We start from the raw sequence: 560,021 nt of genomic DNA, 5'->3' as shown, positions 1-560,021 counted from the left end.
AAGAGTAAACACTGAAAATATATTACTACTGAAAACACCTATTTGCTTTTACCATCAGCTGACTCATCTTTTCTACATCAGTTGCATTCACCTCACCTATCAATTGTAGTAAATGAACAAGTAGCATGAACAGTTGCTAACACATCCAAAATGGACATGCTCACTTCCTTGTAAACCACATTTTCTTCAAAACAAAGCCCCCAGAATTTGAGAACAAACTTGCAATACAAAGTTTGCCACAGCTTCTTTTTATCCACAGTCTATTTATCATTCTTTATCAATTAGATCAATCACTGTAATAATGGATCAAGTGCAAATTGGTACAGCCAAATATTCTGTGTGATCCTGTTCCCCATGTGGTGTCTTCCCCCTTATGCTGCTCACCAGCTTTCAAAGACACCAAGATGGGTGAAAAAGAATTCACATCACGTCTCAGTGGGGAAGTGAACCCACTGCAGGCACCCTTGGCAACACTGGCTGACCTGGGTTCTGGGTCACACAGACCAAACCCATCCCAAGAGCTCTGGCAGTCCTCAGAGAATAAAGTGGCTCCCATCACATCCCCCCAACCCCTTTTTTGTTACCCAAGAAACAAAAGGAAAGAGAAGCAGTACTCTTTCCAGAACCATGGCACCTTGTGCCCTCTCAGACAAACAGAGACAACAGTGCATTTCAACTTTATTAGAAAAGAAACCCAAAGGTTTATACAAAGCTCTGCATTTTACAGAAAACCAACCCCCCAAACACAAAGAAATCCAACATTGCAAGCTGTATGCATTTTCTGTTTTCATATACAGACATATATATATGTACATACACATATATATGTGTGTGTGGGCGCACGCGGGTGTATATATAGTGTGTGACTTTTTTTTTGCATGGTTTGCATTCATTATTTTACAAAGTTAACATTCAGTAGAAAAAAAAAAGGATTTTTGTTACCATTATTTTCTCATATAAATAACTGTGAGCAGTCCCTCTGCAGATAGATAAAAAACACCTTTTCGTGTCATTCTGTAAAAAACAGACATTACTGAAATGGTACTGAAATCTTTCAAGTTTTTTTTTCAATACCACCATAAAAATATCATCTAGCCCCCAATTCAAAATGCTTGTCCAAGGCATTAGGAGATAAAGGACTGTAAGACAATTCTGGAAAGATCAGTTCTTTAAGCCAACATTCAGGTAGATAATTTTTGCTGGACCTCATACATTGGTGTGAAATGAGCACAAACAGGAGACCAACGTCTCTGTCTGCCTGGAAAAGCTGGTTCTTTTGTCTGTTTGAAAGAGTCAAATTCCAACAAAGCACCCAGCAGTGTGAAGGAGCTGACAGACTCTCAACTCACCCTCCTTGCCCTATGACAAAGCCACAGACTTTCTCGATACAATTAAAATCTCTACCAGCTCAGCAAATTTTCCCTACTCCATTCACCTTAAAAGGAGCTGTTGGATTAATCATGGCGTGGTTAGACAGACATCAGGTTGCTGAATTCCTGGGAGAAAAACTTAGCTAGAGGGGAAAATGCAAGACAACTAAAAGGAAGAAAACACTACAGAAAAGAGCTACCGGAGCAACTCCCAAGGCTCTGGTTTGAAGAAGCAGGAACAGTAGAGAGATATAAATTGCAGCTCAAAACATCCTTGTGTTTACTGAAGTTCCCGGTGACAGCGTGATCCAAATTAACGAACTGCCTGGTAAACAATCAATCATTCTTTCCATCAAGCACCATGATGGGGAGAATGGCGAAGATTCTGAAGGCAATACAAGTGGTTGTCGTGATAACAAAGGTAATGAAAGTGAAGAACACAATGATGCCAATTAAATGGAGAGTAATGCCAATGAAGATGTTTCAACTTCCAGAGATGCTGGCAACAAGAAGAATGGTTATGTGGTTGGTGTTGATGATGGCCAGAATTCATTCATATGTCCATGTAGTCATCATCTTCATCAGTATCACTTTCCAGTGAGGACTCCTGGCTTGAGGTCTCTAAGATTTCCAAAGCTGGCTGACAAAGGCTCTCCTTCTTTACATTCGCTGCAGACTGAGCAGACAAAATAGCAGACTGACCCCAAAAAGAGAGAGAGAGAATATATTGCTAAATAGTCAGGATAAACCCATGGTCACAGGGACAAAACCCCACTGGTTGCTATTCCTTCACATTCAGTAACTGTCCTGTGTCTATGGAAGATATCATCCTAATGTAAAACAACGGAACATTTACCAGTAGGCTTCCCCACAGTTAATGTTCTGGTAACTTCCAGTAATCTAAGAACTGCAATGGCTGCACCAGGTCACTCAGCCATTTCTGTAATTTTTTCCAAATCCCTCAGAAAAGGGATAAGGACTAGAATAGCTCTCATTTCACCCACAGCCAGTATTTCACCAGTCCTTTAAAAACTGGCTCCTGCTGGTAACAACTAGCACCTCCTTCCACTACTTATCGGCCTCTTGTTATGAACTGGGGACATGAACTGTTGCTTCTTTCATACAAGTACTTTACTGAGGAGAGAATTAAGATTAAAAAAATCTAAAAAATTACTGTTTCCCTTTTATTACCTTTAATTTTTGCTTGGTCTCTTCTGAAATGCTGCCCTTTGGAGAAAGGAGGGTGGGAGTGGGTGGAGTGACAGTGATCTCAGGTGGAAATTTGGTGACAGATGAAGGTATGAAAAGCTTTGGCATGTTGGGCAGAACGCGAGTTTTTACTCGGGTGCCATCTGTCTTGTTCTGCTGACTTCCCAAAGTCTGTGAACTGGAGCCGAGTTCAGGCTTGGAACTGGAGGCTAAACAGAAAACAGTAAGAAAAAATATGTTAGAAAGTTATCTAGGATTTCAGATGCCAAAGAAGAGGGAAGAGTTCATTGTTAGACGTAAGGCTGGCTCAAAAGGCCTTTCTTCAAGCCTTGCAATAACCAAAGCTTAGAACCAGAAAAAAGATTGTATAATGACAACTGCAAACCAGTAGAAATTAAAAAATATCTTACTGGATGGCAGAAACTCAACCTGACCAAGCACAACAAGTGGTAGTGTAAGCACTGGCCATCTACATCTACTACAAACACCATCTTCCCACTTGTGTCAGATGCAATCATCTGATCTTTGCATTCTCTGTCTCTCCATTCTGTAACGCAACAAATAAAGCCCTTTAGCTTTACTTATGAGTCTTAATTTCCTCCACCACAGCGTTGTCTCTTTAATTATTGAGAGAGCAGCTCCCCAACAATTAGAGAAAAATACATGGTAACACTTGTCAAAATTTCCCCATTACTCTGGTTCAAATCCTGCCATAAACCCCTCCTTGGTGTGCTCATGCCACTGGCTCCCACACTAGTTAGCATAATTTCCACATTCTTCCCAAGTGTCTCAGCTTGTGGTCTTCACAATGCAAACTGGTTCAGAGTGTTTACTGAGTACATCTCGTAAGAAGGATCCAGCCCTTCCCCAGGCACTATCACATTACAAGCTGATATATACACAACAATAACCAGTATATGAAAATGCTCTCACATTAAAAACTGAAGATGTGTTAAAAGAGATTTCTTACTAATAATGCTACTTCATATAATAATGCTACTTCATATGGAGTCAAAATTATTTTTTAGAAACTATATAAATGGAAACACCAGAGTCTTTCTCAGTCTGGTAATAATGACAGGTGTTCATACACATTTTTCCAGATTCAGTATTGTCACACCCATCTCTGGCAGATACTGAGACCAACGTGGCCACTTATACACAGCAAAATAAAATGCCAGTTTCCTAATGCCACCCTGAGAAACAAGAAGCAGAAGAACAAACTACTAAGGGATGTAAAATTGAATTGCATGTTCTCAACAGTACACGGGAATGTAAGAAGCTACCACAACAGATGAGACATGGCTTTCCATCAACGTCAGTGCCCCATCTCCATGGGCAGCCAATCCTTTCAGACAGTAATCAGACACAGGATAATCTGCCTCTCACAAATAAGGAAAAACAAGATACCCCAAACATAAATATCTATATTATGCTTGCCTGAAATAACAGGTTTTACATTTTTTTCAATTAAAACACCAACTTCTCTTGGGAAGAGGGCAGAGGAGGGATAGAACACGTTAACTGCTGTAATGTTGGTTTTTATGTTCACTCAAACTGAGTCAGTTTTGTGAAAAACGATTTCCTTCTGTTAAATGTTCCAACAGTGTAATCCAAAGTGTTACCATATTGCCCCATGTAGGACTTCAATTAAAAGAAAAGTTCTGCTTTAAAGGATGCACAAATGATATTGCATGAAAGCTGGTACAGAGGTTTTTTATTTGGCTTTGCTGCCATGGTATTTAGCATGCGAGACATGCATCAAACAGAATTACCACTAAGGGTTGACCGGGCACTTGCCCAGGAAGTTTGGACACTGCCAGGAATGCATCTAAACTCTGGAATACCTGACTGGAAGGCAGGCAGAGAAATTGAGGAATATCATTCCCAACTGTCCAACCAATCAGTGCCTGCAGACTGATGCACAGCTCACCACCCCATTTCAGAATTCTCTGAAGCACAGGAAGCTCCTACCTGGGGTACAAACATGTCCCGAATTTGTGCTGGTCACGGGCTCCACTTGCCAGCAAACAGGCTCTGGCGATGGTGCGACAGTAGCCATTTTCATCTGCTGACAAAGCCGTGACTCCTGCTGCTGAAATCCAAGCCCCTCCAAAGGCACTTCAAGCTCTTCTTCCTCTTTAGTAATGAAATATAATTCACAGATTAAGAGACATCCTGATCTCTCTCCTAAGCCTCAATCCTTTTGCTGTCTAACCAACTGGTAGGAAAATTCTTTTAACCCTTGCTCTACTTCTAAACTGTAACATGACTGAGTGAAATTAAATATTGGCAAGCCAAGATGGCAATAGCAACTTTTTCATACTTAGTGCCATCAATTCAAACTCGTAAAAAGAAGTAAATGTCATTTAAAAAGTGAAGGAAAAAATTATGAGTCTGACATTTTGTCATCTCTGCACATCTGCAAAAACACAGACAGCCAAGCATTTCCTTTGGAGCTGTGAGGGCTGGGAGGCAGAGGTGCCATGTGCAGAGCAAAATCCATCACCCTTAATGAAGGACCAGCTGTGATCAATGGGTCCCTCTCTGATCTCCAGCCACAGGTACCCGCTACACTGAGGTACAGCTCACTGCTAAGGAAGATTAATTACTGTGAACATCAAATAACAGGGCCAAATCCATTTTTCATGAAACCAATATCAAGTGACACTGAATGCCCAATTTTCACTGATATGTCCACTGTACCTCTATAAATATATTAGCCTAAAATTCCCACCTTCTGCTATTCTAGAACCTGGGATGTTTGTAACTCAGAATCCACGTGTGTGTGTACAATCTTGTTATTATGTACCAGCTGTACCTGCTTTGAAATTAATGCAGTGTTAAACCAGCTTTCTTACACACTGAGCTGCATGTTGTACATAACAGGAGTAATTTTCACTCAACTACGGAGAGCTGTCAGTGCCCTTTCTGGGCAGGGCAGCAACCCTTTCAAGGCTATGGACACACAAACAAGCTCTTATTCTCTCTTAAAAATGGAGATGTTCTTCAAAAACAAAGGGCTGCCTAGTCTAATTTGAATCACCTTATATTTACACAGGCTAAGGTGTGCACAGGCAGCTATCATGGACCAGCACATGCAGTGGATATTCACAGTCTCACTTGCTCTAAATTCTTTGTATGTCAATGCTCTAAACTAATTTAGGATTTTGACCATGCAATGTCTTAAAAAGGAATACATATTTTAACTTTTCCTCATTGGAAAACTGCTCCCACCCCCTCAAGTGTTGAAAACACTTCTCCATCTCCACCAATATAGAGAAGAACTCGGAATTTACCATGGTAATATTCCCCTGTACAAGAGTTCCCCTTGCAGAAACTGCTTCAGACAACATTACAGCTTAACAGTCTGATCTACGCAGTTTGAAAGATGCAACTTTTTTATAGAGTTATCATTTCTATGGTTCTTGAATAACTTGTATGAAAAAAAGCTCAGGAAAGCAGGCTGTAAGTTCTTCGATCCGCTAATTTTCATAGGTAAAGAAAAAGCCCTGTCATCTAGACTTGTAGCTGAAAGCTTGTATAAGCCTTAGGATAAATGAGATTGCTTGTAGAAAATAGTCCAATAGCTCCCAAAAAGGAAAGGTCACCCACTACAGCACAGATCACAGGCAGCTTCTGTTCTGTGATGTTCCACTCACTATCAAGCACAAAATGGAATCGTCTAATGCAGAAGAATGTAGTTCTCATTCTCAGCACTCTCTTGCACATTTCTCTCTGGATACTTCAAACTTCAAAATACAGCACTGGAAGCAGGAAAATAATACTTGCATCTGTACATGTATTAATAGACCACATCAGCTGAGAAGCAACACAGAAGGAAGCGCTTAACTGCAGGAATCTTGAGTAGGAAAATCCTAATTCACTGTTTCCCTGCTGAAGAAGCAGAGCACAGCTGAAGGATCCCTAGGTATTGCCTGCCCTTTCCACCACCACACACAGAATTCAACCACGCACTGACAAAGGAGCAGAGCCCGCAGGAAGCAGGATCAGCCCCAGCGTGGCCCAAAGCCAACACACACATATCCCATTACACTGCTGGTGCCTGATGACAGGCTGCAGCCTAAACCCAGAACACTCCCATACTGAAATGGCTACAAGACACTTGATCAAAGATAGGAGGAAACATTACAACAATATCTGAAGAAAAGCAAGATGAAAATTATGATGATTTCAGATTACTTTACAAGACAGTCAAGAAGTCAACTCGTTCTTAACTTACTCCAACACTCCAGAATCACCATCTTAAGTAGCAAGGGTAAGTAGTAACAGAATCTTTCTTATCCACTTATTAACTCAGAATACAAACCAGTAATTAACTTAGCAGGTACAAAACTATTTACAAATAAACTGCAAATCCTACAGCCTCAACTATACTGCTAACTGAGAGCAGTTTGGTATGTACTCTACTACTTAACTACATTAGGGACTTATTAGTTCACAATACAGAATAAGAGCTCTGATTTGCATTACTATTTAATGACAAAACTCTACTTCTTATGCTGATAACAATATTTGTTTAACTGTAAGATATATCATTGCTCAAACTGATTTGCTCTACTTTATTTTAACTAAATTATGGCCCACTGACAAAAGCTCTTTTGAGCAGCCTAATTCTAGGAAGATGCTACAAGACCGGTATCAGTCTATGTTCTCTCAAGAGCACTCAGCATCCTCATATACATCTCCATTTTCCAGATCATATTTTTGTTAAGTTTTGAAGATGCAGTTTTACAGTGCAGTAAAATTAGATTTAAATTTGAATAAGATTATCTGACAGCAGTTTTTAATGTAGAAGTGAATGGAAATGAAAGGGCAGGAGTCTGGCACACTGTGTATATTTCTATCACTGCACTTGTGGAAACAATATTTGTTAATATTCTATTAGAATGTGCCTTTCAGTACAATAGAAATCAAGAACCACTGTCTGCTAATCAATCCCTTGCTGTCAGAGATGTTCAATACAGTCACAGAATTCTATCCCCTGACTGGGTCATACACTTTATTCTTTCAAGACTGTGCAATTTTAAATTTTTTTCTTTACATAGAAAAAATGCCACTCAAGTGACCAAGTTAAAAATAAAGTTAATGAACAAAATATTTTTTAGACTTCTTGAAAATAACAAGAAGTGGTTGTTTCAGTGTATATATCATAATTCATACTTTAATATATTGCATAGATATTTGTTCTTTTTTCATTACAGACAAAAAGGTCAAAACACAGGACAATCAAGAAGAAATATACAGTTGGATCTCCTCATTATTTGTCTAAAACAGGTTTCTGAAAACAATATTTTAATATTTGTTTTGAGGAAGATGCTGTTAAAGCCCTGAACATAATGTCCTAGTTCTTCTAATAAAAACTTTCCCCAGGGAGGTAAAGACTCCACTAACTTGTGAGCCACAATATTCTGCACAAGTGCAAGAACACAAGAATATGTAAGTGCAGCACATTCTGAAGGTGTTCAGAAGCTCAGATTTAATATCTGTTACTAAATCTTTTGGTATTACCCAGTACTTGTACTGTCTTGGCAGGTTTTCAAACATTAGCTCTACAAACCCAGTTTAAAATAAAATCAGTTTCTGAAGATACAGTATGAAGAGACACTTGTCCCCGGGCTGAGGATGGGACAGGTACTGTACTCTGGAGACCCATTTAGCACTCTGACAACACAACACACAAAAATTAAGCATACCGAGAAAAGCACAGATTTGCAATGCACATCACTATTGATATTGAAAAGTTCCTCTCCAATCGAGCTGAATTACAAGTATTTTTTTTTAGCCTTCCCTTTCCCAACAACTGCCTAAATACACATATAAAATAGTACACGACATAGAAAGAGGGACATCATACCTTTCAACATCTCCCTGCTTTAGTGAGGAAGAAACAAGCTGACAACAATTCAATGCAACAACCTACTCCAGCTTTCCTCTCCAACCTCTTCCCACTTGTTGCCAGGGTAACCAGTGTTTGCAGATGCCTATAGCGGGCGCCTGGGTTCATGACTTCATCACAGTTAATATCCTCTCCCCATCTCTTTATACAGAGAATGCACTACATACATTTATCCACACACTATAAGCACACAGATTATACAACCCTGCAACCGTTTTTATACTGAGACCATTCACTTTGCTATTCTGATGTATATAAAATCAAAAATAACACTGGCAAAAATAATCACTTGGCAATTTGAAGATGTGGAGAAAGTTTAAAAGCAGTAGTACTGCAACCAGTAAGCAGCCGCTCTGGTCCCTCTGCACTGAACACTTATTAATTTGATTTCATCATGCTGTCAGGTATGAGACATTAACATTACACTAGTGTTATAAAACATTTCGTATGGAGTTTCAAAAAATTCTTTAGTCGTGCACTAAATCTCTTACATTACCACTGAAAGGCAAGCCCAGAAAATGTGACTAGCACTTGGAAAAAAACATTTTCCAGTTTCAGACAGAAGCAGTTTGAAGTATTATAGCACAGATATGTTAAAGAATATAAGCAACACACAGTGCATGCAAAAAGCACCATTTCATTATAGGAAAGAAGAAGGAGCTGAGCTTTGAACTCCAGGACAAAATATTAACATAGTTTCAAAAGAAAATACAAGGAGAAATGAACAGACAACAACCTTGAGTGCTTAAATAAAGCACTTGCACCACTTGCCTTCATCCCTCTGCGAAACACCTTCCCCAGCAGTTCTGTGTGTTGAGACAAAAAGCCTCAAAATACATCAGTAGGATTTAGCTGATTTGTACTACCTTGCCTTCCAATCACTTCAAAAGAGTAAGGATGGAATCCTATGTGCCTACAGACTCTAGGAAACACTTATCTTCCTCATCCCAGTAACAAATGGTTTACTCTGTACTAGTGGCCACCCACAGCACATACAATTGTTCATACAACTCATTTACCGTACAAGGCAGAGACTGTATTTTTTTCCACAGTGATGAAAACGGGTCTGATCCTTTGCTCCCTGACATAGTGGAGTAAGTATCTTACCACATTTCCAAGAAATAATACTAATGTGAAAACAATTCATTTTCTGTATTCCATCCGCCTTGCCCTCCAGTGTGCTGGGAATTAATACAGCTTTTTTCCCCACACAGCAGTTGCAAAGGCCATGGAAAGCCTGAATTTGAAGGAGCTCAGAGTTTCCTTATGAACTGTGCTTCTAAGTCAGTGGAAAGACTGCACTGGAACACAGGTTGGCTCAGCTGAACAGAGTTAAGGATGCTGAAACACAGAAACAACAGAGCCATTAGCCATGAGGTACGACAGCACAGCAGACTGTGAGACTACCTAGCTCACCACAGGATGTGGCAGGTATACTTGGTAGCCTGGCTTTCTCTGAATTAATTCCAAATATCTTGCCATGAAATTTATTTCTGGAAAAGCACTGCCAAGTTATAGCTGTAGAAACAAGTATTTGACTTGAAATGCCAAATGCAGGAAATTACATTCAAAGCTGACACACAAAGTCGTATGCTAAAAATTAAGCATCAGAGTAATTTTGGAGGCGAAAAGCTGCAGAACACAAGTTCTATTGCCCCCTGAAATAAAAGAAATTCAAGCAGTCTGGTGAACAGAAGTTTGCAGTGCAACAGCACAGCACAGTGCTATATTTACCCCTAGGTCCTGAGCAGGGAGAGTGTACTGTACAAGTATATGAGATATACCCCAAAACTCCTCCTAATGCTGAGGTCAGCTGTCACAGAACATTAGTGAGACTAAAATTTAAAACAGGTGGCTGCTTTGAAAGTGCTTCCTGGAAATAGTCCCTGGCCCATACTAACTCCCAGATCCCTCTAATAGCCATGCTGGTGCCAGTCTAACAGCAGAGACAATGGAATTCCTGTGCCCAAAAACATTTCCTGCCACCACCAGCAGTCCTAGAGGTGCAGAAACCTGGCATGCACATGAGTAAAGAAAAACCCTGAAGTTCAATCCTAACTTTCTCTTTTTTTTTTTTAAACAAAACTTCAATTTAAAAGAGCAAACAATGGGCCTAGATCAAAAAGACAACAGCCTGATATTCAAATACATGAACTTTCAAATGGCATTATCAAAACACAGCTAATTGATATTGTTTAATATCTGACTCAGCAAGGACACATCATCTGGAGAGGACCACACAGCAACACCTGTGGACAGGAAGAGTCATTTGCAGTCTTCTGCTTCTGAATTTTCTCTATGAGTTATCTAACAGAAGCTGTAAGACCTTTCCTTCACCATCAATATTTCACCCTCCTAAGCCAGCTAAGCACAAGGAAATTAGCAAAAGCAGCTGGGAGAAAAATCTCTTAAGTGAATGTAATGACACCCCACAATTTTCTAAGTACTTTGTAAGCAACACAATACCTGTGCAGAGGACTTATAACTACATCTCTCTTCAGTCTGCCTTTGTGCAGGAATATATGTAAATTTTATGCTGCTGACAGCAATCTAAAACTAGTGAAACTGAACCATATTGTAACCATACAGCACTGCTACCACGTTCCTGTACAAAAGACCTCCACAAAATGTGTTTCAATAGCGCAAGACAACCATAGGCCAGTGACTCTCCAGGATTTTCAAGGAGATCTAGGAGTGCACAGGGCTAGAGAGCCTCCTGGAGCACAGACCTGCCCTGACTGCATTAAACCCCTGGCTCCATACCAGCACCTCACCTGCCTCTGCTGGGCAGCTGCTGCCCCTGCCCTATTTGCTCGTACTGATCCAACACAGGTACATAAAAATTATGACAGTTTAATGTCAAAGGATTTTCTGCACAACACTGGATTGAATAAATAAAACTTAAGGAATCTGAAGTGTAGATATCAGAAATAGACATTAAGTGTACTGAAAAATTCTTCTGGAGTGAGTTTGTTTCAACAGGAGGCAAATCAGCATACTTTTACAAGGGGAAGAGAAAGAGCCATGACTGACTGGTACTGTCTGAGCACTGCAAAAAGGAATTAAGAAGTCATTCGCAAACAGGAAACCCCTGCTGACATTCAGCAGTCAAGTTGTTTTCAGAGTGCACCCATTGTGAAAAATAAAAAGCTTCATGAAAAGCACAGATCAGACAAGGGGAAGTGAGAATACCAATGCCAAGGAGGCTGAAACAGCAAGAGATCAGAGAGATCCCATGCAGAGCTCACTGGAGGAAGCCTGGCTGATTTCCATTGATGACTCTTCAGTCACTAACAGGTGGGCAGGAGCTTCTACCCCAGGACAGTACCAATAGTGTGGGACTCCACGCATTTAAAGAAGAGGTTTTAAAGCCTTGGAGAAATACAGCCTTGGGAACTGGGGAAGACAGCTATCAAACACCAGAACACATCAACACTGGCAATTAAGGAGAAAGTAGTGAAAGCAAGATGCACACAAGTGACACAAGAAAATAGAGCAGAAGAACACATCCATTTAAGAGAGAACCTTCATACCAGGTAACTGCAATATGAAGGCAGCTCATATGAGGCCACTGGTCCTCGGCCTCCCTAACTTTTTCTGTTTCATCTTTTTTTGAGTCATCTGTTGAAAACAACTCTGTGCTCTACAGCACAATTTTGAATTCAACAGAAAAAACAAGGTAAGACACTGACTGCAATTAAGAGGGTTGAATGTTACTACTTAGACTCATTTAAAAAGTACCTGAAAATGTGAATTGAAATGTGTCGTTAAAATAAGGCACAGCCAACAGGGACAAATACTTTTGTGTAAGAAGAAAGTTGTCAAAACACTGAATCACAGGCTCTTAAAATCTGTGTTTGTCTCTGGAAATTCATGACAAGGAACTCAGGAGCCACTGAGATCAATATGAGGTTAAGCTCAGCTAATGATGGCAAAGTACAATCTCCACTATTTTACTCAGAAACAGGAATTGTGGATGTCCACTGATGTCTGGGTATCTAGAAACTGTAAGGAACCAAGGTGGACCCTTGTGCCATGCACTTTTAACACAAAGACAGATGCTGTCAATGCAAAATGATGGTTTACATCCTCTGTAATAATGCCTTAGGAGAATGTTCAGTCTTCTCAGTCTTCTGAGAACCCACTATCAATTTAAAGTCATGTATCAGTTGCTAAAATAAACTAAGTCACAGACTTCTGGAAAAATATACTCCTTACACCTAAAAGTTCTTCTATTGTGGCGATGCGATACCTTTACTGTATTTTTATATAAGTTTTCTGTACCCCAATGGTTCATCCCTACCTTCCCCACTCCTATTCCCAGCTGGTTTGCCCCAGACCCAAGCCGCTCCCCCAGTGCTCCCTACATGGTTCTAGCTCTTTCCCTATCAATCACCCAAACCCCTCCTGTTGTTCCCGAAGGTCCCGTGTCCATCATGTGAAACCTCCCAATTTACCCTTATATGGTCCCCATCAATCCCCCGAGACCCTACCCCTCTAGATACCTCCCCCTTTGGAAATCCCCTAAACCTCGATGCCCCATTGGGGCAGGTGATCCCTTTCCCTCCTCCCCTTGGGGCTATTGGCCCAAGGAAATGTCTATCCTCGTCCATATCCCTCCCTTAGAGATTTCTATTGGTCCCCAGTTAAGCCATCCCCATTGTACCACCTCCCTTTCTAAGAGGTTCCCTGGAGCTGCTCGAGGCTTGTCTCCTGGGTGTTGCCGCCAATAAACTTGGATTATCCCGTGTGGCAAGCCTCCTTGCTACTTTTTATCCTCTCCCTCGTCCGGACTGCTGACATCCACCGTGCCTGGAGCTTCAGCTCCCCTGGGCAGAGCTGAACTCCTGAGGAGCAGCTTTAAAGCCGAGAACCTCCAGCTGCTCCCCACTCCTGTTGCACACCGCAGGAGCTAGCCTGGGCAGTGGTCAGTGGCGGTCCCTGCGACATCCTATGACTCCAGCACTCAGTTATCCTACAGGGTGAAATGTCACATTCCAACACTACTGAACATTACTGAATTCTTAGGACTTCCCACTTCAAAACCCTCTTTAATTGGAACATTTGCCTTTCAAGGAGTCTGCAGCTGCCTACACACACTTAAAACAATTTAACTTCATTGCTCTCTATGCAATAGTCTGCTCACCTTTCCATGCAACTGTCCACACCTGTATTTATTTCTTGTGCTTCTGAAACTCTCAAAGTTCTACAGGTTAAACTATATTTATACCTCTACTTGCCCTGTTGTGCCCATTTCACAAACATCTGAAATTACAGCAGGATATTCACATGGTTTATGGAGTGCCACTTCCCTGCACAACACAAAGAATTGTCTTCCCTAGCTTTGAACTTCTAAGTTTGGGCAGCTTTATCATGACCTTACTTGCATATTGAAGTGCTTAGGCCTTAAATGGACAAAAAATTAATAGTGGGGAGTCTTCTACTCAGATTTTATATTCCAACTTGGTAAATACCTGGCTTTAAGCAAAACACAGAACTTAAATAATTCCAGGTACAAAAACCTTCTCTTAGTATCAGAACTCAAATGTGAATGTTTTCCTGTTCATTCCTCATAAAAATCATTATTGCAATAAGACAGCAAAGAAGAAAATGTCAAGACTTTTCAGCAATTTAGAACAGTGTAATACTGGAACAGTGTGACAGGCTGGAGGGAGTTTACCTTAATTGTCCTATTTTAGCTTCCCCAGAGAAATGTTAGGCTGAGCTACGAGGGCTAAAAGTCCCAAGTACATTTATACCCAAATGTAGGAAGGTGTCATGCTGAAACTGCCACCATCACCACTCTGCTGCTGGACTCCATCACGCCATATTTTGTACCAGTTAGTCATGCACTAGACAAAATCTCAGGAAAATATTTACATAAGAAATGAGTGGCATAGCATCAACATTGCTTGGAAAAACAAATCCTTTCCCTGGGTGAAATCAGAGAAAATGAGAGCAGCTAATAATCTCTGATGTGTAATACTTCCACGTGAACAAACATGGTACACGTAGAGGTGATGAGACAAAAAAGTTGAAAACAGTTTACTCTAAAAATGGGAGGAGTTTTTACCCAAACAGAACTAATGGAAGGCAGATGAAAAAGGATTGTAACAGAATTGTAAATAATTCTTTTTAGAGGAGGTGGATGCAAAGGTAGGAGAATTAAAAAGAAAAGAAGAAGAAAGGACACAGCAGTAATTGGTGTCTCCCTCAGCTAGAAAAATGACCTGCAAGGTAAGAAAGCCAGAAAGCCAGATACAAACACGTGCATTCAGCGCTGGGCTGAGAGCTTTGGAGAGAGAGCCTCTTGATCTTCAGACAGTTTCACAGGTGTAATTCTAGCAGCTAACCCTTCCATCTCCCTCAATCAAAATGATGTATAGAAAACATGAAAGAAGAACGAACAATATCTAACTCTACAACCTTAACAAAGCTGAGAAAGTCAAAAGATTAAAATAAATGTTCCAATCACTGCAACGTGGCCTGGGGAATTGCAGAGAGGAAAGCACATCAGAAATGCTCCTGAGTTCTGTTTGAAAACCAGAAGAATGCATGTGTTCTTATCAGCATTGTCATTCCTACACCAGTTTCCTTAGTAAGTACGTAACAACTTCACAGAGGATTCATTTTTTCCTCTCCTGTTGTCTACCCACAAACCTGAATTAGTCCCCGTTGAACAAGCCTGCCAAGACATCTTATGACACCAGGCAACTCCATTCTTTTGCTTCCCAAGGACAGTAACAAATGTAATTTACACACAGCCTAAGCCATTCCTTCCTTATCACTCCCCTCTTCTCTTTTCCCTTCCCAAGACAATCTCTCCCTGGAACTGTGAAAAAGGAAAATTAGACAGCCATAATACAACTGCTGATACTGGATGTTAAATTTCAGTTTTGTCCTGTACTCAGAGATTAGCAAATTGGGAAAACCTATTTCTCCCTAATTTGCTCTTCACTGCTGATGAATTCAGACTATGTGCATTCCAGTACCAAGGCTGATTACGTAAGGAAAGAAATGACACACAGAAGTATAAAGACAAAAACTTCACAAAGTCACAATTCCAAACTAAGAAAACATTCTGTCTCACAAATCTGGACACTATATCCACTGTATCTTCATGCATCATTTTCCACAATACCTGTTCTGTATATGGTTCATTCATAACTTTATCTGGGCTCCCATGACTTTGTCTAAGGCATTTTTTGAGTAGTGCCGGGCCCAGGTTTGTGAACAGATGGAGTGAGCACAGGCAGCAGCAGATGCTTTTTCAGACAGTGTTTCTGCTAAAGTTGCAAGAAAGTGCAGGCTATGGCAGGTGCTCTGCCACCTTAACATGCACAGTGTCCCACAAATATTCCCAAGCACCTCTTCGGGCACCCAAGGCAAGTCTGAAATTGGGTCTAATCTTACTTCATTCCCCAAAGTGGATCAGTATTGCCTGGCATAGAGATTTTTTGGCTGCTAACAAGCCAGCCTGCCATGGTAGCAGTAAAGCAAATGACAGCATTCTCATTTATTCTTTCCTCATCTAGAAAACCATATAGAACCAATTACATAATACAGTCATAAACAAATCACACAATCATGCTATAGAATAAATAACATTTGTTCGGTTTCTTCAATCCTTTCTTGTGCTCTAACCTGGCACATAACCATACCAGGGCTATAAATAATACATTCCAACATTCCGGTCCTTTCAGAGGCTTCTTTTCTGAAATGTGAACAGTAATAGTGATGATAAGCTAACTTCATAGACCATGCAGAATCTTGCTCATCAGTGTTATGTATCTCCACACACACATATGCTGGGCAGTGAGAGCAGTGCAGCTAATTATGGTAATCAAGCACTTCTAAGACAGATGTAGGCTGCCCACCAGTTTATTTTAATTGTAATCAGTTTAAAATACCTTAAATCTTGTAAAAAGTTAAAAGAACTGGATCCTCAACTCATTGAAGAAAACAAAACAATTTTAACACTGCTAGAGACTTCAGTTCTCTAAAGGAGATGACTATTTTCAGACTGCTATTTCATGATTTCACACACAAGTTACATAGAGTGGTCACTTCTAATCTATCCTACAAATTAATGTATGTATCGACTATGCAGATGCACCCATTTCAGGACCAAGACAAAAATCTGTGTAGTCTTTTGAATGTGGTGGAGTGATCAGGAAACGGGACAGAATCAGAACTCAGGCACTAACGCACCATGTGGCAACCGATTAGAGGGGGCCAAAACGTTCTCCCTGGCTGAGACTTACCGCGAACAACATCACTGATGCTGGGGGCAGCCTCTGCGCTCTGACTCCGGAGCTGCTCGGTGTCCCTGTGTGACTCCTGCGAGGGCGGTACTGAAGATGCTGAGGAGGAGGAGGATGAAGAAGAAGAGGCTGGTTTGGATTTGGAATGCAGATCATTCAGTCTCAGGAGATTTTCAGGAGTCACAGTGTCTGGATTCACTGGGGTAGGATGCAGTGTGGCTGGTGCTACTGGGAAGAAGCCCTCTCTGTTGTCCTTTGTATGCTTTGGGGTTGTGGGTGCTTCTCCTGTTGACTACACAAAAAAAGGGGGCAGCAGTGAGAAAATGTCTTCATGTCACTAACTCTGTGCCACCTGCTTCAGTGACTACTGCAAGCAGCACTTTTTATAGATAGAAAACACTCTCTTTAAAGTGAATATAATAGTGACTCAATCACTGTTGTGAAGAAATCTTTTCTCCTTTATGGATTATTTTTCCGTTCTTTATGGTCTATTTATCAAACTAGCACTTGAATGCTTATTCACATTTACAAAGTCTAATTTAACACATCCCTCACAACATAACATACTTTTCTGAACTCTGTAATTAAGTATGAGTTACAATCTCCTGTAAACAGAAACATATTTCTTTCATTTAAAAATATGTTGACAAGTGCTTGACCTGAACAAACAGATCTGCAGTGCTTTGCAAATTATCACAAGAAATAATTCTTAGTGAATGATGTGAGAAAAAATGGAGAAAATAGAAAACTGTATTCGCTTGTGAAACAAGAGATCAGCATAACTCCAAATCATAAATTCCTGATAACTGCAGACCTGAGTAACACTGACATCCAGCTGAAACAGGCTTGGGAAGATCTGCCTGTGCAGAAGTAAGAGAGGCACCAAGAGCAACGCTCTTCTCCAAAGCCAGTGGTAAAAATTTAACGCAGTCTCATTTATTATATAGACAGAAGGTGGAAGTGGGACATAAATTCACCAAAGAAGGGAATAAAAGTACCCATAAAACGAGTATCTTCTCTATAACTTTTATCAGTAATCAAATAAAGTATTCTTGCTTGTGAGACCACAGAAAGCATTTATTTTACACTCTTTACAGTCTTCATTTAATGGAGATTTATTGGACTGTAAAAGATATAGTTAGAGAGAATTCTCAGATGTTTAATTGTTTGTCTCCTATCTCTACCAAGAGAAGAACCCCCTTTTTTCAATCATGGTGATAAGAGGTGAATGTCCAAAATAGAAACAGAGTTCTGCTGTCCAATGTAAAATCAAATTGGACCCTAATGTCCTAGATGACCAAGGATTTATTACAGAGCCAGAAGAGTCAGTAGAATTTCACTGAGAAAACAGAGGAACTTTCAGGTGAAGAACATGCATACTTAAAATTCAAAGGTAGAGAGCACACAAGTACATTTTTTTAAAAAATAATTGGCAGAATGTATTTTTGAAGTTCCTGAACTTGATTAATCAATCTCTAAAAAGCATACAATTAAAACCTGCCAGATTCTATGTGTGCACACACACCAAAAAAAAAAAAACCAACCAGCAATGATATTCACAATTACCATCCTGGGTCAAAAAAAGGTCTATTCTGCCTCTGAAAGCAGCAAGTTACTGATGCTTAAAGCATCAGTTCCAAAACTAAAGGTCTCAACACACAAATGGGATCACACAAACCTGAGGGAAATTAAACTGCAGAAGAAAGCCTTAAGCCAGAAGTGAGATCACTAGAGGAATCGTTTTCAGCTGTGATTTAAAGGGAAAGCCCTTCACACCCATGCACTTCATTAACTTGCATAATAGATGATGTAGAACCTGACATTTCTGTGCTTGTATTGTATCCAATTTTTTTTCAGAGAAACACATGAAGGTACTAGTACTTAGGTACATATATGTTAAAAATATATCTGCACCTCAAAAACTGGATTTCTACAAAAATGCACAGCTATTTCCAGAGCCAGAAAGAGGACATTTGGAAAGTAACTCAGCAATATTTGGATGGTATTCAGACGAAAAATGATTAGAGGAAGAGAGCAACCCCATGGAATAATTCCTGCTGGAAGGGACCTCTGGAGGTCTCTAGTCCAACTTCCTGCTCAAAGCAGAGCTGATTTCCCAGTTCGACCAGTTTACTGAGGGCCCAGGGCCAGTCCAGTCCAAATACTGCCAAGGAAGGAGATTCAACAGCCTCTCCAGGCCCCTGTTCTAGTGTTTTACCACCTTCTCAGTGAACATTTGTTTCCAATCACTTCATCCAAATTTCTCCTGCTGCAACTTTAAATGGTGCCTCTTGTCTGGTTCCTTCCTTTCTGCTGAAGACCACAATTCATAACCTTATCCTCCATTATTCTTCTCCCTACCAGGATGAAGTATCCCAGCTCTTTTTCCACAGAATTGAATCATTTTATTTGCAAGAAAGAATAAAGCTGAAACTAACATGATGTTTCTGACTTGGGAAAACCATGACCAAAAAGTCTAATATGTAGTCAAAAAGTGCAGCCTTATACAGAAGAAAGCAACAAGAAGATTACTGTGTTTATGACTTTAAAGAGGACTTTCCAGATGTGACCTGGTAAAAAGTTGTCTCAGGCTGCTGTAAACAGACAGGTTCTTCTCAACCCAATGAAACAGAGACTTAGGAAGGAAAAATAAAAAAAATCTCACACTGACTTTGTTTTCTCAAAAGGGGGGATGGGGGTGGAAGAAAAAGGAGAAAGCTTTCTTTAACGTAAGAGCCAAGCATTAAAAAACCCATTGTTGTCTACTGCGCACTCTGCAACTCACAGAGCCTAAGAAAAGTGATTTAAACCTGCTTCATGTATTTTTACTGCACTCAGAAACTGAAGACCATCCAAAAGCTGTAAGAACAAAGCTAAAATGAGCATCACAGTGAGGCACGTGTTCTTTAAAAGATTTTGGGTTTAGTGTAGGGGCAAGAATTCCAGCACCTCTGATCAGTAAGTGATGCTACTCACAAAACCCAGCTCAGGGCAGTGTCACTAACTACACTGCTCAGGACTTACGGGGCCACATTTCATCATCCTGCAGATCTCCAAGAAAACACAGGACCTCCTAACACCCAGCTGGGAAATAAACCCAGAAAAACTCACTACAGCAAGTCGTGGATTTACCAGAAGCCTTCAATGTTCATCTATCTCTACTGCTAAACCACCAGTAAGGCATAATAAAGACTGTTTTCCACAGACAGATAGTAGGAAACAGAGGCAATGACAATCCTTTACCAGTGTTTTATGTGGTTTCTCATCAGAAGATTGTTTTTTAGTTTTTACTTTGCTGTGGCATTAACTCAAAATTTAGTCTGTTCTGACTGAGTCAGAACTTCTCCTTTTCCCCTCTCCAATCCATCTCACCACGCTCAGTGCCTCTGTTACTACCACTATTACAAAGTGGCTTCAGTCACCAAGAAGAAACAAATCTTTTCTCACATTTAGTGTTACTTACAGAACAAGTGCATATAACTGAATTAAGATAAAAAATCTTTTATCTGACTTCTTCCTGTCTTTCATTGTAATTACAGGTTCCTCTAGTCAAGACTGGACTTCCTTCTAGGTTTTTAAAAAACACATGAGGCACTGAAGGGTATGCAGTACTAATTTTGTATGGGCTACTATATCAAAGTGGATGGAAGAAATATTTAAGGCTTATTAATATCCAAATTATGTGTAATGGATGATCCACTGGTTCCATAAAGACCCCACTATCTTATTTCTCTTCTATAAAAAACTTAGCAAAAATTGTTTCTTATTTTGAAGAATGTATAAAGATGAAATTTAAATGAATAATTAGGATGCATGTCTGTGTGAATTGTGACTATTTCTTACTTAGGTTACAAAAACAGTCTCCTTATTTGTTAGAACCTTGACTATTTCAGCATACTCCTCAAAGAGTTCATTCAGCTTCACGGAGGTGATGGACAAACCCTTCCCATGTTGAAAGCTTATGTAAAAAGAAGTTAGGAAAATGCTGGAAATCCAGCTCTGGGACAGCCTTCCACCAATAAAATTATCAGCAAAAGTGCAGAATTTTTTCACAGATGTTACTGGAAAAAAATAGCTCCCAGTTTCCCAGTGAGGCACTTCAGTAGTGAGACAACAGCAGCAGCAAAAAGAAATAGAGCATTAAGATAAAACATAAGAAAAATTTTACTTTGTAACCTGTGAAGTCACAAACCAGAGAACCTGACCAAGGGTTTATTTTTACCACACTTAATGTTTTTTCAAAACATTTGTCAAAAAACAAAGAAATCCTACAGCAACCTTCCCACTACTGCTCTTGGGAGGGCTCACTGCTCTGCGGCTGTGGAAAAAATTAGCAACCAAATGTTCCGAAGAAAGGGAAAGTGACAGTTTTCCCAACAAAAGTTTCCTAATGAAAAATGCTGGAACTGCAACTGTTACATAACAATTTTTTGTTTGTTTGTTTTTTGTTGTTTCGGGTTTTTTTTGGTTTTGGGTTTTTTTAATTACTTTTACAATTTTTTTTTTTTTTTAATTACTCCCATGCCTGAGTTTAGCACTCTAGTGGGACTGAAGTCAGAATCCACCTCACACAAAGGTGTGCCTTTTTAGAAGGATACCAGCACATCCCCACGAAGCCTGGAAGCTGTCTCACAAACTGACTGAACAATATGCTGGCCACATTCCACAGCAGTACCACTCCAACTCCTGCTCAATATTGTGTTTTAATTAAATTATGCCTATTCATTCTTCCCCCCACCAATCTCTCTACAGCAGCATTTAAAAGAAATCTCATTCAGAAGTTTTCCTCTAGGTGCATCAGAAATACCAGCAGTATCCATGATCAAGATTCTGAAGAACCTCGTATTTCTTAAGATCCTTTATATACAGAAAATAACAAAGGTTTAGATACATATGATTGAACTCTAGCCTTACTAAATCCCCTATTTACACAAATGCATGCAGGGGCTTCATGTCCTGCTCTACACAGGCAGCCATATTGCAGCAACACTTTCATACACAAAAACATCATTATTGGACCAAAAGAGATCAGGTAGCAGGATGAACAACATTAATATACAAAGTAAAAGATAAAAAGTGTCTTTTCTTTCCTTCATGTTCACTTAATGATTGCTTTCTGCAGGAGACAGAAGGAGGAGAGCTGTTAATTATATCAAGAATACACCTCCAGGATAGAGTGAGAGGGGGATGCCATGGCAACTGGCAAATGCAATAGTGAACAAAATGGTCACCCTTTGGTAGGAGACCATGAAAGAGCTCGTCCTTTTGTCCCCCCCCCATCCCCACCTCCTCCTTCCCCCTCCTTTCTTGTCATCTTTGCTGCATTAATAAAGCATACAGACAACTCAGGAAAAACAACTTTTTCTGTAAGCAGTCTCTGACGTCTTGATGTGCAGGAAGAAAAGATGAAAATTAGCAGCATGTGGGTGGAACAAAAAGGGGGAGAAAACACATGAGGTAGAAGATGATTATTTTCTAATTATTTAATATTCTCCTAATCTCCTCCCATTCCCGGCAAAGTGCCTTTACAGAAGGTTTTTAGCTGTTTCCTGAAGAGAACAGCTTGGTGGTTTGTTGCTTTGTGGGGGTTTTTTAATGTGAGAATTCGAGAAGAAAACGCTCTAGACACCCAAAGCAGTTCAAACAAGTCACTCTCAAGTTTTCTCCTTGAAGAAAAATGCCTGAGAGCCCATGTCACTGCAGTGCTGACGGCATTCCACAGCAGAAGGGGAAAAATCCACGGGAGTGCCTCTAGCTTCACCCACAGAAGAAAAGTTTTTTCCTATTCCAAGTGAAATATCACATTCACTGTAAGGTCCAACATAGGGACTGTACCATCACTAGACCCATGCTCCAGAGTCAATCTGAACTTGTTGTGTGTGGTTTCAGCTGCAGCCCCCATAGACCAAACCCACAAATGATCCCATAAAATTCTTCAGTACAATGTTGTGGATTCAGACTACTCCTCACCAGCCCTGGGAAGAGGTAAACACTGGTGGAAGGAGAAAACACGACCCCTGTTTTGGAACCAGAGAAGGGCAGTAAGAGCACTAAAACAGCACCTTCCCTCAGGAACTACCACTTTTATATTACAGTAGCAACAAAACTTTATAAAATCAGGGATCACCCTGGCAGCCTGCCAGGAGCCTGAAAGGCACAGCTCGTTCACATAACCTGATTGTGTTTATAATAAAAATCATTGTTTTGATTCTGGTGGTAGCTTCATGAAGCATCAGTTTTAATTAGACCTGACACTGAAATCTGCTGATGAGTTTTGACTGTAGGTTGAGACAGGGAAATGGGAAAAGCACTTGGAGTTTGGCATCAGCCAGTGGGAGATGGTCATGGGTGTGTTACTTTGGAAGAGGTGAGTGAAGCAAAAGCTGAAAGGGAAGATTTGATCAGTCAGAACCAAGCAGGAAGAGCTCAAGGCTTGGCAGTTGGAGCAGGAAAGAGCAGTTGAAAATTTCCTTTCTCTCCCTGACACTTCAGGGATGGAGTTGGTCCCAGAGCAAGGATTTTTTGGCTAAGGCAACAGTGAGTCTTAAATAACTCAGCAATGCTGAAATAGTCCCTTCTCATGACATTTAGATGATATACTACACCTTGAAGAGCCAATAGAAATTTCAGCTCCTACAACACTACCCATTACTAGGGCTTTCTACATAGAGTCCCATATTCTCAGGGGTCACAACACATGACTTGGGACTTAGTGGCATTTTGGAACTTTGCCTCTGAAAATTCTTGTATTTTTAGAGATGTTAAATCCAGCCCTCTGTGCAATGTTGATTTTTGCAATGTTTTAAGATATTTGTTTTATATAAATTCAGTTCTCAGGATTAGTGGTACATTATATCCCAACACACAACCACAGAGTTTTAACTGTCATGACTTTCAACACTGGTGAAAGGTTTAATTTTAGTATTAAGGAATTCAATACTAAGTCCACAGTAATAAAAATACCTTTTCAGATTGCAGGAAAAAAGAAGACAGATGGGTCTTTAAACTGAAGTATCTCCACGTGCACTTATAGAATAATCTGTGCAATACAAAGCTTCATCCTGGCTTGTACTGCAGTAACTTTCCCATATCAGTATGTCTTTAACAGCATAAAATGAAGAATTTAGTAAGAGCAATTTTAGGCAGTCAGTGGAAAGGCTTATTAGGAATTCTCTAATTATCTAGAATACTTAAAACTGCTCTCTGCCAATATGTCCCCTCCTTGATCCTAAGAACCACATATTTAAGTAAAATGCTACTTCAAAATCGAACTAGTCTGCCTCAATCTTTCATTCTCCCTCAACAAGGCCTCCTTCATATTCCATTTCCAGGGACCATTAATTTCATATGAAAATCACAGTTGGCAAGACTAAAAATATAACTCAGAGCAATAGATGACTGCTTTCAGGATCTCTGCAAATCTTTTAGATAACATTCTCAGATAGAAAAATCAAAGAAAAGAACAAGAAACCTTCAAAATGCTGCTTGATCAGAAAGTCAGTTAATCTCCAGTGTAACTTTAGTTACTTGACTACTAATGACACAGCAACCACCACTGGATTTCAGCCCATTTGATACACGTATATCAAAAGTCTTGTTCACACTTAAGAACTTAAACTGCAAAGAACAAAAAGTGGAGGAATTGCTTTTGGCCACACCTGTTCTCTACAACAGCATTAATATCAGCACTTAAGAATGTTGCATCACCACTCTGTAAACTGTGAACCAAAATGTGCTGAAGTTGATGAATCTATCACTTAAAAAAAGTATTAATATGGAATACTGAAAGAAATGTCCCAGCAACTTACGTAGAATACAGTTTTATATCAGTTACTGGAATCTCCCTATGGAAAACACTCCAATTTCTCCAGTCCCCCAGGAGCACTGGAACTTATCATAGCAAGGTTTTGTACCACTTTTTCTGCCTTTTTCAAAGCTGGAAGCCAACCTTTCTAAGCCACTTTCCATGTTTTTAGCTGACTTTATAGAAGGTGATGTGCCTCTCATTGGCTTGAAACATGTTAACAGTGCATCACTCGTGACGACTACAGAGGATTTCTGAAACCAAGTCAAAGGGTCACAGCATTGCCAAGCTATTAAAAAGATTAGATCTCATCACAAAAGTGTAAGGACCCACTTTGTCCAGTTCTGCTTACTGATTGCTGTAGTGTTTCCTGCTTGTGCCTGAAGAGGCAGAGAAGTAGATTTTAACACAGTTGTTAAATACTTAGGTTAAAAACTGACTGGTCTGGAAGAAAGTAGAAAAGCCAGAATTTAAGTAATGCCTAATTTTAGTAGCAAGTGAAAACTTTCATAAAGAAACCATATAATGCCTGGAACTGTAAAATACAACAGCCAGCTGAGAAAGACATATATCAAGGTGGATTCTGTGCTCACTTTTTTTTTTTTTTTACTGTCAATTTCTTGGATAAGTGACTGAAGGCCACTTATTTGCAGGCCCTGCAAACCCACTCAAACTATCCAGGAACAAAGCATTTCCCTGGGCTGCAGCAGCTCTATACATGACATCATTTGCTTACAGAAGGCAAATACTTGCCAATTTTAAATAAAACAGGATTCAGGCTGTTGAAAACAGACAGATGTCTACAAGAGTGGCTATTCCTGTGTCTCCACACTAATTCATAGTGCTATACGAGCAGCTTCACACAGCTTGCAAGATCCTGCTAGAAGCAGATGAAAATGATACTGCAGGATGTAATAAGCTCGTTAGCTGGGACTGCTTCCTAAAAGGGAAAGCTTCCAAGCTTCCAAGTGCAGCATGTTAAGGGGTATGTTTTATTTCAAGTGATTTAACAGGAAATCTTACTGCTTCCAGTGCTGTTAAATTCAAGCTCACCTATTGTGTCTACACTAGAGATTAGTTTGTGTGTAGGTTTTTCACCATTCTCACGTTTTGTCACATGCCTGAGTAACCACTGACTCTGCTGGAAGAGCTTGAATAGCAATCACATTCCCAGAACCTTCAAGAAAGCCCAGCAAGGAACTGGGCTGACACACGAGAATTTGGGGAGTGTTTTTTAAAAAGGTGAACACATCCAAAAAAGCAACGGTAGCATTACTTTTTAAAGAAGCTTATTAGCAAATTCTTTTTATTTTGAAGTCATAAATCACAGTGTGATGACGTCTATTTTTTCCCCAAAATAAACTGAAAAAGGCTTACCATGCTGAGCTAACATTTATTTATTAAAAAAAATTTAAACCTGAAATACCAGACTACAAGCAAGCAAACATGTCTACTAGAATAAATACTTCTCTTGACATTTCTGTTCATTTCTATAGTTCAATGGAACAATGTTACTGACTTCCTGAGGGGCACAAATTGGAGAAAGTTACTTCCGTGAAAACCTAACAAAGAAAAAAACCTATCATTTCTCTTACATCCTCTCCTATTACTCTGCTAAGAGGTGCACTATACAAAAGCACATTTTAACTGAAGAAAAATTATGGAAAATACAAATCTAGTAAATACTTTGGGGCTGCAAAATGAATACCACTGAATATGTCATTCATCCAGTTTTCTTCTTGGCTTTGATTTCACATTAAGGACAGATAAATAATGATCCCTTTAAAGCCCTTATAATTGTTTGCTGGATAAACCCAGAAACTACAAACTAAAAACAAACTGAGTAACAGTTTGTTTTTAACAGAGTTAAAATCAGATTCTCAAACATGCACGTTGAAAGAAAAGCTATCTGGTATCTCTGGAGCAGAGTGCAATGTTAGCAAGGGAAGAGCTGATGAGGTTGTAGCCCTTAAGGAGCAGAGAGAAGTAATTACCACCCATGAAACGCTGGGATATGACGTGGACATCAGGAAAATTGTAGTGTGCCATAAATATTTCAATTTGAAGATGGTTTGGGGTTTCCCCAACAGCTTTTGAGCACGAAAACTATTCTTCAAGCCTGACATAAACAGTAGCAATGACCCTAATAAAGGGGATGATCCTCCTACTAATGTAGCCCAACTTATCTTAGATGACACCAATACAAGGAAAGTAGGTATTTCTAGGTGCTGCAGACACTGAGCAACAGATTTGCCTGTACAGACTCATAAAAGCTTGTTAGCAGCAGTCAAAGGCTTCAGAGCTTACCTGTTTCTGTGCTGATGCTCCCATATGCACCTGGCAAAACTTGACTGCCTGTTCAAGTGCTGCTTCTTCATCCACCTGAACACAGAATCACAACTAATGAAGTAATAATTACTTAGCTAATGTATAAATCTAATTAAATTGAGATGAAATGGGGATGTAGAGCATGGGAGCAAGGGGAAGAAGCAGTACTTCTACAGCAGAACGCTGACCTTAATTTACTGAGGAGCATATATCCCAAGATAAATACTCAGCTCTCTCAATTCAAACTAACATTTAGCAGGAACAAATACCACGTAACTGGTACTACAGCTCTTAACTCATTTCAGAAATTTAGTTTCAAAACATGGAGGGTCCTACTCCCCATCCGCAGCAACGGTCTTGTCAAGAGAATGGTTCTTTGGGAGATGTTTATCTCCCCAAGTTTTAAACAGATACAGGGCCTATTTTATACTGCTTGGTTTAGCAATTCCTGTTATATCCTAAAACCATGTCTGAGGCCACATAGAGAAATGACAATTAGTCATACAATACCTGCTTAATCAGCATGTACGTTTCAGACATGATCTTCTCAATTCTGCCCAGATCATAGGCCATAACCTTCTGACCTTGCTGCCAGACTCGATAAGCATCAAGCAGAAGTGTTTTTCCAGACTCCACATCCTCAAGTAATTTCCTCTTCCTGCTTGACCTCTGGACAGGTTCTTCTGTAGGTACTGCTTGCACTATTCCTTTAGCTGCCTGCTGCTGGTGTTTTGAGCTGATACTTAGCTCTTCCAAGGAAAGTTCTGGAGTCCGGCTCTCTGGTGCTCTGTCCTTTGAGATCCTGCTGGACTGGGGACGGTCTGGCTCACTGCGTTTACATGAAGAATCAATTTTTTCAGGGTCATTGGAATAGCCATCAAAATCCATAGGCTCAACTGAGCCAGGACCAGGAAGCTCTTTAATCTCCTTGTCATTCCTGTCCTCTTGCTCCAATACGTCCATAGCATTGGGAATTTGTCCCTGGGTCACTTCCTTTACTCCATTTTCAGTACTATGTACTACTCCATCTGATAAAACTGGCTTTTTGGGAAGGACATCTTTTCCCTCTTCAGCACTAGTTTTATTGGAGACGTCTGTTGTCATCCTTCCTGAAGCAAGGCTAGAAGACTTGGAACCCTGATCTTCTGAAACCTTAATAAAAGAAGTCATTCTTCTCTGTTATCATTGAAATCAGAAAGCATTTGAGCGCAGCTGTGACTATCATAAATATTGACACATACCTTTCATTATTGCTTCTGCTGAAGAAAATGCATTTATTCTATGTTCATTCTTTTTTGTTCCTTAATATTAATTAATCCAGGCCTCAAATCTTACAATTAGAAGTATTTTAATACGTGAAAACACCACAGAGAAGTGTCAGCAGCTCAGGCTGAACTGAAGCCACAATGTTTATTTTCCCTCACTACTTCAGTCCATGCTAAGGGATCCAACTAAATGAAATGCAAGGTTTTAATTGCACAAATTTTTCTTCTAACATATTGAAATCAAAACCAAACCTGTTTCTTTTGGCAGCTGCAGATCAACCTCAAATTTAAGAATCTTTCCTATCGTTCATACATAACCTTCTGGTAAATAGATCAAGAAGTAGGCAAAACCCTGCTATAGTATTTTAATTTTTGTACCTTTACTTCAGTGATGTTCCAAAGGTAGAAAACCTCAGTACATCATCTCTTCTTTCAAAAATTGATAATGATACAATTCTTCCATCCAGATTTATGAACAAACTATTTCATACACAGAGTTCCAGGGTTCTTGAGGATGTTTTCATTTAATTTGTTAAACCTGCAGTCTATTAACTTGGAAAACCCTTAGGAACAAGTTCTTCCTTGAATGTATTTACCAAGTAAAGCTCCAATATCCAGATCCCTTAACCTGGAAACTGATTAGCTTCTATATGACCTTTAAAAACTAAATCTAGATTACAATTATATGTAATAATGAGTGTGGTGCTGTCAAGGACTAGCAGTGAAAAGTGGCTAGGCATGTAAGACCGAGTTATCTGTTTTGCAAGAGGAATCTTAGTTCATTTTTAAAGGAAATTTTCTATAGATCCCACCCGAAAATGGAGCTCTTGTACACTACATGTATCTACCATTATTTGAAGATTAAGCAACAGTCAGACCAAACTTACTGCAATCCATTTTTAAAAACTGTATTTGTTACTGAATTTCAAAACCAAAAAACAACAATGCTGGAAGAAAATTTTCTGTGTAGTGGCATATAAAGAAAAGGCATTAGAAGTTAGTGCTTATAAATGTAGCCCTTCAGTCTCAGGAGATCTAAGGAATGAGTAAACTGAACACTGCAAAACCTAATTACTAAATTACAACCATAAAGTGCAATGCTGCCTCACCTGTGTGAGATCGTTGAGAGTGTCCTCCAGCACTTTCACTGTGAGCACAAAGGCTTGTTGGGCCAGAACCTGGCGATCTGCATCACGCAAGTACTTCCTGTGCCACAGCAAGAGAGCAGAAATGAAGTTAACTGCCAAAAGCTTACAGGACTCTAAAAGCAAGAACCAGTACATTGAAAGAAAAACAAGAAAAAGCCAACACAACAACTTTAAAACAAGAAGAAAGCAAACAAAACATATACAGGTGCATATTGAAATATAACAATACAGGGATATAACATTTTAGCTCTGTTTCCCTCCACTTCCCCCCTTACCACAAGCATCAAAGATGACACAAACAAAGCAGAAGACAGCATGGGCTACAAACAGAGGGAAGGGGAGAAATGGGAAAACACCAAACAACCAAACCCAGAGCAAACCAAGCAACCAGATTTACAGTTTTCTTGTATAAAGCCTTCTGTGCCCCTCAAATACCAGCTTTTAATTCAATCCTTTTTTTTGAAAAGGAGTATTATAGTTACACAAAGCTATGTTGAACTCTCAGGTGATTTTCATGTTCTGGATAAAGCGTGCATGTGAGATTAAGGACATCAGCAAATCCTCTCTCTTTGATCATATCAGCTGCCTTTGAACCTAGGATTTTTAGAGCTAACACATGGGTGTGCTACTACCTTTTTTCCTAGTTAGTATTACAAAAAAATTATATTGTATGTGTAAAACATTCACTCCATAGCTTCATTTAATTTACTAAAGCACTATAATTTCAATGTATTCTGACACAGTTTTAGTCTGCTTTCAAGGAAAACCCTTCCAGCTGTCAATTCCACCTAATCAAGTTTAATGGAAAACTTAATTTCTATTTCAGAATTAGCTGGTTTTATTGAGAGGGCTACAAATCAAGTAAGTAACTTTGAAGGGTACTATTTCAGTCAGAAGGCCAACATTTTTAATGCACATATTTCCTCTCTATGATTTTAGGTTAATTTGGTAATTTTGTACCTTTTGTCTGAAAAGCAAACCATAAACATCTGACTCCTCATTAGTTCAGTAATAACTAAAACCTCCCTATTTTTAAAAATAGGGCTGTTCCAAGCATATACCAGACACACCCAGAATATCTGCACTGCTAAGTTCCTCTAATGATTGCAGCTCACCATGGCTGGCACCGGCTGATCCAACATGTCAAATTATTTGTTTTTTGAATTCAGTCTAGACTTATAAATAACATAGTATTTTTAGTACAGCTATGGGCTTGCTTAGGACAGAATTTAAACCTTCTATGGTCCAGCTCTTCTGATATGCTAAAAGTCAAAGTATTTTTGCCCTCAAGTTTGCTGAACAAGTAGTGACATATTCCCAGACACACTACAATCCATGCAAATTCACATGCACTCACACTCAAAAACACATGAAGAAACCTTCAATGCCTCCAACTTATTGCCATCAATCATTCAAGTTTCATTTCTTAAGCATTTGCCAGAGACTCATTTCAACATTTCCCACAGGGCAACCTACTAGAATTTTACCTCAGTTGCTTCTATGTTTTCCTTGGATGTTTATTATGGTCTTCCCATTGATAGGAATCCACATATAGCTCACATTAATAGCTTCTTTTTTCTTAAATAAGGTTAATGCAATTAAAATTAGATCACCCCCTGAACAGGATAAGCTTTTTAAATAGCATCAGCTGCCAAGAGGCACATAACCATTGTTCAGTCCATCAAGGATTACAGGAAGGCAGGATGCTGGGCCGTGACCTCCTGCGCTGGACTCAGCTCTTATGCAAGAGCGAGCAGAGGGTGCACAAATCACAGCATTCTGTTTCCCCAGCGAATCCCTCCACGTGACACAACACCTCTGTAAGCCTGTTAAGGCACCTCTAAGGCTGCTCTGAGTTGCAACAGAAATGCAGAGAAACTCTAGGCTGTATTAAAGAATCGTAATCCTGAGAAAAATTAACCATCATTCCACTATATTCCCAAGGGAATCTGTCTAAAGACTTTTTTTCCTAAACAAAGAACAGCTTTAAATAAAATAGTCATACAGTGAACAAAATATATTCAAAGCTTTAAAAAGTAATGGCTTAAAATAAATCTATCGTACTTTCCCTGATCAGGGGTCCTCTGCAGCATAGATGAGACTTTGAGCAAGGTGTTGTAATCCTTTAGCTGTGACAGCACATTCAGCAACAGGACAATTGAGCGGTTCATATGAGACGCAAAACTGCCCGGGCGGTCGATCTCATCCACGGGGATGCGCCAGATTCCCTGCAGAGAAAGGAAAAGAAACATTTAAAGAGGGATCCAACTGAAAAGGACAGAACCATGAAAATATGCGTCAGATTCTACAACATGTTGAATTGCACTGAGGGCCAGCGGAATAATGGACAGACAAAAGTTGTGGTCCCACAGATTTAGATCTAGATTTGAAGTCAACTGACTCCTGCCAGTAGCAAAAGAGGAAGGCTCACAGAAGCCACAGCACACCTTCTACATATGCTTGTGAACTATTCCAAGAAAAAGCAAGCAAAGCCCAAATAATATTGTGCCTTTTTTCTTCAGTGTCAATGAACATGCCCTACTAAGCCAAAGCTCAACTACCAAAAATATAAGGAGTAACTTGAAGTAAGTTTTCCTAGCCTGAAAGCTGTTAATATGCGGTCACAGCAAGTTTCTATCTTCAAGTAATCTGTTACTAAAAATCTTAGGAACTTGATTAGTGCCTTGACATCATCAGTGTTCACTATGGACTAAGCAGTCCAATAGGAATCATCAGATTCCTCAGCAGAATCCATTTTCCAGTGGCAGATGCAAATACTTGGCCATACATCCTGATCCTTCTAATTAAATTTCTGGGACAAGGGAATCTTTGGAGAGCAAGGCTGGAGACTGATAGGAAATATAATTTAATTAGGGTTAGCCAGCTCAGATTTTGCCATGTGTAATAAATCTAACGAGATTGTTTTCAGGTGTTTATTGGTGGATGCTGACAGCATCCTAGTCAGCCACACCTGAAAAAATGAACTGCACATACTACCATGCTTGCACGTTAGGATGGGACTTAAATTATGATCATTCACAAAAACTGCTCTTGCATTAGTGAAAACCCTTCCCTCATGCTTTATTCGGTTCTGAAGCTTTTCCTGTAGTAGCTTTCTAAGATGAAAATCCTCTGATCATGTAAACAATTTTGTGACAAGGCAGGAAAGAATAGTCTCATTCATAGGAGTACCTGACTGAGAATGAGCTTGGCTTTCCAAACCTGTTCAGAGAGCAGGATATACAAATATTTACTCCTTTATCCTTGTTTAAAGGTCTTGTTTCGATTTGTTTAGCTTTACTTTCAGTGTGATCAAAACTCTTCAGAACTTAATACAAAGTGGAAGCAAAGAAAATTATTACTGCAATCACAAATGACATTTGACCAGAAAAGCAGACCCATAACCCCCTAAAATGGACCCTACCCCTGCATGTCTGCAGAAAATCTGTAGTTCCACTCCATAAGATGTATAAGAACCCAGGAAAAAACAACACAGAAGTATCAGTCGTTTAGTATCAGTGTTTTTACATGAAAAAACATGTAACAGTGTTACATGCAAAGCAAAAACCAATGGCTTCAACTAGATATAATGCACAGACTAATCTGCCAAATTTTCTTGGTTTTGCTTTTCCTCATGCTCACTCCCGGGCAATCACAATAAAGCTGTTCTTCCTCTTTGCTCCCTGAAGCTTTCTTTCAAACTCTTTTTGTAGCTTTCCTTTTCCAGAATGTACCTAAAACCGTACCATGATCAAGCCCCAGGCACAACCGTCACTTCCTCCTATTCCCAACAACCAATGTCCACAAACACCTCCTGTGGCCTGGTGGCCAAGAGCTCATCTGCTCAGGGAGCTCAGCAGCTCCCAAGCACATAGAGATCGTGCAGCTAACAGCTCTGTAAACCAGTACATACTTCTGTTTAAATAGACATGCTTTTTCTTCCCCCAAACCGTACAATGGCTTTCCTTTCAGGCTACAGATGAAACACACATTCTGGAGCTGCTATTTTTTGCTTTTCTGCACGTATGTAAACTGGGTTTCTGCCAAATCCCAAATAAGTGAATGCCTCATAATGGCACCACATTGCAACAACCTACTTAGCCAATTTAACTACACTAAACAATTTATGGTCAACTACAGCATGCTGTAGGAGTGGAATACTGCCAGTGCGTAGGTAGGTTCCTGGTCTTTTTCAGCATTATCTCATCCTTCATTTGAATCAGGAGGATCACTTGGATCAGATACCGTATCTGGAATTAGTTGGAAATAATTTTGCAGCCCCTTCTCACATATCCCATGTATACATTTTAATGCTACCCTGGAAATTACAATAATGTATTAGAACCATTTTCAATGACAGAATATACAAACTGCATCCAGAAAGCCAGGAAAAAGTCCCTCAGATAGAAACAAAGTTGTGTGTTTTGAAGAACGCTTCTACAACAGGGCACATTAGAAGAGTTTAAATTAAAACTCACGTTAGGGGTATTCAAGTTTACCACTGCAATTACAAAAGTAGGACTGATTTTGAAAGGAAAGTCACTAACTTTTCATGTGTTGACTTGCAGCTTTATAAATGCAAAACAGCAATAGATAGGTGCCCAATGTTACATACCTGCCTGTTCCACAGGCAGCTTCGAGCCAAAAGCAGAAAGAAACCTGCCATCAGAGCAATCTTCATTCCATCACTGTGATTTTATTAAGCAATATGCAAAACACTGATGTTAAAGTGAGTTTATCAGAATTTATTTCATGAGTCATATTGAACTTTTAAGACTGCGATTTCAGTCAGAATCTAAAGAATGTCTGCTTTAAATCTCTCCCAAAGAGAAGATTAACAAAGCCCATCAGGTATTAATTTTTCCTTCCTAAATATCAATAAACTTCAGGAAGAATACTTCTGAATTCAGATAACACACTGCAACTTTTTTTAAGAAGCTCAATGTTAGGTTTTTATTATTTTTAACAAAGCTTAAGAAATATACAAATGCAAAGCTTGTAAAGATATAACTGGGGAGAAGACCAGGAAATATTATTCAGTTTGACTAAAATAAAAGGTTTTATATCACCACTTGAAAACTGAGATTTGTTAGCAAAGTACCTCTCTTGAAAGTACATTCACAGAGGAGTGCAGATCCTTTTGACAACAATTTCCAGTTCTTTGAAAGGTTTTCTTACTGATTATCGCCACTCACAGTACCTGACAAAATGTCTCCAGCTCTGGCCACCAAAAGGATTTTACATCCAATGCCCACTCCTGTTTGCTGGCCACCATTCCTCCTGCTGAAAGGTTCTCCTCCCCGGGGCGACAGCCAGCAGAGCTGTTTACACCAAACCAGAGGAAGGAGTGAGACACTTCCAACAACTCCAAAATGCCTCTCAAGATCCAAAACATCAGGCTGCTCTCCATGCCTTCCTGGGAAAACAAACATGCTGCAAGAGTGGGGGCGGGGGAAGCCTGACACACACTGCTAGGAAAAAATAAATCTGGGAGTAGTGAAAATCCTGCAGAGAACTTAATACTGAATGTTACATTAAATACAAAATTGAATAATGAAGCCAGTCTACCATAATCCTGGTGACATTTTTACAATTCTTTTTCAGCTTGGAATTGCTGCTCTGCCTCCCCTTGCAGAACTGCAGGCCCGGGAGGTAGGTGAGCAGAAGAGGACGGTGCTGTGAGCAGAGCTGCAGCACTGTGGTACTTTCTAGTTCAGTCACTGAAAATAGAAAGGAAGGAAGTGCTTATTATTCCTCCACGCTGCTTACTCCAGAACTTTAGGGGAGGGGATTCCCTGGGGTTTAGGAATGCCTCTCTGAGGAGGAGAGGCTGACAGATCCCAGCAAACCCCAAATTTCCCTGGGGATGGCTGCTGCTGTAAGCCATTTTCTAAGCAGAGATCAAACTTTACTCTCTCAGTGCTCGATGGCTTTGTTTCTTAACGAAATGGAGAAACGCAAGTCATGCCTCAGATGATCCAATTCACATATAACAAGCGAACACATAAAACCCACACTGCCACAAATAAGGACTTCCCATTACTTAACTCCCTCTTTTTAATCCTTTTTTTTTTTTTTCCCCAAGGGGTCCAGGAAGTTCAAGTTGCACTACATACAACAAACTGGATTCCAAGAGACCAAACCAAAACCAAACACTTCTTTATTTGTCAGTCTCAGTAATGTCCTGCTAAGAGCCCTTAGTAAAAACAAATATGATTTAAATATTATTTTAAGATTGCTAGAAAGTGTGACAAAACTAGCAAACTAACTAATTAAGTGGTGCAGGGAAGGCACCAATTAATAATGCAACATCCTACATGGTATTTCAAAGTCATGAAGTTGAAATAAGCACAGCTGTATAATCCCTGGAAAGCTCACACTTTCCTAAACTTTCTAAAGTCTATGCTTTTATACAGGGTTAAGCACAACATACTGAAATACTAGTTTTACTCATGTCCTGTCTTCTTAGTTACTTATATCATTTTAATGTCTTGCTCTGGGTGCCTGCAGAGGAAAGGAGTATGGTTCAAGCTGAACAAATTCAACACACAGGATTTGAGACCTCTCTATTTTAAGAAGGTACACCACAGACCCCTGAATACCCCCACTTTTCTCTGTAAGCGTTGCTTTATTTAGTGCTCAAGTTGGGGAGCGTGTCTTTGCCTGACTCACGACTTCCTGCTACTTCTGAGTGTAACCATTAAAACCACTTCCCCCTCCCCCATTTAGCAAATTACTAAACCATCTTTCCTCATCCAATCTTAACATGCTCCCATATCTCTTATTATTTTACTCTGTCACCTGATTTGGACTTTTCTTCTTTTCTACAGATAATTCTATTATTTTTCTTCCTCAATTCCTCATTTCATCCACACTGCTATTCAGCATGTAATGGAACAATTCTGCCTCTGTGAACCGGAATGCGAGTGGGCACAAAAGTATTAAGAAAGGAAAGCAGCTACATTCAGAGTATTAAAACTATTATCTGCAGAGACCTGTGTCATCAAGTAACCCTTGCTTCCTGTAACTTAGCCAATTTCAGGAAAATCTTACCAACTTTTTCAGACTATAGTTATTACATAGTACAGTAACAGAATATAAAAAAAAAAGTATGATAATAAATAAATTATATTTTATCGGCCCAGAAAAGAAACAGAAATAAAGGCAAAACTGCAGCAACCTCCTTTCAGTAAGCCAAGAACAAGCAGGATTACAATTCCTAGTCTATAAGGCAAATATTGTCAATTCCCTATTTTCTTATCTTTTAAACACACACCCACTTGGAAATAAAAAAACCAGCATGTATGCATTTTGGAAGAACTGTGGAATTCTGTAAGGTTATTTCAGCAAAACAGAAGTAAGAAAAAATATTGACAAATGGAAGTGCTCCACATGTTCCAATCATCATATGCAGATAAAGAAACATAGTGGACAATTTTCACCTCTTATTTTTCTCTTCAAAATACAATGTATTTGCAGAGCCTTAAATTTCAGACTTTTCAATTTCCAGAACATTTTACAGTTGACTTGACATTAAGTTAGTTTTAACCCTATGAAAAGAACACCCAAGCCACAGCCACTTGGGAGACTGAGCATGAGTCAGGGACATACACACAGGAGGCAGGGAAAAGGAATGATTACCTTGCTGCATAAGCAATTACATAAAACCAGAAATGCCTTGTTAAGAAGATGAGTTAGAGGTTCAGGTGGAACTAATGAAACAGAAACTAAGGCCTACAGATGGCCTTTGCAGAGCTTTGGGTTTGGCTATTTGCCAGGCAGAATCTAGAGGTTTATGTTCACCCGGTCAGGAGGCTTGAGGAGTTTTTACTCAGATGGTTCCCATGTACCATGTGATTTCACAACCATGTCAACAGAAAGTCACATCACTTTTTTTTTTTTAAAGGGAAACAGCTAACTAGACTGTAAGAAAAGGAAATAAAGAAACCGTTCTACTGCATGGCTATGACAGAAAGAAAGACAAAGAAAAGTAAGGAGAAGCAACAGACCAGTCTCTTAAAACCTGTTTTGAAGGTGCAGTCCTGCTCAAACAATAACACAGCTGCACTCCCTCCGGAGCTCTGCACCAGTGTGCCTCAGGCAGACATCACCCACATGAAAATCCAGCAAACACAGAAGGTGTGTGCATAATGCATCATCCTCTGGATGAAGGGGGTTGCTCCCTGCACTGCTTTTCCACGTTAACACCAACAGTGCCGGGGCAGTATTTTTCTCCACTAAACAAGAATTCCCTCTTGTTTAGTCCCTCATTCCTCTAACCTGCAAATCTGGGATGCTAAAGCAAAAGTGGATTTGAAGATAAAGCTGTAGAACACTGACTTTTTTCCCCTTTTTTCTATTGCCAACATTAACAAAGGTTACCTTTTGGACAGCTGGACAACTTCTCAAGCTGGAAGGTCAGTTACTGATAAAAAGACTTTGGAACAAGTTACTTAACTACATTTATCATCTTTCCTCTGTAAGTTCCTCCCTTTTACCAACTGTATTTTAGGAGAAAGAAAAAAAGGGATTGGTTAGGAAGTAAATTACCAGCAGTTAAGTTTCATTCACTGTGTCTTGCAGACAATTCAAGGTTGCCAAAGGGATGAAGAAGAGCAGAAGTCATCCAGAGATTTAGTCAGGCACTTCCACTTGCTCAACAGAAAACACTGAGGAGAGTCTCCTCATCCATGTTGGAATTTCAGATTCTGCCTTTGTTACTTCAGTATCCTTTTTTGGGGTACATTTTGGTTTTATGTCATGTCCCCGTCTCAAAGAGTTTGGCATTTTTTCTTAGGGAGGATATAAAGCACAGAAATCCAGAGAACACAGACTGCTTCTAAATCTTCTAACACGCAAATAACTTGATGCAGAAACCTAATAAAAGAATATGAAATCTTTTATAGGAAAACCCTTTACCAGAATTTTGAACTTCTTTAGTCATTTTCTGGGGCCAGATGTGGGAAGACTTCTATACCACCAAAATAAATGGCTAGCAGGGCACATCTAGACAGTGACAGGGGTTCTGGTTTTGCCTAATAAACAGCCTTTCCTTGTTTTAAGAGGCTTTTTCTGCTAAGAACTTTTCTGTGTATCTGCTACAACCAGACTGCCTGGCATCAGATGCAAATGGTATTCAAAGCTAATGAAACAAGCTTGGTACAGTCCATCCATCAGCCTGGAAGTGGGTGGGCTTCTGCCTTAGCCCCCTGAAGAGATAAGCAAACTTTTTTTTTTACAACATGCGGCATTAATTTAATCTAACTCCACACGTCTCTGATATAGACACATACATTTAATGGCACCACCCAGAAACCTTTTACAGAGGGAAAAAGGCATTTAGGGGATGTGGCTCACCTGAGCTATTACTGGCTCCACTTCAGGATGAGATGAATTACAAGCTACAAACATCTACTTCCTTTCAACACAAAGAGGGATGACTAAGTCATAAAAGATGACAAATGTTAGGGGGCATAAATGACAACTAGAAACCAGGTGGTTCTGGTCTCTATCAGTGGCAAACCAAGGCTGAGCCCCACCATTCAGTCTTACTCCTAAAGGAGGTGCTGCAGAACCAGAGAACTGGCTTTAACACAGAGCTGGGAGAAACTGTTGGTTCCCAGAGAATGGCAAGTTTAAGGATTATGAGATTTTTTTTCACCCAAACACTTCTGTCACTACGGTGATTGTCCCCATCTCCCCAGAGGTACAAAGTAAACAGCCAGTAGTGTACATGAACTGTAACTGGTATTATTTGGCAGAAGGAACGTTACCTGGGGATTCCACCTGGAGTACTGTGTCCAGCTCTGGGGTCCTCAGCACAGCAAAGACATCGAGCCACTGAAGTGGGTCCAGAGGAGGCCACAAAAGATGATCAGAGGGCTGGAGCACCTCTGCTGTGAGGAAAGGCTGAGAGAGCTGGGGTTGTTCAGCCTGGAGAACACCGACTCCAGGAAGGCCTCATAGTGGCCTTTCAATACTTAAAAGGGGCCTTTAAGAAAAATGGGGACAAACTTTTTAGCAGGGCCTGTCACGACAGGACAAGGGGCAATGGTTTTAAATTAAAGAAGGACTGATCTAGGTGAGATGTAATGAAAAACTTATTTCACAATGAGGGTGGCAAAACACTGGCACAGACTGCCCAGAGCAGTGGGCAGATGGATGCCCCATCTCTGGAAACATTCATGGCCAGATTGTACAGGGCTTGGAACAACCTCATCTGGTTGAAGATGTCCCTGTTCTTTGCAGGAGATTTGGACTGGATGACCTTTAAAGGTCTCTTACAACCCAAACTATTCTCTGATTCTACAATTCTGTGATTCTACCTCAGCCTAATTTTAAGAAATTTGAAAATTGCTTCAGAACACAGAACTATCAGCTATCATTTCTGACTACATCTTGTAGCACCCAAAAATAGTGAACCTGGCACAGAGCATTATTAAGGTTATTCTGACAGCATTCCTGCCTTAAAAGATGGCATGGGCAGTACAGCATAACAAAGCCTCCATCTTCTAGTGCAGTATATACAATACGAGAAAGGAAAGTAGGACAAGAACTTCGTAACATTAAGTGCTATGCTAATTGTTGAGATTCAGCACACTGTTAATGTGGAATTAAGAGTTGTTCAGAGATTCTTAATGCTGCAACACTGCAGTAAGGGTCTCCATCTCCTCCTTGTACAGGATGTCGCGTTCTACTATTTCAGCCTGAAATCCTTCAGACTTGAAGGATTTGAAGAAACACATTTTCACCTACTTAAATACCAAGTTTTAGATGTAAATTACTGATTATCCAATACATAAAGACTCATTGATTTTGAGTATCTTAAACTAGGCTGTCAGAGTGCTAAAAAGTTATCTTACCAAAATAGTCCAGTTTTTATGCCAACACAACCCGGTCTTCAATCCTACATTGCTTGCTTTTCAACAAACAAAATGCTTAACTGCCCACTCCCACCCAACAGCTGACATCCAGCATCCCTGCACTGACAGCAGAAAGTGTCTTTCAGCTTTTACTCTCCTCAACATAATGACACACAGAGTAAAATATCAAGATGAGAGTCTATAAATCCCACTGTTTGCAAAATATTTCAGCATGTTCATAAAATGCTTAGAAAAAGTGACATCATTACAGCTATATCACTGTGTTAAGACTCAAAGTCTCAGAAAACATCAAAAGCTAGAGGGCTAGATCAGCAGCACAGAGGAAAATGCCCATTTCAGAAAACAATACTGATCAAGCACTCAGTGCTGACAGTTTCTTGTCAGTACCAAATCACTAGAATCCATGGCATTAGGAGATCCTGCTGAAAGAGATCTTTGAGCCTGAAGGAACATAAATCAAAAGGTCCAGAAAATGCTTGCTACTAATTTCCATCACAATTTTTGAAAACAGAAGACCCTCTATAGCAGCATCACGTGTCAGCTCATAAAATACAATCAAGTGATGACCTTTAAAACTGGAAGATATATCACTATAATTTTACCTTGATACAAAATTACATCTTCATAAAAACTACCTAGAAACATTCTCCTTAAAATACCTGCTGGCTAAGATGCATCTTTCAGACAAACACTTTTACCTCAGAGTACTGTCAGTGACCATACAGCCACATCACCTTGGCGGCCACTTAGGCACTTTTCAAAAGAGTACATTTTTCTTCAGTGACCTGTTGGGTAGCTTTTCTCAACTGACCCCAGTAAGTAAGAAAAGGTTCAAGGTGACACAACACAGAATCATATTTGTGTACTGTACATACTGAAACTTGGTCAGAAAAGGGCCACGTCATTACTCAGAAGTGACAAATCCATATGTAACAACTACTCTGGTTAGGTCCTGGCAATTTTCTTTAAAGCTATTATGACCTTAGATTCACGTTCAGTAGTTTATAAGCCACAGACTTCGAAACACACATAGGTAGAGGGTTTTGCAGCTTATTTAGGAACAAATCAAGATTATGAAAAAAGCTAGTAAACTTCACTGAATAGATTGTGAAGTCATTTTCAAAAGTTAAACGAGCTGCATATTGGAACTTAATGAAGAACTGTCAGTACTTTTAACAGCACGAATATAAACAAGCACTACCAACCAGGATGAAATATAAAATGCAATACATACCAGGAATAGTACTAAAAAAAAATACACTCAACTGTTCACTATTGGAAAACACTTTTGGAAAGTGACAAGAATGGCATGTTCCATGACAGGCCAGTATTTTGGTATGTGCACACAATCTGGAAGCACAGAGAAATACTTGAATCTTTTGTCAATGTTGAGAAGAAAAAAAGCAATGAAAAGCTGAAGGGAACAAAAATTTAAACTCCTCTAGAGTTGTAACAGAGGTAAAGTGACAGCAGGAGCTAGCAGAAAAGCCTTTCAAACCAGAATCCTATAAGATCTAACTAGGGTTCCCTGCTCCTTTTTCTAATGCCAGTTCTAGAAAGACTTGTGTTTGTAAACACATGACTTAATTCGTATTGGAAGGTCACAGCTCTGTCTGAGGTTTCATACTGGCTTAGGAATGACAGAAGTACACATCCTGGATTTCAAACAGTTTGTCAGCTGAAGTTGAGGGCAGGAAGCAGCTTATTTGAAATAGGTAGTAAGAAACAAATACCCCATAATAGAGGTTATGAACCAGAAAAAGACATAGGCAGTGGTAAAGCCTTGGAGAAGACATACTCCTCTCCAACAACTAAAGCTCTACATGAGTTTGCACATTTCATCCCCAACAATTAAGAGCCTCAAATTAAGCCATTAGGAGCTGACAAGTAATTAATTTCATTATCTCTTTTTCCCTCACTACAGCAGAATCCACAGAACACTTCCCTTCTCTGTCTAGCAAGTGGAGGCCCTGAAGGAATCCTGACGGCTATAAAAGGTAAAAAAATCTCTTTCTGTTATGTACCCCACAGCTAATCTCAAGTATCTTTTCTCCTCTGATACAGGAATTCATGCAGCAAAAAAGAATTTCATTAACTCTATTTTTCAAGTATTTTACCTTTTTTCTCAGGGGAGGACATATATGTGTGTTAACACCTTATGCTGTCTTGCTTTCAGACACTCCCAGGGCTTCCTCAGAAAGCCAAAAGCAGTTCTTTATCCAGTTGTTAAGAGTTAGTGGAAATGCTTAATTCAAGTAAACATTTAAGCAGCAGCCTGCCTAGAACCCCAACTAAAGTTGACTGATCTTTGATAACACCAGAGGAACAAGACATTGCAGGGAAGCAATAATTCAATTACCCTATTTACAGTAACATAAATCACAGTATACACAGGGGAGCTTCAATATTCAACCAGCAGCAGTACTACAACAGCTTCATCTAACACAGGGCACGGCAGTGTCTCAGATCAGCAGAAGACAGGGCACAGTCTGCTGGTGGTTGATTTCAGCGATACTGTGAGATAGAAATTATTTGAGAACAACCGGAGTAATTATTGAGGGGGAGGAGGAGTTAGGAAGGCCTCAACATTTAGAGTATTTCAGACTCCAATAAAGATGCTAAAAACACACAACAGTCCTATTACTGAAAACAGTATCTGGGTATTCAAGATGTCAACCTGAATATGCTCCAATAGAAAAGACACAACTTGCAGCTCCCTGGGTAATAAAATCCTCTACAGCATATGCTTTAATTCCTAGATCTGCTTCATGCAAAATGCCCTCAGCACACTCAAAAAACTGCCATTGCACAAATAAACAGAGGCTGCAGTAAATTAAAAAAACAGAAACATGGAGCTGCCACAGCCAATGCCGCAAACAGCATGTGTGGCACTTGCTTTATGCACAATACCAGAATTTACTGCAATTAAGACATACGTTCTAAAATTATAAACACGTGACCAGACAAAGCTGACTGGTTTTTAACAAACTGCTAATTAAATTGGAATCCTCTTATCCTCTCTCTCTCTCTCTAGCTGAATGAAGCAGCAACTGTTACAGCATAGTAGCTCATGCAAAATAGACACTGAACAACAGGCTTTCCTGTTAGGTCACCGTTAAGCAGGGGAATCTCCCGTGTGCGCCTGGCTCTCGTAGCAGAGCAGGGAGCGCACAGCAGAGAGCACAGCTGGGCTGCTCTGTGCCAGACTGGATTCTTAGAGACCTACCGGCTCTTCGCTCTTCGAGACATGAAAGCCGCCCCTCACAAGCTTTAGGGCTGGATTGAAAACGAGGGTGCTAAGTAATTCATCCCACCCAGGGGGTGGAGGAAGGAGAAATACCAAACAATGCAGACCGAATCAAACAAAAATCCCTCACCCTTTCGTCCCCCCTTCCAAACTTCTCTCGACTCCTCCGTTTCCCATCGCCCTTAGGATTTTCCTGTGCAGCAAAGCAGCTCTGTTCAGCCTCTAACCGCAGGCGAACCGAACTAATGAAATAAGTATTTCTCAACCACGACGGCAAATGTCATCAGATCCCATATCCCTCCCCCTAGCTCGGAGCTGGGATGAGCCAGCGGCGCCCGCAGCCCGCCCAGTATCGGGGAAGGGATTCCCCTCAGGTCACGGCCAGCTGCTCCGGAGGGTTTGAGTACCCGGGGGCAAGCGGAATGGGAGAGGGCAAAGGCACGGCACACCGAGGAACGCCCTACAGCGCAGGGGGGCCGGCAGCTGTATGTGCTGCTGCGGGCAGAGACACCGAACTTCCTCCAGCACCGCATCTGTCCCCGCCGGAGCTCCCGGCCTCCCCGCGGGGCATCACCCGCAGCCCGGCGCGCTGGCGGCCCGCCCGCCAGCCCCGGGCTCCCCGCGCGGCGGTGGGAGCGTGTGCGTGGGGGACGTTCCCCCCGAGCCGCCCCCCGCACTCACCATCACCGAGGCGCGGGCTGGCTCCGCCGGAGTTCCCCGGCGGCCGCGGAGCCGGAGCGCGCCCGCCCCCGCTCGGGCCCCCGCGCCGCCCCCGCGCCTCCACCTGACCGCCCCCGCCCGGCTCACACTTCCTCTCGCACCGGAGTTGCCCGAGCCCTGGAAGCCGCATACCTCGGATTTCCTGCCACCGCGGATAGTTATTTATTTTATTTCTCCCTCTGTCTTCGCCGCCGGGAGGCTGCGGGCCGGGGCCGGCCGTGCCTGACAAGAGGATGTCGGTGCCGGTTACCGCCGAGCCTGGCTCGCAGCCATCCCGCTTAGGGCAACGGAGCGAACAGCTGCCGCTGTCGGTTCGCGAGCATTAATAAAAACCAGTTATCTGCTCCCACCTGTCCGCCAAACCTTCCCGAAATATTCCCTGACCCAGTTTAACCCCGCGGGTGCCGCTTCACCGCCCTTCACCTCGCCGCCACCGAAGGCCCGTCCGTGACCTATTTTTCCCCGGCGCGGCCGGCTGGCTGCGCTGCCCGCAGCGCCGAGGCGGCGGGGCCCGCCGGGATGCTCGGAGCGGCGGAGCGCGGCCGCCCGCCACCGGCCGCCTCCCCGCCGCAGCTGCCGCCATGGCCGGGCGCGGGGCCGCCCCCGCAGGCGGCAGAGCCCGCACCGCTGTGCGCTCGCCCCCGCGGGGCCACACCGCAGCTCCCCCGCACGGCACCGACACGCGGCGCGGCGGCCTCGGACCATTCTCCCGTGCTGCCGCTGTCGCATCGTCCCCTCTCCAGCTCCTGCGGTACCGAGGGTGCTGCTGGCACCGTTCTCGCACCAGTCCTTTGCCACTTCTTTCATTACATCCTTCTGCCTTTCTCAAACTATTTGAAGGGAAAAACAAAGATCTCCCCTTGTCCTTTCCCCCGGACTTCCCTCTCCCTACTTTTGATTATTTCGTCAATCCCCACCCAAAACGTGTGCCAGTGCACTGCCGACCTCAGTCCATGTAATCCTGCCTCACAAACTCACTGATACATCTTTCTCAATCTCAGTTTAGCACAGCTAAACCCATCTTCTTTTCCCAGACACTGATCCAGGCTCTGCTCCAGATTACGTTCATCTCAAAAGTTTAAACATTTTATCTTTGCTTGCTCCTTTCTCTCACTTTTGCAAGCAGGGCAATTGCTTTGACCTCTTCATTGCCTTTCTAAGCATTGCAGGGACTTGGTTCAGTTTGGTTTTTTTCCCTCTCCCACTTAATAGGATTATTCTGAAATGATCAAAATCCATCCTCTTGACTAACACCTCAGGTTTAATACCTTGCTTCTCAACTACGACAGTCCCCACATGCTAGGTAGAAGGCAGGTGCTAACATTATCTTCCCATCATTTTAGCCACTTTTAACCCATCTTTTCATTTCTTCATGTTTCTATTTTCTTAGCACAGCAATTCAAGGGTTCTCACGTTGAAAGCCACTTTGCCACTTCCTACTTGTTTGCATACATCATATACATACTTTCATGCTTAACAGCATCTTGAAAAAGTAGCTAAAGAATAATTCAGCTATCATCTTTACCTTCTATAAAATTATATTAATCAACAATACCCTGTATCTATGTCTCCACTTAAACTGTATGAGAGAGTTTTTCTTATTTTAAAGCTAAGATTTCACTATGGGCATTACCACTCTCTAAAATAAACCATGTCTTCATTGCCTCTCACACCTTTCCACCAAAGGCAATAACAAACTCTATACTGATTAACAACACAGTTCTGACACTACCATTTCAAAAATCCATTAACCTTTACTCTTTTGACTGCATAACACAGATTTACATTTTAAATACAGAACTGGAATGAATACTTACTTTCTATGTATTCATGCAAATAGGCTTCTTTCTGACCTGCCCTTTTTCATCTGCTCCTTTAGTCACAGTAGAGCTCCTATCTCCCCTATTACACTGGGGCTTTTTCCTATGTATTGTCATTTTTAATGCAAATTAAGTAGTTTGTGTACCTGGAATTAAATACACTGTTGGTGTTCATTAATTTGAAATTATCTCTTTATCTTTAAAGTTTAAAAGGGTATTTTTTTACCACATATTATCTTTCATTCTGTCCAATTCCAAAGGTTTCTTATCAGTTTTTTGTCTCTCTGACCAGCATTTTCATAATCACCATGGTATTTCCCATGTTTGCATTGCAGACTCCTACAGCATACATTAGTCAGTTGTCTGAACCATCACAAGCAGAATGAATTTTGAATATTTGCATGTGCAGGTGTACATAACTTACAATGCTACTGAGCAAAATAATTCCGAATTAGTTACCTAAGGTAAAAAATACATCTGCTCGATGAAGGGTAAGTGGCATCCCCTGTACCTGTGGGAACCAACAACATGCCACAGGATTTTCATATTCTGGCTATGGGACATGTTACAGAGATGCTCCAAATTCAGGAGGGTTGTGAAAAGTAAGTGGATAAAACCACCTGGTGCTCATAGAAAGGGACTAAACCTTTGGTGCTCATGTCAGAAATGTCCTTGAGTTATTCACAGGCACCCACACACATCCCCATAAGCTGCAGCCCTGGTTCAGGCAGTCCTGCTCCCAGCACTGCCTGCTCCAGTTCCTGCAGAGCATGGCTGGCACCATCCCACCAGCATTCTTGGTTCAGACTTAACACCACGTAAAATCAAAGGCCTTTTCACTCATTACTTTTATACTGAGCAGTATTTAGGACACTATTTAAGTCTTCTGGCTGATTAAGGGTAAAAGATTATATACTATTTTCTTATTTTATTAGTTGGAGACACTGTGCAAATAAGGGCTGTAAAAACAGCTGACATTTACTGCTTTTTAAGCTTAATTTAGGTGATATAGGAACAAAACAATGTAGCTTTATGCATCTCGGCAAGGAAGGATGGATGGGAAAAAGACTGACAGAGCAATTACAGGGAACTTGAAACATGCTCAGAGTCAACAAGATGACCTAACATTTGTCCTTTTAAAAACAAATACTCAAAATGAATAGTTTCAGCTCAGGAAACCATCTCTGAGAAAGAAAAACAATCATCCTAGGTGCAACTGGTAATCCTCAAAGACCATGTCCTATACTTGTCCTTCAGTTATGGGAAAGCAGGAGTGCAAAGCACTATTCCAGACCATCAAAACTGAGAAGTTTGTATTGCACTCCGTGTTTCCTGCTTTGAGTCTCATTTAAATTTTGTTTAAAAATCATATCTTCAAATCAATAACCATCAGAAAAAGTCTGATGAACACCTCAGCCAGAATCACCTACAGGATGTGAGCTCTAGTACATGCTCTCCAGTGCCACAATACTAGGAGCCAGATGGAAATGATTTTACACTTCTGTACACTGGGATTTCTCCATGAAATGTTCTAGGGTGAATAATGAATGTTCAGAAAGATTGCAGGCTTCTCTGCACTGTTGAGATAAGGGTGCCAGTTTTCCTTGCAAACACAGCATATGAGTTTGTTAAGGTAATTTGAAATTCTGTTCCATTTTCAAATATTTTTTTTCTCAGTTTGAAGGATATGCACTGTAAAGCCTAGCACAAACTCTATTTCCACTTAGCAGAAGTAGATTTCACCTCTTGTTTTTAAGGAAAAAGGACATTGTTTTCACTTACAGATGACTTTTTTTTTCCTTGTTGAGATGAGAGTAATCTCAAGTTTCCAGTTCAGCGCAAGTCCTACAGGAACTACAAAGTATCATTCCTCCAGCAGCAGTATTTGCCTCCTTTAACTCAGGTATTTTCAATCTTGCAAACAGTCAGATAACAACAGCTACCAGACTGAAATATTTGCCTAGAAATCCCTGTCTAATTCAGTGGTAAATTTTGTGGTCTTCCACAAGTATTTTCCAGGAAAATTTCTCTTTTCCATCAGTGCTGGAACTGAATTTGATGGAATTTTATACCTGAAAAACTTGCTCAAGAACAGCAATTTCTACAGATAAAGCTATTATTTTGGGAATTTCAGATGGACTATATGCTGTCTGTCTAGAGACAAACAAATCATATCAAATTATTTATCTACACACTACATTTAAACTGTTCTCAAAAGGGCAAATGGAAGAAGCATAAGTGCAAATGGAAAAATGGGAGAGGAGTATGTCAAAAGGTGTCAATAGGAATAAATGAAGCCTAAAGGAGACTTGGAACAGAAATCTGCAGTTCATCGTCTTGTTGTCTTCACCTTGCTGCCCACATACTTAAAAGACTTCAGATTCAGATTCATCTCCTGGTGGGCCTTTCATTTTGTCAGCTCCAGTCTTCTGCTGGAGACAGCTCTCAGACAGAAGTTTTCAGGAAGAAAGACACTTTTCTTTGCTTTACCTTATTGATTTGAGAACATACAGAGGCAGGAAATTTTATTCTGGCTCAATTATTCACAAAAAGCAAGCACAGACTTGTCAGATTTTGAAGGGAGGAAAGTGACATATTGAGAAGACAGTGACAAAATAACCCAGAAAATAGGCCTACATGGGAATGGTTTACCTGCCTGCCCTGTCACAGTGATGCTCAGCCCAGAAAACAGTATCTGTGGCTTCTAGCAAAGATTTCAGAAAGAGAGCAATACTCACTGACTACTAATTTACATAGAAGAAACCCACCCTTCTTCCTAAAATTGTTTCTCCCATACTTTGTCAGCAGGGTCACATTTACTGATTCTTTAGGATTACTAAATCCTAGGCTGAGAACTCCCCAGGCAGGAAATGTGCAGGGCAGTTAAGTCCTGTCTATATGTCTCCTCTTTTCTTTCCTAATTCAAATCCTTTTGCTTTCTAAGTGCCTGGGTGACAAGGGGCACAACTTGAAATAATAACTTTTATGGCACAGGAGTTGGTATTTCTGAATGTCAGCAAGGGCAACTGACTTTTCTGAAATTTCACATCAAGACACTGACGATCTCCAAAGCAATCAACACTGGGTTTTTTGGTAAAATTCTTCATTTGAAATTCTGTAACACAACCTAGCAATGCTGAGAATCCAAGCCCGTTTCCTCATCAAGACTTCCTCCAGCTGGAACACACTCACTGCTGTTAATTTTAAATTTCAGTCAGTTTCTAATGCTTTTATAGCTTAGTGTTCTGTTTATAAACTATATAGAACACTGCTTATTTGCTCAAGGAATTTAAATATTGAAAAGAAGTTTTTTTAAAAAAGCATTTAGTAAAAGCTTAAGCTTCCAAAATCTTTGTTTGAAATAAGCTTAACTTTCAGAAAATGTGTACATGGTTGCACGTTTTCTTTGAAACACTAAAAAATGCTAAGTATTATTTTTGTTGGTCCTGAAAGTAATGTTCTCTTTAGTATAAATAATTCAGAAAAATACTTTTGCTTTCGTATTAATTGGAAAAAAAAAGACAATGAAAATACCCTGACCTGAAACCTGCTGGGAAGTAAGTAATTTTCAGTAAGACCTTTAGTACAGAGCTGTCAGTCTAAGGGCAAACAAAGCCATATGTTTTTCTTTCAAGCCTGTTGGAAAAACTACTGTGTTACAGGCATGAAAACAGCACCTTTATGTGTCATTAAATACAATTTTTAAGGATTAAGTTTATCCCATTGTCAGTATTTCAGCCTACAAAGTATTTGGAATGTGCATTTCATTTCCACACTTACATTCCCTTTATGAGTATTTTCTCTTATGCTACCAAGAAAACACCTTTGAAATCATTGCACTGCATTCACATCAGAAATCCCATCTTCATTATACAACTACACGGGCCTGCAAGCCCTACTTCTCTTTAAAATCTGATTTATGATTCTATTTAAGTTTTTTTAACACTGAATCTGCCACGAGCTGTGACACACATGGATTACAAACATAAAATATGTACTCTATATTAAGAAGATCAGCCATGATAGAAGGCAGTGTTAAAGTGTCAGAGTTTGGGATGGCTACACACGCTTCTCCATGGATGAGCTATATGGACATAAAAGCCTGGCCTATCTTTAGGTTTGTCCAGAATTTTTCCCACTGGAAATACTTCAGTCACTTCAGGATCACTGAAATAACTGGAGCTCAGAGATTCTGAAATGCTGTAATAGCTAGTTATACTATTCATTAAGAAAAAAACAAGCAACAAACCCCAACACACACTTTTTATTAAACCCTTAGTGTAGTCTGTCAGGAAGAATAAATCAGGTATGTGTAAACAGAATTCATTTTAGCTGTTATACTGAGCTAATTAAATTATCTCAAACATCTGAATACTTAAGAAAATGCCATTATATTAATGACTCCCACTAGTTTCAGTCTACTAAGCAGATCATAGTCTAAGTGTTAATACACTTTGAATATACACACAGGGAGCAGCTGAAGAGACAAAGATTTAAATAGAAAATGACCTGGTAGGAGTTTTCAGTTCTGATTTTTACTGTGTCAGCAAACCAAATAGCCAGCAAAATTCATAATTCATTCTGAGTAACTGTTAGGAAGAGCTTCAAGTGAAAAGTTTGTGGTGGCTTTTTTTTTTTGATTTTGCTTCCTCTAACCTATAGAAAAATCAAACAACTTCATAAAAGCTGAATTTGTGAAACTTTATTGACAGAAGGTGAGTAAGCAAACTGGAGGAGATGAAGTGGAGGCAACTGAAATGAACAAAGGCCATAAGCTCCTGGAAAAAAGCCATTTGTCACTTAAGCTCTTATAGAAATTCCCTTGTCAGATCAGTCGTACATCTGAGTGTTCAGAGGAGCAAGCTGAAATACTGACCACTATTGGGCTTCATTACTTTCACTCACCCACTCAATCCCATTTTGTTTTAATTCCTTTCAGGAGGCTGAGAAATTCACCTTTTCTAAGTGGTCAGCCCCTGCTGTTTCCCATAGTAGCTACCAAGCAAACTCCAAAAGTGTTCATATTATGCCAGGAAATCCTACCTCCTCCACAGGAGCCAAAGAGTCTGGAACAATATTCAACATTTTTACTCCTCTAACTTTAGGAATTTTGCCAAAAGATGGAGTACTATTACTCAGACAACTCCTGCTTCAACTGCTTATCACTCTGCACAGTGATAACTGCAGTCAGCTAGCAAACTGGTCAGCCTACACAGCAGCAAATATGCTCTTACCTATCATCATCTGCCACCTTATTGTCTCTGTCTTAACCTTTTTAATTTGGCCAGTTATATCTTGCTGTAGCCATTAAGTTAAAAACATTTATCTATAAATGTTGCCTGTTTGCACAGGTACACACAGACTGGCACCATGGTGCTCTCATCCCACATTTTTCTGGTTTCATTTTTACACTAAGGCAGTGTATATCCATGAAAAATACTTATTATCCTTTTCCAGAGAACTGAAATTCCTGGAATATTTCTCATGAAATATACTTCTTCTATAAAATAAAGTTAATTTCACCATTAATTCTCTTCTTTCCACAAGGATGAAAGTTAAAATAAATTACCATAAGTCCAGGTAAATTAAAACCATCACTGGTGCAGAATGAAATGCTCACAGGATTCCAGAAAAGCAGGATGAGCTGTTTGACTGATGGAAGTGGTTTTGTGTTCCCTTACTGCCATTTGGGGTCTTTTGCCTTCAGAGTGAGACTGGTATTTTTACACAGACAAGATACAGGAATGAAAACAATCTGCCATACCTGGAATATGGAACAGACAAGTGCCATACTGAGCAAGATCAGATATAGGCTGGTATCTACCTCAAAAGCAGTCCTGGAAATATCCACAAAATTGAATATATAGAAGAGGAAACTGCCTTGGTTAACATCACAGAATCCTCTCAACATACAGCTGGTAGAAGCAGCTCATCAAAAAGCACAGCTCATCTTGGCATGATCACACAGTTTCACCTAAGAAAGAAGCATTGAAGAAAACTTCCCTGAGTATGTCTTGATTCTGGCTCTACATCCATTTCACAAATATTCCTCAGAGTGATGCCACCAGTTTTAGAACAAAAGAAGAGGGTATTTAAGGAAAACAAGGTACAACTTCACCACTCCAGACACATGCACATTATTTGCCTGTTCAACATTCTTGTGTGAATTCCACACATGGATATTAATAGGAATTCTGTGTCAAAGCTTTCAGAGAGAGACTGTAGGAATTTGTAGGAGAAAGGAAAGCTAAAGACAGCCAACTAAAGATTCAATTTTATGTCTTAGATTTTCTTCAAAGATTCCAGATTTAGTCTTTTCTGGTTTTGTTTGCTTTGTTTTGATTATGCACAGTCTACACTGATGTAACTGTTCTTGCCATTTATTTCCATGATAAAACTAGGAGAAATAATTCATAGTAAGAACCTGCAAAAAGTAGTCTGGTAACTGGATAATAGACGTATAACAGACATATAATATAAAAACACGTATTTTAAAGACCTTTCATGGATCACTACCTTTAAAACTCTGTTCTCCTACTGTATTTAAAAATCTCAAGTTAGTTAAAAAATCCTATTCAAATTATTTTAAGAGGAAAGAACCCAATCCAAGTGTAAAAGTAACCCCATTAAGTGTCTAAAGGTAGCTCTCCCACCTGTATCTGATACACAGCTAGCAGATGGAAAAATCAAATTATGGATTTATTCATTACACATTTGTAAAAGGACACTCATCACACAGTATTCCAGCAAGTCTCCATCTTTCAAATACTGTTCAGAGTGGGTGGAATGGTTGCTGCTAGACTTTTAAGATCCAGGTTTAAAACAAACTGCTTTATGTCCTCTAACACACTGCAATCTCCATGACAATCTCTCTTCCGTAAAGCAATACCTTCATTTATTTCAAGGTTATTTGTTCCCTTGCTTACCTTTGCCTAGAAATTCATCTACTCAACAAAAGAAGAAACTTTTCCTAGGGAAACAGAATGGAAAAAAATAGCTGTTTAATATCCACTGGCACAAACGACAGTCCAAAACCCCATGCTTGTATCTCCAGGGATTTAGATTTATTGGCATCTTTACTAGCTGGGTCTTGGAAGCCTGCAAAGTTGGCCAGAAAGAACAGCGTGTATATATTGAGACAGAAAACTCTGTGAACGACAGACATTTTTCACTGATGAGTTCTGTTTTTCCAAGAGGATGGAGTGAAGAACTGTAAATAACATGTTGGGCAGAGGTTGAAAAAGTTATCTAGCTTTTTATAGGCAACTTTAAGACTTCATTGCTTACTGGGTTTCTGGTCTCAAGCCAATCACTATGAAAACTGCACTTGCACAGTTAACTCCTTGCTTACCTTTGGTCCCAGAGTTGGTATTAAGGTTGCATAAGAAACTGAGCACACATGAGAGCAAGTGAGAGAGAATGAGAGAACAAACTCCTCTGTACCTACTAAAAACATTCTTTAAACTGTTAGAAAATCAGTGGACAAGGGATGTATGAGTAGAAGTACATTAACTTTACAAATGGAAAAACAAAGGGCAAAGATGGAAAATGGCTTGTTACTGACAAAAGAACAATTATCAAGGGTAAAGTCAGAAAAGAAATCATTTAACTCTGACTGTATGGACAACTTGGATCACACTTTCCTGCTTCCCCTTTCCCCAGTGGAGGCCATTTACCAAGTTAGACAAGAAAAACAACAGACATTAATATGATTACTTGACTAAAATATGGTTTTTGAAAAGCTACCTTTTTCCACATAGAAACAGTCTGCCTATTTCAAACACAAAAACCTCAGTAAATTCAGTAAGTCAGAGTCACTAATCTCTCATACATTCAGTTTCATAAAATTGACTTTCAGTCATGGTTTGAGAAAAGGGCCAGGCTATCACCTTATTATGCATTTTAATGAATCAACTTGTCCAACATTTAAGTGTTCATTAAAAAAACAAAAAAAAACCCCACCCCAGTTTCTAGATTTGATGCAAAAATAACCTTGTAAATAAGAACTATATTTAACCAATGAAAATATGCTTTCCTGAATCTGCAGGCAGGTAAGACAATTATTTTTTTCAGTAGGAGTTCCTCTATTCTGTGGCTCAAGGAACATTCAATGATGGGTGCTGGAAGCATCATACCTGTAACATTATTTTGCTCTGCAGAAGATACAGTGAAGGAAAATGGAGAAAATTAGCAAAGACCAGAAAGGAAGAAAAACAAGAAAGAGGATGGGAAAACACTAATTTGTTTTCATTTTTCAGTCTTCCAAACTTTAGCTTGTACTGTAACCATAAAATATCTGCCATTTATACAGCTGACTGTATTTACAAATTAAGGCATATGATCATACAATCATTTGGCCCAGAAGGGACTCCTGGAGGGTTTTTCATTTATTCCTCAGCAGTTTTCCACACAAATATGCGTGGAAACACCAGAAATGTTTCCTCACACAGATGAAGAACAATAGCTTTATAATGCCATTATTTGGGAACGTAGGAAAAGCTATGAAATCCTTGTTAAAATTCCTGGGGCAGCAGCCAGGCAGGCAGTGTGTCAGCTCCAGCCCAACTCCGAGGCAGAGCAGCAAGGTCTCTTATCTCTGCCTAAGGAGAGCCTCGGCTCCCCCAAGCCCCTCTGCAGCAGAGGCTCCCCACAGCAGGTGCCTCCCGAGCACAGCCCAGCACTGCTGACACCACCAGTTCTGAACTGTCACATCATTTCCCGGAGTAGCTTGCTCTTCCCTAGCACAAGGAGAAAATATGTAGCAGAAAGATGTCTTCTACTGGAGAGCTGGCAGGAGGATCTGCATTACTGAACAGCCCTTTCACAAAGCAGAGCACTCGCTCGTGCTGGGCCTATTCCTGCCCAGGGAAAACACTGACATTTCATGGCTGTAATATGGCCATCTCCTGAAGAGATTAAAGACATTCTATCCTCTAAAGTAGGTAGGGATTTAACCATCTCCTAACCAGATGTCCCTATCTACCTAAAATAAGCACAGAAAAGAAAAACAAGTAGTAGGAAAAAAAAAATTAGACTATTATTATATGTTGTCATTATGGTATCATTACTATTTTGTTTAGTGCAACTACACAGTGTTAATGGTGGAGGTCACCTTTTCTAGACACTTTTTTTTGCATATTATATGGTACTAAGTCTAATAACTCTCTTCAAGCATTATCTAGTCACTGAAATCAAAGTGTTGGGGTTTTTTTTAATGATTCCTTTATGGTTTCTGTTCCCTTGAGGTTGCCTAAAAATGGCATCCAAAACACTCAGAAGCAAGAATGACAAAACTGAGTAACTAAACCCTTCTGCTTCTGGGATATGACTTGTGATTTCTTTTTTTTGTTTTTTAATTTGAGTTGGCAACCCCTCATACTCATTTTCACAAAAGGTGTTAGAAGCACTAAAAAGACCAACATTTTTTTCAGAACCAATCCTGATCAAACTAAAACATAACCATTAATTTTCTTAGAGCCCCCCCATTAAACTCCAACTCTCACCATGCTGAGGGCACAATCTCAACTCAATGGATGCACAGTAAGTTTCATCAAGTTTTTTCCATTTTCCCCCAGTCTGATTTAAATGGCAGTAGTTTGGTCAGAAGGCTCATGTTCCACATAGCAGATGTCTAGGAGCTGGAAGCACATTTGCCAACCAAAAAGAGACACATCAACTATGAGCAGGAGGAGAGTAACTCAGATCTCTCACCAGCCAAGGACAGGAAGGAAAGCAGAGTGGTAAGATTTCTACAAAAGTGGCTTTAGTCTGCTGTTGCCTCCAGTTCCAAGTTTTTCAAGTACATGGCAGGAAACACTGAACCTTAGCTTTCAGTCAGGTTGTCTCAAGCAACCTTGAAGAGCTGCCCCTTGGCATTGCATGCTGTTTGGGGGTTCTTCAAGCCAATATTCGTAGCAAACTCAGACTGGGCAGAACACACGTCTAAAATAGGTTCAGAGCACGGCTAAAGGATTTCCCTCTTCCCTTGGATGATACATAGCCAGTTACCTCTAACAGAGACATTAAATTCTGTAACTAATCTTTCATTTTAATCAAAGTCATGAGAATCCTTAATGCTGAGGTTACACTTCAGGAAATGGGAGAGAAACAAATGACGGCTGTATTGGATCAAAAGAAAATCCCATATATTCACTCAATGCCATATTTTTGACAGTGACCAGTAATGTATGTACAAAAACAACTGAGGCATAAAATGAAATTTCCTTGATAGAACAGCCCAGCTTCCAGGAGAGCTGAGGCATGGTGCCTTTTTGTCCTCTACATTGGGGACTTCATAAGAGCCTTCTTTTCTACATCTCGAATTCACCTGTACAGCTCTGGTCACACAGAATCCCAAAACTGCACCCTGCTCTCCTTTTCAGAATTAGCTTTCCTCTTAAGACAGACAGATGTAACTCTCAGCCTGGAACACAGCTAAGGAAAGAACCTGCTACACAGAGAGTACCAGAGAAAGCTCCCACTGGTTAACACCATGATGTATAATAAGAACTACCTTTAGAAACTTGCAGCACCAAATTTAGACTTCAACTACTTAAGCGTCCAGAACTTGCCCTTCTGCTCAGCAGAGTCTCCTGCCAGTGCTCAGTCACACTTGGCACAAACAAAGGCAAAATAAAGGAAATCACTGCTGTCTTCAGCTTCAGGCTCTCAGTGGATGCCCCCACCTTAATTTGACCCTGCTTGCTCAGACCGCAGAATGAAGGGCTTTACACATACAGAAGAGAATTCACACACTGCATTGCTTTTGGAATTAAAAATAAAACAATTATCCATAACAGTTTGCAGCAAGACTTCAAGCACATCAACATCTACATTGTAGTATATAGAGTGCATGCACAGCTTTTGTCTGTGGGGAACAGTTACCAAAGATGGACATCAAGATCTTTATTACAACGGATTATTATTACCACAGATGATGTGCCAGGAAAATACAAATAGAGTATATTAAACCATATGGAGAATTTGCTGGTATGTGGAGCTCAACCACCAAAATGCTTCTTCCACAATCCCTACCCACCCACAGCCTGATGAATGCCCATCATCTGTGCACAAAGTTTAACTTTGTTTTATTAATAGAAGCATGAAATCTGGATATATAAGAAAGTGCCCTACTATATAAAGCAATATATTGAGATTTTTTCTCCTGCTGAAATAATTTCTAATTTAGTTACTATAGAAACGATCTTGCAGCCATCCTCAAAAAAAAAAATCTCTGTATATATCTACACTCACACTGAGAAAAAGAAGAGGAGAAAAGCTAGAGTGTACCTGGACATGAAAGAGAGAAATGGCCAAACAAAACAGATTTGACAGTAGTTTATAGGAACACAGCTAAAACTCCTGAAAATCCAACAGCAATATTCATTCATACGATCATCATCACTAACAAAGCCATGGACATGCAAAAACCTCTGCTTGTAAAAAATCAGGGCCTTTCTTTTCTGCTTGGGAAACAATGCAGTAACACTATTTTTTCTCAGAACTGAAAAAGGGAAGTTCTGAGCATCCTGACATTATTCTAATACATCCAATGAGAAGAAATCAGGGCTAACTGAAAATGCCCTTTTTGCTCATTTAAGTCGCATATGAGTGACAGCTAACAAATTATACAACAACCTGTGACACACAGATCCAGACCAGCAGTTCTGCAGTAAAATTTAACAAGAGACAGCTTTACCCAGGTTTATTTCTTTTCATACAGTGCTGTCATAAACATTTCATAAATAATTCTACTAGGAGTATGCATGATTTATAAAATGTCTGGGAGGAGCTGCTAGCTTTCCCTCTTGTACTCTGTTGTTTGTACTTGTAAAATTGAGTCAGCTGTAATTTCAACAACCCTAAATCTTCTATACAAGAGATTAAAAACACCAGTGCTACTTGCTCCAGAAGAAAAAGGTATTCCAGTAGTAAAGTATCTACAGAACACCACTGAGACATTCTTTTAACTCTTTTGTATCATGACGGCTGAAGACTTCTCAAAATAAAACCAAATGCATTTCATGGAAGCAAATAAACACTTTAAGTGAAAGGTTTCTGTTGGAAATAGCCCTGGGGAACATAAAAATGATTAGAAAATCGTAAGGTTGGCCATTTAATTTCTAAGATTAGATGAGACTACTTTTGTAGAGTGCTAGAATTTGTGTTTTATCACCCGACTCTGTATGTGAAGACAGGAGCTGGGACAGTGGGCTGCACCACCATCTGTACAGGGGATGACACACCAGAATGTGCTCTGAGCACTGACCCAGATGGTGCAGCTCAGTCGATTCCCCACTGCCTGGCCGGGAGCTTTGCATGAGAACAGAATAGTTGTGGTTTAACCCAGGCAAGGTCAAGGCAGAGCTCAGAGGTTGTTTTCCAAGTTGTTCACAGATTTAGGTTTGTCCAATTCTGGAATGTCAGCTGACACCACTGGCTTTTTGTCATGGGCACTTGTAGCCCTTTCCCTCTCAGATCTGGATTTTCTCACTGTGCTATGTCTGTGTCATCTGTTCTGGATTAATGCCACATGCTTCACACAATGTTACTTGAAGAGGATTTTGAAAATATAGCTGGGTAGAAAATGAGACCACCAAAACATTTTATCATGCTAAACTCGTGCCTGTTACCAGGAAGACTAACCTACACGCATGCAGGAATAAGTCAAGATGTCCCCACAACTGAGACACTGGAGTTCATCCCCAAACCAAAACTTCTAAAGCCTGGAGACAGTGGTCTGCATGGAGGACTCCAGACTAACACTACCTTTGTATGTTGACAGACCCAAGTTCAAAATGAAAATATCATTTACAAATACCTTCTGCCTTTTCTAACAGCATTCCCAATATATTGCACTGGGCCAGCATATGAAGGTTGTCTTTTCTCTCAAAGCGTATCTAATTTCTGATTAAAGAAATCAATTATGGGAATTGTGTTTTTGTTGATTTACAAAATAGTACTATTATACTGCTGTCTAGTATCTATATTAGGACTTTTCATCCTTCAGAGTTTAAAAATATCAGTATGCAGAATAAGAAATAATTACGTTCTGAAATAATGCTAGAAAATTCCACCTAGGAATATAGTGGAATTTCTTTAAATTAAATTAGCTAGCATTAGCACTCAAAACCTAGACACAATTTGGGTCAACCATTGATCTCTCTTAATGTGGTAATTCACATTTTCAAGTAGAAACACTCCCTTATACACACCTCTCAGTTCCCTACTGCTCATCTTCCTCACACATTAAAACAATACTTTTGACACTTAACCCTGCAGTGATGAACAAGTCAGCCTTGGTCATGCAAAGTTCACACTTGGCTTGAAGCATGTTGAATAATTCCATTAATTTCTACAAGAATACTTGTGCTATGTGAATCTGAGTCAAAGCATCCACCAGTTTGAAGAGCTAATCACAGCAGGATTTTTGTAGGGAAAACTGGCAGACAGTGCAGGGAAATAACCAGCACAAAGCCACCAATTGTAGCCATCAATCAGGTCACAACTGTTTAGTCTACCCTATCAGGCTGTGCCCTGGTTTCAGCTGGGATAGAGTTAATTCCGTTCCTAGTAGCTGGTACAGTTCTGTGTTTTGGATTCAGTGTGAGAATAATGTTGATAACACACTGATGTTGTAGTTGTTGCTAAGCAGTGCTTACTCTAAATCAGCTTCCCAGGCTCTGCCAGTGAGGAAGTGCACAAGAAGCTGGGAGTGAGCATGGCCAGGAAAGCTGACTCGAACTGGCCAGAGGGTAGAATAGAGGTATGTATATAAACCAGTATAGAAACTGGGGGGGAGCTGGCTGGAAGGAGCTGGTTGCTGCTGAGGAACTGGTACATCAGTCAGCAGGTATTGAGCAGCTGTATTGTGCATCACTTGTTTTTCTGGGGTTTACTCCTCTCTATTTGTTATCTCCCTTTTCATTACTATTATGAGAATATTTTACTTTATTTCAGTTTTTTAACTTATCTTAGCCCATGGGCTTTACCTTTTTTCTGATTCTCCTCCCCATCCCATGGGGGGTGCGTGGTATTTAGTTGCTGGCTGACAGTACTTGTTAATCAAAACTTCTCTCCAGAAAGATGTATTGATATAGAAACCCTTTTTGCAGACTGATCCATGACTCCATTTTGAACCATTGTCAGTATTCCTTAGTTGTTTAACCCATGTGAGGGATTATAATCAGAGAAAAGCATTTACCTTGTACTCAACAGAGGTTTGCAGAGGTGCTAATTAACACAACATACAGCAAAAATGAAGATAGATGTTAAAAGATATAAAACTGAAATAAATTTCACTATTACAATATTAAACCAGAAGCACTGGATGGGAAAGCAGAGACACAAAATCTTGTCACTGCCATCACAGGCAACCACATAACAGATACGGACTGTACTCAGCCCAGAATGACAAGCAGAGCGTCTCCAGGCTCTCACCACGCACCGCAAACCAGAATTGCTAAAGAACCCTATCACAAAAGAACAAAAGGCACAAAACCCTGGAACATACCACAGAAAAGCCAAAGATACCAAAGACAACAGCAGTGGGTAAGTAGCAATCACAGCAGGGAGTTTGATAGATGAACGCCTATGTAAGTCTCAGAAGTACCGTGTGTCCCATGTCAGTGAGAGGCACAGACACCCCTGTGGCAGGTATCACAGACACAGGGACAGTCTCTGTGACAGTGCTGCTGCCTCACTGTGGGACTTGGAGATACTCTTTCTGCTGAGCCATGCTACAGAGAGGAGAGCACAAGAAAACTCATTCCAACTAATTTCTTAGAGCAAATAGCACTATTTTTCCATCATGAGACGTGCAGGTTGAGTTGAGAAACAATAAACAAGAGGATAATTAAATGAACAAAATTAGAATTTTTAAAGAGGGCTCAGCCATCAAGTATATGGTAAAGGATGCATAACTGAAAAATGTTGGTGCTTCTCTCCCCCATGGTTCCAAGCTCATCAGAAATAATCCTTCTAGTGTGGTTCCCTTCAAGAGAGAGATATTCACCCAGTAAATATCCCTGTAATTCTCCTTTCCTTTAGCTGCTCATGGCTTGTTTAACATGCCTGTGTGGAATTTCACATCCCCAACCCCTTGCAAACCTTTCGAATGAGAAACAGGTGTTCCAGGGATGGCTGAGAAAGCGCACTGTGTTTATCAGCTGTGTAAACTTACGTTGAAGAAATTTGTCTTGTTCCTCTCACAGAAGAGGCCCTGTGCAGGCATGTGCTTCAGCTGCTGCCAGGGCACCCCGCTGCCCAGAAGCACGTCCCGGGCCCACTGCAGGTTCTGTGGACAAGAAAGGGCAGGTGAGTTGCAGGCAGGGGATGGAAATGCCACAAGTGTAAAACAAAGTACACATTTATTTATTAACCTGCAGTGGCTTTTCTCATTTTCCATGTAGTTGCTGTTCCAACAGTATTTGTTCTCCCCACACACTCTCCGGAAGCACCCCCAGCTCTTCCCTCAGGCCAGTTACCTGCAGGGAATACCTGCCAGAGCTGAGGCCTCAACCCTCAGGCTTAAACTGCAGCCTTCTTCTAGTGAGGTGGTGAATTCAGACCTTTTACCCATACCCAGCCATTGCCCTCCACGTAAGTTCACTTAACCTCCCTGGAAATTCCATGACTGTCATCAAACTCGGTTAATAGTGCTCAGTGAATTAACAAGAAAGTATCCGTAGGGGACTAAATGATAGATGACAACCAAAAATTGATAAAAGCACTATCACTCTAAGAATTCCATGCATGAACTTCTCTTGTGTAGCTGAGAACTAGGGACAGCTGTTGGCTCCAGGCAGAATGTTAGCAACAGATGGGACAATTATTAATTGTAAGATTTCACCGATGGAAGCTTTGCTTTACTTCATTTTTTACTTCAGGGTTTGAAAGTGGCATTTGAGTCGCATTTGACCAGCTTTTGTATGGACAACTTCACAAGACAGGACATGAAAGAAAGAGGAAGATGTTTGGTTCACAGAGACAAATGAGAATGTTGGACTCTAGCTTGTGTTCTGTGGACTGGAAATACACTTCTGTGAGTCATAAATGTGATTAAATCACATCCATGAAAGAAGCGTATTCCAGCTGTGATATCCTTTTTTTGTGTGTGTGTGTTGGGATTATTAGAAAAGTTCTTATCCCGTGTTCCAGATTATTTTTGTTTATGAGACTCTGGTGAAACAGTAAAAGCTCTGCTCAATCATCAGTGGCTTTGTCCTAATGACAGTAATCATGCAGAACTCTCCAATGTCTTACCAGAATCCCCTCTGGCAATTATGGATTCATGTGCAAGGGAGCTGAACACTGGCAATGCTAACCAGACATTTACGGGTGTCAAAAGCCCTTCATTCAAAGAGCTCCTATAGGTACTTACACTGGACCTTCATGATTATAGTGTAGCATTAAGCAAATGGATTTGGATAGCTTTCTTTTGGTATGGAACAAATACATGCTCACTCATAAACATCACAAGGTACTTTCTGGCTGGTCACAGGAATCAATAAACTTAATTATTACCATTGAGTGTCAAATTTAATTAAGACTGAAGAAAGCAAAGTACGTAAACTCAGCTGCATACTAACTTTTTTCTACATAACTTCTTTTGTAGTATGTATTTCTCTAATCCTGTTAACCCTGAAAAATACTTGGAAATACATACAGAAGAAAATACAACACAAGAGAACTTAGAAAAATCTGGTCTTCCATGAAAGTCATCTTGTTTTGAATAAAATCAAAACTCAACAAAAATAAGCCTATTCTAACATCCAAGATCCAGGCACATAAAATGCTTTATTTTATGGTAATCATAGTCATCAGAAATGTAAATTAATTCCAAGTGTGAAAATGAAGTAAAACTCGCCTAATGTGTGGTAATCTGAATCTTACAGTTAAAACTATCACATAAAAATTCAAGGAAAACAAAACCCTTAAGAAAGTTACCATCCTACCACAAAGCTTACATCTAAAATCCCAGTCTAATGAAATGTTAGCTATGGATGTATTCCCGAATCCAAGTTTTACAAGGGAAAGGTTAAGAGATCACTAATTGTAGCGTCATGCTCTGGTGCTGGGATGTGCTGTGCACATTACACTGACCATCCACAGGCATGTGTTTGGTACACATAATTCACAGGCTTTTATTGACCAAGATGATGGCAGTAACCCAGCTAGGAGGAGAAAAGATCATTCAGACAAATGGGGCAATTACACGGTAACTTCACACAATCAAAAATAATAGGAATAAAAGACATAGTTACAGATTTTCCACTACCCTTCTCCTTAAATCAGCATGATCGCTTATTCCCAGTAAATACGCCTGAGCAGGTCTCAACTCATTAGATTTCACAGAGTCTGCTCTGCTTGATTTTCAGCTGATGAAGTTATTAGGAGTAGGTGAAGGGATCCAGGACATAGCAAAAAGGATTTATTCTTCTTGGCGCACTGTTTGCCAGTCTGAAATGCTGGATTTGGCTGTCTGACTCAGGGCAATTATGAAATACTCTTTCCAGTTCAGCTGTTGCCTCCCACATCTTTATCACCCCAAGATTCAAAGACAAGATGACTGACAGGGTACAGTAACTTGCAAAAAAGCTGAAGTAGAAAATGAAAATCTCCTAGGGTCAACCAAGTAGAACTCTGAGTCACCTGGGATGGATACCCCTTAACTCAGAAGCACCTTTACCTAAATTGGAAACTCCACAAAGTGTTTCTGAGAGGTGAACAAAACACTCCAGTATATTTTAATCCTTCCCTCTGTTTTCATTTACAGTCCATTAGAAGGCTTTGTCTCAAAAACCTCCTCCTACTCCTGCATCAAATAAAAGCAAAATAAAAAGACTACTGATTTGAAGGGTGGCCTTTTAAATGAACTGTTATTACCAAACTGTTTCTACTTGGTTACATCTATTATGCTTACAGATTGATTGTATCTAAGTATATATTAAGCCTACATACATATAATCTTGTAATTTTTACATGCATGTATTATGCCTAGTTTGACTAACTTGTCATGTCACTGACCTTACGTCACACCTAACATTAATATCCCCATTAAGGGCTCTGCTAATAACAGACATAATAGAACATACAAACTTAAAAACTCACATGAACAGTATTCGTGAGCAGATTCTTCCAGGATTTACAGAGCACTTTTTATTTTGAGATTAAAAAAGGCATGTAAGTAAGCATTTTTATTTCCTGACAACCTGCGGGTTACAGATTATCAGACCAGTTCCACATTCTGATACATAAGGACCAGAAGGAAATACTTTTCACAAAGTTACACTGACAAACAGTATCTTGCCAAGTCCTAACTTCTCCCTCCAAACTGTGCCAACATTCATTTTGGAGATGAAAATCACAAAGGATGAAGACTTTACTTCAAGAAAATGTTAATGGGAAACTAAAACTACTGCCCAAAGTGGCAGTGAAGTAACTTCTTAAAATTCATCCTTACTTCCCTGCACGTTTACTCTAACTAAAACCAGCTATGTATAAATTTGCTCTGATAACAGACTAAAACAAAGAAAAATAGACTCCAAATATTAAGCTGGATTTTGCAGGGGAAAAAAAAACCCAACAGAACACGTAGCCAAACAAAATGTTCAGAATTTGGAAAGATGTTTAAAAAACTCATCAATTTGAGTTGATAGTTGCTCAACAACTATCTTCGCTTATCTCACAACAGCAAAACCAGGAAAACTGTAAAATGGGAGAAAACAGATTGCACATGGAAAACTTGTTTTTCTGTGCACTATGGAGACCTGCCAATCCTCTCCTTCTCCCAGCCAACCATGAATTTTGGCCATCAGTCTAAATTCTTCATGCAAATTCCTGGCGTTGGTATATAAATGCTGAATTTTCCAAGATGGTTATATGCATTTAAACATTGATTTCAGTTTTCTAAAATTTACCACTCTGCCCCCCAACAACACAACCTGATGTAATTTATCTCATTTTTTAAATCAGGCTTATCATGAGTATATGTAAGCATAATCCTTACTCCAGTTACTGCTGAAAATGCATAGATCCATTTTGTGTTTTAAGTTCATGCAGGAGTGTAACTTCCACTAAAGACAAGCAATACGCCATTAAAACACAGACATTTGACACTGCTCTACAAAAGAACCTGAATGAGTCAATAAAGAAAGAAAACGTAAACCCCATGTGAAAATATGTAGTATATATACATCAATAAGAAGATTTTTTCAAGTGGCTGTTCATTACGCACAGAAATAATAAAAAAGGACAGTAAAACCCAAAAATGCTCGTTGAAGCCAGTCTGGTAACTGCTAGGCTCAACCAGGCAGGATTCAGTTTTTCTGAGTTCCAAGAGGAAACAGATTTAGACAACAATGTGTATTTCACATAGAAATCCATCACTGAGTTGATATTTATATAAGGAGAGAGATATGAAAAGTAAAAGAGAAAGCTTCATCAGGGAAAAATAATAGAAGAAAATATTTTGCAAGTAGTTCCTCAGGCAAGGGCATGCTATTTGAACCAATAAATTGAAAACAGGCAGCTTTTTTTGTTGAATGTTGATACAAAATCTTGTCAGCAACAGTAATGACAGATTGCAGAAATCTATGGCTCCTATTCATTATTAGCTCCATGGAAAAATTAACAACTGTTACATACAAACAGTGTAAGAATGTTTTCAAAACAAGCTCTCTATAGAAAAGGGTAATATTTTTCTGGATAATCACCGTACAGACAAATGGAATATTCATCACCTTCCAGTAGGTTGGTAAGACATGCTTGTGTTCACTTTGCAGTGACACTGGTGATGTGTTTTCTACCACGAGGCCAGGGGTACAATTTGTGTTCCTACCCTATTGTTCAAATAAGCTTCAGTACTGGTGGGGAAGAAAATTCAGGAAGCCATGCAGAGCAGCATATGACCAAATACAAGGCTTCAAAATATAAAATCTGGGAATTCGAACCTTAATTATGACAATTAGTAAAATAACACTGATAATTTCAATAATTTCAATGTACTACTCCTACACATTTTACTAACAAAGACCCAGGATACCCAGAAAGTTTGTCTGTGTCACATGCTGTGTTTACACAATACTGATTAATTTCTGCTTCCAAGTCACTTTTCAGTCCACTTACCCAGTAAAATAAATAATTGCTGTCATTTTTATGAGAACATCTTAATTTATGTGACATATCTAAAATGTAATTCTCTGCTGAATGACAGAAAATTACTTTGTTCAGTAATAAAAGAAGAAATTTTCTCCTTAACTGACCTCACACACAAGTCAGGCAATCTAGGAGCTGAAGACTTCCCAAAGTGTAGTTTCATTCCAAACTGCATTGAACAAGCTTATCTGCTGTATTTTAACACTGAGACTTCTGAACTAGTCCCAGCTTGTTTGCTTGGGCAGTGAACGCGGCTGCTGTGGCAGCTCAGTGCTCACCTTGTGAGTTTTGCTGTAGGTGTACAGGTAGGCCAGTCTGTAAAGGCTCTTGTAGTGCTGGGGGAAGCGGCTGAGGCACAGGCAGAAGGAGGAAATGCACTGCTCTGTCAGGAACTTGCGCTGCTCCTCCAGGTCTGCGGGGAGACCGTGAGGAAATTCAGATGCATCGTCTCCACAAGGGTCAGCTTTCTTTTTGCAGTCCCACTGTGAGGGTGGGGGGATGGCAGCTTTGAGGGGATTGCCAGAAGCAGACTGAGGATCCACCACCAGTTTTTGGCCAGTAGGCTCAGCAGGATTGTAAGATTCTGAGCTCTCCAGCAGCTCTTCTGACTTTCCTGCAGCTGGAACAGTTGAGAAAAGTGACAATGAAAAGTGACAGTGAAATTGCCATTTCCGAATGGTAAATGACATACAGAAAATGACAAAAATTAAATATGACAAAAGGTAATCCTTTTCTTCATTAAAGCATAGGCAGAAATAGTGAAAAAAAAATTATGACTATTTGTGATGTTCATTGAATAAATAATCTGCAACTCATTGACAGAGCCACACAGTGATACCTCCATTGTCTTCATCTGGGTTTTATCCTGAGCAATAGTATGAATTCAGCACACCTTACACAATGCAGGATTTTACCTGTTCTTGGAAGACTGAGGAGGAGGAGAAAAAAAAGCCAAAAAATAGAAGAGTAAATTAAGTAAAATTTTTTTGCAAAGAAAAGAAGAAAGAACAGAAAATTAAAGCTACCTTCTCAAGGGAAATGTATTATTCTTAATAGTCTGCCTAGAAGAACAGAATTCCAGAACACAATACGGGCTCGGACAGAATAATCAGCAGTGGCTCACCTGGTCTTCTGCATAACGTAGGACCTACAGTTCCATGTAAATATTTTTGTGATTAACTTGCTAATTTATAATTCAATTGACCCATCTTTTGTTGAAGGATACCAAATCTTACTTCAGAAAACATGTGTTACAGTGGGAGCTTCCATATTTCCTGCCAGCTAATCATTATTGCTGGAAACACACATGCTACATGCAGATTAATTTCTTTAACTTTGATTTTTAGTCATGGAAGTTTACAATGTCTTTGTCTTTGCTAGGATCAAGAGCCTCTTACATTAGATCTTATCTCCCAGCAGAGAGTGTAGAGATACACTAAAGTGTACTTCATTCTCAAGTATAAAGCTACTCCATAACTTTTTCTATAATAAGGCTGAACTTTTGAACAAACATGCTTTACAAAACTCACATTTTTCAAAATTTGCTTGCCTCATGTCTGTATCCATTATAATTTCACTGTACAGGTAGCTTTATGGAAAACAACATCTGTTCTAATAAACACCAGTAAATTAAGAATGCATTTGATGTTTTTTCTGACAGATAAATTATGACAATAACACAACTCACTGCAAGCCTGAAAAAGAGCCATGTTTTTAGTCTATTAGCCAAAAGACTACTGGATTTAGTGATTATGGAAGTACTATTTTACAAAACTAGGAACTGGCATCTACTGCAGCATGTTAATGCAAACACCACCACAGGCTTCTCTAGATTAGGCAAGACTGAAGTAAAATATTTTTAAAAACAAGAAACCAAGGTAATAAGAGTCTGCAAACAAAAAGATGACTGCTTGGCACTTGTTCCTAGTGAGATCAGGGAAGTGATTCAGGACTATCCATATAGCATGGTTTCTATATCTCTGAAATAGGGAAAGTGTGAACTAAAGATTTAGAAAGAAAAGAAGATTTAGTATCCCACAAAAAGCCACAGTCTGGAAAGGTGGACAAAATTTAGACACTGGTTTTGTTTGTCTTTCCCTGTTGAAGTCCAGTCTTTTTATCTACTGCCACATCCAACTGTACAAACATCAGACAAAGGGAAATTCCAGCTAATGGATTTTGAAACAATTTTTCCAGTGGAATACAGAACGCTTAGTACTATTATATACGGAAAAATCTGGTAGAAAGCAATTCTAGTTCTCCACTGGAATGAAGTATACAATGGAATAAAGCATCTAATTCTACTGCTTCTGCTCTTCTCTGTAATGAATATTAAGCTGCTACTGGGACAGCACAAAAAGGACATCTATTCCTGGGAAAAGTAAAAAAGTCTTGTTTGAGACTATATTCAAATAACTACTCCTTAAATTATTTAGAGATTTGAAACACTGAAGAAAAAGCAAATAATTGCCTAAAAGAAGGCAAGTCAGTCCAAGGGACACCACAGACAGCAGTTTATCTTTATTCTTTTCTTTATAAGATTTAACAGATAGAACAAATTGGGTTGGTGGCCACATAAGTGAGGCACAGTTCCAAATTTAAGCTACACACATACAGGCAGCAATGATACCTAGTTAAAATTCTTAGTCACATTGCAGCATATTTCAGTGCATCTGCAAGCCAGGAGAAACATTTTAATGAGACTATTCCAGCTGACATTATCTATTAAATCAGGCATACCCTTTTCCTCTGTAGATCCCAGGGTGTCTTTGCTGAGCATCAGTGGATCAGCACAGGTAGTAGAAATTCTCTTCTCTGTGTAAGTCTTCTTCAGGCTGTCTTGAGAACTGGCAGGCTCATTAAACATATCCTGTGTGGAACTGGAGTCAGACAGCACTGCTCCAGTGCTATCCTGACTCCGCTCTGCAAAAGAAATAAAGAAGGAATGCACCACTTCATACTCTTCAAGCTGTTACTCTTGGTAACAGCCACACAAAACTGCAGCCACTCTGCAAACTCTTACAACCGCAATATAAGATCCCTAACCACCACCAAGAAAAGGTATTTAATTCTCACCACATTTCTTCCTAGAATATAATCCTGGAACTTGATTCAAAAGCAATAAAGCTCAACTTTCAAAAGCAGTCAGACTGAGGACACAATATTTCAGCTTGTATGGCCCTGTAAAATTTCCCAGGTTTACTGTACCATTTGCCTTGAAAAGCACCCAGTATAATTATGAACCTGACACAAGCAAAGTTCAATTGACAAGAAAAAACCATGAAGAACAACACTGGTAAAAATTACTCACAAAGGAAAGAAAAATCAGTACAATTAGAGGGCAAAGACTTAACAGGAATGATCTCTGATGCCAACTCTCCTGCAGGTGTAAGATGCTATTCAACAAACATTCTGAAAGGTGATTTGATATGGCAAATAAACAACACACCAAAGAACTAGGCCTAACACAGACAGGAAAACTGGACTTCAAGGCAGTAGACAGAAGAATAGGAGAAGTGACTTTACCTTGACAGAGTGGAGCAGTGGCTGCTGACTACAGTACAGTCACAACTAAGTTGTTAATCTGCTCAGGAACGGGCATCATGATTTTATCATGGGGGATAAAACACACCTCAGAACAGGCAAGTGAAAACCTCCCACTCATGTCTGAAACCTGCCTGATATAACCCAAGTTCTTTTACATCAAGGGTTATCAGAGGCAACCCTGCATGACTAAAGAACACAGCTTAGTCTCTCTGACAGAAAGAGGCCTGCACATTCCCACTGAGATGGGAAACTGGCATTTTTCCATAATATTGTGCCAACACAATTCAGTGTTCAATATAAAATTCCAATACAGGCAATTCCCTTTAAATCTGGAGTCCACAAGAATTATTTCAAATTTCTTCTTAAGATACTGATACTTGATTCTGTGATCTAGTTAAAGATGTCCCTGCTCATTGCAGGGGTGTGGGACTAGATGATCTTTAAAGGTCTGTTCCAAACCAAACCACTTTATGATTCCATACAGAAATGGCATAACCAGAAGGGGGTTACATCCATTGTCTAGGTAGTTCCACTGCACCCCAATTCATTAATTTTACTGATAAGATCAAGAAAGAAAATTAACAAAGCAAAAGTCCTTGCTTTGAGATGAGTGGATAATTTAATTAAATTTCTTTTGTTCCATCTGAATTGCACTTGTTCAGGAGAGAGCTACGGGCCTCCTATGAATTTATTTTATCAAGATAAATCCCTCTGCAAACCTTCAGCTTGCAGATCACGTTCTGCTTATTAGGATTCCAATGAATTTAAACCAAATTTGATGCACTCCGTAGGCTTTTCACTACCACACAAAGAAAACCTTCCCCTTCAGTGAACAGATCTTAATAAAACTGTATCTTGAAAAAGAATGGGGGGAACAGTATTTGCTTCCTAATTGGAAGCTATACAGTTGGTTAATGATGACAAGTTTTATACAGAAAGAATATAATTATAAAGAATTGGAAGAGAAGGATTCTGAAGAGAGGTCAGTCAAGCTTTAAATGACTCATTTATAAAGCTTTAATAACTTTCTGTGGTACAAATCGATACTATTGAACTCCCAGTTGACATCAGGAAAACCATTTACAGTAGCTCCCTTGATATTTTTTTAAAAGAAGTTTCTGTATCTGTGGCAAAGAGGCTGAGTTACTCATCTAGGGAAAAAAAATTTGCAAATTTCCAGATGTTGCCACAAGCCTGCAGGTCAGTTCTGATGTGTGGGTTATGACAGATGAAGCATTAGAATGTAAATCAAGAAGTGCCAGACCAATATGCGAGGGTGAGATCAGATCACTAGGAAATTACAATAACTTTTCATCATGCGAAGATAGACAATGATTCAACACATTAAATTTCAAATGTATACACGAGCTTTTCCTTATGGGAACAAAAGTAAATACCTCCTCACAATTAGCTAACTATTTCAATTTGAAATTTCTGCTTAAATGAGTGTGGGTCTAGGAAGGGATGTTCATTCCCCTTTTCTTTCAATACATTAACTATATTCAAAAAATAATGATATTAACATTGGGCTCCTTAATCACTAAAAACCAGAGGAAGATGACTATTGAGACAACTTTCTATTATATTAGATATTCCTTGAATGCAGCAGATGCATTCAAACTAAGTGAGCCAGATGGAAAACCCTGGAGTATTCCAGAAATTAGCAGCAGCCACCAGTTATTAGTATTAATTTCTCAGAAATCACAGAGGATGGGTATAGTCCCAGGGAATGTAAAACAAAGCATAGTACTCATCTTTACAAAGGATGAAAAGTCAAAGCTGTGAGCCAGCCAGCCTTCATTTTCCACAGAATTATTTGAGCATAAATAAATAAATCCTTCTACAAGCACCTCAAAGATAACACGATCAGGAGCAGAAAATGTGTCAGTGGATCCCAGCACACACATTCACATGTGCTGGTAAAGAATTTGTGTTCTCAAACCAGAACTGGCCAAAGTGTCAGGCTAGTCTAAACACACTTCAGCAAAGCAGCACTCTTCAGTGTGTAATCAGTAACTTCACAGAAAAATTATGTATGTCTTCCTGTTCTACTGAGCACTAATGAAAATTAAACTTAATTATGGTGTCTGTATTTGGGACCCACATTTTAAAAAAGACACTGAAGTAAGGAAAATTAATTCAGAGGAGAGGATAAAAAATGAGAGATTAATGAGATGACATATGAAAATTACCAGGAGAATTGGACTTATTTATCTTAAAAAAGATGAGGGAGAATTTCCAAATACATATGATTAACCAAAATAAAAATACAATAATTGCTGTTCATATTCATTCAGTACAGTGCAAAAGGCAATAGGTTTTAATTGCAGCAAGAAAATCTACTCTTTTTTTCCCTCATCTCTATCTTAACTGCTACATACAGTTAGAAAATAGTATAGTGAACCTATAGAATCACTGTAGGCTTTTGAAGAAAGGCAGACAAATAGTCATCATTTGTTAGGTTACCCAAGATGTTCCTTAATATAATAAAAAGCTCTGTCAAAACCTAAATACTGCAGTATGTAAAGCAAAACTTGTGGCAACTGAACCAATTCACATCCTAACCCTGGTTTTCTAAAAAGAAAAGAAAATGGCATGTTTTATACATGAAAGTACTATTCTCTTCTAGCCTAACTCCCAAATACAGCTCTTTTTTATAAATACATATATGTTAGATGGACACATAGCATATATTTTTACATTTGTTGTGCTATGAAGCTTTTCCTTCATCTGTTAAGAGCTGACTGTAGTTGAGAGTCATTTGTGTTACTCAACCTACATGCCAGACTGCAGTGTGTGAGGCATGAGAATGAATTCCAAATTCCCAACGGCGATCAACACCTGCCCTTTTGAATGACACAAATCCATGGAGAACATCAGTCCTTTTTAATAATTTCTGCTATAATTAAAGAAAATTTAATGCAACCCAGTGTAATTTAAGAGTTAAAAAATTACTGGGTTTTATATTTTGTTTACCTAAGTTTCCCCACCCAGCAATAGCAATAAGGCAAGCTTTTCCAAAAAAGGTAGGGTGGTCCCTTGTTGTAAGAGACTGGTAAATCAAGGACTAAATATTCTTTTGAGGTCCCTCCCTGTAAAGTTTCCTATTACTTCAAAAGCTAAGATAAAAATACAGCTGGGTATTAATGTCCCAAAATTATTATCTGTAGCAGAAATGAAGAGACTAGGGAGAAGTCCTACTAAATTGTGCATGAGTAACTGTAACAATATTCCTATGAAAAACATGGTCTGATAGTAGATGTCTCTCCTTGGTATTATTATATTTTGTTTCATTACTTCATTGCATCATTCCCAAGTTTTAGGAAGATTTCAAACAACCTGAAATCTCTATTTGCTGTAAATTTAAGTATTTCCTGTTTATCTCTAAAAATTTCAGAAAATGGCACTTGAAAGCAAGTTTTTTTTACCTGATTTCTCATAATGGACTCAACTTGTGATATTTCATTTCAAATCTATGTCAGATTACATCACCTACTCTGTCAACGGGTGAAAAAGAGCAGCTTTGGACAGGAGATGTAAGAAGGTCAAAAGAAGAATCTTGTTAACTTTCCAAGACATTAGTAAAAAAATACTAATTATTATCAGAAAGATGTCATTGGGAAGAAAGAACTTGTATATTCACCTGTACTGCCAAGACCTTAATTGTATCATGCTGAGGTCCTGTCAGTCACATGGATGATTAAATCACTATCATTACTGAAACGCATCTGTCACAAATTTTAGAAAAAATATCTGAAGTCCATTTGCCTTAACTGGATGCTTAAGAGCATTTTAATGTTAATCTTATCCTAAATGAAGTTAAGTTTACTGTGTTGACTTCAAAAATCCCTATTCCCCACTATTCCTCCATAGCAGGAACAGCCATGGGCATGTCACTGTCACTGCTCCCTCAGCATTCGGGCATACCACCTGCATGCCACCCCATCACCAGGACAAAGCTGTGTTAAACTTTGTAGAGCCTAAACGACTCTTTCATTTTAAAATGCAACAAGAAAAACAGGGCTCAGTACTGCAGCAGGAATTACCCTGTGCCAGCATCTTCCCATGGGAGCCCTGTGGACCATCCATAAGCCTTGTTACCTAAACTGAGCCCACTCATCACTGGAAGAGGGACAAGGAGAGTGATGTGTCACAGTGTAAGTGACCTGAACTAGTAGACAGACAATCCTAATGACAGAGCTCTCACTGCTAAGTATGATGACCAGGTACCAACTGTGGCACAAACTCACATAATTTATTCTCAGGGGAGCTGAAGCACAGCTTCATGGTGCCAATGTGAATGAGGTGTTCTGCCTTTGACAATTAATTACTATGCAGCTCAGTAATCCTCTTTTGAAACTTTCTGGAAGTTAAAAGGAAGAGGGAGAAGACCTCTGAAACACCTGCATGCAGGAGTAAGTAACAGGCTGAGAAAGCCAAGAGGGTACAACTCACTTCTGAATAATATCTTTGTCTGTCTTAAACATCTGAAGGAAAATGTGTGTCCAGTTATTATAAGAAGATATCTGAATCATGATAAACAATTAGCTACAAGTCAAAAAATCAGAAATGAGCGGCACAGAAAGCTTTTCTAAAGAGCTCTATACATATGCTAACTCAATTTGCAGGAAAGAAAAATCCTGCTGCACAGTTCAGAGCTTATGAATAAGCAACTATATATAACTGGAAAAAAAAAATCTTGTCTCATGCAATAAAGGTGGGTTGTTCCAGGCTGTGAAGGTACAGACTCTCTTTGTCCTGCCTGGCACCATCTCTCCCCTCTTCACTTGAACATATGAGCATTCTTCTTTACTGGTCTGCAGTCAGAAACATGATGTATCACAGAATTCTCATTCTGCAAACAGATTCCACCCATAACAGAAGACAACATTTAGCTCTGCATCAAAAGGCACTTGCACATTATTAAAAACAAAAGAATTGCAGAGATTTACATGGGAGTAGGTTAATTTGAGGACAGCAATTTAAAGGGAGTTCTCTTTTAACATGAGTCAAAGATGAGAGTCTATGTTTTGTCTGGCTGCACTGAGCACTGAATGTGTTTCCATAACTTACAGTCCCATATTGCTGTTCTGCCTTCAAGAGCAGAGCAACAGAGTATCTCACTAATGTCCCATTTATTTGGACAAATGCTTTTCACATAATCTCACACTATATCTCAGTGTGACACTTGTACTAATCAGAGAGAGGTTAAATTGGGGAAAGGTAAAAATGGAGCATACTGCAATAAACTGGGTGTGATTCATTATTCATGTAGTCCAGTATGCTGTCCCCATGAACATCCAGCACCACGTGCCAGAACAGGACATGTACTGCAGACCCAAAGATTTCATTTTTAACTGCTGAAGAGAGAGAATTTGAAGGGCAAGATTTCAATGTTCCAAAATGCAATCTGGATGTTCTTTTTACGCACAGAAACATCCACTCCGTCCCAGAAGCTGATTTAGTTTAGCATGAGTGACAACCTGGTGCAAGAAGCTCCTCAGAGATCACCTTTGTCTCATCAGGATGTTGAGAACCCCGTTTACAAAAACTGCGCATTTTCATAACATTTGCAGAATTACAAACCGACAAACTATGAAGTGAGACTTATCCCACAGCACGAAGCAAGGAGCCTTTCCCAGTGAGTTTATCATGCAGGTTCTGCCAATTATTAAAAGCAAGCCGTGACAGGTAAAAGCAGGAAGAGAATGCCTGGGGAACAGAGATTTGTGTAAAGGTTAGAGGCAGCACGGGCAATATTGGTTGCAAAAGCAATCAGGCAAAGACAAACACAAAAAAGGACAAGTAAGTCTAACTACACACGACATACTACACGGATGAAGACTTAAACAATACAACATTTTAACACTGTAATAGCAATGGATACATCATCTGCATACCACCACAGTAATATGGAATTGAGTATCAACACAACAAAGGCATAACACAGCAAAAAAGACCTCCTAAACAATCTCCCAGTCTACTCTTTAGGAAACAGATACCCTATTCTGATTTTTTTTTTCATTTTAACACTTTTCCTGCTTTCTGAACTAACTTTATTGCTTTTATTGCAATTGGTCTTTACTGACTACATACATCCAGCCTGTATAGAGGAGGACAGAGAGCATATCTGTTTTGCTATATAGCACTGGCCATTTAGCTGTGTAAATACAGTAACACTACAGGTAATGATAGTCTGGGTGCCTGGCAAGTTCCTACGTTCCTGTTTCCTATTTTGCTCTTAGAAAATAAGAGTCTGAACCTACGCTTCAGACTTCAAATGCAAGTTTTCACTTTGGAGGGTTATAAAATAGCAATAGGCAGCGGTGATGACAGGAAAGACAGGATTAACAGAAGGAAAGAAAAGATGTTGCTGAATGGAAGGACAAGAAAAGAGAAAGGAAGCTACCCATTTTACACACATGACAGCAGCAAGTCAGGCAGCAAATAACAGCTGCCATTCAGCAATACTTTTGTCTCCTTGAAGGAGATATGTGCTAGCAGCTGCTATGAGGGAAAAGAAGTTTAGCTACTTTACAAGCTGTATTTACTGGTTCCTTTCTCCCATTTTCATTAAATACAGGACTTAAAACTAGTATCACCAGCATTCACTGGATCTGAAGCCTTTCAATGCTCTCAGCTTTAACAGTGATTTCTGCATATCCTCATCATCATCTTCCACCAGCAAAATTTGCTAGAGAGCTACAGAATTATAATGATACATTTAAATATAATGTATTCAAAATAAGTCTGCCCTCACAGCTTCACCTATTTACAGATAAATGTTTGAAGATCAGAATCCCAGTACTTTCAAGAAAAGATGTTTGGCTGTACAGAAATTCTCTCCAGCTTGTCATGAGATAATTTGCTGCTCTAGAAGGCAAGTTGTTGGGTATCTTGTTAAAAAATTAAACTAACAACCCACCAAAACCTAAACCCACAAAACCCACAAAATTAATAGAAAAAGTAGAGTTCTGAAAGAACTGCAAGTGTTCATCTAGTCCATTCCTTTTTCCATCAGGATAAATTACATCTCCATCATGCCTGGCAGACAGCTGTATCACCACTGTTTAATGACTTCCAGTGCTAAAATATTGCAGGGTTATACAAAAACGGTATTTCCTAAGACTGCTCTAACACTGTTTTCTAATGTTCAGAATGAAAATGCATTTAAGTGTAGTATTATCTGCTCTGTCTTCCAGGAACGTGGACATCCTGAGGTTTTGCCTCTTTGTACAGCTTTCAACATTATTTAGGTCACTCTGCTGTCATGTCTCCCCTGAGTCTTCTCCTCCATAGACAAACCATCCCAATTACTTCTCTCTTTCCTTATGGGTCATGTTTTCTTGAAGCACAGAACACAAAAATGGTCAAAAAAGGTCTCAAAGATCAGTAATGATCCCACATAGGCTCTTGCTTGCGGTAATATATGAAAAGAAGTGTGTAAAACTGTACAATACCCTTACTTTACTTATGCCATGTATGATCAACAATATCAACACAAAATAAGAGTATTGTCAGGCCTCAGAAGGAATAAATACTTAGGCTTAATTTAGGTAAATTTATTTGTTCCTGAACAAAAATATAGACAGTTTCATTTCTGTCAGAATGGTTAAAAAATATTCTAAAGAGTAGTCAAATGATGAGTATTTTCTTGCTATTTTTAGGAATGGTACAACAGAAATGCTGGCACCAGCTTTCTTCAGTGATGTGACTATGTGTAAGATGTCAAGAGCATTTTACTTCAAAAGTATGTATTTTAATACAAGTAAAATGCAAATGTATGCAGAAGAGCACAGTATATGTAATAATATAAAAGTGGAAGATTTCTGAGCCTGTTAGCTCAGCCTGTTAGCTCTTCCATCTGTAACAGCCCCAAGGCAAATATTTCAGTTTCCTGGGGTTCTTCAATATGCTGTATCCAGGGTTTAGTTGTGCCAGCAACTTACAAAACATTATGAATGATGCAGTACTCTGCAATTCTCCTTGTCATGGTTACACACAGCCTTCCTGAAGATCACCCAAACTCGGCTTCTTGCAGCAGCTGACATTTGGAATTGCTTTGACAGCACAAAGCTCAGTCCCAGCTAGGCTCAGCTTGCAGATCCAGGAACTGCTCCTTCAGCCCTGGCAGAGGCAGATGTTCCTGCACTTGCACCTCCAGGCTTTGCTCAGCAGCCGCCTCTTCTCCCACTGGGCCATCGGCTGCCACAGCCCATAATGTCTTACTTGGAGAGAGGTACTAACGACACGCATTGGAATATTTATCTAACTTATGTCTCTCCTGGGAGCATTTAGACAGTCTTCAGGACCTAAGCAGATGTAGTCTTAGCCAGAAATGCTTCTCACAGGGAATATGACTTAAGAAATATTTAAATATTTTCTCCCTTCTATGCTGTTTCATCGAAAGCCATCAAAAAGCTAATAAAAGAGCCTGATCGCTGCATAATCCATTGACACCTCTACACTACAAATGATCTCAAAACAGTCTAATGAATTACTCCCAAGTGAAATGCAAGCAATAACAAAACAAACATTTCCCTGTTCAATATAATGAAAGAAATAAAGGAGCTTCTCTCAGTTGCACCAAGAATTACTTGTTGAGGAAAAGGAATAAATTCACCCTGCAAAAATTTCAGGCATACGAACATTTGTTTCAAAAATGTGTCAACAAAGTTATTTACAAATTTCCATTCTTCAGAAAATGACAATAGGAAGCAGCCCACCCTCCAGAAATAAATTCATATCAAGCAGAGCATTTCTGTGGGGCCAGGCACATTCTACCAATGCTAAGCTAAACACTAGATATTTTACTCCTTGAGTGCTGATACTCAAAGATCCAGATGGATAAACAAATGGCCAGAAGAGTAGAATCAGAATCAAATTCCTAGCCAAATAATAAACTCAGGTTACTTAAATTGTAACTTAATTTCTATTATATATGCAATTTCAAAGATCTTCATTAACACTATGATACCACCCCTCTTCTCCATTTATAAGCCAATTATTTATTCTATAATTTTAAATTCTACAAAGATGAGCTGCTAACCAGTCATTGTAAATGATAAAGAAAAATTAAAAGATGAAATCTACAGGACTGTCATGCAAATCACTTCGTGCTGAATCACAATATATTCCAAATAGTTGCCACCTGCCTCCTTCGAAAAACGGTAATACTGGTTTGTGCTGTCTTTTTATCAATCTGTCTTGTTTCAACCAGTTTGAATTTTCACCTGGTCATTTCATACAGGCCGAAACAGTGTCCAGTCTTCTGAAGATTGAACCCACATCTTTCCTAATGAGCTCCGAAGAAAAAAAATCACTGAAAATTCGGTGAGCTCATACTCCTCCTACCAACATTACTGTTTTGACTAAGTTACAGGTACCAGTGGTGGCAGGTGACAACTTTGAGTTTTGTATTTAAAGCTCTGACTGTACATTGATTCTATTTAAGGCACTGAATTTATAAAGATAATGAGCTTCAATATTGCCCGTGTTACCACAGACCCCTCACCCTCCTTGAGCAGTTTGATCATTCCTGGTCAAACCCCCCATGATCAGAGCACCTCCCTGCTGGCAGTATTGAGAACAGGGACTGTACCGTCCGGCGTTGCCTGCTGGTGGGGTTTTTTACATTTGACGTAATCGTGGTCAACTGGAGTGGCTGTGTAAGGTGGGGATGTCAGACCTGGACCGGAAGAGGAGGGGAGGGAAGTCCCAGGGCCTGGCACTGTTCCAGCTGAGGAGTGAGAGTCTTCATCTATCATGCAAGGTTTTTCTCTGGGAGGATGAGAAGAAAGGTGAAGTGTTTATATAGTTGCAACATATACAAAGAACAAAAGGACACTACATGTTCTTATAGCATTTCCAAGAGAGCAATTAAATCTCACTAACAAATACTAAATGAAGGAAAGTTATATTCCTCCCTTGTCACTGGTCAACAGTAAACTATTCTTTATCTTGTAGTTGTTAATGAGACAAATTATAACGACTAAAATCTCTCGTCCAATTTGCATTTTTTAACCGTTGATTTTAAAAATCAGATTTATTAATAAATAAAAACAGTGGCTTCAAAATGGATCACAAGATCAAAATTGTTGTTTTCTTCCCTTCCCATTTCCTCTGTGCCAATTATTGAGATCTCAGAGCAGCATGTAATCTTATTCATGATACCTGAAAATTGCAAACATTAGAATAAATTCTATTCACTTTGTTTTGTTTGTATTATATTCAGCTTAATTTTAATGGTTTATTGTATAGTAGTTTATAAGCATACATTCAGAGGATAAACTAGCACTCACTTTTCTGCAACTTTTGGGGTGTTCTTCTCCTCACCCCTGGCAAAGGGTCCCTCAGAAGCTTCTTTCATGAAACTAACCAGTACCTCTGCATCTACTCCAGAATCTGGTTTCCCCACAAGTTTCAAAATAGAAGCATGAAGTCGAAAATATACCTAAAAAACACCAAAGTCCATTTGGTCAGTAAAGAATTTCTAGCTCTGCAATCTATTACAAACAGTCTTTTCTCTATAGAATCTGCAGGAGTTAGTTAAGACAGCTACTTGTCACTTAAGCTTACCTGAATTGAACTTTCCCTGCCTTTGAAAGCTGCTTTTAAATTACAAAATCTGAACACTCTACAAATTTTATAACCACAACCTATGGAATAGAACAAAGAAAGCAGAGCTGGTCTCCTTGCAAGCAAGTCACCACTGGGTATGTTCTAGACCCACTGCTTTAACCACACGCAGTGAAAGCAAAGGTCCTACCTCTTGCATGAACTTGTGCTTCCATAGGTACAAGATGCTTGTGAATCCTATCAATGTTTGATTTTTATAAAAACTAATGAACTGTGTGCAGCAAAATTCAGAAGTGGAATTGCTACCCACCTGTTCAAACTGCCTTTGAAATTAAATCAGCCTGAGTAACAGGCTCTATTTTACTCTCCAAGTCTGCCTTGCAAACATTCCCTGATGCAGAGCACCATGTATGTGTGCCTAACAATCTGTAGAGAACAAGGCTTCAAGCCTACAAATTTAACTTTCTTTTACCTCCAACGCTTCCATGGCAAGTTCTGGTGGATTATGGTAGTGAATCTTCTTTGGATACCGAGCAGCCTCCTCATGCAAGTAATGCCCTGCCTGTTTGTAGTGCAGCAGGTATACGACAGGAGGCTGCTTCTGCTTCTCGGCAATCTTGCCCAGCATGTAGTGGATCAGCCACTCCTCCTCGTCCCCGTCGCCCTCACAGCGTGATGCCGACGTGAAGCACACCTTGGCTGTCTCCAGCATGCTGTCCCTGCGCTCCTCCATCTGCCACCCAGCCAAGGGGGAGAGCACAGAACACACCAAATTCACTGCAGCTCACACAGAAAACTCTCAAAATGCGCTGCTGCCCATAAAAAAGCGCATAAACAAGGTACAACTTTTAAACATTTTCAACCTAAAGACATAGAAGTGATCAAATACATCCCAAGCGATCAAATACACTCACACAACCCACAAAATGTGCTTATGGATAGGTTTTTGCTCACTCCAGTAACTGCTGACACAAACAACCAGAACAAAACAGTAAGTAACAGAAGTGTAAGAATATGCAGATAAGTATAAATCTGAAAAATAACAACCCAATATTCACATCTACAGAAATTCTACCACTTTTTTGCAGCTGTAATTATCTTAACTCTTCAAAGAAAAAACTTATTTGCTTTGTTCTGCAACTGAAGCCTGCTAGAGCCACTATGGACCACTCTCACTTGTGAAGAAATGTATTTCGTCTTGCTTGCAATGTATCTAATTTGGAGATTAATACTCTCCCCACCCCACCCTGTCAAAAAAAAATTAAAATCAGCAGCATAAATTAAAGTTAAATGCCAATAAATTCATGTAAAAAAACTAGGTCAAAAGATGCATTAATGTAATTTTCTCTCTTTGAAAATGAAGTTTATAAATTTAAGCTGTGTACCTATAACCAAGAACTAAAACATAACCTTTCTTTTCCTAAAGATTTTGTAAGAAGAAGAGAATAATAAGGTTTTTATGTATGAGGAACACATTCCTGAAGAGATGTATCTGTGGAAGTGAGATGAAATTGTTTCAATTTATCTTTTATAGTAATAGAACTTTTCTTGCTAAATGATGCATTTTTAATATATTCACTTGAAAAAAACGAAGACTTAAGTAGTCCTAAATAAACATTCCCATTTAATCCTCAACTTCAGATGGCTGCTCTGTATTGCTCCTTGTATCTGATAATAGGAAGTAACTCCAGCATTACCCCTGGAATTCCTCAACAAATCCCTCATAGCCAAGAGGCCACACGACCAGAAGACCAAACTTCTGGTAACTCAAAGGCATAAAATGTAGTATCTTCATTTTCCAAGGAGTTCATTTGGAGCTGTTGGATGCAATAACCCTCCAAAAGAAAACTCTATTGTTAATTGTCATTTCAAACATACTATTTAATAAACAAATTGTTCCCTTTTAATATGCAGGCTGACATCATCTTTCTTCTTCGACAAGAAAGTGCCTGTGGGAAGTGTAGTGTTAATGCAGTGCTGGAGGCAGCTCAGACTCACCACCTCACTGTAAATACTACTCCTGGAAGCAAAGGGTGTTCCCAGCACTGATCTCTGTAGTTCAAACATTGAAAGTTTTACTAATTACAGCAAAGAAGCAGCACTTCCTTTTTTTCATTCTGCTTCCAGCTGCAGACTACGTAATATTTGGAAGTCAGAATAGCTAAATCAGAAACGGAGTTCACTGGTCCAAAAGACAGATAAAACATTTTTCCCAAGCAACTCTTATCACTATCAGAGTGTATTTACAATTGCACATTTTGGTTTAGCAATAAAATTCTTAATAATCTTTTTTACCTCCCTTTTGCAGAAAGAGATAATGAATTCATAACAATGTTTTCAATGGAAATTCCACCAATCTTCTCACTTTGATCTTTTGTTTAGGTAAATGCCTTGCTCAAGGCACTGCTCTTACCCAGGGAAGGCTGAGCAGAAATCGAAGGGCTTGAGCATTTTCCCTTAATTAGATTATTATGGCCCAAAACCATAGAAAAAGTGGAATATTCTTTAGATATAAGAGATAACATGTGGACACAGATATCAGAGTAATTTCTGATCTCTTTACTATTTAAATCTGTATACATTTCACCTCTTCCTGGAAACACTGCATGACATTTACTGAAAGGAAAGGTAAATATAACTCCCCTTTCCAGAAGGTTACAATAATTTTGTGTCACCTTCAAGAGACAATTCAAAGATTAGGCTCAAACTGATTTTACACAGGAAAAAGAAAGAAAAAAACCCACCTTCAAATGCTGTTTGACATCACCAGATTACATGAATATTGGAACTTCCAATATTACTAAGTAACCATACAGTCTCATACGTGGAATATAGCATGTAAATACTTAATTTAAAATTTTACTATGTTAGAAAACTTAATTTTAAATGTTTAAAATTTTATACGCTCTCTGTTAGATCCCACCTGCTGCACAACTTCAGGCGGAAGTTCCATTTTCCACTGCTTAAGCTGTCGGGATGCAAAGGAATGCAGGGCATAGGAAATGGTGCCGTACTCGATCCACAAGGACAGGTTGGAGCTGTCGATCTCCAGGGCTCGTTTGAAGCAGTTCAGGACAGGGGTAGAGTGCTTCCAGATGGGGCCATCGCTCTTCAGTTCATTGGAGTTCAACTTGTCCTGAATGCGACTCGCTCGAGCCAGAGCCATCCCAGCCCAGGAGTCAAACCTACGCAAGCAAGAACATAACACATGAACAAACTCCCCCCTGAACGCTACACTGAAGGCACAGACAAGATTTATCTTGTATCTACAACTTTTTCCTCCTTTTATCACAGGCTACCTCAAAACAGATTTCTGCACTTCCTCCTCTCCTCAGAGTAGAACACAAGCTGTATAGCCTAAATAATACTGATTTTATTAAAGGGGTTTCCTAATAACGCACTGTCCCCAGTAACTGTCACACATGGAAAACAGACGAAAAATCCAGGTTTATTTGCCATGCAAAGCCAGTGTATCTGTATTTCTAATGGCAGCACTCTACTGTTTTTTTTCTCAGTAACCATGCAGTCCTGTCAAAATGTTGCCACCCTTTATTTCTGTGGGCCAGCAGACATTATGACACCTTGTATTGCTGGACTCAACTGTGAATAATCACAATCATTTCCCAACATAAAAATCATAAAGCCAAAAATGCATTCAAGTAGGAAAATTCTGATGAACTAAAACTGTAATTTCTGACTGAGGGACTGTTGAGGATCCAGCCCTGTGTTTATTGACAATACAGTCTGAAGGGTGGTTTCCATAGGCCACAATCTCACATTAACGCCAGGGTTCAGCTGCTCTGGGGTTTTTCAATTTTACCATGATTTTAACAGCAAAGTAATAACCATAATGTTCTCATATTTTTGCTTGCAGTTTCTTCTGATTCCAACTGAAAACCCATTTTTAGGTCAAGTGACCTCAATAGTCAGATTCCTGGGGGGAATGGAACAGGAACTGTAGTACAGACAAGTACCATCTAATTTGACTGGGGCAAAAATACTGTGCTACCATACAAGGCATCTTCTGAACAAAAAAAAAAGTCACATATTAAAATAAAAATGCATTCCATTTATTTATGAATTTAAGTTTTAGAATATCAAAACTACAGAAAAATGGGTAGGAGGTGGTACTGGTAATTTCTTCATCTGCCTTCAAACAAGACTTTTAGCCATTTGCTAGTCACAAGTCCCAGACCAGAAGATGCAATGAGATTAAACTACAGCTATTTCCTCTGAAGATTTCACATCTAAAATTGCTCTGTGCCTTCACCTTCCCTTTTGTCTCTGTTACGTGACTGGATTTAGAAACAATTTTCTTGTCTCAAATCTATCAAATTAGGGTTTTTGTCACTGACCCTGATCTATCAACTTCAAGGAGAATTAAAATGATAACTAACACCTAATATGCAAACTCTACATTTAATCAGCAAATTTAAAGGTTAATTTAATTTAGAAGACTGATATTGAGAACATGCTTTATTTTTAAGATGAGAAAGCTTAATCTTGATGGTATTTCAGTGAGTTGTAAATTATCAAGAAATAAGGTGGGTTTGTTTAAATATCACTTAAATACTTTACTTGTATTCTCTGTGTAGATCTCTAGCAGCAAAATCAACATGTTTGGAAAGAGGTCAGCCTAAACAGTTAATCCACTAAAGGATGCTATTTGTGCTATAGCTACACTATGAAATGGTGACATTTTTCACTCCTTATCACGCATGAACATGCCGAAGCAAAGAATAAAAGGTACAAACAATTCATTCTTCACAGTTACTCTTTATTTCAATTTAGCTTCCCCCCCCACCCTTTCATTTTTTGGTTTTAATTTCAAAGCAATCAAATATTTAACCCTACATTTTCGGTTTTGTTTTCTTTGTTGGGTTGTTTTAGAGATGCCCTTAAATATACAATGGACCTATGATAATGGGGGTTTTGGTTATTTGGGGTTTTTTTTCTCATTCCTGAGACCAGTTGTCTGCTTTTTAGTACTGAAAGAAGTGAGAAGAATGAAGGATGTGCAGCAGGATTCAAATATACTGACCTGTTTGGACAAATACAAATGTCGTGCATGTAAAATTTAATGGCCTTAGACTGTTCTTTGTTCTTGAAATGATAGTCTGCCAGAAGATAATACAGCTCAGTCACCACTGGTGGAGAATAGTCTGCACCCTCTGGGAGAGATGGTGCCTGAAAATAAAAAAGGCAAAGGTTCACATTAAATGAGCTGCATATTTGCTTCTTCCTTGTAGGGAAAGTAGCCTTTTCATCAGACAATATGAAGGTTTTGAATATGAAGACATCGAAAGCATTTCACAGATATACAGAGCACTTACAAACACTAATGAACATCTCATGCTGACTGTATTTTACCATTCAAAGACTAAAAGCTTTGCTGGGATCTTTCTTATTTTAAAAGCAATTACCCACAGAAATCCAACATCATGGAAAAAATCATTCCACTAATAGTCTCAAAAGTCTACATAAAAATAGCAAGAACAATTTTCACTCCCTTCAATTTAATTTTTTAAAAAAACAACTCACTATACCTTGCTGCATGTTCCTTCAATATAGGCAGATACAGTCTCCAGGCTTAGCATAGGCTTGTCTGTTCGAGGAACAATTGTGGCAGTTTTCTTCAGAAGGTTGGCCAAATCAGCAGACACAGTACTGGTTTTGTAACTATCAAATTCTGGAAGAGTTTTAGGCTTAAAATACTCAAACATGAACAAAGCATCTTCCCATGTCAGATCAACCTGAAAAGGGAGGTAGATGAGAGGGGGGGAAAAATATTTTAAATTCCAAAATTCAATTCTACTAATGGTGGTTTTCTACAGCCTTTGTAGTTCATAAGAGTATAGATATCACTCTAGCAGGAACCAAATTAAACCTCCCAAGAACAGAGCTAAAGGTGCTATTAGTTTATGCTGCTCACAAATACAATACACTTCTCACTGATATAACAGACTAAGGTATTGCTGTAACTTAGTGTATGTTAGTGTATGCTTAGTGTATGCTTAGAAGAGTTGCTCAGAAAAGTTGTCTATAAGCAAGAATCAATTGTAAACATTCTGAGTGACACTGAGATCATGGGTAAGATATGGAGAAGAACTCTGCAGCTTCCATTTCAGAGTCAAGTAAGAAGTGTTAATGTAATGGGAATCAGACAAAATTCTGAGACTCAAAAATCTTCACTCTCTACAGAAAGTTACTTTCAGAATTTACTCCTCATTTTCTCTTCACTTTTCTTTCTTGTAAGCAGTAAAAATACCCAAAAATAATTCACAGTTCTCTTCTGCTAGACTAAGTTTTTCTCCTTTTATTGTTTACCTTACCCTTACAGTAAATTTTGCTCTGCATTGAAAAATAGGGAAGCTGCAGAGGGTAATCTCCTTATACTTCTCTTTTTCTTCCTTATACCCTTTCTCTCATTATCTTCACTCTCTAAGATACATGTATAACATACAAAATTCCCAAATATTCAATGAATAGTAATGTAAGAGTATTTGTGTATTTAAAATGGTTTGTTCAACAGAGCTAGACAATCATTCTGCTTGTATGAAAATGATTTTGATTGATAATTCTATGATCATTTGAATTTGGTTAAGCGCAAAATAGTCTGAGGTTTTTGAACAAAATCCATTCATTTGTTTATGAATTTAAGTTTTAGAATATCAAAACTACTGAAAAATGGGTATGAGGTGGTATTGGTAATTTCTTTATCTGCCTTCAAACAAGAGTTTTAACCATTTGCTAGTCACAAGTCTCAGACAGGGCTTTGTATTGCTGACTTGTATTTTTCTCTCCCTCCCTTAATATTACAACCCTCTTCCAGAGGCACTCTGTAGTTGCCCTTCTCCCAAATCCAACTGAATTTCACTTTTCTTATAAACAGCTACCAGGTATTTACCATCAGATGTCAAAATAAGTGATAATATAATGTACTTGCAAATTTTTAACAGTGACATTTTTCACTTTGATAAAACTGCAAGGCTGGCTGCTAAAGTTTTCTTCTCTCAAGCTGACTTTTCCTCTCTAAATTTTTCCCAACCTTGGACTTCTTCTCAGCTGAAAACAGGAAAGTGATAGCTTAATAAAATCAATTTCTCAATATTTTCAAGATGGCAGACTACTATGGATAAGACTACATTAACATTTAATTTAAAATATCTGACTTGTTATATTTATAGTTTTAAAAAATATGAAAATGTTTAGTTTATTCTCTACAATGTGTAAAATACATAAAATTTACAAGGAAATAAAAGTAATCTTTCTCCAAAATATATCAAAATGCATTAGAACAAAACAAGTGTGCATCTTTCATCACTCCAGGATATTCTAATGACATTGGATAATGTAACTAACCTGCTGTACTGAATGTTCCTCTAGGTACCTTGCTTTGCTTTTTTTGCTAGGGAAACCATATAAACAATAAAAACACTGTTCCAAGGCTGTTTCCAGCTCTTCTTTGTATGGATGAGTATCTTCAGAAGTGGATGCTGCAAGTTCTTTTTGTAGTACCTGAACCTACAAGCCAAGCATCAAGGGAAAGGTCACCTGAAGATCACAGTAAGCTACCCAGCTGTCTGAAGGCAGATGATGAAAACAACTTGAAGGGACTACATGTATTTTTCCCCAATAACAACCAATAACAATATTACACCTGTATTTCTGTAAACTAGTCTCACCCAAGTCATTTCAACGGTACTGCAGCGGCATTGAAGTGCTTTTATTTTTCTTCCTATGTTAATTCACAAACTCTTATCTTTAATCAATGAGGTTAGATATCAGCTTCATGTTTCAGACTTAAAATCATTCGAAGTTCTCCCCTACACATCAGGTTGGTTCTGTGAATATCAACACTACAATTCATCAACACTGTGAATAAGGAAAAGATACAGAAGAATTTCTGCCCTAATTTACAAACCACAATTTCCTCTGCATAGAAAAAGCAGGATGGAGAGGAAAGAAAAGAAGAGAGAGTTAATGAAAATCTGGCTAAAAGGACTAAAGAGTTGCACAGTATGAAGAGTATTACACAGATGGCTACACACCAAGGAAAATGGCTGGATTGATCCCAAATGACTAAACACTGTAGCAAGTTGCTATCTTTACCTTCAACACTACAAGAGAAAGTACACATCAGTAGTGTATTTTGGAAGACGCTGATACTTTTAAGACATTCATTATAAAAACTGCAGCTGAACGCCAAAAGAAGAAAGGTAACTCTTTGAAAATTCTCACTAAGCTTCCATAAAAACCAAACCAAAAAGGAACACATTCCAAGAAGACATTTCAAGGTCAATAAAAACATCTTCACCAAGAATAATCTGTGGAGGGGGATTCTGGATATTTATTTCAAAACCAAAACAAAACCCACACAACCACTGAGGTTTAAAATTCAATTTCAATGTGTTCCACTACAAAATTCCAATTAAAAAAAACCAGAAATGTTTATTGTGACCATTTACAATTTTTCAACATCTAGGACTGCAAACACAAATATTTATGCATGATCCTGAAAGAAACTTCTCATCATGATGGACTTTCTTGACAATACAAACACTGCATTACGCGGCAAAAATCTGCCATTCTACATGTAAGAAGCTAATTTGTAAGAGCTGTGATTAAACATAATATGCTGATTCTCTTCTGATTAAAGTATCTGTGCTAAGATCAAGGTACCATTTATTAAGAGGCAAGCCCCTGAAAAATAAAAGCAAAGGCAATTCTTAGAAAGCATTTCAATGACATTTTGAGTCACAGCAGACTCATTCATACTGTCCCAGCAGACATCTTATTGCCACCACTTTCCCTGTATGAATTTGTGAACATTTGAAATTTACAGAAAATGTAGCTAAATAAGCTGAAGAAAAACAGTGAGCATCAGAGGATATTGTAACAAAAGCATGATATTCCTACTGCTACAAACAAAAGCACATCTAACAGCAGTAAGAGAATTCTCACTTGAACAGTGTTCAAAACAATATCCTGTGTTCTTATTCAACTTTTAAGTTCTTGGAAGAAATCCAGAATTGTTCCTAATAATTCAGACTACTGCTAAAGGACTTAATTAATATTAACATCTTCTCTTGCACAGCACATTCACCCACAAGCAATATACGGTCCTTGAGCAGACAGTTCACCTACAGAAGGTGAATACCCTCTTGTCTCTGAAAACTAAATTCTTGTGTTTAATAATACTATATTACATTTTAGTTTAAGAAGCAGGCAATTCTGTAAGTGAAAATGGAACATTTTGTTCAAAGAACGTGATGACATTTGCAAAGATCTCACTGCAGATACATTCCCAGCTCTCAGTTGTCTGTACTTTATGCAGGTTCACAGACCATACTCTGTGACTCCCCAGGCTGTGGATACAGGCACATTGTACAGACACAATTTAGACTTATCACTTAGGACCACGACATCCGTGGGCAAGCTCGAGCCTGGAAACAGCCTATCTATTTTCATGAAGCACAGGGCCTGAGCTAATAAGCCCTCTGAATTCCCTGCAGGGGCAACTCAGGTGTATCAGCACTATGCTCCTAATACCAGGGCGGCTGAGGAGAGCAGGACACAGAGATCATCTGATAGTTCTACCCTGAATCAGCCTCAGTTCAAACACTGCTCATTCACTCCAGCCCTACAAGGGTGAGCAGACTCCTGCAGAACCCCTCAGGCTCTCTGTGCCATCCTTCCCAGCTGTCTAAATTACTGTCCTGGACATGCTGCTGCTCAAATGCAGAGGTAGATGGGGTCTGGCACTGAGCTGTGGCTAATAAGCTCCAGGGAGTGCTGAGAAGGGAAATTAAGAGATTCCTGAGTAGCTCTATGCAGAACTAATAATGATTTTCTCTTGGCTGAAGGTAATAAACCTCAATGAAGTCAAGCTGAATCTGTAAAGTGCCACTGAAATGTCCCTGTAGAGCACAGCCCAGTGGATGCCACGGCACCGCATTATCTGGGATTTGCCACAGCCAGGCTGTCCCAGGCTGTCAGTGCTCTGCTCATGGAAACACTGACTGCACTTGGGTTTCTAAGCCAAGATAAAATGAGCAAACACATAGAAATATTCTACTTCAACCACTTCAATTACTTCTCTGGTGTAACAATGAGACCTCAAGGAATAATCTTTAAAAGGTCAACAATGAATGGGTAAGTCTTTCATCTAATAATGCTACAGCATTACTGCCCAGACACCCATTTCTGGAGCATATTTGATGCAACACACCCATCTGAACAACAGAGCAAAGAACAGCCTTAAGGCACAGGGAAATGGAGGGCTGAAGTAATTCTTCATTCTCATCATTGTTCAACAGATGAAATCTACATTTTAAATAATAGTTAATAACATGAAAACAATAGAATTGCTATTTTTTTCACACTGTGGTATAAAATCAAGGTAGGTATAATCAAACAAGAGAAATTTATCAACTGCAGAACAATTAAATACATCACAGCTTCAGATCAAATCCATGTAATACCACAGGATGTGGGAGCAATCAGTAGCATTCCAGTTGTGTAACTGAGGACAGATGATGGCCTGCAAATCTTTACTCCTGTGATTTGGAAGAAACGAACAACCAAGCTATTCAAAACTGAATTTTCTTGGCTGAAAGTTTAAATATGTTCTTTTTACATGATAAATAGTATTTACGTACACTGAAAATGTGCAAACCCTACCTAACACTTGAAAAATTCAGTTCTGTGAAGTGAGCAACTTATTTAGAATCACTGAGACAAGATGAATATGGAATCCCACTGTGTTATTTTAGCAGCAATTTTAAAGATGTATCACTACAGGTTTTTTTTAGCTTCTGAATGATGTACAGTACTACCAGACTGGTTATTCCTACTTCCCTTTCAAATCCCATGAACAAAATAAAATACTAGTGCAAGAAGCAAAACAAAGGAGGAAAACCAGAAGAAAACAGTAATTCTTCTCAGTGAGGTAAGTCCAGAAAACAATGGGAAGTGTGACAGAAGCAGACCAATGGGAAAGGGTCCGGAATAACAAGCCTTTGCTATTCAGATTAAACTGACTGTAACTTTCATATCTTTATCTGGGAGAAGATGGAAAGTGGATTTAAAAGTGTATATTTAACATGAAGACAAGGCAGTAAACAATCTAATTTTGCACTTTGTTTCCTGCTTTGAAATGTGGCTTGGCCAAATGACTTTCACAGATCAATCTGAGTCAATCTCGCTTATTCCACGATGCTAATACTTACATAGAACTTGAGCAGAGCACCATCTGAATTGCAACACCAGGATCTTCTTCCCAAATATTCATGAGCTGTGTTCAGCAGCATAAGTGAAGAAGGCAACATAGGGGTGTCAGTACTCACTGGAGGAAAGAAATTGGTAAATATTGGTAAATAAAGTAGCACAGAATTGAGTTAAATCCAAGTCAATGCTTCAACTGTCAATAAGCTTCCTCTCTGGTAGAGAGTAATGCTTGCATAGCCCTCTACTCCCTTCAGCCAGCAAGGTAAGACAACAAACAAGTATTTTATTATTTATATTCCTGAGCTAGAAGGTAAAGGGCTCAGGTCCAATATGTAAAAGTGAAGAAATAATCCACCTTCTTCTCCCTGGTTCTGCTGCTGCTGGCAGCAAAGGGATCGAAAAGCATCTTCCTCATGCTGGATGATCCGGTGCAGGATAATCCATGGAAGCACCGAGGAGACATATGGTTCTTTTGGTTCTTCCTGGACAGCCATGCTGCAGTCTATGATCTAATAAAGAAACAGACATTATACAGACAAAGTGATGCAAAACAAAGGTGTCTTGGGGTGACTTTATGATATGTATCCCCTATCGCTGCTCTATGCCCAGAAATTAATTTTGTGTCTTTCTGTGCCTTTAAACCAAGCCTGAGAGGGGGGAGAGGAAAAAAACCAAGTGAACTTTTCAAAGCAGTTGTTCAAGGACACAGGCACACACTCCTCTGCATCCTGCTGCAGCAGCAAGAGCAGAGGAAGTACCCTTCTTGCTTTCCAGCCACCTTTCGGCCCCATTCTCCGGAGGGAGACAGAGAGTTGAACTTTGTTTTCCTGGGACTTCGGTTTTTCCCTTCTTCTCTTGTGGAATGCTTCAACATCAGAACACAGTGGGAGAATTTTCCACCAAGGCCCTGGAGGTGGGCCCACACTGACCCAGCTTCAAGGAGGAGGAGAGAGAGCACACCTACAGAAGGACTCCGAAACCTTCCCAGGTTTCTCTCCACAGCGAGAGGTTTTATTATTTAGCATTATTATCCTTTTCCTGTGTGTTTGTTAAATAAATAGTTTTTATCTTTTTCACTTTCCTCCAAGGAAAATTTTTTTTTCCCCTGAACCAGGTGGGGGAGGGCTGGCTGTAACCTGCCTTCTATCAGAGGATATTTTCCTCCAAATTTGTCCAAACCAGCACAAAAGGTCAGGTGTGAATCCTTTCCAAACAACCCAAAGTTGGCAACACATTTTACCCCAAGGAAATAATCGAAAGTTGAGTCTCAGCCTCTCACGAGTGGCTATAAAAATGCTAGAAGTAGATCAATCAGTAGGATAAATATAGTAGATTATTTCCCCTACTCTGACATTCCTCTTGCACCCTCATTTTCCATCTAGATGTTTCTCTGTAAATATGATATACAAACAATTCATAGTAAGCAAATACACAGCATCAATTCTTAGCCTCATTATTGTACAAGAAATTTCTCTACAACCCAGATGAAGAGTAAGTTAAAAAAATTCATGAATTCTAGATCAGGTCTTATCACAACTATTAAAGACCAACTAGAATCATTAACAGATGCTATATGAATGATGTGCCTGAATACTCTGTTCTCCAGAATTCCATTACATTCCATAACACATACAACTTTACACAATGAGAGTATGATTTTGTAAGTAGTGAAGGTCCTTGGCTTTTACTGAAGTAAATGGAGATTTGAGAATTGCAAGCACATTGAATTTCAACATTAACTAGAACCTCTTCTTAATAGAACTGCCATTTGTAAATCTGCCATTTGTTACCTGGACTGAAAATGCTGATTCAGTTTTAAGGTTTCAAAGTACCTTCTGTAAAAGCCTTAAATTAGCTGTATCCATAATTCCAGAAGCAGTTCGCATTTCATTTTTCTCCTGCCCTGTTCAGATCACCCTCTCTGTTTTTACTAGAAGAACTCTTACTTTGGTAAGTAAGTAATTGCACTTGCAAGCAATTCTACCATGTCTGTAAGGCTTACAAGATCTTGCCCTCCAGCCCAAAGCACATACAGAAAGATCAGAGTCATAACTTACAAGCTACACCCAGGCAGCTCAAACAATCTTCACATTATCACCATTTCAAATAGCCTAAAACCCCCGTGTTGGGTTATCTTACCACCACCTTTGATGGTTTTAGGCAGCTTGGTGTCTAAAGATACCTGCTGGTACTGATTCTAGCATAGATGTGTGCTCAGTGCAGGTCTGTCATACTGAAGGCTATGACAATGTTCACACATTATGATAACGCTCATCTTCCCAAAAATGTAACAGAAATGTAACCAAGACCATCACTGAGAGTGGATGGGAATTCAGACAGCAACTGTATCATGCCTGAAGGTCTGCAGCACACAACACATCTTTCCTGGGGCCAGCACAGGGATTACCTGGATCAGGTTGTTTGTTAATCGAACGAGGCTTGGTGTTACAGAAGAGTCTTTCAAGATGCTGTTAACTGATGATAATGAAGTATCTATTCCTGTGAGCAGCTGTGTTACCGTAGCAACCCACTCTTCTTTAGCAGAGGCTGCTGTCATATTAATCATCTGCTGAATTGCTTCATTCAAGGCAACATCTGAGCATTCAAAGCATTGCTTGTAGTCTTTCAGTTTGAGCAGGGAGTCCTACGGAATGTAAATATGAAAAAGATCTATTGTAACAATGAAGAGTTTATTTTAAACATGAATGCACAGCAGGGCAAAGCAAAACACTATATTCAGTTAATGTGATTACTTCAATGAAACATAACAGAACACCTTTAAGTACAATATTAAAAGGACAATAGGAGATGCATGGATCCTGGATGACAAATATACAAGTAGGATCTAAATACAAAAAAATCATCACATCTCTCTGCTTTAATAAGAGATGCAAGGAAAGAAAATAGGACTGGGATGGCTGTAGGTCTGTAATTCTAATGATCTACAGCTGAATAGAGCCCTTACAAGAAACAGCGTTTGGATCTTTATGATCTTGTGCTACCATTTTATTACTTCATAAATAACAAAATAGCAACTCTAAGGCCAGCATTGGAGCAACATTCTCCTGCTTCTTTCTACTCTGAAGAGGCTGGGTCACAAGATGGCATGGAAGCTGTAGGACTTGGTTCAGTCCAAGTAAAAGACCATCAGTCTTTTTTTGTGCAAACTTTTTTCCCCCAAATAACCTAATATACCCATATTGTTCCCACAGCCGAGTTCATTTATACACTTATTTTTACAGTGTCAAATGGACTAACTCTACAGCAATTATACTGCATATATCAACAGTTTCTCATTCATGCAGGAGAGTGACATTACAGTATAAAAATCATTCATATGCTAGATAACCAAGCTTCAGAATGGTTCTAAGTCACCGCATAGTCAACAGCAGTATGAATCCATCCATAAAATAACTCAGGAAATGATTCAAGTTTCTGTTCATTTCATGGAGGCCTCAACATCTTGTATCTTTAGCCACACTCTCAGTCAGCAAAAGCTGGCACATTGCTAATGATGTTGATAAAGCTGTGCTCTTCAGGGCATTTACAGATTTGGTTCCATGTTTTGCTTTGTAAATAAGACACATTAACTATTAACACCCACTCTAGAAATCCTTCCAATCCTGTTTTCAGGAATAAGTCTTAATTCCCTAGTAAAAGAGACTTTTTAAGAAACAAACCAAACCTGCAGGAGAAGCAGCTGTGCTGGTCTCTCTGGTATGGATGTTACAAACTCCAGATGTTTTGATCTGCCGTAACCATTAAAGCACAAAGTTGGACGAAGCAGATGCACCACTGCATTATAATCCCCTGCCTCATACAGTCGCTGGATCTCTTCCAAAGACTGGCATCTCTCCAGAGATTTTAGGTTCTTTTCAATCTGCAAACATCACAGATTATATCATCTAACTTTTGTTTTCACATATATTTGACTACTGACACTTCTCCCAGCAGTTTAGTTCTTAATGTTTAAGAAAAGAAAAGAAAAACACTGATTCAATAATCTACTGCTGTACATGCAGCTCCTTTAATATTTTTATTTTGCATAAAAGCAATCTAAAGATGTACAGGACCAACAGATACCAAAACCGTAATTTTTGAAAAAGAGAACGTAGTCTTGACATAATCTTCAAATTACAAAACTTTCACTCTGAGATACAGTAAACTTCCACCACAAAAGAACTAATTCATAGATGACATTTGAAACTGGGAGAGATGGAATGTGAGGGATGGAACAGGGAACATACACCTGCAAATTAAATCTTACCTCCTCTAAAGAGACCACAGAATCAACATGTAGGTTAGGCAACCGTATTACGATGCTACACTCATTGCCAGCTTTAGCTTGTGTGGTAGTGGAGTTCTGTAGCATTTCAGTGCAGATATCATAGTTTTCAAGTGCCTGTTCCATGTCTCCCTATAGAAACAGTACAGAGGAAAACAATCAACCAAAAATTCCTATGGTTCTCACTGCAAAAAGGGTCTCCAAAGCTTGTAGAAAATGTTTCAATTTAATACAGGCACTGCCAGTGTGATTACTGCATGTCCTCACAAATTTAATAAAAAATTCAAGTGAAAAGCTCAAATTAAAGCAAAAATATTTTAAAATATCTTACCAATTACTTCAGTAACAGATAAACCAAATCAGAAAAACAGAATTCAGCCTGCATAAATTTGTAAGATTGGTCTGGAGAGCTAAAATCCCTTTCATTTAAAAAGGCAGAAGAGTAAACCAGCAGAAATAACTCTTCCATTTGTGCAAATGAAAACATTGACTCAAGAAACATTCTTATATTCTGCAAAGTGAATGAATTCTACTTGCTCTGTGCAAAGTAGTTACTGAAGTTGAGAGGTCAGGAAGGAATGCAAGCTGCACAGGCAAAATAGAACTCTGCATATCACAAGGGAAAAAATGCCACTAGTTGTACGGGAACTCTCATTTCTCCTAAATAACTTTATTAGAAAGGAATCCTTAGATGCAGAAAAAGAAGAAAAAAGAAAGGGAAGGAACAAGCTAGTTCACACTTATGAAACTGACTCACATAACTAGTTGACAACTGATTTAAACATAATTAACGCATAAAGAAATCCTCTTTGATGTCCTGTGGATGCAACACTTAGAGGGGGAAAAAAAAGACTGGGATCAAATAACATTTCTTTCAAATTATTCCCTTAGTGATAGGTTTAAAACCCTTTGCTTCAAAATCTGCATATTAAATTAAAAGTCTTCAAAAGCAGAATCATGCTACCTTGAAAAAGCAGAGGGAAGAGTAATAAAACAGTCTGCTTCAGTTAAAATCTGCATTTTGGACTGCCTGAGACTTTGATAGTATCCATGAGTCCAGGCCCCCAAAAATCTATGTTCTGTAGCTACACAATACTATTCCAAGTAACTTTAGTACAAATAATTTTTTTAAGCTGAGCACAAGTTAATTTAAACAAGGACTCATATATTAAACGTATCTGAGTATTTGCTCAGCATGTGAGACCTCCTACTTCATCTCCACCTCGACCCTTAGGGAAAGTTAATTATATTTAAAAGTAAAATGAAATCACTATGTTTTAAGCTGATTTTATCCACATGCTTAAAAGACCCAAGATTACCAGATCAGCTGCATCTGAACAATATTGACTTTAATTTGGGAAAAGTTGTGTTTGTTAAACCAAAAGTAAAACAAACCTGCAGTGCTAGAAAGCGAGCTTTCAGCCAGTATACTCGAGTGACAAACTCCATCCAGCCCTCCTCAAACAAATCTCGTTGTGAAGATGCAAACGACAGCTGCAACAGGTCTCCCAAAAAATGAGTTCCTGGGAAGTCGGGACCAAACTTTCCATTCACAGAGGCAGCAGGACAATTTCGTGGAGAAACTGCAATTCAATTAATTACATTTTATCATGAAGTTACTAGCATCCTATGGAAAGAGTCCCACATACTAGAATTTCAAAGGTACTGATCTACTTAAAGGCAAACAATTGATAGACCAATAAAACAGAGATCTGGAAGAGACTAAGAAAATATAGCTCCAAAATCAAATTAATCAGTGGAAAACATTTCTTCATGTATCCTCAGTGTTTTTAGAGTCTGAAGAAAGTGACATCAAGTTCTCACCTGCAGAACTCTTCCCTTTTGTCAGTAGCCACTGATCTAATTGCAGTTCCATACAAGAAAGGCTCATCAACATCATATCCTTCAGAAAAAGTAAGGAGGTATCAAAACAGTATTCACAGAAAGAAATACATTAAAAGAAGAATAAAGTTTAAAAAAAAAAATCACTGAATTTGCAATTTACTTCAAAGAAAGCCTTCATCTGGTCCTCTTGGGATTCCCATTCCCAAGCTATAACTACTACTTCTGCCTACAAGGTGTATAATACCATTTACAAATCAACAGGTACAAAACCAAACAACACTTAGCAGTATTAAAAAAGAAAAATCTCAGCTCATGAAAGGTCAGAACAGCATTGCCCGACATTAGAAAAAAATTGTCATCCTTATTTTTGTATCTGGCTGAAATGAAACTATATTAAATTGCCAAATCATGCTAAAAGCACAATTCCAGAATATAGCAGTAGCACTGATATTTGAAAAATAAGAAAAAATGTACAAACAAGTAAGCAGTTATGCAGCAATAATGAGAACCAAGGGAATACATTTATAAACATATTTACATTTGCTTAAAAAAGGGCATGTATATATGAAAAATGTACATAAATAAGTCACAGGATGTGTAAAAATTTAACATCTACTACACAGAGACACTTTTGTTTTTGTAAATGACATCAATGGAACACAGCAATTTTCATAATTAATATTTCACTTGCAAAGAAGTAAAAACACTTGGTCTGAAAAAATATTTCAAACTGAAGTCATACCAAAAGCAAATAACTTTCCGAATGAATTCAGACTGCTAACATTGAAAAGATAACATAGGCTGGCTCAGTGGACAATAAGTCTCAGAAGTGTTTTTATAATTCAAAAAATATCATCTTCTATCATTAAGCTAGTTTAACATTAACATAAAGAACTTAGTATTTTTTCTATTTGCTTTCAAATAATTATGGATTTATGAAGGTAATAAAATGGTGATGCTGAGGAGATGGTTTTGGTTTGTTTTGCTGTTTGGGTTTTTTTACTGTAAATTTCAGGTTATCTTAAAACTACACTGTATTTATTTAAAGCAGCAATGCTGACCCTCAATCAGCCAGTTGAGAACAGAGCAGCCTCTGTACTGACCTGATGACAAAACAAAAGTGTGTCACATCAGAAGAAAAGGGAGGGAGGAAAAAAAAGACACAGCAACAACAGAATGAAGGGGTAAAATACATCTATGTCTATTTATTACATCTCTATGCACATGTGTGGGCATACACACACACTATATATAGGTTATAGCTGCATGTAGCATCACCCAGGTCTGTTCAGCTCAGGAACAGCTCTAGGAGCTGCAGTGCACCAAAGTTTAGGACAGTTACTACAGCTGGGACAAGCAGTTCCAGACATAGCTAAGCCAAACCTGTGTCTGCTGGATTTCACTTGGGTACGTCTGGCACACTGACACCAAGACAACAGCAAATACAGGAATAAGGAAAAGTGCTGCATTACCTTGATATGTTGATTACTTGAGTCCCTCAGGAGTGGATTGGGAAGGCTACTGCTGTGCTTTCTCCAGCTATTATAGATACTGAGGACCACCTCACACAAGCCAGGAGGCCACTTCACCAGGAACTTTTGGCTGATGACTTTTAGATATCTCATCATCAGCTCTAAGATCCCACCATTGTTCAGGTTATCCAGCAGGAATTCATGAACATCCTGTTTTTCTAGAAAGCAGATAAACATAAAGCCCTACATGTGTAAGGCTGAGGCAGATCATAACTTGGAACAGTTACATTTCAACAGTGTTTTATGCACTTATCTCACAGCAGTTCTTCTGTACTGCACATATGCAGAATTCAGTTACTGTATTCCAATCTGTTTAAATGGAAAATTCCACAATAGGGTTCTTGCACACATTAAGCAATCCCCCAAGACTTAAAAAATTACACTCAGTACCAAATGAGATACTTCTATACCATAAAATTATACTTTTTAAAATAGCATACACTTCTGTATCTCCTAGGCATGACAGGAAAATACAGAAAATAAAGCATACAATATGGCAAAAACAACAGAGAAGGAAGAGGGGTTATAATGAAATCCTTACCAGATTCCATAAATGTTGTAGAATCAAATGACATTCTATGTGGTCCAACATGCTGGAAATTCTCCTCTTTGATCTCCGATTGCACCTCATAGTTATTGAAAGGGTCCTCCTCCTCCTCAGGATCCAGTTTCCTTAATCTGTGTGAAAGGGGGGCAAAAACCACAATATCAAAAAAGTCCTCATGCTTTCTTTCATTACCAGGTGAAACCTAAATATGAAACATTGTGTAAATTTTAACAGTGAAAATATATTACTGAAACAAATTCAGAAATTTGCATCCAGTTCCTTTTGTCCAAATCAAGATTATTTTGTTTATCTTATCCATTTTGACACTGCATTGTCCACTAATTCACTTTAACAGTAGTAAAAGCTTTTTTATTTTTCAATTTTTATTCAGCAATTTTTACTAAAAGCAATTTTATTAAATTTATCAGAAGATAATGCACCACATCTGCTTCAAAAAATAACGTGGGACTGGTAGTTTTAAGGTTGGGGGATATCAATCAAACAAAATCCCAAACAGCTTCCTCTCCAGGATTATCTCATAATGAAAGTTGTTGCTGTACAGTACCTGGAAGGAAGGAACTTCACCAACAGCTCTTGAAAGTCAACCTTCTCCTCTTTCTTACACTTGGTGTTCCGAACTCTAGCAGATCTCCTTTTGGCTGTTTCACCACTATCTTCTGTAATTCTCCTTCGCTTCACTCCTTTCTTAGATTTATCACCTGCAGATATATCACCTAAAAGCATAATAAAAAATGCCCAAAACCTGACAGGTTAAATTAACAAATAAAAAGTGACTAATCTTTTTTATTTTAAAAAAATTAATTATACAGAAACACTTGAGATTCATTGGTTTCCTTCTAAAGACAGTGCCAAAAAAAAGCTTGTACAGGTTTCAAATAAATATAGCTGACAGCTTGGTCTTCTCAGGTTCTTAAAGTGACACATGAGCAGAAAAATAACCCAGTCATCTTTTTGTAAAACAGCTCATTCATTCTAAGGAGCTCAAGGCCCTTCTCAACATTAAGTTTGATATGCATCACTGCTGGAATGGAGTCACAATTCGTTTCATCCTAAAGACTGAAAAACTGAAATGTGAGGCAACAGCACAAAACCAGAAAAGGTCAGATACTCCTTCACTTTTCCTATCAGATGTTATACATATGCTGAAAAGGTTCTGACTCCACCAATATGCAGTTGAAAGACAGCATGTCCCAAAGAATTCTGAAGTGTTTTTTACATAAGATAAGTAGGAAAGATATCTTGAATCTTAGATTGAAGTACCTTGCTCACCTACAGTAGCTCCTGGCTCCAATGAACTCTGACTGTGACTTGGAAAGCTGGGTGTCGTTGGAGTATAAGGCAATACAGGATCTGGCATTGTCACCACTGGATTAGTGCTGACAGGAGTTGGCTGAATAACACTGACAGGAGTGGAGGTGGGAGAAAGCATCAAATGTTGAACTGGGTCTCTGTATTCTGAGAGATCAATTCTCTTTCCCAGACTGGGTCGAGGAGGATCACATGTTGTGAGCTGCTGATACATGGCAAGTAAAGCTTCTCCTAAACACTTCCACCTGCAAGTAGAAAAACAACAGCATCACAATTCTTATCACATTATTTTATATATTATGTTTACAAACCTAACAGCATTACACATTGTTTTTCTCCAACAGCTTACATAGCAAGAGCAGCTTCTCAGTGGGACAGTGATACACATTTGAGTGTCAAAAACCTGTCCCATCACTCAAAAAATGTCGCTAAAAAATCCGAGGTCCATGCAGTAATTGCTGACGAAATTATACCAAAAGCTAAAAAAAGTAGTGTCAAAGAAACAATTTTCAGGTTCTGCATTCAATCAACAACAGTAAAAGAACTCACCCCTATTCACAAGTAGAAACAACTTCTCTGCAATAGGAAATACATGCAGAGTCCATTAATATTCCAGAAAAATATGTGCAATACAAAAACCAGATCCCAATCCTTTATGCCTTAATAAAGACATATGTAACAACTTATTAGTATCCTTATATATTCCAGCAAATAAAAAGCTGCAAGTTTTTTTCTAAGTTTTCATTATCCCAATAGTAAAGACAATTTTTTAAAAGCTAAACTTGCTTTGAAATTCACGTACAAACTAGTCATATGTGAAAAACCGAATAATACAGTTGGAATAGTTGCCAAATCATTCTCAGATACCATATTTGTTTTTTACATCACTGGTTTAAAATCAAAAGTTGAAAACTAAAATAGCTATGGGGTTTATGGGGGTGGGGGGGATGGTTTGTTTTCACAAGGAAACAAAAAAGTGTTTTGAAGATTTGAAGAAATCTGAAGCACAACATAGTTGCCAGAATATGTGCTTCAGAGGATCTTTTTGAAAAGAGAAAATATAAAGACATACGTGAAAAAGGGAATTGGCTGCACCAGTCTGAGGTCTGGTTCTCTGTCACGCACCAGCAAAGCTTGTCTTTTCTTACGTAGCTCCAGTGCTTCATTTATGATTCTTCCTGTTTCAGCTGCACTCACATTCACATTATGGATAGACATGTCACTAAGAAGTAATAAAAGATGGAGACAAGTTTTTGTTTGCTGGTTGTTTTCTTATTAAAGCCTGGAGGGGATTAATTTAATATCTTCATATAACATAACAAAACAGTGTTAAAAGAAGCATTCACATAACATTATTACCAACTTTATGGCATACATATAGAAGTGTCAACCATCAGAAACTTCTGTTCTGAATGATCAGTTAACCTAGACCCTGTAAATTTTATGGGCCTCTATTTTCTTTTCCCACTTTCCTCCTATGCACTCATACTATGAAGTCAATACAGAAAGAAAAGCAGTAACATGTGGGGAGTTTTTGGTGAAGTTTTTTTGGGGGGGTGAGAGTTGGTTTGGTTTTGCTTGTTATTGGTTCGTTTTAATTAGGAATACTAAAGTGAATGCTGCAGGGATCAGGAGCTAATAAGTAAAACAAAGGCAGATGTTTATGAGACATCTAGGCATGAAAATAAATGAGCAGCAACAAATGGATTATTTTCCTCTTTCTACTTCCCTCCAAAAGTAATTACTGAAGGACATTCTGTCAGCAGCACCAACACATAACATTATTATTCAGAAAGCAGGTCAGCAAGGTATCCCTATAACTTAAAGCACAAGATCTCAGCAGGCTTTTTTGAACAACCCCAACCCCAAAATTTACACTCCAAAGGCAGTATATAGGCTAAGACAACATTCACCATTTGAGGAACATCCTTAAGGAATCTTTCCGGAGGCACGGCTGCTCCTCAAAGATCTTCTCCTTCAGAACCAATCCTTTGCTATACAAACAGTCTTTTTCCAGAGCTTTGCAGATAAAGTACAAACATGCTGACAGAGAAATAGAAATTGAATGGTCAATGGCTGCTTTGGTTCATTCAAAGTTCCCATTTCTGGGCCTCACATACATCACTGAATTCCACCCAAACGTGACATTTACATGAATTGCTTTGAAAGGTGTCAAATAATTGCATGCATACAGTTAAGAAAGCCTATTGTGTCTTCCTAAGTATTGTACCAAGAAAAAGAATGTAATTAATTTTGTTTAAACAATGTTTGCAGTTCATCTTTCACTTACTTTCAAGATTGTTCTGGCACAGAAGAAATAAGAACCATAAAACAGAACCACAATTATTTACCATTTTTATGTTATCAACCGTCTTAACTGTGGATGCCATCAGTGAAGCAAGCAGTGTATCCACTGCTGCAACTACAATGAATCCTACTAGGCTATGAATGAGACTGGAGTTTTATACCCAAACCCCAGAACTATGCAGCTGGAAATTATTAGAAAGACAAAACCAACATATACGGAAAGGCAAAAGAACAGTGTACAGGGAAACTTCCTGCAGAGGCTCTGATCTGTGAGACCACAGACATTTATTTTTAGGGTAACCAAAACTTATATAAGCCATCGTACTTTATCATTCAATAAAATCTCTATCATGAAGTCTCTATCAAACCCTGCTGCATTACTTATGCAAGATACACTTTAACCTATACGATTTCATTGTTACAATTTTTATTGGTATGTAAAATTACACATGTATTGAGATGTTTTTCATCTTTTGATGTACTCACTTGTGTAGTCACTGAGTGTATACAAAATTGTGATAAGGTTATCTAAACAAGGCCAGTGATCAGGATTACACCTGAGCCCTTCTTCAAAAGCATGACGAGCCAAGGGTAGGCGGATCAGTTTTATTGCCACACGACCAATTTTATACCAGAGGTTGACATCAGTGGAGTCCAGCATTACAGCCTAGAAAGCATAACAAAACAATATTATCCCCATTTCAGACATGCATACCCACTTTGTTGCAGGGACTGGCACTGCTTTAGTTCTCAGCAGCATACAACTGCTTTGAAGACTGAATGGTGGACTAATTTTATCCCATACAGCATCAGAAGGAACACAGTATTCAACTACACATTGACACGATGTATGCTGAACGTGTTATGTCTGTATTTTAGAAAGTTTTTATAAACATTAATGCTCCAGTGTCTTATTTCAGCTGCACTGTACCTCCAGATAGAACTCCATGGCTGTCTCTAAGTCATCCCGCCGTGCTGCCAGTTGTGCTAGGTTCTTATAGGTGGAATATTTTAACATCAAACCTGGGTGCTTCAGCCCTTCTTTCTCATCACCAGAAAGAATTGCCTAGAAATTATAAAATAAATGCAACATGGGCATTAGGAATCAGACAAGTAACAAGAACAGCAAACAACTTGCTACTTGATAATACTGACATTTCTAGTTAGCCAGTTAGAAATGAAGTAAGACAAAACATAGCAAAAAGTTTCTAGACTGTCATTCAAGGTCACTGACCTCTCGCAGAAGACGAATCTCAAGTAGTTCATGATAAGCTTTAGCAGATTCCTCAAATCGGTCATGTTTCTGAAGGTCCAAAGCTTTGTGGTACAAAGCAAAAGCTTCTGCTTCCTGTGATTGAAAGAATTAGAATGTATTTATTAAGACAATTTTATTAAATATACTTATATTTATACATATATCAGTGGTTTCACACTTTCAATACTTTCACTATATAGCAGAACATTTGTGCTACTGACCCAAAGTAACTCATTTGAGTGAAGTTTTAGTTTGCTAAAGGAGGGTTCAAGAGATATAGCAACTAAACTTTCATAAAAACAAAATATGGCTGAATAAATCCCTGCAACTAGAGGACAAAACTTCATTAAGAAAATTGTGGGATTACTTACCTGAGCTTCCTTTGTCTGTGTCTTATGGCTTTTGAAGGTACCTTCACAGTCATCCTCAACTGTGGAGCTCGCATTCAGTGCTGCGATTCGAATCTGGAATGATAGTTGAGAAGTGAGGAGAAATGTGACATCTACCTATGTCCCAGTTTCCTTTGCAAACTGGATTTTTCTCTTTGTTTTAATTAACCGGTACATGAACAATACTGGGAGATCTCTACATAAAGGTACAAGAGCTGTAATTAATTTAATCATCACTAATTGCAAATAATCAAATATCAAAGCCACTTCCCATCTGAAATCAGCTGAAAAAAGAAAATTTCAAGTGTCTTGCAAGCAACAGCTTTCCTAGAATAGACATGTGCATTATAGTGATTTTTTCCAAATTCTTAAATTTACCAATAACTACAATCACTCCAAAAACAAAGTTCTCACTATGGCAATTTATTCTTAGTCTCAGGGAAGGAGAAAATTCTCCATTTTATTTCTACCAAAACATCTCAAAAGCCATCTCAAAAAACCCTTACCATGTTCACAGCTATTCACAACGTCTTTCTCCAGGAATATAAGGAAGGGTCTATCACAAACAGGTCTGGAAAGCAAACCAGGATTAGAATATTTATTCTGTTCACAAAGAAAACATTCAGAAGTAAAGACAAGCTGGGAATACTTTATAAGCATACTTTAATAACCAATTTTAACTAGAGACAGAAAATAAAATACAAAGTTAAACACATTCACTACTTTGGGATGGCTTTCAAGACTCTAGTCCTGGTGGTGAGTGGAAGTACTGGCAACATAATTACAGCTATAAGATTAATCAGGCACTATATAACAATCGGTGAACATACATTATATTAATAATATTACAACATTAATCCCTTTAAACACCAAAGCTAAAACCAAAAATGCTTCTTGAATACTCGTTTTATGAGCACAAATCTCTAGATCTTATAGATAATTACAGAACACGAAAGGAAAAAAATCGAAGGTTAACTGTGTCAGACTGACTTTGCAGAAGGCCATAGTGATTGGTGAATCCACTGCCCAAAGCACTGTCTGCACATGGAAATTCCTCTGATTAGAACTTTTCATTACTGCCATCCCTGCTAGAACAGAACGAGTGTTTGTAACACAGTTGTTCTTTCTGAGTATACTGACTATGGGAACCCAGAATACAGAGAAGTATTCTCTGACCAACCTCTACAGACTACCCCAATGCAAAAGAAAAGAAACTGAATTTTTACTAACTAGCATTTCTTCATTCTGAAAAAGGATACTAATATTTCCAGTCCTTTTTACCACTGATAAGAAGTTTGAAGTGGCAAATACACCTTTATAATCTGTAAGCAATTTTTCCTCATAACTAAGACCATAATTTATAGTCAATTAACTGCTTGAAACATCATGTTAGTAAAAGCAAAAATATATGAAAGAGGTCTGTGCTGCTTTTATAGAAAACCTTCACTGCTACATGATAAAACCTTCCCATCAACTCAAATAAGAAGATGACATATGCAAGACAGGCTAAAATCAGTCTTTAATATGGGAGACTACATTAATAGAAGAGCAAGTCAAGAATTAACCACAGAAGCAGTGGGAGTTTTGAACTATAAGCTGAATTAACTCACACATCATCATGATTACTTCTGCATGTAGAGAAAATAATGCTTTGACAGGAATTTCACTCATTCAGCAATGAGCATTTGCTTGCCCATGCACCACTTGCTCTCCTTGCTTGCAGTCAAATCAAACTGCACAGCAATAAAGCATTTTCCTCCTTAAGTCACCAAACAAACATTAATAAAACCTCAAATCTCTTCCAGGACAGATTCCTTGTCTACTTTTCACATGAAGAAAATACATGCACAGAGATTAATGGTTACCTCTTTCAGATATATTGAATGCTACACATTTTGAGAGAGTGTAGCTGCTTATGACGTCTAAGTAAGTCAGTCTGTGTGATCCCAAATCAACTACATACTTAAATTGAGGGGGTTTAAGTCAACTTACAAAAATGTCTCTATTCAGTAATATGCCCAAGTTTTTTGCTGAATCCAAATAATCTTGCTCAAGGTGGCAGAGGAAGTCAACAGCAGAGACTATGGTCAAGACTTTACTTCCAAGGTTAGACTCTTGGGGAAACTGCAACTACAGAAAACATGGGAAAACAATTTCAATTCTACGTATTATTTATACTGGGATCTTGTAACATACAGGAACTTAATAAAAAACATTTAGCATTTCTCCTGCCTAGTGTTCACAAGTTGAAAGCACAGAACCGAACAGGACTGTGTAATGCTGCTAGAAAACAAGGGCAGGGTGTTGCCTCCACACAGCTTTTGCACTGGTGTGTCAGGCACGTGAGGGGTTATTTCATTTTCGTTTAAACCAGGCACCACACATGGCTGCGGAAGTGCACTGACCATGGACCGAGTTACACCAGTGTCACAGCAATTAGGAACTGAGTATGTTCCTACAAGCACTTCCAGAGGAACACAGCTACATCAAGTAAGTAGGCAAAAAAATAATTACTCTTTTGTACTAAGTATTACAAACCACTTTGAATTTTTTCAGATACAAGTGTCTCAGCTATACATCTGTGGCTATAACAGGTGTGCAGATCCTGAAAGGCAAGAAGCCTTTTGCCTTCAAAATCTTCTCTCCTTTTACCTTAGTAGTTTAAAATTTAAGTAAATATTTTCAATGTCAGCTCTTGCTCCCAGAGCTCGTGTTCTCAACTTCTAAGTAAGAAACAAACGAAGTGACTTGGGCTTTCCCAGCGTTTGTTGCTCCTGCTACACTTGGGATCCATACACTGCAGACACACGTTTAAAAAAACACTAGATTTTTGGTTTGGTTTTTTTTTTTTTTTTTTTTTTCAACATTGCAAAGATCCGCCGCACTTTAGCACAAGACGTTTTTACCAAAACACTATCCCTCTCTGCACGGAGGGGCAGGGACGCCCCTCACGCCGCTCGCCCGGAGGGCGGCACACAGGGCCAGGAGGAGGCGGGAGCCCACGTTCGCCTCCGACCGTGGCTCCGCGGAGGGAGGGGCGCGGGCGAGGCCGCCCAGGCCGGGCTCTCGCTGCCCTCACGGGACAGGGCCCAGACGCCGGCTGCGCCTCCGCGGAGCCGGGCGGACGGGACACTCACCTCGGGGGGCCGCCCCCGGCATGCCGGCGCTGCTCCCGGGGGGCTCCCGGCGCGGGTCCCTCGGGCTCCCGCCGCTCCCCCGGGAGCCGCCGCACCAGCGGTTTCCACCGCAACCGCCACCGGAGCCACGGCGCCAATAAGGCAGCGCCTCACTGGCCGAGCCGCCCTTCCCCAGCCGGCCAATGGGAGCGCTGAGCACTGGGAGGCCGGAGGGCGGGAGCTGGGGCTGAGGGCGCTCGCGGGTCACGGAATCCCGGGATCGGTTGGGTTGGAAAAGCGCTCTGGGGTCCGAGTGCGAGCTGGGTCCGAACAGCACCGTATCGGCCAGACCAGGGCACCCAGTGCCACGTCCAGTCTTTCTTTAAACACCTCCAGGGACGGTGACTCCACCACCTCCCTAGGCAGCACGATCTAGTGTCTTAATCAGCTTTTCTGTGGAGAAATTCCTCCCAATATCCAATCTAAACCTCCCTTGGCGCAGCTTAAGACTCTGATTACTCCAACACCAAAAGCAGCAGGACAGAAAAGTCGTGCTGGCCGTTACCTCCCCTGAGCTGCCTGTTACCTGCACCTGAAAAACTGGGTCTAGATGTTTTCTTTCACATGGAAAAGCATCACCATTCCCTTTAAGTGACCCACCACCAAAATCTGGATACCACCTCCAAAAATAAATATGTGTAAGGACTGATCCCACTCAAAAGCTGTCAGGACAGAAAGGTGTTTCCTGTACCTCTGGACAGTCTTGTCTGAACCATCAACAGTGGGATCACGAGCATTCCTTCCCAAGGAAAGGTACTGTCATTATCTTTCAGCAGCCCAGCTCCAAAATGTGGGGTTGATCTTCCAAATTGAAAAGGTCTGGGGATTTCTCACAGAAAAATGGTGCAAGGGCAGAACGCAGTTCCTTGCCTTTTCATCCCTCAAACACCCTAACACCTGCACAATCAACACTGGGCAGAGCTGCTTTCCTTCACAAATTAAGGCACTGTCATCCTCTTTTTGCAGCCCATCTGCAAAATATGGATTCCAACTTCAGAAATTAATAGGTCTAAAGACTGTTCCTCCTCAACAGGTGACAGGAAGGTCAGATGTTCTTCTGCCCCAGGAGCTTCAGTCATGGCTTGTTTAGGGTGTGTGGGCAAAACCGTGAATGTGTGTGGATCCCCTGCCCAGGGGGCTGGAAATCAGCCCAAGGCCACTGGGTTTCCCTAAAGCTTGCCATGGAGCTAGCTGGAGATGGGAACACACTTCTGTGCCCCTGCAAGATGGAAGAAGTGAAGCCAAGCACCACTGTGACAGCTCCTTGTGTAAATAACTTTATTCAAGTGTAAGACAGTCATACAACAGGGAGTCTTAAAGAGCAGGTGTGCTACCTGCAGCCCCACAGAGACCTCAGGACAGCCCAAGCACATGCCAGACAGACTGGCAAGGCCCCAACTGTGGGATAGGACCTCACATTTAAATCCTCCTGTTGCTACATCACATCACATCACACTAATAAAGGTAAGCTTGTGCTCAAGCACTGCACTGAATCACCACTTAGCACTATAGAGTCCTCTTCAACTCAAATGTACCATCTCCAGGGTCTCATTTGTGTTAATGCCCTTCCTTCCATCATGACACACCAAGTACAGGGTTGCTGTGAGCAGCAGCATCACAGTTACATTTGGAGAGTAACTTAAAAGCTATCACAACGCTGTAGTACTTTTCTGTCAGTAGTGCCCTGCAGCATCCTCAGGGCCTCACTGCTCCTCTCCACTGTAAATACACAGAAAGATTGTCCAAAGTTCAAAGGTTTGAGGCTAGGAAATGGTTACTCAGTGTTCAAAATCAGGGCATTACCTTTCAATTTGAACATATGCCTATACAGCGTTCTCAAACAACAGAGGCCACTTTGGGGAGCAGAAATACTTGTTAATCTTAGGAGGTTAAGCTTGGGAAGTTACAACAGTTAAAAAAAACATAGCTGGGAGATACTAACTCCAGATGTCAGGCAGGCTCCAGCCCATGGAAGAAGGACAATCTGCACATAGCATTCAAGAGAAAGGGATTTTATAATGTCATTGCTGAGCCATAGTTAAGGGTGGTGTATCTGATTTTCTCCTACCTGATGTGTGAAAAATGTTTCCTGCTTCTGTTGGTTGCTGTGTTCATGCACTAGGGTGGGTTCCAGGGGCTTGCATAACCCCTTTGCAGGTTATCCTTCTTGAGTCCCAAAATACTGTCAAACCTACTCTAACATTAGCTCAGTGAAGAAAAAATAGGCCATTTCTTCAGATCAACATGAACTTTCTTAAATCTTATTGCTCAACTCTGCAATAGTGGAGAAGTTGTTCCCAGGCACAAGCCCACAATGGGAGCAGCCAAGGATGAGAGGAAAGCACAGAGCCTGCAGAAGTCCCCAGGGTGGCCAACTTGGCCCAAAACCAGGAGAACTGGGGCCCAGGGCTGAGCAAACTTGCTCTGACAGAAACAAAGGCTTTGGCAAGGGTTTATGTTTGTTACTTCAAGAGGCAGAAGGACTTCCAGGAAATGAACCATCTGCAGATCAGAATTAAAGTGAGATCATTTTCTGCATTTCAGATTATTCACCTCAAGCTGGTGCAAAGCCAGGGCTGTCCACCCCCTTCCCTGCAACACAGTACTCCTGAGTTAGTGTTCTCAGACTCAGTTCACCCACCTGTTCACTGCCTGAGTTTCAAAAAAGTTTGATTGAAGAGACCTCCTGAGAAAGTGGGGAGACCTGGGCAGCCACGATGTCTGTCTCTAAGCACTAAGACCTACAAATCCCCAGTGCTGTGAGCCAATAAACTGACACTTATCAAAAGAAGTTCTGCTACAGTTTATTAACCAGATAAGGTGTAGCCCCCCAGCCTGATACACAAATTTGTGTTTGGTATTATAGTCCTTACAGATCTGGCAAACATGTAAGTTATTATTGGTGTATAGGAAACAAACAACTCTAAATGGTAATTAGAAGAAATATTTTCAATAACCTTGAGACCTCAAGCCATAAGCAAATTAGACTCCATTTAGAATGATGAAGGAGCACAGAAGCCCCCTTCAGCCTTGTGTTCCCATGGACCCCCATGTCCCAGGGATGTGCTCTCAGCTCTGCTGAGCTCCCTGACCTCATCACAAAGTGAAAGGGAACTGATAAATGTTTTTATTATTAGCAGAAAGCAGAGACAACATTCTACATAAAAAGTACCCTGCTTTTGTTTTAATAAAATGCCGTGTGTATTCCAGTTATAAAGTGAGGGATCCTAAAAACCCAAAGCACTTCTCTGCAGGGACACTGAGCTGGAAACATCAGCCACAGATCACAGTGAGATGCTGTATCATCCCAAAACTCCCCATAACAGCGAGGAAAAGGACTCTGAACAGTGAATAACAGGAATTAAAGCTGGCAGTAGCAGAAACTTCAATATATTTTTTGGTGGCACAGTGCAGGTCTTCAGAAGTGACTCTCTCCTCCAGACACTGCCATCAGCACACAGATGTTCAGCCCTGAAAATCTTGTGAACAAGTAACACCTTGTAGGACCAATCACAGGAGGTGGCAATGGCAGAGCACAGAGCACAAGACCTGACATGAGCCTTCAATGCCTAAACTTCTCTCCCAATAATCCCTCTCTTTCCAGAAAGGGCTTTCAGAAGAGCCTGAAAAAGAAAAGAATTTGACTTCCAGGTCATCTTTGCTGGCCTGGGACCCTTCTGCTGCCACAAAGAAACAGAAAAAAGGATTTTTTTCTGCCTTACAAACGATGAGAAAAACTGGATAAACCTCAGAACCTCTCTGGTCCTCAGTAAAGCCAAGTGTTCTAGAATTAAACTTTTTACTGGTACAAGCAGCTTTATCTAGGCCTGGGCTTGAGACAAAGACTTTGAACTATATTCAGTAAAATCAGTACAGCTGATTGCCTCACTCTTCAGCCTTGTGTGTACAGGATGCAAAGACAAAAGTAAATCATTCAGTGAAGGTGTAGAGCTACACAGATTTGATCACAAGAGGAAGCAAGTAGATAGATAGAGCTGGTCATCTCTGCGTTGTCTTCATCATTGCTTTGTTCCAGTCAGCCGCTCAAAGGATCACAGGAATGTCATGACTGTCCTGTTCTTGCCAATCTGCCAGGGCTCCAGTGGGTAAAAGCGGATGACAATCCTTTTGGGCATAAGAGCAAGAACGTGCACAGGAAACATTATTTTACAATTAAACATTATTCCTGCCCAATTTGCAACACAGTAGAAAATCTGCACTAGGGTCTCACTGTCTTACACTTCAAGGTGTTAATTTAACAGAAGCAAACATAAACTGTGTATGGGCAGGGTAAAAACAGGTGCCAGACTTCACTCACACAAACAGTCTGAATTTCAACACTTTAAATGAGGTACTTGTCCATTTTAGAAAGACTCATGTAGTGCATAATCTTGTCAGGGAGTTATCCTGACAGCATCCAAGAGGCAGGGAAAATATTATTATCACTCTCCTTTGGGGAGATGGGTAAGATGAGCAGAGATGGACATGGCTGACCTTCAGGAACAGCCTTGTTCCAACATTTGGCCTGTGAAGGTCATAGACCCTGTGAAGGTCTACCAATTCCAGTGGGGTTTTGCACTAGTTTCACCAGCTGGAACTACTATCTTTAGAGAACAGTAATGCCTAGACTGTTCAACAACTGCATACCAGTCTATGGTTTTATCTGGCTCCAAACCACATGTCTGGGATTCAGCATCCAAGAGCACTTAAGTGTTTTCAATCTAGTCTTGGATCTGCATTACAGCTTAACCTCCTGGAGGACATGGGAACTGCCACTATCCTCACTATTCTGAACATCCCCTTGGTATTTGTTTGTCGTGTTCCATATCCATGGACCACACAAACCTGTAGGACCGATGGGAGGACGCTCTCCCTGCCCTTGGGGTGAGCACGGTGCCCCCCGGGCTGAGCCCCCGCCGAGCCGCACTCACCGCTCGGGGCCGAGGCCCAGCTGCGCCGTCAGGACGTCGAAGAAGCGGGCGCTGTGCCGCTGGTTCTGCTCCGCCGTGCCCACCACGCCGATGGATGAGACGACCAGCTGGGCGCAGGGCTCGGCCGAGCCCGACAGCACCATGGGCAGCCCGCTCCGCACCGTCACGTTCACTCGCTGCCGGGACAGCCACCGTCAGCCCCGACCGCCTCCAGCCCCGCTGCCTCGGCCTAGCCTCCTCCAACCCGCCGCCCCGGCCCCGCGGCCTCCAGCACCGCTGCTCCGGCCTCACCGCCCCCGGCCCCGCTCACCTCCGCCGGTTTGCCCAGGATGTCCGCGGCGGCGGTGCACAGGGTTTGGGCCAGCCCCGGCGGTAGCCGCTCGGCCGGCAGGCTGGTGTCCAGCTCCACGAACGGCATTCCGGCTCCCCGGCCCAGCGCCGCCTCTGCCTGCGCCCCGAGGTCCGACCCGGCCCGGCCCCCGCCCCGCCCCCGGAGCCGCCCAGGCAGCGGAGCCCCGGCCGGGTCGGGCTCAGCCCCCTGGACCGCCCGCAGCAGCGCGGTGCGCGTCCTGCCCTGGTAGTGAGTGCCCTTCGCCCCGTGCCGAGCCCAGGCGCGGGTCGCGGCTTACTCTGCTTCGCCACAGCTGCACCAGCTGGCTGCCGGGTCTTTGGGATTCACCATGGGCATTGCTGGGATATGCATTAGAGGCTGTGAGACCAAAACTCTTTCACTAACGGATGGGTGAAATGAGTTTTGTGATGGCCCTTAGGGCCAATGGAAAAACATTCCAGGTCACTACAATAGACACCTCTGTGCAGGGAGGGTTGAGAATGGAAGTGCAGTACTTTCTCAGAACAACCAACACTACAAGGTATTAAAAAGCAACCAGAGAGGTTTACCGCTTTATCCAATGTGTATTAATTACAAGGACTTTGAGCAATCAGGACTTTGAGCTCCCAAGTTGATGAAAGTGATCCTGGCAGGCTGGCTCATAGGGAAGGTGTAATCTACAGATCAGAGGTGTCTAAACCAGAGATCAGAGGCTTCTCAGAAGCTGAGTTACTGTCTAGTGAGGTTCCACGATCTCATTTACAGCAAAGGGTTATGAACCAGCTAGATTAAAAGGTCATCATTTAAGCCACAAAACTGTTAGGAAAATTTGCCTTGTGTAATGTGACACCTTGGTTTTCTACAGTTTAGACAATGCTAATGAAAACTGATGAAATTGCTCATTTCTTTGCTTAGGGAATTGCTTGGCCTTCACTGCTGCTAACGAAGACAATAGTGGCACAAAGAGCCATGTGCAAAAACCAGCCAGGAATAAGGCTGGGGAAAGATTTCTAGGATAGAGTAGTATCTAGAACTGAAACCTTGGTGAAAAACACCGTAAGAAAACAACAGGTTTTTTTAGAACTTGCCAGCAAAAATTGTCACTACCCAAGACCTGGTAGTAACGGGGGGGGAAGGCAGTTATTTGATTAGTGAGAGAAGCAATTCCTGAATTCCATTACTCATTTTGTTTTAGTCTTTACATGAAGAGTTTTTTGGCAAGGATTTTAGGGTAAGGGCAACAACTACTCATGAATGGAAATATACAGATATATTCTGCCAGTTTCTGCATCTTGTACAATTTGTTATTTTCAACTGAAAAAACTGGAAATGGTTGGATTTGCTCAGTTTTACCTCATAAATTGTGCTGCAATACAAAAGGATTTTCTATTTGAGCTATAACTGTGCAGAAACAAACAGCCAAGAGAAGAGCCCAAAAGCTCCAAAACAACTCTTTGCCCTTTTATTGTGATGCATGTGTTGCTCAATGCCACAAAATCTCTCCTATTACTTCAGCTGTGCAGGGTGACTTACTTGGTGAACTTCCATCCAAAACAGTCTCAGAAGAGTATATCTGCATTTATTCCCTCCCTGCATTTTCTAGGAGAAATGTGGATTGCTATTACAGTATTACCATAGAAAAAAACCCAATTTGTGTGCTGTTATATTCTCTTTCAAGAAAACACTGTGAATGTATTCTTTCAGGGTACTTCCTATATAATATCAGCACAGTATTTAGGTAGGCAATTATTCCAAGGCTGTGGCCACCAGCAGCACAAATCTCCAAGAACAGCTGCTGCCACACATGTACTGGTAGTCAGAGCACCAACAGAACCCAGGGTTTCAGAAATCAAAAGCAGTGGTTAAACTGAAGAATTATAAAGATTCACAGTTGTAGATGAATACAAAGAAATTTCTCAAAGGAACTTCAAGGCAAATGGAAGTGTGGAATGTACATGGACAGCCAAGCAGGATGTCTCAACAATAAGAAACTTTTAAAATTTCTTTTTTTCACTTTTGTGAAGTAGTTTTGTGCTCATCTGTGCAGACACATGCTGGGAAGATGAGAATCAGACACACTTTGCAGTACAAATGTTAAAATCTCATGAAAACTATGACCCTCATCCTATTCAGTTCTTTAATGTTCCCAGTTTATAGGCTGGCTTGAATTCTGTCAGGCAATACTGTTCTTGTCTCTACCATCTCTGAGAAGACTGACACTGAAATAAAATCCAGATGCATGTTAAGTGACCTGTAGGGCCTCAGCCTTCTGTATAAATTTAATGTTTTAGGTCTTAAACTTTCCCCAGCTTCCACCCCCAAGGATACAAGAAAGACCTGGCCAGGGGGGAAACATTCTGCAATTTCTGTGTTAGAATTACAGTGCTCTTTCCAGTTACATGTAGAAATGGATGTCAGAGAAGTTAAAAAGGAAAAAAAAGGCAGGAAAAATGCTAAAATAGGTTAATTCATTTCAACATCTTCATCAACACAGGTGCCAGTTGCTCTTTCAGCTGTGGATCGATTTGAATATTGCTCAGTTCTTTGATATTGAGGATCATCTCATGGGCTTGGAAAAAAAGCTCTTTCCCCACCGCATCCTCCACCCGCCTGCGCCACTCCCTCAGCCTGGGTCTGTCTTCAAAGATGTCACAACCAACTCCAACAGGCTGCAGAAAGGGAAGAGAGCAACAGTGAGGCTTGGGGCAGTCACTTCTTAACTGAGACAACAGGCACTAAAAGTGTACTTGCAGGTACAGGTAAAGAGGAAGCGCTCATACAGGAGCAGTAGGAAGGAGGGAAATCTCCTCTGGTCGGGTGTACCTATCTGGGGGACACAAAAGCTAACCTGTATTTTAAAGAGCATTTACAAGTCAATTCCTGGAATAGCTATGAAGTGCAGCATAGATGACCACGTTCAGTGAGTGATTTTCAGCCACAACACTGAAGATGTGGTGGGCTGGCAGTTCCAGGGACCACTGCCCAGTGTGCAGTACAGAGTGCTGCATTACACAGCAACACCCAGCACAAAATGTTAAGTGTTTAACTGAACCAGTGTCCTAACTGACATAATCTACCCCCTTCTACTTTCTGCCTGTGCCACTCTCTGGAACACAATGTAGAGAAGCAGAACTGCTGTTTTTCAGTCCCTTGGACACTGAACCGGGAGAAAGAAATCACTGCTGGGCTGCAGGATCCAGGCCCTGGTGGGCTGGCAGAGAACAATCAGTTTGTCACAGACTTAATTTGATTACCTGTGTCTGAGATAAATTCTTTCATCTTCCAGACACGGCATGGGCAAGTACCATATTCTTGAATGATAGAAATATTCCTATACGGTTTTCTCATTTCATCAGACCTGTCTGCTATTGCTTCTCACTTACATATACTACCTCCTTCTCTGGAGGTTAAAAATAAGTCATTATAAAAAATGAAGAAGAGGTATTGCTAGAGATGAGAAACAAAAGAGATCTGTTGCAGCTAGCTTTTTTTTTGATTTTCACTGCTGTTCTGAACCCACTCCCACTCTCCCCATTGTCTTAGGCCAGTTCTGCTGAGATATGCTCTCACTTCTCCTTCTAGTGAAGTGTTACCACATGCTGCACCCTCCCTGCCCAGCAGCATCTGTTTTCCCTTGTGCTGACATTCCTTAGCATGCTCCAGCACTCACTTGCATCAGTTCCACAATGGCCACAAGATCTGCCAGGGAGATCTCATTCCCAATGATAAAAGCTTTGTCCTGCAGAAACCTCTCCTCAAATTGCTTCAGGGAAGTGGACAGCCCCTCCATAACCTCCTGGAGCTTCTCAGAAGGCAGTGGCTGCCCTGTGAAGAGGGGAATCAACACCTGAGGAGAGAAGGGACATAACAGAACAGATGACCATCTTCTCTGGTAGTCGTAACTTAAGTTATACCCCATGATTGTCAGTGACCTGCAATAAAGCTGCACAAGGGGATGGCACAGCTTCATGGACTGCAGCAGCTCCAAGGAGCTCCTGGACAGAGAGCACACAAGCAGTCCTAAGCAGCTGACCTGCCACGGTAGTGGCCTCCAGCTAATCAGCAGCAATATGTGGAACAAAATCAAGGATCCTCATCTTATTTTGTGCCTGGCAGCTGTGCCCTCCCACTCCACCCTGTTGGGATACAAAAGAAAAATGGGCAACAGCTCCAGGGAAGACAAATCTCTGCCACAGTCACCCCTGCTACATCCTCTGTTTCACCAGCAGCTGCCCACCAGCCACCCCTGCCAGCCACCCTGCTGTGGAACTGCATGCTGAAGGCAGCTGCCTGTCCCACAGAGTGATGGAGAGGAAGGAATGGTGGTGGCTGTGGCAGGAGCATCGGAAGGACTAGAACGCATCAACACTGGCTGGAGAGACAGAAATGGCTTCCTCTGTGTGACAGCAGCCAGCAAGGCTGGCAGTGGCCAACACCATTTTTACATGACCCTTTCTGTGGCCTGCCAGGCATCATTCTTTAAACCACTAGAAATTTTTCCAGAGCAATCACATAACTGCAGTCCTTGTGTCTACACAAACTTGCTGGCACTGGGGGTAGTTGCCTTTCCACAACATTTTTCACCAGTGACAGAGGTGTATGCACCACTGGAGCCTGCAGTGTTTCACAGCCATGCTGCCTTCACCTTCCACAGCTAAAGAAGTATAGTTTATTTAGAAAATCAGAATTAAAGATACAAATTTCAGTCAGTGCAAGTGGACTGAATTTCTACTTACTGCTAGTATATTCAACAATTCAAGTTGGGATTGCTTAATCCAAGCCAGGATTTTGGCCAAACACATGTGGAATCTATTTCATCAGAAAATTCATGGCCAGTTGTATTCCTAAGTGATTCCAATTATGCATGATGGGATTTTTGGGTAAAATCACTTGAAACAGCATCTTCTTCCTTTTCCTTATCTCAGGGCAGTCTGTCTTTTCCCATTTCTAGCTAGTATGCTTCTCTTACGTGGTGGCTTTATATGTTTCCATATTTACAGTTATTCTGAGGACCTTTTCTGCATCTGGGTTATCTAATCATCATCAGCAGCAATTATCTGGATTTCCTTCCCTTGGAGCACTGCAGTGACAGCCTGCAGAGGCTGGAAGAACCTGCTTCTTGTATGAATCTGACTCATATTTGAATTGCTTCTCTGCACTCTATAGCCAAAAAATCAAATACCAATAAATTCAAGAAGATGAATGAGTCCTGATACGCTTTGTTAGGCACAAAGAAGGGCAAATTTTACAATGAAGGAATGAAGTTCTTACCTGTTTACTAGCAACCCTGATTTCATCTGAAATTCCATACCACAGTTGTCCTTGCAGGACTATATTTGCACCTAGGTCTCTCTAAGGATAGTTGCATTAACTGTCTGGTGAGTTGGCTGGAAATAGGTGTCCAGCAAAATATCATCTAACACTAAATGATTTTCTGGCTCAGGGTTAATCAGTTAATTTTGCCTAAATGTTAATTGACCTGACTACACTGAGTAAAGAAAATCTGCCTCTCAGTGTCTCTCCTCTCTGTCCCTGAGCCTATTTCAGAGAAGCACATAAGTGTGCTGGAATCAGAAGGCTCCTTCTGGATTTCCACACTAATGTGGCTGCAGGGACTTGTATGAAGAATGCAAGTCTTTCTGCTTCCAGCAATAAAACACATGATCACCAAAGCCAGACTTTGCCTATGTGCACACTCTGAACAGCTGTGCAGTGGAGGAGAGGCCCTTGGAAGCAATACTGTTACATATTGGCTCACAAATCCAGGCAGTGGAAGTCTGTTGGGTTTGAGATCTTCTGTACCAGACCTTCTCTAAGGGAAAAAACTGAAATGGCCAATGCTGCTTTTGCCAAATCCTGACGTTGATCAGTTTGGAACAGCTCCCTCGCCCACAGCTCCTTTCAGCTAGGAATGGCCCACGTTTGTTGTTTCAGCATGACAAACGGTCTCTGAATTGGGGCTTTTAAAATGCTCAGTATTCTCACAGGAAAACATTACTTTACTCACATTTTTACATTGTCTCCTTACCTTGATCCACATGGTCTTAGGAGCATTAGCCCGGATGTTAGCATGGTGCCAGGAGAGGTACTCATCTACCCGGGCCCGTTTTTGTATGTCTGAGGGGTACCAGTGGTCGGGAGTGTTGTACTTTCGACTCAGATACAGCAGAATGGCAGTGCTGCTCATGCATCAACAGGAGACAAGAAAGGGGGCAGGCAATTATGATGCAGAATACTTTTGCCTAAGCTCCCTTTCCTGCCTCTTCTCAGCTTGCTGCTGCCACTAAAAAGCATTCAGATCAGGATTTCCAGTGGAGGCATCTCTTATAAAGGCATCTAATTCATGTTGATATCAGTGGCCCTTAGTCACCTTAGCTTCCATGAAAACTGTAATCTGCTGGAAAATCACAGCACTGTTCCCATCCACCATCATGCTGCTGGACAGTACTGGGGTAAACAAACAATAAACCTCCATGATCATCTATCAGTGATGGTAACTCCACTTGCTCCTTGACTGTTCTGACCCATCTCTCTGAGACCTGTGCTGTTTCCGTGCTTGTGTACTAAATGAAACTCTCTGATAGGTTATGCTGCCTTTTCATCAGGTCTGTCTCCACCATGCAGCTTCCACTGAAGTCAGTGGAAATCTCAGCAAGGAAACCCGACAGAATCTTTTTTGTGTTTGTCCAGATATTTATACTTTCACTAACTGGCAGAAGTCAGAGGGAAAAATATCTTAGTCATCTGCAACAATACTTAGGCTATTACTACAAAAAAAAGATGCCACAGAAAATGTGCTGACAAAATGGAAGAAAATGCAGATACCCTTACCTGATACTACTATAGTTCAATTGTTTCAGTATTATGACATCATTAACCAGTCTCCATATTAATCTTTTAATGTAAAGCCTAAATTTTATCTGTGTAGATGTTCACTCAGCCTTTATGACTAATTGTACAGTCACCCCAAGACACTAATTCAGATAAACAGAATTCTTTCCTAGAGTAAAAGGGATTTCCTTTCCTAGGGTTGAAAGGATTTTTATAAGCTTTCAACATCTCCCAGAAATGTTTATAATCCCATTTTGAGGTAAGTGCATTCAGGATGAGATGAAGCAGCTAAGTCAGTTGAGTTGTTTACATTCTGAAAGATAATTCAAACAGAAAGTGGAAAGAGATCAAATGAGGTTATACTATTAAAAATAACCAGCATGTTCATATATTCTGTGATCCTTAAATATTCCACAGGAATGACATCTTCTGAATGCAGCACAGATTGATGTTACACAAGGAAGTCTAAGGACTGAGTTCTTACCATTCTGCAAGGGTGAAGTCTCCGTCCTTCAGTGCTGGTACTTTCTTCAAGAGGCTCACTTTGCCAGCACCTTCACTATTTGATGGCCCTAAGAACACGAACAGACAAGTCTGAGGTTAGAAGTGTATCTGCCAGTGCCTGATAAATGAAATACCTGCAGCCAACTGGATGATCAGTGAACTGTGTGAGGTTTTCCCAATATGGTCATAGCTCACAATCGAAAGGTAATGAAATGGCAGAGGGCAGTCAGCTCAGGCTGGGCACATGGCATGGAGCAGTTTATATTTCTATACAGGAGTTCTCTTGCTGGCTCAGGTACCAGGATACTTGCAAAACTTACTGACAGAGAGGACATTGGCTAGGGACAGGGAAGCTCAGACACTGCACTACTCCTGACTCTGTGTTATTCCTGGCTCTGCATGTCAACCTACTTCTAACAGGAAAACACAGGAGGAAGACACCATTCTGTAAGAATTTAAACTCCACAGTCCCTTGGAGGAATTAGCAGCTGACTATCTAATCAGGCTTTCAGGCTTTCAGTTTCCCACTGCTGGCACAGGACATGCCACTCAGCAGTTAAATGCCAGGGAATTGCACAACAGCCCAGGAACACCTGAGTAAGAAAAGCTGTGAGGAATTTGTTTGCTTTGCTTGTTTTAAGTGCTACTGAGAAGGAGACATGACAAAAAAGGTGCAAATCCTGATCAAATCAGCATGACCAGCAGGAGGTCTTGTACAAAGATCACTTTGTTCAAAAAAAGACAAGAAAAAAGATCATTAACTTACAGTGATCTCCATCTCTAAGAACTATTTTTACCCATTGAGGAAGCAGCAGCAGTGTCTACATTACTGGACAAATGTGCAGTAGGAAATAGTCTCCAGGAAATAAAACCAGTCTCTGGACAAAAAAGTTTATTTGCAGCTGGTTTGAGACGGGGTCAGAGAAGGCAGGTTGCTGCATTACAATTACAGACTGCTTTCCGTTATATCGATTTCATATAATGAGTTAATTCAAGCAGAGCATACATTACCACTTGTTCTCCTTTCTAGCTGACTAGCCTCTACCTTATTTCTTCTTTGAGAAGTGGGTTTTCTAAAAATTCCAGTGTAAGTAGCTTCATCAGAGACTAGGGTTTACATTTATCTGCTATTTGAAGGGATTCAAACCCACATCTTCCATTTCATTAGGAAAAGTCTCTGGCTACCTGCTGTGATGATGGCTTCCACCTTAGCTGGGTAAGAGGTTCCATCTGCACAGCAGAACCAGGCAACACTGTCAAGAGAGGCAGGAAGCCCTAGGTAGGGCTTCTTAAAAATAATAGCCTGACAAAAAGCGCAAGTTAAGCGTAATAATTGAGAAAATTGAGTCTAAAAATAAAAATGTCCAAAAATCAAGCCAGTGGGCAAAGTACTGTATGCCTCACCCCCATGAATTGTATCACAGAAACAGCAAGGCAAATATTTGTAAATCTACTGTCATGCAAGGAGTTGCTCAGGGAAGGTGCTTTGTTTTATGCTTTTAGAAGGTCTCCAAAGGCCAGTGGTCATCACACACCCAGCTCTGGTGAGATCTGTAGTGTTCAGTTGGTCTTTGGAAAAATGCAGTAGAAAGTTGCCAGTCAGTAATGCTTACAGCTAACAAGCAGTCCCTTGTCAGACCCAGCTATTTGGTTGTCCTGCTGTCTGTGTTTATTATCCAGGACAGCAGGAAACTAAGAAAAAAGGATATGAGAAGCAAGCAGTGGGTGAGGGCAGCCTGAATCAGATTTCAGACAGCTTTCATCATACAGAAATCCTAGCAGGAATACTGAGCATATTTGTTCCCTGATGAGGCAAACATGTCATTATAGCAGGTTGGACAGTAGGTCAGTGTCAGTTAGACAGCGTGCACCACAGCCCGGGGATGGCATCATTTACTTTGGTTTGTACAGGGTCTTTGCACATAGACACAAAAGACCTGTGCTGAGACTCTGTGACTGAGCTGTGAACTGGTAAATGCCTTGGTGTGAACACTAACTCCAGGCTGCTTCATTAGGATCCACTGTTTATTGTATGAAAATAGAGACTAACATTTGTATTTGCAGTTTAGCAGAGTTTAAGCTTGTGCCTCTCTTCCAGCCAGCAGAGCCAGCCTTTTTGTTTAGTGGTATTAGGCGACCCATCTTTATCATTCCTGTGATGCTGGCTTGAGTTATGGTTCTGTTTAACATCAGTTGTATCTGGGGTAATTAGTTCTTGATGACCCCCCAAGGATGGATGGAGATATATAGCTATATACACACACAGTGTGTATTGCTAGGCTTTGAGGTGTAACTTTAACAAGCAGAGTATACACAGTCAAAAGGCAGGGCAGGCTGCACACATGAGGAAATCTTAAGCGTAAGTCATAGTGCAGGGAAGGAGGTTTATTGGTGGGTGAAAAGAGCAGTGGAAAAGATTTTATGCAAATAGAAGGGGAAAAATCCCACTCTATTTGCCAATCATGTACCTGCCTAATCATCTCCCCAGCCAAGGGTTTCCAAGTAATATGCTTCGCCTTAGGCACAAAAGTAACAATTTACTAGGAAAATGCAACATTTAACTGGGCAATAGTCATACAGTTGGACGAGCCTGAACAGCTGAGTGTTTCTGCAACGTACAGCATTCCCAGAGCACTCCTCGGCTGTCACTGTGACTAATTTGCTTGAAATGGCTAGAGGAACATTCCTTGGAGAACCTCAAAAATAGATGCAACAGAGCTACGGGACTGCTCCGGGAACGGGAGCCGCACGGTCAAACCACGGCGTTCAATGCCCCTCGGCAGCGCAGGGATTCAGCATCAGTCGGGTGACCCTGAGAGCTCGTCCTTCCCTCCCACCGGACTGAAGGACGCGGTGCTGCTCCTGTGCCGGGAGGCGAAGGGGTTCCCCCGGGGGCCGTGAGAGCAGACCCCCGCCAGGTCCAGGGCCGCAGCGGCGGGCTCAGCCGGCCCCCGCCCGGGGATCGCGTTACAGCGCCGAGCGCTCGGAGGGCCCGTCCGGTCCCTCCCCGGCCGCGGGGCCACCTCCCGCGGACAGGCTCGGCCGAGCAGGGCCGGTGCCCGGCGCGGGGACCCTCCCGTCCCCTGCTCTGCCCTCACCTGCGCGGGGCTGCTCCGCGCCGCTCCCCGCCGCCGGCTTCTTCCCCAGCACCGAGTCTGCCAAGAGCCAAGAGAGGGGCTGAGCCCGCGCCCCCGCCGGGCTGCGCCCGCCCCGGCCCCGCCGCCTCAGGGCAGCGCGGCGGCGGCCGCGCCCCGTCCCACCTTTGAACAGCTCCACGTGCTTAAACTCGAAGGGAATGTTGTTGCTCCGGGCGAAGATGTAGATGGAGCGGCAGGGCTGCGAGAGCAGGTCCAGGTACAGCTCCAACCCCATCCCGACCCGGCCTGCCCTGCGAGGAGCTCCCGCGGCTCTGCCGCCGAGCGCCCGGAGCCGCCCTGCATGGGCCGGGCGGGGGCCGAGCCGCGCCGGGCGGGAGCGCCCTCCGTCCCTCCCTCCTCCCCTCCCTCCCCCGGGCCGCGCCGGGCGGGGGCGGCAGCGGCGGCCTTGCGGGGCGGGGGCCGGAGGGAGCGGGGTCTGCGTCGTAGGGAAACCGCGGAACGCCACTCTCCTGCGGGGCGCGGACTGCAGAGTGCCGGAGGACCCCAGGAGAGCCCCCGTCGGCCGAGGCAGAGGCGGGGAGGCGCGGCCGGAGTTGGGACAGGGGTTACAGAGTTCCCCTTCCCACGGCGTCAGGCGGCTCTGGCCCGCTCTGGCTGCCATCGTGTCTATTCATTTTCCTTCAGGAAGGGAAGGTAACATGTGAGTAGTGACAAACTGCGAGTAACAGTCAATGACCGGCCTCAAAAGAGAGGCTGGAACGAAGCAGTAAGGGAGAGGAGGCTGTCACTCCCCTCCAGAGCCTTGGCTGGAACCGCAGGGACTCGGGAGCCACTCTCACCCACAGCATCCCACTATGACTCTCACAAGGTAAATGCTGAGTTTTGTAACACAGTTCTGCAGGGTTGTGCTACGCTGCAGACTGAGCCTTTGCACAATGTCCTCTAAGCCAGTGTTTATGCACCGCCAGACCTCAGTATGGTTTTCAGTCCAGAACATAATTCTTTGGTCACATAATCTCTGCCAAGTGCTGCAAGGTGACATCTAAATGGCAGTGAAGTGCGGAGGACTTCTGTGTGGGCATTACGTCTGCATACTCACTCGAAGTGACTTTCCTCTCTCCCTGGTATTTGTCACTTCAGATTTTCATGCAAGTGGAGGAGAACTAAAGAAGTTTAGACTCAATTCAAGCCCTTGCACTGAGCCCACAGTCTTTCACAGCTGTGTGATTCAGGAAGGTGATGTGCTGGCTGAGTACAGGGACTTCTGGGACTCTGGGAGACAGAGCAGCTGAACCACTCAGGGCAAAGTCACCCCCAATCAAACCCACCTCAGCTGCGCTGACACCTTGCTATCAGTGTTGTGCCAGAGAGCTTGTATGTCACACAGAAATCTTTGGAAAGACCCGTGGGAATCTCAGGGAGAGGAAACTGGAGGATCAGTTGCTCTTTTTCTTGTGCAAAGGGTTGTGAAAAGGCTTGGGTACTGAGCTGGGAGCTTGTGGACTAGATAAATTACAAACTGGAACACTTCCAGGGGTTTAGAACTTTCAGATTTAGAAGAGCACTGTAAGAATTTTTCAGTTTCTCAGCCAGAACAGGAAGAGAGGCTGTGCACACCCTTTACTTCCCCTGCAGCACAGTTCACCCTCTAGAGCACCTGCATCCAGCACCAATATGCTGGAGATCACAGCTCATAGAGTATTGTGGCAGGTGCTTGAGTTCAAACTCCTTCAGTGCAAAGGAATCTTAAATGTTAAGGGAGTGGGGAAGAGGAGCATGAAAGTGGCTCTGCACAGGTAATAGTCTGAGAAGTCTTTGTGCTTCAAAGTGCTTCCGTGTCCCTACTCTGATATATCGAGAAGAGTGTTGATCTCAGCAGTGTGCAGCAATGTTAGCAGTGTGGGTTCACTTTGCTCCTTTATTCATGGTTCAGTTGATCCATTAGTCCTATCTGAACTTCAAAGATATTTTCATGTGCCTCCTGGAAATGTTCCTTCCTTAAGTTTTTCTCCAATGTGCTGACTGCACTGCACAGCCCACATAACCAAAGAGGTATTTTTATCTGGTTGTATTATAGGCCATTTGATTGATTATTCCTGGCTCCAGGCTAGTGTTTCTAGCACTGTATTTTCATTTGACTCCATCACCTCAAAGACTATTTTTCCTGCCTTTATATCCTCTGTCAGCATTTTGGAAACAGGAACAAGACAGAAAAAATGCATTAAGTTTTGTAGTTTATTTCTTAATCATTTAGAGAAAGTCTCAGGATGTTTTTCTGGTTTTTTAAACATTCCTTCTATTTTGTTTGTTACAGCTTCATTTTATTCCAGAAATCACAGGTTCTCACTTATTTCCAAATAGCCCTGGCAAGAATTGAGGAAATTGAATTGAACATGTTTGGTTAAGCTGACAGTGCAGGTGTAACCCCTCTCCATTTTCAGGGTGAAAGGGGAGTGGACAGTCAACAGACCTTGTACCAAAGCAAGCAAAACTCTTGCACAATCTGTTGGGTTTTGGTAGGCAGCTCCTAGGGCTTTCAATTTGGGAACTGGAACCAGACAAGATCCAGTGACACAAAGGAGCAAAATGCAGAGCTGGAGGGACAGAAAAAGGCAAAGTACAAGGATGAGCAGCCTTATCTCCACAATTCAGAGCAAAAAACAAGGCAGATTTATCTGTTTTATAACTCTGTGGCCATCCAAGGAGTTACTCTAGGGAGGTGCTTTGTCCGGTGGGAATAGAAGGGCCCAAAATGCCACTGGGTCACTGCATACACGCCAGGCAGAAACTATGGGAAAAACAATTTAAAATCTCTTCTTGCCACCATGACCAGGCTGGAGTGAGGCAAGTGTATTTATGCTTTGTGAAACAGCAGTGGAGGAGCACGAAAAAGCCAGCTCTGAACATAGTTGCAGCTTGGTTTTGAAGGCAGCTGTCCTTGCAGGAGTGCACAATGGGTGACATTTAAGGAACTTGTGCCTCATTCCAACAAGCAGAAAATTGGCTCAAGACTCTTATGCAGAGCTCTTGTGCTACAAGTATCATAAATAAAAAAGTTTTAAAAGGACACTTTATTTGCCTCGGCTTGTGCAATGGTTTGCATGCAGAACAGCCCTATCTGGAGATTCTGCTGGGAAATGTGTATCACAAAAGGCTTTGCTCCTAAGTCCATTTTGAGATCTGTCAAGATTAGCACCCTGCAAAATAGACTCTTGGTTTTGATTATTCCTCTGCTCTGCTTATACTTGAACAGAAGGGGTGGGAAATATTTATGATTCTGGTAGAAGTTTGCTCTCTACAAGAAAGGGAAAGTTGAAAGTCAGGGAAAGTACAAAGGTGCCAACAGCAGAGCGCAGCAAGGCTGGACAGCCGTAGTGAGGCAGCGAAGGTACCTCTTTAATTGCAGGTGTGTAGAGCAGCCCAGCTGGTAACTGTGGTAAAGCTGCAGTTAGAGGGAAGGAAGTGGTTGGTGGTACAATGTAAACAGCTCTTGAGGCTCAGCACTGCTGGCAACAGAAGCAGGATGGCGTTGTCAGGGATTGCTGCTCAGGCACCAGTCATGCAAGCACTCTTAGGGCCAGAAGAGAGCTGCTGTCATTGACTTTACTCACTGGCATGCAACAGGCCCTTCCAACAAATTTACCAATAAAAAATCAGGTAAAAAGACAAATATCTTTGTATGCGTCAGCACTGAAAGCGACAGTTTGAGGGCAAATGTTCCTTTTCACCACTGACATTGAGGATTTCTTGTAGGTTGGAAGGATGGAAAGTAAAGAGACCAGCCTGCAGGCATGTGCATTGCAAACCGTGGTTCATGTGGCCTTTTGAACTAAAGGGCAGGTTTACTCAGGAAACAAACAGAAAAGCCAGCTGGCTCATTCCCCAAAAACAGTAGATCCAACTGAAAGAATGTGTGAGACTTTGAGCAGCTACATTCACCATTTCTGAGGACTGTAATAACTTGACTTGCATTCAGATGACTGACATCTTACACCCAGCATACTGCACAGCTTTCGTCGTGGATGGTGCAACCAGCAGCAGAGACAGACTTCCAGATACAACCACAGCTTAACAAGGAGGGGAGAAAAACAATTCTGCACACTGGAACCCTCCTCATGGAGGCCTGTACTTGGAAATGGGAGGTCACAGGGACAGGAGAACAGAAAAGCAGGAGGGGCACAAAGGGACACAGGCAAGAGGTTATGAAGGGTGCTGCACAGGTGTGGAGGATGACTCGATGTCCACTTGCTTCCAAATCCAAACAGAGCTACAACACCTGGCAAATACAGCCACTGGCTTTATGGAGGATCTGATGAGACTGAAGAGCAGTGGAGCATTAACTATGTTTGGGACATTACTCAGCTCATGTACCGAGCTCTCTGCTACCTGTGCTAGCCCAGCCACCACACCGCTCAGTCTGACAGCCCAGTCAGAATGGTTTCTGTTGAGCTGACAAACCCCTCTGGGAAAGGGACAGAGCACTGATGTAGTTTGGAGAGGGGACTGTGTGGTTGGCAGCAGCTTGACCAAGAAAAGCAGGTTTTTTTCCACTGTGCAGGATGTCCTTTGTAGAGTGTAGCATGAGTCTCTGGGTGAGCTTTATTGATTCTGTCCTTCCCAAAAGCTGGAGGCATTCCTTGGGTACTAGCACAGCTCCCTGCATCTGGGCACTGTGTCCCTTTGCTCTCCCAGGTGACGCAGCAGCATCTAGTGGCCAGGTGTTTCCAGAGCCCTGGCAGGGTTCCCACCGGGGGCTGCGTCCTGGCTTGTCTCTGTCCGAAAGAGCAAAAATCTTCCAGCAGACTGTTTTCACTTTGCAAAGGGAAAACCGTCTACTATAATGATTTTTCCTTGTTTCAGACACACCAGTTCTGCCATACCCTCAGGAAACCTTTGGTCTGGCCTGGAAAACTCAGAACAGAGATGGGAGAGCAGCTCTGCTGCCCCTGTTTCCACACAGACTGAATCACCTCAGCCCTGAAACAGATCCAGTGGTGCTGGAGCATGAAAAAAAAGCCTACAGGGCTACAGTTCCCATGCTGCAGTGGACAAGAGGGAAAAGCAGCTCATGGCAGTCTAAGATGTATTTTTCTTCCCTTCTAAGTTGCAGAAAGGCTGTGAATGAAGAGAAGTGCACTTTGTGGAATGGTGTTTCTGTATGATTTTTAGAAGAAATGCTGAAAGACGACAATAAAGCCTTCAGAAAATAATCCATTTTATTAGAGCATTACCCTCTAATTCTGGCTGACCTGCTTTAGGAGCTGCTGCTTGAAATTCTCCATCATCTCAGGTGCAAACTGATCAGCAGTCATGTTCTTAATGTTCATGATCTCTTTGTGGGCTTCCTGGAAAAGCTGCTTCCCCACAGCTTCTTCCACCCGCTTGCGCCACTCCATTAACTTTGGCCTCTCCTCAAACAGGTCGTAACCAGCACACACAGGCTGCAGAGACAGACACAGCACCCAGGAGTGAGGCAAACATGGCATTTACCACGGATGGGACCAAATGAAAGATGGATATGCTTCTGGCTCAAGGCAGCAGACAGTCATGAGGTTAGGTGGAGCTCATCTCTGGCTCTTAGGTCATAGGAGGTAAGTGGTGACATCCTCAGCAGCTGCTGTCCCTTGGGACGTGCAGCAAAGAGCTCTGCCATGGCTAACCCAAGAACGGTCTAACACAGAACACGGAAGTCCATGCACACCAACACAGCTCTTCCAAAGATCTGTACTTTCCTGCCTAGTTTGTAATTTACCTTTCTTTCTTGATGAATTCGGTCCATATTTCTATAGAAAGAACTGTTTCATCAAAGTAGGTGTTCTTCCCTGGCAAACTTAATTGTGGTCAAAGTCACAAAGGAACAAGACTTAACCCCACGGAAGATCTGCCATTACAGCGGTGGGGGTGCAGCAGCCACTCCTTGGCCTGGCCTGCCCACAGCCTGACTCACATATCCAGCAGTGCTGGGGTTGATGCTCACCTGCATGAGCTCCACCAGTGCTACAAGGTCTGCCAGGGAGATCTCGCTGCCTGCGATGAAGAGCTTGTCTTGCAAGAACTTTTCCTCAAACTGCTTCAGGGCAACGTTCAGCTCCTCAGTAGCAAACTCCAGTTTCTCTGGAGGAAGTGGCTGGCCTGTGAGGAGAGGCAACAGCACCTGGCAGGGAGAAGAAACAAGCTGTGTATGTGTTTCCTTCCAAATCTAGTCATCACACTCTCACTGCCACCTTCTGAGGATCCCTCACCAGCCATGCACTAGAACAACCAGAACTGCTCATCAGCCTTGCCAGGTTAACATTAAATGTCAGTCATTACTTCCTGCCTCTCCTTGTCTGCTGCCTAGAAATCTGAAAATTCAACCACAAGAGTCTCCTCTCAAGGGAAGACTGTATCATCTGCCAGCAACTGTGTTTTGTTTTCCAGAGGGAGGTTGGTATTTTCCATGAAGCCGAGCAGCCAACACTGAGCTGTGTCTGGTGGGAGCTGCTCACCCAGGATGTGTTTGCTCTGGACCTTTGGCTGCAGCATGAAGGATCCAGGGCACTTCAGTTAGGCTCCCTTCAGCAGCCAAGTCAGTTTTGTTCCTATCTGTCATCTGGCTTGTACATTTGCTTAGAGAGGCCCTGCACACAGGCAGGCAGGCCATTTAACTTACAGTTCTTAGCTCGTAAGTTTTGACATGTCGTGGTTTTACCTTGGTTAAGAACAACTTGCTTCCCTTCGCACGGATGTTGGCATGCTGCCAGGACAGGTATTCATCAACCCTAGCCCTTTTTTGCAGGTCAGATGGGTACCAGTGATCAGGAGTCTTGAATTTCTGGACGAGATACAGGAGGATTGCAATGCTGCCCAGAGAGCAAGACAGACTGGTAAGCTGATCATCTGCGATTAAAGGACCTCATCTTTTCTTCCCCCCCCAATTTTGCACTGCTGGACAAGCAGACACACAAACCTGATTGGAGTCAGGCAGAAGTTCAGCGGGGCACAGCACAGGAGAGAGTTTGTGCTGGCTTAACCAGCTGCTTGTGGACAGCAATTACCTGATATGAGATAATTGCCCAGTGAGACAGGTGTGGTCTGCTGGCACAGTTATCCCATCAACATTTTTGAGCAAATAGAAGCTGCAGAATGAGTTTATACCAAATCTGAGCTTCACGTTGCCTGGCCATCCAGGAGAAGGTGCTTTATGTCAGATGTCCTGCACTGACCTACAGCCTCCAGCTGCAGGCAGAGAGCAGGAGGACACGTGGACAGGTATTTAAGCTCAGAAACACTGCTTACAAAGTAGCAGAGGAGCTCCAAGCAGCAGCTTTTTCTACTATTAATGCTGTTCAAGCTGCTTACATGTGATAGCTTTTCTTGAAACACAGGTTTGTACAAGTGGAACATAGGATAGGAATGAGACAAAAAACTGCCTGGACTGGAGTCCCAGCAGTACACTGGCAATCCAAGCATTGGGATAAACAATACTGCAGTAGGGGATTGAGTTTATTTGAACCTCACCTCTCTGCTAAGGTGAAAGAACCATCCCTTAGTGCAGGCACCTTCATCAGGACATTCACCTTCTGGAACTCCTCTGTCTTGTGCTGCCCTGAGGAGGGAAATGAGAAGTTTTACTTGGCAGGGATACTCAGGACCTGTTTGTAAACACCTCAGCAGTTTGTGGGGGCCATCTAGCTTCAAGTTGGTTTTGATTGTACAAATAGAGTTTTGTATCAAGTTTACAACCAATGAATAAGTGCTGCAGGGCGAGTAGGGGGATAGTCCTACGGTATCAGCTTACTTGCTTATTGCCTGCATACCAGACCCACCTCTTCACCAAGGGCAGGATGGTTAGGAGTCCTTTCATACCAACAGCATTTCACAGCTTGGGGCTCTATCCACTCCAAGTTTGTGCCTGGAGGTACCTGTCCTGTACAAACCCAGAGGGAGCAGCAAGCACCTTGGAGGAAAAGGATCTCACTATCAGAAATACGAACAACAAGGACAGTGAGAAAGCAGGTAATTTTTTTTTTCTGGAAGATAATGTAATTTATATTCAAGTTGCTTTTTAAAATCCACAGATGAAAATAAATTCCTGTGATTCCATATATAGTCATGGGTACTTCATTACAGATCTTTCAATTAGCTCCTGTGCATTTTGTGTATCTTTTGTCAGAGCAAATATGGATTTGAGGTTGCTTTTAAGCTACCTTGTAGGTCCTCCCTGAAAAGCACACAGAGTGAATCTGACAGGAGAAGGTGCTTTGTTCATCTGAGGTCTCAGTGTACTCCTTTATGTCTGAAACCAGTCCCAGCAGCCTTGTTTTATGTGACTTGTTAGTGACAGCCTGTTCCAGCCACTCGCTTCAGTCACATGTGGCTGCCTGGGTATTCAAGCCTCTCTAATGTGTAACTAACCTTGTGCCATGCCCTGCTATGTGAGCCATCTGAGAATCTGTGTGCCAGAGATGCTCTGGAAGCAAACTTAGCTTTTCTAGTACCTGGCAAACCTGATTTGTGACTATTCCCCTGTCACTTGGCTTGCAGCCCATCTCCCCTACCCCTTTCTAAAAGATGAAGTGTGCAGATTCCAGGTCTTCAGGTGTCCTTTGAATGTCATGTGATTCCTATCCATTCTCACTCTTTCTACCCCTTTCATTGACCCCTGCCCTACTGGGGGCCCAAGAGCTTTTCTGGGGCATCACATTTAACCCACCACCTCAATTCTGAGTATCAGTTCTGTCACCTTGTCCTTATAAACTGTGCAGTGATGGGTACCAGTGCAGTGAGGCCTCCTGCACTGTGGTACCAGTGCAGGTACTTGGAGAGCTTCCCCATGGCATGGGAGGTACGTGCTCTGCAGGAATGGGATGAGATGCACCCAAATCACCCATCCTAAATTCACAGGCCAAAAGCAGGCACTGTTGCCAAGGGGCACAGAGCATTGGAATCTGTGATTTAATTCACTTTCCTTTCTCTCACTTCCCCTATACCTACACTTCAGTTGTTCCATTCTCTTTGGTGCTCTCATTCCTTGCCTGCCAGTCTCCTCTCTTTTGCTCCAGTGTCTCACCACAACAGTTAATTTATTGGGAAAGAAGGGGAAGGACACAAGATGAGCCAGCCCCCAGCTACAAACAATTGCAAAAATTTTTGCTATGAGACAAGTGGGAGGAAAGCCACAGTAAGGTACAACCAGCGCACAGCTAAGGTGTGCAGGGGAACACCCAAAAACTCAACCACAGCATGTCTGAGGTTTGTCTCAAGTTGGAGCCTTTTTCGTTCCTTTAACAATTCCAGCCCCAGGAGCCTTCTCATCTTTCATTGTTTTTAAGCATTACTTACTGAGGCCTTTTTATGCCCCATACATTAATTTCAAATCCAGCAGATTTCTGGAAAGGTTGAAGGATAGCTTTTGCCAGCTTCAATTACAAAGAAAGAAGATACAGATCTTTGGGCCTCCTTTGGTGAAAACACACGATACCCTTTGGACAGGCTCCTACCAGTTATCGGTTGGTTTTAACCCAACTAAACCACCTCCCTTCTTCATTTCTCAGTGTTCAGATTACTGGCAGCTGCATTGTCTCGCTCCACAGCCTTCACAAGCTGGTCCTCAACCCTCTCAAAATAACCTGACCACAAACTGCTTGAGCCAATGGAGCCCCCAGAGGGGCAGCCTTACCCCTGCCCTGCCCTACCTACACATGGGGACAGCTCAGCAAGCTGGTGCAGGAGGAGCCTCCCAAGGGGGTGTTAACCCCTGCCAAGAGAAGAGTTGCTCTACAGCAACTGCTGCTGCTTACCAGAACAAAAATTTTTTCTAAGTTGAAGTAATGAACAAGAACCACACATCTAAGCTGTCCTCGCCCATATGTGAACGTCCCATCTCTGCAGCTTTTTGTTTCCCATCTAAATCGGGAATGCCTCAGACCTGGGACATACTGAGCACTTCTTAGAAAAGCATCTCTTTTTTCAGAGACACATTTTCTGCTGGGGTGGGGCCGATTTCAAAGATAATCACACGCCTTTGCAGTGTCCTGTTTGCTGCGGAGGAGCACAGGCACTGTAATCAGTATTTAAAAACAGGGTTGCACTGAAGAATTAGGTATTGTTTCTGTGTAGGCACCAGAAACCCTCTGCAGCAGGAGGGCCACCCCACCCTCTCTCAGCATCTCGCACTGATGGGGATGGCGAGTAACCCACTTGCTTCCACCCGCGGGCTGGCATCAAGCATCTCCCCCGGGAGTGGCCAAGGGACCCGGGTGCCGGCGCGGGGAGCAGCGGGGCACCCGCTAACCGAGGGGCTGGGACCGCCTGGGGCACAGGGGCCCCCCCGCCGCCCCCTGGCCCCGCTTACCCTTAGCCAGCTGCACCCGCTTGAACTCGAAGGGGATGTTGTTGCTCCGGGCGAAGATGTAGAGCGCCCGGCAGGGCTGCGAGAGCAGGTCCAGGTACAGCTCCAGCCCCATCCTGTCGCTGCTGCTGCTGCTGTGGCTGCCGGCGCCTGGTCTTGTCCCGGCCCGTCCCGCCAACCTTGCTCCCGCCCTGGCCGGGGCGGGGCGACAGCGCCCTGCCCTCTGCAACTTCATCAGGGCGGTGCCTAACTCATAGGACATGGGGGTGGCACTTTCAGGGTGAAGTATCAACTAGGCTCTGCCACCTTACATCTGATCTCTGGCTTGTCCCAGTAACTGCCCTTAATCCCTTAATGATAAAGAAACAACAGCCCGGCTGAGAGGGCGTGGGTGCTTAAGAGGCAGATCCTGGTTTTGCCTCTGGGAGCTTACAGCTCTTGCACAAGAGGACTTCCCATTCCTGTGACTCCAGTACCAGCCCAGACACCCGTGCTATAGAAAAACAAATGAAGAGCAAGCAGTCACAGTAGGAAAACAGACACTGCTTCATTGCTATAAAACAACCTTGCTCCTATCTTCACAAGATTCAACCACCTTCCCCAAAACCCATTCCTCCAAGATTCCCAGCTTTCAGTAATGTATTACTAATGCCTGCATACATTTATTTTGCTTTGCAGAACAATAGGCCAGAGCTGGAACCATTCCTGCTGAAGGAAAAGCAACCCTTGGAGAGTTGTTGCAGGCCACAGCTACATGGCAGCTTTAAGCCTTCTGCCAGGGCAGCTAAAAATACCATGGCATGTGTCAAATACAGACTTATGGCTTGCAGTGACACTAGCTGGCTCCAGGACATCTATATTAGACATCAGACATTTCGGTCTGCATTAACACCAATCGAACACTGAATAATACCTGCTGTTACCTCTGGTACAGAATGTTGGAGGGAAACAACATAGGCAAGAAAAGGATAGGGCACAAGACTGTAACAGGGAAAACTCCTTTTATGTCCTAATCATAAAATATCCTGAGTTGACCCACAAGGATCAAGTCCAATTCCTGAGCCCAGCAGTCTTTATTAGACAGTTTTAAAAATATATGTAATATTTATTTAAAAGTTGGAGTCACTGCAGCCTAGAGCAGCTCTTCAAACACACTTCTGCTACAGGCACTGCACAGGTGTTTATGCATTTGCAGAATCATTATCCCAGCGCAGAAGTGAGGGCCCAGCCCTCACCACTGGAGAACAGCAGTTCCATCAGACCATGCTCAGGAGCCAGTGCTAATTCTAGATACGCCAGGAGGATACGATGCAAAGTCCTCTTAAAGACAACCTGTATCTCAAAATTTATCTTTTTATTATTAAACCAGTAACTGAACTCTGTTCACAGTGTCCTTGAAAGAGGAATAAGGCCTGTAACAGCTGACTTCAGATATGATAAGGTTGAGGAACCAATCATTCAGGGACCACGACTCAGCATTGCTGTGCTGGGGAACAGTCCATGTCCTGTCCAACTCAGCAGCTTCAGTGCCACATCAGCCATCTCAGCTTCCATTCGTTCAGGCTCGTTTCTGCGCTCGCTCGTTCTGTTCAAAATTAAAGTTGAGAAGGTGACTGAAGATGCCCCTGTCTCAGAGTCACACAGAAGGGACTTCAGGGAGGAACACGACAATTTGATAATCTTTTCTGCCCCGGTTCTCAAACATTCCTAGTCTACACTCAAAATCATTTTTCAAGGGCAGGTATTTATGAGGCGTTCTCAAATTAGAGAGCAGAACACTTGCCCAAATCATGCAGCACAGTCTATTAAGGATCCCTAGTCCACCCATCTGCAAGGTAAATGATATCCTGCTTTTGTCTCAAAGCTCTCAACTTCACACTGGTGTATAAAACAAGGCCTGCAGATAATTCTTTCCTGGCTTGAGATACCCAACTTTTAGTCAGCATAGCTGTACATTACAGTCAAACTCTGGAATGACAAAAGGTTTAATCTCTGCATTTTGCTTGCAGTCCTCTGGGTAGCTGTCAAAATCCCAGCTACAGAGGTAAAGAGAAGGACAGAATAGAAAAAACCCACCAAAAATCAGAGTTGAAAAAGACCCTTAAGACCATTGACTCCAACCCTTTACCTGGCACTGCCAAACCTACCACTAAACCACATCCCCAAGTGCCACATCTACACATCTTTTAAACTCCTCCAGGAATGCTGCCTAACTTTGACAGAAAACCTTTCTCCCCTCCCCACCCTTTCTGAGTATTCCATAAGGATGCAGCCACAAATGTTGCCTTCACACTGAGATGGTACTGTCTCAGACAAAGGAAAGGATCCCGGACACTAATACTTGTGCTAAGCATGTATTGCACTGAACTGTGCAAGTTGCAGTTTGATTTTTTTATTTTCTTCCTCATTTCCATTACCTTGACTGTCTTCTCAAGCTTACACAGAGCTCCCTCATATTGCTGCACCAATGGCTTCAATGAGTTGCCCTTCACTGGGTGTTTCTTTATATCTTGGATGCCAGCATCCCTCAACATCCGCAGAAACCGCCGCTCCTGCACAACAAAACAGACACTGCAGATGAGACACCCCACCGCCTGTCAGCTAGAAAATGAGCACATTTTGGAACATGCTGCTTAGTCAGGAAATAATTGACATTTCCAGGTGCTAAGGTCAGCTGACTGGAAAAGGTGGGAAGTAGTATGAACTTTACATTCCTTATGCCCCTGCATGCATCCTTATCGAATGAATCCCCTGCCAGACATACCTGAATTCTAAGGACCAAGCTGAAAGCAACACCTGCTTCTCCTGCACGAGCTGTTCTTCCAACCCTGAAAACAGTAGCTTCGAGTCAGTTTAGCCCCATAGTCACTGCCATTTATCAGCTCCCAGATTCTGATGCTGAAATTCTCCAGTTCTAAGAGAGTCTGATTCCAAGCAATGCTATGGGCTTAATTTTTGTTAGAAAGCTATTTGCCTATTAAAGTAAAAAGAAAAGCTAAAAGCACTTTTAAGTGCATGTCACCTCTGCTAAATATTTCAAAGCAAACCAAGCTCAGACACCTTCCTTTTGTTCCTGTTGTCTTACCGGTGAATGTACGTCCTGATGAACTGTGGTGCATCATAGTTTATCACATAATTCACTCCTTTAACATCAATCCCTCGGGCTGTGGCATCTGTGCTGATTAACCTGGTTGTAAGTGTATATATAGTCATTTTCAGGTAACATCTCAGGCACTACACACACAAGTAAAACCCAAGTAAACACAGCACAACTCTTGCTAATCTTGAACTGGACAGTGAGCCTCTGCCTCTAAGCCTGGCAGGAGCACTGCCAAGTCACTCCATATTGCCACTGGCCTTATCAGCTGCCCACAGACCTCCAAGCATCACTGCAGCCCTGTCACCCTCTGCTGAGCATGAAAAGTTACTGTGTGTTTCCAGGTTCTCCAAGCATGTCAGACAGCTGCCAGCACACTGGAGGTTACAAACTTCTAAGGTATCTGAATATTCCATAAAAGCACGGAACACAGATGGTGAGGTGAGAAATACCAATAGTCAAGGAGAAATTTATACACCAGGTCTGGATAAAAAGAACATCCAGAAAAAAAGTATTTACCTTCTCCTCAGAGACATTCCACAGACACAATCTCATACAGCTACCAAAACCACAATGCAAATCAAACATGTATAGAAGTAGACATCTATGCCAGTCTGAGCAGGGATTGCTTTGGTAGGAAGCTCTAACACTATATACAGTTTTAGCACCAACATCCATTTCCTCCCTTCAAATACCAGACGCCCAGCACAAACAAACTCCGTATTTGCAAACCTGTGTGTTCTGAGTAACTCTATGAACAAGCATTTGTATTTACTGCTTGTTATAAAACAACACACAGAAATTCAGATTGCAGCTAGATTAGAACAGGCTGAGTTACATGCAAGATAAACAATTCAAAGTCACAAGTCCAAGTCTCACACCCATTCTGCAGCAGACTCCTGCATGCTCTGTTTTAGAAGACCCCATGTAACTGTGTCCCTTGTTCTGTTTAGCTGTTTACACTGTGTCGTGGTTTGAAGCTGGCTGCAGAGCCAGCAACTTATATCAGCAACTTGTCCATCAAATAAGTTTCAACCTACTACACACTAGAAAGAGCCTGTGCTGGAAAACATATAGAAAAGTAGTTTAAGATGCTCACAGTTGTATTTTTCCTTGTTCAAACTCCTTCATGGTTCTCTGTCTCTCATTTGGAGGTAACCGAGAAGAAAACTCTGCCACTGTGACTCCACCAAAGGCTTGAACCAGCAGGAACAACCTGCAGGTAAATGGAGAGAAACTGTCACTTCCTTACCTCTGTAACATCCCTTGACAGATATCTAGGACAGTGATCTCATTAATGTTTACCTGTGAGAGGCTTCCCTGGAGTTGGTAAAGCACAACACGCGGGTGAATTTCATTTTCAGCATGAAATACAAGAGGAGCAAAGGCTTGGAATTCAGGTCACAAGGCACGTAACATTGCTGCAGTCAACAGGGAAGGAGTTCAGAGAGAAAAGTTACTTCTTGCTAAGACTATCTTCCCTGAAATCCACTACCTGTCCATGACTTACACAGGCTTGGATGTTTTACAACTAACAGCAGCAAAACCAGAGCCCATAATGCCACCCCTTTAAGAATAAACAGGCTGGCAGGATACAAGTGGAGACAGGAGACCTGAGTTGTTCTAATGCCCTTACTTCTCCATGGCAAGTAACAACATGCATTGCCTTCCTGTCTACAGGTTGGCACGTATACACGTCTTGAAATGAATGTTAGACATATGGACAATTGATAGGTGCTACTACGTTATAATGACTTCAGATTTCCAATCCCTGTTGCTGGTTAACTCAACTCCACATGAAGAGAGATTAATTAAAAAAATAATCCAGTCTTAACCAAATGAACATTAAGTAATGAGAAAATATATGTGCAAAGGTAGAGCTCTCTGGGTCACATATACTCCCAAAGCCACTTCTGGCAAGGAAACACAGGGAAGACATACTTGTTTTAGGGTAAAACCACAACTAGACAGTCTGGAATTAAACAAATCTTCAAGTATAACTTACTCAAAAGAATTAACATCATACCGATAGCCCCTCAGGGAGTGTGTATTTATCATTAGTATCTTGTTCAGTTTCTGTTCCATCTCTATTCTTCTCGGAATACACAGATGTGAAGAGGCGAGGCTGGAATAAATCCAGCTGCTGCAATTTCTCTGGGTCCTGGGTCAGTGTGGCTGAAAACAGCAGTTTCTGTAAGGGTATCTGAGGAGAGCAGGAACTGAAAGAAACAGCACACAGAAACTGGGCTTTGAGGATGGGGCAAAGGAATTTCACCCTAAGTGCCTTCAGATAATATAAGGGAAGCAATGAATGCTCTTTGATGCTATTTTCCTGCCCTGGGCTTTTCCTATAGGTTCTTTTCCACTCTTGTTTTATCTGGAGTTCACAGACAGAACTGATGAGCATTCTCAGTCAAGTGCACAACCCCAATCCATTATTCCTGCACAACAAGTCCCTGTACCCTGATTACCCCGTCCTCATTCTAGTCATGTCCTTCCTTGGCCATTCATCTCAGTTTCTGACACAGCTCTACCATTGCTGTACAAAATCAGCAGCTGCAGATTGTTAATTGCATGAGTTTTCCTCCAAATCCATTACTCAGCTTTGCCAAAGGGCATTACTATAGTTACTGTGCAAATGGGTCACAAATTTGCAATATCTGTGCATTGTTTTGATGCTCCTTTAGTCTAAATAAGGAAAGCCTGCAGAATACAATACTGAGTCTGAAGGACATCCCCTGGCATCAGCTGTTCACTGCCTTATTTTGGTAGACATTCCTCATAGGAATCAAGCTTTGAGAGTCCATCTGGGAGCGTACAGTGGAGAAGGGCAGCGACATCCAGGTGCTGGTGTCCATACCATCAGTTCAAAGAAATGCATTCTGCAACTTACCTGGCTGCTGTTATAGGCCCTGGTTTGGTCCTCTGAAAAAGCATGTTGGAGCCAGAGTCATTTTCTACTTGGAATGCAGCTCTGACAATTTGGTTCAGACAGTTCTGGTGCATGTCATCAATCATACGGTCAGCTTCATCTACGATCTGAATTCACAAGGATAAAAACCACCACTTGTTAAATACTGGGAGCTTTTATTTTCCTTTGTATCTGCAACCAGTGAGCCACAAGGTAAAATAATGGAAGGTTCTAGTCAAGAGAATTGCTTTCTTTGCCCATCCTTACTCCGAGTTTGCAAGAGCCTAAGAGAGAAGAGGAAGTGGGTGGATGCTTGGGTGTCACGAGTTGGAATAAAACATCTCATCTTGTGACTGCTGCCTCCACAATCTGGAGCGTAGACAGGCCCACACAACAGTTCCAACAGAGATGTATTTATGTTCCACACAGGAAGAAAGCAGGAATTACTGCTGTAGCAGACATTGCACTCAGATGGGAGACCTGTGGATGTGACTCACCAGGAAGCGAAGCTGTGTCAGGCTGAAGCCCGGGGTCTGGTTAATGTGATCTGTGAGCCTCCCTGGTGTGGCCACAACAATGTCAGCCAGGCTGCAGTAGCCTGTCACTCTGAAAGGACAAGCAGCCCACCAGTAAGTATCGTCTTCACCATAAAGCCTGTAGCAGAGACCTTAAGGAGCAGACCTTAAGGTTTTCCTACCACTCAGTTAACTGAGAAATAGCAAAATTCACATATGGACTTGACACTGGACAGCATGCAGGGGCAGTGGTGGACACCAAACACCAGTCTCCACTGTGCTGCCTCATTTTAGACAGGAAGTGTCATTCTTCACTGTTCTTAAAAAAAGTATAATTGCAGCAAAATCCCACAGTCATATGTACCTGTGGATACAAGGTAAACATTCACATTCTGAATAACTGCTGATTAAGAACCCCAAAAATCTAGTAAAACATTACAATCACAAAACACGGGTAGTAACAGGCACTATGACAAAGACAGAACCCCCAGAATCCAGCATATAAATCCATTATCCAAAATTACAATAGCATGATGGTGTGCTGCAACAGACTACATTTTAAGCCCTGCTTAATGACATTAATTAGCTTGCAATCTCTATAAACCTTATCAAAATACCTTTTAACCTACTTTTTCTGGACAAGCATCTCCTGCTCCTTTGCAAAAGATTTCTGGCCAGTAATCAACACGACCTTCAGACCTGTCCCATCAGTGTAAACGTTGAACACTTTACTCACCTGCAAAGAGATGAGCTTTGTCAGCTGCCACAGAATCAGTTGCAGTAAATACTTTCTATTACATGAACAGCATCAAACCCACTGGCAGGTCTTCAGCCTGCTCCACAGAACAGCCAAAGCACTGGCTGCACCAGCCTGTCCCTCAGCCCAGCTCTGCTCAGAGATGGTGAAGAGCCACATACCTGTTGTGCCAGTTCTTTGGTGGGCAGAACAACCAGAGCTCGTACATGGCAAACCACTCGATCTAACAGAACCTGCCAAAATAAAGGCCAAATGAGTCCCTGAAAACCAGAAAATGGGGTTCTTGTACCTAACTTAGCAAGAAGAGAGGGGCTTGACACATTCTCACAGTTCTATGTTTCCATTTTTCTCTCTCCACCCTCCCAAGTCCTCATGCTGTGCCTACTGTCTGAGAAAAGGAGTGGGATGGTGACAAGAAGCTCCCTCAGACAGCTCTGAGCTGAAAATCTGCCACCTTATGTCCACAAATTCCTTGACTTTTTAAGCTACTTTTAAGTTCAGGTTTTGCTTGAACAAAAGCAACCCCAGCATTTCCCCTGCAGATACTTCCCTGAGGATAAACTCACCTGTACAATGGGTATGACAAAAGACAGGGTCTTCCCACTGCCTGTGGGTGCTGAGACACAGATGTCCTTGGGGCGGTATCCCCCCCGCCCCATCAGATAGCCATTGGAGGCACTCTGGAGAATGGCAGGAATCACCTCTGCCTGGACTGAGCAAAACCAGAAATAAACACAAACCAGATGGTTAATGAACTCACTAGTAACTGAAAATGTTATATAAAAGCATTTTTTAAATGAGAAAATGTGTACTGGCTTCCCAACATAACCCTGATAGGCCTCTGACACAGCCTAAGCCTCCAGGCTCAGCTGAAAGTCACCCTCTGTCCTTATCCTTGCATCCAGCTGTCCCTTCTACTTATTTAAAAGCCGACATTTATTGCACTTGTTTACAAAACTGGCAAAATAATGGAAAACAAACAGATTTTTTTTTTGTTTGTATGTTTTTCTGGTGCTTTAATGAGCTGAATGAGTTCCCAGATCTGATCAGCAGCAGAGATGGTGGAAAGTAAGGAGCTAAAACACAAACTTGGCATAAGGAGGAAAAATGTGAGGACACAAGTAAGACTTCCCTCTTTGGGCAGCTCTGAGCCATTACTCCAAGCTATTATTTCTGAGTAGATAACAGACTTTTACTCAGCCTAGACAAAGCTTTGAGAAAGAAGGGTTAAATCTGGTACCATCACTTTTGAGCATTAAATTTTGTCCTGTATTTTACTTCACTGACAACATAAAATATACAGCACCAGAACACAGAAACTCTTTAAGTCCTTTTAGAAAGAAACAAAAGCACTATCAAGGTACCTGGAAAAAAGGACTCTATTCCATTCATTTGCAGCTTTTTCAGCAGCCGGGGATGGATTCCTGGGACATCTCTGATTGGACATAGATTATCTTTGATGCGTTTCTGCACTCGTTTCGGTTGAGCAAGCCACTGTGGTAAGAAGGGCTGAACCTGAGGTGAGGGAAAGGAGAATATGGCAATACCATATGTAAAATAAACTTTTTAAGAAGCATGTTTTCTCAACCATCATCAAAACTCAGTCAAGCTAGTTACCTTTTGCACTGGCTTTGCATCATAGTCTCCGAGAATCATCATATTGGAGGGTGGGCAATTTGCCTCTTCCCCTGAGGCTGCTAAGGGCAGCTCCTCCTTTGTACTTTGATTTTCTTCAACTTTTTCACTGTTCTCTTTCTTTCCTGTTTCATCTCCTTGTGTTTCCTCATCAATCTTCTTCCTTTTATTAGACTTGTTTTTAAAGTTGTTTCTGTTTTCCAGTTCTTTGTCTTCTTCAGAATCTGGAACTTGGGTAATAGCAATACAAAGATAAGGTCAGAACATGCCACAGAAAAGGGACATAGGCAATATTACAACACAGGACTTAAGCAACATCTTGCAAGCTCTTTTTTCCTAAATCCAAGTGCAAAAGTCAAACATTTCTTTTTTGGTATAGATGCAACAACACTGAGGTGATACGACATGCTTCCCCCCTCCCCTTACACCAAACTGATCCTCAGAGTTTGCAGTACAGGGCCTTCCCTTAAAAAAAAAGAAATTGGAAACATATGAAGGAAATGAAAACAAAATCAGGTAAACTAAGCAAGGTACTCAATGAGCAGCTTGTGTCCACTTTCTGTGGAAACTGTCAACCACAATGAACTGAAATCCTACAATCTCACTTTATCCTTACCTGCTTCAGTCTTCTCTCGCTGCACTTTCGATTTTCTTCTATTTGCTTTCTTCTTCTTCGTGGGGCTGCTGCCATCTGCTGTCTCCTCAGTACCAGCCCTTTCTTCGGAAGAGCTACGGGGCCGTTTTTTTGTCTCTAGCTTCTTCTGTCCTTGAGCACTGGGCTGCTCTTCACTCTCCCTCTTCCTCTTTGCTTTTCCTTCGCCGGGCTCACTCCTGGGGCTCAGCCCCGCGCCCCCTGGGCCTTCCCTTCCCTGGGGCTGCGCCTCTCGCTGCTTCTTCAGCTGCCGGGCCCTCGCCTGCTGCTGCAGCCGCTCCAGCAGGACCCGCGCCCGGTCCTCCGCCTCAGCCTCCTCCTCCTGCTCGTCCTCCCCGCCATACCTGGAACAGCCCAGACAAACCTCCTCAGGCACGAGCCGCCCGCCCGCACACACCTCCGGACAGACACCCCCGGCCTGAGCCCGGGGCTAAGGCAGCGCCCGGGTCAGGGCCAGGGCCATGGCCAGGGCCCGGGAGCAGGAGCGGAGCAGGAGCAGGGCCGCGGCCGCGGTACCTGTTGATGCAGAACAGCGCCATGACCACGCCGCGCCAGCGGGGCGCACCGAGATGACGTCATCACGCCCCGCGAGGCCACGACGGAAGGCTCCAGAAGCCGGGGGTGGGCGCCCCCTGCCGGCCCAGCGGGGAGCCTGAAGGGAGGGCGGGAAAGCGCTGAGGGGACGGACGGGAGCCCAGGGGAGCCTCAGTGCGGGACAGGGCGGGAAAGAGCACTGCACCCGTGTGGGACAGGCTGGCACGGCACTGCACCAGTGCGGGATAGAGCACAGCATCAGTGCGGGACACGCTGGGAGAGGGCACAGCATCAGTGTGGGATGGGCTGGCAGAGAACACCGAAGCTTCCCACAGCACTGCAGGCCCCTGCAGAGCTTCCACAGCACTGAGGGCCATCCCCATTGCCTGGAGCAGGCAGTGTAAGCAATGTGGATAACAGCATTTCCCCTCAGTGAGCAAAAGCACTCCTTCCTTGCTTGTTTGGCCACACACAGGTGGCACCTCCTCAGGGGAAAGATGCCCTGAAGCAGCAGGCTCAAGGCTAGTCCAAGGACTGCTTCCACTGTGGCAATGGCAGACACAAACCAAAACCAAACCTCAGAGCGACAAGCAGCCCCGGAACACACCTACAGCCTCTGGGACACAGCAAGGTAAAAATCAGTGGAGTGCTGTCAGGAACCAGCCCCAGGCACCACCACCACAGCATGAAACGCTGTGTCTAAGAAACACGGGCAAACCCAAAATATTCCTTTTGTTTGCTTTAGGATCAGAGTGAAACAGACATGTTAGCAATTGCCCAACTCCACCCCCAACCTGCCAAAGCCTACACCACACAGCTTCCTTCTAAATCTTTATTTGTTTTCTACACAGAGAAAACAGAGGAATGTTGAAGCAGCAATATTTAAACACACTAGCAAGGAGCCATCAATCTGTGAGAGTGCACAAAGTGCAACACGGGGCCGTTTGTGCTGTGGTCTCTGCTACAGGGCAGGGTGAGGGGAGGTCCAGGAACAGCCTCTTCAGACAGATGGGAGAGCTCTACGCAAAGGTGGAGCCATTCCAGCCCACATTGGCAGCATTCATGTCAAAGTAATTGATGTAGACCCTGCAGAAGAGGTAAAGGAGGAGATAACAATGACCTTATTAACTGATTTATATAAGTCATGACAACACAACAGGGGACAGTGCTTCCCATTCTTCTACTTGAAAAAACATCAAGCTTCATCTTTACCAAAAATCTGGTAGAGCCTCCAAACAGTCAATATTTCTTAGTCCTCAAAATTGTACTTTTTCTCTTTTTTTAAAATTCAAATTCTTCTGCAGTCAGGGACTGTCCAGACACTAGACAGCTTTTGTTTAGCAGCCTGTCAAGAACTTCTGGAGATTAATCCCTTTTGTTTCTGAGCGCTGCAGTCCCTCACACGTGTCACACAGACTGGCAGCCTTGAAGAGTTAAGCAGGCCCTCAGGCCTGGCTCTGCAAGTCTCCCTTCCAACCCTCATGGCACCAGGTTCTTCCCATCCTTCATGGCTGGCACACAAACCCTCTCCTGAGGCTTCGCAGCCTGCAAGGGAGCTGTTCACAGCCTGCTGGCTTCTACTTTTGTCTCTCAGCTCCAGCCTGTTACTTGCTCTTTCCTCGTGTTTTCAGCCTTGCTTCACCAGAGGAAAAGACATCACACCTCAGAGGCAAAAGACACACTGGGCAACTTGTCAGTGCTCCGGTGTTTTTCTATACTCTCAGAGCAGAATGCTATTGAACAGAGGACTCTCCAGGGAAAGAGGCAGGCACCAAACTCTTATGTGGACATAAAAATGCTACAAGCAATCACTTGGTAGTTTCCAAAACACATGGAGTTATTCCTGGCTTTTTGTATTTTTAAATGAACTTCTCAAAGCAGTTTCAGAAAGCCAGATAAATATGGTTACACTGTGTCCCAGCCTTACCTGTCTGCAGATACATGCAAGTGCTTCGAGATCAGATCACACAGCATCTTGGTGTAAGTCTTGTTCTGCTGCCCTCCTATTTTGCCGATGCTGTAGAGGCTGCAGAGTGCGCAGGGATCGGTGGAGCCCCCAAAGGACATCATCTGGTCAGGTATGATGTGCACAGCTATGTACTGCGGGAGGGAAACACTCAGTTACAGGCTATCTGAACTGCACTCTCCTGATGAAAATTTGCTCTGGGTACCAGCTCTAAACAGGGCAGTTTTGTATTGGGGTCAGGCAGCTCTTCAGTGCTGCCCTCTGCGCACTTCCTAGGCCCAGGGGAGGCTCAGGCCCTCCAGCCCCCACGGGGGGCACGGCCCTGGGGGCTGCGGGGCCCTCGGCCCGGCTCTCAGCTTTAGGAACGCGACTGTGTGTGCACAAAGCCGCCGGCGACACGGCCACTCCTGCCCGCCACAGCCTCGCCACTGCACGGGGCGGAGCGAGATAAAGGCCCAAAATCCGTGTCTGCGTGCCAGAGCTCACATCCCCAAATCACGGGCCGAGACGGCGGGCCTGACGGAGAGCCCGGCAGCGATTCGGTCTTATCGGGCTCCGGCTCCTGAGGCTGCTGCGGTGCGGCCCAAGAGGGGCCGTGTCGGATGGCTGAACCGCCAGGAGCCGCCCGCAGCGCTCGGTCTATCCGAGCCTCTGCCCGGGTGAGTCCGTGCCACTGCGCGGTTCCGCTGCTCGAATCCCGACCGCCAGCACAGGCGCAGCATATCCCCGGCTACGTGAGCGCCGCGCTCCTGCAGGCCCGGCTGCTGCTCCAGGCAGGGGCCGGGCATCGGGAGACTCCGCGCCGCGAGGTGGAACGGGCGCAAGCTCCTTCCCCCGAAGCAGCGGGGCCCCTGCCGCGTTGTGCCTCAGCTGCTCCCCTCGGTGGCCGCCGCCCGCTCGCCTCAGGGGGCGAGGGAGCGGAGATGCCCCAGGCCCGCCCCGCCAGCGCCTCCCCTCCCGCCGGGCCCGCCGAGCCTCCGCCGCGCACGTGTTCGCCCCGCTCCCGGCGCGGGGCGGCCCCGCCACCCGCCCTCACCTGCGCGGGCTTGCCAGTGGCCTTGGCCAGCTGCTGGGTGAGGTCGCCCAACAGGCTGTCGGCCACGGCGTCCTTGCAGACATTGGTGTAGATAGTGAACATGGGCATGGTGGCGGCGGTGGGGACGGCAGGGCCAGCGATGAGACCGTAGGCGAGCGGCGGGACCAGCACAGTGGACCAAGGCAGGCGTCGGCGGCGCTTTTAGCGCGCGGGGCCGCACAGGACGTAAAGCGGCCCCGCCCGGCGGGGAGGGGAGGGAGCGGGGCGGGGACACACGCACGCACCAGTTCCCTGGTTTGCCGTCCTCGCTGCGGCGTGCAGCTCCCTCCCGCAGCAGGCTCTCGGCCAGTGGTCTCCCCGCTCCGCCGTTATTCCTTGGCTTTGCTGCTGCCACTTAATATTTTTTTAGGGTTTGTTGCAGGCTCCTTCCTGGAGCGGAGTACGGGCGCGCTGGGCAGCTCATACATAACCTGATATCAGCGTAGCGAATGTGATACGACCGCTGTAGCACTCCCACTGGCTTCTGCAGGATCAGGGCCAGAGAGGGATATAAGCCTTAGCTTGGCAGTTGCAAAAAGGGATCCTGGCCCTGGCTCCGGGGTTTTCTTCTTTTGCAAAATAAAGTAACATTTGTACCGATTTTGCTTTGTGTGCACAGCTTTGCCTCAGTGTAAGCAGAAACGTCTGCCTTGCTGGCATATTCATTACTCTCTAAGGTATTTCAGTCAAATTAAAAATTACCTATTGTTCCTCAGCATCCCCATTTTCGCATAATATTTTTGTACTGGAAAAAGGCAGAAGTGATTTTTGTTTTGCTTAGGAATGAACTGGTGCGTGCCTATTCGGAGGTTAGAGGCAGCAGAGCCGAGCCGTATGCTGGGCTGTGTGATGTGATGCACGTAGGCCGCCAGGGCGCAGCTCCCCACCCCTGACTCTTGCCTGCCCCGATGGCGGCAGCGCTGCTCTGCTGCACGAAATGACTCACAGGAAGGCTAAAGAGGATCAGGCCCGGAGCCCTCTCCACCCAGACGTTTCAAACACAGGAATCATGCGCTGCTGCTGCTAGAGAGCTTGACCATATGTACACGTTACACATGTGAACACATATAGCCCTGAATGAGGAGTAAGGGATGGTGTTACACGGGAATGCTTTGGAGTGACACAGGTTATAATGCTGGGAACTGGAGCGCTTCCTTTTTTAGCGATTAACGGGGCTTAAGAACAGCAGGTAAGAACTGATTAAGTTTCCTCCCTTTGATATCCTCAGCTCCCTGCCATTGCATAGTCCCACTTATTCCTCTCACCTACTTGCCTCCCAGATTTGTTGCATGGAGGTAGGGTGGGAATTTTACCTCTGCAGGGAGAAAATCTTGAGAGCAATGTCACCATCGGTGTGCTTGCTGTGTGGCCTGCTAGGCCCAGAGTGGCAGCCCCTGGCTATGCTGCCACACAATGGAGAGACATCTGCAATTTCATTCTCTTTTGCTTACTTAACTAAAAAAAAGCTTTCACCAAAGCAGCTTCCATTTGTTACCCCAACAAAGCATTTTTGTAGGTTGAGGTGCAGGTCTGTATTTAAAGTCTTTGGCTGCAAAGCAAAGCTGTGGTAGGGACAAAATGCAATGTTTACAATAGAGTTCAGAACAGGGGTGCGATAAGGTTTGCTCTTCCAGAAAAACGTCACAATACACTTAACTGTAGAATTTCAGGAAACATCTCTACTCAATCTTTTATTTCACTTTGGAAGCAAATGATCTTATCTGACCAAGGGCTTAAATAATAAATATTTATATGCAAATCTTCCTTTCATAATTAATTCACCATTTCAGTCCCTAGGAATGGCTTACTCTGGCTTGCTGTGCCTCTGCCTCATTCTGAGCTGTGCTCTAATCTTCACTGTCACTACAAATTGCTCAATGGATGAAAAGGGGAGGGCACAACAGCGAACAGTGGTTTTTTCCACTCACTCCCTCTGCTTATGCTGAGCCCTGGGACACAGCACAAGTTTTTCTGCTAATCAGTTAGATATCCCTGTAGTGTTAGGCCTAAAGAGGACCTGGACTGCAATCCATCCCTTTTAAATAAGAGGTAATCATATCTTTCCTCCTTAGAGATGGAGGTCCACGTGCAACATTTATAGCCACATCTATTGAATTAAATAGATCTTGAAACCAGGTCAAGATAGTTCTCTTGAAATTTGACTCTTGAGCATGGACAGGGCAAAGGCAAATGGAATGTTCATCTTCGCATGTGACTAAACTTTTTTTGAAAGAAAAGCTTCTGTTAGCAGTATTTTGAAAAGGCACCCTCCATCTCAACTGCAGGTCTTCCCAGAGTAACAGGAAGGTCTCAGTCATAAGGTTTCTGCTGTATTTTTACTTTTATTTCAGCAGCAGGCAAGATGTTAAACAGCAGTGGGTAGCAGCAACTAAGGTAACAATGCCTTTTGCATTTGGCAGATACCAGAAGGTGACTAGAACTGCCGTTCTGAAACCACGGCGAGCGTTCAGGAGTAAGCTGTTACCACCCCAGGGCACTTCAAGGAAAGGTGGTGTTATTCCAGCCTACATTGCCAGGACTGATGTCAAAGAAGCTGATGTAGATCCTGGAAGGGAAGACAGGCACTGTCAGCTGCTGAGAGCAGAGTGCTGCAGGCTGATCAGGGTGTTCCTGCAACAGGACACAGCCATGCTGCAGACTCTCCCCTAGGGCTTTTTACTTCCCAGGTCTTACACTCCATTCCTCCTGCACCTTTTAGTGCCTCACCTACTTGCATTCTGGAGTTCCTAGTGTTTTTCTACTTCTTGGTTTAAGAAGCTGTCAAGATACTGTATTTTATTTACAGTCATTTCTGGAGCAGAATGACATACCTTCAGGGAAAGGACTAGAAGGGCTTTTATGTAAGTGGAAGCTCTTGGAATACACTTCCACTTGTACCCTACGGCCAGTAGGGAACTGTTGGTACATGTGACTCGAGTTATCAATATAATAACATTGAGTTATTGTGTCTTTACCTGGTCTTTTGCACATGATATCTCTGGCACATACAGTGCCTGAACCTACATCATTTTAACCAAGGAATTCTGCAGCTTTTGGACATCAGCATTGCAGGTCATGCAGTTGCTCCTCTCTTCTCTTTAGCTGGGGAGTTGCTCAGTTGACTTGGCATTTAGCCTCTTCAATCAGCACATTAATAGAGAGCACCAAAGGACCAGCCTGGGATGAATAGTTTTAACAATCTGTGGAAAGTCAAGTCAGAAAAATTTCTGTATGAGCTCACCTGTCAGATGGTATTTTCAGCTGGTTGTTTAGCAGGTCACAAAGCAATTTGGAGTAGACCTTGTTCTCCTGCTCCCCTATCTTTCCAATGCTGTAGAGAAAGCACATAGCACAAGGATCTGTGGAGCCACCAAAGGAGATCACCTGATCAGGAGAGATCTGTATTGCTACATACTGTTGGAAGAAGAAAATGAATGTTATTTTCTTTGCCACTTTAAGAAAAGTTTTGAAAATCCAGGAAGGTATTTATGTACCTAAACTGCAGTGAAAATAAATGCATGATTTTCATATGCAAGTCTTTAATTTGTTGACATCTTACTGTCTAGATTTGCATTCTACTCCAAGATATTCACTGCTGTGTCAAAGGCCAGTAAAAAGACTCCAGAGTGCTTTGGCTTCCCGGTCCAGGTGCTCCAGGAGCTCAGTGACCTATAATATCTGCAACACCTCCTCTATGCCACCAGGCTCTCCCTGCCTGTATGGAATGTCAGGGGCGAGGGGGGTGTGCAATTGCATTGCTGCCACATTGCATTCCGGAGAGATTTTGCACCTCACTGGCTCCTGCTGCAGTCTTCCCTGCTGAGGTAAATGTGAACTGACACAACAGAGGTTTAAATCAACATCCCCGTCATTAAACAAAATGCAGCCTAATCCTACTTTTGTTCTTGATATCAGGAAAAATAGAAGAAAGTATCTATGTTAATATTAATGACTAGCCTGCGATTTTCCCTGCTGCTAATACACAGTGTCAGATCCACACACTGGGGAATCTAGGGATCAGTTCCTTTGGCATTCATCTGGCTTCTGTGCTGCTCTTACCCACGTTTATTAGCAGCGCATCATTGGAACTCGGCAGCAATCAACCCTCTGGATAAAACAAGCTAGCCTGAGTACCAGGAGTTGTCTGGGTAATTAGTCTTTGGCCATCATTTACAGTTTGTTTGCGTGTAAGGTGCATCAGACCACAGCAGTACAGGATAAGCCAAGGAGATCCTGCTGAGGTCCCACTTGCTTGGCCCTGTTCTCCCCTGTCTGGACACCATGTGCTCTCGACTTTATGCCAAATGTAGGTACATCCATGCCTTTAACATCTACCCAGGAAGCAAGTTATCATGATTAAAAGAAAAATCAAGTTGAAGAATTAATCAACATTATTTTCTTCTTAGAGCAGTTTGAAAATATTTGAAACAGTTCTTCCAGTAGGAAAAAACCCTATTTGATTGAAAATCAGTATTTTTCCCAAATGGTACAGTTTCCTGTGAGAGGAAAGCTCTGCATTCCAGCCCACCCTAATCCTTTCCTTCTTTCTGTGTTATAACTAAGATACTCTCCCTTTCCTATTGCCTCCTTTGTCACGAAGAACTTGTATGTCCTCTTCAGAAAAACCTCTTTGTTATTCCCTGTATATTTCTAAGTCCCATTACATATCCCTTCCACACAGCTGCACAAACCTGTTCCAGCTGCATCCCAGCCCTGGCCTCTAGCTTTATATTCAGAAGCTGTTATGCAAGAACCACCAGCTGACACACCCCCCGCCCCCCCAACAGCAAGCACTTGTTTGCTAGACTGATAAAATTGTTGGCTTTTTTTAAAGAGGGATAGAACACATTAGTTTTACATAAGAATTTCATGTGTTCAGGTGTCCCAGTACATAGAGAAACGTTTGCTGGGAAGCCCTCAGAGTCCTTTTTGTAGGCACCAAAACTTCATTCTTTCTACAGTTTCAAAGCGTCACTCCCAAAGCAAGATAAACATTTTCTGAAAATGGGGTAGTGAATGTGCAGAAAGGGGGCTTAACCAAGCTGCTACAGATCTGTAGCCAAATCACTGAAGTTACTGCTGCTACAGCAACTGAGGTATAGCTCATGTTATGAAGTTTACAGCTCTGTAGAGAAGTTTTCTTTTGGTTTTTCATATTCAACAATCTTCAACTGATACAGTGACTAGTGACCAGTCAGTATTAAGAAAATAATAGCCCTATAAATCCTTATAAGACTCTTAATACCAGTATTTCAGTACGTTTCCTCAGTAGCGTACTGCTCTATGTTTTGGCAGGTAAAACCCCTCCAGTTTGGTAGTGAAACCAGCAGACAGCTTTTACTCTGGTATTTTGACTACAAATAGCATGATGCCACATAGATATTTTTGCCAGATGTCCAAGCAAGCTGAAAAAATAATTTTTTTACTTCAACTGTAACCACTAGGCTACAGGCAATTTGGTGGCAGATAACAAGCACTTATTCAACAGGACTCAGCAAGGCAGTTGAGGGTGAGGTTTGCTTTTCAGATTCTTGAGAGGTATTCACAGAGATACCTGTGGACACATACCACATGCATCCAGTGTCTTCACTTACACAGATAACTACATGGAATATCATCCTACACAAAGATAGTTTGAATAATTCAGTGTTTTGTGACCTCAGTAAAACTAAGTTACAGCAAACAAGTATTTAATATTCTCCCAGAGAGAAGACTGCAAATACTGGTGAGTCATTAGGTATATTAGTTTATCAAGGCTATCACTCAGAAACAGCTCATTGCATAGGTACAGCTGACTAAAGAAGGAAAAATTTCAGCAAATGGACTTACCTGTGCTGGTTTGCCCAATGCTTTTGATAATTGTTGGGTGAGCTCCCCTGCAAAAGATTCTGGAACTTTATCCTTGCTTATATTTGTGTTAACAATGAATTTAGGCATCTTTGGATCACAAGCAGGTTTTTTTTCAGCTCACCCTGTGCACAGCCTTCTTTCTAACTCTCCATAAGCTGGCTCAGCCCAGTGTGCTAGTAAACACCTCAGGAGCCTTTAAATAGTCAGTGATACCTTTGGCAGGTGCATTGAGAGGGGTGGGAGTGTCTCAGGAGAGGTGAGGCTGAATGTGCCGTCTGCAGACTGCTAACACAGACAGCCAAGGCACTGTCCTGGGAGGGAACCTGTGCTCTGGAAACCAAAGCATCCAAAATGACACTTCATCTTTGGATACAGCCTGACCATGAAAACAGTGAAAAAGCAAGTGTTTCAGAGACTGAGTGTAGGTTGTAATGCACCTCTTTATGCAAGTCTAATAATTACTTCTAAAAATTGGATGGATGATTCAGTTGTGAGGTCTGAAACTCTTTCTGTGGAATAGACCATAACACAAAAACCCCAGTGACACGTTGTGCAGACCTTTCCTGAACCATGACTAAGTCATGACAAAGATGCCTAAAAATCAGGGTCTTGATTTTCCACTGTGGTGAGCACTGGATGCTGCATGCTCAGAGAAGGCTTGTTTTCAACTTGCTCCTTTGTTGTGCAAATAGTTCCATAACAGTCATAACTCCTGAGAGACAGGAAATCCACTGGTTTTCTGACACGAGCAGCTTTTATCCAGAGTGGAGGGAGTGTGTGGCAGAGATGGGATCATTTCTCACTGATGCCTAGAAGAGCCTTACATGAGAGAAGTGATTTAGAGGGGTCATATGGCATTTGGTAGGGGGTGTTCACAGCAAGATATGTGGGGAAAGCAGGCTGAAAATGCTAATGGGGGTAAAATAAATGGTTTGATGATCTCTCCATGTTAAAAGTGATGGGTGTCTTTATGCCCAGTAGTTTCTGAGTTAAGAGCTTTTGTACTGAGTCCATTTTCCCCAGGCAGCAGAAAAGAGGGAGAACTTTCTATAGCTTGCACTAAATGCTTGTATTGAATGGTGTAATTGAAGCAAATGCTTTTAAATGGTGAAAACTTCTGTATGAACATGCTGAAGCTGATTGTGTTCAAGGTCAGGTTGACTGGGCCCTGAGCAACCTGATCTAATGGGTGGCATCCCTGCCCATGGCAGGGGGTTGGAACCAGATGATCTTTAAGGTCACTTCCAACCCAATCCATTCTTTCATTGTGTGGTGTATGTTGATTTTAAGCCAGTTCCTTCACTGTAGTACCCTTGCTGTAGAAGGTCAGCAAATAAAAAGTCAGGAGATGAAATTACTGTGTCAGTGTTCATTTACAGCCCACGTTTGTGGACTGTGTTTCCTGTATGCATTCTGAAAATAATGAAAACCCTAAAAAAGACCAGAAATAAAATCTAGTTTACAAAAAGCCTTTTCAGGGTATGTTTCCTAAGCCAAAGCATTAAAAACAAACCCAAGTGACACCTCCATCTTTAAGGAGAGAAACTGTAGTTTGTAATATTGATTCATTTTTTCTTCGGTGGTTGGAGAAAAGCAGGTGGTATGATCCAAAGTGTTTAATTACAAATCATACTATCCTTGTTATTGGTCACTTGGAAAAACTTAGACTATTTCCAATGAAATTCACAACCTATTTTTACTGCTGGGTACAATAATCAGTTGTTTTTCCCAACTTGCTTACATAACAAGAAAAACATTTCCAAAACAAACTCTTTCTTCTGTGAAAACATCTGATGTAATTCCCAGAAGCCAATGCACCAGGTTGGAAATCAGTTCCTTAGACACCAAAGATGCTGTCGAGAGTCTGCTTTATTTTATAGCAGCCATTTTACCTCTTTTGCATGCAAGAATATCTCTGTTTGGCAGGTCCTTCTCCCTGCCTGGAGTTACTAGGATGTTCTCCACTGAGATTTCCATTACATCTCCAGGATTGTTGCACATCAAATTTCACTTTCAATATTTTTTCTCTGTCATCATGCTGAAACCTGTTTTCTGAATTTGAGGTGCTATGTTTTTAGTCTGCATCTGCTTGGGTCACCCTAAACCATGTATTTAGCTTTTCCTCTGCGTCCCTGTCAGCCAAATATTTTAGACCTCTGTGTTTCTCCAGCCTCATGACTGATGGTCACTGAGCCTTCTTGATTCTACTTTACCTTGGTTTGTCATCTTAAATTATTTTACTTCATCTTTTGTATTTCTGATACTCTTCTCTGAGCTGTTTGCCAGCAGCTTCCTGCTTATGATGTACTTAGTGTTACTCTAGCATAGTGAGTTTCATATCTATCTTAAAAAAGAAAAAATAGATGAGACAGAAGAGCTTGCAGTCTGTTTTTAATGTTTCCTTTTTACTTCTGTTGCAACATTGTTTTCTGTACAAATTTCTTCTCTGAACTTTCAGAGCTTGGTGCAAGACACCTGTTCCTTAGGAAAGTTATTTTCAGTGACAGATGTTTCTTTTTTCCCAAAGTTCAGCTTGTTGAATTCTGCTTTTATTTCCATGATTGACTTTCCCTTGGTCTCAGGAAGATACAGGTAGATGAAAATTGCTGATAAAGCAAGGATTCCCAAAAAGATAAGGAAGCAGAAGGGTCCAAGGTTATCCTGCAAGCAGAAATGCGAGACAGTGTAAGGAAAACAAGAAAATCATTTCTATTTCTCTGCCCTTTAGTGCAAGCCTGTGTCTTAGAAGTTCAAATTCAAAGGTGTGGTCAATACACAATCCAGGACAGGTATCAAACCAGGAATTTCCACTGGTCATGTTTGACCTGAGTCCAACTGCTGCTCCTCTGACAGGCCTGGGGAATTTCTGAGTGGGTTTGGTGTTTGGACAGAGCTCTAAGCTTTGCATGGCATTACAGTTTATTGCTATTATTTTGCCCCCTGTCAGCATTCAGAAATAGATTAGCCTGGAAAGAGGGATCCTGTTAGAGTCACTTACAACAATTACTGGAAAAATCATCCCAAGTACGAACAGTCCCATCCAGTTGATGCAGCCAACAATCAGAAAGGCTGATGGTCTGTATGACTGGCTGAAGATTTCAACCATCACAGATACAGTGGCTCCAGCTGAAAAAGCAAAGTCAAACACACACCAGGTTTATTCATTTCCTTGCTTCTGCTGAAGTTCCTCCCAATGGCAGTGGAAGAGATGACAGACAGGCAGAAGAGGTGGCCTGTTGGTAGGTGGCCTCTGGTATGAGGGTGAAAGACCTTGATTCCAGAAATGGAATACAGCAGTTAATTTAGGTTCCTCTTGTACGTACTGGACTCCTTTTTCTGGTATCAGTGGATCTGTGCCATTGCATATTGCACTGGTAGTTGTTATTGGTGCAGTAATTTATAAAACCATCTTCCCTTTTGGATCCTGTGGCCATTTTCACCTGGAGTATGTTGGTAGGCATAAGCTTAACTTGTTAAATTATCGAAGATGATTACTATAACATACCTGGCAATGCCTAGAATCCTGTTTTTAGCTGAGTGATTTAGAAATTGTTTTGAAATTTCTATCTCACATCCTTTGGAGAAGACGATACTGTGTTTTAAATTATTTAGATCATGTGATCAGCAATAAAATTTGAGGCGTCTGTATCCTTTTACTGTGTCCCACTTGTATGTGTCTGCCCTTCCCTCTTTAATTTTCAGAACTCTTTTAGCAAGGCACTAGTCTGTTCTTCCTCTGCCAGTTGTGTTGCCAACCAATACAATACAAAAGTTCCTCCCAGCAAAACCCCTGATGTACTCACATGGTCCAATTCCATAGAAGACAACGAACAGAAAGATCAAGATAACGCTGAAGTAATGCATCCAGAAAAATCGATGCTAGAAGTGAGAAACCAGCGATATCAAACCATTACACACACAGCAGAATAGCAGAGCTCTGTATTTTCTGCCACTGGCTGAAGTTTTTATACATACTCTGCAAGTTAAGACCAGAAAGGTGGGCTGGTGCTCAGGAAGTGGCCAGAGAGCTGCTGGCTCTTACCTGCAGTGACAGGGTCATGGTAAGCAGTGCTAGCACAGAACACATCAGCGTGTATCCGCCCCATAGCAGCACCTTCCGCCCAAACCGGTCTATAAGGGTGCTCTGAAAAGCAGAAAACATGGATCATAAATCCCAGTTCTCAAAGGAAATAATTCCTCCTCTCTCCATGTCTTCTTTGAGGAAGATTTGTCTACGTAATAGCCGTAGATCAATGTCATTTGAGAGTCTCTTAATTCCTAACAAATTTGATTCATTTCTTCAAAAAGGAATTCATTATTAATTAAGCTGTGTTTATTAGTCAATCCTAGGCTGTCATTAGACAGTTCCCTCTCTTGCATGCTGGCATATGTCAAATTGTGCACACATACATACACACATCTAACCCAGAACATCAGAAAATTATTATTTTGCAGGAAAAAAAGTGAGTCCAAAGATATACACTCGTGCAAATAATTTGGGAAAAAAGCTTCTTTTTATCCTGCATGTGGTTTTGCAGAAGCAGGAACGTGTGGCTTAGGTTATGCAAAATTTCCCTGAGCCTGGTTATAAGAAAGAAAAAGCAGAGTTGTTGACCACATTAAATTTTTCCTTCAAATGCAACTCTGAAAAGACTTACACACAGTATAGAGGATAAGCACTCACACAACCCAACTCCCAGGGACACGTATGGGATAAGGTATTCTTCAAATTTGGCTGTGTGGAACACTTCAAAAGAATAGAAGTATATCTGAAAAATGCAAAGAGGAAATGCACCTGTGAAAAAAGTGTATCAGTTGAGATACAGTTCTAAGCTGGTTAATAACATTGACTTTGAGGGGTTTGTAATGCTGCCTAGCGTTGTCTCTTGTTCTGGGGATAAGAGAGCACTCAACTGCATTGATTCCACAGAGCTGCAGTGTGGTCATGACAGTCATCAAAATGTAAAGTTGCCAGCGCAGAGATCGTTCTTTTATTACTTCAAGGACACGCAAGGTTTTTGTGCTCGCCATTGCACCCTTCTCCTTCATAATGTCATCAATTTCTGCTTGGTGGTCTCCTTCCCCCCAGAGCTTCCTGATGGCTGTAGGGGAGAAAGAAGGAAGTGAATTATTCTACCAGGATAGCTCCTTCAGGAGTGGTTGCATTAAACCCTTTAGTCTGCCTGTCCATTGGTGTAGGTGCTGGTGCTGGTGCTGCTTGTGCCATCTGGTTGCTGCAGGGGCAGTGGGCAATTGGAAGGATTCTGTCTCTCTGGTTGTCAGCATAGCACAGATTTCTAATGTGGAGTTTACTTAACTGTAAACAAAGTAAATATTTAAGTACATTTTATTTAATAATACAAAAAAAGAGCACTGCCACATCATTTCCTTTAAAGAAATAAAGCAGTGCCCACCAAGGTGGGAAATGTTAGACATGCTGATACACATCTATGTTTCTTGTCTTCATGGACTAAACGAGGCTAAGTGAGGCCCAGGTTAATACAGACGTATTGTCATAGGTACCTCAAGTGTTGTATGTGAAACTGCCTCTGCTCAATGGCACTGCAGTGTGCAGTACAGTTCTGCCCTGCCTCTTGTCTTCTGCAGAGGCTGTAACAGAGCAGATGAAGTGAAATAAGTGAGGAAAGCAGACACTCTACCTTTCCTGCAGGCTTCCTCATTACCCTTCTGTATCAGGAGGTAGGATGGTGAATCAGGGAAAAATGGGAGGGTAACCAGTTGAACCAATGCTGAAAGTCCACTAGATGCTAACAACCATGGCCACAAAGCTTCGCTTCCTAAAATCTCCCTGGAAAGTGTATGTGAAACAAAATTATGCTGAAATAATGGAACGAATGTTCAGGAAGCTTTTCTGAGTGATAACAATTGCTCAGATTCCATTCAAGGGTGCACTGGAGCTAACCCCTGAATTTTCATTTGGCAAATTTCACAAATTTGCCTATTTTTATTTCTGAAAATTTATTTTAAAATAATTATTTGCTATTTTGAAAATCTTTCTGAATATCACTGGAACCCAGGAGAATGTCTAGAGAGATGATGAGATTTATTTGACCACTGCTTGGCCACGAGACCAAAGCATCTAAGACTTTTCATGTAAGTGCAATCGATTTTGAAGGGGACGTCTCCTAGTAGAAAGAGTGTGGAAATAAGAAGAAATCAGATTATGAGAAAATAATTTTCTGCCTTCTATATTTAAAACAATGTTTCCCTTAAATATGATCAATATTTTTCTTCTGCTATAAGCTAAGTCACATTTTGGGGAGGATGAGAGTGTTTCTCAGTCACTGACTAGATGACAGAGTAAAGTTATAGAAACATTTCTACTTTTAGTGCAACCTGATAGAAAGATTGGAGAATTTACCGTAGTCCAACAACCTGTCCTGTGAGTTTTCCCAGGGTCAGAAAAACAGCAACAGTGGAGTTGGTAAACCCACGCAACTTCTTGGGTGAAATCTCTCCTACATACTGAGGATGTATATTGAGAGAAAAACCTTGAACATAGAAGAGGATAAATGACAGTTAAAATATTTAGAAAAGCTTAACTTTTTGACCATCGTCTCATATTGTTTCCATTCACTCTGGTATTTAGATTACAATTTCTTGCAAAAGAGATGATATCTTTCACTTTCATTGAGTGCCTGGTATATTTGCTTTAAAAATCATTCTTCGAGGATGGCTGTAGAGACAACCCTGGGATGGGAAGTCAGGGGGCTGCAGGCCTTGCAGGCCACAGGGGCATGAGGACATACCTGAACCAATGCCATAGAGAAAGCGCCCGACTAGAATCATCTCAAAAGATTTGGCGGTTTTACTGAGGGCCATGAAAAGTGCAGCTACCAACATGATCAGGTTGGTGAACATCTGGCACTTTTTCCTGAAAAAAAAAAAAAAAAGACCTTGAAAATTTAGTGTGAAATGAGAAACTCTTGTACTCTTTTGACTACTCTTGCTGTGACAGGAAGCATGGTACAGCCATTCCTACTGTTTTGAGGAATGGCTGAAATAATTTCAACTTTGGATAAAATGGTTCTTTAGAATTTTAGGATCATTTAGATTTGAATTAATTAATTTTTTATGTTAGAATTTAAAGAGTTGGAACCCTTTCTCAGCATTTTTACAGTACAAGTGGGGAAAAAGACTGAAGAACTGGCCCAGTTTGTCACCAAGATTTTTAAATGGCTGTAAGTCCTCATAAAATGTCAGGTTGTTCCCCAGAAATAGTCTGAGTCCACAGGTCCCATTCTTGAATGGCTCGTACTAAAGCCACTCTTGGCTAAATGGGTGATCTGAGATGGCAGACAGAGTTTTTTAGAGGCATATTTCATTTCAAAAGTCATTCTGTGGGAATCATGGGCTGGTGTGCTCACCACCCTGGTGTCTCAAAGTCTTTTGCACTCAGATGTTTTGCTGTGACAATTGTTAGACAAGAGCCCTCTTGCACACATTAAGGATTCATAGAGACTCTGCGTTTAGGCTGTGATTCAGTGGTTAGGCTTCCATGTGTTAAATAACCCATGGGCGAAGTGCATGATCTTGTTTCCAGTCTTGGGAGACTCTCTGTGTGTGGGATCAGGCAGTGTCCCACAAGAAATTTCTTGGGGGCACTTACCTGTTAGGAAAGAACACAATTGCAGGCAGGCTAAGATGGTTTGTTGAGACCCAAATGAGGGGCCTCTGGATCAGTGTGTTGTGGAGCAGATCTTTAAGTGGATCACACCAAGAAGATATGTTTGCCAATTTCTCTGCAAATGAAATTAGTGGTGTTACACACAAGGCACCGAGAACAGACCAGACTGGTGAGTAATCCTTCCTTCATCCAGTGGGAAAGATAGTTTGGAACTGACTTTCAGTAAGATGTGATGCCTAGGTTTTAACTTTTATATTTTCCTGATTCTGTACTGCTTAGAGTGTAACTCTGAGGTTTCTTGTAGCTTGCTAAGTTCTGCTCACTTGTGCTAGGTAGACGTAACAAAGCCTCTCCAGCCCTGCTCCCCCAGGTCACCCAGACTGTCCTAGGCCCAAAAAGTATAATCCAAAGAGCTTCTAAGGGGGGGCAGCAGAGGAGAAATTACCTCACTGAACTGAAGCTTTAATTGGAGAATTAACCCGGATATGCAAGTGAACCAAACCTATAAAGGTGTGAAGAACTCGTGACCTGTCATCCACCTTGGCGTCCATTTTTGGCAATAGCCTGTGGCTCCCAGGGTGTACCTTTGAAGGCCTTTCAAATAACTACCTATTTTATTCTTTTACTCCTGTCCAGTCACTGTGTCTGGGAGGCCTCTTAAGGCATCAGATGGATTGCCAAGGACAGAGAAGTCTCTTGGACATTAGTTTTGGTGCTGATTATATCTTTACAGTGAAGTTACAGGTAATTTATTTTTTTCTCCTCTCTCCATATTTTCATTGGAGTAGATCTGAATATTTAATGTAATATCACCATCCCCAAATGAGTGTATTTAAATGGAAATCTGACTCTTCTTTGTCACATAAGGATATTTTCCAGGTGTTTGAGTAACTGCATATAATGTGTTACAACACAAGACACACAGCTCCTTTATTGGAGTTTGTAAAGCTTGGGAGGTCTTTATGAGAGTGATAGGGGACCTTGAAGAGAATATGATTCTATGCCACTGCTCCCAGAGGCATTAATCTGGTGATGTGATGATGACTGCAGCCTTTACAGAACACAGTTCCATGGGGAGGACAGATAAGTAGGACATAAGACTGCTTGGAAAAGTAGATGTGCCAGGAAACCCAATCAATTGTCTTCAACAGGGCTGCTTCAACCAAAAAGAAGAGATTTATTTGTCCACCTTGGTATTTCCCTGTATTTTCTGATAGTTGAGCTGTTACAAAAAGCACTTACTTCCTGTATTTTGTAGTCAGGTAGCCACAGCAGAGGCTTCCCAGGAGTCCTCCTATCCCATAAACAGACACAATGAACGACCACAACAGCATGATTGTCTCAGGATGGAGGGGAGAGCCATGTCGATCTATCCAGGTTTCATTAATAAACTTCCTGATGTGCTGAAAATAAAACGAGATTTGGCTGGATAATGGGTGTAAGATCTGTTCATGTTTGGCTGTTGTACTTCAGGTCAAGCCTGTGGTTCTAATATTAGACTTATTTTGAGACTTTTTTAGTAAAACAATTTTATTAAGATCACACTGAAAAATCTTCAAGTCTGTATCAGTCAGGAAGCTTCCTGGCAAGCATGCTAAGAGCTCATTTTGTGCCCTCCTTTGGGTGCTTGTATACTACATGGCAAGAACTTATTCAAAACAGGAAATGCTATCCAGTTCTTTAAAGGAGAAAAAGTTCTCTACACATGTGATGTTACTGTTAGCCAAAGAAAAGGCTAAGATATATCAGCTGAATGCTCAGTAAGTTTGGGATTTATGGGAGAATGGAGGGCGCAGGCTCTCACTTTTGTGTTTTCAGCCTCAGGGAGATGGCTACTTACCACAGAAGGATAGTTGATGACAGAAATATGGAATCCATATGGGAAACTACCACCAATTCCCAGCACTAAGATCATTTGAAGTAGTCCCCGGAACTGAACCTGCAAAGCAAAAATCAAAAGCTCCATCAACTTCTCACTACTCTAGTTCTGTGCAAGGCCAGAGACTTTGTAGACTGGTCCTTCCTCTTTGTCCACTCCAGATCCTTTTAAGTTTAAACATTTTTCAGAATCTCTCTAATCTGCTGCCAAAGCACGACCATCAGCCACAGTGCCATAGCAAACAACATGCTGGTGTAAGGGTGATAATCCATCACTCTGCTTGCAAGAAGGAAAAGGAGCTTGAAAAGATGTTCTCAATAGTGCAACTCTCGCTGTAGGCCTGCAACATCTGACAGGTTGGCTGGATAAAGGTGTCAGTCCTGGATGCGGGGAAGAAGTAATCAGTTTCCTTGTCTGCAATCTACGGTAACCAATGTACACCAAACCATAATGTATGATGATACATATCATTTCTTCCCTTTTTAAGGTTATGGAATCTCTTGATGGATTATATTAACTATCTTTTGATGAAGTGAAGAAAGGAATTAATTTAAAGGTTTATGTCATGATTTCTCAGCCTTTTGCTGTACCATTAATATATTAATTATTTTAGAAAGTAATCAGAGTGCTTAATATTGTTTTCAGTAATTTAGAAGACAAAGTAAAGTAGCATAGTCAGTGGTGGAACAGCCAGAGCTGTTGTTAGATCTTAAATTAATTTAATTTAGTTTCATTTCATTTCATTTCATTTCATTTCATTTCACTTTATCTTGTTGTGTAGAAAAGGTGATGCAACGTGATCTTCATGCCCCAAGCCCCTCTGCTCTTTGTGATGTTTAAACACAGAAAGGAAAGACAATCTCTGTAACAAAGGAATTAAAAAGCTTTAAAGAACCTCAATCTCTAGTATTATGTTATCTTTGTCCTTGTAAGTCAGAGGCCTGAGAAGATGTGAGCAGATACTCACCAGATTGGAGAAGAAGGCAGCCATCTCCTACGAAAGAGCAGGGGCCTGTTGCTCACTGGCTGGTACCTGCCAAAGGAACCGAATGCTCACATTATACAAGAGCAGTATCAGTGGACTCGTCTCGTGTTACTGAAGTTAAATTTTACTTCAGAGGTTTTTGAGTTAATTACACATATTTAAGCTGTCGTACAAAGTTTAGGATTGCTGGATTAAATATTTCAACCAACGGTTATATCTAGCCCACATAAACAGGATGGTGTCTCTTGCAGGAAACCTGTATACTTCATGAACTCTGTCTTCTGCTAGGGAGACAGGGGACCAAGAAAACAATTTAAAACAGGATTTCCATCATCATAACCTACTCAGTTTTCAATATAAGTGAGAAACATAGAGACAAAGTTCTCTCTTGGGAATCTTAAATGGAGCTTGGACAGTGAACTCCAGGACTTTGACATGTAATAGGAAAGAGCTGTCCTCTCTTCAGGTGATGGCAACTGGAGCACATCGTAACTTAATCATTACTGGAAGGAACTGAACTACTCTATGATTTTGAAGTGGGGTGCAAACTTAACAATTCTACAGTGGCACACCAGGCTTGACCACCCAAGTATTTAGCAGATGATTTTGCTTTGCTAGTAGAGACAAAGATTCATCATACACAATTTTGTCTGGCATTTCCACTAGTCAGTATAATTATTTCTGTGTCTGCAATGAAAAATAAGGTTGTTTTGAAACTGTTTTGTAACCTCCACAGCTGGATTGATGTCTGTTTCTTCTGAGAGAAAATTCTGAGGCTTTAACTTCAGTAATTCCACAATTATGAGGGTCTTGAATGTATTCAGTTGGTAAATGGCTTCGTTATTACTTGCCATTTACACGTCAGTTAAAGGAGAGGATGAAGAAATCATAAAGGGCTTACTTGATGCAAGCAGGCATATTTACTAGAAAATATTTCATATGCAAAGCATATTGCCAGATTCTATAGCTAATGTTTGAAATATAGTGTATGGCACCACCCAGCCATTTCTTCTGCCACTTTCAGGCCTCATCATGATCTTGACTTTGCTGTTGATTTGTGCTGAGAGTTCATGGAGGGACTTTTTTTCAGTTTAGGTTCTCCAGCAGATAAGCTGTTTTTCGAGCATAAATGAGACTGTCCCTTTGATGCTAAGAATTAATTTCCTTTTCTGTAAAGTTACACAAAGTTGAAGCAACATGATGTGCACCTGACAAAGGGATGAAAATTCCATGTTAGCTGCTGGTATCTGCCTTGCTCAGATGATAATTGTGGGGACACACAAAATAAGGCAAAAACATGTAGATTTCAGCATGGGGCACTCTTTTTCAAATGCAGCCTGTTGCACATATTTTCTTATGTTTTACTTTACCCACTTCTACTTAGGGTATTTATACATATTGTAACTTACACTTTTGGCTCATGGACTTTAATTTAGGATTCCTACTTTGGGTAGGTTGAATCTTCCTCCCATAACTCCCTTACTGTGTAATGTCTTTTACATTTGTGGTGATTAGTGACTGTACTGCTTGTGCGCTGTTATTGCTTAGACTGTTCTGAGGCCCCCTTTATTAGATGTGCAGTAATTAGTGCTAACAAGTAGTTAGCAGATATCTTACAGATATCCTTTAGTTAGATTTGTGCTCAGGACAGTAAATCTCACAGTATCCAGTCATTTAATCATTTATCTTGCAATTTTACAGTCATGTGACACACATACCCAAAGCTGTGCTAAGCCTTCCTTAATATATATCCATATTTTTTGTGTCCAGCTGACAGAAGTTCACTGATAAATTTTTAAAGTTTTTATATCTGGCTCAATTAGTAATTGAGATATATCTTATCTATCAGCTGATGTCTCTGGAAGAAAATGTGCATGTAGTGTTCCTGAATTGCTGTTCTCTTTGTCCATGTCACCTCCCATGCATATTTGAAACATCCCTTGACCACACTGTCCCCACAGCACAGCTCTTGCTCCACTGAGCACAGGCAGAGGGTGACCTGTGCTCCACATGGCTGTTCCACTTCACTGTCACAGTAATGTTCCATAGGGCATCGCTTGCTTCCTGGGAAGGGTCTTTTGAGAAAGGCTTTCCTAAATAACATCTAATAAATAACTGAGATCAGAGAAGTGACTCACTAGAGAGTCTCTCAGCAATGCTACACAATGCCACTCTGCTCCTGTTTCCAAAGATTTCAGGGACTGTTGTAATGGAATGGTGTTTTCAGAATGACTGGTAGGGAAAGAGAGAATTCTGTTTTGCAAAAATTTGGTATTTCTTTTCTGTATTGGTAGCTGTCTCCAGATGACTGGTAGTTTTTAATCATATTGCATGTATATGGAACACTACAAATTACTGAGTTTTCTGGCTTTAGGACACTTCATGTTTTGTAGATATATAGTTCTATTTATGTAGTTGCATTTAGTGACATATCTGAAGTGTCACTCAGTACTAGAGGCAGGAATAATGGAAGACCCCAATCATGGAAGGATATGCACACCAGCTACCCCTGAGGAGATCATGATGTGGGGAAAGAAATGCTTGTGGAAGCCAGAAGTTTTATTACAAAGCAATCTGCCATTTTTATTAGGGTTACCATTTGCAATTAAAATTAAGTAGCAGTTAAGATGAACGATTGAATTCTTATTTTGAATAACCTTATTTGAGTTGAAGTAAATATGCCAGTCAAAACAACAGCAGAGGTAAAACCACTTATTTTACTGTGCAAAGTTTGGACTCTAAATTGTATAGTGTTCTTCACAGTAAGCCTTAGTTTTGTTCATGTTCTTCCTAATAGTATTGCTTTCCTTCTACGACGGTGTGAGCCTCTCACTAATAGAGGGGAACATGCAGAATATTAGACACATTCTAAAGAAAAGCCCCATGGGCTTGTATATTTCAAAAAAAGTTTCTGATTAAATCAGTTCCAGTCTGAGGTGGTTCTTCTGGGGTAAACTTGTTCCAGGTAGCTGAATGTCACACAAGGAAAGCAGCAGTTCAATTGCTGTGGGATTCACAGCCCTTCAGATATCTGTGGGAATTCTGTTCCTGGAGGAGGAGCTACAGACTTGAGATGACAGCAGTGATGGGCAGGATAGCACAGGGTACCTAAAATGGCTGTATGTGCTCAGGGTTTATGGTGCCTGGATTCTACCCATCAGTCCTTCAGCTCTATTGCTGCTGAAAGGCAATCTGAAATGGTTGAAGTCTGTCAAACTAGATACTACCCAAGGACAACATGGCACTGTGCATGGGAACCTGGCAAGGTTTGGCAATTCAGCTGAATCTAGAGAAACAAAGAATTTATCTCCTATTCCACTAAATTTTTTCTTTAATCTGTTATGGATTGAACACTAGCCAGAGATAGCAAGCCAAGAACTTCACTGTTCTCATTTCAATGCTGTAAAAACATACTCAGAAATCATAGAGAGAGAGGATCACAGATCTTTCCTTTCTCTGTGGTCAGCAGAGTGTTTATAAATTCTACATGTAGTTTCAGCCTGTATTAGTTGCTCTGTTAAAAAGAGATTTATACATCAGCACATTAAGCCAAAATGCTCATGATTCACATGAGTCTATCCAGTTAATATCAGCCCTTATCCCTTTTCAGAGTGGAGTGCTTGAGAAAGAAGCTGGTTTGGCAAAATGGGAACCTTGTAAGTGACAGATAGGAAAGCTGACAGTCCATCTGGAGCAACTTGTTAGTCAGAAAATGGCAAATGTCTTTTTTTTCTACTTTTTTTACAAAAACCTGATTTCCCCTAATGGCCAGTCAAAGCCTGGTGCAGAAGGTATAATCCTCTGTGACATGATTTGGAGTTGCTGGAATACACTTGTTTTTAAAGTTTAGCTTATTGAATTCTTCTGTGATTTCCATGATAGATTTCCCTTTTGTTTCTGGAAGGAACAGGTGGATAATTATCCCTGAAGTGAAAAGTACCACCATAAAGATGAGGAAGCAGAAGTGCTTGAGTCTTTCCTGTGGGGAAGAGCAAAGTGAGAAAGAGAGCAAGATGAGCATATCTTTGCTTTAGTCACTTTCTTGGCACATTTTTTGTATTTGGGTACCAAAATATTGTGAATTTGATAAGGAATTCTTTCCATTTTGGCCTCTGACAAATATTTCAGTCTGAGTATTGGGTAAATGAGGGCCCTTCAGCTGCAAAAGTGGAGTTGGGAGAGCAGGTGCCAAGAGCGCCCTAGACTGACACAGCACTGTCACTTCTGCTGCTCATCCTCCCGCTCCCATGGCTGGCTGGAACTGAGTGCCGTGCGAGTGTCCCAGGCAGAGGCACTCACCACAATGAATGGGAAGGTTGTGGCAATCACAAAGACTCCCAGCCAGTTGAGAACTGAGCTGACCACAAAGGCAGGAGGTCTGCAGGAGAGCTTGAAAATTTCAACCCTGGTGGAAACTGTGGCACCACCTGAAAGGAAAGAAGAATAAGAATTGCTACTTGTTAATGTGTTTGGCTTCAACATTTGGATTGTTACTGTTACACAGTCAGCAAATAGATGCTACTATCATGGACTGGCATGAGTATGAGAATTGTGTAGCGACACTGAGCATGTTGCTCTTTTTTATAAAAGAAAATGTTTGTGGCATCTAATAAACTGCTAGACATCAGTTTATTAAAGTGGTAAAATACTCAAATAAACTTCTGGGGAAGTCCAAGAATTAAGTATTTGACACTTGAGAAAGCCTGACATCCTCTCATGAAAGAAGATGTGTCAGGACAGAATGACAATTATTATTGCTAAAAAGAATTCCCAGTGTGATTCTTCTAGATTACCAATGAGTGATCTTCCCAGATTTACTTCCTGGGCATTTCAGTTATGTTTTGAAGTCACAGGACTTCAACTGTTTTGAGTTAGGAAAATAATTCAACCCTGCCATATGAGAAGGCAAATATTTTGAAAAATATTAGCCGTTATAAAATAAAATTTAACGAGTAGCAGGCAATAAATGCTAGGAAAAACTTACTCTGAAGTAGGTCTTCTGCACTGCTGTCTATGTGGGATGAGATGTAACATTACACAACACTGAATTTAAAAGAACTCTTGCTTTTCTTTTTCTCTTTTTTTCCCTAGCATTTAAAAAAAATGTTTTACCCATCTGCTTTTGCTCTATTTTTGCTGTATTTTTCCAGTGTGTTGCTTTCCTCTTGTTAGCAAAACCCAAACCTGGTGGTACTGAATTTTATGTCCAATGAATAATTGGACTCACAATGTTTAAATGACTACAAGATTATGTTAAATGAATTTACTTATACTAGATATTGTGGAATATAATGCGGTATTTTTCTAACCCTATTAATAAGCTCACATGACTCAATTCCTTTATTTCCTTTGATTGAGAACTTACCTGGCCCAACAGCAAAGACAACTGTAAACAGGATAATGAGAGCAAGGCTGCAGTATGGCATCCAGAAGTACCAGTCCTGGGGGAAAAAATTCCATAACAAACTTCTGGTTTAAAACTGTTAATAGCCCTGGGTGAGGAATGCTCCTTCTTTACCAGCACTGTCACCTGAAGGAAGAAATATTCAGTGTGTGGGAACCGAGAGATGTGAGTGCTTTACTCTATGGACGGAGCAGTTGAAGTCTTTGTTAGGTGAGCAGAGATGCAGGTCTGCCAGTGCAGAGCAGCCGCAAATCTCGGAAGGCTCCAATTAAACGAAGTCTGAGGAGTACTTTGGCACCCTGTGCTTCTTTCTTTTTGACCTCATAGTGCTTCCTCCGATCCTTAGAGATATGAGAAGGACAAATCACATCTTTCTTCACTTTTGTTAAGTTATAGATTTAATAACTAGTACTGAAAAAGAGTTTTTCTAGATTTTTGTCAAGGAGAAATGAGACTCGATGCTTTAGGAAAAAAAGATTTCTCTCTCTTGTGTTTGAGAGCCTTCATGAATGGAACAAAACCAGAAGTCTGCTGCCACCTTGCTTCCAGGCTAATTTTACAGTGTATCTGTAGAGCTCCGGGTGAGTACTGATAACCCAGGTGATTTGCTTCTGAAGAATCTACAGCAATGACTCAGAAGTATCATTGCTCGAGAGGCAAACCGGACTCCAGTCTGTGAACAGATAGTGGTTTCCCACAATTATCTGCAGCAAAGTTCAATTTCAAATTAACTGATGCAAAAGGTCTGGGGTTTTGTTGTTACTTGTTAAAAACAGCATGAATAGAAAAGGCCATTTTCCTAGGACTGTCTTGTGATCTGTGCTGGCTGGTGTTCGGTGCTTGCAGTCTGATGAAGCCAGGAACCAGTCTTCCAGTGTTTTATATGCTCCTTGCTAAGGTCATGGGATCATATCGAAAGGGAGGCAGGAGTACAAGAGACTACTGGCTAAGAGAGAGTTTAATCCTACATATAGACAAGCTTGATTTAAGCCTCACTTTCCTTTCTCAGTAGTGTGGTCCTGCCAGTGAGCTTTAGGTCAGAAATAGAATAGACAGAGAAATCTGCTGTGAGCAGTATTTCCTCACCTGTAGGGAGAGAGTCACGGTGATAGCAGCTAGCAGTGAACCCATGATCCAGTAGCCTCCTTTTAGGAGCACTTTCCTGCCCAGTCGCTCAATGATGGAGCTCTGAAGGACAGAAATCACATCAGTGTCAGTGCTGGAGAGCAAAGTGTGTCCCATTCCCCTGGTAATGTGACTTACACAGACTACAGCAGCTACGAGTTCGGAGAGTCCAATAGAGAGGGTCATATAGGAGGCCATTTGTTCATCAAAGCCAGCTGCCTGGAGGACTTCAAAAGTATATAAATATATCTGGAAAAAAACCCCATAAAACAGTAAGAGAAGAAAATTATTGATTTCTTACCCAAACCTGTGTGACACTGCCCTAGATATGAGCTGCTAGTCAGGGAGCATGCATCTCAGCTTTGGAGTGATCTAGAATTCTGCACTCTTTTTGATAGTATTCACTTTATCAGAAGACAAAAATATTATAAAATGTAATTCATTTATTACTTAATTTCATAAAAGATAAAATACTGGGATAATTGGACATCCTGCTGCTACAATGCAATTAGGTTTGCAGAATCCCGATTTAGATGCTTTCAGAAGCACCCAGGTTTCTGGAAAGGTATCATGTTTTCAGAGCCCGTCCAAAAACATCATTGTAGGATTTTCTCAAGAAAGAAGAGTGCAGGTTATGGAGTCACGAGGGGGTAAAACAAACACCTTTTCAATTATCTCTGCTAGTGCTTGGAGATATGCTGAGGTGATAAAGATGCCAGTTTAAGCTGTGTTAGATTCAGCTGTATATTTCCTTTACAGATGCTGCTGCATTGTGATGTTAGAGGTAGGAGGGTCATGCAGGCAATTACAAAGCTGTGTCTTCAAAACGATCCCAGAAAAGTGCTGCTGAGAGGAAGAGCAGAGCTGCAGAAGCTGCAGAACAGGGAGCATGTTTGTTGTTAGCTTTAAGGGCAGAGTGAGCAGACTGCCATCCCAACATCTCAGGGTGCTAGGAGCCAGGGGACAAATAGCAGCAGTTGCAGCGAGCAGTCACATAAAACTGCAGATTTTGCCAGTAGAGGGTGGGCTCATTTGTAAGAGTGAGTTCCTGAGCCCTGCAATGGCTCCCAAAGGTGGCTGTTCAATGAGCCTAACTAGAGAGGAAGGTAATTCCAGCAAGGACCAAGAGCTGGGCAGAGAGATGTTACACAGAGAGCCCAGACAAGCTTTGTGGCTGCTGCTGCCCTGTAGAAGGGCTGGCAGATAGCAAGGTTTGGTCTGAGAAGCCTGAGAAAAATGGAGGAAGCTCCTGTGAGCCATGAGATCTTGGGACTTTAAGGGGGAAATACACTCAACTGCATTGATGCCACATAGCTGAATTGTGCTGGTCAGAATAGCTGTCATGTACAGCTGCCAACGGAAAGCTGGTTCTTTCACTAGTTCCAGGACACTCAAGATCTTGGTGTTTTTCATTGTTGCCTTCTCTTTCATGATGTCATCAATCTCTGCTTGGTGTTGGCCTTCACCCCAAAGCTGCCTTATGGCTGTGGAAAAGGAGAGTGAGACCTGCCGTGTTAATTTGTCTCTGTTCCCTACGGAGTTTTCTGAGTAGGTGGTAGAAGTGCCTGGCAGCCCAGTGTGCATGGGCTGGGGCTGTGCTGAGAGGCAGAGATGTCTTATAGGGTGTTCCATACTCCTGATCCCCTCCTGCATAGTGGGACCTGCTGTGACAGAGGGGCCTAGCGGGGTGCACACTGGTTCCTTCCCTGCCCATGGGGCCACTTTTCTGCCTTCCTCCTTCTCTCAGGGTGTGAGCAGGGTACACAGCCAACAGCCAGAGTTAAGGGTTGCCCAGTGGAGCCCTGCAGTGCAAACAGCTATTTTTCACTTATCATTTGGCATGAATCATCAGACTGACAGTGCAGGTGGTGTCAGCTGAATGCAAAAGGTTTTGTAATACACAGCTGTAGAGGGAAGTAGTTTAATGTTCTATGTGGGGACTACAACAATAATGGACTTAGTAGGTATTCACAAAGCCATGTTGGAAATGAGCAGGGAGAAGCTTTGTCCTATTTATTTCTTTCCATATGGGGAAAGAAAGCATCAAAAAATTATTCTAAGTCAAGTGAGGAACAGCAACCTGAAGCTCTCAGTTACCTTTTTTGCAGCCTTCCTGGTCTCCTGCATGCATGAGGAGATATGGTGGGGACTCTGGGAAGAAGGGAAGTGCGACCAGCTGGACCAGTGCTGGGAATCCACAGGAGGCCATCAGCATGGGCCACAGGGACTGGCTGCCCAGCAGCTCCCTGGTGGGGATAAAACGTGTGTGTAGAGTAAAAGTTCATTGCATTGGCTTTGAGGAGAGAAAGGAATGGATGGAAAAGGAGAGGAAGAAGCAAAAGGTTGAAGGGATCCAGAAATGAATTGTGTTGGTAATCAATTGCATTATACCTTTGTCCTGAAATTTGCCCTATGACTTTTCCCAACGACCAAAAGAAGGAGGAAGTAGAGTTTGCAAATCCACGTAGCTTCTTAGGGGAAATTTCTCCAACATATTGGTGATGTAGAGGAACGCAAAGACCTTGAGGTGAAGAGAGAATTATGGGAGAGAAGAAAGAAGACGTAACAATTGGAAATAAAACTGGACGTAAATAATTAAGCATTACAGAATACAGCTGTATACCTCGACCCACATACCAGACTTTTCAGGACTAGATTTTTTAACTGTTTCTACAAAAGTATTGGTTGTCTTTGCAGAGTGCAGTTTCCTGATCTTAAGAAATGTACAGTTTTCCCTTTAAAGTGTAGATGTAGCCTCATCATAAGATCTCCTGTGAGCCTTAGCGTATTTTAGAGGACACAGAGTATGCAAGTGCTGAATAACTAATCACTTTTTAGCAGTAGTTAACCCACATAATCTCAGCCTTTTCTGGCATAATGCTATTGAAGAGCTGTATGGTAGATTCATGGCAAATTATCACATGCAGTGCTATAGTCAATATTGATTTGTATGTGATTTAGATGGAGATATGAGTATTTCTTTTCTGCTATCCAGCAGTAATTTTTTTTATTTCAGACACAGTTGAGGTTTCCAGTTATTAACTCAGACATGCTGAATACTAGTCTGGGAACAGAAGCTTGTTCCTCATGTGGTGGTCACAGCCCCTTTCATCTGTTCCAAATGCAACATGTTCTTCTCTTGGCTGTATGTAATGTCAAAGCAATCTCTTTTGATTGCAATGTTTTTAACAAAAATCAGGTTTTTGAATGAGGCCTGATACAGATTCTAGACCAGAACAGGGCCCCTGTGGTTAAGCTGTTCTCAAATTACAACCATAGCTCTTCAAGACAACCGTATGTCAGAGAAGCAATGTACCAAATCTGGTTATTTGAAAAATAGGCATTAACTTCTAAGTTGACTCTTTAATAAGTTAAAATAGGCATCCCAGTGAATATGCAAACAATGGAAAAGCAAGTTTTGTGTAGGGGAAAAGTACAAAAAAATACCAGTACCGGATGTTTTTACTGCCTGTAGTCTACTTGCCAGGAGTGATTTTGGTTTATTAAGCCCAGATCTTTGTATTAGTCCCAAGGACTTACTATTGGGGATACCCCCCTTTATGAAAATACTAGCTTTGAACCATATAATTTTCAGTACTGCCCATCAAATTTAAGAAAATACTATCAATTCATTTTCCTTCAGAAAAACACCTTGTTTTGTGTGGTAGCAAAACATTTCTGACAACTCTGAGTATTTATACACTTTGCAAAGCTGAATTTCATTTGGTGTCAGTGAAATTAGTAATAATTTTGCTCTTTATAGCTGGGTGTTATAGAAAATCTTCTTACAAAACACCACTGACTTTAATATTTTCTTTTCTTAGTGGAGGTTTATTATTTACTTTGAATAAAGATGTAAAATTTTGTGAGATCCTGCTGACCTGTGGGAGAAATCACTCACCTGCACTTACTCCACACAGGAAGCGTCCAATTAGAATCATCTCAAAGGACTGGGCTATTTTACTGCAGCCCATGATAGATGCTGCCACTATCATGAGCACATTGTTGCACAAGAGACATTTCTTTCTGTAAGTGCAAGAAAATGAAAAGATTTTTCGTAACTCAGAAGGGAAATGGCACTTAATGCCATGTAGGAAGTCTTGGCTGAAGTTGTCTTGATAGTTTTGTGAAATTACGCATACATGCTCCAGGCCAAAATAAGCACTGGGTACTCTGGACCCATGGTGTGCCTTGGCATGTGGCTGGACCTGGGAGTTTGGGTACACTTCTGGGTTGTGTAGGCAGAGAAAAGTCTGAAAGCTTTTCTGCACTTGAACATCCATTGTGAAACACATTATTGTAGCACCAGCAAGGATCTCAATGCTTCTGTATTTTGAGTAGCACTTCCAAGAACCCATTCTGACTTCAGCCAGGTGCTGCCTTTCCTCATTGCTGAGATTAACCCAATCTGAGTAACTGTGCCTGGTAGGACAGGCTGGCAGCACAGCTGATTAGTCCATGCCACAGGACATTGGCAGGAAGCAGGAAAATCAGCTGACACCACAGCTAAGCTGGCTGTGCTACAGCCATGGCAGTCTAAAAGTCTGTCTCATTTAAAACCTCAACTATCATTTTCTTAAGCTGAGATTCAATTGACACATTGTCTTTAAACATACATACTTGCCAAATTTGACAGTGAGGTATCTGCTTCCTGAAGAACCAAAGAGACCTCCTATACCAAAGATGGACACGGTGATAGACCACAGGAACAAGAGGTTATCCTGTTGGATGGGATAGCCATATCGCTCCAGCCAAGTTTCATTGATGAAAGCCTTAACATGCTGAGACAGAAAAAGAATTTTCGTTAACAATACCTGTGACAGCAGTGCAGGTATTTTATTATACTTACAAAATAATTTTGTTGCTTCAGCTGAAGTTACTATTTCATATAGGCTTTAAAATTATGTGTTAGCTAACAGACATAGTATAACAGAGTGTGCTATGCTCATTCTGCCATTAAAAGTTCAGTCTTTGGGTTTTTTATCCTTGAAATCTGAGGAACTGAGGCATGGACTGGTACTAAAGAATAGTGTAAACAGTACTACAAAGTTCTGCAAAGGAGTTATGGATTTTCTCTCACATACCTGCCAAGAATGCCGCATTACACAGTGCCTGTTCAGTGCAATTCCTAAATACCTTTTCACTCAGAACTTAGTGCTGTGAAGCCAGAAAATAATGTTTTTCCCATAAGGTGATGTCTACAAAATAATGATGTCTTCCCTCTAGACTTTAGTGCCTTTAATGGAAGTTTTACCTGTGATCAGTGGAGAGATGCAGACATTTTTCTGGAGCGTGGCTTACTTGTTCTACTTTTCTGTGGGGATGGATAACCGTAAAAATACCAACTGAAACCACCGGAGTAGGCACACGTGCTGTAAGATTTTAGGGGAGACAGATGCCACCCTACTCAGTGTGTCTTCTGAAGAACAGTTCTATTAACAACAACTTGCAGATCTCTCTTTTCTTCTCTTTGAAACACTTTGACGTGTTTTGCTTTTCATGATAGCATAGCATAGCAAATGGGAAATGAGAGGAGAAAACTGTGATTAAACCCTTTCTGAATGCCAGAGGAGCATCCTCAGTCAGCAGCGTAGACCCCGTGTTCTCATTAACCAGTGTGTCATGTTCATCGTTGCCTACCTGAGACATGTAGGTGATAGCAGAAATTTGAAAGCCAATTTGGAATGTACCACCAATCCCCAGGACAGTGATCATTTGAAAGAGCCCCTGGTACTGTACCTGCAGAAGTAGAACAAAATCTTCTTAAGGTTGTAGCCACATCAGGCTATTCTCACCATGTGTCTTTCATTCTCCAGAAACATGTCATTTGTTCAGGGGATTTTCAGGTAGGAATGTTCCCTCTGCTTGCCCTGGCGTGAGATGTCCATCCTCCTGTGATTTCCCTACATCCTACTCAAGGAAGTACAGCTTCCACAAACATCTTTGTCAAGGCACCACAGCTGCTAGCAACCAGTCCTGTTCCCTGCTACTCAAAACCTCTGCCTGCCATGTCTTGCACTAAATAATCAATTGTGTTTAACAATGCACTTTTTTTTGTCAGGTAAGCAAAGCAAATTATGTTTGTAGTTAAGCAAATATTTTCCAGTCAATTAAAACATTTGACACATTAGCATATTGATAAAAATATGACAAAGATGGATGGCAGAACACATGAAGTGCTGTAATACCTCAAAATAGTGGGCAGAACCACTTCCAAGATGCCTGTAGTGAATGGAAGCCTTGTTGTTCTTAGCAAGATACTGATTTTGTTTTCCTTTTCCTTTTGTAGCACACAAAAATGTCACAGATGTAAATACCCCACCAAGTACTTACCAGGTTTGATAGGAAGCCGGTCATCTCTGGCTGAGGGCTGATTGTCCGGTGTGTGATGTGTCTTTGTCATTACAGCCTTGTGTTCCTCTGTCTCCTGCCTGCTGGTACTGCAGTGGGAATTTGGCTTCAGGAATCAGAGTTAAATTTTTACTATTTACTCTTCACTCACTTATATTTACTTCGACTGGCTAAAGTTAACACTGCCAGATTAAATATTTCAGGAAATAATTACATCTAGTCCAGTTTGCAGGGGGAAAGTTTCAAAGCAGAGGAAATTTGCATCTGGGGACTAGCGAGGGCTTTGGGAAGGGAAAAAAGAAAAGTTCAGGCAAAACAATGCAAACAGTTTTCCAGGAACAGTAAAATGCTATGATACAGGCTGGTGCATGTATCTGCCATAATCGATAGAAAGCAAAAAGCAGCTGGTACAAGGTTTAGGTACTGTTATTTATTAATAAGTAAAGTATGTGGTGTTCTTTTTCAGATTCTTTGATACAGTAAATATTGTAATTAGAAGAAAAATAGACAAATTTCAAAGCCTAATTTTGCTGTTCTGGCCTTATGAATCAGTTAGACTGTGCTGAGGAAGGGTATTTGTTGTCTGGTGTTTATAGTGATGTTTGTCGACCAGGTGTGATGAAAAAGCAGTAAGAGACTGAGATTCATGGAAGCTGGCAAATAAGATAAATATGCCCTAATGAATTGGAATAGGACCACTGGGATCTTACTACCTCAGGTTTTACCTTTGACACAGAACAGCTCCAAAATCAGTGTTGCAGGCATTGAAAAATTACCTTTGACTCCCAGAGGCTCCTTTCTTGTGAGGTAAAGCTCAGACTGTAGCTCCACGTAGATTCTGCTGGAGCCAGCACTTGAAAAAAAGAGGTTGGTTTGCCTGGGGCTTTCACATGTGGTTGAAGCCCTGTGCTGTTCCTGCCTTCAGTCTTCTGCTCACTCTCCTCATGCCAGGGGACTGTCCCCTGCCCCCAAGGCCTGGGGTGGGGGCAGATGGGGCAATGGGGTTATACTGAAGCCCTCAGTAAATGCTCACCCTCGGGACTTGTACTTTCAGTTTATAAAACACAGAATGCAATTATTTACAGATTTATTTATCACTGCAAATATGGTGAGTATAAATAAATGAGAAAAATGCATGTTAATATTAAAACCTTGGTTACTCGTGTAATTCCAACTATTGTCTCTATAACTGCATAGCAAATGCTGTTTATCCTGGCTTGCAATAGTGTTTAGAATGAGTTAGCATTTTTTGTGTTTTCTCTTGAACACTGACAATATAACTACTTGCACATCTCTTGGCTATTGTTTGAAAATGTTAATGTTTCCTTTTCACTATGTGTTTTTTCTCAAACTGTAGTGAGGTGTAGGGAGGCTTTGTTAAAAGGATTCACCTCTTGAAAATAATTACTGAGGACCTCAAACAGCAGCAAATTCCACCAGCTCACAGTGAAATTTCTCTTACATTTTAAAGGTGTTTCAGGTAATTCTGAGCCATGGTACTATTTCACCTTATTAGCAATTTTAGGAAAATTTCATTCTAGGAGCTTACTTCTTGGATTTTGTCAAGTCAATGAAATGGACCATTTCTGTTGAAAATGTCACCTGTATTCTTGAAAAAGCTGCTACACTGGAAGTTGTGCACAGTTTCATGGTTAAAGAATTATTACTGAGTTAAGGAGATCTTGTAATTTTTTTTTTTTTAATAGAGCTGTAAGAAATGCTTGTTGTGAAATGGACAAACACATGAAACCCACCCTCATGAGATGTGTCAAACAGTTTTGTCTAAAGAGCTGAAAGTCAGGCTAGCTTCTAAGCCAGCTTGAGCCACACTAGATTGCTCATTGTTGATGACTGAAGCCATCTTCAGTTTAATTTCGCAGTGAGGGAAACTCAGTGGTTTCTTTTAGATTTGATTTGGGTTTGTTATAATCCAAAACTCAAAATGAAATTTTGAATAACAAAATTGTGGAGATTGGAACTAAAGGAGACATTTAGGTACAAAACATGTTCTAAGTGAAATCTAAGAGTTTAACATAGCACATATTTTATGTTACAATCACTTATTGATTGTAGACTTCTCTCAGATTTTCAAGGTGATATGAGAGTGACTCTCATTCATGAAGATTCCACTTGTGTCTGTGAAAAAATATTTATATATTTTCCGATAATAGAAAACAATAATTTGCCTTTGTTTTGCAGTCTGCAAGCATCAAGGTCTTTTATGACTTTAATACATGGTGTTTCTGCTGACCAGCTGGTGTAGGTGATACTTCCTCAAAAGAAGTACTTCCTGTAAAGGAATGAGCTCTCTTCCTAAAATCTAAAGTGCCAAATTCTTTGATTATTTTCATAACAAAGTTCCCCTTTGTCTCTGGAAGGAAGAGGAAGATGAAGATGTTGAGCTGATGGGGACCTCAGTAAAGATAAGGAAGCAGAAAGACATGAGGTTTTCCTGGAAATGAATCAGAGGAAGATAATTTTATTTTATTTTTTTGCTTCTCCTTTTACAGCATTTTGAACATGATGACAAAATGATGATGATGGCAAAGTTTAACTTCATGAAATCCAGTTTGTTTGGTTACTGTGACATGGTACACTCCAGTCTTTAGGTGTGAAACAGCAATAGAAATAAAATATTTAAAATTTTCTTCTTTCCTGAAGGCAAGATAGGCAGGGTGAGTAGTCAAAATAATTTGCGATGTTGCTTGCAGAAGTATGAAAGAGAGACCCTGGGATGGGATTAAAACAACTCATAAAGATTAATACTGGCAGGTTAATCATATACTCACTGGTTTATCAGTAACTGCAAGAGATGCAGCAATAGTGAGCATTTGGGAGAACAGACCTCCTGAGGTCTGGCACTTTGGATTAGTGCAGTTTGGGAGGATGAATGTTTGAGATGGAAAGGTTCATCAAGCCGTGAAGCAGAGGAGGTGCCCAGCAAAGCAACCTGACTTCTTGTAGGAGACACTGGAGCTATATCAGAGTCAGCATGGCTGGACTTCATAAGAGAGGGAGAGAGGGATCCAAGGCTGATGGTTTTAAACCAGCCATGGTGCTGTCTGACAGGGATGAACAGTCCTTCTGCAGTGTTCCAGCTGTGCTTCTGCTGAGGCCAGTTCCTGCAAAAGGACCAGCAAAGAAAGTAAAATCAGAGAGAAGGAACTGAGACATGAAAGTGGAAGTTACCACAGCAGAACACACCATTGATCTGGTACAGTGCCAAGAGTTAACACTGATCCCATCATGTATTTTTCCATCTCTCTATTGAGTTAGTGACTCTATGACTTTAATGTCTATTCAGCACCGTTCAGAGGTACTGCCACTTGCAATTGCATTTCACTGTGAAACTGGTGCAGACCAGGAAAGAACAGCATGGAAAACATAAATGTTTCATTTTTGTTCCATTTTGCCTCATGCTGTTCTTATTTTCACACAGGAAACTCAGGCATTAGAAATTCCCCTTTATAGCATTGCAAGGGAAGCTGCAAACTGCGCTGTCAGAGAGGGCATAGGGAAGAGGGCATGGTAGCTACATCTGTTAAGTGGAGGGACTGATGTGTTTGTTACCTGGGCATGCCCAGTCAGAGGCAGCTATAGGCCAGCTCTTGTTCTTTTCTTCTGCAAAGAAGGGTGTGTGGAAAGAGCTGGGAACAGAAAGTCAATGGAAACAATTTGCAATTTGATTTGGGAAGCATCCTTTACATTTTGACCCCACCATCAGTGTCTCCTGAAGGTGCTGTATCTGCTTTTCTTGTCATGGATGAGGATTTGTTCTTGTCATGGATGAGGATTTGTTCATAGAGGTTTGAAAGGGATCATCCTTTGTGAGGGATCCACCAGTTCCCAACACAAAGAGCATTACAACCAACCACTGGTACTGAACATGCAAAGAACAGTACAATCTCATCACAGAAGAAGCTGTGATATCATAGTCCCTGCATTTCTAGGATATTGGCTTGTTTGATGATGCTTAAGCAATCTCAGCAGAACATGCCTGCCATCAATGCAAAAAAAGGTCAGAGAGATAAAGGTTGTGGATTTTCAGTTTTGCTACTCTTCTTCACATTAACTAACTAAACCATCCACAAAACCTTTCTTTTCAAATGTACCATTTCATAGCATTATCAGGCTAGCAGCTAGGAAAATAGCCTGATAGTATCACACTTGGACATGGAAGCAAGCGGGAGCAGATAAAAATGGTACAGAAATACCTCACCATTTAAGAACGAGATGAATTTAATTTTTTTTAATTAGTTTTTCTAACCAGCTGGAACTTCCTTCAAAGTTTCCATGATGATTTAGTCCAGAATATTGTCAGTGTCTTTTGATTTTTTAAAATTTTAGATGTTAGCTCTAATTTTTACAGTAACAAAATTAAAAGTATTATCCCCTGCCTATCCTATTATTTTGAAAGAAGTTTGATAAATATGTAATGCATTTTCTGTAGGTATGGTGGTTGCAACAACCAACCTCTCAGTTCTTCTGAAAACTAAATGCTAACAGCTGGTGCTGCCAGCTGCAGTACTCACCACTTCTGGAAGGAGCTTGTCCATCTTATATCAAAAGGATGGCTGAACCCAGGCAGACAGAACTCTGTCAGACTGAGGAAATGTTTTCTCTCATGCCTTTTCTGCACCTTCAGCTTAAGTAACCATCCTACTCTGAGGCTGAGGTTAATGTTTACTTTGTAAGATTTCTGTTGATTTATGGTTTTTGTAGCAATTGGACAATGCTTAAAATGGGTGGATTAAATATTTCAGTCCCTCAACAGGAGAGGGCCCTCTGAATGAGAACAGTCAGTAGCATGAGTGCTCCCTATTTTGATACAGGGAGTGATGAAGGGAGTGAATATAAAATCTAACCCAGGTTTCAACTGCTGAAACACACACTCCTGCTTTAATATCAGAGTTTCTTCTGTGGTTATTCCTTTAGAAGCAGTAAATATATTATTTGAAAATTTTAAATAGAAAACTCCCTAAAACTCAACACTAATTCAGAGCTCAGCACAATGATAATAAATAAGAATGGTAAAACTGCAGAAAGAAAGGACTTTTTGGTCCTGCTAAAGAGGAGGCATGGAATACCATTTGTAATCATGACAGAAAAAGGAAAAATAATTGATCATCCTATACAAAGGTAGAAGAGTTTGGGGTGGGAAGTGATTAGATGCTGCAGTGGTCAGCAGGACCGGCAGTCGTTGAGTAGCACAGTCCAGAGGTGGAGTTCAGCAGTGGTAAAGTGTAGGACTGTGTGCTGATGGGCAGCAGCAGAGTGCTGCGTGTCCTAGGCCAGTACAAAGCTAGCAGATACAACTTCTTTTTTTTTGAGCAGTTACTTATTTATAAAATGGGCTGAATTTTCAAACTGTCTGCTGTCTCAGTACTCTCTCAAAGTCTTACTCTCTGTATCTCTCCAGGGCTCTTGTCTTCCAGCTCTCAGCACTGCATGTGTATTTATTAACCTGTGTGCCATCCATGAGGCACCAGAATGTATTACAAGAACTTCCTCCTGATTTTGCTACAACTGATATGCATGGAGAGTGCAGTCAGTTTGCTCCAGAGGATGCAAGTGAGAGTTTGTCTGTACCAAATGCCCAGGGATCAGGGCTGATCCCTGACAGTCATAGAGACAATCAGGACACACAGTTACTCGATGTCAGCTCACAGAAATAGAAGTTGTTATTCTACATGTTTATGCATGTACAGTGTTTGTAATCAATACTAAGTCCTTTAGAGTGTGATAGCAAAAAGAGATGACATGAAAATTGTTCGCAAGAACTATGCCTATGTTTAATCCTCTCTTCATCCTGCTCTTAATCCTGAGCAGAACCTTCTTATAAAGTAAGAAACATAGACACAAATCTTGCTGCTTTAAAATGATAGCAATGGAGGAAGACTTGAAATACAACGGATGTTGTTATGCCTGAACAGTGGAAATTACTTATGGTGGCTTATCAGAGCTTGGTGCAAAATGTCTTTTCCTCAGCGGCATTCATCTCCACAGCCTGATGACGTTTCCTCTTAAAGTGGCAGGTTTTAAATTCTTCTGTGATTTCGGAGGTTGACTTCCCTTTTGTTTCTGGGAGGAACAGGTAGATAAGAACCGCTGAAATGACCAGGACAGCAATAAAGATGAGGAAGCAAAAAGGACCAAGAAGCATCTGGAGATAAAAAATAGAACAAGATGAGTGATTTCCTTGGCAACACTTGCCCCTATAGATTCTTGAAATTTGTTGATCTGTTCCTGTGAAATAAGGAATAGGGTCATTTTACAGAAACAATATTTATTTGTCTTTTAAATCTCTTCTTGGGGCAGAAGATGGTTTCTGAAGTATTGGGAAGTGTTTTATATAAATTGTCTTCCTATGCTGTACCAATAAGGAATTCACAGTTTTGATAATCTACAAGTCATTTCATCCTACTCCCTGTCTAGATCAGCCTAGAAATCCAGATTAAATTGACAGAGTCAAAGAGAAGATTTGAATCAAATTACATACTACAGCAAAGGGGAAAATCATTCCAGTGAATGTGAGGCCTAGCCAAATGACGATTCCACCAATTACAAAAGCGGATGCCCTTGTTGAGAGGGTGAAGACTTCATTCATGACAGACACAACAGCTCCAGCTGAAGAAAAAAACAACAAAAAAAGTGATAGAAACATTGTTGTAATTGACCATTTCCCATAGAAGTTACCTCAGTTCTGCTACTGTGGAAATTCTGCTGTGTTTTCAAGACGTTCGTGGTTGTCATATACAACCCTTACAATACTAAAGGCTGCCATTTGAACTTGGAGACTTTAGTAACTACTGGTAGTGTTTAGTCAGAGAACTTCCAGAGTAAATACTGGTCTTAGGTGAGTGAGGTTTTAACAGAGAGCTGTAAGTTTGGGTCTGGTGTTACTGATGTAGGCAATTAAGAGTGACATTAAGAGAGGACAAGCAAGAACACAGAAGTGCTATGAAACCGATTATGCATGCTGTCAGGTGTCATTCTTTCACAGAGTATGATTTTAGAGGTAAGTTGAGAAAACTCTGATATTTTAGAAAAGCTTATCTCTGCCCTTTGGCAGAGATCAGACGTTTGAACCTTTGTGCACTGAACAGTATTTACACCGTGCAAAACAAGTCTTCGTGAATTGATTAACAAGAATTTATTTGGTTTGAACCAGTAATCCAGTGAGAGAAAACAGGGTCCTGATTCATCTGGGTGTGAATGATTTAATATAATTTGTTAAAGACATTGTTTCTTGAGTGATTAATTCATCAAAAATTGAGATTCCCTCAATCTCCGTCTCAACTAAGCTGTTGATTTTCAAAGACATACTCACGCATTCTAGTTCTAATACATTCATGGCCTGTGCTTATCCCTGTGGTCCAAGCTTTCCTGTGGCTTTTATTGTTGTACTCACCTGGTCCTAGTCCATAAGCAATGATGAATAAAAAGATGAGAATAACACTGCAATAACGCAACCAGAGGAACTGATCCTAGACAAAGGTGAAGGGAGGGAAGAGAATAAAAATTACTTTTATAGCTGTAGCACAGCTGATCCAAGCACAGGAGCAGCAATATTTGTGAAAAAGCCCATGATCCTGAGCTGTGTAATAGATGCTCTCTAGACCTACTTATCCTTCTTTACTGAACACAGCGGAAGGCCAGAAGCCGCTTGTTGTGTCACATCTACAGAAGTGAGCTTGTATTTAGAAGATATTCTGACCTGCTGGTTTGGACACGAAAGCTAAGGCTGACTATCTGCTGTCCTGCACAGAGAATTCTGATGCAGGTGCACTCCAGAGAGACATTTGCTTACGCTCAGCAGAAGGCTCGTTTCAAGCAACACCAGTATCAGTGCCATCAGCAAATAACCACCACACAGGAGCATTCGACGTCCAAACCGATCGATTATGGAGCTCTGAGGAATAGGAAAAAATTGCCTATCACTGGAAGCATGGCAAAATCCATCTGTGAGCCATCCAACAAATCAAGCATTCTCCTTGAGCTCTTTTTACGTCAGAGAACACAAGTCTTATTGGTACCAAGTTTGTTATTTTATTGAACTCCTTCTAGACTCTCTAATTCTATGAATTACCATCACTGCCCAGCATTGCAGCTACTTCTACTGCCCAGCTACTTCTTAAACACTGTAATCAATGGAAGCATGTTACAACTCCATTTGAATGTATAGATACACACAAATACATGGAAATGAGTACACATATTTATGTTTGAATGACATTTCATAAGGGATTCTTATAAGGACCATGCTGCTCTTAGTGACCAGGGCTAGAACACAAGAAGTTGGATACTCACCAGGTCTGAGCGGAAACCAGCCATTTCCCCTTGAAAGATGGGAAGAAACACATGAAAGTTGGGACAAAATTTGCAGTGGGTGGTAACAACCACTGTACAGATTTATGCAGCACCACAGAAAAATTCTTTGGTTCATAAGGAGAAGATTCATTTGCTTTAAGGAAGAATACTTTAATTCTTAAAACCCCAGGAAGCTCTGACTTACACAGAATATGATAGAGATGAGTTCAGAGATTGAAACTCCTAGAGATACATATGGAATTATGTTTTCCTGCAGATTGGCTGTCCGAAAAATTTCTGAGGTGTAGAAGGTGATCTGGGAAATAAGAAAAATAAAGCATAATAATAGATGTGATATGTGCTTATCCAGCATCACTGAGAACGAGATTTGTCATCACTGCAAAAACAGCAATACATTATTGGGCTTAGGAGAGGTGACATAACTGCTCCAAATGTGAGAAATCAACAGGTTAATGGCAATCAAGAAAAGGGATTTGTAAGTCCAGAAAAAAAAAAAGGAAAACAAAAAAGTAGTTGAAAGGAGCATATTGCCTGTAAGATTTGGGGAAAAGGTGTCGTTCTGACAAAAAGGAAAAGGAAAAGGACAAGACGAGAAAGAAAAGCAAATCTCAGTCTTAGCAGACCATACATTGTCATCCAAACAGTTGATTCTGATGACCTTTTCCAGCTGCTAAACAGAAGCTGCTCATCTGCAGAGTCCCTGAGGGAATGGGCACCATTTCCCTGCCAGCAGAGTGCAGAGGGAATTCCATTGCTGGAAGCTGGAATGAACCACCTCCAGCAGAGCTCACAGGTTGAACCAGGGCTTATGGAGAGAGACCCCTAGACAAGTGATAAAATGAAGGGGAATGACTGCCAGCTTCGGCTGCATTGGGCTCAGCCAATGTGGAAACAGCTGAAAGGATATTACTTAATGGATAGATGTCCTTTATCAAATGAAATGAAACCGGATGGAAATAGCTGGCCATCTTCTACTGCAGAAGTCAAAGAAGGTGGTGCTGGGTTGCTGCAAGCCTTAGGATACTTGCAACCCTTTCCTCTACCGACTCTTTGGTCATACCACCAGGGGAGTGAAGGTAACAGTGCCCTTGCAGGAGCTTCGGCTGAGTTGGATCTCTTGTATTCCCACCTAAGAAGCTCCCTTAAAGGTATGAAGAATACTGGGGATGATGCCACAGGTCTCAGGCAGTGTGCTCTGTGTGAGGAGGAATAATGTAGCCCCAGAGGAAAGGGACAAGTTGGCACTGTGGCACTTTGGAGGCTTAACAGCAGATCTGAGCACGGAAATAGGGCATACTCAACTGCACTCAGGCCACAGAGCTGTAGACTCAGTAAAAGGAGGACCATGGTACACAGCTGTGGGTACACGGATCGTTCTCTCAGCACCTCTAGGACATTCATGATTTTCGTGCCTTTTGTTATAGCCTTTTCCTTCATCAAGTCATCAAATTCTGTGTGATAGTTCCCTTCTCCCCAGAGTTGCTTCATGGCTATAGAAGAGACAGAATGAAGTATACTCCTCCATCATCTGCTCCACTCATACTTCTGTGTTTTTCAACTTTTAATGACACTAAATATTTGCAGTTGAGTCCATGCTTTGATTCATAAGTTACTGAGCAAAGGACTGGAAGGAACATCACTTACTGGAACATGGTGAAACTTCCCTGGAAAATGTTGTGGCAGTTAGGGGTAGATCTTAAATATTTCTGATGACTCTACTTGGTCTGGAGGACTTTAATCATGTAATTATCAAGAAATCTGTAGCTGGCTAATAGAAAAGCCAATTCCTGCTGTTAGCTTCACTTTCCCAAGAATTATGATTTAACAAAATAAGGATCTAAATTTTCCTTTTACCTTTCAAGCAACCAGCTTTGTTGTCTTTTTGCAGCAAAAGATAGGCCGGGGACTCAGGAAAGAATGGTAAAAAGAGCAGTTGAATCAATGCCACCAGTCCAGAGAAGGACAATAGCACATTCCACATGTCTTCAGTTCCTAAAAGATCTCTATGAAAGCATGTTAGAATCTATTTATAGTCCAGTAAAATTACAGTTTATAAATAATTTGGTATTTTCTAAATTCTAGGCTAGCTAAAGAGACACAAAATACATACAATCCTTGAAAAGTTAAATTGAAATAGATGATGTTTAGGTTAGGGACAGGAAAATAGATTAATACTTTATTTCTTCCGCAAGACTGCAGACTCTTAGAGTTTGAATAATTTCTGAAGGTCAGAATATTCTCACAACAGCCCTTTGAACCAATACTGCAAGTCTGCATGAGGTTATCAAGAAATTAGCAAAATTTTCAGATCTCACAGATTTACTAAGAGTATTTACATAGTCTTTTCTTATTAACTTCAGCAGAGAGACTGCACCTCCAGAGATGGAGTCTTCCTTCTCAAGGGACAGGCCTTTCTCTCCCCAGGGAATGACATGGAAACCTCAGTGACTTGTATGGGGTAGATGCCTCCTTTTTGACTGCTGTATTTAAGCAAAATAAAACCCCACCCTTGGTGTATGTCTGTTTCTAGGACTGGGAGAACACCACTTTCCTGCTATATAGAAGAAAAATAAATATAAAACAGGCTGAGAAGTAGCAGCACAGGCACCTTAATCCAAGAATTCTTGCTACAGTTTTTCCTAGTGCAAGAAACACTGTCGAGGTCACATTTATAAATCCACGCAACTTCTTAGGTGAGATCTCTCCAGCATACTGAACATGGGCATTCATATGTATTCCTAAAGGGAGAAGACAGGAGAGTGCTAAAGCTGTAGAAAGAAAGAGAGACGGCCCCTTTTCAGCTCCCCTTCAGCTCTCTCCTCTCTCTTCTGAACTCTTTCCCATATATCCTCTGCAGTAATAGGCTGAAAACGCACCTTTTACTTTAAGCAAGCTGTTTAGCTAATCCATCAGATCTCTCTACAAGACCTCTTGAAGGCAAAGGACAGCTTCTCTTACCTTGCCCCAATTTGTTCCTTGTTCCACTGGGTTACAGCACACTCCTGGGTACTCCCAGCAGGAAGATTTCTGTATCCACCCCAAAGAAGTCACATTAACATGGAATAGTGAGGAGTCCTACCAGCACCGATGCCCTCGAGGAAGCGCCCTGCCAGGATCATCTCAAAAGACTTGGCTCTCCTACTGAAGCCAGTGTGCAGCGTGGCTGTTATTAGGACCACGTCATTGAACAGGAGACATTTCTTCCTGCAACAGCAAACAACACGTGGGTATGATCCATGTTTTACTTTTTCTTCTTTGACTAATGTCTGACTGTTCCTCTGGATTTACAGACTGAAGCCATGGCCGTGTTTAAGTCCATTGCTTATAAGACAATCAAATCTGGTTATGAAAAGGCATGAGGTCTTTGCAGAGGAGTGGAAAGGGAAAAGCTAGATTCCTCTTACTCGCTGTGTGAGCAAACCATGAGGCTGAAGGAAACTGCTGGGGGTAAAATGTCAGCAAAAATACGGGAATTGTATGCCAACAAAAGCTGTGGCAAGGGAATCAGAAATATCTACATGTTCTTGTTTCTCCAATGCATGCAGGTATAACTTACATGCTGGGTAAATTCTGTGGCAGCAGAGGGCAGTGAGATTCTGGTATCCTTTCTGTTAGTTGAATAATATTTAATAGCTTCCCCTGTTGCAGCCCTGGGTAGCAAGATGCTGGGAAATATACTTACTTTCCGAATTTTGCAGTCAGGTACCCACTGCACAGACACCCTATCATCCCACCTATGCAGTACACAGACACAATGAGGGACCACAGTAACATCAGGGTCTCCTGAGGCAGCACAGAACCGTATCGCTCCAGCCAAGTTTCGTTGATAAATTTCTGAATGTACTGGGACAGAGAAAGAGATTTTTGTTCCACCAAGGCACTAATCATAATGTTCTTCATAACGTTTACAATTAAAAAAAATTGGATTAATAGTCATGACTAAAAGTGTGACTATAGGACACTTGTTTGCAATTAGGAGTGGTATTTCCTCTCATACAGCCTAATAGTGTAAGAGAATCTTTCAAAAATAAATTATACTCTAGTGCATTGAATCCAAGCTCTCCTACACCAAAAAATTAGAAACTTTTATTCATTATAGTAAGGTGCAAATGTTCTTGTGGCTAGAATGGATGTAAAGAGAAAAGGGCTGAGCTGAAGGCTGACTCTATCAGCTAGATTTATTTCTTTTTCTCCATGTCATAAACTTTAAGGAGATATCTCAATATGTTGTTTCCACAAACTTCTGTGGGAAGTTGTCTTTGGAGCACAGCTCCTAGGAATCATGCGAACTTTGACAGGACAGTATGGCATTGGAAACTGCTGGGAATAAACTGACATAGCAATACCTAAGAGCTTTTGTAAAGCATCTGCGAAGTGTAAGGCCTAGGACCACGAGGAACAGTTAGAGATGTGATTTTTTTTCTCCGGCTTTGCTTACCGGAGAAGTATAATTTATCACAGACATTTGAAAACCAGAGAGGTGGGTTCCACCAATTCCCAGCACCATAATCATTAGCAATAGCCTCCGGTATTGAACCTGCCAAAGAGAATGAAACACATCCTAAGTTCCTGATACCAGCACACCTTTCAGGCCGTGAGATAATTTACAGGATCTTATATCTTCACATTTCTATGATTAAGAAACCTTTAAAATGCAAAAACCCATCTTGAATTTTTCACTAATCAACTTAAATTCATGGGAAATTGTTAAATTACAAATCTGTACATTCTGCTATATTCGTCTCCTGGTTATTAACAATCTGAAAAGATACATTCTCTAATTCTGTTAGTTCTGCTAACCACAGAAAACAAAAATCATAAACGCCTTGTTGAGATCATTTGTGTTTACCTTTGTACTAGAAAGAAGCTACAGCTTTCTTCAATCCCTTTTTGCTTTCACCTTTGCCTCCTCAGGGACAGTGTTCACCATTTTCCAGAGATTACTCAAGTCTGTCCTCTTAAATCTTATTTTTTTTTTACGTTTCACTTTTATGAACCCCATATGAAATGACATTTTTAGAGGCACTATCTGAATTACTCCTATTGGAAATGCTGTGTTTCTATGATGTACACTGAATTTCAGAGCATTCCTCACAAGCACATATGTTTTCAGGCTTTTAGTCAGGTCACACTTTAAACTGATGAGTATCCTCAATTGTCCTTGACAGTGCAGAGCAGTGAAGTGGGAGGGGTTTTGTGTTTTGTGTTTTTCACTAAGTTCTCTATCTTTCCCCAAACTCCCATCTTCCCTGGTTTCCTAGGTCCTCTTTTAAACCTCTCACTGTTTTGCATTTCTAATGTATTTTCTGCAGGTGTCATTTAGTCAATCTTATTGCTGAGCCAGTGTTGTCCCAAGAACATGCTCTGTTGCTCATTTTAATTACAAGAAAGAATGATTCCCTTTGCTGTAATCTTTAAGGACCATGCTGCTCTTAGTGACCAGGGCTAGAACACAAGAAGCTGGATACTCACCAGGTCTGAGAGGAAACCAGCCATTTCCCCTTGAAACCCTGCCCGCTCTGAGAGCCCTTGTCAAGTCTGTCAGATGAGAGAGATGGGTTCCACACTGAGATTGTAAGAGCTTGGGATCACAGCGCAGAAGTTAAATTCTAACTATGTGGCTTTTAGCAGATTGTGTCCTCCCCTGACACTGGCCAGGGCCTCTTCTTGCTGGTTTAATTATTCTAAGACCCAGATACAACAAGCTGATTACAACATTGGTAAATGTTTATCCCTCTTGAATTGGGAGCACTCCCCCTTACTCGCACTGCTAAAACACCTGCGTGTTCCTGTTGTGTGAGGAGTCAGACAGTGCTACCATCTTCCTTTCAGGGGAGCAGAGTCCCTCTTCACCTCTCCGACAAGCAGCTTAGGCAGGGGATGTTTTCCTCCCCTCCAGTCTACAAAAGGCCTTTAGAATTGTAGCTGAGCCATAATGCCTCTTTCTGCCTGCTGGAAGATTTACAATTGCTTGAACAATTTCCCAGATGCAGGAAACAAAGTATTGGAATATTGGCATTTTGTGTCCTTGCTAACACCCAGTTCTTTATAAGGGTCAGAGTTTTTCCAGAACTGGTCAAAAGCCTCGCTCTTTCCTATCTGTAAGAGTGGAATTGACTCTCTGTGTGCCAGAGCAAGATGCCACATCTCAGTGGGCAAAGAGCTGATGAGCCTGGAGGAACTAGAGGGGAAAGGAAGATTTTTCTTTGAGGTGAGGAGGGAAGGAAGGATACATATGGCAGCTCTGGACCTTTCTGGAGAGGTTTCTAAACACTGTCTGTGGCCAGTTTTTAACATCTGGTTGATCAAACAGTCCCTGCAGAGCCCTGTTCCTCTTGCTCCTCTTGTCTGTGTCCCTCCTAGAATACTCCTACTGCTGTCTCATTTTCATCTGGCCTCACACTATTGTTCAGTGCTGTACAATGGAAAAAACATGCCTTAAATACCTAGTATAGTTTTTATTTATTTTCCTAAAGAAGAGGACAAGATTCATCCTTCCACCTGGGATTTGAACACTGCAAGAAATGTGCTTTTTCCAGACCCAGTATGGAGCTCAACCAATACTCTGGGCTTTAAGTGATTTTGTCTTCAAAGATGCCCTTCGTTGCACTTGTGTGATCCTGGATCCTACACTGCAGATTCACAAGTACTTCTTCAACCTTTATTCCCAATCCATAATAGTTTATGTCAGTGTTAATGATTTACTGCTTTCCCTCTTGTGGACTGCCTTTAGTAAGAGGGAAGAAGTAACACAGGTTGAACACAATCATGCTGTAGGAAGACATGTATAAAGAAATGAGTTTTTAACGTCTTGTAAGACAGTAAAAACTTCCTCATTGGGAAACAGTAAGCCTGAGAAAGACAAAACCAAATAAAGACCTTTAAAATAATCAAGGCCTAACCTAATATTTTCTTTTCAAAACACTTCAAATGCTTCTTTTTTTCTCTCCATGCATTTTTGACAAGAACAAGAAGAAACGTATGTTGGTTCTTAATATGGTACTGTACAATCCATGATCTAAAGCCTTGAAACAATAAACTTTATCTAGTTTTTTTGGTAGTGTGATGATTGTCATGGGAGGGATGGCTGTGTTGGGGAAGTACCCTGCTCCTGGCATTAGCTTTTGGCACTGCCACAAATACTGCTGGAGGATAGTGTGAAGATAAAATAGCAGGACCCTTAGGGCTGTGAAAGAAACTGCCACTCAATATTCAGATCCTTTTGCAAAATTTATTGTGCAGCATCTGCATCAGCTGGTAGTGAAGATCTCATCTCCAGAACAAGACAGAGACAGTATTCCTTGACCCCAACAACACCACCCCGAAGATGGGTTCTCCTCTATCCTTGACTCTTCATTCAATGAAAACCAATCCAGGCACAATCAGAAGGATGTGTTTTCCTAGCCACTGCTTTTTATTTCCTTATCAGAAAACTGTAAAGCATGAAGAAGACCAAAAAAAGTGTCATGTCATGTAGCAATGAATACAAATGTGAAGCCCTTTTTACCAGGTTTTATAATGAAAATGTGAAGTATTCAGAGGCCCGGAGAGAGAAGAAAACACTCATACATACAGATTAAATTCTCCAGGAGAGGTGTCCCTCCTTTCTATCTCATCGGTACCGGTTACTCTCAGGAGCTCAATCCCATTGAAACCCAGTGTTCTCCAGGCTGAAGACACACTACATAGTCATTGCTAATGAAGAAGGAGATCCTGCCACTGTGGATTTGCTCACTCATGATTTCCTGCTGCTCTGCTTTCTCTGCTCATTGCTTTCTTTCAGCGCTGACACAGTCCTGTTTTTCCCAATAGAATAATCTCTAAAACTGTAAACGTGGGGGGAACACTGCATATCAATCCTGCCCACTGGTAGGCAAGGCACTCTTCTTCCACTGGATTAAAGAGCTAAACACGTCTTCTCCTGTGGACTGAAGCTTCCTCTCTGCGAAAGCTCATCAGAACTGACTTCTTAATAGGAGCAGATAATTTCAGTGTCAAAGCTCTGTCTTCTTTGCAGGTCTGCTGTACCTCTGGACCTTCCAGAATCACTTCTTCCAACTGTGGAGTCCTGGTTTTGCCAAGAAAATAGCAGGTCCTGTGTTTTCTGTTTACAACTGCAAGCTAGGAGGGACTGACAAAAATCTTATTTTCTCTATAAACCGTGTTTAATTTTTTTTCTGCAGAGGAATTAATTCAGCTCATACTTCAGGAGCTGGAGAGAACCACCAAGTTCATCCTGTGCTCTGCACAGCAGGTGGTTTTTTGGTGGATCTATGGATTCTCTCTTGCTTAGTGAGGCTTCTGGGCACTACAGTAATAAAAGAGCAAAATATGAAGTGGAGAGTTTGCTCTTAAAGCTTAGTAACAGTCATCACTGAGCAGTTACTCTGCTGTAGGACTGCCTGTCCCTTCTTTCCACGGTAGTTGAGGCGGTTGAAGTCCTCCATGACCTGCAACATGGTCTTTCCTTTGGTCTCTGGCAGCACCAGGAATACAAAAATAGCCATGGACAGACAGTATGTCAGAAAAATGATGAAACAGAAATTACCAAGGCCTTCCTACAGGAAAACAAAGAGACAAAATGTGTTCATAAAAATTTATCTCGATTTCTTTCTCTTATGATATAGAGTTTCTGGGTTTGTATTTACTAAAAGAACTTGGTCAGGGACTTAGTTGACATATTCCTGCTTCAAATGACATCTGACAGTGTCAGTGCCTCTGTCACTGTATCTGCTTTCCCAATGTCACTCTAACTTGTGTAGAGTTAGAAGCATTTGGTGGGTTTGCTACACTTCAGTAAATACCTGGTTAAAAAGGAAGAGGCCATCAGAACTGCAATTAATTTGGGCTCTGTCCATTGCATGAAGTGTTGATAAGAGAAGCATTCTCTGCGTTCAGTAGGGGTCTAACTTCCTCTGAACTGAAACAAACACCCTACTTTGCTTACCACGATGAAAGGGAACGAAAGTCCAAGGATGAAGAGTTGGATCCAGTTTGTAACACCATTAAAAACATAAGCAGCTGGTCTGTATGACTGAATAAATATTTCCGTGAGCAAGGGACATAGTACTCCAGCTGAAAAAAATTTGAAGAAAAAAGGAAGCTTAGAAATTTGCAAGATGCTTCTGTACCTCATACTTCATTTTGCTGCATAAGTTCATGGCTTTAAGTGGCCTGGAAGTGTCTGAGGTGGTGCTTGGCTCTTCAGAAAAAAGGCATGTAGGAATGCAATAGGAAATGAATTTTACCTCCTACCATAGTATGGAGGGAAATATCTACGCCTGCACTGAATCAGAAGTAGGAATTCATGCTTACTATGAAACTGCTATGCCTGGGATCTCTCCTAAAGGCTGCAATGAGGAAGGAATGAGTGGGTAAATGAAATCATTCCAGTAGAAAATACCAACCTGGCCCAATGCCAAAGCTCATGATGAAAATAAAGACAAGTGCAACAGAGCAGTATGGTATCCAGAAAAAGGAGTCCTGTGGTAGGAAATGAAAAGCAAATAAAATCAGAAATTAAAATTTTGTTTATCTAGCTCCATTAGAAATGCTCACCACTACTAACTATGTCAATGCTTAACATAGATCTATTTCCTCTACTTTCAGAAATTTCATGAGATAGCCTTGGCAGGGATCTTGGTGGTCTGTCTTTAATCCCTGTGTACATGGCTGGGAACAGACCTCTATTAATATGATGGTTAGCCCCAAAAATACTTCTTCTCACTAAAAAGTGATTTGTGGGGAGGGAAATAGTTGTGATATCTGCCATACAATAAAACATTAACACAGTTCTAATGCATCAGTGGGGTCTTACCTGTAGTGAGAGAGTGACTGTGAGGAGCCCTAGAGCCAAGGCCATCACAGTGTAGTTTTTCCACAGCAGTGTCTTCCTCCCTGCACGCTCAATGAGGAAACCCTGCAAGCAGGAGGACACGCTGCCAGCTCCGAAGGACAGACCGAAGGCAGTCACTGCTGAGCTGCTCCAGTGTCTGCCTTCACTGGCCAGGCAGGGAATCACTGGAGGACTGGAGACTGGGATGTGGCGCCTTCTCTGGGAGGGTGAGTAAAGGCAGCTGGGGAGCCTGAGCAGGACCAGGCGCTGCAGGGAGGAGCAGGAGGTGGGGAGGTGCCGGGCTGCAGGGGGCATTGACTGGGCAGAGGAGGTCAGAGGTGGCATTCTGCAGGCAAAGGAGAGACAGATGGGAGAGCAGAGTGGGAATGCTTACACTGTTAATTGCTGTGATTCCTGCAGCCCTGAGTCTGACTGAAAAATGATATTTGCTCTTCTTCCAGGGGGTACTGGGGCTCCCAAGACTGGCCCAGAATGGGTTGTGATTTTGACAGAAAGACTCTCCACTCTTCCCAGAAACAGAATAGAAATGCCCACGTTTGCAGGGTGAGGGGAGAGGACTTTATGTGATTGGTTCCATGGTTGATTTGTCACAAAAATTTGATTCTTGAAGCTCCGTTTACAGTATTTCTGAAGATCAAAATGAACGATGTATTACAGCCAAACAAAATTCAGCTGAAAAGTCACTTACACACAGGACTGTGGAGAGGATCTCAGTGGTCCCAACCCCCAGTGACACATAGTGGGTTTGATCAGGGGGGATTCCAGCCTTTGTAAAGATATTGTATACATAAGAGTAAACCTGGAAAGAATAGAAATTTGTGAAAGCTGTACACATGTGGCCACGTTTACACTAGCTTCTGTCTTTTTGGACAGAAAATAACTAACTAGGCCTTAACAAAATACAAAATCATCTTATCATAACAGGGCAATCCATAGAAATGCCTTCAGAAGATGCTTGCTAAAACACAGTTCTTGACTTATCCCAGGTCCCAAACTTCCATGGGAAAAGACTGTATTAATAAAGAGTAACAACAGATCCCTCCTTACAGGCACTGTTGCAGTCATTCACAACTCCTTGCAGAGGTTACTTTTGCTGAGAAGCTTGTCAGCAATGTAGAGAGAAAAGCAAAGCACTGCACGCACCACATTGGCCCCGATGAGCTGCATGCACGAGACGACGAGGAAGAGAGTGATGAGCTGCCAGCGCACGGCTCTGTCACGGAGCAGATCCCAAACGCTCTTTGCCTTCTCCCCACGGATGGCTTTTTGCTCTGACATCATGTCATCTATTTCAGCCATATGGTCCCCATCTCCCCAGAGCTGCTTCACAGCTGGAAGGAGAGGAGGAGAGGTGACCAAGCTCACCAGCACAGACATGAAGCCAGAAGATTATTTCCTGCTTTGCAGAGTATCTTGTTAGAACTTCATGCTCTTTTCTTGTGTGAACTTCCTAGAGATCTGGGCTTAGATATGACACAGATCCAGATCACTGCTATCTGTTTTTACCCATAAATCTTAATCATGGCCTCACCTTTGGCCAATAGCTGCTGACAGTCTTTCAATGTAAGTCACACCTAAATTCTTACCAATCCTTTCCTGAATACCCTCCTGATAAAGGTGCAGTTCTAGTGCACGCTCCAAAACACAGAAAAGGTAAAATGACTCCTTGTTATAGGTTAGCAAGCATAGTCCCGGAAGGGATGTCCTTGCTAAGGGGTGCTTACAGTTTCCTCTGGGAACTGATAGAACCTATCACTGGCCAGTTTGAATATGGACAATTCATTAAGCCACTTAAAGTTGTGACTGCCTCTATGATACACATTTAAGAATAGACAAACTCCCCCTCCAAGCTCTCTCTCGTTCCCAGCGCTGGGACAGGTGGCTGCAGGCCCCGTGTGGGGGCCAGCGGGCCCGGCCAGGCCCTGCTTGGGCCAGGCCGGGCCGGGCCACGGCCATCCTGAGGCCATGGACCTGTTCCAGCCATGGAACCCCCCCCACTGCCTTGCCATGGGCAGCCAGAGCGGCTCGGCTCTCCCCCCTCTGCACTGCGATAAGAAAAATTCAACATTCCAGCTGCAAAGCTGCAAGGCCGAGGTGAGATTAACCCTTTTTATTGCTGTGAAGAGCTGAAAACCTGAGGGAAGAGAGAGAGGAGATGCTTAAAGCTGAAATTCTGTTGAGAAGCTATGATATATCAGAGTATCCCGTTGTAATTCCATGAAGATGTGGGGGGTGGAGTGTTCAGCTCGTAAGCAAAAGCACCTGCGCTGAGATAGGCAGATGCTGACGCAGCTGTAATTGCATGAGAAGTTTGGACAGGGAGAGATGAACCAGATGAGGACTTTTGCTCCAAACGGGAAAGGAGAAACCTCAGTCCCTAGAGATGCTCCCAGAGGTAGTCCTAAAGATGAAGATGATGAAGACCCTTTGCTCCCAGGGAAGGAGAAGGGCCTCTGTTTTTGTTTCTGAACGGCTCAACCTTAAAATTGTACCCCAAAAAACTTCAAGAGTGGACCCTCGAAAGCAGTTGCGGGAAAAGCTGCAAGTCGGGGGAAGGGACTCACACGCAGGCAGAGAGACTCCTCTTCCTAAATGGACTGAATGATATTTGGAAGTGGGCGGCTGTCTCGTTGTGATACTGTTTTCATAGCATGAGCAAGAAGAGACTTCTCTTTCTAAATGGACTGAACAAGGTTATTATGGAAGTGGTAAACAGACTGAACATCTTAAGGGTTGTCTTTTCACATTGTCAGTGGGAGAAGGGAGGAAGGTGGGGGGAGGAGGAGAGTTCTGAAGGTGGTATAATTTTTTTCTTTCCTCTTTTAGGTCTGTTAATAAACTTCTTTATATTCTTTCAAGTTTGGTGCCTGCTTTGCGTTTCTCCTGGTTCTTGTCTCACAGAGGATGAACAGTGGTGGGTATTTTGGACCAAATCACTACACTCCCATATATAAAAAATAAGTTTACATCCAAGGAGTTCTATCTTTTGATAGTTAAATACCCACAGTGGCTGTTACTCAGTTTCTGTCAGAAGCTGCTGTTAGGATTACTGAAGAACATACAATACAGCATGACAGTACAGGGCCTCTCTCACACAGAGAAGGTACTGTATCTCTACTTTGTACAGGGCAGAATCTGCATTGATGGAAATACAAGCTGTGTGTGATCACATCCCTCAGAGGACCCTGGCAGAGGCTAAGGGAAATACTAGTGCCAAGAGACCACAAATATCCAAACAGAAGTGGCTGACTTTCATTAAAGTTGAATGTACTTTCAGAGCCAAAAGACCACAAGTCTTTTTCCCACCTGTACCTCTCTTCCAGGCTCATCTGGGGCTTAACTGTATTTTTCCCTTTTTCCTGAAATGAATGATTTATGGCCCATTTCCTCACCTTTGATGCATCCCTCCTTGTCCTTCTTGTCAATGAGCAGATAGCGGGGAGAGTCTGGGAAGAAGGGGAGGGTGAGAAGCTGAACAAGGGCAGGAAGCGCATTGGCTGCCAGGAGAATTGGCCAGAGAGCCTCCACTCCAAGAACTTCTCTGGAACAAAACCAGCAGAGTGAGAGGGGCTGAGGAGCCATATGTGCTGGCCATGTGAGCACACACAGACACAGGGTGATTCCTCAGCCCTCCTGCGTGTGTCCCAGCAGCTCCCACCCAGGAGTCTTCAGCAGGGAGTGCAGAGGATCACTACCTGCAGCACAGGAGTTGCAGGTGTTGGCTCCTGCTTCTCAGTGCTGGGCACAGCAAGGCCACCTGTATCCTCCTGCAGCAGCTGAGGGCTCACAGGGACCAGCAGTCCCAGCACAAGCGCTGAAGGAAGAACCTGCACGAGCTGATCCCTCTGCTTCTGACATTACAATTATTACAAGATCTGTGAGTTATCATCCTGGTACCAACTGCCCCAATAGCAGCCACTGGGCATAGGCGTGCATTGATATATGCATGTATTTTAATAGCAGAATAGATTATGTTTCAGACTCTCTTACCTGAGACCCAGAGCAAATCCCACGAATTTTCCAGCAGCAATGGAGGTAGAAGCTGTTATGGCAATCAGCCCGCGGAGCTTCCGCGGAGCACATTCCCCAGCATACATGATATGGATATTCAGAGCTAAACCTGCGGTGACAAAGGACTGTTAGGGCAATGCAAACCCACACAGGTCTGGTGTTTTGGAGGGGACCACTATGGACAGAACCTGTAGGGATTGGCTCTCAGATACCTTTTTATCCATGCTGAGGATGTGGCTGGCTGACATGAAGCATGTGCCCCATACCTGGGCCTTGTGCCTTTGCTAAATATTTCACTAAGTAAGTACGGGCCCCTGGGAAATCTGTCCTTCAGCAGGCTGGCCTTCTCTTACTTTGTTTCCTACAGCCACATATACAACAGGACTGTGGTTATTTCCTTTAGTCTCAGATGACACATTTCAGTGGCTATTCAGATGCTATGTGCCTTATTTTCTGCTTGAAACCTCCAAGCTGGCAAACACTGTACATTCTATTTTCTCAGTGGATTAATTAATATTTATACTCTCAATTTTTTTTTCTGGTTAGTATTATCTTTATCCAACTGCACAGAGATCAAAAGCACTGGCAGAATGTAACCATCTGAGGCATCTGGAAAGTAGAATTGAAAATTCTAATTGAATTGGCTTGAGAACCATTCCATTGTCTGTAATATGGAGGGCAGCATCAGCCACAGAGAAAAGCAAGAGGAAAAACAGAGGCCAGTTCTCTATCGAGTGAGCATGCTTCCCTGAAATATTGCATGCTTTGGCTTTTTCAGAAATTGGCAGTATCTTTTATATGGACTGGATGTAAAGATAGAAGAAAGAGAAATGGAGATATCAGACATTACTAATTTAATTATGTTTGTGGCTTCTTATTTAGTTAAAAATGCATTCAGCAATCATGTTCTCTGCAGAGTGTAGTAAAAATCTGGGATCTGTTTACTCAGGTAAATCCTTTTCACCCTCAGTCACTGCTCTTCCCACTATTTAATACCACAGGTAGGAATGTCAATTTACCTCCACACACTCCAGAAAATAACCTTCCAGCAATGATCATCTCAAAAGATCCACACAGCTGGCTGAGTCCCATCAGAGCTGCACCCAGCAGAGCAGGAATATTGGCAAACAACATGGCCTTCTTCCTGGAAATAATTCAGATTAATGTGAGCATAAATACTGCCCTTGAGTCATTCACAGTGTGACAGGAGTGGCTTGAATTGTACCGTGGTTACGGACTCAGTACTGGCTTCTGTATAGACGCAGTTAAGTCAATGGGAAATGGCAATAGGAAAACTTTGTCACAGACTGGTAAGTTAGTTGAAGCTTTTGATGCTTTTAGTGGAGTCAATATCTAACAGTAAAGAACAAGCTTTGTGAGTAGCTGTCTCTGAAATTCTCTTCAAAATGTACATGTACTTCTTGTATGACTTCCCTGGACAGCATTTGCTTTGGGCTTTATAAGGGAGAGGTATGATTTTCCTTGTGATTATTGGCAGATTTTGCTGTTCTGTTTCTTCGCTATACTGGTCTTTCACTGGAAGCCCTGGGCTACTCACAATGCCACATTACAAGCAGTGTTTCTCCCAAGACACAGGTTCTTATTCTGCAGTTGTGGGTGTAGATAGAAAGACTGGTGTAATCACTCTTCCTACCTTCCAAATCTAACAGACAAATATCCAGCAGACGAGGAACCCAGAAGCCCGCCAATGCTGTAAATGGACACAATAAAGGACCACATCAAAGTGATCATCTCTGTGCTGAGAGGAGAGCCGTATCTCTTCAGCCAGGTCTCACAGATGAAGGTTTTGATGTACTTTAAAAGAAAGAAAAACAAACAATGGACTCAGTCAACATGTTTTTGCATAATTGCACCACTTTTTAAATTCTCTTAGCTACTTACTGCTCTTTTGGATACATTTCTATCGATAACTTGGTTGAAATCTTAGCCCCAGTGAAATCAATGGGAATTTTGCCATTAACATCCCTGGAGCTGATGTTTTAGCAATGACATCCAATTAATAAATACATCACTATTAAATATCAACTGTGAGTGCCAGTAAGAGAATGGTAGGTGGGTTTTCTGTTTCTGTGCTAAACCCTGACTGTTTTGCTACCTGATATTTTCCCGCCATTCCCTCTTGTCTGTGGTAATAGTATGAGCTGAGTGTCCTAGGTACCTTTCAGGATGACAAACACCTTCCCCAATTTTCCCTTTCCAGCTGCAGGTATTGGTGCTGACCTCAGCTCTAGAGCTACAGTCCTTCCCTGTTCTATTTCACCTTACAGCCACTTGGAAATAGCGTGTGTGGTAAAGCACATGATACAAGGGCTCCCTGAGCAACGGACAGAGGAGAATGCCCCGGGAGCATTTCAACTCAGTAAGGGGAAAATGGCTGATTTTATGGATCCTTCCCTTTCCCAGTTCTGTCACATCAGACAGAAGTTCAAACCCCATGAAACACAAGAGCAGTAGCAGCTAGTCTTAGAACTAAGAAACCATGATAAGTCTAATTTTGAAAGCAGAAGTAAAAAAGTTAGCCATTGCGTGTAGAGGCATGAATGCCTGGGAGCAGTGAAATCCTGGTAGCTCACTCTTTGAGCTCTCCATGCTTACCTCAGCAGGAGAATTGATAATGGAGACCTGCAATCCATACTGGAAAGCTCCAGTAATGCCCAGGACAAAAGCCAGGAGAAAAAGGTTGTAGCTCATTTTCTCGCAGGAAATAAAAACAGCAAACAAACTGGTACAGCTATTCAGACATGCCTCCGAATGTCCTGTATTTTCCTTGGGAGCTCTAACAGTTTGAACAATGCCACACACCTGCCTCCTCCGAGACCAAGGAGCCAGCAATAGGAAACCACAGCTACTAAAGCACAGGACAGTGAGAACTCTGAGTAGAGACAAAGCTCACAGATGTCTCCCAGAACCCAGTTACACACTTCAGTGCTTCTCTTTTCATCTTTGTCCATCTTAATCTGCACAGTCATAGATAACTAGCTGTGGGAGCATGGTGCAATGTGTAATCACTTAGTGAACAATTCCATCTATTTGTCCTTTCTCGTCCTCCTTTCCCACTTGTTATCCCACCTAAATGAATATTTTGCTCAGTGATTTGGCTGAGACTAGATAAACATTTGGGGATTGAAGGGCATTCCTGGTTTCATAGTTTATTCACCCTTTCTTAGAATTATCTGATAGGAGGCTTAAGAATATAGGACTGCAATACATGTGTCTCAATCCCTCCCACTCCTACTGCTCCCTGTTAGCAACTGTCCTGGGCATATTCTGGCCAGCAACGATAGCATGATGCTGCACCTCTATGCCTGGAATATTTCATATTCACAGTATGACTGCCAAGCATTTACAAGCTGATTTCTAATCAGGGGAATGCCATTGCTTGGATGGGCATCAAACCTCTCCATACCAACTTGCATGCAAAGGTAGTCATCCCCACTTGCAGTCTAGGTCTTTCCTGATGCTTTCTTTGGTTACTTTGGAAAAAGTTCCTTTTTATATAGAGAAAGAGGAGCCTGAGATGGTATTTCAAAACATCATTTTGTTCTTCCTCAGTGTTTATACTCCCTTTGGTTTGTCATGAAGTTCTTGCTGTTTGGTTTGTCATTATTGTGTTGGTTACTGATGAAGCTGAGGATAGCTGGTGAGCTGTGTGCTCCTGCCAGGTCTCTGGGCATGCTCTGGCAGCAGCTGTGGACAGCAAGAGCTGTGGAAGATGAGTAAAGGACAAAGAGAAAAGCACTGATAGAAGCTGAAGTCCAAGGACTGGCGCAAACTAGAGTGGACTGGCTTGGACTTCCCAAGTCATAGGCTGGATAATCAGTTATCACATGTAAAGGAAAAGTCCCTGAGTGCTATCTTGAGCCTCAATTCAGCAAAGACTTTTTAAGCCCAACTTGTCCAAGCCTGACATTGCCTGTGTATCCAACTCTTGAATTATCAGTTGACTGATCAATTGACTCTTTAAGGGTAGTGGTCATTGGCCAAAAGTTCAAGTATGTATCCCTATAATATATGGCAGATGCTAGGAAAGCTTAATGTCAGTTTTAAATCCGGACTGTAAGATCTTTAGTTTTATCCATCATTTTCAAAGGGCATCTTTACCTAGCAGTGTCCAAAGTGGTTCTGTTAAAAGGCTTTTACAAGTTATTCAAACAGCTTAGGGGGAATTCCTTCTCCTAGTGAGCAGCTGCCCTTGGCAGTTCCCCAGGCTAGGATGATGCATGTCTTTGAAAGAATCCCAGCCCCTGCTGGCTTGTGCAGAGGAGCAGTGTTTGAGGACAGCAGCAATACTAGTTTTCTCTAGTGTTGATGGTTATTAATCAATCTAACAGTGCACAATTATTTGATTTGCAAACAGTAAAACCAGCTGTGAGTCTCTGAGGATCACTTTTCAAGATGTGGTTTTGCCTAACACTTCACATGATAAGAAAATGTGAACAAGTGTCATAGATTTTTCAGTTGAAGGTGTTTTAATTCAGTATCAATTAACCAACTTGTTAAATGCTTCAATTAAAATTTAACAATTTAGACCATCTGAAATGTAACCACTATTCGTGTTTGCTTAATCAGTTTATAGACTTCTGATTTCAGGCCAGTCAGAAAATATGCTGGAAGTTGGAATTTGTGTCTTCTGCCACATGTACTCACAGGACTGGCTCTAAAAATCAGGAACTCAAGTAAATGTCTATAATTTCTAAACAAACCTGTTTCATACTGGCATGTGCAGATGGCCTCTGTCCTTCCAGGGCTCTGGGAAAAGGCACAGTCCTGACTCATGGGAGTAGCCTCAGAACTGGCCAAGGTGAGGACCTCTGGACATTGGTGGACTTCTCTCTCCTCTGACCTGTATGTTCTAGCAGGGTGTGCCAGGCCTCTCCCTCTGCTCAGGCAGTCTCTCCAGTCCATCCCTGCTTCCTACCCTGCATGGTTCTTACTGATTTGCTTCCCTTCTTCACTCTTCTCTGCTTCACTTCTGTCTCTTGTCCTTTCTCTGGTCCTCACCAAAGGAAAGACAGAATATTTTGCTACCATCGTGATGGTAGTGGCACTTTTTGCTTTCCCTTTGTGTTTCACTCTTTTCATCTGCCCCTCACTACTCTCTCCAAACTAGTAATGAAAAGCATCTCTTCACTTCCCAATTCTATGGAGTTGATGCCATGAAGATTTTTTGCCTTTTCTTTTATACCCCTGTTATACCTGTTTAGCAACTTCTGTATTCTTAGTGCTTTTTGCCTACATTATTGGACTTGTTTGTCAAGCCGAGAGACTAAACATTTTAGAAGCTTCGTAGCCAGGGATCAGTGTGCCCCAGACCCCAAGGTCCTCTCCAGAACACATTCTGTAAACTAAGATAGAACCATCCAGGGGAAGGTTCCTTGGGGAGGGGGTCTCACTTGAGCCTCTCATTGGGGAATCTTTGAGAGATATGCTAATTTGTAAGACCTACAATGATATACCCGATCTTTTGGGGGGGGGGCATTTTGCGGGGTGCATTTTGATGCATATGGACGTGTGCACCTAAGGATCCTTAAAATAAATACCAAGGTAAAATCCCTTTTCCCCTTCTAACCGTGTTTGACTCTTGATTTTAAGACCAGGAAAAAGCATCAGAGTCCTGCTCTTGATTGTCTTGTCTCAAAATCCTCCATACTTCAAAATCTCAGTGTTTTCCAAGAACAGAGGTAGCTGCTCTTGCCCATGTCTATACATTAATGACTTCTAAAATAGCAGCAACCACAAAGGAACAAAAGTTTACTTTTATTTTTCATATGTTATAAACTTTGGGTAGTGAAAGAGAGTTCTTGCACAGACTCCTCTTCTGAGAAATAGATCTGCTGTTCCACTCATGCCCAGCATGACAGTAATGCATTCCAGAAATGTTTACAATCTTTTTATTCAAAAATGCTGTATTTTTCTTAAAAATGTAGTTAAAAAATACACTGAAAGAAACTTTACCTTCTTATTTTGAAAACATACATGTTCTTCTTTGCTGCAAACATGAGCAGTGCTGTGACTTTCATACAAACAAAGTCAAAAAAAAAGAGGTGGCTTGATTATGTCTTTGAGAAGACATAAGAAGAGAAGACATTTGAGAAGAAACTTAACCAGTCAAGCCAATGCCTGTGAAAGGCCATATTAAATGAGGAATGTTGCCCTGTGTTATATCAGATTAACTAAAAAGAATCAACATCACATCTGGGTCTTTGCCAATGTGTTCTATGGAGACAACAAGGACATGCTGCAGAGAACATTGTGGTGTGATCTAAAGATCCACATCCAAAACAAGCTTCTGCCATATGAGCTCCTCACCACACTTAATGTTAGCAGAGCATAGGTGCAAAACCCTACGAGATGGACCAGCAGTGTCCATGGGAGCAGTACAAACTGGACTGGGGAATTACTTGTGCTTTACAACATAGGACTGGAAGACAACAAACAAGCCATGAAGAAAACCGGTCCAGAATAAATAGTCTGCAAAACAATGCCCAAAAGTCTGTTGTATAATAAGCCACTTAGCAAGTACTAGAAGCTTTCTTTCTAATCCATCTGTCACATGATTTTATAGCTGAAAATAATTAACCGCTCACTATTGCTCAACAAGTAGGAGTCTATTTGAAATCACTTAATAACAGAAACGACGGGAGCACCAAGACAAGGTACTGAAAATTTCATTTGGTGTCTGAAAACAGAATTTAATCGCATTAACTTCTGGGTTAGAAAGCCCAGATTCAGGGGCAAGAAAGAAGGACTTCTGAGATGGAAGTTACTGTTTGGAGAAATTCTGAAATTTTCTAAAGCATTACGTGGTGCTGTATGATGATAAGAGAACAAGGCATCATTCTGTTATTCTCTGATATGGATTCTAAAATATGCATGTGTTACTCAGTACTAAAAAGTGAGAACAGATTATTAAACTTTTGTTTGGATTTATCAGTTCAAGTGTATGTTTTCAAGGTGAATTTAAGAACCTAAAAGTAATATATTGTCCCTAACCATACTTCTCTCTGTGTCCCTGCAAGGGCACATAGCCACTGCTGAATTCACTGCAGAATTCCCCCAGATGCCATCTTCCTTTCTTCTGCTACAATGTGGTGGTTTTGATCTCCTCAGGGCCTTTATAAAAACCCGCATGGGCCTTAGCTTTGAAGTTCCGTTTCCTGAACTCCTCTGAGATTTCCAGGAAGGACTTCCCCTTTGTCTCAGGAAGGAAAAACCAAACGTAGAGAGCAGTGCAGACACAGACCACAAGGAATGGGATGTAGCAGAAATGTGCTAGACTTTTCTGAAGAGGAGGAAAAAACAAGACAGTGTTGGTGACATTCTGTATGACGACAAATAGGCATAGACAAATCCCTCTTCCTGCATGGTCTGAGGTCACCCAGGGAATATTTCTGTGCACCCTGGTAAGGGCCTCACATGCCTGGATGCAACAGCACCCCAACAGAGATTGGGAAATTCGACATAGCAAGAACAGTCTTTTGAAATGTCTTTTTCTGTCTTTCTCCCTATACATAATTGTATAGAATGTGAGCCCTCAGTAGGAAATAAAACAGGAATGTATATTGTGGAGTTCTGCTCCCTTTTGCTTCAGGAATCATCTTAGGGAATGGTGCCAGGGTCTGGCAAAGGGAAATTAAATCACATCTTTAGCTCCAGCTGTTCTCAACTGAGGACAGAGGAGGAATATTGATCATCCATGCCCCAAATGATTCAAATCCCAACCTCAAATCAGAAATCACTGTAGGGAACATGGAGAAAATTTGGTTTAGAGGAGTTCTGGCCACTTTCCTCATAAAGATACTTTGCATAGAAGTGCTATCTTGCTGCTTGCAATACTCTCTTTTCCTGGTCACTATCAGAACCTCTTTCTTGTGCAGAACACTAAAGAGCTGCTTTGCTTTGGGAACGCACCACAATGAACGGAAAGGCTGTTCCAACCAGAAATAGATTGAACCAGAGCAGGGAGCCACAGATCATGTAAGCAGCTGGTCGGGACATTTGATCAAAAACTTCTGTGGGCAGAACTCCTGTTACACCAGCTGGAAAAAGAAATGGCAAGAAAGTTAATAATATTGTTGACATTACATTAAAAACAAGAGAACATATCTTAACAAGAATGCCCAATATGAAGTATGAGGTGAATTTTTTGGTTAAATATTAAGGACTAGGTAATTATTCAAACTTTCTCACATTAGAATGAACTGCCAGGAAAAGTTTTGTAATCCACATTATTCTTACCAGGACCCAACGGTGAGAAAGGCTTATAATTAATTCAACCCCATGGCACTGTAGGGACTGGGACAAGAACTTATTGCCAACTTGTGTGGCATGTGACACTGGCAGCTTGGTTCTATTCTTACCTGCCTTCCTTCAAACTCATGTGAGCAGAGTCTCACATCTACACACTCAGCATGCAAACATCCACAACAGTCTGTGTATTGCCCACCCCCAGAAATGAACAGATTCTGCCAAGAAAAGGCACATTAATAGGCTAACAAATAGATGTGGAAATCGTGCTTCCAGGTGTTTGCAAGAAAATAATCAGATGGCATAGCCAACAATTTCTAGGATTAAAGTGAAGCATTAGAAATGCTGGTTTACAGCCCTAATGGACTGGGCAGCAAATCAGAACCTTGTCATCTGCTTAAGCCAAGAATCACTTCCAAGTGCCTTGGCCTAATAGCCAAGAAGACTGATGGGGAATAACACAGAGAGAAATGGGCACAGCCTGGCCCTGCACAACACTGACTTACCAGGGGCATGCAAACCCCTGTGAAACAGCCAAACACCACTGGCAGAAATTACCTCGTTCCTTTGAGTGTGCTATAACTAAAGGGGGTCTGAGAGTTTCCATAAGATGCCTGTACACATCTCTAAGCCTCTGCAGTACCCAAAAGTTTCACTGAAAACACTGAGGGAACTGACCTGGTCCGATTCCAAAGCTCAGGATATAGGCGAAAATGCAGGCCATGCTGAGATAAGGCATCCAGCTAATCTGAGTCTACAGCCACAGAGACCAATGGAAAACCAGTGAGGGCACTTACACTTATTTGCCACCACTGAACACCCCAGTCATATAAAAGGCAAAGCCCAACTCCATTCCACTTAAATAATTAAGTAAAGTTTGTTACCTGCTGGCTCAGAGCGACCATGAAGACAATGGCCCATCCTGCCATGAAGGTATATCCCCCAAGCAGCAGTGGCCTCCGACCAGCGTAGTCTATAATAATGTTCTGCACAAAGTAACACAGTGAAAAATAAAGCAAGATATTTAAGCTGTATTTATAATTCCTGCCTCTTTCCTCTTCAGATTTCAATACTCTGTACCTAGTTTGCTCTACAATAACTTTCAGGATCTTGTCTGCTTCATAGAAAAAAACCTCAAAAGAAAGTTTTGGTGGCAAGACGGGTGTTCAGGGGAGATGAGAATGTCCCAGCTGCACCTAAACTCTGCCACTATCCATATGGTCTCAAAGCAAGAAAGTTACACTTCTTAGAGATTTCAGACAGTGATGGCAATGCAATGTCTGACCAAATACTTCTGCATTGAGCTATCTGGCTGTGGGTGCTGACAGACAGCCTGGCTGCTGTGCTTAAAGGGCTTCCTTGGCATGAAAAGCAATGTAACCCCCAAATTTGTACTTAACAGCCTCCTCCCTGCCAACAGATGCTGCATGTCACCAGAGTGCATTGAGAGTCTCACACAAGTGATGGATGTGATCAGTTCACAGCTTCCTGTGCCAATTACAACATAGGGGATTATGTCCTGAGGAATTCCAGCCTCTTGGAACACATAAGCTGCATAAAAATACATCTGTGGAGAGAAGAAAGTAGAAAGCAGTAAGGAAAGACATCTGAAAATACATCCCATTGTTTTTCCTGAAGGACCATGCAGAGTGACTAATGCCCTGTCATACAGGCTATTTTGACAGCATCCTTCTGAACCTTCCCATAACGCACAGGTGTATTTTGGGAACCAAATATCTGACATTTGAAGATCTCCACAGGCAGAGAGACACTATTTGCTCCTCTCCCGCTGACAGAGTGTTGAATCCAAGTGCTCCCACCCATGTCCCATGACACAGTGCTGCTGCTGGCTCCGGTGCCAGGCTGCTTACCGAGTCATTCCCGCAGAGCTGCATGGCACTGCTCAGCACAACGATGCTCACCAGCTGCCACCTCAAAGCTCGATTTTGGAAGAGCTCCCATGGGTGCTTCGCTCTCTGGCCTTTAACAGCAGCCTGTTCTGCCAGCATCTCTTCCAGCTCTGCACTCAGGTCACTGGTACCTCTAAGCTTCTGCAGTGCTGCAAGGACAAGGGAACCTCTTACTCCTGGGCTTTCTCTTCAGTTTGGTGCTCTGCAGGGTAAAGGATCGAGCAGCAGGTGATGGCTGCAGAAAGCTGCAGGACAGAGCCTGTGATCATGCTGTGACCTTCACAGAGTTGATCAGCTGTGGTGAAGCCACTTGAAAGATTTGGGGGAAAGGGAGTGCAAATCCCTCACCACTGTTTGACAACTGAGTATCTCCCATCAGTGCCATTTCAGCAGCCATGCTTCTGACTCAGATCTCAAGTGACTTCCCTGGGAAATGCAGGCAATTAAGATGTTCTTGGTACACAGCACATATTTCCCAGAAAATAATTCCAGCCACTATGCATATGAGGATTTGTATGCCACAAATCTAAGTAAATCCTTTAATATGAATTGGCTTCAGATTTGATCCTGAGCTCTTCAACCAGCATTTATTTCACTTCGTAGTTACAAAACATATTTGCCATTGTGAACACAAGTCTTACCTTTTGACCCTATTATTGTAGCAAATAAGTCTATTGAAGGAAGATGCCTTTCAATTACCTTAATAGATCAAATATATTTAATATTATAAAATGTTCTTTAGTTCGGAAAGAGGAAGTGATCATATTTACAACTTGATATGAAACTTCCTACATGTAAAATTTGTGGCACCATTCCAAAAATTTTGGGGCCCAAGTCTCACATGTTCCATGAGGACCTAACAGTCACCCTACACTCACCAGAGATGCAAGATTCTTTGTCTCCACGGTCAATCAAGAGGTATCTGGGACTTTCAGGGAACCAAGGCAAAGCTGTGAGCTGGATCAGGGCGGGAACCACGTTGCTTGCTAAAAGGAATGGCCAACTCTCTTCCCCTCCTAGGAGCTCCCTAGAAAAACATAAACACAATTTACACAGTATTTTCACAACCTCATAAAAGAGGAAGGAAGGAAGGAAAGGAAGGAAAGGAAGGAAAGGAAGGAAAGGAAGGAAGGATTTAATAAGTGGGCTTCTTGCTTTACATTACCTGAGTCCAACAACTTGCCCCAGCACCAACCCCAGGGCTGTAAATGATGCAGAGGTCAAGGCCACAGCTCCTCTGAGCTTCTTCGGGGCACTCTCAGCCAGATACATGGGCTGAATGTTCATGCTTACACCTGGCAAGGCAGACAAATGCTGACCTCAGCTTGTGGGCAGAGGAGACAAGAATAAACGCAGTCAGCCACCTCTCGAGGTTGCCAGCTGCACTCCTCTGTTGCAGACCATGTGATAACTAATCTACCAGTGCTTGCCATTTACCAAACCTTCAATTTCACCCCTATCCCTTGTATAAGCCACTAAACACACATTCAAATATTCATCAGTAGCAGTGGATAATGAAACTGAAACCTGTCAGGGCCTCAGTTCTATGGTCTTTTCAGCACCAAATCCAAGGTTATGTACAATGTTTCCCTCTACTTCCCTCTTTTGAGGGTAATATCATATTTTAAGTCCCTTATATTGATCATTGTTTCCTGGGATGAACTTCTACAAAAGTTTTTGTGATGGTGCTCATGCTGGTGAGTGACTGACATTCTTACAAGCAGATAGGGATCCATTTTCAGCTCAAACTTTCCCCATGCACAGAGATGCTCATGTGTAGTGAGCAAAAAACAACCACCCCCCCCCCCCCGCCTGTGTATGCTTTAAAAGAAAGCCCTTAGAAGCGAAGTATAAAATCTGTATATAAAATTTCTTAATTCACTTACGTGTGTCTGGTCATCCTAAAGGATTAATTGCTTTAATATCTTGGATCATTCCTATTTATATTTCTTCTAATTGTTACCACCTTTGTCCTTCTATACTTCTCATGTTGCCGTACCTGCATTCACGCCAGTAAAAAATCTGCTGAGCATAATCATTTCAAAGGATTTGGCCATTCGGCTGAATCCTGACAAGGTTGCAGCTATGATCACAAAGACGTTGTTCAGCAGCAGAGACATCTTCCTTCCAAGAGAAAAGACAGTGGTGAGCACATGTGTGTCAGGTTCAGTTATCAGGTGCCACCTGCCAAGCCTGGAAGCTCCAGCTGGGCTGCTCAGCCCCACCACAGACCATCCTGGTTAATCCAAGCCCTGTTTGAGGTGTCTGTGTGGCATGGGGTGTACCTGCAGTGTTGGCTTCAGGCTCTCTGAAGGTACCACCAGGTTCTCCCCCAGATTCAGGGCTCTTGTGCTCACACACAGTTTCCATTTGAATGGAGAGGAATATTCCTTCAGCAATCCATATGTATTTTGGTCTGAAAATGTTAATTTGTTGAAACAGGCAATTTTCATATAATAGTGTAAGTGTTGTGCAACTTTGTCAGAAGGTTTTCATGAGTCCCATGAGAAATTTCTGCCGAAAACCAGGGAAAAAAAAGAGAGCTCTATTGACCCATACTATTATTATTGCCAGTAATTCTCTCTAGTCCCTGCTCACTGCCTTGCCAGTCAGTCTTTGTTTCTCTTCTTTATGATGGAATATGATTTTATTCCAAGGCAGTACAGGATGAAATCTCTAAAATTTTAGTGGGGTAAGGAAGCCATATCCTTTCAGGTCTTCATAACCTTGAAACTAGTAAGTCATGGGACCTCAAACCATAATAGGGCCTGCTTCATCATATAAGAGGAGCAAACTAAAGTGATAGCACATAGAGGAAAATCTTGGGGTCGAGAGAGAGTGAAGCAAAATCTAATTTCCTATTAGTTTATGTTGGTAACATTGGTTTGGGTTTCTTTTTCTGAAGAGAACTGGGGATGGAGCTGTGTATGAAAGATAGGTGAGATAAGACAGATACTTGTACTTACACACAGAGGAAAAAAACCCAAACCACTATGGAAATTTATTGAATACTTCCAGAAATATTTCAGACCAAAAGGTGGATGCACAGCCTGTGAGACATGAGGAGCTGGGATGCTAGCACTGCTCTTTGTAAGCACTCTCTGTTTTTCTAGTGTCATTCCCACCAGTTACCACAGTTTATTTTGAAGAAAAATCCTTAGTCTGATCCATCATGATTTCCCATTTAAAAGCATGGCAGAAAACTGGACACAAAAATTATAGAGATTATGTCGGTGGTTACTGTGATAAGGAGTTCAACTGATATCCTTGTAGCACCTCAGCTGGGCTGGAATGTGATGAGAAGGTAATGTGGGGAAAAAAACCTGTTCCCTGTTGAGTTTTGAGATATGAAATACTGTTTTGTCAGGTAGTTTCTCCCTGCCAACCCAGAATGTTTATAGCAGACTAATCTGTGATAGAAAACTTGTTTTCATTCTTTGTAACTATGGTGGGCATTTTGCTGTAGGGCTCCTAATTCCTCTTAGATTAAGGGAAGCTGCAAGGCTTAATTTAAACTCCAGCACTTCTTACCTTCCCAACATGATGGCCATGGGACCAGCAACCACAGCCCCAGTGAGGCCTCCCAGAGGGTAGGCAGAAACAGTGAAGGACCACAGCAGCAGGATCACGTTGCTCTCCAGGGGAACACCCGTGCGCTCCAGCCAGGTTGTGTTCATGAACGTCTGGATGTACTGAGAGAGAAGGACAGTGCTGCAGAACCACCAGAGAGGTGAAGGACACTGAGAAAGGCTCCTTTTTAATATATCTATTTATGCTGGGTTTGTGCCTCCAATCTCCTCCAGTTCTTAGATGTGTTTTTAGCAGAGTTTAGGGTATAAAACTGTTGCTGTTGCAGTTGGTTTATATCCATATGTAGTTTTTTTTGATAATCTAAAAATTAATTTCACGGGTCTCACTTTGAATCTAAGGGCAAAAATCAACTTTAAAGGATGCAGGTTGGTAAAATTTTAGATTTTGGTAAAGCAGTTGAAACAAAGCTTTTGAATAAATTCTTGTGACACTAAATGGATGGTTTTTAGGATGGCTTTTGACAACAAAGTCCTGTACTCCAGATGTGAATTTTACAGAGGGAACAACACGTCCTTGCTTCCTGTCCCTCAACAGCAGCAGCCTGCAGATTTTCAGTTGCACACCACTGTCCACAGCCCAACAGAGCCACCAAGGAAGGGTCTGTCTTGGGGGGCAGGCACTTGGACTAGCAGTACTTACTGAGGCTGGAGCATTGATGATGGAGATGTTGTAACCGTATTGGAAAGTGCCTCCAATCCCAGCAGCACATATTGTCAGGATCAGGATCTTGTTCTGAAGCTGAAGAAAAGGGGAAGACAATGGAGGGCTTCCTTGCACAGAATAAAACTACTCAAAAGACATTCAGACTTTGAGCTGGGGGATTTTCCCATGGCCATGTGTATCCAGTGCATTCAGGAGTTATTGGTGTGCTAGTATTTCTATCCTTTCATGATAGTAACACATATTTTAGTTTAGAGTGCCTTTCCTGTGATGCTGCACATGTTATATGGAGCAGACAATGTTTAGCAGTCTATAATTGTGTATTCAGTATTATGATACAGGTGAAATATGTGGCAGACAGTGAGTTCCTATGCCATGTTCAGGTCTCCTTGAGGACATTTCTTCATGAGTATTGCCACTTGCTTATATTGCCAACTGACACCGCTGCTGTGCCTTGGGAAGCACATGCAGGGGAATGGGCTGCCTCACGCAGCATCGTGGGATCGACTGTTGGTATAAAAGTAAGGTCTCTTGACTTTTTGAAGGGTGTAGAACAAGTTGTCCTGGCTGGCCCAACATGGCAGCTGACAGCTAACTGGCAGGCTGACAAGCAAAAACATACATCTTTTTTCCTCTGTTTTGGGCCTGTGCCTTTGGTTTCCCCATATGTAGGTGAAATCCTGTAAGATGCACCCTGAGGGAGTCCTGGGACTGGGAGCTCTGTTCCATGTCTCAAGACCACTCTGAGCATGCTGGGGGCCCCAGCATATCTTTAGCCTGACACCTCCTGCACAATGTTCTGGGTGTCCCAGGGCCAGGATGGCCTTTGCCAGCCCCCTGCTTAAAAACCCCTCCCACTGGGAAAGCTCTAGTGTAACATGAAGAACCCATGCTCAGGCTTGGCTGTTTGCCAGTCAGTGCAGGGCACCTCAGGCCAGATTGTGTTTTGCTACATGAATATGACTCCAGTGACCTTGAGAACTTAAATAACCCAAAGCTAGGGACCTCTTTCTGCTTTACCTGTTCATTTTCTTCTTACAGAGCTGTCCACTAAAGAAAAGGAAATTTTGGTCTAGTCTCACAATAGCTCTAAAACCACAAATTCAAATAATCTTGGATTTTTTCCTTTCCTCAAAGTGTTTTCTTCTAAATAACTTCCATACCAGCCTGAGACAAAATGTTCTCCCAGGACAAAAATTAAAGCCAAACTATTCCAACCCTGCAGCAAGAGGAGGCTGAGCTCTCTCCTGTCCCAGCTAGCAGCGGGTACATTTCACTTGCACTTTCCATGGCTACACCACTTCCCTGTCTTGTTACTGAGAACTGAGCTAAGGATTGGGCACCTGATATCTCTGCTCTTCCTAATTATTCTAGTTCTTCAGGTGAGAGAGTTTCCTCTCCCTACAATAGCACATTCCTTTTTTAATTACAATGTCTAAGAATGCACCACTCCTGCTCATTTCCCCGCTTTCGTTATAGAGTACCTCCCCCATCAAGTCCTGTATCACAGAGCTCTTTTGTGGCCATGAGCTAAAGTAAAATGGTTTGTTTCTCCCTTCAGGAGCCAGTAAACACTACTGTGCTCAGAGCTGAGCTGTATTTACAGAGTGACCTTCCCAAGCCCTCCTTAACACCCGGCTTCCGCGCTGTTTTCCCAGCCATCATGGTGGTGTGCAGCTGCCAGGAGAGCCATTAGTCTGTCAACTTTATCCCAAGGACTGTGATGAATTGGAAAAATAATTCTACGCAAACCTGACAGTATTTACCCAGCCTTATAAAAATTCAAATTAAAAAAAGTCTCTAAATAATAATAGTAAAATAGATGTTTTACCAGTCTCTGCAGCTTGTTCATCCTCTTTCGTAGGTTTTCCTCTGTCTGCCAAAGGCTCTGGTACTCTCACAGTGCTCTAAAGGATTATTTAAATCTCCAGCATAGGAATGTGTATTTAGTCACCCATTACGTTAGGATAAGACACTTGATTTGGCAGGTGTTTTGCCAGCTGATTTACATTCTCAGAATGGAGCTGAACGTTCATTAGCAAGACAGTTCAATTCATTTTGTTGAAAACCGATGACAGTCCAGGGAAATGATTCTCCAAGATCCAGATCTGTCTAAACCCTCTTGAAGGCCAGTGTGGTTTACAACATAAATTCCTTCTCAGAGCATCTGGCACAGTTAGCAGTATCACTTCTCTGATTAAGTGTGATAAAAGCAAAATTAACTACAATTTTTTTCCCCTGACTGTATTTGTCCTGGAACACAATCTACGATCTGAAAGACAAACCAGACTATTTCCCTTGGTCCTGTCAACGACTGGAATGAATGAAGCCCAAGCCTTTCAAATCCCTGGTTACTCAAGGCCTTTCCCTGTACGCCTGTCTGTGTTCTGGTGACAGACAAGGAATCCAGCTGTTGCTGGAAAGGCTGTGTACAGAGGTACAGAAGGCTGTGGTCCTGTTCCCTCTCCTTAGCCTGGCACAGAGCAAACAGCCACACTTAGAGCACTAGATCTTGTGAAGTACAGAAGACAGCAGCGATGGCTTTGCTTCTTTCTATAAAACAGAAAGGCACTCCCTGGCAGTGGGAAATGGTGAATCCTTATGAATCCTAAAGGTGGAGATGGAGGTATATTGCACTGCCAGCAGTAACATTAAGGGGCTGCTTCACAAAATATCTGGCCTTCAGGAATAATCATGGTGTTTTAACATCCTTTCATCCTGCAGAGTGAAATTTGTGAGGTCCCTGACAGATTTCAGAGTATTTGAAATAAGCTAAATGTTTTTCAATGCCTCTTTGTCCCTACTCAGGTTTTACTGCACCTGAACAGAAATATGAACCTATTCCACATCACAGAGGTATTTTCTAGTGAATGTGTAGCTAGGGATGTGGTGCTGCATCAGCTGCAGCCACTAAGTGGCAGGATAAGTACAAAATTTGCTGTATTAGGCTCTGAATCCAACATGCCAGCACTTTGCTGCCTGTGACGTGTGGCAGGGGTTAGATGAATACTTCCAACAGCTTCCCAAACAATAACTTGTTAACTGGGGAACCGACATAACTGTGCAAGCCAACAGACACTGATAGATAGTTTAGGCAGCATATATCGAGAACAGTAATTAATTCAAAAAGGAAAGATCTAGTTCCTTCATGCTGTCTGCTCTGAGCTTGTGACAGTAACCAGAGCTGAGTGAAGTCCTATGAGTAGGCATTGAGATGCTGGGGATTGTGGCACAAGCTGTTCACAAGCCTCCCTGTTCCAGAGGGGGCATAAATTGGATTTTTTTGCTGTAGCTAGATCTATGTGCAGCCGGCTAGCTGGGAGTTTCAGGAAGTTGTCCTCTATCTTTTCTAGTAACAGCTGCCTTGATGAGGAGTGAAGGGATAGATTTTTTTTCTTCTACACAGCACCTATATTACCCATGCTTTGGCACTGAGAGATGCTCACACTGGTTGTGTTTCTAACTGGCTTTTTGCTGCACCTTAAAAACCCCAGCATTCCCACTGTTTCATCCTTGTTGTCAGAGTTTCAGAGCTGCAGTTGGTGTAGATGAGAAATCTCTGGGGTTAGGGTCTGTCACCAGGGTATAACCACTGCTCTGCAGTTACTCAGACTCCTGGTTCTGGAAGCCTTCACATAAACCCGGCAGGTTTCCACAGTACTGTGGGCACCCACCACCCGCTTCCTTCAAATACTCTTTCACTGAAACCCGTCATAATCAGGGTGAAATATGATGCCATGCACATGGAAGAGGAGTTATTTGGAGAACGTGATGGCAGTCTCTGCCTGCAATTATCTGACTGCAGGAGTAAGTGGTAATCCCGCCATTAGGAAAGACCATCAACACATGCTCTTTGATCTGTCACGAACTGAGAGGTTCCAATGTTTTAGTCTGTTTTTACACCAGAATTATCTGGACCAGCTTCAAGGGGAGAAAAAGGGCCCCATTTCCATCTGTGAGGCTTGGATCTACAGGATGAATTCTCCCTACAAACGCTACACTGTAAATTGCAGAAGAAATTTGGAGCGGCTCCCTGGCTGGTTGCTGACTTTCCCAAGCTCTAGCCTGGCTATTTTTGCAAACCTTTCTCACTTTCCTCTAAGGATCATCACTGTGAGATACAAAATACCTCTGTTTGCTTGTCCTTACTCTTGCAGAACTCACATAGAATACAGAACACAAATAATAAGATCTGCAAACAAGCAGCTTTCTCAAGAAACATGCAGGTTTGCTGATTTCATGGTGAAAGCAATGTTTATGGAACTTAGCTGTTGAAATGGATTTTCTTTGTAGGAAATTAGTGCCCTGCTGTGACACTATTATTCTCAGTTCCAGGAGTTCACTAATGTTCTTTATAAAAACCCCACAATTTATGTAAGTTCAAAACACTGTATAAGAACTTCAGGAAATGAGCTTCATCATAGAGGTTTCTCAGGGCAGGGACCCAGTGCTGACAGAGCTTCTGCTACCACACAGAGTCACTGGGACACTTTCCAGACCAGTGGAGATACATGGGAGCTGAGTCCTTTGAGGACACAAGGGCTGATACAACCAAGGGAACTAGCTGCTTTCCCTTGCTAGCTAGGATTTTTGGATACCAGAAGAATAGCTGTATGTTCTGTATGTTGGATCAGCAGTCCGCCTTTTCCTCCTCCTGATAAGCAACAGAGCTTCTCTGGGAAAACTGAGGAAACCCAAAATCCTAAAAATAATTCAAATACCTTTTTTTCAGTCCATTGTGAGCTGTAGGTCATGCTGTGGCTGAACTATTTCCTTTCCTTCCGTCTTTGTATCAGACACTGATGCAGGCAGTTTGTTGAAATTGGGTGACCTGAAGGCCAGAGAGAACAAAGTGCTTGGTTGAACAAAACCTCTATTTCTGTGTGTATGAGAAGAGCATTTACACTCTACCAAATGGCATCAAATGTTGCTGAATGTTCCCATCAGAGGAAAAGAAAACGTGTACAGCATTGTCAGAGTGTCAGAGTTATCCTGCTTTCTTATTTAACAGTCCCTTCAGACAGAGCTTTTGATTAGAGCTGTGCCCTGGCTTATTGAGAGGCAGCTGGACTGGGACATGTAGTCCTGCCTCTGGTGAAAACCAGAGTACAAATACCTTTTCTGACTCCTTGTAGGGGTCTTCAGCAGCTGACAGCATGCTCAGTTGATGTGCTACTATTGTGAGCTGAGCATAGACCTCTTTTCATAAGACACAAGCATTGTTTTTCAGTTCCCTTGTTGATTTGGCCACAGTGCTTATGAAATGGATGTTACAAAATAAAGGCCCCTGAAGGATATTCCCTACTGACAGCTGTGGGAGGTGACCTATGGAGTAGGGGACAGATCACAAGGCAGAAGAATTTAACAAGAATTATTAAACACTGGAGAAAAATAACTGTGCAAAGAGACAGACATTTTCTTGTTTGATGTCTTCAACTGATGATCAGAAGCTGTTTTGGAAGAAGTGGTTTATTTGGATATGTGATGAGGCTCTGCTCAAGGAGATTTAAATGTGATCTTCTTTCTCATGATATGCCAGATGCAAAGCTGTATTTTTGAACTAAAAACCATAGGAAATAAAAATAACATTAACTGTGATTTACAGCAAACCCTTTGCAAACCACAAATCCTTGGAGGGCTGAACTCTAAGTGCTATCTTTAGTTTCTTTCTAACAAACACACAAATTTAAGAATCCATCCAGTTCTGTATGATTCACTTTCTCCTGACTTTAGCCATCACACTCCAGAGTTAGCTGACTTGGAACAAGAAATCCTTCAACGAAGGAGAAAGAATTTATATATGGCTATTATATAGGGAAAAGTAAACATTTCAAGTGCCTCAAGCAGTTATGATTACACAGCTTATCTATGCACAACAGCTTCATCAAGCTCTCGGCACCTCTTGTCCATGCCACCGAGGACTGAGTTTGGGAGCTGAAATAACCTTCCAGAAAGGTCCCCTGGCTGGTGTGGCTCACTTGTTCCTAGTGCCAGGGCATCAGTCATGTAGAGACCTGTTCTACACCAAGGCTATCAGGGGTCTCAGGCATGGCATGTCCTGGGGAGCACCATAGGTGAGACCTTGAACAGAACTGTCATGGTCTCATATCCTGGTAGGGGGGGTCTCTCAGAGTGGGTGTGTGGGGGTATCTTTGTTTTCAGATGAAGGGAAGATTTGGGACTGTAAGCAGGGGGGTGGAGCATTACTCCAAGCAAGGGGCTTGGGGTTATGTGGCCTGGGAGTGAACGCTCTCCCTTGAATACCCTACAGCCCAGCTGAAGGAGATGCCTGTGTGTCATCGCGCCAGGTATGACTTGTCACTGTAGGACACATTGCAAAATGTCATCAGATGAAGTTACAAACAAAATGCCAATGGTGTTAAAGAGCAGAGGGCACATGTCACTGGCTGCACACTCACCAAGTGCGTGCCTGGGGGCTGTTTTCCTGCCCCATCAGCTGCAGGCAGGGGTGAGCGCCCTGCCAAGGGCGCCAATGCTCGTTAGGGCCTGTGCTGACATGGCGCACAGCTCCTTTCATCCTGCAACCCCGGGGACTGCTGTGCTGGGCAAAATGGGAACTGCTGCCTTTAAACAAAGCATCTGTTTATTCTTGAAACAATTAGTGACAGCAGTTAGATCTTGAACTCATTACTGAACCCAAAACAATTATGATAAAAACAAGTTCCAGATGGGCTCAAAAGGAGTTGTTTTTGTCTTCACTGAATTAGAATGGATTCCATGTCTTCAAGTTCCTCTGGTATTTATGGACAGGAAACATGAATTACACACAATAATTTACTACAAACAAAAGAGATGAATGCTGCAACAGCCCATTTATCTTTGCTCATGTGCCTTCTTGAGGTTTATGTGCTGTTTAACTCATGGGGAGAGTTAATAGCATTTTTTTCTATTTTCTAACTCTGCAGTTTTGGTTTGCAGAAACTGAGACAGGAAGCTGTTGAATTTCTGCTGCAGGTTACTATTACTGAGCCTGCAGATACAGAATGGGTAAATACTCTCTGGCAAAGAGCTGCCTCTAAAACCATCATGTTTCAGTTCTTCCTTTGAAGGACTTGTGCAAAGGTTACAGTTGGGACTTCTTCTAATTAGTTCCTCTGGCAGCTCCAAGAGCCTGCAGACAGAGACCTTTTTCAAAGCCTGTCCAAAATGGACTGAAGTCTGGGCATCAGACATATTTGTATGGAAACTCTGAGTTTCTGACATCTTGGGTTTGGAAGCTGATGCTGCACATTGACAGCAATTGAACTGCTCCAAAAAGGAAGGGGAACCCAGCAGATGGCAGGAAGCAATGGTACATCACTATGCTACACCTGCTTCAAGTCCTCAGGCAGGGGCAGGAGGACAGGATAAGGCAGGAGGAAATCAGTAAAAAGAACTCCTGGGCAGCATTTTTCTGACAGTCCTTCTTACCTTCTTGCAGCTGAGACAAAAAGTTTGGCTTTGTTTTTTTTCAGGCTTTTAGTTAGATTTCATGATTTTATAAAAGGCTGCATGACAGCATCACTACGAAGGTGTGTATGTGAACCCAAATATGTGGCTGGGCTGATGGGAACTTGTGGAAGGACATAATTCCAAAAACCCATAAAATGTGACACGGATTGTAATAAAGACTAAAGCTGCCCTGGGTGTACTGTAGTGCATGAAGTCAGCTTGGCTGAGTTCCGAAGGGAGTGAGATCACGGGCAGAAAGCAGCCTGGGAACTCAGGGTGACACTGAGATTTGTTTGGCCTCTCCCAGTGGGAGCTGGTGAGCTTCCCGATGCACTTCATCACTTCTCCCCCTTCCCCCATAAACCTTAGAAAAGAAGCCTTAAGTAGAAGCCTGAACAAATAGAGTTCTCCAGTTTTGGCTAGAAAAGAAGGGAAGAGAAGAGAATTGAGAAACTGATTATTACTTTTTTTTAGATTTTATGCAATGTCTAATTTGCACAGTCTTTCACAGAGAGTAAGTGGGATTGATTATTTGGATTCTCATCTCTGTGGAGCTAGCAAGAGCCTCCTTTCAGCAGAGAGGCTCCCAATATTCATCTCCCAGCCTTGGTTCAAACAAGGACAGGGCAGGAATCATGGTGCATGAACTCAGCTTCTCTCTGGTGCCCATAGGCAGCAAGAGCAGATAGGAAACCTCTAATTCACCACACAAAGGAACAGGATATTTATTCATTTATTTCATTCATTATTCATGTATTGACTCTCAGTTCTTCGAGTCAGTTGCCCATTCTGCTGGGTTGGGAGCTCTGTGGCATGCTGGAGGGCTGAGCTGCAGCAGCACAGCATTTGGGCTGAAACAGCCACATGAATAAGGGCAGCCCTTTGCAGAGCTCCTGGCCTGATGAATTTCCCTGCAAGATCAACTCTTCTCAACTGTCAGAGCTCTCACATCCATCCCAGCTCCCACCAAAAGCCTGTAACCAACCCTATTGACACTGCTGCATTTTGGGGTCCAAGTTCCTCGCTCAAGTCCGTTCCCAGGATCCCTAATGCAGCTCTGACCTGAAGCAGTTTCTCCTTCTCCCCCAGCAACATCAGAGGTGGTCTCAGCACCACAGTGCCCAGGGCACTCAGGAGCCCATTCTCTGGTCTAACAGATGCCCACTGGTCTCTTGCCTTCTCCCCTCTCTCCCTCAGTATGTTGCTTTATCCTCATGTCCTGTCATCTTCCATCTGGGTTTTGTATTTCATCAAAGGGCAGTCGGGGTGGAGATGGTGGAAGACACAAAGACTCCCTCCCCCGTCGGTAATTTCATTTCCCATTAACTGAGGGTTTAAAGGGAAATCTCAGGGCTCATTAAGGCTCTGATGACAGCTTAACCCTCTCCAGCACATACCCAACACCAGGCCCATTCCTCATCTGAATCCAGGGTGGCTGTAACATTAGACCAGACTCCTGAGCAGGGCAGACAGGTCTGGAAAGCACAGTCGGCAGGAGAGTGAAGGATATCGGGATTTTGGAGATCTTTATCAGCTCCCGTTTTCAGGAGCACTGTCTGTGTTGGACACGCGAGCAGCAGAGAGACTCTGCTCTCTCCTGAGGGCTGAATTCAAGTGCTGCCGCCGTTCCCCAAGTCGCCCTCGGCACCTGGTGGGACCACACATCTCTCGGTTTCTTCCAGCGACCTTGTGCGACCTCGACAGCCCGGTGCGATCTCGCACAGCTTGGGGAAACGCCTCACTGCTCCATCCAGGAGGCAGGAGAGGTTCTAGCAGGAATGACTGAAAACCCGAAGTCCTTTGTGCCTTAGTGAATACAAGGCCCTTCTGATCAGCGAAGCAACCAGCACACCGGCTGAGGCACCGGCACTGCCGCCCTCTTCCCAGCCCAGCTCCCCGCAGCGGGTTCCTCTCCCTCCGAGCCAGCGGGTGCGCGGGGAACAACGCGCTGACAGCCGCCGGCTCTCGACACTGCGGGACCGCATCTTAGCGCACCGCGGCTAACTCGGCCGGTGCAGGAACCGGGTGCAGGCTTCCCCCGCCGGGCAGGTCACTGTCCCAGAACCCGGGCCTCAGCCCGGGCACTGCCCCGGCCCGCACAGTCCCGCGTGCGGCGTGCCACCCCAGCCCAGGTGCTTCGCCATCCTCTGCCGGTGACTGCCGACCCCGGAACTCTCGTAACCCGCGCTTCCCGTCCCCGCCCTCCCCCGTCCGCCCGTCCCCGGCGCTGCCGCTGCCATTGGCCCGGGGGCGGGCCCGGGGCCGGTCCCATCCCGGCCGCGGCGGGTCCGCTCCGGGTTGGCGGCGGCCGCGGGCCGGGGCCATGAGGCGCGTTCCTATTGGCCAGCGCGCGCCGCCTGTCGCGCGGGGATTGGCCGGGCGCGCCCCGCGGGGGCGGAGCGTGCCGGAGGAGCGGGGCGGCGTTAAAGGCGCCGCGTCGGGAGGGCGGTGCGGCGCGGCCATGGCGTACCAGGGCTTCGCGCAGGAGTACCTGGGCATGCCGGCCGTGACCCGCGCCTACACCACCGCCTGCGTGCTCACCACCGCCGCCGTGGTGAGCGGGGACCGGGCCGGGGGCACGGGGTCCCGGGGGGCTGCGGGGCGGGAGTCGGGGCTGGCCGAGGGCAGCGGGTGATAGCAGCTGCTCTGTCTGTCTCCCACAGCAGCTGGAGTTCATCACCCCCTTCCAGCTGTACTTCAACCCCGACCTTATCTTCAGGAAATTCCAGGTGAGGCCTTGCATGGGGTTTGGGGCCCCTTGTGCCTCTTCCCAGCGAGGGGTGAGTGTGACAGGATGGGCCTTGGGTGTCCTGCTCCCTAGGGTGGCCAGGGAGTGCTGTGTCATTCCAAGGGGCTCCTTTCCCACTACTCCAACCTTCCCTGATTGGTGCAAGCTGGGTCATCAACACAGCGTCCCCTCTTGTCACAGGCACCTGCATGGAGATAACTCCTTCCAGCCTTTCCCTGCCACACACCATCTTGGCATTTCCTTTTTTCCTTGACTCAGAACCCATCTCTTCCTTCTCTATTACACTGTGTGTGGCAGCTGCTGTTGGGCTGGTTGGAGAAGGCTTTATTGTAGAGAAGCGTGAAAAGTAATTAATTTGGCTCTGGGTGCTGAATTGTGGCTGCTTGTCCTCTCCAGAAAAGTAGAGAAATCTTCTTTCCCACACCTGAAAAGGTGAGATACCCTGATGTATCAGAGTATTATGTAAGGATGTCCTACTAGAGTCTGGTGTCCTGGGGTAGTTCTGAAGGGACAGGTGCATGACTGAGCATTCCCTGTGGACGATGTGATGGGCTGCTCTATATGTGATGAGGAGAGACCTCTGTCCACCTCCTTTTCCCTCTCCTCTCTCTCTTCTCTTTCAGATATGGAGGCTGATCACCAACTTCCTCTTTTTTGGGCCCCTGGGATTCAGTTTCTTTTTCAACATGATATTTCTGTATCCTTTGGTCTCAGTGAAGTTCTCTGCTCCCATTTTGGCTTAGATGCAATTCCCTCCATCTGTCTTCTTCCCCAGCATGACTTGCCTTGGCAGCAGTCTAGGGCTGTGGGTTCTTCCCTTGGCTCTTTTGAATGGAAGCCATGACCCTCCTGCCCCTCCATCTCCGCTTGCTGCGGGGCAGACCCTGCCAAAAGGCTGAGGAAGCTGGCAGTGCTGCTGCTGTGGCTCATGCTGGAGAGCAGAGCCCATTCCTGTGGTGAGCTCTGGCTGAAGCACAGCAGGTGCCTCTTTCTTTCCTTGGGGTCAGTGGTGTGAGGTGAAGTTTGCACTGTTCTGCTCTGGGGCTTGGACACCTGGCTGACAGCTTTCTGGGATGAAATAACTTGCAGCAGCTTATTTCCCATAAAGTCTTGCTGTGGGGCACAGGGTAGCCAGCTGTTAATTTCCTATACTGCAACCCCTCCCTTCTCTCCTGCTCTCAGGTACAGGTACTGCCGCATGCTAGAAGAAGGCTCCTTCCGTGGGAGGACGGCTGACTTTGTCTTCATGTTCCTCTTTGGAGGGTTTCTCATGACAGTATCCTTTTGAGTTGGTTTAGGCTCTTTGGTGTCTCTTGAGGTGCTGTGGATAATGTAGGGCTCTGCATGCTGGTTTTGTTGTGATGTGGAGCAGGTACCTGCCTGCTGAGCAGCACAGCTGGTTTAGGAACCTTCTTGGTGCCTCAGGGCAGAGGGTCTTGTGCCCCAGGCCTGCCAGGCTCATGTCCTGTGACCTGGGAGAGCTCTGCTGAGCAAGTGGTGCAGGGGCAGTTTCTGGCTCTATGGCACAGTTTGTGCTCCTTGTCTTTCTCATCCTTGTCTTGGCCTGTGCCTCATCCAGTGTTCTTAGAGGACAGAAAAGCTGCCTGTGATTGTGCTGGTGTCTGCAGAAGTGCTGATGCCCCTGGCAAGGAGCTGGGCTACCTCATCCCTGAAGAGGACATGTGGCAGTGTGCTCGGGAAGCTCAGCCTGAAAGGAAGCCACGTGTTCTACTCCAAGAACCTGTCCAGCTGTGACAGGGCCACTGCCTGAGCTCTGGTGAGTGCAGCATGATTGCATGAGGCTGGCTCAGGGCAAAGACAAGAACATGGAGCCATGAGGATAAGGAGTGGGCTGCCCACATACTCCATTGTCAGCACGTCGGGCAGTGTGAGCTGAGAACTTGCAACCTGTCAGTAGCTGGAGGTGCCATCACACAGCTTAAGTCCTTTTCATGACACAGTAATCTGATGGTGAAATATCTTTCCCTCCCAAGCATAAGCCTTTTCTGAATGTCTTCTGCTGTCTTATGCAGATGGCTCAGAGCACTGCTGTCTTCACAGAGCTCTGCATGAAGCTGTGTGAGCCATTAGAATCCAGGCGGCTGCAGCAGCCATGTGCTTAACCATGGGTGGATTTGGAGTCCAACTACAACAAGGATAGAGGAAATCTTTGCCTCTGTTTGTCTCCTTGTGCTCTAAAGAAGAGGACTGTGAATTCCAAGAGCCATCTCACTGCTAAACTTCTTCTGTAGAAGACAGATACTGGATGTGAGGTAGTCGTTAAGATATGCCACTGTCCCAAGTGCTGTAAGACTGTGAGAGCCCTTCTTCAAAGGTCATGTTGATGTTCATTTTGTAAAGGTGACTATATGAGCTCTCTGGTCTCCGGTGGTTGTAGACATCAGCTTAAGGAGTGAACAACCTGCATGTGCCACTCCAGTGTCTTGTTCTGGGGTGGCATGGAGGGAGATGTGTGTGGGGACAGTGATGGTCAGTATATCTCAGCCAGGAGAGGCTTGGTGACGTAGGCAATGGCTCAGAATGCTCTGATCAGCTGCCTCTAGTTTGGGTTTCCTAGTCACAAAGCACCCTGTGCTGCCTGGAGGTGGTGCACAGGGTGGGTAGGTTTTTCCTTGACTCGGTAGTTCCCAGCTGTTTGGGCTCTTTGCCAGCCTGTTTTTCCTGGGCCAGGCTTTCACCATCATGCTGGTGTATGTATGGAGTCGCAGGAACCCTTATATCCGCATGAACTTCTTTGGGCTTCTTAACTTCCAAGCCCCCTTCCTGCCCTGGGTACTGATGGGATTCTCTCTGCTCCTTGGCAACTCCATCATCATTGATTTGCTGGGTAAGTCAAAGCTGGTGGGTGATGGGAACAAGGACACCTTGCAGCCACAGAGCTCAGTTCTCATAGGTGCTACTGGGGCACTGGCACCCTCTCTTGGTTCCACCATACCTAAGATGTTGGGTTTCCTAAAGTGAGTTGGCTGGGTTTCTGGGTGGCTGGGCCTGGGCTTTTGCTTGTGACCTGCTTTTTGGCGTGTCTTTCCTGGGGGCAGAAGCTGGATATGGTGAGCTCTGCCTGACACTCAGGCTGTGTCTGGTCTCCTGGATGTGCGGTGCTGCCCCCAGGCTGATGGGCTCCCTGCCTGCTTGTGCTGATCACAGCAAACTACAGCATCCATGGCTCTGGAGGGAGCTGGATGTGGGCACACAGCTGAGGGATTCTTAAGAGTTTTGGCCAGCAGCTCTGGTTCAGCTGGCAAAGGAGTCACAGCTGTGCCTGACCTTGGTGGCATCTCTCCCCAGGGATTGCAGTGGGTCATATCTATTATTTCTTGGAAGATGTTTTTCCCAACCAGCCTGGAGGAAAGAAGTTGCTCTTAACCCCTAGCTTTCTGTAAGTAAAGTTGATTCTTTCTGGGCTTTGCTGTGGGCTTTTTCAACCTAATCACTTCCATAGAAAAGTGTGACCATAAGAGGCAACTGCCTGCTGACGGCACCTCAGCTCCACAGTTCATGCCCTTGCTGCATTATTTGCACATTATATACATGTGTACAGGGCCCATACAGCAGATGCTGCTACCTTCAGCTTTGCTAGTAGAACTAGAGTCTTCTTACTGCTTGTGGAAATGCTAGATGGAAGTAGGATTTTTTCTGATGTATTTTTGTGGTTTAAGAAAGCAGAGTATGTTCTGCTTTGTGCACTGACATTCAAATCTGACCTAGTGATCAAGGAAGGAGGTACTGTCATCACTGTGTATTGAGCTGAGCAGAATGGTGGGTGATGGTGCAATAGGCCAGTGGCTGTGGTATGACAACCTGGTCATGGAGGGCCATGGTGTTCCTAGGAGGGCTGGGGGTTTGTCATCCTCAGCTCAGTTTCCTAACCTGCCTGCTTGGTGGGATGGGCATGTCCCTTGCCAGGAAGATGGTTTTTGACACACCTGAAGAGGATCCCAATTACAACCCTCTCCCTGAGGATCGTCCAGAACACCAGCCTAGAGACCAAGACCAGAACGAGCAGCAGCATCCACAGTAACATGGGGGACTTCTTCATGTGGCCTGATTCCTCTCTTCTGGCTGGACTTATGTTGTGGCCCAGAGATCCTACTGGAATAACACCAGTTGCCATTCTGTTGTGTAGTGTGTCGCTGTTTGTGTGGGTAACCCATCTTCCCCTTGTACAAAGTGGATCCACAGAGCTTTGCACGTAAGAACTCCTGAATGCTTACAGAGGTGTTCTAGGGACAGGGACTGAAGTTGTGATGTCTCCTCAGTTAACTGGTGTGGAATAAGTATCAAATGGGGTGTTAAACCAGTTACTCCTTCTGCTCTTAATGACTTGCTGTGTGCCAGGTCACTCTTGCCCTCTGTACAAAGACTGATGCACCTGGCCCTCACTGTTGTGAGACCTCTTTGTGGGCTTTCAGTGAAGTAGTTCTGTACCATGGTAGAATGCAGCTCAGCCTCTTTCTTTCCTTTATGTCCCCCACTCCTTTTCTGGTGGTTGTTTCCAAAGAGTCTTTACATTAAAGTCTTTATTTTTCAGTTGTGTGTCCATTTCTGCCAGGGGCAGAGGCAGCAATTCATCAGGAATTTGCTCAAAACTGCCAGGTTTGGGATTTTCTTTTCTGGTGGGCAAGGCAAAGTTCAGGCTAGCTGAAGATGTCCTTCCCCTCTTCTTTCAGCAGGGCTACAGAGCATGAGAAGGAGTGTGGGGGATGTCTAATTGGATAAAGGGGTGCCTGGGAAAGGACAAAGGGACTGAGCTGGACACTTGATCCAGGCAGTGACTGGAAGCAGCACTTGACACTGGTAATAAAGACTGCACCTGCAGTGTAATTCCACTCTTGTTGAATTTTTTAGTTCTGAAACTTAAACATCTGAGTTTCAGGGGAAAACTAAACAAGCTAGTCCCTACCTTGACACTTGTATGAAATGGATCGGGTTGTTCTTGCTAATGTAGTACACACTGTGATTGTACCCGACCTCAAAAGCCTTCAAATCTGCACACACTGTATGTTACGACAGCTCACTTAGTAACAGCGCTGTCCGCTCAAACTTGTGCACCACCACCAACTATGAAGAGAAATGCAAGTAACCAGCATCTGATTAAGCACACACACCCACCCACCCACACACACCAACTCCCGCTCCCCTGTGGTCTTCCAATGAAAATACTTTTATCAAAAATCAGACCTCACTTGAACAAGCTCTTTTGCTGCACTTATGCTTCCCTCTAGGAAGAGGATGTGAGGCCTGTAGAGGTGGTAATTTGTTCTAGAAGACACAGTGGTACTAAGGGCAAAGCAGTGTCAGACTCAACAAGTACTTGCCCGGTGCTTTGCTCGCGACCTAACGATAACAGAACTGCTGTTTCAGTCCTTAGAAAGAGTTTGTCTTTGAAGTCTGCAAGTGTTCTGCTTTAAATTGCTTGAGATGGGGCCTTGAAACGTAAAAGTTGGACTATGCTTTTAGGTAGGGTACCAGATTAACCCGAGGAGCTGTGATTGTAGAGCAAGAAAGCGGCTTCTGGCTGTTTCCCAATAGTTCTAATGCTACATAAAGCAAGCTGGCTGAAGTTCCCATCTTTCTGGACTTGATCCCTTGACTGTCCTGCCTTGTCCCTGGCTGCTTCAAGGGACAATTCCTACAGCCTCTCTGGGCTTGAGAAGCAGAGAGGTGCTGCAGTCCTTGTGTGCCTATACCTCATTTTGAATTTGAGGATTAGTAATCACAGACTTCACAGCAATTAAAAAAACTGCACCACAGATGCTAATTTAAGGCCACAGCAGTTTCACACTTATTTTAGTCGAATGCCCTGAAGAGGGTGCTGGCCGAAGTCCCTGGTCAAATAACAAAGGGAGGCTGAAGTGTTCTCAGGAAGGCTTGGAGTTTTTATGTCCATGAGCCAAAACATGTTTTACATGGGAGGCTAAGATGCAGCAGCAATTCCAGGTTTTGTCTTACTTGCTCAAATAACCTTTCAACCTCTCTAATATGAAGTAATGGATGGAGTATGACTCTGGCACAGGAGCCTAGGATAACACTGAATAATATTATTACTAAATTGCAGGTTTTCAGTTTCTGCTGACTAACATCTGGAAAAAGTTCCCTCCCAGCCAGGAATCAGAACTGTCTCTGTTATTACTCAAATCTAAACATGATAAATTAAGGCCAGAAAGCGTTTCTTGACTGTGCTAGCAGGGTGGGTGGATCAGCAAGGATCATATAACCTATGGCTTTATCATAAAGGCCTATGCATAACTGTCAGGCTGCCAGTAAAATCTGCCTTGCTTGCAACACTCATCAGTTCTGGCAGTGAATGGTAGGAACTCTTATCAAAGACATGGGGTACCTCAACAGCAAGACAGATTTTAATTAGTTTGTAAGCAAGCTTGGATTTTTCTTTAAATCTCACTTCAATGGATTTTGTTTTTAAACTCCCTAGAGAAAGACAGGTTGTTTCTAGGGTTGCAAAATCCTGACACTGCAGTGCTAAGGGCAGTCATTACACCCACTTTGCTTTGAGTGCTCTGTGCACTGTAACTGGCAGTGTTGTGTGCTGACAGTGACCACAGCAAAGGCACTGGCTGCAGAGAAGCTGCAGTCTCAGTGACTGGAGGCTTTACCTGCTGTACCAGTTCAGATACCATGCTGTTTTCCAGATGCAGTCTTCAGAGAAAACAGGGTTCACCACACACCAGGCTGACATCTGACAGAAATGACTCTTAAGTCTGTGATTTCAGTTAAATTGTTCTACCTTGTTGAGTAAACCAGTTGAACACCTCCCTGAGTTCATTACAGACTGTGCCAAGTATGGTAACAGACCAATCCTTAGAGATTTGTTTGCTGCTTCTCGTTTTAAGTCTCTTTCTCACCTTCCCCTGCACCAAAAGGTTTTGGGCTGTTTTACCTGTTGAAGTAAAGCACCCAGGAAAACTGAATGCATGTTGGGTGTTCAGCACTATACCCAAAAGCATTAATATTAGGCCCTGGGACTCCTCAGTTACCAGAACAGCACAAAACATGGTGAGATTCACTGTTCATTCAACTTACTGAACTCAGCCCAAGGTGTATGCATTCCTTTTATTTAAAAAGTTGTCCTAATAGTGCACGTTGCACCTATACAAAAGAATCTTTACACTTGTCCACACACAGGTATATAAGGGCTCCAACACCTGCCACAGGTCTGAGCTAGATCACGCTGCTCATGCAGCGTTCTTGGTACGTGGCATTTGGGTGGAGGGGGTGGGGGCAGAAGTCAGCAGTACTGGGAACTTGTGGCAAGTGGAATGTGCCCCCTTCAGAGACAGAAAGACCCCTGCCAATCCTAGATCCATTTGGGGAGAGGAATAGGGATAAAGTCTGTAGGAAGAGCACCAGTGTCACAACAGGAAGGTTACCAAGCTGGAGCAGTATTGGCCAAACGTCTCATGCGCCTAACGGAGAGAGAGAGAGAGAGGTACAGTAAGTGCATGTTACAGTCATGTGAGGTCTTACCAAAACCAATGCTTTTGGGGAAGCTGCCACAGTTTTTAGACAGGTTTATTCATAGACAGAACTCCTCAGTCACCTGAGAATGCCCCTGGTGATAAGGCTAAGACACTATTTTCACTAACAGCTTTTAGGGCACTTTTACTCATTAACTTGGATTGAACCAGCTGCTGTTGTAAACTCTTCAGTCAGCCATAGCTGATATATAAAATGACTGTGCTACTGTTAATGGGCAGTAAAAAAAAAATCCTGGGGAAGAGCTGAGCCAGTATATTTACTGTTTCCACAATGTATCTTTTGGAGAGATACTAGCTGTTCATTTGTATCTTCCAGGAAGAATTTCATGGAGTAGGTGCAAGCTCTCAACTGCTTGCCAAACATCACTTAGCGGGTCTCTGGTGGGCAGAGCTTCTCCTGGAACCACAGAGTGCTCCCATGCTGGCAAACAGGTTGGCATCAGTCAGGCTAGAACTGGGAGCTTGCCCATTGCTACATCAAATTGAACTTCACACTACATAAAAGGAAGCTTTGTGGCAGGATTCTAGGTAGCATGACAGTGTGTGAAACTCCAGTATGTTCGATTGATTCCTTCCTATACAAACAACCCCCCTGGACAAGCAAAGAGCCCAGGGAAAAAAAAAACAGTTTAAAAAAACAAAAAGGAAACTTCGCTTCAAGCAGGAGATGGTTAAAGTAGACATTTTGATGTTTGTGGAGGAAGGTGGTAACAGTTTAATACCCTGCAGCTAAACTTTCTGCTGTGGTGTGCAAGTCTGACATCCTGCCAGCTGGCTCTCAGGAGGGAAAGACAAACATCAAAGCTTGTAACTTCTGTCAAGGGACAGGCCAAGAGAACTGTCTAAAGTAGTGGCAGTACCTTGTGTTTCTGTCCTGGTCTCTGATCTTCTTCTCCATCTCGGCATCTGTGAGGGTTTCCAGGAGAGGGCACCACTGGTCAGCGTCCCCCGTGTTGCGAATTGCAATCTCCACAGTCGGCAAAGGGTTCTCACTGCAGGGCACAGGGCAACAAAGCAACATCCATCAGTGGCCCCAGAGCACTCCCGTGGGTTACCAGCCCAGACACAAGCACAAGGACAACAGAGCATCACTTGCAGTGTTTCAGGCTTCAGCATTCCTTCTTCACTCTGCTTAGTACAGTCTGGTTCCCTGAAGTTCACCACAGGCTCCTGGTTACAATCTTGTGGAACCTGAAGTTTCTGGGAAAGCAGCTACATCCATCTCCAGCCACCACTGCAGAGGGATTTGTGCTGGACCTGCAATTCTCTCCCACACAGGCCGTTACATACCTGGCTGGCAGGGTTCAACCCCAAAAGGCACAGCTCATCCCATTTCATTAGTCCTGGGTGTACTCCCAGTGCAGCACTGGAGCTGGGAATATTAACAGGGCTCCTTGTCTAGCCTTGCTGTTCTGCAGCTCTGACTTACTAACTATAGTCAGCACACCTCTTGACAGCTCCTCCCTGGCAGAAGTCTGGCTTTCTTGGGAGCCTGATACTGGAAAGAGCAGTCTTTTCAGACCTGCTGTTGCAACCAGAGGCTGTGGCTAATGAGCAATGAAACACCAGGCTGTGTCCCAGATCACAAGATCTGTTCCTCAGAGATTTCTCTGCCCTGACCAGCTGTATTATCACATGCACAAAAATATTTACTGCTTCACTAGCTGCTTTTCAGTAAAAGTCAACAGGAATTGACCAAGAGTAGCTTCCCAAATATTGACAGTGGAGCCGGAAGCCCAGCATAAATATAGAGGAGCCTCGGAATGTAAATGTTTGCTTTGAATTTTCAAAAGTGGCTCAGCCTTAGCTGCAGAAGTGTGTGTGTGTGTGAGAGAGAGGAGCCCTGGGACAGGTGTGCACACACATCCGGCCCCCTCCCCAGGCACATGCACCCCTACACAGGATTTCAGCACTCACAGGCAGCCCTCTCATTCCCCCAGGAAGGAACGCAAATGCTAATCATCATGGGAACACACAACATCTGCATCAAAGCTAATAATGTAAAATAACAAGTCTTCAAAGCAATGCTACCATGAAAAATTAATCCAGAGCCTTTGGTATCTGATCTGGGGAGGAAGCTTTAATCAAATCTACTTCCAGTACTGCTGACATCCACTAAACAACACTCAGACCCAGGAATTTCATCTTAGTCCTAGAATGCCACACATTCCAGGCCAAATACTAGATATTAACTGGGTTTTTGTTACTGATAGCATGATCTCTACCTCACTTACTATGCTTAACACTGAGCATTCACTGAATTAAATGGGGGATGGAAAGCTGGATTCATGCATAACCTAATTGCAAGGCAATTCAGATACTACATTTCTTTAGCAAAGAATCAGAGAGAAACTGAAAAATCCTCCTTAATCTCCCAAGCTCTACAGTAAGACAGCTCCTCCTCCCCTGTTTTTTTCCTGATGAGGAGGAAAGTGCTGCTGCCAGAATGGCTGAAAGGCACTGTCAGCTGCAGGCATCCCAGGAGAGCAAGGCACTGCCTCTGCTCAGGGTCCTGGCCTCTGGCAGTAGTGTCAGGGGCATGCCAACAAAGCAGGGAAACACACCATCTTTTGGAAAGGTGACTCCTCAGGCATGTGGGTTTGGTGTGTGAGAGAACCTGGGCCATCACTCAGGTCCCAAAGGCAAAACTGGCTATGAAGCACTGTGTGCTGCCACCAGAAACACTCAGTACCAGGAGGGAACATCGTAGCACATGCTCCCCCTGAAAATCCCACAGGCAGCAGTTACCTGTCTGCCTCCAGTCCTGCCCTTCCACTGGACTTCAGGCTTTCCTTGTTTTGCACAGAGCAGGCCAGCTGAAAAAAGTGCCCTGGCTTTCATCAACTAAAAGACAGTTTCACCTCTCCCTCAGATGATTAAGAGGCACATGACTTCTCAAAACCCCAGTCCCTTGAGATATTAAGGTCCTTTTGATACATCGAAAGCAGACCCTTTCCTTACATCAATGGAATGATGCTGGAGCAACCACCACCCCTGTGGTTTGAAAATTCAGGAACTAACCAACCCCAGAACCCAAATATCATTAATCACTGTAAGGTTTCAAAAGTACTCCTTTGCTGGAAGAAAAAAGGGAAGAGGAGGACATGTTTGTACTATGACAGAAAAAATGAGGTTTCAATTAGATGTTTTCTTCTCTCTGAACAGCTCATGTCTACGTACTTTGTTCTGTTGGGGTTCCTTTTTTAGTTTTTTATTCTCCTTCTTAAAATACTGCCACAGTCTAAAGGAGGCCTGAAATCTGCCTGTTTGAACTACCCCTAAAAGGAAGCACCCTTCAGTACCATGGTCCAATATATGTTTTTAGAGAGAATAGTGTGAAGTTGGCATTAACATAAACCTGGGCAGTACTGACTGAAACTTTACTTGCTGCAAGTTCCAGCGACTGAGCGGAAGCAAATGGAAAAATGAACCCCACTCCCAAGAGTCAACACATACACAGATTACTTTCTTGGGTATCTGAAATACATGGAGAAGCACAGGAAGAATGGACAGACACTTCACTCTCTGCTACTGCAGGCCACAATGCAGACAGTGCTGCAGTACAACAGGTATCAGGTTCTCATCTACCACCCTGCAAGTTCCCATCGCTTCTCAGGAATGCCCACCCACTGCTTTGTTGTTGTTGTTGTTGGATGTGGTCCCAAGCCAGAACCAAAAATACCAGTCAGGTGTTGTGGAGGGAAAGGTAGGAGCCACCTCCCACCTTCCAAGGAACATCAGCAGGATGGACACACAATCTAACAATTTAATTCAGAGTTTAATTCACATGTGCTAAAGGGACCCTTTCCATTTTCTAATATGAATCACTCTGGGGATCACTTTAGAACCAGGTAGTTGCTGTGGGAGACTGGCAGGATAAAAACTACATCCAGAGGAAGCAGAGTGAGACTAGTGCAAGAGCAACTGGGTCAGAGCAGATCAGTGTCTATTTCTCACAGAAAGCTGGCCAGACAGGAAACCTTCAGATGGAGCAGGAAGAAGGACCAGAGCTCATGGCAGCAGCCAGCTTCCCCACAGTCTCCAGCTCTTTACTTGCTCCCACTCCAACTACTCCCTGCCCTCTGCCTGAGGTAGGACAGGGCCAGGCATGTTTCCCTTTGCTGCTCAGGCAGGTCATCCTGCTTCCTTGAATTGACCCCTAAAAAACTGGTGTCAACAGTACCATTCCCTCCTCTGCAAATACAGCATTTGCTGAACTTTTAAACTTCCTTGACTGTCACCATGACCCAAGGTCACAAAACCTCAGAGTGTACATTAAAGGATTGTTACAGCTGCAGACTCAGCACTGTGCTGTGGATAACATCAGTGCAGGAACTCACCACAGAACACTGCACAGCACAACTGGAAGCCATTTAGGAGACAAATTACGAAGCTGACAATGCTGCATTCCAGCTGTGAGAAGGGCCTGTGATCAAGCCACCTCTAACATCAGCCTGGGTAGAGAGGTACAGTTTCCATCAGTCCAAGTTCAAAAAACCAAAGCTTGAAATGGTGGATGGCCCAAGTTAGGCAAAGCCAACAGAACAAAAAATGCTTCTGGGGCTCATCATGACCTTACATTGGAAGAGGGACTGTCCCTGTTAATTAGTTCTGCCAGCAGACACTGACAGTCATCAGTATTTGGTCCTGACATGTTATTAGACCCAACAGGAAAAAAGATACTTAGGCACAAGCACAGAATACTGTTAAGATGGACAGAATGGGTGCAAGCCATAAGGACTAATTTCAAACAAAACCTTCTGCATCAGGTCAGCTGTTCTAAGCTCCATTGATGCAGATACCCATGCAGTACAAACACACCCCAGAGCCATACAAGGAGGTGGCAGCTCAGTACCTGAAGGCGTATGTCTTCTGATGCCAGCTCAGCTGTCCCCGGATACTGTACGCAATAGTAGTGACAAACTCCCCGCCCAGGCCAAGCTCTGAGCACAGCTTCAAGGCAAACTTCTCTGGTGAATTCTCCTTCTCTGACATGTCCCACTCAAACTGGTCTACAAGGGAGATGTTTCCTACATGGATGTTCAGCTGGAGATAAGCGAAGAAACGGGTTATTTGTTTCCACTTTCACAAAGGTTTGTCCAAGGTAATTGAACTGAGGAGGCAGAGGCTGAAGAGAACAGAGCAGTAACTCCTGTTTCATCTGCGGAGTTCCTTAACTAAATTCTTAATTCCAGTAGCATGAAGACAACTCAGCATTGCTCACTATGGTTCAGCTCTTCCAAAGGCAGATGCCAATGCTTTAACTGAACTATTTCATCATCTCGGAGGCTGGGCAGGTGGATGTTTAATAATCTATCACCTTGGTTCTGTTGTCAATACAAAGGACAAAACAGAATCTGGTTGCAGGACTGGAATTAAGAGCTCCTTTGCTCTGAGGGAAGCCTTTGTACTCCTAGTCCCCCATAACATAAGCAGAGAAATCCAAATGAGAGTTCTGCTCTCATTCTACTGCCTTCCTGTATTACCTTAATAATAACTCGTTGGTCTGACTGATCTTCTAGGATGCTGTCAGTTGGGTACGACTCGATCTGCTGTCGGATGGCAGATGCAATAGCAGGGACAAAGGTCAGAGGATTCAAATCCAGGTCATCACAAAGAATCTCAGAGAACATTTCTGGGGTCATTAGCTTTTCTGTACAGAACAAGAATGAACATTGTAAACTTTCTTAGAAATTAATGTCTGCCACTTACAGAATATACAAAATTACTCCCACAGGGTGAGGTGACAAAGGGAATTCCAAATGCATTACCTTTTGTTTTTAAAAGGGTGTTTTGTACCAGGTCTATAAGGACATACACACTGATACAGGGACTTACAGCCTTTTTTACCCACTCCATGGTATCCAGACAGTGTGGCCACAGAAGCCACAGCCATTAACCTCAGCTAACAGAGTACTCTCAGACCACTGAGCTGATGAACTGGCTCAGGAAAATATGCCAGTTAAACTCTTCAGACCACATGTCCAGGAATGACTACAACACATGGAAGTGGCAGAGCACTTGCTAAGAGATGCAAGCACTGAATACAGTCCAAAGTGGGAGAGCTTTAAATCTTTGTCTCTATGGGGCAAGAACATTTGGTGAAGGACACAACTTTATCTCTCCAGCCTCAGGAAACTCTCCTTGCTACATACCATTCATGTTCCACGTAAATGCATCTCTGAGTTTCTGCCCATCAATTTCCATATCAAGCCTGATTGGAACCAGAACCTCTGGCTGGGATGCATTCTCATGGATCACTGCTGGGTCATGGTCATCAAAGCTGAAGTGAAGACCAACAACACAGTATATGCAACGAGCACATGACACATCTGGCATCCATAGAGGGAAGGCAACATTTGCTGGAAGCAATCCCCGCACTCCAGCTCCCCGATCAGTCTACAGACAGACTCTTCGATGCAAGCTTACAGGGCTATGGCAACTAATACCAGTTTATCAGCTTTTATTACATCTATCATAACACATTCCTGCAACTAAAACAAGGAAGCTTTCTAGGATTACATTTATCTTGGTTGCTTCAACTTTTATAATGGAAAAAATGTTAGTCGTGAGCTTCAGCAGATCAAAGTTACTGGTATATGTCAGTGAGAACCAGAGGGTCTGCAGGCTCCTCAAATGACAACTGCTCAGCAAATCAGCAGGAAATAGAAGGAACTCATCGGGAAAAAAATGAACCATCTTCCTGACAAAAGGAAAGCCTCAGCTCTGAGCCATGGATGGCTACTGTAACAAAGAGCTTCAAGACATACAATTTAACTAAGAACCTCCATATTAATGACCTGTAGGTCTTTTGTCAGTTAGGGATGAATCACAACATTACATGAACTCATCAGTACTACCCTGGCAGCATGTCATTCTGGTAACTGTTTCCACTTTCCAGAAGCAGGAAGCTGTCTTACCACAGAGGGAATGTTCTCTTCTTATCCCTGCCCATGCGATTCCTGTTGATCGTTGTTGAGCATGGCACCGCATCCAGGTGATGAGAGCTGTTGGGCAGGGTTGGCACCCACTGGTTGTTCCTCTTTGCCTTCTGCTCTCTGAAGGAGACGGGATGTTAACCTGCAGGCCCTCAGCACCACTGCTGCTACTTAAGGAATGGTGTAATTTTAAGCTTTAAGTCCTATTACAAGTTCCTGCTATTTTATTCTGGAACCATCAACATTACTGTTTCACAAGGAACTCATGTTCCACACCAGCCTCTCGGAAGGCCATTCTCCAGCTCACAAATATCCATCAGATATGAATCCAGGTGCACCTTTATAAATACTAGATTCATATTTGGATTTTCTGTCTATACTTTACAAAAGGACTGCTGAGAAATGCGAGGTCTCCAGAAGGCAGTATGTGCAGAGAATGTTCTGTAAAACATCTGTTACAGATGGAATGCAGTAATTGCAAAAGAAGTTGTATCATCAAACACTTAGATTTTTCTTCCTGTTTTATGTGGGCAGTAACCCAATCCTTACACTCTGGAGATCCCCATTTGCCCAACAGTGCAAATGACTTAATGCAGACTGGCAAACAACCCCTGCACAACGGCCTGGGCTTAAGCAACTCCTTGTGCTTCCTGCCCAAGCTGACATCTTCCAAGCAGCTCCGTTCTGAGCTTGGCCCTTACCGACACTGGTTACCTGAGGTAGGTAGGAGGTTCTGTGCTGATAGACACTGCCTTGTACTTCTCATCGTTTCCATCCAAGATCTCCTCCACTTCAGAGGCCTTTAACAGCGTCACGCTAGTGGCTAATGTTGTATAGCCATGATCTATTACCAGGAAAGATGCCAATAGTTAACATGGAAAAGGGCTACATAGCACTGTAGCATTAACAGGCTACATAGTGACAAGCCCTCTCAGTCACTGCAGGAGGGACTAAAACAGAGATACAAGTGTCCTTTGGGCTTCATCTTCTCATAGATATTTACAAGGCCCAGAAAATAATCAACCCTCAGTGGACTTAAAGGTCGGAAATAGAGATGCAATGACCAATAGAAAAGCTGTTAAGACTCAGGAAAGGGGGAGAAACCTCAGGACAGCTCCTGCTGAATGACAGAGACCATCTGCATTGGGGAGACCTGCTAAGGTTCTGAGAAAGAAGAGTTAGGCATGGGATTGGGAGGCACAATTAGGGCGACCACAGGGAGAGATCAGAGGAAGAGGATTAGGCATTAATATTATTGTAATAGCACCAAAGGTCACAGTGGACATTCTTCCTCTAGCACAGCTAAGAAAAACACGCAGATGAGACTTACATCTTCGGGGACTGTGAGACCGCTGATTTTCTGTTGGGGGAAAAAAGAAAGCAAGAGGTCAGCAGGGTGCTTGGAGGAAAGAGACATAAGCCCAGAGTAAACAATTATTTTTATTATGCTTTAGTCTACAGAACATACAAGAAGTCACATTGCTAAGAAATTTAACTGCTTGCTATTAGTCCCTCAACAAAAACAATACCAATGTTCTCCCTGTGGAAGTCATATCAGTAGCAACACACCACAAATTCTGGCTGGCACAAACATCCAGTCCCTGCAAGAAGCAAAGTTAAGCAAAGATGCACATCTTCAATGGGGCATCCTTGCAACACTCCTCCCTATTTGATGAAAGAGACAAGGATGCCCCTCTTAAGTCTACAAAAATCTCTTCTGAAATATTGTATTGATTTGGAGATGTGGCTTTTGCTTTGTGATGAATGTAGCCAACCCCAGGAATTCCATGATGGATGTTTCCATTTCAGAACGTTTTGGATCAGGTGATACTTGTTGCCAGGCTGAGCCAGGAGCCACCAGTGCCACCGTTGCAGGGTGCTCCATCACTGGGCCAATCTGAAGTGATTCACACAGCCCTCAAGGTGCACAAGCTTCTGAATCGCCAGGAACAGTTTTTCAAGGCAAAATTTTCGATAAACATTACTGGGAATGTTTACTCATCTTCTCACCATGTGAAGAGGCCACTATCTTCTTCCGTTCTTCCACTGTGGCCAGTCGCCTCCAGAGCGAGGGGTATCTCTTGTACAGGGAACCCCGAAACATGCGCAAGTAGTTTCCCACCTACAAGAAGAGAAGTGGAGATGTGGCCTGGTATTCCATTTAAGAGATTTTTAACAGAAGCTGGAAGAAATTCAGCTCTCTTTAATGATGAGAAAGACCTCTTAAGAGGGTGTTTTTGTTGGTTTTTGTGCTGTGTTTGGCATCAAACAGCACGGAGATTTTTCTGGCAACACAGAAGACAAAATTTTTATCAGCACTTATTTCACTAGTGCTATCTTATTCACTAGATACAAAAAACCTCCCAGCCCTTGATAATAGAAAATTTAATAGGAAAACACTCCATTCATTTGCATGTATTCTTGAACAACCTACCCCTTCTTTACTTCAGTTTCTGCATCAGTGTGCAATGCTCAGTTGGAATTAAACTAAACCAGATACCCAGCTCTCTGACACATTATTTTTACTTTGAACCTCTGAGTCATCTAGACATTATTTGACAACAGCAAATGCCCAGAGACTTGTATTTTGTTTTAAACCCTTTGAACATCAAAACTGTGATTGCTGCCAATAGTCATCTTTCAGATTTACTTACCATCTGTAAAGCAGTTCTGTTCTTCCTGGCATAAGATCCTCACCTGTGCTAAAGGCTACAGCAGGCCTTGCTGAACAACACAACTATTTCTAGACTCTGAAATCAAATTTTTAGACTGACAGGACACTGGCACACTGTCACACAACAAGGTTTTTATTCCTTGTTTGAGAGAACTCTTTTTTGATCTCAGTTTTTAGCTGTATCTTTCACTCTACAGTGCTCATCAACAGACAGAAATTAATGGTAGATAAAAAAGAACCCTCTTCCTTCTCCATATACCTGGTATGGCAATCTTACAGTTCAACTGACTGCAGTTAGTTTTCTTTCAAACTCGATATTTCACATGAGAGAGGAAGGGGTGTTTAGTCCCTGCTCAACCTATACAGCTGGCAGTTAAACTTATCCAGTATTCCCTTTTTTGCATCAAGATGGGGACTAACACTTCTTCCTGGTTTCAGCTGTTTCTCTGGTGCTAGTGTTTCTTGCTTGGATAAGGCTCTTCTTCAGGGAGGCTCAACATTCTCTCAGCACGGGACAACACAGTGTCAGCACAGACAATGGGGTGCTAAAACTCTGCCCGCCAGTGTTTGTTGACCAGACTCGTCTGCACAAGGCAGAAAGAGCTGCACTGGTTGATTTTGGTGCTGTTTCTGAGCCCAAAGGCTCAGGTGTGGGATTCGCTGCTTCGCAGCACATGAAATAGTCCAAACTCCTCAACAACTGTGTACAGAAATTCTCGGTGATCAGAAGCGGGGCCTCAGGCTGCGATCAGGCGAGGATCTGGTCACCACGTACCCGTGCGCGTCCCAGGGGCCGCCCTCACTGGGAGCACTGGTCCCCCCAGTTCCCCCAGCACGGCCGAGGCCCTCGGGCAGCGCCCACCGGGGGACACAGGGGACCCGCGGGGCCAGAAGGCCGCTCCCCCACGCCAGGGCTCTCCTCCGCCCCTTCCCCGCCCTGAGCGCAGCCTCCCGCCTCCCCCGCCGCCCGGCCCGGCTCCTCGCATCCCCCGGCCCGGCCCCCTGTATCTCCCAGCCCGGCCCGGGCCCGGCTCCCGCCCGGGCCGCACCTCGGAGCCGATCATGTAGAACTCGCCGTCCTCCTCCAGCTGGAACTTGACGGGCTTCTGCCCGAAGGTCTTGCTCAGCGCCATCATCATCATCGCGGCGGCGGGCGGGGGGCGGCGGCAGCGGCCGGAGAGCGGAGCGCGGCCCTGCGGCGGCGGGAGCGACAACGGGCGGCACCGCGGCCTAGTGCGGGCCCCGCTCCGCGCATGCGGCGGGAGGGGCGGCCCGGGGCGGGGCGGGAAGGAGGGGTAGCTGGGACGGCAGCGTGTAGAAAAGAGGCGGACTTTATTGTCGCGGGGCGGTACATAAATACACACAGAGCTCCGCGCGGTGTGTGCTGAGCCGGCGGCTGCGGCTCCGCTCGCGGCGGGCGGCACCATCCCCGCTCGCCGCCGCCGTTTCTTCAGCCGCGCACCCGGGTTGGGCTGGAAGGTGAAAAGGGAAGAGACTGTTCCCAGCCCGGTGGTGTTTGGCGTAAGGCTGAGCAGACACAAGGGGCGTGCGGTGCCAGCCCGGGCCGGGAACGGCGATACGAGAGCGATCAGTGCATCTGAGCATCCCGGGATGGGAACCTCGCCGGGATGAGCGCGGGGCAGTGTCCAGCACTGGCACCCAGCACCGTGGAGGGAGGAATGGAGGGGGCCCCTTGTCTATATACAAATCGGTACAAAATCCTAACGCACACTAGTGATACAACATTAAGCCGGGAGTAGGGCTGCGGCAGGGCCCTGGCAGTCACCACGGCTGCCCCAGCGAAGTGACTCTGGCAGCAGCCGCCCGTCCAGTCCTCCTCCTCCTCTGCAGGTAGGGTCGGTGTCCTTCAAAACCCCGGGCTGGGGGGATCCTTCCTCCTTGGCCAGCGCCTGGAGCAGCAAAGGGCTGCCGTAGTGAGTTATGTAAACATAGGAAATGCCATTGGATCAGTTCTACAGGATGGGGTTCAGATTAATTATGAGAGCATGATCCCATTCCAGGCTGGCCTGATGGCTTCTGAGATGCTATTGCTAGAAGAGTGTGGCCGCCCTTGCCTGCAAAGAACATGGCAGCTGCTTTTACATTGATAGCAACTGAAGCTGGGGCTGCTGGAACTGGAGAGGAGCAAACTTTGTCTGACACCTGTTGTGTCAGATGCTGAGCCTGGAAGGAAGCCAGGAATGGCAGAGAGAACCCTCTGTGTGGCTGCTGGAGGTAAGGGTGATGAAAGGGGAGCGTGGAGGACACAGGCATCCCCCTCATCTGAAGGAGTTGGAGGAGGGTGTACAGCTGAAGAAGTCCTGGCTGATATGGCGTGGATAGCCCTCCAGCACTTTCACCTGGATCGGATCAAACTTCCAGTAATCTCGGCCTCTCAGGAAATAGGCAAAACCTGTGGGTGAGAGAGGAAGGGTTAGAAGAGACAGTGTTCGTGTGGCTCAGAGCTCTTTCCCAGCATTTTGTTCAGCTGTCACTCTGCAACATATGCAGTACTGGAAGAGAGCTGGAAGAGGCAGGAGATTTTACTTGAACCCAGGCTTGTGGCATTCACTTTTCTTTCACACCATTTTAGTTTTGATAAGAAGTCTAGTTTTACTTTTTGGACAGTAAACAGGATGTGTTTTATTTTATTTTCCTGGTGGGTTTAAATATGCTGTATGCTTGTAGTAACCCAGCCCTGTGAGGGCAGAGGATGTCTAGGACAGGAACAGGGAACTTGTGAAGGCCTGCTGCAGAGCATCTGTTACTGTGGGCAAGCTGCCCTGGAATTTAGGTTCTGGAAGCAGTGGGGAGTTGATTCACTTCATCCTTAGAGAGGAAAGAGGCACTCACCACACCTGTCATCCCAAGCACCCTGGCTGTCCCCAGTGTTTCTGTGGCACTGTCGTACTGTCTTCAGCGTGGGGCACACTGGGGAGGACTGGTCAATACCAAAGCAGCCTGTTCATTGTTCAGCTGCCTAGGCTGAAGTGTGGGCAGTGTTTCTGTTGCCGTCTCATCGCTTCCTTTGGCAGGAGCAGTAAGAGGTGAGTAGGACTCTGTGACCATTCCTTGGTCAGATATTTTACTTCTGTCTATCATACACTTACATATCAGTTGCTGCAGTTAATGAGAATGAAGCTTCTTACTTTCATGGGCAAAGCCTCAATTCCCTACCCACTGGAGGGAACTGCCCCTCTACACTGTATGGGATGTGTTACAGCTGGGAAGTGTCCACTACTACCACATGTCTAAGTCTTCCCAGCTCTTCCAGCTGGGCAGTGGTGTCAGCCAGAGCACCCACTCCAGAGCAGGTCATGATCCTGCTGCACTGACCATACTCATCCTGAAAAGCGGCGTCAATCTCCTGTGGGACACCGCGCCAGTCAGCCATAGCCCGGGGGTAGATGTTGTCCACCTGGCGCCTGTGAGGGTTGAAGCGCCAGTAGTTGCCTCCACTGAAGATGTAGATCTTGTTCTTCTCAGCCCCCCACACCAGAGCTGCCTGCACAGGGGATGCAGGGAGGCCCAGCTCCACAATCGGGGTGGGACCAGATACCCGTCTCTCGCCATCATAAATCCAGTATTGAGAATCTATTGAGGAAATAGAAAAAAAGGAAGACAAGGGGTCAGAAACTCCTTGGTGTCTGATAATTTGGCAGTGAGCTGTGCAACTGGAGCTGGTGCCTTGGCAGAGCTCCCATAGGAAGCTGTGCCTGAGAGGCAAAAACACCACCAGTGTAATGGACACTGCCGCTTATGTGTCCAAAATTCTGCGTTGGCATCCCTCCTCAGTCCAGCCTGGTGAGTGTTGGTGGGGGACAGAAAGGTCCATTTCAGCATCATTTTTCTCTATTTGTGGAAGTTATAAAAGACTTGCCTGGAGGGACCAGCCTCTACCCTGCAACCTCAGCACTTGGAAAACATGTGGGCATGCACAGGCACAAAGGGGGCATGTGGCTGGAAAGGATTGAGCTGCAGAAACCAGGAAGAATTTGCCAAGTTGATATAGAGACTGGAAGCATAGTTCCAGATTAGATTAAAAGGGAAATCTCTGTAATTAGCCTATGGCATGTAATACTTTCCCCTTATCTCATTTTAACTCACCATAGGAGCCTGCCAATTTTAGCACTGTAAGTCCTTGTGTGCAGGTCAGGTGCTAAGTAATGTGTCTATGCAGGAACTCTGCCTGCAGAGCCATGTGGTGGGATTTTGGTACTTGGTCTCATGGAGTGCAGATGGGGTGTGCACAGCCACAATGAGTTCCCGTGTCATTCTGCATCCCTCCTTTTAGAGTTACACTTGGAAAGAGCATTAAAGAAAACAGTGGAGCTGAAATGTGGTTTGTTGCTGGCCTTGAACTCCAGAGATGGTCAGGAGGCAGTTTCATTTTTAATCTCTGTGGTTGCTGGAGGTTGCCTGGCTCTGCACCCAGGCTCCGTGTAGGCTCATAAAGTCACGGGGTACTAGGGAAGTTCCACATCCAGGTCTCTGAGGAGCAGAGAAAATGCTGTACATTCCCTGAACAGGGGACACAGGCACAGGTGTTTCACAACCAGGGAAGCTGCTGGGGCTCACTTCTAGCACAGTGCTTCCCATGACAGCTGGGGAGATGGAGCAAATGGTTCTTTCTTTCACCTCTGCCAGCAGCATTGCCAGGGCAGAGGCTCATTACAAATGTTTGTGTTCCAGGGAAGGAGAATGGTCTGTGTTTAAAACACAAGTGACCCCTTGTTCTCTCTTTCCTCCTCAAAACCTGGTAAAAAGTTTAAATAGGTAAGGAAACAAATAACAAGGATTACTGGATTGTTGAGGATTTCCAGGAGATTTATTCTTCCAGGGACCTGCTGGGTCCCAACTACTGCTAAGTAATCGAGATGCACTTTTGAGTCATCTGATTGTGGTCTAGCTCTTACCTTGGAAAAACCAGATATTGCCCAGAGGGTCCTCAAAGGTGGCATCGACAGAGCTGGGGATCCCCTGCCAGTGGCGAGAGGCCAGAGCTGGGTAGCCATCCTGCAGCTTTCCGGCTCGGAGCCGCCACACATAGCGGGACTTGAAGAAGAACAGCTCCCCTCGGATGGTGGATGCCGCATCGAAAGTTGTGTCGCAGGCATCAGGCTGCACAGCCTGCCAAAGCACAGCGGGTCAGGGGCTTGGATCCCAGGAGCACGCCTCACCCAGGCTGGGTTCGGCCAAGGGGAAGGCCCTGTGTCCAGGCAACTGCCCAGTTTGGGTTGGGCGTGTGCTGCCCAGAGATCCCCTCCCTGCACATCCCAGTGCCAGCCACGGGGTCCAGGCCTGGGCTCAGCAGTGTTAGTGGAAGAGGCAGACACCAACCCAGCCTGCTGGCAGCCTCCTGGTGAGGGCAGCCCCAACCAGGGTGTCACGGGAGGGCACAGACAAGCCATTCACTCACCTCCACATTGGTGATCTCATTTGTTTCGAGGTCTGGCTGGGGCAGCTCTGCTGGCTGCGTTGGGGTTGGGTCAGGATCTGGTGCGGGTTTCCCATAGAGGTACTGGATACCTTGCTTGTCATCCTCACTCAGGCTTAGGGGGTAGCGGAAGATGTAGAAAGGAGACATCAGTGACTTGGAGACAGCCGTGTGCTGCAGGCCCAGGACGTGGCCAAACTCATGAGCAGCCACTTGCAGAAGGTCAGTGCCTACAATGGGTGAAGATGGAAGATACTTTTTGTCTGCTCACATGCTTTTGCCTCCTGGGCCTGTTCCTACCAGTTACCAGACACTGACATATATTGTAGGGGTCCAAAAAGAGGAAAGAAATCTATCTCCACTAGGTTGTTCCCAGTTTTTTCCCGTGCAGCTCCAAAATATGTTTGTGGGGATATTTAAGGAGTCAAAGGGCATAATAAAGGGATTCACTGGTTCAGAAGCACCATGAGTCAATTCATATACCTAGGTATTAACCTGGGCATGTTGATAATTTGCAATTCTGTTGTCAGAGGCTCCTGCCACCCCATCGGCTACCAGGAAGAAAAGGGTTTTCCATGCACTTTTGGAAAGGAGAAATTTGCACAGAGAAGGAAGTCTAGACCAAAGGTGTAGGTGGTGGGGTGGTAAGGTTGGTGTTTGTCCATCCAGCCTTGCAGCAGTTGTTGGCTAGAGCTGAAGTTTAGCATGTCCCAGTTAGATCACATCCACTGTGGAAGATACTGGTGTGGGTGAGGGAACTCTGGGATTAACACTTGCCAAAGGCCGTTGTCACACAGACAGCAGAGGGAGCTCATTTATTGCTTGTCTGGGGACTGTGTCAAGAAGGTGTCATTTAGAAATAAATCCATAAAAAATGATCCAATGTCAAGGCCTGAGACTTCTTCACCAGACTTAAACAGATTTATGGGAGATCATGTTTTAGGAATACATGACCTTGGAACATCTACAAAAGGAGAAGGGGAAAAGGGGATTTCAGTACACAAACTTGTATTATTTGGCAGATTTTGTTTAGCTTCCAATGGGCCCTTTTTTTAAAGGTGATGAATTTCACTATGAGTTGAGGCTGTTTGTTGACAAGTCCCAGCATATTCATTCACTTGCCTTCAGCCAGAAATCCTCCAAGCTGCAGCCCAAGTGATGAGAACAGCAGGGATGTGAGTCAGCCAGCCTTGATGCTTCAAGCAGGATTTCCGTGCTGGCTCCAGGGGAGCAGGTTACTTCTCAGCACCAGGACTGGATGGGACAGGGGGAATACAGTGGGGAAGAACGCCTGGAAAGGGTGGAGGGGAAGGTGAGCCGTGGCCTTCCTCCACTGGCCAGCTTTACATGGAAGTGATGAATTTGCACAGCACTGACCTGATTAAATCAACACATCTAGGTCAGCTGGGAGAGTGGGATTTCTATGCCAGTGATTTATTACAAACTTTCAGACACTTCTGTTTGGCTTGGCAGGCTCCTCACTTGATGCTTTCCAGTGTTGGCAGATCAGCTGTGCTGTCAGATTCTCCAGAGGAGGTGCACAACAGCACGGCTGAAGGAGCTGTGCTGGGCAGCATCCCTGTGTCCCTCATGGATGGTCCTCCACGTGGGGTCTTGCTTCCTGCACGGCTCTGGATTGACCCCAGGACACGCCTTAGCCCTCCTCACACTTGTGCTCTCCCATCTGTAAAATGAGGCTAAGGATTTCCCTGTCTCACTGAGAGCTGAGTCAAGGATTTATCCATGTTTATATCGTAAAGCTCTTTTCAGCATATTAAATGGCAATTAGCTCCAAAGAGCTTTTACAACAGTTATTTATAGATGATATGTGGGGGGGAGAATACCATGGAACAGAGCTGGATTCTGATGGGAACTGGTGTCCATTTTCAGTTCCTGGTTTGCCCCCAACACTGTTTTATGGGAGAATGTAGGAAATTCTTCAACAACACAGGCAACCCCAACAGAGGCTGAAAACCGACAGAGCCCACCCCTCCCCCAGGAGCAGAAACGCTTGTGTAAAAGTGTCCTGTGCTCTGTGATTCTTGTTTTGGGTCAGCATGAGCAGGGTTGGAGACACAGCAGTGCTGTGCCCCACACAGTCAAACTGGCCTACAGCTGACACTGACACGGGCTTTGGGGGAGCCCACTGACATGGCCAACATTTTTGGGAAACCCCAGAGAGGCCCAAGGTTAACTTGGGCTTTGTGATTATTTCTTTGTCCCTGTAGATAAACTGGGAAGAAGGAGGAGGAGCTGACCTGGGTTAATTTTGGTGAGTCTTCCAGAAACTGATGGTCTGGGCACTGATCCAGATGGTCCCAGGCGGTACTGCAATATCTCATGAGATACTGTGACACCAGACCCTGAGTGCCCAAGCAAAGAGCTACCAGCTTAGATCTATTATTAGCAAAAATTTAAAAAAGAATCTTGACTGGATGTGGCATTGTTTATGGTCAGAGCATTCCCAGGCCACGGGAACAGAGCTGGAGCTTGGGTGGTTTCCCTTTATGGACTTGTTTGAGGGCAGATGGTGAACAATGCGTGCAGGGACTGGGACTGAGACTATTCTTTGGAAGACAACTGTGTCACATGGAACTTGAGCCTTGGTTTTCCTTCATCCTTTCCTTGCTTCATTTCTAATGACTCCTGCCAATGTGGGGTGCAACTCCCAAGTGGCAGGGCACATGGCTGGGCAGAGGAGCCGTCTCTCTTGCTCCCCCCACACAGGAGGAGTCCATGGGGAAGCCGGGGTCCTGCTGCTGGGTACAGGCTCCGCTGTGGCTGAAAGATGAAAAGACCTGAATACTAACAGTAGGTTTCTAAGTGGTAGGAGATAACAATGCTCACCACAAAAACAGTTGTTGCCTCTCAGTTTTACAGGGTCCCTGTTCACACCATAGGGGAATCATTTCCAATCTCATTCACAAGCACCCTGGAGCATCCGCAGCTCCCCTTGAAACAGTACCGTACCCAGGTTGTTGCCAATTGTCCAGGTCTCGTCGTAGTCAAAATGAACATCTCCTTCCCGGTGTGTTTTGGGGAAGAATGCATGTGCCAGGATCCCTCCGGGCCCATCAAAAGGCAAGTTGTCTCCATGCCAGTACCTGGAGAGAAGACACGTTGCACCTCAGACAAAGGGCCATGGAACTCCAGCATCATATGGCCAATGGTAGGAGCCACTGAGAGGGGACAGCAGCTCTCATTCCCATCCTAAGTTCATCCTACCAGTCAAGATCAACTGCTCAGAGCTATTCCAATTGCCACAAAGTAAGCTCTGCATCAGAGCCCTGAGAAAGCAGCTTGATCACACCAAGCACTGAGGAAGCAGAGCTCAGTCACACCAAGACCTAGAGAGTTTGTATGTTTTCTCAGGGATGTTTCTCCCCTCCTCCTCTTCAGCTTCCAGCCCAGAGCTGACTATGGAGCCTAAAGAATTAAGGAGGTTACTGCTTAAGCCAAGATTAGGTTGATATTACTGAGTGGTGATGGGCTGCAGAGAGGCAGTTGGCAGCAAATCCAGCCAAACTCTCAGGTCCTTGCTCAAGCCAAGCTGCTGATGAGTAATGAAGGAAACCCATGAGAGATGTGGCCACTTGAGAGCCCAGGGAGACGCACGCACATACACAGCATGCAAATCGCATCACTGCTTGGACAGTCTCCACTGCCTTCATTAGCTCTGTGCAAACGTGCAGCTCAAGGAAGTCTTTGCCCCAGTGCGTATTTTGCCAAAAGGGAATTTCAGGCCAGGAGCCAAGATTCACTTAACCAAGAAACTATATTTGTCTTTGGGCAGACAGTTACATCGTTCAGTCAAGGGACAGGATGGAGGACCTGAAGATGGAAAGTCAAAACAAACGCTTAAGAAAACAGCCTGTGGACAGAGAAACGTAAATGTACCAGGAAAATTAATGAATGATCAGTAACGGTGCTGTGCACAGCGAGTGTGGAACAGCTGCACTTACACCAAGCAGCCCACAACTGATGAAACTGAAAAGATCCCAGTGTCTGAAAGCAGAAATATGAGCCTCCATTTAAGTGCATAATTGTGTGCTGGCAGGTCTCTGCTCTGGTTACAGCACTGCTCCTCTGGCTGGGAGGAGGGTGCTGCTGCCCACCAGGCTCACCTTGTGAAATCAATGACGATGTCAGCCCGTCCCTCCTGCACCTCGGTGAAGGTCAGCGGGGTCACATCACTCCAGACTTTCAAAGCTTCCTCAATGGTCCTTCTCACTTTAGCTTTTACAAGTTGCCATGGGAACCTGATAATTCTGGAAGGCAACAGACACTGGATGAGGAGAGCATCAGCTGCTGTCCCATGGACTGCTGTCACAGAGACACCAGTTCTACAATCAACATCACTAGGGCCACCACTCTCACCACCAGAACATCTCCAATCCATACATGCACTGCTCCAGCATCCTCTACCAAGCAACATGTACAGCAGATAAATCCCATCAGTGTTGAAACCCTCTGGCTGGTGTGCCAGTGGTGAGTTCCCTGGAGAGTTTGCAGATTCTGTGTTGTTCTGAAGTGCCACTGCACTCCCCAGGTCTGTCCCCTGTAAGGTCACCACCAGAAAGATTCCTGGGAGTGGTGTGATGTGATTTCTCCTCCTCAATCTCTGCCTTTTTTGCCCCTGGAAACTTGGATTCACTTAGTAGTTGCTCCCACTTCCTCCAATAACAAGAGCAGACTTGTCATAGAGGGAAGTTTCTTTTCCTTCCATTAACAGTATTGCTGTGTGTAAATCTCTGCTGTGTTTCTTTCTTTAACACTATTGACCAAAAAGAAAAAAAAGAAGAAGCCTTTCTGTTATCTACAGCCTCCTAATGGTGTGAGGAACTGTCTCCTGTATTGGATTAAGCAAAAGATATGCTGTCAAGGTCCATATGACTGTGCTCACTTCTCCACTCATACCACTGAGGGCAGCTGGGGAGGCAGCACAACCCTCCTGCCAGCCCATCAAGTAGATTCACAATTGAGAATGTGTGGGGTGATTTGGGCAAACCTTTACACCAAAGTCGTGTTTATGGGACCATCAATAACAGCTGAATAAAAAGATCTTTTTAAAATAAACTGTGAAGTGAGCCTCCTACGGGGTGGCTGTGGGGGCAAAGGCACAGCAGGAGAGCGCTGGTGGTGGAGGCTCAGCTCAGCACACGTGAGGGAAGTGACCGCGTGTGCCCAGGGGTGTTGGTGCAGGACTGACTGAGGGCTGATGCAGTTGCTGTGCGCAATGTGCTTGGGCAGGGGTGGGTGGGCAGCTGTGTTTATGGAGCGTGTGTTTGAAGGGATGTGCGTGAGGGGATGTGGAGGTGTTGGGGACAAGCCTGCTGTGGTTCAGCATGTGGCTCCCCTGGCCCCTGCCTGCCCTCCAGCTCTCATGGTCACATCACAGCGTGCCGCACTCCAGGGAACATCAGACTGAGCAGCTGGGGAGGGAGAAGCCGACCAGCCTGACTGCCATTTCAGGCCTCCCTTACTTGTAGGTGAGATCGGTCTTGTCCCAGCGCCCGCCGGAGAGGACGAACCGCTTCTGCCGGTTCCGCCCGTTCTGGCCGTCCGTCAACACCGGCAGGTCCGGCACGCCGCAGCGGGGGGGTTCCAGCGAGCTGCCTGCCCAGCTGCACCCACGGGGAAGCCCTTGGCAGGCACACCCGTGCCCACAGCGCTCACCAAGGCAGACAGCCAAGGAGCCTGCTCCTTCCAGGTGTGATGCTTTTGAGACATGTCCTAAAAGGCAAAAGCGAAACCATGACTTCAGTGTCCGTGCAGACTCTTCCTGTTGCAGAGTGGTGGACAACTGCCCACAGCAGTCCTGCAGTGGTGAGTTCCACCTCTGCCCAGGGCTGTTTCCCCACTGCTAAGGCACAAACTGCTCCCCACAAACATGCCGTGTTCCCTGGGCTCTGCTGCTCTGAGGCTGGGTTGCACCTGGGAGGCACTGTGTCATGCCATGGCACCCACTAAGCACTGGGCTATTTTGGTCCACATTTCCTTGGCAGCTGGCCGGCAGGAAATACTTTTGAAAGCTGTGGATGAGAACCAGACCCTTCAAGTATAAACCAAATCACTTGGGAATAAATTCTCCCCCTTTGCCCTACATCCTTTATTCCCTCCTGGCCCCGGATAGAGGTGATATTAATGGGAGGAAGTCTTTAGTCCCCAGCACACAGCTGTGCTCCCTGTTGCCACTTCTGTGGTGTCCTCTTGCTGTTCTGGCATTGTGGGCAGGCTCTCAGCATGGCCAGTGGACCCGGCAGAGCAGGACACAGGGATCTGGGAGTGACAGCCCAGCCCATGGGGCAGAGAGCAGCAATGACTGTCCCTGCAGCCCCTGTCACTGCCTGAGGACTGGACCATATGCCCTTGCCTCACTGTACCTGTGATTCTGCTTGGGATAAGATCTCCTGGGCTCTTCCACACTTAGTTGGAAAAGCAAGGTTTCTCTTGACAACATTAATTAATGCTAATTAGCTGACTTCCACTGGTTTCCCATGTCACAGCAGGACTATATTGCCACCATGAAACAATGACCCAGGTGTCATCTCCAACCTGCTGTGAGGCATGTGGGGTGAGAGGTGCTTGATCCATGTCACTGGGCTGCAGAGGGCCAAACACAGAATTATTTTGCCTGATTTTGTGCAGTAAATTTAAAGTTGTTTGAGCAGCGGGAAGAGCTCAGATGCAGCAGAGGTGCATCTCTACTTGGGCAGGCAGGCTGTCCCACAGGGCTCCAGAAGGAAGACTTGGGCTTTAGGCATGCTCTTTCTTCCCCCACAAAGAGCTGCCTTCTTCCAGGCCAGATTTCCTGGCTGCCCTGCCAGGGACACAAAGGTCAGGATGGCATGATGCCAGAGCTGCCATGATGCCGTGTAATCTGCGTGCTGCCACCACTCTGTTCCCTACAATGAGCCCATTCATGCGGGCTGGAATGAAGTGTGAAGACTTTGGCATTAATTCCGCTACTGAGCTCCCGGCTCTGCAGTGGTCCTGTGCCTCTGAGCGATGCACAGATGGACAGGGGAGCCAGGGAGGTCACACAAGGTGCAATTTAGGTGTCCACACATCACTTTAAGCTTTTCATGTGTCTGTCACCACTAGCCTGCTGGCTTGTCCTCCCCAGACAGACAGACACCCTTGGTGGCTTGGCACCTGCCAGCCTTCGCCTTAGAACCATCAATACAATCCTGGTGTCCCAGTGCACTTTCACACACCACAGGAACTGCAGCAGCAACACATGCAAAGAGAGAAAGCCTTTTCACATCCTGAACAGCAAAGCCTATCCAAGCCACCAGCCATGGCACTGAGCATCCATTCAGTGCTTTGGTGGGAGGAGGGAGTACGGGCTGGCCTGCCCAGATGAGTCTGCACTGGGCTGCTCCTGCTGAACACTGGAGCCCTGCCAGGTTGGAGGTACCTGTCTCTCTGAGAGAAACTCTCTGAGAGCCACCTGGCACCCTGCCTGGACTGGCAGCTACTGCCTGCAAAGGACAGCTGGCAGGAGAAGCTGACAAAATTCATGTTCTGGCCAACGTCTTGCTCTCAGCCCCAATGACACCGAAGCGCATAATGGCAGCTGGGTCACCAAAGCACAGCCTGGAGGGCCACTCGGCCCCTTGCTCCTGGGTGCACTCAGGAGCACCCATTGCCACCAGAGGCAGGTCCTGACAGCTGAGGACTTGGGGTGATGAATGCGTCTGGGTTTCCAAGGCCAGGAAGTGCAGGAACTAGGAGCACTGGGAAACCCTTGAGAATGGCTCAGGTAGGTGAGTGGGCTGAGGCAGACTCAGATGCCTTACTCCTGTTTTCTTGTCTCGACGATGCCATGCACACCCCTCTCTTGGGAAGGTCAGTTGCCTTACAGGCTGGGACCACTGGCTTAAACTGGAGATTATCACTCTCCTCTGACCAGGAGCAGAAAGAAGAGAAGCTGCCTGTTTCCTTCTTGCCCTGAGGAATCCCATGTTCAGAGGCAGACCAGAGGCAGCTTTTCTCTCCCCTCTTTGGTTAGCTCAAGGCCACTGTTATGAATCCCAGATTTCCGAACTCCACTTTGCCTTACCAGGACCCTCCCTGCTCCTCCTGCCCTTTGCAGAAACTCGGTCCCGGAAAGGGGCACAGCATGGTCCTGTGAATGGCTCTGGGTGGAGGCAGGAGGCAAGACCTGCCCTGTTGTCCTGTGTGTGCCCCTGGACAAACAGTAACTCTCTCCCTGTCGTCACTGCACCGACATTAGGACCATGGCAGGAAAGGGCTGGAAAATGCCACTGCAGGCGCAGCCAGCAAGGGGAAATGTGACAGGCAGAAACCACTTGCCAAACAATGCTCAGGAGACACTCAGGCTGGAGATCTTGGTCTCCTTAGCTGGACACGCCTTGTTGCAGGGACTTCCCAAGGATTAGATATCGTGTCTGCTCACTTAAGGTTGCATCCTTCCAACCCGGTGCTGAGCCCACCCTCTCCTGGGGAGATCCTGCTTTGTTTTCTGAGCAGTGGTACCATGCCCCGACTGTATTGCTTAGGGGTTCATTTAGGACTGTGCTGCTGCTGAAGCTACTACAGACTTGGGAGGAGAGCGGAGGAGGGCACCAGCTGCTGGGTCCCTCTCGGGGCATCCCTACTTGTCCCATCCCACCAACAGAGGGGAAGGGATTACTGAACACAAAAGCAAAGGAAAACCCCTGCAGCCCAGGACAGGATTTGTCCCAGCAGAGTGCAAAACAGAGCTGAGCCTCTGGCTGAGCATGTGCAGCCACTTGCACTGCCCTTCCCTGTATAACCCACAGCTGGGGTGGCTGCTGGGCATGGGAACAGCTGGTGTGTAGTCAAGGAAGAGGCCAGGGCTTTGCAATAGAGACTGATTGGTAAAATGTGAACATAGCACAAGAACAGAGAGGATTCCAGGCCTGAAACCAAGGGTTAAGGGCAGTGAGGACAGCAGAAGAGCAAAGCTGTATGCAAAGAGGGCTGTGCTGCAGGCTGTGCTGCAGGCTAGTCACAGCTTCTCACAAAGAAAGTGCCTCTTCCTGCAGCCTTGTGACTGAAAGGCTGAGGGGGAACAGGAGGGAATGGACAGATCCCATGGGACAGCAGAAACCACAGCGGAGGTACAGGCTGCCCACTCAATTCCTCACAGCTTTATCAGACTTCAAGTGCTGTGATACAACAGCCATCACCTCTGGGTCTGCTGGGGCCAGATGAACACGAGCCAAGCTTCCCAGGAAGTGTTCCAGCCATCCCAAGGAGCCAGGAGCATCTTTAACCTCATTGTGTTGGGCAGCACTCACCCTCCAGAGCTCCCAGGCGGAGCAGCAGCCGGAGCAGCACAGCTACAGTGGAGTATCAGCCACACCGTGCCTAAATAAGCACAAGAGTGAGGCTGGTGCCTGGTACTGACAAACCCACGGCTCTCCTCTGCCTGGGTCAATCCTCCTCTGCCTGCCCTGAACTTAAACTTGTGTCCTCGCTTGTGTACCTAATTACCTGGGCTCCTGGCTGCATCTGTGGCATGGACATGAAAGGAGACCCCTCTCCCTGTCAGACAGGAGTGACTGGACAAGTTACAACGTGAATCCCATCAGTCTTGTATGCTTCCCCTGTCACTGGGGCTGTTTCCTCTTATGCTGGGGAATGAGCTCATGGACTTTGTCTCCACTTCCCTGTCCCTTCTGCTGCTGCTTTTCCATTGCTTCTGTTTCTGCTTTCTCCTTTTACTCAGAGTGTTTGTCAAGGCCCTGGTGTTTGCTGCCTCTCTGGCTAGTAGCATTATCCTCCTCCTACCTACGAGCCTGCACCTCAGAGCACTCTTGCCCTTATTTCAGTGGGGAAGGACAGCAGAAATGCTTTTTCTTGCAGTTCTCATGTAAGACAGTTCTCTCACTACATTTTTGTCCACTGTGGGGTGGCTATGTCCCCCATGGGCTGTGCACCCCCTTAACAGCAATATTCCTGCCTGAGATCAGCATTGTTCTCCTGATGCACAGATGGCTTTTTGTCCAGATGTACAGCAGTGTGGATTTGCAGGGGTTGGATTTGAAAATGCAGCTACAGCTGACAGCTAATGGTAAAACTGGAACCAACTTCATTCTAGTCAGGTTGTGTTCCAGGAGCAGACTGGGCTCAGAAGGTGCTAATGCTGCAGCTGAAATTTCATGGCAGAAACATGACTGTGGTCTGGTCTAACCCTGAGCTTAATGCGCTCCTAGGCAAGGCACTGTCAGTGGAAACAATGCCTAGGCAAAGCCACTAGATTTATTGATCTTGCCTTCCACAGAACAAGGCAGAGTCTCCCAACCCTTCTATGAATTCTTTGCTTACACACAGTACTTCTGCTACAGGACTGACTTGTTCATGCTGGGCTACAGCCTGGTGCCACTGCAGACAGAGCCAGGGAGAACACAAGGGCTGAGGCCAAACGGGAGCTGCTGCAGTGCCTGGCCATGCATACACTATAGGATGTTCCCCTCCACTCACTTCCCATACTCCATGGCACCATCCAGCACTACCTCCTGGGGCCTGACAGTTTGTTTCCGGATTACTTGGTGGTAGTTGTTGTTGGCAATGAAAAAAGGAAAATGTTTATTTTTCCTAAGCAACATGGAACATGAAACATTATGGACTGCAAATGTTTATGGCCGCAGACAGAATGAGAAGAACCAGGCTTCGGTGTAACAAGAGAAAGCAAATGAACAAACACCGCAGGACTATTTTTATTACCAGACATTTTAATTACGTGACAGCTTGTGAGACTATTCCATCAACAACACCACAACCAAACTGCTGGTGTCACCCAAGCAACAGTTTGCCAGAAACAGGACTACTTACAGAGCAAACAAACCCCAGGATGCTGACATAGCAAAAGGTTTCAAGAGCCCTTAATCTGATAACCTAGAAATCCCCTCGAAATGAAGAAACTGCTCTAGGATGTGGCAAACTCCTGGCAGGGGAGGAAGGGGGTTGAGACATTTTGTTCATTGTGCAGTTACATCCAAGCTAAGGGGAGCCATAAGCTATCAGTACCTCTCTCCTGCCCAAATCCACTAAGAGGAGGAAGTCTGGTCACTTGCCTGCCCTTGCTGGGGCTCATCTATCTACACCAGGATCTCTGTGAACCTCTAAAAACATGTCTGTGGCCCTTAGTGAACCCCTGAAGCTCTGCTTTTCGTTTTGCTGGGCAGCTATGTGCAGACTCAGCAGTGCTTCCATTCACTTTACAGGCTGAGCCATCCCTGGTGCAAGAGTACCCACAAACCCTTCATTTACCTGTCTGTATATTTGGGATTAGTAGGGAAAAGCTACTTAGTAGTAAAAAGACCAGCATCTCTGCAGGACAACTTTCCACAGAAGATTCTTTTCGAACAACTCCTACACAGTGCATCTGTTCCTCTGCAGAGCCCCACAGGTTATGGTGCCAGGGCTGGATAAGCGTGGGGGAAGCAAGTGCAACATAAACTGGAGAGGGGGATCCTCCCCAAAGTGCTTCTCTCCTCCCTGCTCTCCTCTCCCTCCGCAATCTGCTTTGCCAGCAGCACCCCCAGGTCTTGTCACACTGCAGGGTGTGCGTGTGTGCTGCATGTGGAAGCACAAACACAACAAACCCACTGGAGAATTACTTACATGTGTCTTGAGTCTCTCCCAGAGCAGAAGATAAACATGCCTAAAATTACCCCAACACTAACTGCAGGATTTAAATAGCCAAACCAGAGTGTAAATCAAACCCTTCCTGCGCGAGCTGCCACAGCCCAGAGTGAGGCAGGCAGGGGCTGCGGGGAAGGCAGTGCCCTGCTTCCAGAGGAGAACCTGCTGTGTTTAGGGTGAGAGCTGCAGGACCCCTGATGGATTACGTTGGTAGCTAGGAGGGTGCCCACCACTTGTCCACGGAGAGAGACCTTCCGAGCAAATGGACTGACTTTGATTTCCCAGGGGAGCCGAAAGCAGTGCAGGAATTCAGTGTCTGCGCGTGCACAGCCCTGAGGACTGCAGATCTTTTGTTCTCAAGTTTTACAGTGGACACCAGACACAGCCTTTATTCTGCTCTCAGTTTTCTCTTTCTTTCTTTAGGCATTAATATAAAAGTGAAGGAGATCCACAGGGTGTGCCTCAAAGAACACAAGTCCTTCTGCAACTTGCCCTATAGCCTGGCTTTAAAATGAATCTTAGCCCTTGATTCCCTCGTGTGCCTCTCAGTTGCTGCTGTTGTGACTCGCTATTGGAGCATAAATAGCCACGGTGCAGCATACTCCTCTACCTGGGGCTGTCCTTGCCCACCCCACGTACTAGCACAGCTTGAGGATGTCCTGTGGTCTGTCTCATAGGAGTGTGAATCTCTTTTCCCGGCTCAGCCCCTTGGCTCCTTTCTCATTCATCACCTGACAGCAAAAGGTGCCCAGACAGGAAATTAGCTGCTGTCAGACATTAGGGAAACATCCCTTTGTGCAGCAGACTCGGAGTAGTCAGAGAAGGGAACACGTGATGGCGTGGCACAGCTCTCTGTAAGAGAGGGCAGAGGATGGCTGAGGCCATGCGCCTCTGTGAGCCCAGCAGTCCCACCTCAGCTGTCCTGCACTCACGTATTCGCCAGCCGGGAGAGGAATGGGGTGCACTGCTGGCAACTTACATCGTACGTGAGAGCAACCCCCAAGTAAAACTGGCTTCACTTTAGAGGCAGCAGAATGACCTTCAGAAGCCGTGACACCAGAAAGGAACCCAACAGCTATTTGGGATGATAGAACTGCTGTTTGAAAGGATGGGAAATTGTCTGTCCATTTCCAACCCAAACCAATGCAGCCACCATCTCTGCAAAGACTGAGTCAAACACATTGATCTGAAACCCTGAGCCCCGCATGGCTGGTCAAACACACAAGCACGAGGTATTCCTGAACCAAACCTACCTGTAGGAGTATCACCTGGAGTTACTCCAGCCAAGAGGAAAGTATTAGCACTCACAGTGCAGAGCATTAGCCTAGGATGAGGAAGAAATCATCTCCCAGCTGGCAGACTGCTGACTGGAGTGATCTCCTTCTGGAGTGTGGTAGTGGATTACATGGACCAGGAGTCTGAGCAGACCTGGCCCCTTGCATTAACTCTGTGCTCTTCAGCAATTTGGTGTACTCCTCACTTCAAAGGGTACTGGCCAAGTCAGCTGAGGCCCAGCAACCTCTGCAGTCAGCAGCTGTGAGTGCTGGCAAAAGGAGATGAACAGTGACATGGCAGCTGGACTGGGCTCAAACTCAGATGGTGTGAAACCCAAGCTGTCTCTCCCTTCCCCCAGGATCCCACACAGGTCCTTGCTGGCAGCAAGACCAGGACCAGAGGCTGTGCAGGTTCCTCCGGGAGCAGCAGCTTCACAGCTTGCACACGGCAGAGCATGAGGCACCTGCCAGCCCAGCCCATGTCCCACAGGAACCAGCGGTCCCCAGCCTGATGCGGGTGGAGCTCTGCCCTGCCAGCCCACCACTTGCTGCACTCAGATGGGCCTGAAGTCCGCAGAGCAGTGTCATTACTGGAGTGCAGAGTGCCACCACCGAGTGCTTGGCCTCACCTTCCCCAGAGGCAGAGTGGAGCCAAGCACAGTGACATTTCATTCGGAATAACGCAAGCACTTTGGGGGCCAAGGCTGCTCTGTGCCAAGTCCCAGCCCACAGCATATTTAGCAGCCAAGTTAGAAAGTTCTCAGATGACAGAGCTGATAATAAAACCATCGACAGAACCTGAACTAATCCCCTTGGGCTGCTACTGGGCATTTGCTCTGTTATTATTTTATGGCACACCAGCGAAGCGCATGTCTATAATAACCCAATTACGCACGCACACATTCCCAGCACAAGGAGCTCTCTGTCTTCTCCCGTCCCCCAAATCCCTCGCACGCCGCTGCTCTTCTCTGGCAGCCGCAGTCCCTGCTGCTCGCAGCTCCGTCCCAGGTGCTGGGATCGGGCAGGCATGTGCAGGAAGAAAGAGCCCTGCTGCTTCTCTCCTGCCTGCGCCTTTGATTCATCCCTCTAGTCTCGTCTCCCCGTAACACTTCTCGGAACTGCCAGCACAGCGTGCAGGGGGTGTTTGAGGTGTTTGAGCAGCAGCGAGTGCTCGGCTGCCTGTAAAGCACGGGGGATGCCGTGTCCTCTCCTAAACTCTCCTTGTCCCGCTCCCCGTTTTTCCCTCGGGAACACGGCTGTGGAAACTCCCCAACAAGCCAAGAGGAGCCCGCGGAGCGGGAGGCACCGCCGGGCAGGGGCAGCCGTCCCGCGGCCGGAGACTCCCGGCAGCGCTGCCCGTGCCGGCATCCCGAGTGCGGCTCCGGGATGGATGGAGCGGTGGGGGGAAGACGGCTCATCCCGTTCAGCGGAGGATCTGCCGGGGAGATACTGCCCTCGGGACAGCACCGGAGAGCGGCGGGGGACACGGAGGGAGGCACCGGGTGGTCCCGACTCACCGGCTTGTGTCGGTGGGCGGGCGCGGCGGGGGCGCAGTGCAGCAGAGCGGCGGCCAGCAAGGCGGCAGCGGCGGGTAGCGGCGGGCGGGCCATGCCGGGCGGCGGAGCGGGCTCGGACATGGGGCAGAGGAGGAGGGGGGGGGGTCCTCGCTGAGCCTTTTATCCCCCCACCGTGGCCGCCTGCCCTCCTCCTCGCGCCTCCTCCCGCTCCTGCCTTTTGTTCTCCCCGAGCCGCGGCTGTACGGGCCGGGGGGACACGGCCCGGCGGCATCGCGGGAGGGGGGTCCCGCCCGTCCCATCCGCTCCGCCCCGCCACCCCCCGGGGGCGGAGCGGGGCGGGACCCCCCTCCCACGCCTGCCCGGCACCGGCCTCCGGCCTCTGCGCAACCGGGTCCTGTCTGGCTTGGGATAGCTTTAAACGGGTCCCTTTAAAGGTATCTTTCACCTCTCCTGCCTAAGGGTACCAAGAACTAAAACCAGCCCTCTCAGTGCCCGTGGAGACCACTTCAGTCCCCATGGGGAGTAGCTCAGATCCGTGTTTAAATGTGTCTGCACTCCTGCTTTGCCTGTGCAGGGCTCCGCTTCACACTCACTTTTTCACTCAAACCCTTCACTCACCCTTTGCAAGAAGGCTTTCCCTGAGAGGGATGCTGAGGCAGGGGAAAGAAGCGAGCAACTCCCTGTTTTGGAGATGCCAAAGCTTTCTCCATCTGTTCAGCCACTTGGAGATGGAGGCAGCAATGCACAGATCTGGCTTCTTGGTTCCTGTTTCTATGGGAGAAGCCCTGGATTGTGTCAGCATCCCCTCTGCAGACTGAGTTTAGCTGAAAATTGTTTCAAGAAATGTATTGCAAATAAGAAAACTTTGATCTCCAGCTGCCTGGGCTGGTGTGCAGGGAGTGGGTAAGGCTTCCTGACATCCCGGACACTATTACTGCTTTATTTGACTGTGATCAGTTGTTCCTGTTTAGTTTTATGGGAACCATACTGACGATGTAAATACTGGGTACGGTAAGCAGATGTGAGAAGAAAGAGCCTGGTCTTGGCTGGCTTTGGAAGGTGCTGCAGTGTTTAACTTGCAGGCTGTTAGCAAGATGTCCCTGCACTGGAGCACCATGTTCAGCATATCTCCGAGGCCTTATTTGTAAGAGGGGGTAGGGGAGTAGGGAAAAACACTTTGCAGTGGGGAATTTACCCTTCTGCTCTTATTCTGGCTGGAATGCAGAGCAGACCCTACTTTCTTGCCTTTCTCTGAGCCAGACAGCTGGGTCCCAGTGAAAAAAAGCTTTCCTGCCTTTGTCTCTCTTTTCTTTAGTGTCTTTTCTTTTAATGCTGGTGTCTCTGGGAGCTCAGTGCTTTCCAGCCCATGGCAGTGGAGCCCTGGGGAAAGGCATGGGAGCAGCCTGTAAGGCAGCAACAGGCAGTTTGGCTCTTCTTAATAAAGGAAGACTTTTAAAGGGGTGCTCTGGGAAACTCAGTCCTTGCAGAGATGGAACTGTGTGTGAGAACTGCTGGCTTCTGCCAAGGCACTTAACACAAAAGAAAGTGCATGGTGTGTTTGGGATTACAGATATTTCCCAGCCAAGCAAATAGATGTTTAGCAGCAGGAAAACGGCCCGTTGGGTGTTTGAGGGGCTCATGTACTCACCTTCTGCAGAGGGCCCTGTGTGCAGCCTGCAGAATTCCTTTTTGCTTGTGTTCCTGCGCTGGGAGCTCTCTCAGCCCCTGCCTGTCCTGTCCTTGCAGCCCCCATCCCTGCCTGTTTGCAGCCTGCTGGATGCAGAGAGGCTGCTGGCAGATGAGCACAGGGCTCCCACCCCAGCCTCAGAGCGCCGACAGTCTGACATCTCTCAGTGCGGGCACTGTCTGCTTGCTTTCCTGCAGCTCCTGCCAGGCTGGAACCAAACTTGGGCTTCTTGTGATGGCTGCAGAGCTCAGTGGAAGCTTTCATGGCCGAGAGGTCCTGCTGGTCACTGATGTTGCTGATAGAGCATTCCCACATGTAGCCCTTCTCACTCAGCATACGTTCAGAGCCTTCCAGTCCTATCAAGTGGCAGAGCTGTCATGAGTTTTCCAATTCCTTCTGACCAGAAGCTCTAGCTCTTCTCCCACTCCCCTAAGACTTCCCAACAAGGAGGGCCTTGTGAACACCTGGGCAGGCAAAGCAGCATCATAATGTGAGTGGAACCACCAGCTGGAGATAACCTCTCTCTACAGCCCAGCAGATATTAGGTGGAAAGAGGCTGTGGGAGAGGAAGAGAACAGCAGGTTTGATTCTTTGTGAGCGGCAGAGAGATGGAATAACTCTCTCAGCCCATGGGTCACTTGGGTGTGATACTGCTGGAAGGCACTTCGGACTGAGAGGAGGTGGGGGAAGAGCTGTCTGATGAGAGTGAAGGGGAAAGGGGAGGGAAGTGAGAGAGAAACTGAATTTAAATGGATTAAGCCTGTCTGTCCAAAGTCCTTTGTTTCCTGCCACCTCCCTGGTGTGACTTTCACAGCTGTATTCTGTGTGGCTGGGGACCTGGCTTTAGGTTCCCTGCAAAGTCAGCATGGAGCTTTACACCTCCTGGGCATTTCCCTGAGCAGCTGGAAGATGGTCCAGGAGCCAAATCCCTAGGACAGAGAAACCCCTTTGATTTCTCTTCTCTTCTCTAAAGTCTTTCCTCCTCTCTCTGTAGGAGACAATCTCATGAATTGATGTCTCCAGCATCACTGCTCAGTGGGTGACAAATGGGGACACATCCCCACCAGGCAAATCTCTGTTCTCACCTCTTGTTTTTGGTATTCCCCTTTTCTTTGGCCCTGGCACCTTGTTTTTCTCCTGGGCAGCCAAAGTGGGTGTTTGTACAGGTGGTGGTAGGTGCAAACAAGGCTGAGGGTCATGTGCAGTGAACTGCCCATGTAAACACGACTGATCAGGAGCACTTTTTGAATTACCCAGTTCTCCTCCTCTGCTGGCAGCCCAAGACATGGGCATGAGGAGTGGGCAAGAAGAGGTTGTGGAGTGGAAACTTGGCCTTTGGGCCTGGACTCACAAGTGAAAAGGTAAAATAGTATGTAAAATAAAGCAATACATAAAAATACATGTTGGTCAGCAAAGTGGTCTGCTTCAAATCTCTTTTGGGGTTTTAAAAATCTTTTAAATGGAAATGCTGGAATTGTGCAGGCTGTCCCAGATCCAAACAGTGAACCTTGAAAACACCAAAGTTTTCCAGACTTCAGCTTAACTAGGTCAGTCTCACTATGAATTTCCAGAAAGTCTTGCTTGATTTGCTACTACTTACTTGACATCTAATTTTTTTGCCCTTAAAACTCCCCTTTCTTTGACCTTAATTCTGGGTTGAACCCAGCAGTGCAGAGTCAGACGAGTTTGGGATCTGCTCAGTGTAGTGCCCTTGTGAAACCAAGGGGCACATGTGGAGCAGAGCCCCTGGGCAGGGGGCACGACTGTCTGCAGGGCTGCTGGGCAGGCACTGCTGCCTCCTCTAACCTAGGAACGAGGGAGATGGTGGCAAGACCGTCCTGCCCCTCACCTTGCAGAGGTGCACTGCACTCCCTGGGGGAGCACTGAGACAGCCACACCCCGTGCAGCTCACACTGCAGCTCCTGCAGTGCCCGAGCAGCTGTGGGGTCCTGCGGCTCTTCCTCCCCCTTCTCCCGCTGCAGCCCCAGTGCAGCTGCAGCCAGCGCTGGGACTCGGCGCTGGGGTTTGGCCCCCGAGGAGCGGCTCCCTGCCGGGCCGTGGTCTCGGCAGGGCAGGGGCAGGCTGCAGCTCGGGAGAGCTCCGCCACAGTGTTTGTTGTCTAATCATCTCCTGCCCCCGTGCCAGGAGCCGAGCGCACACAAACAGTGCCGGGCTCCGGTGAGAAGCGCTGCCTGCGAGATAAGCCAGGCGAGGAAAACACATCCATCTTCGTGTCTCTTGGCCTGAGATGCAGTTTCATCTGCTGGCATTTTCCTGGCGTAGGCTCAGGGCACACCACAATTCACCTGGGGAGCCAGACGCCGGGGAGCCGGCTCCCTTTCCGGGCGAGAGGTGATGGTCCTGACTGGTGCAGGGTGCGATGGTCGAGGAGCCGGCAGCTGAGGCCCTGTCGGTGCTCGGGGAAGGGTACTGACCCCGGGCTGAGCCCTTGTGGAGCCGACCCGGGCACGTCACCAACAGTGTGCTCACCCGAGCAACAGGCACAGACTCCCTGCCCAGGCTCCCTGCGCCCGGCCGTGCACCCAGCACCCAGCAGAGCTCAGGGGAAGAGCTTCCAGCCAGCAGCCTGGACAAAGCAGAAGTGGCTGGGACACAGAGTGCCGAGCAGAGGCTCGACTCCAGCCTGCGGCTGCTCAGTGTCTGATAAGGAGGCTGCTAGTGCCGTCTTGCAGGGCTCCCAACCTGCCAGCTCTCCGCAAATGAAACGTCCTGGTGAAACGCCCCCCATCCCTGGCTCCCTCTGATCCCCTCCGAAGCTGATCTGAGACTGGAATGTCTCCTGGGATATGATTCCCTCTAGCCTGAGGGGAACTGCGTTAATAAAACCCAGCGTGAGCGGTGGAGGCGATGGGGGAGGAGGCAGGCAGGGGTGGTGAGATGAGGCTTTTATGAACAAGTCGCAGGTCTGCTGGAAATGTCCTGTCCTGTCCTCTCTCCCTCCCCCTGTCCCTGGAGTCGAGCTGTGGAATTCAGGGTGTGGGTCGAGGCTTTTCTTCACACACGCTTCTGCTCAGAGCAGCCAAGCCCCTCAGCTCCCTCTCTCCCCCCTCCTCAGCAAATGCTGCTGAACTCACTTGCCTGGAACAGGTACCACTCCCCCAGCTCCTCTCGGCACAGCCTCGCTGCTGCTGGGACCCTCCTGCCCCTCCACATTGCTCTGGCTTCGTGCCACGGGGTGCGTTTGCCTTTGGCAAGTGAGAGGTGTCTGTCCCCAGGTTGTGCAGGCCAGTTTGGCAAGCCAGGGCCAGCAGCAGGAAAGAGAGAGTGCTCCCCACATCTCGGTAGGATGGGGTGCCTGCACTCATGGGCTGGTTGGTGCTGGGTGAGCAGAACCAGTCGGACACAGGGCTCTGACTGAATAAAGTCATGTGAACACAGTAAAGATGTAAGCCAGGGGAAAAAAGACAGGAGAGCATGCTAATTCAGCCCAGAGGAAATGTCCAGGAAGAGAGATCACAGAAGTGTGGGTTTTATTGGTGTGAGAGCACTCTTGGTTCCCTCCAGGATGCAAAGTGCCTCTCCCAGCAGTTGCTTTGTGCAGCAGTGGTGCCATGTCCTGCCATTCAGAGGACATGCTACCCTAGATGCTGTGTGTGATACACTGCATTGCCACTAACAAATGTCACTGGAATAAATTGGTTGGACAGTGACAGAGATCAGTTCCCAAAGTGTTTTCCCACTTTCTCTCCGTCTGCAATTGCTTAACTCTGAAACTGCATTATCACAAACTCACCGTGGAAGCCTCAGATGCAGGGAAGCACCCAGAGACCACACCGAAGACTCTGAAGAGCCATCTCAAAAGAGCACCACAAGAGTTTGCACAAGGCTGGGAATGAATCCAGCATGGTACACACAGTGTCCAGCCTTTCCAGAGAGCTGAGGAGTTTGCTCAGACCATGAATTTTTCAAAAGGTCAGGCTGTTCCTACAGAAGAGGATGTTTGCAGTCTTCCTATGGAGGAGCCCCTGGATGGACTCTGCACTGAACTCAGCACTCTGGTGGAGATGCCAACTGAAAGAAAAGCATTTCAGCAGAAATCATGACAAACCAGAGTGCACAACCAGGCTGCCCTGTGCATTTGCAAGGGTTACTGACTTTCCATGTGAAAATGAGATACCACTGGCTTCTTCTACAGGAAGGAAAAGATGGGATACAATATTTAGTTTCTGTCTAAGAAATTTCTGTTGGAAGCTGACAGCTGGGGAGCATCAATAGAATAGGGAGAGCAATGTGGTGACTAAAACTCATGAAACATTTTGGAGAGCTGGGACAAAAGACTGCAAATCACAGGTGTCTGTGAACTGTTGTGTAGAGGCTGCAGCACCCCACAAGACCTCTCTGGCTGCCATACAAGCTGTGTCTCCACTTGGGAAGGGGGAGATGTGGGGAGGCAGTTACTGTAAAGTTCTAGTTCAAAGCAGTAGCTGTTCATGGGTTGGTGCTAAGAGCCTCCTAAAGCTCATGGGCACCTCTGCCTTACACACAAACCTCATCCTTGATTCTGTCGTTGGTCTTGTGTTGTTTCACTACAGACACCTGAGAGCTGTCAGTGCCTCCCGGAGCTGTGTGTGGGGAAGCACCGGGACAGCTCTCTGGAGATGTTTGCTGTCTGTCTGCAGAGAGAGGGGGAACCAGACCATCCAGGGAGCAGCTGTGCAGGAGCAGAAGGGAATGGCCTCTGGGCAGACATTTGGGTGAGGAGGAAATGCTAAGTCCCGAGCCCATCGGTCTGGACACTGAAGGTAAAGCATTCACAGGTGAAGCAGGGAGCCTGTAAAGGTGTGAGATCCCTCAGCACTGTTATCTCCTGCAAGGGGTGTGAGCTCACTGCTTCAGAGTCCCTGAAACCGCTTGACAGATCCCAGCCAGAGGTGAGGCAGCAAAGGTCACAGTCTCACTGCTCAGATTCCCCAGACACACACCAAAAAAACCCCATGCTGGCTTTTTATCTGGCTTTTTATCTCTGGACTCAAGTTTGCTGTCTTGTCCTGTGTACAGCAGGTGAATTCACAGCGATTTGAGGATACACTGGATGTGTTTTGAAAGAGGTAATTCCTTGACTTCTCTGGCTGAAGCATTTGGGAACACAAAAGCCCTTCTTTCAGTTACAATTAATGGCATCAGCCTTAATCTGGGATGAGAACATGACTCCAAGAGCACAAGCCCCACTTCTGGATGTGTGAGTACAAAGGAAATGGAACTTCCAAGATGCAGTTGCCGCAAGGAGATTTGGAAAAGTTGTCTTTCCACTGCCTCTCCTTTCCCCACCAGGAGCTGAGGGCATCCATATTTGGTACCTTCCTCCACCAGCGTGGGTTCAAGTGGCACAGGTAAATGCACGGATGTACCTGCACCTCCCAGGACACATGGGCATGGCTGAGAGAAGCCTCTTCCGATGGGGAAAACCTCTCTGCAAACCTGAAGTACAGCAGTGTAGCTCAGGTGTGCCTGGGGCTCAAACAGGAAACACTCATGACATGAATGGATTCGGGTCTGGAAGAGCCTTCAGACCAAAAGTGGGCTAGCATGAAGGAGTTAAAATCCTTTCCTTTGCTTGGTGAAATTTATTGAAAATTACGTTGTTCGTCTGTTGAAACTTCACAGCTGTTGAGGTTGCCCTCGGGGCAAACCACATCCAAGAAATGGCATGTAGATCCTGGGAGCACGAGACTTGAAAGCTGAAACGGCACTCCGAGCGCTGCCTCCCCTTCCCTTGCAGTCACGTCCCGCCATCTGCAGCGCCTCCAGTGAGACACTGGTTATTTCTTCCTCCCATTGCTCATCTCCGACTCCTGAAGCGCAGTCACTTTGTTTCAGGCATTGTGTTTTGGCTAAAAAGTAACTAAGGAAGGATGCAGACAGAAAGACGTCTGTGTGGGGAGTGCACTCGAAGCCTGTGGCATCCAGAGTGAGACAGGGCTGTGTGCCGTGCTGCTGTGGTGCCATGGAATATCACCTGCCTGTAACACTGCTATTTTGTTATCCCTTGGGGAATGGTGATGAGGCAGGACTGTGGAAGTGTTCCATTTGCTCATGAAAAATCTGTGAATGCTGTTTAGTTGTAGCAGCTTGCCTGGTTTTGTGTGGGTTTTTTAAAAATTACTATTTGTTGACTGCAACTCTGCTTGCTAAAAACTGTGTATCATAGAAAGGTAGTTCTTGCATATTTCCTTCTGACCTGAGTGCTGTGAATGAACTTGGGGACTGAGATCAGCCACTTGGCACAAGCAAAATTAGGACTAGCTGGAGCTCATAGACGAAAATAAAAGGAGGACATGAGAAACCCACTGACTGCATACAGTCAGTCACAAATGATTCATGGAGTAATTTTGAGTAGCAAACACATTGGTAAGAACTGGAGGTTTTGTTTCTGTCTTTTTGGGGGATTGTCCACAAACAAAAATATTGGCTAATTCATCAGACGCTCTCTTCTGCTTTGAATAGCTTGCCCAGATCCCCGAGCAATCATCCTGTGCAATTTGCTGTTAACCTAAATAACTTAAATTCAGGTACACCCAGAGCACTGCCCAGATCTGCCCCTGCATGCACTAATTAGGGTTCTCCAAGCGCAAACCTGCAGCTCGGGAGGCAGGAGGCTCCAGCAGCACCCCCGGATGGCTCCCCGCTGGTGGTGGCCCGTGGCAGGGACCGGGCAGGATGTGCCCGCAGCGAGGCGGGGCTGAGTGGAGAGGGCTTCTGCAGGAACGGGACACTTGTGGCTGTCACTGTTCCCTAAGCAACGCCCTGAGAAAATGCAGCCTGGTAAAGCCAGCCCCGCGCCGTGCCCGCTGGAGGGGCAGAGACAGGTAGGAGACACAGGGAGGCCGGTGTTGCATTCCTTACCTGTGAAACAACCCCTTGAGAGCCAAACGCTTGGGGAATTCCTAGATCTCTTTGTAGCCACATTTCAGCTGTGACAGCGTGAGGATTTAAGTGAGGCAAACTCTGGAGGGGGAGGTTATAAGCTCCTTTTAGAGCAATGGGGAGAAAGCAGTTGAAAAAACACAGACCTGCCTTTTACAAACTTTGTCTTACCTGCTCCTGCCGCTAACAGGAGGATGAACTGGCCAGCCAGGGCACCAAGTTATTCAGAAATTACTGGTTTCGAGTAAATCCTTCCAGAATGATTCAAGAATTAGTTACTGTCTTTCAGATTTATATGTCCCTAAATCCAGAGTCAACCTTCAAGTGTAGGCAAGCCCTAACACTTGAACTATGTAATGAGAGATCTACTGGAGCAAGGGGAAAGAGAGAGGCTGAAAAATAGCGGAATTAGGAGGTTTGGCCAGGCAAACTGAAAATCGTTTCAAGGATACTTAGATGTAAATGAGGCCCTCCTGCAGAAGCCCCCAGTGGGAGGATGGCTCCTCGGCAGGGCTATCACAGTGAGACCTGACACCGTACTTCCACCTCCGGTGCCGAAGACTCTCCAGCTGCGAGCAGAGGGCTTGGGGTGGGTGGTGTGTGCGCGGGTGGAGTTGTGTACACTCAGCCTCCCAGACAGCCACAATAAATTATCTCATTAGTAAACCCAGTGTAGCTGTGCTCCTCAGCACATACCCGGCCTCCCACTGCACAGAAAAACTTTGCTTCTAATTAACCAAATCAAAGGGTCTCCCAGACGCAGCTTAGAGGGACGCGCTCAGCTTGAAACCCAGGCTCCTTCAGCAAGTTGTTCTGTGCGTGGTGGAACTAATGAATCTTGATTTCTTACGGCTGGAGCTCTGGCATTCCCTGTGCCCCCTGCAAGTCTGTCCTCTCCTCCCTCTGGCACATGCCGAGCTTCTACCTATGGCCAGGAACAACCAAGAAGGGAAAGGAGCCCGTGGTGTGCTAGCCCAAGCCCCACACCCTGATGGCTCGACCGTGCTCAAATGCTGACAGCAGAGAGCTGAGCTGAGTTGGAAGAGAGCTGAGTTTCCTCACAGCGAGAGGCTCCCTGAGGTTACCCTTGTCTCCACTCCTGCCCTTTTTCTCTCCTAAGACCTTTGTTTCCCCTCAGGCACTCATGGCTCATCGGGACGGGGCTGCACAAGGAAGGGAACCCCACTTCTCCAGGATGCATACCTGGGAAAAGGAAAAAGTGCAGGTGCAGGTGCTACTGAGGCAGGGGCTTTCCAGTGGCATTCCTCTGCTTTTACAGTGGCTTGGCCCCCTCTCTGTTAGTGGGAAAAGACAGGCAGGCAAACACTGGCTGTAAAATGCTGCTGTTCAGCTGAAAGCAGCGCACAGCTCCCAGGGCAGGAGAGCTCCCTGGCGCTGTGGGAGGAAGGGTTTGGGGGTGTTACCCCTCCGAAGAGGAGACCAAAGCGGTGCTTGTTTGAGGAACAATCCTTTTCTTTCCTCAGGAGTGTAGGAGCTGCAGCTCCCCTCTGCCCGCCCAGCTCCTGCGCCGAGGGGGCGGCTTGCTTTACAATTGCTTTTCTCTTCCCCTCGTGCTGGAAATTTGATTCTACAAAAACACTTAACACAGCAGCTAATTGCCAGCCCTGCAGTGACTTAGCTCTCTAATTCCTGCCAGTCAATGAACCAGCCCAAAGAGCTGGTTTTCATAACTTGCTGAATGTATGAACACAGCCTTGGAGACATAACATAGCTGGGATGGTTTTTTTCCTGGAAAACGTCTGAATCCTTCTCAGTTTTGGAAATGTCTTTCTCTCCACTGGGCATAAGGAACATCCAAAGACGGAGCTGGCAACAAGGCCCAATCCAGGGAGACATTGAGGAGACATGGACCCACAGGGGCCCTGGAGACTAGCGGGAGTACCAGGGAAGAGATGATTGTCAGGAAATTGGTTTGAAGGTAAAACTGGCGTCGTCCAGCCTGTCTCTTCATGATTTGAGGGCTCATCATCATCATCTTTTCATGGATTCCTACTGCCCAACAATGTCCACGCCTTGCAAAGTGTTCCTTGATCTCCTGGTTTGTATCCAGAGGGCTGCTGCAAAAATTGTTGTGCTGGCCAATGGCTTAGACCACATCATTCCTCCTTTCCCTCCTCCCTGGCACCCTCCTTTCTCTGCCCCAATTGCGGAGCGCTCATCTTCCGTCTCCCAGCCCCTCATTATCCACCTCTCCTCCACCCCGTCGTCTCCGGTGCAAGAGAAGCCGTGCTCATTGCCCATTCCAACAAGCCCCTTCATGCTCCCCTGGTCTGTTCTGCACCTGGGAGAAGCACCCTCCGAGCATTTGCAAAGTCACTGCATCCCTGGAGCTCTCGTTTGTCCCGGCACCCGCAGCACCTGTCCCCGGGGAGCTGCCGTGCTCCACAGCTGCCTGAACGGAGGATGAAGCCAGGCGGGATCGCTCTGTTCTCGCAGGTACCAAGGGACAGGACAAGAGCAAATGGCCTCAAGTTGTGCCAGGGAATGTTTAGATTGGATATTAGGGGAAAATTCTTCACTGAAAGTGTCGTCCAGCCCTGGCACGGGCTACGCAGGGCAGCGCTGGAGTCACCATCTAGGGGTGTTCACAAATCGTGTGGATACGGAGCTGGGGACACAGTTTACTGGTGGCCTTGGCAGTGCTGGGCTAACGCCTGGACTCGCTGCCGGTGTTTCGGTGTTCCGGTGTTGTTCCGGTGTTCCGGTGTTGTTCCGGCGTTGTTCCGGTGTTCCGGTGTTTTTTCGGTGTTGTTCCGGTGTTGTTCCGATGTTGTTCCGGTGTTCCGGTGGTGTTCCGGTGTTGTTCCGGTGGTGTTTCAGTGTTCCGGTGTTGTTCCAGTGTTGTTTCGGTGTTGTTTCGGTGTTGTTCCGGTGTTCCGGTGTTGTTCCGGTGTTGTTTCGGTGTTCCGGTGTTGTTCCGGTGTTGTTCCGGTGTTGTTCCGGTGGTGTTTCAGTGTTCCGGTGTTGTTCCGGTGTTGTTCCGGTGTTGTTTCGGTGTTGTTCCGGTGGTGTTCCGGTGTTGTTTCGGTGTTTGTTTCATCCCGCCATCGATTCCCCGGTCCCGCCCCGCGCCCCCGCCCCGCGCCCCCGCCCCGTTCCCGGACGGGCCTCGCGCGCCCTCTGCCGGGAGCGGCGGGCAGTGCGCAGACCCGGCCCCGCGCCTTCTGCGCATGCGCCCCGCGGGAGCCCAGCCTTCCCTCAGTGGGGCGGGGCCCTGGCTTCGGCCGGCTGTTTGCGCGCGCGCGCGCGTCACGTGGCGGTGCCGGCACTCTTAAGGGCGGGGGCGGGGCGGGGCGCTCAGAGCAGCGATGGCGCGGGGCGGCAGGAGCGCGTCCCGGCCCGCCGCGGCACCGGTGCCCGCCAGGTACGGGGGGCTCGGCACAGCGGGGCGCGCTGCCCTGTGCCGCCCCCACAACTGCCTTCTCTCCGCAGCCCGGCCCCAGCGGCCCCGGCACCCGCGGCGCAGCCGGCGCAGCCCGGGCTGATGGCGCAGATGGCGAGCACGGCGGCCGGCGTGGCCGTGGGCTCCGCCGTGGGACACGTCGTGGGCAGCGCCATCACCGGCGTCTTCAGCGGCGGCTCCTCCGAGCCGGCCAAGGCGGCGGCGCCCGCCCAGGTGCGAGCGGAGCCGGGCCGTGCCCTTGGGCTGCCCTTGGGCGGCGGGGCTGTGGCCGTGGGGCGGCGGGAGCGGGGAGCGGGGCCGTGCAGGGAGGGAAGGACGGACGGACGGACAGACAGATAGCCGCCTAGGGTGACGGGAGCACGCTGGAAGAGGCGCCGCTGTCCCCGGGCCGCCTCTGACCGGGCCCGTGCCCGCAGGAGCCCCGGCCCGTGATGCAGCAGTCGCCCTACGGACCCTGCCACTATGAGATGAAGCAGTTCCTGGAGTGTGCTACCAACCAGAGAGACCTGACCTTGTGCGAGGGCTTCAGCGAGGCTCTGAAGCAGTGCAAGTACAGCAATGGTGAGTGCGCCCTGTCCCTGCAGGAGGGAACTCCTGCCAGCAGAGCATCTCAGGGGGTTTGAAGGCTGTAGAAGCGATCTTTTGGGGATATAGTGCCCTTTAGAGGTTTAAGTAGGAAACAGTTGTGTCTTTCCCATGTCCTGAAGAGCAGAAGGCGACGGGAAAGGGAAGGAGAAATGATTGTGACCATGTCTGTGTGAAGGTGGGGAGGCTGTAGGTACCTTCTTAGACAGTCTACTCTTGCTGCCATGGGAAGCCTGCTGTTCTCTTGGCTGATTCTCTGTTTCCTGCTGCATTTGTTACAAGCTGTTATCAGTAGTTGGGTCTTGATCTGGTCATCTCAAGTGAGAGAGCTTTTAACTCCAGCTGCTGGAACATGTACCTAATGCTGAACTTGTGCTTCTTCCCTGTAGGTGTTTCTTCTCTCCTGTGAAGAATTTGCCCCCTCGTAGGGAAGAGGATCATGGTGTAGAGTCCTGCTATCCACGGGGAGCAGAAGGACGGACAGGGAACGAGCTGGAGGGAGCAGACTGACCAGGCAGGAGTATTCTAGTGGTAATTCACTTCTGAACTAGTAGGAAAGGAATTATTGGACCCAAGGGTCTTCAGAATTCAGATAGTGCTGTATTTATTACAGAGAAATAAAAGGATTTATTTGGACCTATCACTTGTGCATGTTCTTTATTTAATTCTCAAGCTAAAATTAAGCTACCAAAATGTTAACATTACCAGCTACTTAAAGGACAAGGCACAACTTGGAAACAGGCTGTGCAGCCTAGCAAGGATTGTGCCTGCATGACTTGACAGAAAGAGATTCAGACGTTGGCTGCCCTCTAGGCAGAGGAGAGGCTGGAGAGAGGTAAGCCAACATGTGTTCTACAGTATTTTCAGTAACAAATTACTTCTCTATAGATATCCTCTTCCTGAATACCTGTCCTGACCTCAGAGCTAAGAGAGTGTGACCTGTCTGGCTGTGGGACTTGGATACAGTTGGCTGATCTGACTTTAAAGCTTTAGCAGGTTATGCAGTGTTCTCAAGGTCACTGGCATCAGTTGAAGTGTGGAGCTGCTTTCCTCTTACAGTCACCTTGGCAGGACAGCCTTGTGATTGCTGCCCAAAGACTGGCCTCCAGCAGGACACCCTCTTTTTAACTTTGGTGTAAAAGGGAATTTTGAGGCTTCAGCTGGAGTTTTAGTGGCACAGCAGTGAAACCAGGACACTTTCAGAGGCTTAATTGATGCATTTTCTTGGCAGAATGAGTATTTTAACCTTTTAATCTCTGACTCTTGAACAATGGACAAGTTCTCAGCCCCTTGCTGGGATCTGTGAGGAAATCCAGGTCTTGATGGTAAATGCTGGCAGCAGTTGCTTTTAGCAGATACTGGAGGCTGGTGTTTGAAAGTCCTGCCCCTTCTAAATGCTACAGTCTCAAGTTCTTCGTAGGTGATGTCCTGAGCTGTGCCTGGCTGTATCAGGGGAGTCTTGTGTTCTCCTGAGAGACAGCCAAGGGAAAAGATGCCAGAGATGAAACGCCCAAGTGCTCCATGTGCTGAGCTGTCCTGTGTGTGCAGGGAGGAACCACTCCAAAGTTGTTTAACTCCCTTTAAGAAGTAAGTATTAGACTGATGTTGATGTGGGGGTGGTGTGCTGGTCTGGCTGGAGAAGCTGTTAAGGAGAGCCAGCAGAGCAGCCGCATCAGGTGTGTTCTGCCTTTGACCCATCTTGGCAAAAGCACTGCTTCTGCATTTGTGGGGACTGGCTGTCTCTGTAGCAGCTTTTCCTGGTGATTGTAGTGACGGCCCCTGCAGGGCCATTTCAGACTGGTGATGGAGTGGGAAGCAGACCCATCCAATGATACAGGTGGGTGCATGTTCCTCTGCCTGCTGCTGTGCAGGTGGGTTGAAAGGAGATGCAGGTTCTCGTCACTGGGGAGTGCAGGCCATGCCATGGGAACATGAGACCACCTTGAAGCAGGAGGATGCTGCTTGTGCCTGGCTGTGGTGCTGGGTTTGCCTGGTTTGTCAGGGTGCAGCTTGGGATGTGGTAGTGTGAACCTCTGGGAGGAGCAGGGGATCCCAGGAAGAGGGGCTCAGTAGCAGGGGACTCTTGCTGTGCTGGGAATAAGTGCCTGGGCAGGTGGTTGGACCCTGGTGGTGGCTGTGCTTGCCTGTGTGACCAGTAATGGGTCTGTTCCTCATTTAGGGGTGTTCTTGAGTTCTAAGCTCCTCCTGCTCTGTAAGGTGATTCTGTTCCTGGCTCAGGAGCTGGTGTGGGGCTGAGCCCTCCTCTGTAAGGAGCCCTTCCTCCTCTGGGTCTTTCCTAAGGGCTGTTGCAGATGATCTGTGGAGTAACCAAGCCCTTCCAGAGTTGTGTTTTCCTGCTGTGTTGGTCAGTTGCCCATTACATGTTGAGCAAGCCACTGCCAACCTGTGGTACTACAGCCTGGGAGAGACACTTGAGAGTTTCCCAATCTCTCCTGATGTCCTTCCCTCCCTGTTTGTTCCACGGAAATGGCCCTCTTTGCCAGGGGACAAGCTGGGTAGGCCTCTGCCTGGTGTGGGGTGGGAGGGCAGCAGGTCCCTGCTGTCACTCTTAACTAGGAGGGATCCTGCTGCCTGAATGCACTCGCTGCCCACAGCCATAAGCAGCCCTGAAGGAGCACAGTGGGATCAGAGGACAGTCCCACAGGTGCTGTACGAGGGCTGAAGTGGGAACAGGAGTCATGCTGCACGCCTGACTCCTTTATGGAGGTGAGGTGGGTGTCTTGCTCTTACCTGGTAGGTCAGGGTAGTGTTTCCCCAGGTCCTCTAGTGAGGATTCGTAGCAGGTGGCTTCAGAGTTTTCTTCTGCCAGCAGAATGGGAGAGATGGATTGGTCTCTCTCCTGGCTGCAAACTGAAGGCTTGTAACTGGGGCAGGTGGTTCTGCCCAGGAAAGGTTCCTTCTTCCCTGGAGCAGCCCTTGGATAAACAAAGGCTCAGCTCTAGTGCTTCATCTGAGCTAGCTTCTGCCTCCTTGGAGCTTCTTGCTGTGTCCAAGTGACTGCTGAACAGAGCCCCTCTCCAAGCCTCCCCCCAGAGCAGACCCTTCTTGGCCCAGAGGCTGAGCTGTGCTGTCTCGACAAGGAACTTTTGGACAGCTCTTATGAGGATGTAGTGCTGCCTTTCCTGTAGGTATTTACTGGTGAATTCAGATGCAGGATCTTCCACTTTGGTCAGATTCATCAGGGTGCCCTTTTTGTCCACAAGATCGATGCAGTCTGGAGGGAGAGACACATGGTGAAGGAAGCTCAGTGTGCCCCTGTGTGGCCAAAAAGCCTGTTTAGAGGTATTTTCCTTGGCAGGTTACACTTTGAACAGAATCTGTGGAGATCTGGGGAGCAGGAGGTTTGCTGTCCCTTTCCCTGTGTTTTGGGATGTTCTGTGACTCCCATGTGACCTGTTTGTTACCATCTCCTGTTTCTGTACAGATGAGTGGCAGTCCCTCGGTGACCACTGCCCAGAGCACTCGTACCTTCAGGCCTGCACTGACACTTCTACTTCAGGTGATCTGTGAGGGTCTGGACGCAGCAGCACAGGTTTGCCATCTCTGCACTTGGCTGCAGACAGAGAATGAGACCTGAGACAGGAGTGTGGTCGCCCCAAACCCAGGGGCCACATGGGCATGACAAGAGGCACAGCAGGTGGCTGAGAGGTGCCCACTGTGGCCAGCAAAGGTAGGATCCCCATGTGGCATCAGCAGGGCTTTGAGCAGCTGCATTACAGCCATGGCTGCTGGTAGCTGGTGCTGAGTGCCGCAGGTGAGGGGAGAAGATGAGCGCTTTGATTTGGGGAAAATGGTTCTGACTGATGAAGTGTCTCTGTCCTTCAACTTCGTTTCATCAAGCATGAGTAGGAAAAAGCAGTGAGTCCTGAGCCTTGCCAGTCCCTTTCTACAAGGTGGTCCCAGTTGCAAGGGGAAAGAGCTGGAGATTGTGACTGAGTCACCAGAGGATATTTTGGCCATGAACTCTGACCAAGTTTGTCTCAATTGAGAAATCCCCAGGGCTGACACACGTCAGTAGTCAGAGCTGGGGATCCAAGTCAAATAGCAGAGGGAGCAAAGGCTTAGGACTGTGTGTGTCTGATGGATTCAGCCACGAGTGTCTGGGGTCAGGCCAAAGCATCCAGCCAACTGGGTGAGGTCAGGGTAGGGGCTGCTCATTTCTTCCCACAGATACCTGCTGTCTGAAACTGAGAGCCAGGATTTGAGTCAGGGAGCCCTTTCCACACAGCCTGGAACAGAGGAGCTCTGCTGGCAGCTGGCCCTTCTGCCCCATGGCTCTTCTGGTTGTGTCTAGATAAGCAGGGCCCCCTCCAGTGATTTCCCAGAGCTGCCAGGCTGGGAACTCATCTTCACATCCAGCCTCCCTCCCTGTGATTAACTCAGCTCTGCTGGAGTGGTTTTCCTCCATGATTCAATGTAGGGGTAATAGAGCTCCCTTTTTTTTTTAAGGCAGGGGCAGTGCAGGATGCTGCTGTGCCCTAGCAGAGCTCTCCTGCCTGTTCCCTAAGCACTGGCAATTGCTGTGCACCTGCCTTGCCCCTTGTGGGGGGTGATGAGGGTGGTCCAGGGGCTGGGCTGGCCCCAGGGCTGAGGCAGAGCTGGGGCTTTGCCCACATACCTCCAAATCTCACGGTGGGAAACATGGTGCTCCTGTGCCTCTGGCAGGGCTGTGGTCCTGGGTCCCTTCCTGCAAGTGGTGGGAGCTGCTGGAGAGCCCAGGGCACAGGCTGTGTTTCCCACTGACACTGTTGTGGTTTCAGCAGCCAGATCTCCCAGCAACAGTGAATGGCCCCTGCAGATTCTTGAGCCCCCTGCAGCTGCAGGGTATGAGACGGGTAGAGCAGGGGCTGAGCTAAACAACAGCCTGTTGGTAAGGCTGACTGCTCCATGTGGTCCCAGCTGCTCTGAATTTCAGACTTTTTTGTAGTCTTGTGGTGTTTCCTGCCCCCCGTTTGTCCTGCAGTTCATTTGGGCTGTGGTGGTGCCACATCTGCCCACCCTGCTCCTAAGCCCAGCACTGCTGCAAGGGCAGCCTGGCCTCCTCTGCGAAATGACTGGATCCCACTGGAATAATCATCCTGAGAATTCTGCCTGTGCTGGTCCTACTCTGGAGAAGGAGGCAGTGGGGTTTTGCAGCCCCATGATGTACATTGTCATGTGCCAGCTGCATCTTCTGTTTGGTGCCCAAATGTTGCTGTGCAAGTGTTCCTGCAGCAATGTGTCAGGGCCCTGTAGCATCATCTCCTTTTCCTGTGGAAAACATATGGGTGAAACCATGTCCCTTGGGCTGCTCAGCAGATGGGAAAGGCCTGAATGGTGGGAACCAGTAACAACACTGATGTGCTGTGTTATCCAGTGCTCACTGCTCTGTGGACAAATTCCCTTTCTCTGAAATGCACCTCCTTGCATGAGGAGATGATTTCCCTCTGTCTTGCTGGGTTTCATTTTACAGTCAGTCTAATCCATGGACTTGTCCTGCTCAGGGCTTGGGACAAGGTGTGTGTGTGTGTGACATTGCTCACCTAGGACACGGAGGGAGACTCATGTTCATCTTGTCACCACCTTGCAGAATTTGGGGAGTGCTGCTGGGTAACAGGTGGAGCTGTATCTGCAGTGTGCTCGTACCTGCAAGAGCTCAGGGGCACGAAACACAAGCTGCTGATACCTGCAGGGGCAGGATTCCACAAGGCCAGAAGAGACTACAGCAAAGCTCCAGCCTTGGATGGGCTTTGGAGCTGGTCTCATGCAGCTGTGGTTGCATGACCTTGCTGCAGGCTGGCTCTAATAAATCTGATAGAGCAGGTTTGCCCAGATGGGCTCAGGTGGGACACAGCCAGGCTCTGCTGCATGTGCCAGGACTGTGTGACACCACATCCCCCTGGCAGGGGCACAACAGCCCTTGCTGCCCTGCAGTCCAGCTGTGCCAGGAACTGTGGGGCCCTATCAGGTCTAACCAGCCCCTTGCTGCTGCAGATGGGGCCCTGCTCAGTTATAGCTGCTCTGAATGACCCAGAACGCAGAAGAGAGATGAGCCATTGGGTGCACCAGAGCTCTGCAGGGTGGCACAGCAGAGCAAGAGTCCAGCTTCCTGCATCACGTCCTTGGGTGACGGTAGTGCTTCCTCCTCAGGACCTGCCCATGCCAGAGGCGCAGTGCTGGGGTGTTCCAAAAAGGCACGACTCTGCCTCAGAGCTCCATTTTCCCTCAAAACCAGAGCACACACAGGGCAGTCATGTTGGGACCCACCTGCAACGTCTTTGGCTTAGGGTGCTGCAGCAGGGAGAAAGTGGGCTGTCCCTGGATGGTGATGAGGCGGCATTGGTGGCAGCTGAGCCTGCCTGTGGAGGGCAAGAGGCACCCACCAGCTCTGGCACATGAGAAGTGCCTGCTGACCACACTGCTGAGAAGGATAGCCTGGGCTGGCGGCCGTGTGATACGGTGTCTCTGGGCCCTGTGACAGGTGCCACAGACAGGAGGGGATTCACGCCCACTGAGCTGGTGGCCTTTGGCTGTAACGGTCTGCTGTCCTTCCGCACGAGGCAGCAGCTGTGCTGCAGCCATCTCTGCACTGGTCCCTTGGGAAATGTCTTCTGCCGGTGACCTTGGCAGCCACCCACCATGGCTGCCCATGGCTGCTGCTCCTGAGGCGGCCCTGGCGAAGAGGCAGCACCCTCGGCAGCTCCCAGCCCCCGCTGCAGGTTATGCTGTGACCCAGACAAGCAGTTCCTGTCCGTGATGGAGCTGCATGGAGGGAGCAGCAACTTTCCTTATGCTGCTTCTGTGATGAGACAGCTGCTGGGGGATTCTGGCACCTCCCATCTTCCATTCTCCCTGATGACTCCCAGCCTCTTGCCTCCCCAGAGCATCCTTGGCATGGTGTTGCTCAGGCTCCTGGCCTCTGGTGCACCTGGCAGCAGAGGGCCTGAGTGGGAGACACCAGAGAAACCTCTCTGCTCTTCCCATCAGTGAAGAGAGATGGTCAGTGATGCTGTCCCAGTTCCCAGGGCAGAGGGTGCTGGGGTGGGCTGTGGGTGCGTTGGTGCAGCTGAAGGAAAGGGGCTGGGGTGAAGGTGGGTGCTGAGCAATGCTCAGCTCTCACCCCCTCCCTGAAGCCCAGCTGCAGCAGAGCGAGCAGCCCTGGGGAGCTGAGTCCCTGAGCCCCCTGTGTCATTTACATACGTCCCACCAGTGCCTGCGGTACAGCAGCCTGGGTTTGTGTAGCACCCCAGACCCTCTCTGAAACAGCCTCCCTTCCTCTGCCTCCTGCCATGGCCCTGGGCTTCATGGTCCTGCTCCTGGTGGGGACGATGGGCACAGGTAAGGGTGGTGTGGCTGAGTTAGCTCTGCCTGGCGGGCACTGCAGGGTGGTGGGCAGGACTGGGCTGTCCAAGGGGAGGTGAGTCTGAGTAGGGCATTTTGCTCTGGGGCTGTGTGGTGTGATGAGCAGGATGGGAGTTGGGTAATGGCATTGCCTCAAGAGAGCTGAGGGACATTTTGGGGCTGAGTGTGATGGGGGACACAGCTCAGCCCATCAGTAACTGCATCCTTGGTGCATGCAGCTTCCAGGGCTCAGCCCGTGCTGACCCAGCCAAACTCTGTGTTCGTGCTGCCTGGGCAGACGGCTCGGCTGTTCTGCACCCTGAGCCCCCAGTACAACATCAGCCAGTTCGGCATCTCCTGGTACCAGCAGCGCCCAGGGCACTCCCTGAGGTATCTGCTCTATTACAACTCCGAGCGAGACAAGCACAGGCCTGCCAAAATTCCTGACCGCTTCTCTGCCACCAAAGACCTCGCCAGCAACGCCTGCATCCTCACCATCGCATCCGCCTGCCAGGATGACAACGGCACCTATTACTGTTCCCTGTCACCTGCCTTCAAATGGTTCTAGAAATGGAGAACAAAAGCTTTCTGCGCTTTTCTTGGCAACTCTGACGTGCTCTCAGCAGGGAGAGCAGCAGCCCTGGGAGAGACGGGAAAAGTCCCTCTTGCATGCTTGAGCAGGCCCAGCAGCGCTGCCTCGTGCTGGGAAGTGCGGCAACCTCCTCTTTGTCCCCAGGCGTCCCCCATAAGGCATTAGACAGCCCGACACGGCAGGAGACCGGCCAGGCCTCCTGCTGCAGCGGGAGGATGGAGGGCTCGGCTGTGGCCTGGCTTTCCCGGGCTCTTCCAGCACCTGGCACAAGGCAGCCTTGATCCGGCTGGGGCTTCTGCAGAGTTTGGCTCACCTGGTAATAAAGGTTAATCCTCACCCACGCGGCTCGTGTCATGTGTACCTGGGTCAGGAGGGCGAGCAGGAGGGGCTGTGGCCCTTGGCGGGGTCTCTCGGGCAGCGTGGAGCCCTCACCCACCCCCGGAGCAGAGCCCGCCGCCCACACCGCCCTGTCCCCCTGCCCGCTCCGCCCGCCACACTTCCTGAGGGGACAGGGACACGCGTAACCCCGCGCGCACCTCTGGGGACTTTTTAAGGACGTTTTCACACACAGAAAGCGGAAGGATTTTCCCACAAAATTCCCCCAGGCCTCAGAACACCGGGATGGCCGCACTACGCATGCTCAGCGCGGCGCGCGTACCGAGGCGGCCGTTAGGACCCAGCGGCGGGCGCTGATGTCACGTGAGGGCGGCCGGCGCTACCATTGGCTCAGGGGAAGACAAAATCCGGCGCGTCACTTCCTGGTTACCTCAGTGCCCGTCAGGGCCCGGCGGCCACCGGTTCTCGCCGGGCCGGTGAGCGGCGAATGGGCCGCCTGAGCCCCTGCCCTGCTCCTGTGTTCAGCGTGTGCGGAAAAGCCAGTGTCCGCAAAGGAGATAGAGGAATCCTGCAGCTTTATTCCAATAAAGGGAGAGAGTCAATTGTGCCGTACCTCCGTGGGGTCTCCCGAGGTCTCGGAGGGCGCAGCCTCCTTTCATCCGAAATTCACGGCCGCATGTTGCCCTCTTCCCTTCCCCATTGGCTTCCCGAAGCGCCTACCACATATTCCCTCCTTGAACACGTAATTTCGCCCCAAAGTACAGAAGTTCCGGCTGTCTGGGTTCCGCTATAGACTTTGCGCAGACCCATTTGTCCTATTGCCCTAAAGTTCAGGAGTTCAAACTGTCTGGGTTTTGTAACAAACTCGAGGCTTGATGTTTGTAGAGACATTAAGGCCCATTTCAAAGATACTAACAGCCATTTCTCCTAAAGAACCCCACCCTTCGAGTTGTTTGTAAAGACATTAGCACCCATCTTTCCTATCAGTTCGCAATGGTTCGCCAGACTGTGAGTGCCCTGGAGCCCTGCAGAGGTGTGGTGTTGAGTGTTAAAAACGAGGCTTGGAGTTTTTGGGTGGAATAAAAGTCTGCTCGTTTATTAAAAAGAAAACCAGGAGCGGAGACTCGGGGTAAGCCCAAGACCCACTCAACAACCCAGAAAAACAAACACTGCACCGCCAGACCCAGGTTCCTCAGGACACGAGGGGCTGAGCCCCGGAGCAGTTCTTACAGTCTCTTTTGATGCTGTGATTGGTGCAGCTCAGATCCTCCCTCTGATGGCTCGTTGCTAGGATCCTCATTAGTGTTCAATTCTGTCAGTCTCTGGGGCATCGAGTGATTGGTTAGCCCCTTGACCAATAATGCTTCAAAGTGTTTACATCATGATTATTGGGCTGTCTTGAGAACATTCTAGAGCATTCCCCTCCTTCCTGTAGAGCCACTACTTTCCCCCATTGGTGTCCCCATCTAGTGGGTACACGGCGGCATTACACCCGCACAATCGCAATAACAACTCATTAACTGCATACCCCCACTCCTCTAACAAGCAACTTTTAACAACTTCTCAACCAAAAAAAAGGAACTTTTTAAAAACCATTTATTACATTGAGGTTTTGTGCTGTTCTATTAAGTAACTTGGGCTAAAGGTCTCCCTTTCCTCCCGGTGTGTGCGGAGTTGGTGTTAGGGACCTTCACATCCTGCACTGGTGCAGTGCTCTGCCAGCGAAGTTCAAGGAGCTGCTGGTTCCAAGAAAGATTCAGCACATCTTGTGCACGGGAAACCTCCTCACCAAGGAGAGCTATGACTGCCTCAGGACGCTGGCTGGGGACATCCACATTGTTAGGGGGGACTCTGAGGTAACGCCAGTTCCTCAGCCTGCCTTCCCCCATGCTGTGCTCATCTTGATGAATCCTGGGGAGTCTCTCAGTATTAGCAATTCCTAAACTGTAATTCACCAGGAGGCAAGTAGGAATTGATAAAAGTGGACAAACAGAATTATTTTCTAGACCCTTCTCATTGCACCTGGGTGTGAGGGATTAATAACTGCTCCTGATTCATAGGAACTCTGGCACAAGCCTGTGATTGCTATGAGGCCACAGGAGTGCCCCAGCTGGCTGTGTAGCTGCAAGAATTCTGTGTATGTTTTTACTGTTAGGTAGCCAAAAGGTGCAAATTCCTTACCCTTTGCTCTGAAGCTGCTCTTGCTGGGGTGTGGTACAAGCATCCACTGGCTCTGCACATTGAGAGGGGCCTCCTGCCCCGCGAAGGGCAGGTTTGTGGCTTTGAAGCTGCATTGTGTAGGCGTGGGGTCCTTCACTGACTTACAGTCTATGACTTTCCCCTTCTCAGAGCCTGAATTATCCTGAAGAGAATGTTGTAACTGTCAGGCAGTTCAGAATTAGGCTGATTCATGGCTATCAGGTAATTCCCTGGGGTGATGTGGCCAGCCTGGAATTGCTGCAGAGGCAGCTGGATGTGGACATCAACCTCTTGGGACACACACACAGATTTGAAGCATTTGAATATGGAAAAAAATTTTTCATCAACCTGGGGTCAGCTACAGGAGCCTGCAGTGCTTTGGAAAGGTGAGTGAGGGGAGCCCTGAGGTGCCCAGTGCAACAGAGCCCTGGGTGTCACCTGAAACACGTGCGAGTGTCCGGCCACTGTGCCACAGAGCGCTGGCAGGGTGCCATGAGGGGCACAAGGCCGGCTCACTCCCTTGCTGGGGAGTGCAGGGAGGACCCCTGTTACCAGAGTTTTCTTAGCCCACATGTTGGGCATGACAGCCCAGCACTGGTGTGTCTGGGGCTGCTTCCTGTGCCCGGAGAGGGGTGAGTTCCAACAGCTTCTTGTTTTGCTTTCTGGTGTCTTCCCAGAATCTGCATATTTTGTAGGAAATTTGACTTCTGGAAGCCCTGTCACCTTAAATGTCTGGATCTGCCATGGCTTGAGCTGTTCTAGGCTAAGTGCAGCTCTGCCTGAGACATTGCAGACCGTGCAGTTCTTCTCACACCCCTGCAGCCCTGGGCAACCAAGTGTATCAGAACACATAAGCATAAGGTATGTTAACAGCAAGAAGTGCAGTGTAAGTGTAATCTAATTGAGAAGTATGAGAAGTATGTCCTCTTTCCAGGAACATCAACCCTTCATTTGTGCTGATGGATATCCAGGCCTCCACGGTTGTGACTTACGTATTCCAACTAATTGAGGATGATAGGAAAGTAGAAAGAAAGGAGTTCAGGAAATACTGAATCATGTTCAAAGCTGCTTGATGAATTCTCACTGCCTTTCACCCCTTCCCATCCCAGTTCAGTCACAGTACTGCTGCTGTGGTGAGCTGGGCTGTAAAGCAGTTGTGACCCTTTACTGCTAGTGACCTGTTTGTCTTGGTTCTCAACCAGAACTTGAAGACACAGCTGATTAAAGAGGCCTGTGGAAAAATTCTGTGTCTAAGGAGCAGCTGATATGTTCCTGGCCTAGGGAGTTGCAGACACTGGCAGTAGCTGGGCACTGGATTGTGTGTGTAAAGCAAATACACGATAATAAATTCTTTTCTTTGTGTAACTGAGTCCTGTTCATTATGTTTGTAAAAGGTGAAGATCAGCTTGAAATTGATGTAAGGGGACTCCAAGGACTAAAAGGAAGCTGCTGATTGCTTCCTGAGATGCAGACGTAAAATATTTCAGGATTTGTCAAAGATGCTAAGGACTTAACCCATGCTGGCAGATCTATCCTGCCTTCTTAACTGGAGCAGCATGGAAAGGCAGAGACCGGTCTGGGAAGAGTGGTGTGGAGAGGTGTGTGCAGGTGTGTGGGGCTGGGCAGGCTGGGCACTGGCCCTCATGCTGCAGAGGCTGCAGGATGCAGAGCCCTTGTGTTCCCTGGGGTGCTGCTGACAAGGGGGAGCGTCACTGGTGCTGGGGCAGTGCCTGCAGTGGGGGTGCTGTGGAAGCTCAGCACTGGTGGGGGGCCATGGGCCTGTCTGGGGCAGCTGCAGGCACGGAGCCCTGCGCAGAAGCCCTTGTGTGGGAAGGGAGTGGATGGAGGAGCTGAGCTGCCGCAGGGGATGCGCGGTGGGTGGGTGATGGCAGGGTCACAGGCCTGGTGAAGGTGGTGCAGAGGATGCATTGATCTGGAGTCATCTTGCTGAATTGGTGGGCAAGAAAGAGAGGCAGCAGTGCAACAGGAAACACTGGGGGCCACATTTCTAAGGAGGGTCTGTGCCGGGATGGCAGCCTCATAACAGGGTGTTGGCTGCCACAGCACAGCCCCATCGGTGTGAGGACATGGAGCTGGTGGGATTGTGCCATGGCCTGGGCCCCTCCTCTCCTCGTGGTGCTCGCCCACAGCTCAGGTGTCATGGCCAGACTTGCTGTGCCTGGATGGGGCTTCTGGGCACAGGGGCCCCGTCCTGCTGCCCAGGCAGATCTGTGCCCCTGGGACACTGACTGACCCCTGTCTTCTCCCCTCTCTCCTCTCCCTCTCCAGGTTGCCTGGTCCAGGCAGCAGCAGTGAGTCAGCCGTCCTCGCTGTCAGCCAAGGTGGGAGAGACCATAAGGATCACCTGCTCCAGTAGCAGCAGCAGCTATCCTTATTCTGGCTGGCATCAGCAGAAGGTCCCTGGCAGTGGCCCTGTCACTGTGATCTACAGCAATGACAAGAGACCCTCAGGCATCCCTTTGCGATTCTCTGGATCCTGGTCCAGCAACGTGAGCACGTTAACCATCAGTGGGGTCCAAGCTGAGGACGAGGCTGTCTGTTTCTGTGGTGGTGCTGACAGCAGCAGTGGCAGCTATGGGGTGTGGTGACAATGAGTACCTGTAAGTGAGTCAGACTCCAAAACCAGAGGAAAGATTTTGGCCCTTCTCCCTCCTGGCTGGATGTGCAGCTGAGGCAGAATCATGTCCCTTCTGCATGGCCACAGAAGGGAATGTCCTGTCTTTGGTGTCGCACAGATCAGGAGGTGACTTTGCAGCTGGGGCCCATTGTCCTGGTCCCAACAAAGCTCTTGGTGCAGCTGTGTTCCTCACAGCCTCTTGCTACTGATGATCATGTCCCACATGCTGCCAGAGCTGCCTGTGTGCAGCCATTCTGCAATGGGCTGGGCTCTGCTCCTGCAATGGGCCTGGGACCATGTCCCTGTCTGTTCTGGCCATGACAGCTGCATTCCCTGTAACCTTGCCCAGGGAGACCTGTGCTCCTGGGAGACTGTCAGGATCACCTGGTCTGGGAGTAGCTACAGCAACTATGCCTGGTTCCAGCAGAAGATCCCAGGCATTGCCCCTGTCACTGTGATCTACTGGAATGACAGGAGACCCTCAGGCATCCCCTCACAATTCTCCGGATCCCAGTCCGGCTCCACGGGCACATTAGCCATCACTGGGGTCCAGGCTGAGGATGAGGCTGTCTATTTCTGTGTTGGCAATGACGGCAGTGCTGGTCAACACGGTGGAGGCACTGACTCCAGCATTCTGCCTCCTCCTGCTGCTGCTGTTTCTCCCTGCAGCACCCTCATTCTTTAGGTTCTGTCTGTGGCTCTGGGCCCCTTCATTGCATCTTGGGGACCTTGGGAACAGGAGCATTCTCCTCCTGCCCAGGCAGGTCTGTGTACCTGGGACACTGACTGAGCCCCATCTTTTCCCCTCCCTCCTCTCCCTCTCCAGGTTCCCTGGTCCAGGCAGCATCACTGAATCAGCCATCCTCGGTGTCAGCCAACGTGGGAGACACGGTCAGGGATCACCTGCTCTGATAGCAGTGGCAGCTATGGCTGGCATCAGCAGAAGGTCCCTGGCAGTGCCCCTGTCGCTCTGATCTACGATAGCAACAAGAGACCCTCGGGCATCCCTTTCGCGATTCTCCGGATCCTTTTCCGGCTCCACGGGCACGTTAACCATCACTGGGGTCCAGGCCGAGGATGAGGCTGTCTATTTCTGTGGTGGTGATGACAGCAGCAGTGGTGCTGCACGGTGCCACAGAGCAATGGGGAAGTGATACAAAAGCCTCCCAGCTCAGGTGTCCTCTTAACAGTCCCAGGAGCAAATGCCCATACCCCTGTCAATCTTTGGGAAGGGATGACCTCCCAGCAGCCCTGTCCCTGCACACTGCTCCAGGGCCAAGGTCCCTCTGTGCTCCTCAGCTGGTGCCCGGGGCCGGGCCAGCTGCCTCCCAGCACAGCTGCCAGCCCTGCTTTGCCACAAGCCCCTGGACATCACAGGCAGGTCTGTGTACCTGGGACACTGACTGAGCCCCGTCTTCTCCCCTCTCTCCTCTCCGTCTCCAGGTTCCCTGGTCCAGGCAGCACTGACTCAGCCATCCTCGGTGTCAGCCAGTGTGGGAGAGACGGTCAGGATCACCTGCTCTGGGGGTAGCAGCTACAGCGATTATGGGTGGTATCAGCAGAAGGTCCCTGGCAATGGCCCTGTCACTGTGATCTACTACAGTGACAAGAGACCCGGCTCCACGGCCACGTTAACCATCACTGGGGTCCAGGCCGAGGACGAGGCTGTCTATTTCTGTGGTAGCTATGACAGCAGTAGTGCTGCTGCACAGTGCCACAGAGCAATGGGGAAGTGGTACAAAAACCTCCTGCCTCAGCCATCCCTTGGAGCCCCAGGACTGTGCCCATCCCCTGTCATTTGAGGAAGTTATGACCTCGCAGCAGCGCTGCCATGTCCCATGTATGTCCCATCTGCCTGCAGGCAGATTTGTCCTTTCACTGTTCCCTTGACCACAGATGGCCATGCTCCACGTCACTGGCTGACCCCCATCTTCTTCTCTCCATCCTCTCCCTCTCCAGGTTCCCTGGTCCAGGCAGTGCTCTGTCAGCTCTACTTGGGGATGGGACAAGCCATCAAAGTCATCTGCTCCACGGATGGCAGCAGCTGTGACTGGTACCAGCCTAAATTTCCTGGCTGTGCCCCTGTCACTGTGATCTACTACAATGACTTGGGACTACTGGACATCCCTTCACAATTCTCCAGATCCCTGTCCAGCTCCATGAGTACAGTACCCATCTCTGGGCTCCAAGCCCAGGACAAGGCTGTCTGTTCATGTGGTAACTACAAGAGTGGCAGTGATAATGTTACCATGGTGAAATGGAGCAATGGAGAAGGGGTACAACGTTCTCCTGCCATGGCAGGGGCCAATTAGGAGTCTCTGCTGTCCCTGTTTGATGGTGGGGCAGGTCCCTGGCACGACCCTGCCCTTTTCTGCCCTGTGGTGAATGTGGCTGTTCCCCAGTGACACAGCTCCATCGTTACAGCCCTTTCCTTGTCATTTGTGGATGAGAGCAGATAGGATATGAACTGAAATAGAATATTTCAGATGGAAGAGGCCTTACATGATCACCATAGTCTAACTGCGTGGCCACTTCAGGGATGACCAAAATGTAGGGCATTGTCCAAGTGCCTGTGTAACACTTGCAGGCCTGGGATATCATCTAGCTCTCTAGGAAGCCTGTCCAGCGTTTGCCCACACCCTCAATAAGAAGTGGCCGGGATGACCTCCCAGCAGCCCTGTCCCTGCCCTGTTGCTCCAGAGCTACTCCTGATCTCCCTGGCTGGTGCCCAGGGCCCTGCCAGCTGCCTGCCTGCCCAGCACCAGCCCAGCTGTGCCAGGAGCTCCTGGACATCACTGCAGGGGGCCTCAGCTCTCTGGAAACAGAGGAGGTAGAGATGGACCCTCTGTGCCCTCTCTCTCAGGGCTGAGCAGAGCTGTGGGCTTGAGGCAGCTTTGTGCCCCCCACTCCATGGCCTTGGCTGTGAATGGCCTCACTGCTTGCCCCATGCTGTGCAGGAGGTGACCCTGCTGCTGTGCAGTGGCCCTGGCATTGCTTTGTCATCAGCCCCATCACCTCATGCTCCTGCCAGCCACAGCCTCTTGCTCGGCCAGGTCTCCTCATGGGGTCCTGGCCTTGGGCTCAGGCCTTGGGCTGAGTCTGGGGCAGAGATCCCTCTGTTCCATCAGGACCTTCTGGCACAGGAGCTCTGTCCTGCAGCTCAGAGAGGGCTGTTCTGGGGCACTGACTGACTCCCTTTTTCCCCTCTCCCTCTCCACATTCCCTGGTCCAGGAAGCATCCCTTGAGTCAGCCGTCCTCAGTGTCAGCCAATGCTGGAGAAACCATCAAAATCTCCTGCTCCGAGGGTATCACTGGCTATGCCTGGTCCCTGGCAGTGCTGCTGTCACTGTGATCTAGGATAGCACCAAGGGGCCCTCAGTGCTGCTGCAGGACACTGAAGTGACATGGTTCCTGGAAGTGAAGAGCTGTGGTGTGGCTACTTGTTCTTGGCCTGAAAATGTCTTGTTCTGTGGTTGCTCAGAGGAGCTGGGACAATCCCTATCACGATCTCTGGACCTTCTGGTCCCTGCCAGTCCCTGCCAGTTCAGGGCTGATGCCAACTCATCTCTGGTGACAGCACCTGTGCCAAAGGACCCTGTGTCTGTGTGAGAGGCTCTCCCCTGTGAGCACGGGCTGCCGTGGGCAGGGTGCCTCACAGAAACCCTGAAGGTTTGTGGCCAGGGCTGGAGGAATGTCTGGACCTGGTGGAAGCCGTGGCAGGGGTGAGAGGCAGCGCGGGCAGAGTCCTGTGCCGGGCTGGGCTCTGGGTTCCTGCAGTGCTGTCCCTGAGGCCCTTCTGGTCCCCACACGGTGTCAGTGTGGCCCCACTGCACAGTGCTGAGGCTCACCGGGGCGCGCAGGAGGCAAAGGGGCTGTGGCCAGCCGGGTGCCAGCGGGTGCCAGCGAGGTGCAGAGCAGCCCCGCAGGCTCCTTGGCGGCTGCCGTGGGCCGTGCTGTGGGCAGGAGGCAGAGGGGCTGCCCCTGGCCGGACAAGAGTGGACGTGCTACGTGCTCGGGACTGGTACAAACCCCGGCCCAGCTCCACCCACGGTTGCTGCAAAGCTGCTGGAGACCCTCAGCTCACCTTGAATTTGGAGGAACTGGGGGCTTGAATTTCCTTAGTGTTGTGGAGCCTTGAAGCTCCTGGTCTTGGTGTGGTTCCCATTCCCTTTCAAAGGCCCATTTCTCTGCTCCACAGCTCTCTGAGGCAATTCAGAGAGGCCCAGGGTGGCAGCCTCGACTGAAGCAGGATGTGGTTTTCCCAGCTGCCCTGTCCCTGCTGCTGATCAGCGCCCAGGGAGCACAGTGCCCCGGGACCAGGATCTCCAACCAGCCTTGGGTGCTCGAGGGCAGCTGGATGTGTCCCCATGGGCAGGCGGGGGCTGTCCCCTGCTCTGTGCACAGGAGCTCCTGGTGCAGCGAGGCCATGGTCCTACTGGGCAGGAACAGGCTCGGGGTGGTCCCTGGCTCAGCTGAGAGCTCATCAGCCATGCTGGGGAAGGAGCAGGCAGCCCAGAGCGATCTTTGGTGGGCCAGAGGTGCCTGCAGTATGTGGGGGTAGCAGTGGGACAGGAGCTCCAGGGACCATTGGGGGCCACGTATCCATGGAGGGCCTGTGCCGGGGCAGGTGGGGAGCTCAAAGTCCAGGCAGGGTTCAAGGCACAGCCCCATTAGGCTGAGGACATGGAGCTGGTGGGACTGCACCATGGCCTGGGCCCTTCTCCTCCTTGCAGTGCTTGCCCACAGCTCGGACTCGCTGGGCCAGGACAGGGCCTTTGGGCACAGGGGCCTCATCTTCTTCCTTGGGGAGGTCTGTGCCCCTGGGACACTGAGTGACCCCCATCTTCTCCCCTCTCTCCTCTCCCTCTCCAGGTTCCCTGGTCCAGGCAGCAGCAGTGAGTCAGCCGTCCTCGCTGTCAGCAAATGTGGCAGACATGTTCAGGATCACCTGCTCGGGGAGTAGCAGCAGCTTTGGCTATGCCTGGTTCCAGCAGAAGGTCCCTGGCAGTGGCCCTGTCACTGTGATCTACAGCAATGACAAGAGACCCTCAGGCATCCCTTTGTGATTCTCTGGATCCTGGTCCAACAACGTGGGCACGTTAACCATCACTGGGCAAGGACGAGGCTGTCTGTCACAGTGATGTCCAGGAGGGCAGTGCTGGTCAGCAGCCCAGTGCCCTGCAGGGGGGCCATGGCTGGTTGCTCTGTGTTGCCTGTTACTGTCTGCTGTGCTCGGTGATGCTGCAGGTGGAGCTGAAGGATACGAAAGTGACACAATTCCTGGATGGTGCAGACCTGTGGCTTGGAAGTTCTACCCAAAAATACCAGTGACTGTTGTTTTGTTCATTCCCTCCTGACTGTTTTATTTCCCATCTCCCTGCGTGCAGAAGGCCGTGCTCCAGGGGCACTGCCTGGCTCCTCTCTTGTTCAACAATCAGTATGGCTGGTTCCAGCAGAAGGTCACTGCCACCGCCCTTGTCTTTGTGATCTACGGGAATGACAAGAGACCCTCGGGCATCCCTTTCGCGATTCTCCGGATCCACATCCAGCTCCACGGGCACGTTAACCATCACTGGGGTCCAGGCCGAGGACGAGGCTGTCTATTTCTGTGGTAGCAGGGACAGCAGCAGCTATGCTGGTGAAGTGACAGATTTTCAAATGAGGTGCAGAGGAATTAAAAATGGAGATTTTCAGTCCTTCTCATGACCAAACAGAGTTATGGATGTGGGGCTGGGGCAGGTTTTTGTCTCCTCTGCATGACCATGGCTATGAATTCCATTTTTTGTCCCAGAGAACAGGAGGTGACTTTGTGGCTGGGGACCATTGTCCTTATCCCACAAAACTCATGGTATAGCTGTGTTCCCAACCTCACTGCCTCTTGCCACTGTTAACCATGTCCTCCAGCGTCTGCCAGAGCTGCTTCTCTGCTGAGATGCCTTGGCCAGGGCTCTACTCCTCAAATATGCTGGTGACCGTATCTGGGTCCATTCTCTTCTGACTGTGTCCTTCCCTTTAACCTTGCTCCCCAGGCAGGTCTGTGCTCCTGGGACACTGACTGAGCCCCATCTTTTCCCCTCTCTCCTCTCCCTCTCCAGGTTCCCTGGTCCAGGCAGCAGCAGTGAGTCAGCCGTCCTCGGTGTCAGCCAACGTGGGAGAGACTGTCAAGATCACCTGCTCTGGGAGCAGCAGCAGTTATTATGGCTGGTATCAGCAGAAGGTCCCTGGCAGTGGCCCTGTCACTGTGATCTATGAAAACACCAAGAGACCCTCGGGCATCCCTTCGCGATTCTCCGGATCCAAGTCTGGCTCCTTGAACACGTTAACCATCACTGGGGTCCAGGCCGAGGACAAGGCTGTCTATTTCTGTGGTAGTGCTGACAGCAGCAGTGGTGGCTATGTTGTATAGTGACAACAAGAAGTAGGAAGTGAGGATTCCAAAGCTTTCCTTACTCCAAAACTAAAGAAAAGTGTTCAGCCCTCCTCCCTCCTGGCTGGCTATGGGGCAGGTCCCTGTCCCCTCGGTACAGAAATGGCTGCAAATGTCCTTCTTTCATTATCCCACAGAACTGGAGGCTCTCTTGCTCTCCCTCATGTCTGAAGGTCATTGTCCTTATCCCTACAAAGATCAGTGTGGCTTCATTCCCAAACTCATCACGTCTTGCTACTGATGACCATGTCCTCCTCCTGCTGCCTCTGTGCTGGGGTGCCTTGGGCTGTGTCACTGTGATCTATGGCAGCAACAACAGACCCTCGGGCATCCCTTCACAGTCCTCTGCATCCATATCCGGCTCCTCGGCCACGTTAACCATCACTGGGGTCCAGGCCAAGGACGAGGCTGTCTATTTCTGTGGTAGCAGGGACAGCAGCAGTGCTGCTGATGTGGGTGATGAACCAGTGAGTAATGGGGAAGTGAGGCACAGAACCCAGTGTCAACAGAGGAAGGTTTTGAGCCATTTTTCCTCATGGCCAAACACAGTGGAGTTGAGGCAGGTCCCCTGCCCGAGGACATGACTGTGCACAACAAGGCACAGGAGGTGACTCTTTCCCCTGTCCCTATAATAGGAATGGCACTGCCTCATCCCCAGCCCTGTTACCTTTTGCTTCGCTAGCCCTCTTGCTGCTCTGCTGCTGAAGCTGCCGCTGCTGCATTGCTCTGGGCCAGCCTGGGCTCTGATTGCCCCAAGTTTCTGTAGCCATGACCGGGTCCCTCTCCCTCAGAGGGTGATGTTCTACTGCTCTGATGCTGCCAGTTCTCCTTCCAGGCCCATGGGTCGCTAATCTTCTGCTCTCTCTTGAGGCTGTGTCCCACTGTGGCACCAGAACCACTGGACACAGGAGCACTGTTGCACTGCCTGGGCAGGCCTGTGCTCCTGAGGAAATGCCTGACCCTTCTGGTGTTCCCCCTCTCCCTCTCCAGGCTCCCTGGCGTAGGCAGGATCACTGAGTCAGCCATCCTCAAGTCAGCCAAACCGTCAAGATCACCTGCTCTGGGAGCAGCAACAACTATGGCTGGTACCAGCAGAAGGTCCCTGGCAGTGGCCCTGTCACTGTGATCTATCTTAATGATAGGAGACCCTCAGGCATCCCTTCACAGTTCTCTGGATCCACATCCGGCACCACGGGCACGTTAACCATCACTGGGATCCAGGCCGAGGACGAGGATGCCCGTTTCTGTGGTAGCAGGGACAGCAGCAGCTATGCTGGTGAAGTGACAGATTCAGATGACCAAGTAGAGTTGTGGGTGTGGGGCTGGGGCTGGTTTTTGTCTCCTCTGCATGACCATGGCTATGAATTCCATTTTTTGTCCTAGAGAACAGGAGGTGACTTTGTGGCTGGGGACCATTGTCCTTGTCCCTACAAAACTCATGGTATAGCTGTGTTCCCAACCTCACTGCCTCTTGCCACTGTTAACCATGTCCTCCAGCATCTGCCAGAGCTGCTTCTCTGCTGAGATGCCTTGGCCGGGGCTCTACTCCTCAAATATGCTGGTGACCGTATCTGGGTCCATTCTCTTCTGACTGTGGCCTTCCCTTTAACCTTGCTCCCCAGGCAGGTCTGTGCTCCTGGGACACTGACTGAGCCCCATCTTTTCCCCTCTCTCCTCTCCCTCTCCAGGTTCCCTGGTCCAGGCAGCAGCAGTGAGTCAGCCATCCTCGGTGTCAGCCAACGTGGGAGAGACTGTCAAGATCACCTGCTCCGGGGGTAGCAGCAGCTATTATGGCTGGTATCAGCAGAAGGTCCCTGGCAGTGGCCCTGTCACTGTGATCTACAGCAGCACCAACAGACCCTCGGGCATCCCTTCGCGATTCTCCGGATCCACATCCGGCTCCTCGAACACGTTAACCATCACTGGGGTCCAGGCCGAGGACGAGGCTGTCTATTTCTGTGGTGGTCAGGACAGCAGCAGTGATGCTGCCACGGTGACATGCAGCAATGGGGAAGTGATGCAAAGACCTCCTGCTATTGCAGACATCAGTCAGGAGTCTCGGCTGTGCCTGCTTGATGGGGAATTAGGTCCCCACCATGGCCCTGCCCTTGCTGCCCTGCACTGAATGTGGCTGTGCCTGGTGTCCCAGCCTGGCGTCCCCTTAGAGCCCCAGGTCTGTGCCTGTTCCCTGGCATTTTGGGAGGGGATATACAGCACTTGGGAACACACTCATCTCCATGGCCACATTACCCATGGCTGGCAGAGGAGGAGGAGAAGCAGGAGGAGGCTCTCACTCTTCTGGCTGGGACACCAGTGGTGATCAGGGCCATGGTAACTCCCAGCATGGGAAAAGAAAGACACAAGCCCACTGTTGCTCCAGTGGCACACTCTCAGGTGCTGCTTGCTGCTTCCCAGACACAATGTGGAGCAGCATCTGTGCCTTTGTAGCAGTTCCTGCCATGGGACATGTGCTCTGCTCCAGCAGGTCCCCTCTGTGCTGCTCGCAGGGAGACAACCCTGCAGCCCTGCCCTGCCCATGCCGGATGAGCTCCTGGTGCCCTGAGTACCCTGGGGACAGCATAATCAGGGACAGGGAGGGTCCTGGGGGAGAGGGAATTTCCTGTGGTGCATGCAGCTACTCTTTGTCTGGGTTGGGACTGCCAAAGATAGCCACAATCCCTGTGCCCCGAGTCAGAGCAGGGCTGACCAGGGGCTGCCCCAGCACTGGCTGCCTCTGCTGAGCACCAGCACCTTGGGCTCATGATCAGCTCATGGGGAGGCCTTGCTGGACCCCGGGGCTCGGTGCTGGCCTGCTCCCATTGTTCTGGGGTGTGAATGTCAGGGAAGAGCAAAAATCTTGGTCTTGAGTGGTGGATCTCAGCTGTCAGAAGAAGAGTCAGGGGCACAAAAGCAGGAGAGCAAGGGGGTATTTTAGGGGCCTGGGACACTCATGGGAGGAAAAAATGCCAAACATAAGTTGGGCAATTGTGGAGCTTGGCATTATTCCAGCCCCATCACTGGGAGCTGCAGGTGATCCTGTATGCCCTTCCCCCGTGCCCAGCTCTCCCTTCTCCTTAGGCACTGCAGCCACTCAGCCTGGTCTGGGGACAGGGGCGTCTGTGCTGTTGGGTTTCAGGCTCAGAGCTGGGAGGTGTCCCTGCTCTGTGCCTGGGGACAAGCCCTGCTGCATCTGGGGTGGAGGGGCTGGGTGTGGAGCGGGGAGGGATGTGCGGAGAGAGGCGCAGGCAGGATCCGGCCATGACCGCAGGGTTGGATTTGCATGGAGGGGAGGTGTCCTGGGCGGGCAGGGGCTTAAAAGGGAGTCAGGGTCCACGGCACAGCCCCATCATTCTGGGGACACTGAGCTGGTGGGATTGAACCATGGCCTGGGTCCCTCTTCTCCTCGTGGTGCTCGCCCACAGCACAGGTGCCATGGCCAGACTCGCTGTGCCTGGACGGGGCCTTTGGGCACAGGGGCCCCGTCCTGCTGCCCAGGCAGGTCTGTGCCCCTGGGACACTGACTGAGCCCCGTCTTCTCCCCTCTCTTCTCTCCCTCTCCAGGTTCCCTGGTCCAGGCAGCGCTGACTCAGCCGTCCTCGCTGTCAGCCAACGTGGGAGAGACGGTCAAGATCACCTGCTCTGGGGTAGCAGTGGCAGCTGGTATGGCTGGTTCCAGCAGAAGGTCCCTGGCAGTGGCCCTGTCACTGTGATCTACTACAATGACAAGAGACCCTCGGGCATCCCTTCGCGATTCTCCGGATCCAAGTCCGGCTCCACGGGCCACGTTAACCATCACTGGGGTCCAGGCCGAGGACGAGGCTGTCTATTTCTGTGGTGGCTATGACAGCAGCAGTGGCAGCTGGAATGGTGATAGAGATGTGGAAATGAGGTACGGAGGAGTTAAAGATGGACCCTCTGTGCCCTCTCTCTCAGGGCTGAGCAGAGCTGTGGGCTTGAGGCAGCTTTGTGCCCCCACTCCATGGCCATTGGCTGTGAATGGCCTCCTGCTTGCCCCATGCTGTGCAGGAGGTGACCCTGCTGCTGTGCAGTGCCTGGCATTGCTTTGTCATCAGCCCCATCACCTCATGCTCCTGCCAGCCACAGCCTCTTGCTCGGCCAGGTCTCCTCATGGGGTCCTGGCCTTGGGCTCAGGCCTTGGGCTCAGTCTGGGGCAGAGATCCCTCTGTTCCATCAGGACCTTCTGGCACAGGAGCTCTGTCCTGCAGCTCAGAGAGGGCTGTTCTGGGGCACTGACTGACTCCCTTTTTTCCCCTCTCCCTCTCCACATTCCCTGGTCCAGGAAGCATCTCTGAGTCAGCCGTCCTCAGTGTCAGCCAATGCTGGAGAAACCATCAAAATCTCCTGCTCCGAGGGTATCACTGGCTATGCCTGGTCCCTGGCAGTGCTGCTGTCACTGTGATCTAGGATAGCACCAAGGGGCCCTCAGTGCTGCTGCAGGACACTGAAGTGACATGGCTCCTGGAAGTGAAGAGCTGTGGTGTGGCTACTTGTTCTTGGCCTGAAAATGTCTTGTTCTGTGGTTGCTCAGAGGAGCTGGGACAATCCCTATCATGATCTCTGGACATTCTGGTCCCTGCCAGTCCCTGCCAGTTCAGGGCTGATGCCAACTCATCTCTGGTGACAGCAACTGTGCCAAAGGACCCTGTGTCTGTGTGAGAGGCTCTCCCCTGTGAGCACGGGCTGCCGTGGGCAGGGTGCCTCACAGAAACCCTGAAGGTTGTGGCCAGGGCTGGAGGAATGTCTGGACCTGGTGGAAGCCGTGGCAGGGGTGAGAGGCAGCGAGGGCAGAGTCCTGTGCCGGGCTGGGCTCTGGGTTCCTGCAGTGCTGTCCCTGAGGCCCTTCTGGTCCCCACACGGTGTCAGTGTGGCCCCACTGCACAGTGCTGAGGCTCACGGGGCGCGCAGGAGGCAAAGGGGCTGTGGCCAGCCGGGTGCCAGCGGGTGCCAGCGAGGTGCAGAGCAGCCCCGCAGGCTCCTTGGCGGCTGCCGTGGGCCGTGCTGTGGGCAGGAGGCAGAGGGGCTGCCCCTGGCCGGACAAGAGTGGACGTGCTACGTGCTCGGGACTGGTACAAACCCCGGCCCAGCTCCACCCACGGTTGCTGCAAAGCTGCTGGAGACCCTCAGCTCACCTTGAATTTGGAGGAACTGGGGGCTTGAATTTCCTTAGTGTTGTGGAGCCTTGAAGCTCCTGGTCTTGGTGTGGTTCCCATTCCCTTTCAAAGGCCCATTTCTCTGCTCCACAGCTCTCTTGAGGCAATTCAGAGAGGCCCAGGGTGGCAGCCTCGACTGAAGCAGGATGTGGTTTTCCCAGCTGCGCTGTCCCTGCTGCTGATCAGCGCCCAGGGAGCACAGTGCCCCGGGACCAGGATCTCCAACCAGCCTTGGGTGCTCGAGGGCAGCTGGATGTGTCCCCATGGGCAGGCGGGGCTGTCCCCTGCTCTGTGCACAGGAGCTCCTGGTGCAGCGAGGCCATGGTCCTACTGGGCAGGAACAGGCTCGGGGTGGTCCCTGGCTCAGCTGAGAGCTCATCAGCCATGCTGGGGAAGGAGCAGGCAGCCCAGAGCGATCTTTGGTGGGCCAGAGGTGCCTGCAGTATGTGGGGGTAGCAGTGGGACAGGAGCTCCAGGGACCATTGGGGGCCACGTATCCATGGAGGGCCTGTGCCTGGGCAGGTGGGGAGCTCAAAGTCCAGGCAGGGTTCAAGGCACAGCCCCATTAGGCTGAGGACATGGAGCTGGTGGGACTGCACCATGGCCTGGGCCCTTTTCCTCCTTGCAGTGCTTGCTCACAGCTCAGGTGCCATGGCCAGACTTGCTGGGCCCGGACAGGGCCTTTGGGCACAGGGGCCTCATCCTCTTCCTTGGGGAGGTCTGTGCCCCTGGGACACTGACTGACCCCCATCTTCTCCCCTCTCTCCTCTCCCTCTCCAGGTTCCCTGGTCCAGGCAGCAGCAGTGAGTCAGCCATCCTCGATATCAGCAAATGTGGCAGACATGTTCAGGATCACCTGCTCGGGGAGTAGCAGCAGCTTTGGCTATGCCTGGTTCCAGCAGAAGGTCCCTGGCAGTGGCCCTGTCACTGTGATCTACACCAATGACAAGAGACCCTCAGGCATCCCTTTGTGATTCTCTGGATCCTGGTCCAACAACGTGGGCACGTTAACCATCAGTGGGGTCCAAGCTGAGGACGAGGCTGTCTGTTTCTGTGGTGGTGCTGACAGCAGCAGTGGCAGCTATGGGGTGTGGTGACAATGAGTACCTGTAAGTGAGTCAGACTCCAAAACCAGAGGAAAGATTTTAGCCCTTCTCCCTCCTGGCTGGATGTGCAGCTGAGGCAGAATCGTGTCCCTTCTGCATGGCCACAGAAGGGAATGTCCTGTCTTTGGTGTCGCACAGATCAGGAGGTGACTTTGCAGCTGGGGCCCATTGTCCTGGTCCCAACAAAGCTCTTGGTGCAGCTGTGTTCCTCACAGCCTCTTGCTACTGATGATCATGTCCCCACATGCTGCCAGAGCTGCCTGTGTGCAGCCATTCTGCAATGGGCTGGGCTCTGCTCCTGCAATGGGCCTGGGACCATGTCCCTGTCTGTTCTGGCCATGACAGCTGCATTCCCTGTAACCTTGCCCAGGGAGACCTGTGCTCCTGGGACACTGACTGGCTCCACGGTTCTCTCTTCTCTCCTTTTCCACATGCCCTGGACCAGGGAGCGCTGAGTTAGCAGCTGTCCTTGCTGTCAGCCAGTGTGGGAGACATGTTCAGGATCACCTGCTCGGGGAGTAGCAGCAGCTCTGGCTATGGCTGGTACCAGCAGAAGGTCCCTGGCAGTGGCCCTGTCGCTGAGATCTACTTCAATGACAAGAGACCCGAGGGCATCCCTTCGCGATTCTCCGGCTCCGGGGGCACGTTAACCATCACTGGGGTCCAGGCCGAGGACGAGGCTGTCTATTTCTGTGGTGGTGAGGACAGCAGTGCTGCTCAGGAATGAGGCACACTGCAGGATGGTTGCTGCTGACCGCAGATTCTGGAGGATGCTGTTTCTGAGGAATGAGTCTAAATTCCATGGAGGAGCCATGGCCCAGGCAGGTGGTTGCTTAAAAGCTATACAAGGTCCACAGCACAGCTCACCAGTGTGAGGATGCTGAGCTGGTGGGATTGAACCATGGCCTGGGTCCCTCTTCTCCTCGTGGTGCTCGCCCACAGCTCAGGTGCCATGGCCAGACTCGCTGTGTCTGGACAGAGCTTCTGGGCACAGGGCTACATCCTGCTGCCCTGGGAAAGCTGTGTTCCTGGGGCTCAGATTTCTCTCCTTCTTCTCCTCTCTCTCCTCTCCCTCTCCAGGTTCCCTGGTCCAGGCAGCGGTGACTCAGCCATCCGCGGTGTCAGCCAGTGTGGGAGACACCGTCAGGATCACCTGCTCTGGGAATAGCGACAACTATTATGGCTGGCATCAGCAGAAGGTCCCTGGCAGTGGCCCCTGTCACTGTGATCTATGCTAATGATAGGAGACCCTCGGGCATCCCTTCACAGTTCTCTGGATCCACATCCGGCACCACGGGCACGTTAACCATCACTGGGGTCCAGGCCAAGGACGAGGCTGTCTATTTCTGTGGTAGCAGGGACAGCAGCAGCTATGCTGGTGAAGTGACAGATTTTCAAATGAGGTGCAGAGGAATTAAAAATGGAGATTTTCAGTTCTTCTCATGACCAAGTAGAGTTGTGGATGTGGGGCTGGGGCAGGTTTTTGTCTCCTCTGCATGACCATGGCTATGAATTCCATTTTTTGTCCCAGAGAACAGGAGGTGACTTTGTGGCTGGGGACCATTGTCCTTGTCCCTACAAAACTCATGGTATAGCTGTGTTCCCAACCTCACTGCCTCTTGCCACTGTTAACCATGTCCTCCAGCATCTGCCAGAGCTGCTTCTCTGCTGAGATGTCTTGGCCGGGGCTCTACTCCTCAAATATGCTGGTGACCGTATCTGGGTCCATTCTCTTCTGACTGTGGCCTTCCCTTTAACCTTGCTCCCCAGGCAGGTCTGTGCTCCTGGGACACTGACTGAGCCCCATCTTTTCCCCTCTGTCCTCTCCCTCTCCAGGTTCCCTGGTCCAGGCAGCAGCAGTGACTCAGCCATCCTCGGTGTCAGCCAACGTGGGAGAGACTGTCAAGATCACCTGCTCTGGTGGTAGCAGCAACTATTATGGCTGGTTCCAGCAGAAGGTCCCTGGCAGTGGCCCTGTCACTGTGATCTACGATAATACCAAGAGACCCTCGGGCATCCCTTCGCGATTCTCCGGATCCCAGTCCGGCTCCTCGAGCACGTTAACCATCACTGGGGTCCAGGCCGAGGACGAGGCTGTCTATTTCTGTGGTGGTCAGGACAGCAGCAGTGATGCTGCCACGGTGACATGCAGCAATGGGGAAGTGATGCAAAAGACCTCCTGCTATTGCAGACATCAGTCAGGAGTCTCGGCTGTGCCTGCTTGATGGGGAATTAGGTCCCCACCATGGCCCTGCCCTTGCTGCCCTGCACTGAATGTGGCTGTGCCTGGTGTCCCAGCCTGGCGTCCCCTTAGAGCCCCAGGTCTGTGCCTGTTCCCTGGCATTTTGGGAGGGGATATACAGCACTTGGGAACACACTCATCTCCATGGCCACATTACCCATGGCTGGCAGAGGAGGAGGAGAAGCAGGAGGAGGCTCTCACTCTTCTGGCTGGGACACCAGTGGTGATCAGGGCCATGGTAACTCCCAGCATGGGAAAAGAAAGACACAAGCCCACTGTTGCTCCAGTGGCACACTCTCAGGTGCTGCTTGCTGCTTCCCAGACACAATGTGGAGCAGCATCTGTGCCTTTGTAGCAGTTCCTGCCATGGGACATGTGCTCTGCTCCAGCAGGTCCCCTCTGTGCTGCTCGCAGGGAGACAACCCTGCAGCCCTGCCCTGCCCATGCCGGATGAGCTCCTGGTGCCCTGAGTACCCTGGGGACAGCATAATCAGGGACAGGGAGGGTCCTGGGGGAGAGGGAATTTCCTGTGGTGCATGCAGCTACTCTTTGTCTGGGTTGGGACTGCCAAAGATAGCCACAATCCCTGTGCCCCGAGTCAGAGCAGGGCTGACCAGGGGCTGCCCCAGCACTGGCTGCCTCTGCTGAGCACCAGCACCTTGGGCTCATGATCAGCTCATGGGGAGGCATTGCTGGACCCCGGGGCTCGGTGCTGGCCTGCTCCCATTGTTCTGGGGTGTGAATGTCAGGGAAGAGCAAAAATCTTGGTCATGAGTGGTGGATCTCAACTGTCAGAAGAAGAGTCAGGGGCCTGGAACACTCATGGGAGGAAAAAATGCCAAACATAAGTTGGGCAATTGTGGAGCTTGGCATTATTCCAGCCCCATCACTGGGAGCTGCAGGTGATCCTGTATGCCCTTCCCCCGTGCCCAGCTCTCCCTTCTCCTTAGGCACTGCAGCCACTCAGCCTGGTCTGGGGACAGGGGCGTCTGTGCTGTTGGGTTTCAGGCTCAGAGCTGGGAGGTGTCCCCGCTTTGTGCCTGGGGACAAGCCCTGCTGCATCTGGGGTGGAGGGGCTGGGTGTGGAGCGGGGAGGGATGTGCGGAGAGAGGCGCAGGCAGGATCCGGCCGTGACCGCAGGGTCGGATTTGCATGGAGGGGACGTGTCCTGGGCGGGCAGGGGCTTAAAAGGGAGTCAGGGTCCACGGCACAGCCCCATCATTCTGGGGACACTGAGCTGGTGGGATTGAACCATGGCCTGGGTCCCTCTTCTCCTCGTGGTGCTCGCCCACAGCACAGGTGCCATGGCCAGACTCGCTGTGCCTGGACGGGGCCTTTGGGCACAGGGGCCCCGTCCTGCTGCCCAGGCAGGTCTGTGCCCCTGGGACACTGACTGAGCCCCGTCTTCTCCCCTCTCTTCTCTCCCTCTCCAGGTTCCCTGGTCCAGGCAGCGGTTACTCAGCAGCCGTCCTCGCTGTCGGCCAACGTGGGAGAGACGGTCAAGATCACCTGCTCTGGTAGCAGTGGCAGCTATGGCTGGTATCAGCAGAAGGTCCCTGGCAGTGGCCCTGTCACTGTGATCTACTACAATGACAAGAGACCCTCGGGCATCCCTTCGCGATTCTCCGGATCCAAGTCCGGCTCCTCGGCCACGTTAACTATCACTGGGGTCCAGGCTGAGGACGAGGCTGTCTATTTCTGTGGTGGTGATGACAGCAGCAGTGGTGCTGCACGGTGCCACAGAGCAATGGGGAAGTGATACAAAAGCCTCCCAGCTCAGGTGTCTCTTACAGTCCCAGGAGCATGCCCATCCCCTGTCATTTGGGGAAGGGATGACCTCCCAGCAGCCCTGTCCCTGCACACTGCTCCAGGGCCAAGGTCCCTCTGTGCTCCTCAGCTGGTGCCCGGGGCCGGGCCAGCTGCCTCCCAGCACAGCTGCCAGCCCTGCTTTGCCACAAGCCCCTGGACATCACCCCAGGGGGCTCAGCCTTGTGGCCCCAGCAGTGAGAGCTAGGGACATGCCATGGGCCAGGGTGCTGGGACAAAGCTTTGCCTTCAAAGCTGGGAAGGGACATTTCCCATGGGCACAGGAGCTCCGGGCACACTCTTGAGGCTGCTGGGGCAGATCAGAGCTGGTAAGGGAATGCTCTGTTGTGCTGCAAGAGGAGCTGCTGGGCTAAGGCTGCATTGGCTGTGTTTGCTCAGTGCCAGCCCACTGGGCTCATGTTCAGCCTGTTCAGGAGCCCAAGCACCTCTGGCCCTCAGGGAAGCCCCTGACCAGGGACAATGTGCCACTATGACCCCACAACAACAAGGAGCCTGAACCCATCCCCATCCTGTGTTGCCTGAGCAGCTGGCACCTGGCTGGCCTTGCCCCCTCCTCGCCGTGTTATTCATCCCTGGTGCAGGTGTCCTGGCCAGACTCACTGTGCCCAGCTGGGGACTGAGCACAGGGATGCTATCCCTGTTGCACTGCCTGGGGACATCTGTGTTCCCAGGTCACTTACTCACCCCCTGTCCTCCCCTCTCTCCTCTCCCTCTCCAGGTTCCCTGGTCCAGCAGCATCACTGAATCAGCCATCCTCGCTGTCAGCCAACGTGGGAGAGACGGTCAGGATCACCTGCTCTGGGGCTAGCAGCAGCTTTGGCTATGCCTGGTTCCAGCAGAAGGTCCCTGGCAGTGGCCCTGTCACTGTGATCTATGGGAATGACAAGAGACCCTCGGGCATCCCTTTCGTGATTCTCTGGATCCACATCCAGCTCCACGGGCACGTTAACCATCACTGGGGTCCAGGCCGAGGATGAGGCTGTCTATTTCTGTGGTGGCTGGGACAGCAGCAGTGCTGGTGACACAGATTTTCAAGTGAGGTACAGAGGAATTAAAAATGGACACTTTCTGTCCTTCTCATGGCCAAGCAGAGTTGTGGATGTGAGACTGGACCAAGATTTTGTCTCCTCCACATGACCATGGCTCTGAATTTCGCCCATTTTGTGTCCTCGAGAGTGGGAGGTGACTTTGTGGCTGGTGCTCACTGTCCTGCTCGCTACAAAACCCATAGCGTGGCTTTGTCTCCCACTGTCCTCTGACCTACTATGAATGACCATGTCTTCCTGCTGCTGCCTCTGTGCTGGGATACCTGGGGCTGGGCTCTGCTCCCCACTTGTGCCTTGTGGCCATTTTCCATGTCTGTTCTCCTCTGACTGTGGCATTCCCTATAACCTTATCCAGGCAGGTCTGTGCTCCTGGGACTCAGTCAGAGTCCTGGCTTCTCCCCTCTGTCCTCTCCCTCTCCAGGTTCCCTGGTCCAGCAGCATCACTGAATCAGCCGTCCTCGGTGTCAGCCAACGTGGGAGAGACGGTCAGGATCACCTGCTCTGGGGCTAGCAGCAGCAGCGATTATGGCTGGTTCCAGCAGAAGGTCCCTGGCAGTGGCCCTGTCACTGTGATCTACAACGATAACAACAGACCCTCGGGCATCCCTTCGCGATTCTCCGGATCCGGGTCCGGCTCCTCGAACACGTTAACCATCACTGGGGTCCAGGCCGAGGACGAGGCTGTCTATTTCTGTGGTAGCAATGACGGCAGCAGTGATGCTGCCACAGTGGCTCAGAGGATTGCTGAAGTGATAGAAAAACCTTCTACTGTGGCAGAGTTCAGTGATGAGTCCATACATTCCAGTGTCATGCATCAGGGTAGAGCTGCCTTCCTTACTGAACCCTGTCTTCTCCTGTCTCCTTCTCCAGCTCCCCTGGCCCAGGCAGTATTGCAAGTCAGCCATCCTTGGTGTCAGTCAGCCTCAGAGAAACTGTAAAGATCAGCTGCTCGGGGTTTAGCAGTAGCTAGACTTATGCTGGCTGGTCCAAGCAGAGGGTCCCTGGCAGTGCCCCTGTCACTACAGCAACAAGATACCCTTGAGCATCACTTTGTGATTTCCCTTGTCTGCCTCTACGGCCAAAGGAGCAGCATGGAAAGGCAGAGGCCGGTCTGGGAAGAGTGGTGTGGAGAGGTGTGTGCAGGTGTGTGGGGCTGGGCAGGCTGGGCACTGGCCCTCATGCTGCAGAGGCTGCAGAGGCTGCAGGATGCAGAGCCCTTGTGTTCCCTGGGGTGCTGCTGACAAGGGGGAGCGTCACTGGTGCTGGGGCAGTGCCTGCAGTGGGGGTGCTGTGGAAGCTCAGCACTGGTGGGGGGCCATGGGCTTGTCTGGGGCAGCTGCAGGCACGGAGCCCTGCGCAGAAGCCCTTGTGTGGGAAGGGAGTGGATGGAGGAGCTGATCTTGGCTAAGGTTGAGGGGCCTCTGCCCAGACAACTCGATGCAGCCTAGCATAGTCCTGTGGCATCTGAGAGACACTGGCTTGTGGTGTCTGAGCACGGAGCAGGACATGCTGAGTGGCCAAGGAAGCAGGTGGCCTGGAGCGATCTTGCTGCATTGCTGGGCTAGAGAGAAGGGGAGCAGTGGGACAGGAGCTGTCAGGAAATGTTAGGGGCCACATTTCCATGAAGGATCTGTGCCAGGAGAGCAGGCACATAAGAGGGTGTTGGTTGCCACAGTGTGAGGACATGGAGCTGGTGGGATTGTGCCATGGCCTGGGCCCCTCCTCTCCTCGTGGTGCTCGCCCACAGCTCAGGTGCCATGGCCAGACTTGCTGTGCCTGGATGGGGCCTGGGCACAGGGGCCCTGTCCTGCTGCCCAGGCAGATCTGTGCCCCTGGGACACTGACTGACCCCCATCTTCTCCCCTCTCTCCTCTCCCTCTCCAGGTTCCCTGGTCCAGGCAGCAGCAGTGAGTCAGCCATCCTCAGTGTCAGCCAAGGTGGGAGAGACCATAAGGATCACCTGCTCCAGTAGCAGCAGCAGCTATCCTTATTCTGGCTGGCATCAGCAGAAGGTCCCTGGCAGTGGCCCTGTCACTGTGATCTACAGCAATGACAAGAGACCCTCAGGCATCCCTTTGCGATTCTCTGGATCCTGGTCCAGCAACGTGGGCACGTTAACCATCAGTGGGGTCCAAGCTGAGGACGAGGCTGTCTGTTTCTGTGGTGGTGCTGACAGCAGCAGTGGCAGCTATGGGGTGTGGTGACAATGAGTACCTGTAAGTGAGTCAGACTCCAAAACCAGAGGAAAGATTTTAGCCCTTCTCCCTCCTGGCTGGATGTGCAGCTGAGGCAGAATCGTGTCCCTTCTGCATGGCCACAGAAGGGAATGTCCTGTCTTTGGTGTCGCACAGATCAGGAGGTGACTTTGCAGCTGGGGCCCATTGTCCTGGTCCCAACAAAGCTCTTGGTGCAGCTGTGTTCCTCACAGCCTCTTGCTACTGATGATCATGTCCCCACATGCTGCCAGAGCTGCCTGTGTGCAGCCATTCTGCAATGGGCTGGGCTCTGCTCCTGCAATGGGCCTGGGACCATGTCCCTGTCTGTTCTGGCCATGACAGCTGCATTCCCTGTAACCTTGCCCAGGGAGACCTGTGCTCCTGGGAGACTGGCTGATCCCCCTCTCCCCTCTCCCTCTCCAGGTTCCCTGGTCCAGGCAGCGGTTACTCAGCAGCCGTCCTCGCTGTCAGCCAACGTGGGAGAGACGGTCAGGATCACCTGCTCTGGTGGCAGCAGCTATGCCTGGTTCCAGCAGAAGGTCCCTGGCATTGCCCCTGTCACTGTGATCTACTGGAATGACGAGAGACCCTCGGGCATCCCCTCGCAATTCTCTGGGTCCTTGTTCGGCTCCACGGGCACGTTAACCATCACTGGGGTCCAGGCCGAAGATGAGGCTGTCTATTTCTGTGGTAACAATGAAGGCAGCAGTGCTGGTCAGCACGGTGGAGGAACCCTCATGGCCTGTGTTCTGTGTGTGTCTCTGGGCCACTCTGGTATCTTGGGATGTTGGGTCCCAGGGCCCCATCCTGCTGCCCAGGCAGGTCTGTGCCCCTGGGACACTGACTGAGCCCCGTCTTCTCCCCTCTCTTCTCTCCCTCTCCAGGTTCCCTGGTCCAGGCAGCGCTGACTCAGCAGCCGTCCTCGCTGTCAGCCAACGTGGGAGAGACTGTCAGGATCACCTGCTCTGGGCTTAGCAGCAGCTATGCTTATGCTGGCTGGTATCAGCAGAAGGTCCCTGGCAGTGGCCCTGTCACTGTGATCTATCGTGATAACAGACCCGAGGGCATCCCTTCGCAATTCTCCGGATCCTTGTCCGGCTCCACGGCCACGTTAACCATCACTGGGGTCCAGGCCGAGGACGAGGCTGTCTATTTCTGTGGTGGTCTTGACAGCAGCTCTGTTGGTGTAGTGACAAAGGGAGGTTTTCAAGTGAGGTCGAGAGAAATCTTTTCTACTCACAAACAAGCAGAGTTTTGGATGTTGTATTGGGGCAGGTTTTGTCGCCTCTGCGTGACCATGGCTACACAGGTGCCCCCTTTTGTGTCCCAGAGCACTGGAGGTGACTCTGTGCCTGAGGACCATTGTCCTGGTCCCTACAGAACTCATGGTGTGTGGCCTTGTCCCCCATCCCACTGCCTCTTGCTACTGATGACCGTGTCCTCCTGCTGCTGCCACCAGAGGTTCCTCTCTGCTGGGATGCCTTGGGGTGCAATGGGCTTGGATTTGCTCCCCAAATTCACTGGTGGCTGTGGTTGCACCCATTCTCCTCTGACTGTGGCTTTCCCGATCCCCCTGCCCAGGAGACTGCCATGTTCCTGGAACACTGAGGGTCCCCCTTTTCTCGCCTCTCTCTTGTCCCTCTCCACATTCCCTGGTCCAGGAAGCATCTCTGAGTCAGCCGTCCTCAGTGTCAGCCAATGCTGGAGAAACCATCAAAATCTCCTGCTCCGAGGGTATCACTGGCTATGCCTGGTCCCTGGCAGTGCTGCTGTCACTGTGATCTAGGATAGCACCAAGGGGCCCTCAGTGCTGCTGCAGGACACTGAAGTGACATGGCTCCTGGAAGTGAAGAGCTGTGGTGTGGCTACTTGTTCTTGCCCTGAAAATGTCTTGTTCTGTGGTTGCTCAGAGGAGCTGGGACAATCCCTATCACGATCTCTGGACATTCTGGTCCCTGCCAGTCCCTGCCAGTTCAGGGCTGATGCCAACTCATCTCTGGTGACAGCACCTGTGCCAAAGGACCCTGTGTCTGTGTGAGAGGCTCTCCCCTGTGAGCACGGGCTGCCGTGGGCAGGGTGCCTCACAGAAACCTGAAGGTTGTGGCCAGGGCTGGAGGAATGTCTGGACCTGGTGGAAGCCGTGGCAGGGGTGAGAGGCAGCGAGGGCAGAGTCCTGTGCCGGGCTGGGCTCTGGGTTCCTGCAGTGCTGTCCCTGAGGCCCTTCTGGTCCCCACACGGTGTCAGTGTGGCCCCACTGCACAGTGCTGAGGCTCACGGGGCGCGCAGGAGGCAAAGGGGCTGTGGCCAGCCGGGTGCCAGCGGGTGCCAGCGAGGTGCAGAGCAGCCCCGCAGGCTCCTTGGCGGCTGCCGTGGGCCGTGCTGTGGGCAGGAGGCAGAGGGGCTGCCCCTGGCCGGACAAGAGTGGACGTGCTACGTGCTCGGGACTGGTACAAACCCCGGCCCAGCTCCACCCACGGTTGCTGCAAAGCTGCTGGAGACCCTCAGCTCACCTTGAATTTGGAGGAACTGGGGGCTTGAATTTCCTTAGTGTTGTGGAGCCTTGAAGCTCCTGGTCTTGGTGTGGTTCCCATTCCCTTTCAAAGGCCCATTTCTCTGCTCCACAGCTCTCTTGAGGCAATTCAGAGAGGCCCAGGGTGGCAGCCTCGACTGAAGCAGGATGTGGTTTTCCCAGCTGCTCTGTCCCTGCTGCTGATCAGCGCCCAGGGAGCACAGTGCCCCGGGACCAGGATCTCCAACCAGCCTTGGGTGCTCGAGGGCAGCTGGATGTGTCCCCATGGGCAGGCGGGGCTGTCCCCTGCTCTGTGCACAGGAGCTCCTGGTGCAGCGAGGCCATGGTCCTACTGGGCAGGAACAGGCTCGGGGTGGTCCCTGGCTCAGCTGAGAGCTCATCAGCCATGCTGGGGAAGGAGCAGGCAGCCCAGAGCGATCTTTGGTGGGCCAGAGGTGCCTGCAGTATGTGGGGGTAGCAGTGGGACAGGAGCTCCAGGGACCATTGGGGGCCACGTATCCATGGAGGGCCTGTGCCTGGGCAGGTGGGGAGCTCAAAGTCCAGGCAGGGTTCAAGGCACAGCCCCATTAGGCTGAGGACATGGAGCTGGTGGGACTGCACCATGGCCTGGGCCCTTCTCCTCCTTGCAGTGCTTGCCCACAGCTCAGGTGCCATGGCCAGACCTGATGGGCCAGGACAGGGCCTTTGGGCACAGGGGCCTCATCCTTTCCTTGGGGAGGTCTGTGCCCCTGGGACACTGACTGACTCCCATCTTCTCCCCTCTCTCCTCTCCCTCTCCAGGTTCCCTGGTCCAGGCAGCAGCAGTGAGTCAGCCATCCTCGCTATCAGCAAATGTGGCAGACATGTTCAGGATCACCTGCTCAGGGAGTAGCAGCAGCTCTGGCTATGCCTGGTTCCAGCAGAAGGTCCCTGGCAGTGGCCCTGTCACTGTGATCTACAACAATAACAACAGACCCTCGGGCATCCCTTCGCGATTCTCCGGCTCCGGGGGCACGTTAACCATCACTGGGGTCCAGGCCGAGGACGAGGCTGTCTATTTCTGTGGTGGTGAGGACAGCAGTGCTGCTCAGGAATGAGGCACACTGCAGGATGGTTGCTGCTGACCGCAGATACTGGAGGATGCTGTTTCTGAGGAATGAGTCTAAATTTCATGGAGGAACCATGGCCCAGGCAGGTGGTTGCTTAAAAGCTATACAAGGTCCACAGCACAGCTCACCAGTGTGAGGACGCTGAGCTGGTGGGATTGAACCATGGCCTGGGTCCCTCTTCTCCTCGTGGTGCTCGCCCACAGCTCAGGTGCCATGGCCAGACTCGCTGTGTCTGGATAGGGCTTCTGTGCACAGGGCTACATCCTGCTGCCCTGGGAAAGCTGTGTTCCTGGGGCTCAGATTTCTCTCCTTCTTCTCCTCTCTCTCCTCTCCCTCTCCAGGTTCCCTGGTCCAGGCAGCGGTGACTCAGCCATCCTCGGTGTCAGCCAGTGTGGGAGACACCGTCAGGATCACCTGCTCTGGGAATAGCGACAACTATTATGGCTGGCATCAGCAGAAGGTCCCTGGCAGTGCCCCTGTCACTGTGATCTATGCTAATGATAGGAGACCCTCGGGCATCCCTTCACAGTTCTCTGGATCCACATCCGGCACCACGGGCACGTTAACCATCACTGGGGTCCAGGCCGAGGACGAGGCTGTCTATTTCTGTGGTAGCTGGGACAGCAGCAGCTATGCTGGTGAAGTGACAGATTTTCAAATGAGGTGCAGAGGAATTAAAAATGGAGATTTTCAGTCCTTCTCATGACCAAGAAGAGTTATGGATGTGGGGCTGGGGCAGGTTTTTGTCTCCTCTGCATGACCATGGCTATGAATTCCATTTTTTGTCCCAGAGAACAGGAGGTGACTTTGTGGCTGGGGACCATTGTCCTTGTCCCTACAAAACTCATGGTATAGCTGTGTTCCCAACCTCACTGCCTCTTGCCACTGTTAACCATGTCCTCCAGCATCTGCCAGATCTGCTTCTCTGCTGAGATGCCTTGGCCGGGGCTCTACTCCTCAAATATGCTGGTGACCGTATCTGGGTCCATTCTCTTCTGACTGTGGCCTTCCCTTTAACCTTGCTCCCCAGGCAGGTCTGTGCTCCTGGGACACTGACTGAGCCCCATCTTTTCCCCTCTCTCCTCTCCCTCTCCAGGTTCCCTGGTCCAGGCAGCAGCAGTGAGTCAGCCATCCTCGGTGTCAGCCAACGTGGGAGAGACTGTCAAGATCACCTGCTCTGGTAACAGCTACAGCGATTCTGGCTGGCATCAGCAGAAGGTCCCTGGCAGTGGCCCTGTCACTGTGATCTACGATAATACCAAGAGACCCTCGGGCATCCCTTTGCGATTCTCCGGATCCACATCCGGCTCCTCGGCCACGTTAACCATCACTGGGGTCCAGGCCGAGGACGAGGCTGTCTATTTCTGTGGTAGTGCTGACAGCAGCAGTGCTGGCTATGTTGTATAGTGACAACAAGAAGTAGGAAGTGAGGATTCCAAAGCTTTCCTTACTCCAAAACTAAAGAAAAGACTTCAGCCCTCCTCCCTCCTGGCTGGCTATGGGGCAGGTCCCTGTCCCCTCTGTACAGAAATGGCTGCAAATGTCCTTCTTTCCTTATCCCACAGAACTGGAGGCTCTCTTGCTCTCCCTCATGTCTGAAGGTCATTGTTCTTATCCCTACAAAGATCAGTGTGGCTTCATTCCCAAACTCATCACTTCTTGCTACTGATGACCATGTCCTCCTCCTGCTGCCTCTGTGCTGGGGTGCCTTGGGCTGTGTCACTGTGATCTATGGCAGCAACAACAGACCCTCAGGCATCCCTTCACAGTTCTCTGGATCCACATCCAGCGCCTCAGCCACGTTAACCATCACTGGGGTCCAGGCCGAGGACGAGGCTGTCTATTTCTGTGGTAGCAGGGACAGCAGCAGTGCTGCTGATGTGGGTGATGAACCAGTGAGTAATGGGGAAGTGAGGCACAGAACCCAGTGTCAACAGAGGAAGGTTTTGAGCCATTTTTCCTCATGGCCAAACAAAGCTGTGACAGTGGAGTTGAGGCAGGTCCCCTGCCCGAGGACATGACTGTGCACAACAAGGCACAGGAGGTGACTCTTTCCCCTGTCCCTATAATAGGAATGGCACTGCCTCATCCCCAGCCCTGTTACCTTTTGCTTCGCTAGCCCTCTTGCTGCTCTGCTGCTGAAGCTGCCGCTGCTGCATTGCTCTGGGCCAGCCTGGGCTCTGATTGCCCCAAGTTTCTGTAGCCATGACCGGGTCCCTCTCCCTCATTGGACCATTGGGCTCAGGAGCCCTGTGGCACTGCCTGGGCAGGGATGTGCTCCTGGGGCAATGGCTCACCCCCATCTTATTGCCTTTCACCTCTCCCTCTCCAGGCTCCCTTGTCCAGTCAGTCGTCCTCGGTGCCAGCCAACCTGGGACAAACTGTCTGGGTTATGTGCTCTGGGAGCAGCAATGAGTATGGCTGGTTCCAGCAGAAGGTCCCTGGCAGTGCCCCTGTCACTGTGATCTACTGGAATGACAGGAGTCCCTTGGACATCCCTTGGCCATTCTCTGGTTTTGTGTCTGCCTCCAGAGGATCACTGGTGTTCAAGCTGAGGAAGAGGTTGTCTATTACTGTGGTAGCTTCGAATCAGCAGCAGTGCTGATCTCATGGTGACACCAAGCCACAGGCAAGTGAGATTTTGAGTGTCAAAAAGGCCGGTTTTGGTGCCTCATTCCACTCCGCCGGGCATGACCACCTCTCCAGCTTTGGACTTCTCCTTTCCTTTCCTGGATGTCTTCCCTTTGTGTTCCATGTCTCAGGGCTGTGACTCTGAGCATGATGTGGCACTGGAGCAGGTTTTCCAGAAACTTGTGGATGGCCCATGCCTGGAAGTCTTCAAAGCAAAGTTGAATGAGGCTTTGAGCAACCTGGTCTAGTGAAAGGTGTCCCTGCCCATTGCAGGGGTGTTGAACCAGATGGCCTTTAATGTCCCTTCCAACTCAAACCATTCTATGATTCTATGACTGTGTCCCCAGGGATTGGGCCCTGGTGCTGCAGAAGCCCTTGCCTGCGCTCATCCCCCCTGCCCAATGTCCATGTGAGGGGCAGAGGAGCCTGGGGCAGTGTTAGGAGCTGCAGCCCGTGGAGCTGCCCAAGAACACCTTTGCCACATATCTGCTCCACAGCCTGAGTCCTGCCCAGGGCCCAGCAGCTTTGCAGCCACCCTGGCAGCTCAGGGCTGGGCGTGTGGGCATTTGCCAGAACATGGGAGCCTGGGGTACTCTGGCTGGGCATGGAGAGCTTCTGCTGCAGCCCATGGCTCTCATATGGCTCTGGCTTAGCTGTCCCCAGTGTCCATGTCTCTGCAGCAAAACACCTTGACCTGCTCTGGGAGTAGCACCAATGCTTATGGCTGGTTCCAGCAGAAGGTCCCTGGCAGTGGCCCTGTCACTGTGATCTACAGCAGCACCAACAGACCCTCGGGCATCCCTTCGCGATTCTCCGGAGCCACATCCGGCTCCTCGAACACGTTAACCATCACTGGGGTCCAGGCCGAGGACGAGGCTGTCTATTTCTGTGGTGGTCAGGACAGCAGCAGTGATGCTGCCACGGTGACATGCAGCAATGGGGAAGTGATGCAAAAACCTCCTGCTATTGCAGACATCAGTCAGGAGTCTCGGCTGTGCCTGCTTGATGGGGAATTAGGTCCCCACCATGGCCCTGCCCTTGCTGCCCTGCACTGAATGTGGCTGTGCCTGGTGTCCCAGCCTGGTGTCCCCTTAGAGCCCCAGGTCTGTGCCTGTTCCCTGGCATTTTGGGAGGGGATATACAGCACTTGGGAACGCACTCATCTCCATGGCCACATTACCCATGGCTGGCAGAGGAGGAGGAGAAGCAGGAGGAGGCTCTCACTCTTCTGGCTGGGACACCAGTGGTGATCAGGGCCATGGTAACTCCCAGCATGGGAAAAGAAAGACACAAGCCCACTGTTGCTCCAGTGGCACACTCTCAGGTGCTGCTTGCTGCTTCCCAGACACAATGTGGAGCAGCATCTGTGCCTTTGTAGCAGTTCCTGCCATGGGACATGTGCCCTGCTCCAGCAGGTCCCCTCTGTGCTGCTCGCAGGGAGACAACCCTGCAGCCCTGCCCTGCCCATGCCGGATGAGCTCCTGGTGCCCTGAGTACCCTGGGGACAGCATAATCAGGGACAGGGAGGGTCCTGGGGGAGAGGGATATTCCTGTGGTGCATGCAGCTACTCTTTGTCTGGGTTGGGACTGCCAAAGATAGCCACAATCCCTGTGCCCCGAGTCAGAGCAGGGCTGGCCAGGGGCTGCCCCAGCTCTGGCTGCCTCTGCTGAGCACCAGCACCTTGGGCTCATGATCAGCTCATGGGGAGGCCTTGCTGGACCCCGGGGCTCGGTGCTGGCCTGCTCCCATTGTTCTGGGGTGTGAATGTCTGGGAAGAGCAAAAATCTTGGTCTTGAGTGGTGGATCTCAGCTGTCAGAAGAAGAGTCAGGGGCACAAAAGCAGGAGAGCAAGGGGGTATTTTAGGGACCTGGAACACTCATGGGAGGAAAAAATGCCAAACATAAGTTGGGCAATTGTGGAGCTTGGCATTATTCCAGCCCCATCACTGGGAGCTGCAGGTGATCCTGTATGCCCTTCCCCTGTGCCCAGCTCTCCCTTCTCCTTAGGCACTGCAGCCACTCAGCCTGGTCTGGGGACAGGGGCGTCTGTGCTGTTGGGTTTCAGGCTCAGAGCTGGGAGGTGTCCCCGCTTTGTGCCTGGGGACAAGCCCTGCTGCATCTGGGGTGGAGGGGCTGGGTGTGGAGCGGGGAGGGATGTGCGGAGAGAGGCGCAGGCAGGATCCGGCCGTGACCGCAGGGTCGGATTTGCATGGAGGGGGCATGTCCTGGGCGGGCAGGGGCTTAAAAGGGAGTCAGGGTCCACGGCACAGCCCCATCATTCTGGGGACACTGAGCTGGTGGGATTGAACCATGGCCTGGGTCCCTCTTCTCCTCGTGGTGCTCGCCCACAGCACAGGTGCCATGGCCAGACTCGCTGTGCCTGGACGGGGCCTTTGGACACAGGGGCCCCGTCCTGCTGCCCAGGCAGGTCTGTGCCCCTGGGACACTGACTGAGCCCCGTCTTCTCCCCTCTCTTCTCTCCCTCTCCAGGTTCCCTGGTCCAGGCAGCGGTTACTCAGCCGTCCTCGCTGTCAGCCAACGTGGGAGAGACGGTCAAGATCACCTGCTCTGGTAGCAGCTACAGCTATGGCTGGTATCAGCAGAAGGTCCCTGGCACTGCCCCTGTCACTGTGATCTACTACAATGACAAGAGACCCTCGGGCATCCCTTCGCGATTCTCCGGATCCAAGTCCGGCTCCACGGCCACGTTAACCATCACTGGGGTCCAGGCCGAGGACGAGGCTGTCTATTTCTGTGGTAGCTATGACAGCAGCAGTACTGCTGCACAGTGACACAGAGCAATGGGGAAGTGGTACAAAAACCTCCTGCCTCAGCCATCCCTTGGAGCCCCAGGACTGTGCCCATCCCCCGTCATTTGAGGAAGTTATGACCTCGCAGCAGCGCTGCCATGTCCCATGTATGTCCCATCTGCCTGCAGGCAGATTTGTCCTTTCACTGTTCCCTTGACCACAGATGGCCATGCTCCATGTCACTGGCTGACCCCCATCTTCTTCTCTCCATCTTCTCCCTCTCCAGGTTCCCTGGTCCAGGCAGTGCTCTGTCAGCTCTACTTGGGGATGGGACAAGCCATCAAAGTCATCTGCTCCACAGATGGCAGCAGCTGTGACTGGTACCAGCCTAAATTTCCTGGCTGTGCCCCTGTCACTGTGATCTACTACAATGACTTGGGACTACTGGACATCCCTTCACAATTCTCCAGATCCCCGTCCAGCTCCATGAGTACAGTACCCATCTCTGGGCTCCAAGCCCAGGACAAGGCTGTCTGTTCATGTGGTAACTACAAGAGTGGCAGTGATAATGTTACCATGGTGAAATGGAGCAATGGAGAAGGGGTACAACGTTCTCCTGCCATGGCAGGGGCCAATTAGGAGTCTCTGCTGTCCCTGTTTGATGGTGGGGCAGGTCCCTGGCACGACCCTGCCCTTTTCTGCCCTGTGGTGAATGTGGCTGTTCCCAGTGACACAGCTCCATCGTTACAGCCCTTTCCTTGTCATTTGTGGATGAGAGCAGATAGGATAGAACTGAATAGAATATTTCAGATGGAAGAGGCCTTCAATGATCACATAGTCTAACTGCGTGGCCACTTCAGGGATGACCAAAATGTAGGGCATTGTCCAAGTGCCTGTGTAACACTTGCAGGCCTGGGATATCATCTAGCTCTCTAGGAAGCCTGTCCAGCGTTTGCCCACACCCTCAATAAAGAAGTGCCGGGATGACCTCCCAGCAGCCCTGTCCCTGCCCTGTGCTCCAGAGCTACTCCTGATCTCCCTGGCTGGTGCCCAGGGCCCTGCCAGCTGCCTGCCTGCCCAGCACCCAGCCCAGCTGTGCCAGGAGCTCCTGGACCATCACTGCAGGGGGCTCAGCTCTCTGGAAACAGAGGAGGTAGAGATGGACCCTCTGTGCCCTCTCTCTCAGGGCTGAGCAGAGCTGTGGGCTTGAGGCAGCTTTGTGTCCCCACTCCATGGCCATTGGCTGTGAATGGCCTCCTGCTTGCCCCATGCTGTGCAGGAGGTGACCCTGCTGCTGTGCAGTGCCTGGCATTGCTTTGTCATCAGCCCCATCACCTCATGCTCCTGCCAGCCACAGCCTCTTGCTCGGCCAGGTCTCCTCATGGGGTCCTGGCCTTGGGCTCAGGCCTTGGGCTCAGTCTGGGGCAGAGATCCCTCTGTTCCATCAGGACCTTCTGGCACAGGAGCTCTGTCCTGCAGCTCAGAGAGGGCTGTTCTGGGACACTGACTGACTCCCTTTTTTCCCCTCACCCTCTCCACATTCCCTGGTCCAGGCTGCATCGTTGAGTCAGCCATCTGTGGTGCCAGCCAACGTGGGAGAGACTGTCAAGGTCTTCTGCTCTGATGGCAATGCCAAAAGCTACTTCAGCAACACCCTGCTGCATCCAGCACAGCCTCTGTGCTCCTCCATGCCTCTCCCCAAGGATAAGAGCAGGATAGAAGAGTCCCCCTGTTTTGTCCTCCCAGAAAATGAAACTGAAACCTCATTGAAGCCTGAGAAATGCTCAGAAAATGATCATCCACAATAGAGGGCACTGGCTCAGCCAAATTCTTTGCATAGACAATTTCAGTGATTTTTTTCTTTTTTGGATAGTTTCTGGCTTTGCACCAAAGCATAAACTTTCCCAGAGGCAAAGCAAACCTCTGAAAGAGAAAGTGTCTCAAACCACAAAATCTTCAGTGTCACCTGTTTTGTAGTGAGCTATTTATATAGTTCCTGTGACTCAGAAAGTTCACTGACTCTGCTTCTTTCTATAACCACTTGCACAAACCACACCGTGTGAATATCTGGGGGTTCAATTTACGTTGGTGCTGTTGGCATTCAGTGGTCCAAGCTGAGCACTGAATCTGCCAATCTGTGGGATTGGCACCACACTGGGAAAATGCTTTTCAAAGCAGCAGCCAAGCCTTTACAGGGAAATTTGAAGTTTACTGGTTTTAGCTGAAACTGATTCTGGCTCACCCCTTCCTTGGCTATCACAGCTCTATGTAGGCATCTCTGCTTTTTGCCTTTTCATATTTTTAGGGTAAATATTAATAAAAATAAGTTGCCTGAAGAGACCTTCAGCTATTAGCTCCTTTGCTGGTGGTGGGAGCTGCACTGAGAGCCGAGCCAGGACCAAAACCCCACAGATACAGCTGTGCCCACACCTCCATCCTGCTGTGTCCATCGGGACATCTCCATCCCATCACCTTCATTCCACTGCATCCATTGGGATATTTCCAGACCATCCTCTCCATCCTGCCACATCCATGGGGCCCAGGATTGCTCTGCCATGAGGCAGGAGGTTTTTGTGTGGCCCTGTGTCACTGTGTGGTGTATTCGGGGCCGGGACGACGTTGACCGTCCTAGGTGAGTCGCCGACTTCCCCTCGGTCTTTCCTTCCCCACCGCGGAATTTTGACATTTTGTCGATTTTTGGTGATTTGGGGTGTTTTTTCTCGGACTTGGCGCCGGGCTGGGGTCTGCCACCCGTTCGGGGCCAGGCACTAAGCCCGGCGCTGGGGGCTCTGTCTCGTCCCTGCGGACTCTGACGACTCTGTGCGCGCCACTGAGGATTGGGGGGTATTTTCTCAGTCAAAAAGTCTTCAAATTTGTCCAGGAAATGTGTCTGAGGTTTCAGGGGGAAGGAAACTCAGTTTTAGGTCTGTAAAAGAGGTGATTTTTGTCTTTGTCAAAGAAATTTGTCAGTCTAAGTAAGTTAAGTCCTCAACTCTTAGTCCTGAGGACTAAGTCTGTCACCCCTGGTGAGGGGCAGGGATGCTTCTGCGGGATCCCATGGCCAAGGGTGCAGGCGCCATGAAAGGACAGCCTGTCCTTGGCTGTGAGCAGCCCACAGCCACCCCTGACTTCACATTAAAAAAGCATGTCCCTGGAATCTTAGATAAAAGATTCCAGGGGTATCTTGAAGAACCCGTCATCCAGGTAAGAAGTGTCAAAAATGGAGATTATTGTGCTGAAAATGCTGCCAGAAATGCCATTTGTCTGTCTTTGTCTGTAATTTTTAAAAGAATTTGGCCAGAAATCCCAATTTGAACCAAATTACTCAGGGCTAAGATCGAGAAAAAATGTTCTTTGACCATTTCTTCATCAGAAAGTATTTAATGATGGAGTCATCCTGGTTTTTGAATGGAGATAGAGATAAAAAAAGAGGTGAAGATAGAAATAGAGACAGTGCACATTGGAGAAGGCAGCAGAACCACCTCAGAAAGACCAAATATCTTTTTTCTGTTCTTCCTTTGGGTGATTTTTAGTGGTAGTTTTTCAGAGACAAGTCAGGAAATGTCTGAAAGCAGAACTGGGCAGAAAACAGGAGGGTTTGTCTGTGAAATCTTGGGGTATATTTTTAAAAATTGCCTTGTAAAAGGAGAGAAATGGCTTTAAGGCAAAAAATTTGAGATTTAGGGATATATATATATATATATATATAAATGTCTTTTTATATATATGAGCTATAGAAATGTATAAATATTCATGTTAAATGCATTTTATAGAATTATACATCTATTCACATGATATGGACTACATAAGTATGTATATTGTGCACTTTATATGTATTATGTATATTAGCTGTATGTATCTATAATATGTAATACGTATATGCGTGTGTATGTATATATACTGTATATAAAACATATATACAAGTATATATGAGATGTATGTATATGTATATTACACATATATGCACATATTTTATATATATTTTTATATATATATATATATATATATACACACATATATCCCAAATTTAAATACATTACAGTTATGCATTTTAGGCTCTTGACTGCGGGGAAAGTGGGGAGTTTCTGGGTAGTGCCAGCAGAGCAGGCAGGGGCTGTGGTAGGGGACAGGGCCCTCTCTGACCCCGCACCACTCTCGTCCCTCGCAGGCCAGCCCAAGGCCGCTCCCACCGTCCACCTCTTCGCGCCATCCTCTGAGGAGATGACGTCCCTGGGCAAAGCCACCCTGGTGTGTCTGATGGAGGACTTCTACCCGCGCTCCGTGACAGTGGAATGGGTGGCTGATGGCAGCACCATCACCAGTGGTGTGGAGACCAGTCAGCCCCAGCGGCAGAGCAACAACCAGTACATGGCCAGCAGCTACCTGTCGCTGGACGCCAGCAAGTGGCAGAGTTACAATTCTGTCTCGTGCAAGGTCAGGCACGAGGCTGGAAATGTGGAGAAGACCGTGAAAAGATCCGAGTGCTAATAACCCCGCCCTGCCAGCCCTTGCTGGCTCCCTCCCTCCTCCCCACTTCTGGGAACAGCGGCTCCCCCGCTGCAGATGTCTCTGCCCATGTCCCCCCGTCCCCTGCTCCTGTCTCCCCACTCTGAGTGTCACACAAATAAACACCGACACTGAACTAGCGCTGGCTCAGCATCCCTGTCTCTGTGTCCTTCCAACGCGCCCGCTCCCCACGCTCTGCCTGGCCCCAGCCCAGTGGCACCACTATGGAGGGTGGGATGGGAACATATACACGTGTACACACACACTCATATTGCAGGGGCTCTGTGAAGCTTTTGCTCAACTCTGGGGGGCCCAATGAAACCCCCTGGCGCTGCCAAGACCAGGGAATGAGCAGCCTGGGGAACCTCATGCGCTCATTGAACACGTGGCCCCGGCTGTGCCATCCTCGACCCTTGCTCGTTGGCCTCTGGGCGCCCGGTGCCTTGCAGGCACATGTGGCCTGTGGCAGAGGCATGGCCAGCCATGTCCCTTTGCCGCCAGGCCTGGCTCTGTCCCCATTTCTCACTCACCCCCCTGCTTCCTAGAAATGGGGGTCCTGGTGCAGCTGCCAGTTAAGCACAAGCACCAATCTGTCCATCACACCCTGTGCCACAGCAACACAGGCTCCTGCACGTCACACGCCCTGTCCCCATCCCCAGCACAGCCCTGGGGAAGTTTCCCTGCAGCCCTGCCCATGGAAGGGCTGACAGCCATGGCTGTACTGAAAGCACCAGTGCTCTGCTGCTGTCACCCCATCAGGGCAGCCTGAAGCCACACCAGGGACAGGGGCTGCGAGCACCCAGCCACGCTGTGTGCAGTTCTGGGGGAGGTGTCCCACACCAGCCTCTTGGGAAAGGGGGGGATGGCCCCCCCACGCCCCCCACCAGGCTGTGCCAGTGGAGTGCCTTGCACCACCAGGCTTTGGGTTGCCACATGTCCCTGCAAGTGTCTTCTGGGGACACAGAATCATAGAACCCTAGAATGGGTTGGGCTGGAAGGGACCTTTAAAAGTCATCCCATCCAAGCTCCCTGAAATGAGGGACATCAACAGGGACATCAACAGATCAAGTTGCTCAGAGCCCCTTTCAGCCTGACCTTGAATGTTTCCAGGGATGGGACATCCACAGCTTCCCTCAGCTACCTGTGTCAACACCTCACCATTCTCACAGTAAAAAATTTCATAATTTTATCTATCCTAAATTGACCCTTCTTTAGTAAAGAAACATTATTTCTTATCCTATTGCATCAGAGCCTGATAAAAAGTCTGTATTCTTCTTTCCTGTAAGCCCCCTTCAAGTCCAAAAAGGCTGCTATAAGGTTTTGCCAGAGCCTTCTCCTCTCCAGGCTGAACAGCCCCAACTCTCCCAGCTTTTCCTCATGGCAGAGGTGTTCCAGTGCTCTGAAATCTTTGTGGCTTCCTCTAGACTAACCCAAAGAGGTCCATATCCTTTTTATGTTGTGGGATCCAGAGCTGGACACAGCACTGCAGCTGGGGCCTCACCAGAGTGGAATAGAGGGGGAGAACCCCCTTCCTCAACCTGCTGCCCTTGTTGGTTTTGATGCAGCCCAGGACCCATTTGACTTTTTGCGCTGCAGGTGCACATTGCCAGGTCATTATCCACTGATTCCCTCAAACGCTTTACAGCAGGACTGTTGTCAATTCCCTCATGCTCCAGCCTGTATTGATATGAGAGCACAGTCCCCATCTGCTTTTTGTCAGGGAGCTAGCAGCAGGCCCTGACCCCACCTGAGCTGCCAAAAGGCACCTCATGCTCCAAAGCAACTTCATTGCCTTTAATCCCTCTTTATCCTCCTCCTCAGCTGGGCAGATGAGGCCTTGCCGTGGAACAGCCCCATGCACAGGGCAAACCCTCTTCCCATCACCCTGTGCAGGGGACCAGGCTGATGGGGACAGTCACCATGTCCCTTCCCATGTGTGGGGTGACAAGCTCATGGTTTTCCCAGGAAATCCAAAGTTCCACCACTACAGAGAAAACCCCATGGCTATTGCTGGCCTCAAGGAAGGAGCCAGCAGCAGGATGCTCAGGGAAAAGAAGGAAGGGCCGGTGATGGAGGGATCTGTCCCACTTCATTTCAAGACAAGCTTCTTTAACACAGTTTCCTGAGCAGAGAGAGCCCGCTGTGGCAGAGGTGCAGGGCTGGCTACTGGGGGCTACTGGGCTGTGGTAGATGGTCCTGGAGTTGAGGGTCCCTGCAGCACAGCCACATCCATCCATCCATCCATCCATCCCAGCTCACTGATGGAGAATGTGAGCCCAGAGATGGCAGCAGCTCCTCCACACTGCCAGTGATCGCCTTCCTTGCCCAAGCAAGGTTATTCCCTGGCAAACCCCTGCCTTTGGCATTTCATCCCCAGCCTTGTGGTGCTTCCAGGAGAGCTGCTGCCAGGGACTCTGCCAGCCAGAAATGCCCCAAGGACCGAGACCTGCTGCCAGGAAGGATGTTCACTTCTTTTCCACTGGAAATATCAAGGCTCAATAATTATCAATTCCAGCAGTTATTAAATCACCTCAGCAGTGGCTGAGGCTGGAGTGAATGACAGGTAACACAGTACCACCATCCCAGCTGTGATGCCAGATTTTACCCTGAGAAATGCCTCATTTCGGGGGGGGGGGGGGGGGGGCAGGCAATGGAGGAGGCTGGCAGGGCAATGTTTTCCACAGATCCTGAGATTCATCTTGACATTTCTGGAGTAAAGCCCATTCCTTGGTCACAGAACACCGGCCCCAGCTTTTCATGGGGTGTTTGGGGCATGGGCTGGGGTCTCGCTTCAGCTCAGGTCTGTGTGGGCAGAGCACAGGCACATCTCTGACTCAGGGGGCAGGAAACCTCACTAATTATTGATTAAAAGATTTTGCTACATCTTTTCCATAAGAAATGACTGTCAAGAAAAAAACCTGATTAATTATAGATCAGTGGCCCTGGCCCCTCCAGGGCTCCCATCCTCCCCTGCTGCCAACTTGGCAAATTCCCAGCCAGAGTTTTACCCTTAACAAGCCTTCAACAGGGCTGGAGAGCCTCAGCTGGGAATCACAGAGGGATGGAGGGCCTGATCCATCCCCTGGCAGGGAGGGAAGCAGTGTCTGGGAAGAGCAATCTGGATCCACTCCTCCACCACCCTCGTTGGGGGTATCTGGGGAGCAAATATGCTGAGCAGAACTGAAACCTCCCTCCCCGCCTCAGCTGCAGCTCCTGCTCTTACTCTGCCGGCTCCTGCACTGCAATTTTAACAGTCATTTATTTTCTCATTTTACCCACTTGCCAGTAATTTTGAAATGAGGGGGATCTAATTTAGTAAATGAGATGCTTCAGGAGGGCTTTAATTAGCTGCAAAGAGAAGCAGTGGATCCTAGGGAGGGTTGGGGCTTGGTGAGAGCTGATTTCCCAGGCTGAGGCTCCCAGGTGGGGGCTTAACAAGGCTTTGAGGGGGCATTTGATAAACCCTGGGGGTCTGGACACCTTGGGCTCGGAGGAGCCGCACAGCTGAGAACAGAGTGAGGGATGCAGGAATGAAGGCAAAGGAGTGTGGGACTACAGGAGCTCTTGCAGCCCTCATCCCCAAACCACTGCCACAAACCTCGAGCCCAAAGCTCTGCTCTGCTCCCCAAACCCTCCCTGGGTCTCCTCCATGACCACCACCTTTGGCCACATTTGTCCCCAAAAAGCAGCCCTGACTTGTTTTTTATTATTGTACATCACTGGGTGATTTCCCCAGGCCAGGCAAGCCCCAACGCCTCGTGCCAGGAGGAGGTGGGGTCTCTCTTTGTGAGGACGTGGCAGGAGCGGAGCGAGTGCACCTGGAGCTGATGAAACACCTCGTCTGGAGAGCCACGGGCGGCGTGGCACAGCCCGAGGGGAGGGGACGGCCCCGCCTGGCCCCAGCGCAGCTGTGGCCTCACAAACAGCCGCATTCCTGGAGGCAGCAGGGCTGAAACTCGAAAGCAAGAGCAGGGGCCCAGAATAGCCCCATCCCGGGCTGGGGGGAGTGCGGCAGAGCCAGACCCACCGGGGGCAGCAGTGGATGGCACAAGTCCCCTCACTTTGGTGCTAAGTCTGTGCCAAGCCCGGGTGACACCCGTGGCCTCTGGCTGAGCCAGGGGGTGCAGCCCCTGAGCACCTGGAGGGGCAGCCGCTGGTTCCTGCACCCCATCCTGACATCCCCCCGCTCACGTAGCCATCTTCTCTGAAGGACTTGGGGAAAGGCCATGCAGAGCCCAGATTGTGCCACGCCAGCACTAGCCCCCTGTTTTCCCCCAGCCAGCCCCACCGTGCAGCTGTGCGGCCGTGGGACATCCCCTGGCTAAATTTACTCCTCACCCACTACAGTCCCCAATCAGAAATTCGAAAGGCCGCCCCAAAAAAGGAAGCGAAACTGTCTCCAGTGGGTGCTGACGTGTGAAGGCAAGTGAGCGCCACGCGGCCAAGCCTGAGTCGGCTCAGCCCTGAGATGGTGCCAGCTCTGTGCACCAGCTCACTGGGCTCTCACTTTGGGGGGTCATCACCTTGTGGGGACACCAGCCCCTGAGACTGGGGGGTCTTGGGGTGGCATGGTGCTGCCCAAAATTGGTGGGCTGGGTGGTGGTGCTGGACCAGGGACCCACCGGGGGCTGGTGCCAAGGCTGGTGGGACTCTGTGCCATGGCAGGGTGGTGTCCCCAGGCCGGGGTCACCCTTCCTGTCCCCTGAAGGGTCCCTGACAGGGCGCCCAGTGGGGTCTTGCCTGACAGGGTGGTCCCTGCCGTGGTATGGGATGTCCCAGCTGCTGCACACATGCACACGCGCGTGTGTGCGCACACACTGCACACATATGTGCAGACACGGACACAGACACCCCCCTCCAGTGATCCCGGTGCATCCAGCCCCTGGCTGGGCACCACTGACCCCGCACCTGTGGGCTTTGAGGCCAGGGAAGACCTGACACTGCTCGCATTGTGGCCTTGTGTCCCTGTGCCACTGACACAGGGGGACCAGGCTGGCCAGCCTCCTGCTGCTACCCTGCTGTCAGGTCACCCCGAATTTACTGTCTCATTTACTGAAATAAACTGATCAGTCCCTCCCTGCTGCCAAGGCAGCCCCTTCACTGGGGTCATCCCTCAGTCCGAGCTGTTGCAGGGTACAGGGGCAGCCTCCAGGTTCACAAAATATGGGGCAGGTTTCCCCAAGTCTGGGAAATAAAACACAGGTTATAAATTAATAAAATATATGTTATAAATTAATGAAATACAAGATATAAATTGTAAAATACAAGTAATGAACGACTAAATTGTATCAAACACCCCTGTGCAGCCCTGGGTCAAAGGGCTGGGTCAAAGCTGGAGACAGCCAGAGAGCATGAGACCAAGGTTTATTGCCCTGCAATTGAAAGAGAATTACATGAAATAAATAAATGTTTGAGGCTGGTGTAGTCGAAAACACAACCCAAGCAGTCAAACCCATTTGTGAAGACGAGAGCAATCATTTGCATAACTGTGTCAAAACAGCAACTGCCAGGGCACACAGCTGGCAGGAAGGTACCCCCTTGCTGGGGGTTATTTAGACGTGTATGAAACCCCACCAGAGCCTGGGGGAGAGCCCAGTAAACAGCCTCAAAGAGAAGTGCCCGGGCTTGTAAGCAGATTGTAAACAAGCTGAACCAACTCAAAAATAAACACCTTTCAGCTGCTTCAAAATATTTATCATCTCAAGTTTATTGTGGTAATAAAAAACAACCCCCAGCAGAGCCTGAGCCTGGTCTGGGCACTCAGCAAACCCTTGTTTTCTCTCATATTTGAGGTAAACAGCTGCTGATCCCCAGTCAGGTATGCTGATAGAGAAAGATTTGATTGCAGGGCTGGTGCTCCCCATCTGGAGAAATGTGGTCATTGAATTGCAGACTTTGTTAAGACTCCCTGGGTGGGACTTTTCAGTTTAATGTTAAGAAATTTCGTGTTAAGAACGTTAGTGGCTTGGTGACAGCAAGGCAGTGGCAGTGGTGGCTGAGAGGTGTGGTGGGGGTGGCTACCGGGGTCCTCACCAGGCCCTCAGGAGGGACCAGAAGCATTTGGCTCACCCAGTTAGGGAGGACTTTTAGCCAGATTTGCCTTTTTCCCTCTCCACAGCCAGCGTGGGCAGAGCAGACAGCGTGAGGGAGAGTGGAGGGGAACATGGGGTGCACTGTGGGGCGGGAGCCTGCACCCCGTGGATGTGGTGTTTAGGGACATAGCTGGACCTGGCAGTGTCAGTATGACCTTAGACAGCTTTTCCAGCCATAAGGTTTCTGGGATCCTACCCCAGCCAGTGACACCCTCACCGACAGCTCCCCACCCTGTGCACATGCTGCCAGCCCTGCGCCAGAGCCACAGCCGTTCCCCTTCCTCTGCAGCCACTGTGGGGAAAAACACCAGGTTTAAACATTCCTGCCATGTTTTGGGCACTTTTGGCGGGACCCCCCGGGCTGGCTCTGAGCAGGGGGTGTGGATGCGCATCACAGCCCCCAGGTGAGCCAGGCACTCACAGGCAGCTGTTTTGACCGCAGTCCCGCGGCTTGGAAATAGCCCTTGCTAAAATTACAGCCCGCCAAAACCGAGAGCCCGCCAAAACCAAGAGCCCGCTTCGGCCAAACACCAGCTGGGAGCCAGGAATAGCCCTGGCCTCGCCATGCTCCATTGCCTTGGCACAAACTTTCCAGCACGTGGCACCCCGAGCATCGCTGCCGTGCAGCGGGCAGGGCGAGAGCGGGAAAAGCTGGCTTTTGGCCCCCATTCAGCAGTGGCTCATGGGAGGGGGGTGCATTCCCATGTTCTTTCCCAGGAAGCCCAGCATTCCCAGCAGAGGCACAGCACCTCCCCAGATTTTGGGTCCCAGCAGGGCTGCCCAGTGTGCTGAGCCTTTGGGGTGGTTCTGGTGTGCAGCTGTATGGTCTCTGCTGGCAGACCCTGCCTGGTGCCACTACCATCCTCTGCTGGGGACAGCACAGCCAGCCAGGATAGGTCCCCCAGGTGATGAGGACCCTATGGGGTGCCTGCTCCCAGAGCTACTGCCCAACATTTTGGTTCCCAATGCCTTTGGGATCCACAGCCTGTGCCCTCCATGGTCCCCCCTGGGCAGGCACCTGGTCCCACTGCCTGGGGCCTCTCACACCCTGGCCTGGTGCTGGAGTGGACTGGGGGCCTGCAGCCACGTGGGGCTCACCACAGCAAACTGGGCCCTCTGTAATCCCCACTGTAACACTCTGTTCCCACCAGCTGGGGCTGGGCCCTGCCTGGGCTGGACCTGGGCATGTCTGTGGGGCAGCTGCCCTGCGGCCTTTGGGCACAAGAGGCTGGAGCTGGGCAGTGCAGCTGGAAATGGTGGGACACAAATGGACATGGGGGCACAGACAGCATGGAGGACATGAGAACATGGAGGGGCAGGGGACACAGGAGGGGACATGATGGGACATGGCAGGAAGAGAGGGCAAAGTAGGGGGGTGGTAGGGCACAGGGAGCATGGGAACACTGAGGCTAGGGACATGAAGATACAAGGCACAATGGCATCGGGATGTGGGGAATACTGGCAAGAGGCCATGGAAGCCAGTGGCACAGGAGATACAGGGGCCAGGGGCATGGCGACACAAGGAAGAGTGGTATGAGGACACAAGGGACAGCAGCAGGAGAATATGGGACACAGGGGCAGGAGGACAGGGGTGACAGTGACATGGAAACAGTGGCATGAGGACAAAGGGGACAAGAACATAGGGAACGGGGCAGAGGAGAAAAGTGAGTGAGGACATGAGGGGATAGGGACACAGGACACAGGGGACAGGGGCCCAAGGATACAAAGGAAAGGGCCCCAAGAACACGGGGAACAGGGACAGCAGGACAGAGGTGGCAGTGGCAGAGACGGGGGCACAAGAACAAGGGACAGAGGGAAACGGGACCCAGGTGGCAGTGTCAGGGATGGGGACAGAGGGACAACGGCACGGGCGGCAGGGATGGGGACGGGGAGAGAGGGATACGGAGCACGGGTGGCAGTGTCAGGGATGGGGAGAGAGGGACACGGGGCGCGGGCGGCGGGGATGGGGATGGGGATGGGGACAGAGGGATGGGGATGGGGACAGAGGGGTGGGGACAGAGGGATGGGGATGGGGACAGAGGGATGTGGATGGGGACAGAGGGATGGGGATGGGGACAGAGGGACGCGGGGCGCGGGCGGCGGTGGCGGGGCGTGCGGAGGGCGCCCCCTGGCGGCGGCCCGGCCGCTGCGGGCGGCTCTCCGTGCGCGTGCTCGCGGCGCCCCCGCGTGTCCGGCGTGTCCCCATGTCCCCGTGTCCCCATGTCCCCGTGTCCCTCGTGTCCCCGTGTCCCCATGTCCCCATGTCCCCGTGTCCCCGTGTCCCCGTGTCCCCATGTCCCCGTGTCCCGCGTGTCCCCGTGTCCCCATGTCCCCATGTCCCCGTGTCCCCATGTCCCCGTGTCCCCGTGTCCCCGTGTCCCCGTGTCCCCATGTCCCCGTGTCCGGCGTGTCCCCGTGTCCCCGTGTCCCCGTGTCCCCGTGTCCCCATGTCCCCGTGTCCGGCGTGTCCCCGTGTCCCCTTGTCCCGCGGCTCCAGCCCTGAGCTCCGGGGGATCACATCCCTCCGGCCTGGCTGTCGGCGGGTCTGCGACGGGGGCCCTCCACGCACGGAGAGCTCCTTGCAGCGAGGGCTTCACCCCAGGGGGATGCTCAGGACCCCCGCACCCACGGGTGCTACGGCCACCGCCGGGGCTGGGGGCTCGAGCCCTGCACTGGCAGTGGTTCCCTCCAGAAATGATGAAAAACCTCACCCTGCCCCGCTCTTCTCCCAGATAATGGTCTGTGCTCTTCACCCATAATTCAGGAGAAGATGGGAACATGCCTGGAGCTCCAGCACATTAATTATGAACCACCCCCCCCCCCACGCAGCCCTGCCCCGGCAGCGCCGGCAGCTGCAGTTATTCCTGCCAGCACAAAATGAGCTCCGTGGAAAGATCCCTGTGTCCTGCACAAGCGCACTGCAGGTGCCGTGTTCCCAGTGACGCCCCCATCCCTCCAACAGCCAGCCCCAGCCCTGGGGAAAGCGACGGGGCAGCGTCTGCAGCACAGGGACCGCATGGATCGTGAGCCAGGGCCGGGATTTGGCTCTCTCCTGCCCGCCTGCGCCACCACGCAGGGGACAGCCCGGAATGCCACCCAGACACCACCCCCAGCTCCCTGCCCACTGACCCCACGGTGCCCCACGAGCACCTGCCCCAGATGTCGAAGGGACACAGAGCCAGCAACAAAGAGGCAGCAAACCACAGCCACTGGCGAGGACCTTGGCTTTATTCCAGCCTCTACAGCATCCCCCTCTCAGCAGCTCCCACTGCCCATCTACAGGGGCATCCCAGGGTAGCTCCAGGCTTGCAGAGATTCACCTCTGCAGAGATGCAGGTTCACAAAATCTTCGCCCAGCCAAGGTTTCAACGTGCTTTTTTTTTTTGTGTTTTCCCATTTCCCATGAACAAGATGCGTCGCCTCCATCTCCCCTGCAGCAGGGCCAGACCCTACGGGGCTGGCAAGAAGAGGCTGAGCAAGGCCAGGAGGAGCAGAGGCGAGAGGAGCTGGTGGTGGCCCCCGTGCAGGGACCCACCTCTGGCTGTGGCCCCCCGGGAGGCAAAGATCTTCCGGCTGCGGAGGGGCTGCGGCGGGCGGAAGTTGTTGATCATCTTTAGGAGCATGGATCCCTCGAGTGGGAAGTGGAGAGTGCTGACGAATGCTTTCAGCTGCACAGGGAGAGAGGGAGGATGAGCAGCTGGATTGCCAGGCACCCCGAACCCCTGCCCACTGCAAGCCCCCCTCATACTGCCCTGTTGCCAGGGGCACAGGACCCATGGCATGGCCCCACAGCAGTGGGTGTTCTCCCACCACCCCCACCGCTCTTCTGAAGCCAGACCCACAGGTAGGCACAGAGGCAGGTCCTTACAAGGATCAGGTCTTGAGTTTTAAAGGAGCTAATTGTGGTTTTTTGCCAACAGCGAGCACTTATAGAGTGGCTGGCCCATGACTTCCTCAAGAAAACACATCTACTAAGATGCTTGGGCAGCAGAGGAGAATTCCTTCCTTCCATCCATCTATCCATCCATCCATCCATCCATCCATCCATCCATCCATCTCCTTGGAGCCTCTACTGAGCTTCAACAGATGCACTCCTATTTCTCTTTCTGAATGCCAAGGCTGGGTAGGAGAGCAGTATGGATGGGATTTCTTCCCACTGGCAGGTGGCCACGTCTCCATTGCTTAACCTTCATAAAATTAATTAATTGCCAAGTTGCCAGGAGCATTATTATAGAGATGACTTTCCCTGTGCTCTTGCTCAAGGGTCAGGAAGGACAAGGAGAGAGGTCACCCTGGGGATCCAGCCTTTTGTGTGCTGGGGCTGTACATGCCAGTACCTGCTCCTGGCCAATTTCCACTGGCTCCTCGAAAACAGTCCAGACGACAGCCTCGCTGCAGTCGGGGGTGGTGAGGGAGCCCTGGTAGCGGTAGTAGCCGGAGAGCCGGCCGGCACGCGGCAGCAGCGTGCTCAGGCGGAAGGTGGAGGCCAAATCCACAGAGTCCCCTGTGGGCCAAGACAGGGATACTCAGCCTGTGCTCTGCTGAGGGTGTGGGGACAGCAGGGCTCCCATCAGTTTCCCTTCAGCCAGATGAACCCACAGTCTGGCAGGTCCCCCTGCCCTCCCACACCAGGGTCTCCCCTTTCCTGCCCCACCCTGATGAGGAGGCGACTCACCAGCGTGGGAGACATTCCTGAGCCCCGCCACGATGGTGTTATAGTTGGTGTTAGTGGTTTCAGAGACCTGTGTACGGGGAGAATAAGTGGTTGAAGTCAGGCAGGGCCTGGGCAGGGCAGAGCTGGGTCATCCTGTCCTGCCAAGCAACCACAGGCAGAGCCAGCCCTGCCTCACATTGTTGCAGAGCAGTGGGGAAGGGTTCCCAGCACTCTCTTGCACAGTCAGTGGGTTCCCCAGCCTCTCCTGGCCTTGACCCAGCCCTCCTGCCCCTTCCTGCTCCCTCAGGACACCCATACAATGCTCCCCCGGCTGCACCACCAGCACCCAGTTTCTAGGGGGCCCCTGCAGACCCACCTGGAAGAAGAAGCCAAGGACAGCCAGCCCATTGGGATGCCCCTTGGCCTCTGCCAGTGTCTGGTACTTGACATTCATGTGGACGATGTGCATCTGAGGAAAGCACAGAGGAGCCAGGCGTGGACAACTGCCCCCAGCCAACACCCTGGCAGCAGGACATTCTGCTAGGGGTCCTTCCAGCCAGTTTGGGATGGCCGGACACTGAGTCGACCTCTCCCAGTAAAGCCCTCCTGGTCCCACTGGCACTTCTGTGGGGTGGCTGTTCGGAGGATCAAAGCACCCCAACGAAGCAAGCATCCTTTGAAGGGTGTGCAAAAGGGGGACAGCAGTCCCGGGGTGTGCCAGACACAGAACATAAATTCTGCTTTCCTCTGGCAGATAATGAATATTTTAGAGGAGCAGAGCCTCTTTCATCCAGAAGGATCCCGATGTGCTTGGCACAGCACATTCCTGCTTGCTCTCACTTGCATTCACTAGCTCAGTGTGTGATCCCATTAGGGCACAGAGCCCCCCAAAGCCTGCTGAGTGCCTCAGATGAGGCAGCTTGGCCATGCATGGTAAAGAAACACCTCTAGTCTCACGTCAGCTGCTTTTTCACCACCCAGGTGCCTGTGCAGGGGCACAGTTGAACCCACCAGAGTTCAGTCACCTGCTGCATGACAGCCTTGGGGTGTCCCAGCATCACCCCTTCCCACCACACCAAGGGCGACCCAGAATGTGATGAGGGCTTTTTCTCACCTACCTCCATGGGAAGCTGGCGCCCGTCAAGGGTGTGCTCAGAACCATTCCCGGCTGGGCTGCCCCAGTGGAAGTGGAGCTGGATCGCACGGTACCTGCCGGGGAGGCCCCCGCCGCTGATGGTGATGTGCTCAGAGGCCGATTCACTCGCCAGGCTCAGCATCACTGCAAGGGCAGCAGGGCAGGGTGAGGGGGGGCTTAGGATGGGGAACAGCCCTGGCACAGCTCCTTCTCCCTGGCTTCATCCCAGCACTAACATTAACCTGCATGGGATCCTGGAGCACCTGGGAGTGGCACCAGAGCCAAGCCCCAGTCAGGATGGTGACTGGGGAACTGGGGCAGGGGAAGGTGCCCGGCTTCAGCACGCACCTGTGTGCCCGTTGTTCGTCAGCCTCCACTTGCCAGGGGGAGCCTGGTCGTAGCCCTCAAAGAGGATGTCCCCGAGGCCACCATCCCGCTGCAGCCGGCGCCTGTCGATGTTCACAGGGGACTGCTTGTCGCCACCGCATGTGGCTTTCAGCTCCTTCCAGTGGCTGGGCCCTGTGGAGGAGGAACAGGGGCACCACGGGCAGCCACCGAGCCACCACTGCCCCCGGGGGGGACACAAGGCCACGGGTGGCTTTGTCCCCAACCAGCCCTCCTGTCCCTGCCAGCTCAGCTGTGCTCTCTTGCATCCCATGGGAACTGCTCCCTGCCCAGCTAAGTTTCCTTCCTAATGATGAGCAGGGGCTGGTCGCAGCCTCATCCATAATTCAGCAGGATTTCCTCGAGGGGCCAGGGGCTATATTTATCCCGGCAGCAGCATCCACATCGACGCTGGTGAAGGGCAGGCTTTTTTCCCCTGCCCCTTCTGCCCGTTCCTGGGTTTTAGCATGTTTAACCTACTCGCGCTGGTTCTGTCCAGCTGTGACAGGTGACAGTGCAACTTGGCCACACAACTCATCCTGGGGCAAATCCTACACCAGTTCCAGTGTGACCACACAATGCCCATCAGCAGCTCCTGGGGTGGGGGGATCACCGTGGCAGGAGCTGGGTGAGGACACGGCAGCGCTGGCAGCTGACTGGACCCCCTGCAAACCCACAGTGCTGCCTGGGGGCTGTGAGCAGGGTCCCCATGGCTGCCACCTCGGCCAGACCACACAACCAACCCATAAACATAGCTTGTCCCCATTGCCCAGGCATCATCTCTTCTTGCAACACTTGTTGCAGCCCACAGCTGTTGGATGTAGCAAGCCAGCCACCCTGATGGTCACTGGTCCAGCGTGGCTGCCACAGCACCCCACTCCTCCTGGTGTAGCCCGGGTTAGAGGTGTCAGCACCGGGCACTGCTGGTATCTGGGCTCAGTCCAGCCAGGGAACAGGAGCTCCCTCAGTGTTTCCAGCCCTGTCCTCCCAGGGCATCTCCATTCCCAGGGGAGCTCAGCACATCCCAGCAGGCACTGTTGGCTCTTCTCACACACACATTATGGCTGGGCTGCCTTTGCCTACAGCCAGGGTTTGGGGAACTGTTCCCCCAGCAGTGCCCCCTGGTTCAGCTCTGATGTTTACCTTCCTCTTGGGCAGACAAACCACAGACACCTGTGGGCTGTATTCCACCTCCTGCCCCCTGGGCTCAGCCCTTACCCTTTATGGTCTCCTCTCATTACTTCAGGCAACTTTTTGCCTGGAAGCGCTGGGAGCTGCAGCCTGGCCGTGCCACCATCCCACCAGGTTCCTGGTACGGTGTAACTGGGTGGCCCCACAGATTACCAGGTGCCTTCATTAAGGGGCCATTCCACACGGCTCTGCTGCGGGCACACTGCTGGCTCCACGCTGCTTCAGCCGCTTCCCACCGGCCCCTGTCCCCTGCCAAAACCTGCCCTCGCTGCCAGCCCGGCAACCTTAAACCGGGTGAGACCGAGCCTCACTCCGACAGGGATGAGTGGAGCCGGCAATCCACACTCACAAGCCACAGGGCATGTAAACCCAAGAGCTATAAAACAGTTGGGCCGTAACAGCTGATTAAATGCTTGATGATCTTTAATTAACCTTTTACAAGCTATTTGTAATTTGTATTTGTATGTTTTGAGACAAAGTGCCCCCAGCCATGCTTCCCTCCCCAGCCAGGCAGGGCTGCTGCCTGCTCAAAGGGAGCTGTCCCTCCTCAGTCGGGCCCCTGGGCCCCAGTCCCCCTTGCTGCCTGCACTGCACTGCGTTTTTAACAGCGTATTTTAAAAGCTGGACTTAATTTGTTTCAGGTGGAAGGAGGAAAGCTGGTGCTGCCCCAGGAGCACCCGGACCTGGCTGAGGTGAGGGATGGGACTGAGTCACTCCAAGAAGCTCTGCAGCAACAAAAAAGTGAAGCTCCTCTAACCATTCCCACTGTTGGTGTGACATGGGGGGTTTGCCCTTTTCCATGCCATGCTCCCCCCGGGCCTTGCTGATGCTGCCCAGGTGCCCTTGGCCAGGCACTGTGGGGAGACACGAGGGTCTGAGCCTTGCACAGCCCCAGCACCCCCACACTTGGCACCACTCACCGCATTGGGGGTCCTGTGAGTCGTAACACCACTGCCCTGCGGGAGAAAGGAAAGCTCAGGGCAGGTGATGGAGACAGGCACCCCCTCCCCAAACCCACCTGCGGCCGTGCCCAACCCCCCAGCAATGAGGACATCCCCCAGTGCAGCCCGGGGTCCCACCAACACTTGTGTTCATCACAGTTATTTTTGGTGCTAGTGTTTTCGCACCCTCCCTGCCTCCCCCAGACGCTCCACAGGGAAACCTCCCTCGGTATCGCTGCTCCAAGGCAGCCAAACCTCGCTGCTCACTGTGCTCCTTCCCCAGCTCTTGTGGGCCATCCCCCCTTGCCCATCCTGGGGAGCCAAGGCATCCCCTCACCCCACAGCAGATGCCTTGCGGCCCCCAGCACCGCGGCGAGCGGGAGCCGAGGGGAGCCGCCGCAGCCCTTCCCGGTGTCCCCGCGGCTCCCGCGGGTGGGCTGGCAGCGGCAGCAGGCGGGCGGTGGGCAGGCCCGAGCGATGGTGGCTGGTCCCGTCACTCAGGGCCACCTCAGCCAGAGCTGCCGAACTCCCACCGGCGCTCGGGTGGCTGTGGGTACCACAGGCTCGATGACAAATGCTGGCACAGCAGGTGCAGGGACACCGAGGGGATGCCGAGAAAGCTGGCGCCCTGCTCCTGCTCTGCTGTCTGCACATCCACCCAGGACCATCAGCTCTGCAGAGGGAGCTGGGGAGTGCACCCCTTCCCTCCTCAGCTCCCCGCTCTGCTCCTGGCAGGAGGCACAGAGCAACCTGGTGCTGCCCGGGGCCAGCCCACGTGAACGGTCCCCGCTGATGGCCGAGGGGCCGTGCCAGCGGGCCAGGCTGCAGGCGAGCCGAGCCACGCTCTCGTGCCAGCCACAGCCGCTCGGACCAGCAGGATAAAGGCAGCCCTGCCTGCCTCCACCTGTGCTGCTCAAGGCCCCAGCCTGCCGCACTGCATCCAAAGTCTCACAGTGGTACGGGAGACACCAGCCCCAGAGGAGAACGGGGAGCGGGACAGTGCAGGCAGGACTCGGACGGTCCCTAGAGCAGGGATCTTGGGGTCCAGGGGCAAGCCGAACTCCTGGGAAATCCTCAGACCTGCACGCACCAGCCCTCGAGCATCCTCCGGCAGGAGCCAAGGTAGCACTGGGCAGCCCCAGCCTGGCCCGGCAGCAGGTGAGCGCCCAGCGCCTCGGCCCGGGACGGCAGCGCCCGTTTGCCCGGAGGTTTCGTCCTCATTGGTGTTTCCCGGTGGTGCGGGTCTGTGGGGCGGATGGGCTGAAGCCCAAGACCCCAGTGTCCCAAGGGGGCCCTGGCCCGACCACCTCCTGCCAGCACAGACAGCCCCAGGCGGGCTGAGAGCCCCCGAGGCCGGCGGTGCACAGGGCCATCCGGCAGCGGGGAGGGGGTGCTGGGAGGGCAGAAGAGGGCTCCTGGGACAGACTAGGTCCCCCAGTCCCTGTTGCCAACCCCTCAGCCCGCATCACCCCTCGACACGTGGGAAGGGAATGGAATAAGCGGCGCCCCCAGCCCCCCCAGTCCCGCGCCCCCGTCCTCTCCACCCGCGGGACCCCCGGCTCCGCCGCCCCGGGCGCAGCTCACCTCCTGCGGCCGCTCTCACGACGAGGGGCAGTGTCAGGAAAGTTATGCCGAGCCCGGTGGGGCCCATGGCGGCGGGGGGCAACGGGGGGATCCCCGCACCGCCCCGTCCCGTCCCGTCCCTCCGCAGTGCGCCCGGTGCTGGGCTGGGGCGGGCGGCAGCGCTGGCAGCGCCCGCAGCCCGGGAGATGCTCGGCTACAGCCTGGGCTCTGCTCTTACATATTCATCACCCGGGCTGAGTTTTTAACTCCTCGGCTGCTAGGAGGGAGCAGGGAGAGCCCGGCCCCCGGCCAGCCCCCCGCACCCACCGGGTCCCTGCCCGCCGTGACAGGGACAGGCGGGGAGCGGGGGCTGGCGGAGCCCACGGGTGCTGCGCTCCCCGCCTGGTACCATCCCGCTCTCCATCCCCAAAGCTGGAGGTCGGCAGCATCCCCGCAGTGCCCCATCCCGCCCCCGCACAGTGTGTGGGACTACAGATGGACTTCAGGGGCCTGCCAGGAGGCGGAACGGGCTGGGGACAGCAGCTTTGGCCCATCCCCTCCCCATTCCTTGCAGACACAGGCTGTGGGACATACCCTCCCCCCAACTTTGGGAACTCCCCAGCCAGCAGCGGGTCCTGCATCTCCCGTGACTGAGCGTGATGGTTCCCACCTGGTGATGGGCAGGCGGTGCCATGGAGACCCACAGTCCAAACCCAGCTCATGCCTGCAAGCAGAGGCCCCTCCCTGGACAAAGCCCAGCGAGCACCTCCTGGAACCCCATCCTCGGGGCCCAGGCAGCCTCCACAGCCATGCTATAGGGGACCCCTAGTCCCTGCAGTCACCAAGGAGCCACACAGTGCTGGGGCAGGATTCAGCCCTTTCCTCTCCAGCGGGCACAAGGCTGCACTGGCTCACACTCACAGCCATGGGACACTGACTGGCCAGTGCAGAGGGGCAGTGCTGGGGCACCCACCCGAGCAGCACTCGAGCCCAGTGCAGGCATCCCGTGCTGGTGGGTGCAGCTGTTCAGCTCCTCAGCACAGAGTGAGCATATGCCATCCCATTGCACCAGTCCAGGCAGGTCCCACAGGAGCCAGGATCTCAGCAGGTAGGTAGGAAGGGGGTGAGAACTCAGGAGCATGGTGTTATCACGTTCTCCTAAAATATCCGTGCCATCTTCAGGCAGCAGAGGAAAGGAGGCCAAGGGGCCCAGCCTGCAGCTCCCCTCGCCGGCACTTGGCCCTGGCCGGGAGCACTGGCGAGTCACTGCCAGGATGAACAAACCCAGGAGGCAGCGGGAAGCAGCCTCCTGCTACCGGCTTGGCCAGGGATGGGCTCTGGCTCAGCAGAGCTGCTTGGCTGCTGTGTGCTACAAGGGGCTCATCCCCAGCAGTGATTCTTTGGGGCACCTTCTTCTCCCCCAGGCAGCACCAGCCCCAGGCAGTGCCTGGGCAGCACCGAGCCACGTTTGGGCCCCAGTGCAGGGCACAGAGGAGGGCGGCAGCACAGGTGTCCCCATGCCTGCTCTGGATCTGCGCCATGGCTGACACTTGGCCCCTGCTCCAGGGATGAGGTAGTCTGCAGAGGGCTGTGGTCATCCTTCCGGAGAGAGCCGCAAAGGGCAGGCAGGTGGGACAGAGGGTCGCACCAGCTCTGCAGCCTGCTGCCGACTGCTGCCGGGAAAGAGAGGAGCTGTTCCAGCACTCGTGGTACCAAGACCTCCCTTGAAAACATGAGCCCACCAAATGACCCCTCTTCCTACACACCCACAGCAGGACTGCCCATATTGCCAGGTGGTGGGGAGAAGCCCAAGACTCTTGGGGTCAAGATGAGACTCACTGCACCATGGACACTTTTTTAGGTTTTCAGGCTTCTCTAGTGGTGATTTTTAGCAAGGGGGGCAAGAGCAGAGTGTGGGGCTCAGCACAGCCCCAGAAAGAAGCAGAAGCAGAGCAAGGAAGCAGTGGGGTCTACAAGGCATGTGGAAAGGCAGTGGCAGCACCGCAGCACTGTGCCCTGCCCTGCTCCCACCCATCCCCACTGTTCTGCTCCCTAGGGTGCATGGCTGGCTGCTGGCACCCGTGCTAGGCGGGGGAAACCTCCAGTTTCTATAGGAACCGGATCAAGCCTTGAAATTGCCGGCCTTGATGACGTGGTGTGGTGGTGGAGCTCACAGCTGATCCTACAGCTTTGAGCCGTCCTCATAGGGCGACCCCACATCCATCAGCCTGCTGCCACAGAGCCAGGAGGCAGCGAGGTCCCCGCAGACACGCATAGTCACAGCACCAAGGGCAAGAGCCGTGATAAGGGGAAAAATACCAGCGAAAGATAAAAATAGTTACTTAAGCTGCAGCCATCGACTGGTCGTGGGCACGGTGCCTCCCTGGTGGGAACCCCCACCACGTGCACCGTCAGCTAGCCCTGCGCCAGCACACGGCAGAGCTGCCAACAGCTCCTGGAGGTAAATCCTGCACTGCCACGAGGGAGCCTGGCCGGGGACCCGGGCTGACAGGAACAGTGACAAGACCAAGACTTGAGCCGCCAGAGTGTGGTTCACATCACCCAGGGATGAGTGCACGAAGAGATGCGGGCATCCAGGAGGCAAAGTTCACAGGCAGTAAATACTCTGATCTTTGATCCCCATAATAAGCTGGTGCTAGCCCAGGAAGAAGGCCGGGAGCGGGGCAGGGAGCGCAGCAGGAGCCGGCTCCGGCGCCGGCACAAAGGAGGCACTGTGGCCGGCAGATGCGCTCCGGCCGCACGCCGCTGCACAGCCCCTTCATTCATCCCACGCTCCCACCGCCGCCGGGGTCAGCGACATCTCCCCCCCCAGGGCCTGGCACCCCCGGGGTCACTGCCAGCACACGGCCCCGGCGCGTGTCTGACACGCTCCCCCGCCCTGGCTCTCTCCCAGGGGCTGAGTGCCCCGGACACGCCGTGCTGGGCACAGCTGCTCATCACCCTCTCAGAAAAACGCATTTTAAGCTGCTAAGAGCTTACAGCAGGAGGCTGCCCAGCAATGTCGTGCCACAGCACCCGAGGGCCAACACAGACAGCTGCCTCCCACACGTGTGTCCCCGGGGCACGGAGGGGAGCCCCGAGAGCCGTGGCTGTGCTTCGGACAATCCACGCTGCTCCCTACGGGAACTGTCCCGTCCCCAGGCAAGGGGCAGGAGTCAAGGGCAAGGTGTACCTGCACAGGATCTCCCGGCACCAGCAGAGCCCCACGGGGGGGTCCAGGGCAGACTTGAGCCCCTCCAAAGAGCTCGCGACACCAGACAGGCGCTACGGAGAGAGAGATGCTCGTCCCCGCAAGAGCAGCAGAGCGGGAAGGGCCGCGTCCCATCGCTCTCAGTCGAGCCAACATCGCCGGGCTGGAGCCGCGATGCAGCTCTGGAGCTACGCTGTTCAGGGCCGCGGAGGCGGCTGCGGTGGCAGCTGCCCTCTGCAGGCACAGGGACGGGGGAGCCCTCCCCGGGCCGGCAGTGGCAGGGCCCGCGGGACGCCTTTGAGCAATGAACGCACCCTGCGGCCGCGAGCGGGGCACGGCCCGGCACTCACAGCAAGCACTGCGAGCCCGGCGGCTCGGGGAACAACACGGAGCTGGGAGTCTGGAGCACCCTCTCCTTCTGCGTAAGCCCCTGCCCCTGGACTCAGCAGCGTCCCATGGGTTTGGGGAGAGCAGCAGGAATATGCTGCACTCCATTGTCTTGGGTGTAAACCCAAGACTTTCCTAAAATTACACTAACACAGGTAAAATCCCACTGGAATCGGTACCCACAGGAACTCTGGCAGCCTACCTGCTCAAAGTTAAATGCATCTATTGATCCCTTTGCAAGATCATAGCTCAGAAGTGTGATTTAAGAAAACCCTCCTTCGCAACACTGGGGAACCACATCGACGCAGAAATCAGAAGACACTGGGACACAACATTTCTCTTACAGAACACAATTTATTTGGCATTTGGATGAAATGTTTCTCACAGCATCTTGAAAAAAAAAAAAAAAAGATTAGTGCCAACCCCAACGAAGTTAAAACAAAAACCAGTGTCACAGGGACTCAATTATTATAGTATCAAATTTAAATTCTACATGGTATTTCACAGAATATCAAAATCTTTTATACACTGCCACAGTTAAGTCCAGTCACAAACCAACTACATAGGAGAAGCCTGCAAGTGCAGTGCTGGCTAAAATGATTTTCCAGAGGAACGTAAAAAGCAGTGTCTCATTCTCTCGCAGCCTCCCAGGCGCCCTCAGCCCAACACACAGGGATGGTGCAGCACAGCCACCTCTGCTGCCATCAACCCTGACCCACTCAACACTCAAGGGGCACATACTAGAAAATTAAAGCTATGTGGTACTGCAGCAGGCAGGCAACGCTGACTGTTGTTAGGGGGAAGCGCATCTTCATCACCAAAAGCATCTATTCCAAGGAAACACCTATTTCACTTGGGACTGGGGAACATCAGAAGCAAACATACTAACTTTGATTCACCTCCTCTACACGCAACTGCTCTAATTTTACGGTCCAGCTCCCAACTTGCAAGGGAAATTTCTGCATATTACATGTTCTTAGCTAGGGAGAAAAAAGACGTTTCAGCAACTGAAAAAAGGAGATGCACGTTATGGATTGTACGAGGCAACGTTAAAAACATCAGTGTTTTGCCACTGAGAAGTCACATCTGAAAGATAAAAACATCTTTAAGTACCAGCTTCAAATTTATTTAACATGAGATGGGAAAAGAATGGTAATAATTTCTGGTCACAAAAACCATTTTCTTCCCAAGTACTGAAACAGGCCATCACCCCATGACACCTGTGGAGGCAGAGCACCCACCAACTGCAAGATTCAGCCTTCAGAAAAAAACGTCCACCTACTTCATTCTTCTAGATCAGTGTCCTGCTGTGCATGGCTAAAGGAACAGTCTGGGGCTCCAACTACACAGGACTGAACATCACACAGACAAGCCCCTTTTACACCTGAATGACAGTGCTGATCTACCACAACAAAACCCAGCACCCCTGTAACATTTTACCTCTACAACTCACCTAGGACAGAGCCAGAGGCTGCTGTGAGACTGTGGATGGGCATCACTTACAAACCAGAGTGTCTGGGGCTGCTCTTAGGGAACAGCGGAGACCTCAATATGGCACCACAGTATGGGGAAGCTGAGGAGCAGCTTTGTCTGACGCCAAATCAGCCAGGACAAGACCAGCCCTGCACAGAACCAGGCACTGGGACTTTACGATGACTGCGGTCAAGGACATCCCGAGAAAAACACACCCTGGGCTCACACGTGCTGCTGGAAACCATGTGGCAATGCCATCTTCCAGCTGGGGCTGCAGGGACACTTAGGATTCATCAGTTGTTAAGAAAAACATCCAGAGATGTGAACGGCAGTGGGGAAAAATCAATGCAGGGAGTAACTCCAAACATCTCATCAATCTAATGGCAATCAAACCAGAGAGGTTTTCCTTGGGCAAGCACCAACCCTCTGTAATTGGCACTCAGGACAAACTGCCCACCAGTCACCTTGCCAAGGGCAAGGAAGGTTTGCTGAGGAGTCCACTGCTGTCAAGAAAACTTAACTCTTCCCCAGTTGGTCCAGAGGTCTGAGTAGTTAGGACATTTTCTGCTACAAAGGCTCTTACTGCAGGAGAAAGTACTCAATGTGAACAAGCTACATTGAAAAGGGAAAAATTGCCAAATTAGAAGCTCACCGAGAGGTAAACGAGCTGTACTTAGTGAGCTGCTCCATTCAAGGCAGAATTTCCCTTGTTTACAGTTAAGATGAACAAGGATAGGAGAAAACAGAGAAAATAGCAGCCTCCTGCCAATATACCGGTGGGAAAGGCTCAGAAGCAATGGGGAAAATATCACACTGAGGCTTCTACAAAGAAGCCTCCATCTGGAATAGCTACAACCAGGAGCCACAATGAAGTTGCCAGTTGTAACAGAGCTTATTTGCAAATAAAATTAACCACAGAACCAAAAGTAAAATACAAAAATATCGAACAGATTCCTGCACTGTTAGGTGAAGTGTGAGGTAAGGTATCTGTTCACCTTAGCCACAAAACACAGCTTCAGAGACTGAACCAAGCCCAAAGGCCTTTTGTTATTGCGCTAGGATACTACAATGAACAAATATTCCATCTGGCTTCAAAAGAAATTGGAAATTTTCTATTTTGCACTGCTAACAAAATATTTTTCAGGAACAGATTGTAGTAGCATAGACTTTGCATCCTATTTAAGTGTACACTATCACAGCCTGCCCTACAACAGAGTGTAGCCAGCTCGAGAGAAGTATTAACCCTAGAGCCTAGTTTCTATCTCAGTGCTTAGCTTCACCTAGCTGGACGCAGCACAAAGGTTACTGTCTACAGTATGTATAGAGAGAGATATATATATGTGATATATATATATATCACCACCCAGAAACACACGCACACACACACGCATTCGTACCTATAAAACTAAAGAAAAATCAGTACATACAATGTATAAAACGTATGAATGTGCTCAAAAACGCACAAAACCCGCTTTATTTTCATACTTCAGAAATGCTCAATAATTTGTACGCATGGTTCTGACTACTACTATCCATCCACTTCATTAGACCAGGACTTGGAACTCGGAGGAGGACTTGGTCAGAGATGCCACAGGGTGCAGAGCTGCTCCTCTCGTTTCGTACCACTGCTGTTGGGGCCAGGCACAGCAGAGAGCAGGATGGGGCGGTGAACGGCTCCAGGCAGAGAGGCTTCCTAACAGTGCTTCCTCCCACTCGTGTGCCAGCAGCGCTCCCCAGAACTGTGATTCACACTCTCCGGTGGAGTCAGGGCTGTTTGCGAGTGTCTGCATGTCGAGACACCAGATACAACCTCAATAGCAAAACTCACAGTTTTCTGTGCAAAACGAGTTGAATTGTCAAGACCAATCCCCAAGTACAGTATAAGCCTATAGGCAAGACAGGGAATATAAAGTAGCAGCATATTCCATGGGGAAAGAGTCAGCTGCACTGGGAAACCACAACAGTGGGTTAGGATTTGTCATACAAGTATGATTTCTCATCATTACTAGAAAAATAGATCACATACACACCCCCATGCAGTGTTTTCTTCCTGTCCCTCTAGGCTTGTACCCTTCATAAGGTAACAGGAGACCACTCACAAGAGACATTCTTTACAAATTCCTTAAAATTCATCTCATCTGCTGACTGTTACAGTAAGTCAAGGAGAAGCAGAGGCAATGGGAGGATGGAGGAAAAGGGTAAATTATTTGTACACTGAAATCCAAACTTAAATTTAAAATTGCCTGTCAAGGTTATTTTGCACTCATTACCAAAACCAACAGTGCTTAACTTCGGGTTTCGTGAGGGATTAAATGAATCTTTGCCATCTGTAAATTAACTTAGCTTAAAGAGTTCAATATGAGGGCAAAATTTAAGATGACATATCAGACTGAAGCAAACTGCTTTATTGATTTAAGTACACTAACCTCATTACAACCCCTCATGAGACCTGGATAAATGGTCTGGGGGACACAGGGGAAATATCTAGAGCAGGGTTGGCTATTTATGGGACTGAGATAAGGAATGAGTGTCCAATTAGAATTAAACATCACGTATAGGTACATGTTGATCACCATTTTTAAGTGGTATTTGTAGAACTGTAAAGAAGTGAAATGAAGGGGAGGGAACACACATGCTAAATATAGCATGCAATAAGAAAAACAAGAACAGTGGTCTTTGATCCAGGCCAGTTTTGTGCAACTGTTCACTATAAAGAAGTTAAACTAGCAAGAAAATACCTCAATCTTCCTTATGGGATTAGAACAAACAGGGGCTTCATACAGTGAACTCAGACTGCATCCAAGTTAATTGCTCCCCATCTCTTCCCTAAAGTACTTCCTAACACATGTGAGGGTTCTACCAAAGGGACATCACACAGACCCAGTTTTCTTTGTGGGCCAGAAATTTATCCAACAATAGGGGATTTTGCAGCTACCAACAACAAATAATTGTAATTGCAAGTCCCGGTCTTCTCAGTACTTGTCACATATTGCGTAGACCATTCCTCCTCCAGTTCCTCTGGTCAAGGCAGATCAAAACCCCAAGTATTTTACACAGTGTAACTCTTGCTGGCATGTGTCCCACTCCATAAAACAGGCCCCCAGCCCCCTCCCCTGCAGCTCCATCTTCTCTGCTTGAACAGTGATTGCCCCTACCCTCCTTTTCCATTGTCTGTTTCCTGGGTCCAGTGGTATCCAGCCAAATCCAAGCAGCTTTTTTCTGATGTAGATTTTGATTCCTCTCAGGTTAAGGAAAAAAAAAAAAACAAACCAACCCAAACTACCCATACTTTTCACCTCCTTAGAAGTCAAAGGAATTCTCTGCTCTCCTTTCCACAGCCAATGGAAAAAAAGAGCACTTATACAATCCATATTTACAGGACAAATTGATTAGTGAATGAATAACGACAGCCAAAAAACAAGAGGCACGATCCTAATCTAGAACATAAAAGCAGTGTTTGAAAAACAAAGTGGAGATTCCTTCTGAAGTTCAAGCCATGGCTTAGTGTTTGTCTGTGCAAACAGTTGCTAAAACTCTCTGACTGGTGCTGGGCGTTTCACTCCTTTATACAATGGTGTTGAGGGAACAGTGGCTGTGACGGCTGCCTGTCAAAGTTTCTGCTGGGGTATTTTCGTTTATGGGTGTGTCAGGAGGGACAAGAAAGGTGCTGCTGTCAGCAGAGTCTTCCAGCTCCACTGGAGAAGGACCAACTGAGGGAGGAAGTGATCCCTCTGTAAGCTGTGGGGATACATCACAGTTTCCTAGTGATGGAGGACTGCTCTGCACAGTCTGAGAAAGAACTCCATCTGCAAAGGACAAAAAACAAGCAGAATCAGAATGAGAAATTTATCATTTCATGTTCCCAAACAGGTTTACAATCTGTATTTTCCTGGTTTTGCGGTAATGCACAACAAGATGAGACTGCAAAAGAGGAAAATTGTGTAACAAAAATAAAACTTTGACATATAAATAAGATGCTTGCACTAATCAGGCTCACTTATCTTGTGAAATATGCTGCTATAAAATCCCAAATTGGAATGATTTCTAGAGTATGTGAATATCACAGCTGCAAAACTGAAGAGCACTGGGTGAATCATTAGAAAGTGGTATTTTTGGTCAATTTTTGGGGGGTGTGGGTGGGGGAAGCAGGGAGAAGAGAAGAGGCTGGATACATTTTATCCAAAATCTCTTGTACTTGACATTTGTTCTACTTCTTAATACCAAACTCTATCAGCCTGTCTTCAAAAGGCCAAAAATGGTCTCAGCATGGTAGAAAAAAGGTAACCAGCTAACCCATCCAAGGTAAGGCTCAAAAATAGGTAAGGTTTAAGAGGTAAAGTGCTTACAGATTGGACTCCACTTCTAATTTAGGTGATTCAAAGAACCTTTGAGAAAAATCAAGCTCAATGATACATTTTAACAAAAGACTTCTCCCTCACAAAAATTGGAGATTTTTTGGTAAAATGTATTTTCTCATCACAATTACTAAAACACATGATTACAGCTTTAAAAAAAAAAAAAATCCATCCTCTAGCCAAAGTGAAAAAGTGGGAGAAAAGAGAAATTATTGCCTGCATACCTGGAATGGAACAAAGGATGCTGTCTGGATTTACAGAAGCCTCATAAGGAGGAGGTGGGTCATCGGGATGTTGAATATCTGGGTACTTGTAAGCAGTATAGGGTGGAGGTGGATCGTGGAAATGAAATGCTCCACCTTCCCCATCGTCTGAAAGATGCAGCGGAGTAAGGCCAGTTCCAAAACCATCGGGACCATAATCAAAACCAGGCATCCTGCGGCCCAAGTTGAAATGGTGCACTGTTTCAAGAGAAGGAAAAGGAGTAAGTGACTTTATCCCATGCTGTTGTCTTCAGTTTAAGTCAGATCTCAACACCTTTTTCCACTTTTCACACCCCAGGAACTCATGTCTCCTGAAGACGTAGAAAAGTCTACGTAACCTATACAAGTCAACTTGCTGCAGTTACACAACAATACCCAGGCCCACCTGCTCCCAGTCTGTTTGTCCTGCATCACATCTAAATTTGACTCTAACCTCTCCAAACTCTGGACGTTGTTCACACAGAATATATTTCAGATTTGGACCACATACAAACAACAATATTTTTCCGTTATCCACTAAAAAGTTCCAAGTTTGAAGAACCCACCAAGACACAGGCACAGTCAAGCAAGACGATGACATTTCTCACCTTTACATACATAAACGTGTCAATAATAAGCACAAGGTGAGAGTAGATACTCACAGTTTGCTCCAATCAAAGACTCTATGCGCTCTCTCCGCCTCTGGCGCAGCCGGTGGACCATGAAGAGCAGCAGAGAGAGGATGAGGAAGGAGGAGATGCAGCTCACAATCAGACGCATTCCACCGGCCATTGAGTCAAACAGGCTGTTGCCATCTGTTACATAAAACATATAAAAACAGCCTGTTATTTTTGTTCAAGATTCATTTTTCTTGATGTTCTTCTGTCAGTAACGGAGAGATAAACGCAGAGTGGAGACTCATTAGCCTGGTTTAACACTTCTCCATATTTCAAATATATAAGAAAATCATGAATCATCAGGTGATTTATCTTTTTACTGCAAGAAGATCTGGAAGTTTCTAAGAATATCTTCCTCAGGAAAAGGGGTAAAACGTTGAAAGCTTTGGGCACAAAAATTGGAAAAAAGGAAGGTTAACGGCATTTTGCACATCCACTAATGTTTCCCTGGCATAGCTGATGATGTTATACTAAAGAGGAAAAGGCTTGAGAACTGGCATATCTATACACTATGTAACTTCTGGACATCTTAACCCTTCCATTTCCACTAAAAAAAAAAATCTCTAAACACTGTCACTGTCACCCAGATGTGGTTATCTGAATGCCACATGTCATCAGTACATTGGTTAGCACCACTAAGTGATAGAAACACGGTAATCATCACTCAGGAACTGAAGAGTTTAAGGTGAATGGGAATTAAACCTTTTCCTAGAGTCATCCCAAAAGCAAGTGGCAGAACAAAAAACAGACTCAGGAGCTTAGAACTTGGAGAGCTCTATCCCACTGCTGACCAGATCCACACTGAGAAGGCTGTTGTGAGCAAATTACCACTGTACTCCCAATACCAGGCACAAGAGGTATTAATTTTTCACAATTCAACTAATCACACTTGGTTATGCCTAAGTAGCACATGCACACACAGGTAACTCCACACAAAGAAAAATGACCTAAAGATGATATACTCTGTTCTTTGCACCAACTTTCCATTAAAGAGTTCTGAATGAGAAATATACCCAGGTTAGTGGAAGGCAAGAAACAGATGAGGTGGCCTCACAACCTGGTCACCTGCTGCTGCAGGACACAAGCACTAGCAGGTATGGCCCCTCTTCCCAGCCACTGCAGGGCCACTTTTCAGAGGAATCAGATCCTGGCCACCTCTCCTTTCCCACACCCACCCCAGTTCCAAGAGCTCCCTCCATACTTTTCCTTTCACTAAGAGCAACTGAAGTTTCATCAAAGATTCCTTATAAGAGAAGGCTAAAAGCCTCACAAAAATTTTAAGTACTAGTTTGCTACCCATGCTAGTAACAGAAAAATCCACCTAATTTATATTGTTGCAGCACATGGCTAACAGGCTGGCATTTATTATGTAACGCTTTCTTGGCAACAAGAAATTCATTTAATAGTGCACTGTGCATAAAGCTCGAACATTACACCCTCTCAGATCCGGCTGTGCAGCACAAAAGCCTGGGTGCTGTCAAACCTTTTAGCAACTACCGCTGACAGATAGTTCAACTTCAACCGATGCAGTCCCACACCTCCCAACCAGCACACCCTCCTGAACACCACAGACCTGCCCCTGCTCCTCCTCCATCTTATGGCAATGCTGACTCCATGACCACTGTAGATTACTCAAGGCTGTCGGTAACACTAAAGTGACTTTAGTAAAATACACACATCAGCGTAGGGACCCAGAGAAGCTGACTTTTGTCGTGGGATGGACTCTGGTGGTGCATTCCCCCTCTGCAGGCTGCACTATTAACTGAGAAATGCTCATTAGACCTCAGCCTTGACAAACTGCACTTGGACTAAGCCCTCTTGAGCTTACCAGAAACACTGTCTGTTCCCAGGAACTAACAGGTGTCTAATGAACACCTGTTTTTTAATGAACAGCCTTGGAACCTTATTTTTCTTGCCTGAATAATAACCCAAGTGGAGCGGTATTTTTGTTATTGAACCTTCAAAGAAAGTTACTGACTCAAACTGTGCCCAGGATGAAAAATTACTATGACTAGAGCCCATTCTCTTTTGACCCTATGAACAGCAGTCCAAAGTGAGATCCTTTTGATCTCTCAATTCCCAGATAAGGGGCTCATGTGTATGCCTCCAACACTGATAACCAGGCAGCTGTGGAGCCAATCAAGGCCTGTTAGTAATAACAGACGAGAATTGTTAGTAATAACCAAGGACTATTGGTATTAACATGCCATGAGAAAGAACAAGATTTGTCTGGAGAAGGGGGGCTGGGTGGAGATAGGGCAGCACTTTTCTGTGAGAAAGAACCACATCACAGTACAGTGCAGGTACAAGAATGAGTGGCAGGAAGTGGGCATGGACTACAGGGTGGGATTGAGACCACCAAGGACACCTGAAGCCCACAAAAAACCAGAACAAATTATTTCAGAAAACTTGTTTTTACACTCAGTATAGTAGTGCCCTATAACCGCACTAGTTTAGTCACTAGAAAAGCTTCTGCACATCAGTTCTTTTCAAGTATTTTATTTCTTCTACTACTTTTTCACAGTTGCAGATCTATCTAAACAAGAGCCACAACAGAAAAATTATTTTCTACCACAACCATGGAGCAGCAATAGACAGACTACCTTGGTTTCAAAATATTCCTCTGCTATTTATCATTAGCTAAATGAGGAGAAGCATCTTTTAAGGGAGTATAGCTGTCACTGCTCAGCTCACTCCTACCACTGAAAATTCCCCCTACTACCGAGTCCTCGAGTAATATTTGTTACCACTTGTAATCACTGCTCACCCACTCACGCTGCAAGAGCTGATTACCTGCCAACCCAACAGCAGGATTTATTTCCCCCAGGTCCCTCCTTGGGTGATTAATTTACTTACTGTTGATTAGTAAACTGTTTTCTTTCCTTTGCAACAGAGCTTAGGGAAGATATATGAAAGAATTGGACAAAGATAAATACATGCTGATTAAAGAAAGTAATTCATTAATTTTTGTCATCTGGAATAGTCATTTATTACCACCCAGAAGGAAAACTGAAATGTTTAATTTAAAATTTTCAGTGTTTATCACTAGCTGAAGTAACTTCATGATGAAAGAAATTGGATGACTGCTTGATAATTCCTCTCTCAAAAACTGAGTTACTAAAAAAAACACCAGAACAATTCAAGCAAGAGTACCATGAAACAGTCTCATTTAGCATCAGTACAGAAGAAGAGCTTAAGGATGAGAAAGGATGTGGTAAAATACACTCTTCAAATCAGCATTCATGAAATAGTTAAGACCCACAGCAATAAGCAAGGATTAAAGAACACGACAAGGTTATCCCAGGTCATCTTATCCTGTCTGCTGGATGACGCTTTGCTGACACTGTTCCTGAAGATAAAAAAAGTGAAGCCTAAGTCTTAGCTGATAAAAGTGGGAGGAAGACTCCTGCTTTTTCCCCACTCTTTCACCAACAGACTTGCCACACTAGCTGCGAACATCTGTTAAGCTTAACCCTCAGAATAAATGTGACACAAGGAGAGCCAGTGGCCTTTAATGACTAACTTCTCTAGTTAAGACCAATAAGACTGCAAGTTTGGAAGTCAATAAGCACCCCCTTTATTTGTAACAATATACAAGCCTCTGATAGGAAGAGTTGACCTTCTATCCGCAGGAGTTCAGAACAATAGTTTCTTAATGCACTCAGATAAGATCAGGTTCTTTTAAAATATCAAAAAACCCCAGTGTCACAGAGAATGGTTGAGGTTAAAGGGAACATCCTGAGATCACCTAGTCCAAGCCCTGTTCAAGCAGCATCAGCTAGAGCAGGTTGTGCAGGACACAGTCCAATCAGGCACTGAATATCCCCACAGAAGGAGATTCCACAAACAATTAGCTCCAGTATTTGACCATCCTCACAGTAAACTCCAAGTAAGCTACATTTCTTTTCACAAGACTATATATATATATAAATAGATATAGATATATATAAATAACCCCCCCAAAATCTGTACCCCAAAACAGTAACTGACAAACAGTTTGAAGTCAACTTTATTGGCTTTATCGATCCAAAACAAAAACCTGCACTGATAGGCCAAATCCAGTAGGCAAGGTTGTAAGTCCTGATTATTATTGAAACTCTATATAATTTAAAAACTCTGCTTCCCACGTGATCCCTGAATGCAAACTTCCACACACATAAATATGCTCATGACCAGAAAAAGATGCTTAATTAGTGCTCAAGAGAAAAGTGTTTTGTTTTCATGACAACTAAACATGACAAAGGAAATGTACCAGATGCTCTACTAAAAACCCACAGTACTGTCCCTCTCCATATTGAAAATAAATTACTGCTTCTCCTTTCTAAGTAGCATCAGGGATAACTCATTTTTACCAGCCACAGTCTCAAGTGTTTCCTTTCCCATGATTTGAGACCTTTCCCCACAGGGTGGTTGTACCCAGCAATGCAGAGGCACTGCAAGGATGTATTGTTTCTAACAAAGCTATACCCAAAGATACCCAAGTTGAGCACTCAGCTAATTCTTACTGACAAAACTGTAGCAGTAGAGTCTTACCTGGGTCTAAACAGGTAAATTTGCAGCACTCCTTGGGGTCCTTGCGATACTGCTGACACCCCTGGGGCCGCTCACACAGAGCAGCCACACACATCTCAGGTTCACCGTTGTGACACGTGCAGCTCAAACAGGGATCATTCCCTTTAGGAGTGAAATAGTAGCCTTCATCGACAATGTTGTCTTTGATATCAACACAAGTCTGGCCTAGAACAGAAAGGCACATCAATATCCATGGAATCCAGCTTCATTTGTTGCATTAAGTGATTTACGAACATAAGCAGACCACCAGTTAAAATCCAGGCCTTCACATTAAAGAACTTCAAAAAGGTATCTCCAGGGAGTGAGGAAGATAATGGATGGTCTCCAGGGACACAGGGATGATTTTCAGCTCAAAACTGTCAAGGTGAGTTTTAGGTATTTTATGGAACTGACACGCTTTCAAGCATTCTCTCCAAGACAGAGGAAAGCAAGTGGTCTGAGAAGCTTAATCTTCACTGCCAGAGCCTGCTGCAGGCTCCCTTCCTCTTTTCTGGTATTAGGAAAAGCTGGATCTTTTGTAGACCAAACCTGAAGGACACTTTTAACAGGCCAGGATTTCAAAAGGGCCAGGCAATAGTACTTCCACTGTCCTAGCAGTATCCTGATCTCTGCCCAGCAAGGCAAGCTTAGCTGCCTTTTGCCCACTGACCTAAGGGCAGGTGCCAAAACCAGAGAGAGAAAACAGTACTGGGACCTGGCAGCTGGAATGACTGCTCAGGGAGCATGGCCTGTCCCCTCCACCCTACACATGGCTCAGCTGGCAGGGTCCACACGGAAGTTACGACTGGAAGAGACCTGAGGAGGTCTCCAGCTCAATCTCTGACCAAAGCAGGGTCAGCCATGAGGTCCCAACAGCTTGCTCAGGGTTTTCTCTAATCTGGTCATAAAAACCTCTGAGGAGAGCGGCTGCGCAACTTCCCTTGGCAGTCAGCTGCACCCTTTATGACCCTCAAATTAAACAACTTTTCTCCTTGCAAAGAAGCACCACTTAGATCAGGTGATGTTTACGATTACCTGATAATACTGCAAATACTTCTGTTGGTATCAAGGCTTTTGGAGTACAGAAATGCAAGATACAGAACAAAAGCCTTTCCCCCCCCCCCCCCCCCACTTTTAAGTCAGTGAGTTCCACTTGTCTTTCCCTTCTAGTTCTAATAATTGGCTGGAAAGAATTTAGTAGAATTTGCTATACTCAAAATAAACCATAAATAAGTGTTTCCTCATTTTAATGTGAAATTAATAACTTAAGAGTAATGTTTACTAATAAGGTAGTTTAAAAAAAAAAAACAACTTTTTTTCCCCAAGTTTATTTTGGGGCTGATACTGCTGCCTAGTGATTTTTTAGTGAAACTCTGTACTGTGTGACAGCCACACATTATGATGCTCTTATTTATTAAAATCAAGCAGAAATGTAACTCCACCCTTTTTTTTTTAATTCACTGGGCAAAAATTAGAAAGGATAATGAAACAATTTCCAGATATTTATTATACGCATATTTAAACACACACAACACAGTTAATGCTGAACTGAACCCAACTTACTCCTTTTGCAGAGGAATGAAGATTTCTCATAGCAGTTTTCAGCATACCAGCTGTGTAAACCATGGTGCCGGAGGGTAGGAAAATGGAAACACTGGAGCTGGGCACAAAGAACATTTTCCTTTTCAGACATAGCCGTACCAAAGATAGGGTCAGGGGGTAAAAACACTTCTGAAGAGCCTGGAACAAGATACATTGGCATAAGCAGCCTGTGGGTATGAAAAGCTTTAGAAAGGCTCTGTAACATCACTCATTTAATGCACACCAACTCCCATACAAAGAGCCCTCCAGCTTCAGCTTCCATTAGCAACACTGCTCTGGGGGAAGGCAAACAGCTGGGAGGGAAGGGGTGACTCACACAGAAAAGAGGCTGCTGTTTTCAAAGTACTGGGTAATTCTGTCACTCTGAACCAGGAGAAGCAATACTCCAACATCTCCACAAGTGCTGCTTCACAGAGTCCCATGGGGTTTGCCTGACAATGTTATACACCTCCTCAAACCACACTGAGTTTGGTCACACTTGCTACCAGTGGAGCAAGAACCCACACAGCAATCTTGTGCCTGGCACTCCATGCACCCACCAGTGCTTCCAAAAATGTGCATCCGCCCATGCAGCTCCTGCAGAGCCGTTCCCATGTTTGGGGGGATGCACTGAGGCATCCACACTTTGGTCCTTCCAACTCATAAAACAGTATTCCTGATGGGCTCCAAACAGTGCACAAGGTGTTGAGGGCATTTTTTGGAGGACTTATGTTCCACATGTCCCAACAATAAATTAAAATTTTCACAGAACTCTAAATCACTTTTCAAACAGTTATTATGAATTCAGAGTCTGCCTCAATACAAGCCTAAGAAAAGTTTTTCACAAACTCCTGAGTGTTACTATGTACTTTATTTCATAGAGACATCTCTGTATTAAATATAAAGCTTGAAAACAGAAGATTATATGGTATTGAGAAGGCTTAAATTCATATAATGCATCAAATTAAATAAAACTAATGATACAGTTATGATGATTTTTCTGTAATGCATGCCTCCCTGTTGTGACCACTCTGTCAGCAGATGGCAGTGCAGTCAGCTTTCCAAAGAGCAAAGAAACGTCCTTTTAAGGAGAATCTTTGTGTTCGCGTGTCAAAGGAAGTATTTTTCAAGACCCAACTGTTTGAAAATTCTGACCATAATTATGTATCTATACCTAAAGGAAAGTCTTCCTTCCAGATTCTCCATGGATACCGAAAACTATGTATGAGAAAAAAACCTATTCAGATTAGTTTTCAAATACTACACTGGAATTCACAGTGCTGATGCTTAAAAAAAAAAACCACCTTTGTTTTAAATTTTCCATTACCTAAACCAGTACAGCAATTAGACAGGCAACTGTACGCATAAGAGTTCGTATAATGACTTTAACTAATCTATCAACTGAATTAGTTAAAAATAAAAGATGTAGAAACATAACTTTGCATTTTCAGCAGAGGGAGCTGCTTGTTTTGCAATTGAAAGGGTTTAGCCAGTGACACCCACCAAATTAATGTTCACTTTTTCATATAAAATGGGATCTATTTCTGGGATTATGCAAATCCTGACACGGTTTAAGTAAACTACCTGAAATACTTTAAAAAGAAAAAATATGGGTAAAAAGAAAAAATATGGGTAAATTCTGCAAAATTCAAGTGTGTTGTTTTAGTATATAAAATTCTACCAATTTTTGAAAAGCTGAAACCTCCAAACATGCTACACTAGTCTGCAAAAACTAGAACCAGGAACCAGCAGTTCACCTAAACATTCACCAAAAAGAATGAGAAATTACAGAGTAGCTTCCTTTCTCTATCTTAATCAAGGGGAAAGCCCAAATAACTGAAACATGTTCTTTCCACAGCAGCGTGAAAAACCAAAAACTTCTTAAACTTTAAAATAAGATGCGTATTGAGTATTAAACTCTTCCACTTCTACACTGTAAAGCGAAGCAGTTCACCTTTCAACACCAGCAGTGAAAGAAGTCACGTTCTTGCAAATCATATTCATGCTTTAACAAAGTTCCCATGGGCACTGAACTAAGCAGTAATTTGAGAGACCTACCTTTATAAGCTACTTCCCAGTGACCTTCCAGAGAGTGATTTCGATTGGTGATCACATACTGATATCCCACCCAGAATCTGCAAAACAAATTAAGTTACATTCTGCAGATACAGGCCAAAAACATAGTAACAAATTAAATTACACAGAACTTTCCAATGTCTTCATATGTAAAAGATAACTTTCAAAACATTCTGATTACTTTTTTCCTTATCTTTCTGGCCCATACATTGGCAATGGAGAGAGATTACAGTTGAGGAATAGAGGAAAATATAAAATATTTGGTAGTTTTCTATGTTTACAAATTATAACTGACTGTGTCTTTTATTTCTACTCATATGCAGCACCCTAATTGTGTTGTCAAGGCAGCACTTCAGTATCTCAAACCCAAAAATCACACAGCAGCATTCAGAAGTCAAGTATTTCTAAACATAAACTTAGGTCAGACTGTTCTGGATCAAACCATTTAACTCTCCAGATACAAAAAGAAAACATTACTGAGCCACTCCTGGTGATCCATCATGGCAGCCCATGAGTCTGACTAAAAACCCATATGCAGAAAAAGAAGGAATTGTTTGTAGTGAACTAATAGAATGAAATATCTAAAGCACCCAAACATAGTTGCAACTCAAAATGCCTTTTTACTTCATTCCTACCTCAAAGTTGCCGTCTTTGTTAGTGCTACAGGTACTTCGTGGAAACCAAAATCTTGTTGAAAAATCTAAATAATTATTTCTATACAAGGCAGTGCAGCAGCAAAGTCTTGTTAAATCCACCTTCCCTGATGCAGCTCAAGAATACCTGTACATTGCTAAGACAACCTGAAGATAAAAAGACTCTGCTGATAAAAAGACTCTGCTGAATTGAATTATCTGTTAATATTAATTAAAACACAAAACCGCAGATGGGCCCCTGCCAAGCAGCCAACCAGCATGTTCATACTGGGTTATTCACCTGATGTCAATTTTACCATTAGGTTTTCTACACAAACTGAACCACCAGCATTTGTACCACACAGAAACCATTCTCTAACACGAAATCTTTGTCCCTTTCTTCCCACTCACCTACGCTGGTCCTTCCTTACAAATGTTTTTTCTTCCAAGTCCCACTCCTGTGCCAGGATGAACCGCAGCTCCTGGTCTGCAGTGAAGGTGGCGAGGGATCCGTTCACCCGCTGACATGTCTGCACAGCGTCCCAGTAGTTCTCCCCATTTAAATACACCCTGTAACAGCTGGCTGTGCCCTCATAGTGGTGCCATCCTGTTGGGCACTTTCCTAGGAAACATGAAGAATAGAAGGGAAACCATTCCCCCAAAATTAGGATCTTTAATATAATGCATCCTAATCAATAATCACTGAGACACGTACATACAACAGCGTGTACACTTCACCTCCGCAGGAGAAGGTGCACACATTACAGATCCCTGAAGACTTACTTTACTACAGCTTCTGATAAATGTTGATATTTTTTTTACATGTTTTTAAAAAGATGACATTTCTAGCAAAGTTCTGTCACATTGTCACAGCCTTTAAAATCTTTAATTAAGACTGACCATCTACTGTGGAAGATATTTCCCTGCACATCTTTATAAAACCAATAAATTTGATCAATCCAAGTAAAAACAAGCAGCACAAAAACCTCAGAGGTGCCCAGTTTAATGACTGTGTCTTTCTATTAGGTGGTTACCAATACATCCAACTTGCTGTGGAGTTTTCAACCTACTCTTACAGTCTCAATAGTATTCACATAATCCTGCTCCCAGAGTCAGTCATTAAAGATGATAGTTCTGGGGAAATTCTTGGTTGCTTTGGAGAAAAAACCACTGTAAGGCAGATCTTTAGGAATTAAGAAGGTGATGGTGTGAACTGCTGTTTCTGCTTTCTTTCAATTAACTCAACTGAGGGAATCTGAAACAAAAGCCTTGAGGCATTTCTGGGTGAAATAGGCCCACAGGCTTTTGACTGACATTCTTGGAGGTGATGGGTGACTAATAGAGAGAATCACAGGAGAGGAGGATGACATTTAAAACAGACGTGAAATATGATTTTAGCATCTGCCCTATTAATTTTGCATGACCTAAGAAACTTAAAATTCGAAAACTGTTTTCTGTTCCTTTCAATTCACAGTTCTGTTCTCAAGTCTCTTAATTCAGTTTTCTGTAACTGCAGCGAGTTATAACAGAAAATTCCAACTCTGGTTTCACAAAACCAGGATTAATAAGGAAGTAGCATTCTTTGCATGTACTGGTCTGCTATATAAACCATGCAATATAGCAGGACATATATAAAAGAAACGCACAATCACCTGAAATACCAGAACATGTCAAAGTTTGGTCAAAAAGCTATGCAAGAGACTATGCAAGACTATTACTTTTTCATTTTAAAATAGCCTAAATTTCTAAATTAATTAGCAGAAAGATGGCCCAGATTTCCCAGTCTGCAACTTACTGCTAAATCGGACAGGCTGTGCCATGTTGACGGTGTGGAAGCGGGTGGTCTCTCCTCCTCTCCCTCGATTGTGCCTCGAGTCCACATTCTCCTTCCCATGGTAAGTTCGCTGGTCCCCTGTCAAGCCTGGGGACCAGAAGGAATAGTTAGTACTGGTGAAAGATGCATGCAAAGGCAGATTTCATTTTATTAAACTTGCTCTGGGTTTTAATTCAAGACATATGTGATACATGACTCAGGTAAACAAAGATGGCAGGTCCTTACAGTTTTACTCAGTAGGTAACTGAAGGACCTTCAACTGAAAAGAACCAACAAGCTGTTACCTGAGTCGTGCAGAGTAAACGAAATATTTTGGCAGATTCTCACCAGCCTGCAGTTGTACACAGGACTTGCTGCTCACCATTTCAACTGCTGCAGCAAATGCATCATCCCTGGCACACTGTATCTGTTCCTGTTTACAGAACTACCCACTCTCCAGCTGCTTTGTTCCTCAGCTGTGTGTTCAAGGACATAAGACAACCCCTCCAGTACATTTTCCAACACATTGTTTGAGATGTAGGATGTAATTAAAACCAGGAAAGGAGACCCATCTTCGGCCAGAAGAACAAGGCTTTTTTATTCACGCTCAAGCTTCTAAAGGAAATGTTAGTTCATGACTTCTGAAATAAACCCACACACCCCCTCATCTCAGTGTCAGGGTTAACAGGTGTACATGACAACTGGATTCAGTAACTTTGGAAGAACATGGTGTAAGACGTTTTTCAAGAAAAGAGACTGGAGGGCTCCATGTGCCTACCAGGAGTAAATAAGGAACACTCAGTTCAGGTGGAGGCACTGCAGGGCAGGCCATAGCCTGCAAAACTAGCAGGTTCCTAAGCAGGAAGGCTGGCACAGTGGCGGAGAGAAACCTTAGAGAAAGATGGAGATGGGCACCGAGAAAGATTAACGTGGAAACAAGGGACTAACCTTAAAAAGAGAAAAATTAAAACCCCAAGAATATAAGCATTATAAATATCTGCTTGTATGTTACTTAATACTACTAGACACTATTGAAGGTAATAGGGTTTAACTGGCACAGAACTATGTAGACATTCACTTCTATATAAAAAATCTGCTTATTTTCCTTTACAGCTGATTAGCTCCATTTAGCCTCATGTCATAGGTTACCTCACTAAACCAAATAAACTAGTCACGATCCCAAATAAAGAGAAGCTACACAGTCGTCTTTAACAGGTTTAACTACATCTGTTTGAAATATATATGAAATCACATCAGTAAAACTTTCTCTTTTCAGACTATCTTTAGAAAGCAAGAGGTCCACAGCAATTTCACGGTAATTTAAACCCCAAGTTGGAGGCTGTTCAGTGCATTACCTGGGGGAAAGACCTCCACAAGACCCAACATCAAACAGTGCACTCCTTGGAACAAATGTAGGCACTGATGAGCAAAAAAATCCCTAGCTGGAGCCCAGGAACAGCAAAGTTGCTTTGCATTCATCTGGCTCTAGCATACTGCGTTTGCCCTGGGTTAATGGGATAAGCAAGGACTATTTAATTATCACATTATCCTAGGAATTACATGTCTACAGAGATCACCCATTAAGGAATGGCTGTGCATAATACACTTGCATGGCCTTACAGGAATAAAGTAGTAATTCTAGTGTTCAATATTAGAATATGCTATCTATCACAGGCAAGAAGTCAGTGCCAAGAAATTCAGTCAGTGTACATTTCAAAGGACACAAAATGGTAAAATAATTTGACAGTGGAGATTACTGATTTTTTTATTAAAGGCTAATCTATTTTTAGTTTTAGAATCTGTTTTTAATGCTAATGGTTCAGTAGCACTATCTACACTCTGATTGTCAGAGCGATACTGAGACACTAAAAAAGCAAATCTTCAATTATAGCAAGACTTTAAAAATAACACTAACTAATGTAGAATGCTTTATCAAATTCTACTGAGCTCAGCACGGGGAGCTCTATTTTCCCATGGCATTAAATGGTAACAGCTAAACCCAAAGAACCAGTCAGAACCAAACACATGAAGAATCAGCTCCCTTTCAGAAGTGAGAGCAGATGCAGCACCATATGGCTGACCCTCTGCAGCTAAACAGAACGCCCACGAGGACTTAACAATTTATCTCCCCCAGGAATAAAACAAAAGTTCACAGGTTTTAACATGCAAGGTTAAGGAAGAGTTACACAGGCTAACATCCTAAATTAACAGAATTTATGCCAGATGCTTTGAAAAATAGCTTCCCACACGAAGAGAGTTCCATCAGTCTGCACCCAGGAAGCAGAACTCATTCCTTCCTCAGCATCTGCCCTTGTCAGCAGATTCGCTGCTGAAACCAGGACTGAAGTGGCACAAAGCAGCCACCACAAGTCACTTGTTCAAGCCCAATACTGTCAGCTGCTAAATAAACTGGTGCTCTTCAAATATTAAATTGTTTCTATTTGACCTGAATATCTGTCTCCCAAGAAAAGCAACGATGACAACTTTTTCCAGGGCAATAAAGAGATGCTAACAAGCCTCTACATCACTTGAGTGCCATGAAAAGCTGTTGCAGATTCTGGTGGCAAAGGTGTAATTGGACTGGTTTTCTATTTTACTTTAACAATACTCTGCAAAAGAATTTTCCATGTACTTTGCTTTTCCTACTTCCTTTTTATAAATAATTTAATCTTGTGGTAAATTAGAGTGCCATGGACTCTTAAGATAACAACTTCAGTCAGAAAATCAGAACCTAAACATGTTTGAGTGTTTCACAAAGAAAAGGCCATCATTTTCAGTGCTTACATGCACACTTCATATTCTGAAAGCTATCAAATTTTGGAAGATCAGTTATTTTCCAAAGATCTTTATTCTTCTAAATACTACAACCACAGGCAGTAACAGCAACAGTGATATTTTTACTAGCCAAGACAGATACAGATCTGTTTCCTTTGACTTTATAAAATTACTCCAGAAATGTCACTTGCTGGCTAGTTGGTGCAGAAAATGAAAAAACTGGTTCAAGGAAAAATTCATGGGGCACTATTTTTTTTCACCCTTTGAATACTAGTGTGGTGAACACAAGTATCCTCCAATCTGTTTCCCACTGGATCAAGTCATGATTAGTATTCACCCAGCTCCTTCCAATTTATAGTTGCTATCTAATTCACTCCAGCACAATTATAGTCTAAGTATAGGGCTGTACCTCAAGGAAGTTGTTCAACAGTGGTGATTCTGTGGCTATTTTCAGTTGTTTAAAACTTGAAGCTGCCAATTCAGAATGGAAGTTTGCCATGCTGATGGGTCCTTCTACCTTTTGGAAAACCTCTGTGTCACAGATGTCAGGTCACTCAAGAAAAATCCTTCATAAGTATTGATGTACTATGTCAAATGATGTCAAAATTAAACTGCTTGTGAAGCAACCAGGTCTTGCCATATCTTAACAGTTCCAAGATTTGAGCTGCTCCTGTTTAAAGACACAGATTCTCAAAATTTACATAAAAGCTGCCTTGTCCCCTAAGCTTCAAATTTTCTGTCCAGCATATTACCCACTAAAAGCTTAGAAAGCTTCCACTTGCATCTGGTAATTTGAGAGGTGAGAGAACTTGAAGATTAAGTCCAGTTTTGTGCTTCAGTATTTGGAAACATAGTTCAGAAGCTCCCAGAGAGGAGTAATTCTTCCCAGATGAAGCAGCTCCATGCTGTGTGTTATCAACTATATTGTGCTAGGACATCAATGCCAACCAAGAGCAGCATCCTGCTGTGCTGAGTGCTATTCAAGGTAACGGACTGACAGAAAACAGCTTATAATTTATACACCACCAGGTAGGGTAAAAAAAAATAGGAGTTCAGCAAGGGCTCAGGAAAGGTGTGGAAATGCTCAGGTTTTTATCATTAATACCTAGCTTTTAAAAGGAGATGCACTAAAAAGTGCACAAATGTCAAGAGTCACTTCAACCATACAAAATATCCTTGGGGAAACAAAACACAAAGCTGTTTTTGATCACTTCAAAACAGGTTGCTGCAGCTGCTGCTTCATCAGAAGGGAAAGATGTAAAACTGATATGGATAGGATTTATGAAGGGCACTCGAGTTTAAGACATCCATTCTCATTCATAGGCAGCACAAAAAACCATCAAGCCTGCAGTTTGGGAGGAAAACACAGCCAGAGCTATACTAAACCCTGCTCTGCTCAGCCTCCTGAAAATGAGTTAGACCAGAAGGCCTGCAAAGAAGGTAGGATATCTGCAGAAGTTGATATATATTCTGTTAGAAGCAAAGCTGGAAATCCAATAAGCAGTAAAAGGTAAACTGCAGATCCCTTCCCTCTTACGGGTTTAAATACAGAACTTTCATAAAGATGAAAAGGTATGCTTCTACTTTGATTGCTTATGTAGAAATAGAAGAGAAAGTGATTAGAAGTAATAAATTCCCATTTGCAGAAGTCCTGGTTCAAAATATTAATGCCTGTTTCTACCATTTTATAGAATATACCCCTTTGGGATAAACTATGTTTAGGATCAAGTACTGTTGACATGGAACAGTCCATGAACTTCATGAAGCTCCACTGCTGAAGTACAAGCGAGTCACAGGCACATGCTACATAATAAACCCTCCCAGCAATTGTTAGTATGCTCTTAAGAGCAAACAGCCCCTGGTTTTAGTCTATCAGAGAGATGAATTGAGGCTAATCTCTGCAGCAGATTCCACTGCCACACGGGTGCCTATTGGGAAGGGCAGGGGGAACAGTACTTTGCACATGGCAAATTTGGGACTGAAAGGAATTCCATGTTTTAGAGGAAAATGGTCATTGTGATAAGAGACAGCAAGAATAAAAACAACTATCATGACAATCTCCAGAGAAATATAGCAAGAAATAGGCATCTCATACATTTATTCAGATTGTCAATGAATTATATGTCTTACCTAATTGTGTTCTGAAAAAAATGCCAGAAGAAATTCAAACAAAAAGTCTTACAATTTGGAATGTTTCTTGTACTTCAGCCAATACACGATTACCAAACTAATTTATTAATTACGGATCCTCTTCTTTTAATAGGACCTTTGTTACTAACACAAATTAAATTAGGCCTAAAAAAGGTGAACCAACAGTGGCCAACAACTTACAATGGTTTTGTAATAAACCTTTCAAAACACCAACATGACTAAGTAGTCACTGAAACACACTTAACATCACCACAAAACACTAATTCACTGCCACTGATCTCTTTCGAGTTGCTCATGTTGGAGTGTGCCATTAGTGGCTCAAAGGCTGAAGATTAACAAGCTTCCCAACTAGATTCAGGGCCCTTTCTTGCACACTTTCTTTTCATGCTCCAGAGAGTTTTGTGCCTTTTAATTTAAAGATACTGTAATTCTCCAGGTTTCACAAGTCCAGGTGGCTTCACTAACCAGCTCTCTCAGGTGTTCAGCCTGCCTTTATTGAAGGGAAGAACTTTTTAATTAAAGTGTTTACATTTAGCTGAATCATCACACAACTGCTCATCTATTCCAAAGGTATTTTCTAAATTTAAAGCTGCATCATTTCTTGTTAATTCGGTGGCCAAAGAAGAAAGTTGCCACTCCTGAGTATGACTATGTTACTATTATTAGTAGCATTAGCTCCCCAATCAATGTCCCAAGACAGTCTCTCCTATGACTCGTCACGTATGTATTGCTTTCCTCAACACAAGCACACTGTGCTCTTCCAAACTGATTCTGGCCTCAGGTTTACTTTCATTGATGCTACTCCTCTTTATGCTCCAGCACAGCATTCCCATGCACATCAACCTCTCCTTATTCTTGACAGCTCCGAATAATACTTGCCCTTCAACACCCATTGCAGGTCACGATGCAATCCCGGCAATTTTTTTGTTACAGGTATAATAGTTTTTACATCCTACACCAGTAGTTCTTGTTCCTCTGGTTTGCTGGCTGCACTCCTCGCATTACTGTGCGAATATCTCAGTTCTTTCACAAACACCACACCTGCTTTCTGGCTGTTTTACTGAGCACAGCCTTTTCACCAATTACTTATCTAATTACTCCTCTCATCAAGTGGAATACTTTCCTTCTCTATGCCGTCCAGCATTTTCTCCTCTGGTATTCTTTACACACATTATTCTTCTCCTCCTGCATGGTGGTGAATCAAGTCTCTCCCACATTTCATTTCTTTAACCTTCAAGTTCTCCTCATCGTGTCAGGCTAGACCATCCAGTGAGACCTACACCCCAAACACAACACCAGAACCTATGTATTGAGAAATGTTGCTACCATAAAATCCTCCTCCTATCCATACACCAGACATCCTTTGGAACTCCAGTCCTTAGTCAATGCCATCCTGGTGCACACTCCATGCAGCAACTTAAGGTTGCTGATGAATACATCAGAAACAGGAGAAGATAAAAACAGTTTTCCACTAATGTGGAAGTTCAAATGTTCCCACAAGCAACGTCTTCAGAGCTTTTCATGTAAATCCAAACATTAACGTGACTGCCTTCCCCTAGTCACTGAATTCCATTATACTCCAGAATTTTATTAGGTCCGTAGCTTTTTCACATTTGGCCAAAGTTAGCTAAAAAGAAGAATAACAGCACAGCTATAAAAGCAATTCTCTTTAGGACATCCACATTGTAAAGAATATCCTTAAATAGATTACCAGTGGCACAGCTTAATTTTCAATGTCAGAAGAAACTACCAATGCTTTTCCCCTTTGCTGCACATTCACACACACAAACTAAGGAAAAGTTTTCTTAAAAGACCACTGACGTTCTTTTAATTATTTGTCCATAGCACACGCTGGGGAGATGGCTAACTACAGCCCAGTTTCAAAGTTTGAGTGTTGGATTTACTTCTCTAATTCCTTTAGATTATATGAATACTTAGAAGAGTTTGTTGCTGTAAAACATCAATGCTACTATTTTGTAGCACCTCTCTAAAATAGCTGAGAACTCAGAATGATGACAGACTGAATGCTGTTACAACAATGCCACAGAGTTCATGTGATTCTCTGCCAAGAAAATTAAGTAGTGCACTGGCAAAGAGCTCCTTAAAACAGTTTTTGAATGTAATTTAGTCACACTGTAAAAAGTTCTGAATTATGCCACAGTTGAATTCATGCTTTCAGATATCTGTCTCATTGTTCTTAACAGAAAAAACATTACAGGTCACTACACTTTTAAGATACACAGAAAGAGCTCCACTGGCCTGTTTTTCAAGAACAACCGAAAACATTCAAAATTGCGATTATCTAGTTACAATTTTTCTTTTCCTGTTTTTAAGCAGAGCTCAATATCCAGTAGCTTTAGCAGAGATCCACTGCTGGTGACAGGCTCCTCAAAGCATATGGTCATAGGAGCTTATGAAGTGCAAATATACCAGCTTGTCTGTCAGAACAAAGTTCTCCACTTAAGCACAAGAAGCATAATCAGAACAGGGAGCAATAAAACAAGCTCTCTACCCAAGTCCAACAATGTCACCCAGCACCATCTGAGTGATACGCAACCAAATCAGTAATTCCAAATTTAACCACAGGCTTACGTGCCATTTCAGTTTAAATGCAACATGATTTTTTCCTTGTCAGGAAAGTCTCTTTTTAGACCACAAACTCTAGTCATCTTCAGGATACCTGCTCAGACCGTAAGAATAGAAGCGTAAGTCAGACAAGCAAAAAACTGTTTGTGGCATTAGCTGCTCAAAACGAAGAGAAGCCAACTCAACCTTTGTTAATAATGGGTACAGTCTACCAAGCAATTGCCAATTTCAAATAAAAATAAGCAAGCCATCTGAAAGAGTCAAAGTACTCCTGCAAAGCTGGCACAGGGCTGAGCACTCTTTCTTAGATTTACTTACCTGGACAGTCAACTTCATCGCTCTCGTCCTCGCAGGTGGGCCATCCATCACACTGCCAGTTTGAAGGGATGCACTGGATGGTACCACTCCGACACGCAAACTGCCCTGGGGTGCAGCGGAGCTCTGGGAAAGAAGAAAAAAAATTGTGCTTTGCTTGAAGTGTCATTTATTCTTGCAAATTTATACATATATTAATCATCTGTCATATAATGGACCACTGAAGCCTAACAGACAACATCTCTGGTTAACTCAGCCCGTTAAAAACTTCAGATCACTTCATGTTCTAAACTGCATGTTTGTGGTTTTGACAGGAAGGTATGAGAAATAATTCTCTCAAGACATCCATGGTAAAATCTTCCTGATAAAAATAGCCTGTGAGCAGCTATTACCACAGCAGTACCCATTTACTTCTTGTGGGGCATTGAGGAGTACTTATTCAGTCTTCTCAGAACCAAAGTTCAACAAAAATATGCTTCAGCAGTTGAGTGCTACGTTACGCAACAACCTCAGAATCCTATTTCCATTCTAATCAGTGTGCATGCCAGGACCCACTAGACCTGCACAAACGTCCAGCCTGACTTAGAGACATTTCACAGAACTACTTGTAAAAAAAAGTATCTATATCCATGGACCTGTTTTCACTTTCTAGCTTCAGCTCTTTTGTAGAATTTCTCCATGTGAACATATCCTTTACTAGAAACTGTCACTATCTGCAAACATGTAGCTCCTGCTTCTGTGAGTTCACTGCCTACTTGCCATCAATACACTGTCACACCTAATTAGCATTATAAAAACAGTTTGCAATGAAGAAAAGGGTCTGTCTACAAAAGTGAACAATTCTAAGCTTGTTCACAGCCAGTCTGCCAGTACCATCACCATCCACAGGCTCACTTGTGCACCTGACCATCATTGTCCATTTTTCTTCTACATAGTGGTTGTCAAATTTCCAACCACTGTTTTTGAACAACTTAGCATATTTTCCTCTCACTGAGCTGCACTAATCCCAGGTAATTTATGTCTAGAGAATGAGCACCTCTTTAAACAGAAAAAGAAAAAGAAGTTTATAAGTAAAACATATTGATTTTGAATGGATCCAGTAGGCAACTGTGTTGCAGAAGGAAATCTCTAAAAGAGAATTTAAAATACAGGTATGCATTCTCTCATCCACAGTTTACAATATAAGAGGAGACTGTAATTGCAGTTGTTACTTCTTGAAACACATGTCTAAGCTAAATCAAGACAGAGGTCACATTTAAGCGTTCAAACAACATGACTGGGCGTAATAAACCCAGTCACCGTGCACTCTCAATGAAAGCTGCACACATACACCTAGTAATTGGTATAACATATTGATAACAAGCTTCTAATTCGGTGTTAGACTAAAATCCAGTCCTACTACTGGTTCCTCTATAAAGCACAGACCTGCTCCTCTAGAAAAATAAAAGCAGGCACATCCTCTTAGCAACCACCTACTCAGAGCAAACATTCAGGTCACACGATGCTAAGAACTCACACCGACCTGCCAGACTACTGATGGCAACAACAGACCTGACAGCATGACAGAGTGTTCTCACCCATTTAGAGCTTTACTCAGCCCAAACAGCTAACAGAGAATGAGCACAGGGGAAACAGAAAACAAAAAGTTAAATCACTAGGCATAATGACTTCCCCCTCAGAACAAAATATTAAATAATTTACTTAGCCTGAAGAGGGAAAGGGGAGTAAAACAAGAGGGGGATAAAGAATGGGGGGAAAAGCTTCACTTGCCCAACGTACCAAGTGAGAAAATTTAAAATCTATCTTAAAGCTAAATAATTTCAAATCGAATCTCTTTGAGTTAATTAAATCTCTTTCTAAGTTAGAGGAAAAAACCAACAACACACAAACCACCAAACCAAACAAATACAAAACTTCAAGCTGAAATTAAAAGCATTCAGATTTCAAGTCCACAGAAAAATGCCAATTTTTTGGTAAATCACTGCAGCTTCTTTCACCACTTTTGCACAAGGTCAGGACACAGTGGGAGGTTCCTTAGAAAGTCCTGCTACTACAGTTTCAAGCCCAGAATTTACACTGGGGCCTGTGGTAGAGCTTTTAACACATCAAAGACTATCCTCAGTCCAGCTGCAGGTTTTCACTGCATCCACCTGTAGTTATGGCAAAATTCAATACTTTAAAATAAACTTGATTTTTTCTTTTACTGCTTGATTTCAATGGAATTCACGCATACACCCTGTGAACAAAGTTATTCTGCAGCCTTCTGGCTTCACATGCAGCATCCACCAGGAATGCCAACCTGCACATGGGAAAAACAGTCAAAAATACTTTTGTTTGTCTGCAATTTCATAGATGCTAGTATTATTTTACATACAAGTACATATGACTGGTTCAGATAAAAGGATGACTCCATCTCAATATTATGGGCATTAAAAAAATGCCAGCTACATGCAGTAATGTCATTACTTCCTGTGTTAGAGAGACACTCCTCTCTGAAGAATGTGGATACATGGAAGAGTACAAAACATTTCTATTAAAACACCTTTCAGACCAGCTGCACCATTGTTCCCAATGGAGATCATGCTGTCAGATGCACTAATTATTCCAGACCAAGGAATATGAACTGCTATGCAATTCTACTGCGGAGGGGGGAAACGCGGCACAAAGAAACACTGTGAAATTAAAATCCCTGTCAATAAGCCCTCCTGAGCCATCCCAACCCAGAGCCAGCGGTGGTAAGATGCAGACATAAAAATAGATGGAAGTCTGTAACAAAGCTGTAAGATACTCAGCCAATGAACAGAGATATTTGGGAGAGGCAAGGATGCACAGGGTATGTGCTGGTCTCCAGAACCCTGTCAAGCATTTCACATCAGTAGGCTATTTTTAAGTTAAAATAGCAGATAAATGAAAACATCTCAAGCCCATCTCTATCACAGAAAAGACAAGTCACACTGCCAGCAGCAGGACAGGAGTCAGGAAGATCTATGAGCAGTACTGAACAATACAACATTATGTGACCATCCACCTTTCCTGGAATGCAAGTAATCACTTAACACATGGTCCGATTTTATACTTTCCAGGGGTGTGGTAAATAAAAACTGTTTCTTCACCCATATATTTTCAGTTCTTTTGAAGAGTAGCAAAAATTTCAAAAATACCAGTCCCATTTCTGTCCTTACAGCCAGATATCCCTCGCAGTTCACAGCTGTTGATGGTAACTCACAGCAAGAAAAGATGAAAAAAGTATCTTAAATTATCACCTCCTCACAGCACTAAAACCATACTTTCCACCAGCTGTTAAATGCAGAAACATTTTGTATTTTCAAAATCATTGGTAAATATGTAATGGCACAAGTTCAGCTAAGAGCAAGCAGCTGTTGGAGCAGAAGCACAAGACCACATTAAGCCAAGGGCATCAACAACCGCCTCGAACTGAAAATGTGGAAATGCAACCTCCCCCAGTGTTCACATATGATGTGATGAGTGACATCAGCAGTATTATGATTCACATGTGCAATTCTAACATAAAAGGCTTCTTTTTCTTTTAAGGATCAGATGCAGTCTTTGCTATGCTGCAGTATGAAATTTAATACACTGAAATCATATTGTAGAGCAATTAAATGCATCTGTCATTTGCTGGGAAGAAGGGAGACAACTAAAACACTGAAAATAGCACCAATTGTAGGGGGGTTTTTTTTGAGTATAAACTCACAAAACATCACAAAGTTCAGGCAGTGTGAGAACATGAGAACACTTGAAGCAGTGAGGTGTCATGATAGTCTCTTCATTTTACTATCTCAAAGCACTTCTAGAACATAAACCCTCAACAATCTTGCCGACCGCTACATCCTTCTGCCCTCTTACAATGAAGTAGTGAAAAATTAAAAATTTGCCAAAGGCTATAGACAAGATGAACCTGTAGGAAGCCAGCTGTCCTGACTGCTGGTTCCATGCTTTCATGATGACACTGTGTTTATTCCCTAAACCCCAAGCAAGCTGCTGGTTCACCAGCACACCTGTACCTGAACAAATGTCTGTCAGAAATATTAATAAGTAACAACAGTGTGTTCTCCGGTAACATTTCACCTGTTTCTCTACTATAAATTGGATAAAGAAAGAAAGGAACTCCTTAACTTGATATAAAAAGAGCAGAAAAAATGAAAGATTCAGACCATCAGTTCTACAAGCTTAATACATAACACAAGATAAAACTTACTGTCAAGTGAAGGCCAAAAAAAATCCAATACCAACTTGCTGGGACATGTTATTAGATAATATAACCTGTCCACAAGTCCCTCACCTAAAAGACGTCTTGCCAAGGCTAGTCCTGGACTTGTAATTCAAAATTTAAAAGAAGACTTACAAAACAGTTGGAAATTTACTTCATCAAACCAGATTATAAATCAATTTAAACAGTGCCATACAAACAAGAGGTCTTCATCTGCTTTAGCTATCACATTTTTTTGTCTAAGTTAGCCAGCAGCAAAACCAACAAGATTTTTGACTAACAGAAAAACTGAGGTTTCATACAGGAAAAACCTAATCTTTCAAGGTGGTTGCTTACACACTCACTGAGAGCTTTTGTTCTGAAGATTTTGCCCACTGCATGCTGAATGCCAGGTGTTTCACAGAACTCATCATGTATTTCAACACGGGTCAACTAGCTTTTTGAATTTTCTTTACAGCAGGCTAATTTCCTGATTTTCTGCTAAGCACTCAAAAAAAACCATTTACAAGAAGCATTGTCCACAGGAAGGACTTCAAGATAGATTAATAAAACACATACAACACACATGCTCGCTCTAATTTCCAGCCAGATTCATGTGTTTCACAGAGCAAACAGATTTTGGCCACTATAAAATGATCCAGGAAGCCCTTTCAGGTTTAACAACCTCATGTACTCCTTCTGTGTAATTGAGAACATTTTCCTCCTGGAGCCTCAGCACTGGGAAGCTGCAGTGCATCCTTCCTGCAGCAGATGCACACTGGTCAATGTGCTGCCCTGAGCGTTACTTTACTTGAAACCTGTATTTTCTGAATAATTTTTTAAGACTTTTGAGGTTCATTTGAACTAAGACACCTCATGCTCACACCTAAACTGCAACTAATTTTTTATTCATCTTCCCCCTTTTTATGCAAAACATAAGGGATAAATTGTTATTCAAAACAATTGTTTTACTTCAAAGAAAGGTAGGTAGGATCCATATCCAGTATGTCAGACTACTTTTGCAACACAGTAAATCTCATTTTAGAGCTTCCAATAGAAAAGCAAGGCTGTAACAGACACGTGAGACAAAGTGTTGAGTCAAAACAAGTTCACCTTGCTGGTTCGGTTTCCTAAATGAATGTGATCAGTTGGCTTTGAAACAGCAAGCTTTAGATCAAATTAGCTCCTGTCTGTCCACATTAAGTCAGATCAGCTCTGGTTTGTCCCCTTGCAACCAGAAAGATTGCATGCCCCAGCTAATTCAGCAGAAATACAGCCGTACGAATCCAGTATCTGCTAATGTGGAATTGGGGCATCATCGTAGCTGTCTCCCACCAAAGACATCTACTAATGTGTTTATCTTCTTAAATATTTGTTCTAACAGAAAACATTTAAACAGTTGGATCCTTCACCTCCGCAGCATCAGAAAAGCCCCGAGTGAGGAGCAGGGTCACAGCTCTGAGGCACGAAAGGCTGGTACCAGGTCACACACCACTGGGGCGAGAGAAGGAGCAGGGGTGGAAACAGCTCGTGGCAATGGGCAAAACAGCAGCTGTAAACATTTCCTGCAAAGATAAGCTGCTGGGTAAATGAGAAAACTTTGATACTGTTTTAGCAGGGGTATTTATCCTCCTTCAATTGAAGACAGAGATATAAAAGAACTTCAGCCAGAAGAAATGCTACATCCAATAAAAATGATGGAGGCCCTATCTCAGACACATGTAACAAACATCTACTCTAAAGCATTAGGTGAATGCATCGAAGTTCTCAAAATCTAAATGTCAACCTTATATTTTCAAGACACCAAAGATTAACATTACAGAAACCTGTGGGAAAAGGAGCAGAAATATATCCCTGACAGAATATTCCCCTCACTTATGTTCCTAGCTCTAACAAATAAACCTCCAGCAGTACAAAAACCTCAATGTCACAACAATTCACAAATTCAGAGGTACAGATGAGGAACCAGAGGCTGGAACTAAAGCCTCCAAAATACAACTCTCAATTCAGCAAAGTGCTTTGATACAGAAATTAGACTCAGTGACTGCAGTCACTGATTATGAAAGTTTGGGTTCTTCTGGCTGCAATTACTGAGCTTCTCTTTATTAAAGGACTCACATAAAGTCTGATACATTAAGATACAGTCTTCTAGAAGCTAAGACTACAGGTGCACTAGATTTTAGTGTTTACACAGCAAGTACAGATTTAAATCTATTTCAGTTTTTAACACAAAGAAATGTCATTTTTTTATCTGCTACACTAATTGTTCTTGTCTGCTGAGCTTCATTAGTATGGAAATTGAAATTTGATTGAATGTACACTCAGCATTTAATGTTATTTCAATTACAAGGTATTACTCTGAAATGCATGTATTGGAAAAGATAAGCATGAAATAAGTATGGTTTGGTTTTGTATGTAAGCTTTTAATGAACAAAGGCAGGTTTGTGTGTACCTCAAATTTACTTTGCTTATTTTCATCACATTTCTCAAGGTTGCACCTGGTAGATCCTCTGGCATCATTTTTATTTACAGACCAAAGGAAAACAAAAGACAAAAATACTTCCTCCTTTCTCAGTGTAAGTCACTCATTGTCCCAAACCAGATGAACCAATCTGTAAAAGAATATTCTATTCAGATTTCAAGAGGCAATTACAGCCATCAAAAGCTGATTAAGCATTAACAAAAACTCTAACTACAAGTGCTTAGACCAGTAACTCTTCTTATTCAGATTTTAACTTGTCCAACAGGTCCTTCTTATGTTTTATAATACTCAACCTACATACTTAAGACCTGTACCTACATGTTGCACTATCCTTTCATATTTTAACACTTTTAGGAATAAGTCTACTAAAATTGAAAATTATTTTTTTCTTAAATCACTGTTTCTATATAACCTGAGCCATGCTACACTGCATGGGTATCATCACATCCCAGCCCCTGCCAACAAGAAGCCCAGCTCCTTAAGTCCTTCGCTCCTGGAGATTCTGCTGAACACCAGTGCTCACCAAATGCCTGCAAACAAGCAGAAACAAAACAACAGAAGGAACACCACACCTACCACCATCAAACAAACACACACAGCTCTATATCTAATCTTTATGCTCAAGAGGAAGCATAACACAATCAGTATTTCTCTAGACTGGTGTTTACTGCAGTAACATGAACTTTAAAATACTCTTAATACTTCCAACACAACAATGCCATGATGGTTATCATAATGTAGTCCTCAGCAGATACGTGAAAAAACTGTCCTTAAGGTAATCCTCTGTACTTGAAAAGCAGTTTTCCTAACTTGGATGTCTCCCAAGGTGAAGTTCACTGGAGCAGGCATAGTGTATCTCTCACAAAATTCCTGAAAATCTGCCAGCCTGTAAGGAGCAGGGCCGTCCTGCCCCGCCTCTGCTCGCGGTGGCCAGCACCAGTCGCTGAGCAGTTTTCAGGGACAGAGAAGCTCACTGCGAACTGTACCTGAGGATGTTCTGACACAGTCTTCAAAAACCTTCTTGTTTTTAACTTGTCTTTAAGGTACCCCCAATCCCATGCAAGGGCTCTGCTCTCAGGGAAGAGAAGTCATAACTAAATGATATTTCCCTCAGCTCCAGATCTCAGAGATGTTTTCACTAACCATTCATTTCCCAGCAGGTCTTTGTGTCACTTGGTGAATCTGACACCCATTACATATTTCTGAGTTTATCATTATACCATCCACTGCTGCATTCAGTGTAGCAGAATAAATACATACAGTGCTTTTTAACAAAGTCACAGTAAGAGGAAAGCAGACTATAACACCAACTTATTTCCAGAGAAGAAAACTATTTGCGAAGCTTATGTGTCACCATCAGTTATCCACTTCATAGATAGTTTATTAATAAAGTTTCTTAACCAAACTGGTTCTATTTACTGTTCTTCAAATTAAAAGCCTATAGAATAATTAAAATTAAAAACCTTCAGAAGAATTAAAAAGCTAGAGAAAAACAGAGCACTTCATTTTCTTGTTGAGTTCCACAGAAGATTAAATGCTTGGCCATTCACCTGTGACACTGAAAACATGTCTAGGAAGTACCCTTAGATCATGCAGCTTTGGTTCATCATGGCCTGAGTATGTGCAGGAGAGTATGAAAGCAAAACAGCACCTACTAGCACAGAGCCTGGGGGGAAAAAAAAGGCCACATGATATGCCCATACCTATTCTCAAATTTAATTCCAGCTCATGAAAATTAGAGATTTTGAAGTTACAATCCCATAATAGGAATGCATCTGTTCCAAAAATAAATAAATAATGCGTGTTAGAGGCATTGGCATTTTTTGCATGACCTCAGCATGCTGTTTCATGAAATAATTAAAATTGTGACAGCATTCCAGCTGAAAACTGTAAATCCTTAATGAATAACACTCATCAACATCCAGTGTTACTCAGTGTTCTGTCACAGTAAGTTATGCTACATCACCTCAACATCCATCAAAAGATTTTACAGCACAGTAAGGAATGGTAGCAGTCTCCTTCCCCTCACTCCCTCATATTTGTTCTCCAGGTGCCCGCCCCCTAGAGCTGGAAGACAGGGAGCAGAACGAAGCCCCCATAATCCAAGGGGAGATGTTAAGTGACCTGATGTGGCCACTTAGACACACACAAGTCTATGGGGCTGGACGGAATCCGTCCACAGATACCGAGGGAGCTGGTGGAAGTGCTCACTGAGCCATTTTCTGTCATTTACCAGCAGTCCCAGCTAACTCAGTTGGTCCCAGCTGACTGGAAATCAGCAAGTATGACAACCAGCTATAAGAAGGGTCATAAGGTGGATGTGGGGAACTTCAGGCTTGCCAGTCTGACCTCAGTGCCAGGGAAGGTTATGGAGCAGATCATCCTTCATGAATGGCACACACAGGCCAAGCAGGTGATCAGGCCCAGCCAGCGTGGGTTTATGAAAGGCAGGTCCTGCTTGACTAACCTGATCTCCTCCTAGGACAAGGTGACCCACTTAGTGGTCCAGGGAAAGGCTGTGGATGTAATCTACCTGGTAGATTTTAGTAATTCTTTGACACCACTTGCCACAGCATTGTCCTGGAGAAACTGGCTGCCCATGGTTCAGAGGGTGTACTCTTCATTCAGTAAAAAACTTGCCACACAGCGGGGCCCAGGGCAGACCTTACCACCCTCTACATCTGGCAGCAGGCTGTAGCAAGGTGGGGGTCGGCCTCTCCTCCCAAGTAACAAGCAACAGGACAAGAGGAATTGGCCCTAAATTGCACCATAGGAGGTTTAGATCAGACATTAGGAAAAATTTCTTCACCAAGAGGGTTGTCAAACATTGGAACAGGCTGCCCAGAGAAATGGTGGAGTCACCATGCCCAGAGGTATGTAAAAGAGGTGTAGATGTGGCACTTTGGGACATGTTTTACTGGTGGACTTGGCAGTGCTGGGTTAATGGTTGGACTAGATAGTGTCAAAGGTCTTTTCCAACTGAAATGATCCTACGATTCTATATTTATTATACCTACACCCTGCACAAGCTTGGAACTGACCCAGTTTTTCCTTGCTCACAAGTGTCATTCACTGCAATTCATTGTCTGCTCTATGTCTGGAGGGCAAACTCAAGGCCAGGAAGGATGGAAAAGAGAAAGAGAAATCAAAATAACTACAAAAAACAAAAAAGCAAAGGCAGGCAAAAGACACAGCACTCAGCCAAAGCAACAACATCAGAGCTTCTTGAATGCGATTCCTGACTATAATTTTTTAAGACTTAGAAAATACAGACTTTGAGCTTCATAAAAGTGGGCACTTATTCCTAAGACTGAAACAGAAAGAATGTATTTCCCAATTCTCCAGCACTGCTAAAACCAAAGCGAAAACAAAACTTGCTACTTGAACTAAGCTGAAAGAATACTGTGAATTAGGCAATGCAGCATTCCAGACTGAAAACCAGTTTATTTTCATAGCAGTGAGAATACCAGGCTAAGCAACAGTCTTGCGCTTCTTCCCCCCTAAGAAACTGTTATATTATGATAATAAGTAAAGAGGCAGAAGGGAAAAGCAAAATACAGCACAGGCACAAAGAGCAGTCAGTACAAACAAAACCAAAGCCATTGGTACTCAAGAAGCCTCTAATATGGCTCAAAATTAAAGCCTACTGTTCCTCCATACTAACAACCTTGTTCAGGACCTCAGATGTTTTGTACAGCTTTAAGTGGGACTTCAGTGTTCTAGTACAACAGTGACAAGTGACTTAAACCTGTGCAGCACCAAATTTTTAACCCTTTCCCTAAAGAAAGCGGATCAGTGAAAGTGTCAATCACACCTCACAAATTTACTAAACAATTTCAAGCAAGCTTGAGAAAAGTCAAGACCAGGAGGACAGCGTATGGTGTGGTTCTAAGCTTTCCAAAGCTTGCACAAAAGAAGGAAATTATGACCCTCTTGAGCTTCAGAGGGTAGGAAACCCCCACACAGCTTGCACTGTTCAGCAGGTGCCAGCCTGCCAGCACACCTGTGTGTCACACTGTCACCACCGTGGGGTGGTTTCCCAGCTGGCAGCGGAGGGAAGTGGTGAGCTGGGGTAACTGAACCTTTGCAAGACACCCTGCAGGACTCCCAGCTTTTCCATGCCAGAGGATGCACTGTGGATAGGCAGAGAGGATACAGGGAAGATGTGGCCTTATCAAATCAGTGTCAGGCAAGGGTACTACAGCAGAGGAAGTACAGGGACACAGACAAGCCCACTGAAGTCCAGGTTCCATTAAGCCCCACTGCCTATGAAATATGCTGACAGGAAATAGTGCTAAGAAAATAGCTCTATTCCTCACACAGAATTTAAATACGGCTACACACACAACATACTAATTTTCCCAAGAAATGAAGCAACAAAGAAAAAGTCCATTAAGAACATCAGCAGCAGTGATATACTCAGCAAGCCATCAATTGTGTCCAGAAAAAGGTACCATCAACAACAGTGCTCTCTCCCTACAATCCATATACCAGGTCAGGGCAGATGGATTATCCCACACACACCACAAATCCTTCAACTACCTGGGTACCACAGCTCAAATATCTAAAGCTATTACCTGCTAGCTGCCTACCCAGAACTATTCCCAAAAAAATCTAGGCATGTGAGATGGTTCCTCTCCTCTTCCTGTATTCTCAGGATTAATATACATCCTACCAAGTCAGTTTGGATCAGTATTTGTTCATACACAAAACAGTTTCACTAAGAACCAGCAGTGGAAGAGGCTGTATTCCCTCTGACCGAATAAGCTACAGGTGTACAAACCAACCCCAACCAAACAACTAAGTCCACCAAAAATCCCAAACAAACAACTAAAAGCTAACAAATACTCTACAAACTCACTTTCCTCAGAGAAAAAAATCAAATTCAAAATTTTACATGAACTGAATTAGTATTTTCTTTAGATCACATTTCAACAAGAACAGTACCCAGATGAAACACGGTACCAGCAATTCAAGAACTGCCAGAGCAATCAAGGCTAATTTGTAGCCACCATTAAATTCAAAGTAGGAACTGCCAGATTTCAGCAGTAATACTTAGCAAGCCCATTTTGCTTTCAGCAAGACAACCCATGTTCCTTCTTTGCAGGAAAACAAAAAAAGTTCCTATCTCATCTTTTTTTTTTAGTACACAATTCAGCAGTATTTAAGCATATTCCTTAAACTCCCACCACATGAGCAATCCTAACAAACCTAATGAAAATAACACAATTCAAAGTCAGGTATGTACTTTAAAAACTTTGCTGAATTAGAGAACATGAGAAATTGCAATAGTCTTTACAGCAAATAGGTGACAAAGTTCTACCTATGAAATCAGGTATTTTTTAACTACTCCACTCTCCAAAAACTAACATCATTTTTTAATTTTAAAACCAAATGAACATGGAAGACATTCTCTCCAGGACCCTAAGAAAGTTCAAGGTCTTAAACAAGAATCTAACAATTCAGGAAGACAGGAAAGCTGTGCCTGAGCACTATTCAAATGCAGGTCACACTAAAAAAAGCTTTTGCTCCTGTTTCACTTTTGTTCTTCACATCTTGTACAAGACTCGATGAGCAAGCACCCAGAACACTTAAGAGTAAAAATTCAACATACAGCAATATTATGACCTCAAATACAGAAACCCAGTTTTATCCTTTGCACAGGAGCCAGTGCAGTGGCTGCTGTGTACTGGAGCAAATGGCTCATGCTTTGAATAGCATTCCCCTGCTCCACTGAAGCCGAACATGGCAGGAATGCGGCCAATGTCAGCCACAGCTACGTCTGTCCATGCTGGATGAGATCCTGTGCTTCCCTCCTCCTCAGTGAAACAAATAGCTGAGGAGAAATTCCACATATCAAACTCTTAAGTTTAATAGTTCTACCAGAAGCCAGCAAATACAAATCCAACCCATTTGTAAAAAGCCACTTAATCCTTCCAGAGTAGTCTTCTCATCCCCCACACCTCCTAAAATCTCAAGTACTGCCAGCACTCTTCAACATCTATTATGCCCATGTGTCGGGTACTATGCCACAAAACTTGATCTGTGCCATTTTTTAGCTGCCACATCAATAGAAAAACTACATTCAATTCCATTATTGCTCAGAAAGACAAAGATGGGCACTACAGCATTCTCGAATCATTTCTCTCCAACCTGCTTACTGCCAGAATTGAGGGGGCATGATGCTTCTACTTAAGTCTTTGGTCTCACTCCTGCAAGATTCCCAACATTTCATGAAGATTTTCCCACATCATTAATAGAGTACTCTTACGTCACTGATTTTAATCAGTGAACAGTAATTTAAGTGCATCAAATAATTTCAAAAATTCAACAGAGAGAAAACACAAATGCAGTTTTGACCACCTCTAGATTAAAACAAGCTGTAGTAAGTTTTAGAAGTTTATCATACATGAGGCAAAATGCTACTTGGGTACAAATTCAAACCCAGCAGGTGTTAGAAGCAGGGTTATTTGTTTAAAGTGTATGAAAGATGACAAGTTACTTTTAAGTCAGAAGAAATCTTTTTATTTACACTGCTAAAGAAATATTAGCACAGACCAAACATAGAAATACTAAGGCACAACACTAACTCAGTTTTGCAGCCAACCCAGAACACTCAGCATTGTTCTACTAGAAATAGCACTTAATCCCATTTTTCTACTAGCTTTGACTCTCAAATAATTCCACCGGGCACCCCAAGTAATTGGTCCTATAGTGGGAAAGGTATGAGGAAGCACAACAGAGGCAGTGTATGAAAGAGAAGACAACACAGAAAAGAGTTACACAAATGAAACTATGACAAAGAAAAATCAGTTAAAGGACAAAAGAGCAGGGAATATCCCAAGACCAGCTACCAAAAGCTACTTCTACATTTCCACCCCCTGAGCTGGCTGACAATTCTCAAGCACAATAATCAATAAACAGAACAGAAACTAAATATAATGTCAAACCAACCAATTTTAATTAAGTAGGAAGTTGTTATTTTGTTTAGCTATAGGTAATGAAGTAACTATCAACTGCCATTAAACTTAAAACCATACTTATTACTAAAGTATCTGAATGGCAGGCAAACACTACTTAGGAGTTCCATATAGCAAATACCATTAAAATGCTGTTCGTGAAACCCAGAATTAACAGGCTGACCCTTTAAAACAAAGAAAAGTTTAAAGTTTCACAGGAAACCACAAGATGCCAGAGGATTTCACAGTTCGAGGAATATGGATTAAAGGTTAATCCCAACCTCATGTTTTTAAGCAACTAAATTGCTTGAGTTCTGCTACAGGAAATCAATGACTTCACCAACCGATCCATGATTCCTATCGGACTCAGGATCCTCTACAAAACCACCACTGAAGTGCAGTGCAGACATGTGAGCCTGCCATGCAAGGATCCAGCATGAAACAGAAACCCTTCAGAGAATGGAAAGCCAGGAAGGATTGGGCACTGGCAGGCACCCACCACACTTAACTGCTACAAAAAAACTGGCACCTGAACAGTCCTGGGAAACTGGGAATCTATTCTTTAAAGCTGCAGCTTAAGAGGGACCTGTGCATTAGACTGCATTTATACAAATAATAAGCTATAACTGCACAACAAACAGACTGGCAACTAGACTTACCAAAGAATCTGATGTTTGGAGTCTGTCACAGGAAATCCTTAACAATGTGCTTGACAAACACCTTCAGGAGTTGCCTGAGTTTGCCAGATTTTCTTTTGGGACAGGAAGATGGACAACCCCATCTCTTACACTCCTTTCTAGCCATAACTTTCTATCAGCCTACACAGAATAAAAGATTAGCAAGGCTCTTCCCATCGCAGGTTAACCCTTGAGATCACACAGGCAAAGATCTGCAGAGCCTCTCATTAAGCCTGCCATTAGCTGTGCTCTGTTCCCTTTTTATTTAAGCACTCTTGTCCAGGCCATCAGCACAAGAACCCAATGCACATGTCCATTTCAAAATACAAAACAACCCTGAGCACCCACATTAAGCCCTGAACGGCAGGAGCTGTGATTCCACTCAGATCCTTCTAGGTTCTGCTCCAGTCAGAACTTTCAGGTATCAGAAGCTCCACTTGAGGTACACAGGTCTGCACCACACAATGGGAAGTTCCACTAATCACAAAAGAAGTAACTCATATGCACCTCATAGCATCAAACAAGAAGTTTAAAAGGTTGCAAGAAATCACCACAAAAAAACCCAGAGACCCAGGCATTACTCAAAGATGGACCACAGAGGTAGCTACTACTCTTGCATTACAATTCAACAGCCATAACAAAGGTAATTCCAGGGGACAGAATGATTCATTGAAGTCTTGACTGGTCTTCTGACATTCACCAGGGGATTTTATATCTTTCATATTTCATATCTAAAATTCTTCTCTCTCTTCAGTCTAGCTGTGCCTTTCCCCTCAAATACCAAGAAAGAAGCACAGCTGCTTCCTCCTGCTGCAGAGAGAGGCTGCAGCAATACTCTATTCTCCATCACTTCTGCTGTTCTGGACCAACCTTCCTCTGCCCCCAAACCTACTGTAGGGACATAGAATTCATTTGTTTGCAAACCCCCAAGGTCCCCCTCTGGTTTATTACTTCTCAGAGCCAAAGCACTGCAAACAGCCCTGCCTACTGACACCTTTCTTCTCCTTTACTTTGTAGCCACAGCTACTAGCAAATCCACTTGCACCTCAAAAATTTTGCTTTATAATTAACATCAGGAATTACCAGTCTTAAAGTATCAGACCTGCTAATAAGGTCTGATACCTTCTGCTTCGTCTCTCTGCTACACTGAGAGCAGCCACAAAAAAGCTTTTTTGCATCCATCAGCCTCACTCTGCAGCTGTAAAAACAGCAAACAGCAGAGAAAGGAACATCAGGACAAGAACTCAATAATACCTAACAGTAGGAAGAAAAATAAAACTTAAAACCAGTAGATTAGAAAGGGATGAGGGGGAAAAACATCAGACTGGAAGACAGGCCAAGCCCTACTTTCAGCCAAATTAACAGAGGAGGTGTGATAAAAACCATTCTATCCCTCACTCCTAGAACCTTCCACTTGGGAATTCACCTAAATACACAGACAGGAACTGCAGCTAGCAATGACATGAACCTGAATAAATATCACTCACCACAGCTCTCACTAAGGTGGAGACAGTGAACAAAGAGCAAAGTAAGGGTTTGTATTTGCCTACCAGCAAAGTCTCTCCAGAGCAGAGGAGTACTGGCCAGAGCAAATTTTATGACTGATATATTTGGGTCTCCATTTGAATTAATCAATACACTTCAGCTAGACAAAACCAGACCCATCCAATCACAGCACACCAGTGGATCACCTTGAAACTATGCTGATCGTGGGTTTGCTTAGACCTCTACTCTGAGTTCTGCCTTGCACCTAAGACCAACAACTGTTGACTAAAAGACAAGAACGAGTTAGCAATTTGAACACACTTGTCAGTTGTATCATGTCAAAACACCAACACCCCACCTGTAGGAGCATAACCGCAGCTGCCAGCAAGCTCCAAAGCATATGGGAAGTTCCAACTGTAAGCAGGAGTGTGGGGTTTTAACCAGACCACTTGCACTGGCAAGTCTTTCTAAGCAGAAACAGAGCTTGGGTAATAAAATTACTTCCTCTAGCTGGCTTTGAAGTGGAGAAAAAACGCTGCAAGAACAAGAACTCAATTGGCTTTTAGCTGCCTGGCAAATGCTCTAATAAGAAAGCCCAATGACCTACATTCACAAGGCTCTGTACTAAACCACTATTACAAAATCCAATATAAAGCCTGACCGTGTTTAAGTGTTTTCCATTAGCAAGCAGCAGTATCTTGTTAGAGAAATATGAAAACATGTTATTGTCTTTAGTGATGATGATCTTAATTAATCCTCTAAATACTATTCTGAAACATGTCAGCTTGGTCATTCCAGACTGCTTAAGCTCCTGACGCTACACAAAGACACCAAAACCTCCACTTCTCAGTGGGATGCACTGGGATATAAACAGAAAGAGAAACTTCTTAAATATTCTCAAACTGTGAAAAACTGAATTCATAATAATTTACATCTCTGATGCTCTTCCAACAAGCAACAGAAATGCACTGGTTCAGAAACTCGGGCAAAATCAAAGGAAGCACCAGAACAGCTTATTGCAACTCAGTTAACCTACCAGTGAAATATTTCCTCACATAAAGACAGCAGCTCTCTCAGCCAGCTAGTCAGATAACCTGAAGCAGAGGGGTGACTTGTCCTGGAAAAGGTATTATTAAATTAAACCCTACTGTGGTAAAGATCCCCAAAAAGCAACAGATAAGAGTAAAATCAGCAAGTGTTTAAAGGAAATATTAAGTCAGTCCTTTGCTCTACACCCATATAGTTGGAAGAGTTTGATACATTCAGCTTCAATTCACATGAGCAGATTTCAAAAACAACACATAACACAACTGAAGGAGAAATGCCCTACTTTGAAAAAAAAAAAAAGAATGCTGTCAAAAATGCACTATAAAGCAGGCAATTAGTCAAAACAAGCAGGTTATGGTCAAAACAGAACGGGAAAGACGGAAACACTGGGACAAAAAAAAAAAATCCAAGTGGCGATTCTCAGAAGCACAAAATTACCATTAAAAGTCCACAGGCTCAGAAAAATCTAACTGCCCACAGTGCCTTCAGGAACCCAAGTCTGCACAGCTGGGGCCAATGTCATGGTATGTTGAAAGTACCTTGTGCTGTTAGTGATGGCAGTAGCACAAAATAGACCCATGTAACCAAGACAGAAAAAACAGGGGGAAAAAAAGAAATTTTAATTAATTTCTCCTAAATTTACTAAAACCCACCTCACCCTAAATGCAGAAAAAAATAAGTCCATGTAAAATCACTGCCTTTCAGATTGCATGAAAAGATACTACAGTTGAGGAGGCTTAAAAGAAGGTTTTATTTGTCTGAAGAGCACAGCAAGAACATGGGTACAAAGCTAGTGTCAAATTAACATGGAAATACAAAGAGATGCCTGATCCGCCGGGACTGAATTGTGAAGGGACTACACATTCATCTCTGAGTACATAAAACCTCCCAGCGCTCTGCAGCACTCATCTGATAGCTCCAAGTACAGATTTAAGCTAAGCAAGCTGCAGGCATCCTTCCTAAACCAGAAAGACAGTTGCTACAACACACAGGTTTAAAGAAGTAAAAAATAAAGCAAACACCACCTGGGAAATAAATTCTAAGTCCAAGTACTCTTCTGTTTCTGCTGTCTCTCCACAAAGACTAGGAAGACTTCTTCACCACTGATTAAAGTGGTAAATTTGGTTCTGTATGTCCTCTGTACTTGCATGAGCCAGGTTTTCCCTACTTGCGCCTCATGTTTCAGGATCAAACCATATGCTATTAATCTATCAAATGGGTGATTTGTTTGAGACAGCAGATTTAAGATAGTAAATGAAGCAAACCAAAACACCAAACGACATTGGCAAAGAGCTGTGAGGCCATCCAGAAATGATGGGCTCTCCTCTGAGGAGGGAGAGGCATCACCATGGACAGCTCAGCCGCCGCGCTCATCCGGAGCCACCACGTAAACAGGATGGATGAGTATATTCCAAATGGAACTCAGAAACTCCTCATACAGCAAGGAATTCCAGCTGCAACACTACATCCAGCTGCATTACTTAGGTTCAGGAATACATATGGTTTGAGCAAAATTCATGGAATGCTTATGGAGTTGCCACAGTGGAATTCTAACACTACAAGTTTCAAAGCCAGTGGTGTAGAACCTGAGTTAAGGTTTGCTCACAAGGACACTTCTGCCAGCAAGGCTACAGCACCACAAATCTCTAAAGCAGGTACATTAGAGCACCAGTGGAAAAATATCATTTATCTTAACGAAGCAAATTGAAGTGAAAAACTTATGTTCATCCATCAAGCATCAGCTAGCTAACAGAGGTTCAATATCAAACTGGAACGACAAATGTGACACAATATGAAAAATGCCGTTTTTTAATTTCTAGGAGGCTACAACGCTCAACACCAACAGTGTTCAGGGTCAAGTCCACCCACCTGTAAAAGCACAGACACAGCTCTGAACAAGCTGAACCTTTTCACCAAGCAATCCAGCAGCCTGTAGTACTTAGTGCCAGCTACAAAGGAGCTGCTTGAAATCAGTTTTACATGGTACCTTCTCAGCCATAAAAGCCTCTAGCTGTAATAATACTAGGCTACCAACACAATGGGGGTTTTTTGGCTACTTCAGTGCATATCATAAGCCCTGTATATACACTGCACTGCCAAAAAAACAAGCTAAAACAAAACAAGGCAGACACAGAGACGTTTCAACACCCAAGTTAGTTATTGAAATAACTCTGCCTACACTGACCCAATTGTGTTTCAGCTCTGCTGGGAACTCGCTTAGACGCAGTTCATTAATACTGTTATGTTTTATTAGTCTGGGTCATAAAAGTTATTTCGAAGAGAAAAAACAAGGGGGTTTAAAGTAACCATGGTTCTTACTCTCCTATTTACGAGGAGCACGTTATCACCCAGGAACAGTCACTTAGTGAGATGGGAGGACAATTTCCAAACCTGCAAAGCCACCCCAGGCAGCCTCACGCTTTGGCTACTGATGCTCTTTGGCAAGAGCTGCCCACGATACCCGAGGGCTTTGCCAAGCTCCAAGAGAGTTCAACACCCGAAAAGAAACCCCAGCTGAGCGATATACCTAGAAAAGCTGTAGTTTTCCACCCGCAAACACCAACCACTTCTCCAAAGTTAATCATCTTAAGATTTTAAGCACCATGCCTAGCAGCTAGCACATAAACTCCATCGCTGAATTATTTCCTTAAAAGAAGCACAAACAGAACCAGAAAGACGAACCAGGTGCAGCAGGTTTTTTTCTCTTTCTGGCATGATTAAACGGCACTTTGAAAGCAAGCATTTTGCCTGGCCGTGCTGGCACCCAAGGCCCACATCATAAAAGCAGGTAAGTAAGAAGCACCTGAAAACTTAGTCACCACATTTTCTGCGCTCATTACCCATTGGGTTATGTAGACTTCTACCCAAGCTTTCACACTTTGACACGAACGTTTTACCCTGACTCCCAGGGTAAATCCAGGCTCTCTCGGATCCAGGCAGCCCGCACAGTGGACCGACCGATGCTCGGCCGCGTCCGGGCTCTGTTTAAACGCAAAAAGCAGCAACAACGCCCAAACCTCCCCGGAGGGGCCGGCTCCGGGCCACTCCGCCCCCCGATCCGGGCCGTCCCCGGCAACCCCGGGGGCTCAACCTGCCGGCCGCCCGGGCCCGGCACCCCCGGCCCCGCCGCCGCCCCTACCTGGCCGCAGCGGCTCGGTGATACTCAGCACCAGGAGGAAGAGGAGGAGGAAGGTGCCGCTGTCCGCCTTGGGCACCATTTATCCTCCGTTCATCCTCCCCCGGCACAGCGCCACAAACCCGCGGGGAGGGACGCGCGGAGCGGCGGGAGGAGGGGCCGCCGCCGGGCCCGCGGGGGGCCCCGGTCCGCACCGAGCTTTTCCCTTGCCCTCCCTCCGCCGTTCGCCGCCGCCCCGGGCGGAGCCGGCGGCCCTGGCTGCGGCGGGAGCGGCGGGAGCGGCGCGGGTCTGGCGGCCGCGCTGGGGCGGCTCGCAGGGCTCCGCCGGCGCACAAGATGGCGGCCGCGCCTCCCCGCCGCCGTGCCCGCGCCGCCCCGCCCCCTCCCGCCGCGCGCCGCCCGCCCAATCGGCAGCCAGGGGGCGGGGCCGAGCGCGCGGAGCAGCTCACGCCCCGCCCATCACGGCGGGGGCGGGGCCGGGGCGGCACCGGGCGCTTCGCGCTCCCCGGACCCCCGGGAGCTCCGCAGCAGCCCCTCGGTCCCCCGCGGGATGGCCACTGATGGCCACCACAGTCCCCCCAGGATGGCTTCTATCAGTCCCCTCAGTCCTCACCAGAATGGAAACCCCATTCCCTCCATCTCCCCAGAATAGTCTTGCTCAGTTCCCTTCACCTCCCCAGGACAGCCTCCATCAGTCCCCTCCGCCTCAGAACAGCATTTCCCTGGCTCCAGCTGGAGTGTCGTTTCCTGCTTACATCCATCACTGCCTGACCGCCTTTCCCATCCCCGCTGGAACAGCCCCAACCAGCTTCCTCTCTTCCCCGGGACAGCCTTTCCGAGTCCCCTCCATCTCTGCTGCGATGGCCTTTCCGTGCCTCTGCAGGGATTTCCCAGTGCCACCACCCTGCCTGGCCCGCAGCAGAGGCACAAAGCTCTGCACCTTCCCAGCCCCAGCAGGCTCCCAGGTTGACCATCTTTTGCTTCTTCATTTCTGTGCTCCCCTCGGCCCACGGCGGCGGGGTGAAACAGTCCCTGCTCTGGTGTCTGCAGGGTGGCACTGACACGCAGCACCCAGCGCTGGACACTCCCACAGCCAGCGCCCGGCAGTGCCAAAGCCGGCCGCTGTTTCCATACCTCCTGGAAACATTGTGTTCTCGGTTCCCAGGCCCAGACAGAAAGGAAATGCATAAAGAAAACTAATTGTGCGGCTCAGGTCATTGTTAGTGGCCCTGCAAGTGACAGGTGTCTGTAGGAATTTGACCCTGGGTGTTGCTGCACATCAGCCGGGCAGGGTGGTGGCTGTCCCTGCCTGGAGTCAGCGGCCTGGTGCCACAACTCTTCTGGTGCTGGATGGAGGTCAGGTGGTGTTTGGGATCAAAAGGCAGTTTTAGCATCAAGACCCACTTCCCAAATTCATCTGGAATTTCCACTGACAAGGGGAAGCATTTGGGCAGCGCCAGGACATGAGCTCAGCCAGGGGCCAGACACAATGCCTGACCCATGGTCAGCAGAGAGCTGTCACTTGCCTCTGCAGGGAATTCCAGCTTTTTAGTATAACCTATTCAAAGTCAAAACCCGGGAAGCTGTCTGGGAAATGTTTATACTTTTTTAATATTTACAATGCGGTGTTTTCTACTCTTTTGCTACAACCTGTAGTTTTCAAATAAAACATTGAAATTCCAATAACGATCATTTTGACCCAATTTTACCCACTCCCTGTTTCCCAGTTAGTACCAATTACTCACTATACCCAGCAGCAACTTTTTCTCAAGGGCTTTCCTGATGGATGTACACCTACTTCTGCTCTCTTCATGGCTCCTGCTCGCCCTTAGTCACTGACTGCCCCACGTGTCAGCTGCCAACCTGCAGGCAGGGAACAGGGGCTTCTGTGGGATTTCTTGAGCGCTCACTGCCTCTGTGCCCCAGGAGCTGTTGCTGTTCTCAGGTCAGTAGCACCGGGGAGGTGCTTCTTCCAAACCTAAATGTGCAGTTTAACATGGGAGGGGAAATTGGTGCCTGCCAAGAGCTGCCTGGAGCTGGGGTAGCAGCAAGCGTGAGCTTGGAGCTGTGAGCCCTGGGGGCCTCAGAAGCTGCCTCAGGAGCACTGCATGGCCAGGAACGTGCTTGGGGACCCGCTGGAGTGTGTCACAACCAGCAGGGCACTGCCTGAAGATTTAGGCCAAAACCCACTTTCCCAGTTCTCATGTGCTGCCAAATGCTGTCACAACCCAAGAGCCTGTGGGGACCTGAAATATGACATCCTCCAGCAAAGAGCAGGAGCATGAAACTCCCCAGCTTTGCTCCTCCCATGGGATGATGTGGGGACAGACTGTTCTGAGCCTGGCTTCCTGCAGCACAACCTCATAGGCCACCTCCAGACTGATCCAGGGTATCCTTATCCACCCCAGGGCCTGGGCATTACACCATACAGGGTGATGCATAAATAAATACCCTATGATGCCTCCACCATGAGAGCAGGGCACAGGCTGCTTATCCCTGGCTTTTGTCCCAAGGCAAGGCAGGCCTCATTTCCCCCATGCCACATCCTGCAGCACCCCCAGCTCTGAAGAGAGGCGGGTCTGGAGCACAACCATGTGCCTGGCAGCCCCTCAGCACCCCTGAGCAAACAGGCAATGAACGGCCCAGCAGCACCAAAGTGAAGGGTGAGAGGTACCCACTGCCCCAGGCTGTGCCAGGTCAGCTGCTGGGGCTAGGAGAGGTGGGGGAAAGGGCTCATGGTGAGGGTGGTTGAACCCTGGCCTGACCCTGAGATGGGGCTTGTAACCAGCTGCTTTTGGGCCAGCAGCCATGAGCTGGGGATTGAGGCAACAAGTGCAAATATGAGGAAGTGAGAATTGCTCCATTTCCCTCTCCCCTGAGTGAGCGGACCCATTTCCTTTATTTTTACAGAGAAATAGCCCAATCCTCCAAAACAACAAAGTGTCTCAAACCACAGCTTCCCTTTTGACCTAGAACCTGCTTTTGGATGCATGAAAAGCTGCAGCCCCTGCACCATGCAGAGATGGTTACCCCTGGGCCAGGGAGAGGCTCCTGCCCCTGAAGGTGCAGGGCTCAGAGAACCAGCCTGGGGCTCAGTGATTAGATTTGCAAGAACAAGAATCTCTTGTGGTCTCCATTTTCTTTCCCCCATGGGGCAAGGAGCCAAGGCCCAGGCTGCACATGGCAAGCACCCACAGCCTCTGGATGTGATGGTGTTCACACCATGTGGACATAGGTCCACTATCACTTCCAAGCATCCACTGACACACCACAGCCAGCCTGGCCATGCAGGAGAGGCCTGGGGCCACCACTGCTCATTGCCAGCCACCTCTGCAGCATCAGGAGAGCTCTAGGTGCTATTATGGCTGAGGGAGCAAGTGTGCTTGGGCCTTGCACATAGGAAAATGCAGATGCATTGCAACAGCAAAAGAAAAATAACCTGCTAAAAATGGGAGAAAAAAAATCACAAGTCATCAAGAACCAAGATGTTTTTTCCACACTGGATTTGGCCCTGTAAGGCACATTATCTGCCACTGCTACAGCAGCAAAAATATCTGGCAACGAAGAATTAACTGATTCCCTAATTACAGATAGCAGGGGCTGAACTACAGCAGGAAGCAGAGAACAGACATTACAACAGCATTACAGGAACAGCCAATCTGAAGAGCACTACAGCCTTCAAACAGATCCAGTTATACAGCATATAACCGAAAGTATGTTACATTTTCAACAAACATGTGAAGGCCCGACAGTGTGGCAGAATCAAGACTGATTTTAGTATGGCTGTCTAGGGTAACTCACTTGAGAGCAAACACAAAACCAACAGCATCCACAGGATGTTTAATGCAATCTGCTTTTAAGCATGAATTGCACAATGTGGAAGTAACCACCCTCAGATACCACATTCCCCTATTATTCCAGCTACACCTTGGTATGAGCACAGTCAGTTTGAAATGCTGTGGCAGAGAGGTGCCACATCCCACTCCTGATCCATGTGTACACCCCATCCACAGTCCCTCGAATGCTTCTCAGTCTTTCCATGCATCCCACACTCAGAGGAGCTTCTGCACCCACATCTTCTGTGGGGCAGGAATCCCACATCTACTCCTTGCTCCTGGTCTCCTCAGTGACCCAAACTGCAGGCCAGGGTCTGACCACCTGCCTGTGTACCTAACGGAGAGGTCCTATGCTTAATGGGGACAAGCATTTCACTATGAAATAAATAGTATTTGAAATTACCTAAGAACTTGGTTCATATTTAGCCAGTTCAGTCCTTAAAGAACAATTCTGAAAGCATGGAAACTTTAGTAAATGCACTCCTTTTACATTGATTCATGAGCACCTGAAAATAATTTTTTTGTTTAAAGAAAAAAATATAGCCTTCAAGTATTTCTGGGCTAAAAAGGCAAAAATTACTAATTTTTGAGTCATAATTCCTAGCAATGCCATGTTGATCAATTTATTTTCACAAGGTGCACTATAAAAACAGCCCCTGGGAAGGGTTTTTCACAGTCAGGGATACGAGTTTTGGAAGTGTCAGGGGAAACCACACAAGAGGAAGCTCTCCACCAAGACAAACACAGCATCCAACACCCCAGACCTCAGAGAAGGCTGCAGACACTCCTCAAGTTGCTGGATAAGACTTTCCATGGATATTCCCTCAGTAAAACATCCCCTGAATATAGCAAACGCCAACACTGCCAAGTGTTACAAGTGTGGTGCAAGAAGTGAACACATCTGGCTACGCCTGCTTCCTCCTAAAAGGTGCACGGTGCTTCTCCAGGCTGGATCACACTACACGAGGGCTCATTTCACACACAAAGGTCAGCTCATATGCAGCAACCACAGCACTGAGTGCAGGCTATGTATGGTTAAAATTGCTCTTCCTTTTTTTGGCCAATTCTAAAAACTAATGCCGAAAAGTTTCAAAGAATAGGAGGAAAACACCAAAGAAAAGCCCCAGTGTGGCTATCAGAAGTACCACTTCTGTCTTTCAGAATGGCACTGTCATCGTGGTGGATGAAACGGGACTGTCCCTGGCTCCTGCATCATGATTATCAACTCTGGAGCCACACACAGAGCAGCTATAAAAAGAAATCTGGTTCCTTCCTTCTGCCAGCTGCAGAACAGGGCAAGCTCAAAACCTGCAGAAGAAAAGCCTGAGCAAAAGCAGCAAGGCAAATCCCATTCTGCAAAGTGTAAGGAGTGAAGGAGGAAATTAGGTCCTCTTAAGGAACGCTGGTTTTAACAAGATCACAAAGTTAGTCAAACTTGTGAACTGCACTGGTTTAAAGAGAACCTCTCTAAAATTCTGTGTCGTGCCTCAGTATACACATGGTCATGTCCTCCCTTCTGCAAACTACAAACTCAAACTAGTTTGACAATCGGGAGCCAAGTCCAGTTCAGCCTTCTAGAAAGGTTTACCCCACTTAAGAAACAGACGTTGGTGTACAGAAACGAATTTAAATGCACAGCTGTCTTAAAAAACAGAAAGGTATCTTTAAGAAATTATCTGCATTTTCCCAGTTTCCAGTAACCAGTCTGCAGTTCTCTGAGCACAGCCAGATCACTACCACCTTGCTGGTGATCAGAATGTTTAGAAGAAATCAGATGCCTTTCTTCTTTTGGGAAGCTGCAGCAAATTGTCCGTGATGGATGTAGTATCCTGAGATACTGGTGTCTGAGATACTGTCCTAGACTGTGGGGTGCTCTGGGGGGTTTGAGGCCCACTGGCCGGGGTCTTGTAACCAGGAGTTCCTGTGTGGGCTGGGGAGGGAGTGTAGCTGGCTCGCAGGGCTTTGTCAGTGTATTTACTTGCAGTCCTGTTTACAAGTCTTTGCAAAGCTGGTGACATTGCTGGGCTTAGTCCTTTTGGAGTAAGGCTGAAATAGAATAAACAGTTTTAAGAGATTTTACAGTAAAAAATCCGCCTTTATCAGGAAAGGCATTATTACCTCCCTACATGAGTTCCCCCCCACAGAGCAGACTCACTGCCTGCAGGTAAATGCAGCCTGTCTCTCTAGAGAAACGAGTGACAGAAACACTGCCTACTGCCCTCCCAAACCTGAGTGACGCTGCCCAACTTCTCCTTTGAGCCCATTCTGTCCTTCCTGTGACCCCCCCCAAGCAACTCTTATCATGTCTCCTCTTTGCAATGAGGCAAGACACTGATCCAGAAGCATCGCTGGGTGGCTGCAGGGCAGAGCAGTAATGCAGACAAGGAGTGTCAGGAACAGCCACCAGCCACTTTCCCTCAGGAATTAAGTTCCATTTCTAAATTTCTAATAACTTCCAGTTCGAATGTACCTCTTCCTGCTTCCAGTATCCTTCCTTGCCATCATTCCTCCCTTTCTACATGTGCTGATTTAAATGTCATCAGATAATACCCACCCTCAGTTCTGCTGTCAAAACAGAAGTCTCACCTGGCCAAGTTTTCTGTCACTTTTCGAAGTGCCTCCTGCTTCTTTGCTCGGTTTTTAGCTGCCACTTCATTGGCCATCTTGAGTCCTAACCGCTCACGGCGCCCGGGCTCCAGGATCTATAAATGGATCACACAGTTCACTCACCAAGGCACTCAAGAGTGCTGAAAAAATGAGTCAAAGCACCTTCAAAGCTGGATTCCAGTGTACAGGGATCTAAAGCAGGTAGAAGTGGGGTCAGCCCGCACCTCTCTGCTGCTGCATAAAAGCCAAAGAGGACACAGAGCCCTTCAACCTGCCTTAGCAAGAAACAAAAATGGTAAAACCAGTCCAGTCAAGGAAGCAGCCATTACCTCTGGCATTTCCTCCTGCTGTTTCTCCTAGATAAACAATGTCACCTGTGTCTTGCCTGGCCTGTAGCCAGCCAGCTCTCAGGCATACAGAGACATTGCTAAACAGCAGGAGAACCAGTCAAGGCCTTTGGAGTCTGACAAAACAGAGGCACATACAGCAAATTACACCTTTCTTTAACTAGGAGTCTCAGACAGCTCACATTCAATGACACCAGCAGGAGACAAGTGGCATGCAGGATTAGGTGCCATTAGTAAAGCCAGAGTGTCTTTTCTACTCTCAACTGATACACCTGCCTCAGGCTGTGACAGCCAGAAGATGAAAACAGAGGAAATGCTGAAATTCCCACCTATTCATACATTAAAATCAGAAAAATTGAGCGTGTCTTCAGCTTCCTCTGAAAGCCGCTCTATCTTGGTCCACCACCAAATGCAGAATCTCATTCTCCTGCCAGCAGTGCATATTCCACCTCAGGTAGCTCCAAGTAGATCTCACGTGGATCCATGCTCACCTCCACCCTCCAAGCACAAACTAGATTATTAGTCTTAAGGTCTGGGAACACCACCCAGGCATGTGTCACACTCCATGTTAATCTATTACTTACTCACTTGCCTTTCCCTTCTTAGTTCTTCCCCCCCAGAAAAGAATGTCATGCTGGCTTGCTGACATGAAATACCTTGAAAGCTGGTCCAGGTGTTCTGTCCACATATGGTCTTTCTGACCCTTCCAGACGCAAAGGGGTGCTTTCAATTTCACCCCATGTCATAAAAGGCGACTCATTCACACCTAAAAACAAATTCAAAAAGTCATGCCCATGCAAGATATTTGACTATTCATACACCACAACAACAACAAAAAAAACCCCAAACCAACCAAAAAAAGATACACAAATTAGGAAATACAGCAAATTCATCAACAAAGGAGCCCCTCCACTGCAGAGGAAAAGAGGAAATCACAGCCAGTGTGAATAGTAACATGTGGTCCCCATTAAAAGGGAATCTCAAACTCACAGGATTGCCTGTAGCTGTGTCACCCTCTCGGTTACAACAACCAAGCACCATCCTTTCCATGTCTTTATTTTTCCATTTGCTAAGCTTTTGATTAATGACACTTTCATTTTTCCCTCTGTAGTACTAGTCCTCCCCTCTGCTGCTGTATGAAAACTCCTTCAACACGGGAAACTCTTTAATAAGAAAACAGGTTTCTGCCTGACTTAAGGAGTATGTAATAGCCAAATGTACCCTCCAATCACCTCAGGAGCAGCCTGTACCAAACAGTGACTGCACCTTGTCTAACAGGTGTAGAAAGGATTCTAAGAGCCCGATTAAGTCACTGCTAGAAAATCCCCCTGTCCAGGGTTTGGAAAAGGCATTTACAATGGAGAAAGGAGGTGCTCCAAATGCCACCTACAGGTTTTCCAGAGGGAAAGCTGCAGTATGTGCAGGTTTTGGCATAACCACAAGAAGCACAGGAAACAGCATGGCTGGTGAAGAACAGCTACACATTCAGATACCACGTTTCAACTTGAAGAAAAATAATCAGTTTGCTCTAACTGAAAGGACCCAAAAGCTAGATGATTTCTGAGCAATGGCACAGCAACTTGCTCAGAGCCTCTTGGTGCTATGTGACTTTTCCTACCAGTGTACTGGACTAGGATTTAAGCCCTGCATCCAGTTGGCATACATGGCACGAGGTTTTACCTCCTCATCTAACCCAGTAATGACAGCCTAGTGTTGAACAGAGCATCAAAATAAGTGCAATAATAGTCCTCTTAGAGCAGAAGAAATAAGAAAACCCTCTTACCTGGAGCAGGAGAGGGGGTTGCCACAAATCCATATCCGTTCACTTTTGGAGAATCTTGGGGTATCAGTTCTTTCCCATCGGGTCCCACTTTGCCCTGTTTGTACTGAAATAAAAAAGACAATGCCATTCATGTGGAGAAAGGTGTGAGTCAGCTGTATCCAGCACACACACAGTTCTCCTGGGGGATGAACCACACCAGAGGGCAAAGCCTAACTAGGTTTGAGTCAGAACAAGTAAAATTATCCAACCTGAGCATTGAGGGCTGCAGCTTGTTGGAGCTGTGATTTGCTCACAGCTTGGCTGAAAGGGTCCTTCACAAAACGGGTGTTTCGATGCACAACTTCCCTGGGTTTCTTAAAGACATCACTCTCATCAGGTACACCTTGAAAAGCAAAATGCCTTTTAAAAAAAGGGCTCTTTTCTCTACTTCACTGGCTCACAGAAATTATCATTTGTATATTTATAGTCAAAAAATAAAACTACATTTACAAAAATATGCATTTTTCTGTAGCAACAAACAGACTAACAAGCCCAAGGAGGATTCTTTGAGCAGAAGCAAACAATGAATGAAGATGACAACAAAGTGCTCATAAAGAAGACAGACCAGGAAAGAGCTTTGGCTGCTAAAAACAAGTACTTCTAGAATACAGATAACGAGCTTTTCAATGGCAGAGAGAACATGATCAAACTTTGGAATCAGAGGCCAAGGATGAAGAAGGTAAGAGAGAAAAGGAAAAAAACGAAAACCCCCACTTTTTAAAAACAGCTTTACAGAAGAAAAAGCACAGCATTACCTGTGAGAGCTGCTCAGTCACATACAGAAACACTGTAAGCACTATTTGGAGCCAACACACCTAGGACCAATGGCTCACCTGTTGGGTAATACATGAGGGTGTTTCGAGCCGTGTATTCCCAGGTATCCAGTCCAGCTTTCACGTTCTCCAGAGCTTGCTGCTCGGCTGAAGGAAGTGCCAGGTTTTCATTTTGTCGCTGAAAGGGCAATGGAAAAAAAATTTTAAAAGGTGGAAAAAAAAAAAAATCAGGTCTGAAGCAGCCTCCTGCAATCTTTTATTGGACACAACTTGGGAGAGCTCAGTCACAAGCTTAGCCACCTGCCCTAGAACACTTTGCATAAAGCATGTAACAGACTCTGAGGGATAGTTGGGATAAAAAAATAACACTCCCTCAAAACAACAGCAGCAAACACCCACATGTCAGTGCCAAACTTCATTAAAAGGCACTGCATCCCCCACCCATCAATGACACATCTGTGCCAGCTGCTCACTGCTGATGGTTAAAAGACTGACAAGGCAGGCCCAGAACAGCTCCTGGACCTCCCCTGCAGGTAGCTGAGGAAGGCAGCACAGCCAGCCATGCTCATGCAGTTCTGTGCTTCAGCAGCTGAGTGGGTTATTACTGATAACAGAAAACTGAAATAAGACAGACAACCTAACTGCAAATAATAAAAGGCAGATGGACAAACAACAGGAACTGTGCTCAGTTGCTCTCCTTGGTGTTGCTGCTTATGGAAGAGGCTGCCAAGGACAGCAATACCTGCACTCTGTGCAGTGCTTTGCAGTCTCAAAGCTTTCAGAAGAGACAAATCCTCAGCAACTAAGTCAGCACTGCTCTTGTGTGACAGAAGGGGAAAAAACAAGACTGCACAAGGAAGCAAATAGCAGTCATAGGACCCAGGAAATTGAGCCTTAGCAGAAACACAGTGAAATGGTATTTCCCTGCTGTGTCCCTCTGGAAGAGCAGGAGGCAATTCCCTACCTGGGTGTACTCCTCCTCTGCGCTGTACAGCCAGGCGTGCTTGACTTTCTCCTTCTCTTTGGCCACTTCCATGATCTGCTCAAACGAAGCATTATCCTCACTCGTGTGCTTTGCTAAGAAGGTGTCCAGGCTGGGCAGAGCATCTTTATCATCTTTTTCTGCTTCTCCTAACAAGAGAAGGGAGGAAGCCTGAGGAAGGTTAATGTCTCCCTTTCTGTGAGAGCACTGTTTCTACCTCCTAACCCAAGGACACACTAATAACTAACATCAAACTTGGTCAAAGAAATAGATCCACACAGAGTGGTACAGTAATAAATCTGTTTTGGAACATATATAACCAACTTTCACATAAACCTCTTTATGGCATTTACAGCAATTTACTTTAAAGGTAAAATGCACAAGTGGCCAGCTGCTGGCAGACGTTTTCTTTTCTGAAGAATTCTGCTAGAGAAACATAATTCTCCTACCTTCTTCTGCAGTCTTGATGCCAGCTTTAGATTTATTTCCCACTGGAAGGCCACCTGGATGCACTTCTGGGGTTTCAAACGTGGCTGGGGTAACATCTGCCAAAAAAAAAAAAAAAATTTTTACTTGGTTACTGGAGCACACAACAGGACTTGCTGTAAGGATCATGTGCCAAACAAGTCACAGAAGGTGTATCAAGAGAACAACAATTTAATTAAAAACTTGTGAAAAAAACTCCAAAATGTTCTATTCAATTCTGTCTCAAGCTCCAAACAAGATTTTGCTCTCATCCAAGATGTTTTTCTCCTTCTGGGAGAAATTCCCAGGAGAGCCACAGCCCAGTATATTTGTCACCCTACACCCTGCTTTTGCCAACAGAAGCAGCAGCAGATTAAACTTAGCCCAGGCCAGGAGCAGCACCTGCAGTGGGGGAGGAAGGGACACTGTCTGGTGACACATGTCCTTTGTCACAAGAAAGCCACTTACCCAAACCCCACTGCAAAAGCTGAGCCAGGGGCTGGGCCTTAAGAAACACCTGAACTGGAAGTTAAAGAAAACATAAAACAGAACACTGGATCCCTGCTGTGGGAACCTCTGATAACCACGAGCTTCCCACACCTTCTGTCCCCAGTACATGAAAATCTCAAATGTCTGTAGATGCAACAAGAATCCCTAAAACTACAGACTAAAGTAAGGATTCAAAACATAGCTTAGAATTTCTGATAGTAGAAAGCATATAGCATTCCCTAGGGAGCAGGAACTTGGCAAAACATGCCTATAAGGAATGGTTATTAAAAGGCTGCTTTTTCCAAAACCCTTCCCCCAAGGAGTTATTAGACACCATCAAAGAGAAATTCAGCACCAGCCACCAGCCGCTGGCAACTGCTCAAACTGGTACACTTAGTTCTCATGCAACATCAGCCTCGTATCTTTAAGATAAGCATTGCCCACACAAAGCCAGATAAAGCTGAGCAGCAATATCAGATACAAACCCCTTATGCCCCAAAGAGCCAGTTCTTACAGGGTGCAGGTGTGTCCCTCGACGATTTGCTCAAAGAAGAGCCAAACTTGATAGCAATTTGTCTCATTTTCTCCAAGTCGCCATTTTCTTCAGCCTCCAGATACTCCTTCTGTGCTCGCAACTTCTCCACATCGGGAAAAAAGTCTCGCTGGATGATTTTCTCTAAGCTCTACAAAGAGAGAGACAACTGCAATGACGTGCTGGGACACCTGGAGTGCCGGCTCAGTTGGGAGCCAGCTGTGCACAGCCACGGGCAGGCCGGCGAGCCCCCGGGCACAGGGCCGGTGGCAGAGCGCTGACAGCTGTCGCCGCAGGAGGGGCGGGAGCCCGAGGGACGGCTCCGGCCCACTTGGATCCGCAGCCGCGGTTGCAGCGGGCAGCGGCCGCGGGCGGACCCTGCCGGGCGGAGCCCAGCCGAGCCCCGCGGCGCTGGAAGTGCTCGGCCCAAGCACCGGCGGAGCGGAGCCTCCGGCTCAGGCCCGGGCCCGCCGCCGTACCTCGATATAGGCCTCCTCATCCAGGATCTTCTTCGGGTGCCTCGGGGCCAGCGACACCACCTCCTTCCCCGTCACGGCGGCGGGGGCCGCGGCGGCAGCTGGCACTAGGGCGCCGGGAGAGGCCACGGCCAGCGGAATCGCTTCCATCACGTCCGAACCAGTCCGCCGCTCCTTCTCCTCCTCCGCCGCCGCGGACGCGACGGGGCGTGACGTCACATGTCCGCGCCACGGGGAGCCGGAATGCCCGCCCCGCCCCCAGCCCGGGAGAAGCGCGGGCCCGCGTGCGCCCCCTGCCGGCCCGGAGGACCCACCCGGTCCCGCGCCCTGACAGCGGCGCCACCTCGGCCCGAGCGCCGGGATGGGAACCGGGATGGGAGCCGGGATGGGAACCGAGACACAAACGGGATGGGAGCCGGGATGGGAGCCGGGATGGGAACCGGGATACACACGGGATGGGAGCCGGGATGGGAGCCGGGATACACACGGGATGGGAACCGGGATGCACACGGGATGGGAACCGGGATGGGAGCCGGGATGGGAACCGAGATGGGAACCGGGATACACACGGGATGGGAACCGGGATGGGAGCTGGGATGGGAACCGGGATGGGAGCTGCGATACACATGGGATGGAACCGGGATGGGAACCGGGATGGGAGCTGGGATGGGAGCTGCGATACACACGGGATGGGAACCAGGATGGGGACTGCGATACACATGGGATGGGAACCGGGATGGGAGCTGCGATACACATGGGATGGGAACCGGGATGGGAGCTGGGATGGGAACCAGGATGGGAGCCGGGATGGGGACCGCGATACACATGGGATGGGAGCCGGGATGCACACGGGATGGGAGACGGGATGCACACGGGATGGGAGCCGGGATGGGGACCACGATACACACGGGATGGGAGCCGGCATGCACACGGGATGGGAGCCGGGATGGGAGCCGGGATAGGGACCGCGATACACACGGGATGGGAGCCGGAATGGGAGCCGGAATGGGAGCTGGGATAGGGACCGCGATACACACGGGATGGGAGCTGGGATGGGAGCCGGGATGGGAACCGGGATACACATGGGATGGGAACCGGGATGGGAACCGGGATGGGGACCGCGATACACACGGGATGGGAACCGGGATGCACACGGGATGGGAGCCGGGATGGGAGCTGGGATGGGAGCCGGGATGGGAACCGGGATACACACGGGATGGGAGCTGGGATGGGAGCTGGGCGGATCCCCCCAGTGCCCCCACGGTCTCTCCAGACCTCCTCAGAAACACCCCGGCCTTCCCGGGGAGCGGGAGCCCCGCCCGGCTGCTCGGGCAGGGGGGACAGGGCAGTTTTATTGATCTCGCTGCTTTCCAGCTCGTGGGTTCTCTTTGGCCCCGCCAGGAACACGGACACGGCTCGCTGTGACGGGGACTGGCTGGCAGCAGGGCTGAGGCGAACGCTGCCTGTGCCGACCCTCTCACCACAACAGGTTCATCACCTCTGCCCCGGACTATGGGCAGAAACCCGCGTTTCTTTGTTATGAAACAAATCGCTTGCCCAGCAAGTTCAACCCCAAAAGCAACTCTAGATGCCACTGAGGTGCTGCAAACAGGAAACATTCATTTGCAGGATATTTTGCAAATCTACATCACTAAAACGAGCACAAATACTACGTGCACAGAGCAAAGACAAAAAGGGGAGTCTCCCCTTCTCTTAAAGCACCCACATTTAACACCAGTACAGTTCTGTCACCTGCACATCACGCCTGACGAGTTATTTGCCACGTGAACTAGGTTTGGAAGAGGGATGTGAAAGTGCTTTTACCTGTCTGTAAAAGTCTGCTTTTACCTGTCCTCCTCCTCTGTGAACCACAGAGATTCCCTTTTGCTCCATTAGTCCCCCTCGGTTACCCCCCCCCGGAGCCTGTCAGCTACGGGCAGTGGGTGCTCCTGGTGTTCTCTGCTGAGCTGCAGCCTGGGACCACTAACAGCTCTCCTTGGGGGGCTGCTTGGGGCCCTGAAGGATCAGTGCTGAGGCAGTCGCCCTCTTCTGATGCCGCCACTTCGCCCGACGGTTTTTAAACCAAACCTAGAAAGTGCAAAACAAGAAAAGGGCTTTTGCATGTTGTGTGTTACTGGGAGGGGGACAGGCAGTGGCCCTCCTGGCCTGTATGGTGTGAGCTGTAAGATACTGTAATATAAAGGCTTGATACAAAATTTAATCAGTCCCTCAACTGCAGTCTTGCTCAGATACATGTGAGGGGCACAAGGGAGTTGGGACATGACAAATTCAGAAGTCACTTAGGTAAGGAATACACACTTGGGTGCAGGGGATGAACAGAGCTGGGCATGTTTGTGTGTGACAGGTGATTCTGGGAGAGAGGGATCGTGTGAGTCTGTGTGACTGGATACCAGTACAAATCAGCCCAGCTGAACTGGTTTATATTCTTCCATTGCTCTCCAAACTTAAACTCTGTTTTGTCAAATGCACAAGGATGGATTTTAAAATGAGGCCCTGGGTCTGCAGCTCCCCAAAAAGGTCAGCAGAATGCCCCAGTCTGTGTTCCTGGGGGCAAGCAGCCCCTCACCAAGTGGCAGAAGCTCACCTCTACCCTCTCCTCCTTCAGGTGAATGCGGTTTGCCAGGTGCTCGCGGGTGACGACGTCCGGGTACTGGTTCTGATGGAAAAGCGTCTCCAGGGCCTGCAGCTGGTCCTCGGTGAAGATGGTGCGGTGCCGGCGTGTCCGGCGCTGGATCTGGTGGAAGGTCTGCAGCTCGCTTGACTTCTCCTGGGGACTCTTACAGACCCTGACTGCCGGGTGGAAGAGCCGCATGGGCCAGGGGAACCGGGCATCTGCGAGGGGACAGGGACAGCAGCAGTGTTAGAGGTGCGGGGCTGAAACACCTGTCATGCTCAAGGCAGCTCAGGCACAAGTTGCGTCCCTGTCACTGTTTGGAAGGAGGCAGCCAGTCACCTGGAGTGGGTGGCAAGCTGAGTGTTCACCGGGCAGGTGGGAGAAGAGTTTAGGGCATGACTCTGGGAGAAGGGTGCAGGAGGGGAGCACTGGTTGGATTTTCTTTGTTCACTTACCAGTTACACTATGGCCAGCTCCAGAAAATAGGTGCAAACTCACAGCCCAACAAAGATCTGTGTTTCACTTCTGACACAAGGGAATTCTGAACTTTCAGGATGCTCTTGAACTGCATTTTTAAGGGTTTGCTACTTTCTTTTTTCCACAGTAATTTTGCTAGACGTTGCCAAAACTTTTTTCCTTAAAGGAAAAGTGAGGTTCCCCAGGGCTAGTGCTGTCAGGAAGCACAGGCACAGCTCTGCACATGGGCAGCATGGCCATGAGGCCCCACGCTCCACAGAGAACTTGCACCCCTAAAGCATCATTCTCTCAAGAGTTTCACACTAAACCAGTAATATCCAGTAAGAATTAGCACCCTTTGCTTTTCAGACCCTGATAGCACTGCAGGTGAAATTGCCCACTCTTAGGAGCCCTGCTGAGAAAAGAGCTCGGTTTGCTGGGCCTGGGGCCCAAGACCACCGTGACCAGATGTCATATTGTCACTTAACACCCAGGTTTTCCCCTGCCCACAGCACTGGCACCAGCCCCTCTGCAAGCCCCACACCTGAATCAAACCCAAACACTCACCCAGCAAAACACTCACCCAGCAAAACACTCACCCAGCAAAACACTCACCCAGCCACCCCGGCAGGTCCTGCAGTGAATGGCCGCTCGTGTGAGAACAGCAGCAGCAGTTGCAGCCTGTCCCTTCCAGCTCTTCCTCCTCTTCCTCCTCCTCCTCCTCCTGCAGGGAGCTGGCTGGGATGGTCTCCAGCTCACACAGCTGCTTGGGTGTGCAGTCCAAGATGCTCCGTAGGTACAGTGGCACCAAGACCCGGGGGCTCTTCTCCACGGGGCTGGAGAGGATGTCCTCAATGCTGAACGGACGTGGCTTCTTCAGGCCTCTCCTGCTGGCGTCAGCATCTGCCCCTGGCTCTGAAGACATCCTGTGCCAGCAGCAGCAGTGGCTGGGGAAACAGGCAGCCCAACTGAGGAGCTTTGCTCTCCGTGCACTGGCTCCGTAGTGGGGTTTTGCTAGGGAAAGGACAGCTTATGTGGCTTTTAAAATGGACTGGCAAAGCCATCCAGAACCGCTGCTTTGTCTTGGCGTTTCAAGTGACTGTCATTCTTGCAGCTGAGTTTTTATTTTATACACACACACTTTTCCTCCTTCTGACCTAGCTGCTTTATGACTGAAGCCACTCTAAATATATATAGAGAGAGATATAATCCCTTTGGAAAGAAAACCGTAAACCCCCCTGCGAATAAAATAAATTCTAACTAATCTTGGCAGCTTTGTGAAGGGTTAGTGTGGATCTAAGATTTAGCTAATCCCACAAAAATGACTGGAGAAGGAAATCTGATTTCTCCATCTCGAGTGTAGATTTGAGGTGGTTATGATCTCCATTGTCCTGCAGCCTCCGATCCAAGGAAGGGGGAGGATAGCTGTTCCCAGCCCGGAAATGGACCAGAGGATTAACTCCTTAAAAGAAGCAAATTATCCCTTTCTCTGGCCAAATGAAAGCTTTCCCATCAAAAGAGAGCTGTCATATCATACAACATGAGAGAAGAGAGAGTTCAGCTTAATAAAAAATCATTTTTAATGACAGCACAGCCTTTGGCTTTGCTAGAACTCTCTGTGAAAGTTGATTTATTTTCTGCTGAAAGCAGAGAAATTGTATTTTTCCTCCTTCCCCTTTCCCCCATCTCTGCTGCCCTAATCACTGGAATAATGCAGATGCTTTGCATGTATCCAACATATTCTTTGTAAGGATTCAAAGCCCTTAATAAATTAGATTACTGGCTGCTTGCAGCAGCTCTGTACCGTAGCTTAGTGGCATGTAACCACCTCCTGTGCAGCTGAGCCGTGCTCTGTGTGGGGAAGGGAGGGGGAGGATTGTTGCTGCTGCTGCCTCCATGTGCTCTCAGTGAGGTCCCACAGCCATCCAGGCAGGAGTGTGGACTCAGTGCCAATGCCAGGCTTTCCCAAAGCCGGTTCAATTCCCAACTCCTGCCCAGCCAGAGAAACTGGGGTGAGGCTATGACCAAGATTCAGGACAGGAAGGGAAGCCTGTCTCTGACAGTCCCAAGGGCTAACAGCAAGGCCTGGCAGCTGTGATCCACAGAAGGAGAGAGAACATCTTGGATCCTGTGTTTTTAACTGAAATGAGTAGCTGAGAATAAAACAGAGAAGGTGTGGTTGAGATCAGGTTGCTTAGCAAAGTTTAAACCCAGGTTCTCTTGCCCTCAGTGCAGTTTAAGCCAAGGTGAGTAGCAAGGCCTCAGGAGCTCACGTGGGGAACACTCTCACACCTGGTGTTTCCCTGCAGGAGAGGAAGATACCAGTCCCACTCATGGTACACCAAGGAGGCACACAGGTGGGTGCTGTGAAACCAGTGCACACCAAAGGTCCTCATGCTGGACCAGCAATGCCTCCAGCATCCTGCAAAACTTAGAGCCAGTCCCCAGGAGAGCCCCCTCTCAGCCCCCTTCTTCCATCCTCATCCCTGCTCGCTGCCTGCCCTTCCTCCCCTGTGGGTCCCTCAGTGCTGGGAAGAGGTGCCCCATAGCTGTTCTACTTGTGACTCACTTAAAGCCAAACCACTGTTTTTCCTCCCATCCCTTTATTCACCTCTCCTTCAGCTGTTCCAATGGTGTAACATGGATCATAACTGAGCTCTGCGAATCTTTACCTGTTTGCTGCAGGTCTGAGACGAAGACACCTTTGTAGCTGCTCAGTCTGGACCTGTTCACTGCTGCCCTGCCAAGGTGTCAGTGTTCCAGAGAGGCACTGGGGATGCCCTAATTCCAGAGATCACTGAAAATGGATCCCAGCCTTTATGCATGTACCCAAAGGCTGACACAAGAGGTGGATGTGGGCCCAGGTTCTGCTCCCTACACTGTGCTGGTCCAGAGGGCCCAGAGGGCCGGTGAGCTGGGATGTGCCATGGGCAAGTGCAGGATCTGACCAGTTCTGTTCTTGGCTGTAATAACCATATGCCTGAAGCGGATTAATTCTCCTTCCCCATCCTTAACAACGGACACCTTTCCCTGGGCATCCTATCCCAGCCCCACCTTCCCACCACACATGCACTTAGCCTATTAGGATCTCTGCTGATTGCTTTCTTTCATTCCTCTCGTACCTTTCACTTCAGAAAATGGACTGGTAATACTTCTTTTATCAAAGAATTATGGGATTTAGGAGCCAGATCGTACAAAGAGACTTTTGATAGCTGCTGGTAATCAAATCCCAATCAGCAGACACTTCTCTGCACCCTGTTACCAGAGAGGAATAAAGGAAAGGGATTTCTGATGTTCTGTTTACTGAGACTCTGGGAGATAGGATCGCTGGGCTATTTCATATTAGAAAAGGAAAGGAAAATAAAACAAGAAAGAAAAAACATGCAGACAAGAGAGGACAATACAGATATAGATAAAAAGAAAAGAAACAGGCTCTTATCATTTTCTTATTGGTTAAGGAGATTCCAAAGCCATTATAGAGGATTAGCAAAAAGGTTAATCTGCTTTAGTTGTTCACTTGTCAAAAGTGAATTTATAGGGTTTGAAAATCCTTCCTATGGTGAAACAAGAAAAAATCCCCCTTTCCCTCCTCTGCCCCTCCCTTCTGCAGGCAGCACAAGAACAGGAACAGGAACACAGGGAACCCTACAATGTGGCAGCACCCTCCTCTGCCTTGCCCTTGCCTGTGTGCTGGCACCTGTGGGAGCTCTGGTTTGGCAGTGCTTGTCCCCACTCCCTATCACTTGCGTGGGGTGGCTGTGATGCTCGGGGAATGGAGGATCATGTCTGAGGGATGTAACCATCCTCCTGCACTCCTCTGCCTTACCTGGAACAATTCCTAGGCTGTTTCACTCATTGATACTGACAGCAGTCAGGGCAAACCTGGTCCCCTGGCTGGATTTGGGCTTCCAGGCTGATTTCTAAAGCAGAACAGAGATAGAGGCTGTTGACAAATGTTGCCAAAAACTACAGGCTGGGGGCTTTCCATCCTCAAGGGAAGTGTTCACCCCTGGATCCACATCTCAGTGTCCTCCTGGCCGCCCAGTGCAGCCACTGGTTCACCCCAGATGTGTTTTCCTGGGCTGCCCATGCCATGACTCCTCCAAGCAGCCGATGCCCTTCAGTCGCTCCAGCCCCGCTGCAAGAAACAACCCAGGGTAAAAACAATCCTTCAAGATCAAAAACAAGAAGCATTTTCTGTGTAGCTGAAATTCAGTGGGATGTGCTAGTCAGGTGTTAAAACTATGTTTCATAAAAAACCAGAAACCGTAAAATCATGGAGTAGTTTGGCTTGAAAGGGAGCTTTAAAGATGATCTTAAAATTGTGCCTAATAAAGTTGTTCAACCCAGTGCCAACTAGCAAAAAGAACTCTAATAAAATCATTTTAATTTGATGATAATTACAATAAATCTGTCTCTCCCCAAAGGCCATTTCATCCCATGGGAAGAGTGGAATCTCTCCACTGGGTACTAGCGTTATTAGTGATACTACTACAATAGTGATGCTGGCTATCAGAGATGCTGTCCATGCGGGAGGGCTGCAGGGTACCACGCAATGAACCACGATGGAACCAGACAACAGCTTGTTATAGGTTAGCAAGCATAGCCCTGGAAGGGATGTCCTTGCTAAGGGGTGCTTACAGCTTCCTCTGGGACCTGATAGAACCTATCAGTGGCCAGTTTGAATATGGACAATTCTTTAAGCCACTTAAAGTTGTGACCGCCTCTGTGATACACACTTAAGAACAGACAAACCCCCAAGCTCTCTCTCGTTCCCGGCGCTGGGACAGGTGGCTGCGGGCCCCGTGTGGGGGCCAGCGGGCCCGGCCAGGCCCTGCTTGGGCCAGGCCGGGCCGAGCCACGGCTCCAGGATGACCCCCCCTAGCAGGGCTGTGGGCAGCCAGAGCGGCTCGGAATTATTATCAAAATTACATTCAACTTCTACCATATTCCACCCGTAGCCATTTCAGTACAATTACAATATAAGTGTCTCACAATCATGCTACTTAACTTATGACTTAATACTTGCTTTGCCCAGTATTCCTCCTAATTAATCTTTATCTCACAGCTCTCATCAATTGCCAGCATTCTCCACCATTTTGTAGCGGGTTGGTGTTTCTGCCTGGCTACAAACCCAACCCGCTACACAGCTTCACCCCGAAGCATTCCAGTTGGCATTTCAGAGATCTTACACCGCCTCGTGCTGTCCAAATCCCCCTGTGCTCGGCAGGCAGCACTCGTTTTTCGGAAGTTCTGGGCTATCTGGCTTTTCACCGGCTACGGGAACAGCTTGGGCCGGTGATGGTTTCTAACCCTGCCCGGCAGCCGGCGGCTCCCGGCCGGGGCTGAAGGAGGGATGGCGGCTCCCGCTCGGCGCTGCGGGCGGTGCTGGGCCGGGGCAGCGCCAGGGGGCGCCGCCGAGCGCCGCAGCGGGCCCGGCTCTGTGGTGCGGCCGCCATGGGCGCCGAGCGGGAGGCGCGGGCCTGCGCCGCCTTCTACGGCACACGGGGCCTCGCCGCCACCGTGCTCTCCTGCCTGCGCTGCCTGCGGCACTTCGCGGGGTAAGAGCGCGGGCCCCTGGGAGGGAGCTCCCGGTGTCCCCCCGGGTGCGAGTGCATCGGGAAAGCCGCGGTGTGCAGCGCCCGGACATCCCCCGGGCGCGGGTCGGGAGGAGGGGAACAAGGGAGGGGGTGTGAGAAGATCGATACCCAGCAAGGGGTTCGAGCCACGCTCACGTGCCCCCCATTCCCTTCCTGCCCGCTCAGCAGCAGCAGGGCTGCAGTTTTCAGGATTTTCGAGCCCTTCTGCCCCCCCCCCCCCCGGGGTTTGCATGTGCTGAGCTTTGAGGATTTCGTGTAACTCTCCCCCGCCACCGTCCCTCCTTCCTCGCTCCAGTGCAATGCTGAGTGCAGTCAGAAGAGAGGAGAACCGCAAGCTGGGGCGCTCCAACCCTAACATCTACCAAGCTGGAGCACCCCTACCCCTATCCAAATCAAGATGGGGCACCCCAATCCCAGATCCCTCTGAGCTGGGGTATTCCCCCACTACAAACTTCACCGAGCCAGGGTGTCCTCACCCCCATCCTTGTCCTGTTCCAGGAGTACTGCCAAGAGATGCAAAGAGAAGCACCTGGAGGAAGCTCTCCAGCTGACGCGGGTGCTGAGCGAGGGTCTGCAGGCGCTGGGTGAGGCAGAGGCACGACCCCTGCTCCGCTGTGTCCTGGCTTTCCAGATGGAGGCAACCAGCAGCTCCAGCTCCTTCCAGAAACTGGAACAGGTCTGTAAGGCAATCAGCTGGGCTGGCTTTGTCCACTCCTGGGACAGCTCTGGAGCTTTCCGGCATCCTTACCAGCAAAGGGGCCCAGAGGTGCTGCAGGCTCTCCCAGTAGCACTTGGCAGCTGGTGTCTCCCAGGGGTCTGGGCAGAGCAGCTGACTTGGGGTGTCTCTTGGCAGATGGTGACCCAGCTGGCAGTGGGGAAGGAAGCCCTGTTGGCCCAGGAGGTAGACAGGCTGCTGGCCAGCCTGGCACCACAGGGAGAGGTGAGAGAACCCCAGCTGTGCAGTGGCACTGGCTTTCAGGGGGACTTGCCTGGAGACCATGTGTGACAGGGACCTGTTGGTTTGGGCTGCTTCCAGTCCACTTCACTTCCCACCATTCTGGGGACTTGCCCTTGGCTGCAGCTGGCAACACGTGGCTGCCTATCACAGCAGCCCTTTGCTCATCTCTGGGGCAGCTTCTGGCACTGGCAGAACCCTCCTGCTGAAGGCACTGAACCCCAGCATGTTGTCACACAGGATGAACTATCCTTCTGTCCCTGCAGGTGCTGTCTCCTGGGGACCTTCAGTCAGGTCAGTCTCTGGTCCGTCCCTTCCAGGGTCTTCTCCCAGCCCACACCACCACAGGACACTTCTTGCGAACCCAAACTGGGTCCTTTGTGCTCATGGGAGGGGTAGCGGGGGTCAGCCAGATCCGTGTAATCTCTACAGAGGTCCCAGCAGCATCCAGTGCTCTGCCCACCCACAGCTGGAAACCAGACAAGCCAAAGCATCCCCTGCATCGCAGCTCCATTCTTACCTCACGTACCAACAGCGCAGCCCTTGGCTGAACCGGGATCAGGGCTGGCTGCAGGAGGGCTGAGGGCTGATGCTGTCCCTTTGCCTGCAGTGTCCATGTTCCTGGAGGAGAGCAGCCTGGGCCGGCAGCACTGGCGGCAGAACCTGGCCCCGCTGCTGCAGCGCCTGGCCACCACCCTGTGCTGGGTGCTGCAGGGCCAGCCCACACCCGGCAGCACGTGGGGCTACCTGGTCATCAAGGTAAGAGCCAGACTGGGGAGCAGGGGAATCAGTACCTGCAAGGACTGGCCGGGCACTGGCAGCAATGTCCAGAGGGATGTAACGCATCAAGCTGCTTTGAATGGCCGTTCCTGGGGCATTGCTGCTTTTTCAGAGGTGAGAAATACTGATCATCCCTGTGGCACTTCCTGCTCTTCCAGGCCTGCCTCCAGGTCTTCCAGGCCCTGCCAAAGGATGTAGCCCCCCTGGTGTGGTGCACGTCAGGGAAGAGTGAGACCCTGCAGAGCCTCTTGGGACTGCTGCTGGTGGTGGTTTGGGGGAAGGTGCGTACAGCCCTTGGAGGGATAGAGCTGCCTGTCCCATGGAGCAGAGCAGTGCTGTCCTTCCCAGGTGCTTTCCCCGTTCCCCTCCCCAAGCCAAGCCTGCAGAGACAGCCCAGTGTCTGGTATGTCTGAGAGACCCCATGTAGCTGCTTGCAGGGGCAGTTAAATGGGGTTGAGGTTTAAGTGGTGTTTTGAGTTGTGCATTTGCCTCCCTGCGAGTCCAGGCCCTGAACAAGGACACGAGGCTGCTGGCGGGCACAGCCCTGAGCATGTTGGTGAACACGGCCCCCCAGCCCCAGCATGGGGCCAGTGCTGTGCTGACCCTGTTCCAGCTCCCCAGCCAAGGTGCGTGCTCCATCCTGAGCTGGGGACGGCCTCTGGCAAAGGGTGACAGGTGTGTTTGGGTGTGAGGGGACAGAGGCTGGTGCCAAGCTGGACTTGGCTGCTGTGTCTGTCTCTTGGGGTCTGGGATCTCCAGCTGTCTCCGGCCACCTCCCATGGACGCTCTGGAATGAGCCATGGCAGTTGCTCCCAGAGCAGCATTTGGGTTTGCCACCTTCCTTCCGTCCAGTGCAGCCATTTCCCAGCAGGCACTGGGGAGCTGAAGTTTGGGGAGCTTGTGGTGGAAGTGCCCCCTGTCCTGGAACCAGATGGGCTGGAGAAGCTGGTGCTCACCAGAGGTTTGCTGACGTGCTGCAAGATGGACATCCTCAGCTGCCAGCTGGAGGGCTTCCCCCACAAGGTAGGAGAACTCAAACCTAGCAGACAGAGCTTGAGGGAGCCCTTGGAGAGGGCCGGCAGCCACCCGTGGTGCCTGCGGATCCTTGGGGGATGAAGTCAGGCTGCACCCCTCCACACCAGCAGCTCCATGCATCCTGCTGAGCACAGTTAGCCAGGAGCCTGCTTTTTCCAAAGACACCCAAGCAGGGATTTCTCTCTCCTGGGGGCCTGGGAAACAAAGTGGTGCCAAGAGCCCCTACACAAGCAAAGCAGTCTTCACCCTGTGCTCCCAGAGCATGAACCCAGGGCTGCCTGTTCAGGGCACAGCCTCAGCTCTGCCCACTTCTAGCCTCTCCCAAGTCTTCACGAGCTGAGGACTTCCAGGCAGGGAGCAGAGGTGAGCTCTGTAAGAGCGGGAGAACCAGGCAGCACTCTCCTTGCCTGTCTCATGGCAGGGTTTTCTCACCCTGGAAATCCCATGCCTGCCCGCTCCCTGAGCTGCTGTGCTCCTGCAGGCCTGCCTGCTGCTGGACGTGGTCTTTCCTGCTGTGTGTGCCCTGACCAGGGAGCAGAACAACTGCCACTACTACTGCTTCCAAGGTAGGAGATGGTGACCCTGCCATGGTGGGGAGGTTTGAAAGGTTCACTGTGCTCATGATGCACGGAGCCCCTGTGTGCTTCATCTTCTCCCAGGGAAGGTGCTTTTCTGGGTCTTGGTAGCTGGTTTGGAAACTGCTGTTAATTTCTGCTCCAGCCCAATGGACACTAACCCTTTTGGGGTCTTGTGTACCTGATGGGGGAACTGCTTCCCCTGCACACAGGGTCCCTAAGCCCACAGCCTGTGCTGGCTCTGCTGTAGGCAAGTCTGGGGCGAGGGCTGCAGCAGAACGCTCTGTTTTGGCAGCCTGTGCACTGTGGCTGCAGCGCCTGCGGGAGGGCCTGGCTGCTCTCTGGCACCAGACGGGGACCCGCATCCTGGCCCAGGACAGTGAGCTCCTCCAGGAGGTGACCCACCTCCTGTGGAACAATGCAGAGACCCCGGTAAGGACACGATGCCAAAGGGCCATAATGTGGCAGCCAGGAACAGCTTCACCTGGCTCGGCTGCTGTCCCCAGCCCATAGCACACCCCTGCCTGTTTCAGCTCCATCAGCTAAACACGCTCCCTTGCCTGCAGCTGCCAGGGCAGGGGCAGCCACACTGCTGAGGTCATGGCATTTGTCACACACAGGCTCTAAAGGGCCACGTCCCAGTGCTTCACCTGCCATGGGACAAGAAGACATGAGAGGGAGCCCACCCTAAGCCCCGTTTGCTATCCTCCCACAGGTGGAAGGGGTGTCTGAGTTCATCCACAGCTCCTTCCGATTGCTCCTGGAGATCTACCACCTTGAGTGCCAGCACTTCCAGGACCAGGAGACACCCCTCTATCAACAGATGCTGCAGAGGGTGATTTCAATGCCGTGGCAGATTAAAGCAAGATACGTGCCCCTGTGTGCCATCGTCCCCTACATGGGCAGCCAGCAGGTAGGGAAGGCAGGGGTATGGGGAGTCTTGGTCTCAGTGGCTCTGCTGCTGAGGTGGCACAGCCTCTGTCCACTGCCTGTCACCTTCTACCCAGCTCAGCTGTGTGGGCAGGCAGCCTTCCCACCCAGAGGGGCTGTTTTAGCATCACCCAGGGGGATAGCATCCCTGGAGTAGTGAGCTACAGCAGTTCATCCCTGGGGGGTGCCAGTGGGAAGGGAAACTTTGCCTGTCAGTGCCCACCAAAAGCTGGCCAAAAGCAGGTTGAGGTACCAGAGATACTCAGTGCCAGGGGTGCCTGCAGTGTGGCCTGTACCCATCTGTCCTTCCCCCAAATGCATCTTTCAGCCCAACAGGGAGATGAGGGTCACTTGCCTTTCTCCCAGGTGCTGGACGCCTACCCGGACCTGCCACAGCACCTCCTGAGCTGCCTCTCCACCAACCACCTGTGTCCTGCTGCGGCCGAGGTCTACAAGGTCCTGGTGCGGCAGCAGTGCAGTGAGTGGCGGGATGGGCAGCAGGGCACAGAGGTGGCCTTGGCGGAGCAGTGGGCACTGTGCTGGCTCCCCCTGCTCTCCCAGGCCCTCCGCTCCCCCCTGCCCATCCTGCAGAGCAACGCTGCCAACCACCTCCTGGCCTGGACCCTGCGGCAGCTCCCGGCCACCCAGGCACCGCTGGCTGCCCAGTTTGGTGGCGAGGACACGACGTCACTCCGGGCTTGGGTGTCACTGCTGAAGGCACAGAAGAGCATGGCAGGGGCCCTGCCGCTGGGGGATGAGGCGCTGCAGCGGCTCTCCCGCTGCCTGGGCACCCGCGAGGAGGGCGTTCGGCTGGCAGCGCTGAGTCTGCTCTGCTGCAGCCCCAACACCAACCAGCCCCTCTCGGGCACCGAGGTGCGGCTGCTGCAGGAGTTCCTGCCCCTCAACCTCAACTGCGACTCCTCCTCGTTCCGGCAGCTGCTGCAGGCAGCGATGAGGAAGGCGCTGGTCCGGCTGCGGGACAGCTCACTGGCCCAGCTGCGGGGGAAGGCACCGCGAGGCACCGGGCAGGGCGAGGGAGCTGGGCAGCTCGCCCAGGCAGTAGGTGAGGCGGCCACCCAACACCTCCACCACAGCCCTGGGAGACTGACATGTGCCCAGCATCCCTCGCTGCTGTGCTTTCTGCCCACAGGTTTTGTGGAATGGCTGCTGCAGCTCAGCATTGCCTCACTCAGCCCAGGCTCCAACTACCAGAGGAAGAAGACGGCTCTGCTCCTCCTGGTCGCTGTTTTGGAGACCTGCACAGACACCTGGAGCCCCGACAGGAAGAAAGGCCAGCCCCCACGTGAGTACAGGCAAGGTGCCTGGAGTATCACCCTCAGCTGTGGGGATACTCCCAGCCAATCCCATCCCACCGCCCCGTGTCCCCGTCACAGGGACCATGGCCACACTGCTGAGCTACGCCAGGCAGAGCGGCTGCTGGGACTTCTTCTCCCAGCCCAATTTGTTGGTGCTGCTGAGCTGCCTGCAGGACAGCACTAACGAGGTGAGCCTCCTAAAACCAAGGGGAGGTCATAAAGATGCCTGCCTTGGCCTCAAGCAGGCTCAGAGGGGAAACCCACCATGCTTCCCATTTTCCTATGTCCCACTTTTCCCCATGTCTTCTCTGTCCTGGCAGATCAGAGACTTGGCCTCAGAGCTGCTTGTCCGCTACTTCCCCGCCACATTCCCCGAGCCCATTGCCCTGGCTCTCTTTCAGCTGGCCCAGGACACCCTGGGCAGCCCCCGAGTGCAGGAGGCTGAAGCTGGAGCTGTGCTGATGAAGACCATCCTGCAGAAGTATGAGCTCCTGGCAGCCCCCAACTTCTCCCTGTGGTGGCACAGGACCCCCCAAGAGCGTGTTGGCAGCACTGGTGCCTCACCAGTCTGGGTTTGCAATAGCCTTGCAGTGGGAAGCTGGGGAGGGTTGAGGTACAGGAGTCTGCACCGGGGAGGAAGGCGCCGCATAGCACAAGATGGGCAGGAATTCCCTGGTACTCACAGCAGGATCTGCCTGTTGCCCCAGGTCAGACAGTGGCATCATGAAGAGCCTGTCCCTGGAGGCTGAGGCAGCCCTGACACTGCCCAGCCGAGGGCTGTGCTTTGCCCAGCACCTTCTCCACGTGCTGCAAGCCCAGTACAAGGTGGCGTGCCAGGACCTGCTGCGGGCAGCAGCCACCGCACCGATGCACGGTATGGCCCCGGCAGGGCAGGACAGGGCAGGGAGCAGCTCCTGCAGCAGCTCCCTGGGAACTGGAGCAGGCCAGAATCATGGCAGAACTCAGGCCCAGCTCGTTGCTGGTGCCACAACCTTGCCTCAGTTTCCCTGTTTTGCCACTCCCTCTGCCTTGCACACCCCTCACCCAGGGCCCTGTTCACTCCCCTGCCCCTGAGCCATGTCAGCCACGGGCTCAGGCAGGAGAGGCAGGGCTGTGCTGACCCCGCAATGAGCAGAGGTGGGTGTTCTGCAGGAGCCATCGCAGCCCTGCGCAGGTGTCTGCTCCAGGTGCCGGACGTGGCTGTCTCCATGCAGGCTGCAGAGTTGGTGCCGAGCTGGCAGGAGCTCCTCACCCGCCTCGTAACCACAGTGAGAGACATCACCTCCTTCCTCCTGGGTGCTCTGCAGAGCCAGCAGGGCCCTGGTGCTGATGAGCAAGGTGAGTGTGTCCCCATGGGGGCAGAACCATCCCTGGGAACCACTGACAACTCCATCACAGCCATTCCTGGCCCAGCAGCCCTCCAGCCCAAGGGGAATGCACTTGTATTCCGTAGAATTCCCCACAGCAGGGGACCGTGGTGGGGCTGGGCCTGGCTTTGGGTCCCTTTCTCAACTCCATGGGAGAACAGCAGCACTAGAGGCAAAAGCCTTCCAGAAGCAGTGAGGCACCTGCCAGATGAAAACGACTGGGAGAGGAGGGGCTGGCAGAGCCTTTACAGCAATGGCTTGGAAAGAGCAGTGGGCAAAGTACAGCTGCAGTCCTGAGTGGGGCATGTGGCAGGGCAGGAGCCATTGCCATTTGTGTGCATTCTGACAGGGGACTGCAGGTCCTCCCAAACCCCAGCAGCATCCCCCTCCCACTGCCCTACACCACCCTGCTCAGACCAGGCTTTTCCTTTTGCAGCTGCTGCCCCATCCTTTGCAGAGATGGGGAATGCCATTGGCTCCCTCATCATGCTGGGGAAGGGCCGGGGGCAAGAGGAAGAGGAGGGGGACTCAATCCTGCTGTCAGAGGAGCACAGCCTGATCCTGACTTGCTGCTGGGTGTCAGTGAAGGTGGGGACCCCTCTTCATGGCATTGGGAGAGGGGCAGCCCAGCATGGCACCCATCGTCCAGCCCACCCCAGCTGCTGCTTCACCTCCCTCTGTGGCATTCATCCACACTGGGGATGAACACGGGAGAATTTCTGTCCTTATCTCAGTGCTCTCACACATGTCCTCACCCCATTCCAGGAAGGATGAAACCACCAGCCTCCCCAAAAGCAGCCCCCTCCCTGCCTGCCCTTATGCTTCTTCCCAGACACTGACAGTCCCCTGCTGTGGCAGAGCCAGGCTACCTGGCTTGCAGCCCTGCTGCTATCCATCCCAGGTTCTCCTCCTCCCTGCCAGTCTTGCTGACCTTCCTCTTCTTCCCAGGAGATTGGGCTGCTCCTGGGGGGCCTGGCCGAGCTGCTGCTATCCCCAGCACTGCCTGCTGAACTGGGGCCCCTCCTGCTGCTCCCCACCCTGCAGATGGCCACCAGGGTGTTCCAGGAAATCCTGCTGCGGTGCCGGCACTGGGTAAGAGCGTATCTGAGCCCTTACCCATCCCTCCAGCCCTGTCCCTGCCCTGGCATACTGGGGTGGAGGGAGGGAGAGTGCAGTGGGGCAGGGTCTGCTCTGGGGCAGGACGTGGGGATGGCTGGAAGCACCTTGGCTGGGATCCCAGTGCCAGACCCCATCACATCCCCACACCATTATGTCTTCTCACTTGCTCTTCCCCTTTGCAAAGAGTTTCCTGGGGCCATGGGGGGGCTGGTGGGTGCAGCCTTTGGGGTGTGGGGGCCTGACCCTGCTCTGCCCCAGGGAGCAGTGGAGGGCTGCAGCATGGGCTTCACCAAATTCTGTGCTGCTCTGCTGAACCACCCGGATCCGGAGCTGCAGGCCATCCCACGGGCTGTGCTGGAGCAGGTACAGTACTCATTGTGCCCCTTGTTTCCCGTGTGCCCCAGGGAACACTAGGGTCGTTTCTCAGTGTCCCCTCTCCCTGGGGCAAGCACCCTCCTGGCAGCTGAGGTGCTGGTGCCCTCCTTGCAGGGCAGCTGCAGGTTCCAGGTGACAGGTGTCCGGCCACAGCTCGGGTGGGTTTTGTTCCTCTGTCAGGGCTTGGAGGCGCTGAGCGGGCCCCGGAGCAGCTCGGTCACGCGCCGTGCTGCCGGCTTCCCCATGCTCTTCCTCTGCATCGTCAGCGGGGAGGCCCCAGCGCAGGCACGGCCGCTGCTGACCCGCTGCATCCAGACACTGCTGACCTTGGCCACCACGGCACTGCCACAGGACTGGGACCAGACCCTCGACCTCCCACAGGTGAGTGTGGCACTCCTGGCTGCTGGAGCCCCTTTGGGAAGAGGGTAATATGTGCTGGGTCCCCTGAAGGGAGCTGTGCCAGGTACCCAGCGTGAGACCGTAAGAACTCAGATGAGCAAAAACCCAGAGCCCTGGTCATGCTGTCCAGCCCGGCAGCCTGGGAGCTGACGGCCTCTTGGATCTCCTGTCTTTTCCCACGCTCTTCCCCTCACATGGTAGCATGAGCCCCCTCCCGGCATGGTGCCGCTGAGCGCCGTGTGCTCTCCCCAGGTGTGTGCCCTCCACGTGCTGCAGACGCTGGTCCGCGGGGCGGGGCTGGGCGGGGCCGTGCTGTGCCATGCCACACCCATGATGGCCCTGGCGCTGCGGGGCCTGGGCTCGCCGTGCTGGGCCATGAGGAACGCGGCCATCCAGCTCTTCAGTGAGTACTGACAGAGAGATCCCACAGCGCTCAGGGTTCGGAGCTTGTCTGGGGTGAAGCGCAGAGGGTTGGCAGGGTTGGGTGGGACCTGACGCTGCCTCCTCTGTCCCTGCAGGTGCCCTCACGTCCCGGCTGCTGGGACAGCCATGGAGCCACAGGGATGGCTGCCCATCAGAGGGTCTGAGCCTGCATGCCTTCCTCGGGCAGCATCCAAAGTTGGGCGCTGTGCTGCTTGGAGAGCTCAGAGTGGCCACAGCACCCACATCGGGGGGGCCTCGCCTGCACCCTGCACTCCACGCCATCCTCACCCTCCTGGCCCAGCTGCAGCCTGGTGCTGACAGTCCCAGCAGGTAAGGGGCAGTGTGGATGCTGTGCCTCAGCCAAGGGCTTCTGCAGTGGGAAGGACTCCCGTGGTGCCAAGGCTGGCCCCGGCTCCTGCGAGATTTTACTCCAGCCAGAACATCATCACGTGGTGCCTTTTTTGCTCCACAGCCCCTCTGCTCCCTTCCTGGGGCCACTGCTGGGGCTGGCGGAGAGCCCCATCTACGCTGTACGAGCAATGGCTGCCAAGGCTCTGGTGCCCGCTGTGCCCCCACCCCAGCGCCACGGGCTCCTCCTGCAGCTGGCCCAGCAGCTCCCTGCAGCACCCGGACAGACCCGCTCGCACAACGCTGTCCACGGGCACCTGCTGCAGATGCGGGCGCTGCTGGCCTCTGCCACGGGCACCGGGGGGTGAGTGCTGCCCTGCTGTCTCCCCAGCTGGGGTCACTCTGTGCCAAATGCAGCCTTTTGGCCACAGAAGGGTGCCCAGCCTGGAGCTGTGCCCCATGGTAAGGCTGTGTCTCCATGCAGGCTGTCAGCCAAGGCGCTGTGCCCCGTGGCTCTGCAGCTGGAGGCGCGGGGATGGCTGCTCACCCCTGCCCAGCGCTGTCCCCTCGTCCGTGCCGCCTTCCTCCAGGTCCTCACCCTCCTGCCCACATCCTTCAGCCCTGGCTTCACCCAGTACATCCATGACACCATCAGTGCTGAGCTGGGCAGCCTCCTGCAGGGGGGAAGGTCAGGCTGCACCGAGCCACAGGTACCGCTTCCTGCCAGGGAATCATGGCCACGCCTGACTGGCAGTGAGCCTGGGCAGGGACAGGGGGATTCATCGCTCCAGGCTGAGCACTGGAAGGGGAATCTTGGTTTTTTCCTGCAGGTGGGTTCAGCCACCCTCCACCAAACTATGGCTCACTTCATGTGCAGCGAGGCAGCCCGGCTGGCAGACAGCGAGCGGATTGCTGCTGTCTGCTCACTTCTACAGCAGCCCAACCCCGACATCCAGCTTGCCATCCTGAGCTGGGTGATCACTGGGGAGGGAGGAACGTGCAAGGAGGTGGAGAGTGCTCTTGGGCTGACATTGCTGGTATGACAGCACAAAAGTCACCAAGTAAAGCAGGGGGCCCCAATGCACCACACAGATGGGACCCCTGAGATCCCATTGCTGAGAAGCTTGGTGCTCCCTAGGCTGAGGGTGTACCGGTCCTGCAGTGCTGGGACCACTAACCACTAACATGTACCTTCTTTCCCATTGTCAACTAGGAGAGCTTGCGGTCAGTGCTGCAAGAGAGAAGGGACAAAGAGTTCCTGAGATTGTACCTTGAGGCTTTGCTGCATCTTTACAGAGATCCCTCATCATGGTCCCAGGAAGCTTCCAGTAAGCTTCAGGGCTCCTCAGCATCCTGCCTGGAGATGCTGCTGCACGTGGTGGAGGCTGAGTGTCCTGGGCCTGATCTCCTCTTCCAGGCACTGTGTGCTGCCAGCCTGCTGCTCGCCCACCGGTAGGTCCCTGCTGCTGCCAGGGAGCTGCCCAACTCTTCCAGCAGATTCATCCTTAGTCCATGCTAGAAACAGCCATGACTTCTCTCCCATGAATCACAGCATTGCGCCTGACTCCTGCAATCTCAGGGCAGCCGGTGGCTTTTGGTCCCCTGGATGGAGCAGAAAGGTGTGCTTGAATTCCCTCTCCTTCCCTGGCCTCTGGCAGGTTTGGGGACGAGGACGGCGCGCTGGTGGAGCGCTGGTGTGCGGCGCTGGAGGAGTGCAGCCGGTCCACTTGGTCCGAGGTGCTGCGGCTGGCAGCCGCCCGCTCCCTGCAGATGGCGGGGGCTGGCGTGGTGCGGCGATCCCTGTCCTGTCCCTCGCTCGTCCCTGTGGCTCTGCGGTAGGTCACTGAGCCCATCCCTGGGGGTGGCTGTGCTTGCAGCCAGTTTCCAGCAGCACTGCTCCCTGCAGCCCCAGCCCCAGCCTGCTGGAGGTTAATGTCCCCTGCAAAAACTCAAGGGTATTGAAGAAAACCCCACTCATTCAAAAATCACTGGCACTCAAGAGCTCACAGTCTACAAAAAATTATGTGGGTGGCATTTTAATACAAGCAGCCAGTCCCTTATGAGCAGCAGATGGCATTGCTGGGTCCTTCAATCCTCAGCACAGCCCCTACCCTCCCAAGCTCCAAGATTTTGGGTGGTGGCTGTGTCTTTCACATTCCAGGAGAAAAGTCCCTCAGAGAAGGATTCCTCTGAAGTCCCATCCTTCCCTCCTCTCCAAGCAGGCTGGGATGCTCTGGGGCGTGCAGTATGCTTCCCTTCCCTTCTCTTCCCTTCCCTCAGGCTGATAAACATGGCCATTCAGCTTCTGCAAGATGAGGAGCGGGAGGTCCGGCATGAGGCCTCAGGTTTCGCCAGCCTCCTGCGGCAGAGCCCAGGGGAGCCTCTCCGAGATGGCTGCATCTTTGTGCAGGACAATGTGGGGCTCCAGAGCCTCCTGCAGCTCCTTCTGGGAGAGTTTGGGGAGCACCCTGAGACCTTCAACTCACTACTTCAGCACATCCCCATCTTAGATCTCAGGAGCGTTGTGGAGGAGCTGGAGGCTAACAAGTGAGTTGCTGGACTTGTGGACTGGCATGAGGGAGTGTGGGGTACCACGGGACCAGCCCTTGGCTTCACTCACACCTTGGCTTTCCCCCCAGAGCTGCCAGCCTGTACAAGGAGGATGAACCCAATGTTTTTGCAGAGCCCGCTGTCCTGGCACAGCAGCTGCTCCCTGTCCTTGTGCAGCTCCTGGAGAAGGCTCCTGCTGGCAGTCCCCTCCATGCCTCAGCTCTGCACTGGCTAGAGGCCACAGGCCCCAGTGTGCTGAGGGACCTGCAGTACTGTAAACACTGCTGGAGCCAAGGTATGGTGAGCGTGGAGTCCCTGGGACAAGCAAAGTGTCCTTGTGCCCCAGGCCAGCTCTGCCCAGGGGGACCCTGCCACACTCACAGCTCCTTCACCCCCTCTCTCCACAGGGACCGCTGTCCACTGGGGGATGAAGGCGCTGGGCTGTGCCAAACTCCACACAGCCCTGGCTGTGCTGCTGGTGAGAGCCCGGCTGATGGCACAGGTGCTGCAGGTGCTGGGGGAAGGTGCCATGGCCATGCCAGGGCTGGGCTATGGCACCCAGGAGTTGGAGCAGGAGCTGCAGCTGGTACAGGGGCTGCTGGTGCAGCACGGGCTGGCCCCTGTGCCAAATCAGGACTGCACCAGGAGAGCTGGGACCACCCACGGAGACTGACAGCTCCAGGCATGCAGAAGTGTGACACGAAATCCTGCAGCTGTGTCCCTCCATTTGCTGGATGCTCGCTCTGACCAGCAGCCAGGCCTGCAGGTTTGGTGGTGTAACTCAGGGGAACCCCACTCGCAGTGTGAGACACACTCACTTTGTTTCTAACTCTCCAGTTGAGGGCTCCAGTGCAGTATTGCCTTGGCCCATGTCCATGGCTTCCTTGTCCTCACTTCTGGCTGGCAGGAGACCTGTGCCCCAGAGCTCTCACACCCCCTCATGCTCAACTCCCACCACCTGTTTTTTTAACCAGCACTTTGGTCCTTGGCTGACCTGGGCTTTTATCCCAAATAAAGAGGCCAAGAACATTGCCAGTGTTGAAGCCTTTTAATTTGCCTGCCCAGGAGGGTGGTGTGCGAGTGGGCTGCAGGTGCCAAACACGTCCTGGGGCAGCAAACAGGCAACAGCCACTGGCTGCAGTGGAGCAAGATCCAGCCCTGGCATGGCACACGCTCCCACCCCGGGCTGTGGTACCACAACCCAAAGCTGGAGTAGGGATCCCATCAGCAAGGTCATGTCGTGCTGGGTGAGGAGTGGGGAAGGGCAGCAGCGCACCCAGCCCAGCCTCATTCCTTCCAGCGGGGGCTGCTGAGCCCCATGGCTGGAACTGGACCACCGGCACCATTGCCCACGTGCAGACTTTGGGTGTCTGTTTAATTTCTCTCTGCAAAGACCAGCAGGCAGCTGAACCGCCCTGCAAGGCTCACCTGGTACTGCAGTGAATGAGTTCAGACAAGAGGAAGGACGCTGCCTCCATCCTCACGTGTCTTGCCGGCCGTAGCTCCCTGAAAGTGTGATGTCATGGCTGAGCGTGACATCATCACACACGTCACCACTGCATCATCTTCTCACCCAGACTTAACCTCATTGTGCTGTTGTTCTACCATTAATCACCACACTTTAGCAATTCCCTTATTTTTAATCTTTATAAGAAGGGTTTTTTCCATTCTTCAACAAAATATTTAATGGACAACAGAGGGAGCTGGCTCCAAGGGTGAGCAGCAAACCTGCAGAAGGGTGAAGTTATGAAAGAGACCACATTTTTATTCCATTCCCCACCTCCCCAGCAAGGAGTGGTGCCATGGGGAGGCTCAGCTCACCTTCCCAGGGGGATCCTACACAAAGATGAGAGCTGGTGGGGAGCAGACACAGCCCTCCTGCAGGCCCTCTTGCACCCACGAGCCCTGGCACCCTACCACAGAAGCAGCCACCCAAAATGTCCTGGAAGGGAAAAATCAGTGAGAACTGTGGTGTGCCATTGATAAATATAAATTTTTAAAAATTAAATACAGTTTTATATATGGGTTTATATAATATATATAATAATGGCAGTCAGACTAGATGATCATTGTATGTCCCTTCCAACAGAGATATTCTATTCTATTTAAATATGTTTATTTTTATATTATAATACTGGTTTATAGGACATACTATTGATTTATTTAATAATATGATGGTATACTATAATATTGTGGCATATTTTAACATAATTATAGCTTTGCATACTAATATTATAATTAGAGTATAAGCAGAAAATGCCTTAGAGGCAGGGACAGATGTTCCTCAGGAGAGATCCCACGGTGGGGATGCCACAAATTAGCACTTACCTGGCTCCTTGCAGCCCGTGTCCAGTGCAGTGGGGATGGCGCTGGGACAGATTCCCCCAGCATTCCACACACACCTGCTTGTCCCGGTGCAGCCGGCGGCTCCAGGCTTGCCCACGGCACGGGGGCCCCACCTGCGTCAGGCGGAAATAGCCGCAGTAGCTGGGGAGGGGGGAGCTGGGGAGCGGGGAAAATGTGGGGAGAAAAGAGGGAAAATGGTGGTCGGAAGGTAGGACAGAGGTTGTGGTGGTTTTTTCATGGATTGGGGTATAAGAGGGATGTGGGTTTGGGAGGTGGCAGAGGGGCCTTGGCTGGTGAGGTAAGAAGAGTAATGGCTCTGAGGGGGTGCAGAGGGATCATGGTTTGGAGGGTGGGAAGGATAATGCTTATAGGGGCATGCAAAGGGCCGTGGTTTTGTATGGGGGTGCAACAGGGTCATGGTTTGGGGCAGGGAGGAGAGTAATGGTGGGGGGAAGGAAAAAGGACCGGGATCTGGGGGTTGCAAAGGGGTCATGAATGCAAGGGGGGTGCAGAGGGGTCCCAGCTTTGGGGAGGGGGGCTACAGAGGGGCCCCAACTCCACACATACCCAGAGGGCTCCTCCGGCAGCAGCAGCCCAGCTCTTTGCCAGGGATCTCTCAAGTCCTGGCTGAAGGAGCTGGGCAGTATCTTGGCTACCTCTGGCAGAAGAGCAGCTGTGAGGGGCACGGGGATGATTAAAGACACCCCAGGACGGGCAACGGGGACGGCAGCACATGGGGACGACCACGCAGGAGGGCAGCAGGCAGCCCACGTTACCTTTGGCCGTCCCGCAGGTCGGGTGCTGCCCCAGGCAGCCGCGGCGCTGCTTGAGGTCGGGACAGGGATCCCCTCCGTGCCGGGGCGGGACAGTGACCTGGCGGCTGCGGGCCCTGCTGCCAACCCCGCACGGGGAGCTGCACCCGCTCCACGGCCCCCAGGGCCCCACAGAACAGCCCACCGCTGCCAGGGATGGAGGAGAGGGAAAAAAAAGACTTTCAGTGTCATGAACAACAGAAAGAGCAGAGCAGGGGAGATGCGGCACAGGGGAGGGGGAGAGGGGAGGAAGGACAAGGGCCAGAGTGACCCCAGCAGCCCCTCTTCCCTGACCCCTGCCAGTGCAGGGGCATTGTGAGCTGCTTCCGCAGGGCTTTATCCTTGTGTGCATCGCGCTGAGCTGGACCCGGCTAATCTCCCCGGAGATTAGGAAGGGCTGACTGCGGCAATTGTCCAGGGGGCCGTGGCCGGCGCCTGCCTGCCCAGATTTGGGTCCCCAGGGCAGGCTGGTTCTGCACTCCCCAAGTCCACGAGCCCTGGTCTGGCACCCTCATTGCAGCCCCCGGTTCCCCGGTCCCTGTGCCCCGGTCACTGCCTGTGCCAGTAGCAGAGGCGACACCGGGGCTTGTCCTGCTGGGTCCCACACTGACCACTCAGGCTTGCGGTGACAGCGCTACCATCAGCTGCAGACCCGAGGCCGCCCCTGCGGGCTCTCTCATTGTACTGGGGCCAGCCAGACATTCAGCATGGAAAAAAGGGGACAAATGGGACATTGCTACAAATCCAGCCCAGCCGGCATCACCAGACACATCCTCTAACCACTCAAAGTACGGGGCTAACAGGTAACAGCAAACACTCGCCACCGAGCACAGCAGCCCAGGCTGGTGTCCCCAGCCGCGGTCCGGCCAGTGCCATCCCCTCGGCCACTCACCGGCACGGCGGCACGTGGCGAGGGTAGTCCTGGCAGCAGTCCCCCGTCCTCTGGCAGTACGAGTCGCAGTAGCAGAGAGCCCGGCGGGTGCCGGGGGCCCAGCAGGCGTTGTTCCTGCCGGGGCAGCAGCGGTGCCGGCAGCTGCCCGTGGCACCCACCAGCAGCCGGTGGCCAGCAGCCAAACCGCCCAGAGCAGCGGGCCCCGCATGGCAGCGGAGCGTGCGAGCCCCGCGGGACGATGGCTCTGCCCCGCACCAGCGAACTCCGGATGAGCAGCGAGGGCTGTGCCGGTGGCCGCGCTGGGAGCTCCGGCCGTGCCGCACCGCCCCCGGGCTGGGCGGGGGGACAAAGCCCGTTCCCTTCTGCTCCACCGCCCCTCGCCGTCCCTTGGCTCCACGGCAGGGCAAGGACTTCATACAATTAACCAGGATTATTAACAAAGCACTGTGCATGAGACAACAGAACCCTGCCAGGGAGCATCTGTGAATGGGCAGTACTGGGCTGGAGCTGATGCTCCCCCAGGAGCACCATCTCGGCATGATGGGCAGCCCCGTCCCCCACCCACAGGGCAGGAGCCACTCACTGCCCACTCAGCACAGCCCGGACGCCAACGCAGCTGCTACAGCCAGACTGATTTTATTCAAATTGCGAATGTAAAACAGAATAATAATTTAAAAAAAATCTAATGCAACCCTCACTGGTTTCAGAGCCAAAAGCCGCAGGTAAACCGTGCCTGGGCTTTCCTCCTTCACCCTCCTGTGTTAAGGCTGAGCTCATCGCTGGCTACAAGAGAGACAAGGGACGGGTTGAGCCCTGGCTCCTGCACCCCCAGCTCCCTCAGGGAGAAATTTGGCACAAATCCAATGAGGCGAGCCTGGCACGGGCAGGGCAGGGCTCCAACCCCACGGCCACGAGTGTTAGTGAGTCAGCGTGAAGCTCCAAAAGCTACGGGATCACCTACGGCACCACAGAGAACCGGCAGGAGGGCAGATGCAGGGAATGTGGCAGAAGAAAGGAGTTTGCACCCCTGGCCGAGGGGCCAAGCCTGTGGCGTGGGGCTGCACTGCCTCGCCCCGGCTCGCACACACGCCTCGGCTGTAAACGGCAGGTGAGCGACACCCAGCTCACCTCAACCCCAGCCCACAGGGAGCAGAACTAAAGGCCTGGCTGTATGTGCAATTTTGGGGAAGCCCTGCTCAGCAGCCCAGGGCTGAGCAGGACCCCAGGGATGGGATTGGATGGGATGTTGCACGCCGGTGGTCTTGGTGCTGGCAGGGAGGGAGGAGGGAGCTTGGGGTCACACCAGGCGGTCACTGCCCTCCCATCCCGGGGGTGCAGGGCTGTTGGGCCCCCTCCCAGAGCTGCTGTGACCCCGCTGGTGGCATCAGCCCCACTGTCAGCTTGTGATGTACAGCTTGACATTGCACCCACAGGGCTCGAGGGGGCTCTCAGCACTCCAAAACAGCTGCTCCCCAGGCAGTCAGCAGCTCCTGGCTGCTGGGAGCCCCAAGGCCACTGTCCAAGGGACATCTCACCCTGGTTAACCAGAACACAAAGCTGATGTGGGGCCGGGGGAAAGTGTCACCAGGAGATTGGGGTGGGCATGACCTGGGATGCTGAGGGTTGGGATGGTGGGATGCAGCTCCCTCCCTGCTCCTTTTAGCACACAACTAGTAATTTAACCTGCTCCAGAGCCTGTTCCTAAAGATAAAGGTGGCCAGGTTTGGGGTGTGCAGGGCAGACCTGGCCCCAGCAGTGCCGCAGGCGGGTGTGGGTTTGGTCTCTGCTCTCCAGCTGCAGCCCTGCGGGGCACAGGAGGCGGGGGCTGCCTGGCCCGGCCCCTCAGTCCGTTTTCCACACTTTGTTGAGGAATTTGACCACCTCATCGTAGATGATGAAGACGATGGCCACGTCAAGACACACACGGCCCAAGCGAGGCACTGTGCCCTTGTAAAACCTGCCAGGGATAGAGAGGGCGGCCATGGGGCTGGGTGCCTCACAGCCCCTTCCCTGCCCATCCTCCTCCCAGCCACCACCCCTGCAGAGCTTACGCCAGGGGCCCTTCATGTTTCATGATCTGGTAGGCGCAGTCCCAGGTGTTCTTGTACTTGTGTGCTTCCAGCCCCTGTGGGAAGGAAAAAGCAGGATCAGAGGCCAGAGCCAGGGCTGCATCTGGGAGATTTCATGGGGGAGGCAGAGAGCTGGCAGTGTACCATGAGGAACTGATCTCTCTCCACTGCTGCAGGATATCAGACCCCACAGGGATGCCCCCACCTCTGTGCAAACACTCCCCATGGATCAGGAGCAATCGCAGACATCTCCCAACCAAACCTCACTGGCATCACATGCCTGCCCCAGGGACTGCAGGAAACAGCTCCCAGGCAGTGGGTGCCCCCAGGCTGCTGCATGCAGAGCAGTCCCGCACTGTGCCCTGGCACCGTACCTGCATCCTGGTCTTCACCACGTCCAAGGGGGTGTTGCCAAAGACACTCGCAGCTCCAGCAAGGGCTCCAAACACCCCTGTTACGAAGGGGTTTATGACCTTGTTGGGATTGTCTCCTGGGAAGGAAGAGAGGTTGAGGGCAGAGTGGTGGTGGGATTCCCGCGTACATTCCTGAGGGAGCCTGCAAGGAAGGTCCCAGGTCTGGCTGCTTGTGATCAGGGTGCAATGCTGAGCTGGGGACCATCCAGCAGCACCAGCACCAGCCCACGCTGCACCATGGGGCTCAGGGTGAGTGGGAAAGTGATACTCCAGCACCAGGACCTGTCAGCGCCACAGGCCAGTGCCACCCCACCCTGGTTTTCACTTTCCTCCATTCCAAATGGCTGAGCCATGAGAAATAGGGAGTGTGTGGATGGAAAAAACATCCCAGCTCCCAAAGGCGGCTGGGGAGCCAGAGGCAGAGCCAGGGTGGCCTGGGGGGCCAAGGGCACCGTACCTTTGTACCAGTTCTTGAGGGAGGTCATGACAAAGAAGCGGATGGCCTGGTTTGATCCTTGCTTGAGGATGGTTGCAGTTAGGCCCTGGTAGGTCCCCTTCAGTCCTGCAAGAAGAGGGTGTTGGAGGGGAGACCAGCCTCAAGTGGCAGAGAAAAACCTTACCAGGCCACCTGTCCCAGCCTGTGCCCATCCACCACCTCCCACCCTGTCCCCATAGCAAGGCAGTACTCAGGGGATCAGGGTGCCACTTTCCCGGGACTCACCCTGTTCCCGAACGATCTCCCGGACGCCATGGAAGAAACCACGGTATTTGGGGTTGGGAGAGGTCTGGTCATGGATAAACTTCACCTACGAGGAGATGATGCACTTGTCCTGGCTGAGGTAATGCAATGGCCCCAAAGGGCTGCCAGCTACCTCCTGCCTTGCTCCAGGGACAGTCCCAAGGCCAGAGCTGACCCATGCAATCAGGCAACTCTGGGAGACATCATGGGGGAAGCCTGTGCCCATGGCCAGCAATGCCTTTTGCAGAGGAAAACCTGGGAAACTGCCGCTGCAAGCAGTCATGTGGGGCTTACACTCATAAAATGGGTGACAAGATGACTCCTGGGCATGAGGCTCCTCCCTGGAGTGGGGGAGGGGCCAGGGCCACCTGACTTGACCTCCACAGGGCTTTCCAGCATCATACCCTCCCCTACAAAACTGTCTTGAGCAAATACAGACAGCCCTCAGGTCCCCAGATTTGGGCATCCCTGGCTTTTTCCCTCTCCCAGCCCAGCACAAGGCAGGGGAGGTGCCAAGGCAGGGGACAGTACCAGCCACAACCACCCACCTTCACAGTCTCCATGGGGCAGACCACGGCCACGGCCTCAGCCACGCCAGCCCCCAGCCCGCAGATGAGGCCCCGTGTGCTGTCCAGCCGCCCCTGCTCATCTCTCATCTGGTTGCTGAGGAACTCGAACATCCCGAACCTGCAAAGGAGCCACTGTGCCAAGCCCTGGGCACCCGGACGGGGGGCTGCACCCCCCCACTATGGGTCTGTCTCCAGGAGCAGCTGCACACCCTGTGAGAGGACCCTCCCTTGCCTGGGAAACCACCTGGCTTTGGTAAAATGCCAGTGGAGACACCGAGGGCAAAGCCACCCCCTTGTTCACTGCTGTTGGGGGGTCCCCCCCACTCACCTCTTGCCATGGGGGCACATACCTGACAGCAGCCTTGGGGATGGAGCCATACAACAGCGAGCTGAGCCCCCGGTACAGCCCCCGGATGCCATGGTCACGGACAGTCTGCTTCACACAGTCCCCTGCGCAGAGCACAGCGGTGCCACTGTCACCCACCACGCCGAGGACCACCCACCACCGCCCTGCCAAATCCCCCCAGCACCAGCCAGGCTCCCAGGAGCCCCAAACCCAGAGAGGTTGCTCACCAATGCCCTTGTAGCGGGGAGGGTTTGCCTTCTCGTCCAGCTGCAGCTGTGTCTTCACATACTCCGTAGGGAATGTGATGCAGATCTCGATCCCTCCAGCCAGGCCACCTGCATGCGAGAGGAAGGAACCCTGAGGCAGGAGCAGCATTGTGCCCATTCAGTGCCACATGGCTGCTCCTGGCTCCATGCTGGCTGAGCCTGGGACCTCTGGCAGCCAGGTCTGGGCCGGGACACGATGTCCCTGTCCTCACCAAAACCCTGACAACTCCACACAGCAGCAGGGCCCTGTGCCAACCTGGTGCCTTGCATGGGCATCACTGCCCAGCCATGGCAAGAGCTGTCAAGAAGACTGGGAAAAGGAGTGGGAAAACAGAGCAAAACACTGCACCCATGGCTGTCTATCTGGTGTGTTGCCCCTCAAAGGCACCTCTCCCTCTCTGGCGCCTCGCACCCCCAGGTGAGCTGCCAGCGCTGGGATTTATAAACCCAGTGGTGCTGCGGCAGGCCCAGCACCACTCCCCACAGCAGTAGGAGCCCATCTGCAGGCCTGGCTATGCCAGCAGGAAGCACAATTATCATCAAGCCTGTCTGGCTGCCCTGGGCTCCCGCAGCGGCGGCTCCTGGGCACTGATTACACCGGCTGCAGCCTCTCCTGATGGCCGGGCAGCGAGGGATGCTGGCTCTCAGCCCTGGGGCTCCCCTCAGCATGGCTGCACCCAGCAGTGCTGGGGGAGCTGGGCTCAGCCCATCCGGCCACGACGGATCACAGGGCGCTTCCTCGCATCAAAGCGCGGCTGGGGCCGCCGAGCAGCGGGAGCCCTTTGTGCCGGCACCAGGAGGAAGCGTGGCCGAGCCCCCTCAGGTCTCACAGGGCCAACCCTGCTCAGCCCAGAACAGGGCACTGCCACTGGGGTCAACACTGCCCTGAGCACCTCCAGGATCTCCCTGCTCCTTGCCCAGGAAGGTGAATATGCTCCAGCCCACAGGCTGGGGCACAGTGTGGGGTCAGGGGGGCTGCCAGCTCCCAGTCTCCCATACAGCCTCCAGTGGCTCCTCCAGCCTGGCCATGTCCTTGATGTGACTCAGCAGCACCGTGGCCCCCACTGCAGCCACCCCAGGCTTGCAGCCCCACCACAGCCCAGGGGACAGCCCAGCAGGGAACACACTGCCTTTGTGGGAGAGGCTGGGACTGGGTGCAGTGGTTGTTATCCTGCTTTGCAGTGAAGCACAGGCTGGTGCCACAGCTTTGCTTATCAGCACCCCCCAAAGTACCCCCATAAGGGGATGATGATAGGGGACACCACAGCCCATGGCTGCTCCCTGTAACAAGAGCAGGCAGCCCCAACTCCCTGGACAAGCAGACTTTCCCACAAAGTCTTATTTCTTCTGCGCAGCCTCCAGATTTGCAAGAGAGACCCTTGATCTCTCTGGTGTTGCATACAGCTGCCCCCTGCCAGTGCCACTGGCAACTGGCATGTTCTGGAGCACTGCTGCCTTCTCTCAGCCCAGTCCTGGAGGGAAGGGAAAAGCAGCCTCCCCACATTCCTTCTAGCAGCTGGGCAGCACCCATCTTAAAGCCTTATGCTGGTTTTCCCCCCAGGCACAAAAAGCACCAGGCCGCACTGTCCTGCCCAGGGAGCCAAGAAGCCAGGCCAGCCTCAACACAGCCAGGACAATGTAAAGCTCAGCTTTGTGCTCGAAGGGCATCCACGGGGACACCGTGGCACTGAGTACCCAAGGCAGGACAGGCCAGCCCAGCCCAGCAGCATCCCGGCCCCGTGGGGACAGGGCATGAGGCCAGCCCAGCTCTGCCACAGCAAACAAAGGCCCCTTGTTTCCCTCTATGTTCCCAGGGGGGCTGAGCTCCAGCCCAGCCCAGCCCAGCCCAGGCAGGCGCTTCTCAGGAGGCAGCAATGGGTGACCACTGCCAGCCCTGACGCCTTCGTGGCACCTGCTGCTTTAGGGGCGTGAGAGGAAGCCACAGGGCCAGCTCACAGCACTGCAGCCAGCCAACAGCTCTCCTGGGGCATCACAGGAGGACAGCCACCATCCCCAGGGTCCCCAGAGCACTCCTGCTACCCCCTCAACCCTCTCCTGCCCTTGGCATGTCTGTCAGAGTGGCAGATAGACACTGCTGGTCCCATGGCAGGGGGCTGGCCAAACACTAATTTCTCCTGCAAAGACAAACAGCTCGTGCAGAAGCAGCTGGCAGGCCCCAGAGAGCAGCATGATAAGGAGCAATGTCCTCCAGCTGGGTGCAACAGTCCCCAAAAAGCTGAGCACTAGCTGGCGCCTCCCCACACCGCTGCACACCACCGTGCCACCAGCCTTGTGCCACCACAGCCACATGAACACTCCAGGTGCTGCCAAGGCCACTCCCTCCCTCCTACACTGCAGAACTGAAGTGCCGGACATTTTAAGCACCATAAATATTTGTTCTCTCTCGGTCCCTCAGCACCAGCTCCTGCCCCAGCACATCCAGGAGCCAGACAGCAGGGAAGCACCCACACAAGCAGCAGTCCAGGGGCAACCAGCACCTCAGCTCACAGCAGCCACACCAAATGGTACAGGGAGAGATGCTGCACCTCCTGCAACCTGCTCACAGCCTCAGCAGTCACACTTGTCCATGCAGGGGAGGCAGAGGGTCTGCCCAGCATCCCACAGGAAAGCCATCCACAGAAGCCCAGCAAAGGAACAGCATGTTGTTCCTGGGAACTGGCAGCCTCTGGGGCAATGAGGCTGCCCTAGCCAAAGATGAAGGAGCAGGGCACCCATGCTGCCAGTTCCTCTCCCTGTTCCCCAGTGTTGTTCTGGCCTCAAATCCCATGGGAAGGTGTACAGAGCACTCCATGACTTGCAGCAATTTTAATCCATTTTCTTTTGCCCACAGAGAGATAGGGTGGCACAGGCCACCTGCCCTGCAAGCAAGACCCATCAGAGGTCCTGCTCTGCTGTCATCTCTCCCCACACACTTTCACTCCAGCAGAAACCTCATTCTATGCAAATAAATCACTCCACTACTCGCGATCAGCAGCTTTGTCCAAACCCCTCCCTCGCCAGGGCTGCGGGGGCTTTGCAACCTGTTTACCCGGACTTTAACCAGCAGCTCCAGCTCTTGCAACACCGCAGAGTCAGCAGGAACAGCAGCACTCAGGAGGTGAAAGAGCACGCGGGGCAGCTGAGATGCCGGGCCAAGGCTCTGGCTGTTCGCTGGGTGCAGCAGAGCCAGAGGACAGGGAACGTCCTTCAGGGAAGGTCGCTCTGCCCGGCCCCAGGGAAGGTGCCCTCGGCGGGGCGATCCCACTCCCAGCACTGAGAGTGGCTCCCTGCCTGCAGCAAGCCTGCAAGTGCTTCAGCTGCCAGCTTTCCTGACACTGCAGGCCCAGCAGGAAGGGAGACACGGGAAAAATACCCTGGCATAGTTTTCCCAGAAAAAGTTTAGCTCTCCCCGCCAGAGAGACCAGAGGAGGCCGTCCTTTGAGGACACGCCTGCAGCCCTTGGGCACGGCTGGGGAGAGCTGGCAGGAGGGAGAGCAGAGGGTTTTTTGGGGACAGTGGGAGGGTGCTGCCCCTGTAATGCTCACACAACACGTCATGGCCTCAGCACACGCAGGTTCGGCTTCACACCCCGTCCACAGCAGCTTCTGGGGACACCACTGACCACTCCGACCCAGGGAGCCCAGCTCCAGACCCAGGACAGGGGGCAGTGCTGAGGGTGGGAGGATGCAGCTGCGATGGAGAAGACAAGGAGAGCCCCAGGACTGACACAAGCCGAGGCTGCACAGCCAGCACTGGCACTGTCACCCTCTGCAAACTCCTACCTAGAGGCAGTGCCCCAATGAACATCCACTGCCCTGTCTGGGAGCCACAGAGGGGCAGGAGGTGGCACTGGCCCCTCTGCCACTCCTCCAAGTGGCTGTGCCTGCAAAAGCATCCTGCTCCTGCAGAGAGATGGAGCAGCAGGTCTCTGTGCAGCTCTGATGAGAAGTGAGCACCTGGAGAGCAATTTCAGTCTCTCCATTTTATGAGTAATTTCACTCTTATGCTGACATACCAGCACCTGATTTCCATATAAAAAGCGCCTTTTAACTTCAGATTCATTAGGATCCTTTCAGGCCAGAGGGAATTATTCCTAAGGGTGTGGAAGCAAAGCAGCAGAGCTCTCCTAGGGCCCATGCCTGGAGCTTTTCTGTTCTCCCAGCCGGGTGGCTCAGGATGGTAGGAAGGCACAAACAGGCTTTCAGCGGAAGCTGAGCCCTGAGTTCCCCATTCTGGAGGCTCCCAGCCCACGTGCAGAAGGTGCAGCTGGACAGGGTGAGCTGAGCAGCTGACACTGGTGACACAGACCACACACTATGGGCACAAGGGGCAATCCTGCCCAGCTCCTGGATGCTGTGCTTACAGCATGCAGCACTCTCACAAGGGGACTTGGTGCCCTTTCCCATTAGCCAACACAGCTTTTGGAGCTGGGGAAATAAGGAGAAAAAACCCCAAGAACCAAAGACCATCAGGCTGCTACAAACCAGGGAGGCAGAAATGCCCACCAGCAGCTTGTGACAGGTCCCTGCAGCCCAGACGGCTGCCTGCTCCCCACACTGAGGGACCATGCCCTGCTGGCAGCCGTCTAGGCTGCTCTTCACCCATCCATTGCCAAAACCCAGCTGGAGGCAGCAGTGGAGCAATCCTGCCCTGCCTGCAGCGGTGAAACGGGTTTAGCAGCTCCACCCTCCCGGCACTTCCAACCACGGGCCATCTTGTGAAACTCGGGGCTCAGGAGCAGGCAGGAGCCTCGCTGGGGCTGCAGCTCTCCAGGACAGCTGGCTCTCGCCAGGACTCCAGCACTGCACTCCTCACCTGGGCACCTCCTCTGGCCACGGGCAGCTCTTCATCACCCATCCGCAGCCACATCCTTGTGGAAAACCACCACGGCAGCTCTGCCACCAAAAGTCTGACTCAGTGCTGAGATGGGGAAGGCTGCTTCCCCAAACCAGACTGCCAGAAGTTTACCTGTGTTTTGGTTAGAAGGGAAAAAACATGTCCTGCAGCAGGTCAGCAGGCTCAGAGGGTGTCTGTCCCCATGCTGGGATTAGGAAGGTCTCCCATCTGACAGGGGCAAGGCCAGTGGGGAACACAGGGGTTCAGCATGTCCAGCAGTAAACACACACTCATAGCTGTTTTGGTCATGGGAGAGTGCTACAGGCAGGCTGGTGAAGGTCTGACCTCCCCCAGGGATACAGAGAATGGCAAACACGAGAGGTGCCCCTCTGCACCCTGTGCCACTGTGGGTAAACAGCCCCGTGCAAACAGCGCTGCAGATAACACTACGGATGGGATGAAATAATTTGTCCTGAATCTTACTGGAACTGTCCTGTTTGAACAGGCTGTCCTTTCACAACTCACTCATTCATCACCGCTTTGCATTTACTTCTCAATATGACAATTAATCATTATTACTTTTAAACTTCTCGGCTGTGAGTATGATGGCAGAAGCCATTTCCCTGTGCTCACAGTCACAGCATCCTCTTCCTTTGGTGCTGACTCCACCTTTGGAGACTGCCAGGTTCCCCGTCCTGCTCAAGTCACCTTCTCCCCGTTGCCCTGCACACCTCAAGGCCCCAGCTCTATCACTATGAGCTGGCTCCTGGCCAGCCCACCACTTGACTTCAGACACCAACCAAGAGTCAAAAAACTCTCTAAAGACACGCAACAGGGAGCCAGTGTCGGAGCCCAGGGCTGTTGGATGACTCCCTCAGCACAGCCCTGCAGATGGATGAAGGAGCCACTGCCAGGACTGAGAGTTCCCTGGGGACAGGCTCTGATCTCCCAGCCCCCAGCACAGGGGAGTGACTGTGTACCAAGCACTGGAGCACAGGGAGAGAGAAGAGATGGCCAGAAAATCAATCCCTGATGTCAAGAGGTGACCTGAGACCTCAGGGCACAAGCAGGAGCAGGGAGGCTACATTGGCATGCACCACACAGGGCTGTCAGAGCTGAGAGATGCTGCAACATCCCCAAGCTGTCAGCTCATGGCGCTCATCGTCTCAGGAAGATGGACGAGTCCTTCCGATCATTTACATCAACCCAAAGAAAAGAGTTGCCTGCAGAATGTCAAGCAGAGCATCAGGCATGTGAAAATCTCAAATTTCAGAGCCCAGGGTTAACCCCAGCTCACCCAGAATCTGTTAGACCGAAGGGACACCCCAGTGTGGTTTCCTGGCCCTGGGGCTGACATCCTCCTCCCACCAGGAGCCTTGGGGCTCTTACAGGTTTCCACTGCAGCCCATGAGGGCTCCCAGGCAGCCAGGACACACTCAAGGCTAGCATGGTCCTTGTGCCCCACCCCCAAACAGATGACAGCCAGAGGAGGCAACTGTAGGAGAAACCACAGCCAGGAGTGATGTACTGAGGGCCAGCAGACCTGGCAGGACTGGTTCCCTCCACGCTCACCAGTCCTTCCCCCTGGCTGTGCTTAGCCTCCACCCGGCTCAGCATGAAGGGGGCAACATCCCCTACTCTGCTGTGAGCACCAGGCATCCATCTCAAAACCAGGGAGTGTGCTGGACCACAGCCATTCACAGCAGCACAACCTCCCTCACAGCCTCTCCTGAGAGCAACAGCCCTGCAAATACAGATGGACTTGGGACTTTTGGGAAAGGAGACCTGCTCTGCAAGAGGCAAGTCTCAGCTTTCACACCCAGTCTCCAACTCCTCTCCTCTGCAGGTACAGTATTTCCTAAGAAAGATAATATCAAGGACTAACAAAGAAGAGGAAACTGAAGCTCTAATTACTGCTTTGTTCAGGAGCCTGGACTCCCTGCTGAACCCTGCTTCATGCCCGACTCTCTCTTCAGGCCCTTCTCTCTCCCTGCAGAGTCCCTCTCCCCTGCCCATGCTCCCCCTTGGACCCTGGTGCACATCACTGCTATTTGCCAGTGGTAGCCAACACCAGGGTAGCAGCCACAACCACTGTGAGCTCTTTCCAAATCCAGCACCATGTAGGACAACATCCAGGCGTCCTGCCTCCCTGCCCAGGCAGGATTAGGTGTAGGCAGGAACAACTGTGCAGCAGCCCCGGGTGAGCAGAGGTACCACACAGAGAGCAAGGCAGCTGGGAGCTTCTCCGTGGGAGGGAGCAGACCCCAGGCTTCAAAGCCAGCTAAAACCAGAATAAGGCTGTACTTAACTCTGGCGAAGGCAGGCAGAGCCTTTCATCAAATGAGCACTGATAACTTCGAGCAAAGTTCCCAAGGAGGGCAGGGGTGCGAGGGTTTGCCTGCAAATGGCAAAGATCATTTGTGCTGGGCTGGAAATTGCCCACACTGCAGGTTGGCTCGAGCTGACCCAACATGGCATCCAAAAACCCAGCAAAGGGGCTCTCTCAGGAATCCCAGAGGTGACTGATAACTGTCCCACCAGCATTCCTGTCTCACCACTTACTGCCTTTATTTCAAGCTCCCCACTGCAGTGTGGCCCTGTGCTGGGAGCACAGCAGATCAGCAGCACACAGCCTTTCAGGATGCTGGTGGGAGGGACAGGAGTCTGGTGGGCTGTTGGAAACCACAGCACAAAATGGGAAAGCTGGCTGTGGGGAGGCTGGAGACATGGCTGGGCTCCTGGCCTGCCTGCTAACAGGTTGTTACCCAGCAGAAGAGGTCAAGCTGCCTTCATGTGCTCAGGCCACACACAGCCACAGCAGCACCGGCAGCGTTGTCACTGCAAGGTGAAGTACTGCCTTGGCACAAAACAGCTGCTTGGACAAAGGAGAGCCCATTAGCAAATTAATTTTTAACCTTGCATTTTGTCTGCTGCGACAACTGAAGGAGAAGAGCTCTTGGCAGACAGCGCTCTACTTGCATCTCTTCAGAAAAGAGACAACCCCAGCCTGTTGAGGTCTGGGCAGCCGAGGGAGCTGTGCCTCCCTGGCAGAGGATCCCAATTACACACGGGGTCTGGGAGCAGATACACACCCAGGGTGGGATGATGGCTTAACTCCACCAGCACAGGCTGATGAAGCACAGCAGGAATGTTCCATCTTGAGACCTCCAGCTCTCCAGAACGTGGAGCTTTGAAGCATGCACCCCTGTTGTGCAGACAGATGTCAGATGAGAAACTCTGAGAGCATCAGCAAACCCCTTAAAGTCAGCAGAGACAGCCACAAACAGCATTGCATCCCCCAGCAAGGGGCTGGAGGGCTGAGCAGACCAGGGCACAGGGAGTTAACAGCAGCTTTCTCCCATTTCTGTGGTTCTCTAATACAATTAGATGCCACAGAGGCTTGGCTCTGGACTTCTGCCCGTTAACCAATTACTCTGATTACAGCCTGTGAGGAGAAGACCAGCGTCTCAGTAGGGTCCTTCTTCTACCTCTGCAGCTTCACATAAACCCAGAAGGGCCCCCCAAGCAGGTGCACATACAGCTTTGTGCTGTACTGCCCAACCTGGCACCTGGCAAAGGCCACAAGCACCATGTCCCTTCCTTTACATCGGGACAGCTTCCAGGCATACCCACAGCAACTCCTCTGGGCAGGCGAGAGCAGAGCAAGTCTGCTGCAACCTCTCTCACGGGACACTGATATTGATAAGCTGGTGATCCTGATTACAGATATACACAAGATCTATGAAAGTATCCTGGTACACTGGTCCAGGCAGTGACAACCTGATGCACTGCATGTGGACAGCAAGTTGTGAAAGACTGGGAAGGGTGGACAAGAAGGAAAGAGCCTGTCCTTCCCATTCCAAAATTGGATTAAATCCCATTTAAAAGACCTTTAAGTCAAGAGGCCTGAAAAAACCAACCCATTTTGAGGTGGGGCAGCGCAGAGGGGCACAGAGCTCTGGAGGAGCCCAGCCTCACCAAAGGGTTCACTTGAGCGAGAAGGCACCCCTCTCGCTGAAGACTGCCTCCTCCTTGTGCCCCAGCCCTTTGGCCAGGCAGCCGAGTGATAGCACAGTCCCCTCCCGGAGACGTGACCCTGGGAGGCCTCGGCACCCTTTGCACGCTCCAGCGGCCGCATCCACGCCCGGCAGCTCTCCCGGTGCTGCGAGGGAGGCCGCCCGCCGGGGCGGGGGCAGTACCGGTGGGCAGAGCCGGAGCGGCCGCGGCTCCGCTCCCCGTGCGGGCACAGCCCCGATGCTCCCCGGCCCCGCTACTGGAGGCTGGAGCTCTGCCCTTGAAGGGGAGCGAGGAGTTGGATAGACAAACAAAGGCACAATCGTAGGAGGGGGAACTGGCTGGAAAACACAAAAGCTCTAAACATGCCAATCATGTCGAGGCTGAGATGGCTCATTTCAAAACAAAGACGCTAATCTCCACTCTGGGAATTGTCCTGGGACTGGCAGGAGAAACCAGGGAGCTAATGAACAGCTACAAAGGAGTTTAACAAGCCTGCGACTGTCTTGGACTCCATTCAGCTCAGAGCTCGAAGCAGCCACAAACAGGAGGCAGAGCGTTAACTCTGCAGTTACTGCTGCACTCGGAGCCTATTTTGATCCCATGGAAGCGGTCAGAACTGGACGGGAAAACACGCCCTGATCCATAGGGACTGATGCTGAGGCACAAAGGAGGGACCAAGCAGCCCTCAGAGGAGCTGTATCAGCGCAGCCTGTGGGACACAGCTGGGGCAGGGACAACCGACTGCTGCTGTTGCTGTCCCTTAACACCTTCGGGGGAGCCTGTGGGGTCCTTGCTGCCACCAGCCTCTCCCATCAGTTCCGCTTCCTCCTGCTGAACCCCGCTGAACCCCGCGAACGCCTCTCGCCCCGCGTCATGTCCGAGCCCACCGGCACCTTCCCGGCCGGACCACCGGCTGCAGAAACAGCCTAGCAAGACGTTGCGGTCCCCGCGGACGGGATGAGCCCCGGAGCCAGCGTCCAGGCTCGGGATGCAGCCGCGGGAGCTCTTTGGCTGTGGCCGAAGGGAAACCCCGGTCCAGCGGGGTCGACTTCCGCGGGCAGCGGGAGAGGGGCGGCAGTCCCGGGATGGAGCAGCACCTACGGGAGCGCCGCCGCCCCGGGGCGGGTCCGGCAGCCCCCGCCCAGCCGGATGCCCACGCTGGCAGCGGCGGGGCGAGCCCCGGCCCCGGGAGAGCCTCGGGGGGCCCCTTACCTGCCAGGATGGCCTTGCCGGGGTGCGTGAGCTTGGCCTTGCCGGCGGGGGCGGCAGCGGCCAGACTGCGGGGCGCGGCGGGGGCGGGCATGGCCGCGCTGCTCCGTGGCTCCGGCTGCCCGGCGGCGGCTGCCGAGCCCTATTTCAGAGCCGCGCCCGCAAGGGGCGGCCCCGGCGGCGTCACATCCTCGCGGGGCGGGGCGGGGCGAGGGTGGCCCGTGGGTGGCCCGGGGAGCGGCTGTGCGGGGAGCGGCTGTGCGGGGAGCAGCTGTGCGGGAGGACGGCAACAGAGCAGCGGCATGAGCCGCCCCGCGCCTCGGTGCTGCGCGAATGGGGGTTGCTCAGCCCGCGCCCAGGAATCCACGGGAAAAGCCTCCGCGTGGGCACGGAGAGATGCCAGTCCGGCCGGAGGGACGTGAACAGCAGTGCCTCCTCCCATGAACAGCATCAGCACGCTTAGGCCAGGACCAGCTCTGAACCATCCCAAACCCCCTCGATCAGCGAGGATACACAACAGCGCGCTCCTGCGCGGGGACGAACGTCCGAGGAGAGGGAAAGGGGAGGGTTTGCTCCTCTCGGGCCCTTGGCTTGAATCCCTTCTGTTTCAGTGACGAACGGAGACCAGGAACTCCCGGGGTAGGAAGCGCACGTGAACGCCCAGTGCAGGCGGAAGAGAAACAAAAACATTCTCAAATTAAAAGGCTGCTGTGAGTGCAGTGACACTCCGGGCTTACCGGGATTGGTTGGTGGTTTTGTTGGTGTGCTTTTTGGTGTTTTGTTGGGGTTTTTTTTGCCGGGGGGTGGGGGGGGGGCGTTACTATCTATTGCTCTTCAATAATTGGGCTGTGCAAATTGCACTAGAATGTGTTTTTGCTTTATCTGCAGACAGAGGAAAACTGCCCTGCACTAGTTCATGTCCAAATGCTGTATTTACAGGATGCAGGGAAAGAAACCAACACTCTTTTCATTTCCATCCAGCATTTCTCAGAAACCGGGGAACCCTGGAGCTGTACTCCAGAGCTGTGCTCTCCCTTACACCTGGAGCAGCCACACTACTCCAAAGAGGGAACATTTTGTGCAAGAAGTCACCCCAAGCTATGCATAAAACATGCTCCTGTCCAGACTTGCCGTCTCTGTGCTTTGTGACATAATTTTTGCTCAACGAGACTCAGCAATCCAGCAGCTGCCGGCCCTATCCAAAAGCTCACTCTGCAGCTACACAGCCCTGGCATCGTGGCTACACCGCCGGCAGAAAAACCCTTTGGGGAACTGAAGCACCTTTATTCTGCCAGGGTTAAAAGCAAACATACTTGCACTGCAGAACTCACCCCCAGGTGAGACCAGAACTGCATGTGGTTTCACAACAGAGTTAAAATAGGCACAGAGTGGTCTCATGCCAAGTCTAAGGCCCCCCCTCCTCTAGCATGGCTAAGTAAAGGAGGGGGAGCAATTAACATGTGAAGGGTACACGGAAGGAAGAAACAGTCATGGTCCCAGTCACAAATGCAGAGCAGCTTCTTGTGTTCAGGTTAGCACTATTAGAATGGTAAAAATAAGATAAATTCATTCAAAGATGGCAAACAAACAAATGCATTTGGATTTATGATTAACCTCTGCCACTCCTCATACCTTTCCATCAAATTATCATGGCTTTCACATCTGCCTGCAGACACGTACAGCCTCTGTTGTGAGGCCATTATTACCTTCACAACAAACGCTGGCTCTTACAGATTCCCGAATCATCAAGGCCTGTGCACAACTTCATCCTGTCCAAGAAAATACCACACCACATGCTTAATTCGCATCAGCCTCAATGGGATTCACAGCGGTGCTTACTTTGCTGAACAGGGGAAAGGATGATTCATATTTAATCACATGCAGATTGCAAGCCATCTCCTGCAAGGACCTGACCTCCAAGAAGCTGCTAACACCACTTGTCAGCAGAAAGCCTGAAGGAGAAACAGCGAAAGAAGATAAACAATCCCTGAAATACCAGGGGCTGCAAGAGGTTCAATTTTAAATCCCATTACTTATGTGAAAGTAAATACTTGACCAGGCTCACATGGTCAAGAGCATCTCCTAAGAAATGTGTGATCAAAGTATAGAAGAGCAATTACTGTTACAGACAGAACATGAAACCCGCTATGTTACTGCTCTCGCTTCAGGAATGTTCATGGAAACAACCCTCTGACAATCTAAACTCATTTCCCTTGCTGGTGGCTGGTGCTTGTTTCTGCTGGCATACAAAGACACAAGAATTGTGAAATATATAGTCAGGTGCTACTGCAGCCTGTGTGCCTCATGGCATCTCTCCAGGCCCTAATAATCAGAATTAAAAAGAGCTACTGAAAATGAAAGCAACTTTCACAATTTATTTTTTCAAACACAAACAGTAATTGCAGTTTTCTGGATCCTTGGAAGCACATGGTTACATGACTACACTTAGTTCCAACTTATTCCTCCCTTGCCTCTCCCTAGAATTATTCTTACTTTTATTTAATTGGCACTGGACAGCCCATCATGGTTTCAGAGACCACGAGTCATCAGTATGGGGCAGATAACTTCCTATTATATATCCTGGGATCAGAGAACCTCTTCATTTCACTGAATTAACAGATGTATTATCACAATTGTTATAACTCATCAACTATGATAAACCTTTCTATGCATTATTAATCCCCATCACTTGCAGTCTTATGATAAAATGAGAAAACTCATTTTCTCTCAGGTTCCCTATCGAGACCAAACAATTCCTTTATGCATAACAGATCCTGCAGATAACTGGCTTCCAGAAGTGAAAATACTGCAGATTTGAGTCAACATTTCTCCAGCTTTCAAGTGTGTGCAGCAGGAGCTACTGTGACTATAAGAAAGATGATGCTATTCCAAAAAACGAACATGAGTCCCACTTGAGCATGCATGCAAAAAGAGCTCCTGTTCCTATTCAAGATTATTCACTGAGATTACCAGGACTGAGCCTCTCAAGAGCACCACAGAATTCCCTGTTACGTTCACATCTGCGTGAGCCTGACTCATCTCAGAAGAGAGTGAAACCCATGTACAGCCTGTACCGATTATCACTCTGCTACCAGCCATGGTCCTGAGTCCCTCACAGCAGGATGGATTACTCAACAAAGCAACTCCAGTTGACAAACTCTATTAGCAGTTGATGAAGCCATTTCCCCACCCCTACATGAAAAAAAAAAGAAGTACCTTACAAAAGGAGAGCAATTCAAAGATTTATTAAGCACCGCTTCCCACCCAAACTCATTCCTAGCTCCCCAGCTGGATAACCAGTACTTGGGGAATTTGTGCTCTGCATAATATTGGAGAACTTAGTGCTGTGGAAAACAACATACCAGAAGACTTCGTAATTCCTTCCTTTCATAACCACTGTGGGGAGAAAGGAGACTTGGGAGATTTTTAGACAAACAAATTTTACAATCTTGATTAAAACGACAGCAGACAAAAACCAAACAAACAAAAAAACCCCAAACCAAAACAAAAAACAAACAAACAAAACCCACAAACCAACCCCCCCCCAAAAAAAACCCAAAACCACCAAAAAAAACCAACCCACACCTTGAGTCATTGAACCACACAGGAAAATGTGTAACTGAATAAATTCAGAACCTGACTCAGGATTTTTAAATTCTGACAAATAAAAGACACAACTTCACTGACTGTATTTCAAATTTCATCTTAAGCTTAAAAGCTGCCAACTTTATATTAGCTTGGAAGAAAACAGATGGATGTTGTTGCCTTTTTTGAAAGATTGCAAAGGCTCCAGACATACTGAAACACATACCTATGCTAAGAATTTTGCAGTTTTATTAGTAAAACCTGAGTCAGGATCTGTCATTACCTTTGGAAAGGAAATACCCACAGAAAATGCACAGGATTGAAAAATGAGAAAGCTAGACTAGTGACAAACTCTCTGGAGATTGGACACCTGCTGAAGTAGATGGAGCACAAGAATGACTCCAGATCTAGTAAACTGGACTGGTGCACTGCAGGTTGCTATAGCAAGGCTCATTCCCTTGGCAAACCACAACCTAATTACACACAAGTGTCACAAAGCACTCTGGTGTCGTCAAGCATTTTCTAGCCTTATGTCTTTATCTGGAAACAAATGAGATTGAAGCAGTCTTGGGGTACTCTGTAAAGCAAAAAAGGAAATACAGTTGGCTTGGAACCAAGTGCAAAGCCAAAACATTTACAGCAGAACAGAAGGAACCCAGAAAAACTGAAAGCAGCTTCACAGATGAGAAATAACACTGTCACAAGGTAATATATACACTTGATAAACTGCTTGTTATGAGAACCTGGTACATACAGTGCTACCTGTCCCAAGATTTGCAAGAGTTCACACCTCATTTTTTTTTTAGCAGATTGAAAAACTGTCATGCCGGTTCAGTCAGACTAGGAATTTCTCAGAGACCAAGTCCTAGCCTGCCAATTAGGATGTCACACATCCAAGAATAAAGATTAACTACAAGCAGTTGACAGTCAGCTTTGCCAAAGTACTAAAGTTACTCAGACTCATTTGAGTGGGCATCTGACAACCAAGGGTTTGTTTGTCAGTTTCAGAGTTCAAAAAACAGAGGAAATTTCTTAGGCTTTTGAGTAACTGCTGCTGGATTTGCTAGGGGAAAAAGTTGTTGTTTCACGCAGCCCAATTAAGGATCCATGTTGTGCTGTAAGTGCCAGCTCTCAGCACTGCAGCTACTAAAAACTCTCTATTAAATCAGAATTAAGTTTTTGACCTTACAGTTACTACTGTCTTTGCTGTATCATGCCTATTATTTGCACAAACTTCAACAGACTTCATCTGCCTAGAATTTTTAAGGAGCAAAATTACTTCAGATCATTTCCTTCTGCTACGCTACCATTTTATTAGTGTCCTAAAAAGGGGGAAGGGAAATGGAAGTCTTGTAAAATACTACACCATTATGTGAAATAAGAACCAGGACTTACCCCAGTGATGCATTCCTCCTGAATGCCCTGGTGAATTGCTTGTCTTCTCTGATGCCAGATCTGTACGTGCCTGAAGTTTGCCAGACTGGGGAAGATTCCCCTAAGGTCTGACACATAGCAAGAGCCATTACACAGAAGGAGATCCACTCTGTTTCTCACAGGGAGAGCATGAGGCAGTAGAAAGCCTGTATGTAGTCTCAAGCAAGTTACCCTCTGACATAAGCCTGGAAGTTGGTCTCCAGATGTTGCACCCTGCAGCAAGTTCTGCATAAGCAGATCATTCTACGGGACAGCACCAGCCCTGTGTCACTGAGGTGGAAATTAGCAAGAAGCTTAGTTTTAAAGCAGACTCTCTGCAAAACAATCTTATCCGAGTTTTCAAAAACTTGGACATTACAAATTCATGAACTGAATTAAATCTTTCACCTAACCCCTAAAAGAGGGGTTATTTCCTGGCTGTGAATGACTTCAGTTTCAGAGAAGCAGTGAAGTACCTTGGTATGCAAGAGATTGTTCCACATTTTAGGTACAGCTGCACTGTATTAGCAGGGAGTCTGTTTTGAATGCATGTCAGAATGCAAGATCACAAAATTTATAAAAGCCATTATACTTAGCAAGAGCCTATACCAAGAGAGCAACTAAAGCAAGACTGTTCATCAGAGCTGGCAGCTTTGCTTTTCTTGAGAACTCAGTCACTCCTGTAATTAGATTTCTAGACTGAGGCTATTGAGGATCCCCAGGCTACCTCAATTCTCTACAGTCAGGAGCTGTTCCACTATTTGATCAGGCACTTCACTGTGTTCCACCATTGGCCTGCACTTGCTGCTATGAAGTCAGAGCACATTTTTAAGTTGACAGGATGGAAAGTCCTACAGTCGTACTAATCCTAGAGCTGATCTTCAGTTCCAGCTCACTTACCTGAATTTATTTCAACTGACAAGGAACGGGTTACAAAATAGAAGTACTATTTTCCTGGAAAATGGCAAGCTACCTGGCTGATTCCTGCTATGAGTAAGTCTGCACATAGTGGAAATTTGCTTGAACTCATTAGCTGCTCAGCATTTCAAGCTGAGCTGTGAGTGCTGATCAGTACAAAGTTGAGGTATGTTCCAGCAACACTTGGGGTACTCTGGCATCCATCAGGAAGGTGGAACTGCATCCCTTTGCCATTGCTGTCATGGTGTGGTGACCAAGAAGAGACAACATACTCATCAGAATTGTGCCAAAGCACAGTCTGCTGTTACTGATTCCACAACCCTGACAATCCTCCACTGGTTTGCATTTAAAGGTGTTTTGCCCTGTTACAAGCAGAATTCTGTATGAAAGGGTGTAGCTTGCCAAAACCACTGCTACACTGATGTATCTCAGCAGAGAAGACTCCACTGCAGCACCTCCCTCCACACAGGACTGAAGCTCTCCCAGCCCCTTGAATGAAAGCACATGTGAGCATGTGACTGCCTCGTGCAGCATGCATGTGTCCCCTGAAGAGACCACAACTCCCTTTAAGTTACTTGCTCAGCCTTCCCTGTTCTGTGCCTTGGCACAAGTCTCCCTTTTCCTGCATGGCATCCTCAGTTGTCAGATTAAGAAATCTGATGCTATGAGTGGTAGTGTATTACTACCAGCCAGTCCCCACACCCAAGATAGTAAGACTAGAACCACACAGTGGATACTGCAGTTTTACATTTATAGTTGGACTTTTATAATATTCAAGATTAGCACAAGATTCATAACCATAAATTATACATTGTTATCTAAGTACATAAAACGTTAATGATACATGTATTTGAAGTGGCACAAAGTAGTAATACATCCCTGTTGGCATTCTCAAAGGAAGAGGTGGATGATGGACACGCTGTTGATCCTACTGCAGCATAGCAGAACTGAGTCAGTGCACCCTGTTCACTCAGGTGGTGCTGACTCTGCCCACCAGACAGGGTCAGAACATGGTGTGGCAGGAAGCCCATGCCAGAATCAGTTAAAGGTGCAAATAAAAAGTCAGGATTATGGCCCTCCCTAATGCCTCCATATGGCAGCAGTGTGTCCCCCTTCCCAACCCTGATGCTGTGCTCTTGCTTCTCCAGTGCTTTGGCAGCCCATGCACACTCCTGTGTTCGCTTGCCACACACAGCTGAGGTTTGTTTTAGTACCATTTAACGTCATAAGTCAATAAGTAACATGCTCTCTTCTTGTTAAACAAAAAGGATCTGGGAAGTGTTTGCTCTCTGGCATGAGAAGATTTATTTTCTTCAAGTCTCAGATATACTCCAGAAAACAGAGAACAGACTCCAACTGTATTGAACCCCAACAGTATTGAACTCCAACAGCATTATTGTCCAGAAAAGGAAACTTCCCAATACTCCTCTAAACATTCAGAGCACAAATATTAGAAAAGCCCATTTTCTTTTGCACATAAGAATGCAAATAAAATGGGGTGGTCAGATGATACAAGCTTTCAACAATTCATTATTAACAAGATGTTTCATTGAATTGTTAACAACCCTGCTACTTCAGTAGCTTCAGCTAAAGCTTTAACAACTTGGTGCCAGGTAATTTCCCAGCTGCCTTCAATGGGCTTTTCAAAAGAAAGAAAATTATGCTCTCTTCCCCCTGGCCTCAAGTAGTTATTGCTATATGAGTTAGTGAAATAGTGCCTTAACTTCAGACAAGAGTCTCACAATGTCATTAACAAAAGCTGCCTTTCAGAGGTTGAAATGTAACCAGACAATAATCAATAAATAACAGTAACAGGCATCCTGCTGAAGCCTCCTCACTGAGCCAGGCAGCAAGTGTGTTCAGCCAACAGAAGGCCATCTGTGCCTTGTACACTTCTTGGAGAAGTTAAAAAGGGATGGGAAGGAAGAGAACAGAGACAGTGAAGGTCTGTCAGAGAGCTAGTTACATATTGAAACCATAAACAGGTGGCTGGGTGAATCCTGGTGCTGTGTATCCATACGGGAAGTTTGCCTGGGGAGGTACTGCACTGGGGCCTGCTGTTAACATCAACTGCTGGCCTAGAAAAGCATAAGACAAAAAGAAAGTTAGTTTAAGATCCCAAGCTTCCCTAATGCTAGCTGTACTGTGTGACAGGATTATTAGGCTTTAGCTAAAATCAGCCCCTGTGCAAGCACACACCAGCAAGTCACACTATTCCCCAACACGTGCCATGGACTGGGCACCCATGCCATCTGCTCTTGCTGCCAGAAAGCTACAAAAGCAAGGCAGGACTCAGAAGGAAGATGAACATCAATTGATCTTGAGGTCACGATAAATGTGGCTTGTTTTGAAGAGACCATACTGAAAGCCAAACTGGTATTATTTAACCCATGCATGGTCAGATCTAAAGAATAAAGCAATTCAAGCAAATAGTTAGGTCTATTAGGTCTCACAGTCTGGAGGGTGCTGCAAAAGGTCTGAACACACCTTGACAAGTTTGTTTTCATCACCAGGACCACACATGCCTCATGCATCTGTTAAATTCAGGTTAACATTTACATCAGACAGTGAACCAGTCACATCCTTCCCTTACCAGCCACTTCTAGGTGCTTGTTAGCAGAATGCCTCTTCAGAAAGGCTTCTAAAATAGCATCACACTTGAGGACAGCCATGGTGTTTTGGCTGCACATGTCTTAAAATGCGTGAGCTAGAAAGCCAGTCTGCCTTTCTACTTGGAAGAGCAGAAAGCAGACATTCCTCAGACATGAATAATAAGAAGAGGAATTTTCATGCTCTTGTAAGTTATTCCTGGGGTTGGCAACACCCTGGTATCCCCTGTCCTATTACCATACTGAAACACGATTCCTAAGGCAGAGCTCTGAGCCATGTAAGAGGAGCAATACTTTAATCTGAAGAGCAGTACTGTAAGAGTGCGATGTCACTTCAACAACTTACGCAGTTCATCGAGCAGAGACAACCATTTCAATTACTATCTAGCTGAAACCAGTTTTCTTGGATACAATGTAATCATGTAAGCTGCCTCCACAAAGAGAGACCAGAGTGACAACAGGTAATCAATTAAAACCTACCAAATACTATTGGAGTGGGTTCAGTTACTTGTTCCTCTTCTTTTCTTAGGCTTTCAGAAGCATCAAGTTTATCCACCTACATTGAAGTGAACAGGAGATTTATGAAGGCCTCATTGAGCAATTGCACCATTGTGTGAAGTTTTTCATGCCTGGTACCTCAGCTATCAAGTGCTCCTTTTTAGTCCAAGTTGGAGACTACTGAAGTCTGCCTATTCCCAGCAAGCCTTGTTATAAAACTGACTTCCCAATTCTTTTAGGTGTACTGCAATAAGCAGCAACTCTCAAATGCAGATGAGGTACTCATTACCTTCAAAGGAAGCACTTTCTGGGGCCCTATTCTAGTCACTGCTAACTATGACCCAGAACTCAAACCCATCAGACCGACCATCATCTCACATGGGCCTAATCTACACTTACCTATTAACCTGCAATTCGTCTCCCTTTCAATGACAGCTCACAGGTATTTGCTATTCCAGGCCTGTGACATTTGATCTCATCTAGGACTACAGCCTAACCTGGCTACAAGGTACCGGTTTAACCGTATTGTTATTCACAGAGACTTCCTCCAGGGGAAACTCTAGAACCATCATGTAACGTGGTCTAGTAGTATCAGCTTTATACAGATCTCAGTGCTGTGCCTGAAGCACATAAAGTTCTGTTCATGATAAACAAATTTGTGGAAGCGCTACAGTAATGCAGGAGCCCTGAACACAACTTTAGATTGTGGGTCTGGAGAGCAATCTGAAGAGCAACAGTACCATCCTTCTCAGGTTTAACAAGTTTTATCTTCCAGAAGAGAACTACTGAGACTGAAGGCTAGAAGGCATAAAAGTCACACGGCTTCACATCCTGGTACAGGCAGTACTAACGTCCTGGGCAAACCTACATTTAGCCTAATGCTGCATTTCAGCTGTTCCTCACCCTCCTTTCCCACTGCAAGCATCGTATCTGGCCTGAGAACTGCTTCAAGAGGGGTCTCTATCACACTTCAAAGATGTTATCCAGATATGTTGTTTAACAGTTTCCTCAATTTTTTGGAGATTGCAACTCAAATTGACAACTTGAGTGGCAGCAGGTCTTTTACTGGTTCATTTATAGCTGTCACCCTAACAGCTCTCCAGCATAACACTAAATATTGGTGATACAAATACTACCCAAATTACTATGGATCAAAGCAACTGACAGCTACCCATTTCCAACTACTGGTCCTGCTCTATTTATCCCCGACTCGGCTCTCTCGGGTTTGCCTTTCCCTGGCGCCATCCTACACTGACTCTGGCCAGCAGCGCAGTCCTGCCCTCAGCTGGGCAAACAGCAGGAATGCCGAGAGCAGCCACCCCCAGCAAGGGATGAGCAGCTCCGGGAAAGCCGGAACACATCTGCTCTGCTGCCGAGAACTGGTTCAAAAGGTTTCCAGGTGAGTGTCATTATACTCCATGTGCCTGTCCCCTTCTGGGACAGAGGATATTCAGTGCTTTAACATTTTTTTATGCAGAAAAGACAGGTAAGTTCGGGAAGATGTACACACCCCACCGAAACTAGTCTATTCTTTTGTGCTTTTGAAGTTAGTTACATGACAATTTTAGACATACCACATTTATAAAGCCCATTCTCCAATTCCATGTTTTGCAGTTAATTCAACAGACTAAATTAGTTTCACTGTAAACCACTTTCACCATGCAGATTTTCCTTCTGGCAAGTTATCCCATATTTAGTACACATGATTACTTGTAAATCCAACCAGCAGTTTAAAATAAATTATTTTAGACCTAAACCTCACATGGAAGAGTTCAGGTAAACTTGTGTGGCATGTTTCTTCTGAGTGAAATACGAAGAGTAGGAGATTTTTAAGATCTGTGCAAATACTTTCATCATGCCAACAGGCAAGAAGTTCACAGAAGCTTCATGGCACTAGTCAAACTCACCACCATGCCTGAATTATTGCACACTTTGGTAATTTACAGAGTAAAAAGCAATTTGCCCTTGGAACACATCCCATTACATGGCAAGTGCTTTTTTTTTGTTTAGGAACAGCATCCTCCCTGTCACAAGATATCTAAGACAGTGAAAAGGAGCCCAAACTAAAGCCCTCCTCAAGCACTTGTTTTTGTTTCCCATGAACAGGAGAAGAGTCTGGTTGGATTTTCAAGTTGCTTGTGAATAGTTATCCTTTTAGCATTAGAAAGTGAACAGGAAATGAGTTAGAGCTAAATTACACTGCTCTTCTGGCAGAAGCTACAGCTAGATTCCTGTAAAAGAAACCTAGGATATTGAGGGACACAAATGAACACAGAGAGTTTGAAATCAGAGTGTCACCTTATAGAATAGTCCATCAACCTGCAAGAAAATTCAGAGGGGAATACTTAACATGATTCATTAGAAGCAACCTGAAGCAGTCACTTTTATATTGCTCATTTTAATGAAATTCTTTACTGTGATGTCCTATGCAATCCTACAGCCTTCCAAGGCAGGATGTTAGCTTAGTATCCTAGAGCTGTTTGAGACAAGCATTTCAGGACCACACATGATCAGAATCTCTCTTCTCTGAGTTGAGGACCAGCTCTTGGTATCAGTACTGTAGAACCAGGCTATGCGTCTATGGTTACGTTTTCGATTTAAAAAAACCAAACACCTTCAGCAGTCTGCTCTTATGGCTGATATAGGAATAATGTGCACTATTAGTTACTCAAAAGCCCTATGCTCTTTTTACTCTAGGAAGTAAGAGTGCTTTACTTTCGTAGTTACACAAAGACAAAAGTGACATATGTGTTGTCCTCACCAAGTTTTCAGTTCATCAGCTATGGAGCTGCTGTGAGAAGCACAGTTGCTTAAGTCTACTACTAAAAGCAGAAGTTTAACTAGACCTCTTCAACTGCCAAGGCATCTATTTATAAATTTTGCTAGCTAGCCTGGAGTGATGAAACCCACAGAACTTGAAGAAAACTTAGTCTATGAGGAATGGTAATATTCCAAACATATGCAAAGAGCTCTGGTTTACACAAGGCTAATCATACAGCAGACTAAAGTGTTAGCTTCCTAGCCTATGCAATACTCACTTTGGTAAGGTACTCTCTCATCACTTGGATGAAATAAGGCATTGCAAAGTCCATGATGTTATGTCTCCATGCCAACTCAAGGACTACATCTGGGTGCAGCAAGTCATAGCAGGTGAAAAGGCAGGCTGCAAAGCACTCCTGCTTGCCTTCTTCCAAGAACCACTGGAGCAGCTTCTCAGCCAGCTCTGCATCTTTGGACTCTGCAGCATACTGCATAGCATCCTACAGAAAAGATCAACAGTTAAGCTCTGGGGCAAGCCAGATACTTTATTAACATTATTCAACAGGTTTCCTACAGACTATGCACAAACTGGCCTGTGTGAACTCACTACAGGCTTGAAGAGCATACCAGCATAATTGCATTTCATGTGTACCCTTACATGAGCCTATGACTTGAGTTCTATGGAGAAGGTTCCATACTGATACAGGTAACTGTACAGATGCCACTGACCGACAGAGACAGATCCCCAGATACAGGACAACATTATGAAACTGGATTTAAGACGTGCATTTGAAACTACAACCACTTCTGCTTTAAGAGTCTTTCCTTCAAGTGAAGGACCACTAATTAGAACTCCAGATTTGAAACTAACAAACATTCAGCACCCAGGAGATTTATGCTTCATAGCCCAGACTTCTCAGCCAGTGTCATTAACTCACCTTATACAGACGGTCTTTCTTGCACAGCTCCACGCTCTGCTTCCAGCGGTTGTTACCCTTGTACAAGTATGCTGCAATACGCCTAAATTCAATTAGTTCATGCTTTTCCAGACGCTGAGCCAACGTTATGTTATCAAAGTTGTCATAGGCATCAATGGAAGCTCTCAAACCCTGTTTGAGAGAGAGTTGTTACACGTGCTTCCAGATGGCAGTAGGTGAGAACTACAGTAGAGAAGAATCTAATCATGGTGCACAAGTATTTCGCTTCTACCAGCTGGATGTTGATACTATGGCTACAACTTCTTTACCTAAGTGTTTCACGCACCTCTCCAAAGGATATTTTCTAACAAAGAAAGATGTTAACTTGGTCATACTGCCTCCAGACAGAAGAGCTATTTATATTTAAAACATAAAGCATGTCTTCAAATAGTAGCCAATGGGGCCAAGAAGCAAATTTATTTACAGAAGTGCTGCTCACTGAGTACACACCTGATACTGACCTTTGTGAGGTCTGTTCTGAGAAAAACATCTGTGGCACCTGTTTTTTTGCAAATCATTGATGTCTCAAGACTCCTGCATGCAAAGGGCCTAACTGCACACCCTCTCCCTGTTGCATTGGAGAAGTGTTACCTCCCACTCAAGGACATTACTATGTCAGCAGCTTTTTTGTCAGAGGACCATCCCTCGGGCTTAACAATCTGGTTTTTTGGGCCTCACCTGGAAATCTTCCTCTTCTGTTAAAAGGTTGTTTAGAGCTTCGTTAACTCCTTTGTTGTTGTGGTTCTGGACTGAACGTAGATAAGGCTTTACTAGAAGTAGCTGATTAACCTGGAAAGATGATGTTTCCAATACAAGATTAATTATAGCAATCCTGACACTGCATTCTCCTGAAACAGGTTCCCATTTGTTATTACAAGAGTTTGTGTTTATTGTTCAAACCCTTCAGACACAGTATCTTGTACTGCCATAAGTAAAATAAAACAGTCTCCAAGACCAGTTATGCAACTCTTCCTGCATTTCCCATATCAAGCCAGGACTGGGGTGCTTCTCAGTCCTTTATACTGGAGGCCAAGCTACCCAACAGATGTCAACTCTGTTTTCCAGCCAGAGCCCGGAGTATCTTAACTTGAGCAAGAGGATTTTTTGTTGATCTACCATCTTCCAAACTCACCTTTGAGAAAAAATTGACTGTCCTGGTGTGATCCAGTCGTGGAGATAATACAAGCAGGAGGTCATTGATCAGCAGAGGTTTGTAGTCTAAGTAGAACTGCAAGGCTTTGTAGTACAGCTCCACATTGGCCACCTGCATGATTAGACATTAGTTAGTACTTCAAACAAAAGTAACCCTAAGGTGCTTAGTTCAGACCACTTAACTCAGCACAAAGTTTAAGTGTGTCCTACTAAACAACAGCTTAAGTTTTCTTCTAGAGGTCAGAAGTTTTACACTTATGCAGAATTCTTGTTCAATCTTATGACTGCTTCTTCTACCATCTGCTTCCAGACAGTGAAATCACAGGCTACCAGGAGCATTACAAAACAATTCTAATCCATCCACTGAAGAGCTCCGGGCACAGGCAGCCCACTACAGTTAATATGACCATTTGTCGACTCCTGAAGCCATTGAAGACTGTAGCCTTAAGGTCTTTAAATTGTTTCCTTGAAACCCCCAAGACCAGTAAGAATGTACTCAGTTTCAAATCTTGTTTAAACTATTCCTTGAGTCACTATTTTCTGCTGTACTCATGGGATTGCCCACCCCATTTCTCACACTGAAACAGCTGAAAACATATGCAGAAATCTTCCAAGAACAGTTACAGCCTCAGACTAAGACAGCAGTCAGCTCAAAGGTAGTAAGGAGGTTAGGCCTCTTGCTTGTGACCTGTGATCCTGAGCAGCCTCTGAGAACATTCTGTATAGCTGTTGCCACTCAACACAATGTGCTGCACATCAGAAAAGAAATAGTGTAAGATCAGATTAATTTTTTGTGCTAAACTGATTGGAAATTGTTTTAAGTACAGCAGAAAAACTGAGTAGTAGCTTAAGCAAACTATTTTCTAAACAGCAGTTCTGCTGTGCATTTTTGCCTCATCCTGAAAGAAGCTTTCAGCACTTTGCTTCAGTTAACTAGTTACTTACCTTGGCAATTATGTCTTTAAACTGGCCTTCTTTCCAGGCATCAGTGGGATGATTCATCATAGTAATTATTGCATTGTCATACTCCTCATACTTGTCATAGAGGAATACAAGTTCTGCCCAGAGATGAGCCTGTTCTGCAGCTCTGAGCACCTAATAAAACAAAAAAAATGCACCAGGTTTGATTCACTGGCAGCTTCCCACCTTCACTTGCAGCTACCTTACTGCATACCTTTGGAATATTAACTCTAGACCAGAAAAGCTCCAGATGTTCCCTCATTTTCTGAGGCTTGAATTTGGAGTATAAGATGGCAAGTTCAGTAAACATCCCCATGTGAGCACGCTCTAGGCCCAAGGCAGCTTCCAAAAGGGCAATCAGTTCTTCAAAGTAGCCACGATCCTGGATGTTAGGAAAATAAGGATTAATAAAGCTTGCTAAAATGCATATTTACTTAAATTCAACACGCTTTGATTTTTCTCTCCAATTGGAAGTGCTTAGATTTTAAGACATGATTCCAATGAGGCAAGAGAATTATGAAAGAAGGGCCAGCGAAAACTATTACCACTCCATTTACTACAGAAAAAAATGCATGTCGCCACTAGGAAATGAAGACAGAGGAAAAATTAATTTAAATATTAGCCCCCAGGGTATCATTTTTTTTTTCTGTGACCACTTTATTAGCAGATACAAGTATGCTGTACGAGTCTTCTAGAATATTAACAGTGACTGACCTGATAGTAACTGATCAGCTCCTCAAGTTCATCAGCATGGATGACTATGTGTAAACCACAGATCTGTGCCAAGCGGAATTCTTTTCCATCCACACAGGCAAAGCAGACCTGTAATGACAGTCAGCAAATAACAGGACAAAGTTAACAGGACAAAGCTTTACCAAATTTAAGGTTTACCAACAGTTCCAAATAGCTATTTCCGTAACACTTGTTCTAGAATTAAAAGCTACTACTAAAACCCACAAGTTTAAGTTACCTCCTTCCAAGTCCTCGTGCTGTTGGCTTTGCGGCCACTGTCCACTGCTGCCTGATATTCCCCAAGGTGCACCAAGGTAGATGCCAGGCGAGCAAAGTTGGATACGTTGTTATAGAGAAGTTTTGCCGCTTCATACATCCCCTCTTCGTAACAGCGATCACCGACCTGAATTAGGAGTCCAAGGTAAACAAGGGTACCAGCAAGAATGAGGGGTCAGCTAAGCAGCAAGTCACACTTGGGAACTGTGGATCAAGACATACCTGCTGTATATGGGCATTATTGGGGCCACTAATAAACTCTTCCAGTTCTGACAGACGATTAGTTTTTGCCAAAGCAAAAATAAGTTCTGTCTCTACATAAGACTCTCTAGCCTTCTTCCTGGCCATCTGTAAGAACTTGACTAGGTCCTCCCAGTTATCTGGAAGAGAGCAGAGATAGTTAAGGTCCAGTGTTTAGTCATCCTGTATTGTTTACCTTGCCCACCTTAGGGACAGTTTTCACTAGCAGGCTCAAGGCTCTCCTCTACCATGACAGTAAGCCATTTGCACTTGAGTTATGGAATTCCCTGTCAACACCAAGTCACCTTCAGGTAAGGCTGGACTTCTTGCTACTGTTCTGCAATCCAACTGGCAAGCAATTCTGCCACACACAGCTAAATAAATACGTTATACTTAGTGATATTTTAGATAACAGTACAAATTATCTCCCACAGAGACATCTATGTTTGGTGTAGCAAGACAGACAACCTTGTTGACAGGAATCTCACTTAACATTGACTCATCAATTCCATGTACTGACTGTTCCCATTTCCTCTGAAACAGAATTCCTAAGTCTCAATAGTCCCTGCTGCTCAATATAAATGCAATAAACTAGCTCATATCCAAGCAATCTGAAGTTGAAGATGCTTTGCCTTACCATTTCTATTAGCTGCCTGAACAACTTCCATGTAGGCAGATGGATCATCTGCCTTTATATAGGAGTCAATGGCTTCCTTCACCAAATCCTTCTGGAGCTGTGCTCTAGCCAGCTGGCTCCACACTGCTGGTTCATTACATCTCTCTGCAAATTCATAAGCACGGTCTAAGTTGCCAATGTGCTCAATCAGCACCTGTTTGAAATTGAAGTTGCAAGTTAAAAATCAAAGTTCTCTAACACTGTCCTTTCTAACAGAACTCTTTCTTCGAGTGCATACGCTGCTCTGTGTAAGCAATATGAAGCTAACTGCTCTTAGAACAGCCATTTCTGTCCAGGGAAGCATTCTATATTATCATGCAGGAACCACACCTCACCTGAATTGCTGAAGTATTGACATCAAATTTTCTGAATATAGCAAAGGCTTCCTCATATAGCTCATTACTGATGGCAATGTTTGCAATATCTGGGGCATCATAGTTATCCAGCCGATTGATGTATTCCATCACTCGGGTGCGGTCAGCTTTAATGGCAGTCAGGATCAGCAGATTCTGGAGATTCCTTTGGTTAACAGAAGGCATAGGCTATAAGCAGTGCACAGCAACACCTGCTTAAGTGACATGGACTGTACATGTGAAAAAACAAACCCACTTATTGTCACTAGCAACAACCTTTCGTCCCCAGATTGAGAACCACTGACATTTGCCTTCAAAAAGAAATTGCTTACCAATATTAGTGTTCTCTGTTCTCAACACATCACTGCAAATTGCATAGTGTGAACTAGCTCTGTTCTTCAAGCACAAAGCACTCTAAATTCTAGCTTTTCACCTGATCATAAACACTGAAGAGTGCTTAGGTCTTGCAACTGAGAGACCCATGACAACCTGGATCATTCACAACTTAAACAAAGGCACTGAATAGGCTAAACTTTAGGACAAAGCTCTCCTCTTACCTGTGTTCACTGAATACAGAATTATCCAAGACAATTTTTTCCAATAACTCAATCAGTTCATTTGGCAGATCAGCAGTCATGAAAGCTTTCACAGTTACGGAAACTTCCTCTGGATCCTGTGTTTCTGATAAAGCTGTTTGGACAACCTAGATTCAAAGGCAGGAAACTATTGTTTTCCCCAAATTAAATACTTGTCAATTTGTCAAGTTATTTGTCCAGTGAACTACAAATTAAAGCTTCAGAACTTTGAAAGTATTTTGATAAAAGACAGCAAGAAACAGCTATTAGCTGTATCTAATATAGAAGTAAAGTCACATCTTACGACTGTATGGGAAATAAATTCACTGGAGGGAGGTCATTCTCCAGGACAGAAAAAATATTCTACTGGTAGCTAAATCTTCTGACCATGAAGGTCAGAATTAATACCTGCCACTCCAACTCTTACAAACTCTTATAAATGGTTGAGATGGGGCCTTAAGGGACTTTGTGGGGGAAGAGTGCTACTTTAACGCTCCGTGTTTCTGAGACATCCTGAGGTCTCCACATAACGGAGTTTAGCCTTTTTGCTGTACCTGGTCAATAAGCTGCCGCCTGAATGGGTTGTTTTCTTCCAGTACATTTGCCCAGAGCTCAGGGTCCTTCCTGCGCACCAGATAGCGAGCCTCACTCTTAAACAGGGAGTTCTCATTGCACACCTGAAAGAGAAGTTACAATTATTTGCATTATTTTTAAGGGTCAGTACCACAAGACAGGTTTAGCTAGCTATAAACCAGACAGTCTAGAAGACTGACCAGAACTAATTTCTGAGCAATGCTAAATGCCACAGACAAGTTCTTACCCAACCTCTGATCTGGAAGGCTTATGAAGAAGGTCTCCAGCAGAATTTCTATAGCTCCTCTTGGTTTTGCCCAACACACAAATATTGTGACAGTGGCTTCACAGTAACTATTTGCTTCTGTTTGAAGTGAAGACCTGCAGAAGCCTGAAGAACTTAAGTTTTAAATCTAGAAAGGGGAGCCACTTGCCTGGGCAGTGTTAAGTAGTGAACTGAGGAACAGTGCAGGTGTTTAAAGGTAGAAGTAGGTTATGTATTTGGTGTCTATTAGCTTTACACGTGTTTACAAGCGTTCAGAATAGCAAGTGGCTTGGATTCTCTTGTTAAGGTGCTAAGGGTACAGAATAAATGTGAAATTCCTTATAGAAGTGCAGCATGGAAGAGTTACAAGTCATGATCCTATTAGTACCACGAGCTTCAATTTCCAGCTAGAAGACTAGAAACCTGAAGGCCTAAGTCATCTTATACCCACAGCTCACATTGCTAGTATACAAATAAGCCTGTGGAATCTCAATTACTGTGCTGTAAACAAATCAGTACTGGCACAAATTTGCTTTATGCTTTACATTTATCATTTGCAGGAATTGACTGACACTTCTTCTAGAAGACAACAATGTCTCAAAAATAATTCTTATAGGAAGAAGATCTTTTCTCCATAACCAGAAACACCTTCTCAGAACATCAGTTCAGGGAAAAAACTGGTACAGACAGGCTTTTATGGTTAACCAGAATGGTACAGTTTATCCTAGCAGTCTCCTAGCAAACAACAACTCAAAGCCACCTTCATATCCTGAAATAAAGAAGACAAATGTAGCCAGCTCTTTTTTAACAGCTACAGTGGAACAATTACTTCAGAATTAACAGCCTCAGGCTGGAAAGTCATCCACTTTCAGTAACAAGCCTGGATTATACTACCATTCTAATGCTCCCAGCTGACATTCTCTGCATATACCAGTACGGAAGTGCAGGTAGGAGGAGAATGTTTTTCTCAGCAGCCACACACACTACTGTCTTAATCTGGCATTAAGCTCTGGTGTTCTCATTGAGACTAGAAAGTGTCTGAGAACCCTGAGAATTTCACTTGCCCTTGAAATTCTGAGGGATGTTCTAAGAACAACAAGGTTAAAGATAGGAGAGGAATGCTGTAGGAGTTAAGTCCTTGTAGTTAGACTGTCAACATTTATTTTCCTCATTTCTCATTAAGTATTGGAGCAACTCTATGGGTCAATCACAAGAAAGGAAAATTACAAGCCCTGTTTTAGTTTCAGGGAAACTTTTCTTTTGCTGTAGAATCAGGCTAGATGACAGCCTGCTCCTTCTGTTGAGCCTTCAAGGCTCAAAAAAAAAATCATATTAATGAAGTTTTAATGCTAGGCATATTCATTACCTGGGCCAAATAAATTAATTTGAAGCAGAATCAGTGGATGAAAGACATGGATGGTACTTCAAAGTTGCAGTTATACAATTTCAGTTTGGAAATACAGTGTAAGTTCTTCTCATCAGCATAAAAATTATTGCCTCTATATAGAAGAATCCCACCTGCCTCAAACTCTTGAGTGAGACTGCAAGACAGGATTCTGCAAGTGTTAGACTAATAGCCAGACAGGCTTCCACTTCAGGCAGCAAGTAGCTCTTTTACGCATGTTTATAAATGCATTTTGCTAACCTTTATGAGTTCCAGATCACACTGCCCCCTCTCATAAGCAACGCAGGCCAGATGAGGGTCCCTCTTTTCACAATATTTGCCAACTACACGGCTGTCATAGTAAGGATTCTCACGAAGGAAGCGCTCTGGATTATTATTACTGTCAATGTAGATTTTGGCCAAAGCATTATGAGTCGCGGGTTCTTCACAGCCTTCATGAATCCTTGATTCAAGCCATGGCAACAGCAACTTAAGCCTTTGAAGAAGCAAACATTTTAGGTTTATAAGTCAGACTAAGGTACATTTGACAGCTACCACTCAGTACCTGGCCTTCCCTTCAAGCAAGTCTGCTGGTCAAACTTAAAAGGAAACACAGACCAGCCAATTATTTTTTAATGAGTCTTAAATGAGTGGAGGCCAGATCTGCAGTTTAACATCAGGGAAGGTTACAGATACCCCTAGTTTTACAGTTTCTCAACTCCTGTTGTATTATCTGGCAGTTCACACTTAAAGCCATTTGTTCATTTCACAGGTAGCTAGAAACTGATTACAGAAGCTGCTGTGTGCCTACAGCTAGACTGTCAAGACAGTTTGATCCAAATTTACTCCAAAGGCACATCGCATAGCTGGCTGTACAGGAGTGTTCAAAAGCCATGTTATACATCATGCAGTGCTGTCAGGCATTCTTACGTGACCCAAACAATCAAAAGACTGACTAGCAAATTTGAACTGCTTTTCTATAAAGGAAGACAAAACAATATTAGTACTGTATCATTTAACAAAATTGCATCCAATTCAATTTGTGTATAGCAGGATCAGGGAACCCAAACACTGGTGCCTACAGATGCATTTTCATTACCGATTTCTTTTTTCCACTTCAGCCACCAGCTCATCTGTGGAGAACTGCCCTCTCACCACCATGATCAAGTTTTTGATGACATCTTCAGAACAATCTACATCAAGAAGCCCTCCAACCACTGCTGGTATACGGCTAGGATTCACCTAGAATAAGCCACCATCATTAGTTATTAGCGCTTCTAATAATGCACCCCTAGTCTTCCACACGGGGAAGTTCAAGATAACAATTTCAATTATGCTTCAGAGCAGAGAACTTTGAGTAACTGACATTTGTATATACATTCCAGGAATAATGTTTTTGTGATAGACAAAAGGCTTATTGAAGAGCCTTTGCACTGTGAGAGAGAGCAAAAAAAAGACAGCAGATTATGCTGTAGTCTACTAAGTAAGTTCCTTAAAATGAAGTAAAGAGCAAGTCCTTACCTTCTGTACATAGATCTCGATGTACTTCTGCAGGTTATTGCGATATAAATAGAGCACCAGGTCATGAACAAAGTCAAACCGATCACAGACAATGATCAGAGGAAGCTGATCTGTAAGCTTTGCCTCCTGTATTTTGTGTGAAAGAGAAAAAAGTGACAAAAGATTATTCACAGCCATGCCAACTAAACCCTCTTGGTATTTCCCTCCATTAGAAAGCTGTAGTTCTGCTGCTAAGCAAACTATACAGAAGACCCTTCAATCACCCATGGCAGAGTATTTACCTTCAGAAAATTCTTCACTCGTTCTGGGTTATAGCAGTTACTTTCACGGCAGATTCTTTCCACTTCCTTTATCTGACCAGTCTTGCAAGCTGCCTGGATGTACTTGAAGTGAACATCTGGATCCTGGCTAAAGTTTACAATGGAACCCAAGAAATAGAACAGTCCTGGAAAGAGTCACATGTGTTTTAACAATGTTAGAAGTGAAGCAAGTGAAGGCTGTATGGGCTTCAGTTTGTGACTTAGTTCAGCCTTGCTGAGAGAGTAGCTTCCAGTCAACTGCAGGGAATATCAAAAGGATTCTTTTCCCTTCTTCCAGGTTTCATTTTTCTTTCTGATCTTTGCTTAAGAGAGTTAAGAAACTATCTACTACAAAACTACCCCTAGAACTCACTGTGATGAGCTCACTTTGATAAATGTACCCTAAGATCCAGCCATGTGACAAGTACCTCTCCCATAAAACCCACAATCCTAACTATTAGCTTCAATCAGTCAGTGCTTCCAAGTAAGCTGCTTCCCCCTAATACTGTACCTTCATAGCTTTTGAAAGATTCAAAAAGCTCCACAAGAGACTGGGTGCCAAGCTGTTCATGGTATTTAGAAGCAACTTGCACACAGAGCTGTAGGTTTTGCCTAATGTTGGCTGATAGCATGGCACGCAAACACTCCACAGAGTCTTCAACTGAGAGAGAGCCAAAGAAGTTCACAAGCCACTGCAAAGACACAGAAATTTTACTCAGTAACTCATGCAGGATTTGACTGATTTCTAAGATGTGCCACCTAGACAGTTTCCACCCCAGCTACTAGAGATAAGTCTTCCATGCACTAAGACCGAAGACATAAAAAGACATACTCACTGTATTTACAACTACAAAAGTGCAGTTTGGAAATAATATTTGAAATGCCCACCTGGGAAACTGAGGTCAGATTTAAGCCACTGAAAGTACAAATTACAGTTTAATTGTTAACTGGACAAATGTTCTTGAATCACAGCTACCTGTGCTAATTCGGTACTTACAACCCATCTTACAGCAGCTGCAGAAGTGCTAAAGACTGTTCACATAACTTTCTTACTCTGTATAACACTTACCTCAGGATTCAAGAGGTGAGTATGAACAACTGCACGTTTAATATCATAGAGATCTGTGTAGTGTTCCAAAGCTCGCTGGAGCAAGCCTGCCTTTTCACACAGCTGGGCAACATGAGCACGATCATAGTGTGTAAACATTTGGTTTCCGAGAATGGCATCTGCAACCTAGGAGATTACATTTCATATTCAGACTGTCAAAAGAATCACAGCAGCTTAGCCTACAAGTTGTTGAGAAGTTACAGCAGTGACTTAGTAGTCTTTCATGTTACTAAACGACTTAAATATAACAGTATCAGACATCCTATTCTTGTGCAAGTCTAGTACTGTCTCTCCCTTTTCAGAGGAACTGGGTTGTACCTGCGGGGCATGAATCAAATTCATTTCCAAGAGACGGGTCTGAAGGTGGCCCTCTGCAGGGCGGTTGTTTTTCAGGGCATCCAACAAAAAGGATGTGCACTGCTGCAGAAGACTGTGCTCCATGAATACATCCACAATCTGTTGAGATTGGTCAAGTTAGAGAAGAGGGCGTCTATACGGACACATGTATATTTTTCTGTGTATACAAAAGGCCTGGCTAGACAGACTATCACAGCACCCAGCATGCTGCATTCTCTGTTTTCATACTGTTACTACCATGGTAATAGAGAGACAAGTTTCACATGTTTCCTTTTTCGCTAGAATGGAGGAAATGCATTACTCTGAGCTATTATGCCAGACTTAGCCACCCACTCTTACTTAGTTCTACGCAAAGTTCATCCCTTCTCTCTTCTTGGGATAGTTGCTGGAAGAAGTCTTGGCTTTTCTTCTAAGTAGCTTCAGTTATTCAATAATGCAAAATGTTCCCTTATTTCTCTGTCCATTTAACAAGAAATGGCCAGTGGCAGCCAGAACTGAACTTAGGTTTATTTGTTCATATTCCTGTAAATTCTCTGCATGGGGACATGTATGCTCCATTAAAGCCAACAGTAGGACAGCAACACTATAGCTTAGAGTAAGATTGTGGCAGGTTTACTATCAATAAACCAGAAAGCTTCCACAAGAATTTGAAAACACACTTGCCTCTAAAGGCTCAATGATATCCAAACTTGACTATTTAGTCACTTCTCTAATCGAAATGACGAGAGATCTGAACCAGCCTTACCAGTCCCCAGAATGGTACTACGCTATTACCTCTGTCTAGAAAGAGACCAGCACTCTTGTTGTAGGCATCACCTGGTTAATGTTAGCCAATGGCTCCTCATCCTGTACCAGCATCTGAGAGAACTGCAGGCCTTGTTCTGGACTGACTCTCATCACACTTCTCAGTAGAAAGATCCAGTCTGGGGTATAGCCAACCTAGAGATTTCAGAAACAGTCATGCATATCTAGGAAGCTTCACACTTCTGTTAAGCCTTCAGATTCTTTAGCATAGGGACTACCAACTGCTGTGAGCTTGCTATGCCCACCCCCCATCTGCCAGGAATTCTCAGACAAAAGCATTTCTTGTCTGTTGACACAGAAATTCAGTATTCACCTACTTAGTAACTGATCTTGTGCCAGGGCAATTCTCTGGCTAGGTAAGAAAACTGCCTGGAACAAATTTTTCAACAGTCCTAAAGCACTACTTATCAAATCCTAAACTTAAAAGTGGATGTTAGGCAATTTTTCTTTTTTTATGGATTACAAAACATCTGAGGAATTCAGGAAGAATCTTATCTTTATTCTGTAAAATAAGATTAAACAAGTCCATTAATTTGATACTTCATAAAATTCTGGGTATTTTGAAGTTTATTTTTTGCGGTCTGTTTAGCCCGTAGTAATACACTATGATTTGCACAATGTACATGTTAAATGTATGTCAGAGCCTGCAGTTCATGATAAACTATTTACCTTCTTAGCATACAGCACTATTTTCTGGAATTGACCAGTTTCAGCAAAGCACTGAATCACTTTGTTTGGCACATTAGCTCGAAGGTAGACGCTGAGTGCAAGGGTTGGGTCAGCCGTCTTCACCAAGTCTCCCAGCTCCTCTGAGCACTCCAGCTGAAGTCAGAAGCGGTAGTTTGTCAAGCAGAAGAATTCAGAGAGTATTGTACACACTCAACTGTTACAAGGTAACAGAAGTTATGATGGAGCCTACCTTGTCTTCCTTCAGCCACTTCTCCAGAAGCTGTTTGCGGCCCTGCTGCAAGACAGGGCGACAGAGCTCCAGAGATTCAAACTTGTTCAGCTGTCCCTGATCAAGCAATATTCCAAAGTACTGGAGCAGGGGAGAGGCCTGCCCAGGCTGAGCTGGTACACTCTGGAATTTCCTAATTGTATCACTGGTACGTAGAATTCCCTGAACAGGCACAAGATAGAGAGAAGCAGTGTTTAATTAGTGAAGACCGAATAGCATTAGCCAAAAAAGCAGGTTTTAAGCTATAAACTGAAGTATCTATTGTTAAACCTTCAGGATAGAGACCATCAAACCAATGACTTTCTAGCAAGAAGTCAGTGGCCACAGAAAGTCCAGTCTGGTTAGAAATAAATAGCAGATGCTCCTTTATGGGATACACAGGAATGTATTAGTCAGAACCACTACCAGACTGCATAAAACTAACACTGCATTTATGTTTTGAATATCAAGTTATAAAATGCAAGTGAGCTAAGCAATCCACTAAGCTGAGGTAAATTTCCATGATTTCTTAGCTTTACCTTTGGAGTTATTTACCTTTGGTGCAGATGCAGCTACTTTAGCAGCATCTGCATAGTTTCCTTGAGCAAACAGTGTGTTAAACTTCCGGGCAAATAATTCCTCTGCCCCAGCTAGGTTGCTACGTATAGCCATTCGCAGTCCCAAGTCAGGATTCTGGAGAACATTTGTAGCATAGTTCACTATGTTGTCTTCCTCAACACATACAGAAAGCACCTGGAAAGAACAAGAGGCATATTGAGGAGTACTGTCCTTTCCACAACTACTGTGAAATACAACAACAAAATGGCTATGCAGCCCATCAGTGAAGGAGTAGATTATTAAAAAAACAAGTTCCTCTCCAAGTAGTTCTGTACTAGGAGAGATTAAAAACTGATTAATCGAATAGTCACTCGCTCTCTTCCATGACATTTGTTGCATCAAGTCACTCATTACATTTGTTACATTTCATCTGAACTTTAGAAGGCTCAGAAACAGAATGGTGGATTTGTTACCTGTCCTTTTTTGTTCACGCCAATGATGCCTGAGGTAGGTTCATGGGGAGCTGTGACAAAAATAGTATCAGCACTAATACGGTTCATGTAGATGCACACTCCAGACTCTAAGTCATACATGTGGATATATCCATACTTCGTGATCAGATAAATAACACCATGCTTAATTCCAATCTGCCAAAAGACAGGTTTTTATTAGTCAAAACTAGTAAGACTGTAACACTTACGACAGCTGCCTTTAGCCTAGTCACAAGAAAGTACTGCAGTGAAATGCCTTTGTACTGACACTAAGAACAAATACAGCTTCGGGCTTCTTCCTTTCAGACTCAAAAGCAATGAACAGCTTTGCTGGCCATTTGCAGGCATAGCCTGCAGTGAACAGAGAGGTTGAAGGGAAATTAAAATTCAGCTGCAGCAAAGGACATACTCCTCATCCTAATAAGCTAAGCTGAGGAAAAAAGTTTGGGCATAATTAGCATTCTAGTCTAGATATGTCAGTACCAGTTTCTGTTCAGAAATACTAATGAGATAATCCCATTCTCTTCCAACAAAGCCTACCCAAAATACCAGCAGAATCTAAGCTCATCTTACTGAGTACTCCAGTTTATCTGTCAGGTCACTGAAACTGGGGAGGTTTTTGAGCCAAAATGGTCTTCAGACAAGGAAAGTACTCTCTCCTTGGAACAAGTCTTTGGATGTTTTGTTAATTAAGCCTTAAGCTGTAGTATGGAGCCACATGAATCCTGTCATGCACACACCTTAGTTTAAGGCATCTCTTGGTCTATTTATGAAGCTGGTCTACTAGACTTGTCAGCAGTTTTATGCTCTGAGATAGTCTGCTTTTATGACACAATTTCTAGTCCTGCAGACATGCTAAGTGAAATTTCATCTGTGATAGCAACCAGCTATGTTCCTTCCCAAAGGACCTCCCACTAATGTCCCAAATTGCCTTTTCTGGGCTGCTATTACAGGAGGTATGCTAATATTCTTATCTGGAACTTGGAACATTAGTAGGAAGCTGAATAGCCAAAGTGATGTTGGATACGTTCTCCCTGAAGACACTGTCAAGGTTTTTTTTTTGGGATCTGTTTCATTGGTTTGGGGTTGGGGTTTTTTTCATAGGAGTTTTATTGGGGCTTTTTGTTTGCTTTATTATTTTTTAAAATACAACCTCAAGTTGACAGCTAGACAAATACAGGAACAGTCTATACATTTAAGTTACTGTTTTAATGTCCACACTACGTCCCACAAACCTATTAACACCCCTCCCAGAACTAGGAAGAATGACAGCAAAGCACTAGAGAAAGCATTCTTTACAACAGATGTCAGCTCCTTGCCAGGTTACAATGCTCATTCTTTGGAGGGGTCAAACATTTACCTGCATTGCCACAGGGAAGTCTGTTTGTGCCTCAGGTGGGAAAAACACATCAACAGCTTTCTTAACAAATGGCTGATTTCCAGTAGCTGGCTGACCTACTTCGATTATGTGCAGCTAGGAAGAAAAGAGTTCATGTCACAAGATTGCCTGCAAGTACAGCCACATGGAAGAAGTTCCTTTCCTCAGATATGCTACTGAAGTCATCTGCCACATTTGGCCAACACAGTCTGGGGAGCTGTGCTCCACATATTCAGAATGTTAAGTTTTCTGGAACCTGATAAATTTAAAGCTGGAAGAAGAATAAAAACCCCAAAACAACCATGCTTTCCATGAAAGCGGACTATTCCTATTTAAGACAACCCGTTCAAGACATTTTGAGCTAGACTTGTCAATTCATCAATTTTGCAGCACAAGACTAGAAAGGCCAAGACATTTACCATGGTGTTACCTCAGCCCTGCACAGATTGCTCAGCAGTTGTAGCATATTCAGTGCTACTCAATTCCACATTCAGTTTGATGCAAACAACCTACCTAAGGCACTATAGGAACACAGTTGCAAACTTTACCTTGCCTCCTGCAGGACTCCTCACAGCAAAACAGAAGAGGGTAGAAGGTTTGGCATTTCCCTCTACTTTGAATTCTGCAAAAGCTGCTGCATGGCCTTCTATAGGTTGAGAGACTTTTCTATCAACCGAGTACAGCTGCATTGCACCAACCACACGATTTTGCTAAAGAAAAGAAAGGTCAGCTTTTAGAGATAAGATTTCAAATGTTTTTAGCAAGACCCTTGGGAAAATAAACTAAAAAGCAGCAAATGCCTCTCATCCCCTCCTCCAACACTCGAACTGAACTAAAAGTCAGGCTGTTCCTACACAAAAGATAGTTTTGAATTTTTTATTTACAGAAACCGAAGTTAAACTACAGCAGCTATTAAGTGAAGTGGGGCCAAGACTCTCCCAATTATCTTCATAACATGCTGCTTCCAGGGAACTTACCTGTGCTGAAATTCCTATCAGCAGCAGCCACTTCTGGTGTTCATCTGTTCTGTAATTGATGATTTGGCAGCCTGCAAGACTAGCATGTCTATCAAACATCTTTTGGGGTTGTGATTCTCCCTCCATGCTCCAGTGGTACACTGCTGTCTCTGTCACCAAGGCAACTGTATTCACAGATATCCATTTCCAGAAGATCACTTCCTCTGCCATTGTGTGGGCTTTCATTTTACTTTTCATCTCAATGTTAAAGATCTGAAGTGTTTTCCCAGCTAGTATGACAAAATCCAATAAACATCACAGATCAATTACCACAATGGCCATCCTGCAGTTTTCCTATTTACAAGCACCCAGTTTAACCCACTATTCCAGTGGTGTCACAGACAGGGTTAGTGTCCTGTCACATGTGAGTTTCCTTCAATACTTGACTCTTAACAGAATCCCCTTTCCACCCCCAACACCTGTACCATCCCAAAACCAAAAAAATTCTCTTCTTATGGACACTCACACAGACATTCCAACAACTGACAAGCACGGACACTTTAATTAACTATAAGCTGTAGAAAAAAGACAGTCTAAGCTACAGAGCTTGTGTAAACTCTTGTTTGGTTGGCAGCACTGGTATGCCAAGTTACAGATGTCTAGTAGATGTCATTCAGCATAATTAATAGAAAGAATGGCTCCAGTTCGTGTCAGTTTAATAGCTGCTGTAGATGACCTGGACTAAGTCAAACAGCACAAGACTTAAAACAGCTTGAGACAGCCAAAGATCACAGCTCCCATTTTATTTTTCTGTAGGATGAACTGCATACTGAACTAGATGGGCTCTGCACAACAAGGAAAAAGAGTAATACCTCTTCTGTACTGAAGAGGACAGTCAAAAGTTCAGAAAGACTATAGGAAGGTTTGGAGCTTTAGTTCCAGTTAAGATTACTTCTTCATGATTTAGGAAGCTAGACTGCAAGTTTAGTCTTGATTTTAGTAGTCCTTCTAATTACCAGAAGCCCTACCCTACTAAGTAGGCTTAAAACCAACATTAACTGAAGAAAACTATAAAGAATAAGGGAATTTATTCCTTTCACAAAGTCAAACTGATGTTTTAATTTACTGCAGATCAGACAACTCAGCTCCAGGAATATTCTTTTCTGTTCACAAGCCACCCACTCAGACTGCTGGAGTATTGGCTTGTAATGCCATTATTTCTAACCCCATTTCAGAAGCGTTTCCTGTTAGTAACACTTGTGACTGTCAAACTGGGAGATGTTCGCTGATAGATAAAGGCTGCTGGCCCCTGAGAAATGGTATTCAAGAGTTACTAATCCCAAGATACTATGTATCTCAAACTGCTCTACAGCATAATTTATACATAAATTGATCATGTTAGTTTAATGCAGTGCCAAGAGATAACGCAAGACTTCAGAGCTATCACATGCAGCATTTGCTGCCTGGCTTAACTGCATTGAGAACTGTCAACCTGATCAACTACATCCTTGGAGAGCTTGTTACCTTTCCTGGGACCAAAAGCAGCCTGCTAATGAACACTTTGCTCTGCACATGCACTTACTGTATTAGACAGATGCAGTAAGCCCAGGCCTGTAAGCTGATAGCTGGAAAGAGCATATTTACTGTACTGGATAACAATTTATCTAGCAATGGCCTGGTGCTATCAAGGGACGGATTTTGAACTCCCAAACTGTGCAGCCTCACATGCAGCCAGGAGACAAGTAGTTCTGGAAGGGCTCTGGTCACCATTTAAACAACAATCCCAGTATGTGCATACAGAAATTGCTCTTAAGGACAGTCTCCCCAAAGAGGAAGCAGGATGTCTTCCCTAGTTTTAAGAATACAGGAGAAGCCGACAAACAGCTAAAAGCTCATGGTTGTCCCTTTTCTAGACTAAATTTGACTGCTGTGTCACAGTGGAAATGGCTCTACAAGATTCACTAGGCAGTTTAGCCCTAGATGTTGGGAGCTGCAGAAACCACAGCTTTTCAATTTCCTAAGTGTGGCAACATAAATTTACACTTCACAACCCTAAACTGTAATTAAACTGCAAAAAAATTCTGTTATTTGGATTAAGCAGGACCTGCTATATAGTCATAGTGAGGGCATGTGTGTATTTGAGTCATGTCTACTTGAACACTTTATTAGGCCAAGATTCGAGATAAAAAGACTTGAGGTTTTTCTGATCAAACTACCAAACTGGTGAGTCTAAACAGACTATACAGGCATAATCAAGTAAGCAGACTACTCGTTTTTTGAACATCAGCACAAGAATTTACATTTCAGTTCACTGGAGCATGAAGTTTCTCCATTCCCCAAAGAACGGAAGCACCCTCAAATGCTGCATTCTCCACTTACACCCACTGCTGAGTACTCCCAGTACAGAGCAGTGCAAGAGGACCAAGAACACAAGGACAATGCATAAATCTTGGTACACCAGGAGAATGCCACATGCAATCCAGAAATGAAATTGTGCATACTGTACTTCAGTTTAAATCGAGAACCATTTCATTTCTTTTTCTGAGGGTAGGTTTCTCCATGTATTGCTCAATAATCCTGGGATTACGAGCAACTCCCCATCATGGCACGCTGAGTCACAATATGTAACCACTTTGACTACTGAAGCCTCATCGAATCAGCAGGGAAAAGTCTGGAGTGACAGACTGACTTAAACCATGCCTTCAGGTTATCATGGATAACATATTGGTTAGGTAGGTCTATTAACTCTCTTTTCTACCCAACCCTCTGATCACTAGATTATTTAGAGAAGAGATCATCAAGTTTGCAACACTTGACAATGCAACTGTGCATGTCAACATGACATCATTAACTCAACCTTGTCAGTTCAGAGGACAGATTTATTCACTCTGAATGGACAGAACAATACTCCTTTTGAGCAAGTCTTAACTGGCAAGAATAAAGCTATATTCTTTGAAGCTGATGGTAATCCATTTAGTTAGTATATTAGTTTTAAAACCAGATTACATAGTTTCCTTTTAAGAGGCAGACGAAGCTCTGCTAGTGTAGAGAAGGCACTTTCCTTGCCAATACAGTTTATTTAAAGGGGTCCAAGACAAAGGACAGTAAACTCTTAACAGATATGATTTTTTTTTTCATTGTTACCTTTACCCATACCCAGGGTAAGGCAGTCCTTTGCAAGATGTGTAACTATCTCAGCTGAATCACAGATTCAGCTGAAGTCAAACATCCACTTTAGTTCTCACCTGATGTCAGTATAAGCCTGAGATCAAAGAAAAGAAGTTAGAGGTTTTGTGCCAGTTCTGAGGACAGTTATTTCTTGGACCCCTAAGTAATTTCACCATGATTTTTCACAATAAAAAACACACTTAGGCAGAAATGAATAGCACACAGGACATGCTAGCGGAGGTCTCTCATAAAAATATTGCAACTTCATTTTGTCTATCAACTGTACTTCCATCACATATACATACACACAAACATTAAAAGCACACCCTCCTCCTTCACTTGGTACAGTCAATAGTCAAAACAGCCAAATGGTTAGAAACGAGCCAATGGAGAACATGATCACTGTAATGCCAGTTGAGGATTAAGATTCCCCCACCTGGCCATGAAGTGAACTGTCAAATGGCTACCTTAAAGTTCAGGACTTTTTATGAGATTGGACCATTCTGTACTACCACACATACAATGGCAGGACAAAGTTCACTCACCATCTGTTTAGATAAGATGCAGGAAGAAAAGTACATAGTCAGTAACAGTTATTGAGATTAAATACCAGATGTTGGTCATTTGAGAAAAGAGCCAGAGACGTATTAAAATTACTTCTTTGAGCTCTGAGTGCTATTTAAAGGCAGTAACAACATCACAGGTAGCAGTAAACAGAGGTCTTCTAGCTGCAAGACCGTGTGATTATCAAACTTAACATGCTTGCTATGTTCAGACTTTTACACTTGCTGGCCATCCTTATGACATTTTTGTCACTATCTAGTAAAACCTTCAGCTCAAGAAAGGGCCAGGATATGGCAGAAAACATGGCTTTACACCCCTATTCATCTACACAAGTGTCCATTATGTTTACAATACCTGTTTAAAGGGAAAGTATACCAGATGCTGACCTGGTCCTCAGTAAGGATAGGAGGCTGCAGTGCCAGGTCCAAGCATCTCACACCCACTTGGAGGAAAATCATCCAAAGATTACTGAAAGATCTACTGCCAAAAATACAGCATGCAAGTTCAGGCAAGAATTCTTATCCTCATATACATTCTTCTTAGAAAGTTTACATAAAGTTTAAAAGCATTAATAAGCAGTAATACAGCTAAACAGTTTTCATACTGCAATCATAAAGGGTTACTCACCTTTTAGTGCTATTACTTTAGAAGCTGGATTCATGATGGCACTTTCTGCAGAAATTGGACGTCTGATGGGTGTTGTTGGATCGCTCATGTCAATTATTACTACTTGCGCCTGCTCTCCTACTTTCTCCCTTATGCAGATGAACTTGTCAGATTCCATTGTTAGGGTGCTGAAACCAATGTTTGCTGGATTAATGCCCAAATTTTGGAGCTAGAAAGACAAAAAAGGCGTGCTTAATTATCCTTCCCTTGCTGAAGATCTAACTCAAGCCTCTACATCTAAAATTTCCTCCAGAAGGAAATGTAAGCCTGACAAGTTTCTCTGACTAGAGTGCACACCATTGAACTATGATTTATCTTCTGATTCTCTTTGTTCCATAGGCAAAGAACTATACAGTTGTCAGTACTCAGGTCCTAAAGACATTCCAAAGTTGTATTACTGATGCAAACTAAAAGGAGTTTTAACTTACGCATTTATTGCTTAACCCAGTTCTAGTAACATGGTAAGACTACACCAGCAGTAGCATCACTATTTTAGTTTTAGAAAGGCTGGTAAATTTTATGTTCAAAACTTAAGTGGCAGAACTGCAATGTTCAGCATCAGTGGGTAGTACAGAAAGAGTCAATTACTCTTATGCAACCCACTCCTAGCAACAGTGTGGAATGAAGTCTACACAGCAGGTCTCAATTGGCCTACAAGTGGACTTGTTCATCTTACTTCACCTAATTCTTACCAGTGAAAAGTAAGAAAGATATGTTAAAATAAATAGTCATTTCACCTCTCCTTGCCCAAGATGTCATGCCATTAGGCTCAACAACAAAGGTAGGGATTGTAATGCAGGCCCCTTCCAGCCATATGCCCACCTCTAAAAACATAACTTATGCTCAACCATACAAGAGTAAAAACAAAGTAGTTACTCTAAATGTAACGTGGAGTCATTTTGTGCTGCCAAATAGACTACCCTATAAGATGGCTATATCTCATTTTCATCCTTTTGTATTAACTTTGTTTCCATTCACTCTCCATTTCAGTTAACAGGAGGAGGTGGCAGTGAACAAACATCACTGTTTCACTGGTCCACAGTAAATCGCATTTACCTATGCAGCACACCCCGGCTTAGTATGTCTGCAAGCTGCATTTTATATAACAGTAACTGTGACAAGCCTGAGCACCTGCTTTATGCCCCAAAGCGATGCTTTTCAAGCACAGGAACTGTATCAGCTTCACTGAAGCTTCTCAAAGGATTAACCTATACTGCTTTTCAGTGCATTGCAAGTGAAAAATTACTGCCCTCAAGGATACAGGAATCTACCACCAGCATCACTGAGTCATTACACTCCTTTGACACATACCACCAGGACCTTCACACAATAGACTAAATCCCTTGGGCAAGAAGTACCATGATGGTGCCACAAACACTGTTTTAGTGTGTTTGAGCTGGCTGATCATGGTTTGTTACAGCTTCAGTAATGCTACTCTCTAAATCGTAAATTGGGTATGTAACAGAGATACCTTTAAGTGTGGTGTGTCAGGACTGTGCCCAAGAATGCCTCAGGAATTGTTTGTTTTCTGTTGAGCTAACTAATGAAGAGCTATTCAGCTCAGTAACTGCTAATCTCAACAGACTCAAGTCTCAGTAACGTAATGTAAGCCAAATGTACGCACGCGTAAAAAGACATTTATTCATTCCTGTAAGTGTCTCTCAGCAGAATTGAGAGCCATTCAACTAACACCTCACTTCAGGGGTAAATACTTAATACACAGTGGTAAACTTCAGCAGGTGCCATTCATTCCAAAAGAGAATCAAAGTTTAGGTACAAGGTCATCAGAACATGCTTGCACCTAGAGTTTTGAAAACAAATCTACCAGGCAGGTGGCTATTACAGCCTTCTGTGTCAGTAAGGAGAAGTTTTCATACCAATACAACTTGTGCACCTTTCACATGTAACACAGAACGTTTTAGCACCCAATAAACATGCAAGTTGTAGCTCCATCAACTTCTGTGACCTTGAACCATACAGGAATAAACGATAGGCTCTTAATTCCACTGCTCTTGCTCACTTGCTCTACACCAGACAATATCCACATACTGTCACAAATGACACGTTCATGCAGCAGACACTTAAGCACTTTGATATTGAGCACATTCTGAGTCCGTCTGCCAACACAGTACAGTCCATTGTAAGAGACTGATTAAGTATCACAAGAGTAGTCAAGAGATTTAATTGCAGCACAGCTAAGTTCCTAACTTGATTTAATTAATCCAAATCCAGATGTGTTTCCAAAGTATTGAAGCAGAAACACAGCTTTTTCAAGGTCTCTTCTCAATTTGTGTGCTTCAGTTTGACCTACTCTTCAAGAGATAGACCCTGGCCACTCATTTTGCATAGTGAGAACCTTGAAGCATTTCCTACTTGAAGTTCAGCTTTAAACCCACCACTATTCACTCCAAAGTCTGGTCCCTGTTGAAGAAAACATTTTGGGTGTCTTCACTAAAACAAGTATGATTTTGCATCACGCTCTGGTATTAAAATTTCGTGCTTTAAACTATACAAAATTTAGCAAAGGCTTCAGAAAATGTAATGCTAAATTCTGCTTTAGTATCACTGCCACCCTTATTATTAGGGAAACCCATCATATCTTTTAAAGGCTAAATGCCAGTACTGCCTAAAGGATGGTCATGTAAATACTGCAAGCCTCAGTCAATGATGACAACACTTCACGGTTTAGCAGTCTGAAAACACTGAAGACTGTTCCTACCATTAGGGGAGTGGTACATACCCTCTTGAGATATGTAAGGCAGTGTAAGAGGCATAATCCTTACTGACCGAAGAACAGGAGCAGAATCCCGCTACCATCAAATAAAGGAGCATCAGCCAGCACCACTTTTACCCTGGATGGGACAAATCTTCTACGATGATTTGAACAATGTTGTTCTAAAGCACCTTCCTACCCTTCCTCAAGCAGAAAATTAGTAGAACTTTATTACAGGAGGTAGCAAGCACTCAGCTATGTATCTTAAAAGGCCTCAGGAAAAGATGCTACAGGTCATTACCGAGGTTTGTATATATTAACTGTGATTTTCCAGTTTATTTTCATAAAGGAGTGAACAACAGGCCTCTCAACTACTACTAAATTTTCATTTTTTATTATGCTCCTTAGGCAAGCAGTACCCTCTCTCAAACTAAGGTTGTTTTCTTCTGAAAAGGAAGATTCAACACTACACAGTCATTCCAGAGGTATTTACTATGATTTCCGTGATTCCATTTACCATTGTTTCCATGATTTCATCCACACTTTACTTTTGGGTAATCCAGTTAAACCCTACCAAGCACCCCCATGTAGGTTACAGCAAGCCTTGCTGTAGGGGAAAGGGTAACATTCTGTTCTACAAGTAACAGCCTAATGCCTCTCCTGCCATAACACCCATTAGCTACACACACACCATAGAACCATTTTCACCATCAGGCTGAAAGAACCAGGTAACAAAGATTTTTGCTTCATAGATATCTAGTACTACTACAGGCTGCGTTAGATACCATAAGACTTTTAAGCATCTTATAGATACTGAGAACTTACTGACATGGTTTGATTCTCAACATGAATGAAGACACAAAGACATTCAGGATGAAAGACCATTATTAATCTGACATTTAGTCTTTACCCATTCTTTACCAGCATTGTACCATTTGCTAAGAAATGAAGCCAAGATGCCTTTTACACAAGAGCTCTGCTAAATAGTGAGCTTTCTAATGATTTTCCCTTACTATGGAGTGCAGTGATCCAGACTGAGCCAGCATAGACCAACTCAGATACTGATACCTCTGGTCTTCAAACTAAGTCCGCTTCTCTAACAGGAAATAATTAAGCCTAACTTACAGTCTAATACTGACACTCCAGTAATTGGGACCTACCATCAGTTAAACGCTGGAGTCAGAACTCTGTGAATTTAGTATCTCTCCAGAGTTCAGTAAGTATCCCGTTTCAGCTTTATGCCACGTAATTCTAGTATAAATGCTTGTTAGAGGTGATCAACTACTGTTTTTAAGGCCATTAGAAAAGACTAAGGCTTGGACAGAGGCTGCACATACCCAAATAAAAACTGCCTGCTAAAAGCATGTATCTTTTTAAACACAACACAAACCAAGAATGCAGTAATAGTTTCCTGTAAGTATTACTCGTGACTACATAAAGTTCTAATCATCCCCCATAAGGATGGGCATGTAACTGTTGGATATCCCTGCTCAACTGCTCACCCTCACCTCATCTCCTGCTATAGTTCCCATTTTGACAGCTGAGGGACACCAAACAACTATGTAAGACCCAAAACATGCAAGACCACTGCTCTTCGCTGCAGTTGCGATTAGACTTTCATCTTAAGTGACAGTTACTCCCTACACAAAAATCTATTTCTGTATGTCTGTGATGAGGACTGGATCATCTATTGAATAAGTATCACTACCATGTGCAGGGCACTTTTGAATCCAACAAGCAAATGTGGGCTCTTCATCACTGAATAACAGAATCACATCATAATATTTAGCCCTACCTTTTGAATACAAATCTGAAAAGTCACTTAGAGCTTGCAAATATCCTGAGTGCTTCTTAAAGTCCATATGTCCCAGCAAAGCAAACTTATGAACACCATCCAGCTCAGTCATGCCTATTGCACAACAGATAGTTATTCTGTTATTCTTAGTAAGACAAGCCAGACTATCCAAAGTGGGTTTGTCTTGAAAATGATGGAAGTTAATCTACATCCTTTATGCTTAAAACCAGGATACTTTAGCTTGTCAGTGCTGTACCAAGATGTGCAGAACTTACGTATCGAGAGTATGTCACGCACACAAGTTTTCTCACAGTAGTTGGCTGTGCTCAAGAGCCTGTATCAGTTACTGAACAGAAAGGAGGACAGTCTGTCTGTGCATTGAAGGGACGATGGCCCCAATCCTGGAACCTGAGACGTTGCTTAAACGACAGTTTTCCCCACAGACAAGCAAAGATTTTTGCTAATGAAAAGCTAAAGAAAAGCTCAAAGAGGCACAAAGAGATGCTTTTAACACAAAAGCAATGACTAAGTGAAGGAAAAGTTTAATTTTAGATCAGGAACACTTTGTACACTGGATTCCAGTAGTATTGCTTCCAGTCTATGTACCAGTATATTTGGTCTTTTACTTCACTTCCATTGTAAACTACAATCCCCTTGGAAGAGGGGTTCAATTCGGTAAATAATTTATAATTCACTACTCCAACAGAAGCAGTGGAGTTAAGAACCTGATTAAATCACATTAGCTTAAGTAGCATGCACAAGTAATTCACTGCAGCAGGACTTGGCATAGTTTGCACTGCTGCAGCTGGGCAGTCACCAGACAGATAAAAACTAAGTCCTTGTTTTATTCCCCTCCCTTGCTATGAGACTTAAACGATAATATCCTCTGGGGGAAAAACGAGCAAGACGCAAGTTCTTCATGAATTTGTGAAGACTCTTAGTGACAAGAGTTCACAACTAAAAATAACTGTTCAACTGCATTAAATAACAAACTTTGAGTTCCTTCTACCACACCAAGCCATAGGTATCTTTTTTTCACTGCAGCTATTCTCCATCCTTCAGCTCACACAGGACTTGAACATACAAGCTGTAACAACTTCAAATTTAACATGCCCTGCGACTGGCAGTCACTCCTCCTGCACTGCTCAGTCAGAAGGATGATCAACATAAGGCAAAATGAGCTGCACAAAGAATGTAAAGTAAACAGTCTGCTGATCCCTATCTCTACATGGACCAAGATCACTGTTTCACTTCACACTACCATTTATCCACTTCCAGCGAGAGAGAGTGGGAGAGGAGTTCAGTATTTAGCACTGCAACTTATGTTTAGCTTCTCTGGAGAGCACCTTCTGCATGGTTTAGTTCTTCTTTTAGTAAAGTACATACAACTACCTCAGGAAGACTCTGAACTTAAGGGAAATGTTTCACCAGCAACAGGCTGAACTTGGAATTAATTACAGCACTAACTGATATTCTAATCACTTAAAGCTGTATTAATTAAAAAGGCTACAGGTAGAAACAGCACACAGATTGAACGAAGGCACAGAAAGATTTAACTTAGAATCACTGAAACACAACAATTACATGGAATTGTAACTTTTTTGGCTTTATCATAAAGCAGCATAGTAGATTTGCTATACTAATTTTAAATATGATAATTTAACCATAGTAAAGACAATTACTTGGAAGTAATGTGGGGGGGAAAAAGAGAGATTAATCTGATAGGGCTAAATACGTGTGACAGTGTAGCATGAATAGAAGGCCTAACGTTTTCACAAATTCTCTACCAGTCAACAACAAGCACCACGTAACATTACTTTATGACTCTAGATTCTAGTTTACAACATACAATAAGTTAGAGCTGATATAATTGTACTGCAGATATCCAGCCAGAGCAAACACTATGAGTTCCTACATTCCTTCCATTTTCCCTCCCCATTTATCCCACCATGTAGGGACAACTGCAGAAGCAGCATGAGGAGGCTACTGCATGCCTACTCCCAGCTACTACTGATCTCAATCTCTCTTTAGCAGAGTACTGCTTTAGAGCTTCTGCACTCAGCCTGGGGGAGAAGCAGGAGTGAATGCTGAAGAAGTTTGTTCCCACATGTTAGCAACGGATATCCCAGGGTTTTCTCTGCTCCTCCATGTAGCTTTCTTGCTGAGGAAAAGTGACTTCAAGCACAGGATTAGCCTTTTCAATAAGATCAAACTGTTTAAGAGCAAAAGCAGGTGGTAGCAAAAAATAGAGTATGACTTCAGTACAAATCCCTCGAAAAGCAGGTGGGCAGCCCCCCACCCAAACCTGAGGTACCATAATGCTGATATTGGCAGTGTTGCAAGATGCTCAACACTGGTAATCAAAGAAACAGTCATTTAACATGCAAAGCAGCACAGGACACCTCTTGCATATTAAGTGTGATGTCCTCGCATCGCTATTGTATCGATCAAACGCAATTAGCAGGACTGGTTATACTTGCCAGTTTTAAATGGTAAGAACTATATGCTCTCTAAGGAGAGTCTGACATCAAAACCACTTTGATCCCAAGTTTCTTACTGAGACAGCTGTTCTGCAGCTCTTATGAACCTATTTGAGATTACTATAATCACTGCTATAGTGGACACTGGCAAGGAGGATGTGGAGTAGAATTCTTCACCATGTTAAACTTTCCTAACCCATGAAAACTCAGAGAACACAGGTGTGTCTCCTCCCTTGGACAGAGAGATTAGATATTTCTGGAATTCACTCCAATTACTGTTTTTTTCAAGATAGAGCTCCTTCTAGGGTCACCGGGACAGTTCTTCCAGTTAAGCAAAAACATACTTCCCAAAGGGAGCTGGAAGCGGCTGTAACCATTTCCCAAGCTGAAATGCCCAAAGTGGCATGAAGTACACACTGGGAGATGATACCCAGTTCGTATTTTGAAATGGATGCCTGATTTGACAGAAAGGGGCGGTACAGCGACAGAAGGATGACTTGCCAAGTCCACTTCCTGTTCTCTCATTCATTTAGTAAATTCCTTTAATTCCTGCTGCAAACTGCACGTTCAGAGACTGCTGTTCTCTCACTCCATTTACAACCCTCCCTCACCACCAGGTCACAAGGAAACAGATCAACCGGTTTGTCTGTGCTGCATTCCATTAGCCATGGATCTTTTCCAATGCTGGCATTACGGTTTTCACAGGATATTAAGAACAGAACCATGTCATTTTGGGGGAGGATTTTTTTAATATTGTTATGTTTGGAAGGAGAGACAGAGGCTGTGCAGCTTCCAAGTCCAAATGGTTTCTTACACCTCATCTCACCAATTCCCTCACAGCTGCACAAAAAGAGGTTCCCAGGAACCTTCGCGATCCAGGGGCTGATAGTCGTGTAGGTAAAAGGAAAAAACCAAGATCCGCCTGGAAGACTGCGGCGTCCACCCAAGCTGAGGCGGGGGAGCGCCCGCGGTGCCCGGGGCGAGCAGCACGGCTCCGGCGCGGCGCCTCCCCCTCCACGGAGCGGGAGGTCCCTCAGGCGACGAGTGACTCTGCACAAATCGCGGCCGCTCCGCACGCCGCGGGGACGCAGCTCCAGGGATAGAAGGATGGACGGACGGATGGACGAAGAGAAGCGGCAGCCCAGAGTCCGCATCGGGGGCGGGCTCGGTCCCGCGCGCCTTCCCGCGGCGCCCAGCGGGACGGCGGCCGCACTCCGGAGGGGAGGAAGGAGGGGACGGAGCGGGTTCCCTCGCGGCCTGGCCCCCTCTCCCCGCCCTCAGCGTGCCCTCGACACCCCCTCTCTGAGAGACGGTGCAAGGCAGAAGAGGGGGACCCCGACCCCACGCCTTCTCCGCTGCCCCCCCTGCGCTCACCTGGAAGTGCTCCTGGAAGCGAATAGGCAGTATCTGGGCCATGGCTGGGGGCGAGCTCCCCAGGGCAGGGGCGCGGGGCAGGGGACAGGCGGTGAAGCGGGGCGGCCGCCGGTGCTCCCCTCACGGCGGCGGGAGCGGCGCAGGCGCGGAGCCCTCGCTGGGATGGCGCCCGGCACGCCCGCCACCCTCCTCGGCCTCGGCGCGGGGCCGCTCACTCGCTGGGATCACTCCGCACCTCACCAGCCTGCCAGGGTCTCCTCAAATAGTCCCTCCCCGCCGCCCTTCTTCCCCCGCCCATCGCCGCCGCCGCTCGCCCGCCATCACCCTCCCGCTTTCCTCTGCCCCGCTATCCCTCACTCCCGCTGAGGGCACGGGCTGGGAACGGGGTTCTGAGGAGCGGGTGGTCCCTGCCGCAGCTACGGCCAGCGGAGAGGGGCGGGAGGGCTTGTCAGAGTGCAGGTATCCTTCCGCTGCTGCCACACACGCTCACGTGACCCGGCCCCCTCCCCGGCTCCCTCCGGCGCTGCCCCCGGCCCACCCTCACCGCGACCCCCGGGCCTGCCCCAGACCCACCCTCACACCGACCCTCGGGACTCCTCCTGACCCACCCTCATACCGACCCCGGGGTCCCTCCCGGCCCAGCCTCACACGGACCCCCAGCGCTGTCCCCGGCCCACCCTCACACCGACCCTCGGGGCTTCTCCCTCCTCTTCCTCACAGCCGCGCGACCGCGCCGGGGCGATGCTCCCCTCAGCGCGCCGTGACTCCCGCTAGAGGTGAGGAGTAAGACAAGGAACACCCAGGAGCTGCCTGGTGGGCTCTGGAAGCCAGGAGCCGCCTGCCTGGCACCTGCCGTCGTGGCTGACTGTGCCAAAGTGCGACCCTTCTTCTCCTCCTTCTCGTCCTTCTCCTCCTTCTCCTTGGCAGCCCCAGAACGCCCAAAGGCACTGGGGTCTGGCTGGGTCAGACGGTTGCTCTTGGCTCACCACCCACCGACTTAGCCCTAGCACCATGTGGGCTTTGCTACCTGCAGTCATGGCTGAAGGTAGGCGATGGGGTTTATGACATGTTACCAGCTATGAAAACCATCCAACTGTTCTGCCCTGTTCAATTTTTAAATAGAAATAGGGCTCCTTCCCCAAGAGTTGACATTGTGAGTCGGAAGCTATTGAATAACCAAGAAGCAAAGGGTCCAACATACAAGAGATACATCAACACCTTTTTTTTTTTACCCTCACTCCTAGGCATCCCATTAGCATTAGATGAGGGAGGTGAAGGTAACGTTAGTGCTATTTCTCCTAAATTACAGTAATCCTTTGAGGTGGAAATGGCTGCAGTAGTGCTAGCTCCAGCAGTTTTATCCAGAGTATTGTGTTGTTCACATTTTCCCAGAGAGCTCAGCTCTGGGAAACACAAGATTATAGGAGAATCTCTAATACAAAGCTGAACAAGGGACCCCTGAAGACTCAAAACCAGAAGGCAGATTAAAACAATTTCAAATACATTACAATTTAAAACCTCATTATTTTCGTTTAACCTCATTCATTTTTAGTACGTGGAGCTGGGAATTACCAAAACTGGGTTAAGTTTCCAAAGGAATCATAGGTGTGGCTCGCTGAGACACCTGGGTTCCTACTGGCACACACGGTTCCAGACTGCAGCCATGGGGATCCCTTGGTCACGAATGGGAGACTGAAGGTCTACAGCTTGGACTGAGGAAACCCTGAACAGCCCATTGAACAGGTGGCTGAGAATGAGATGCTGCTAAAGCCCCATCCCTGCAGAGCTCTGGGATCTGTAGCTCTCCCCAGAGGACTCAGGGTTGGGGTTACACACCAAGGTCTGGTCCCTCAAAAAAACAAAGCAAAAACTGGAGCTAAGATGGAGACAACTTTTCTTTATGTGGTCCAAAGGGGTTTGAGTAGCATCTGCTCTGTAGGTTTGTTAGTTGCAGTTTAATTATGGTGGGTTATGAGTTTCTAAATGCAGGCAAGTCAGCAGTGCTGCAGAGAGAGACCACCAGTGGGACATCAGGACATATCTGTCACCAGCCCATTTTGGTGTAGTGAGCTTGTTCTGTCAACTTCCCTCCCACACATTCACTTTATGGATGCTAATTAATTATATCCAGAGCTCCTATTTTTGCTAATTTATTTCTATTTCTTAAAAAAACCAAGCCACATACTTTCATCACTTATTGTACAAATTAAGTAGTACCTCTTGTGTAGTGTACATAGTTATATATATTTTTATATCATTAATATTTTAAAGAAAATTGTGACAAAGGAGCAACAGATTTTCCTCTGAGATATTTTTATTATTAAGAATTACAAATGCACAGAAGTCACTGTGTACTGTGTGCAATCTTAATAGTCTGGCACTAAGCTGCTGCCATGAACTAGCGAGATCACTGGCTAAGGAAACCAAGGCTCTTTTAAAGTATAATTAAAATTAAAGGTCTGTTATATTTCTTCACTCCAATTTTAATAATATAATCCTTCATGCCCACTCCCAGCTGGCCAAATCCTAATTACAACATCCCATAATTTCTGTAGTAAAAAAAGTATCTCACTTTATGTAAAAGTGCTTTGCCACACTTCTGTCTGCTGATGTCTTTCTCATTTGTATCTTCTTTGCGCTGCTCTGTGTTTAAATATCTGTCCTTTCTAAGACCTGGCTTTGCTGATCCCAAGGGTTGGAGTCTTTGCAAGTGTGATCAGCTCTGAAGAGTGAGCTGAGAATGTTGGACATTTTTGCACAAATCAAAAAAATGGGAAAAGTATTTTGCCATCTTTTCTCCACTTTGCGGCCTGCTGAGCTTCCACAGCTAAAGAAACTGACCTCTGTACTGTCAGCTGTGTGCATGGATGTTTTAAATGTATTTGTTTTCTATATTTAGTTTGGGGTCTCTCAATGAAAAGGCACTACTGGCCTTATTTGAGGTATTTTTCCTACAGTCTGTAGTCTGTTAAAAGGGAATGTAAAAGGTCCCTAATGGTTTGCTGTGTTAATGTCCCTGTGATTAGCTGACTGCTCTCCTGCTCCTTTATACAAGGCAAAGCCACCACACTCAGTAGCTGAGAAGGGTGTAATCCCTAGCAATCCTTTAACAATGCAAATGAAAAAGCTCCTGGTAAATGTTTCTCTGTTTTTTTCAGAGGTTGCTCTCATCCAAATATTTGGGTTTCTGGCTCATCCTATGGATGGCAGCCTGATGCTCTTTTTCCAGTGTTTGAGAGAAGCCCTGAGAACAGCTGCATTTTTGTCTTGGAGGGGCTGTTATTTACACGGAAAAATGTTGTATGTATGTTCCCAGTCTTCTTCCCACAGAATCAGCCAAGGAAGTCTCACTGAAAAAATAATGTGCGCTTCTCTTAAATGTTTCTCTCAGGTTCTTGCTCAACAACATCCGTTCAAATCACTGGTTAACTACACAAGTGTTCAATTTCCAAATGTTTGGCCACTTTACTGTTTTGATACAAGAAGGTAAAAAAAGTCACTGGCACGTCTTCTGGCCTGTATGAGAAAGCATCCACTACAGGAGACCTGCCTGAGTGGGAACACTCAAACACTTGGGAGTGTTCATCAAAGTGCAGATCCAAGGAACAAGGAGTCTGTGGGTTGGACTTGCACATCCTTGTGCATGATCACTGCAAACTGCTGGGGAGCTGCTGCATGTGGCAAAGCACTAAATGCAGGATGTTGATCCACATCTGTTCCCAGCTGAATGCTGCCTGGCACTGTCACTGTTTTGCCTAACAGATAAATGCAAACCGTAGGAACGCAGGATCAGCAGTCACAGCACAAAGATGTTTTGGTGCAGCAACGACAGAGTGTCACAACAACTCCCAAAGTTCTGATTCCATCTCTCGTGGAGAAAATTTGCATTTCATGCATCTCAAGGCCCTCGCTGACTGCCCTGTTTGCTTCAGAATCCAGTTTGAAATTGTACTCCTTGTTTTTCAAACCACACCCTTGCTCCTTGGACTTCTTTCCAGCTTGTCTCCTGGAGACAGTGGCGTTGGCCCCTTTCCTCCTCTCTGTCTCTTCTCTCTCCTTCCAACAAACTCCTTGCTGCTGAGTCAAGAACTGTCTTCTGTCACTGTCTCCCATCCAGAACTGATTCTTTGTACGTGTCCTGCAGTCCTTCACTTCACTGCAAAGTTCCATTCAAATAATGCTCTCTTTGCCTGGAATTCAATTATCCTTTTCCATCTGTTCTTACTGAATGCATAACTCTGGGTCATACAAAGCGCTCTGAGGCTCTGGATGAGTTTCTTCTGTTTTTTTTAAGTTATTGCGCAAGCTCCTGAGAGCAGGCTGGTAAAAATTGTAATGTTTCTGAAGAAGTTATTTGACATGTAAAGATTATGTTGCGGAGTTGTTTAATACGTAATTGTTTAATGTCTAATTCATTCTTTGACAGGAGAATGGTGTTGTACACACTTAGCACTTAAAGAGAGTCCTGTTATGGTGGATTTTACTCTTGACATATTCTTGATAAAGGTCACTTTAGGAATTTAGTTCAGTATGTGAAGCCCCATTCTGTATTCCCTGCACATGAAAGCTCTGCTGGAGATTATCATCTCCATCTCTTCATCATCTCCATCAGCAGATTCTGATAGCATTTAATGTCAAAATGAACAGGAGTGTCTAGAGGCAGTAGCAGTGCAGGCTGGAGGTCTTAGGGTTCCCCACAGAGAATGCCACAGTGACACACAATTTACCTGTAACATGCAAACAATATGCCTGTTTTGCCTCCCAAGAGCATTTCCATCTGAAGGAGCCATTTCTGTCCATGAGCAGGACGCCGACATCGATGCTCTCTGTGCATTTGTAGAGTTGTTTACTCCTTCCCTGGACACTGGTGCTCTTCAGGCTTTGCAGCAGGTGCTGAATTCCTTGCATGGCAGTTTCTTAGCTGAAATTGCAACTCCTCCAGCCCAGCCTTGTAAAAACAGGGGTGTAGTGGTCAGTGACGCCAAGCCAGATAAAGGGCAGGGGAGTCAACGTCTGTCTTCAAAATCCTGACAGATGCATCAGGGCTGCATCCTACATCAACCCTTTTAGAAGCTGAATTCCTCTAGAGTGTTTTCTCTGGCAGCTCATTCATCAAGCAGGTAGAGAGTGAATGTGTTCTTTGAAAATCCGAGCAATGGCAAGAGATGAGGTAGCTCATATAAATCCAGTGTGCATCTCTTGCTAATTTCACTAGGTTTAGAATGACAGAAACCAAGCTATGTTTATATATAAACCAAGTAAAATTTTAGCCGAAGTGGTCTGATCCTTAATTACCATTTAGGAGCATAACTAGTCAGTGTGCAGAAATAGGGAATGAGAAAGGGCTGGAAAGGACCTGGAGGGGTCTGCTGGTTATCACGGGTGTCCTATAGCAAGGCCAATGTTGTCCAGTTGCAGATTAATAGGGTGATTCGAGAAATGCTGAATTAGGGCCTTTTAGCTATTTCCTCAAGAGGGAAATCCTCAGTGTTCATTTTTTTAACATTATTATATTGTCAGGAAAGAGAATGAAGCCAAGAAAAGCAGAAACCAAGTTACATTTTAGAATGTAGTGGTAAACCACAGAGATGGTAAACAGACTTTTTATTTTCTAAAGGGTATTTAGAATATATTTCCCTTTCCCCTACTCCTGGAAAGAAGTACTCAAAATTCATAAGCTATGAATTCCCCCATCCTCAGAAGGAAACAAGTCTTTATGACTGTGCTTTCCCTATGTTTGCCTGTTTCCTTTTCCCCACCACAGACTGTTTTGAGACCATTGGCCAACTTCAACCATATGTGATGGAGAGGAATAAGCCCAAAGATACTGGATTCCGGCAAGTTTCATGAAGACAGGCGGCCAGAGAATGGAGAGACTTTTATTTAGAAGGAATGGCTGAAGTGGGAGTTCAGCTTTTATTGGCAAATCTATGAAGCAGTCAGTGCAAATCATGAAAAAAAAAAAAAAAAAAAATCTTTGACCAAGGTCTGTACCTTCTTGAATTAGTTTTATTGTTCATGAAATACTTTTGTTCCCTTTCCTTATGCCCAAATTCCTCCTTTAATATGAATCTGTACCTTTGTCTGCATTAACTTTAAATATAGGTTCAGAAATCCTCTCCTGACAACACCATTATTTTCTGAACTGTGTTCTCCCCTTCAAAAACAGGTTTTTGTTAGACTCTGTAATGCTGTTTTATGTAACACAAAGGCCCTAGGTTTTTTTCTATCAGCTTATAGGTCTTCAGGAAGCTGAAGATAAAAGTCACTCTCATTTTCTTACTCACTCCTGGCTTTCTGTCTGGAGTTGTTTGTGGAACAGGTTTTAATGGACATTCTCTGCATTTCTTGTTTCTTAATGACATATACAACCTGAATGCGACAAACTGGCTTTTCTGGATTTTTTTTTTTTTTTTTTTTTTTTTAGAATTTTCAAGATACAAACACAAGACAGAGATGTTTCCCAGAGAGGTTCAACATTCATACATTTACTACCTTTTAGATTATTGACAACAAGCAAGATGGCTGAGCTGGAATAAAATGTAGGCAAGCACAGGCTTACAAGCCGAAAGTCCTCATAATAAAATGTCTACCTAAAAAAAAATTCCTGTTAGTGCTCAGTGCCTACTAGGCAGAAGCAATATGTAAGCACTTTGCAACCCTGTCACTAGAATGAATTTAGATGATACAAGATGAAAACAGCCATGCCCCTTTATGCCAGAGCTTTCAGTGTAACTGATGCTACTTGTATGAGGGATGTTGAAAAAAGGGAGAAAAACTGTGCAGAGGCCTTAACAAGCACCAGAGGGAATTTACAGTGCTGTCTTTTTAGAGTATAATTAATCTTTTTAGAAAGCTCTTCCTGAATTTAAAGAGTATTTGGTACTTTCTACTTTTCTAAAGGCCTGAGGGATGCCCTGAAACATAAAAAATTACATCACACTTTTGGCAAACTGCTGTTCCAGATATGTAGTGTATCTTTAGCAAACACAAAAAAATGAAAGGGGAAGCATACAAAGGGCTAGTTAAACCATTTATTTAGCATTTTATTGCCATGTTTCTTTGCAGATTTTTGGTCCTTATCATGGAAAAAATGTGATCTAATAAAGTACTAATTTCAAAAAGAGTATATGGAGGTTGTTATGGAGTAGCTTTTAGTTGCCTCCTTCTTTCTTCACCTAGCCATACTGCATCCAGGAAGAAAAGGGATGATTTCTAACCCCAGTGTCAGAATTTTCCCTCTTTCATCTTAGCTCTCCACAAGTCATTTGTTCCAACTCATCCAGAGTCTAGTGTTTAAAATTCTGGATGGAGTAAGGCTCTAGCTACAGTACACCAAAAGTGAGTCATCTTTGTGTGTTTCTACCCATTTTGTGAAGACTGAAACATGTTAATAAGAAGCAGCTCTTCTTTTGTTTCTTTTGTTTCTTTGGTTATGCTGGAAGAGGCAAACTAAAGAATTAAAAGAAACAAGTTTAGTGTTAAGAAATAAGCACTTTCATGGACCCCCTCAAGATCTTTAAATATCTACATATTTCTCTTCTAGCTCAGAATGTGAGTGAGACAGCACATGATGTGTTGCCTGATGCAAGAACTATGTTCAGTTAATGCATATTGCCAAGCTCGTGTCTGCAAACGGGAGCTTGATTTGCTGTATCTGGGCTGTGACTGGTCATAGTCCTTCACAAAGGCAGCAAAATAGCAGAATAAATGGTAGAATACAGGGAACTCTTGAGCATTTTGATCAATTATTCCAAAACAAGGGTAGTGAAATCTAGGCCATAGGATTAAAATGTGGTCTGAATCCACTCTAATTTGTAATATAAAGTTAAACATTTTGGAATGGTCTGTCCTTTCCCAGTCCACCCACTCATGTCGAAAAATGATGCAGTTGGATTTGCTGGTGATGCCAAGGTCGTGGCAAGCTGTGAGCATGGTCTCTGGTTAGGCAGGGCTTCCTGATGCATTCACTGGTGTGTTATCTCCTCAGCTGCTGGGTTACGAAACAACAAGGCAGCATCTATTACACTGCTGATCTCAGATATCACTTCCTCTGTCATCTCCATTCATAGTTACATATGACATGCAAAATTATTTTCAGCTCTATTGGGCTTGCATGTAGCCCAACTTTGCAGCTCCCCCCTGGACTCTGTAAATACAACAGCAGGAAGAAGCCACCTTTTGTCCCTTTGGGCCAGGAGGATATGCCAAACATCAACATGGATGTGTTCCTGAAGACCAAACTGCTTTCTGTAAGTCTGCTCACAGATTTCACAATCCATCTGTTTTCTGTAAAATGCAGTTATTTACAGCAAAGTTCACTTCACAGTACAGTAGCTGCTGTTTATGTTGCTATTTCTGTTGAGGCTCAATATTGTCTATTTTTCATTATATCTCAATGCTGCCTTTAATTGCCTCTTTCCAGCAGATTTACGCATTATCCCTCCTGGCTGTTCACACACAGACTTCCCTTTACTTGGCAATCTTCCAGTCACTCCATACTACAGAGAGAGGTACTAAAACAGCAGAGCAATTGATGAGAGTTAAAATAAAACATGATCTACATGACCTACAGATGACTGAGCAATTGGACAACAGAGCATCTGAGACTCAGCAGAAGTTCTATTCCTTCTCTTGACTGTTCATTTTATACTTTTGGGCAGGTACAAAAAAAAGGTGATAGAGGCTTAACAAATGTATTTTGAAATGTTATCTAATGCCTTTATTTATCACTGCTCCAGGGAAGAGTATGTTGGAATTAATGATTCTCTCAAATAACAAAAATTGTTCTCACAGGAATCAGCTTCATAACCCTGACACTTGAGACATGTGGGGAAGCAGAGACATTCCCTAGAGATCTGCTGGGGTCATTAACACAGCTAGGCTGACTCAGCAGTACATCTACTTGTGCCCAACTGCAAAGATATAAGGACGCTTAATGGTTCTAATGTGGTGCTCAACATAAATACACACCTATTTCCTAAATAAGTACATTCTTAATTTAAGGCTCCAGCATCTTGCTGTTTAATGCCCCAGACCTCACTGCTCTGTCATTGGCAGTAGCTGCTGGTGTCCAGTAATACACAGAAACCAGCAATGTGGGGCTGTGTCCCACAGAAGAGCTACTTTGGTTGTGCTCTTCATCCTACCTCACTTGGGCACAGGTGAAACCCTCAGGCTCCTGGCAGGCTGCCACTGTAAACCCAGCACAGCTGGCTTGAGTGGAAAGCAAGGCCTCAATATTGCATTTCAAACACTGATTAGTAAAGCAGGTGATTGAAAAAAGGTGTTTGTTTAGCTTATGGAGATTGTGGAAAAGAAAACAGCTCCAGAAATCCAAAGCTAGAAATACTACAGCAATCAGGTACGTCAGATTCCTCTGAATGAGGTTCCCTCCCTCCACTTTCAGCTGCAAGGATGAAGGTCTTTCTCAGACAAGCACTGGACAAGCAGTTGAAATCCAGCTCGACAGAAAGCCATTCAAAAGGGTCAAGAGCAAGGAATCAGGCAGTAAAATAAATACCTGGAGATGGAAAAATCCTTATCCATTTTTCCTCCCTGGCACAATAATTCCATTTTGGAATTATTGTGCCAGGAAATTATTAAATCACACAAGTTTCAGTAATGAATGTATTACTTGGATGGCATGGGAAATTGCTGGGGGTTATAGCTAAGGAAAATAACTTTCCAAAGTCAGCAATGAAAGATCAGATAGATGAGCAGGATGACAACTTATATGGACGTCTAAAAATAGTGCTGGTATGGGAGGGTATTATTCAAAGTAATACAAGTAAGCATTAAGAGGAGACGTGTGCATAAAAAGCAGAGGGATCTTTGTTCAGCATTTTCTGCTGTCATTCAGCAGAAAGGTTCCCAGTGATATTTTGGTTTATCTGGGAAGACTCTGACACCTAATTAGGAGAGGGACAAATCAGATCTGCACTTCTGTATCTAAAAGGCCGTGTTTAAGCCTTGAGAACAAGGCTACATTACAAATGCCAGTTCAGGGCATGCCAGAGTTTTTCTGTGGCTCGATAAGGTTGGTGCCTTCATAAGAGGCCCCTGAGGAGCTTGTTTTCTCACCTGCTTAATGTTGCAATTCAGTTTCAGGTCATTCAACAAAAATTAACCCGTGACTGAACTATTGCAACTATGTCATTTAGGAAAGAACACCCTTCTCTCCATGTGCTGATGAATATTTTCTACCTGGCTCAGTCACACCTGCACAGGGAGCATGTGGAGAAGAGGTGGGAGGTGGCAGTGGCAGTTTGGGTGTAGCAAAGTGGGCTCTGCATTGTCACTAACTGCGCCTGCCTTGCATTCTGAGCACATGTGGGGAGGATCCCAAAAGCACCCACAAACCCTCCTAGCTCCTATCCATGCTGTATGAATGTGTGGAGCTTTAGGAACAAGATAAATGCCAGAAATGTCAACAGCTTTAACAACAATGTGCAATGAAGCAGATAAAATGACTCAGGTCTCCTCTGCAGTGCTGTTAGCAGCCTATACATTATTTTCAGGGCAGAAGGCTGCAGAACTTTGAATCTGGAATTGTCTGAGTCTCCATCAAAATCCTGCCTTTTAAGAGTTCTTGGCTTTCCACAAAAGTCAAATTACAAGTAGTAAGTCCTTGGGCATTCAGTCCTGGTCATCCTGCTTGCATTATTCCAGGAAGAAAAATACAAGCTGATGTCCTTCCTCACAAACCTTTCTCCATGGGTAGATGCAATCAGGTTTCAACCTTTGCTTTGTTACATGACCTATTTATATTGAACTGCTGGATTTCTTGGCTGCCTCTCTACCCAGTCTTCACTCAAAGAGGAAAGGAACATCCTGTCATCATCATCCAAGAGGATCAGTGGGCAGAGATGTAAACAGGTTGGCCAATCCAGGCACAAGGAAATGATGAAAATAGGGCCATAAAGTTAAGACTTTCAAGACCTGAGGTTGGGAGCAGTGGTATGCAGTAACCCAGCACTGACATTACTGTGGATCTTACTGGGAGCCAAGAGCCGACTGCACCACCACCCTTTGCAGTTGCTTCACACAAGGCAATTCCTGCAGGAATTTTTCTTCAGAGGCACCCAGCTGACAAACATTACATGCAAAGAAAGAGCACAGAAATTCTAAGAGAAATCTGGGGCTCAAATTTTAGGGCAAGCAGGTCAGGTTTTACAACCTACATAATTCGAACTCAATTAGAGCTGGCAAAAACCAGTCAACCGATGAGGGCATACTGAAGGAAAACTCTTCTCTTAGCTATTTCTTTCCCATAGGAGGAGACTGGGTGAATTTTGTGAAGTAAAATCAATGAAGAAATTTTTTGGAGTAAAATCAAAGGAAGATTAACTGTGTAATTCTTCCCAACTGCCCTAACATGGCAGATCTGAAATTATAAACTCCTTTGGGCAGTGGCTCCTACTCTAGGGCTGTCAGCACCTGACATACCCATTCCTAACTATCATCTTTCTACACTGGAGGGTTAACACCCACAGCGTGGCCTTGGTGGCACACTCCATACTCTTGCTGCCCTCGCTGGCGCTGTGAGGCTGTGAGACACCCCAGGGCTGGCCAAAGGTTTGTTCTTTCAAGTGACAGAAATTCAGCAGCTCTTCAGAGTGCTGGCCTGGGGTAGAGCTCAGCGCTGGCCAGTGACTGCTGTCCATTAACAGAGAGAGCAGATTTACAGTTAATGTGGAGGGAAAAGGAGAGTCATCTTGAATTGAGAGGCCCACTGTTCTCCACAAAATACCGACAGCTAGAGCTGGAAGTCCATTTTGTAGAAGGTTCTGCCTCACCAACAGCAAAGTCACAGTCCATCTAGACTTTTTATAGTGGAGGCAGGGCTGCACAGTCACTGTATTTAGTAAACCCTGCCTGGCATTCAGGGATCCTCCCAATTTGGCAGCCTGCTTATTCTGGAGGCACCACCCTGCTTGCTTTCAACTGAGCTCTACCAATCCCTCAGTTCTAGCCCCAGTGGGGTTGTGCTTCATATTTTCCCAGTCTGGGAATTTGTAATAAATTTATTTGGAAGCAAACCAACCAACCAAAAAGAAATTAAAATCGTAGAACTCCCTCTTAAAGCCAAATCTCTTTTCAGAAGCAGGGAGAGGGGCAGGCAGAACCATGGAGTCCTTCATTCCAGCAGCCCCTGCTCTGCCTGGTGTTAAGTACTTGGATGAGCATCCTTTACCTCCCCTTCCCCTCACTCATTCCCCAGGAAGGCAGGGACTGCACTGTAAGCAAGGAAGTCCTTGAGAATACACAAAGGGTTGAAATGCCTGACCAGCCATAAAAAACCAGCTGTCTGAGAAATACCCTGAAGAGTCTGAAACTGATTCTCATGCCAGCAGAGCAAGCAAACTATTAATATTCCTAGCAGAGATCCAGAATCGACTGCACTGCTCCGTTCTCTATCATCTCCCACTGTGCTCTTTGTACTATTTTGATTTTTCTATATGCAACAATCACGTGCAGAGACAGAAGGGCTCTCAATTCCCATTTGTTGAAGAACTCTCAGCAAAAAGGCAGCAAACCAAAGTTATCTGAATTTTTAAAAAATCTGTCAGTCTCTCTATTAACTTTCCCTTTTCAGAGCTTTTGTAATAAATAGCACTTCTGAATCTCTGCTTTACAGGATCAACAAAATTAAACTCTACTGCAAAAAAAAAAACTCAGAAGCCAAGTTCCTCCCTTCATTTTCTTACAGTAAGAACCTACCTGAAGGTCAAGACATTCAAAGATTTTTCTACCATCACCCAATTTGGGACCACACAAATATCACAAGAAGGTTTTCAAGATGGTTTGTATCTTTTTTTGCCTTACACCTGTTTCACCTGCCTTGTTCATGCATACATCCAGTTATTGATATTCCTGATAATACCAAGCACTATGGCAAGGTTACTTTTTAAGCAACATCTGGAATTATTTTATCATCAAAAATAATTTTTTTGCAAAAATAAGTGCTGGTTTACATTCCTCTCTCAGGATCTAAAGGATCTGCTCAAGAATAACATAGAAATGTCATACCCTCTTTTTATTCTTAGAAAACAAAACCCACCAGCTGCAAACTTACGTCCATGCTAGCACAAACCTGATAGAGTAGGTCCTGCATTTTAACAGATATTATGAAGGAAAAATATCAACGAAGTTGTAATAAAAAAATAAATGCAACAACTCTTTATCAACAACAAACACCTTTTATTTACTGTCTTACCATTCAACACTCATTCCATTCAATCTCTTAAATTGCTGAACTACAGTTCAGTTTAGCATTTAAATAAAAGAGAATGCAATTTGACTTGTACAAAAAGTGTTATACCTGGGTGGCACAGAATTAAAAGTTCTATTTTAAAAAGCCATAGACACAAATAATTTTAAATCACACCTGTGATTTAAAAATTAAGTCCTATGTATTTCAAAGTAAAAATTAACACATATCCTCCATATGTTGTTATGCTTGTAAAAATGCCTACAAAAATCTGTTTGTTCAGAAGGCAGAGTGGTTGGAAAGTATCTTCTATTTCACCATTTAACAAAAGACATCACAAAAACTACTAGGCAGCAAAATATTTCAGGTGAATTTCACACATTAAAAGAACCCCTGACACCATCGTGTCCCAACAATTTCAGTAGGGCCAATACAGCCAGCACAGCAACAGAATCTGTGTAGTATGGACTAACATTCAGCACATATCATTTGTTACAAGATTTAATTCAATGCTCAGGAAATTTAAAATTCAAATACACCTAGGAGTCTAGTCATCAGATACTGGTTATTCCCATTTTTTTCCCTTGCTGCTTTTAGAATTTTTTGTCTGTGTTATGAAGGGTATATACTACTTCCCCAGTGTTTAAAATCTCTTCAAAATTGATTAGCAAACTTTTTGAGAAACTGACAAATTGCCTTTTATAAAGAATACTTAAAATATTTTTTGCCATCTTCTTCTGACCTTATTAAACTTCTACCCAAGCCAATAAAATTAACCAGAGCTGTTTTGCTGCAAGAACACCAGCTTATATGCCAACATGAATACGTAGGCAAAATAATTTATTTTACTACATAAGTGCAAATTAAACTTCTTCTGAAAGTCCTGGACTCTACACAGTTTAAGTTTTTCAACAGTATCCAAGAAGAAATAAAATGCCATCTCAGGAAACACTAAGTAAAGCTACTGAAGTAAATCCTTCATTACACATGCAAACTGGCATTTCCTGGAAAAGCAAAAATCATGTGGTTATTTTCCTTTAAATTTCGTTTTCCTGTAGGATGGAAAATTATTCCAAGAGAAAAAAAAATCATCACTATTACAAAATAGTGGTGTCTCCTCATGTCAGTTATGTTTGTTATCAGCAAAAATCAGTGTGAAAGCAGACACAAGCAATTCAGTTTGTAGCAGAAATTCTTTTATATCCATGCACCATCTTTTTCCCCCTGCAAAAGAAATCCAGTGTGGGAAATGATCCTTTAAAAAAAGGCCATTAAAACAAAACAAAAGTAATAAAGAGAGCAGGAAAACCTAAGCAAAGGCAGGCATACATTACTGAGGCAGTGAATGGGATTGTTAGAAGACATGAGAAGTTAGACCTCTGTATAAATTCCACATGGCTGAAATCCTGGGTTTCTACTCTGCTTGGTTCAGGGCATTCTCAAAGCACAAACAGGGATTTATTTTTTATTCCCAAAGCAGAAATAGGGATTTATTTTTTTATTCCCCTTCCCTGCCCATGTTTTTAAAGGCACCAAAGATATCCAGGATGCAGTGAACATTTCATAAAGCCAATACAACTACACATTTGCTCAAAAACTTGAAGTTATTTTGTGAAATAATTTAGACTAAAAAGGGAATAGCTTACATCAGAAAGGCAGTACAGTACGCTTCACCCTTAAGTCAACGATTTTTTCTTGGATTCAAGCTCCAGACTTCTTGCTACACATAACACAACTGGGTCCTCCAGTGACATTTTTCCTCCATTTGCCACACCTTACTCAAGAAAATCTCAGTGTCCATCCTTGTTATCAGAGTCTTACCTTAGCAGTAAAACACTGAGTTGTGACAGTTGCTTACAGGTGAAGGCAGACTTCACACTAAAAGGAGTGTTATTAAAACAAGTAAGAAACAAAACCCAGGTATAATAAAAATTTCAATCTTCCTTCACTGAGGTACTTAACATATGAATACTAACAATTGCATAATTTACTAAATAAATGTATCAACTGTCTTGAGACATCAAATCATATAATTAACAAATATTCTAACAGAGTAAGAGAATTAATCAGGGTATAAATTCAGACAGTAAAATGATACATTAATATTAATAGGCTATTTATAGTTCTAAATGAGCATAAATGATACAAACTGAAAAATTAAAAAGCAATTAAAGGTACTTAATAGCTCGTGAAGTTTTATGTCCCTGCAAAACAGATTTTTTGGGGAGGGATTGAAATCAATGCCATCAGTAACAAAGGAAACAAAGGCTCACCTAAAATCTAATTCACAACTCAACCCTGCTAGCAATGCCAGGAATAGTATTTTTTCCACAATACTATGTCCATTAAATGTAGTGGTTTTAGTGATTTCTTTTTCTACAAGTGAACTTTCAGGAGACAAAGTAAAAGAAGAAAGTCTCAAGTTCTCTTATCTCCTTAACAATTGGATGCACCTTGTGGCAAGTGAGCTCAAGGTAACAAATCCCTTGAAAAAGGAACAAGGGGGGTGTGAATGGGACATCTGTGAAGGGGACAAGCTTGATAGCACAGAACACCAAGGTCTTTAATTCATAAGGCAATGTGGCATTTTCAAAAGTAACAATCTCTTCCTAGCCACACACTGTCACTTGTGATGTTCCAACACTGACACAGGTCCCCTGGCCTCTCCAAACAGGAGCAACTTGCTTGTTTTCAAGACAGAAAGCAAGTTCTCACTTGTCTCACTGTCATGTCTTCAGGCTGGAGCAGAATTTTGATTATTTTGTTCTACAGTGACCCTTACAAAAGAACAAAACAAAGTGAAAGGCCCAAATTCTAGCTGGAAGACTCAAAAATGGTTTTGGGCTTTTCCTCATTTGCAGGAATTTTTCATACCTGCTAAGCCAATGCAGATGTATGTGAACCACAATGGAGTTTCTTAACAGTCACATTACTTAGCAAAACACAGCATCTGCTCCATCCCTAATCAGATCTGAAATAAATGCTAAAGAACAATCTTCTACAATCTGTTTGTGCACTATCAGATCAACTCTCCATTTCTAAAATGGAAGCTATTTTTTCAAATAACCACCTAAATGAATAAGCTGAGAAACAGCAGAAAATTAAAAACAGATGGTGACCATTTCTGCAGAAGAATCTTCAAGAGCACATACATTTAAGTCCTGATTTTGTTACCCAAACTTTTTGGGTCACTGTCAATGAACATTTCTTGCATACCATAAGATACCCTTAGAGATCTTTACTGACAAGACTGTTAAGGCAATAGTATTTAGTTACCCAAACATAAAAACCACAATTTGTGGATGCACCATTTGGGCAAAGTCATCTTAGGAAAGGGAACGCACACAGGATATTACCATAACTGCATGACACCCTTGATATTTTACAACTTCCACAGAACAGCTTTCCTTAAGCTCCAGAAATGCCACAGAACAGTCACTTAAAAATATTTTTACAGCTGGAAATCAGCCTTTTTTCAGAATTTAACATATCTGTAGGTAAACAGAATTAGCAACATTTGCTCCGAACAAAGCAGCACATTCTGTTCCCCCTGCCTGTTCCCCAAAACAGAGGCAAAAATGCAGTTCTTTTTCTCATCCCAGGCCAAGGACACCGCAGCTCTGTGGAGTGCGAATTCCTCTGCGCACATGACGCAGTTACACAACTGAGCAGGGCATCCTGACCCAATGCTGAGATTTTACTCCACATGCCCTTTTCCTGTGTAGACTAAGAGGAAATGTAAATTATTGTGCTGACTTAAAACTACGTAATTTTAATGACAACAAAACCAGTAACACAGCAGAAAAAAAAGAGAAACAGACACCACCCAAGATTTTTTTAAGAGATCGGTTGAGATGAGGCATTCAGGATGAACCAACACTGGACAGAAGAAATTCTAAAAATCCTTTAAAGTTGTCGGACTTTCCTATCAGTGTTTTTGATGTTGACATCCAGTGTCTCTACTTTCTTTGTGAGCCGATCCAACATGTCATCCTGTTCTTCTATTTCAGTCTGCAGGCCAAGAGCAAGGCTCTTCAGGCGACTCAGCCCAGAAGACATCTCATCTGTCAGGGTAGAGAGGGACCATAAGGAATCAAAGTACTATAACACATACTGTTTAAATGGACACTATCAGGATTCCTTCTTCTCCAAACTCCTGGGTTAGAAAACATTAAGATACAATTCCTCAAGTCTTGAGCGTTCCTCTGAAATAGAGGAAGGACGGATATATTCATACTTGTACTGTTACTACCAGAAATGGTAACTTCCTTCTTTCTTACATTATAATGGCAAATGCTTAACACCAAATTGGATCTTTATCAAATGACATACCCTGTAATGTAGTTTTTACCTTTTTTTTTAATGTATCTCATAGAAAATTTGGTACATATTTTCTCTGCTCAGCATACACAGTATGCTCACTAGCTCAATTGTTTTTCTTTAAACTTCATGCAGAGATGATATCAATGTGCTGGAAATCTAAGCAGTTATTTATCATAGATGAAAAACTCCCATTTCCAGATTTTCTAATTGACCAAAAGGTGATTATTTCATTGCATGATTGAATGGTATAAATGCTTCTTGAGGTTAGTAAGTTTTCCACAGCTTGTGAACAGAACAAATGGGCTTCCACTAGATCTTATGACTGACTATTTCTCTTTGATTTATTCCTTTCTGATTTTTTTTCAATCTCTTCTTTCTAGGTCAGCTACACAGTGACACATGTAAGCAAACAGGCACTTTGTCTATATGCTACAGAACAAAGGAAGGCAAACTCAGCTGAATGGTTTTGAGAAGTAATAAAAGAAATGCAGCAAATCCACAAATTAAATATTCAGTGCCTTTCAGTTCTTCTATTTTTGGCAAAACATGTTTATTTCAAAAGCTGTGCATAGCTTTAAATTATTTGGGTTCAAACTGATGTACCATGTGGATAGTTTTGAAATGCAAATACAAGCAAATTTTTTTTTAAATTATCATCAAATTTTGCATGTTAACTAAACAAAAAAGTGCTGGCAATATATCACTTAGTAATTTTATCTGGTTTAGGAGTCAAAAATTCACAGTTGTATGACATTAGCTTCACTTTCTTCACTCACCTAAGTTGTTATCAATCTTCTGGTGGTAAGCTCGCAATTGTTGGTTCTTTGGGTAGGCATCCCTTTGCACTGAAGAAACTAAATCTGCTTTGTTGAAATCATTGTCTGTTAAGAGTACAGAGTACAGAATATTATATAATGAAAAAGCTTGTGAGAAGAGGCTTTGAAGTTTTAGAACGACTGTTAAAAATTAGTTTGAACACAGCTGCCAGGTAAACACATAACCAGAGTATCAGGAGTAGTCCAGCACCACTGTCTATAGGCCAGCTTTCAAGATGAACACTTAAGCTACAATTATTCTCTTTTGGGCTGCCACTTGTAGTTCTAGTAGGGAGTTGAGAGAGAAAAGCAAACCCAGCCCGCCCGCGAACGTCCAGGGGGGACAAAGGGGAGGGACGGTCACCGGGACCCGCAGGGAGCCGCCCCAGCTGAGGCCGCCGGAGCCGCTCTGCCCTCTGCTGGACAGACCTCGGCACTACATGGAGTGGGATGGGGATCGAAGTCCCCAAAGCCTTCCTTACTCACACAACATCATCGATATCCTGCTGCTTTCCCACTCTTACTGTGTTAAATAACCGAGGCTCACTTCATAAAGAAACAGTTATTTGGTATGAAAAAGCCCTCACAGAAGTTAACGGATTGAGAGAAGGAGGAACAAGGCCAAACTCCATACACCACCTTCTGAGAATCAAGAAATGACTTCAGTATGAAGGGTTAGAATCCATGTTTGAAATAACAAGGAAAATGTATCTGAAAACTACGACAAATGATGGTTAAAAGGAGGACCTCTGAACTTGTAACATTATGGCAAACCTGGGGAAACCCTGTCTGCACACTGTGTACACTCTCAATGCAAATATAAGCACTGGATGTGTTTAGACTTTAGTAGTATAACATCTTCGCTATGGATATAAAGAGTTTAATAGAAACAATTCCCTAGAATTCAAAGCATGAAGGCGGGGATACAAATCTCAAGATATTAGGCAGCAATGTAAGTCAGCAGCTGGGCAGGCTGAAGAGTCTCTGCCTTCTGCAAGTTTGCCCCACATGAATGACAGGCGTTGAGTGTAAAATAAAGTTAACAAACCTGAATTATCTAGCTTCCTTAAATTTGGATGGCTTTCCTGGTATTTTGACTCTTGTTCTTTACTAGACGTCATTGCTTCTTTTAACCTAGTAAAAAAAAAAAAAAAAAAAAAGAAAGCATTGCTATTGACCTTGGCATTGAAGAAATACGGTATATAGACCATCTCAGGAGTTCACAGGAATTTGAAAGAATCAATAGATGTTTTATATTCTGATTTTCTGGTGACATTTCAGAGATGCTGTGGGAGACAAGTCCCAGATAAAAGTTTATGTTACTTGCCTGCTGTTAGCATAATATTCAGGGGCTCCATTCTGCTCTGGCTTGCTCTCTGGAGGTTTGGCTTTGAAGTAGTTTACCAAGCCCCCCCAAACACTCTTGATGCTGTTTATGTGCCTTTGACTCGTCTTCAAGTCCTGGTCCATTTTATCCACCATCTGCTCCGTGCGCTTCAGTGCCTCTCCCTGACGGATGAGCTCCTAAGAGGCATTGACAGAGAAAAGCAGATCATAAAGCCAGGATAAACTGAGACATCAAAGAATTAACAGATACTCTAAAGAAAAAATAACAATGTTCCTTCATCTGTGCAGACTGTTTCTGAGGGCAAACAGCTTCTTCTTTCAGTCCTCTTCCTCCAGGACATTTCAATCAAGAATTGCTTGTCAGCCACAGCATTAACCAGCTGTAAAATCCTCATCTCTGCGACGTGCCAGCTTCCTGGCACCTACCACAAACAGCATCCAGGAGTTTTCTGCACTGGCCTTTTGTCAGGCTGACATTTGCATCTATGGCTGATCACCACATGGGTGATGAGGAAATGCACAGGTTTATGGCAGGGGAATGAGCAAGCAGGACAATTTCTAGTTACGAACAGCACCTTCATTGGGAAGGGATTCTATTTTCACCTTACTGGGATGTCTCTGATAATTTACAAACAGAATAACCAAAGGAAATAAACACAAACGTAATTTCTTCAGGCTTCAGGAATATTTCAGTTAATTCTAACACTTCAGGATTTAGGAATTTTTATATGTACAAGTACATTATTTTCTAATTCAGCAGCACAAACACTATTCCAAAGTAATCCAAAGATTAATGCTGGAAGGAAAGTTGCCTGCAGCTACCACCAGTGCAAAACAAAGAACTTGTGTTCATATTCTTGCTAAACTCTGCGAAATTTTAGCTGAATTTTCTTCTTTTCTCCCTCTCTCAATAAAGCAGCAAACACACAGACTTCAAGTTTTACCACAGGCCCTGTGTCAAGCCTGAATTCTTGATTCCTCACTTGTGATTTCCTGGACAAACAAATCACGAGTCTGAAAATTCACAGAAGTCCCACCAAGAACCCTCTGAGCCTAAGGACTGGCTGCATCTTGGGGATGCTCTGGGGTTAATTTAGGCAACCACATCACCCAAGGACCATCCCATGAGCAGGTGACACAATAGACAAATGCTGAAACAGGGCCTGAGGAATGAAGGAAATGATTAATCACGGTGAACCGAAGCACATCACAAACAACTAACAAGGCAGGCCCTTCATCGAACCAAGAGGACTGCTGAAAACTTTCTAGTCAGATAAAAATTAGTAAGAATGGTTGAAAGGAGCTGAAGACACGGCCGAGTCCCAGCCTCAGACAGACAGGCTGTAACTGGGATTTTTCCCTCAAAACCTAAACGCCACCACCCAGAAAACACAGGGACAGGCTGCCTGGAGAACACCGAGTAACCCTAAGGAAGAACTTTTCGGGAGACTGTCTGGAGGAAGGAAGAACAAGACTCCGGTCCCGGAGGTCTGAGCGAAGGGGGAGCGCTCGGGCCCTGCGGCGGCTCTTCCCCAGCGGCCCGGGGGTGAAGGCTCCGCTCCCGGCCCCGACCCACCTCGGAGGCGGCCACGCCGATGCGCTCAGACTCGTAGAGGAGCGACAGCGAGCGGGTGGTGCTGTCGGCAGTGGCGGCGGAGCGGCGCAGCACCTCCTGCTGCAGGAACCGCTGCCGGTCCGCGCCGCCCGCCCCGCCGGGAGCCGCCGGCGCCACATCCTCGTCGTCGTCCTCCGCGAACGGGTTGTAGCTCCTCGGGAGCGCCGACATAGCAGCGCCGACCGCAGGAACGTCCGCGAGGAGCCCCAGCCCCTCACGGACAGCCCCCAAGCCCCTGCCTCGGGCCGCGGCCGCTCCGCTGCTTCCGCCCACGGCACCGAGCGCCGGGCGGAGCCACCGAGCGCACTCCCCTCCGCGGGCGGGGCGAGCGGCCGCAGCGGCGCTGGGGAACGGGCGGCTGCTAGGCGAGACCACTGAGACGGGGGGGCGCGGGGGGGATGGTGGCGCTGGGCGCGCCTGCTTGACGGGAGGGCGGAGCACCGGGCGGAAGTGAAGCCGCGCTAGGCGCTGCCATCTTTGTGGCGTGATTGGTGCGCCGTGCTCCCGCGGGAGGCGCAGATCTCGCGGGCGGGGGCGGGGCGGGACGAGCTGGCCGGCGGCGTTCCCGCACAACATGGCGGCCGCGGCTGTGGCGGCGGCAGCGGCGGCTGCGGCCACGGCGGCCACGGCGGCGGCGGCCGGGACGGCGGCCGCCACGGCCGGGACCGCCGCGGCTCCCTCCGCGGGCTCCGCGGGGCGCGGGAGTAGCGCGGCCACCGCTCGCGGCTTCTACTTCAACACGGTGCTGTCGCTGGCGCGGTCGCTGGCGGTGCAGAATCCTGCGCCTCTGGAGAAGGTGAGGGGCGTCTGTGGGGAGCGGCCGTCACGGGTGGGGGCTGCGTGTGGGGCGCTGCGTGTGTGCGGACTGCGGGGTTGTCACGCGTGGAAGCCGCGTGTGGCGGGGGGTCCGTGCCGCGGGAGGGGTGGCCCCTGTGTGCACAGGACACACGAGAAACCCGGTCGGCGCCGTGTGTGGCCCCTTCTGTCACTGTTTTTTGTGCTATGTGTGGGGTGTCTGGTCGCCCCCTTGGCACTGTCACGCGTAGGGACCCGTGTCGCCCGCGGGAAGCAGGTCAGGGGCAGCGGGCGTGCCCGCGGGCCTGGAGATGTCTCGAGGGACGCGGCTCTGCCCGGGTGGGGCTGTCTGTGGGCTCTGAGCGGGTTCTGCCCCCCCAGCTTCGTCCTTCTCTGCGTTCGGGGCAGTTAGGCCTCAGGGATGCTCGTGTGGGCCGGCTTGACCCAAAAAGTCGGGTCAGCAGCGCACTGTCGGAGCAAGGAACTGGATCTTACTGCGTGTTCCCCAAGTCTGTGGAATATGGTTTTGTGGGAGTAGTTAGTCTCAACCTGATTAGGGCTGGTTGCTTTCCTCCACGTATCTGGTTAAATCTAGGCGACGTAATCAGTGACGGGTAAAATGTGGGTGAGATAAAGCTCTGCTGAAGGGAGAACTCCCGGGGATCCGTGCCTGGGCAGTGCCCCCGAGGGCTGCCCCGCTGCCCGGGGCAGGGAGGACAGCCTGGTGTGCTGGGACTGGGCACGAAGTGATAGCGTGTCCGAATTGCATCAGGCAATAATAGTGACTGAATAGCTGAAAAGCACCGCTCTGTGTTGGTGAAAGCTATAGGGCTTGTTCTGGGCCAGCTGTTGTAGCATTCTTTCCTTACTTCTTGTTCTGAAATGTACCACTGGTGTGGCAATCAACGGTGAATAATTTTTCTAAGCCCTGCTGTTGGTTCACAAATATCCGGGATTTTTTTTTTTTTTTCAGTTTGATAGAATACAGCAGGAGTTCAATGATAGTTCATATCTAGCTAAAGTTGCTCACTCATGTTATTGCAAATGTACCCTGATGTGGAATACACATATCATCAGTCATTTTCCAAAGTTCATATTTCCTCTACTGTATTTTATGTGGCGCAAGAGGATTATCTGTGTTGTGTTACAGGTCTTGTAATTAGGAGGTCTGGCAGTTGAAGGACCAGAATCTTGAATTCCACTGAGCATCCAGTCAATTCTTCTAATCTTCTAGGGAAGTTGCTTCTTGCTTTAGAAATTTCAAGGTGGGGTGTTCAGAGAGTTCTCTAAATAGGAAGTGACTTGGCATTCAAACATAGGTGAGTCAAACATTTATTATGAAGGCCCTTTTTAGATAGTGTTTATTAACTTCAAGGAAATGTATAAGAAGACAACATGCTTGTTACATTTTCCATTTAGTAACAGTTTTCTAGAAGAATGAAGTATTTGGGAGGTCTGATGTATTCTTTAAACGTGTGTTTGTTAAGTATGGAGTGAAGTAATAGGTACATAGTCAGAAAATAATAGTCCTGAGAACTTAATCTGTTATGTTGAAAGGGTTTGAGCGAAAGTCATACACAGGTTGATAGCAGATAATTGTTCAGTGCTGTATATGTAGAAGGCATTGGTGCAGCTGTAACTGAAGCTCCATCTGCCTATTTTTTGTTTACAGGAATTGAGTAAATATAATAAAAGTGCCTGCTGCAGGTTTCCTGCACAGTGAAGTAGTGGAATGAAGGCTTTATCATACTTAAACATTTTGATCAAGTGTTGAAGAGAACCTTTAAATCGACCCCTGTTATAGTAAAAATGTTTGACATCTACCTGAGATTTTTCTTTTTCTGGTTTCTGTGATTCTTCACTCTTTCCTTGCCCTTGGATGTTCTCAATAAGATTGAGGACTAAAGGAGGGTAATGTGGCCAAATGTCTTCCAGAAGATGGAGAGACCACTGTGCACTTCAAACAAGCTTCAATTTGGTTTTCAATCTTGTTCCACTGTTCTTTCCCTCTGCTGTTTTTCAGGTACAAAAGCTGCTCTGTATGTGTCCAGTGGATTTCCACGGGATTTTCCAGTTGGATGAGCGTCGCAGGGATGCAGTTATTGCTTTAGGAATCTTCCTTATTGAATCTGACCTTCAGGTATTTTTCGCACTTAGGCTACCTATTTGCCTTCAAAGATCTTGGATTAATTCAAGTTTAGTTGTTCAATGAACGAAAAGTTGGTATTTGCTCTTTATGAAATTAGATGAAAAGATCAGAGATAAAGGATGGATGCAGTCAGGAGAGCAAGGAAATACTGATAAGTGTGATAGGCTGTAGCCATGGCACTGCCACAGCCAAACTGCTGCTGTGTTTTCTGGTCATCATGGCTTAAGCAGAGAAAGGAAAGAATATTCAGGAGGATTTGCTTAAGCCAGATGTGTCTTTGCATGTTCTTCCCCACATGCTCCTGACTGACAGGGATGCTCCGGTGCACTCCTGAACGCCAGGTCTGCAATAGGCCCTTTCATGCCAGGATAAACAGACAGGGCACACAGGCTGCATTGTACACAAGCATCCCTTCTGTGTCTGCCAGCAGGGCCAGGACAAGCTGGTTCTCTTCCCTTTGACTGCTGGGCCTGGTATTGTTCTGTGCAGGGGAGAGGAAGCATGGACACAGTCCCAGGTCCAATGCTATTAGACCTCACTTTAAATTCTTTCACATTGTTAAGGTTTGCATCAGGCCTGAATTCCCTCCTGTTTAGTATCCATGTGCTATGGTACAGCTTGCATGGATATTAGATACCTTGTTCTTTTTTCTTTTTGTGTTTGAGGTTTGTTATAAGGCAGCTGTGCTGGGCTTTGATTTGCAGGTGAGGGAGCTGAAGTGTTACACGGATGTGCTAAGTGACTTGCATAAGGCTGTGGGATGCATCACATATACTGAATTGGCACTGTCACTCTGAATTTCTAGCTGTCTTAAAATTATTTTGGGAGCTTGCTGTCAATTAATAAATTGTCTGGGGTTAGGTACTGTTCTGGAACTCTTTTCTCCAGCTTTTACAGAGAATGAACTGTTGTCTAGAATGAAGGGCTTGGATTTAAGGCACTGAATTGGGTTACTTTCATTTGCTTGTTTTGAAATCAGTTTTGCAGTAGTCAAGAAGCCTGCGGAGTAATCATTAGAAACAAGTTCTGTGTGTGCTAATGTAACTTTACCATATCTCTAAAATATCTTGAGATTATATGGTTCAGCTTTTCTTCTCCATTTTGAATAGAATCTTTTCTCCTTTAGCACAAGGATAATGTGGTTCCTTACCTTCTCCGGCTCCTGAAGGGTCTTCCCAAAGTTCAGTGGATAGAAGAAAGCAATGCACGGAAAGGCAGAGGTGATGTTTGGGTTTTTTGATCTTTCTCATGGAACGCCAGCCAGGAAATAGAAATAGCAAAGGTTGTTTGGGACATGGTTCAAGGGGAGCGGAGAGGTCCTGTTAGGTTCTTACTTAGCTCCTGGCTTGACAGCCTTTAGTATTGATTTTCTTTAGAAGCCAAAGGTAGTTGAATAGATCCCTGTTTTCCTGCTTGGCTGCTTTTTGATGAATTGCACTTTACAAATAGTTCCGTGTTCAATATATTTTGTTACTAAACTGGAGAAGATTGTGTAGTAGTTAGAGAAGTGGAACATGAGATTTATATGCTCTACTTTTAGCTCTGATGCTTAGTTGCTGTTTAAACCACTTCATTTTTTGCTCCCTTAATGCCTCTTAAAATTAATATAAGAATACTTTTATATAGTATTATATAATTAAAGTTTATTTGCAATTAGTTGAAAGCCTGGGAAAGTTTTTAATTATTCTTATTTTTCTTTAAACATTTATGCTGAAATGATGATGTTTAGAGTGCTTCTAAATTTTTTATGTAATACTATTTTTGTTTACAGTCAGTCTCAGAACTTTAAGACATGGGAGTCACTTATGTCTTCTTGCTTTATTATAATTTGCTCTTTCTGTGTTGGTTCTCTCTAACAAGGCTTAAGTGGCTGATTTTCTCTCCATTACTTTGCAGGTTTGCTTCCAGTGGCAGAAAACTTCAGCTTCTGCTTGGTGACGTTGTTGTCTGACGTGGCTTACAGGGATGCATCTCTCAGAGAGCAGGTGGAGTTTGAGTTTGTGCTGTTGTATTACCCAGTCCTCCAATGCTGCAATCCTTACTAATATCTGGAGAGGAGCTTAGCTGCTCCCTGTCAGCAAGGGGCTGATTGCTTTAGCATGTGCACTGATGCATTAATTTGCTTGTGTTAATAGTCAAGTATCTAGAGGAAATTCATAGGTCTGCAGTTACTTTTGGGTGTCATTTGCTGAGCCCAGAGTTTTAGAATTCCAGTTTTGATACTGAGGTTGGGAGTGCTGCAGTTTCACTGTATAGTACTTGCAGCTCATTGCAGACTTTACAAGAGAAGCTCTGTAACCTGAGTGAGGGCAATGTAATTTAGTCACACAGCATCAAGAAACCTTCACAGAGGTGCTTACATTAATGTTTACAAGTTTCATTTGTTCTAATGATCTGGTGTAAGATAATGATATCCCTTTACCAAAAGATATTTTTGTATGTCTGTCTTGATGACTTTAGATTTTGGATGCTGTTCTACAAGTAATGCAGTTCCTGTTGGGAATGTGCCAGACGCCGCAAATGCATGATAAAGGTAGTGATAAAATAGTTACTGTATTTGTATCTCCTGTCCTCTGAACTTCTCTTGTGTTTGTTTGCTGGTTACCAGGATCAGTCCTGAAAAATGAGTTTTGTCTTTCAGCTCCCCTTAGCACTTCTCTATTCTATTTGTTGCTGACTGGTAAATAGAGAAGCAGAAGTATAGTAATTTGTGATACTTTCATGGTTTTTCCTCTGCTTGTACAAATCAGTTGTTGTAAAGCAGTTTAGGCCGAAACAGTTCAGTGAAGTGGTAGCAAAACCATGAAGAGGAAGTTCTAAGTTACTGTTAATGTGCTGTTACATGTGGTTTTCTTTTCCAGAATATTTATGCAAGTATGCTGTGCCCTGCCTGCTAGGAATTTCTCGAGCCTTTGGTCGCTATAGCAATTCAGAGGAGGCTCTCCTTTCAAAGCTTTTTCCTAAAATTCCCCCACATTCCCTGAGAGTTCCAGAAGAGCTTGAAGGAATTCGCCGGCGATCCTTTAATGATTTCAGATCAATTCTTCCCAGTTCTCTGCTCACTGTTTGCCAGGAAGGAACACTAAAGAGAAAGGCTAGCAGTGTGTCCAGCATCACACAGGTTTGTATGACTTGCTCTGTGTTGGAGTCAGTGCTGAGATGATTTGTTGGTGTCAGTGGAGTTAACACTTAAGCCTGGATATGCAGAGAGTTTCTTAATACATTGTTTGACCAAATACAAATATCTTTATTTTGGTTCCACAGCTGAGCTTCAAAATAGTTTTGTGTTTTCTGAATTACAGAACAATCAGTGACAGTTAAAGTAGCAACTGTACTAGAAGTCTTCACATGGAGCATTTGGCAAATCCCATTCCGTGTGTTATTATCATTAAAAACCATTGTAATGTGTATCTGTAAAATTGGGAAGCTGGCACCTAGTGGCTGAAGTTTTCATAAGAGGATACAGGAGCTCTTCCTGGTTTCACCAGGAGCTGTGGATGTTCATTGTCTTGGGGGAAGACTGGATTCAGATGCTGGGTTTGAAGCTGCAGATTGTTATTGGCATAGTTTCATACAGCAGAGGAGTCATCATTCTGATCTCTTCCCTTTAGTCAAAAGCACTGAACTGGCATTTTTTAACTTCCCATTTTTGGCTGGAATTGAGCTGTTAGACCCAGCAATATGTAGTTCCTGTTAGTTTTGCTTGAAGCTGTGTTTCATTTTAAAGTGTACAAACTATTCCCTGACAGGTTTTAAAATGTTTTATAAATATTTTCTAAAATACGGCTTTTGTGCAATGTTTCAGGTTAGTCCTGAACGTGGGATTCCCCCTCCCAGCTCTCCTGGAGGATCTGCAATTCATTACTTTGAAGGTAGATTACCTTGCAAGGAACAGTCTGTGATTTAGGGGTTTTGTTGCTATTTGTAGAAAATTGAAAACAAAAAACCTTTTGACCCCTTTCTCTGCCCTTTAGAATTCTTATAGGAATTCAGTGGCACATGCCGGGTAGGGTTTTTTAAAAAATTGTGGTTTAAAGACAGTAGGAAGTAATTATTAACACCACTAATTTTTCACTTGTTTCTTGATTCCCTTCCTGCTAGGCAGTGCCTGGTACTGGAGAGCTTAATTCAGCTAGGCCAAAAATATTTCAGGAGATTAGGCTGAGTAACTTTGAGGAACAAGTGTTAATATTGTGCTTCAGTGGACAACTACATTGTAGGTCTAGGGTCTGGAATTTTGAGGCTTGTGGCACATTGTATAAGTCCAAAACAACTGCTCCATTTGGAGTAAGTGTGATGTGGGTCATTGTGTAAGACCCAGTAATTTGCTGACACAAGAAATACTAAAGGAGACACTGGGGTTTTTCACTAATGTGCATTAATTACTGTATCATAAAAGGCCAAAACGTGAGAAAGTTTCATGAATTAACATACAAACTCTTAACCACTGAGTTGTGGTAGAGCTCCAGCTGTGAGTTCTAAGTCAAAGCAGGGCTTAGAAATAAGCTCTCCTTCATGAATCATGTGGAGGACTAGCTCTGCATCTGAGCTGTTTTGGTGTCTCTGGTTTTGTCTGGCCCTTTGAGGTTTTTAACAATTTGAACTTGCTCTGTTCCTGGGCCATTCTCCTCTTTCAAACCCTGGCTTAAATTAATTTCTTCCACATTGCTTTTCTTTTTCCTTCACATTGTTATTTCTGGAGGCATCTCTTTCTCAGTCATATAATAGGATTGCAGGGTAATTCTTAAATTGCCAAGTAGGAACACACCTGTTTATCTTCTGTTTACCGTGTGGAACCAATGTTGTGGTTCTTCAATGGTTTGAATTAAAAAAATAAACAAAAGCCAAGGCTGCAGGTTAGAGAGATGCTGTAGTAGAACAGAAATAATCTTAAATCTGTAGGTGAATAGTGGAGAACTTTGTAAAATTTTTGGAATTATATTTTGGAATTATTTTAGTTGTCTTTCTGTTGGTAGAGTTATGATTATTCCAGTCAGGATTTTATTTTCAGTACTAACTTCTACCAAATATTTTGGCTACAGTCAGTCCTTGTATTACTTCTGTTGATATAGGTTGTGATAGTCTTGCCTTCTGAAGATGAGTAGTGACCTTGGTTTTATTCTGGCCAAGGCTAACAGCTTAAAAAAAAGAACCAAGGACTTTCTTTTTTGTTGTCAATAAATAGTCTTGCTTGAAAGCCTGTTAATCACAAGAACATTACTCTAGCACAGCCAGCTGAGCACTTCAGAAAGGCATGAGATGTAATTTCTCAAGAGGAAACAGAGCCAAGAGCAGTTTGCTGAGCAAGTTGTTTGCTTAATAGAGTATTTCAATCTGAAAAATAATTTGATTCTCTTTGCTTTCAAATTGCAGTGGTGAATTGGTGCCTATTCTAAGATGAACACTGTGCCATGTGTTCATTTCATCTAATAGAGGGGAAAACCTTGCAAGATAGTTTTGACTTAACCTGTTCTTTGCATTTCTGTGCTTCTGATCTAAAGGGCATTTGCAAATGTTTTCAGGTAGATGCATATCAGTAGTGTGGAAAGATTTGTCAGAAGTATCTCTGACCTGCACACGCATTATTGTAATGAATTCTCTGTTGTGATAGTAAACTTCTAATGACAATTGTATCATAGTTTTCTCTCTTGATTTACCAGCAGCTGAGCTCAAATGCACCTCTGTCAAGTTAGACTGTGTTGGAAAGAACTCTTTTGTAGTGGCTAAATGTTTCCATTAAAGAAAATTAATATCCTTTCTCTCCTCAAACTTGTATTTCCATTATTTTTTTCTGATCAGGTTCATATCTTCCTGATGGGAGTGCACTGGATCCTGATTATTACTTCTCCACAATCAGCTCCAGCTTTTCAGTTTCTCCTCTCTTCAATGGTATTAACAATAAAGAGTTTAACATCCCACTGGAGATGCTCCGACAGCTGTTGAACATGGTACGTGATGGCTCCTTATGTAGACTGCAGTGACACTGTGTTCTAGAAATAGATGCAGTTTAAATTTAAGCTTTTAGAATTGCAAGTAAAACGACAGCCTTTGTCTCTCAAGCTTTGTGTAATGTTATTTTTATGGCATTTAATGTCACGCTTCAATAGCGTTCCTGAAAAGCTCTCATATAAACCGGGCAGAATTTGGAAAATTAAGTAAGCTTATGTCAACTGCTTCCTGCTTGAGTCTTGCAGACCACTTGTTCTGGTGTAACCTGCATAATGCTAGTTGCTGAAATAGAAGATTGGCTTTTGCTGTTAGAGTGAGACTCGTCCTGAAGGGTTTGTTTGCTGGGAATTCACACAAGTGACAGAAGCTGCAGGCTCTGTCCGCTTCTGGCATCAGCTATTCTGGAGCAGCAGAGAGGCTCAAATGTTCCTATTGCATCCGTAATTTCATCTGATGCATTGTAGTGAAGTGACTTGTGTTTTCTGTGCATAGGCAAAATTGTATTAAATGATACTCTCCTCCTATCTAGAGTCACTAACTCTAGGAAGCACTACAGGAAACTAACAGGAAACATGCTGTTTTAGTTTGATTTTTTTTCCTCCATAGGTAAAGCAGATCGTTGAGGATTCTCTTCTGAAGACCTTAGATGCAGTTATAGCTGAAGTTACAGAGGTGTGTTTTTACCTTCCTCCTTTAATTACTTTAATGCTTCATTTTTTGCTTTATTACTTGCAAAATTAGTATTTTACCTATGTAAGGTATGCCTTTGCTTTGCAAAATGATACTAATTTCCTTTTTTGACCAGTTCTTTCAGTGGTTTAAATCTAGCCTTGGACTGTGTAAAAATGGTGAAGGGAGGTGACACTTTTCACTAACGTTGGAGGAAATAGTTAGTTTCCTGCATTAGCTCTGTTGTCCTAATAAATTACAGCATTGGTTGCCCCAAACTGGTTTACTGTAGACTAAGGTTGTTCTTGCATATTGCAGTAACTTTTTTTCACATATATGAAATGCATTGGTTGTTTTCACTTTGTGGCTTGGAAATCAGTGCTGCTCTTCAAGGTGCCATTACTGAGTTTGTCAGTGTTGCAGTTCATGAACTTTTACTTGCAGAGGTGGCAGACTTGGTTCTTTAGGTCTGTGAGTCTTTGTTTCAGAACAAGGACTTGTTTCTTGTTCTCCCCTCCCCTGGGTGCAGTTCTGTCACAGCCTCCACCACATTTTATGGAGTTTGCCTCATTTCCTCAGGGCATAAAGCTCTGGTGAAAGGGGCGTGTGCTGAAATGTGTGCAGAAATGACTCTGCTCTGCTCTCAGCCTCCCATCGAGCATTGCCGCATTTGAAATGTAGGTCTGAGTGGAGACAGCTTCAGCCTCTCTGCTATCTCAGTAAAATGAGAGCTTGGAATCCCCCCCTTTTTTCCCCTTTTTTGTTTTTAGCCCCATTGTTAGAGAAACAGACGTGCTCTTCAAATCAAACTGACTGAATCTTGTTTAATGCACTGAATAGCTGTACTTTTTCTTTTGTTAAAAGTAAAGGGGGAAAAGCTGAGGTTTCTTCTTGTACCTGTTTTAAAGGCTTGTTTACATTGTAGAGGTGGAGTGAGATTTATTTGTTGATATAATGGAGAATACTTTGTTTTGAATCTAGCAGATTGCTTCTTTTCTCTTTCAGACTGGTACTAGTACAGATCTCTATTACAAGGCTTTCAGTGACCCTCTTTACCTTGCTCAGTTTAAAATGCTGAGAGACACACTATACTATATGAAAGGTATAGTACTTGTCATTTTTTAAAATTTATCCTTCATTATGTTTAGGATTACAAACCATCATCTGCTTTGTAATGAGTGCTTGAACACTGGGTTTGCACTTCCTGGGAACTCTACTTACGGTATTAAATTTGTATTCTGAAATGTTTCCATATTAAAAGGTGCTATGAAAGTAAGAAAAAAATATTATGAGCGCCATTAAAAGGATTAATAGATGGCATTTGAATTGTCTGTTCGCTGGTGGACTTTGTTATGAAGTTTATCTTTTAGACAGGACATAAACTTGATTAAATAATATCATCTATAATGTAGCAATGAATTTTATATATGCTGTTATTCTGATACACTGACTTCCATCTTTCCAGGATAATGTTGCTTCCTTTTCTTTCTTTAGACCTTCCCAACTCATTTGTGAAGGAAGTCCATGATTTTGTGCTGGAGCAATTCAACAGCAGCCAGTCAGAACTTCAGAAAATCCTCCATGATGTGGATCGACTGCACAATGAACTGAGCCCTTTAAAACTGCGCTGTCAGGCCAATGCTGCCTGCGTGGATCTCATGGTGTGGGCTGTGAAAGATGAGCAAAGTAAAAATGCTCTTTGGTCTCTGCAGTGTCTGTCTGTTGTGTTCTAAGTTGTAGAAATACTTACAGAGTAGATGGTGCTCAGAGAAATATTAAATTTCAGTGGAATACTTCTTGCTTTTAGAATACTAGAGTAAAACTTCCATCAAAAGGTTGTCAGATTAGTTGGCTGGGTAGTTAGACATTTCTTTATAGAAATGGAGACAGAAACTTCCTATTACTTATCTCAAGGGGATGCTATAAATGCTGAATTACATACAGCTATTTATTTTCTAGTTTCTGTTTTATATATTGCTCTTAATGTCTTAAATATTTCTCAGTGGTTCTTTTAAAGAAAATACTTTTTCTCCATTGCTAGCAAGATTGGGAAGCTCTTTCTCACTTTTCCTCTATTTTCTTTCTGTTATAAATCTTACATCCAGTGAATATGTGAAGGATTTTTTTCCTTTGGACATTGCAATATTTGATTTCTGTTCAGTATGAAGTATGCTCAAAATCAGCTTTAAGTACTGTCATTCTTTCAGTCAGTGTTTGACTGAGCTGTTTGGTGCAGCTACTAAGTTTCTAAAACTGTTTTTGCAGAAACAGCACTAAGTCTTATACTACAAGATTGATGCTTATAAATTCTCTCCGTTGTTTTAGAAATTCCAGTAAGCACTGAGTTGTGTGTGGCCTAATAACAAATCTAAGATAAATTTTTCTGTTGGATTTTTTAATTTAAGGTGCAGAAAACCTGTGCATCAAGTTATCAGAGAAGCTGCAGTCAAAAACCTCAAGCAAAATCATAATTGCTCACTTGCCACTGCTAATTTGCTGCTTGCAGGTCTGTCTTCACAGTATTTGTCATTAATTACTGTAATTACTCACCGTATCAGTGAGTGAGAGTTTGGGGAGTTCTACGGGCTGCTAGAACACTTTACCTGCTATTTTTATTACTTTCATCACTGTCTTCTACATTTGCATTTCAGAGATGTGGTGTGAAAACAACTGCTTTTAGAATTTTCTTAACTCAACTACTTCTTGAAGAATAATATCTATGAGGGCTTTTTAACCAGTATTTAATTTCTGAACTATTTAGCTCCTTAGTCCATTACACAAATAGTTAAAATATTGGGACTGGCAGGTCACTGAGGTTTTAGACTAAGAAAGCCTTGGTTATTCTAATTTTTATGTCTTCTTATTGGGCACTTACCCATAGTTGTACAAATTTGTTTTTTTACACCACATAAGTAGTAAGTTGTCAGGTTCCTTCAAATGTTGGAACTTGTACAGTAATTTTGTTTTTGGAGAGTACAGTTCCTTTCATGTAACTCCTGTGAAAACACAGAGGAAGAGAGCAGCCAGGCTTGACTGGTATATGACACACTCTAGAATAACCTAGAACAGTTAGAGGCTTAAAATGTCTAAATCTTCTGCTAAAAATTGAATCTCTCAAAACTATGTAGGATTTGGGGTTTTTTCTGTTTTTTTGTATTGAGCTCAAGTTGCAAGCTTGCAGCTGAAATAAAAATAGTGCTGTTTTATTCTAAAGCTATGTTTTGTTGGGTTTGTCTTGTTTTGGTTTTTTTTTCCTTTTTAGGGTCTAGGTCGTTTGTGTGAGAGGTTCCCTGTTGTGGTTCACTCTGTCAATCCATCATTGAGAGACTTTCTTGTGATACCTTCCCCAGTGCTTGTGAAACTTTACAAATACCACAGCCAGTATCACACAGGTAAAGGAAAAAAGCCTCTGCTCCAGAGTGATTGTTTTTCAACTTGTGTGGCTTGTTCATACTTTTTGGTATTTTGTGGTGATACAGCTGCAGGTGGAAATGGAGATGGAATTGAGTAATTCTTTTTTTGGAGGTGGAGAGGAGGAAAGCAAATGAAATTCTGGTAGAGGTGTATCTAAGGGTAAACAGTAGAACTGCTGGGTCTCTTGTGCTTGCACTGAGTGCTTCTGTCTTGAATGAGGCTCTGCAGCCAGAACCAGCACATAATTATCCTCACAGGGAGGGAAAAGAAATCACATACCCAGTTGGAACTGCCCTTGTTTCAAGCTGAGGCTGTTGTGTCTAATTCTCCTACAAAGGCTGCTTCTGTCTGCCCTGTAGCCTGCTTTGCACTTTGGGAGGCAGCCACTGGGTCTGTCCAAAGCTGCCTCTTCTCCACAGTGAACTAGATCACGTACCTCCAACTCCCCATACACATCTTGTGCTCCAGCTAGTGGCTGTCTTGACATTTGGCAGATTTTTGTTGTTGTTTTTAAACCTTAATATCAAGTTATGATTTCCAGAAGAAAAATGTTTAATTCTAATCACTTGCTGATGCAAAAGCAGTATTGTAATGCTAAAGCAGTACAGTAAAGTAACTGACTAAATTTAGGAATAATTTAGGAATAGTCAAAGGCAGTAATGGCTTGTATAGCTCATCACGTGGTGTTGATTTCTGTTCTCCCATGTTCTTAGTAGGTGGGAATGACATCAAGATTAGTGTCACCAATGAGCATTCAGAGTCCACTCTAAATGTAATGCCTGGCAAGAAAGGTCAGCCATCCATGTATGAGCAACTGCGTGACATTGCCATAGACAACATCTGCAGGTAAGAGGGGGACTGACACCATGCTGAACATGTGCTGTTTCCCTGGCAGGAAAGTGCTGTGCCCATTTAGAAGGTGCTGCTCTGTGCTGCCATGAAGTCTTTGTGCCTTGTTTGGTCATGACTTCATTTTCCTTCAGGCATCTCTTGGTTCTGTTTATGTCCTAATTGTAAAATAGTAATTCAGTCTTATTGTTTTGCTTCCCACATCTGCTAGTCACCATTTTCAGTAGGTAAATGTTTTTGTAGATACTCAGTAGGTTTTTTTTTTTTGTTTTGAGCTTAGACTATCACCTTGAGTGAGCCTCCTGTAACAGAAGGATTGTCACACACTTGTGTGCACAGTGGTTATTCTTCCCTTTTAGACAGCTACAGAGAGCTAGAGGGAAGACAGATAGTTGGTGACTAGAGACAAGGAATTAAAGTTTCAAAGTAGTGGATTCCGAATTTACCTTATTGCATATTCCCATCTTTATTGTTTCTGGAGAAAGCAGAAGTAGAAACTCGGCTCAGTTTTTAAAATGTATCTGCAGTGTTCCTTGACAATCAGTTCTTACTCTTCAGTATAAACCTGCTTCCCTTATATATAGATGCATTTACAGTAATTAAAAGTGGTATGTTTTATTGATGCGTTATGTTTTTTCTGTCCGTTGTTACTCCAGGTGCTTGAAAGCTGGCTTGACTATAGATTCAGTGATTGTTGAGGCCTTTCTTGCCAGTTTATCCAACCGTCTGTACATCTCTCAGGAGAGTGATAAGTAAGTTGTCAGTCATCAAACCAATTTTTCTTTCACTCAGTGAATCTGAGACTTATTCTAAGATATAAGTACTGGCATTATTTTAGAATTGAATGTCTTTGAGATTAATGGGCTTGTGTGTTGGGTCAAGATCTTCCCATGCCAAGTCTTTGCAGAGCTGAGCCCCTGTTTTCATACTGAGAGGCATGGATTCAGTTTTAGCTGATTGAGTCAACAGATCTTTGGTGAATATTAGCCAATTTTGAGTCCTCAACTGAGTGATGGTTTCTCTTTCGGCTTCAGCTGTCTTTTTTTTGTCTAGACATACCATGTCACTTGTGGCATTTGACTTGCTCTGCTCTTAAGAGACTCACCAACCAAGAAGTCTCATGGAGGGGCTTCTGTAGTAGCTGGTCTGACTGTCTTAGTATTTTGCCCATCATTTTTGCCTCTTTTTGTTGTTATTTTTAGAACAGTTTGTTCATGGATTAGTGTGGATTTCTTCAATAATGAGTTTGGGAGAGGTAATTTTTTATTTTGAAAATCAACTTGTGCAAATATATCCTCTAATGTGGCAGTATTAAAGCTGTTAGTGATGTATAGGAGCTGTTACTTCCTTATATGAAATGTGACCGAGGTCTTGACAACTGTTGAACAGTTACATTTGTCACATTGGGGTTCTTTGTTTTCCTAACAGGGAAGCTCATTTGATTCCTGACCACACAATTCGTGCTCTAGGGCACATTGCAGTGGCACTGAGGGACACCCCAAAAATGATGGAACCCATCCTGCAGATCTTACAGCAGAAGTTTTGCCAGCCACCTTCTCATCTTGACGTACTCATCATTGATCAGCTCGGCTGCTTGGTCATCACTGGAAATGTAAGGAAAGAATTGGCCAAGAGAATGTCAGTTCATGATCCCTTTCCTTTAGTTAAATGGAATTGTATTTTAGGAACTGCATTTGCAGAAGGCTTTTAAAGCTTTCCTTTTCTTCACCACAGGTAGACACTTGTACAGTCTTTGTGATACCAGAAAACAAAAGCTGTGATAACATGTAAAGTGCTGTCCCTGTAAAGAAGATGACTCCCCATAGAAAATAAAAGTCTTTTTAAAAAGAAGACTATAAAGCCCACCAAACTCAATGTCTTCAAAAGTTATTAGGTTTTTAAACTTGCTCTATCCCAAATAAGTGGGGAGTATTTTCTTTTTGTATCAGTAATTAACTTTCAAAGTCTTGTAGGTTCATACATTTGAAAGTGTGGAAGATTGTCGTCTTCAGTTATACAAAAATTAACTGACCTTTTCCAAATGTCATTTGTGCCTCTGAACAAGTAATTAATTGCCAGAACTCAGAAGTCTGAAAAAACGGTTTCCATCAGGAAGGCAGAGTTAAAGATCATAATAAATTTTGTAACATTTGTTCAATTAAAAACATTCACAAAAGCACTTTTACTGTTTGTTTCTTGGAAGCTGAAACCATTACTCAGGCTGTGGCTGCACACCTATTGGAAGAACGTGGTAAAACTTAGAATTTACAGGGCTGTTCTTTAGAGAGATTGTATTGAATTTACTTAGGGATTTGGTTTTGGTTTTTTGCAGCAATACATTTACGGTGAGGTGTGGAATCTATTTCAGCAAATCAGTGTTAAAGCAAGCTCAGTTGTTTACTCTGCCACAAAAGACTGTAAGGACCATGGATACAGGTAACACTTAGCCGTGTCCCTTAAATGTATGAAAACTATATCAAATACCCTTTGTGATGCTTTGGGGTTTTTCCCACTATGAAATTTGCATTTTTTACAACTTTGAAGGTTGTAAATTGTACTGTTCTTTGTTCTTTCATGTTAAAAAGAAATAGATTAATTAAAAAATAATAGCACTTCAATATGCAGAGGTTCCTGAAAATGCTCCTCACTACAGGTAGCATTGATAACTTTTACTTCTGTAAGGAGTCAGTGTTTGTAAAAGATAATTGACATTGATAACTTATGTTATCTGTAATTACAGTAATTAATCTCTTAGCCCAGAAAATCTGAGAGCGTGGTTTGTTTCGTTTTTTGTGGTCCTGGTACTTGTTAGGGATTAAATGCAAACCATTAAGAATATAATTCTTTGTACGTAAGTTATGCATTGTTGTCCCCGCTAGATGATTATTACTGACTCTGTTGGTAGTTGGGGTAGGCTGGATACCTTTCAGTGCAGTGTGGGAGTAGCTGAGAGGACTGTTCCTGTCAGTATCTTTTAACAATGCAATCTCAGCTTCAACAACTGATATGAGTTCTGATTCTTCTGCTCAAGAGCTTTCCCAAAACAGAAACACTGCCCTTGGCTGCTTTTTGTCTGCCACAGGAAAGTACTTTCCTAGTGGCTATGACAGCATCATAAATGGAACATCCTCAAAGGCACAACTTAAAAATAGTTTTTCACTTAAATACCAATTGCATTTCAATTGTCAGTAAAGTGATGTGCTGCTCATAAAAACAGCAAGAAGAAAACCTGGGTGAAAATATGTCAGCAGCCTTATTATAAGAGTTACTATCAATATTATGAAGAAAGCACTGAAAATATAAAACCTGAGGAATTGCTTGTTCATAAGTGTTTTTTCTCCTCAGGCACTGTTCCTTAGCAGTCATTAACGCCCTGGCCAACATTGCTGCCAACATCCAGGAAGAGCACCTTGTGGATGAACTGCTGATGAACTTGCTGGAGCTGTTTGTTCAGCTTGGGTTGGAAGGAAAGAGAGCTAGTGAGAGAGCAAGTGAGAAAGGACCAGCGCTGAAGGTCAGATATGTGCTGGTTTTTAATTGTGTGCAGCTGTGCTTTACGTGGGTTGCACTGCTAAACACACCCTTAGACACGTAGGGAAAACCCACGCCATGCTAAGCCTGAGAGTGAGTTCTGCTCCTGGGGTGTGAATGCAGGTCTAGAATGCCTTCAGACACCTGACTGATCCATGTGGAGTGTCCCAGATAAAGCAGGGGCTAGCTGCAGTTCAGCTGAGACTGCCTGAACTGGAGTGTCAGAGGCAGAGCTGCAAAGGGAAACACGGGATGCTTTGGAATCAGTATGGGAGACAAACTGCTGCACTGACTTAAAGCTGTGCAATTCTGCAAGTGGAGAAATGACAAGATTTCAGATGGATTGAGCTAGGAGGCAGTGTTTCTTTAGTGTGAAGGTACTGAGAGCAGTTCTCACTAGAGCATCTACTCAGTGCAGAGTAAAAGTTATGAAAGGTGTTCTGAAGATGGGGTTACTTCATTTTCAAGAGATAAAGAGGGTAGAACACTGCATGTGCTGCACTCCTCAAACAAAAGCAGTTTTTTCTTTCCTAGTTTGCCTGTGTCTCTTCTTCTCAGCACACTAAAATTTGCTTGATAACCATTAAAATGTTCAGTGAGATAACCATTGAAATGTTCAGTGATTTATTTGTTCTATTTTCAGCCATTCAGAAGTGATTTCTGTGAGGAGAAATAAAAGCATGGTTTTTTTTTTTTTTCTTTTGCTATTCCTAGTAGTTGACATGAATATCTCCTGAGTGTGCCCAGGAATGGAAGTCATTCCATATTCTTCACTCTCAGTGCCATGTATTATTATGAAGAGGCTGATACTTAATTTTTTGTAACAAAGCAGAACAGAAAAGTTTTCTGTAGTTCTGTTGGTGCCTAGTTCTGGCTATTGCAGTTAGTTTGCATCTCTGCTCTGACTCTGAAGCAGTGAGTCACATGCGGTGGATTGTCCTGAATTTAACAAAAATACCATGGTGATTTTCTCCAGTTGTCCCTACCCCTTAGAGTGTCTTGTGTGCTGTTGTTTTATTCCCTTCAAAAATATTTTAAGACCCATCTTTTGTTTTGTTTTATCTTGACTCTCCAGGAAAGATAACTGGAGTTTGTTTGAGTTGGGTTGTGCCATTATTGTTTCATCTGAAGACTATTTGGCTTTGTGTCTCTATGGCTCTCTTCTTTCCTTCTTCGTTTTTGCTTTTTTTAATTGCTTCCTTTTGGTTTATTCCACTTCATGCAAAGCTGTATCCTGTTAGCACATCTTCCCTGCCTCTTCCCTGTGGGGCCAGCAGTCTCTCTCTTGTAAGGAGGGAGCTGGACCATTCCCTCTTTCCCGAATCCAGTGTGGAGGAATATGGGAGGTTGGGAAAGACTTTAGAGAGGAGATGTCTCAGTGTGGTGTCTGTGCCATCACTGTTTGCCTGATCAGAAAAGGTGAGAAATGATGTGCTGTTCTCAGTGAATGTTTTTAGTTCTTAAATACTCTACTTGGCCGGAGCAAACACACTTGTATAGCATGCAATTTAAAAAGTCCTAAAAAGTCCAAGGAAATATGTATTTTCCTTATGCTTCTTATATTTCAATGGAAAAGGCTGCTCCTTCTGCTTAAATAAATTCTTGAAAATCCTGTCTTTTTACTGGCTTGTTATTTTTGGCTTCATTTTGATAGTAAAATGAAACTTCTGGTAAACATTTGACACTTGTTTGTGGCCACCCATTTAAAGTTACCATTTTTCTAGCAGTTATTGAATATCTGCAGACTGTGTGCTGACAGCGGAAAAAGTCCCTTCAATAGTCCATGAGGAAAACCTGAAAAGCTTTGTTAAAGGATTCCAGGGTGTGTTCAGTCCTGTGGATTTTGTGGGTGCTCTCTTGACCACCTTGTGCACATCTCTTTGCAAGACACAGAGTTGTAATTGTTTGATGCTTGAAATATGTCTTATAGCAAGTACTTTAGAAATGCTTTTGTACATGTTTTGATCATTTCCTTTTTCTTCTCCAGGCCTCCAGTAGTGCAGGGAACCTGGGTGTGCTTATTCCTGTCATTGCTGTGGTGAGTATCCAGTGGTTGGGTTGTTGCAAACAATAATTTTTCTTGTATTAATCAAACATTGGTACTATTTCAAGCAAAATGGTTTGATTGACAGCTAGTGCAGGGTTACCATCCAGGAGAACTGTAGTAATACTGTAAAATAATACACCTTGCTCTAAGGGGGGGAAACATTTGTTTAATAATGATAAATCTCTGAAAATAAAGAATCTTTTGTGATTTGGGGTTAGATTGTTTCAAGCCATGAATTCAGGTGATTCTTGAGCTAAATAATACTGCAGGGAGTATTACTTTGAATAGTGTTTGGCATGCAGTGTAATAAACAGCACATATCTGTGGCCTGAGGAGAAGTAAGAAACAAAAGTTAATAGAAGCAGTGAAAAATAAGTCTTAGTTTGGTGGCACAGTGAATTCTGCTTCATAAAAGGAAAAAAAAAAAAGAAAAATGTTGATAAAGAAGGGGGTAAGTGTCCTGTGTCTTCTGAAATGAGAACTGTCAGGCTGAAAGCATTTTAGGAAATGTGCAAGGACACTGATGTCCATGCCAGACTCATTTATTCTGAAGCATATTTGTGTTCAGTCTTGGATGTCATTTTTTTCTGGAGAAAAAACATTTAACAAAGTAGAAGTGCTAATTCAGGAAAAAATTGTAGATGTAGATCTCCAACGGAAAATTTGATACGTCCAAGGTGTGTTACCAGGTCGGTAGGACTATTTGCCTAACTGCTGTAGCTTTTACAAAAAAAAAGTCATGTCTAAAAGATCCATAGAGAAACTTCCTGAAGGACAAAAGATTCCATGCTACTTTTTTTTCCTCTTGAAGCTGAATTGTTCTGTGGAACTTTTCCTGCACAGCTGGTGGGACAAAAGCATGGCAATCCCATGCTTGCAGTAGGGATGCCTGCTTGTAACTTTTTCATACTGCACATCCATTAACAAGCAGGAAAAAAGCATTCATTTCATACTCTGCCCCCACAGACCTCTTCACTGAAGCTTGTCAAAGAGAAGAGTCTAAAATTAGCACTAGATCAAAGGACTGTTCCTTTCCTTCCCGTCTATTCCAGTGGTCTCCTACATAAGCCCTCCCCAAATTCAGCAGTGATCACAAGGACCAGTTCCTAACTTTACAGAAATGTGTTTATAAAAGTCTTGGATCACTGTTATTCAATAGTTGCTCAGTTTTTGCATGAGCCAGCTAGTCCTGCATTGTGAGAGATGTTCTAGTGGGTGGCATTTTTCACCTGTCAGTGATGCTGATTTGAGTGAAAGCAGGACCATTCCTTGGATACTGAGAGAAGATTGGTGCTTGTTAGAGACTTAATGTAAAAGTTGTGGAAGTACTTTTCTGTTTCAAGTTTTTATTGATGATATATTTGTTCTGAATAGCTGGGGATAACTGCATTTTTCTTAACCAATGTGACCTTTAAATGCAGTCAGATAGTGCCAGAATCTGAAGCAAGAGTTAATGGTTACATTATGGTTGTTGAAGCAAATATTTGACTTTCTTGCACAATGTATGAAGATCATGAGTTTCCAGCAGTAGCTGATTTGCTTTTCTGCTTGACCTCTTTGCCTTGAATAATTGTCTTCACTTAAGTCCCAAAACCCCGTATTGCAGATGCTCCAGCTCATTCAATCATTGATAAACTACTTAAACCTAGGGCATGAATATTTAATCTTTTGCATATGTTTTTCTTTTTTGTATGTGCTTTCCTTTTTGAATACAGATAAAACAATAAAATGTGTATATGAATGTTAATAATTTCTGTTGTGCACTTCAGTACTGAAAATCGTCCATCCCACAGTGGACTTAAAAGACAGGAATTGGGGGAAACATCTGCATTTCCTATTCAGTATCAGCTCTTCATCATTTCATCATCTAATACCAGTATTTCACTGGCTGACAGGTTAAAAAGCTGTGTGTATGCAGCATATAATTGCAGTAGATGCAAAATTACAAACAGCAGTATATAAAAGCAAAATTAAATCAACAAGTTAATATTGGAAAAACACCTTCTTAAGAAAAATAGTTCTTAAAATAACTGTTGGTTTATAGGTTATGTGTGCATTTTTGCTTAGATAAGACAAATTTATAATGTATATAGATTGATACAGTATTTGGTGCTGCAAAAAGTGATAAAAATACTCTCACTGGATTATGAGGCATATTTCTTAAAAGGTATGAGGTAAATGAAGGTGTGCAGAGGTGGTATGTTCATTCACATTTGAATGTGTGGTACAGCTCTGTTCCTTGTACCATGTAGACAGCAATATTCTACAGAGCGTGGGTAAGTAACATAATTTGAAATGGTGACACATTTGAACACCATTTTTGTTGTTACTAGAATGATTCAGAAAGTTTGCAGTGACTTGAAAGGTTTTGTCCATTAAATCAGGTGTGGAGAGTGCATTGGAATATTAACAGAGTCATTGCTATAAATGGCTTTTTTTGTGGAGAGGATTAGGTGATACTGAGCCAGTGAAAAGAGCATTTTGCTGACTGCTTTCCCTCTAAAGGGTATTCTGAGGATATTTATATCACTTACTAGGCTGGTGTAATTCTGATACCTCTTGTTCCAGTGAAGATCAGAGAAAGTATTGAAGCAATACAAGTTAGATTGGGGAAGAGTAGTGGGTCCCGTAGTATTTCATTCCTCCAAGACATTTCTGTCTCCTCTTACTTGGTACACTAGTCCATGATGCTTATTGTGTCTATCAGTCTGAATGTTTATACACATTGTGTGTATTCACTGAATATTAAATGATACAAGCAAAAGAAAGAATGGAGACATCAGATCTTTTTCAAGTTAGATTGTATAAAATGCCCAGGAGAGACTTAGGCATCTATGGCTGGTCAGGTATTCAGGTTTTCCTTAGTCCTATTTATCATAAACAGACATCCTAGCACAAATTTAGAGCTAAATTTCAAGAATCCAGATAGTCTAAATACTTTATTGATTACATTTTATACACTGATGCAAAACACAAAGTGTAAGTTACTTTGTGATTTTTTTTTTTTTCTAGTAATACACTTATATCAATGCATGGCACTAACCATTTTAAATTGCAGTCAAATTATCTACTGCTGTGAGTCCATTCATGAGAAACTACCTGTAGATAATATGTTTTCTTTTGATACCAGCGGCTTTTGTATTGGCTAATATGACAATAAATTTTCCTTTATGATACTGGTATTTTAACTTGTAATTATACAGCCCATGTGTAACAGAGTGTTGGAGGGTCTTCTCTGCTTTTAAGATGTGGCTGGGTTGGCAACTCTGCCCATGAACAGAAGGCAGCTGGTGCGGTGTTCGTAGATCAGGAACAAAAAGGGGTGGTCGATGACAAAGCGGGTCTGAGTGGAGAGAGGCATGAACCCCACGGTGGTGATTGCTGCAGCCTCTGTGCCCTCCTCATTCACTGTGATTGTGCCTTGGTGATTGAACTGTTCAAACAAACAAAACAGGAAAACAAAAGTGAAATTGAGGCTCTCCTAAGTACACTTGAATGATGTGCTCACGGCCTTCCCTGCTTCACGTCCCACACCCTTGCTGGCAACACCTACGCAGCACCAATCCTTGGGGTTTTGTTTTGTGGAGAAGCCTGTTCCTGACTGACCACAACACTCTTAGTGCCTTTGACATCTGATTAAACACTCTCTTCATTATGTGAATAGACAAGGACAAACCCACAACCCTCCCTCCTATGTCCTCCAGAAAAGATGAGGAAAAAATATTGTTTTAGCTTACTGTGCAATATTATTACTGTGCTGCCATGTTACAGGGTGATAGAGTTTAGTCAGAGAGGAGGTGAAATGAGGAGTAAGTACCCTGTCAATGGTGACCTTCTCATCTGATATACCAGAGTAGTCGCCTTTTCCATTGAACAGTTCTTCTATTCCCATGGATCTCAGATAGTCAATCAAATTATAAGTCTTCTCCAGCTTAAATTTAGGAAGAACCACTTCTCTTGTCCTAGTAAAAATAAACACAAAAAGGAAAAATCATTGAGCAGATATGTATGTGCATGACTCCTTTGCTTTACAGACCTGTTGTGGTTTGGTTTTTTTGCTGTCTTCAGCAAGCAGGACACAGAGATACACAGGACTGTACTTTTGCTTTCAAAACTTGAGCATCGTGACTTTTAAAACTGTGCTTTAAAAAATTAATTCCCCTGCAAAAACTGTTAGTTTGTCAATTTGATATTTCATTTATAATGGTTCACATTATTTATGTGTATAAGATATGTGACTTTGAGCAGTTCATTGCATGCTTGTAGTAAGTGTCGAGCTGTCAGATTCTCTGAAATACTAAACTGGAGATTTGTCACTTCTTGTGTACAATGGAAATAGGTTGAATTCCTGGATAGCACATCAAATCATCTCTTTTTATCAAGTCTGAAGACAGATATACACCTACTCTGCCACCTTCCTCAAGGGAGGCTTTATGACTTTATTGTTTTTCCTCTCCCATAATTCTGATGTTCTTTGTTGATTATGGAATGTGTTCCTTTACACGCAGCTCTGTTGTAATGCTCAGTGCTGAACTGAACGTAGGCTGATGTGACCAAGATTATTCTGCACCAATAATCTGTTATTTTCACAGTTCTGTTTTTCCTTCTTACTGAAAGCTTTTATCAGTAAGAACTTTTTCTTTAAATCTGCATCATTAAATAATCAATAGAAAGAATTTTGGAACTTCATTCCAATTTTCTATCTCAATCATCCTCGATTTCTTGACGGAATTTAAATTTTGAGAGCTCACCGGTCCTGATTTTTAATGCAATAAATCCAATTTTGGAGGTTTTGTTTAGGTTTAGTATTTTTTTATCAGAATATAATATATTATCCCCTGCATGCTTTACTTACCCTTGTCAATCTCATCAAGAAAATACATTAAGACTTTAACAAGATGTGCTTTTCAGCAGATACCTGTTTGTCATGCTCTTCTGCCACTTTTCTACCACTTGAGGTGTGATTTGCTTTTCAAGGGCTTTCACTCCAGACAGTTTGTGTGGGAGCACCACGAGCATGCTGATGTTGCCTACGAAGGGCAGCTGGATGATGCTGCAGTCCAGCTCGGTGTCGGCGGCAGCCAGGAAGGTGCCCTTGGTCTGCATCATCGGCACCTTCACTGTCTGCTTCTCGTTCAGCCGGAAACTTCTCTTTGTGGTCATTTCCACTGGAAACTTATTCTCCCAAGTTCCTGTTAATACAATGCAGAAGACAGATAAAACTCTGCATCAGGTCCCTGTTTAATCAAATGTTCCCAGAATAGGTTTACACTAAGCTTTAAGTCACATGAATTGGGAATTACTTTAGGAGATTGTTGATTTCAGTGAAGCCTGAGTTAGAAGACAGGTTTTAAAGTGACTTCAAAATTCTTGGCTTTATAACTTAACATTTGTCTGATTTGAGTGTTCCAAATTGCAGAAACAGGTGAACACAAACCAGAAATATGAATGTGGTTGGTGTGTATTGTTTTTCCCTGTGAGGAACCTAGAAATTTAAACAGATGCAGAGTATTTTTTAGGGTTTGCCTCTAGCAGAGCACCTGACCCAGCTGTATTTTCTGAGAGATGGGATGCTTGAATCCAGTTCTGAAGGCACCTTCGGAGAATGTTAGTGGTGTATCAAGCTAAGCAAGGGCTGGTTTCATTTTGCATTAGGTTGTAGAAGATGCTCTGCTGAAGGCATTACCTTACCTTAGTCCATTCAGACTGGTTCATTTTCTGTCTTAACCTGAAGACTTGGGGTGTTGACTGCTTAATTCTGTCATCCAGTTTGATGTGGTAACAGGCTCCTGTAGATTTGCTGAAATGTGACAGGTTTATGCCCAAATAATGCAGTCCAACACATTTTGCAGCCCAGAAAGCTTTGCCATCAGGGTTTGAAGCTTTTTATGTGGAGATACTCTGGATGCCAGAAATATTTATTAACTATTTGAAAGAAGGTTTTTTAAATACAGTGTTCTGTTGGTCTTTTTCTAGAACTGTGGCTCTGGAATAAACATAATTTCTTAAGGGGCAGACAAAGCTAGACAATTATAGTGGAAATAGGGTTACCAGTATTTCCTGTAAAAACTCAGGAATTTAGGTCATTATTGGCAAGCAAGTATGTGAGGAATGTGACTGTGTGGAGAGCCTACAATATAACCTTAATTGGTTCCTTAGTCTGACTTTGCCAGATTGACTGTGAATAAGCCTTTTTCTTTCTTAAGTCCAACTTTCATTCTAATAGTTCCTTCACATGTCAGGCTGATGTGGACCAGTTTGAGAAGCAGTCAGACTGTGGTTAATAGTCTGAAAGGTATGGGGTATAAAATGGATGATGCTATTCCCAAACAAATTGTCTCACTTCTAAGGAAAACCCGGTATCTGGCTGTTCTTCAGGGAGCAGAATTCACAGGTGTAGGACTCCAGCTGGCCGATGACATGGAGCTGCTGTGGGCCAGGGCAGCTTCAGCAGCACTGCCATCCACTGAGGGATGGGAAACATAATCAGCTCTTCCTAGTGAAAGATAGGAGCTGGGGAACATTTTTCTTGGATTTGGTTTTGCAAATGCATTTGTCTTGGGGTAGAATACTGATCCCCAGCAGGAGCTACGTGGCCAGCTGAAACCAGCTGGGGCTTAATGACTTCTGTGACTTTCTGTTTTGAATCTTCCCCCAAGATGTCTTTTGGATCCATCCGTGGTGGCAGATATTGTCTCCATTGAGTGACTGCTCTTTTGCATTTGTGACCAGAATCTCAGAAAAAATCAGGACATTTTGGACCTGTCAACATTTGTCAGTTACCAAAACTGCCATGGCTAAAATAACCAGCTCCTACTTGATAGGAAGCTCATAAATGATTGCTGTGCAAAATGGGGGTAGACTGGACATCTGTACAAGATAAAATGTACTTCTTACCAGCATAAATAGTTTCCAATAGTTTCTTGGTGGTCTTTAATATAAAAGGAGCTTGAAGCCTCATAGTGTTTGTCAAGTGTCCCACTACTCAGTATCACTTAAACTGAATATCTCTATATCTGAAAATGCTTATAGGTTTCTTAGTTCTGAGGGCTTAATAGAGCTTCTCTGCAGTGGTGCAAACAGTGCAAATGGAAAGATGTGGACAAAATTTGACATATTAGGAGGAGTAGTGGGGAAACTAAGAAACTCGGGAGCAGAACTTGCTTTTAAAAAGTTCAGTTCCACTCAAAATAGAATTCCCAGGAGACTGTCACTGTAAGACAAAAGAATGAGAGATAGCAATAGAGAATTGATCTTCTTTGTTTTGAGGGTTATAAATTACAGCCTTCAGCAGGTGGCACCAAGGCAGTTTGGACTAACAGGACTTCATGGGCAGAAGAAAAAGCCAAGTCTTTTTGATCTTGATAACTGGAGAGTTTCAATACCACAGCTATCTGTTTTTGTGGTGTTTTTGTTATTTTGAGGTAGCACAAGTATTTAATAATTTTGGAGTGAAACAAAAGGCTATTTCAAATTTGACTAAATTATGAAAAAAACCCCTTCACTTTGTATAGTTTCACTTTGTATAGTCCTTTTCTTAGGGTGGTCTGACAGACAGTAAAGCCTTGTATTTAGTATGATGTGATCATCAGAGATGCAGTCAAGGATACAGGTAAGTGCCTGTTGGATGGTACCTGAGAATAGGAGATTATTTGTATTTTGCTAATGATTGCTTCAGATTCTCGTAGAGATAAGTGGCATTATTCAGGGAAGTAATTCCTTGCAAGTGAGTGGGAAAAGGTACATTTATAGGAATGTTGCTTCTGTAACCTGCTGAGATGGCAGGTGTAAGAGAGGCCTTTGTTTCTTGGAAGTAGGGACATAACTGGGGAAAAATAAACTCCTTCATGAATTAGGGAAAGGAGTGTGTTGTACTTGCAAACACTTACCTTTTTGGGCAAATCTGTCTTTCCTTACCCATGTTTTAAGTCACCTTTGTCTGATTTTCATCTTAAACAGTCAGTAACAGATTTCCTTCCATCCTCAGTTCTTCTTTCATTGGCACCTCCCACCTCTTGCTCATTTAATATAATTTTAAAAGTTTGTTGAAAAGCTAACAAACTTTCAACCTGAGGCAGATAACTTATGTTGAAAATCTCACCACAGGCTCTTAGTTTGAATGTAAAGATATTGAAAATAAGGGTTTATAATAATAATATATTGCACAGTCTACTTCAAGCCTCTTTAACTGTTCAGCCTCTACTAATACATGAAGAAGCCTATATCAGCAGACAGTTCATGCTGAATTAACTGAAATATTCCATGCAGTGAATGTGTGTGGTTTTAGTTGTAGAAGAACAGTGTTTGTTTTGGTTATTCTCTTAGGGCCCCTGTATGGGCTTGTTGACAAGGATCATGCTCTGATCGTATGAAAAAATGGCATCCTTCAAGCTGAAATTCTTTGTGGTCGTTCATATGTATCCTAAATACTTAAGAAATGTTTAAGTGCTTTAACTGAAATCAGTCTGTACCATTTCAGTGATGCCAGGACTGAATGTGACTAATAACTTGCAAATGCATTTATACCTCCCCATCTGAGACTTCTACACAGCTCATGATCTCTGGGGCTATTCTGCATTCATACGTTATTTTTCTGTCTTGCTGTGAAGTAGTAAGCATTTGCTCTCTGTATACAATACCTACTAACTTCAGACCATGACTAGAACACTGTTGTACTACAGAAGCAGACAAAAATGGGCTAATAATAGAGATTCTTTGTGAGGGAGTCAGTGGGTTTTTTATAGTGTAGATTAGACTTAAATTCCATTTTGGCTTATGACATACAGTATGGCATTGCGAACTGAGAAAATCCTTCACTAAGATTGAAATAACAGATTCTTACCTTTAAAGTAAAGACAATTAAGAATCATCATCAGTGTTGTAGGGTTTATATTCACGAGAGCTTCCTTTATTAATCCCTTGGTCAGCTTCAGGATGCGTTCGTTGGTTTTGGCTATGAAGCTGGGATCTGAGAAATCAGCTGGTTGGGCATCAGCAAAGTAGTATGTTTTCATATTGTTTTTGAAATCATTCAGAATAGAAAAGTCCTTATGAATATAAAGGTCATTGACAGACCTCAGTGTGTAGCCAAAGTTGCGCCTGAAGAGCCGATGGGTGAGTTTGCGGAAGAGGTTGTGAACGGTCATGAGCTCATATTTGCTGCTGGCATTAATGAAGTCTTGAAAGCCCAGAACGGATAACACTTCCTGCTGGGTTTGATCCTTCAGACCCAGGGAAATCATAGCCATTGCAGTGGAAATACCAACAGGAGCCATGATAATATTGTCTGAGGAGCTGGCCTTGTCTGCCACACTGCGGTAAAGGTTGAAGGCAAAGTTTGCATTGAGGATATTGAGGCGCTGGATTCTAGTTTTGCCCTGAAATAGTTCAAGAATATTTCCTTGCTGAACTTCAGAAACCATGTGTGGGGCAGCATCAATAACATCACTGTAGTCATCTTCACTCAGTATCTTGTCGAGGTCTAGATAATCCTCTTCCTCCTCCTCTTCAGGAATCAAGTCATTAGTGATGGTGTTTTCTCTGTGGAACTCGAGTGGCAGGTTTGGCACGTAAGTCCCGTTTTCGTGTGACTGAGCACCTTTAAGGCTTTCAAAATGCTCGGTGACGTCCTTGACTCCACAAAATGTGGAGGTTATGATGAGAGCAAGGGCAAGCAATTGAAATAGGAACTTCATTCTGACAGGTGAAAGCCTGGAAGACAACACAGTTGAGAGGACCGAGGGTAATTGAATTTAGTTATCTATTCCCTGATTTTAGGTCCATGCTGATTTCTGTCACAGCAGAAGGTCTATAGTCACCTTATTCAACAGGATTGTTTTTTAGTGGAACACATCAATTAGAAGGATAAGTCTGTTTTACTGGTAATTGGTTTTGCTTACACAATGCCTCCAGCTTGCCAAAGAATTGGTTGACCTTCTTCCATACAAATAGTCATTACTGGCATATTTAAACAGTAACAAAGTCATTATGCAAAATATATGGGACTCTTTATTTATAAACTGTTAAACTGTGCACCAGCTGTGCTAGTAGTGTGTGCTAAAAATACAATGTCAAGTTAAGTTTGAAGATTTGAGCTTGGTAAGCAGAAGAGGGACTCCTGATCCAGTCCCCGGCAGGAGCATGCCAGAAGGCTGAGATGTACTGAAAAATTTGAAAAACAAACATCCTGTAGCTACAACAAAAATGGAAGTTTTGTGGGAGTATTTTGGAAAAGCAAGGCAGCAATCTGGTGAATAAAGGAGATCTAGGCGTGTAGAAAGACGTATATTTGCACTGAGTACCATTAGTGGGACTGCAGTGGGGGAAGTGTTGGGCATAAACATCTGTCCTGGTCTGCTCATGGCCTTACTCGGGCATGTTACTCAATGTCTGTGCACCCTTTCTGCAGCTCTCTGTCCTCATCTGCCACTCTTGTGATTGATTGGCTTGATTCTGCTTTTGGCTTAGTTACGTTTTGTTTCACTTTACTTTTGTGAGCACTGCAGAACTCGTAGTGCTCTCTGTTTTCTTCATGATGTGAAGTCTCTGTGAGCTCCCTTCAGAACTTTGTTTCTCTAGGCTTACTGTGATCCCAGTTCTAGATTCGTAACCTCACCTGTTTTGTTTGAAAATACATTTAAGTAGAACCTGCATTTTTCTAATGGAAACTTAATCTCTTAATGTACTGAGTAATAATCTCTAAATGTACTTAATGGACTGTTGCATTTTTAAATTATTTCTAAAAGCAAAAATTTTCTTTGGTATGTATTTGAAGAGAATACATCAGACTTACTCAGCTGTAAAACCCTTTACCAAGAAGTGGGTCTGAGAGACTTTTCACCATAATATTGGGTGCAGTAATTACAGTGATATTAAAAAGATATGAAAAAGTGTAATTCCCTCCTGTGACAGTCAGAGATCAAAATGTAAGTGTTCAATGGCTCTGTCAGCTGAAACTGAATGGGTGTCTGAATGCCAGGCCTTGGGTTTTTCTCACACTTAATTTAAAGTTAATTTCAATTGACACACTTTTTTGAGTAAAAAGGCAGTTATTTACAATATAAGGACAAAATACTGAATACAGTTAAAACAAAAATCTTACTAAGGTGTTGATTAAAATGCTTTTTAAATTAGGAAAGAGAGCTGTTCTATAAAGTATGAAGGTTCACATACTTGTACCTGTTCAGTGACCTGTATTTCAGTGAATAAAACCTTAAAGGAAAATATTTTCAAACATGTTGTAACAGGATTGAGATAACTGAGCTGATAGTTTAATTTTTGAAACTCTCCCCCAGACTAATCTGCTTTAAATCCTGAAACCATTTAAGGTGATCCTCCCACGTAAAAGAATACATCGTTCTGCAAAAATGAAGGATCCAAAGAAGATGCTTATGAAGTTGTTTTAGACTGTGACTGAACATCTCGAGTCCATCTTTTTCTTATTGTTCCTTCATAAATTCATTAGATTTTTCCCCGCCCCCAGAAGTCAGGCCCTTAGGGCTGAGATACTTTGTCCAGTAACCACTGATAAACATTTTCTGCTCTTGGCACAGCAGAATTTGCTGTCCGTATTCCCAGCTTTACATTCTCATCTTCATCAAAGTTCAGTTATTGTTTAGCTGCACTTACACAGGCAAAATGTCCCCCTTCTCTGCAGTATGCATGCCTTTGGTGAGATCTACCTAAAGTAACAGGAGAGGTAAATGAAGCTTACCTTTAAGCCACTGTACGGGAAGGATGTGTTGAAAAGCTCAAGTAAAGGGAACGGCAGGGTTTAAATCTGAACTTTGACGCTGGTTTTTTGTGTATCTCCCAAAGTAAACATTCTCTAAACCAAACACTGCTAAACTTACTTCGTCAGCCAAAATCCCTCCCTTGCCTAGTGATCTTTGCTGAATTCTCTGTTGTTTGTTGAACTACTTTTATGGCTTTGCAGGTACTTGTTCCCTTTTGAGGAAGATCTTTGAGCAAAAATCAGTGTGTATGTGAAGTTTCAAAGTCAAGCACACACATAAACTTGACTGTTAATTTCAAGAAAAGCCATGTAGCTGCTATTTTGTGCTGAAATGGGGGATGGGGGGAGCATCTTAGTGCAAATGTGTTTGAGGCCTCTGTGGTTGTGATGGGGCTTCTTCAGCTGGTGTTATATTGGTGCAAAGATTTCCATTGCACAAACAACTTGCTACCGTAGTGCTGTTCACCAGCTTAAACTCAGACTGATTTTATTAAAATAGAGGGATTTTTTCATGCTTTTCTTTTTTAAATGACTAATCTCCCTCATGATTTACAAATGCATCCAAAGTTGGCTTTATGTAAGGTTTCACTGAAGTACTGCTGGCTCTGATACCTAGAGAGAATTATTGTGGTTAGAGAAAACTTCTTCAAGCTAGATTAGAATGTAACATTTTGTTAACAAAATTTACAGTAGTAATATACAGTCATATTGAATAAAGCTTGCAGTTTAATGGACGATTTCTTTCACTTTTCATACACTGCCTGTGCTTTAGCTCTTTTTAGGATAATACACTATGATCTCTGTTATATAAATATATCTAAAATTGTATATTATGTTGGCTGGGAGGATATAGTGCTCTTCCGGTGGTAGCAGCTGTTTGTGCAAAAAGTATCAGAGAATTTTAATAAATGTGTTGAAAATAATGCTCTTTTACTTGCTTGTTTAGATAGTAAATTCTTCAGAACTGATGTCATTCTGTGCGTGGGTGCAAACAATGAAAGATCCCCAATTGGTGCCTCAGTGTATTTCCACAAAGCTAATAAACAATAGCAACCAGAAGCGTTTTTGACTAATATTTATTTAGTTTGGAGTTCCTTTACACTGAAGCAAAGCTGCATGGCATTGTCTTCAGCACAATTTAAAGGACCACGTGGTTTCTTCCTCCCTGCAGTGGATAGTATACTAATATTATGTATTCTCCTCAGAGGTTACTGTATCAGCATGGCGTTATTCCTGTGTAAAACAAAGGAAATTCTTACTTCAGGCATCTCAAAAAGTTAGCCTTTCAGCTTTCAAAAACGAACTTAATTCCTTCAATGTAACAATAGCAGTATAATACTAGTTTTCATAGGTGACAAAGAATATTACCTTTGTAAATCATAGTAAAGAAGGTGCATGAATTGATTCCTTAGTGTGGAATTAAGTTATTCTAACTCCCACCATTTTCAAATGTTAATTTTTATTTCTTTGGTAGCTCACTAGACGCTTGCCACCCATCAAGGAGGCCAAACCCAGGCTGCAGAAGCTGTTCCGCGATTTCTGGCTGTATTCGGTGCTGATGGGATTTGCTGTGGAAGGATCAGGTACTGGACATTCTAAGAGGACAGCGTTGCCTTTTGATGAATGTAAATACAACTATATGGAAGTTATTCACAGTAGCTGGAAGAAAAATTACAGGCATAAAGACACTTCAAAGCAAACAGCTTACATGACAGTTCTCTGGTAGGATTTCTTTAAATCTTTGCAGGTTTGTTATCAGATGCAGCATAGTACAACTTGTACTTAGTTTTATTCCTAAGTTAATAGTCTTAGTTATAAGTTTTGATAACCAGGTTCCTGAAATGGAAGATCAGACACATGGGGTACAATGGTAATTAAGTAGAAACTTCTTGTCCAATGAGAAACTTCACCTAAACATACTAAATTTGGAACATGGATCATGTGTTTTGAGTGTCTGTGCTTAAGAGCATGAAAAATCTGCTCTAGGAAGTAGTGCAAAGCTTGGTAATGCGAGTAACTCTGTGAAACTTATTTTTTTATAATGCCTCATTCCACCTTCCTCTTTCTACTTCTGTTCCAGGTCTTTGGCCAGAAGAATGGTATGAAGGTGTGTGTGAAATTGCCACCAAGTCTCCATTACTCACATTTCCCAGCAAAGAGCCGCTTCGATCTGTTCTGCAGTACAATTCTGCCATGAAGAATGACACCGTGACTTCTGTAGGAATTCATTTCTTCTATTAGCTCCTTCCATAATGTCTGCCAGTGTTAAATGACATGATATCTGTGATATATTGAAATAGCACAACACCCCTTTAACCTGCCTCCTATTAGTGGAAAGCAGCTGTTTTACACTATTCTCCTGACAGCAGGATGCATAAGTGACTTGAAGTCAGTTTTATGTAGCGTTAATGTAAGTGTTTAGGGGGGAAGCTACACCACCTTAATTAGGTGTAGAAACCAAGTCTTTGTGGAGATGGAAGCCTCTTAGTACTTTTTCATCCATTTTGTAGCCGACAAAACTTCCATTGTTTAAAAAAAGAAAATCAACAAAGTTTGAAAGGAAACAATACATTCAGTCTTTCAAAGAAGTGTTAAATTTACTCTGGCTTGATACTGGTATTCTCTCTCCTTAGTGTTTGTAGGATAGATTTAGCAGGACAGATTTTGCCCAAGGGCTCTTTTTGGCTTATGAAATCTCTTTGGCTCCCAAATAATACAGAAATCTGCATTGTGCCTTGATACATAGTTCTGTGGCACCAAAGACTGGCACAACAAGTTGTCCATGAAATTTCAGGAGCTGGGTAGTGCTGATGTTGGTTGAACTTTTATGCATTTAGTGTAGGAATTGTATTTCTTCATTGGTATAACTGCATGGAAATTAGCAGTTATTTCTGCCAGGAGCTTGATTCCAGATGTAATTCTGTTCTGTTTTTGAAGCATTGTGACTTGCTGATTCAGGGGAGGTTGGTCTGAGTCTGCAGGCAGAAGCATCCTCTGAAATATCTGTGAAGGTTGAAACGTTAACAGAGTAATAGCTGAATGCATGTTTGAGGACACAAGCGAATACAGGACTCCCACTTAAGATAACTTCATGTATTCATCTCTAGGCTGAATTAAATGAATTACGGAGTACCATAATCAATCTCTTGGATCCTCCTCCAGAAGTGTCAGCATTGATCAATAAGTTGGACTTTGCCATGTCTACCTATCTCCTTTCTGTTTACCGCCTAGAGTATATGAGGTATATGTATAGATATTTACTTCTTTTCACTGATGAAACAGCAAAAAAACCCCTGAAACAAAACAGTCAATAAATCCCTGAAAGAAACGTAATCTAAACCAAACAAAACCTGAAATAAAAAACCCCACAACACCCCAGCTTACAAAACTCTCCTTCCCTAGGGTGCTGCGTTCAACTGATCAAGATCGCTTCCAAGTTATGTTTTGCTATTTCGAAGATAAAGCAATTCAAAAAGACAAATCTGGTAAGATTTACCTGCCAAGGTTTTCTTTCAACTTGAGATTTGAGGAAATTATCGTCAGGCCTGCAAAGCAGAAACAAATCAAGCAGCTGTATAACAAAATGAATCATGTTCACCAGATTGCTCCTGCTTTATTCTTGCCAAGAACACTGGTTTTGTTTTGAAACAGGTTCAATATTGGCTGAGTAAACATAAACACTTTTTAACTGTTAAGCATGGTTTATAAAACAAATGTGGTTTTGACAATCAAACCTGTCACTTCTCTCCATTCCTCAGGCATGATGCAGTGTGTGATAGCTGTTGCTGATAAGGTGTTTGAAGCTTTCCTGTCAATGATGGCTGATAAAGTAGGTAACCTGGAAACTAAAACTTGGAATTTGTATTAAAGTTCTCATTTCAGTTTATGAAAGTGAGTTTGTCTTTTCCTTTAAGAGCCTCATACTTTGGCATGTTTTTTAGCCTAAAACTAAGGAGAATGAAGAAGAGCTGGAGAGACATGCTCAGTTCTTGCTGGTGAATTTCAACCACATTCACAAGAGAATCAGGAGAGTTGCGGACAAATACTTATCTGGACTGGTAGACAAGTGAGTACAGATTTCATGTTTCTCTTTTCACAGTGACTATTTAGTGGTTCCTTAGGCACTTGGTGACACTGGTCAAGTGGATCTTGGCTGCTACTTCTGCTGAAACATCTCCTTGAAAAATAACAGTCAGTAGTATTTTTAGCCTGAGCTCTGAAACTTAAAATGGGTTAAAATGTATGTTGGCTTAGTATTCCCATGGGTGGAGCAAAGCAAAGTGCCCATGATAGAAATGCAATCTCAGCTCCTATGAAATAGCTCTCCTCATCTTTTGGCTCTGGATTAAGCCATGAGCCATGGCAGGCTTTGTGGCTTCTGTTGAGTGTGAGCTTACCTAGGGGCGTATAAAACGGGCTGTTTGATTAGCTCCCTTGATAAAATAATGTCCTTCCTCAGCTCTCCCTGGTTATTGTGTTTCTGAATTCTGTCTTGCTCTAGATTTCCTCACTTGCTGTGGAGTGGAACTGTGCTGAAGACTATGCTAGATATTCTGCAGACATTGTCTCTGTCTCTTAGTGCAGTAAGTACTTTTTCTTTCCTGGAACTTTTTTTTTCCTTTTTGCTTTGTTCTGCATTTATTTGATACTTAATTGAGTTTGTAATTTGGTTTTCCTAAGATTGATAAAATCTTAATTTTAAATTCAGTGAAGCAAGAACTATCTTCGCAACCCTATTTCATAAGTAGCAAAACTAGTGCTAAAAAGTTGTTGTCAGATGTGGTTTATAATTGTTGAAATGTCTCATTTGAAATAAAAATTCGGTGGTGTTTTTCTGGTTTGTGGTTTGTTTGGTCTTCTATAACTGATGGTTTTTAGATTGTATTCTCTCCAGTCTGTGTATGTGTATCCATATTTCTTGAATCTATTACATGCTAGAATTTTTGAAGAAGAAAATGCTTTATAGAGTTTTATTTTTGTACTAAATGTTGAGGAGAGTGCTTTGAATTTTTGAAATTATTTATTCTAAAAACTGGAATACAAACAGTTTCTTTTAGAGCTGTTCAAATTGACTTAGGGAGCAAAGGCTAACAAATAGGTTTGGTACTTGTAGTGTTAATGTCAAGTGATGATGAATTTTGCCTTTCTGAGAGCTGATAATTGTTTCTGTTTAGGACATTCACAAGGACCAACCATACTATGACATTCCTGATGCTCCATACAGAATAACAGTCCCCGACACGCATGAAGCCAGAGAGGTGGGTGGCCTTCCGTGATTTATCAAAGAATGAAATAATACCTCATTTCATAGCTTGGAGATAAATTAGTGAGCTGCTCTGAATGGTCATTTTTTAAAAATACTTCCCTAGGTGAGATTTTTCTAATAGGATATGACACTTGGTATTTATGTTTTTCTGAATTTTACTATTTTACTTGACTTAAAGTGTGACAGTTCTTTTCTAATCAAGGTCACATTTAAATGTTACAGAAGATTTTAACTGTGTCATGTTGCTGCAATTGTCTTGCTCCCTATGTTACTTACTACACCATTAAAACTAGTGCCTCATGCTAAATGTCCTGTATTTTACTGATTGTGTTGATGCTTTTTGTTCTAGAGTATAGTCAAGGACTTCGCTGCACGTTGTGGGATGATTCTGCAAGAGGCAATGAAATGGGCTCCCTCTGTTACAAAATCTCATCTACAGGTAATGGGCCTGCTTCTGTGAGAATTGGATTTTTGCAGATACTGGACACTGCAAATCTACCTGAAGTTTGTATTTCCTTTCCTAAAAAAAGAGTCTCAAGGGTTTCTATCCTTGTGCGAAAGGACAACTAATTATATTCCTTTCTTCCATATAGTCCAAAACAGTTCATCTCATAAGGTTTTTTTGTCAGAAGTGATTCTTTTAAGAAAGATCTCAGCCTTCAAGCATTTATGTTGATAACTTCATTCGTTTTCAATACAGAAGGAGTCTTTGTGTATTTAGGAGGACATTCAGAAAATCTTATTGCCAGGGGAGCAATGCCTGAAAGAGATGAGTAGGGACAGTCTTTTGTCATGTATGTGTATAGTTTAAGTTTCCCATTGTTTGCAGTGATGAGCTTTTGCATTGCTTATGTTTTTGTAAGCATAGTTTGCTTATGAGCTGCCTTGTTCTGAAGATAATCAAGTATTTTGGGGTTTGGGGTTTTTTTTTCAGGAGTACCTAAACAAACATCAGAACTGGGTATCGGGGTTGTCCCAGCACACTGGACTGGCCATGGCTACGGAGAGCGTTTTGCACTTTGCAGGCTACAACAGGCAGAACACCACTCTGGGCGTGAGTATTGTTTGTTCCTTTGTGCACCTGCAGAGAGACCTTGACAAATCAGAGGGCTGAGGAGAGACTTCATTGCTGCCTGCAACTTGCTCACAAGGGGCAGCAGAGTGCCGGCACTGATCTCCTCTGGTGACCAGAGACAGGACTCGAGGCAATGGCATGAAGCTGAATCGGTGGAGGTTTAAGGTTGGGTATTAGGAAAAGGTTCTTCATTCAGAGGGTAGCTGGGCACGGGAACAGGTTCCCCTGGGAAGTGGTTACTGCACCAAGCCTGACAGAGCTCAAGAAGTGCTTGGACAATGCTCTCAATGGTGTGGTGTGATTGTTGGGTTTGTCCTGTGCCGGAGTTAGACTCAATGATTCCTGTAGGTCCCTTCCAACTCAGTATATTCTATGATCCTGTATCCATGGAAAAGATACACATACTCCTTATTTGATTTTTATCAGTCCTGGTGCTGTTGTACATAACAGTCCTGATACTACTCTGATTATAAGCATAAGGAAATTTAAAACATATGTGAAGGAATAAAAAGATAGAGGGACAAGTGGTTTGATATGAAGAGTATAAACACCATGTTGTGGTCTGGTCACAGGCAACCCAGCTAACTGAAAGACCAACTTGTGTGAAGAAGGACTACTCCAACTTCATGGCTTCTCTTAACTTGCGCAACCGTTATGCAGGAGAGGTAAGTACAGGATTTCTCATGAATGTGGGGTGTCCACAAGCTCTGGCATCACTTCTCAGGGGATGATGTCCTTCCAGCCTATACTGGTATATGGGTCTATGTTACATGAAGCATAGTCTCTAAATCCCTTCAGGATAAAGAGTATAATTTTCCTACGTTATTAAACAGATCATTTTACTGTTGGTCTTGCAGATAAAGCTAAAGATTAGATAAAGCTACAGATTAGATTGCAGATAAAGCTAAAGATTTGGTAAAGTAGTAACAAAAGATGCCTCTGTTTGTGGAGCTCCCTACTCAGCACATGACCAATACTAAACTGGATTCCTGAAAATACTGTTCTCTGTTGAAAACCCCCTTAAATTTTACAGGTTTCTGGAATGATTCAGTTCTCAAATGCCACAGGACGAACATCTGACCTGAATAAACTGATGGTCAAAGAGCTGAATGCTGCTCTTGAATCAAGCAATACTGAATTCTACACCCAGGCCATGTTTAAGTTGACTGCACTGCTAATAAGCAGCAAAGGTAATGAAAACCAAATGGGAGTTCTGCTTTCTGACAGTGAATGCCAAGAAAAACAAACTACAAAAACTATCCATATACCAACCCAGTATGCATCAACTTGAAGCAAAACTGTGTTTTGAATTTTTTCAATTAGACCTATATTGGGGAAAAGCCTCCTTAAACTAGAAGCTATTTATTATTAGGAGCTGATTATTACCTACGGTGCACACCAATGTCATGCTGATGTGAAAAGCAGTTGTTCTGTTGGAGAAATCTGTGTGAATGTTTATTTTCAGACTGTGATCCCCAGCTCCTTCATCATCTGTGTTGGGGACCCCTGCGAATGTTCAACGAACATGGCATGGAAACAGCAATTGCTTGCTGGGAGTGGCTGCTTGCTGCCAAGAATGGAATAGAAGTGCCGGTAGGAAGCGATTTAACTACTCGTTCTCTGCCCCTGCGAGGGGGAAGAGAGAAGATTTTGAGAGATTCACAGATAATGCGAATCTGTGTCAAGGGTGTTTAAATGCACTGTGAATCACTTCAGCCTGCCAGGAAGTCTCTGTTCCTGTATTGTTGGAAGTCTGAGCACCCTCACGAGGTGGACTATGGGAAGCAGATCTTTCTCAAGAGCATGAGCATTACAGCAAAAGAAACCTGTTAGAATCTCAGCTATAGAATTTACTTTGATGATGAGAGGCCTGAGCTGTTAATGAATGACTCTATACTATCAAAAACTACAGAATGGTGTTTTAAAACAAAGAGAAATCAGTGTCCCTGCTCATTAATCAGTCTCTGGTATCTGGTATTGCACTATTACATAAAAACATAGGCTCGCAAGTGTCCTAATCCTGTAGCAGGCTAAACCAGTTGTATTTTGTGAGATTAGGATCAATGTAATAGTAATAAAGCAACTCAGCATGGTGTAGTGACAGTTCACATAGCTGAGAAAGCGGCCTCTGGTAATTGCTTTGCTTAGGGAGCACCAAGTGTTTCACTTGCTGGAGATAATCACCCATCTGAATTTACTTAGTTGAGTTTATGTGCAGGTTTCAGTGGTTAATTTCTTGAGCATCAAGGTCATTTTTTTCCATTGGGCATTTGGGCAAATGTCTTTGTATCTTGTTGAGGAGAACAGAGAAACACCCATGGTTGCTTGGCCCCCTTAGTACAGAGGATGCTGCTCCTAAGAGCAGGATCAGCAAAACTGAATTATGTACCATCTTTATGTTGTGCTTGATCAGCTAGGGTGTGCTCAGTGTTCTCAGGGGCCAAACATGTCCTGCAGGTCATGGGTACCTGGCATGTGCTTGTCTCTGCTGGGCTTGTGTGAGAGGCAGCAACCTTTAGTAGAGCAGGAGGATGGATGGCATGGGCTAATCTGACAACTCAGTCAACAAAGTCTCCTCAACAAAATGCAGTGCCTGGCTACTGCTGCCTTTAGTCTTTCTGTTACTAGCTAAGATTCTGGGGGAGTCTCTCTTCTTTTTGTAATTTAGGAAGTGAAAGAAGCATTTTCTTTCAGGTGGGATGTATAGACTTGTCTGCCTCTCCGTCAGCACTGCAGTGAATTTTAATTGTTGTAGTAGGTTCTTGTGTGTGCTGTGGGGAAAGATTGTGTTTTCCATATAAGAAGATGCTCTTGAAACAAGAAGCACTGTCACCTTCCTTTCTGCAGTTCATGCGGGAAATGGCAGGAGCCTGGCAAATGACAGTGGAGCAGAAAGTTGGGCTATTTTCTGCAGAGCAGAAAGAAGCAGATCCATTAGCAGCCTCGGAGGAGAGCCAGCCAAGGCCCTGTCCACCAGAGGTGACCCCACATTACATCTGGATAGAGGTGTGTATTTCTTCTGGAATGTCTCACCTGTGGCAGTCTGCACTTCCTGTTCCTGTGATTTGGGAAAGGACTGGAGTCATGTGCTCACAGCCACGAGACACACTCTGTTTAGATGAGCATAATCATTGAGGGGGAGAAAGGTGTTTGAAACAGATAAGTCTGGTGGTGGGGTTTGGAATTCAAAAAGGTCAAAGGAGGCATGGTATGTCTGTCTGTTTTTCTCAGTTTTTGGTGCAGAGGTTTGAAATAGCCAAATACTGCAGTTCTGACCAAATCGAGATCTTCTCCAGCCTGCTCCAGCGGTCCCTGTCCCTGAACATCGGCGGGGCGAAAGGCAGCTTGAATCGGCACGTGGCAGCCATTGGGCCCAGATTTAAGTGAGTGCTTTTGGGTTTTTCCTTGGTGGAATCACAGAAATAAGAAATAAGATTATAGGGAGAAGAAATAAGGTTATAGGGAGATGGAAGAAAACAACTAAACACTTCATGTTTAACTTGTCCTTGGCTTCAAGTAATGAAGATTGCTTTAAAAGCCTGCAATGATGTGGTCTAAGCTCTGTTTTCAAAGCAGAAGTTGATCGCTTCAGCTTGAAAATAATCTTTTGGTGTTTCAGGAAATTTCGTGGGATGATTTCATATAGTGAATTGCCCACATCATGGATCTAGTCTTTGCTTCATCAGTTATTTCCACCTGTTGTGACTTGAAGGCTTTCACTTTCTGTGGTTCAGCAGTCACAGCTTTGGGAATACACTGATAATGTGAGCAGATTGCCAGGAGCTCTGAAACGGACACTTCTCAGGCTACAGTTACAGCTGTAGCTGTGGTTTGCATGGTGGTGTATTGGTCACCATTTTGGGAGAGCCAGCATTTCCATTCTCTATTTTGCTTACTAGGTTGCTGACCCTGGGTTTGTCTTTGCTGCATGCTGATGTGGTTCCAAATGCAACTATCCGAAATGTTTTGAGAGAAAAGATTTATTCAACTGCCTTTGATTATTTCAGGTACTCTTTTATTTGAAACGACTCGCTGAAAATGTGTTTGTGTTTTTCCTGAACCTTCAGTGATACTTCAAAGTAGCAGCTGTCTTTCTCTTCTAGTGATTTTTCTTCCTGTCCTTTTTTTACCCACTTTAACCGAAACTTGTCTTGTGCTTTAGTATCGTTCATACACTGTCTCAAAGAGGCTTAGATATTAGTTTCAGATTTTATGTGTGGTTTAAAAAGCAGGAATGTTTCTGTTCTTTTCCATTTTTCCTTATTTTGAAGTTTATTCAGTGCTCAAAATTGTATCTAGATTTATAAGGTTTAAAGAACTGCTCTTAGAGTGTATGTGGCTGAAATACAGTTTCATTGTTTTGAAAATACGGCCACACTGAATCTGATTATTTCAACATTTGATACAGGTGCAAAAGAAAATTTAATTGATAGGAATGTCTGAATGTGAGGAGGTCAGTCAGTCCTAATATTAACTTTCAAATGAATCCAGTATGCTGACAGAGTGCTGCCTTAATTTTCAGTTGTAATTGGAAGTTTGTACTCTTCAGTCAGACATAATAAAGCCATGAGGATAAAATGCAGTGATGTGTGGTCTCATCCTTGTAGATTTCAGTCAGAATAAAAAATATTACTTGATTAGGTTGGTGAGGGTTTTTGACTGCTGGGAGTTTTTTCCCCCTAAGGCACTCAACATCGCATTATTTGTGTGATTTCTTCAAGTTGTCCTTCAAAGTTCCCTACACAAGGGGAAAAGAGGCTCCGTGAGGATATCACTGTATTGATCAAGTTTTGGACAGCAATGTTCTCAGACAAGAAGTATCTGACTGCCAGCCAACTTGTGCCACCTGGTGAGTTCCTTTAAGAGCTGTTTTAAAAGCTTCTGGTTTCTTTGATTGGATTCTACATCAGATTTGTGCTCTATTCTTAGATAATCAAGACACCAGGAGCAACCTGGATATCAATGTTGGATCTCGGCAACAGGCTACACAAGGATGGATAAATACTTACCCTTTGTCCAGTGGCATGTCAACTATATCTAAAAAGTCAGGTATATTTTTGATTGTAACCAGCTCATTACTGCCAATTTTATGGCATAGTTTATGTTCAGATATTTAAAGAAAATATTTGCCTTTAACATTAGGCTCGTATTCTGGCAGGGTATTTAATTACCAGTGCCAAACTCTGAAAAAAGAAGGCAGAAAAAAATCTCACTGGTAACAAGCAGGAAAGTTCTGAAATCACCTGAGCTTTTTGATAGAATGTTCAATTCTGTAGTGCAGGAGAAATAAGACTGGAGGAGGTCAAGATGCATTGAACTCCTGTAAAGAAATTTCTTGCTTTGTGTAAACATGCCTCTGGTGCTTTTTGGGGACAGCAGAGTGACATTAGATCGTGGACTGTGTTTTTGTACAGTTTTAAAACTACATGCTCTTCCTTTTTAGTTGACTGTCGTGTTCCTAAAGTCAGTGCACTGCTGGCTGCAATGATATATCCCTGTAGCCTGTTGTACTCACAATGAGTGGCTGCGGTGCTGACTTCTGCTGCCACTCTGATCTAAGTTAAAGGTGTCCTGTGGTTACTCAGTTCTTCTGTGTTAATGTTTCCAGGTGTGGACAGTTTGAAAATACAGTTTAACTTAACTGAACAAAAGCCACTGAAAACTTTTTTTATCCTTTTCTCCAGGAATGTCCAAGAAGACAAACAGGGGGACACAGCTGCACAAGTACTACATGAAGCGCAGGACATTACTGCTCTCACTGCTGGTGAGTCATCAGAAGGATGGGAAAACGGCATAAATTTCTAAGACCCTGGATATATCAACTAAAGAATGAGATTGGGAGTGTTTTGCTTCTTCCAGAAAACCCTTTTATTTCCTGTTTCCCTCAGGCTACTGAGATTGAACGCTTGATCACATGGTACAATCCACTGTCTTCCCCTGAGCTAGAGTTGGATCAAACTGGAGAGAGCAGTGTAGCAAACTGGAGGTCTAAATACATCAGTCTTAGTGAGAAGCAGTGGAAGGATAATGTAAATCTGGCTTGGAGCATTTCTCCTCATCTTGCTGTGCAGCTGCCTACCAGGTGAGATATTTCGAAAGAAACAACTGATACAATTACTGCTGCCTTAGAAGTTGAGTGAGTCTTTACAGTAAGTACTGATAGCACTTGCTGCTGGTTGCAGCCTCTTGCATACTGTCACAGCTGTTTGAGACCCTGAAAAGAACTAGATTACTTAATAGACTCATTTGGCTCAGTCACTAATGAAGTCCAACTGCCTTTCCTACCACCTGCTCTTTGCCAGTGTTGCACTTAGCATTTGATTCAGAAGAAATCAGGTTTGTTTTTTAATAGCATTCAGCCCATTAGCAAGCATAGCATTTAAGCAGTGCAGTGTTTTAGCTAGATATTGGCTTGCACTTTAATAAGTATTACAGGAGAATTAGCATAGTTGGCTATGGAAGGGAAGGGAAATTCTTTCCCCCTTACGACAGTGATGGTTTTTGCCAAGTAGAGTTTTGTGCTCTGGTTGCTGTAGAATCCCAGATGGAATATTTCAGCCAAGAATCCACTAGTGGAAGTGGGCTGAGATACAACTGGTTTATGCAAAAGCACTGGATGAGGACCAGTTGTTTCAGAATCCTCTTCCACAGCATGTTGGTGTACATTATTTCATAGTTGGAGTATTTGTTTATTGAGCATACGGTTTTTTGCCTTTTGCTGCCCTCATCTTCACATAAATAGAAGAAGCCATCAAAATTTTCTAATAATGTTATTGTATTCCTGGTTATACTTAGGTTTAAGAACACTGAAGCTATTGGAACAGAAGTGACCCGTCTGGTCCGGTTGGACCCGGGAGCTGTTAGTGATGTTCCTGAGGCAATAAAGGTACCTGTGAACATTTTTATGGTTACAGGGCCCCAGTAGGCCCATTTCATTCAGATATATTGGAAAATACAGTCTTGACTTACCAGTGTTTGTTCTAGTGCTACCCATATTTCTGGTAGGACGGAATGACAGAACAGCTGTGGAAATGGGGTGCTGAGGGGAGAATCACAGCAGTAAGAGGAGGTAGCCAGTTAGCTAAAGGTGCCTTTTGCTTCTGGGTATTCTCACTGTACACAAAATGGCTCAAAACCCGTCACTTGCAGTACAGCCACCATTTCTATTTCTTTGCCATAATTAGTGAAAAGATCACTGGACCAAGCCATGGTGAGTGCTGCTGCTGAAGTTATTTCAAGCGTAACCTTTTCCGTGTATCAAAAGGCCAAGGTCTGGAAGTGAGGGAGGCTCATCATGCTGATCTGCAGTGAAGCACTTTAGTCCTGTGAGGGACAGTGTTGTCAGAGCTGTGTTCTGTACATCACCTGTAAAATAGATGGCAGGAAAACTGAACCTTTTTTGACCCTTTCAAAATGACTCATCCTTTCTCCCTGTGCTAGAGCTCCTGGATTATGCTTTTAGTAACTTCATTTGGTGTTCTGAGAGGTGATTCCAACAGCTAGGTTTCCATGGAAAAAATGCATTAGATAAAACAGCCATGGTTTTGTAAAAGAAAATGTCCCATATTTCACTTGCCCTGCTGGAGGAAGCTAGATGACAGCATTATTGTCTGATGTGTAGTACCCACACATCAGTGAGTGCTACAAGCCCTAATGTGTCTGGCCTGCTTTTTCAGTACCTGGTTACCTGGCACACGATTGATGCTGATGCACCTGAGCTCAGCCACGTTCTGTGCTGGGCACCCACAGATCCACCAACTGGCCTGTCCTACTTCTCAAGCATGTATCCACCTCATCCTCTGACAGCCCAGTATGGAGTTAAAGTCCTGCGATCTTTCCCTCCGGTAAGAAGAGTTCCAAGAAATCCTTAACACTCCAGGGGAAGTTATGGCCTTGGTCATTGTGGCCACAGGCTTCATTTCAGTGCCCTGGAGAGAGGTATGCTAAATGGGTGCAGCACATGGCAGAATGTGCACCGAGTGGGATGGAAACTTGAAGTTGATTGTTCCATGTAAAACTGGCTCATGTATTTGCAGCTTTGTTGTTGTAAGTGACACTAAGCTGAATTCTTCAGTTTGCCCTTCTCAAATCATCTCTTTTGCATCTCTTGTCAGTGACAAAGTTGTTTCTTTTAAGGCAGCAGAAAGCTGGTTTTTAGCACTTGTGAGACTTCTGTTAGGACTGTGAAATACATGATTATTAATTATATTTTTTAAGGGAGTAACTAAACAGAATAGTACTTTGATTTGAGGGAGTTGTATACGTAGTTTAAAATAAAAAGGCAGTGGGATTTTGTTTATCGCCTAACTGAAAGGAGCTTTTCTCTGTGTATGTGACTCATCTTCCCTTCTGACTGCCAAAACAAAGCAGTAAAACCCTGCCGTCCCTTCTCTTTCAGGATGCCATTTTATTCTACATTCCACAGATTGTTCAGGCACTGCGGTATGACAAGGTGAGATTATGAATCAGCTGCATGTGAACAAAACAGATTTTTAATGGAGCTTTAAGATTTAAAGCAGTAAATAAAACAAAAATAAGCATAATCTAATCCTGCTTCTTATTATCCTATATCTAATACATAGAAGAAAAATTATTGTCTCTAGAGGCTAGCTTGCTTTGGATACACCTCTTTTATGAATAGGTAAACTTGAGAAAGGCTATGTAGCTCATCTGTCAGGAAAGAGATTTTGTTATGGGAAACCCCAGGCGAGGACTCTGTTTGAATAAAGCTTTTGGAGGTCTGCATGAGACAACCAGTAATGAAATTAAATCATTACCCTTAACCATTTTGCTGTGGAGTTAACCTAAGAAGACATACAGAGGTGTCTTGTGCTCCATCACATGTATGAAATCAGATCTCAGCCTCATCTTGCAGAAGCCAAAGTAAAGCTTGACAACCAAGTTCAGAGTTCATTAATGTGAGATCATTTTACCTGCCAGCGAGGCAGTGAACTCTGGTCAGTGCTTTATTTTCAGGTGAACATATTCCCATCCCATAGTGTAGGTAGGTGACTGTGTATAGTTATTCTTTGAGAGCTCTGCAGTGCAGAGCAAAAACATCAGACACCTGTCTGTTAATACCAGTCAAACACAGGAGCACCTATAGACTACAAAAGTAGTTGTGAGTAAAGGAAAGGGAAATGCAGCTGCTGGAAGGAGTGTGATTTTCTTGGACACTTCAACTTTATAAGTATCTTCTTACTTTCCAGAATTTCAGTGGAACTGTGCCAGCACATGCAGTTCTTGCCACCGAACTGTACAGTCCATATGACACTGTGTAGATTTCTGGTAGTACAGGAGCATGTAGTGATGCCAGGCAAGACCAACGCCCCTGTTATGTATTGTGCTTTTTACCCATACTAGAAGATGCTCTGAGCTCAAAGAGATTTGAAATCCAAATAGAACAGATGGAAAATTACATAGAGGTGGGGAAAGGCTGATTAGAGTAACAGAATAGGTCAGTAACAAAGCTGAAAACAGTCTAGATCAGTTCATTATCTATTAAAATACACTGTCATTCATGTCTTTTTAGCAGAGTGAGTGAGAGTGCAGAGGTCTTCTTTCCATCCCTTTAACACTTTCTGGGTTTGAAGAACAGCTGTTAGAAGCAGTAATATTGAGTCTGAGAGTTGTAATGAACTTTGATCCTTACTAGTCTGCATATGGTTGCAGATGGGTTACGTTAGGGAATACATCCTGTGGGCAGCTTCCAAATCCCAGCTCTTGGCTCACCAGTTCATCTGGAACATGAAAACTAATATCTACCTGGATGAAGAAGGACATCAGAAAGATCGTGAGTACTTTAAAATATAATCTTGACTTGACTACTTTCCTTTTCTCAGTCCAGACTAAATCTCCTTCCTGCTTCTTTCTTGTAAGGAAAAATCCTTTTAGCTGGGATTTTCTCTTTTATTTGTAGAGGTAGGGCCCATTCTGCATCAGTGCTTGATAGAGTGTATCAGGAGAAACACGGTGCTGGTTCCCTCAGTACCTTTTTGTGAATACTATCCAAAGGTGCTTATTTCCATCACCCATATCATTTCACTTTCTGAAATAAGCTGCTGACACAGATGCTTCCTTTTTTCACATGCAGCTGACATTGGAGAACTTCTGGAGCAGTTAGTGGAGGAGATAACTGGCTCATTGTCTGGCCCAGCCAAAGAGTTCTACCAACGGGAGTTTGATTTCTTCAATAAAATCACCAATGTTTCAGCCATTATCAAGTAAGTATTATACTTCAGGAATTGTGCTCTGTTTGTATGTTTGAAACAAATTTGAGGCTAGTGTGTAGAGTAATACATAATATGCAGATAAATTAAAGATCATTTGTCTTTCTAGGCCATTCCCTAAAGGAGATGAAAGAAAAAAAGCTTGTTTGAGTGCTCTGTCTGAGGTGAAAGTGCAGCCTGGTAAGAAGTGATTTAGTAGTATAAAACTGTGGGCTTTTGCATTCAACATGACTATTTATTTTCTGCAGGCAAATCTTGAAATCCCTGTGAGTGGCAGCTTGTAGAGATTTCAGTTTTGGTGCTGGTGGCTGTTCTTCTGTTGTAGTTTAGTTGTTTCTCTCTTGGAAAAAAAAATCAAATATTTTTGCCCATCCAATGATTCCTATATGGTGCATCAAAACTTACCCAAAAGCAATTTAGATAATGCATATCATGGATAAAAGTGAGAGTGTATGTCTGAAGAGGAAGGATTTGCTTTCTACCACCTTCTTTTTAAAAAAGACGTGGCGTTTTTGAGAAGTTTTGTTATCTCAAGAATGAAGCATGTCCAGTTCCTTTCATTCTCTCTCCCATCAGGCATTCCCTTGAAATGTCATTATCTGAGGATCCTTTCAAATCTTGAACATAAGTTTTCCCAGCCTGAATCTTCTCTTTGAAATGGAGTTTGATGAAAGCTTTTCCTGATCTCTAACAGGACCTTCTACCATGTATTGGTGGCTGAGGGCACTCCCCAGTGCACTGGGACTGCTGCCACATCTAATCTGGGACTGTTGTAAGAGATGTCCTCTCTGTACCTTTCTGTGGTACAGGTTCTGCAGTATTAGCTCAAAACTGTATTTTACTAGTTTCTGGCAATCTCTCACTAGTGCAAAGGATACCACATCCTTCATGGCTCACAGACTGTAATCTCCAGTTTCTCTCTAACATTAATTCAGAACTACATACTGAAGTTGTAGACACTGACATCAGTTATTGTCCAGCTTGCATTGTCTCACTAGCCAGTGGATTTGTTCTCAGCTGTCTGCTCTGTTTTGCAGGCTGTTACTTGCCCAGCAATCCTGAAGCAATTGTTCTGGATATTGATTACAAATCAGGAACTCCTATGCAGAGGTACCATGTTCTTCTTATATTCATTTTTTAATATGTGTGTGTATTTATATGTGTGTGTGTGTATTTTTATTTATTTATGTTTGTTAAGTTAATGATATTCAGGTATTTTTCTATACATTTTTGTTTGACTAATTGCATTCATCATCTTTGTTTTTATTGTAATTTAGTGCAGCAAAAGCACCCTATCTGGCCAAATTTAAAGTGAAACGATGTGGAGTCAGTGAGCTTGAAAAAGAAGGTTAGTAACTGCAACTTAATCATTGATACTACTAATTAAGAGTCAGCAATTCCTTTAAAATTTCTTGCTTTTAGTGACCTGTACCACTGCAGAAAATTATTTCCATGTTGAACTTTATCTGCTGTGGTTCAGATGAGAAAAGAAACTGTATCAAAGGAAGAGTGAAGAAAACTTAAATCCTTTTTTAATTCCCAAGAAGCAAGCCACATAGGGCTCTTGAAGAAATTATAACAGTTACTTTAGACTAAAGTAGAAATTGATGGCCTTTTCTGGGTTTCTAGAGAGTGGCAAACTCCAGGTTTTGGCAGTTTTTCTCTCAGAATAAGACATTTTGTGACAGTCTCTGGCTGACTAACTCAGTGCAATGCAGGCATTTATCTGGTAAATCATGAACACTGGTTTGAGGTGTTTTATTTCCAGTAGACAAAGGGAACTATCTTATGATAATTACCTTGTAAGGCAGAAATATCTGTAGTGCACCTGCAGTGAAATGCTGTGGGTTTGAGTGCAGAGGGCTTGTCATGATAAAAAGTTACTAATTAAAGTCCATGCCTGGGTTTTGCTTTGTTCACTTGTTGCAGGTCTGCGTTGTCGCTCTGACTCCATCGATGAAAGCGCAGAAGAGGATGAGGACAGTAAGAAAATCTGCTGGCAGGCAGCAATCTTTAAAGTGGGCGATGACTGCAGACAGGTAAAAGCTGTCAGGCTTTGCACTTAGAGGAGACAGATTTGTAGGTGATAATGCATAAGAAGAAAGTAATTTTAGTATAGAAATATTTTTCTTTGGAACTTTGTTATGGAACTGAGTTATGGACTGAGGGGGAGAACTGAGTCGTACCCCTAGAATTCTGGTTCGGAAATAAAGGCCATTCTGTCAAGACAGGTTTACCAAGTCTTAAAAATTTTTTTGCAGAGTTTATTTTTCAGTTGAACTATTGGTAACATAGCAGTAGCTCCTGAGGTGGGATCGTGTACATTGAAGTTTGATTGATTAAGAGGGAATGCTGGTTATTATCCCTGGAGTTATTAAGTAGCCCTTTATCAAAGGGGGATAGGAAATTTGTTCTTAGGTCAGCAATTAAATCATCAGCATTGCTTGCTGCCCACTCACACAGCATTTATCAGTTCCCTTTTTGATTTCCCCCATAGTGCATGCACAAGCACACATCTGCAGACCTGCTTTACTGAATATGCACTTCAGAGTTCTTCAGAGCATTTTTATAATCCAGTTTATGACCTGTAACCCCTGTAATGTTTGTGCAATTTTTTTCTTGTCTGACAGGACATGTTAGCCTTACAAATCATTGATCTCTTCAAGAACATATTTCAGCTGGTAGGCCTGGATCTTTTTGTGTTTCCATACAGAGTGGTGGCCACAGCTCCTGGGGTAAGTGGACAATTAACTGTAGTGCTGTAGAAAATCATTCCTAATGCAAAAATTCTTTCAGCACACATGAAATTCCATGCTACAAGGAAGTACTGTCCACGTCACTTATGCCAAATATTTGGAGTACCAGCAATAGAAAGAGTCTTTCCTCTCCTGCTTCCTGCTTTTCTAAAGCTTTTGGCTCTGAAATTTTGCTGCTTGCAAATGTTTGTTGTTTGATTTTTGGGACTACATTGTGCAAAGCAGTGGAAAGTCACAGAGCTTGTCCTACATTGCGTGGAAATCCTAAAAGAGGATATACCTTTTTTTATTAATAACTAGAAATTCTGTATTTGGTGATCTATAAAGCGGCTTCCCCGCATTTCCCAGAGGACCTGTATGACTGCCAAGAGCCATGAACAAAATATATTTTGGGAGCATGCTTTACAGACCTGTTTCTCTTCTTTCCCTCCAGTGTGGTGTTATTGAGTGCATTCCTGACTGCACATCCCGTGACCAGCTGGGCAGGCAGACAGACTTTGGGATGTATGATTATTTTACAAGGCAATATGGAGATGAGTCTACCCTTGCATTCCAGAAGGTAAAATATCAGTGGGCAAGCACAGCAAAATATCAACTGCAAAACATTCTAGTTATAAGAAATAATAACAAATAATTGCATAATGAATACTATAATGCTGTACTCTGGTTCCTGATAATCCATTTTTAGCAATTAGTGCGTTAGCTAAAGAAGTAATTGCAGCTATAGATGTATGGAGAATATCACTGAACATCACTTCAAACCAATCATGAATGGAAAAAAGAAAAAAAACTTTGTTCATCTGTCTCATCTCCTGATGGAGAGTTATGAAAGTCTGTAAGTTGTTCTGATTTGTTTTAACTTGTTGTTTGTACAGGCTCGCTATAACTTTATCCGCAGTATGGCTGCCTATAGTCTGCTCCTGTTCCTGCTCCAGATTAAAGACAGGCACAATGGCAACATCATGCTGGACAAAAAGGGACACATCATTCATATTGGTCAGTTGTATGCATCTCTGAATATCAGTTATTACCGTTGCTTTCTGCTGTTAAGTATTGCTGATAATAGACAATAAGCCATTTCCCCTTTGATATCCATCTGTATACTGATTTCACAGTTTGTAAACATACATGGAAGTTTTTCATGCTTGTTAAGTGTTGTGTATTTGTGTTGGCTGCTTCTGTGTAAGTTCAGCTCTGCAAAGTTTTGTCAGGTTCCATACACATATGTATGGATGACACGTGTATATGTACTCATGCCTGGGTACATGCGTGTATGTAATTATAGAAATGTGTCTTTGGATTCCTTTCATCACTGCAAGGATTAAATTATGAATTAAATTATTAATTATTATTAAATTATGAATTAAACTTGATAAGTAAATTTATATCATTGTGTGAGGCTGTAACCTCTACTTTAGCTTTGCTTTTCTGGAACTGCACAAATATTTCAGCAGTTTATTTGATATCACCATTCTTACATCTATTCTCATGTCATGGTGATGATGCTTTTGTTGGTATTCTTACACTTCACCAAAGCTTTTTTCCAGTTGGAGTTAAAATGTCTGTGTTAATACATGTAATCCACCTCTCTTGCTTCTTTCAGCTTTAACAGCACACAATTAACCCAAAGTTTATGAGGCAGTTTATCTTTTGTGCACAGATTTTGGATTCATGTTTGAAAGCTCGCCTGGTGGAAACTTGGGCTGGGAGCCTGACATTAAACTGACTGATGAGATGGTGATGATAATGGGAGGGAAAATGGAGGCAACGCCATTCAAATGGTTTATGGAGATGTGTGTCAGAGGCTATCTGGCAGTCAGGTAAGATATTCTTAGCTGCTCAAACTGGAAGCTCTTGCATGCCCAAAACCAGATGAGAAGATAAATAATAACAAAGTTGATTTTTAGGGAGTCTGAGCCTGTTGACTGTCCTGGTATTTCTTGCAAACTTTGAAACAATGTAATAACCCTGCTATTTTACATCTTATCTTTGTGGTATTTTTTCTGTTCTTATGTTATATTTTAAAATTTTGTATTTTCAATTTATAATTGTGATGTTTCACACATTTCCTCACACGATTTAGTGCACTGTTAATACAGTAAGAAACTACTGTCTTGGAGTCAAGGCCATTTTGGTTCCTTGGGGGGAAATAGTCTGGACAAAATTTTTGTGGCAAGGCAAATGTGTCACTCAAGTAGCAGAATAATAGCTTGGTAGATAATAAATGTTCTGAGCAAGAAGACAGGAAGGAGAAGGGAAGGTGGGCTGATGTAGCAAAGAACTACACAGGGTAATTAAGATTAAAAGATAATATGCTCCTGTGGTGTTGCTGGTTTCAGCCTTTTATACTGTTTTGGTGCACTGCTTCACCTTTCTGATGCCAAAGAAATGTTGTTTGCTAAAGCATTACTTTGCATAATCCTTCTTGAGACTTCATCTTGCAGCATTCTGAGTATCTGACAGTCCAACATAAAGGAGTGACATTTAATTAAAGTGACAGATTGCAAGCAATGGTGTAGCTTCACCAGCAAATGTAAGAGGATTTTCTGTGTTGATTTAATTACAGAAAAAGGTGTGATCCAGCTCGTTGAACTCCTCAGCTTGCCTGCTTTACCTGCTAAGGCTGCAGGAGTGCTCTGATGTTTTTGTCCTCTTTTTCTCTAGGCCTTACATGGATGCTGTGGTCTCACTGGTTACACTGATGTTGGATACAGGGCTGCCCTGTTTCCGAGGGCAGACAATCAAGCTGTTGAAGTAAGTCAGCAATATGTGTGAACTGGAAAATGCTTTTATTGAAATGTTACGTAATTTGTACCAAGTGGTCTCACAAGAACCAGGTACTTGCAGCAAGTGAAATCACACCTGGCTGAGCTTGTGCAAAGACACATTTGTACCATGTTCAAAGGAAAACTCACTAATTTTCTCTTATTTTATTGTGACTTTCTGCATATAGACATAGGTTCAGCCCCAACATGACTGAACGGGAGGCTGCAACTTTCATCATCAAGATCATCCAGAATTGTTTCCTCAGCAACAGGTTTGGCATCTATGCATGTCTTCTCCGTATGGCTAAAGGAAGGTCATCAGGCTTTGAGCAGAGCTGAAAAGTAGTGTTTTATCAGTCAGATACCAAAAATTTTTGAATTGTTGATATTCAGATAGTGCAGGATAGCAACTTTGTTTCTGAATGTGCTGCATCTCCTCTGTTTTGTGCTGGGAAGGAAGACTTAGGTCCAGGCTGGTCAAATAGCAAGGCTGGTTAGTCTAAATAAATGTAATAGTTAAACATCTTAAGTGCATGTTTTATTATGCTAGATAATACAGACTTTGGGGGACACATAGGAGAGCCTAATACAAACTCTTGTGTAGTTCCATATGGGGTCAGCTTGAGACCAGTACCACTCACTGGCTCAGATACAGCCCCACTAAAATGGATGTTCCAGTGCTTGCTGGTGCACCTGCTCAGAATGAGAGATTAATATTGGGGGGGCTGAAGGCAGTGACACTGCTATGTGAATGCTCAGAGCCATCTTAGTTCTGACAAGCTTGAGCTTTTCTACCTGTGGCATGGTTAATCTGTGACCTGAATAAGCTCTGCCCATGGATAATTGAGTTATCTGTAACAAGCTGAGATTCGTTTGCTCAGTCACTCATTTGAGATGCTGCTATTAATGCTGTTATTTCCCCTGCACTTTTATTTTCATTATTAGCATTTTCCTTAATTAAGGTGACTTTTATTTCCACATAATTCTGTCTCCATGCAGCCTTGATGATCTTGATTCATTCATTATACATTTCCTTCTCCTAAAACAAACTGCAAGTGCCGTGTGATGTGCCTTGTGGCTTATCCAAACACAGGATCCAAGCTGCTGATGCTGTTGCCACACTGAGAAGTGTGGAAATACTTGTTTACACTAGTTTAAACAAGAGCAGGATGTTTTGTGCTGTCCATAATAGTAGCTGAGCCTTCACAATGCCTTCAAAGAGTGGAGGGCTAGTTTTGATTAGCAGCTGATTTCCTTCACTCATGTTTTGTCTCTGTGGGATCCTGGTGAATGTTTCTTGACAATGGGTGCAGTGTTTTTTTAAACTTTTACTTACCTCTGGCTTTGCTTTTCTTCTGTAGGAGTAGGACATACGACATGATCCAGTACTACCAGAATGACATCCCCTACTAGACACTAGAGATCCACTGCCGAAGTGAAATGTGCAACCCTGTGCCCTCACTCCAAACTTGTGACAAACAGGAGATGCTCTGTCACACCTCGCTATCTTCCACCCTCTGTGTATGTGTGTGTACATGTTGGGTACATGTTTCCTGGACATTGCAACAATCAGTTCTGATTCATTCCTTTCTCTATACCAGGTTATGTATGTTACTGTTTTTCCCTGGATTTTTGGAGTTGGGTTGCAATCACAATAAAAATTGTATTATGATTATGAATGTGTGAAAGTGGTAAAGCTTGAGGAGTTTGATATTTTTTCATGCAATGCAAGGATTTTGTAATATCTTTAAGAAGTAAATTAAACCCTTTCCTGCACAATCCCACAAAATGCCATGGAAGGGAAGGGTATGGGTTTCTCTTTGGAAACAGAAATGTTAACTTGTTCCAGTTTTACTGTAGAAAAAAGCTTGATAATCATCCAAGGTGGTGATGTCTGTGTAGCTGTGTTCATACTTTGCACTGTACATGGTCCCTGCTATGTGGTCAGTATTTCATATGTACATGAAGAATGTATTTTTTCCTTTTGAGTGTTTTAAAAAGAGACTCTACTGAAGATATATTTAATCTATAAAATGTAATAAAAGACCTTAGACTTCGTGTCTGTTGCAAATGTTTTGCCCTGAGCTGTTTTTAGTTTATATACATCACCCTGCACATTTGTGTACTGTTCATTATATTATGCCCTTTATTAGAGAAATCTAATTTCTTATTCAGTTGCTTGTCCATCTCAAATGACATTTTTTATTCGTAAAATAAATGTTTAGTGCAAGAGCTGGAATGTAGGACTCAGGTAAAGCTCCCCAGTGTTGCTGACTAAGGACCTCTATCCTGGGCTGGGACACAGGTCTTTTGGGAGGTTTTTCCCTTTCTACATGCTTGTCTTTCTACATGGGCTCTTCAACACAGGGGCTGTCCTCTCTTTAGGGGATTTTCCCCCTTTTTAGGAGTTTTTCCTAAGTGTCCGGGTCGCGCCCCTCAGGGAAGGAAGGGGGTGCCAGGCCTAGGCGGGGCCCCGGGGCGCCCCCTGGCGGCCCCCCCCGAGGCTGCGGCGAGCGCGAGCGTCGGCGGGAGGGGCTCGACGGCAGCCCTGAGGGAGAGCCGGCCCCGAGGGGGGAAGGGTGGAGGGGTCCCGGGGGAGAGCCGGCCCCGAGGGGGGGAAGGGTGGAGGGGTCCCGGGGGAGAGCCGGCCCCGAGGGGGAAGGGTGGAGGGGTCCCGGGGGAGCGCCGGCCCCGAGGGGGGAAAGGTGGAGGGGTCCCCGGGGGAAGAGCCGGCCCCAGGGGCCCCCCGAGGGGGGAAGGGTGGAGGGGTCCTGCGGGAGAGCCAGCCCCGAGGGGGGAAGAGTGGAGGGGTCCTGCGGGAGCGCCAGCCCCCAGGGGTGAAGGGTGGAGGGGTCCTGCGGCAGAGCCAGCCCTGGGGCGGGGCCTTGCCGTGAGGTGGGCCCAGCCCTGAAGTGGGGTTCCGTCGTGTCAGGAGCTCCCAGCCTCAGGAGCGAAGTGGCGCCACTCTGACGAGGGTCACGCGTTCCGAAAGGCTGCCACGGGCCCGAGGGGCATGGCTTGGGGGGCTGTAGCTGCCCAGGCCGGGGGGTTCCTCAGGAGATGGGCTGTTGCGGCAGGTCCAGCCGTGCAGGGTGGTCTCTGTCTGAGGGGATGGTAGATCGATGATACGGCTGTGCCCACGTCTTCCCCGTGATAGTGTACATTTTGGAGCATCTCCGAGACAGCTTTTGTGTCTCCTAGCGAGTTTCTGCTTTGCCGAGGGCGCTCCCACCGTGTCCCTGGGGCTGGGGACCTTCTTAGTCCGAAGCCAGAGTGACTGAGCAGGTCCCTGCAGAGAAGTGAGCTGCGCTGAGGTCACAGCTCAGGGAGCTGGAGAGGGGCAGCCAGGGCAGCGTGTTTTGGCTCTGCCTTCGGGGTGGGTCTTGTGCGTGGTGCAGCAGTGGACAGCCTGGCCCTTTTGCAGTGTGGGCTGCATTCAAAATATATCCGTGCTTTTGCCATGGGTGTTAAAGTGGGTCTTGTCTCTTGCCTGTGCAGTGGGTGGCTCACAGCGAAGTGGGCTCTGAGCCCCTTTTCTCATTATGGGGAGGTGCTACTGTCTTTCTAAAAAGGTTTGGACGCTCATCAGGGAGAAGTAGTATGCAAGAACTGCTTTAATTATTGATTTAATTCACATTTATTATATAACCAACTGGGACATGCAGTAATTTTGGTGCTCTGTGCCTGCGGCTAGTTGAACCTATTTAGGCTCCATAGGAGAGGAGCTGCTTGACACTACAAATGTGGTAAACTTCTTCACACCTTTCCTTTAACGAGGAGCAGGTGGAGTGAGGAGATGTGAAGGCTTCTTCTCAGGTGAGGTGGTGAGGAGTTCTAATATTTTGTTAATTCAGGTCAATGCTTAAGTGCTTGTACTTTCCTGAACCTCAAAATAAATGTACCATGTTAAAAATATCTAGGGCTAGAAGTGAGTAATTAATTGGTGAATAATAATATTAGGAATAATAAATGGAGCTCTGGTGATCAGAAAGTCGCTCCTAGTCGCAAATCTCAAACCACATAGCAATTTGTATGTATTCTAGCATAGGATGCATAGAATTTGCTAAAATGCAATTAAGGCCATCCACAGTTCTGTATTGGGGAGTGTTCTTCACAGTGCTTGCTTCAATCAGGTTGTCTAGAGAGCTGATGTGGTCTTAGTTTCTTCTCTCAAGTTTGTTCAGCAGAATGAAAGCAGCTGAAGTCAATTGAGTGTAGTTACCGTAAGAACAAGCTCGTTTGCAGTATGGTCCTAAAAACTCAAATGGCTGCATTTGAGATATCATGGATGCATCATTTTGTTCTGCTATGAATCTTGCGTATGTTGTGAATGTGTTAAATCTCCGTGTTAGCAGAAATTATAGGCTCCTGTGTCTTCTTTTCTCACTGCAGTGTCAGGTGAGCTCTGGTGTGTGCCAGAGCTCACCTGATATCCACAGATGTCATTTGCTCAAGTTGACTGCGCCTTCTTCCCTTCCCCTCCCTTCAGCATTCCTTCCCACAGCAGAGAGGCAGGAGAAAACTCCCCTGTAATTGAGTGTCCACTGAGATACGGAGGGGATTACACAGTTTACATTTAATCATGCAAGGCAGTACCCTAAAGATTCTTCCTAAATGGGTTGTGTCCTGTATCTTCCTCCAGGGAGACTGAGGAGGTGAGAATACTAAGACACCCCACAATACTGCAAGTTCTTCTGAAATACTGAATCAGGGCAGCTGGAGACACCACAGACTTACCTCACCTTCATCCTCCCACCAGGGAAGGATATGTCCTTGACACAAGGAGGCTGGCAGGACTTTCAGAAGTTATTCAGGTAATTAAAGTAGATATAATTAAGACTTACATGAAGGTATTGTGAAGGGTTTTGTCTCTGAACCTTATGCCAAAATATGTCCTGATGCCTGCGCAGCCCTGGGAGAAAAGACACATCAAAAAAAGGGGAAAAAACTGCTCTTAATAAAAACAAAAAAACCCCCCAAACCCCAAAAAAACTAAGGAAAGATGCTCCTATGGTTTCTCCACTCTCAGAAATTCCCCGTCATGGTGAGAGACAGACTTCCCAGGGCAATATCCACTGCAGTTCTTTCTGCATTGGCCGTGCATATAAAGAGCTCTTAAGAAAAGAGCAAAATTTATAGTGATTCATTTGCATCGGATGGACCCGGGGTTCAGAGCTACTGGTAACTTGATCAGCACTATTCAAATGCTAATCTCATTATGTGTGTTAGAGACTGAAGCTCAGCAATCCACCTCCGTAAGCACAACGTGCCTGTGTGATGTTCTGGCTGCTGCAGGGTCACGGTTACCCCCTGCAGACACCCAGCACATGCTGCATAGCATCAGGGCTGATGTGGGCAGGGAATGGGAGCTCGGTGGAGGAGCCAATGAAATGAACCAGCATGGGAAGAGGAGCTAGAGCTCTTTTTGGAAGAATGCTGGTGAGGGGGGAAGGGACTGTGGCCAATGGAATGGTTTGGATCCGACTTTTTTTTTCCTTTTCATCATAAATATGTCCATCCTTTCCCTTTCCTTCCACATGAATGCTATTAAAAAAAAAAAAAAAAAAGGCAGTAAACAAAAGAATTTGTCCTGAATGTACATACAGCTTCAAACTTGACTAATTCTTTGACCATATGAAAAATATTGTGCCTGTGTTGTTTGGTGTTAACACCTGGCAGTTTTGCTTGTTCCATGTAACAAGGACTAAAATCTGCTGGGCACCATGTGGCATGCTCAAAGACAGCATGCATAATGGATCCTTTCTAGATAAAAGCTCTCTGGTAGAACCTCGTTACTGACATGTGCAAAGGATCCCTGCCTCACACTGTTACCTGCAGTATGTGGGTTGTTTTGTTTGTGGTTTTTTGGTGCCTCATCTGTTTCAGTAAGGATTCTGCAGTTGGGAGGGCACAGGGGTTATACTCCTGAAGACGCTAGATTTGTAAGGTGACATAGTGTAATTATTAGATAAGCTACTTAGCTGGCAGGAGCAGATGAACTCTGATAGCGTGCAGCCCTGGCACCGGCTGGTTTGGTAACTAGCACAGCCTCCCCAGAAGGAGTGGGTTTCTGCTGGGCCCTTGCCACGGCAGCAGCCCTATGACTAGAGCTTTGTAGTTATAGGTGACGCCTTTGTGTTTATTTTTGGTACAATATCAGTGGCCTAATAGCAGTGATAGTGTTGCTGTGAGTCATGTTACTCTAACATGGCCCTCTCCAGAGTCAGCACAGCCATGGGGAGCCTCAGTGCTTACTGTGGCAGTGAAAAACTGTGACCAGGCTTGTGTTAAGTTTAATGAATGTTACACATGGCTCTGCTGCCTGACAGGGGTGACACAGTGACACAGATAAGTAATCACGGTTACCACACAGGCAAACAACAGTGGCTGGCAGTTCACTGAAGGGAGAGGTTACCTGGCTGCATTCAGGTATCTCTTCCCAAGGAAAACATGGCAGCCAAATGGGCAAGGGAACCGGAAGCTATTGTTATAAGTGCCCACATAAAGACTGCTACATACCTTGATACTCCACATACACCTTTTGGAATCAAAAACCCTTCATGGGCAACAGACAGAGCTAGGACTGTGTCTTGGTTTGTTCTTAAGCAAGCAGTCCCAGTTTGCAGTGACAAGCCTGATAAAGTAAATTGTGCTTTGCTGTCAGAGAGGAAAAAATGTCTGAATTGTAGAAAATCTAGGATTTCAGCTGCATGTATTGATTAGGAGTGAACATGTGGGGTGGTAACTTCGATCCAGATATAAGAAGGGAAGAGTCGTGTAGTGGTATAGGAGCAATACCTCACAGAGGAATACAACTCTGGATAACAAAAATAAAAGAGATAAAATCATGTATTACTCTCATGTAGTTCTCTTCCCCAGTGCAAGTTACATTTTGACTGCCATCTCAACTTTTTTAAGATGCTTGCTGTTAGCACACAGGTGAAGGCTGTATGTGTGCATCTTGGCATGCACACCTATGAACCATTCCCTTGCTGAGAATTTCACAGGACTCGAGCACAGACCAAACAGCTTTGCAGTACCCGACCTCACTGCACAGAGAATTCTGCACATACTGCAAAGTTATTTCTTGTGCAGGACAATGCTGTGCCTGTGTAGCTGATTGGACATGAGTGAGTGATCTAATAAAGATACTTGTGGGTGTTGTGCTTAAAAGAACTTTATTGAAAGAACTGTATTAATCTAGGTAAGTAAAAATCACATTATATTCTGGCATTGGGAGTCAGAAACTTCAGTCTTGGTGTCAGGCCTGGCTGCCTGCACCAGCTTGAACAGAAAAGGGTAAGGGTAGTGTAAGGATTTTTGGAGCTGTGAGGATAACGGAGTGACTAAAGAATTTAGCCTGGTATTATTGGTTATAAGTTAATAGAACCTTCTAGAATATCTGATCTCTTGCCACCTAGATAGAAGCTGTTTCTGTGCAGTTTTCAGAGGCCTGCTGGCACCCAAAGGGATTCCGGGCTCCACATCTTGGACTAGTCAGCTTTCCTATTTTCCTTTGGAGACAGGAGTTACCCATCACTTAGATGAGGTGGGCTGGGTGGAAGTGAAGAGTAAAGCTGCCTCCCATGGGTGCAAAGGAAGAATCCCAGCAGTGCCAGTGCAAGAGGCATGTGCTGCTTTTTCTGCCTCAGATCCCAGATTAGAAGAACTGGGCAAGAGCTTTGTGGGAGGTGAGCTGAGATAGAGTTGGCCCAGAAAACAGACCTGAAAATCAATTGTCTCTGCAGCCCTGGTGGGTGGCAGTGCTTTGCAAACCTTTAGAGCTCAGGTAGTCAGACCCAGATGCTGAGCTCAGGGCTCGGCTCTAGCGAGGGCCTCTGGACCGGCACGTGAAGCTGAATGACGCTGACCGCTGCCCGTCCTTAACTGAGATCCCACTCATGTTCCCGGCCTCGTTCCTGCAGGCTCGCAGGTCTGTGGACTGGGCGGCAGAGGGCAGTCCAAAACAAGCCACCGTGCCTGGGACCCAGGACAGAGCAACTGAGCGGGCACAAATCTGCCTTTCCTGTAAGGCGGGCAAGTCTGGCAGGGAAAACCTTGCCGTGACCTTTAGTTGTGACATATCTGTCACGGCACGCACTGAGTGGTAGAGCTAGCGAGTACCTGAATATCAGATATGAAATTGCTCAAGAGCCTGGCTGTTTGTATTCTAGCATATTCTACCGGGGAGGTTTTTGACCTTCCAAAGGGACAAAAAGGAAATACATTTTGCTGGCTCTGCATTGTTGTCTCAGTGAA

The 560,021-nt window shown here is 45.7% G+C and overlaps 30 protein-coding genes, 2 long non-coding RNA genes, 1 other non-coding gene and 1 gene segment (V, D, J or C); 10 read left to right on the top strand and 24 right to left on the bottom strand.

The window, feature by feature from the left end:
* Nucleotides 1–661: 661 nt before the first annotated feature.
* Nucleotides 662–108,210, bottom strand: CABIN1 (calcineurin binding protein 1). 6 transcript variants are annotated; one of them, XM_010398137.3, is made up of 38 exons: nt 108,115–108,210; nt 106,970–107,107; nt 105,484–105,548; nt 104,960–105,052; nt 104,568–104,681; nt 104,265–104,399; nt 103,820–104,000; nt 102,940–103,069; nt 102,099–102,248; nt 100,979–101,271; nt 100,263–100,431; nt 99,692–99,828; nt 99,091–99,308; nt 97,598–97,676; nt 97,169–97,356; nt 95,756–95,905; nt 95,174–95,368; nt 93,896–94,132; nt 91,844–91,997; nt 91,491–91,606; nt 87,622–87,783; nt 85,806–86,012; nt 85,301–85,446; nt 83,183–83,444; nt 80,732–80,992; nt 79,983–80,134; nt 79,283–79,461; nt 68,875–69,057; nt 66,414–66,763; nt 61,160–61,273; nt 31,373–31,536; nt 29,270–29,366; nt 27,406–28,047; nt 26,875–26,949; nt 16,764–17,055; nt 4,554–4,718; nt 2,562–2,788; nt 662–2,067 (listed from the first exon to the last, which is right to left on the bottom strand). In XM_010398137.3, exons 3-38 carry the CDS (start codon nt 105,484–105,486, stop codon nt 1,924–1,926), a joined length of 6,564 nt encoding a protein of 2,187 aa, XP_010396439.1. In that variant the 5' UTR covers nt 105,487–105,548; nt 106,970–107,107; nt 108,115–108,210; the 3' UTR covers nt 662–1,923. The 6 variants fall into 6 exon arrangements, with proteins under 6 accessions (XP_010396439.1, XP_010396440.1, XP_019140691.1 ...); XM_010398138.3 differs by having other exon boundaries at nt 66,414–66,754; XM_019285146.2 differs by having other exon boundaries at nt 79,370–79,461.
* A 2,725-nt stretch (nt 108,211–110,935) lies between these two features.
* LOC104688585 (D-dopachrome decarboxylase) lies at nt 110,936–113,570 on the bottom strand. Its single transcript, XM_039561265.1, has 3 exons — nt 113,395–113,570; nt 113,085–113,260; nt 110,936–112,278 (listed from the first exon to the last, which is right to left on the bottom strand). The coding sequence occupies exons 1-3, from the start codon at nt 113,500–113,502 to the stop codon at nt 112,206–112,208; spliced, it is 357 nt and encodes a 118-aa protein (XP_039417199.1). The 5' UTR covers nt 113,503–113,570; the 3' UTR covers nt 110,936–112,205.
* Nucleotides 113,571–114,855: 1,285 nt separating this feature from the next.
* Nucleotides 114,856–124,194, bottom strand: LOC104688765 (glutathione S-transferase theta-1). Its single transcript, XM_039561378.1, has 6 exons — nt 124,011–124,194; nt 123,849–123,905; nt 120,731–120,818; nt 119,444–119,594; nt 117,086–117,262; nt 114,856–116,084 (listed from the first exon to the last, which is right to left on the bottom strand). The coding sequence occupies exons 1-6, from the start codon at nt 124,120–124,122 to the stop codon at nt 115,884–115,886; spliced, it is 786 nt and encodes a 261-aa protein (XP_039417312.1). The 5' UTR covers nt 124,123–124,194; the 3' UTR covers nt 114,856–115,883.
* Nucleotides 124,195–129,043: 4,849 nt separating this feature from the next.
* On the bottom strand, nt 129,044–134,375 carry LOC104688586 (glutathione S-transferase theta-1). The gene is made up of 5 exons (XM_010398144.4): nt 134,185–134,375; nt 131,349–131,436; nt 130,540–130,690; nt 129,826–130,002; nt 129,044–129,289 (listed from the first exon to the last, which is right to left on the bottom strand). Exons 1-5 carry the CDS (start codon nt 134,294–134,296, stop codon nt 129,083–129,085), a joined length of 735 nt encoding a protein of 244 aa, XP_010396446.1. The 5' UTR covers nt 134,297–134,375; the 3' UTR covers nt 129,044–129,082.
* Nucleotides 134,376–135,514: 1,139 nt separating this feature from the next.
* On the bottom strand, nt 135,515–145,002 carry DDX51 (DEAD-box helicase 51). Of its 2 annotated transcripts, XM_039561373.1 has the most exons (16): nt 144,265–144,344; nt 143,713–144,092; nt 143,079–143,326; nt 142,826–142,976; nt 142,028–142,173; nt 141,623–141,694; nt 141,334–141,440; nt 140,687–140,795; nt 140,172–140,317; nt 139,305–139,497; nt 138,584–138,699; nt 138,378–138,494; nt 137,267–137,368; nt 136,946–137,009; nt 136,599–136,733; nt 135,515–135,766 (listed from the first exon to the last, which is right to left on the bottom strand). In XM_039561373.1, exons 1-16 carry the CDS (start codon nt 144,285–144,287, stop codon nt 135,740–135,742), a joined length of 2,136 nt encoding a protein of 711 aa, XP_039417307.1. In that variant the 5' UTR covers nt 144,288–144,344; the 3' UTR covers nt 135,515–135,739. The 2 variants fall into 2 exon arrangements, with proteins under 2 accessions (XP_039417307.1, XP_039417308.1); XM_039561374.1 differs by lacking the exons at nt 135,515–135,766; nt 136,946–137,009 and having other exon boundaries at nt 136,609–136,733; nt 144,265–145,002.
* Nucleotides 145,003–145,100: 98 nt separating this feature from the next.
* On the bottom strand, nt 145,101–147,520 carry LOC104688767 (macrophage migration inhibitory factor). The gene is made up of 3 exons (XM_039561379.1): nt 147,285–147,520; nt 146,210–146,382; nt 145,101–145,368 (listed from the first exon to the last, which is right to left on the bottom strand). The coding sequence occupies exons 1-3, from the start codon at nt 147,390–147,392 to the stop codon at nt 145,302–145,304; spliced, it is 348 nt and encodes a 115-aa protein (XP_039417313.1). The 5' UTR covers nt 147,393–147,520; the 3' UTR covers nt 145,101–145,301.
* Nucleotides 147,521–149,662: 2,142 nt separating this feature from the next.
* On the bottom strand, nt 149,663–153,361 carry LOC104688587 (macrophage migration inhibitory factor-like). The gene is made up of 3 exons (XM_010398145.4): nt 153,153–153,361; nt 150,565–150,737; nt 149,663–149,889 (listed from the first exon to the last, which is right to left on the bottom strand). The coding sequence occupies exons 1-3, from the start codon at nt 153,258–153,260 to the stop codon at nt 149,823–149,825; spliced, it is 348 nt and encodes a 115-aa protein (XP_010396447.1). The 5' UTR covers nt 153,261–153,361; the 3' UTR covers nt 149,663–149,822.
* Nucleotides 153,362–155,547: 2,186 nt separating this feature from the next.
* Nucleotides 155,548–165,798, bottom strand: LOC104688591 (solute carrier family 2, facilitated glucose transporter member 11-like). Of its 3 annotated transcripts, XM_010398148.4 has the most exons (12): nt 163,668–165,798; nt 162,662–162,760; nt 162,064–162,224; nt 159,944–160,068; nt 159,556–159,685; nt 158,834–158,982; nt 158,088–158,275; nt 157,832–157,942; nt 157,216–157,317; nt 156,977–157,052; nt 156,172–156,299; nt 155,548–155,834 (listed from the first exon to the last, which is right to left on the bottom strand). In XM_010398148.4, exons 1-12 carry the CDS (start codon nt 163,689–163,691, stop codon nt 155,628–155,630), a joined length of 1,500 nt encoding a protein of 499 aa, XP_010396450.1. In that variant the 5' UTR covers nt 163,692–165,798; the 3' UTR covers nt 155,548–155,627. The 3 variants fall into 3 exon arrangements, with proteins under 3 accessions (XP_010396450.1, XP_019140841.1, XP_019140843.1); XM_019285296.2 differs by lacking the exon at nt 163,668–165,798 and having other exon boundaries at nt 162,662–162,787; XM_019285298.1 differs by lacking the exons at nt 162,662–162,760; nt 163,668–165,798 and adding an exon at nt 160,804–160,936 and having other exon boundaries at nt 162,064–162,148.
* Nucleotides 165,799–166,242: 444 nt separating this feature from the next.
* LOC104688589 (solute carrier family 2, facilitated glucose transporter member 11-like) lies at nt 166,243–176,691 on the bottom strand. 4 transcript variants are annotated; one of them, XM_010398147.4, is made up of 12 exons: nt 176,548–176,685; nt 175,855–175,953; nt 174,835–174,995; nt 174,116–174,240; nt 172,606–172,735; nt 172,312–172,460; nt 171,511–171,698; nt 170,353–170,463; nt 170,176–170,277; nt 169,051–169,126; nt 167,985–168,112; nt 166,243–167,664 (listed from the first exon to the last, which is right to left on the bottom strand). In XM_010398147.4, exons 1-12 carry the CDS (start codon nt 176,569–176,571, stop codon nt 167,458–167,460), a joined length of 1,500 nt encoding a protein of 499 aa, XP_010396449.3. In that variant the 5' UTR covers nt 176,572–176,685; the 3' UTR covers nt 166,243–167,457. The 4 variants fall into 4 exon arrangements, with proteins under 4 accessions (XP_010396449.3, XP_019140845.3, XP_020440126.2 ...); XM_020584537.2 differs by having other exon boundaries at nt 167,574–167,664; nt 169,051–169,215; nt 176,548–176,688; XM_019285300.3 differs by lacking the exon at nt 175,855–175,953 and having other exon boundaries at nt 176,548–176,687.
* A 2,322-nt stretch (nt 176,692–179,013) lies between these two features.
* LOC104688588 (solute carrier family 2, facilitated glucose transporter member 11-like) lies at nt 179,014–190,486 on the bottom strand. Of its 2 annotated transcripts, XM_019285299.3 has the most exons (13): nt 190,369–190,486; nt 189,335–189,433; nt 188,579–188,739; nt 187,976–188,100; nt 187,505–187,634; nt 186,751–186,899; nt 186,199–186,386; nt 185,081–185,191; nt 184,376–184,477; nt 183,977–184,052; nt 183,065–183,192; nt 182,509–182,728; nt 179,014–179,687 (listed from the first exon to the last, which is right to left on the bottom strand). In XM_019285299.3, exons 1-12 carry the CDS (start codon nt 190,390–190,392, stop codon nt 182,522–182,524), a joined length of 1,500 nt encoding a protein of 499 aa, XP_019140844.2. In that variant the 5' UTR covers nt 190,393–190,486; the 3' UTR covers nt 179,014–179,687; nt 182,509–182,521. The 2 variants fall into 2 exon arrangements, with proteins under 2 accessions (XP_019140844.2, XP_010396448.2); XM_010398146.4 differs by lacking the exon at nt 179,014–179,687 and having other exon boundaries at nt 182,224–182,728.
* Nucleotides 190,487–193,238: 2,752 nt separating this feature from the next.
* LOC104688592 (solute carrier family 2, facilitated glucose transporter member 11-like) lies at nt 193,239–201,475 on the bottom strand. Its single transcript, XM_010398149.4, has 11 exons — nt 201,380–201,475; nt 200,418–200,578; nt 199,783–199,907; nt 198,743–198,872; nt 198,145–198,293; nt 195,896–196,083; nt 195,441–195,551; nt 194,714–194,815; nt 194,304–194,379; nt 193,844–193,971; nt 193,239–193,454 (listed from the first exon to the last, which is right to left on the bottom strand). The coding sequence occupies exons 1-11, from the start codon at nt 201,473–201,475 to the stop codon at nt 193,248–193,250; spliced, it is 1,473 nt and encodes a 490-aa protein (XP_010396451.1). The 3' UTR covers nt 193,239–193,247.
* A 3,046-nt stretch (nt 201,476–204,521) lies between these two features.
* On the bottom strand, nt 204,522–215,077 carry SLC2A11 (solute carrier family 2 member 11). Of its 3 annotated transcripts, XM_010398152.4 has the most exons (12): nt 215,024–215,077; nt 213,172–213,270; nt 212,473–212,633; nt 210,941–211,065; nt 210,107–210,236; nt 209,820–209,968; nt 208,903–209,090; nt 208,488–208,598; nt 207,916–208,017; nt 207,710–207,785; nt 206,696–206,823; nt 204,522–206,066 (listed from the first exon to the last, which is right to left on the bottom strand). In XM_010398152.4, the coding sequence occupies exons 1-12, from the start codon at nt 215,042–215,044 to the stop codon at nt 205,866–205,868; spliced, it is 1,491 nt and encodes a 496-aa protein (XP_010396454.1). In that variant the 5' UTR covers nt 215,045–215,077; the 3' UTR covers nt 204,522–205,865. The 3 variants fall into 3 exon arrangements, with proteins under 3 accessions (XP_010396454.1, XP_019140840.1, XP_039417311.1); XM_019285295.3 differs by lacking the exons at nt 212,473–212,633; nt 213,172–213,270; nt 215,024–215,077 and adding an exon at nt 211,227–211,894; XM_039561377.1 differs by lacking the exons at nt 204,522–206,066; nt 207,710–207,785 and having other exon boundaries at nt 206,732–206,823.
* Nucleotides 215,078–223,067: 7,990 nt separating this feature from the next.
* Nucleotides 223,068–227,944, top strand: LOC104688594 (derlin-2). Of its 2 annotated transcripts, none has more exons than XM_010398154.4 (7): nt 223,068–223,198; nt 223,311–223,373; nt 224,017–224,090; nt 224,576–224,669; nt 226,046–226,241; nt 226,703–226,793; nt 227,321–227,944. In XM_010398154.4, exons 1-7 carry the CDS (start codon nt 223,106–223,108, stop codon nt 227,433–227,435), a joined length of 726 nt encoding a protein of 241 aa, XP_010396456.2. In that variant the 5' UTR covers nt 223,068–223,105; the 3' UTR covers nt 227,436–227,944. The 2 variants fall into 2 exon arrangements, with proteins under 2 accessions (XP_010396456.2, XP_010396455.2); XM_010398153.4 differs by having other exon boundaries at nt 223,069–223,198; nt 223,308–223,373.
* A 2,526-nt stretch (nt 227,945–230,470) lies between these two features.
* Nucleotides 230,471–241,754, bottom strand: SMARCB1 (SWI/SNF related, matrix associated, actin dependent regulator of chromatin, subfamily b, member 1). The gene is made up of 10 exons (XM_010398155.4): nt 241,572–241,754; nt 239,859–239,970; nt 239,179–239,208; nt 238,563–238,692; nt 237,831–237,968; nt 237,066–237,193; nt 236,397–236,563; nt 235,766–235,956; nt 231,771–231,902; nt 230,471–230,838 (listed from the first exon to the last, which is right to left on the bottom strand). The coding sequence occupies exons 1-10, from the start codon at nt 241,662–241,664 to the stop codon at nt 230,799–230,801; spliced, it is 1,161 nt and encodes a 386-aa protein (XP_010396457.1). The 5' UTR covers nt 241,665–241,754; the 3' UTR covers nt 230,471–230,798.
* Nucleotides 241,755–241,834: 80 nt separating this feature from the next.
* LOC104688768 (stromelysin-3) lies at nt 241,835–260,677 on the bottom strand. Its single transcript, XM_039560942.1, has 8 exons — nt 260,391–260,677; nt 251,443–251,692; nt 250,084–250,227; nt 248,930–249,063; nt 245,942–246,189; nt 245,439–245,652; nt 243,859–244,116; nt 241,835–242,935 (listed from the first exon to the last, which is right to left on the bottom strand). The coding sequence occupies exons 1-8, from the start codon at nt 260,659–260,661 to the stop codon at nt 242,802–242,804; spliced, it is 1,653 nt and encodes a 550-aa protein (XP_039416876.1). The 5' UTR covers nt 260,662–260,677; the 3' UTR covers nt 241,835–242,801.
* Nucleotides 260,678–272,291: 11,614 nt separating this feature from the next.
* Nucleotides 272,292–273,009, top strand: CHCHD10 (coiled-coil-helix-coiled-coil-helix domain containing 10). Its single transcript, XM_039561337.1, has 3 exons — nt 272,292–272,347; nt 272,416–272,599; nt 272,803–273,009. Exons 1-3 carry the CDS (start codon nt 272,292–272,294, stop codon nt 273,007–273,009), a joined length of 447 nt encoding a protein of 148 aa, XP_039417271.1.
* Nucleotides 272,954–284,491, top strand: LOC104688772 (vacuolar protein sorting-associated protein 29-like). Its single transcript, XM_039561350.1, has 5 exons — nt 272,954–273,281; nt 274,564–274,587; nt 282,925–283,096; nt 283,590–283,825; nt 284,374–284,491. The coding sequence occupies exons 1-5, from the start codon at nt 273,196–273,198 to the stop codon at nt 284,489–284,491; spliced, it is 636 nt and encodes a 211-aa protein (XP_039417284.1). The 5' UTR covers nt 272,954–273,195.
* Nucleotides 273,517–281,311, bottom strand: LOC104688770. The gene is made up of 2 exons (XR_005603198.1): nt 281,218–281,311; nt 273,517–276,206 (listed from the first exon to the last, which is right to left on the bottom strand). It is a non-coding gene; the product is annotated as an uncharacterized LOC104688770 (transcript).
* On the top strand, nt 276,397–281,244 carry VPREB3 (V-set pre-B cell surrogate light chain 3). Its single transcript, XM_039561351.1, has 2 exons — nt 276,397–280,309; nt 280,552–281,244. Exons 1-2 carry the CDS (start codon nt 280,261–280,263, stop codon nt 280,878–280,880), a joined length of 378 nt encoding a protein of 125 aa, XP_039417285.1. The 5' UTR covers nt 276,397–280,260; the 3' UTR covers nt 280,881–281,244.
* A 1,044-nt stretch (nt 284,492–285,535) lies between the features above and the next one.
* Nucleotides 285,536–319,772, top strand: LOC120410843 (immunoglobulin lambda-1 light chain-like). 48 transcript variants are annotated; one of them, XM_039561108.1, is made up of 6 exons: nt 301,845–302,323; nt 304,319–304,442; nt 309,549–309,702; nt 310,130–310,132; nt 317,707–317,745; nt 319,282–319,772. In XM_039561108.1, exons 1-6 carry the CDS (start codon nt 301,860–301,862, stop codon nt 319,599–319,601), a joined length of 1,104 nt encoding a protein of 367 aa, XP_039417042.1. In that variant the 5' UTR covers nt 301,845–301,859; the 3' UTR covers nt 319,602–319,772. The 48 variants fall into 48 exon arrangements, with proteins under 48 accessions (XP_039417044.1, XP_039417074.1, XP_039417049.1 ...); XM_039561137.1 differs by lacking the exons at nt 304,319–304,442; nt 309,549–309,702; nt 310,130–310,132 and adding exons at nt 302,458–302,576; nt 313,103–313,271; nt 313,928–313,931 and having other exon boundaries at nt 302,219–302,323; nt 317,708–317,745; XM_039561124.1 differs by lacking the exons at nt 304,319–304,442; nt 309,549–309,702; nt 310,130–310,132 and adding exons at nt 302,458–302,576; nt 304,443–304,611; nt 314,371–314,377 and having other exon boundaries at nt 302,219–302,323; nt 317,708–317,745.
* Nucleotides 295,827–296,360, top strand: LOC120410846. The segment is given in 2 exon segments: nt 295,827–295,932; nt 296,067–296,360. Coding segments are annotated over 2 exon segments (329 nt in total).
* Nucleotides 319,773–328,918: 9,146 nt separating the features above from the next.
* On the bottom strand, nt 328,919–335,944 carry LOC104688773 (carbonic anhydrase 15-like). Its single transcript, XM_039561394.1, has 8 exons — nt 335,601–335,944; nt 333,996–334,031; nt 331,849–332,019; nt 331,484–331,644; nt 330,742–330,834; nt 330,387–330,453; nt 330,049–330,215; nt 328,919–329,379 (listed from the first exon to the last, which is right to left on the bottom strand). The coding sequence occupies exons 1-8, from the start codon at nt 335,665–335,667 to the stop codon at nt 329,161–329,163; spliced, it is 981 nt and encodes a 326-aa protein (XP_039417328.1). The 5' UTR covers nt 335,668–335,944; the 3' UTR covers nt 328,919–329,160.
* A 3,567-nt stretch (nt 335,945–339,511) lies between these two features.
* On the bottom strand, nt 339,512–384,668 carry DGCR2 (DiGeorge syndrome critical region gene 2). 2 transcript variants are annotated; one of them, XM_039560977.1, is made up of 10 exons: nt 384,404–384,668; nt 364,408–364,530; nt 356,560–356,685; nt 355,176–355,395; nt 354,115–354,191; nt 352,039–352,215; nt 350,458–350,661; nt 345,910–346,062; nt 345,230–345,466; nt 339,512–344,456 (listed from the first exon to the last, which is right to left on the bottom strand). In XM_039560977.1, exons 1-10 carry the CDS (start codon nt 384,480–384,482, stop codon nt 344,215–344,217), a joined length of 1,638 nt encoding a protein of 545 aa, XP_039416911.1. In that variant the 5' UTR covers nt 384,483–384,668; the 3' UTR covers nt 339,512–344,214. The 2 variants fall into 2 exon arrangements, with proteins under 2 accessions (XP_039416911.1, XP_039416912.1); XM_039560978.1 differs by having other exon boundaries at nt 355,176–355,386; nt 384,404–384,667.
* A 3,205-nt stretch (nt 384,669–387,873) lies between these two features.
* ESS2 (ess-2 splicing factor homolog) lies at nt 387,874–396,947 on the bottom strand. The gene is made up of 10 exons (XM_039561315.1): nt 396,733–396,947; nt 396,236–396,404; nt 395,217–395,312; nt 394,750–394,916; nt 393,846–393,963; nt 393,222–393,355; nt 392,974–393,076; nt 391,847–391,956; nt 390,823–390,938; nt 387,874–390,282 (listed from the first exon to the last, which is right to left on the bottom strand). The coding sequence occupies exons 1-10, from the start codon at nt 396,877–396,879 to the stop codon at nt 389,997–389,999; spliced, it is 1,446 nt and encodes a 481-aa protein (XP_039417249.1). The 5' UTR covers nt 396,880–396,947; the 3' UTR covers nt 387,874–389,996.
* Nucleotides 396,948–398,329: 1,382 nt separating this feature from the next.
* On the bottom strand, nt 398,330–405,206 carry GSC2 (goosecoid homeobox 2). Its single transcript, XM_039561382.1, has 5 exons — nt 405,013–405,206; nt 403,647–403,958; nt 400,436–400,767; nt 399,335–399,582; nt 398,330–398,817 (listed from the first exon to the last, which is right to left on the bottom strand). Exons 3-5 carry the CDS (start codon nt 400,743–400,745, stop codon nt 398,713–398,715), a joined length of 663 nt encoding a protein of 220 aa, XP_039417316.1. The 5' UTR covers nt 400,746–400,767; nt 403,647–403,958; nt 405,013–405,206; the 3' UTR covers nt 398,330–398,712.
* LOC109144411 lies at nt 398,808–400,627 on the top strand. Of its 2 annotated transcripts, none has more exons than XR_005603208.1 (3): nt 398,808–399,267; nt 399,356–399,616; nt 400,551–400,627. It is a non-coding gene; the product is annotated as an uncharacterized LOC109144411 (long non-coding RNA). The 2 variants fall into 2 exon arrangements; XR_005603207.1 differs by lacking the exon at nt 400,551–400,627 and adding an exon at nt 400,452–400,531.
* A 54-nt stretch (nt 405,207–405,260) lies between the features above and the next one.
* Nucleotides 405,261–418,623, top strand: LOC104688777 (thyroid adenoma-associated protein homolog). 2 transcript variants are annotated; one of them, XM_039561048.1, is made up of 30 exons: nt 405,261–405,381; nt 405,919–406,096; nt 406,274–406,360; nt 406,642–406,669; nt 406,986–407,134; nt 407,314–407,436; nt 407,661–407,781; nt 408,024–408,178; nt 408,672–408,756; nt 409,061–409,197; nt 409,481–409,678; nt 410,062–410,758; nt 410,846–410,998; nt 411,090–411,492; nt 411,719–411,885; nt 412,164–412,349; nt 412,815–412,966; nt 413,327–413,470; nt 413,756–413,860; nt 414,053–414,253; nt 414,524–414,674; nt 414,790–415,024; nt 415,167–415,406; nt 415,527–415,752; nt 415,873–416,079; nt 416,256–416,494; nt 416,701–416,877; nt 417,323–417,589; nt 417,682–417,887; nt 418,000–418,623. In XM_039561048.1, the coding sequence occupies exons 1-30, from the start codon at nt 405,278–405,280 to the stop codon at nt 418,263–418,265; spliced, it is 5,787 nt and encodes a 1,928-aa protein (XP_039416982.1). In that variant the 5' UTR covers nt 405,261–405,277; the 3' UTR covers nt 418,266–418,623. The 2 variants fall into 2 exon arrangements, with proteins under 2 accessions (XP_039416982.1, XP_039416983.1); XM_039561049.1 differs by lacking the exons at nt 405,261–405,381; nt 405,919–406,096; nt 406,274–406,360; nt 406,642–406,669; nt 406,986–407,134 and having other exon boundaries at nt 407,380–407,558; nt 411,090–411,199; nt 411,332–411,492; nt 413,987–414,253.
* Nucleotides 418,624–418,625: 2 nt separating this feature from the next.
* LOC120410838 (somatomedin-B and thrombospondin type-1 domain-containing protein-like) lies at nt 418,626–422,205 on the bottom strand. The gene is given in 7 exon segments (XM_039561055.1): nt 418,626–419,098; nt 419,414–419,534; nt 419,921–420,094; nt 420,506–420,596; nt 420,715–420,897; nt 421,643–421,661; nt 421,663–422,205. Coding segments are annotated over 6 exon segments (1,092 nt in total). The 5' UTR covers nt 422,182–422,205; the 3' UTR covers nt 418,626–419,098; nt 419,414–419,428.
* A 57-nt stretch (nt 422,206–422,262) lies between these two features.
* SLC25A1 (solute carrier family 25 member 1) lies at nt 422,263–436,258 on the bottom strand. Its single transcript, XM_039561056.1, has 9 exons — nt 436,110–436,258; nt 426,006–426,113; nt 425,783–425,882; nt 425,412–425,550; nt 424,846–424,930; nt 424,582–424,686; nt 424,086–424,201; nt 423,694–423,767; nt 422,263–423,599 (listed from the first exon to the last, which is right to left on the bottom strand). The coding sequence occupies exons 1-9, from the start codon at nt 436,198–436,200 to the stop codon at nt 423,485–423,487; spliced, it is 933 nt and encodes a 310-aa protein (XP_039416990.1). The 5' UTR covers nt 436,201–436,258; the 3' UTR covers nt 422,263–423,484.
* A 76-nt stretch (nt 436,259–436,334) lies between these two features.
* On the top strand, nt 436,335–439,797 carry LOC104688600. The gene is made up of 2 exons (XR_751677.4): nt 436,335–436,816; nt 437,088–439,797. It is a non-coding gene; the product is annotated as an uncharacterized LOC104688600 (long non-coding RNA).
* Nucleotides 439,798–442,756: 2,959 nt separating this feature from the next.
* CLTCL1 (clathrin heavy chain like 1) lies at nt 442,757–477,365 on the bottom strand. 5 transcript variants are annotated; one of them, XM_039561050.1, is made up of 34 exons: nt 477,222–477,365; nt 468,821–469,028; nt 468,175–468,177; nt 464,483–464,751; nt 464,054–464,215; nt 463,488–463,601; nt 462,110–462,283; nt 461,634–461,831; nt 461,061–461,261; nt 460,811–460,963; nt 460,154–460,276; nt 459,299–459,436; nt 458,942–459,106; nt 458,384–458,564; nt 457,855–458,018; nt 457,574–457,699; nt 457,152–457,294; nt 456,314–456,548; nt 454,385–454,507; nt 453,813–453,958; nt 453,238–453,421; nt 452,864–453,056; nt 452,209–452,366; nt 451,949–452,113; nt 451,693–451,800; nt 451,193–451,360; nt 450,964–451,113; nt 449,999–450,130; nt 449,545–449,655; nt 448,828–448,998; nt 448,168–448,389; nt 447,428–447,448; nt 445,112–445,187; nt 442,757–444,100 (listed from the first exon to the last, which is right to left on the bottom strand). In XM_039561050.1, the coding sequence occupies exons 1-34, from the start codon at nt 477,261–477,263 to the stop codon at nt 443,985–443,987; spliced, it is 5,043 nt and encodes a 1,680-aa protein (XP_039416984.1). In that variant the 5' UTR covers nt 477,264–477,365; the 3' UTR covers nt 442,757–443,984. The 5 variants fall into 5 exon arrangements, with proteins under 5 accessions (XP_039416984.1, XP_039416988.1, XP_039416986.1 ...); XM_039561054.1 differs by lacking the exon at nt 468,175–468,177 and adding an exon at nt 444,616–444,704 and having other exon boundaries at nt 445,108–445,187; XM_039561052.1 differs by lacking the exon at nt 447,428–447,448.
* Nucleotides 477,366–490,403: 13,038 nt separating this feature from the next.
* SNAP29 (synaptosome associated protein 29) lies at nt 490,404–498,911 on the bottom strand. Its single transcript, XM_010398165.3, has 5 exons — nt 498,496–498,911; nt 496,900–497,096; nt 496,621–496,706; nt 495,534–495,638; nt 490,404–494,498 (listed from the first exon to the last, which is right to left on the bottom strand). The coding sequence occupies exons 1-5, from the start codon at nt 498,703–498,705 to the stop codon at nt 494,341–494,343; spliced, it is 756 nt and encodes a 251-aa protein (XP_010396467.2). The 5' UTR covers nt 498,706–498,911; the 3' UTR covers nt 490,404–494,340.
* A 197-nt stretch (nt 498,912–499,108) lies between these two features.
* On the top strand, nt 499,109–553,833 carry PI4KA (phosphatidylinositol 4-kinase alpha). 3 transcript variants are annotated; one of them, XM_039560853.1, is made up of 56 exons: nt 499,243–499,330; nt 500,480–500,648; nt 501,353–501,469; nt 502,605–502,698; nt 503,375–503,463; nt 503,939–504,011; nt 504,340–504,599; nt 505,284–505,350; nt 507,278–507,426; nt 508,034–508,099; nt 509,102–509,198; nt 509,591–509,782; nt 510,502–510,602; nt 511,359–511,488; nt 512,224–512,356; nt 513,016–513,111; nt 513,788–513,971; nt 514,692–514,795; nt 515,705–515,873; nt 517,878–517,928; nt 531,146–531,254; nt 531,752–531,888; nt 532,779–532,912; nt 533,074–533,156; nt 533,430–533,500; nt 533,613–533,737; nt 534,173–534,254; nt 534,846–534,929; nt 535,287–535,376; nt 535,872–535,991; nt 536,585–536,677; nt 537,046–537,202; nt 537,478–537,605; nt 538,860–539,018; nt 539,244–539,395; nt 539,912–540,019; nt 540,734–540,861; nt 540,942–541,061; nt 541,697–541,776; nt 541,901–542,094; nt 542,808–542,898; nt 543,689–543,856; nt 544,411–544,464; nt 545,685–545,805; nt 546,106–546,235; nt 546,351–546,421; nt 547,279–547,351; nt 547,519–547,589; nt 548,171–548,280; nt 548,872–548,976; nt 549,431–549,556; nt 549,873–549,993; nt 550,658–550,817; nt 551,662–551,751; nt 551,951–552,034; nt 553,124–553,437. In XM_039560853.1, exons 3-56 carry the CDS (start codon nt 501,371–501,373, stop codon nt 553,173–553,175), a joined length of 6,135 nt encoding a protein of 2,044 aa, XP_039416787.1. In that variant the 5' UTR covers nt 499,243–499,330; nt 500,480–500,648; nt 501,353–501,370; the 3' UTR covers nt 553,176–553,437. The 3 variants fall into 3 exon arrangements, with proteins under 3 accessions (XP_039416786.1, XP_039416788.1, XP_039416787.1); XM_039560852.1 differs by lacking the exon at nt 500,480–500,648 and having other exon boundaries at nt 499,109–499,330; nt 553,124–553,833; XM_039560854.1 differs by lacking the exon at nt 500,480–500,648 and having other exon boundaries at nt 499,199–499,330; nt 512,227–512,356.
* SERPIND1 (serpin family D member 1) lies at nt 520,849–529,758 on the bottom strand. Its single transcript, XM_010398166.3, has 5 exons — nt 529,651–529,758; nt 526,780–527,648; nt 522,856–523,129; nt 521,755–521,899; nt 520,849–521,370 (listed from the first exon to the last, which is right to left on the bottom strand). Exons 2-5 carry the CDS (start codon nt 527,630–527,632, stop codon nt 521,179–521,181), a joined length of 1,464 nt encoding a protein of 487 aa, XP_010396468.1. The 5' UTR covers nt 527,633–527,648; nt 529,651–529,758; the 3' UTR covers nt 520,849–521,178.
* Nucleotides 553,834–560,021: the final 6,188 nt, after the last annotated feature.

The sequence above is a fragment of the Corvus cornix genome, chromosome 15, assembly GCF_000738735.6.
Source record: "Corvus cornix cornix isolate S_Up_H32 chromosome 15, ASM73873v5, whole genome shotgun sequence".
NCBI classification, from domain to species: Eukaryota; Metazoa; Chordata; class Aves; order Passeriformes; family Corvidae; genus Corvus; species Corvus cornix.
Note: the sequence above shows the minus strand (reverse complement) of the source record. Positions and strands in the feature narration are given on the sequence as shown.

Excerpts from the sequence above, each read along its gene's own strand:
- DDX51 (XM_039561373.1), bottom strand. The coding sequence starts at position 144,287 with ATGGCGCTGTTCTGCATCAACAG. Across the intron at positions 142,977-143,078 it reads ATGCAAAGCCAGTGCAAAAG|GTTCAGCCCTTCTTACCACA; the intron begins GTAACTAGCTTG and ends CCCTCACCTCAG. Across the intron at positions 140,318-140,686 it reads TGACACAGCTTCGCTTCCTG|ATCGTAGATGAAGCTGACCG; the intron begins GTGAGTCACATC and ends TTGTGAATTCAG.
- SLC25A1 (XM_039561056.1), bottom strand. The coding sequence starts at position 436,200 with ATGCCCGCCCCCGCCGCGCCCCGCAGTCTGGCCGCTGCCGCCCCCGCC. Across the intron at positions 425,551-425,782 it reads ATCCCCAAGGCTGCTGTCAG|GTTCGGGATGTTCGAGTTCC; the intron begins GTATGTGCCCCC and ends GCTCCTTTGCAG. Across the intron at positions 423,768-424,085 it reads TGGTGAAGACCAGGATGCAG|GGGCTGGAAGCACACAAGTA; the intron begins GTACGGTGCCAG and ends TCCTTCCCACAG.
- SERPIND1 (XM_010398166.3), bottom strand. The coding sequence starts at position 527,632 with ATGAAGTTCCTATTTCAATTGCTTGCCCTTGCTCTCATCATAACCTCC. Across the intron at positions 523,130-526,779 it reads TAATTGTCTTTACTTTAAAG|GAACTTGGGAGAATAAGTTT; the intron begins GTAAGAATCTGT and ends TTGTATTAACAG. Across the intron at positions 521,371-521,754 it reads AGAAGGTCACCATTGACAGG|TTCAATCACCAAGGCACAAT; the intron begins GTACTTACTCCT and ends TTGTTTGAACAG.
- LOC104688591 (XM_019285296.2), bottom strand. The coding sequence starts at position 162,787 with ATGGAGCTTTTGATTTTTGCTTTGCAGGTTCAGTTCCGGGGACTACTT. Across the intron at positions 157,943-158,087 it reads AGCTCTGTGGAATCAATGCA|ATATACTTCTATTCTTTTGA; the intron begins GTTGAGTGCTCT and ends TGCATTTTTCAG. Across the intron at positions 156,300-156,976 it reads CTTCTATGGAATTGGACCAT|CTGGAGCCACTGTATCTGTG; the intron begins GTGAGTACATCA and ends TTGCTTTTTCAG.
- LOC104688772 (XM_039561350.1), top strand. The coding sequence starts at position 273,196 with ATGGGAAGCCTGCTGTTCTCTTGGCTGATTCTCTGTTTCCTGCTGCAT. Across the intron at positions 274,588-282,924 it reads AGACTGATGTTGATGTGGGG|GGACCTTCACATCCTGCACT; the intron begins GTGGTGTGCTGG and ends AGTTGGTGTTAG. Across the intron at positions 283,097-283,589 it reads TTGTTAGGGGGGACTCTGAG|AGCCTGAATTATCCTGAAGA; the intron begins GTAACGCCAGTT and ends TCCCCTTCTCAG.
- LOC104688767 (XM_039561379.1), bottom strand. The coding sequence starts at position 147,392 with ATGCCCATGTTCACTATCTACACCAATGTCTGCAAGGACGCCGTGGCC. Across the intron at positions 146,383-147,284 it reads CCACTGGCAAGCCCGCGCAG|TACATAGCTGTGCACATCAT; the intron begins GTGAGGGCGGGT and ends TCCCTCCCGCAG. Across the intron at positions 145,369-146,209 it reads TTGCATGTATCTGCAGACAG|GGTCTACATCAATTACTTTG; the intron begins GTAAGGCTGGGA and ends CCTCTTCTGCAG.
- LOC104688768 (XM_039560942.1), bottom strand. The coding sequence starts at position 260,661 with ATGCCGCCGGGCCGTGTCCCCCCGGCCCGTACAGCCGCGGCTCGGGGA. Across the intron at positions 250,228-251,442 it reads AAGACCGATCTCACCTACAA|AATTATCAGGTTCCCATGGC; the intron begins GTAAGGGAGGCC and ends GTTGCCTTCCAG. Across the intron at positions 249,064-250,083 it reads ATCGTCATTGATTTCACAAG|GTACTGGCATGGAGACAACT; the intron begins GTGAGCCTGGTG and ends TCTTCTCTCCAG.
- LOC104688588 (XM_019285299.3), bottom strand. The coding sequence starts at position 190,392 with ATGGCTGGTTTCCTCTCAGACCTG. Across the intron at positions 187,635-187,975 it reads CCTCGAGGGCATCGGTGCTG|GAATACATATGAATGCCCAT; the intron begins GTAGGACTCCTC and ends TTCTCCCTTTAG. Across the intron at positions 185,192-186,198 it reads AGCTCTGTGGCCTGAGTGCA|ATCACCTTCTACACCTCAGA; the intron begins GTTGAGTATGCC and ends CTTATTTCCCAG.
- VPREB3 (XM_039561351.1), top strand. The coding sequence starts at position 280,261 with ATGGCCCTGGGCTTCATGGTCCTGCTCCTGGTGGGGACGATGGGCACA. Across the intron at positions 280,310-280,551 it reads GGTGGGGACGATGGGCACAG|CTTCCAGGGCTCAGCCCGTG; the intron begins GTAAGGGTGGTG and ends TGGTGCATGCAG.
- LOC104688586 (XM_010398144.4), bottom strand. The coding sequence starts at position 134,296 with ATGGGGCTGGAGCTGTACCTGGACCTGCTCTCGCAGCCCTGCCGGGCG. Across the intron at positions 131,437-134,184 it reads GCGGGTGCAGCTGGCTAAGG|GGCAGCACAAGACAGAGGAG; the intron begins GTAAGCGGGGCC and ends TTCCCTCCTCAG. Across the intron at positions 130,691-131,348 it reads TCTTTCACCTTAGCAGAGAG|CATTGCAATCCTCCTGTATC; the intron begins GTGAGGTTCAAA and ends CTCTCTGGGCAG.
- SMARCB1 (XM_010398155.4), bottom strand. The coding sequence starts at position 241,664 with ATGATGATGATGGCGCTGAGCAAGACCTTCGGGCAGAAGCCCGTCAAG. Across the intron at positions 237,969-238,562 it reads GAACCTCCTACCTACCTCAG|AGAGCAGAAGGCAAAGAGGA; the intron begins GTAACCAGTGTC and ends CGTCTCCTTCAG. Across the intron at positions 236,564-237,065 it reads ATTTACGTGGAACATGAATG|AAAAGCTAATGACCCCAGAA; the intron begins GTATGTAGCAAG and ends TGTTCTGTACAG.
- CABIN1 (XM_010398137.3), bottom strand. Across the intron at positions 85,447-85,805 it reads TTGAAGGAACATGCAGCAAG|GCACCATCTCTCCCAGAGGG; the intron begins GTATAGTGAGTT and ends TTTTATTTTCAG. Across the intron at positions 31,537-61,159 it reads ACAAGACAAATTTCTTCAAC|GGAATCTGGCGCATCCCCGT; the intron begins GTAAGTTTACAC and ends CTTTCTCTGCAG.
- CHCHD10 (XM_039561337.1), top strand. The coding sequence starts at position 272,292 with ATGGCGCGGGGCGGCAGGAGCGCGTCCCGGCCCGCCGCGGCACCGGTG. Across the intron at positions 272,348-272,415 it reads GCGGCACCGGTGCCCGCCAG|CCCGGCCCCAGCGGCCCCGG; the intron begins GTACGGGGGGCT and ends TTCTCTCCGCAG. Across the intron at positions 272,600-272,802 it reads AGGCGGCGGCGCCCGCCCAG|GAGCCCCGGCCCGTGATGCA; the intron begins GTGCGAGCGGAG and ends CCGTGCCCGCAG.
- LOC104688589 (XM_010398147.4), bottom strand. The coding sequence starts at position 176,571 with ATGACCGGCTTCCTATCAAACCTG. Across the intron at positions 172,736-174,115 it reads CCTGTGTGGAGTAAGTGCAG|GTCTTTGCGTTCCTCTACAT; the intron begins GTGAGTGATTTC and ends CTTCACCTCAAG. Across the intron at positions 172,461-172,605 it reads GGGCAAATTTCAGGACAAAG|GGAGCTGCTGGGCAGCCAGT; the intron begins GTATAATGCAAT and ends TATCCCCACCAG.
- PI4KA (XM_039560852.1), top strand. The coding sequence starts at position 499,109 with ATGGCGGCCGCGGCTGTGGCGGCGGCAGCGGCGGCTGCGGCCACGGCG. Across the intron at positions 542,899-543,688 it reads ATGTTCCTGAGGCAATAAAG|TACCTGGTTACCTGGCACAC; the intron begins GTACCTGTGAAC and ends CTGCTTTTTCAG. Across the intron at positions 549,994-550,657 it reads GGGACACATCATTCATATTG|ATTTTGGATTCATGTTTGAA; the intron begins GTCAGTTGTATG and ends TTTTGTGCACAG.
- LOC104688592 (XM_010398149.4), bottom strand. The coding sequence starts at position 201,475 with ATGAGCTACAACCTTTTTCTCCTGGCTTTTGTCCTGGGCATTACTGGA. Across the intron at positions 200,579-201,379 it reads TTATCAATTCTCCTGCTGAG|TACATCAAAACCTTCATCTG; the intron begins GTAAGCATGGAG and ends TTTCTTTTAAAG. Across the intron at positions 193,455-193,843 it reads TTTCGTTCCCTTTCATCGTG|GAAGGCCTTGGTAATTTCTG; the intron begins GTAAGCAAAGTA and ends GTTTTCCTGTAG.
- GSC2 (XM_039561382.1), bottom strand. The coding sequence starts at position 400,745 with ATGTCTTCAGAGCCAGGGGCAGATGCTGACGCCAGCAGGAGAGGCCTG. Across the intron at positions 399,583-400,435 it reads GGACCTGCCGGGGTGGCTGG|ATGCCCGGTTCCCCTGGCCC; the intron begins GTGAGTGTTTTG and ends GTCCCCTCGCAG. Across the intron at positions 398,818-399,334 it reads TGAAGGAGGAGAGGGTAGAG|GTTTGGTTTAAAAACCGTCG; the intron begins GTGAGCTTCTGC and ends TGCACTTTCTAG.
- CLTCL1 (XM_039561054.1), bottom strand. The coding sequence starts at position 477,263 with ATGGCCCAGATACTGCCTATTCGCTTCCAGGAGCACTTCCAG. Across the intron at positions 454,508-456,313 it reads GTGATCTGGAACTCATAAAG|GTGTGCAATGAGAACTCCCT; the intron begins GTTAGCAAAATG and ends CTTCTCTTTCAG. Across the intron at positions 444,705-445,107 it reads ACTCCAATAGTATTTGGTAG|CCAAAACACCATGGCTGTCC; the intron begins GTTTTAATTGAT and ends AGACATGTGCAG.
- SNAP29 (XM_010398165.3), bottom strand. The coding sequence starts at position 498,705 with ATGTCGGCGCTCCCGAGGAGCTACAACCCGTTCGCGGAGGACGACGAC. Across the intron at positions 496,707-496,899 it reads GAATATTATGCTAACAGCAG|GTTAAAAGAAGCAATGACGT; the intron begins GCAAGTAACATA and ends TTTTTTTACTAG. Across the intron at positions 494,499-495,533 it reads GAAGATTGATAACAACTTAG|ATGAGATGTCTTCTGGGCTG; the intron begins GTGAGTGAAGAA and ends CTACCCTGACAG.
- SLC2A11 (XM_010398152.4), bottom strand. The coding sequence starts at position 215,044 with ATGAACAAGCTGCAGAGACTG. Across the intron at positions 213,271-215,023 it reads TGAACAAGCTGCAGAGACTG|CTTCAGAACAAGATCCTGAT; the intron begins GTAAAACATCTA and ends CCTTTTCTTCAG. Across the intron at positions 206,824-207,709 it reads GAGCTTTGGAATCGGACCAG|CTGGTGTAACAGGAGTTCTG; the intron begins GTCAGTTCCCTC and ends TTCTTTTTCCAG.
- DGCR2 (XM_039560977.1), bottom strand. The coding sequence starts at position 384,482 with ATGGTGCCCAAGGCGGACAGCGGCACCTTCCTCCTCCTCTTCCTCCTG. Across the intron at positions 364,531-384,403 it reads CACCGAGCCGCTGCGGCCAG|AGCTCCGCTGCACCCCAGGG; the intron begins GTAGGGGCGGCG and ends CTTCTTTCCCAG. Across the intron at positions 355,396-356,559 it reads ACAGCCTGTCCGATTTAGCA|GTTTCCTAGGAAAGTGCCCA; the intron begins GTAAGTTGCAGA and ends TCTATTCTTCAT.
- LOC104688587 (XM_010398145.4), bottom strand. The coding sequence starts at position 153,260 with ATGCCTAAATTCATTGTTAACACAAATATAAGCAAGGATAAAGTTCCA. Across the intron at positions 150,738-153,152 it reads CATTGGGCAAACCAGCACAG|TATGTAGCAATACAGATCTC; the intron begins GTAAGTCCATTT and ends TTCTTCCAACAG. Across the intron at positions 149,890-150,564 it reads CTGAAAATACCATCTGACAG|GATCTACATCAGCTTCTTTG; the intron begins GTGAGCTCATAC and ends CTTCCCTTCCAG.
- LOC104688594 (XM_010398153.4), top strand. The coding sequence starts at position 223,106 with ATGGCGTACCAGGGCTTCGCGCAGGAGTACCTGGGCATGCCGGCCGTG. Across the intron at positions 223,199-223,307 it reads TGCTCACCACCGCCGCCGTG|CAGCTGGAGTTCATCACCCC; the intron begins GTGAGCGGGGAC and ends TGTCTCCCACAG. Across the intron at positions 223,374-224,016 it reads TTATCTTCAGGAAATTCCAG|ATATGGAGGCTGATCACCAA; the intron begins GTGAGGCCTTGC and ends CTTCTCTTTCAG.
- ESS2 (XM_039561315.1), bottom strand. The coding sequence starts at position 396,879 with ATGGAAGCGATTCCGCTGGCCGTGGCCTCTCCCGGCGCCCTAGTGCCA. Across the intron at positions 394,917-395,216 it reads CATCAAGACTGCAGAAGAAG|GAGAAGCAGAAAAAGATGAT; the intron begins GTAGGAGAATTA and ends TTCTCTTGTTAG. Across the intron at positions 390,283-390,822 it reads GTGACAGAAAACTTGGCCAG|CCTTACTCCAAAAGGACTAA; the intron begins GTGAGACTTCTG and ends ATTCTATTTCAG.
- LOC104688773 (XM_039561394.1), bottom strand. The coding sequence starts at position 335,667 with ATGGGCCCCACCGGGCTCGGCATAACTTTCCTGACACTGCCCCTCGTC. Across the intron at positions 331,645-331,848 it reads GACGAACAACGGGCACACAG|TGATGCTGAGCCTGGCGAGT; the intron begins GTGCGTGCTGAA and ends CTGCCCTTGCAG. Across the intron at positions 329,380-330,048 it reads TGGAAATTGGCCAGGAGCAG|CTGAAAGCATTCGTCAGCAC; the intron begins GTACTGGCATGT and ends CTCCCTGTGCAG.
- LOC104688765 (XM_039561378.1), bottom strand. The coding sequence starts at position 124,122 with ATGGGGTTGGAGCTGTACCTGGACCTGCTCTCGCAGCCCTGCCGCTCC. Across the intron at positions 120,819-123,848 it reads CGCGGAGCAGCCCCGCGCAG|GGCCATCAAATAGTGAAGGT; the intron begins GTGAGGGCAGAG and ends TCGTGTTCTTAG. Across the intron at positions 119,595-120,730 it reads GACTTCACCCTTGCAGAATG|CACTGCCATTCTGCTGTATC; the intron begins GTAAGAACTCAG and ends ATGCATGAGCAG.
- LOC104688777 (XM_039561048.1), top strand. The coding sequence starts at position 405,278 with ATGGGCGCCGAGCGGGAGGCGCGGGCCTGCGCCGCCTTCTACGGCACA. Across the intron at positions 409,679-410,061 it reads CCTACATGGGCAGCCAGCAG|GTGCTGGACGCCTACCCGGA; the intron begins GTAGGGAAGGCA and ends CCTTTCTCCCAG. Across the intron at positions 411,886-412,163 it reads AGCCACCGCACCGATGCACG|GAGCCATCGCAGCCCTGCGC; the intron begins GTATGGCCCCGG and ends GGTGTTCTGCAG.
- LOC120410843 (XM_039561106.1), top strand. The coding sequence starts at position 301,860 with ATGCCAAACATAAGTTGGGCAATTGTGGAGCTTGGCATTATTCCAGCC. Across the intron at positions 302,324-304,318 it reads GGTGCTCGCCCACAGCACAG|GTTCCCTGGTCCAGCAGCAT; the intron begins GTGCCATGGCCA and ends CTCCCTCTCCAG. Across the intron at positions 309,710-317,707 it reads GGTGAGGACAGCAGTGCTGC|TGGTGTATTCGGGGCCGGGA; the intron begins TCAGGAATGAGG and ends TGTGTCACTGTG.
- LOC104688585 (XM_039561265.1), bottom strand. The coding sequence starts at position 113,502 with ATGCCGTTCGTGGAGCTGGACACCAGCCTGCCGGCCGAGCGGCTACCG. Across the intron at positions 113,261-113,394 it reads TCCTGGGCAAACCGGCGGAG|CGAGTGAACGTGACGGTGCG; the intron begins GTGAGCGGGGCC and ends CTGTCCCGGCAG. Across the intron at positions 112,279-113,084 it reads CTGGGCCTCGGCCCCGAGCG|GATTGTCATCCGCTTTTACC; the intron begins GTGAGTGCGGCT and ends TATGCCCAAAAG.